Raw genomic sequence first — 526746 nt, 5'->3', positions numbered from 1 at the left:
ATCGAGACAGACAATGGACACTTAGGGTTTTAAGTTAAGATTAGGCCACATATACAGGGTGTCTCACGACGAATAGACGCGATCGATATCTCAGAAACTAATTTTGAAAATTTGGGAACATGGCCACAGTCTATGGGGGCCACACAACTAAAATATTTTGACAGTTATAACGTTTCCGGTTATACCGGAAGTAGGTGTCAACTTAGTTATTTTAAATGGAACACCCTGTATATTTTTACATTTTTGGCTTCTACGTGAAATTCTAGATATATTTTGTGTATAATGTCCTATACCTAAGTATAACCGTTTTTGAGATATTTTTATTTCATGTGAAAAACTATGTTTAAAAGCCCTAACATAAATTACCGATTACTCCCTTTTAGTAGCCTTTATTTATTGGTTAGTTTTGGTTTTATTTGAGAGGAAGGACCACTTTAAAAGACTATTTTAATATTTTACTAAAAAAACGATACGGAGGGTCAAAAACTAGCATTAAAAATTAAAATGAAAAAATCATTAAAAGTCAATTTTTTTAAATAGAAACCCCCTATTTATATCATTTTTTCATAAAGATAATTAAAAATAAGGTTAACTTTATATAAGGTTATCTAGTCCAAAAATTGATAGTTTCCGAAGTATTGACAGTTTAAATTTGGCCTAACATTAAAAGCCGTATAGTTGTGTAGCCGTGTAGCCGTACACGGCTCAAGGATTGTTGATTAGTTGACCATGACGGTTGTCAAAGTAACCGCTAGCCGCGGCAGTAAGACAATGGCACAGCATAAAGAAACCAGCAGTCGCACTTCAATAAAAATACATTGGCTTGAATAAGCGAGTTCGGTGTATGTGTACTAACGCAGGCGCGGCATATTTGCTTATAGTAGGGATGCCGCTGACACTCGCTACGGTCCACGCGGCTTTTGCCTTGGCTAGAGCCGGACTTAAACATTTTTTTAGATATTATTATCTTGTAAAATAAAAATACCTACATAGTACAAATATTTATTTTTTAATATTAATAAAGTTCATACATTAACAAAATATTTAAACAAAAATAAACATCGCATTTCTACATCTAACAACGACGATATAGAAAATTTTGTAAAAACGCTATCAAAATAGTCACTTAGTACGGCGCTGAACTGGGCGATACACCTATGAACACAGTTCGATAAACAGTGAGCTCGGCATCCGGAGAACATGGCTGCGGCATGGCTAAGGATGCTATTAGTTCGCTTACATTTTCGAGCGGAGTGCGACTGCTGGTTTCTTTATGCTGTGACAATGGATTATATACATTAAATTTATAAGTGACTTGCTATTTAAGTTTTCTTCGTAAAAGTGTTATTTAATGTATAATTTAATTAAAAAGTGTACATTTCTGTTATAATCCATTATCTGATTCTTACTGTTGCTTGTAGTGGTTACTATGACAACCGTCATGGTCAACTAATCAACAATCCTTGAGCCGTGTACTATATGGCTTTTAACATTAGGCCAAATTTAAACTGTCAATATTTCGGAAACTATCAATTTTTGGACTAGAAAACCTTATATAAAGTTAACCTTATTTTTAATTATCTTTATGAAAAAATTATAAAAATAGGGGGTTTCAATTTAAACAAATTGAATTTTAATGATTTTTTCATTTTAATTTTTAATGCTAGTTTTTGACCCTTCTATATCTTTTTTTAGGCCAAATATTAAAATAGTCTTTTGAAGTGGTCCTTCCTTTAAAATAAAACCCAAACTAACCAATAAATAAAGGCTACTAAAAGGGAGTAATCGGTAATTATGTTAGGGCTTATAAACATAGTTTTTCACATGAAATTAAAAATATCTCAAAAACGGTTACACTTAGGTATAGGCTATTATACACAAAATATACCTAGAATTTTACGTGAAAGCCAAAAATGCAAAAATATATAGGGTATTCCATTAAAAATAACGAAGTTAACACCTACTTCCTGTATAACCGGAAACGTCACAACTGTCAAAATATTTAAGTTGTGTGGCCCCCATCGACTGTGACATGTTGCCAAATTTTCAAAATTTTTGAAAAATTAAGTTTCTGAGATATCGATCGCGTCTATTCGTCGTGAGACACCCTGTATATAGACTATGGGAAATTTCTTTACATCGTGAGAGAAACTACAATGTTTGAGTTTTACTTCCAAAAGAAACTTTAATATCAAAACACAGCAAAATCGTTTTTGACAGCTGCGATTAAAGCTAGACCACGGATGGTAAAACAGTCATCTTTGAACATGCAAAGCATGGCGAGATTGTTGGTCAAGAGATAGCAGTCAGAAAGATCCTGCCGCGTACTGGAAAAAGTTATCCTATGAAGGTAATAGATGTTAATCATTATCCTGTTTTATAGGACTCGTAATTAGAATCCTAATCTACTACCTACTTTTAGCACTAATTCGGCAAATTGCGGCTATAGACATCAGCCACAACTGTATATGGCAAGCCATTCCAAAAGAATTAGGAAAGCTGGGATCGTCGTCAAAAACCGATAGATCAAAAACGGAGTAATTGATTTATTGAGTTTATTGAATTAAAATTGAGTAATTGAGTAATTGATTTATAAATATCAATATGATTTTGATACTGGGCAGATCAAGCAGCAACACACACCCAGTACAAAATCATTACAGGAAATGCTTATTCTATCCGGCAAACAGATCGAAGACGGCCAAGAGGCTAAGAGAGACTCGCCAAGAGAGACGAGGCTAAAAACATTGTTGAGAGGATAGCCAAAAAAGTGTCACGTCAGCTATCCTCTTGGATACACTCTGGATATTCCTGCTGGATTGAAAATCTTTTCCGCACTAGACCTAAAGTACATACTGGCAAGTTAAGTTGTCACTTGAAGATCGGGAAAAGACGGCCTTCAGGATGAGTGCTACATTATGGCAATTTAAGATGATGCGATTTGGTCTAATGCAATGCTTCTGCCAATGGCTGAAGGAAACAATTTTAAGAGTACTGTCTTGGAAGACATATCTGGTTTACCTTAATGACATTATTGAAATAAAAAATATTGTTGGAACCACATAAAAAACCTAGAGAAAGTGTTTCTAAGGCTACGAGATTCTAGAAAAGTTATCCATCTAAAGGGCTGTGCAGTATCGGAGTAACGTGGGTGAGAGTCAAAAAAACCCTATGCAGAGGAATAGAAAAAATTGTAGAAAAATTTTCTGCAATTTTTTTTTAGCGAGCAGAGAAGAAAGGCGTTAATTTGTAGAACCACTAGCGTCAATGATACTTGTCAAAATGAGGATCTTATAAAAGGCCAAGAGAAAGATCAAGATGTAGATAATCCTAACCTAAATAAGAGAAGAAGTTAACTTAAAAAGGAGTTGCCAAATTTTACTAAATCATATTCATATGGATTCTTGCTTCATAAAATAGGCAAATATTTGTGCATAAATGTCGTATTTCGGAGTTTGAGTAATAAAACAGTCTGGAAAAAGTGAGGACAAGATTTCACTTTGCCAATAGCGAGACTGGTGCAGGAAATTTCCAAATATACATCATGGACCGCAGAGAAACCAAAACAACATGAGAAATTGTTAAAAATTATTTAAAAGAATTGTGTTGACGTCGCCGGTTCGTTTTTGGAATCAAAAACAGGGAATAAGTACATAGTAGTCATGATTTGCTCTTTCAGCAAATGCAAGAGTTGAACCCTTTACTATATCAGGAAGTCTCTACTGTCACCGACGCTTTAGTAAAATATTTTGTGACATGCAAGTTTTGTTAATTTAATTATCTCTTGGCTGTTATTGAAACCATTACTTTCTAATAGTTGAAGTAGATATTCCAAAGTTTCTGGTATAGGAATGTTTGGAAACAAAGCAGAAAATAAATAAATAATAAAATCCTTTGAAATAGGTGACATTTGTTTCAACTCAGTACAGTCCTCTTAAAATCGTTCCCATTAGCACCCACCATGAGAGTTGTCTTTTACCGATATTCAAGGTCCAACTCAACTTGCTATTATAGCCTTTTCAGGTCTAGCGAGAAAAAGATTTTTGATTTGTAAACTATGTTCGTCTTCTCTTTCTTCCCAGTATTAAAAATATCTCGATAGCATACGTACTTAAGTACATATGCAAGAAAGATAAGACGAACATATGTACCGAGAGGCATATGTACCAAATGCCTCAGTCCCCTTTGGTCTGGCCTTAAACGGGGATTTGATGACAATACTAGCTCTTCTTACTTTTTTGGAATGGCTTCCTGGTTGATTTTCACAGCCGCAACTTATTGAAGTATTTATAATATAAAAACAATTAACTATAATACCTATTTAATATACAGGATAATGATTGATATTCGTTATTGACGTTCTGGTATCAAAGTTTTCTCCGGAATTGTGATATAAACCGACTTCCTCATCGTCAAGACTCTCTGCTTAAGGCTTGACACTAAGACCACAGCATAAAGAAACCAGCAGTCGCACTTCAATAAAAATACATTGGCTTGAATAAGCGAGTTCGGTGCATGTGTACTAACGCAGGCGCGGCATATTTGCTTATAGTAGGGATGCCGCTGACACTCGCTACGGTCCACGCGGCTTTTGCCTTGGCTAGAGCCGGACTTAAACATTTTTTTAGATATTATTATCTTGTAAAATAAAAATACCTACATAGTACAAATATTTATTTTTTAATATTAATAAAGTTCATACATTAACAAAATATTTAAACAAAAATAAACATCGCATTTCTACATCTAACAACGACGATATAGAAAATTTTGTAAAAACGCTATCAAAATAGTCACTTAGTACGGCGCTGAACTGGGCGATACACCTATGAACACAGTTCGATAAACAGTGAGCTCGGCATCCGGAGAACATGGCTGCGGCATGGCTAAGGATGCTATTAGTTCGCTTACATTTTCGAGCGGAGTGCGACTGCTGGTTTCTTTATGCTGTGCTAAGACTTTGGCGTTCATTACGTCCGTTCTGATGACAACCTCTCCTTAACCTTAACCACTATGAGAGGATCATCAGATGTGACTGTTAATACGGTAAACTTGATATTTGTTTTACCACGGATATGTAGGTTTTCTTTATATCGTTGTGTAGGTGTGATAATTGGGGCTGGATTTTAGAAAGGCACTCACATTATTTTTAAATATTATTTAATGTAAATGTAAAATAAATTTATAACAAACTGACATTAGAAAAGAGAAATATTTGACAACCTTTGGATTTACACTTTCATGACAAATAACCAAAATATTACGGCTACAAGAGCTAATACACGGAAGTACAGGGTGGCCAAATAAGAATGCGAGGTACTGTATCTGGGAAACTATTCATCGTAGAATCTTGCGACAAAAAACTTTATCACTAAAATGGTCAAGAGAGTGACCTGGAAAATATTTTCAAGTTTCTAAAATGGCCGCTAGGGGGCGCAACTGCAATCTTGAATCTAGAAAACTGATGTTTCTGTAAATTTTGCTGAATTAACCTAACAAAAAAATAGCTGATTATTAAAGTAGAGACTAATCCGAACCTTTTTTATTTCAATAGTTTTGCTGTATCTCTAAAAATAAAATGGTGGGGGGTGTTCAAAAGTTGGCTTAAAACACACCCTGTATACTAAAAACGCCTTAGCCGATTTTATCAAACTTGGGCTAGTTGAAAAGAGCTGTTATTAAGCTACGAATATTATTATATTTCATGTTTTTTTAGTTTTACATCTCGCCGCTAGAGGGCTTTTTTCGGCTTTCTGACACAAATGACTAATTTTCTCAAAAAACTTAAATACGTTGATATGATTTTTTTTTCATAGAAAAATAGCTAAATGATGTCTAAATAATCTTGCGAAAACCGCAACTCGATATCTTGTTCCTAACCTAAAATATAGGCCAAAGAATATTTTATACCCTTAAATTTTAATTTTTTTATACTAATTATTTTGGAATTTTTTAAAATTCACTACTTTTGAAAACAAAATTTACCATTTTTGAAAACATTACCTAATATCACTAAAAGGTAAGTATTAATAATGCTTGTATCAAAAATCAGACCTATTTTATGTTATATATTTACTATGGATATAATACGAAAAAAATAATTATTAGAAAGCAGGCCATGGAATGCAACAAAACAAATATCTACTCAAATTATAAACATTCCTCAAATTGTCAATAGTAAGTTGTCAAAAGTTTTACGTTACTTGAGCATTTTTTGTTTTTGCAAAATGCGTTTTACGAACCATGAAGCTGTTGATATGCTTGCGGTTTATTTTGAATGTCTTCAAAATGCTGCAGTAGCAAAAAGAGTTTATGCTGCTCGATATCCAAATCGAAGTCCTTGCGATGTTAGATTTTTTCCCCGATTAGTGGCGAACTTACGAGCCAATGGTAGTTTTCGGCCTAGGTTTCAACGGCCAAGAATTAGAAGAAATGTGGACAATATTAACAGCGTACTGGAATATATTGAAGGAAATCCTCATGTTAGCACAAGAGCATTATCCCTTGAATTAGGCATATCAAGAACAACGATTCAAAATATTTTGAAGGACAATAGGTAAATTCTAATAGCCATCGCCATATATGGATTTATTTAAGTTCAGCTTTTTTTTAAATATATTTATAGAATGCACCCATATCATGTTAATTTACATCAGGCATTGGAAGAAGCAGACTTTGACCGTAGATTGGACTATTGCCATTGGATATTAGGTATGATACGCGAGGACAGAGATTTTTTATTTAAAATTCTTTGGACCGATGAAGCCACATTTAATAGTGACGGTAGCGTCAATCTGCATAACATGCATTATTGGTCTGCAGAAAATCCGCATTGGTTGCGTGAAGTTCAGCACCAAGGGCGCTGGAGTTTAAATGTGCGGTGTGGTATACTTGGAGGCAACATTATTGGATCATATTTTATTGAGCAATCTGTAAATGGCAATGTTTTTTTCGACTTTTTAGTAATCAATTACCGTTGTTGCTGGAAGATGTGCCACTGGAAGTCCGGCAAAATTTGTTTTTGCAGTTGGATGGTTGTCCAGCACATTTTGCTAGGAATGTGCGAGAGCATATTAATAACATTTTTCAACAGCGGTGGATTGGAAGAGGAAGCCTGTTTCCATGGCCTCCGCGATCCCCAGACTTAACCTGTCTTGATTTCTATTTATGGGGGCGGTTAAAGGACATTGTATTTCAGACTCAGCCTACGACTAGAGAAGATATGAAAAACCGCATTCGTAATGCAATACATACCATACCGAGAGCCGAAATTGAAGCTGCAGTTCTATCTACCTATGAGAGGCTTCAGCAATGCATAGAGCGTGATGGTCAGCATTTCGAGCATTTACGGGGGCATTAAAACCCTTTCTTTTTAAAATCGGTCCTTTATAGGGCCACAACTTACATTATAAAAGAAATTCGAAATAAATTATTTTGTAGTTTTTATAAATATTAAGGGATTTCCATATAAAATTTTCTTTGGCCTAAATTTTAGGTTAGGATAAAGATATTAAGATGCTGTTTTCGCAAGCGTATTTAGGCGTCATTAAGCTATTTTTTTGTATAAAAAAATTTATACCATTGCATTTAAGTTTTTTGAGAAAATTAGTCATTTGTGTCAGAAAGCCGAAAAAAGCTCTCTAGCGGCGAGATGTAAAACTAAAAAAACATGAAATATAATAATATTCGTAGCTTAATAATAGCTCTTTTCAACTAGGCCAAGTTTGATAAAATCGGCTAAGGCGTTTTTAGTATACAGGGTGTGTTTTAAGCCAACTTTTGAACACCCCCTACCACTTTATTTTTAGAGATACAGCAAAACTATTCAAATAAAAAAGGTTCGGATTAGTCTCTACTTTAATAATCAGCTATTTTTTTGTTAGGTTAATTTAGCAAAATTTACAGAAACATCAGTTTTCTAGATTCAAGATTGCAGTTGCACCCTCTAGCGGCCATTTTAGAAACTTGAAAATATTTTCCAGGTCATTCTCTTGGCCATTTTAGTAATAAATTTTTTTATGGCAAGCTTCTACGATGAATAGTTTCCCAGATACAGTACCTCGCATTCTTATTTGGCCACCCTGTACATTTAACCCACGTCTTAAGTATAAATAATTAAGGTCGCGTCTCGGCCTAAATTAAACTTAATTATAACAATAAACCCCATCTGAGTTTGTTATAATATTACTCGTCGTTTCATATGCGACAAACCGTCTTTTATCCGTATTTCTTTAATTAGGCTCTGCCAAAATTATTAATATTTGCCTTTTTCGCCGTCTGCTACTTAGCGGTCAACACAATCAACTCAACTCGACTCTACTGACCACAGAACACAAATACATATATAGAGAAGTGTGGGTTGCCGTTAACGCGAATAAACTTTGGCTCTCTACTAAAAGAAGGCGTGGCCAATTAGCTCCAAATTTGAATATAGGGCGGGAAATTCGAGTTCTAAGACAGGCCCCACTAGAAAACTACTAAAACTACTAAGTTCCAATTTACAAATACAACTAATTATCTAGTTCCAGAAAATTGCCCACTAAAACATTTAGTGGGCAATTTTGTATTAGTATTAATAATAAAATAATGTATTAATAATCACTATTAATTATTTAATAGTGATTATAAATCCTACAAGCAATATAATAATATACTCTAAAAATCAACAATAATTAATATAAAAATCCTATACGTAGGCCATGTACACCAGTTAATAAATTGCTAGTATAGTCTGCATTGGTTCGGGTCAAAAAATTGAAGATGTAAAAGATGGAAAGTTGTACATGAAATAATAAAATACAGAACTCTTTTATAGTGTTTATAGTTTTCTATATTAATACTACCTTGATCACAAATGTTGCACAGACCTTCATCCTAATTGAGTACAAGTCTTTAATGCAGTTAATTATACAATTTTTTAAAACCTCTGCCGAAACTGTATGTTCTGTAAAAAGATAAAACACAGGAATTTTATTACATTTTTCAAAGAACTTGAATCATGAATACAAGAGCATAATATGTTTGGTTGGAGTCTTTGCTTTGAGAACATAAGTCTTTAAACCCTAAAATTCTTTGACTGGATTTTTCATAACAATTGAGTGCTAGTGAATCCTTTAGTTACTTCCTTAAGATTTTCTTTTATAGTAATTTAGAGAACTTTCTCATGGTGGATTTATGAACATTATACATTGCTTTTGTATAACAACAATTTTTTTTCCTCTTGGGGTTCATCCATTATGCCTGAATACACCTTAGCCTAAAGGCTTATTATTGTGTTCATCCTGTAGTATCAAGCATAGGTTACCAGGAACATGTTAGAAAATGTAGAGAGGTTTTGGATTTTGGGCGATCGTCAAAATGTTAAGTCTGTTGTCTTCAAGTGTGTAATATGCAAGAGGTATAATAGCAAATCGTATAAAGTTTGTGCGCCACTTCTTCCTCTCGATCGCGTAAGGGAAGCTGCAGCGTTTGAGGTAACTTTCTTTTAAAGGTGGAGAAAAGGCATGAATCTGCATGTTTACTTGTGCCGTGTATCAGGCCGTTCACTTGGAACTGTGACCGTTGGGCTAACTTAGTCGAAATATGAATATCCCGAGGGAATAAATCCCTAAAGTCACACGCTGACTCGTAAATGTAAAAACATAGACTAAAATAACTTACCCTAGATATTTTGGGGATGGGAATAGTGGGGCACGTACCGAAAAATACACACGCATAAAAACGATACTTATCGATCGATCCGGTCTTCGGTCAATGTCAAAATTGCTGCTTAGCACGACCCTCTTCTCCTTTTCTTTCACTCTTTGCACTTTTGCATTTAATTTAAGGACAGATGTGTATGTTCAGGAATATACAAAAGATGGGAAAAAGAAAAGGTGTACGGCAAATTATTTAAAGTTGATTTATAAGTTATTAGCAAAAAGCGCATTTTTGAATGCATAATTATTAAATATAACTAAAGAATTAAATTTAAATTAAAGCATTACTAAGTATTGATGAAAAGAAAATTAAAGTTAATAATTATAATTACTATAAGCATGTGATGACGAAGCAACCATCATTATCTGCAATGAACTTTTTACAATCGTTACGAAGGCTTATCGCAAGACGCGATAGACCTAAAACTATTTTTAGTGATAACGGTACGAATTTTGATAACGCGTTTAAAGGTGGAAACAGACTGTTATCACGTCACGTGAGCTCACGTGCTATTACGTAAACTGACGTCACGGACAAAAAGTGTAGCGCGCCGTTTTACGTAGTATGTAATGCGTCAGAGCTAGCATAGATTTGATTAGATGAGCATAGATGAGATAGATTTCTGCAAATTCACAATTTTCGTCTCACGTGAACTAATATATATTTACAGTTTTGTTTGAAGTTCGTTGTTATTATTTGAAAATGGATTTGATTTTAATAGAGAAAGTCAGCGAACATGCTGTTATTTATAATAATGCATTGCCCGAATATCGTGATCAACATAAGAATTAGAAATAACTGGTAAGCAAATTATAATGTATTTTTTTATATTATTTTAAAAAGGTTTAAAACAAAGGCAAATTAAGTTAAGTTTTTAGGTATGAATTGTTCCCTTGCGTACACTATTAAGTTGCCAAACTACACTACCGGCTTCTGAATTAAAAGATTCTTTAAAATTTTCTCGAACGCTTCGCGCGTGTTATTTCTTCTTAGTGGATCTATATTCAATAAAGCTGATTCAGGAAGTCGAAGTGATTCAATATCTGCTTCAAATGCATTGTCTTTACATAACATGTTATGCAAGCAGCAAGATGCAAGGACGATTTTATCTACAAAATCTGGTTGCACTTTTAAGTACCTCCGGAAACATCTCCAACGTGCAGCTAGAATACCGAAAGCATTTTCCACTACACGTCTCGCCTGTGACAATCTGCAATTAAATACTTTATTGGGCTCATTGTCTCCTATATAATGCCTACTATATAGGCGAAGCAGATAAGTTTTTAGGGGAAATGCTTCATCTCCGATAACAACATGTGATTCTGGCTGTCCGTTTTCTAATATAGGTGTCAATTCTGGCACATTAAATGTTTTATTAAGTTGTTTTATTGTGTAATTTTTTGCCTATTGCCGACTTAGAAAAAATCCCACCATAACTGTTCCTGCCATATGAACTAAGATCAATGGCTATAAACTTATAATCGGCATCAACTAATGCTAATAACACAATAGAATGACTTTCTTTATAATTATAGTGCGTAGATCCGGCGTTAATAGGGCACTGGATATTAATGTACTTGCCGTCAATAGCCCTAATGCAATTTGAAAAATGCCATATTTTCTTGAATTTAGCTGCGATATTTTTGCACGATTCTTCTGTGGGTTGTGGCACTGCAATTGGTGCCAGCCTTTTCAATATTGCATTACAGACTTCTTTTACAATTTCTCTTACAGTGCTAAATCTCAACCTATAGTTAAAGCCAATACTTCTAAAAGAATTTCCTGTCGCCAAAAATCTGAAACCAAAAGAGCATTGTAAAAATATATTAATTGCAGTATTTACATTTAGTTTTTCAGGGAATAAAGCTAAAGAACATTGGGACAATCTACGAAGATCCTTTTGTAATGCAAGAAATAGGCGGCGAGATGAGAGAAGAAGTGGAATGGCTTGCAAAAAGAAAACACTTTGGAAATATGAGCAGCAAATGTCCTTCATTACACCTTTTTTAGAAAACCGAAATTGAGATTAGATTAGATTTAAATGCCACACCTTTCGATTTTATGCAATATTCTTCAATTTCAGTACACACAGTAATTTAAATGAATCTCAAACCTCTGAAAATTTGGCGAGACTAGAAGATCTGCGCGATGGGTCGTGAGCAGAAGTAGGTACACCTGGTCATTCGGACCGAAATGTAGATTTAAATGCAGAAAACGGAAGAGATAATCAGGATAACAACTATGGTGATGACACAGGAACTGATGCAGAAACTGTTGAACAACGTCACAAAGAGCTAAAACTTTTACGAAATCAAAAACAACGAACTAATACTCCAGCACAAGAAATGGTTTATGATTTAAAGGCTTTAAGAAAATGACGTTATGAAGAACAGAAGATACAAGCAAATAAAGTTTTAAAAATAAATAGCGCTTTGAAAACTATAGACGATTCCGATATGTTTTTTCTAAGCATGTCTAATATGACAAAATAATTGCCAAAAGTTGAACAGGTGATGATTAAGCTTGCATTGAGTAATATGGTGTTATCGACAGAAATAAAGTGCAATGAAGAATCGTTTGCTTCAACTTCAAATCGACACACGGCCATATACAATCCTATGCCCATGTCACAACAATCGCATTTGTCACCTGTATCGCCAGCTCCAAGTAGCTTTGAACCACTTAGGTCACCTTCAGACAATTTCAGCCAAGCAAGCGATTATTCAGCTAACTCAGCAGAGACCAACGTTACTTGAACTAGTTTCCCTTTCTCATACACAATATCATAATACCACTCCAGAATATCAATAATATAAAGAAATAAAAATATTTTCTTACTCTGTTTTTCGCATTTAGTTACAAGTATTTATTTATTTTTTTACTAAAATGTTTTTCGTATTATGTAAGTAGTTAGTAATGTTATTTAGATACGCAAATAGGTACCTACCTACCTCTATTGTCATTTATTACATACTTCAAACAAACTGCTAATCTTTCTTCAGTGCTAATAGCTCTTCGAAGTTGAGTATTTTGTTTTTGTATATAATTTTTTATTAGTCCGTGTAAGAAGTCAAATTCTGCTTTAGGCACACGAAAATACATGTGGAAACGCGGTGGATTATTTTTTAATTCCTGAACCAATCGATGGAATTCACCCAATTCTCATGACATTTTTCATCCTTATGACATTTATGACATGGACCCATGCTTTCCTCTTTTTTTTATTTTCCTCGTCAAGACTAATAAAGGCAGCCACAATTTCCAATTCTTCTTCCCAATCCGAAGAACTGATCGAGCTGGCACTTTCCATTATAGAAAATTACAAACAAAATGAAAATCGGAACTACGGAAAACCGCCCGAGTGCTCCTAGAAACATGTGTACATATAAAACATGATAGTAGTGTGTTTCTAAGCATGGTATCTCGGTTGATCACGTCAACGTGATAGCACGTGAGCTCACGTGACGTGCTAACAGTCTGTTTCCACCTCAAAGCTCTCGATTGGGATGCTATCGCGATATTTAGTGGGCGAAACGAATAAAGTGGCGATTTAACCCTCCTACCGCGAGTTAGTGGGGTAGTTTTTGGAAGCGACTGGTAGGTACCAGTCGCTTCCAAAAACTACCGAGAGAAAACTTGAGAGAACTTCTTCGAAAAACCTTGGGACGGGCGGCCCTAGCATATGAAGAGTTGATCACTATATTATGTGACTGCGAATCATAAATTCGCGTCTCCTCACGTACGTGTCAAGTGATGCTGGGGAGTTAGTGTCATTGACTCTAATGAAGTTCCTCCGCGAGATCTGAGAGAGTGGTGTTCCTGATTGTAAAGCGGTGGAAAGTCAGTCACTCTGTAGAAGATTGAGCATTAGTAGGGATGTGATCATTATCGGAAATGACAATGACAAGAGAATAGACTGGCCTTTGGGTTTGATGACAGAGCTGTTGTCGGCGCGAGATGGTGAGACGCCTTTGGTACGGTTGAGACTGCTAGAGGTCAAATGTTGCGTCCAATTTAAAGGCTATACCCACTGGAATGTGTGTCTAATGAGATTCCAGAATCGTAAGAGGTTTGGCTAATGGATGTCACAGACGATGTCCTAGTTGAGGGCAGTTCTCAGGACTCCTCTGAAGAGGCCAAGGAGGAAGTTGTATGTGCAAAAGTTGTAACGCGTTGTGGACAGGCACGTTCAAGTGCCGAAAAGATTTTTGTAATCGCGTTTAGGTTTAAGCAGTTTAGAATTGGTAATTTTAGGGTTAATATAGATATGAGACACTCATTAATGTTAATTTCATCTCTCAGGTGGAAGAATGTCAGGAATTTCTTAAGGATATGTTAATTTGGCAACGTCGCCCGCAATATTGACAGCTGTCCGTCAGTTGTTGTAAAAAAGAGGGGGTTATCGATTTTTTTTTGTAATAAACAGTTTTTTCACCGTACATTTTGTTAGTTGTGGTATTTTGTCTGTTAAAAAATTCGGACGATGGTTTATACCCGGATTGAACTTATTTTTTTGTTTTTCATTACAATTTTAGTACGGTGTGTATTTCAAGACGTTTGTGTATGTTTTAATCGGGCATTTGAATTAATTTTTCCCTAATTACAAATTCTTCTTTTGCGAACCGACGTGAACATTTAAGCGGGTAGCTTTCTGAGGCGCGACTGTCATTCGATTCTTTTCTTGTGGGATATTCAACTTTGAATGGTGTACGGAAGCATTACTTTGGAATTATGTGATCCGAAATCATTTCTGATTTGATTGCCTTACAGATTCCTGATATTCTTTGGTGTGTTGTCAAGTTAACTTTTGACTACACAAAACACAAATATATACCTTGACTATTATTTCTCATTTGCTTCAGTCTCAGCTTTGCTTCTCCTTGAATCACCAGGTCTAATGGTGGGAGGTTAAGAAGGGGCTTCCATGAATGCGATTAGTGTAGATTTCATGGCTTCTGTTATGACTAGACCTGTGAGCCTTTGTATTTCGCTTAGCTTAAGCTTTGTTCCTACTTGCAAGGTTTTTGGCAACCACGTTAGTGCAGCATAAGTTATAGTGGGCACTACTACTCTAGTAAAGATCCAGTGTACTATTTTAAGCTGTAATCCCCATGCATGTGTTTGGTCGCCAATAAAATTGTTTCCGATAGCTTGGTTACTTTGTCGAAATGTTGGTTCTAGCTTAATTTGTAGTCCAAGATAGCCCCTAGATAGTTTATCTCTCCCAACATAGAAATTTCTTTACCTTGCAAGAACAGTAGCCCAAAATTCTCAATCTTTCGTCTTTTGGTAAATGGTATAATTGAGGATTTAGGGGGAATGATCTTAAGACCTTCCCTCTCTGTCTAGATTTTCACGATATACAAAGCAGTTTGCCTTCTTTCTCTCACCGTTGTATTAAATTTCTATTTAATATATTATATTTATTATTATGTATTATATTAATTAATGTATTATATTTAAATTTGTATTGAAGTTTTGGACCTATCATAGATAAGTGTTCCGTCGACACTCCCAAGACCCCTTATTACCTGCTTGTTGGTCCAGGGCTCTCCCACTCCTTAGTGTGCACGGTCGTGCAGGTCATCCATAGGACCTCTGCTGCCTCCAGGAACTGGACTAGGTTTTGACTGGTTGATGCCAGAGCGTCCATTTCCTCTTCAAGTATTTTTTCCCTGAATCAGCCTACCTTGTTCCTGACTCAGGGGTGTTTCTGGGTGCCTATGGTGTGTTACAGCCATTTTAATGCCCACAATAGTGTCCCTAAAACTGCCAGTCTGCACGTTAGTGCTCCGGGACCACTTGGACACCTGAAATATTGGAGTGCCGTTCGGTTGACGTCCAGTGCAGTGGCCCAGAGTACACTGCCCTGGCTTGCCGTAGCAAGCTACGATTCAGGTCACAACACATCTCCGTTCCACCATAACAACAATTTCCTGTTCAGGAGTTAAGTTATATTTTGAAAGACCAGCGTTCCGTAAGAATGCCTTTCTATTCTCTTTTCTATCTCTCTATTCCATCTATATACTCATATCTCGATATCCTCTCTATTCTATTCTCTAATAAGAGAAAAGAATATTCATCAATAAAATTTGTTGAAATATTGGAGAAAACCCTGATAGTATTGATGGTGAACTAAGGAATAATTTATGGTAAATGAATAGATATATGTGTAGAAAACTTACCCCATTTCAAATTCTACACCCTAATTCTAAAAAAAAATATAACTTAAAACTAGAAATTATGGTTAATATTTTCGTTGATCCTCTGCAAATTTTCGTTGACACACGAGGTAACGCCTTTGCAAAATAAAAATAAAAAAGTCTACGTCAAAACTTTCAAAAGTGTCACTAGCATCACTACTGTCAAATTTTTCTATCAAGTCAACTTAAGATGGCCGCAATCCGAAATTCTGTTTTGGCGAATCTGTTAACAGACTTTTCGCATCCCGCTAATCATCATTCAATTCCTACGCCTTTAATGAAATCTCGAGCTTCGTGCAACACTTGGTTGTTTCTTGGGCGGTAAACCAGTGATTCTCAAAAAAATTTAAATAAAAATAAGTTTCTTAAGTCACTTAGCTTAAAAATTAAAACTAATCCTATAGACATATACTCAATATCTTGTCACTGTTCGTAGACGCCATTTTGATTGCAGAACCTTAGCTGCAGATGTCTTTACGTAAGTCATAAGATTGTCTTTGCCGCGCCTGTATTTAATAGCACATTGCGGAAAGTTTTATACACATACGCGTCGCCGAAAACGCTGGAATGGTGCTAAATAAAGGAGATCTGTGTGGTACTTACGGAGGTTTGTTGAATACAGATAAAAGATTATTTGCATCTTCGATGTATTGGCGGGAGTGGAACTCGAGCGTTAAACAGTGCCTTCTTATGTCTCTTCATGCTTTGCAACATTTTCGACACTCCAACTTTGTTGAATTGTGGTGTTTGTGTTGTTGAATTGTTGGTGAATTTAAAGGCCCGTGTTAGTGCATCTCCTAACTCAGCAGACGTGCCTCTTTGTAGTATATTGTTGTCTTAAGCGGCTTAAGCCAGGATGTTTGTACACTTAAAAAAGAATTGACTTAACATATAATTGTTGTACCATCATGACTAAATTTGCTTCTCTAGCAAAAAACTAACTTAACTAAACTAGATACTTAACTAAACAAAAGTTTAGTTAAGTATCTAGCATTTTTCTAAATATGACTTTCAACAAATATCTTTGGGTAACATTAAAGTTGAATAAGTTCCGCCCCATATTGACAAACCGTATCTAATTATTGATTTCGCCAACGCAAAGTATAGCAATTTCAAAATTTTTATTGGCATACAAATTTGATAAAATTTATAAATTAATTTTTGCAATTTTGTGCTTCTTAAATGTTTATCCCATTTCATATTTTGATCCATTATAATTCTTAAATATTTAATACTTTCAACTTTAAATATTTAATTCTTTAACCCAAAGTGTGTATTTTAATTTCATCGGCTTCATATTGATGATTGTCAAGAATAATAAAACATAAATTTTTTTTTTTACTTTGTATTATGCTCGACTGTATCGCTCCATTTATCGCCTTGTACAAAAAGAATAGTATCATCTGCATACGAGATTAGTCTACTTGTTAAATATAAGAGATCTTTAATGTATAAAGAAAATAATTAATGTTAATAATATTAATTTCAGGATTTTCTTTAATGGTCGTAAAAATAATTTTCTTAATATCTACGTTAATAATGGGAATCTTCCTGTCTGTCTCCACCACTGATGAAGTTGAGTAAACGTAGAGTGCAGTGGATGTCTTCTGTTACGAATATTCTCAGCATACCCGCGTTTAGCTAGACAAACATTACACTGCGATTCGCCATAAACGAAATGCAATATTAAAATTAAAAAAAAATATATTTTTTTTTATTTTTAACGTCCTGTAGATCCGAAAATAAGACGCTCACAACATATATTCTTATAAATTTTTTCTTGTTTTTTTGTTGAGGAAGGGTGATTCTTTAAAGTTTGTCGGTAGACTTCAGAGATACCCGGTATATCAAAGCTTTCTTCGCACGTAGGAATTCTTGCATGAAAAGTACAGCATTGTAATAATAGTTTTCTAGTAATAATAATAATTATCTGCATCAGAGCTTAGTTCTTTTGATATCTGGGATAAGTAAAGGACCTCCCCTTCCCCAGGGGAGAGTGCGAGTGCCGTTTGGCTTGAAATCTGATGATAATAATTATAAAAATAATATAAAATAAATATGTTATTATTATTATTATTATACCTAATTATATTCTTATAGTTACGAGGTCTTAACAGCTTCAAATAATAATCTACTGTGCGGCTACCGCTATTAGTAAAACCTAGGGATTAAAAATATTAAATAATCAGCAAAGTATTACACGTAATGAAAGACCGACACCGCCGTAAGAAAGGAGACTACTAAAAAAGATTGAAGATATTAGGAAAGACATTGGCTGGATAAAGGAATACATCGAAGGTATCAGAACTAGAAAAGGATCTGATTTGTTCTACTCTTTCTTGTACAACAACATACACAGCAGGACCCAGAAAACCGTACTTCGGAACAATGTCTAGACACCCGTTAGCAGAAGTTATTTATTTTTTCAGGTCGTTTAAAAATGTATAAGTCAATAATAAAGGTATAAGTTATTTTTTTTATAATCTTGGCATTTTTAACATTTGTAACTGACGCCGTCATAAAAAAGCTACATACCTGGAAAGCTCCAGGCTCAGATCACGTCCAAAATTACTGGATTAAGAAATTGTAGTCAAATCATCGACAACTGACCTACCTTTTAAACGATGTGCTTATGAATCCTTAGAATATGTCCAATTTTTTAATGCAATCAGGTATTTAAAAATAAGAGAATCTTTTCGCAGCATACATTGACTACCGACAAGCTTTTGATGCAGTTCTACATAAATTACTTATCAATGTATTTAAATTGTACAAAATAGTTGACCACATTTCCTTTTTATCATTTAGTATGGCAACTTGGCGAACAGCATTAAGACTCCAGGTGCCTAACGGTAACTGCATTGGAACGAATATGATTTCTATTCGGAGGGGTATATTTCAGGGAGATTCCTTCAGTCCACTGCCTTACCCTGAACGCACTCTTTAGCTAACTCAATTCAACTAGGTACCGATTGGGCCTAAAAAAGAATAATAGAGACCTAACAAGAATAAACCATCTACTTTATATGGATAAATTAAAAATTCTTGAGGCAACACGAAATCAGAACTAAAACAGATGCTTAAGATAGTGAAGAAGTTGTCTGGAATAGGAATGACCTTTGAACTGAACTTAAAGAGCCGAACTGTGAACATTAATAGGGCTAAACGACAACCAGGTGGCGTTTAGATAGAAATTGGTCAGATAATTAATGCTATGGATGAAGCGGAATCCTATAAATACCTAGGAATGAAGCAGGCGCAAAGAATAGACCATAGAACTATAAAAAATGAGCAGACTACTAAGTTCACTACAAGAATGCGACGACTCCTTAAAACAAGTCTTAATATCACAAACCTATTTAAACCTTTTAATACATGGAGTCAATTCACTAACTTAGTCACTAAAATAGACATCGAAAACTTGCACAAAGAGGCTAGAATACTTCTAACGAAAACCAATAGCATCACCCGCGCAGTTTGTAGAACGAACTACGCTACCCCGACGTATTGGAGGAAGAGGAATGGCGAACATAGGGAAGTCTGATTCAGTAAATTAGTCACTTGCGATCCTTTTTTTAAAGCAAGAAAACCAAAACTTTCATCGTGCCGTATGTGAATCTGACGACTCAACACCACTTAAACTTGAGGAGCTTGAGCTACCCATACACTATAGCACCGAGAAAGAAAAAATGCAAGTTTGGATAGGAAAACCATTATATGGAAGGCATGTTAACGGGGTTCAACAAGAGTATGTCGACATAGTGGCGTCGAACTACTGGCTGACTTCGGGACAGCTTTTTCCCGAGAGTCAAGGGTTTCTTGTGGCTATCCAAGATCAAGTAATACAAACAAGAAGTTATTTAAAGATTATCGTAGGTAACTCGACGGTACAAAGTTACAGATTACAGATACAAACAATCACATCCATACCTACGGATGTGAAACAACGAAGTCCATTTAGAATGTCACTGGTGGATGTTAAACTTGTGTACCAATGGAATATAAAGAACTACTGCATCAAGAGCTCACAGAAAAACTAAACCTCTTATCAGCAGCTAAAACACCATATTATAATTATAAGCCGAAAACAGTTGTAACATGAGCAACACAAATTAAATTGGGATTGCACTGTCGTGCAGAGATCGACATAAGTAGCAATAGGCCTGTCCTAAGATACAATAAGAATCGATCAAATTTCTAGGAAGACAACACTTATTGATGCAGCTATTCCTAATAATAACAAACTAAGCGCGAAACATAATGAAAAGATTGTTAAGTACAGGGATCTCGAACACCAGATACGAAGACAATGGGAAATAAGAGATGTGCGGACAATAAAAAAAAAATAGATCAACAACAGGAGTAATATCAAATAGCTTGATCGAAAACGTAAAAGTGCTCAACCTTAAGGAAAGCATTTATATGCTAATGCAGAAGTCGATGTTATTATTCACATGTCTGATCATTAGAAAATTCATTGGAGACTTAACCTTAGAACATTGAATACACTAGAATAAACATTGGCTGCTTTTGATTGAGCGCAACATCTACACAGGGGGCAGAGGGGTATATTTTGTTGATAAACATGCTTAGTATTCCATGTTGCCAGTGATTACTCAATTTTAACAGAAGAAAATAAAGTGATATAATAAATTATTATAATTAGCAGAAACTGAGCATTCTTTATTATAAAGCAAAAGAGTGAAACTCGTTTAATAACCAAAACTATTTCGTAATATATTTCTACTAAATACTAATAATAATTAATATTTTTAATTTGGATTCTTTAAATCACCACAGTTATGCAAGTATAAAATGGGGTTAATTATAAGCGAATACTTTTATAATGGTATTAAAATATTTAACGAAAATTAAATAAACTAAAAAAACATTTGTATCAAAATAATATATTAAATGTAATAATTGTAAACAAGACAAAACAAAATAATTAAGAATATCTAATTCTAATGGGTATAGAAAAATATATAGTAAAAAATTCGGCAAATTAATTTAGAGAACTAAAAACAAATGTGAATTGCTGTTTAAAAACATCACCTTTTTTACATTTTTTGGTTTAAGTCTGCTCCTGCGATTGGATACTAATTGGCCCGCCTTAGAAAATAGCCGTTCACTTGGAACAGAAGTCCGCCATTATGCCTAAGTATTTTCGTGCCAACTCTGCTAAATTTGGATACACTGCTTCCCTTATTTTCCACCATTCTAACGAGTCATCATTCCTTTTAATGTTTTGCTCTTCGGTATACTGCCTGCCTTCAATAATTGAAGTAGCTACCGTAGATGTATCTTTCGATATTTTCGCATCGAAACATTTACAGATTGACTCCTCTTTCACAGTATCCTCTTCATCTATTGACATATTTTGCACTTTATCCACTTCCATAGCTTCATTACTTTTTTTAACAAGCATTGATATTTCAGTAACTAAAAGTTCTCTCATCTGAACTACTGCATTATCGTCACTGAAACCTTTTTTTTTAAACGGGGATCCAAATAGGTTGTAGTAGTAAGTATAGTATTGTATTCCATTCGATTAAATCTAGTTTTTAAGCCTTGGATTAAATTATTTTTAAAATCTAAGGCGGCATTATCATCTGTCTGGATCCCGAACAAAAATTGTTTTAAGCTTTCAATTAAGGGTATTATTTTAGAAACACTTTAGCACGGCGCGGCGCCCACTGAATCGGCATCGACCGTCTCGGCACGGCCGGTATAATCGGCCGGATTTGCTTCACATGTATTTAAATGGGGCCGCGCGCACTGAATCGGTTCGCTACGTCCGGTCGGTTCGGTTTTCTCCGGCGCCGCTCTCATATTTTGAAGAGGGCAACTTTTGCCGATTGCACTGAAAGCCTGCGACTATTTTAGCATTTTTTCGCATAGAGTGAGGAACTGTTTCAAAGAATTTTAAAAACCATTGATTTGATAAATATGTCAAACGAAATTTTAATCAAAGCTGTTAGCAATTTTAGAATATTGTATGATAAACAAAACACATATTATCATGATAATTTAAGAAAAGAAAACGCTTGGGAGGAAGCATCCAAATTTACTGGATGATCTGGTAAGTGTCATTTATTATATCTTAAATCGGTGTTTTCGTTATTTACTGTTTATTAAGTTGGCATCATCAGGAGATTTTAAAACTCAGTTTTAATTATCTGAGGATGCCAACTTGGTCGGCAAAATGTGCGAGTGTGAAAGTTCTCGTTTTGGTGTTAAGTGGTGTATAACTCTTGCTTTGAATATAATTTATGTTTTAACAAAAATACACAAAAAAGACAGCTTATTATATAGTTTAAAATGCACGTTGGAATGTTATGTTATAATTTATTTAATTTGACTCTATACAGGGTGTCCCACAACGAATGCCGGCTATCTATAACTCGTAAAGTAGAGTTCAGAAATTTTTAAAATTTGACAATATACCAACGTTGAGGCGCAATTCAGCTAAAATAATTTTGAGATGGCGCAAAAGCCAGTTCTCTTAATGATACAACCATCCTCTTTAAATTATTTTCTAAATAGTGGGATATAAAAAAATTAAAAAGGCGGAGGCATCACACTATACAAAATCATCCTGAACATATTTTCGTAATTTTTACAAAACTATAAGGTAAAACTTGGTTTTAGATTTGGGTTAAATGTTGGTAACAATTAAGTGAAAATCTCACTTTGTACCGCATCTACTTCAGCGCAGGCTACCGCAATCATAACATCCTCTTCAGAATCTGAGGAACTGCTATTTTTTTTTAAAACGCTTAAACGGGAGGTTAATCACAAAACTTCTATATGTTCGAATAGTCTAACCACTTTTAAATGTCGTCGTATCTTCGTTCTGCCGATTGTATGAGTTATGTTGTACCATCCTATACAACATTATAATTGAAGCACCCTATATATGATAGAAACATGATCCATTGTACGTGGGCGCTACAGAGATAAATCTCGGGATTACCTGACTATTTCTTTTTCTCGCGAATTATCATATTATATTTCACTTATTATGTTTTACACCGTAGTTTATCAACTAGTATTTTACGTATTATTTTTATACCATATTTTATCTTATAATATTTATATGAATATATTTTTTGTCGTATTTTATCTATTTTTCTTTAGTATTTAAGACCCTAAAGTTAGATCTTAAGCAGTAGAAAGAGTTGATTGTTGCCAGCCTTAACTTTTTAATAAATTTTTAAAAGTTCTGTGAGTTACTTTCACTTAACCTACTCAGGAAACTAGGTTGCTTCTACGAACTAAAAGAGACTGCTGGAAGCAATACGTTATTTATGAGCGCTAGTTACCGACTGAACGGACCTAACGTGCCGAACCGACCGATCCGATCCGATTTAGTGGGCGCCCTTCTTTACACTTCTTTCGGCACTAAGTTCTCTTGTCACCTCCTCAAAAGATTTTAAAAGAGCACAAAATTGTTTTAAAAGCGACCATTCATCCGCAGTTAATGCCTCCACCGGATTATGTAAAACGCCAATACCCGCTTCAAGTGGTATCTGAATTTCACAAATCTCTTTAAACATAAAATAAGTTGAATTCCAACAAGTTACATCATTAATTAATTTTAGATTTTTGCTGATCATCTGCATTTGAAGTTCATTAAGTTTTCCTGGTACTGTGGTACTGTGACGAAAATATTCTACAATTTTTTAAACTTTTTTTTGCAATGCCTGTAGCTGTTTTAGGGCATCTTGAACGACAAGGCTTGAAGTATGAGCCAGGCATGATAGATTTGGCCAACCAATTACAGCTACGGAGATAAATCTCTCCAATTTTTTGAAAAAAAAATTTTTCTTGCATTGTCAGTTACAACAGCTTCTATTTTACTGCAAATGTTCCATTCATTTAGAATATGTAATAGCTTGTTTCTGAAATTTTCAGCCGTATGATTTTCTTCAAAATGAAAACAACCCAACAACAATGACTTTGGTGTTCACTCTTTATTTACATAATGGGCAGTTACCGCGATATATTTTTGGACAGAATGTGACGTCCAAGTATCAGAAGTAAGCGTGATAAACTCTGCTTCATTTAATAAAGATTTTACTTTTAAAACAACGTCATCATATTTTTGGTTTAGTAAATCTCGACTAAAAGTTGTTCTTGATGGTAGTTGATAAGAGGGATCAAGAGCAGCTACTAGAGATTTAAATTTAATTATCTTCGACGACAAAAAATGGTTGCAGGTCTTGCAAAATCATGTTTAAGACCATTCCACCTAAAAATTTTGTTCTAGAAACGGATGCTGGGCGTACAGACAGAGTAGAAATTTGGCTTGGGAATAAACCTTGCGTGCAGGAACTTTTTCAGCAAATTGTTTTAAGGCATTGGTATTATTATTATCACCAACCTGTGCAATACCTAAACTAGTTAAAAATTGCTCGATCAGATTCAACATTAGGAACATTGGCCGATTTATTGCTTTCGACACTTTTATCTTCGTGAAGCACTGAGAAATGTTTTGGTTTTAAATGTTTTTGTAAATTTGACGTAGCTGCGCCTTTATAAGATAACACACTCTTACAAATATCCCACTTAGCTTTTTCACTGCTGACCACAGTAAAATGCAACCAACCTTTACTCTTTTTTTATCAGACATCACGCAAATTCAAAACAACGTAAAACCAAACATTTAATAAAACTTGACACCTCGGTAAGTTACTTAAAACTGAGCCACTTCTTTGAGTTCCCTATAAGTTCTTAACCTGTCTACCTTATAATAAATTTTAAAATTGAATAAGTAGTAAAATAACGCCTTCTTAGAAAATAAACAAATTTATTTTAAAAAACCAATAAATAATCCCTTTTTCCTGTAATATCTATAATAATTTATGACTATGACCGCCGTTCGTCAGCAGTATCATTATCGCATTATTTATATCATAAATAAACTGAAACCCTAGCCACAGATGTAAATAGCTCCGCACGGAGCTATTTACATCTGTGCCAATACATTAAGAGCTGGACAAATAAAAATGTTGCTTTTTAGTTTTCTTATAAAAAAAAAATAACAGTAACTTGTCGATTTACCCCTATGAAAATTAAATTATTTACTTAACTTTTAATAACAACAATACAATTACATAACAAATTTAAAGTACACGATATCTATAACTTCCATAAGTGTAAAAGTTAATTTCTTTTTCGTAATCTTCAGTATGCTGGTATTTCTTATGAGAGAAATTTAGTCCAAAAAAAAAACTATAAAAAAAAATCACTATACATATAATGTATTTAAAATATTCATAAAAAGGTATATACACACAACTCCAAATTTTTCTTTAAAGGAAATACGGCAAAAAATATTATTGATACAAACAATAAATGTAAAAAGTGGGAAAAAATAACTCCTAAATTTAGCAAAAAATAAACAGTACTAATACTAAGTATGAAAATGCTTTTAAGTTTTATGTGAAAATTTATTTAATAAAAACTAAAATTTTGTTTGTATTGTAACTAAAACTGCAAACCTGTTTTTGAAGGTGGTAGACAATGGTACAGTGAAAACATCTTGTCGGACTTGCATTGTCTTATTTATTTAATGTAACACGACGTTTCGGTTGGTAGTAAACTGACAGTTTACACTTGATAACGGTTGGAGATACTTACCAACCGAAACGTCGTGTTACATTAAATAAATAAGACAATGCAAGTCCGACAAGATGTTTAAAACTGCAAAGTATAACAAAAAAATCTTAACTTAAAAAAGATATGGAAAATATGTACACATATTATGTATAGATTTAAGGAAAATTATTCTGAATCAGAATTATCGCTAAAATCACTGCTGACAGAATCTTCTAAATTTATGTCTAAATCATCAATTAATGACCTTTCCTCTCGTATAATATATTTTTCGACTTTGACCCGGTTTCGATTCTCATTTTTCTTTGAAGTGACTGTTTTTTGCGATGAGATAATGGGATCTGATGTTAAAAGTAGTCTTTTTAATAAATCCATATGACATTTTGTTCTAGAATACTTGCGGTGTGAAATGATCGATATTTTCTTACCTCTTTATGTCTCGCTTCTAAAGCATCCTCGGAAAGTTGCCCTATAGGTAAAGAAAATGAGTCAAGTATTTCAGATCCGTGTACCAGAACCTTATGCAAGCTACTTGGCATGTAGTACCAATTATATAAATCTAAATATAATTGTTTAGTCTCATCTAAAAGTTTCTTAAACTCTAGTACCTGAATGTGACAGCCACTAGAAAGAGTTCCAAGAATAGTCGAAAAATTTATTATAAGACGCTTGTCTATTCCTGTTATTTCAGAGCTTTATAAGTCTGGATTGTAAAAAAAGCGTCTAGCTGTATTGCCATCATTGCTTGACCCGTATCATTGCTTTGGTTTGTCCACAATCAGGCCCATTTTTGATTTAAAATCTGACTGTATTTTCTTTTTGTTGTTTTCCACTATTTTCTTATTTTCTGCTCCTTTAACTTGCCAAGATCTTATTTGCTAATCGATCACTAATGTGAAGTAAGCACTCAGAAAATCTTATACGGCAGTGTAATTTGGACAAACCAAAGCTGTAGTTTTCTACTTTTGAAGGACGGTTGGTATTTGGCAAATTCATTTCTTTCGGACTTGATCCACAGATGATGCATCTGGATGTTGCGTTTGTGTCAGAGAGAATATTTGCTACACTACCATCCATCATAGTGAACAACATTTTAAATTATACTATACAAATAGTGAATTTCTTGTTCTTCATTGCGCACTAGCTCTTTATTCTCTTTTTGAAATATGAATTTAAAAGGTCGACAGAAAAGTGTAGATGATGAACGAGAATTAACCCATATTTTTTTTTACTTTGTACATCACGTAGTCGTAAGGGAACGAAAGCCTCTAAAAACATATATATTTATATTCATCTGTCAAAGATATATCGGAAAATTTTTGCTTGTATTAGCTATGGCAAGAACTACCATCAAAACCATATTTGCATATCAGCTCCACTTTTTTAGTCTCCTGTATACTTGCTATTTTAATAATGCTTTGAGCTGTTGAATTTAATATATATTGTAAATTTACTTATGCTGAAATTTCGGTGGCGCAAATTTTAAAGGGTAACAAAGCAGTTTGACATTGTCTTAAGGTATGTAAACTTGGAAAAATATGTACTCCCGTTTTATTGACTACCGAGCGCAATAAATTGTATTTTCTTTCTGATAAGTCAAGATCTAAATAGAGAGCTAGTGCCTGATAGGAAGTAAGAGATGTACACTACCGGCCAAAAGTGAAGAAACATTTACAAATTTAACAATAACATCTTAACATACAAGATATTATTTTACATTTTAAGTAGAAAATATTTACCTCTATTATTGCAGCATAAAAACACATCCTTCTTGTTTGTATTTACCTTATCAGTTGATCAAAAAATTATTTATGCTATTTTATGCGGACAAAAGTGAATAAACATTCCGAACAAATTTTATTTGGTATTTAAAGTGATTATCATTAGTTTGATCTTAACGTTGAGTGTTAAATTGTTATATACGATTTGTGCAAAATGCCTCGCGGAATAGATATGAGTATTGATCTCCGAAAATTAATTGTTTCAAAATTTCAAACTGGTGTAAAACAAAGTGAAATTGCTAGGCAAATTAATCGTAATAGATCCGTAGTTTCAAAAACTATTGCTGCTTTTAAAAAATATAATAGTGTGACTGCCCGTCCAAGGTATGGACGGTCAAGGAAAACGAATAAAGGTATTGAGAGAAAAATGTTGGCAACAGAACATCCCTTTATGCCCGCCACAGAAATGTATAATAAAATACCTGGGGTTTCGCGGTTTCGGTATCTGTGCGTACTATTCGTCGTCGTTTGACTGAATTTGGACTTTATAGCCGTCGTCCAGCCAAAAAACCATTCATTTCTAAAAAGAATAAATTGGCTATACTCTATTTCCTTTTTGGTGAGAGCACAGTGCCTCATTATTTATGCAGAAGTAGCATAAATATAGGGTGAGTCTTCTCACCAGTCATTTTTCTACATGTAACAAAATGATAAACCAGGCTGTTTTTACCAATTTTAAGTGGACAAGTCCTGTATGGTCTCAAATACAATAGGTTGTAAAATTCGGAACAATGGTTTCGAGTTCATTTTTATGGATGGTCCCGACTATGGATATTGATTTTAATTTTTAAGTTAAATAATTATCTGTTATGAAAATTTATAAATAATGTTGGATTTTATCTATTATCTATTAGATAAAGATTTTTAGAAAAAGTATGGTTGGTAGGTATAACTTATATTTATTAAATTAACAAGAAACATTTCTTAAAAGCGGAAAAGCCTCATTATAAAACTATGTAAATAAAATGAAATATAAAAATTTGATTAATACCGCAATTTGATTGTTTTTTAAATGTTTAAAAAATTGTTGTAAAATTTCAATCATCAGCAAATAATTTTTTTAATACCAACCAATAAAAAAATGCAACTCTCCAAACATATCTTGTCATTTATAAGAAAGGTACATAAATATAAGGATCTTTTAATTTATTAACCATATTTACATATATTACAATAAAAATATTTACGAAATATACAAAAAAAAATCAATTTATAAATCACACATTTCATTACTCTCATCGCTTTCATCCGAATCAGACATTCTCACTGTTATAACTAAGGGTTCGACAGTTTCTTCTAGAAGATTATCGAAGGTCCACATCTTTTCTTTTTTTTTTATAGCATGATTCACAGCATTGCTCCAGTTTTCTTGGGTAACGTTATCCACTGCTGCTTTCAGAAGTTGTCTTACATCTTTCAATTTAAAGATTTGATTATTTCTAGCCACAAATCCTTTTACTTGAGCCCAAATTAACTCTATAGGATTTAATTCACAATGGTAAGGTGGCAAACGAAATACAGTTATATTGTGTTGTTTTGCCATTTCGTCAACAACGTGTCTTTTATATTTTGATTTATTTTCTGTAACTATTGTCAGAAGCTCTGCTTTTACCGCGTCATCATCAAAAGGTATTTCTTTTTCGGTAAGCCAGCTTTTTATTTCCCCTTTTCGCCAGCAGGATGATGGTAATTTTTCTATTAATCTTGAATGGTAGCTGGCATTGTCCATAACAATAATTGAATTTTCGGGAATTGACTTGATCATTTCGGAAAAATAATCTTCAAAATCATCAACCACGCACTTGCTCGATACTTGGATATCTTGTTCTAGGTAAAAGTATTTGAATTTGTCCATCATGCCCGATTACTTGATTATTATTTTATTAGCATAAGTATTAAAGTACCAAGTAAGTCTGACAAGCGGGCAGCTGGCGTGGCAGGGTAGGTACTGACCGACGCACAGTGCTTCGTCCAATGGACAAAAATGGAAAAAGTTCATTTTTTCGTGGTAATCCTTAGTTGACTTCGATTCGAATTCAAACAGACCGCCATTTAAAAATCCTTTATAGCTCTCAATATGTGTAATTATTAATCTGTGGCCCTTACCAGAAGGAGACTTCAAGCCAGTCGATAAACCTTCTAAAAAAACCTGAGGGGAGCTTCCAACATTTTTATCCTGCCAACACTTGCTCACGGTGTGTCCTTCGTTAAGCCAGGTTTCATCCAAATATAAAATGTTTCTTCCTTTCTTTCGATACTCCTTAATTTGCCTTAAATACTTTCTTCTCCAGCAGACTATTTCTTCTTTATCTATTAAAATAGAGTTTTTATTTTGCTTTTTCCAAGAAAAATGTAATTCGTGTAAAATTTTCCATAATTTTTTTCATCTCATTTCTGGTACATTTTCGTCTTCTTTTATAAGTGTCAAAATTTTGTCGATAGTTGAGATCTCATTCTTAAAATAAAATGACTGTACTGTCCTCCTGATGATATGCTTTGCTGTCTCATCAACTGCTATCGGCTTCCTACCGGCAGTTTTCTTTACACTCTTCTTAGGCAAGTTCTCACGGTTTTCACTTTTTCTGTCACTAAGAAGTCTGTAAATTGTTGCTTTACTTATGCCTGTCGTATTGGCACATGTAGAAACTAGATTTCTAACAGTACTTAGAGGCATTTGATGCACAAGTGCATCATGTACGTTTACTACTATAGTCCTTGCTTTAACATCTAAACCACCTTTACACACTACGGGGCTAAACTTTGACATTCTTACAACAAATGCGCAACAATACTGAAAAATAAATTAAGTTTTTAAGATAGATCTACATTATATACCATAAAATATAACTACCTGTTTGCATTTAAGATTGCACAATTTAGGTACCTATAATACTTATACCTCCATATTTACCTAGACAATATCTACTTATAAGGGTTAAAAAGAACTTGTTCATTAGGTACTTAAGTAATTCAAAGAATTTATGGCTAAACTTGGCCTATTTCTTACACTATTAAATAAACCCAACAAATGAAAACATTCAGGTCTTAATGTACTTGAAAAGTGGGATGCCAATGGTTTACGACCGTTTTATGGCTATCGACCCTTTTGTGTGCTCATACGGATTAAGAAATGGACTATAGACTCCAATTTGCACAGGAACATCTTGATTGGACAACCCAAAAGTGGAAAACGGTTCTATTTTCTGATGAAAGTAAGTTCTGCCTATTCGGATCTGATGGAATAAAATGGGTTTGTCGTCCTGCCAATACTAGACTTAATCCAAAGTACACCAGGGCAACTGTGAAACATGGAGAAGGCAATATCATGGTTTGGGGTTGCTTTTCCGGATCAGGAGTAGGACCATTAAGAAAAGTTAAAGGAAAAATGGACAGATTTCAATTTTTAAGAATTCTTCAGTATCATATGCTTCCATACGCAGAAAAAAATATGCCGCTTCGATGGTCGTTTCAAAGCATACCGCAAAAGTAGTAAAGAAATGGTTTGAAGACAACAATGTTCCCCTTATGAAATGACCCGCACAAAGTCCGGATCTAAACCCGATAGAACACCTATGGGATGATTTAGATAGGAAAATCAGACAAAAAAATAAAGATAAATTTAGAAACCAGGATCATTTGTTCACAGCTCTTCAAGAGGCGTGGAATTCCATTTCAGCAGATTATATTGACAGCCTAATGAACTCTATGCGAAGTCGGTATGATGAAGTTATAAAAAATGATAATTATTAGTCTTTGCATGTACAACTAACTAATACATTGTGTATAAAAAATAAATAAAAATAGTGTTTCTCCACTTTTGTCCCCTGTAAGAACAAGAATAAAATATATTAGTTGTCACTTGTTTTTTTTTTAATTTTTTAAACAAAATTATATTTAAAAAAAATAAAAAATTAATTATCAAATACACTAATATAAAAATAAATACAAAAGACACTTTGTTTCTCCACTTTTGTCCGGTAGTGTATGTGGCGGCGACGAACTACTTATAAGTTTTGCAGCATATAAAATTTCATCAGATATCCTGCCAGCAGTGATTTTTTTAGCGCGCCGAAGTTTCGTCGGCTTTGAAGACTCTGTAAATGGTTTTAGCGGCCTACCACGAATACGGGATGGACCAGCGACTTCTAAGTTTAAATTGACTTTTCTTCCGCCTATTAAACATTCTGGTAATGGTAACTCAGTTTGTAACCAAATTTTATTTTTTTCCATAAATCTGACACGATTTCGCGATGCTATACTCCATTTTTTATTAAAATGAAGGCAAATAATTCTACTTTGCTTGATGAACTGAGTTTCAACTTGAGGAGAGGAGTTGCTCAAATTTAAAAGGCAATGGATTTTTTCATAAATAAATAGTTTTGGATTTTGATTCCGATGTTCCAGCCATGTCTCAAAAAGGTCTGCTTTCTTTATTGATTTGACATCCTCTGAAAAAAAAAATTTAAAGCTTCGTCGCAGACTGACGCAAATAAACTATATACGAAATGATAATATATAAATGTATTAACAATAAAATGTAAAAACTACAAATGGTTTTAAGAGGCTTTTTTATATGCCTTTTTAAAGTTTCAAATTTAAAAAGAAATATAAAATAGTTGCAAACTACTTTTATATTTATTATGGTTAAATGATAAACGACTTTTAAATTGTTTAATACATGATATTAAAGTACATACCTTGTTGTACAATGTCCATGTTTAAATAAGATTTCAACTTTTAACTGCTTGTCTTGAAACACCAACAAAGTATACTCAAGATTTAATAACAAAAAGGTACTAGTAGTAGAGATTTTATTATTTTTGGCGCAAATATTTATAAACAAAAAATGCTATTTGCGATTACATTTTTGTGAAATAGTGGCTATTTGTTTGTGGTCTTTAAGATAAGGTATTTAAATACTTCTGAAAAACAAGTCACTTTTTCCATTTTTGTCCATTGGACGAAGCACTGTGCGTCGGTCAGTACCTACCCTGCCACGCCAGCTGCCCGCTTGTCAGACTTACTTGGTACTTTAATACTTATGCTAATAAAATAATAATCAAGTAATCGGGCATGATGGACAAATTCAAATACTTTTACCTAGAACAAGATATCCAAGTATCGAGCAAGTGCGTGGCGACTGGCGACAACGCCGGGTAAATATAAATAGGTATTATTCAGTAATTATTGTTGGGCCAATCGGCGGCGGTTTATTTCATTTTATTAAAAACATCAATATTTCCATATTTTACTTATAAAATATATTTATTACGCATAAGCAGCCACCGGTGACATGGGAATTTGAGATTTAAAAAAGTACTCGTGTAACGAGTAGTTGGGATCGAAGGATTCGATTACTTCGAATCTTCGCATGTATCAGATATTAAAGTATCGAGTAGATACTATCCGTACATCTCAAAACTGCGCTTATTGTTTACTTTTAGATGGTGCAAGTTACGTGACCAGTAGCTCCTATCAAGCATGTTAACCAGACTTTAGCTAGGAACTTTTATGCTTATGTAGCCAACGCCTTTTTAATGTGATAAACATGCTTTAAACTAATTTTGAAAATACTTCTCTTTCTTGTATCAACCTTTGTACATTAAAATGTTGCCCTGTATAATAAAGTTGTTTTTTTTTAAGAAACCAGTCTCGTTCAACCACAAAACTGGCGCAGTCGATAGTAGGATTTTTCCGAGAAACTGGCTAACCTTTTCCAATTTTCTTTCGCGACGCGATTTATGGAAAAAACGAATAGTTTTACAAAAAGTACGGTCATCTGATCTATCGTAGATCACCGGTCAATTGGGACAAGATACCTGTACAAGCGGTAGAAACTAAGCGATCGAGGCAGTTTCTTTAAGAAGAAGCAACAAATACAGTATCCTGGGAGTCAAAGTTCCTATAGGCTTTGACTCTCAGGCGTAAGGTAGATTAAGAAGAAACCTCGGAAAATGCAAATTGTCATGATAATGTGAGTAATATTGATTATTTTCCATTTGAAATAAATTTGAAAAAAATAATTTCTTTTGAGTGATTTATATTTGTATTTTTTTTACATCGATTTATTGAAAATTTTCAAACGTATATTGAAAAATATATTTTAATTTTTAATTTTAAGAAAAATACTTTATTGTTAAAAATACTTATAAGTTTAAGTTAAAATTATTTAAATTTAAAAAAAAATGGCACAAGCAAATAATATTGGAGCAGCCGCTGTTGAGCCAGCCATTAATTATCGATTATTTAAATTATATCTTGATGCAATTCCGAATTATGAAGGTAATCCCTACACACTTGCTATCTTTATTGGTAATTGCGAAGCTTAATTCAATATTTTGCCCGTAGAAATGATGATCAGTTCAATAATTTCATCCTCAGAGCAATTTTAGGAAAACTTAGTAGAAGAGCTTTAATGATAATTCGTTCTAGAGAGAAATTAGAGATTGGCAACAAGTAAAATATTCTTTAAACCTTTGTTTTGGAGACCAACCCGACATAGATTGCCTAGTCCACGAGTTAATTGCTTTAAGACCAACTAAATACGAGAGTTTATATAATTTTGGTATGAAATACCAAGATACACGTAGTCTTGTTATTTCTAAATTAAATACTCTTAATACTCCTAATGCAGAAAAAATAATTACTCAACGTAGTTATAATGATTTAGCCCTTAAAACTTTTATTAAAGGTTTACCTCCTTCTATACCAGGGATGCACAGACCGCGGCCCGACGCCGACGGTTGAATACTGGTGGTCCGCCGACAGCAAAAATAATACTTTCGTGCATTCGAAAAATATTGAATTCTATCCCAGATAAAACCAAAAAAAAATTTGTTCAAAAAGTAATTTGAATCTCGCGTGCGCGCTATTTAAATCTAGCACCCAAAAATCTTAAGTCAAGTAACATCGCTTGCCGCCTTTCAAGTTCAAGGAGTTCAAAATAGTAGAGAAATCAAGATTTTTCTAGCGCGATGTGAGCAAGCGAGAAAGTAATAGTATTGCACTGTTTCTCGCACAGTGCCTAAATGTGGGTTCCAGGGTTATGATTATTAGCCTTTATTAGGGCACGCAAAGAAAACGCTGCTTTATATCGATAAACCCAGCTTTAGTATTGAAAGATGAATCAATGACCAATGTCATAATTGACAACTAATTTAACCTATAACCTCAATCCTCAATGCAAAAAAAAATACGTAATACTCTAATACTTAATTTATAATTTTGAAATTTAAAATTATGAGAGAAAATAAAGTAAAATTTAGCACTGGATACTTATTTAATTGTACATCTGATAATACCTCGCATATACGTATATACTCAGTTCCCAATTTCAAATCAAATCAGTGATGGTGACCATATAAACAATTTTGCTAAATTGAATTTAAAATCTGTGACCATTTCTACATATTAATTTCACAAAAAAAAATAATCTATAAATTACGGCGAGCCGATAAACCAATACCTGAAGAAACCAAGCCAAAAAGGGGGTATCTGAAATTCTGAGTCTCTCTGACTGGCATGTGTGCATCTGGCTGGCAGCAGGGCCCACCTGGTCTGAATAGGGCTCCTTTGTTGGCAGCTATACGTTTGGGCCAAAAGAGGCAGCAGCAGATCGACCAGTTAGGATGCTTCCAGAATATCTAGCAGGTAGTGAAAGGCAATCGGTATTAGGTGTAGCCGATTGGAAGGAATGCAGGTTCCGGAGGTGATGATCCAAGCGACTTGATGTGGTAACACATGGAATAGCAAGTGAGGTGGAACCAGTAACAATAAAAAATGCAGCAAAAGCAGAAGCACAGGATAAGCAGAAGGTACAGGAAGGCCTAAAAATGGGGACCACACATGAGGTTCGGCATGGCTGTCAATTTTATGGCATTTTTGTGTGGGTAAGTAAGTTAAATTTTATAAAATTGCTCTCTGAAAAGTTGGATGCATTGATGTTCTTTTGAATTAAACCGAAAAGCATGCAAATAAGAAATTAATTAAATGAAAAAAATAGGAAAATGACTTAGGCATGTAACATGTGCTAACTTACCGAAGATGGAATGTGGCCTTTTCTGGGGTTTATTTAACACAAAAAAAACAGGGAGCCCTATAAACTCTTAAGCTTACTTAGTAAATAAGCAATTAAGTTATCCTAGCACATACTAGTAACTTCAAGAAAAATTATGCCGAGATAGGGTCTACCTTTTCACATCCGCATTAAGCGAAACTGTCTGTCATATTCCAGAACCAGATAAAGAATGAATCTATTAAAAATAGGATTGTCAGTTTCCCCCAGATTTTAAGGAATGCACTTATCTATCAAGTACCCAGCTGTTGACATGCTGGGTTTAACTACTGGGTATTATCTGGTACCAACATTGGTTTAAGTGATTTGCAGCTATGGAGCAACTTATAACTTGAGGCCATGGTTTAGCAACAATGACTTACAAAAAAAAATTGACAGACCAGATTGTTGACATTAACATTTTTATCAGTATTGATCCTTATGACTTAAACAAAATAAATAATTAATATGTGCTATTAATATATTCAATAAAATCTAAAATAGGCCAAATTGATCTGCAAGGTAAAATCAATTGTGAAATGACCAGCTGGGTGGAAAAAACCACCAGACCGCACTATCAGTCAATAAGGACGACAGTCTTTACCTTCTTAGTGAACCGAGAACACATCTACGGGTCAGGCAATATTTAAAACTAACTAGTCTGTTACAAATTTTATATTTAATGACAGCTTATTCTCTATTCGGTAGTTTGGACATTTTAGCCTATCGTTTATACAATGTAAAATCAATGGCAGTTCTTAATGCTATTCAACTAACAAAAATATGAAACAATATCCCATATTATTGTTTACTTTCCTCATCCAATAATGGTTTTCCTTCTGTTTCAGATCGGGTATGTTAGGAGGGACCATCTTAACGGTGTATCATATCTGTGTAGTATATATATTTATATATGATTTTTAAAAATAAATTATTTAATGAAACTATGGTTGAAATTTACTTTATCCTGGCAAAAAAAAAACTTTAGAAAAAAGTTTTATATTTTGCGAGACCCGAAGAGGGATATTATAAATTATTAGTAAAATATCATTTGAAAGGCAATGAAAACAAATTCAGAGAATTTTTTAGTCTAAACGAAGATCAATTTGAATTTGTTTTAAGCCTTATAAAGGATGATCTTACCAAATCAGCTACACATTTTGTCCAAACTATGATATCGCCAGAGGAAAAGTGGGCAGTAACACTAAGGCAATCCTTTCCAAAAGCTCCAGTCTTTGCTGAGACCTCTTATCCATATTGTCCAACACTTGACTCTTTTGTTTTTTCGAAATCCCTGATCTGCTACTACTTGGAGTTGCTTCTCGAGATCTTCCAGAATCTGAAGTTTCCTTCCGATATTTTTTAACGGCAGGCTCTGATTCTGATAAATGAGATAAATCTGACAACGCCATGGGCGAATTTGCCTCAAGAAGAAACTGATTATCATGATAATCATCTTCATGGTCACTTGTGTGCATCATTTTCAGTGTTAGTAATAGAACTGTAAATAACTTAAGTTAAATCTAAAAATATCTTTATATTTTACCACTTAGGTACGGTCTCTCGTAGGCTACGGTATTCAAAAATCCCAAATATTTATATAAATGCCATTTTGGTTGCATAGTAAGAGTAGAGCTGCCAGTAGGCATTTTCCGCTTGTGCTTCAAATAATTGTCTCTTATATTCTTCCAACGACTTTTGCATAATTCACTAATATTTCTAAAATATAATTATAAATAAAATATAAATAAAATATAATTCACTAAATACATAATCATTATTAGCACAATTTTTTTTTTCAGGTACTTGGCAACCGGAGAGACATTTCGATCACTGTCATTTTCATTTCGAATTTCCTACAGTTATATTAGCATTATTGTACAAGAAACCCTAGATGCACTTTGCAAGAGATTAAGGCCAATTTTTTTAAACCACCAACATGTTTTGATTTAGAAGAAAAATCAATAGAGTTTTGGAAAAAATGGAACTTTCCTAATTGCGCTGCCGCTATTGATGGAAAAGATATTCGTATGTTTTGCCCAAATAAAACTGGTTCGTTGTATTTTAATTATAAAGATTATTTTTCTATTATGCTACTGGCAATGGTCGATGCTAACTACACATTTCTTTTTGTTGATATTGGATCCTATGGGAAAGAAGGAGATTTATTTTTTTACAAAATCTTGTATATTCTGGTTGATTATTTCCTGCTGATAAAGCACTTCCAGAAACTGTGACCAGGAAGTGTTGCCCTATGTACTTATAGGAGATGAAGCCTTTCGCCTACATAAGCATTTGCTGAAACCATTTAGTAAACATTCTGCGAGGTCTGACCATAATAAAACAGTTTTTAATTATAGGCTATGTAGAGCCCGACGAGTAACTGAAAATGCTTTTGGGTTAATGTGTCAAGTTTTTTAGAGTATTTTATACGCCCATAGCCGTCAAGGCAGAAACTTGTGATAAACTAGTAATGGCAACTTGTGCTTTGCATAATTTATTACGAGATGCTTATCTAGAAAATAATAGACAGCCCTATTATGAATATGATCCAATAGAACTTTACCTAAAAACCTTCATAATTTGACTTGAAGGTTTTAATGTTAGAGACCAGTTCAAAAATTATTTTATGGAGCAAGGAGTACTTGAATGGCAAAATGCCAGAGTTTTGCGAACAAGTAGTTAAGCAGTTAACTTGAATTTTTTTTTTTGTTAGTTAATTATAAATGGTGCAATTTTATTTTTGTCAAAGAATAATAAATTATTAAACAAGCTTATTTATTTTAAGTGTTTTAGTATTTAAGTTCAAGACTATGCAGCATATCAATAAGTAGTTATTATATTATTATTGATGTATGTATACTTACGTTCTTCCAAATATTTTCTCGAATATCTATATTCCTAAAATCCTTATTTCCGTGGTCATATAGTTGTGGATATTTACTAACCTCTTCAATCAACATTTCATCTTATTCATTGGATAATGTTTTACTTTGTATTAAAAGCAACAACTAATTATTATTTATTAGAAATCAAAATACAAAAAACACGAAGTAGTCCTTCGCGGACGCGTCTCGACTGGTGTCAAAGCAGTCATGATGCGGTAGTCTACTGCCGAATATCGAGACGCAACGGCCGAGCGTTTAAATAAAAACTCTTGCATTGGTTTAGTTATGTTTTCTGTCACGTTAATAACGTTTTAAAAAACTTTTATTTTGACAAGCCGCGATACAGTGTACTCTAAGCAAGAACGAAGATTACCTTAACTTAATATTACAAGTGATTATATAGACTAAATAATGCAAATAAAGCATGAAATACAATATAACTGAGTAAGCATATACATAAGCAAATATTATATATAGGGTGGCATAATTGTGTACATAACTCCTCCCGCCTAAGTCGAAAACAACAGGGATGGTGTGTTGTTTTTCGAGGTACCAGGGGTAGCATCTTTTTCTTCAGCTTCTTCTTTGTCTTGAAGTTCTAGTTCCTCTTCATTAGACCTTTTCTTTTGGATGAGTGTGTAGATAGTGAAGAATATACAGCATATGGCTAGTATGGTTCCAAAAGTTATACTAAAGCTCCAGGCTGCAGGGTGAATTCTTTCTTCTTCCTCTGGAAGGGGTTTCAAGATATTGGAGCGTTCTGCTAACGATCTGATGTGGTTGAAGTCGATTGAATCTAGTTGGATTGTTTCCTTTGGCAGCTGCATTTCCAAGTCATTAAATGTTACATCCGGTAGATGAAAAGGGTTGGATCTCAGGATATCCTCTTGATTCCAGAATTGTGATCCTAGTAAGCTTATACCGCATTTATATGGTATTTCTATTAAACTAGGTGTATCAATAAAGAATATTTGCTTGTTTTGGCACGTTTGTTGTGCTTTTATTTTGGTGCTAGCAGGAATAGCTAGAACATATTGCTGATTTATGGGATGGATAATAGGGGTAGTGACGTTAACTTTAAGCAGCTTGCAGTTTAGATTTTCTGCTTTTCTTATGAGGGACGTAGTACAGTCATCCACTTGGGGTCCTAGGGCATTTTGACAGACGTATAGGTCTTCAATCAATGGGCAGGCCTCTTCTTGATATTGGTGAAGATCAGTGCCAATTATAAGGTAAGGAAGTTTGGGAATTATAATGGTTTGGTTTGTTGGAATAGCAAACAGGTGGAAAAGTTCGAAAGTTTCTTTTATAAATATAGGAAAATGAATAGCAAAAATTGTTTTATCATTTGAAAAACTTACTTGAAGTCCTGTTAATTGATAATAATAATTTAAGTCGCTAAATGATATTAGTCTTTCCTCACCATAAAGGGTAGTTAAATTTAAAATTATTTGTTCTAATTGGATAGCTGAAACTACGGTACTATGTAAGGTATTGAGTTTAGCAAACATTATCGCATCTTCTAAATTATCTAGGAAAGTAATAAAACTCTGGCAATTTATAATTAATTGACTTATAGTATTTTGAAGTTTTAAATATATAGAAAGATCATTAATTGTTTTATTCATTTGCTTTTTGAAAAGGTCAACATGATTTTTTAAAGAGTTCTGATTTTTACTTAAAGTATGTATGGTGTTATTGTAACTGTTAATTAAATCTTTTGTTAATGACATTTGCATATTTATTTCTTTTTTATATGTATTTTGACTATAGCGTAATTCTTCAATTGCTTTGTCATATCTTTCTCCATCATCGGAGTCTAATGTACCAAAAAGCCATTTTGACGTTTTACCTAATATATTTACTAAGCCTCGTTTTTCACGGCTATGTGGTTTAATATTATTAAGTTTAGTTTTAATTTCATTAATAAAGTAGCTAGCATGTTTAAGCATATCTAATGTGTTAATATGATGTAAAAGCAAAGCGTTAATAATATTTGTTTTATTACAAGCAGCAATTAAAATTCTAAAATTATCTTCTAGTTTAGTAAGTTCTATAACTAATGGTTTAATTTCTACATAATGGAGGAAAGTATGTTTACTTTCAATAATTCTCGCATTTCCTAAGTGAAATGGGAATAAAGGGGATTTGATTGGGGTTATGATAGGATTAGTCGCTATCACTGTTGTCGATAATACTTGTAGGAGAACTGCGAAGCTCTTCTGAAGTGTCAGGAGGTTCATTATTTCTAGGGAAAAGAAAGTGTTTTTTAGGTTTTTGTATCATAGATTTAAGTACAACTTTCTTGTTTTTAGTAATGATTTTATTACCGATATCTTCTTGAACGTATTCTATTTTCTTACGCGCTTTATCTTTAGTTCTCGAAGCGGATTTATCTGTTACATAGATTTTTGATCCTGATGGAATATCTATAGGGGCTTCTCTATTTTTATTTTGTTTTTCATTAAAACGTAATTTAGTATTAAGAGATTGATTATAGATTTCGTCATAGATAATTTTCAATCGGTCTTTACGATCGTTAACATATTTATTTAATATGATCTCATCTGTAAGGTCAAAAGGGTCTAAAGCGTTTGGACGTCCATTTAAGACATCAAAGGGTTTTTGTTTAGTAACACTATGTACAGAGAGGTTGTAACCTGTAATCGCATAAATCATTAGTTGTTTCATTGTCGCATTTGGGAATTTAAGTTTTAAAACTCTAATGTGATCAATTAAGGTTGAATGGACTCTTTCAATAGGACTATTGCTATTTGAATTTCCGGTAGTAGTGAAATGAATTTTTATTTTGTGAAGTTTACAAAAATCAATTAATAGGGAAGTTTTAAATTCTGTGCCATTATCACAGGTAATCTGATGAGGTAGTCCATGATGACTTATAAAAATTGCTAAATTATCTAGAACTGTAATTGCGTTGCAACTAGGTTCTAAGGGGTAAGCTTGGGCGTAACGTGAAAAAACATCTATTATTGTTAGGAATTTTACGTTAGAAATTTGGAAAGTGTCCATGTGGATGGATTCTAGAGGTTCTCGAGGTGTAGGTGTTAATGAAAATTCTATTTTTGGAGGATGGCGGTCATACTTGGCTTGTTGACATATGTCACAATTGTTTATATACTGTGTGAGGTCTAATTTCATATTGGGCCAGTAATATAATTTTTTCAGTGACATCATACATTCATTAATACCTCGGTGGCAAGTTTTCTCGTGATGGTTTTTTATTAAATTCATTTGCATTTCTACATTTACTATATCGTTTAAGAATATATTGGAGATTACTAATTTGTAAGAGTTATGTTTAAATGTTTTGGATAAGATTACTCCTATTTTATTTCCTAAATTGTCAATTTCAGATTGTTGAATATACATGCAGTGTACAACTTTACAACTTTAGGATCGATATATTCTCGGAAAAAGTATACGATTTCGTTTACATAGTTGCTAGTCAAAGTTAAGTGATATCTAATTTTGTTCTCAAAATGTTTTGTTTTAAAGGCACAATATTGTTTATTTGTATTGTGGGTAATTAGAACTTGATGATTGTAAGTATTTAAACAATTTTCTGTTATAGGTATATTTAATATTGGGTCATCTATTGCTGAGTGAATTGTATCTCCATTTTGTGGACGTTGGTCACGAGGGGGTAATATTTGTATATCAGAAAGAATTTTGATTTTATTCGATTTTGGTTCTAGATCTAAAGCAGGGTTAAATAGATCTGGTAATTGGTCTAAATCATCTAAAGTAGCGTTTTCATTTGCAATTTATTGATCAATTTCTTCAGTGATGTCTCCAGGGCTTCCAAGTATAGAATCATTTTCTATCATGTTAATCTCTATTCTGGATAGAGCATCAGCATTTGTATTCTGGGTTCCTTTTTTGTATTGGACTTCATAGTCGAATTCTTCCTTGTGTATGAAAGGGTATCTGTATGATTTTGAGTGTATTGGGATTTCATCATGTGTTTTAATTCCGTGTTTGATTTTGTTTGTAAATGATAGTTTTTCAGTTTCTTTATGAAAAATGTCTGAGAATTCTCTGATTAATTTAAAAAATTTTGATTTTTCCTTTTTATTAAGATGATCATGTCTTATAAATTGGGTAATATCGAGATTCTTATTAAATGTAGTGTAATTATTATGGGATATTTCTGGGTTTGAATTAATTAAATTGTCTAAGTGAAAGAATTCGAAATTATCTTTATGATAATCTGGTAAAATTTTACAGTCAATTGGACTCATTAATTCAACAGTAATATTTTCATCTGTGTTATTCTGAATATCAACACGTGCAAAACCATTTTCTGCTGTGCAGAGCGTTTCTGGTATATATAAAGAGTCATTTATTGTTCCTTCAGGTATAATTATGTCAATAGTATCATGTGTTGTCACGGGTACCTTTGTGCTTAGAATTTCGTGGGCGTTGACCGTGATTTTAAATGTTGAGTCAGGCTCGCGATATCTGAATGACAAGGTTGTAATACCGTCTGACTTTATCAGCCTTTTATGATATAGGTCAATGTTAAACATAAATTTAGTTAATTCTCGAAGGCCTAAAATACCGTCATAATAGTTATGAAAATCATAGAGTATAAAATCAATCGAATCGTTTGTTTGCAGTTCTGCAAAAGCTGGAATATTGGCTTTGTAGAGAACTTCTTTTTCTCCAACTCCGGTTTTTAATATGGATGAAGATTGATAGATTTTGTCAGGAAAATATTTTTCAGCTATGGAGGGTCGTAATATTGATGGATAACAGCCAGTATCTATTAACAGTTTAATTGGTGGGTTTTGAATTTCGATATAAGGGAGGCTATTAGTGACTTGTGTATTTACTTCATATGTTATGTTAGGGTTTTCGAAGGGTTGGTAATAGGAAAATTTTCATTTTCTATTTGTTGGTCTGGAATAGGGAATGTATTCTCATCATAAGAATATTCTGGTTCATATTCAAAATCGTTGTAATCTGTTGATGTACAGGGGTCATTTCTATTTGTTTGGTAAGAATTTAACTGATAAGGATTTTCAGTATTATTTCCATAATAATCATCATTATCTTCACTGGGGTGGTAATTGGTTGTGACATTTTCTTCTAGATTTTTATTTTCCATTTGGAAAAGTTCTTGCGAAATGAAATTTCTTGGGCCAGATGGCTTAAAATGATTATTGGGGTGAATGTTAGAATTTGTTGGCATTGTGTAAGATGTTCTGGTTGACATTGGCTCAGGTTTATCAAGGGGTGTTCGACCTGTGGGTTTGAAAACATTCTTTGGGGTACCGAAAACTTGTCGATTGGTTGGAAGAGGTCTCTGAGGCATTAGCCTAGGTTGTATTGGAACTGGAGCTCGTGGGAAATTTGAATTTTGATTGAATTTCTGATAACTAGGTGGAATAAAATTCTGTCTATAGTTATGTTGTTGATAAAAATTATTATTTGGGGTTCTAAAATTATTTTGATTTGAATATTGTATATTATTATTATGATTTTTGTGTTGCGAGTTATTCTGTGAATATGCTGGTGGTTTGTGCATTAATGTTGGTTGTTTGTTATGGTTTATTGGTATAAATGGTTTGTATAAATTTTGTGTATAATGGAAGTTTTCTTCCTCTGATATCATTGTCATTGCGGTTTCTATGCAATCTGGGTTTTTTAATCGGATAATACTTTGTAAGGGGTTGTTTAATCCTCTTATAAATGTTCTTAAACATATAGTATCGTATTGTCTAAGATGAATAAGTTTTGTTTCAGCTGTCATAATATTATCATCAAAACTATTAATTTTTTGAGCTAAAGCACTACGCAATACTTGTAGTCTTTTTGCAAAATCTAACGGTTGTTCATTCTTATTTGGGATAGCTACAAACAAATCTTGTTCAAGGCATTCTATACTACGCTTATCGCCAAAACAATCTAATAAAGCAGTTCTAATATGTGCCCAGGATAATAATTCCATACGGCAACCTACTAATATTAGTGCACGGTCAATTAATTTCATTCTAATAGTTCTAATAAGGTAATTTTTTAAAATAGGATCTTCTTGGTTATCATATGTTTCAAATAGAAAATCTGCGGCAGAAATGAAATTGTTAAGGGTATTAGAATCACCATTGTAAGGGTGAATTGTATCAACATACATTTTTAAAAGAGTGTAATTTATAGAATTTGATCTTGTAGTAGTCATTGTATTAGATAACTCAGATTGTTCGGTGATTGTTTCTAAGTGCAAATTTTGTTGTTGTAATTTGAGAGTTCTGAAAAATTCTTCAGCTAATGCGTCAACGTTTGGTTCACTCATAGAGTAAAATAAAAATAATGTTATTAATTAAATAACATAAACTTAATTCTAAAATTAATTTTACTACTAAATTATTTAAATCTTTCTTCCTTTACGATAAAGAGAGAGTATATTCCGATAGGATTTGCTCAAAAGAAAGTTCAATGGTAATTTCAATAATATTCAATTGATAAAGATAAATTCAAAATAAGTTTTTCAAATATATGTTTCAATAAAAATTTTAAAATAACAATAATCTTAAAACTAACTTTCCACTCGCTCAATCCAAAGTAAGGAAAAGGGTTTGAAAGGAAATTGGCACTTACCTTTTTCCAATCAGATGAATCCCCGTGTTGCTAAGGTGCTGTGTACGTGCTGCCAAATGGTGTTTCCACTGATCTCTCGTCTCAGAGCGATTCTGATAAGGTTTGATCTCAGCTTCCACGTTCGTATCAGGACCGAAGAGTTAAAACTCACGTTTTTACGATTGATCGTCTCGATGACGTGAAAATCTCAATCGAAAACTGCCCTGATCCTACCGACTGCGCCAGTTATGTTTTCTGTCACGTTAATAACGTTTTAAAAAACTTTTATTTTGACAAGCCGCGATACAGTGTACTCTAAGCAAGAACGAAGATTACCTTAACTTAATATTACAAGTGATTATATAGACTAAATAATGCAAATAAAGCATGAAATACAATATAACTGAGTAAGCATATACATAAGCAAATATTATATATAGGGTGGCATAATTGTGTACATAACTGTTTCATTAAATGTGTGCATAACTGTGCCAGCCGCGACTGCTAGACGGCAGCGGGCAGACGCGACAGCCAGCAGTCTTACCGAAAACGAACCTGTAGGTAGATACTCGGAGTTTCCAGAGTCGTATGCGCGGTATAAAAGCCACGCTAAACGCAGCGACCTGATTTGCTCTAGCTAGTCCGGAGGAAATCAGTGCGGAGATCGACCGACAGTTCGGTTTTAATTTGAGTGAAGTGTCAACAGAAAGAAATAAGCGCGAAAATACAATGCGAAGTAATAAGTGATTGAGAATAAGTGCAGTTTAATAAATAGTGTTTTGGGGAGGCAATAGTTCTAGTGTAGATTTTAACTCGACTAGCCGGTGTCATATATTTTGATCCACAATCAATGTAGATTTCTTGTTGCAGTGTATAATTGAATTGTGAAATCATTAGTAAAACTCTGTTATTAATAAGTGTTTCTCTACCTATTTAATTGATTTTTATCAAATTTAGCTTTAATGTTGGCCAAATATTAAAATAAAACAAATAATGTACTATTTTTTTTCAGAATTTCTCTAACTGTAATAACTGCGTCATTATTTCAGATATAAAATCTGTATTAAAATATAAAAATTTCTGAGAAATACTATTTAAACAATTATTTTTGATAAATTAAAAAAGGATGGGTAATTTAAGTAGGTACTGTAATGGTTTTTAGGTCCTGTGTTAATCCTCCCAAAATTAGAACAACATGCAACATGGAGAAGCCAGAACCTAGTAAAAAAGGTTAAAGATGAAAATCAGCAGTTTCAAGAAATTTGGACTGAGAAATACTTTTTTGTATGGTCGAATAACAAAGTCGCTTGTTTAATTTGCAAGAATTCTGTTGCGATTGCAAAGGAATATAATGTAAAAAGGCACTATGAAACGCAGCATCCTTCTTTTACCAAGTTTACAGGCAAGAAATGTTAAGAAAGCAAAAAATGTTGTCTTTAAAACGGGAGCTTATTGGTCAACAAGCAAAGTTTTCAAAACCAATTCAGAAACAGCTAAAGAAGTTAGTTATGAAATTTCTCGAATGGTAGCAAAGCGAAGTCGCCCCTTCAATGATGGACAATTTTATAAAAGAATGCTTAGAAATTGCCGCTAAGAAAATGTGTCCAGAAGCAGCAAAAAAGTTTGAGAAAATTCAACTGAATCGTATGACTATCCAAAGATGAATTATGTCTTTATCGGGCAATATTGCAGAACAATTAATTGAAAAAACTAAGATCATTAAATTTTTTTCATTAGCACTCGACGAATCACCGATATTAGTTCAACAGCTCAACTTCTCATATTCATGCGAGGTGTTACTCAAGGTTTTGAAGTCTTAGAAGAATGGTGTCAATTCCGGGCTAGTTATTTTGCTGAAAAAGCATCTGCAAGAAGAAAACATAAACGCTGAAGATCTCAAGTATCACTGCATTATACACCAAGAAGACCTCTGTTCTAAAAAAATGGAATTTCAAAATATCATGAAAGTGGTAGTTTCGACTGTGAATTTCATAAAATCACGAGGACTCAATCACAGACAATTCAAACAATTCCTTGGTTACATCGAAAGCGAATACGGTGATTTACTGTATTATACAGAAGTAAGGTGGCTAAATCGTGGATTGACATGGGAACGATCTCTAAATTTAATAGAAGAAATTGGAATATATCTGGCGGAAAAGCAAAGGGATTTCCAGAACTTAAAAATCCTGATTGGACATATTCAGCAATCCTTTCACAATTTTAGTTGAAAATGCGCCAGAGTCAATGCAGTTAGAAATTATCGAGATTCAAAACGACTATGATTTACGCTACAAATTCAACGAAGGAGACTTGCTGAACTTTTACCGCTGCATTGATAAAAATATGTGCAAAGAGTTGCGCATAAACGCTCTAAAATGGGCCAGCTTATTTGGTTCTGCCTATATACGTGAACAAACTTTTTCAATACTAAATAATAATAAAACAAAAAATCGAAACCGCCTTGCAAATGAAAGTTTGGAAGCAGTTTTATGTGTTGCTACAACTAAATTTGGGACAAATATAAAAAAATTGTAAGCACTATGCAGTGCCATGCTTCAAATTAAGAAATCCTTCTTCAATTTTAATAAATTATTATCAATTTTTATTGTCTTTATTTACCTGTACTTCTGGCGGCCGGCCCGCCATCAGTTCATGATTTGCTCGAGTGGCCCCTAGTCTTAATAAGTCTGTGATCTAGTATTACTTAGGGGTTTTAAATTTAATGCAGGTAAATTTTTTTTAATATTATCCCATCTTTTTGTGAAGGAAGAAAAAAACGTAGTTCTTGTTCTTGTACTATATTAAAAAAGTTTACTGTTTCATTTGATACTTTAGCAGCATCATTTACTGCTAAATTTAAGCTATGTGCAGCGCATGGCCCAAAAAAAGCTCTAGGATTAACGTACAGTATATGTTTTTGTAAGCCAATATGGTTTTCACACATATTGGTACCGTTATCATACCCTTGACCTCTCATGTATCTGAATTTAAATTTTGAAAAATTTCAACTACAAAATTATATAGTCCTTTTCCTGTAGAATCGAATATTGGGCTAAAAGCTAAAAAACTCTCTTGTATCTGAACTTTTTTACAATCTTGGTTTAACACCACATAACGAAAAACAAGGCTCATTTGCTCTGTGTGAGTGTGACTTGTATCTGGGATACAGTTCATAGTTATTGAATAATGTTTGGAATTGCGTACCATATTTAAAATATTATTTTTTAGTTTGGAAGGCATTAATTCTACAATTTCGTTTTGAATTTTTGATAGCCTATAGAAAGTACCATATTATAACTATAAGCCGGAACCAGTTCTTGAAAATGAGCAACACAAATTGTATTGGTATCGCACTGTACTTACGGATCAACGAGTAAGTAACTGTTCTGTTGGGTTCTTTTAACAAAACTCGATAGTTGTCGGTTTATATACTATTTATTAATACCGAGGGAGGATACATAAAGCACCGAGGACACAAAACACAAATATCTTCTGACAAATCAGCTAGCGTCCTCTTGCTTGGCAACGGAAACTCTTGTAACTAACTTGACAGTTTGACGTGCCTAATTGGACCAATCAAAATGGCAGAAAGGCGTGGCCAAATTAAGGCGGTAAATCAAATTTTATTTAATCTGACAATCTTTCAGCTTTATTTTACATATCTAAATGAGTTAATTTACTGCAATAATCTACGACAGTGTACTAACAATAGTGTACGACACCAATTGGACAAATGGAAATAAAACAATGTTTTTCTTACATACATTTATTATTTAATTTTCCTGAAAAAAATTACTTAAAATGATATACATAATATACAATAATTTATTAAGCCTGCCAGATCACATAGGCATAAATTGATAATTTCTTAAAAACCAGATCTACATGATAAGTCCAACTAAGATATTCATCGATTAATATTCCTAAGCACTTGACAACCTTATTTTGTTCTATGGTTGTTTTATTCATTTTAACAAGCAAGCTTTTATTCAAATCGGTAAGACTAAAAAATATCAATTCAGTCTTTGACTCATTAAGCCCTAGGCTGTTCCTGCTACTGATACTTATCATTCGGTCAACCACCCCGGTTGAACCTCGAGATAGTTCTTCTAAGTCACCACTCGACGTTGACATAACAACATCATCTGCAAACGCAGCTATATGGTTGCCAGGAAATTCGTCCAAGATGCTATCAAAAAATATAACAAAGAACAGTGGCCCCAGAATGCTACCCTGTGGGACACCACTAACAACTCGTAGGGACTCAGGTGCAACTGAAACATTTCCATTCTTTAATATCGTTTTTTGATATCTACCGGTCAGGTAGGATTTAATCCATTTATGGGCAAGACCACGCATACAACAGTCATTAAATCTATCCAACATTAGGTTAATATTTATTACATCAAACGCCCTTTTTAAATAAAAAAATAGGCTTACACATTTATTGATTAATTCCATTTAGAAAAAACATATGAATATAGGGACAAAATTGCATCTTGTGTAGAGCAACCCGTCCTGAAACTAAACTGGTATTTACTAAAAAAATGTTCTTTGAGTAGAAAAGACTCCAAACGTTTAGAGAAACACTTTTCAAAAACTTTCGAAAACACCGATAAGAGTGAAATTCCTCGATAATTGGATATCAAATGCTTATCGCCTCCTTTATAGATAAGGACAACAAGAGAGTTCTTCAGAGCCGATGGAAATGACCCCTCCTGAAATGACAGATTTTACAAGATATGTAATCGGTGTCGCCAAAAATCAAGGAAAAAAAGCTCTTTGCTATTTTGTTTACTAAAGTATAAAACCGGTTTTAATTTGTCGTCTGGTTGCTTCTGAAGTAAAATCCCAGCAATTCCATATTTTGAGGCGTCAGTATGTAGTTCAGTTTCATATTTAGGGTGATAAATGGCAAGTGCAGGTCTGGTACATAAAATTTCCTTAAGACAATCAAAGGCTTTTTGTTGTTAATTTTCCCAAGAAAACTCTGTATTTTTTTTGGTAAGCTGTGTAAGTGGTCGGACAATAAGAGCGAAATTCTTTACATATTTGCGGAAATAACTGGATAGTCCAAGAAATTGTCGAACTTCATGGACATTTTTCGGAACAGGAAAACTCTTGACTGCTAAAATTTTTGCGTTTCCAGGACGTACACCTTCCTTGCTAATTTCGTGATCCAAATACTCAATATTTTTTTAAAAGAAAGAACACTTCGATAACCGTAATCTAACACCCACATTTTCAAACAACTTCAAAATCGTCTCAAGAGCCTTCAAATCGGAAGTAAAGTCTGTTGATGGGAGCAAAATGTCATCTAAATATGCAAGGGCAATAAAAAAACGTAGAGATCTTAAAATTTGGTTAACAGCTCTTTAAAAAACAGATGGGGCATTAGCTAACCCAAAGGCCCCTCCATTTAACCGTCCTTTTATACTCATAGTGGCCATCTGGCGTGATGAAAGTAGTTTTAGCCATGGATTCTTTTCCCACAGTTATTTGATGATAACCACTAGCCATATCAAGTGTAGTAAAACAATCACAATTTTTGAGTCGCTATAAATGGTCGTCAACGCGCGGAAGAGGATAGCAATCTTTAATGGTTTTTCTGTTTAAAGCCCGATAATCAACACACATTCTGCTTGTTCCATCCTTTTTTTTAACTAATAAGATTCCTCTTACGCTAGGGGAATTTGACTCTTGAATAATACCAACTTTTAATAAATCTGCAACAAGGTCATGCACTAAGTCTCTTTCACTCATCACAAGATGATAAGGACAGTACATTACCGGCTGATCATCAGTTAATACAATTTTCATTTCTACACCCCTTATACAACCAAGTTCATTTACATTTTCGGCAAAACAATGACGGTATTTATTCAATAATACTAATAATTCTTTTTTATTAGCATCATTGAAATATAAATCACAATTAATGTCGGCTAAATTAAATTTTCGACATTGGTTTGAACTAACTTTAAGTATTCTTACCGCTTGTTCTATGGACGTGTCAACAGGAAAACAGACCTCTCCTCTAGCAATGGTTTGGGAGGCCTCAAAAGTCAAGTCTTGGTCGGACATATTAAAAACTGGCAACAGCCCACATTCAGTTGAGACAATGCAACTTGGAATGAAATATTCCATAGATGGTATCATACGCCGTTGAAAATCAACAAAGAGTTCTGTATTGTCCCCAACTTTAGCACAAAAACTCACATGACCAATGTGATTCGATGGAGTTGTGACTTTCTTCCTAACTGCTATTTTAATTTTGCTCGGCGGAAGATGATCCACATCTTTTAATGGCAGCACATCCGATTTAAACAAACGTATTTGTTTTTCCTTTACCACCATAACAACATCTTTGTGGTTTAACACTGTCTGACCAATCATAACAGACACATACTGTATTTCATCAGGCACAATAAGTACAGGTACGGTTACGCGTATTAAATCCACTGCAATGTCTACCTCTGCCGTACCAACAGCAAAAGCAGTTCCACCACCATAGCCAGTAATTTTTACACTACAAGGTTTCCATGTAATTCCACATTTTTCTGCGGTAGTCACACGCATTGTAACTACGGCACACCCTGTATCAATAAGACTGTCACATGGAATCCCATTTACCTTACAGATAACCTCGTAACACCTTTCCGAGCTCTGGCTAGTCGTTTCACAGGTCAAAGCCTTTTTCGATGTAGAGGCTCGATTTCTAAAACAATTAATCACAGTGTGACCTAATTTCTTACACAGGGTGCATTCTACTTTAGGCTTACGATAGTCTCGTACAATATGCCCCTTTTGTCCGCAATTAAAGCACTTATGTTTATCACCTTCGGGGTTCCCAATATTAGAGACGTATTCTCTATTAAGAGGTACTAAAGGTCGTTGATCCTTGACAAACTTTTTGTCAAATTTATTGAAATAAGTGACTTGCTTATTATGGGGTCGTTGTTCTTGAGTGGACGCGATGCCTGATACATATTCCCGGAACAAGTCCTCGGGTTCACAGTATCTACCTGCTTTTGCACCATTTTGAATTGCACTGTCTTCAATCCCGTCAATCAGCATAGCCACGGCATTTTTTCCTTTAATATTGCAAGCACGAAGTAATTCCGTTTTTCTGAAATCGTACTCGGTCCACGATTGTCTTGGATTTTTAACTAAGCCAATCATTTTCTTAAGAGTTGTAGGAAAATCTTGGTGATCCGGAAATGCATTATTAATTACATTTTTCCATTCTGTCCAGGTGTGGTCATAATTTTCCAAACTATTGTACCATGTCTTAGCTAAACCTTTTAAGCGCGACTGCATATGGTAAATTGTTAAATTTTCGTCCCAATTATTAATCGATTTTAGTTGATCTATCTTTTCGACCCACTTAATAAAACTCATTCCTATTAAATCAGGGGAGAACTAAGGAACACAATCAGAACGAATATTCTGATTGGGCAAAAGTGGACGAGATTTTTGAGTGAAAAGTTCTTTTACGGCATTTTCCAGATTTTTAATTTTTTTATTTTGGTCAGCAATAATGGACTCATTCATCTTACTTGCAACTTTCTTTCTTGGTAGTGTGTGGCTTTCAGGAGATAAGGAACGTTTCCTTGACTCCCTTGGAGCCTTTCTGCTATATCTTCCATAATTAGCATCACTTTCTGACCCTGAACTTGAGGTAGAGGACGAAGAAGAAGAGCTGCAACACCTTTTATTTTTCTTGCCCATGATGTCACAATTTTTTTTTGTTTAAAACACTTATTACTAACCTAAGCCACTAAATAATTCCTAAAAACACTAATGAGGTCTTGTAAGATAAAACAAACAAACACTGTAATCCAATAAGTCTCTTCGAATAGAGCGTTATAATCCCACCGCTGCTCTATTAATACCCTTAAATAAAACGCCCGAATCAAATACAAAACTAATTATTATTCCGGTCTTTTGCAAACGAATCGATAGACTAACTCTTATACTTCTTTTTATAATCTTTTAGACGTAAAACCTTCAAAAATATCTTAAATAGCATTACACTACGCCAGAGTAACATAAACATTCCTATATCGGCCTCCTTGATAAAGCGGTGAGCCGGCCGTCGCGTCGCCAAAGTTGCTTATACACGTTCGGCGATTGAAAAATTTCGAATATGATTTTTGCGTAATGTATAAGAAGGAGACGGAGAAGAGCGAGAACAAACTTGGCTCCACCCTGGGCGGCTATCGCATCGTCGTTGCGCTTATCAGTTTTGGCTTTTCAGCTTATGATTTTCACTGTTGATTAATATCATTAAATGGTATTGTCATGCGGACAGTCCAGAAGAAGTTGTCGGCCGTTTTATATTTGCATATCCTGATCAGCAAGTCCCTACTGCTAAAACAATGTATAATATCTGGCATAAGTTTGAGCAGTCGGGATGTGTAAATCGGTGTGCAAAATGTTCAACAAAGCAGCAAAATGTGCAGCAAACTAGTGGCGATCAGGAACCTCGTCGAACATCTGACGCTAGGATTGAAAAGGAGGTCAAGGTGTGTGCTTTTGTGGAAGTAAGTGAAGCTTGTTCTAGCTCCCAAATTTCTGAAGAACTTGATATTCCAAGTGGTACAGTGTGTGATATTTTATAAAGAAATAAGTACAAAGCCTATAAAATTAAAAATACTCAAGAAATTTTTCCAGAAGATCAAATAAAACGCTTGGAGTTTTGTGAAACCTTAAGAGAAAAAATTGATCAAAATGACGACTTCAGAAGTAATTTTATTTACAGACGAGTCTTTCGGAGAATTTTACGACAGGTTGGGATATTGTGAAACCAAACAAGGAGGTGTATTTGAACACCTTATTAAATAATCCATTTAATTAGAAATATTATTTTGTTTAAGAGTTATTTTTAATTTTATTTTAGAAAATTGTATTTAGTTTTCACCAAAGGTTTTTAAGATTTGAGCATATTAAAGTTGTTTTTTTGCGATTGTGAGCACGTTAAAAAACAACATAAATTTTTATCTTTCGTGTGCGCGTAAAATTCCAATACTTGATTCGAGGCTAACCTACCCATCTCCAAGTGCTTGCTAAACATCACCGCGAGCAAGCCGAAATTAAATTCACATTGCGAGCGGTACGGAGAATCGGCGTCGCTATCGGTGGAAGGTTACCGATGCAGTCGTTCTCTGTCTACTCTCTATCTATTAGGTCTAAAGTCGCGTATCCACTGGCATTAACATTTGTAGCAACATTTGTAAACGTTGCACCGATCAGCACATGTTGTTTGAAATTGTTCACAAAGCAGTTTTGAGAGCGTTTGTCGCGTATCCAGGTCTTTTTTTATTTTGAGGAAAACCGAGAATAGAAAAATTGTAAAAATGACCTCGTTAAGTAGAAAGAAACTTGCTGCCTGTGCTGCATTAGTATTTTGTGCACTAATAGAAAAAGAAAAGAAGGAAACATAGATTTTGGGTGTCTCATTTTTTAAAAACTAGAGTTTCTATGCAGCTGATTTCTGATATCAAAACTGCCAGGAGTAGCTTATTCAAAAATTTTACTCGAGTTTCGCCAAGAGATTTTGATTTTCTGCTCTCAAGAATTTCTCCAGAAATATCTAAAATTGACACGAACTATCGAGAGTGCGTCTCTGCCGAAATTAGACTGGCCATCACACTTCGCTTTCTAGCGACAGGAGATTCCTATGCCAGTCTTATGTACCTCTTCAGAGTTTCGAAGCAGCTCATTTATAGAATAATTCCTGAAGTATGTGCCGCCATCATGAAAGCATTAGCGAGCTATGTAAATATCTATTTATCTACAAACATAGAATATCGCGTCTCCACTGAAATCAGGCAGAAATCCACAAACAAGTCAAATCCTTTGAAGTTACCGACTTTTCGCGGAATAGTGACAAACGCCTGCAAACGTTTGCAAATGTGAGTGACCGACGTATCCACCGGATAAACATCGTGTTTGTAAACGATTGCAAATGTTTCTAAACGTTCCGTTTGTCAGGTGGATACGCGGCTTTATACATTAAAACTCAATCCGTAAGATTCAACTCGCCAAACGTGTATAATAACCAAAGTGGTGGGCTTAACAACTTCATTTAATAATCCCTCTTGAATATTTACATAATTATCAATACTCTCAGAGGGTTATCGATATAAACAACCAATAAGATATTTCTGATTATTAATTTTTAAAATACAAAACGTAAATTCAATAGTCTTTTCTACACAATCTAAGGAAACTTCACATTCATTAAAACTGATGGATATAAACTGCGACGCCCCCACCTCTCATATCAAAACGTGAAAAGGCTAAAAAATAACCTTCAATGCAAAGTAAATTTATATCAATTATATAGTGATGCCACAAAACTTGTTTTTTAAAAAAAACTTTATTCAAATAGAAAACGACTAATCTAGTACAGAGTTAATTCAGAATTAACTTTTTAAAACAATTAATATAATTTAAGTATAATTTTTAATTTTATTATTAATTTTTATTATTAAAAACCCTATTTACTTTATAGTCTCCATCCCTAGAATTAGTTATACCTATATTGTGATAATAGTCGTAATTTAACTTCAACTTATTTTGTATACTTCTTTTACATAATTTACATTTTTGTATTGTTTTATATTCTTTTTAATATCAACTTCTGACTTTATAAACATTTAGTTATACAAGTTGTATAAGTAATTTGACCATGTACAATAGGTTACCTATTTTGTATAAAATCTAAATGTCTTGTGTTTTTGTTTTTTGTGTACTCATGTGTTTACTTGTATGTGTTTATTTATTTATTTATTTATATTAGCTTTGTCTACAAAATTTATAATTTTTTGACAATAAAGCGATTGTATTGTATAATATAAAAAGGTTAAATCGGGTAAAATGCTAAAACGTTAAATATAAAATAATGATGTGGTAATATAATATGATTACTATTTAGATATATAAGGAATATGATATATAACTCCTCCCCTCTTAGAATGAAGCATCCTCTGGAGGTAAACAGTCTCAGACATCTTGGTTGGAGAGGAACATCCTGAAAGGAAGGATCTTCGTCTTGGTTTTGGACCAGTTTCTTTACACCTTTCTTTTCTTTATGAGGAAAAGCAATACTGCCACTAGTAGGCACCGGAGTAATGTTAGCAACGGAACGGAATACCATCAACGGCAGTTGCCGGGTCACGAGTCACGCGCGATGTCGAAGCGGCGCTTATGAAAATTGATAGGTTATTCAACACATGCAAAACTTTAGATGTATTATAACTTCCATTAGATGCATTTTCTCAACGCAAAAAAATCCTCTTTACTAATTTTGTTATGTCGGCACAATTAAAAAAATTATGAAAAATTTTATCGAAAAGAAATTATTTTAAACTCGATATAAGTCGTTTAAAAAGCAAAAAAAACACCGTTATTATGGTCGCAATTTGAGGATTTTTTTAGGGATGACAACTCAATATCTCTACTAACTTACTGGATATACCGTTTGAGAAAGTCAATCAATTTTAAAAAACTATAGTTTTTTTACTATGATAAAAGAATAGACCAAATTCGGGAATTTCGACATTTGAAAGGTAAGAAAACACCGTTGCTAGGGGTGAAAAAATATTTATTATTAAAGATTTTTTAAGGCATTATGTCTGTATATACTTACTATAGATGCCTTTTAAAAAAGCCGACGTATTTTAAAAAACTATAATAATTTTACTATGATAAAAGAAGAGTCCAAATTCGGTATATTCGACATTTGAAAGGTAAAAAAACACCATTGCTAGGGGTAAAAAATTATTACTTTCTTAAGAATGATAATACGGTATCTGTAGATACTTATTATATATGTCGTTTGAAAAAGCCGACGTATTTTAAAAAACTAAAATTTTTTTAGTATGATAAAAGAATAGAGCAAATTTGGTATTTTCGATATTTGAAGGGTAAAAAAACACCGTTGCTAGGGGTAAAAAATATTATTTTTTTTTAAGAATGATAATACGGTATCTGTAGATACTTATTATATATGTTGTTTGAAAAAGCCGACGTATTTTAAAAAACTAGAATTTTTTTAGTATGGGAAAAGAATAGACCAAATTTGGTATTTTCGACATTTGAAGGGTAAAAAAATACCGTTGCTACGGGTAAAAAATTAAGATTTTGTTAAGAATGATAATACAGTATCTATAGATACTTAATATGTATGTGTTTTGAAAAAGCCGACGTATTTTAAAAAAGTAGATTTTTTTTAGTATGATAAAAGAATAGATGAAATTCGGTATATTCGACATTTGAAGGGTAAAAAAACACCATTGCTAGGGGTAAAAAATTAAGATTTTTTTAAGAATGGTAATAGAGTATCTATAGATACTTACTATGTATGTCTTTTGAAAAAGCCGACGTATTTTAAAAAACTAGAATTTTTTTAGTATGATAAAAGAATAGACCAAATTCGGTATTTTTGACATTTGAAGGGTAAAAAAACACCGTTGCTAGGGGTAAAAAATTAAGATTTGTTTAAGAATGATAATACAGTATCTATAGATACTTACTATCTATGTCTTTTGAAAAAGCCGACGTATTTTAAAAAACTAGAATTTTTTTAGTATGATAAAAGAATAGACCAAATTTGGTATTTTCAACATTTGAATACGTCGTCTCCGAGTTCGTTGAAGTCACTGTCAGCGGGTGGTTCGTCAATGTAATGTAATTCTTCAACAATTATATTAGGGTTATTGCTCTGATTTCTAAAATAATTGTTTACTGGTGGTTTAAAGGTATTTCTTGTTGAGATTGACATTGGGGTGGGTTTTGGTAAGTTTTTATTTTGGTTCGGCCGAAACACATTTATAGTTTGATCTGGGTTTATATTAGTTTGATTTTGAAAATTGCGATTTGGAAAGTTGGAATTCTGACCAAAATTTATTTGATTTGCTAAATTTTGGGTAGAACTATTTTGACTAAAATTTGTTGGATTGGCTAAGTTTTGATTATAAAAATTTGGACGGTTATGATTATAACTTGTTAATGGCATTGGCAAATTTCTTAGCATATTTGGATGTTTAGCTTTATTGATGGGCCTATTTATTATTTTTTGAGATTTCTGTTGAGCTGACTGTATTTGAAAATCATTGACTAACATGCTCAAGGCAGTATTTAGATCTGGAAGATTTTAAGTTCGCATAAGTGCACCTATGGGTTCTTTTAAACCTTGTAATAAAACTCTTAAAAAGCTAAATTACGGCAATACTGAGACAACATCAGGGATTCGTTTGCTATATAGTGTGACAAAATATAAGAGATTTGTAAATTTAATAAATGTTGGATTCTATTATAAAAGTCTTATGGTGTCTCATTATTATCCTGTCTCATTTCAGTCATTTCAATATTTAAAGTATAGGCATCACGCTTATCAGCATAAGCATTAAGTAAAGCGTTTTTAAGTTCCTGCCAATTTGTTATTGAACAAGAGGAGATATTAATTGCGGCTTTTATTTTAGATATTATACTAGACATCAGATATGCATTTTAAAAATCATTTATATTTATTGAATTGTAAAACTTATTCACGAGTTTTTTTGAAATACTTAAAAATCTAGGAAGAAGTTCGTTTTCGCCGTAAAACTCGGGAACCATATTTAAATATTCCTGTTTTAAAATAGAAACATTGTGAGCTGAACCTTCTTGGCTAATACCTTCGTTAGGCATGTTTAAATCAATTTCCTTAGTTAATTTAAAATATTCTCTTAAATTCTTACGATGTCCCTTCGTTTTAGATTTTAAAGCAGATCTTGAGCGATACAAGTTTTTAAATCTTAAAGAAATTGGTGAGCCTGAATTAAAATCCTCTGTATCTGAAGATGTTAAACTTTCATATGAGCTATCACTATCAAGATTAGATTCTCTAAATGACATATGTAATTACAGCAGAACCAGTATTTTGTCCATTTGCCGTGTTCTCTAATATCCCTTTGAAGTCTTCGTCTCTGGAAACCCTGAACTGGTTGCTGTCACGATGCTGATGTGCTTCAGCGGCGTTGTACTGTTCCTGGATCTTCTCGTTAAGCTACTCAATTCACTCAACTGGTTAGAAGCACGAAACGACGTGACTTCTACGTCGTTTTCGTTCCCTTTTAAATCCGCACTCCCGAAATTCTCGTTCAACGGTCACGTTCAAGTTTCACCTCTCAATAAACCGTTAAAACGAACCGTATTTTATTCCTAAATACGTTAGAGAGTCCTAAAGACCGACTGCGCCAATTATATAGTGATGCCACGAAATTTGTTTTTTAAAAAAACTTTATTCAAATAGAAAATTACTAATCTAGTACAAAGTTAATTCAGAACTAACTTTTTAAAACAATTAATATAAAAAGGTTAAATCGGGTAAAACGCTGAAACGTTAAATATAAAATAATTATGTGCTAATATAATATGATTACTATTTAGATTTATAAGGAATATGATATATAACTTATCTACATAAAAAGTTTGAGATTTATTTGAATTACACTAGGTTTCAGAAATACAAACTGCGTGAGGAAGATTAACTGAATTTAGGACATTTTCAAGCTCTAATTTTTAACTTTATTTCTTAACCTTCGAATGTTAATATGACAAATTAATAGGCGATTTTTGTCGCTATTATTTGTATCAATAGAGGAATTTACGTATTTCTTTGGTGCTAGGCTTCCCTGAAAAAAAGTGCCTCCCCATTACGATCAGAAATAATCTTTGCAAAACGATATCTTTTAATACAAGCTTCAGCCGGCCAAATTGATAGCTGGTAAACCTGATTAACATGGTGTAATGGAAATGATGCAATAAAAGATATTCCTCTCTCCGTTTTATTCAGTTCTTTCAATTTAAAAGCTATCTCAGGTGCTGTACTTTTTAGTAGGTTTGCTAGTCCCTCTGCAGATGTACTTGGATGAAGCCGATATACATGTAAATACCCAAGTTTAGGCATTGATTGAACATCGGAGCTCGTACTAGTACCCACGACGGGTTTGCGGCGTCGACGAATGGTACACGGTGAAATAGATTTACCCGTATTACCTAGATCCATGCAACGCTTCGCAACCGTATGAGTGACTGCAAATTCGGCGGTGCTTACTTGGGATATCGTGACCTTTGGTTGCTTGGGATTAACGCTGGGTTCGCTGAAAGTAGTACTGGCAGGAATGACACCCGTTAGCGTTGGCGTCGATGAGGTTACTTGGCTGTTCAGGCACAGCATAAAGAAACCAGCAGTCGCACTCCGCTCGAAAATGTAAGCGAACTAATAGCATCCTTAGCCATGCCGCAGCCATGTTCTCCGGATGCCGAGCTCACTGTTTATCGAACTGTGTTCATAGGTGTATCGCCTAGTTCAGCGCCGTACTTAGTGACTATTTTGATAGCGTTTTTACAAAGCGTAGCGTTTTCTATAAAAACTTTTGTGTGTTTGTTTTGTGATTTTGATTAAAATTACTCAAAGAATGGTCTCTTAAATTTATGGTACATACCACGATACACTCACAACGGTATGTTCTTGCGCATCCGCCCGGCCGTCGCGTGACGTAATGCGGCAGACAAGGTTCTCAGGCGCGATGCATAATTAGATGGTATATTTGATATTTCTGCAATTTTTTGAAGGATACTAGATATTTTTGGTACATAATAATTAGTATTTAATAGTTATTAAATTAATTAATACATAATATTATTAATTAGTAGGTACACATTATTTATTGTTTGCCAATTATACAAGTTCAAACGCCTTGTGCTTTTATATTAATGAGAAATAAGTATATACCACAGATATATTTAGTTTATTGTTTTAGTTGAATTAATAACAGGGAAATCAGGTCAAAATTTTTGCCTTTATTTTAGTTGCCTTTATTTAATGTTGGCACGGAATTGTACTTTAAATGGTGTGCATTTTTGGGAGTGTAATTTAATAGCTTTTCTCTCAGAGGTATTTCAAAGCAGTCTTCTTTAAAATGGACTGAACATATTCGTGCTAAAATGTTAAATTAGATATTAATTTAAGGGTAAATATTAATAAATATTAATTTAAGTGCGTCCAAAAAGTTATGTCTAAATTCATTTAAAATTCAGGATTGTGTACGAAAAAAAAAACGCTCGGACACGTCGATTTTTGTTTTTGGTTGAGCATTATTTGCAATAAACTTTGTATACAGGGTATCTCATGTAGCCGTGGTCAATACCAACTTTCTTATTTTAAACAGAACACCCTGTATGTAATAAAATGTTTGGATTCTACACAAAATTATAAACATTTTGGTGTATCACATGCCCTAGTTTTATTTAACTGTTTTTAAATACAGGGTGTGGAAAGAAACACTTTTTATAATTTTAAGAGACTCTACTACCAATACCATTAAAGATAGAGAAAAAAGCTTTTACTTTCCTATCTTAACTTTTTAATACCTATCTCTTGAGATACATGCTAAATATGACACCTCTCAATATTTTTGACAGATTTTGCTGACAAGTTTCATATTTGACATATATCTCAAAAGATAGATATCAAAAAGTTAAGATGGGAAAGAGAAATCCGTTTTTCTCTATTTTTAAGGGTATTGGTTTTAGAGCTTCTTAAAGTCAAAAAGTATTTTTTTCAACACCCTGTATTTAAAAACAGTTGAATACAACTAGGGCATGTGATGCACCAAAATGTTTATAATATTGTGTAGAATCCAAAAATGTTATTACATACAGGGTACTCTATTTAAAATAAGAAAGTTGGTATTGACCACGGCTACATGAGACAAAGTTTTTATTGCAAAAAATTAGGAAATCAAAAATATTTTATATTGGTTCCTTTTGTAACTCGACTGTAGTTTTTACATGTAGCCACGGCACAACTAGACATTTTGATAAAACCAAAAACAACTTAATAAAATAATGCTTATCTAATTTTAAATTCACTTCTAATATAAATAAATAATAATACACAATAACTACGTAACACGTAAATAAATAAAATTCGCCAGCTTCCAAAAATTTCAGAAAAGCTATACAAACAACGCCATAAAATAAACCGAGAAAGTGATAGGAATTGGACGGTAATCAGACGCTGCCTGCCAGACTACGTCATTGCGCGAAATGAACCAATTGGTGTTGTATGTGTGTAAAACGAGGAACATACCGTCGTGAGTGTATCGTGGTACATACCTAATTAACTTTCTGCACGTATTCTTCTATATCGTCGTTGTTAGATGTAGAAATGCGATGTTTATTTTTGTTTAAATATTTTGTTAATGTATGAACTTTATTAATATTAAAAAATCAATATTTGTTCTATGTAGGTATTTTTATTTTACAAGATAATAATATCTGAAAAAATGTTTAAGTCCGGCTCTAGCCAAGGCAAAAGCCGCGTGGACCGTAGCGAGTGTCAGCGGCATCCCTACTATCAGCAAATATGCCGCGCCTGCGTTAGTACACATGCACCGAACTCGCTTATTGAAGCCAATGTATTTTTATTGAAGTGCGACTGCTGGTTTCTTTATGCTGTGGTTCAGGCGAGGACGTAGGTTTCGCCTTGAGGGTCTGTCAGATGTCGCCTTTTGCTTTGCTGTCGAATTAATTTGATGCGAAGTAAACTGTAGAGTGTCAATAGGTTTAAAGGTTTTATTGTTCATGAAATTATTAGTACATCACATTGTGATGGTAGCTGATCTGTGGATTTGTTAATGTTTTGTAACATTAAAATAAATTGTTTTTGTTCAACAATTCTATCTTCTTGGTGAGAGATTAATTTACAAAGATCACTCACCTTTGAACCTTTATATTTTAACTCCATTCTTGTTTTTGAGCAATCTTGTTGGCACAGAAAAAACTGCAACCAGCCTTTCTTTTAATTCACAAAGCACTTCACTATTAGCAAAAGTTGATGGTAATTTTTGAAGAAAAATTAAGTCAATTATTTCATCTTGTTTTAACTTTTTGAATTCCGGTGATAGAACAACGTCTGTTATGTGAGCCATCTTGTTTTGATTGATAGTAGTCTCTGTACCTATGTCTCGTCTCAGTGACCACAAGAAGTGGTTCTGAAAAAGACAAAATAAATGTTTAAATAAAAATGTATTGTAGTGTAAAGCCAGCAGTATCAGCATTATTAAAATTTGTAGAGAACTGATCAGAAGAAATTCTATAGCTCAAAGTCTTAATAAAATTTACATTGCATATCGCTCTCCATATAATAATCAAGTTAAAAATTAAATACTTGAAAAGTGAAACTTCCTCATTGAAAACAACTGAATTTGATTTTATTAAGACTAAAGATTGACAATACAAAAACATAATAGTAATAAATAAAATCAGATTTTCTTACCAGAAACCTGGAATTGCTTGCCGCAAATCAATTAAAACATTACTCCCAATAGTGAAAGAGAACTTTTTAGAAAAAAAATTAATTTAAAATAACATCCTTAAAACAATTAGCAAACTCAACCCACGCTTGCATTTATTGAAATGAAAAACAAACTCAAATGGTATGACAATGACAAATGATGTTCAGTCAATGTCAACAACTCTCTATCAGCTCCCTGTCAATTTGGCCAAGCAAGATGGCCGACATACGATTCCGATTTTCACCATACAAGCTTCATACATGTGCCGAGGATGGTAAAACACAATCTCCTCCACCGAGCTGACCGAACCCGATCGGGCCACCTACCGCTGACCAATAGCGAGTTGCCCTTGGCGTAGGGATATTCAGGGTTGTCGCAATTAAAATAAATGTACAATACTAAACCTGACAAAACAGTCACAATAGGCTTGACCCAATACCACAGATGTAAATAGCTCCGCAGGTGCTATTTACATCTGTGCCTAATACTAATCAATAAAATTTCAAGGAAGACAACTCTTATTGATGTAGCTTTTCCCAATAATAACAGCCTAAGACCGAAATATAATGAAAAGATTATAAGAGATCTAGAACACCAGATACAAAGACAATGGGAAATGAGAGAAGTACGGATAGTTCCAATTATTGTGTCAACAACAGGAGTAATACCAAAGCGCCTTATCGAAAACAAAAACCTGCTTAGCCTTAGGAAAGCATCTATAAGCTAATGCAGAAGTCGACGCTATTATCTAGAATCATCTAAGAGTTCATTGGAAATGCATCTAATGTCACCTAGTTTAAGAAAAATATGTAATGTTAGTTTAAGTTTATTATTTATAAATAAAGGAAAAAATAATAGAGTCCGATAACATAGAAAGGACGCCATCAGAGCTTCATCCTTCTGATATCTGGGATAAGTGAATGTTCCCTTCCTCCTTCCTCCCCAGGGGGGAGTGCGATTGCCGTTTGACATGAGATCTATAATAATAATAATAATAATAATAATAATAATAATAATAATAATAATAATAATAATAATAATAATAATAATAATAATAATAATAATAATTCATTTTTCCCTATACCTATCGTCCTACCCATCCTTGAGGAGTAAACCTCGCATTCAAGAGTTACCTGGCAATAGATCTAAAAAGCAACTCTCCATGATGTTCAATCTTCGGAATAAACGGGTGAATTGGCATTGTAGTACCAAAACCTCTTGTCGCATTCAGGCTTCTGGCAGCGGGACCTGTTCGAAAAATGAGCTACCGTCTTCCTCGGCTAGCGGCAGACGCAGCGTAACGCCTAGAAGGGCTACTGGAAGGAACACAGCAACAATTCTCCTCCACCACCTTTTGATGTTTCTGCGGCGACGAAAGTCAATTTGCCATTGATCACAAAAGCTGGACTGCCTAGGAAGCGCATGAAGTGGACTACAGAGATGAATTCTTTTACAATGCTCTCCTACTTTAAAATTACCAAAATGGAAACAGATCTAAACATCTATAGATACGCTTTTCATCGTGTTTTTGTTAAGAAGTACCCCGAACTACAACATCTTACGAAACAGCGCGGTGTTGACCAGCGGTGAGCAATTCTAACAGAGAACCTGCTCGCTGTCCCTATGTTGCAGCAGATTCGAGCGGAAGTGCTTCTTAACTTTAGAACAAGGAAGAACTTCTCCCAACAGTAAATGCACTTGATGAAGACCACACTGGCGTACAGGGTAACAAGGCCGAATATGACATCAACGCGATTAGAGACAATAACACCCAAACCGACATGCCCGATCGTGTGACGTCGGAGTTCTCTAGAGCACTGGCGGAAATTGACGGCATCGATCCTACCCTAATGATATTATTACTGCTGTAAGTGCTCTCTTACGGGATAACACCAGGGACTGTCACAATCTGGAACGACTTCATTCACTTGTGAACTGCGGAGCAGTGTGAGTGCAGTGGTAATAATAATAATAATAGTATAAAACCTTGGAGGCAGCGACGACTCGAGGGCGCGATTGACAACATTCGGGGAGAACTAAGTCGACTCACTGAGTTCCATAAGAACCCAAAACCATCTAGCCGCCTTAGAAACCGAGTTAGAAAAATACTCAAAAAAATCAGTTGTCATACAAAGCATCCAGAACATCAACATCATGTGTGTGAGTATATTGATCTGCTTAAGCAAAAACCAAAGGCTAAAGCTAAGCGGTTAGCCAGATACGTAAAATACTGCAAAAGAAAATAACAAAACGTCCTATTTAACAACAATCAAAAAGTGTTCTGCAGGAAATTTAGATCTCAGACTAACAACAATCAAGTCATGCCAAGTAGAAAGAACCGTATGAACTATTGGTCATCATTGTGGTCAAACCCAAAAGAACATAAGAATGCTCCCTGGATTGTATCAGAAATGGACAAGGTAAATACCCCACCGATGGAGGAACCTCTTTGAGGAACTAACAGCCGAAGAAATTTCGGAGGTAATTAAATTTACCAATAATTGGAAAGCACCAAGAGTTGATAATATCCAGAACTCACTAATACAAAAAACTTACCAGCATACATCATTTTCTGGCACTTCAGTTCACACAAATTCTCCACCATCTGGAAGACACACCAAGGTTCCTTACAACAAACTGAAGATCCTACTTAATATAGACTAATTACATGCCTGCCAACGTTATATAAAATACTAACATCATGTTTAACTAACCACATTTACAGACATGTCGAACTTAACAACGTTTTAGACGAAGGGCAGAAGGGATGTAAGCGAGAGCACCACTGGTGTAAAGAACAACTTATTGTAGATTCTGTAATTCTCAAGCAGGCTCAGAACATGCAAAGAAAAATATGCACTGCCTTCATAGATGCCTTCTTGTAGGCCTTCGACAGCGTGCATTCTTGGCTTATTAAAGTTTTAGAGATTTACAAAATTAACCCCCACCATAATTACTGTTCCGTAATTTTACTTAATTATTTAAAAAATTAATATAATAATATATTTTGGTACGCCCCTGCTCGTCTGTGGCGAACAGGTAATATAATTCGACCTCTTTAGGCAAAATTGCCGAACTAAGATTTTAGGAATTGTCCCCCGCCCCACCGGACCACCTATCGTCTTTGTATAAGCGGCAACCCTGATGTTTTTTCAGTTCATTTTTAAAGGTGGTGGAATCTACATGTTAGTCGATCCCACATCTTTTCTAGGGCTCAATAGCAAATAAAATTGCATTTAAATGGGGTTTCTAAGTATGAAAATAAATGTGAATAAGTGGGTTTTATTTGGGCCTCAAATGAAAATAAGATGTAAGTACGAGAAATAGCGAATTGAACTTCAGTGTGTTTTCCATGAGATTGCACATATTTTTGGTGACCCCGACGTCATGATGCTTAATCCTGTAATCCAAAATCGTTTTGGACCATAGAATAGCGGTTTGGATCAAAACGTAAGGCAATTTTGTCAATTAAGATGATTGCATCATCCTGCAACCCAAGCTTGGACCTGGCCCTGATTGGTTGGCGAGCCTGGTAACGCCATTCTTCTGACTAATCAGAGCATCGGATTGGATAGTGACGCTGGCTGCTGGTTGGTTCGGCTGTTTGGCGCGATTTAGTTCAAACGGTTGAATCTGAATGTTAAATAATAATAGGAGTAAGGACAGTAAGGTGGGTCAGTAGCGGCAAGAACAATAATAGTTGTGGTTGTGAACGTCTTCAAATGATATTTTCTTCTCTTAGCCTCAGGTATAAAAATTAAATACCACAATAATATAAATAAAAATTATAAAATTTAGTGAAATAAATAAAAGTAAAATAAAAATCATAATAAAATAAAATAAATATCACAATACAATAAAGATTAAATAGTACACCAAGAAAACTAATAAATAAATAAATAAATAAACAATATATCTTAGTAGAAAATAGGTACTCCCCCCCATCCACCTCCAATTTCCTTTGAAATAAACAAAAGAAACCTGTTTTTTTTTACCCAACACAGCAGTTATTGGGTTACATAATTTTAATTATTGTTTAGGTCTGATGATGCTCTAGTCGAGCGAAACATGTAACCTTCGTTATTTTATTAAATGTATTTGTGATGCTGTAGATTTCGTGTTTTTTACCTTTTATAAAAGTGTATGACCAGCATCTTTGGGATAATGGATGAGTTTTTCGAGTTTTTGAAAGAAACCTGTGTTTTATTTGCATGTGCATGTTAAGTAAGAGCTGTGTTGAATAATAATTAACAAATGTGTAAAATAATAATATATACTTAAAAAAGTAAACAAATAAATTTAAATAAGGTAATATAATTTTTTCTTTTAATTAAATTAAATTCTATTACAAAATTAATTAATCATGGCTACCACTAAAGAAAAGAAAGAATTACTGAAAAAGTTAAAAAGTGATAGAAAGCAAATTTGTGCTCAACTTGATAGGTTTTCTGAGTATGCCTCTAAAGGGCTCTAAAAAGTTTAAAAGAACCTGTCAATAGTTGGGACACATTGTTGTTATATATGTTCAGTGGTAAACTTGATATTAATTCAAGGCAAGAATGGGAATCCTTTACTGTTAAAAAGGATCATGTAACATGTTTTAAGTTTCTAGAATTTCTAACCGAAAGATGTCATATTTTAGAAAATTTAAATGCTCATAAAACAATAACAAATTCAAACTCGTTGCCTACAGGCAAACCTAATGTGAGTGTTTCGAAAAATAATTTTAATTCTCAAAGGCATTCTCAAAATTTTTTGAATGTAAATGAAGAAAGTAATAATACTGCATATGATAATAAGTGCTTAATTTGTCAAATTAGTAAACACTCAATATATCAATGCCCAAAATTTCTTAATTTTACTGAACAACAGCGAGTAAATGAAATAAAAAAATTGCACATGTGTCTCAACTGTTTTAAGTCAAATCATGTAAGCACTAGATGTACCTATAGGGGGTGCAGAAAATGTGGCAAGCCACACAATACCCTTTTACATATTCATTTTTCAAAATATTTGGATAATCAAAATAGTTTGGGCTCGACTATGAGTCAAGATAGAAATAATAGTCCTGATGTTTTAGCAAATAATAATGGAACTAATAATACAAATACTGTCGAAAATAATAATACAAATAATCAGGGTAATATTTCAAATTCTTTTAGTTCGGTTAATGCCATGGTAAGTGCATATGCTAATCAAAATGAAATTTAATTGCCGACAGCCAAAGTTTTGATAATTTTGAAGGTAAAGCGCATGAGGTAAGGGCGCTATTAGATTCTGGTTCGCAGTCCAACTTCATCACCAATGAATTAGTGTCTCGGTTAAATTTAGATGCTCATGAAGTGGATATGAGAGTGGTAGGAATAACTGGTGCAGTGTCTAAAGTGTCAAAATTTGCAAATGTCCAAATTAAATCAAAATTGAATTCTTTTTCAGTAAATTTAAATTGTATAGTGCTTAATAAAATAACTAGTGCCTTACCAATGCTGCCAATTGAAGTGAAAAATATAAGAATTCCTTCCAATATAGTGTTAGCAGATTCCTCTTTTAATGTACCGACTGAAATAGATATTTTACTGGGAGCTGACATATTTTATGACTTGTTGAGAAATGGACGAATAAAAATGGCTGAAAATATGCCTTCTTTCCAAAAAACTTGCTTCGGTTGGATAATTTCAGGCAGTGTACCATCCATTGAAAATCTTAATGATATAAATTTGGGAATTAGGAATAAGCAAATAAGTAATTGTCAAATTATGTGCCATTTTTCAATAAATGAGAGGATTGATAACCAGATTGAGAAATTTTGGAAAATTGAGGAACTGCAGGTAGCACCAATGTTAAAAAAGGAAGAAATTGAGTGTGAAGAATTCTTCAGGGCAACTTGCAAACATTCTAGTGATGGCAGATTCATGGTACAGTTACCAACGAAAGGAAATTTAAATAGTATTGGCGCTTCGATGCAAATGGCACAAAGGAGGTTTTTAAATTTGGAAAGGAAATTAAATGTAAATAATAATTTGAAGGCAGAATATTCCAAATTTATGCAAGAATATAGAATTCTAGGACACATGTCAGAAATACCAAGCCATAAAATAGATTGTGACGAATCAGTATACTATATGCCTCATCATGGGGTAATAAAGGATGATAGTAGCACTACTAGACTGCGAGTAGTGTTTGATGCAAGTGCAAAAACAGATACAGGTGTTAGTTTGAATGATCTTCTGAAGGCAGGACCAACAATTCAAGATGATCTTTACTCCATATTAATAAGATTTAGGAAGCACAATGTTGTGATAGGCGCTGATGCTGAGAAAATGTACCGTCAAGTCTGGGTTGATCCTGCCCAAAGAAATTTGCAACGAATTTTATGGAGAGATTCTCCCAATGAAGACATTAAACACTACCGCTTAAATACAGTGACCTATGGAACCACACCTGCCTCATTCTTGGCCATAAGATGTCTACATGAAGCAGCAAAGGAAGTAGAAAATAATTATCCGAGAGCCTGTTTTGAAATAACAAAGAATTTTTACGTAGATGATTATCTCAGCGGAGGATCAACAATAGAAGAAGTAATCAAATTGAAAGAAGAAATTTCGAAGATTTTAGAAAGGCGAAACTTTAAACTTAGAAAATGGGTCTCTAATAAAACAGAAGTTTTTGAGAATAATGAAAATAAAGGAATAGACCAATATATAGTAGATAAGGATATAACAAATGGACTGGGTCTTACATGGAATATACGACAGGATAATTTGCAGTATGTAGTTACATTGGATTCTCCGATGAAAGTCACCAAGAGAAATGTATTGTCTGTATTGTCTAGAGTTTTTGACCCCCTTGGGTTAGTGGGTCCCATAATCATTATTCCAAAATTGATTATGCAGGAAATCTGGAAAATCAAGGTTGATTGGGACGATGAACTGCCTAAGAGCGTTTATGACCAGTGGAGGGAATTTTATGAAGATTTGCCTCACTTAAATAATATATTAATTTCCAGACAGGCAATACACCCTTATTCAATAAAAATAGAAATGCATGGTTTCTGTGATTCATCGGAGAAGGCTTATGGAGCCTGTTTGTTTCTACGTTCAGTATCTTCAAATGGGGAAGTGAATGTTCATATTCTTTGTGCAAAATCAAAGGTAGGCTCATTGAAATCGATAACCTTGCCAAGGTTAGAATTGTGTGGAGCCTTATTGCTCTCTCGTTTAATTACAAAGACCAAGAATGCCCTGAATATGGAAATTGACAGTGTTTGGTGTTGGTCAGACTCAACGATTGTGTTGGCTTAGCTAGCATCCGATCCAGGAAAATTAAATACGTTTGTGAGTCATAGAGTTGCCGAAATTCAAGGCAATAAATTGATAAATGCATGGAATCATGTATCAAGTAATGAAAATCCTGCGGATATAATTTCCAGGGGATGTAATGTAAATAGTTTAATGAAATCAAAGTTGTGGTGGCGAGGACCTGAATGGTTAGAGCAAAATGATTCTTTTTGGCCACATAGTACTCATGATTTTGATTCACAGGATTTACCAGAATTAAAAGGAATGAAGACGGTTACCTTTCATAGTGTTGTGGAAAGGTTTGATATAATTAATAAATTTTCAAGTTTCTGGCGTTTAAAACGAGTTACAGCCTTGTGTTTGAGATTTTGTAACAATGTAAAAGTGAAGAAAGAGAATCGAGTATTTGGTAATTTGACTTCTAGTGAATTGGATAATGCTTTGTTGGTACTATGTAGAATTTCTCAGTTGTATGACTTTGCGGATGAAATAAAGGCTTTAAAAAATAAGAGAGACATTTCTCGGTCAAGTAAATTAATTTCTTTGAATCCCTTTCTAGACAAAAATAATGTTTTACGAGTTGGGGGTCGAATTAGTAAAGCCGCAATTTCATATAAAAATAAATTTCCTATCATATTGGAAAATAATAATTTTAGTAAACTTATAATAAGTTATGAGCACAAGAAAAATTTACATATGGGTGCGCAAAACTTACTGGCTAATTTGCGATATAATTTTTGGATTTTGGGAGGAATTACTTTAATAAAAAGAGTGCTTCGTAAATGTATAGTTTGTTTCAGAGTAAATCCATCTTGTATAAATATTTTGATGGGTGAATTGCCCGAGGGGAGAATCACACCGGCACGAGCATTTTATAATTGTGGCGTGGACTATGTCGGTCCTTTTAATATAAAGTCTTCGAGTTTACGAAACAGTAAAATATTAAAAGCATATTTATGTATCTTTGTTTGTTTTGTAACTCGCGCTGTACATTTAGAGGTTGTCTCAGACCTATCAACAAGTTGTTTTTTGAATGCACTTAAGCGATTTATCAGCCGACACGGCAAATGTAAAAATTTTTATTCAGACTGTGGAACAAATTTTATAGGCGCGAATCGTGAAATGCGGGAATTTTTAAATAAACTTAAAAGTAATAATTTTAACGATGTAATAGTAAATTATTTGGCTCAAGATGGTATAAATTGGAAGTTTATACCGCCCAGAACCCCGCATTTTGGTGGTTTGTGGGAGGCAAGCGTCAAACAAGCAAAATATCATTTGAGGCGTATTATGGTAAATTATGCGTTAACCTTTGAGGACTTGACAACTGTTTGTACACAAATAGAAGCTTGTCTTAATTCCCGGCCGCTTAGCGCACTTTCAAATAACCCAAATGATTTAACTCGGAAATACGCGAGTTGAACCGTAATAGACTAAATAGGTATCAATTTTTAAAACAAATGGTACAAGACTTTTGGAATCGGTGGCAACGAGAGTGCCTAAGTGAAATGATCAAGCGGTCTAAATGGCAACATTCAAGTGAGCAATCAATAAAGGTTGGAGACCTGGTATTAATGAAGGATGATAACTTACCGCCTCTAAAGTGGTCTCTCGGACGCGTGGTGCAATTGTTTTCTGGTACCGACAACAAAACTCGTGTTGTTCTGGTAAAAACTATAATCGCGGAGATTTTAAGCGTGCGGTAGCCAAATTGTGTGTTTTACCATTAGATTTAAATTAAATTTAGGATTTAGAAATAGGAATAAGTTGTTTAACTTTTTGTACTTGGTTGTAGTTTTAAAATTACGGTTTTATTTTTATAATATAATTATGTGTTGAAAGAGGGTTCTTTCAAGGGCGGCGGAATGTTCCGTAATTTTACTTAATTATTTAAAAAATTAATATAATAATATATTTTGGTACGCCCCTGCTCGTCTGTGGCGAACAGGTAATATAATTCGACCTCTTTAGGCAAAATTGCCGAACTAAGATTTTAGGAATTGTTCCCCGCCCCACCGGACCACCTATCGTCTTTGTATAAGCGGCAACCCTGATGTTTTTTCAGTTCATTTTTAAAGGTGGTGGAATCTACATGTTAGTCGATCCCACATCTTTTCTAGGGCTCAATAGCAAATAAAATTGCATTTAAATGGGGTTTCTAAGTATGAAAATAAATGTGAATAAGTGGAGGTACAAATAAGTGGTGTAATAAATGTATAAAATTAGCATTTGGGGTTTTATTTGGGCCTCAAATGAAAATAAGATGTAGGTACGAGAAATAGCGAATTGAACTTCAGTGTGTTTTCCATGAGATTGCACAATTACATTTCTTCCCACCATAATGAAAACCTGGCGGACAAATCTACACCTCAACTTAAATGGTAAGTATGTAATAACGAACAAAATATCTATACGTAGAGGAATCTACCGAGGCGAGTCTCCAAGTCCATTGTGGTTTTGCCTTGCAATGAACCCACTATCTACCATATTAAATGAACACCAAATATGGTTTTAAAATCACAGCCATCAGAAACAATTGTGTTGTCTCATATCTCCTCTACATAGATGGTATAAAGGTTTACGCAACAAAACAACAACAAATGCGATAGCTGCTGGACGCAAAAATTCCCCAGTGACATCCATATGGAATTTGGTCTTAATAAATGCAAAACCTTAAACATTGAGAACAGATAGCAACGTTAAGCTCCCAAACGGTGACATAATTCAGGCTACGGAGAAAGGCGAGACTTACACATTTTTGGGATTTCAACAAGCCAGACTACTCGAAGATAAACACCTAAAACCAGGATTAAGGACCTGATTACACAACTTGTAAGGTTCTTACTTAAATACGAATTAAATGCAGGTAATCTCATTCAGGCAATTAACACCTATGTAATGCAGGCATTATACAGGTATTGACTTATATATTTGGCATTCTCAAATGGACTAAAATGGATTTGGAAGAAATTCAAAGGTTCACACGCACCCTCATGACCAAACATAGTTGTCACCACCCAATATCATCAATCCTCCGAAGGACGTTGACGAGAAGAGAGGGAGAACGAGGTCAAGCTGATGTTAGCAATCTACATTCCCGACAAGTGAGTAATTTACGAGAGTTTTTCTACACCAAAGCTCAAACCTCAAGCCTTCATAATACCGATGCGAAGGCAGATAAGAACTATACGCCTCTTAACCTCGCCTCGTCTTTACGTCTGAAGTAAAATCCGACACTACAAAGATGGAGGAATGGGCTCAAAAAGAGTTACATGGTCGACAATATCAGGACCTTAACCAACTTCATATCGACAAGGAGGCATCCAACTGGTGGCTCTCCCGAGGCGAACTCTTCCTGAGACAGAAGATTTTATGATGGCAATTCAAGATCAAGTCATCAATACTAACAACTATAAGAAATTCATTATTAGGGATCCAAACACCGAGTCAGACAAATGCAGGAATTGTCACCAAGTATCGGAAACAATTCAGCACATAATATCTGGATGCAGCCTGTTGGCAAATACCGATTATCTTCATCGACATAGTCAGGTCTGCAACATCATCCATCAAAAGTTGGCCAACAAGTATGGACTTATTTTTACTTACACTCCATACTGTAAGTATCAACCCCAGAAGGTACTTGGGAACGATAACTTTAAACTCTGCTACGATAGGCCCATTATCACCGACAAACAGGTAACGAATAACAGGGCTGATATAGTGGTGGTGGATAAAGGAGTCAACTCAGTCCTTCTAATAGATATCGCGATACCAAATAACAATACCGTATTAAGTAAGTATCAGGAAGAGGTAAGTAAATATGTAGATCTTGGTTTTGAAATCAGACAAATATGGCATGCAAATAAGGTCAAAGTAGTCCCAGTAATATTATCACCTACAGGGCTTATTTAATCAAAATTTGATAAAAATTTATTAAAAAAAAAGCTCAGGGGGCGCTCAGAGCATCCTCGTACTCATCTGGTTATAGCACGGTAGACCATAGTTCCGGAGGATTAGCTAACCTTCCATGAGTCTACAGAGACGTCGTCCAATGTAGACATCGATTCAGAGAGGTTTGGGCCAAGCTCATTACAGCCTACGTCATCTTTGAGAAACGCGGTGGTCGTTCTAAATAGACAAAATGTGTTGAATATCAGAAACTCAATCTATTAGAAAATAGATACAATGATGCTAAATTGTATTTGCAAATATTTATAATTAAGTAAAGAGTATTTAAGTGTATAGATTTATTATCAATAATAGTTTAATATTAATTGTTGTTTCGAATTTTTAACTAATTATTAAGGTGACCCTAAAAAAACTGCGTTCTGAAACACAAATAATAAATGAAACCATCAAAACAATAATTTTACAATATATATTTCCACATTTTTCACTATTCCCCATTTTATCTGTTACCTGATTATCAAAAAACGATACCTAAACGTCTGCAATCAATACTGGGAAATCCAGCGCTAAAGGAAATTATTAGAATATTAAATTGAATATAGGTATCTATATTATGTAGAATTATTAGAAGAACTATTGTTCTACTTATCCCGCCAATCTTCCGGAGGAAAAAAGGTGGTCCCGCTACCTGGCAACTCTAGTTGCTACTTATAACATTAGTCTTACGGATGTGTACTCGGCGAAGGTATAAAATATGTATCGCATACGTATAGCCCATGTCATCTGTGTTGCCAGCCGCAGCTTATTGAGCGTGTTAGTTTGCATCATAATTTGAATGTAATTTAACCAGGCACGACTTGGACTGAAATTAAAGTAAGCAGGCAGTACGTGCTAATGGCAAGGTTTAATAAAATTGATTTGCCCATTAGCAAGAAATCAGATTAAGTTCCTGGTAAGTCTTTTCCACCATTGACCAAAAGTAATTAGTAAAAGAAAGCTAAGAGTCTAAAATCACAACCAGATGGCTAACTTTTTCCACTCTATAAATATTATTCTCATTGATACTTTAGGCAAAATCAAGAAAACTACTAGAAGTAAAATATGTTACGGAGCACTTCATTCAAATGCAGACCATTATTCAAAGACCACTTCGACCTAGTCTTGCCTAGATTAAATTGTTTTAAAAATTTTAATATCATCTGCATATGGAAGATAATTACAATGAATTACATAGCTGATGTCATTAGTAAAGAGCAAAAACAACAAGGGGCCACTATGGGAGCCTTGCGGTATCCCAGAATTAACCACAATCTCAGACGATAAGGATCGACCGACTCTCACATATTGCAACCTCCCAGACAGAAAGCATGCAAGAGACACCCTCCAATACCCATTAACTTAAGTCCGTCTAGTCAAGCGTTCGAAAAAGACCCACTTAGCGTAAGTTAATGGGACGATAAACGATTGCCTAGATGATCTTAAGCCCATAAAAGGAGGAGGGAGCACACGTAGGGGTTGGAGGGATCACACCACTGCTCGGCATAACCTATAAGAAATCAAGGCAAAGCCCTAGATGGAGCTACCTAGAGTTGCGGCCGCCGGATCCTCTTGAAAAGAAAAGTCTTGACCACATCAACTCATGGGGGAGCCGACTGTCGATGCGGCTTTTCTTTAATTCCTCATATAAATCACCCTAACACAACACTCATATACATAAGTAAAATCTGTATTGTTGTGACGAATTCATAATGAGTTACTTATTATATTGGGTATTACGTCACTTATAGCAAAAATCAATTTAGAAATTTTTATCTCATACGCTCAACAATCGAAAAGAAGAAGAAAATAGACTTATTCACGTATTTAAAAGAAATACGAACTCAAATCTGTAACGATACCGTTCGATATACTTATTTTAATTTAAGTTCAATAAGTTTTAAATACAATAATTACCTACTTTTTTTAAAAATACCTAATTTGAACCAACGTTTCGGTAGTTATATCTACTACCGTTATCAAGGTAATTAAAGTAAAATTAAATTAAATTAAAAATAAAATATACTTATCTTTCAAATTTTCAGTAATCCAGTCTCATCAAAATTTCTTCCTAATTCGAAAATACTTTATATACTTTTTTATATGATTTGACGGTTTATTAATAGTTTGACAAACTATTTTGAAAGATAACAAAAATTTCAAAGGTTACTTTTTTAAAAATTAAGGGGTGTGATCTTAATGTAAATTAATCATAGAAAATACATGAATATCAAATATTTTAAATCATTTCAAAAACTAAACCTTTCAATAAAAATGAATTTAATAAAAATGTAATCTATAAAATTCCTTGTATTTGTGGTAAATTTTATATAGGTGAAACCTGTAGACCATTACCAAAAAGAATTAATGAACATAAATCTTACATAAAAAACAATGATTTTCAAAAATCAAAAATTACACAACATGCATTCGACAATAACCACAGAATAGACTGGAATGCTTCCTCAATTTTAGCAAAGGAACCAATTTCAAAATTACGTAAGCTAAAGGAAAGTGCATTTATAATGTTAAATGAAGATAAATGCTTAGCTATTTGTTCGGTTGATTTTCATAATACATGGATTCCTTTGCTAAAGAGAGAAGTAGATCAGGGTATTCTTAAAATTAATTAATGATTTAAAATATTTGATATTCATGTATTTTCTATGATTAATTTACATTAAGATCACACCCCTTTAATTTTTAAAAAAGTAACCTTTGAAATTTTTGTTATCTTTCAAAATAGTTTGTCAAACTATTAATAAACCTTCAAACCATATAAAAAAGTATATAAAGTATTTTCGAATTAGGAAGAAATTTTGATGAGACTGGATTACTGAAAATTTGAAAGATAAGTATATTTTATTTTTAATTTAATTTAATTTTACTTTAATTACCTTGATAACGGTAGTAGATATAACTACCGAAACGTTGGTTCAAATTAGGTATTTTTAAAAAAAGTAGGTCTTCTTGTTGTTTTTTATCGTTTTTTAATTATAATATTCATAACAAAGTTAGGTAGGATATTGAAAAGAAGAAACGAGCTCAGAGATTAATAGATTGAACCTCAGCTCCTAGGTATATAAAAAAAAATCTATTATACCTCAAGTAAATTATTGTATTTAAAACTTATTGAACTTAAATTAAAATAAGTATATCGAACGGTATCGTTACAGATTTGAGTTCGTATTTCTTTTAAATACGTGAATAAGTCTATTTTCTTCTTCTTTTCAATTGTTGAGCATGTGAGATAAAAATTTCTAAATTGATTTTTGCTATAAGTGACGTAATACCCAATATAATAAGTAACTCACTCATATACATGTTATATTGGATCTTCCCATGCACGTGGGCGATCTTTCTCATGGGAAGCGCTAAGTCAGCATCCTTGAATCGGATCACACCATATTATGGAATCTACAGTTCTCACGTAGTCAGCAGTTAGATTTATTATAAATAGGTTTAAGTTTTATTGTAAAAATCAGATTAATTACAGAATAATTATAGGCAGAAACTATGCCAGTTTAAATTTTAATATTTAATAAATAGGTTTTTTTTTTAAAAAGTGGTTCTTGAGTTGTATGAGATAACAATTTGGCGCAGTCGAGGTAGGATCTGTCAACGCTATTAGAACAGGAGAATTCCCACTAGTAGCGGCGGATTTCATCCCTTAACAGAGGAGCCTGCCAAGAGAAGTCTAACTGGGACGTCTTTAGGAGGAACAAAAGCATTTTAACCACCTGGCAGTCGAACGAGAACACGGCTCTCATACAGTATTATTTTTTGTAAGTAAAGAATCGTCTCGTTTATATTATTTGTTTTTTGATTGATTTTAAACATTTTTATTATTATTTTTTTTGAGTGTTTTGATAATTCGAAACTGTTCGATTTTTCAAAAATATTTGTCCTTGAACCTATTCCCTGAAATAAAATAAAATTTATTAGATACTTAATTTTAACCAATTTTTCCTTAACGTACTCAAGTAATTGAATTGTTATATTTTCTTTTGCATTTTAAGTAAATTTAACAAAATGGCCGAACAAGGTCAAGAACATTTTCAAGATGCGAACATCAGTGTTGAGGTAGAGCCTTATAAGCTCTCTGAAATATTTTCAATTGTACCCGAGTTTGAGGGTGATCAAATTTTTTTAAGCAATTTTATCACGGCGTGCGATTGCGCATACGATATGGCAAACGCACAACAAAAAGTATTTTTAGTAATTCATATTAAAAATAAACTTAGAGGTAGGGCAGCGCAATTAATTAGTTCGCGTAACCCCATGTCATATATTGAAATTAAACAACTCTTGAATTTACATTTTGGTGACTCAAGAGACTTGTCTTCGGTTATACAAGACCTGCAACGTCTTAAGCAACTACCGGGCGAATCGCCACTTACATTCTTTAACCGTTTACAAGTTTTGAACGCAAAAATGCATTCGTGCATTCAAAAATCACCTTTATTAACAACTAAAGAACAAAAATTAGCACAAACCACATTAATTGAGACTATGGCTCTAAATACCTTGTTAACGGGGCTGGAACACCGTCTAGGACAACTCATTCGAGCTAGCAACCCTTCCAGACTTTTAGAAGCCCAATCCAGAATCCGTAGGGAGCTTCAGCTTTCATATTTTTAGAATCAGAAAACTTCGAAACCCCCTATGCAGAGGCCAACAACTCAACCAATGATACCAAGGCAAACCCAATTGCCTAAATGTGGAATTTGTGGTCGTATTGGTCATATTACCAATCAATGTCGTTTTAACTCGCCTTCTTATGGTGACTCACAGGCATTTCAACGTCATAATCCGAACCCACCAAATTTCCGTCATCAACCACAACAAGGTGTAAATGGAAATAGTTTTTTGCAACAACAATGGAAACCAGAACAGGAATTTTGGAAATGCTAATCCAAATCAGGTCCAAAATCGTCCTTTTTTTAGTCAAAACAAACCCCAGTATTCCCAGCCACAGCAGAGGACACACCATGTGCACTATGAACAACCCCAAGAGGAATACGACCCGAATGAATTTTTGCAATACGAGTCGGATCATCAATCCTATGCTGAAAATTCTGGCGATTACCATAATTATTCTCTTGATGCTCCTATTCATACTAATGACTATCAGGATTTTCTCACGCTTCCAACTACCAGCCAACCCCCAGAAAGCAACACCCAGGACCCAGTAGCCGAACTTCAGTCGCAGATACAGACCCTAAATCTGGACAACATGGACCTAAACCTAAACTTCCCGGAACAACACTTCATTTAAAATCCTTACTTACTGTAAATTCTAAAAACCTTTACTATATTAAGGATGCATCAAATAGATTTAAATTACTCATTGACACTGGTGCAGGCATTTCAATTTTTAAAGAAAAAACGGTTCAAAATGTACCCAAAAGATTCCCTGAAAACCTTACTATCCAAGGTATTACGAATCAAAAATTAACAATACAAGAATCTACTCTTGTTTCCTTTGGCCCTGGAGAGCCACATAAGGTGTATATTTACGACCTCGATATCGATTTTGGTGGAATACTAGGATTAGACTTTCTTGAACGTTATGAATGCGTAATAGATTCAAATGCAAAACAGCTATTAACAAACTCTAAATCTATTCCCCTGCATAAAGTTGAAAACATAAAATCAAGCGCAGAAAATGCTCAGCAAAAGACAGCACCTGTAAATTTAATTTCAATTGAACCCCGGACAGAGAAAATTCTTAAACTCAAGTGTAACTTGTCTAATACTGATGCCTTACTATACTCTGATCTAAAAGATAAAGTTAGGTTACCAAATGCAATGGTCAGAGTCAACGAACGTGGTGAATTTTTAACCACCATAGTTAATGCTAATGTCATACCAAAAACGGTTGATTTTTCAGAACTCAAAATAGAACCATTTAATGTTGACACAGACCAATGTAAAGAAAATATTTTAAACTTTAACTCAAAACCCAATAAAAAAAAGTTTTGATCGTAAAGCCAAAATACGAGATCAACTTCGACTTGAACATTTAAATGACGAAGAAAGGGAACTTGTTACTGATGTATGTCTAAACTTTTCTGACATATTTTACCTTGAAGGTGACCAACTAACGTTCACCAGCGAAATCAAACATAGTATCGATACCAATAATGCTCGACCTGTCTTCCCAAAATCTTATCGCTACCCCCAGGTTCATAAGGAAGAAGTTACAAAGCAAATTGGTAAAATGCTCGATCAAAATATCATTCGCCCCTCGACGTCTCCTTGGTTTTCCCCCGTATGGGTCGTACCCAAAAAACTTGACGCCTCTGGAGAACAAAAATGGAGAGTGGTGATTGATTACCGCAAACTCAATGAGCTCAGCGTTGGAGACAAGTATCCTCTTCCGAATTTTTCCGATCTTCTCGACCAGTTAGGGAAATGTCAGTACTTCACTACGCTCGATCTCGCTTTAGGGTTTCATCAGATCGAGATAAATCCAGACGACATTCCCAAGACAGCTTTTTCTGTAGAAAATGGTCATTTTGAATTCGTCCGAATGCCATTTGGCCTGAAGAACGCTCCATCTACCTTCCAGCGAGTTATGGACAACAATCTTCTTGGTATCCAGAACGAACGCTGCTTGGTTTACATGGACGACATAATAATTTATTCGCCTACTATTCATGAGCACATCGCTAGACTGAGGTTTTTAAACGTCTTCGTAAGGCAAATTTAAAAATTCAGCCTGACAAGTGCGAATTTCTTAGGAAGAAAGTCGCTTATTTGGGACATCTCATCACCCAGGACGGCGTTAAACCCAATCCTGCTAAAATTGAGCGTATCCAGAAAGTTTCCCATTCCTACCACCACCAAGGATGTCAAATCTTTCTTAGGTCTTGCGGGATATTACAGACGCTTAATTCCTAATTTCGCCAAAATCTCAAAACCTCTGACGACTCTTTTACAGAAAGACACTTCTTTTAAATTTGATTCTGAGTGTATGAATTCATTTAAAGATCTTAAAAAGTCTCTTGTATCCGATCCAATTCTTATATAACCAAACTTTGAGGAAACGTTTGCTCTGACAACCGATGCTAGTGCCTTCGCTATTGGAGCTGTACTCTCACAAGGACCTGTAGGAAAGGACCTCCCAATAGCCTATGCATCAAGGACTCTCTGTAGTGCCGAGACGAGATACTCCACTATAGAAAGAGAACTCTTAGCCATCGGGCTGTGAAACATTTCCGCCCATATCTCTACGGTCGTAAGTTTCTTCTAATTACTGATCATCGTCCTTTGACTTGGCTTTTCTCAATCAAGGATCCCGGCAGTAGATTAGCTCGTAGGCGCCTAAAACTAGAGGAGTACGACTATAAAATCGAATATAAGCCTGGTAAAATAAACAAAAATGCGGATGCTCTTTCAAGGGTAAAAATTAATCATGTCAAGGATTGTATAGATCTTCAATCAAACATTACTATCCATGCCGCCAATGAAGACCAGCCCTCTACTAGTAAAGAAACACCTCCTTCAAAATGAAGATGACGATAAAGAAATAACCCAAGACTACAATAGATTCGTAAATTTATACAGTACTCAGTCGATTATTGATTATTCAAAAATCGAAATTTCTAATTCACAACCTTTAGACAAATCACACAAAAACATCGTAAGTTTCTTTTGTCAAACTAAACTCGAAGATCTTCATTATAAAATAATAGACGATTTACTCGAAGAGAATATCGAATTTGAAACTCATAAAGTTAATATCCTGTCAAGCACAAGTGTAAAAAATCGAAAATATTTTATTTTTCTTTTGCCAGCTAATAAAGATTTAATTGCTCAACACCTTTTCTACGCTCTTTACACGTGCAGTAATGTATTTGACCTTACTCAAACTTATTGTGTTGAAAATAATCTTAACCTACCGGTTCTCGAATTATTTTCGTATATCTTTACCGACAAAGATATTAAATTAAGAATATGTCAAGGCATCATTTTAACACCAGATCAAGACCAAATCCCTATCATCTTAGATCAATACCACACAGGGAAAAATAATCTACACCGTGGCATAAACGAAACAGTCAGGCGTATAAAAGAAGGATATACCTGGCCTGGTTTAACTCGCGATGTAGAAGTTTTTATAAAAAAATTTGATATTTGTCAAAAGGTAAAAATTTATAGAAAAAATCTTAGTACTCCCCTTGTAATCACTGAAACCCCCAAAACACCGTTTGAAAGAATAAACATAGATCTTTTTGAATATCCGATTAGAAATTATGCATTAACTATTAGGGACGAATTAACTAAATTCACGCAAGCCTACCCCCTACTAGATAAAAAGGCATCTTCTGTAGTTAATACAATATTAATATTTTTTCAACACTACGGTACCCCTTTGCGGATCCATTCTGACCAAGGGCGAGAATTTTATCAATAGCCTTTTAAAAGATCTTTGTAAACTTTATGATATCAAACTAACGTTTTCCAGTGTAAGCCACCCCTAGTCAAATGGCTCGCTTGACAGATTTCACGCGACTGAACTGATTAGAGCCCATAGCGCTGAACACCCTGATGAAAATCCTTTTAATGTTCTGCCGTATGCGGTAATCTGCTACAACAACACTAAAAATAAAACTCATGGGTTTACACCCTACGCGCTTATTTTTGGACACACGTCCAGTAGACCACCGGAAACCTTATACAAGAAGAAATATGTCCGAGATTTAAATAATCGTATGGAATATTATTACAAACTCGCTCACTCTCGAACTAACGACAAGAAAGAAAAAGCTAAAATTCGATTTGACCGCATTGTAAATAGAAATAAATCAGAATATCAAGTAGGACAAAAAGTTTATATCAAAGAGTCGCAAATAACCACCAAAGCGCAAAACCTCTTTAATGGCCCCTTCGAAGTGTTAGAAGTTTATCAAAATTCTGCAAAATTGAAAAATTTAACAACTAATCAGACTTCTAAAGTCAATTTTGATTGTTTGAAGCCATACTATGACTAGAACAGTCCTATTTTATTTCAGATTTCTTTTGCTGATCCCAGCAGCGGTCACTCAATTCCTGCTTATGCCTGTAAATAACACGGTTGGTATATTTTTCCACGAAGAAGAAAAAGTAAGAGTGTCGAATAATAAATGGACCTTGCTTGTGTACAAAGACTTAGAGCCCTTAAGGCAAGCTATTAATCATAATGATAAGTTACTTTCTATCCTCTCTGACCTAACGGCTGACTTTTCTTCCCGTATTACCGCCTTTAAAAGTATTGTTCAAACTCATTTTAGTCTTCTTTCAAGAATCGCTGACTCTGTTAATCTTAAATTGTCAGAAGTTACGGCTGATACTAAAGACTATACCTATCCAATCAAACGCGGATTAATAAACGGAATAGGTAGTATCTTTAAATCAATAACCGGCAACTTAGATTCGTCTGACGGCGAATATTTTAATGAATGCATAGACAAATTATCGCACGATGAACGAGAATTTGAAACCCTGTTAAAAAACCAAATATCGGTAACGACGTCAGTTATTAAAAGTTTTAATTCAACCATACAAAAAATTCAAATAGATGAATTAACATTCAATCACGATATTGAACAAATAAAAACATCAATTATAGACATTTCAGATAAATGAAAGCCTAGTAAAAACTTTAGAGCTTTGCGAGTTTTTAATGGAAAGTTATGTTTATTTGGAAAGTTATTTAAATGATCTTTTAAACTCCGTAACGTTTGCTCGTGTAAAGATTTTACATAGCTCAATCATAAACCCAAGGGATTTGATCAATTCTCTACAAGAAGTCTCGCAATCTTTTTTTAAGAATAATTTACCGTTCCCCACCTACCTTCAATACGCTGCTCAGTATCGTGATGTAATAGAATTGCAAGCCTTTCAAACTGAAAACAAAATAGTATTTGTGCTTAACATTCCATTACTTGAACCTGAAACCTATACCCTATACCGAAACTTTCCTATCCCAATTTTGGATAATCGAACAGGTCTCTCTCATGTAATTCCAACAATAAATAAATACATTGCGCGTGATGACGATTCTCTACTGTACATTTTACCTCCAAGCCTGGATAACTGCAAACTGGTTCAAATCAATAGCTACATTTGTTCCAACTTCCTACAATATCCTATAGATAGCGATGCAATATGTAAGGCACAGCTACTGAGGCAGAGTACCCAGTTACCGATCACTTGTCAAACTTCCATTCTCCAGACGTCAGACTATCATGTGCAAGAGTTGGACCAAAACTACTGGCTAATAACCGTCTCAGGACCCCTACCAGTAACCATCCAGTGTGGAAAAACAGAAGTTGCGACGAAAATCATCCGAGAGAACACCCTTCTCAGACTCCAACCAGAATGCAACTCCTTTATTGGCAGTACCAGGGTTCACTCTAAGTACCCAATAGAAGTCTACAAAAATGTTACCTATAGAAGTCATCCTGTCTTGATACCATACGACTGTTGCAAGAGCTTCTTCCCAACCAAGTTCCATGTTCCCGAACTCAAGCCCCTTAAGCTCAGCAACCTCAACGCTGACGACCTGAATGTGGCTCAACATAAGCTAAATCAGTACTCCGAGCAACTGGAGAAGCTAATCGAAGAGCCCTTTATAACCAAGCATGTCCACTGGTTTACTATCCTGACAATAATTTTGGTAGTAACCCTCATCGTTTTGTACATATTCTGCAAGTGTCGACATCGCAAGCCCCTTAGACTAAGCCTTCCTGCAACCGATGACTCACCACCACGACCAAGACCTGGAACCGATCTACTAAAAAGACTGGTCCCCAAGAGACGAACCAGCATCCATCCAGGAGACCCGATCCAGGAAGAAACCATCCACTTCAGCTCAATTTAAAAGTTTTTGCATAGCATCAACTTTTTTATTTGATGGGGAGCTGTTATATTGGATCTTCCCATGCACATGGGCGACCTTGCTTATGCGAACCTCTAAGTCAGCATCCTTGAATCCGATCACACCATATTATGGAATCTACAGTTATCACGTAGTCAGCAGTTAAATTTATTATAAATAGGTTTAAGTTTTATTGTAAAAATTAGAATAATTACAGAATAATTATAGGCAGAAACTATGCCAGTTTAAATTTTAATATTTAATAAATAGATTTTTTTTAAAAAGTGGTTCTTGAGTTGTGTGAGATAACATACATAAGCACATGCACTAGGTGCAAAACACAACACATTCCACCAACCCCAAAAAAAAACTTTGAATTTACAGAAAAGAGACATAGGCAAAAAAAAAAGCCCACAGGTAAGACATCTCATCTCTGAGATGAAGAGGACCAAGGCTGAGCTCCACTCGAAACTCCGAACTGGTTTAACCTTCATTTCATGGTGAGCAGAGAGGTCGCCGGTCATGTCGAGGAGGCCAGGTGAACACTCTTCTTGGAACTGGTCACTGTCCGAGCTTTTCGACTAATTTCGAGTGACTATTCGGCGAACGCCCACCTCGCCGAGTACCGCAGCCGCAGCCTCCAAGCCACTAGAAGGGAAGCCTTAGATAGGTAAGCGGGCTACCTCTACACCCATGGACGTCCCCATGGCGCAATTAAGGGTAAGTCAGTAAATCTCCAACATAGTCGAGACGCAACTGCCGAATTGACGAGCATCATGACTGGTAAGGCGGGAGAGATTATATTAATACAAGAACCTTACTTTTTAGGGAACAAATAAGAGAACTAGCTTCAAACTTATAGCCGGTGTTGAAGGAGACTCGAGACCCAGAACGTGTCTTTTAGCATTAGCAAAATAAGGTAACAGCCCTAATATGGCAATTACGGCGAACAAAAGGTACAAGATGGGGTCTAAAACCCCATGTTCTCTAGTGGCTTTATACTGCATTCATACGACCGAGGATCTCATATGAATCCAGGTATGGTGGCCAGCCGTGGTGAGGTTACTTACGCCCAAAAGCTGACCAGACTGCAAAGACTGGTCGTTACTGGAGCCATGAGAATAACACCTGCAGCACCACTAAATATTCTTCTTGGGCTGCTGTACCTTCCAGTCTGGATTGAGGGGGAGGGCATAGCAACACATAAAAGAATGAAACGAACACAGGAGAATCCTTTCCACTAGGGAAATATACCACAATTTTCCAAGCCGAGGTGTTTGTTATACTTGAAGTAGCAAACAAACGAGAAGCATTGGAAGGTAACGAGGCAATTTGCATCTATTCTGATAGTCAAGCTGCCCTCAAGGCGATCCAGAGACCCAGGGTTAGTTAAGCGTTAGTCCAGGAATGCAGAGACGCATTGGAAAGACTTGCAGCACACAAAGAAGTGAGACTGAGGTGATTCCCAAGACACCAGGGTGTCGAAGGCAATGAGCGGGCCAACAAACTGGCTAGACAAGCCGTTCTGTTAGCCTCTTCGTACGTCCCAAACCTTATCTCGGTCTCAGTAAAAAACATTCTCCCAGAAACTTAATAAATGGGCCTGGGAAAAAACAAGGAAGAGTTCGAGACAGGATGTAGACAGGCCAAGGAAATGATACCAGATATGTATTCAGCAATATTGGTGGCAGTTAATTTGCCTACACAAAGACTTGTCACTAAGAGATTTAAGACAGGTCTCAGCCAACTGTGCAGTGACGAGCTTATCAAAAACCTTAGCCGTGGTTGAATGAATACTTGCTCTCCTCTAATGTTATACTTTGCTCTAGACTTATGAATTGGCTGAAAATAGCTTCTTTTCCAAAAGCTTAAAAAATTTCCTCTAAGAAGAAACATGTTGAAAAGTTTAAATAAAAGATAGGAGAGAGTGCAAACACAATGCTTAAGTATGAAGCCTGGAATACCATCCGAGCCAGAGGACGTTGAGTTGTTTAAGTGAGTCAACTCTGTAAATATATTTACAAAGTTGTTTGTACAGAGTTGTTGTATTCGAGATAGCGTTCATATCCAAAATTTGATCTGGAATGGAATAGTCTGACACTGGTAAATCATTATCAGTGTACACCGTTCTAAAAAAAGAAGCGCAAACAGATTAGCAGTTTCTTGGCCATTGGAGCTCATGTTACCCCTGTAGTTCATTACCATGCGTAAGTTATTTGTTTTAAGGAGATTATTCAAGTGCTTCCAGAAAACTCAAGGCTGAGCTTTAAGATCGATCTTTGTCACTTAGCATTATAGCTTTTGTCAATAGCATTACAAGCATTACAGTTATATATATTGAAAATAATGCCTAACACATAATAGACACAATTTTTTCATCTAAAAATAAAACGGTTTCTTTTGTCCTATAGACCATTTTGATGTGTATATGGCCCTATTGTTATTGCAGTACATTAACTCAGGTATGTTGAATAATGCTGAAGACTTATTTTATCCTAATCAATATCTTGTGCTAACACTGCAAATATTTTAACACTGCAATCAAATTTTACTTTGTAATTAATTCCATCATTGCATTATTTAATTGCAATCCCTAAAGCAAACATCTAAGCACTGAAAACGATTTAATTTTTATTTATAAACTTTTGAATGGCCTCGTGATTTGTCCCGAACTACTTAATAAAATTTCATTTAATATTCCACACCGTAACTTGAGGGTAAACCGATTGTTTTCTTTGACTCATCATCGTACCAACTATGCTATGCACTCGCCTGTCGAAAGAACCTTGAGGCTAGTAAACTCTACTGGAATTGAAGTTTTGGAATTTCCTTATTGCATTTTAGGGGTCTTATTAAGAATTTTTAGGATTTTGTTTTTTGAAATAATTTGCCAAAGTACATTTGATCATTGTCATTGATAATAATTTATTTGGTTTTTTGTTAGCTAATTTTGCATTGTCAATTGTTCAGATTTTGAAAGATTATTATTACTACTTGTAAAACAGTTTAATTCTCCTTGTTATTAAGATTAAGTCTGATAATTATTATAATTATTAATTAGTGTTTAGGTAGTCAGCTTTTATTTCTTTTTCAGAAATATTAATATTTTTTGTAATGGGGTTAATCCCGTGTATTGATTAAATATACTGATACAAATTTATCGAAAAGAAACTAATGGCTTTTTAGATTAGGGGTTTCTTTAGATATTACGATAAGTCATACAACGTTGGAATTACTTGTTTAATAAAATTTTAATTTACCGCCTTAATTTGGCCAGACCTAACAATTTCAAATTAGTTATAACAGTTTACCGTGGTAAGCGAGAGGGCGCTCATCAGATCTGTCATAAGAAGTTCCATCAGCTTGCATGGCTCCTCTATTTCTCTATATTTTGTGGATATGAGTGGGAGTAGTGAGAAAAGGGAGGGATGGAAATCAAAATACTAAGACTAATAATCGATTTATTTTTCAGTAAGTTAATTATTGTTTTTTATAAAAACAATAAGTTTTTTATAAAAACAATAAGACAAATCAATATGAGTGAGACCGTGGGGGAAAATATCTTCATTTTTGTGCCAAATATTATCGGTAAGTACCATGCCCAAAGGAAAAAGCACACAATCACAATTCACAGCATTTTATGTTTCTTTTTTTTAATATATTATTCAATAAATATGTTTTTACTTTAAAATCTATTAAGACGTCATTTATTTCAGGATATGCAAGGATTATATTGGCAATTATTGCCTTTTATTTCATGCCAACAAACTATATCATTGCTTCTACATGCTATGTGGTGTCTGCCTTGCTTGATGCTTTTGATGGACATGCAGCAAGGTATGGATTAACAACTACTTAGAAATTAAATTAAGTTTTAAGAAATGCGTTATTATTAATAAAAATTATTAACAACTTACAGCAAAAACTGATTAACTAAATTCCTTAGATCTAATATGATTATTTTCCCTATATTTATTTTTATTAAATTATCCTGGGGTTATTAGCAATTTAAATTCAATTTAACTTCTTATAATACATATAACCCATAGTAAGCTTGTAAGCTAATCTTTTTAATAATAATAATAAACTGGTTTATTTATTTCAAATAACATAAATACATTAAAAAAATAGCTTATAATGCAAAATACATAATGGTATGGAATAAAAAACTGCATCAGATTTTCCAAATAGTGACTGCTGCTAGCACCAAAGATTCATTAAATTTTTAAAATTATCATTTATAACTATCCTATATACTTACAAAATACTAATTATGAAGCTAGAACCAGTTATATACATATACAGATTAAATTACAAAGCTTAAGCAGGCCCACCGAGAGGGGGAAGAATCAAGGTAATTCCCCTGGGTCTAAGGTTTTTTAGCTCTCACTCCCATGATTTCCTGGTCTTTATGCTCAAAAACTTGTTTGCTTCAATTCATTGATTTGACTCATGGATAATCATGGAGTTCATTATTATAATAGATTAATAGTTATTTATAAAAATAGATTAATAGTTATTTATAAAAATAGATTAATAGTTATTTATAAAAATTATTCTTGTTTTGGCTTCTGCTCCCTAAGGGCAATTTGCCAGCTCATTAGGTGGTGCTCAGGTTGTGCCTGGCTCTAAACCATATCTCAAACATTCTTTGGATGACTAACTTTTCATTTTTAAACTGAAAATTCCAATTTTAATGTGTATATTCCACTTTTGATTTGGACCTTCCACTTTTAGGCTGGACCTTCCACTTTTAAACTAGACCTTTCACTTTTAAACTGGAAATTCCACTTTTAAACTGGAAGTTTCAATTTTAAACTGGAAATTCCACTTTTAAACTGGAATTGCCACTGGAATTAAAATCTAGGACTTATGAGATACATACTCTGAATAAAAATTGGCAGTTAGTTGAGGTGTAAAGTTGGTGATGGTTCTAAGTTTGATAACTATTTTTAAGTGTAGTGCAAAGTAAAAGTGAAGAAAAATGACAAATACCAAACTTAAAGATAATAAGGTCTTATTTTTCACTTGGGCTGCAACATTACAAACTGAGAACTGTCCTGGGAGTACTACATAATATATTTATAAGTGAACATCATCTTCACAGGTTTTTAAACAAGTGTGGCCTGTACAGAAGAAAGTATACTTCCAATATTGAGCAAGTAGTACATTTTCTTGAACATGAGATTGAAAGTTCCAGGAAACTACATGGATATAAATGGATGCAATTACGGGGGTTGCAAAACAATTTGATTGTCTCTCAAGAGATTGTGCAAATATTATTGCAAATATTAGTTCCTCGTGGGGTTCAAATGAGACGCAGACGGCATTTGCGCCGCGGCAGATACAGTGATAAAGGACCAAATTATTTATGGCACATAGATTGTTATGATAAGCTTAAGCCATATGGAATTTGTATTAGTGGAGGTATTAATGGTTTCTCAAGGCATATTTTTATGGCTTAAAGCCGGTAAAAATAGCAATTGTCTCAAAATTATTGCAGGTAACATTGTAACAAGTATTGGAGGTTGCCCATTGAAGCTTCGAGCAAATATGGGAACAGAAAACTGTAATGTGGAACAATTACAGGTATTTTTAAGGGAAAAGCCAGTGCTCCATGACAAACAGTCCACTAAGCCCATTTTTGTAAAGAAAAAGTCACCATACTTGAGACTTCAGAGAATTGAAGAATGTTAGTTAAAGTTCTTCAATTCTCTGAAGTTAAAGATGACAATTTATTTAATGGAACTTTTATAGACAAAGCACTTATTCAACTTTGTTTTTTAAAAATTATTCAGGTAAAGTGATCTAATATATTGAACATCTTAGACTTTTACCCATTTAACTAATATTTACTTCCAGGATGAATTAGATACTATATTTATTTATTTTTTATTTTTATTATTTTTTTATTTATTTTATGGGATCAAACCCATTACAACAGTAAATTAAATACAAAATCAATTGAACCTAACCATACTTAACAGTAAAATACTAACTATTAAGCAGTAATAAAGCCTACTTATAAATGTAAAATACCGAAAATAGTTTTATAACTTAAATCAATATAACAGAATTCTAAAAATACTAAAAACATACCCTACTAAAGTATAATATTCAGCATTGCACTAACAAAAAAAAAAAAAAACAATTTCTCTTATTTGACTCTTAAATCTATATAAGGAAATGCCCAAAATTTCAACCTCCCTAGTATTGACAATTCTTAGAGTTCTTTCAATAGGAGCATGTAATGCATAATTGGCGCTATGAAATGGTAATGAAAAGACACGATACTGCCTTAAATTCCTAGATGGAATATTAAATTGTATTGTCATCAGAAGTTCTGGACAAATTATCTGACCATTCAATAATTTATACAAAAAAATTAAATCTGCATATATCCGTCTTTGTCTTAATGTCTTCATATCAAGCATTTCTAAAACAATATCATAAACATGATCATCCGGAATTCTTATTCGAAGTTTATAGAGACAAAACCTAATAAATTTGTTCTGAACTCTTTCCAAGGACAAGCAATTATTCATGTAAAAGGGCGACCATATCACTGAGCCATATTCCAGCAATGAAACAACCAATGACATGTATAACCTCTTACAGGTCTCTATAGAAAATTCTTTACAGTTCCTTAGTACAAAACCCAGATTCTTAGAGGATTTGAGAACAATATTGTTTATGTGTGCATTAAAGTTTAAATGAACATCAAACGAGATACCAAGATCTTTAACTATGCTGCAATATTGAAGTGTACTTCCTTGAATGTTATATGAAATGACAACCTTTTTAGTTCTCTTGAGAAAACTTATATAATTGCATTTGCTTACATTCAAAAACAAATTGTTGTTAACACACCACTCATTCAATCTATCCAAATCACTTTGCAACAAAATCTGGTCAAGTATTGATAAAATCTCTCTAAAAAACTTCAAATCATCAGCAAATAAAAGGAAGTCACTGTTCTCAAAACAGGCACCAATATCATTCACAAAAATATTAAAGAGCAAAGGTGAACAGTGCCCACCTTGTGGAACACCTGAAGTGACATTAATATAGCTTGATCTTGCATTACCTATTCGTGCCTGCTGGGTCCTTCCTGACAGGGAATTTACAAACCAATTCACCATAAGATTAGAAAATCCAAAAATATCCAACTTTTTTGCCAAAATACTATGGTCAACTCTGTCAAACGCCTTGGAGAAGTCAGTGTAGATTACATCCATCTGACATCCCCTCTCCAAGGCATTCAACAGATTCTGCTGAAACACTAACAAATTAGTCACAGTAGACTCTCCAGAAATAAATCCATGTTGTTCGCTAAGTAACAACTCTTTACAATAAAAATATAATTGATCATAGATAAGACTGTCCAGGAGCTTCGGAATGGCTGATTGTATACGAACACTTCTTGTAATTCTCGATTTTGCTATTGTCGCCAGATTTAAAAATTGGCATTACAAAACTATGTTTCCACAAGGTTGGAAAAATTGCAGAATCTAAAGATCTTTTAAAAATTATAAAAAGAGGGTATGAAATAGTACATACACACTTTATAAGAAAATAATTCGGAATGCCATCGGGTCCTGAACTAACTTTGGGTGGCAACTTGGTAGTTTTATCAAAAATCAACCCAACGGAAAGGGTGGGATTAGGAATGGTCATATTTAACTTTGCTTGCTGATTGATAAAAGCACCATTATTGTTTATATTATTAATAGGACTATAGACTGTTGAAAAAAACTGGGCAAAACCTTTAGCTATCTGTTCACAGCCAACGAACTCATTATCATTATAATACATTAAATTAGGAAGTTTATTAATTGATCTTTTATTGTTTATGTTATACCAAAAACTTTTAGGGTTAGTGTAGAGTAGTTGGTCTAAGTTTGAAATATAATTATCATAACAAATATCAGTCAGTTTTACATCTAGCCCTAATGTTTGAAAAAGTAATATAATCTGCCACATTATGACTGACCCTGTAGCATTTGTGTGCAATTTTCTTTTGCCTAACTAAATATCTTAATTCAGCTGAAAACTAACTAGGAAACTTTGAAGTTTTGTATCTCTTTAGGGGAACAAAAAGTGCTATAGCCATATCCAGTATATGATAAAAATGTGAGACTGCTATATTAATGTCTGCTGAGCTTAAAACCAAGTTCCATTTAATTCTACATAAGTAATTATTAATACCAATATAATCACCCATTTTAAAATCATAATAAAACTCTACATAGTTTAAATTCGAGTTTCACAACTAAAATCAATTTCAAAATTATACCCTTTGTGATTTAATGACCCCTCAAAAAGACAATCAACTGCTTCCATTACAGCAATAGTTTGCTTGCTTGAAAAAATTAGATCTAAATAAACAAGCCTGTCATTTGGAATTGTAATATTCTGATAAAAACTCAAACAAGCATAATGCTGACCTAAAACTAGACCCGCCGAGTTTAAAGGACAAGTCACCACCACACCATTGTCGTCAAAGTCAAAGTCAAAAATAGCTTTATTGTTACATAACATCATCTGTTGTTAACAAAGCATTATATAAAATCTTAAAGATAGTTGACAACATAATCTTTTACAAAAATATAAAAATTTTAACAATTCTTACATACATAGAATATAGAACACACCCAAAGAAAGGGTAGTAAGAATTCACATTACGCTGCGCAAAATTCTTCACTGTCAAAAGATTGTATTTAAAAACTCGTCTACAGAATAAAATGCTTTAGCAAGCAAGAGTTTCTTTATATTTTTCCTAAAACGTTTTTCACAATTTATTAGCCTTATATAAAGGGGTAGGTGGTTAAAAAGTCTTCTGCCCCCATATACAAAAGAGGACTTAATCTGCTCACTTTTTGGGATAGGTAGAGGTAAAGAGAAGGTTGTTCGGAGATTGTAACCCGAGGAGGGGGGGCCAAGTTGATGGCGATATTTTTTGTGGATAAGACAAACAGTCTCTAAAATAAAAAGGCATGGCAATGTCAGGACAGAGTGTTTTAAAAACAATGGCCTACAGGGGCTACGAAAGGGAGCTGCACACATATAGCGTATGGCTCTTTTTTGCAAAATAAATAGAGAACTGAACAAATACTGAGAGCACACACCCCAAAACACAATACCGTATCTCAGATAAGACTCTATAAGAGCATGGTAGGCAATTTTGGCCACATCACGTCCCAGAGAATGTGTTATTACTCTAATAGCATAACAGTTGGATGATAACTTCCCTAATAAAGAGGAGATATGATTTTCAAATTTTAATTGCTTATCAATCGTCAGGCCCAAAAATTTGCATGTTTCAGAAGGACTTATTGTTTCATTTTGCAAAGTGACAGTTCCAAGGTTACATTTAAAAGTTAAAATATTAGTTTTAGAAATATTAAAAGTTAATCTATTAGATTCACACCATGACTTTACAAGAATTAAATCTTCATCAACAATATTCCTTAATCTCTTGGTGTCAGTGTCATGCCAAAGTAATGTTGTATCATCCGCAAAGATAGTAAATTTGCTCCTAATTGGAATTTGAGAGATATCATTGACATATAGCAGGAACAATATTGGTCCAAGAACAGAACCCTGGGGTACACCAGCGTCCACATTCAGACGGGATGTCATTCCCCCAACTTGAATCAGGTACATTAAAATCACCAAAAATATAAAAATCACAGCTTGAATATTCTTGCCTGAGAATGTCAACAGTATGGCAGTGACTTTCATATAAGTTAATTGCAGAATTTCGGGGAATATAAACTCCCCCAATTATAAAGCTAATACTACCAATTCTACATAATATATATAATTGTTCGACTGAATCATACACCAACGTAAGCTTCCTTGAATCAATAACATCCCTGATATATATCAAAATTCCTCCTCCGCGACTTTTGCTGCTAGAAGAAGGTGAATGATCACATCTGAACAGACTAAATGACTTTACAGACAGTTCAGCATCGGAGTAGTCATCAGAGAGCCAACTCTCAACAAATATCAAAATATCATAGTGCGAGCATAAAACAACTTTAATTAATTCATTAATTTTAGTTCTTAGGCCACCAACATTATAGCAAAATACTTGCAATGGGGCTAATTTACGTTTTTTCTATTGTTTCTAACATTGTTTGAGGTAGAATTTACTATGTATGGCACATTATTTCTATATTTAATTATTAAATTCTCCTCTCCTTCTTCTTTTCTTCTGTTTAGCTCTGCAACCACCTTCCTGATGCATTCTCTTTGCATCACTGTTAAGTCATTCTTTAATTTGTATGCATGTAAATTTGACTTGTTATTTCCCATTATTAGTATGTCCCGTGCAGTCTTACAGTTAGAGAATACCACTTTAAGTGGTCTCGACTTGTTTCCTCTTTTCTCACCCAATCTAATCACCTTGAGAACTTTCTCGACTGCTGGTTCTTTATTAATTACCCCCAGCAGTTCAGTTATTTTCTGCTGGTCCTCCTGTATCCTATCTTGAATTCTATCGGAGCTTGATTCTGGCAAGTTATAGATAATAATATTGTTAGCCCGAACAGTTCTATCATTGACTTCAGTTAAAAAGGTATCCATGTTAGAGTTATCTGAAGATGGATTTGACTGTTGGCTAGTTATCGATGTTTTCATTGCAGTAATTTCGGATTTTAAATCCTCAAAAGAGCTCTTGAATGCAGATTTTATGCTTTTGATATCATCACATATGGCCTTCATACCCTCCATAAAGCCTTTTAAGTCCTGCACTTGTTGCTCCAACGATGCCACTCTTGCCTCTACCTCGAACAGGCTTTTGAGTTTGGGAGCACAGTCTCTGCAAATGGCTCTGTATGGGATAGATCGACTAACAGCTGCAATAGCGCGAACTTCGCTAGATCCAATATTGGCACATTTCTTGCATTTTACTACTTTGTACCAGTCGCAGGGAAATCCAAAGACCTCCCCAGGGGTTTTTGGTGGATCTTTGAAAGTGCAAATCTGGTCACAATTAGAGCACCTCCCAGACATTTTTTGATAAATCGGCCGCAAGAATAAACCATAAAACCTTCGGCACGTTTTTTATAGGTTAGGTAATATTTACCAAAAAAATATCCACAAATTCATACAACTAGAACTAAGGAGACAAACTATGTACTCCATACACGCAAAACTAGTTAATATTCTGGCTAATTACTCAAAAAAATCGAATTTTGATTGGACTAAAAATAAAAACAAACTTTGAGGTTAGGTCCTCCCCTCCTCTATAGTAAATGAATGGAATTCACACAGAATATAGAAGTCCAAGAATGCTACAATATGCAGTGGCCGACCATTTATGTTATATCATATGCCTGAAGGTTATGATGCAGAAGATTACTTATGTCTTAAATGACATTAAAGTGTGATATGAATGAAGAGTATATATTTGCAGATAACGAATGTGTTTATGATGAGGATGTATATAAATTAGCTTTACTAATAATGGAGGAAAAATAACTATAGTTCGAGGTTGACGTTCACAAAGCAATTGATTTATACGTTACTTTAAGGAATGAGTTTATTAGGCTACTGTAGACGAGGATACAATTTTTATGAGAAATATATTTTTTGTATTGTGTTCGCCCTCTTCATTGATGTAATAATAACTTTGTATTATGAAACATAAATAAATTCTATTATTCAGTTTGTGACCTCAGTTATTTTCAGGTTAAAATTATAGTTAATAATTAGTAATTATTACTATGTTGAGTTTAGGTTAATAAAAAAACCATAAAAATAGAGTTGAAACTAACTACAGGCTGTCTCCTAAGTCATTGTCCAAACTAAAGGTGGTGGTAGAGGAGGTCATTTCTGATGCAATAATTTTTAAAACATTGTGTTCAATACTTGTCCGTTACCAAATTAAATTTTTAAAAATCAAATTTTTTGGTCCCTATTATATCAAGTGTTATAGGTATATATAAACTAAATATATATTATATTTATTTTAAAGTTATATCGTCATTCGTATATAGCGTTTTTTTGTATGTATATTTTCAATTATACATTTTTGCATTTAAAATACACCAAATGTTTCTATATTCACATAGATATTGCAGATAATTTATCAATCTTAGTGTGTATAATTTATTAATACTATGTTATGAAATTCTAAATTTTAGTTGTGTATATTTATTTTATTTATTTACAAACTCTACAGTAAAAAACCAATTATAGAGTAGATTATGCAGCAAGTAAAAATTTTTCAGTATTCCTATTATACTATTTGACTTAAATAAGTAATTGATGAATTAAAAATATCATATTCATTTTCCAAATTATTGTAGAGGTGACACATGGATGTTACAGGAGAATTTAGGTAATAGTTGGTTCGAGCATGCTCCACAGTAAATAGCTATGGACATCTTGTCTGGTACACAGGTACATTAAGAGCTATCATACCCAACACATTGAGATTGTCTATTATGCTTCTAATTAATTTGGACAAAAATATCAGATGTGCCAACTTTTTTCGCCTTTCCAGGCTCACTAAATTAAATTTATTCATTATCTCCAATTTAAGGATATTCATCTCATACCTGTATCCTTGTAGTTAATATATCTTAATAGTTTATTCTGCACTCTCTCAATATTTAATGTATGTAGTACAAGGGCACCAAACAATGGGACAATACTCCAAAATGCTTCTTATGTATGACACATGGAGAGTTCTAACACAGTTAGTATTGGTAAAACTCTTACAACTTCTTACTTCTTACTATAAACCCATATAATTTTATTGTCTTGTTTATAATGGTGTAAATATGAGTTTTAAAATTGAGCTGTGTTGATGTTAGCCATGTTGGATGCAATTGACCTTTTCTTAAAAAAACCATATTGGTAATTACCGACCTTAGTTTTAACAAACCTATAAATAATCTTAAATATTATGGATTCAAGTATCTTTGCTGGACATGGCAGAATAGCAATGGGTCTGCAATTTTGGATATCTGTTGAATCACTTTTTTTAAACACGGCATATTTTTACTTGTTTTCATAAATTTGGAAATGTATTTGTGCTTTTCGACAAATTAAATAACATTTTTAATGGTTCACCAAAAAGTCCAACCATTCCTTTGATTATGCAAGGTGGAAGATTGTCAGGTCCTACAGCCTTGTTAATTTTTAAGCCCCTAATAACAGCATCACACACATCAACATATTCTACTGTGCTTAGAGAGTATATCCAATTAACATTTTGCTGAATACCCAATGTGTCACACACAGGAGCTGCACACTCATGGACCAATTAAAAATAAAAAGCAAAAGCATTTGAGATTTCTTCACCACTACTTCACACACTTCACCACTTCGTTCATCATTTTAATATTTCATTTTATGTGGTATGCTCGAACCATTTCTACTGCCATTAATATACTGCCAGAATGATTTGGAATCCCTACTGATATTTTGTTGGATATTATTTAGATATTGATTATAAGTCTTTTTTTTTTATAATTTTTTTGTATAAATTATTGAATGGTCAGATAATTTGTCCAGAACTTCTGATGACAATACAATTTAATATTCCATCTAGGAATTTAAGGCAGTATCGTGTCTTTTCATTACCATTTCATAGCGCCAATTATGCATTACATGCTCCTATTGAAAGAACTCTAAGAATTGTCAATACTAGGGAGGTTGAAATTTTGGGCATTTCCTTATCTAGATTTAAGAGTCAAATAAGAGAAATTGTTAATTTTTTTTTTTTTTTTTTAGTGCAATGCTGAATATTATACTTTAGTAGGGTATGTTTTTAGTATTTTTAGAATTCTGTTATATTGATTTAAGTTATAAAACTATTTTCGGTATTTTACATTTGTAAGTAGGCTTTATTACTGCTTAATAGTTAGTATTTTACTGTTAAGTATGGTTAGGTTCAATTGATTTTGTATTTAATTTACTGTTGTAATGGGGTTGATCCCGTAAAAAAAAAAAAATAAATAAAATTAAAAAAAAAAAAAATAAAAATAAATAAAGTCACTTTAATATCTCTTTTAATTTTAGCCCTTAGGTCCATAAATTGCGTCAATTTTCGGGTTATTTGTTTTTCTAAATTTAACTCTTAATTTATCATTTACTTCAATGTCCTTAATTATAGATCGGTTAAACCATATCAGATAACTTTCTTTATTAGTTTTAACTTTTGGCATACAAATTTCAAAAATTTGATTTATTTTTTCGTAGAAATGTTTAACCGCCAAATTGACATTCGTATAGGATTACATATCACTATTCTCACTATTCCAGATATCTATTCTTAGTGAGGGATGGTGGTTGTCACGAGAAACAAATTCATATGTAGTTTTGGATACCTTACTTCTCCAAGTTGTTAGTACTAAGTCTAAAATATGTTGATTACTATTTAAAATTAAATTCTCCTGTGTACAATTAAAGAACACCATAAAATTAAGCAATATTTCAATCTGTTGATTTCTATAGCTATTATCATTATAATAGTTACTTAAATGAGATGTTAAAATCTCCCAGTCTGCCATCACAAAATTATTATCATACAAATAGCCCAAACTTTCAACATATTGAAATAGGTATTCCCTTTCTGACATCATGCAAGTTGGCGAAACATAAACAATGATAACATAGATATAAGAAATCTCATCGTAACATATTTTTACTGCCAGTACATCTATTTGTGAGGTACCAAAATCTACATTAATTTTTGTACATTTATAATGCTTTTTAATTGCTAAGAGTACACCACTACCACAACTTTTTTCATTTCTATTCCTACATCTAAAAACCGTAAAATTTTTGGGAAAACCATTCACTGCCACCAACACTGTCAGAAATCTATGTTTCAGATAATGCTACAATATCGAATTAATTCTTAGTCGCACAGATATTGTTCTAAAACTCTGCCGTTTTTGTGTTTAGTCCACGCACATTTTTAGTAAGATACCACAAAAGACCTATCCTTATCAAATCCTTGACTGTTAATATGATTTTTGTTATAAAAAATAATCTGAAGTATAATTAGTGTGCTGCTGAAGTTTTTTAATTCTTTGTAGTTATACTGGACATGATGAGTTTCTAGCTGAATGACTTCTTGGAAGCAGGTTAGATTAGATTAGATTAAAATAAGGGTGAAGTTTCACTGCGACCTAAAAGATCTATTGTGTGCCCCTTTCTAATTACTGCTTGATGTTATTCTCAAGTCAAATTACTTCGTACAATCCTATGGCTTTAATAAAGGCTAGTAGTTGTGACGGTTCCAGTAATGAGATATTTCCTTTTGGAATTTCATAATTACCGAGGTGCATGGCACGACTTTCGGCAACTGTTTCGCATGTAGTTACTAGGTGTTCTGGGGTCTCTTCCTCTTCCCCACAGAATCTGCATTCACCTGTCTGTTCTAGTTTTAGTTTCCTGCGGTGTTCTCGAAGGTGACAGTGCCCTGTTAGGAATCCTGTTACAATCCGTAGTTTAGTTTTAGTTAAACTTACTAGAGCTTTAGATTTTTTTGGGTCGAGGGTTCCAAGGAACATCTTGGAGTGTCTCAACCCTGGATGATCATCCCAGAGGCTTTCTCTGAGTTGATCCTCCATTTTTGTAAGCTCATATAGGTAAGTATTCTTTCCTATGCCGCAGAAAGGTTCCGGTCCTACAAATTGAGAACCAGATCCCTTTTTTGCCAGAATATTGGCTTCTTCGTTACCTTGCACGCCTGTATGTCCAGGTACCCACAATATTGTGACTTTATTTCTCTTTCCTACCTCATTAAGTTTGCCCAAACAGTCTCTTACCATTTTAGAACTGATGACATGTGAACTCAGTGCTGCTATGGCTGCTTGACTGTCGGTGAAGATTGCGATGTCCTGCTTGAGGTAGTCTTTGTTCAGGATTAATTGAGCGCATCTTTCTATAGCGTGTATTTTCTGGTGTATTTTCCCAGTGGCTCTGAGTATTTGGTGCCAGGCCCAAATACTCCAGCTCCTGTTCCTTTTTCGGTTTTAGAACCATCTGTGTACCATTTGATAGTATTCTGTTTAAGTGAGCGGGCGACAGATCCATTTTCCCAGTCACTTTTGCTGTCAATTTTTGTACTGAAATTCCTAACAAAGTGATATTCCCGAGTTATATCGTCCTTGGGAAGATCGAACAGGGGAATGGATCTTGTTTGAGATACCCAGGCTCTCTGATCAATGTCCCTACTGTTCGTTCTATCCCTTGCTAATCTGAACATGGCCCTTTTAGCAGCTCCCTCTACTGCTAGGTGAAGAGGTGCCAGGTCAACTATGACCTCCAGTGCTGCTGTGGGGCATGTTTTCATAGCTCCTGTGATGCATACGCATGCAAGTCTTTGAACCTTGTCAAGTTTACGCCTTACTGTACTTAACTTTGTAGTGTCATGCCACACCACTGCCCCATATGTGATTATGGGTTTAACCATCATGGTGTACATCCATCGCAGTATTTTTGGGGAGCATCCCCAGTTTTTACCCGCTAGGTTCCTACAGATCATAATGGCTTTAGTGGCCTTGTTTACTGTGAATTCTAGATGCTTGTTCCAACTAAGCTTACTATCCAGTGTCACTCCTAGATATTTTACTTCATCCGATGTATGTACAACTTGTCCGCCCAGGTGGATGTCCCTGGTGGGTTGCATTTTCCTTTTACGAGTGAATGGTACGATAGTAGTTTTCGCTGAATTTATGCTCAGCCCCACTGATGTGCACCATTCTTCCGTGATGCTTAGGCTTCTTTGTATGAGGTCGTATAAAGTGCCCTTATACCTGCCTTTGACTATAATAACGATATCATCAGCATATCCTATGCAGGTGAAACCGAGATTTGTCAATATCTCAAGTAGTTCATCGACTACTAGACTCCATAGTAAGGGTGAAGTTGCCCCTCCTTGAGGCGTGCCACGAGTAGTTTTGATGCCTGTGGTCTGTTCGCCCACAGTAGTCTCATCCGTACGCGTGGCAAGCATTTGACAAATCCATCGGATTATGGTTTTGTTCAAATTTCTTTTTTCCAGGGCATTTTTTACCGCTACATGTGACGTGTTATCAAATGCCCCAGATATCTCTAGAAAGGCGCAGATGGCTGTTTCTTTCTCATTCAGGCTTTTCTGGATGATTTGTGTCAGTTGATATAGTGCGGTTTCTGTGGATCTGCCCGCTCTATAAGCATGTTGACACTGATGTAGTGGTGCTCTCTCCAGAATGTCATTCCTGATATGGTTGCCTACAATTTTTTCTATTGTTTTCAGAATGAAAGACGTAAGGCTGATAGGTCTAAAAGATTTGGGGTCAGTCCCATCTTTTTTTCCTATTTTCGGTATGAAGGTGACTTTTGCCCTTCGCCAGCTACTGGGAATGTATCCCGAAGCTAAGCTCGTCCTTGCTATTCTACTCAGGTGAGGAAGGACTTTCTCTTGTCCGTTTTGTAGGAGAGCAGGAAAAATTCCATCCACTCCCGGTGACTTGTACGGTTGAAAGGTGTTTATTGCCCATTTCAACCTTTCTGTCGTAAAGACGGTCCTTGCAACTTCCCAGTCCTCTTTTTTAGGATTGGTGTACTTTATTGGGACCGTTTCTATAGATTCGCACCCTGGAAAGTGTGTTTGAAGTAATAGGATGGCTTGCTCCTCTTCTCCCTTCGTGTAGGTGCCATCTGGCTTTTTGAGGGCCATTATTGGGTATGTGCCTCCCTTAGCCATTGCTTTGTGCAGTCTAGCCGCAGTCGGAGTTTTAGCGATTTCCGCACAGAAAGTTCTGAAGTGCTGTCTTTTGGTTTTTCTTATCTCTTTGTTATAAAGAGTAAGCACTTCGGCATATACCTGCCAGTTACCGTCTCTTTTCGCTGTATTGAAAAGATGACGCACTTTTGACCTTAGTTTTGACAGGTGTGTATTCCACCACGGGGCGTCTTTAACGGGTCTCTCACTGGTCACTGGGCAACTTGAGTCGAACGCCTCATTTATTGCACGTGTGACAGCTTGTGAGTCCTGCTCTAAGTCTAGATGGTGCGGTTTCCCATTTAAGCTTAGATAATTTAAGTTGTTTTCCAGATTGGTGTTGTATAATTCCCAGTCTGTTTTTCCTGGGACCCTCCTTTCGGGTTGATTGTATTTAATGCTGTCCAGCTTGAATTCGATAATCCTGTGGTCGGACAGTGATGGTTCAGCTGATACTCTGCTGGTGGTGTCATAGGCCCATCTCCAGCAAAATATGCTGACGCAATTACTATGGTCCTGTTGGTGTCCCCAATGTCGAGATTTACGACAATAGGTGTTAGGTCCCGTGTCATGAGTTCTGAAATACATATGTAATTGATGTTATTTCTTATGAGAATGCAGGCTCTGGATGATTCCTGCCTGGTATCATATATTACTTTTGACGTTTTGCTTGACAGACCCTTGATCTGCCCCCGATTGATCCAGGGTTCTTGGATCAAGACTAGTCCCAGATCTTGCTTGACAAACATCCGTGCAATCACATCGGAGAATGCTCGTTTGTGTTGCAGGTTTATTTGTGCTAATTTGCTGAATTTAAAGGCTTCTGGTTTGGCAGAGTGAAGTCCTCTTATGATTTGTCAGGGCCATCCGGTCCGTCCCCCTGATGGTCTACATTAGGTCCCAGAAGCCTATCTTCTTCTTCGCTGCTGATGACATTCTCCTCAGCGGAAGTGGTCGGGTTGACATTGAGATCGAGGTCCATACCCTCGGTCTCTTGTGTTTCAGTCGCCGTAGAGGTGTTCTCATTGGCGACTGGCTCGGAGGAGGTAGAGGCTGAAGTGGTTAAAATATTTGCAGTTGGGACAATCATATACAGGATTACTGCACTGGTTTCCACTGTGTTTTCCTCCATATTTAGGATAACATTCCTCTTGTTGTTGATAGTATTTTGCCACATGCCCAAACAGGCAACATTTAAAACAAATTGGAACATTCGTATACTCTTTGATATATGCCAGAGAAAGATCAAATATTAGGTTGTTATTCCATATAAGCCATTTAATCAAAGCCGGGGGTGATGGAATATCCAGTTCTCTTTAACATTGTTCTTGCAGTATTTTTTTGCTATAAACTTGAAATGGTTTGTCACATCTTAAAAGTCTCTGGAGTAAAAACCTTAAGAATTCCTGTGAACAGAATCATGGGATCCATTGGACTGTGGCCTTATTCTTTTAAATATGCCTTCTAACTCATTTGCTTTCAGGTTATTTTTTATCTCTTGGATAACTCTTCTAGGATTATCATTCCCCGTAATTTTAACAATTGTCTCATGTTTATTGTTTCTTAAAGGTGGCGTTTTCCAAATATGTTCTCCATGGCTATTTATAGTGTGATTGGTGGGTGGTGTAAATTTAACTGCATCGCTAAAAGTTGTCGTTTTTACCAAGAGTAAATTATTTGTAGTTTTACTGTTGATAATGTTACCAGTGTTTATATGAACATTTTCGCAATGCCCTATTTTAAATGCTAAATGGGTAACATGCTTTTGCACTAGAAACAAATCACTTTTAGCACTTTCTTGATTTGATTGCTTACTGTCGAGCTTTTTTATTTTACTTCAATCGTCAAAAACTGGTGGGCTAGAGTCTGACCTAGTTCATTTTTGAGTAATTATTAAATACATTATCATGATTTAAATGTTTGTCAGTGACGTTAGTTTTTTTCTGATTATTATCGTTTATTGCGTCGTTTTTAGGTGGCTTACGCAGTACATTATTGCGTGCTATAAACATTTGGTTTACCGTTAAATTATCACTGTCGGTGCTAAAACTCTCCGTAGATGCCGATGGTAAATTCCTGTTTATTTTATTATCTATACACTATGTTGCCTTTATTAAATGCTAGAGTATAGTTCAGTTCAGAGATCTATTAGAATCTTTGAAGTGCCGCGAATAGTCCGTGTGCCGGTGTTGCTTGTATTATCACATGACATGCTCGTTTAAATCGCAAAATTTTATGTGGAAAGAGTCATAAAGTAATATTCTAAGCGATATTTAATTATTCCATTAAATAAATAAATGTTTCAAGCATTTTTTTAAGAATGTATACATTTGATTAATAAAATTTGACTATATGCGCCCACGTACTATTTTGTTATACGTCTGACCTCAGTCACAGCCACTCAACCGTGAAAAGTTGCACAGGTCCGGCCTTAAAATGTATTTGTATTTAAAACTTTATTATTCGGGATTTTTGGGTTTAGTTTTATTAAGTTAGAAATTGAAGATAGTTGATAGCAAGATAATATTTAATTTAACTATAAGATTTAAGTACGTAAAATGACTTTAACCAAAAATTTTAATTTAATTAGTTTAGTTTCTAGTGTATCAGTGGGGTGTTTATAACAAGTGATAGGTGGAGAGAGAATAGGTGGTACGAATAACTTAGGCCCATTTATTCTGTGGATTAAGGCATTAAATATTTACTTTTTGACACAAAAGGGTAAAATGTTTTGGTTTGTCTTCAAATTTTATATATTTCCTTTTTTTGGGTATTGAGATTTATTTTTACTTGGTGGTGATTATTAATGAGGATTTTGGCTGCCATTCAATGTCTTTATTATTGTTTTTTTTTAAATTAATACATATTATGTTATATTATTATAATAATTTACTCATGAAAACCTCCATCTCTATGTTTAGTACCAACTTCTTTTGATAAAAAGTAATTATGTAGTCAGAAAAGTGAAAGTATATTTTTTAAAATAAACTTTTACATTAAAAATCATCTAGCTGTCTATATCTTATGCGTGTAAAAGACAAAAGTTTTACTTATAAAAAAAACACACACTTTACATCCTGAATGAAATATTTATTAATTTGTTGGCCTCATATTTAGTTATTGTGCATATTAGGAGAGATTAGATGAAAATTAACAAAAATAAATGCTTATATTAAAAATAAAAATCTTATACAAAACACTACATTTACAACTATACTGGATCCTAAAAACTTTTATAAATTTAATTACTCTTTTGAATCTGGCCCAAAGAGTTAATACAATTTTCTAAATTCTGGTTTTTTGCGTTTGTTCTTTAGCAGTTTTTTCCAATAAGGAAGGAATTAGTTTCTCTGTTGCCACTATGGATTCCAACTTCATCTCACACATCAGCATATGAATACTAAAGCATTACATTATATATAATTTATTGTGTCGCTGAAGGAGAAACAGGAGCAGTAAGCTGAAAAAACAAAACTTTAAACTTGTTTAATTAATAAAAATATGGTTTTCTTACTATGGCAAAAAAGGGACTTTTTTCCAGAGAATGGAGGAAGAAGCAGTCTTTATTGTGTCGCTGAAGGACAACAGGGGCAGTAAACTGTAAAAAACCGAATTTTAGACTTGTTTTCTTAATAAAAACACTCTTTTTCTTACCATAGCAAAAAAGGGGTTTTCCCAGAGAATGGTGGAAGAAGCAGTCTTTATTGTGTCACTGAAGGACAAAAACCGACATAAAAATAGTGTTTTTCTTACCATAACAAAAAAGGGTTTTTCCCAGAGAATGGTGGAAGAAGCAGTCTTTATTGTATCACTGAAGGACAAACAGGGGCAGTAAGCTGTAAAAAACAAAATTTTAAACTTGTTTAATTAATAAAAATATGGTTTTCTTACTATGGCAAAAACGACTTTTTCCCAGAGAATGGAAATCATACATCAATCATAAATATATCATACCATGTTTCGGATAAATAATATATATATGGATCTTTCTTCCTGTCAAAATTTTTCAATTTTCTTCAAATATTCTATACGCCAGCTGACAATTCCATTACAGCAGCTCTTTTGTTAACCATCTTAAGCTTAAATCCAAGTTCTATCAGATATCTCCGTAAGGTTGAGACTGAGAAATGTTTGTCCCTTGCCGATAAGGTGTCCTTAATCATCTCATGGTCAGAACCTCATTGTTTTTGTATGTCGAATACACACCTTTCCTTAGCAATTTGGCAATATCCGTGTCCTTTTGATTGTCCTGCACATTTCCTTTTTATTCTGTCTTTAATCCCTTTTTTTACAGGCATATTGTACTATAGGAAACCCCTGTTAAAAACGTTTTTTGCAAAGCACTACAATCATTTGTGAACTGAGGATCATTCCTTAGATTGTTATTGACATTTAGATAAATTTGTTTGGCGTCTGTACTTAAACAATTCCGTTTTAAAACTGCTTGATTTTTCCCTGTAGCTTCTACTTCCCTTGCTTCTTTTTGCTTCCTCAACACTAGAAAATGAACTGTCAGAACTATGTAAGTCTAAATCACTGTCCAGATCACTCTTATTGTTTTCCTCACAAATGTTATTGTCTTTCTTGTGCACCCACGGTCTCCATAAGCCCACACAAACACTTTCCTCTTCATTTGCCAAATTTTCCTGCCTATTTTCCCAGGGTCTAAACATTTTAAGGTCTTTAGGTATATTGCCAAAACAAATCCACAAACACAAATAAAAAAATACACTTCCTCACAGTAAGAACTATAAAAAATTTAAACGGATACAGGCCAAGTTCTAAATTCTCCACATTCATAAACGTGTAAGAAGCAAAACCGGCAAAACTCATCAAATAATAATATACTCACATGACCCCTCTCCCAACTATTAAAGGTGATAGACCCATCCAACAACTATTTTAAAGGCGATAGACCCATCCTTAAAGATCTCTTTAAAAACACAACGAATATAATACAAAAACAGCCCAAAAATGTATTTGGGTACGGCCCCGTAATCTTCAAAATCAGTAGGATAGAGAGAGATACAAAATTAGGAATCGCCGAAACGCAGGTATTTTATTTTTGTTTAATAGACTGGCTAAAAAGAGGTGACAAGTCTGTGAGTGCTGGAAGTGTTTAAAATATTTTTTAAGATGCTTGGATTTTAGTCCGCGGTCAATTTTTTGATATAATTTTCTTGTGATATTATTTTCTTTCTAAAAATTGACAATTTCGAAAGAAAAATAAAAAATACTATAAAACATGGGGTTTTACATATATTTAAAATGATTTCATAGCTAAACAATATAAAATTTTGCCATTTAAACATGAATATCATGCGACAATAAATACGACATAGGCGCACGGACTACTTACTGCGGCATCTGCGACCCATCAAAGATTCTAATAGATCTCTGAACTGGACTTTAATATATGATATTAAATAAGCTAAACTGTCAATGACACTTTTCTTTTTTTCTATTTTTCTAAATCTCGTTTGTAATGGAGGGTAGATCCTTTTATTCTCTGTAATCGATTCCAATCTATTTTTAATCATTATTTCAAGAACTTTAAGCATGTCATGAAGAGAGGATTATAAGCCTATAACTATCACTTTTATCCGGGACCATGTTAGGTTTACAAATTGTATGGATTAAATACTGTATCTGGTAAGTTTTGACCATTTAGATTTTTATTGTATTCTTCCAGGATGATCTTTTTTGCATTAACAGGTAGATTTTTTATCATTGTGTATGATATTTCATCTATTCCTGGGGCAGAATTCTTTTTATTCTTTAGTGCTACTTGAAACTCCTTTAAGAATTTCTTCGAAAATTTTGTCAAATACAATTTTGTGCTTCTTATTTCTATATTTTCCAAAATTTATTTACTTTTTTCTAATCAACCAAATCTTAATGTTGTATTCCCTGTTTATTGTGGAGCAAAAGTCTTGAAATTTCTGTTTTTTTTTATTTTTAGAAAACCGTTTACTTTTAGCAATACTATGTTTCATTCATACAAAATTTTCCATCGTTGGGTGCTCTCTATAATTTTGAATGGCTTTCATACGTTTTTTAAGTGCATTGCTGCATTCTTCCTCCCACCGAGGGTTTTTTATTCTATTTTTAAAATTTCCAATTGTCCTTGGTATATAGATATTTGCTGTTTCCTAGATAATTTCTTCCAGTTGGACATTTGAACTGGTAGTATGCGAAGTGTACAGCCTATGCTAAACAAAATTATGGTATTCTTTTCATACATTTTCATTTTTTTAATCTTAATTTTAGCGTATATATTTAAGTGTATTGTTCCATATTTTAATTGATTATGTGTAGTATAGTATCTAATATTAATGTTTTATATTTAGCTGTAAGATTTTTCGATTTATATATTTTGACGAGTGTAAACATTTTTTTTTTGTAGTGACACAATAAACCATTTGATTTTGATTTTGATACAGCTTTGTAAACTTTTCCTCTAGGGATTTTTTTAATTGTAAAATTACAGTGGGAATTATATATGATTTTATTATTGATTTTGACAAGTTTTGGGTGCTGTCAAGTGGTCGCTGTTTTCGGAATCTAATATTTTTTCCCAGTCTAAACCGTGGACTAGTTCCAAGTTGGTTAGGGTTAAATCTATTCGGCTTGGCTTTTCTCTTAGTGAACTGATTCTTGTACTTGAGCTATCATTCGATATAGCAAGTTTGTTGTTGTCTATGATCTCCGATAGTTGTCTGCCGATAATATTAATGCTGTCCCAATCACTGTTGTGTGCATTGAGGTCTCCCATTAAAATTACTTGACCTTCAATTTGATTAAATATGTTTTCAAGCCAATTTTTTAGATTGATGTGGGGCATAAGTAGTTAAAATATTTAGTTATTTAATTTTTATAATTTTATATTGCAGATCACTGGCTTGACTACTATTATTATTTATTTTGAGAATTGAGAATATGATCGAGTTTTTGACACAGATTGCTATGCCTTCATAACCATCAATCAATCAATCAATCAATCAATCAATCAATCAATGCTTTATTGTCAAGAAATTGTTACAATTTGTAGACAAAGCTGTAAAACATCTGGTCGATCATCGCGTAATATGTTATATGATGGCAAGTAAAGGTATTGGTCTTGTTTAAGCCACATTTCATTTAATAAGATTACATCAAGGTTGTAATCTTTTATTAAAATTATAAGGTTGTCCTTATTATTAGTTATACTGTGTTAAGTTTTTCAGTAGACCTGATAAGGCGAGAAATCAGAGTCATCCATCCGGTCTGACTCTGAATTATATTTGTTAGCATTCTTCTAATATTATCGGGGCAACTTTGAACATACTTTTCAAAAAAGCAATAATTTGATCGTCAATATTCTGTTTAAATTCATTTTTAACTGCACTAACAGGCCGTTCTTTACTAATTTCAAGTGATGTTGATGGTCTATTATGACATTTATGTTCCTGTGGGTTTATAGAAATGATAGGTGATTGGGAATTTTTATCTGGTCTCGAATTAGGGTAGATCAAATTTTTATTATGATCAGCCTTATCATGTCCTTTATTTGCATGAGTAGCAGGTTTTTTTTTGGGGACTTCTAACGCATGTTGATATGTTCTTTCATTTCTATTATTTTGTGAAGTTAAACGTCTCTAACATACTAACATTGTATCATTTCCATAATTACCTTCAATATTATTTTTCCTCCCTAACAAAGCTGGGACATCTTATGGGATATATGTGTAATTATTTGTTCAAATCTTTCATTAGAATGAGAATAAGGGACACATCTTTTGTGCATCATGATAAATGTTCAAAAACCATAAGATGTTTTGCCTACGACATTTAGGGCATTTTTTTGAGATGATGCTCTATGCTTTTGCAAAGATAGCACTTTTTGACACACCTTTCTTGGCTATCTCCATTTTCATCTTGAAATGTTTCATGTGATGTTTCACCACAATCAAAACACTTCTTTTTGTCGTTGCAGTTATTTTTAGTATGACCGCATAAAAGACATGAGTTTGATGATGATTTAAAGTCTTTTTCACTTCAAGATCCGAATCAATATAACGAACCACCCCTTTACATGAAGTGTCATTATAAGGAATAGTTAGACTAAGTCCCTTATTTAAAAGTCTCTGTTCAGTTACAAATTTATTTGCCGTCCTTAAATCTGAAAACTGAATTGCAAGTTTATTTCTACCTGTTTGGATTTCCAATTTAAAAGCCGGCTAATAACCTACCAATAAGACAATTTCTTATAGGTCAACTTTAACCCTAACAAAAACATAATCTATTATACTTCTTGGAAACCATCATACGTGTCTGGAATTTATTTTTGGCTATTAAGAGGGGTAAAAATAGAAGTCATCAAGTCAGTTGCTCTTCCCCTTTCATAATATTGGTTACGTCTCGTTCTTATTTTTTATTCTTACTGAAATCGGTTGACTCTCGATCTCCGTTATTTTCTTATATCTAGTATTAATATAATTAGTAAGCATTTTAAGTGAAAAAGTGTTTTATTGGTCCTTCATTGGGAAAAAATAAGATTTGAGATTTTGGGGCATTTGTATAAGGAAAAACTTAATAGTAACCAGAACCAGCAATATATCAAAGTAATCAGGAGCATTTTCCACTGAATACTATTCAAGAAAATAATCACCAGGATCAAGAAGTTATACATACTCAAAATGTAAATGACAATGAGCAGATTCGTTTAAGTACAAATGGTCCAACTTCTTCTTCAGTTATTCAAAGAACACTGCATACTCAGGGATTTAAGTCACAAATTGGTAGCAACTGCAATTGTTGAAATATGCACAGGCAATGGTAAGATAATTAAAGCTCGGGCTATTCAGGTTCTCAGTCTAGTTTTATATCATCTAAACTTTTAAGAGAATTAGAGGTTCAACCATCTAAAAAGAATTTAACGATAGGGGGTATAGGAACTAGTATCGCTCATGTAAATGATATGGCGGACATTCAGATTAAAACAATATAGACAAATTTAATATTCCTGGGCATATAAAATTAGCTGATCCGTATTTTTATAAAACTTCAGAGATAGAAATGTTAATTGCAGCTAATATATATTTTGATGTTCTCTTACCAGGACTAATAAAATTGGGTGTTGGGTTGCCTGTTTTACAAGAGACTCTGTTAGGGACTAGGGTGGTTGGTTTGTGGTACTGCTCCAGCTAAGTCAAGGAATTATTTTAGTTCATGCCATTTTCAAGTTGCACTTTTAGGGCAATCGTTGGGTACTGAAAATATCAATACAATTATCCTAAAATTTTGGCAATTGGAAGGTTTCAAAAAAAATGTTTATCCTTAGATGATAGACATTGCGAACAGATTTTTTTAGATACTGTGAAGATTTTGGATAATGGACAGTGTCAAGTAGATTTGCCATTGCGTAGCGATCATGATATTCGTAGATTGGGTAATTCTCTAACTACGTCAATTAAAAGGTTTTATTCTCTTGAACAGAAGTTTTTAAAGTATCCAGAGATCTTTTATGAATATAAATTTATTGAGGAGTATATTTTATTGGGACATGCACGTTATGTAGAATATGATTTTAAACAAAATTTAGAACGAAGAAATTTTTTACCTCATCATTGCGTAATACGGGAATCAAATGTATCAACAAAACTTAGGGTTGTTTTTGATGCTTCGACATCAACAGGGATTTCTTTGAATGAAATAATGCTTAAAGGATTTACAACTCAACCAGAGTTATTTGATATTTTGTGTAGATTTAGAACTGTCAGCTATGTAATAATAGCTGAAATGTACAGGTTGGTGAGGATTAATCCTCGGCAATGCTTTTTGCATAATCTTATTTGGAGAGATGATCGAAATAATAATTTTAAATGTATTGAACTTTAAACTGTTACTTATGGCACCAACTGTGCTCCATATCTGGCTAATCGTTGTTTCAGTAAGTTGGCTACTGATAAGGCCTTAGAGTTTCCATTAGCATCCAAGGCTCTTTTGCAGCAGTGCTACATAGATGATATTTTAGGAGGAGCTAATTCAAGGGAAGAAGCCAAGGAGTTGTTGACTCAACTTACAGAATTATCATGGTCTCCTTTTAAAGACTCTTAAAATTTTAGCTCCCGTTGAGATAAACAACATAAAATATACCAAAAGAATAGTTTTATCACAAATTGCGCAAATGTTTGATTCATTAGGGCTGATAGAGCCAGTAGTGTTGTTGGCAAAAATCTTAATGCAACAAATCTGGATCTGCAAAATAGATTGGGACGATGAACTTCCTGCTCATTCGCTGGAAAAATGGCAAGGTCTTTCTGATACTCTTCCAGATTTAGTCAAATTGCAAATTCCTCGTTACTTATTCTTGGGTTCAGGAACATTGACAAATATAAAAATTCACCAAGAGATTTGCTTTTGCGTGAAAAATATTTGAATGGGCGTCATTTCTTCGCGAAAATAGGGAATTGCCAGTTATTAAAGAAATACAAAATTTTTCATTCGTATCATACAGGAAGAAAAAAAAGTGAGTTTAGTTCAAACTCGTTCACAAATTGTTATTGATTGGAAAAGGTATTCTAGTTTTTCTTTTTTACAAAGATCTGTAAGTTTTTGCTTCAGATTCTTTAATAATTGTAAAAATGTTAATAAGCAAATAGGTCCGTTAACAATTGAAGAGTTAGATATTTCTCTTAGAACTATCATTAGATTAGTTCAAATGGAAAGATTTGCTCAGGAAATTCATTATTTAAAAACTTCTAAAGGTTTTGATCAAAAAGAAGAAAGACAAAATTTAATACTAAAAAACAGCACTATTAAATGCTTTTATTGACATAGATGGCTTATTAAAGGTCAATAGGCATCTTGCAAATGCAACAGTTAGTTATAGTCAAAGATTTCCTATTATTTTACCATCCAAACATCCTGTTACTAGGCTTATCATATTGTTAGAGCCTAAAAAAATACACAGACAGTTTTGTCGAACTTAAGATTACGATATTGGCAATTAAATGTATTAACTGAACTTAAAACAGTCATAAAGGGGTGCGTGATCTATTACAGGTTCAAGGCTAAGGTTTCAAGTCAGAGAATGGGTAGTTTACCGTCGGATAGGGTTTCAATTTCACGTCCATTTTTAAAGGTAGGAATTGATTATTAAGCAGTTTTGAATTATTAAGCAGACAAGGGTTCGCAAAGCAGCGATTTCAAAGGCATATATAGCATTATTTGTATGTATGGCTACGAAAGCTATACATCTTGAATTGGTTTTGGCATTTTTATTGACATTTAAAAGATTTGTTTCACGACGGAGCTTGCCAGGAACTGCTTATAATGATAATAGCACTAACTTTCAGGGAGCGAAAAATCAATTACGCGAAGTTCATTAATTTTCTTAAATTAACTTCAAATTTAGACACAATCAAACATTTTTTATCCACAAAGGAAATAGAGTGGAAATTTATACCGCCTAGCAGTCCTCACTGGGGTGGCTTATGGGAGGCTGGAATAAAATCGACAAAAACCATTCTTCGCAAAATTGTAGGGGAAACTCAATTAACATTTGAAGAGTTTTCCACTGTCTTGGCTCAGATAGAAGCTATTTTGAATTCAAGGCCTTTGTGCCCAGTCTCAAATGATCCGAACGATTTTAATGTACTAACACCATCTTATTTTTTAATAGGGGAATTACTGACTAGTTATCCCGAAAGGAATCTAATTAATGTACCTGAAAATAGGTTAAGTTTTTGGCAGAAATGCACTAAGTTACAGCAGGCTTTTTGAAACGGTGGTCAACTGAATATTTAAATCGGCCACAAAACCGTCCAAAATCGTTCGTTACATCTAATAATGTTAAAGTTAATTCAATTGTTTTGATTAAAGAAGATAATTTACCACCATTAAAATGGAATTTAGCTCGTATTCTGGAGGTATTTCCATGGTAAGATTCGTGTAGCAAAGATTAAGGAGAAGGTGTCTGCTTCCTTACAACATAAGTTGAGGACTTCGCCTCAAGAGGGGGAGGATGTTTGGATTTCTAATTTAAAAGCCGGCTAATAACCGACCAATAAGACAATTTCTTATAGGCCAACTTTAACCCTAACAAAAACATAATTTAATATACTTCTTGGAAACCATCATACGTGTCTGGGATTTATTTTTGGCTATTAAGAGGGGTAAAAATTAGTGCTGACTGCTGTCAGATTCGGTTACTTTTAACTACTTGTAACGATTCGTTACTTTCGGTTCCAGTACTCGTTACTTCGGATCCGTTATTCGAGTACTCGTTTATCAACCTTAAATTTTGCATTAGGTATTATTTGTATTCGGTTTGAAGTTAAATAACGAATATTACGTTTTTCACGGGTTTTACCCGATGCAACTTTATATAGAACTTGTTTAAAAACATTGTATAGAAACATAAGGGTCATAGGGGAATTAATAAACAATTTGACACTTCGTGTAATTTTAAAGTGGATATTTGGATTTTAATTAGATTTGTATATTTTTTCTTTTCAGTACTATTTGAATATATTATTTGTTATTAAAAATCTGTTTTATTTTTTCAGGGAAGGGTGTTAAATTAAAAATTAAAAAAAATACCGTATTTAAAATGATCAGATTTCTGCCATTTATTATTCAAGTAAAATATACATACATGTATTTTCCCTTAAACATGATTATTTAGAAAATGTTTTGATTAACGTTTAGAAAGAGTAAACTTTGGACATTCTTGCCTTTAATATAGCTTCTTTTTCGGGATACAATCTCTCCTGCTTTCGAAAATATCCGTTCAGAAGGTACAGAGGTGGCGACTATACCCAAATATTTCTTGGCCAATTTACTAAGATGGGGATAAATTAATTCCCTGCTTCTCCAATATTGCAAGGGGTCTTGTTTTCTATCAGTAGAGGCATCTTCCATGTACATTCTGATTTCTATTATGGCTTGAGAAACTGAACTTTGGACTGAAATGTTTTTTGTTTGCCTATCAAAATCTTTTCATACTAGATCAATTTCATCGTCTTCTTTATTTACTTCTGACTCATTTTTTGGTAAGTTATTGTCCAAAGTTTGTTCCTGATCTTGCTTTTCTTTATTAATTGTTCGAATCTAATATTCAACAATAATTATTTTTATCAGTCTTCATGGCGGTATCGGGATCTCAAAATATAACCATTAAGAACAAATTTATGGGTTCGGGGACTTTTATCGAGATACCGCAGCATAAGCACTTCTTTTATAATTGTATAACACTATATGGATTATGTGGTTTTTCGTTCTTAAGTTTATAAGATTGAAATAACATCTTAATTTCTTTGTAACAGTTCTTATAATATTCGGTTAATAAATCATTATACAATATATTCATTTGTGCCTTTTATTATCTTCTAACTCGAACATTAATTAATTGGACAACTAGGTCTTGAATTTTTTCTTTAGTTTTTTTAGCAAGTACATCAGTACTAAATGCTCTGTCCTTAAATCGAGGATCTAATATTGCCGCTTTGGATATTGTATTATTCAATTCAATATTTACAAACCTTGTTAACATTGTTACAGGTTTAATCTCCAACAGATATATTAACTGATTTATTAATTTTTTTTTGCCAAGATAAAGTAAATCTCAACTATAGTTTCATAAAATAATTTATTTAAAAATCATACATAAATATACATACTACACAGATATGAAACACCGTTAAGATGGTCCCTCCTAACATACCCGATCTGAAACGCAAGGAAAACCATTATTGGATGAGGAAAGTAAATAATAATATGGGATATTGTTTCATTGTTTTGTTGATTGAATAGAATTAAGAACTGCCATTGATTTTACCTTGCAGGTCAATTTGGCCTATTTTAGATTTTAATGAATACTGAGCACATATTAACTATTTGTTTATTTTGTTCAAATCATAAGGATCAATAGTGATAAGAATGTTAATGTCAATCTGGTCTGTCAGTTTTTTTTTTGTAAATCATTGTTGCTAAACCATGGCCTCAAGTTATAGATTGCTCCATAGTTGCAAATTACTTAAACCAATGTTGGTACCAGATAGTACCCAGTAGTTAAACCCAGCATGTCAACACCTAGGTACTTGACAGATAAATGCATTCCTTAAAATCTGGGGGAAACTGACAATCCTATTTTTAATAGATTCATTCTTTATCTGGTTCTAGAGTATGACAGATAGTTTCGCTTAATGCGGACGTGAAAAGGTAGACCCTATCTTAGCCTAATTTTTTTGTAGTTACTAGTATGTGCTAGGATAGCTTAATTGCTGATTTTCTAAGTAGGCCTAAGAGTTTATAGGGCTCCTTGTTTTTGTTGTGTTAAATAAACCCCAGAAAAGGCCACATTCCATCTTCGGTAAGTTAGCACATGTTACATGCCTAAGTCATTTTCCTATTTTTTTCATCTAATTAATTTCTTATTTGCATGCTTTTCGGTTTAACTCAAAAGAACATCAATGCATCCAACTTTTTAGAGAGCAATTTTATAAAATTTAACTTACTTACCCACACAAAAATGCCATAAAATTGACAGCCATGTCGAACCTCATGTGTGGTCCCCATTTTTAGGCCTTCCTGTACCTTCTGCTTCTGCTTTTGCTGCATTTTTATTGTTACTGCTTCCACCTCACTTGCTACTCCACGTGTTACCACATCAAGTCGCTTGGATCATCACCTCCGGAACCTGCATTCCTTCCAATCGGCTACACCTAATACCGATTGCCCTCCACTACCTGCTAGACATTCTGGAAGCATCCTAACTGGTCGATCTGCTGCTGCCTCTTTTGACCCAAACGTATAGCTGCCAACAAAGGAGCCCCATTCAGATCAGGTGGGCCCTGCTACCAGTCGGAGAGACTCAGAATTTCAGGTAGCCCCTTTTTCTTTTTGGCTTGGTTTCTCCAGGTATTGATTTATCGGTTCGTCGCAATTTATAGATTATTTTTTTTTTTTAATTAATATGTAGAAATGATCACAGATTTTAAATTCAATTTAGCAAAATTGTTTATATAACCACCATCACTGATTTGATTTGAAATTGGGAACTGAGTATATACGTATATGCGAGGTATTATCAGATGTACAATTGAATAAGTATTAAGTGCTAAATTTTACTTTATTTTCTTTCTCATAATTTTAAATTTCATAATTATAACTTAAGTATTAGAGCATTACTGTCTTTGTATTTATTTTTTTTGAATTGAGGTTATAGATTAAATTAGTTGTCAATTATGACATTAATTTATCTTTCAATACTAAAGCTGGGTTTAACGATATAAAGCTGCGTTTTCTTTGCGTGCCCTAATAAAGGCTAATAATCATAACCTTGGAACCCAAATTTAGGCATTGTGCGAGAAACAGTGCAATAACATAGATTTCAATAAACTAATTAATAATTTCTTGGAGTCCTGTTGTGTAATGGTATCCTAAAATTTTTTAAGCACAACATTTAGGCCCCGAACAATGTTAATTACTGTTAAGCTACTCCATTCGAGTTCTGTTAGCGGTTCAACTGGATTATGTAATAAGCCAATAGTAACTGTGAGAGATTCTTCCACCTTAATCATTCTTTCGAACATTAAAAAAGTAGAAATCCACCTAGTAGGTACGTCATTTTTTAATTTTAATGGAGTAGAATCAGAATTTATTTGCTTCTGAGTGGAAAAAAATTTTTGTATTGGCTTGAGTACTCCTGTGAAAGTATTCTACTATAGATTTTACTTTTTTTCTTATGATATCTATTTATTTAATTGTTTGTTGAACAACGAGGTTTAAAGTATGAGCAAAGCAAGGGATGTGTGTCCAACCGGTTATTTTAATAGAATTAATGATATTTGCTGCATTATCTGTAGTAACTGCATGAATTTTATCTAATATATTCCATTGCGACGCAATAGTTTGAATCTGCTCACATACATTTTTTGACGTATGGCTTTCTTTATAAACAAAACAATCCAATAGAGCAGATACAAATACCCAATCAGAAACAAAATGAGCAGTTACCGATATATAGCTTTCATTGGCTAGCGAAGTCCAGCCATCAGTTGTTAGGTTAATATATTCTGCTTTGTTTAATAATACACTTAAAGCATCTTTTGCATCGTCATATTTTTTGGGTAACAAAGATTGACTAAAAGTCTGTCTAGAAGGAAATTTATAAGATAGTTCAAGTTCTAGAATTAAGCGTCGAAAGCATACATCGTCTACGATACATACTTTTTCTTTTTCGGCGCTATATTGACCATTTGCAGTTTTGAATAGCCCTTTTAATTACCTTTTTAATGAGGTATCTTGTATTTCGAATGAGGATTTAGGGTCACCCCTATAATATTATATAGCTATCTCTCTATCGCTGTTTAAAGTTTTAAAATAAAGAGCTGTTTAAAATGTTAAAATTCCAATACGGCGCCCATAAGAAAAACCAACCATTATAATGGAAAATGTATACAGGGTGACCCCTTTGGACAGGCTGAGATACAGCCCCAAAATCTTAAAAATAGAAAGATACATAGTCAAATCAATGATACATCATCTCGAAGCTCTTGAAAAATGCTTTCCAATGATACTATAGAAAATCACATTTTAGAAAATTCTTCTCTATTTATCAGTGAAACCACATTTTTTAAAATTATTTAATTAAATGTTCAAAAGGAATGAAATATTCAATATATAATATATTCAAATAAGCTGGCATAAATAAATCAGAAATGTACTTAAACTTCATAAGTTATATCCCTATAACCTGAAAATACTACAAGAATTTAAAACTAGTTCAAGTAATCAATTTATATAATAAATAATATAAAGGAAATGAAAAGAATAGGTCCCATTATATTCCCTTAAGGAACGCCGATTTTATATAAGTTCCTGGACAAATTTATCGCACCACTGAATATTTTGTCAAGAAAATTTAAATAAAAATAAATATCAGTTAAAACAGTTATATATATCTTTTCTCATACAAAAAGCAGAACTAGACAAAAACTATGTTTATATTCTATCATGGAACATGCTGCTTGTGAGGAGTGGGAAAACATTCCGCAGGAAAGTTTTCAAAATTTGATACGAGGATTGCCGCGAAGACTTCAAGCAGTCATTGCAGCTAGAGGTGGCAATACACGATATTAAGAATTCATATGGGTCTATTTTTTTATTTTTGCATCAAAATTGAAGTTGTATTGAATTAAGTTACTTAAATTTGATTTTGTTAAATGGAATATAATTTTTTTTGTTAATAAATAAGTTGCTAACAATGCTTATTATTCATTTTTTTTTAACTTTATTCAAAAAAAATCTGTAAAAATCAAGTGGTTCGATAAATTTGTCAAGGAGTTTATTTCTGGGGAACCTAAGTTGTTATTTACTTTAGTGTATTGCTTTCTTGAGAATAAATAACTCTCAACGACTTCCAACACAATGCCTTTCACTCCATAATGTTCAAGAACATAAAGAGGTTTTGGTGAGACACTGTCGAAAGCCTTAACAAGGTCCATGAAAACAACTATCACCTTTTCATGAGCGTTAAGGCCTTCTCTGGCGATCTCCGAGATAAGCCACTTTATAACATCGGTAGTCCTTCTTCCATCTAAAAATCGATATTGTCTCGACGAAGAATTCTTATTTTCCGGTTCTTTATCATCAACTGACAGAAAGGACCTCAAATTTGATAATAACATGTTATCATCTTCCTCACAATTGGCCCCCGAGAAAGCTTGATTGGTGAGACCATTCAAAATTTGTGTCTTAAGACTATAAATTGTTTAGTAGTTGGGTTATCGCTGCAACCACAACCAGGCCTAATAATACCAAACAAGTTTTCCAAGGGATCCTGATTTAAGGCTCGTGGACGTAAACAAGTTGCTCCCCTGTTTTTTAAATAACCCCAAACCCCTTGAATGCCATTTAATGTTGTTAGCCCAACCCAACCCAACCCAACCTATTTGAGATGGAGGCTTTGAAAGTTTTAAGCCGCCACTTTTATTAAACCTTTTAAATTGCCAACGTTTTACTTTTAACAATACCTCCTCCCAATATTTTAAATGTGGTGAGCCATCTTTCACTACGCAACGAAGATCCTTGCTCTCGGGACCGTTATTGGTACTTCCATTTAAACTGTCAAATAAAGTGTCAACATCTTTGACAAAAGTTGCGGTGGCGACAACTCGTAACTCTGCAATTCCTACAAATTAATGGAATATTATATTTCAATAATTTAAACTAAGATATTTTGCATAGTACCTGCACTTACTAAGGAGTATAAGTAAGCAGAACAGTGTGGCTAAGTGTATGCTAAGCGCTGCTATACTCACTTTCATAGCATACTGCATCTTAGGATTAAGATGCCTTTCCTTAATCTTATGGAGGGTTCTAAAGATTAATGTATTTTTCTTGTCCAGTTCATATGCAGAAATTATATCTTTAAACCGAACTTCTATTTTTGCATTTGCATCGCCAGGCATCATTGAGGGGATTAGTATATTATGTTTCCGAAAGAGAGAGCAAGTGCATTTTAATAAATGTGGTACATCATATAATGCATACACCTTTCGTTTAGAATGGAAGAAAAATGGTTGTTCTACCCTAACACCTAATTCCTTGAGGCATTTTACATTATTTACGCCCATATTACATACTGTAGCAACAATATCAAGTTGTGTAAAGTTTTCAGCAGCATGCAATACTTGAAAAATGCATTTTTTTAACATTGTAGAATTACAGCCGTTGTTACTAAAATAATAGGCAACTGGTTGCTTCCACTTTCTGCAAAGTCCTACATGCATGAAAACCAAAACTTTATTTGCCGGTCTAAGGCTGTTCTGATCCCCATAGTTTTCAAATCCAAGTATTCTGTCTTCACCAGCATCATACTGGATATTTTCTTTAATATCAATTTCATCAAACAATAAAACACAGCATTTATCCAATCCATTTGAAAGGCTTTCATTTAAATGTTTAAATATATGTTCATTAATCCCCACTTGAAATGGAACCCTTCCTAACAGAGACAGCAAGGTTCTCTTACTTGGAAGTGAAACAAAACGTCTCAACAGATTATAGCACTTTGGACTTTTTTTAAATATGGTCAAGGCAAGAACTTTGTCATCAAAATTCCACCTTTTTCCCTTTGATCCTTTTGCTTTTGTACACCTTATTTGAGAGATCATAAAATTTGAGGTAACTGAAGGCATATCTTTAAATAAATTACGCACTACCCTTGAATTGATGTAGGTACATGGTACATAATATATGTATAAAGCTTGATATAATATACATAAATATGTATAGTGTCCACAACATCGAAAGAGCAACAACTTTATTTATGGGCTTATGAAAAAAGTTATTCTTTAACAACAGCCTGCTTATGCACAAAAGTCTCATAAGCAGTATGAATAAATGAAAAAAAATATGAAAAAAGCAAATACCAAAATACTATTTAAAAAACAAACTTCTATTTTTTTTTACCCTTCTGTGTAAAAAAATACAATAAATTTGTTACTCTTGTACTTCTCTACCTTGAGAACAAAGCATGTGTAAGCTTATGTTTATATGAATTTTTTAAACAAAAAGACTATAATTTTTTTTCAAAAATGATTTTAGGACTAAAATCACCCAAAGAATCATCCATTAAACTTATTTTACCTCATTATTAGTATCTATCTAAACAGTTCTTTTTAGTAAGGGTATCTGGAACAGCTTTTATCAGGAATGGTATCTTGTATATGCACATTTAAATCATTCTAATGATAAATAAATGCAATATAATAAGTACCTCTATCCATTACTCCTAAACTACAAATATTATCTTCTATACTTAAGCCTACTTTAGCCTGAGATGTACTTGTACACTGCCAAGGATTAGGTACAGCATTCTTCTTTAGGGTACGAATAATTACATTCTGGTAAGAATTCTCATCAAAATGTCTGCTACAAATTCTATAGTTTCTTAAGGACTCTTTGCTGAACTGCATCCCCAATTTTTCTTGCCACAATTTGGATCTAAAAAATATACACACTTTATACAGGATTTTCTCCTTAGCCTGGCAACATAGGTATTTCTCAGGCAGTATTTTTTTATTGTTTATTAGCTTCACGAAAAATAAAATAATAAATTTAGTTAGTTAATAATAAATAAAGAAGTTTATCTAATACCGAGTATGATAGTATTTAATTTTAGAAATTAATCAGCTAAACCAGATTTCGGGACAACCCCAATAAATTTCCTAGACAAAACTCCATGGTTGGAGTTGGACTACCTAGTTAAAATTATTTAAAAAAAAATCTATGAGTACCTCTTATTTAAATATAAAAATACGATTTTAAATAATACTACACAGTTACAAAAATAAATATGTTAATATAAAGGAGACTATCTGAAACTCTCAACCCTGTTTAAACTAATTTCTTATCAAGTTGGATGGATGGCTGTGTTACTTGAGTGTTAAAAGTATATGTACTTAATTAACTTAATAGCATGCTATTATAATAAAAAATGTTTACTCGAATACACTGGTTTGCTTCTATTTTTTTTTGTATTGGTCATATTGGACATAATTAATTTAACCCAACCATTAGATGTTGTGCTTAGTTCTTATATATTTAAAAAAAAAATGATGGACTTGAGCCTTGATATAAAAAACGTATAACAAATCAGCCAGATTACAAAAATGTTTAATACATTATACAAGGTGTCCCGAGATTACATAATTGCCAATTGCCACCAATTACTAAATATTTTACCAGCAGCATTTGTACACAGAATAAACGATCTCAGATCGTTTATTCTGTGATTTGTAGCTAAAAATAAGAGGAAAAGTTTATATTCAGCAATGTTCAAAAGTGGACAGTTTTTAGGTTACAGGGTGTTTTATGTTTCTTATTTAAGATGTTTTTTTTTTGTTAATATTTTCAAAACGCCTTGTCGTAATTTTTCGAAATTTTCGGCATATTTTACTCTTATCATTTAGCTGTCTTTATAAAATTTGCTCTAAAAAGTATACAGTAAGAAAATATCGAGACTGATGAAATGGTATACCGTTATAATTGTAGTAAGAAGTAAGAAATAGGTATTATTTCCCAATAAAGAAATGCTGAAGAAAAGTCTGAACTTACCTTTCAAGATTTGCAGGAAAGTAATGCAACTTTGCAACTTCATCTTCATTACCACCACAGACAATGCACTTTCCCATTTTTGTCTTTAAATTCAATGTATGTAATTAAATTTTATGTTTAATGATTTAAAACAAAACCAAATTAATCCATAACACACAAAATCACAAATTACAACTACTACGTTTTTCTTTAACTTATGCACAAAACACAAATAATACAACAACAACTATTCAGCCATATTGAAATTCTCGTTTCCCGTGTTCATGTTGAGCAGCGATTGCACGGTTGCCGTACTTAATTATAATTTTAAGAAATACGATGATTGGACACTAGCTATCCTGTATGTTTACATTCATTTAGACGGAGATAGAATAGCGTTTTCTCTTGAGTGTTCTGATAATGAGATACATTTGGCATCGCGAAAGATTAGTATTGTGGCGCCACCTTAGTTCCATCTTTAATAAGGCAAGAGAGAGACGACGAAATATAGTACAGACAGATTAAAGAGAGTAGCAAAATGTAACAAAAATAGGATAATAATGCATATCTAGTTGCAGGTCTCTTTGGTTGTCTCTGCTGCGTGCTTCGCGGCACGAGGTACCCGTATACCACGATACACCTTGGTTGCATACTGCGCATAGTCTGTTGCACATAATGACGACGTGCACCGTTGCCGGACGCAGCTGAAACTCCCTGAAGCCTGTTACAGTTTATAAAATCACTAACAATAGGTTTTACAAAAAACAAAGGCAAGCCGGCGGATCCGCGATCGGAAACAGTCTTCTAGCGGATTGTCGCTGAAATGATGGCAGAAAATCTCCTTGAAACACATGATAATCCAATTTTGAATTTTGTCCATCCTTACCTACCCGAATTTCAATACTTTGACCCACAACCGTCAACAAGTACATTCAATTCTAACACGACAAATAATCTTAATGAAAATCAACCTATAAATAAAACTCAAAAAATCAATGTTATACAAGATTTTATCATAAGACCTATAAACAATAACACTGACGTAGAAATCATAGATAATACACCAAAAATTTTGGCAACGCCGCATTCATGCAGTGGCCCTTATCATCTTAGTGAAGGAATAAAAATCTTGGATTATATTGTAAATAATAAAGAGTTTGTGGAAAAACTGCTGTTGAAATATCGAATGCTCTTATAAAATATTTTTCATATTACGACATTCCCCGTAAAATTATAGTGGACAATGGTTCCGAATTTGAAAATGATACGGTACAAGAATTATTAAAAGCATACAAAATTAAAAATTATATTATGGCCTGTTGGTCACCTTGCATTATTAGCTTTTTTATTTAGTTACAAATTCTTCGATTTTTTTTGTTATTGGTAAATGATGAAATACTCAATATTTCAGTGGAAATATTGAGTTTTTAGTGGAATTTTGTAATATTTGAAATTTTATAAAAGTTAATACACATATTAGTATTCTTTGTGATTAATTGCTGTAATTTCTTGGTGACTAATAAACGTCTTATTATTATTATTTTTTTATTTTTTTTTAATTAAAACACATTTTACCACACCTCTTCACCATAAATCTAATTCACCGGTTGAAAGATTTCATTCCACACTAATAAAACACTTAAGAATTCTTAGAGACAAACGCAAATCGGATAACGTAACTTCTTTTATGAATTACGCAATTATTGCTTACAATAATTCTATACATTCAGCAACAAAATTCACCTTCTTTGAACTGACACTTGGTCACGCAAATTACAGAGACCCTTGGGACTCTATGGAGCCCGATTTTTATAACGATTATTGCAAAATTTTGCAACTGCTTCAACACAATAAAGTAAAAGTAAAAAATAAGCTGACGAAACAACAAAGTAACAACTATTCATGTAAAAGAATTAAGAACACCCCTTGTTGTTACAGAATTCTCACACTCGCCGGAGCAGAACTAAACCCTCCAATATTTCATAACGACAACCAGAATCCTGAACTACGGCCACTTAAACTTAGTAATGCCCAAAATACAGCCGAACACAACAAATAATCTTAATGAAAATCAACCTATAAATAAAACTGAAAAAATCAATAATATACAAGATTTTAGCATAAGACCTATAAACAATAACACTGACATAGAAATCATAGATAATACACCAAAAACTTTGGCAACGCCGCATTCATGTAGTGACACTTATCATCTTAGTGAAAGAATAAAAATATTGGATGATATTGTAAATAATAAACGAAATCAAATGCTTATCTCAAGAAATTCATTTCATAGATTAGAAAAATTTCAACACATAAAATTATGTTGGTATTTTGTACACATTTTTGATGTAGGTGACATTATTTGGAAAAGAAAATATTTAGAATTAACGTTTCAAAAATTTTAAAAATCCATTAGCACTTTGCTTTAAAATAACTCCATTTTAAAGTAAAACGAAATTACCATTTGCAGCTACTCTAGAAAATATTTTATTGTTTGAAAAGATTGTCGAAATTAAAGGTTATACGAAGGAAAATAAAATATTCTTTATTATAGAAATAACTATTGTAGAGCTCAAAAATTATGTAATATATCACCTCTACCCTCTACCCATATCCTTCAATTCCATGTTTCAACTAATTATCTCTCAAAGCTATCCTTAATGAACATTCATATGTACTGTTCAATGCCAAATGTTCAGAGGTATCAAGCGACATCTAGATGTGCAAAGAAAACAGCCCTTTTAGCGTCTCTGAGAATCCGCCATGCGAGGTGCAGATGCTACTATATTCAAAGCACCCTTCAAATTGTCGAGCTATCCAGACCCAGGTTAAGACATTGAAGATCCAGAAGCTGACACGAGAAAAATTGATTATAGTTTCACCATCCAAAACCATAGGTAGCTCTAAAGTAATGTGGCCCCAATAAAGACAATATACCAATCCAAGGTACCTTTGCCCTTGAAATGAACCCTAGAAGTTTTTAAATCAGAAGCTACCATGACAACTAGCTGACATTAGACCTTAATATTAGCTCCAATATTATCGATTTGCTACCCTTCGACACCCAGCCAAGAAATCAATATATAAAAAGTTAGTCTATTATATTATCACAGTCTATAATATTATCCTGACAAATATTGCTGCCAGCCTACCTGTTGCTGACCAAGCTCCAAAAATTTATCCAGACCAGGAACAGACTACCAGTGAACTAAACTACAATAACCACCAACGACGAAAAGGAAACCCAACAGAGTCTACGCGAAACTACAAATATTTTTATTTCAACCATTATTAATTTATTTTCTCGCCTTACTAATCCTCCCTCAGAGGATGAGAAGCTTGAAATCCCGATTGTTCTCAATATTATGTGAAGATTATGGTAGCGATCATAAAACACTATTGCTCCTTACTGAAGTGAGATGGTTGTCTCGGGGTAAAACTTTGACAAGACTTTTTGAGCTAAGAACAGAATCAGAAGCTTTTCTTACAAATGTTCCTTTTAATTTTAAAGACCGTTTGTCTGATAAAAGCTGGTTATTTAGACTAGCATTTTTAGCAGACATGTTTGGAAAACTTAACGAATTAAACCTGTCACTACAAGGAAAACAGACATGATGTCACAAGATCTGTTTGCATGACTAATTTGCTTGAAGTTTAAATTCTGATAACAGGCGCAGTTCAGATTTTAACGCGGTCCATAATTCTACTAGAGGTTCTGGAGGAGTATCACCCCAAACTATTTTTAAGAGCCATAGTTGTTGCATAATGTAAGCTAATAACAAAATAGGACAAAGAAAACCCAAAGGATTAAATATTATTCCTATGACCTGCAAGATAGTACGTTTTGTACATTCAGATTCATGTGGTTTGAATTGATAAGTAAATATATCACTTTTTGGATGCCATTGAAGGCCTAAAACCTTGATAAAACTTGGTTGTATTTTGTCAAAAGAAAGAGACATTTGGCGGTCATATTCATGGACTGCAGCTAATAATTCTGGACAGTTTGAGGCCCATTTGGCCAACTGAAATCCGCCAGATTTCAATAAGTCGATTAGCTCCCTTTGAAGATCAAGGGCTGAATAAATAGAAGGGCTAAATCCGAGAACATCGTCAATATATGTATTTTGTTTTAAAATACGACTTGCATTGGGAAAGTTTTCCTTTTCGCGTTCTACGAGTTCATTAAGGGTCCTTAAGGCAAGAAAAGGTGAGCTAGACACTCTGAAAGTAACTATATTGAGTTTATATTCGGGAATTGGATCCTTTGTTGAGAATCGCGAACTTAATAAAGAACTTACATCGTTTTGTAATATAGGACCAGGTAGCAAAGTGTCATTAAGACTAAGACCTTTAGGACCCTTTGCCGAAGCATCCCAAACAACACGGAGTTTAGTGCTAATACTATCCGGTTTTAGTACGCAATGATGTGGCAAATAACACGAAATATTTGGTTTAGGTAAGTTAAATTAAAAAAGGGTCATATATTCATGATGAATATATTCATTTATAAAATCTTAGTAAGAATTGTGTAATTCATAGTAAGTAATTGTATAATTCATTTTTTATAAGCCGTATTTAAGAAGTAAAAATCTTCTGAGGGCTTGAGGATAAGTCTGGTTCCGATTCTTTAAAAGGAACGTACCATTAGAGGAATATACCATAATTATAGATTTAGGAATTTACCATAAAACGACCAGTAGAGGTCCGTCTGACAGTTTGGCTAAAAATCAACTCAGCCCTTTGATCATCCTGAAATCCATGAAATTAGGGAGTGGAAGGGATTTCTTTAAGTTCCCAAAACTTATTAACTCAAGAGGTTGAGCTTTCTGAGTTGTTAAGAGAATAAGAAGCCGTTTTAGAGGGACAAGAATTATTGTTTCCTTTACCCAAAACAATCCAACCGAAGACGGTCTCAATAGCCGTAGGTTGACCAACTTGGCCAACAATTTTCTTTTCTTTGAGTATCTCAGTAAAAACTTCGGCCCCTAATAGTAAATCAACTGGACTAGAAATATAATAGGATTAGTCAGCAAGTTCAAGCCCTTGTAACTGTTTCCATTCATCGTTTTGTAAAGTAAATGAAGGCATGTTCGAGCATAATTGTGGTACAATAATGTCTTCAAATTACAATAAAAGATTAACTTTCCACTTTGGCTTTATGGTACAATGATCTATGCCCTTTGAAGTGAAGGATGACATTTGATTTAAACCAAAAATTGAGGTTATTAATTGACGCCTTGGAAGGCCAAGACGGCGAAGACAGGTTTCTGAGATAAAGCTTTGAAGCTTGATTAGGTTCGGAAATATTTTTAGACATGAATTAATGTATGGTGTTTACCATTGCATGTCTTACAACGATATCTTGAAGAACAATTTGAACAGAATGAGATGGGTATAAGCAGTTTAAACAAAGTTTTTTCTGCCTAACAAATGAAAGGCGATCTTTTGGGCATTTTGTAAATACATGTAAGGGATTACAAAGAAAACACTTAATTAGGTAAAGCATTGTTATGAAATACGTAGGCTGAAAAGGCAGTAGCAGGTTTATTATTGGATTTGAAACTCGGGTATATATTTTGTTTAATATTTGGCTGAAAATAAGATTTGTTAGATTTATTAGATATAGAATGTTGCAAAGACTCTGATGCAAAAGCTTTATTTATTTTCCAAAAATAAATATAAATTCTCATATTTTGGAATTTCAACTTAACTAAATTCTATTTTAAAACTTGTTCTTGTAGGTATATCTATTTTCTCTAGTAGAATAAGACACAGTAAAAAGACCCAGTTTTTTGTTTGAAGTTCTCACGTCCTTCTTAACCTGATTGCTAGTCCGTTATCTCTGCCTCTCCTTGCCGGTAGAGTGCCCTGAATATGCCTGAATTTGCCGAATTTACCGGAAAATATTACAGCTGCTCTTATTATCCATCAGGATTATTTTAATAATACGAGTAATTATTTAAAAATATTAACCTTTATACAAGATAAGGCTAAGAATAAAGGAAATAATTACACATTCTGATAGGTTTAAAAGAAGTTTAATAAATATTGATGGTTCATTTTTTAAAACCATAACAGGAGCACTGGCGTATCCAGACTGAGGTCCTGGGGGAGAGGGAGGGGCAAATCAGTTCTTAGCCTAATAGGAATTTCAAAAAGTAAATTGTGTACAAATTTTTGTCCATAATTTTTCGCCCATAATTTTTTTTGCTACCAAATCGTAAACATTAATCATGTTTTGTAGAAGATAAAATAATAAACAATAAAAAAAAACGAAAAAATATGTTCAGATATTTATGTAACATTATAACTAAATATGTAAACAAAGTTTAAATATACCGGGGGACACAGAAAAAAGGGAACATTTAATAACTTTTTTTCTTTTCAAGATAAACAAATGCAATTTGGTTTATCGATACAGTAGTTATAAGAGCATCTTTTGACATATTCTATTGTTATGAACCCATCTGGTGGGACACAGTTGCTTAAGCTTATCCCTGCGTGTTTTCAAATGGCTTGGCAGATCATCAATTTTTTGGGTTAATACATCTTGACTTTTAGGCGAGTTAAAAAAGTTGTAAGCACTTTCGATGATTCCCATGATATTTCTTATAGGTTGTACAGTGCGTTGGAAATTGCTAGGTTTAGAGGATGTGATACGCAATGCACATATAATACCGTAGGATATGTTTTTTGTATTATTGCTTGAACGCCATTAAAGCGACCACTCATGGCAGCTGCACCATCGTAACCCTGACCTCGAAGATTATTTATATCTAAACCATAACTAACAAGTTTATTCTTTATTACATTTCTTACAGAAAAAAAAGAGTGTTGTTGTTAATTATTAATTAATTAAGTTAAATTAAGGGTGGCTTATGGCAAAATAGGGGTATCCGGGGTTTAAAATTGCCTCCAGCTAGCCCACGAGAGTGGTGTGGGTAAACTTTACCGAATATGTATCTATAAGCGCCACCTGCTTAGCTACCCTTGTGCAATGATACCTTAAAAATCTTGCCTGAATGTGGCTTCGAACCGAAAGCAGGAAATATCTCTAGATAATTTAAACCACAACTAATTTAGGTCAGCAAAAGGCAGTATTAAAAGGTAATCCGTGAATTCACCTTTAGTATATTGACAAATAAACTAATCTCTAATTATCAAAGTTCAAATGTGAATGTGTCTAAGGCTAAATAAAGAAATGGATATTAATCATATGAAATTTATAAGCTCACTAGAATTAAGCAATTTATAACAGTTAAATAAAGTGATAAAAACCGGCGGGTTATGGTTAAATAAATACGGTACAGTTTATAAAATACCTCGCATATACGTATACACTCAGTTCCCAACAAAGATTATAAGCAAGATTATGGCAACAAGGTGCCTCAAAAATTAAAGTAAAACTAGTAAAGATATATGCAATAAATAAGTCAATTAGTATTAACAATGGCAAAAATTATGTCTGTGACCCTTGTTTTATACTCTTAAATGGTTATATTATTCTGTGATACCTGTGGTCCTTGTTCTCGCCCTGGTTGATGACTAGACGGCCATGGGATTCACCTGGTGTGTCTCAGAAAGGACAGTGTCTTCTGTGGTGGTTGGACAAAGTGATCTAGCCAGTACTACGCCCTATGATGGATTTCAGGATATCCAGAAGAAACTCAAGTGTGTTCGATGGGGCTCAGACCATTAAGTCCTTCACAATATCAGTGATGAATTGAACTAATAGATGAGGAAGCCCAAATGGTAGTTACCCTTATAATAGGAAAAGAAGCAGAAAGAGAAAAGGCTTAAAAACGAAACTACATGTGAGAAACTGAACTGAGGAATTTCTGAGGTGAGCAAAATAATTTTTTATTAAAATTTCTTTTTAAAAAGTTGGATGCCTTTATAAACTTTAAATTAAAATTAAAATAATGCAAATATTTAATGGGTTATACTAAAAATTATAAGAATAAGTTGACCATGTGCCATGTGCAACTTACCTAGGTTGGAATGTGGCCTTTTTTGGTATTTTTATGACAAAATAACACAGGAAACCTTAAAAACTCTTTAGTCTGTTTCTTTAAAACTGCCTAAAGAAAACAAGAAATCAGACCTATATAAGGAATTTCCTTTGTAAATCCACTCAAAGCGAAACCAGCTGAAGTCTTCAACTCTCAGCTGAAAAATTACCCATTAACCCAAATATGTCGAAATGGTTCCCCTCCAGATTTTACCATGTTTAAATCATCTGTCAACGTTGGAATCTTACTGAAAATGTAGACAATTCCTGCATGAAATAAGTAGTACTTTAAGTATGTACCAGCCACAATAAAACTTAAAAGAGGTCTTGAGAAGAAAATCAATATTTGGGTTTGACAGTTATTTTGTTTACAATTTTATTGAAAAGAAGATTCATTACACTTTTCCTACAATAAAATTATGTTAAAAGAAAGAGCCACAAATTTAGCTCAACTGACTATTGCAGAGATCACACATAATAAAGCCTCATTCTAATTTTCAGATCGACATTGGCCGAGGTAACCGAAAGAAATCAGACACTTGTACAACCTCACAATGCAAGATCAAGGTACCAACAATATCAACCTAGTCAAGATTATGTTTTAATATGAATTTTATTCTTAATAAGTAGTTACTGTTATAAAAGAAAATATCCTATCCATTAATGTTTATATTCTGTTCCGATATATTTACACAAATATTAGTCATTTAAATACATTTGCAATAAATATGGTTATTTTCTAAACTGGTCAAAATTTTATAATTATTGAAACCTATACAATTATGGTTGATTTTTCTATGGAGATCACCCTTTCTTATAAGTCCAAACCCTGTTTGCTTTCTACTTTTATAAGCACTAATCTAAGACTTTGATAAATGAATGAAGCTTTATTAAATTATATTAAAATATTTCAAATACATTGAGTTAAAGTGTTATGCTCACAAAAAAAAAACTGTAACACATTCCTTAGGTTTTCACCTGTAGTGGACATAACAGGCACAAATTGTAAAGACTGTTCTACAGTTTTATTTTTTAAGTATCTTACTCAAAGCGCAAATTGCTCTATTTTTGCAACATCAGTAATTTTGTCTGTCAACATGGAAAAAAAATTTGCATTCTTTGCATCAGAAATCACTTTTCTTATAAATAATATTATTACATGCAGATATAATTTCGTTTTGTATTTTTGAACTTATGTATGTGGCATTTTTAGCGCAAGTTAGAAAATGATTTTTTAAAATAAGGTCTGCTGCGTCAATTTGTAGTTTTAGTAAAGCCCGAAAGTTACCCTCTCCAGGAGTTACATCAGAAACATTATCTATATTTAACGCATCATAATTTCTATGCCCCCTTAGTGGAAGGCCATTGCGACCGCAAAATTTAATTGGAGTTAATCTTAATCTATTTTCTTTTGCTTGTATTTCGCGGCTTGAAAAAACAATTTTATCTACTGACTGTTGAATATTTGCATGATTTAAAAAAAAATTATTATATTAAAACTGATTGTGATTTTTAGCCTTCTCATGCAAAGAAAACCTTTCCCCGCATTTTTTCCATGAGCGAAATGCGTTCTTACATAATGCCTAATAACCTCTAATCGACTTGTGTGGCCTACCTCTCTTTTTGAATTAAGAGCATGAATTTGAATTAAGTCTTGATCTGACAATATTCTTTTAGAAATAATAACAATGTCGTTTAAAGGACAACATGCAATATTAGAAGTAGAACCCGATGGTTATGACTCGAAGCTGTGTGAAAACCCGATGGTGTTACCGGTAAATCAATGACCTCTAAATGGTGTTGATCCTGAGCCGAAGTAGATGGAGCATTAATATTTGTAATACTTGAGTCATTATTTACTCTCTTATCAGTTTCACCTTGTTTAGTTTTTTAACAAAGCTCAATAAATTACTTTGGCAAATACGCTTCATTCTTTTTCCTTAATCGGTTAGGCCGGCCATTAATATGGGAAAAAATCGCAAACGTTTATAAAAAATAAAAAGCTGTAATAGGTTTGGTGATAAAAAAAACTATTTGTTTTTTAACATATAAAAGATAACAATCTTAGAATCTTAATTTTTGAGTAAAATTTCGCACAACATGGAAAACTGATTGTATCCCTAACAAAGTATATTAATACGTAAAGTTGGGCAGATTAATGTCAACATCAAAAAATAGCTTGTGGAAAAATTAGGAAAAACATGTATGCTTTAATTTATATTTTATTTTTTTATGTATGCTTTTATTGCGACTTTAGTATTAAAGAATCAAAATCACAATTACTAACACGGCTCGTGGCGGCAAGCTAAATATTTAAACAGAATACTTATTAATATTTAATCAGCAAATCTATTTCATAGCGAGACCGAGAGAACAACATAAAGTAGAATCTAGAATAAAATAGACGATACGAAGGAAGCCGCGGAAGTCCGTACCTCCACATGTTTTTTATTTTATTACTTTCTATAGTGCAGGGTTCAAGCCGGGGTCCCAACCAATCGACCCCGACTCGACCGCTTTAAAAAATATGCTTAATAAAAAGCGCTTGATATGGATCACATATTATTTTAGCCTCTGTCAATTTGTCTACAAGAATTGAAAAAATAATTCCTAGTTAATTTTTATTAAAATAATTTAATTCCAAATAATTCCCTCTGTACGAATGAATGAAAACGAATAGTGTGTATCCATTAGGAAGCTTAAATAAAGCCCTTACAAAGAATAAAAACCTATAAATTTCTAATACTTAATACTAATGCCTCGCTAAATGTTAAATCTGCAATTTGTATGTGCTAGTTTTATTTATTTAAATAATTTTTCATTTCTACCTGATATTCAAGGGTGTCGTAGTTCCAGTGGGTTACTGAAATATGTACAAAAATCAATTATTATACAGATTATACAAGTTTCCGTTCTCCTTCTTTCAGCGAAAAAACTGTTACTCTCTACAAATCACGAGACTGGGGTTGGCTAAAGCTAAATGCGATATTCTGTAAATTTAGATTGAGATATATTTGTGCTATTTAGGGAAGAACAATATTTGGATCGAGTAAGATGTAACATTTAGCGTCCTCCGTTACATAAAAACATGTACTTAGAAATGTGTACATTTCTAGCAGGCTTCTTTTTTGATAATTTGTTAGGGAGGATATATTTTGTGCTGAAACTACAGTTACTGTACGTACTGTAATGCTTACAATATTTTGAACCGAAGGAAAATATAAAGGATGGATAATGTAGGAGGAAATTCTTATTGAGTCAAAAATAAATTAAATATGATAATGATGCGGTGTTACAAGATGTAGAAAATTAAATAAGGTATTAAATAAGAAAAATATGTTATTTGATTTACAAAAACTTGACAAGATAGTTACCACATCAACAATGTCATTGCCAATAACTTGATAATATTTTTAATTTTGAAAAGGTCATTATATTTATGTATTTGTATATTTATTTCATATACCTTCATATACTCAAGTTTTATAAACGCACAACTTTAAAACCTACAAAATAAACCGATACAAGGACCCTTTGGAAAGTCTCCCTGACAGAAATTAGTGAATAGAAGTGTTCCAAACTCATCTTTGTATTTCTATACAGTTTCTGGCTTGAATCTGATTTTGGTAACAATATTCGAGTTAATTAACTTTGTCTTGTGGTAGCTGTTGGATTGGCAGAGAATATCATTTATATTTTATAGCCTCTAGGATCTGATATAAGTGGTTCCAAGAAGATTAAAATATTGGGTATAGTTCCCCGGTGTCAGGTCACCCTAGTTATATCTTACCATTTATATCATACATGCTAAAGAAAAAACTGTAATATTCATATACTTCTTTTATCCGTTCGCTGGCATTGTGATTAGATATAAACCTCGTGATTCGCTAATTTAGGAAGCTTGTAAAGTGTATTTACCTAACTGCAAAAGTGTATGTTTTAAATGTGCTGTGTTAGTATTAAGCTAATACTTTTCGTTACATGTTATATGCCATAATTTTAAGCTGCCAGGGGATTTTAAAAAGAAAATCATTCTTTAATTCGCATTGAATTGGTTACTATGTTATTGACAAACAAGGTCAACCATTGCATTTCAGGCGCTGCATTTTGAGGGTTTTATTAAAAAGTTTTAAATAATGATATATTATTTATACTAATATACCTCACTTTTATTGTGTAAAAAGGATGTTATTAATTATTTTGATATATGAATAAACTGGTATAATAGCTTATTGAGAATAAATGGTTCATATATGATATATGAATCAAATTGATTTTTACAGATATTTCAATCAGGGGACCAAATTTGGAGCGATGTTAGATCAGCTGACAGACCGGTGTGGCACTATGGGATTGGTAGCTGTTTTGGTTCACTTGTATCCAAAATACATGTTTCCATTATTGATTTCTATGTGTATTGACGTAGCATGTCATTGGATTTATTTGCATACGTAAGTTGTTTGTCTATAAAAATATTTTTTTAGATTTACAAAAGTGTCAATATTACATTTCAGGTCAATTTTACAAGGGAAGCAAAGTCACAAGTTCATTGATATGTCGGATAATCCAGTAATGGGCATCTATTACAGTAACAGAACTGTTTTGTTTTTTATGTGTGCTGGTAATGAGGCTTTCTTTGCTGCACTATACTTGTTACATTTTACTGAAGGACCTTTAGGTAAGTATTTTAAAATTGCAGTAAAATTTAAAAACAAATTTCGTTCTTTCCAGTGGCTGGCCTGTCCCTGTTCAGAATCATATTGTACTTCTCAGCTCCGATTATGTTGTTAAAAACTTTTATCTCGCTATTACATTGCGTAGTTGCAGCTAAAAATCTTGCTATAATTGATGTAAATGAACGTAAGAAACTTTTAAAGAGTGAATAAATTAACCTTTCATATTGAATGTATAAACCACATTTTAATAAACGGTGAATCTAGTTTCTTTGGCAAGAAAAAAATTCCAGAAATATTAATTTATTGCTAGTATTATAATTGAAGCCTAAAAAACCATATTGTAATTTTTAATATGACACTCATTCTTGTGAATTATATAAAAACTATATGTTCACATTTTAGACAAATGTTAACATGATAAATAAAATGTGTCAGCTAGTCGTGTTGGATAATTATTTATTTTAAGGATTTTAATGATTAGTTGTATTTTATTGTCTTTATTAAATTTTCTTATGTAATTTAAATTATATAAGAAATTTAAAAATTATTATCGCCATCATATATTTAATATGAATTTAAACATTTTATTAAATATATAAATAATGGCGACTGTGATGTATTTTATTGCTATAAGATCAGTCAAAATGAAAAATAATACAAGGGGCTAGAACAAGAAGAAACGTGTTAGGCTACATTGTCATACGTCGATTTTCTAAAATGAATAGCAATAATTGGTTGTTTATTTGTGATATGTTTTTTTTATCGTATTCTTGTATTGGTTGACTCGCGCTGATAAAAGTCAGTAAATAGGAATTTATGGTAGGGAGTAGTGACTTTGAGAATATACCTTTTTGCTTTTTGCAATATCCAGAATAACTTAGTTATTTACAGTTTAATAGCTTTTAATTATCTATGTTTTTATATTAAACATAGTTGCGTTTTATTAGCGAAAAGATTTTTGAGTAACCCATGATATTAATATAATTTAAGACGAACGTTTTTCCAAATTTTGTACAAATATTATATTAAAAAAAAATAGAAAAATTTTTTATTTTCACAAGAATATTTGAAAAATGTTGAAAAGAATCGGCCGCATCAAATCATACCTACGTTTATAAACAAAAAAAGAAGTCGGACCGTGATAGTGGAAGTAAACAAAGAAAGTTGCGAGATATAGGTCATGGCACCCTATTTTAAAATTTAAAAAAGTTATTTTTTCTATGAGTATAAAACAAAAAGTGGAAAATACAGTATTATTGTTTTTAGAATGTTATTTTTTATCGAAATACGTAAAAATATACCAAGTGTCCCATTTAAAATAAGAAACTTAGTGTCACTTCCTGTTAAACCGTAAGTCATGGAAAATAATAGAATATGTCAAAAGAAGCTCTTATAACTATTCTATCGCTATCCAAATTTCAATTGTTTATCTTGAAAAGTAAAAAAGTTATTAAGTGTTCCCTTTTTTCTGTGTCACCCGGTATATGATTATAACATATAATTTGCATTCAGCTTTAAACAAGTGCTCATTTAATTTTTTTTTCGGTAGACCTGTGTTTAACAACGTTGGTGAAAAATATGTAAATATAGATAAGGTCGATGAACAAACCGAAAAATCACAAGAAACATTTGCTATAAATTCTGATATTTCAGGAGATGATCATAGTAATCATAATAATAAATATTTTGATAGAATGGATCGAAAGGTGGCTCATAATTATATTCGTATTTTCAATTTAAATGTTGTAGATATAGCTTATCTACGAAGAGTTTGATGCCAATAGGAATAATCGAAATATGAAATTCGATAGATTCTATCATAAGGTCTTGGAAATATTTGTATGCTGTTTTTTTGCAAATTATCCAACAATCACTTAAAAATCGAATATAACGAGGGAGAAAAGGTCTGTATGATTTCAGCTTATCAGATTAAAACTAAACTAAATTTCCTTTTTGGAAAATGTTTTCATAATTAAATATTTTTAAGATATTTTGTTCCGGACATTGACGACGATAACTGAGTACATTTTTATACACCCCCTACATGGAAGAACATACATGCCAGAATCGTTAAGTTATCTAAAGCTATTACCATACCATCAAATTCAAAGGTTGTTAATGTCATAACTGGAGGAAAAGAGGCAGAAACTACTTTGATTGAGCCCATAGAAAGCTGTAAAATATATGGTCAAGGAATTTTTCTACCAAAGACGTCATCGGTAAATTTAAAAGGATATGATCAATACCTGAAACAAGGAGAAAACATTGTTGTTGAAGTCGTTATACAAGCAGACCTTTTCCTGTATGTTTACAAAATCTTCTTGAAGAAATTTCTGCCAATTTAGCCATGGAGCAGTGTAGTAAATTGCGACGCCTTCTTGAAGAAAATCAAGAAATTTTTTCCTTGCACGATAATGACCTGGAAAGTAGTGATTTGGTGCAGCATGGAATAACCACTGGAGATAATGCTCCGATAGAACAAGCACCTCGAAGGATTCCGATAGCTTAACAAGGTGAAGTTTCCTCGATGCTTCCAAGAAATGAGGATACAGGGTGTGATAAAATCTTCCCAGAGCTCTTGGACATCTCCAGTTGTACTCGTAAAGAACAGAATAGGTCTACCAGATTTCGTGTAGACGCCTAAATGACATTACCAGGAGACACAGTTATCACCTACCAAGAATTGACGATACCTACTTAAGATATTTACTTTTTATCGTATTGACCTGAACAGTCCTGAAGAATGGGACACAGCTAAGAGTTTTTCCAATAGTAACGCTCCATGTTTGGCAACAGCACATAGCGAAGTCGACAGTATATTTGTCAGCAGATTTTTTTCCCTTGCGGCTTTCTTGAAAAGACTATAGTCGCGGCTGATAAGCCGCGGACAGTAGCGGTCTTAAAGGTCAACATAAGGTGCGTTATTGCGAAAATTGACCGACTTTTATCTGATAACGTGATCACAAATTGAGTTTCCAGGATTCGACACACCAGACACAGCCAAGGGAGACATTTAGACAATATAATTTTTATAATATATTGTTAACATATACTCTTTACAATGAAGATAAAAATAGATCACAATTATCCTCACAATTTGTTTTACTGGGGTTTAAAAATCAAGCGTGTCTAATGGAAAACCCTATAGTTTAATCCAGGATCAGTGTGATGACCCCAGTATTAGGTCTTATTGACGAACTGAAGTCTGGAGAAATTTCAAAACCAAAATGGAAAGATATTTCTAAAAAATCTCCAGAACTAAATTGTTAAAAAGAGTGGGAGAGTGTAGATGAAAAAGAAAAGAAATATAACAGATTCCATAAGTTCTTGAAGCTATCAATAGTGTGCCTTAAGCAAAACTGTGTGGTATTAAAAGACATTTTATCAACTTAAAATTTGGTAGGTCAAATAGTTGCTTAATAGTGTCACACATTATTTTAATAAGCAACTTACTTCGCCAAATATACAAAAGTTTTGGAAAGAATTTCAAAATTGTACTGGTTATTTTCTCAAGTTATATCCATGAGAACCGCTCACTCTTCATCATAGACTTTTCCAATGGCGTAACCAAATGATCACCGTCAAAAGTGCTGAATCTCCACAACGTGGTTGCCTAAATCATAACATTTTTATTATATAAACCCTTAGTTTTAAAATCATTTTAGATTAGTTTCCTAGATTATTATACCTAAGTGTTATAATTTTTTAATTAATATAAGATTTAACTAACTGGTTAAAAAGTCGTTATGTCGCATAACATTCATAATTGGCGCAGTCGGTAGGATTATGCCGCAAAAACAACTTCAACGTTGAAGAAAACTTCTGGGAGTATTTCAACACTGGTAACACAGTCCAAAGAACCAGCGACATCTGGCATCACAGCTGTAGGCAGGCATATGATAATGGTTTTATTGAATTGATGAAATTTATTAATTATTGTGAAAGTTTTAAGTGTGTGTTGCGAAATCAATTTCTCAACACAGACAAATTAAATTTGTCTCAAATAATAACTACAGTCTACAAAAATTCTCCGATACCTGGAATTGGTGTCTGGGTCTGTCTTGCCCCGATCAAGCCGTGGCGATACGAAATTTACCCCGCACCACACCCAGTATGACGATAAATGCAAACCAGGCAAGATCTCTGCTCCGTCCAGCCAGCGACGTAAAATCAAAAACCCAAAACATCTTAGTCGATGTTAATTTTGTTTCACATAAGTTGATCTTCTTAAAGAGTTAGTTAACAGTTTGTGTCTTTTGACGGAAATGGTGCAAACCTCTCCCCTACATATCTTTAAATGGGAAAGATCTGTTTCCTGTATTTAATAATTTAAATAAAAAGTTGCAGTTAAAAGTGTTGTAAACTAGCTATTAAATTGCCTTTTAGTTAAAGCATATTATTTTGTGGGCGCTTCGTAAGAATATAAAGTTGTGAACAGAAAAGTCAACATTTATGACATTTTCCATGAACAGTTTTAATAACTAGTGAGGAGGCTGTTACTGAACCGAGGACAAGACTATTGAACATTTTGTGGAAGCGTATAGTGTGGAATCAGCAGTGTTTTGGATTTTGTTTTTCTGTGTCTTCACATAGAAACAAGGTACCTTTGTAATTTTAACTTGTGTGTTTTATTTTAAACAATAATAATTATTATTACGCTATTTGTATTAATGCCAAAGGGTTTAATTTAGTTAATTACTTTTGTCTTGGTGTTTATTTAAATTTAAAATTTATTTTTATTGGAGTGCTTGCTGGAATGAGTGTGTTTACTTAGTAATAAGTTTTAGGGTATTAGTTGTTTAAAGAAAATTAACGTTTTTATATTTAATATAAGATATTTAGGAGAAAATTTGATGGAAATTTTATTTACTAGCCTTATGTCAGTCCTTTCGTAGTGACGTGTTAATATTAAGGTATTAGCACAATCTCTTTAAACCTCTACTCAGTTTAATGTTTAAACTCTAGTCACGAAGTTTAAATAGTATGCGAATGATGATCAATTAAAACTTTGAAAGACTTTATGGTATAGTTCAGTTCAGAGATCTATTAGAATCTTTGATGTACCGCAAATAGTCCGTGTGCCGGTGTTGCTTGTATTGTCACATGACATGCATCTTTAAACCGCAAAATTTTATGTGGAAAGAGTCATAGAGTATAATTCTAAGCGATATTTAATCATTTCATTAAATAAATAAATGTTTTAAGCATTTTTTAAAGAATTTATACATTTGATTCGTAAAATGTGACTGCATGTGCCCACGTACTATTTTGTTAAACGCCTGACCTTAGTCACAGCTACTCAAGCGTGAAAAGTTGCACAGGTCCGGCCTTAAAATTTATTTGTATTTAAAACTTTATTATTCGGGATTTTTGGGTTTAGTTTTATTAAGTTAGAAATTCAGGATAGTTGATAGCAAGATAATATTTAATTTAAATATAAGATTTAAGTACGTTAAATGAGTTTAACCAAAAATTTTAATTTCATAAGTTTAGTTTTTTTAGACATATCCTCAAACCACAATTAATTGTTTATATTACATTATAAAATGCTTAGCTTAGGACTATTTTTATATTTAAGAAATCGCTTGTAATTTATCATTAATATTGTGTCAAAGCCTCGGCCAATACCGTTGCTGTTCATATTTCTGTTCACCTAGTTTTAAGGCCCTTTTGTATCAATAAATGTTTTTTAAAAGTCCGTTCGTCGATATCTGAATTTAACTGGCGCTGCGAACAGGATAGTGCAATTTTACCCTTTATCGGTTTACCGTTGTGTAAAAGTGATTGTCAAATCTTAGTGCACTATCCATCAAGAATCTGAAGACATCGACCAACCCTAAGTACCGCAACCCTTGGTACTGCGACCCTTTTGGAGAAAACCAAGCCGAGAAACTGCTAAGCCGCCTACCGTGTTGTCAGGGACCTAGCTGATCCAAGTGCTGCCTTCCCAAACATCTCATCTGGACCAGAACGATTCAAGCCACGCCTTTATAGGGACTCCTTTGGTTGTGAACCTCTACTGTGCAAGCTCTATGGGTCATCCCTTGATTGTACTGTAAGTTTTTGTTTGAATTGCCATTATTTAATGTCTAGTCCATATCCGTCGCCTGTTAGAACCTATTAGATAACTTAACTTTAGATTCTAATTTATCTAAACCTAATTTAAATATTAAAATGGAAAACATAAGATTCCACACTTCTCTCTTACCAACCTTCTCTGGAATTCAAAACCATTTGGAAAGTTTTATAATATCCATAGATGAATTTTACCAATTATATTTTACAATTGATGGTATTGAACAAAATAAAGTTGATTTAGCAGCCATTAAGTCAAAGTTAATTGACAATGCTCGAGACTTTTTACTTTCTAGACCAGATTTAGATTCATGGCCTTCAATTAAAGAGGCCCTAAGGATAAAGTTCGGTGATCCTATCACTTATCAAATTTTACGCCAACAACTACAATACTTTAAGATCAATAAAAATGAAAGCATATTACAATTTGTAGATAGACTCAAATCCTTTGTACAAAGAATTTTTTCTAAATTACATTGCGAAGTCTCAGATGTAAATGCGAAATTAATTTTAATTAATCAAATAGAAAAAACTTCGGTTTTAATTCTGACAGCCAATTCGCCTCAGACATTAAAAACGATGTTAATGTTACAACGCCCTAATACACTTGATGATGCATATACGCATGTAATTAACTATAATATGATTGAATCACAGGTAAATTTTTCAAATCTGTCTAATGTTCATAATAACCAATTTACTAATAATAATAACCATAATTCCTATGTAAAACAAAATAGCTTTCAAAGTCCCGTAAGATTACTACCCCAGAATCAACCCCCCATGACATTCCCCCAGCAACCATTTCCCAGTCAACCCATACAAATACGACCTAGACCAGTTCAAAGACATTATCCGACAAATGCTCAAGTTTTTGGAAAACCAAGAAATGTCTTCGCTCCCCAAAATCATAATAAACCAAAATTAGACCCCCCTACTCCAATGTCAATCTCCATAACTGGACCCTCTAGGCAGTATCAACAAAGAATGCCTTTTCGACAACCAAACTTTTTCCAATCATCAGGCCCCCGAAATTTTGTGTCCCAAGAGTTAACTAACATTGAGACCAACGCTAACTCTTATCCCGATGTGCCTTATGTCGAAGATAACCAGTCTGAACATTATACCGATTATTCACCCCAACATTATTCTGAATATTACGAACCAAACCTTCAATATGAAGAAACATCTTTCGTTCCCACCTTAACGAATCCTAATGACCAAAATCACTACACCAATTCCGAACAAAATTTCGAAATTGATAATTTCGCAAATTTTCCGAAATCAGGCCCAGATCCACCATCAACTTAAATAACGTAGCACAACAAATTGAGCTCCCATACTTTTATTTACCACAAAAGCACTTGACAATTTTAATTGACTCCGGTGCCTCTGACTATCATATCTCCTAAAATTGCAAACAAATATTCCGACAAAATATTTATCGAACCTTTCGAAGTAACCGCATGCAAGAACACTTATAAAGAAACCAAAAATTTCCTTGCTAGAAGAACTAGGCATAAAAAACGAATTTAAAATGAGAGTACTGAAAGATACAAAGAAGACGCTCCAGCCCAAAACATCTCAAACCCTGTTAACCCTCGTCGCAAACGACGACGATTCTGACGTCACTGCACACTCCAATAATGATACAGAAGGAAAGAATATCCCAATATCAGAATTACCCCTCAATTATGCATCAAATCGTCTTGTCATCGACTACGGCGATGAATTTAAACACACCTACACTAAACCTTTTAATAAAAACCACCATTTTGTAAAAATTTCAAAAGAAAATCAGGAACAACACATTTTAAAAATTATCAAAGACATAATTAAACCAGACGTTACCTTTACTATATTTATTAAAAATGACGAATTAAAACTCGAGTTTCGAAGACAAGTATTTTCTAATCTAAATACAACCGTAAAACTAGTTTTTGCCAGCACTTACGTCCTTGACGTGACTGACCAGACTCAACAAAAGGAAATTTTAGCCAATTATCACAAAAGTAACCATAACGGTATAACAGAAACATATAACCATATTAAACAAAAATATTATTGGCCTAAACTACGAGATTCGATAACGATAATGTGAAATATGCCTTCAAAATAAATATGAAAGACACCCTTACAAAATCGCTTACGAAGGACCCTTGCTCTCTGAAAAACCATTTAAGACACTTCACTTAGACATTTTCCAGTTTTTAAATTGTCAGTTTCTAACAATAATAGATTCATTCTCAAAATATGCCCAAGCCTATTTTATAACTGATAAAAACGCCCTTACTATTTTAAGCAAACTACGTCATTACTTTTCACATCATAACACCCCCTTAAAAATCGTCACAGACCAGGGTAAGGAATTTCAAAATAATTTATTCAAAGAATTCTGTCAACTTTTCTGTATAGAAGTTCATTACACTACTCCAGGAAATTCTTCCTCCAACAGTCCTGTAGAAAGATTGCATTCCACACTTTTAGAAAAACTAAGAATTCTGAAGATGCAAAATCCCGATGAAACCCCTCAAAATCTCATGACTTCCGCAGTCTTAATCTACAATCAAAGTATTCACTCGACAACAGGTCATTCGCCCTTTTTATATATATATTTTTTTTTTTTTGGGTCGGTGGAGAAATTCTTTATGAACACTGGTTACGCGGCGCCGCCCCCAGTAGTGTGGGACTCAGTGTCGAGTCTGTCTCGTCCTATACCCACTAAAACTCCACCGCTGGGTGGTGCCTTGTGGCTCCCTACACTGCGGTCTGCTAAGAAGCAGTCCTATTGTGTCCCATATGTTTAGTCCCACAGGTTCAATTCTGTAGCTTTAAGGAAGTCCAGGATTGTGCCCAGTGGTAGATTTCTTATACCCTCTGGTGCGGGTTTCTCTTCCCCCAGGAATGTTGCTCTGGTTTGATTAAATGCTTCACAGAAGCACAGTATGTGAAGAGTTGTTTCGTCCTCCTCATTGCATCCCCTACATAGCGAGGTAACTGGTTTCCCCAGCGTATGCAGGTGTTTCCTGCTGGGTGCATGGCCTGTAAGTAGCCCTGCGACCTTTCGCAGTTGTTGTCTGGAGAGGCCCAGTATGTTCTCACCCTTCTTGAAGGGTGGGCTGCCTATAAGTTGTTTGGATTGTTCCATCTTTGGCAGCTGCTCCCAGTAGAATTTGTTCTGGTTTGTTAGCCAGTTGCCGATTTCCCTCTTCCAGGTCTTATCGCTGACATAACATGTTGGTTCAGGGCCTACCAGGCTGTTGCTGGCTGCCTGGGTTGCAAGTTGGTTAGCCCTTCTTGCAGCCTTATTGTTGCCCATATTCTCTGCTAGGATTATCTCTGGCCTATTTTGCGATTCGGCGAGGTTCCTGAGATCCTCCCAGCAGCTTTGCACAGTCCTTGACTTAGTCTCGAACTGTTGTAGTGCAAGTGTCGCAGCCTGGTCTCCTGTGAAAATTGCGAAGGTTTTGCCTCTTGGCAGCCCTTCTCTCATCAGTTGGACACAGGTTTGAATTCCTATTATGCTTGCCTGTAAATTTGTTGTTTCGAGGCCCAGGTTTAGCATAAGTTGTCTGCCCTGTTGTTCGTCCTCCACCATGCCCACAGCTACCCCGATCTTGGATCGTTTGGTTGCCGTGTGCCATACTGAGTAACCTCTTTGCCTGAGCCTGTTCGCTTCTGCGTCCAGTGGTCCCCTTTTTTCTTTGATGATAAAAGGTTTGTCTAGGTATGTGACCTTGGTTCTGTCTGTTCTTAGGGCCAGGCGCCCAAGGTCCTGTATTTTGTCAAATAGGGCATTGTGCCCATCTTTCGATAGGATTGTTGCGCCATTTGACAGCAGTCTTTTCGCCCCCGTTATAGCTTCAGCCCGTACCACTAAGTGTAGCGGGCTTAGTCCTATCAGGTTCTCTAGGGCAGCAGTCGGCGTTGTTGACATCGCTCCTGTTATGCCCAGACATACTATTCGTTGTGTTTTGTTGAGTATCTGTATTACAGTCCTCTTTTCTGCCGCATGCCACCATATAGGTGCTGCGTATGTAATGATGGGTCTGACCATTGTCGTGTACATCCAATGTACCATTTTTGGTGACAGTCCCCATGATCTACCGAACATTCTCTTCAGTACATAAGAGTTTTCGTGGCTTTATTTGTAGCTTGGATTACATGTTTCTTGAAGCTGAGTTTTTTATCCAGGGTTATACCTAGATATTTGACCTCGTCTTCAAGTCGCAGATTTTCTCCATAAAATTTTATGTTTCTAATGGGCTCTAGTTTCCTTCTTTTGGTAAAGGAAACCAGAGTAGTTTTTGTGGGGTTTACCCTTAGTTGTTCTTCCTCACACCAGTGCTCGACAGTAGTCAGGGCTCTTTGCATTTTTTCGAATACATAAGCCTGACTACCCCCTCGTGTAAGGATGACTATATCGTCAGCATATCCTATAGCAAGGATAAGCTGCCTCTCCAGTCGTATCAGCAAGCTGTCCGATACAAGGTTCCACAGCAGCGGTGACAGTACGCCCCCTTGCGGTGTTCCCCTGCACACTTTGGCCTTAACCGTTGTGCTGTTGAGATTTGCTGCTACTTTCCTATGATTTAGCATTTGGGTTATCCAGCCGCCAATCATGGGATGTATTCCTCGTGCTGCTATCGCACGGTTGATTGAGTCATATGACGTATTGTCGAATGCTCCCTCAATATCTAAGAAAGCTCCTAGGGCGATCTCTTTGTTGTTCAGAGATTGTTCGACCCTCTGGGTTATCTCGTGAATCGCTGATTCACAAGATTTACCTGTTTGGTAGGCATACTGGTGTCGATGTAGAGGGTTGACCCGTAATACATTGTCCCTGATATGCCTTTCTATGAGCTTTTCCTCTGTTTTTAGGAGGAATGATGTAAGGCAGATTGGTCGGAAGGATTTAGGTTTCGCATAGGAGTCGCGTCCCGTCTTTGGTAGAAATACTACTTTTGCTTCCCTCCAACTCTCTGGTATATGCGCCGTGGCTAGACTTGCCCGCATTATTTTACATAGTGCAGGCAGCAGCAGTTCGCTACCCCGCTGTAGCATGACTGGCATTATGCCATCCATTCCGGGAGATTTAAATGGTTTGAAGGAATTTATCGCCCATTTAACCTTCTCGTAGGTTACTACCTTTTTCGCTAGTTCCCAGTGTTCCCTTTTGCCCCTGTTCGGAATGATAGGAGTTGGGTCCTGGGTATGTTCTGGTTGGTGGAGAATTTTCGATCCCGGAAAGTGCGTGTTCAGCATTAAGCCAAGCGTTTCTTCCTCGGTTGTCGTATATTCTCCATCGGGTTTTAGACAAGAGCCTAGGGTTTGTCGTGGCCCTTTGGATATTGCCTTGTGGAGTCTAGCATATGCTGGTGTCTCTGTTAGGTCCCGGCATAGCTTCCTCCACCCTTCTTTCTTTGCTCTTTTTATAGCATCATTGTACCTGGTTAAGTGTTGTCTGTATAGATTCCACTCGCCAGTTCTTTTGGCTCTGTTAAAAAGCTTTCTTACTGTCTTCCTTAGCTCGCCCAATTCTTGGTTCCACCATGAGGTGTTCCCTGCTTGACGCGGTTTGCTTAGTGGACATGAGTTTTCAAAAGCAATTTTAATAGCCTCAGTGACTGACTCTGTCAGCACTTCGAGCTCTACATTGTCTTTTGCCTCCGTTGGACAGTTTTCCAGTTCGCGTCCTAGTATCTCATTGAAGAGGTCCCAGTCCGTTTTCCTGGCGTTCCTGTAGGTCTCCGGATTTGTATCCATAGATTCTAGATCGAATCTTATGTACCTGTGATCCGACAAACTTGGTTCGTCAGATACATGCCATTTTTTTAACGAGGTCGCAGATGCGTCCCTTGCCAATGGTTAGATCAATTACTTCTCTGCGGAGTATGTTGACGAAGGTCGGTTCCTCCCCCACATTAAGTATATTTAGACCGGAGGCAGCACAGTAATTTAATAATGATTCGCCCCGTTTGTTTGTTCCAGTGCTTCCCCAGATAGTGTGGTGAGCATTGGCGTCACAGCCTATTATAAGGTTTTCCAATCTTTGATGGTCTATCAACCTCCGAACTGTTGTCGGAGGTGGTTCCCCTTGTTGATCGTGCGGAAAGTATGCTGATACTATTATTGTATCGTAGCTCCTCTCCGCTGTTTTGATTTGTACTTTGACCGCCGCTGTGTCCCTGTCACAAAACTCCCACAGCGGTGTGGCCTCTATTTCTTATAAAGATACAGCTTCTTAGGTTAGGTCCCTCTTTTGGGTCTGACACTAGTCTCCCGTTAAGGTTTCCTAGTCCCCTTATCTGGCCCCTATAAGTATAAGGTTCCTGAATCAGGGCTATCTGAATATTGTTGTCGGCTATGCATTTTTGTAAGGCCGCAGTGGCTGCTTTGCAGTGGTGGAGGTTAATTTGTATCAGCCTCGCACCCATTGCGGAGAGCGATTTCAGGAAGAAGAGGTTCCCGGCAATCCCTCTGTTTCCATAGGGGTTGCCTGGTCCCTCTTCTCTTTCTCTTGGCTGCCGGCCAAGAGTCTAATTTTTATGCTGGCAAAGTTGAGGTATAGCGATTGATTCGCTTCCCTTACTTTGGCCCAGGATTTCTCGTCCATGAGGAGCGTTACCAGGCAACCCTTGTCGTCCTGGTCCTTCCTCATGTCGAGCACTTTCCACAAGCTGGTGTTGATGTTGTTTTGAACATCCAGCTTGTGTAGGAGTGCTTTCGGTTCATCAGTAGGTCCCGGCACCCATGTTATTGCCTTCACCGGTCTGGGAAGTTTGCCGTCCTCCGTTATCTGGAGTTCAGCCCCTTCCCAGGGAGTTTCCTTCTGCACCAGTCCGACGAGCCAATTTTTAGTAGACTCGTCCACACAGGTGATGTGAAGGATTCCCCCACCGTGGCTTACGCCTGCAAACTTGGGCGCGATTTGTGATCCGCTCTGCAGAGCGAGCGTTTTGTTGAGCAGCCAGCCCTTTAGGGTGTTTGCCTGCTCCTCCGAGACGAATGCCTCGGGGTATTTTTTGGCTGTTATGGCCATTCTTAGCCCCGCCGCAGCATCCCGATAGGACAGCCCTGGTTCCCGTCTTGGGCCCCTGGGCTTTTTCCTGGGTCGTTTTGACTCCGGCGGAGTTTCTCCCTCCGAGCGATGTCGTTTTTGCGTCTCGCTCGTATTGGCCTTGGTCTGGGTGGGTGTCAGTGCCTCTTTGGGCCCCGTCCCCCCCCTTCCCTTGGCCGCCAACAGTTTGGCTTTCCTTCTTTGAGCCCCCGACGGTCGTTTCCTCCCGGCAGGTCCCTCTTTTGCTTTCTCAGCGGCGGTTCCTTGCGGCCCCGCCGTTGACTTCTCAACAGCGGTTCCTTTAGGTGCCGCCATTGCTGGCAAAGGTTGCTCTTGGCCCCCTTCTTTGGTTTTTTTGTTTTGGTCCATCCTAGATGTTCCCACGAGTAGCTAGGGAAAGGGTGGTCCACCCCTGCAGAGCCCCGCATGCAGGGGTAAGGCTGGATACACTGGGGTGCGCCTTGTTCCCCAGGGTTGGCCGCTAGTGACTGGGCTTCCCCCCAGTCTTGCATCCCTTGGCGCGCGCCATACCCTAGGAATTGGGAGATTTTATAGTGTTCTCACCACGCGGTCCGGGTGGTTAAGCCCAGACCCCCGTGCCGTTCATCAGCACGTACCCCACGCTCCCTTTCAGGATCATGGGGGTCGTTGCGCCGAATGGACGGTTTACGGTGTATAGCTGGTCCGCGACGATGACCTTCAGTTGGCTCGGACGGGTGTAGGCCCGTTGGCTTCCCTTATAGTCACCGTTAACCGGAACCATTTCTGGTTTTCCGGCCGTTCTCCTATCCGCCACCTGGAGACGCGCCTGACAGGTTGCTGAACCCCCGCAGATGTTTACTGCGGTGTCAGGAACGACCTAACCTTATTTGAACAATATAATGACAGACGAAAAAAGGAGTTACTACCATTCCACGAACAAATTTATAAAACAGCTTACAACAAGCAAGCTACAAACACTCAAAAACAAAATAAAAATACAGAAAAACCTCCAGAAATACTCCCAGATGATACGGTATATAAGAAAACTACCCTTAGAAATAAAATGAACCCACAGTACGTACCCCTAAAAGTATCTCAAATAGACAAAAATAAAATAACAGGTACCGCTAAGAAAAAACCAATATCTGCTCATCTTAGAAAAATCAAAAGACTTAGAAAAAAATCTATAACTTTCAGCCACCTGATCCTGGCCCTACTCCATCAAACGAGCCCTTGCCAAGCACTTCAGGTGCACAAACTCCACAATAATGGATATTATATAGAAGAAGTTGCTCCCTCTTTAGTAATAAGTCAATATCATACTACATATATACCCCTTAATATAAGTAGCCTTAAGTATTCGTTATCCCAATTATTTACCAATTTATTAATTATGCAACCCTCTGTAAATAATCAAAATAGTATTTTAATTAAATCACAGTTTTATTTGACTTCTAAAGCATTAAATGATACATATGACACTTTTGCAAAGTTAAATGTATTTGACGAAAATAACTTATATATTATGCAAAATCGAAAAAAACGAGGTTTAATAAACTACCTAGGAAGTGGTATCAAGTTCATTACAGGAAACTTAGATAACAATGACCTAGAGGTTATTACCCAGAATTTGCAAATATTGAAATTTAATCAGCTTGAGTCTATGCACAAAATCAACGACCTTAGTTCATTCGCAGGAAATATAATGCAAGAATTTAAAAATAATATTCACATGATTAACGACAACTCGAAAAACATACGTAATGAAATTTCTAAATCAAATACCCAGTCTAATTTAATGTTAAATCTGCAAAGTCAATATATTCAGATTACCAACTTAAATCAATTTTTAGAAAAAATATTACGTATTTTATCTTTTGGACACCTAGAAACTTTAGATCTCGAAATTTTAACATTAAAACAAATCAATGAAATATGGCAATACTTGAAAGTTCACTATCCTAAAAACGCACTATGGCCAATTAAGCATTTATCGGAATTAACCTTAATCTGTAAAACCGGCCTTTTAATTTTAAATGAAATGGCAATTCTAGCAATTAAGATACCCATATTTGAACAAAATGTATGTAATTTAGAATTAGTTTATCCTGTGCCAAATAATGAATCAAAATTAATTATAAGTCCTAGTAAATACTATTGCAACGAGCTATGGTATAGCCAATGCGAAGAAGTCAACTCACAATGGATCTGTTCTGGACCAATTGCCAATGGATGTATTTTACCCAAAAATTGTCAGTATGCCACTGTTCTAAACAATTTTAAGGTACATACCTTAACTTATAGGAATGCACTCCTATTTTGTACAAAAAGCCCTGAAACAATTTATGAAGATTGCTTCCAGTTTCAGAAGATTATACTCCAAGACTGCAACCTTATTCAAAGTCAATGTGACGTAATAATTAATCAACACAAATACTCATTAGCCATCAACAATATTTCAGTCATATTACATTATAAAATGCTTAGCTTAGGACTATTTTTATATTTAAGAAATCGCTTGTAATTTATCGTTAGCATTAATATTGTGTCAAAGCCTCGGCTAATACCGTTGCTGTTCATATTTCTGTTCACCTAGTTTTAAGGCCCTTTTGTATCAATAAATGTTTTTTAAAAGTCCGTTCGTCGATATCTGAATTTAACTAGCGCCATCAGTCCCTTATAACAAGTCAAGTCTCTTTGCTTTGCAATATGTCAAGTTGGAATAATGTATTGACTACTGTTAACCCACTGCATAGCTTTCATCAAATAGTATTAAACAATTTTAACACTGCTTTTCCTGTTGTCAATATTAAGAAACGAAATAAAAAACCTTGATATACTAAGGGTTTACGAGTATCTGGGAAAAATATGCGCTTCCTTTTTTACATTAGGAAATACGCTATGAACAATGCAACATTTTTAAATTATTATAACAGATACCGCAAGATTTACAGAAACTCAATCAGAATGGCTAAGTGGACCTACTTTCAAAGGAGGATAAATAATTTCTCCAACAGAGCAAAAGAGTCTTGGAAGATTTTAAATGAGCTTAGGGGTAAAATATGTCTTGGGTAAAAAATGTCTTGGTTATTCCAAGTACCTTAGATTCCAATGTCCTCAATTCCTTCTACTGTGATATTGCTAGTAACCTTGCAGCCAATCTCTCACAAAAAATAGATCCCAGGAGCTATCTCAGCAATGTGGTAGTAGCCGAATCGTTCTTTGCCCCCAGAAGTGTAGAAGAGCTTAAACAGTTAATGGTTAATATTAAGAATAAGAGTTCATCAGGTTGGGATGGGCTTTCTCTTAAAATATTTTCGGTTTTACCTCTTGTTGCTTTGCAAGTCTTGGCCGAGTCAATTAACTTTTCATTTATGTCTGGAGTTTTTCCAGAGTGCTTAAAAAGAGCAATGATTGTTCCTCTTTACAAGGGTGGCGATCGCGACTGTCCTAACTTTAGACCTATAGCGTTATTGCCTACTTTAGCCAAGATAGTGGAACGGCTCGTTAAGGTGAGGATGGTTTCATTTTCAAATAGATTTGGCCTATTGAGTCTTCAGCAGTTTGGCTTTCGTGAGTATGTGAGCACAAATGATGCTATCTTTAGCTTTCTAGAGCACCTGTATAACCGACTGAATGTTGGTGAAGTTGCAGCAGCGGTATTCTGTGACTTGTCCAAGGCATTTGACTGCATGAGTCACAGAGTGCTGCTGATGAAACTGGAGCTCTATGGTTTCAGGGGAACTGCCCTTGAGTGGTTTCGTTCCTACTTATCAAATCGTGTCCAGGCTGTCAAATTTAATGGTGGTATGTCTAAGGAAGTAAATATAAATGTGGGTGTGCCGCAAGGATCAGTACTTGGTCTTTTAATTTTTCTCATTTATGTGAACGATCTGCCACAACTGCAGGTAACTGGTGTGCCGATGATACCACCATCCTCTGGCACGACTCTGATGTTTCTCAAATGGAGGCCAATATACGTGCAGATTTATTAAAAATAAAAGACTGGTGTGATGCAAATTTTTTGACATTTAATGTTTCCAAAACAAATATCCTTAAATGTAATACAAATGATATATGTTTAAATAATGAAGCCATCAACATGCCACCGTTCAGTAAGTTTTTGGGTCTTTCCATAGACAAGTTCCTTAAATTTGAAAACCATATTGTAAATGTATGTAGAAAAGTCAGGCTGCTACGCCCTAAGGGTTATTGCCACCAGTCTTAATTTCTCCATCGCCAGACCTGCATACTTCGCGATTATCGAGTCGCACCTTCGATATGGAATTTGCTTTTGGGGTTCATGTTCAAATTCACTTTTTAGTTCAGTGTTTGTACTCCAGAAAGGGGCCATTAGATATCTATATGCGGCCAAGCCTCGTGATTCATGTCGCCCGCTTTTTGTAAGTCATAATATTTTAACCCTGTTTTGTATTTTTATTTTGGAAACAGTTTGCTTAGTTTTTAGAAAATATAAACAGGAACTCCACTTAGGAAGTCACTATAATACGCGACAAAACTATTTGTTGAGGCTACCCATTCCTCATTTTGAACTTGTCCGTAGCTCTATCAGATATGGAGGTAGAAAGCTGTTTAATAAACTTCCACTAGAAATAAGACTGAAAAAAGCCTACGTACAAGGAAGAAAATATTTCTTGCTAGTAAAGCGTACTAAACTATGTAGCACCTAAACTATGATGAATTTTTAATGATTAGCATTTAAGTATTTTTCAAAGTTTTATATAATTTTATTTTATTTTAAATTAGTTTCTCGTTTTTATTCCTTTAATGTACAGTCTATTGGCTTTGTCTACAACTTCTATGTTTATATTGACAATAAAGCATTTTTGAGTTTAATGAGGGAGTAGGTGACAAATTACTTAGGCCCATTTATTCTGTGAATTAAGGCATTAAATAGTTACTTTTTGACACAAAAGTGTAAAATGTTTTGGTTTGTCTTCAAATTTTATATATTTCCTTTTTTTGGGAATTGAGATTTATTTTTACATGGTGGTGATTATTAATGGGGATTGTGGCTGCCATATTCAATGTCCTTTATTATAGTTTTTTTTAATTAATACATATTATGATATATTATTATAATAATATACTCATGAAAACCCCCCCATCTCTATATTTAGTACCAACTTCTTTTCATAAAAAGTAATTATGTAGTCAGAAAATTGGAAGTATATTTTTTTAAATAAACTTTTACATTAAAAATCATCTGGCTGTCTATACTTTATGCGTTTAAAAGACACAAGTTTTACTTATAAAAAAAAAACACACTTTACATCCTGAACGTATTTATTAATTTGTTTGCCTCGTATTTAGTTATTATGCATATTAGGAGAGATTAGATAAAAATTAACAAAAATAAATGCTTATACTAAAAACTACAAATCTTATACAAAACACTACATTTTAAGTATACTGGATCCTAACACTACAGTGAGGATACTAAATACTTTTATAAATTTAACCACTCGTTTGAATCTGGCCCAAAAAGTTAATACAAATTTTGTAAATTCTGTTTTTTTGCCATTGTTCTTTAGCAGTTTCTTCCATTAAGGAAAGAAACAGTTTCTCTGTTGCCGCCATGGATTCCAACTTCATCTCGCACATCAGCATATGGATTCTAAAGCATTACATTATATATAATTTATTGTGTCGCTGAAGGACAAACAGAGGCAGTAAGCTGAAAAAACAAAACTTTAAACTTCTTTAATTAATAAAAATAGGATTTTCTTACTATGGCAAAAAAGGGACTTTTTTCCAGAGAATGGAGGAAGAAGCAGTCTTCATTGTGTTACTGAAGGACAACAGGGGTAGTAAGCTGTAAAAAACAAAATTTTAGATGTGTTTTCTTATTAAAAACAGTGTTTTTCTTACCATAGCAAAAAAGGGTTTTTCCCAGAGAATGGTGGAAGAAGCAGTCTTTATTGTATCACTGAAGGACAACAGGGGCAGTAAGCTGTAAAAAACAAAATTTTAAACTTGTTTTATTAATAAAAATATGGTTTTCTTACTATGGCAAAAAAGGGATTTTTTTCCCAGAGAATGGAAATCATACATCAATCATAAATGTATCATATCATGTTTCGGCTAAATAATATATGGATCTTTCTTCCTCCCAAATTTTTTTAATTTTCCTCAAATATTCTATACACCACCTGACAATATTACAGTTTTATATTACCATTACAGCAGCTCTTTTGTTAACCATCTTAAGCTTAAATCCAAGTTTTATCAGGTATCTCCGCAAGGTTGAGACTGAGAAATGTTTGTCCCTTGCCGATAAGGTGTCTATATGGTCAGAACCTCATTGTTTTTGTATTTAGAATACACACCTTTCCTTAGCAATTTGGCAATATTCATGTCAAGTCCCTTTGATTGTCCTGCATCTTTCCTTTTTATTCTGCCTTTAATCCTTTTTTTTACAGGCATATTGTACTATAGGGAACCCCTGTTAAAAACGCTATTTTTTGCAAAGCACTACAATCATTTGTGAACTGAGTATCATTTCTTAGATTGTTATAGATATTTAGATAAATTTGTTCTTTTAAAACTGCTTGATTTCCTATGTAGCTTGTACTTCCCTTGCTTCTTTTTGCTTCCTCAATACTACAAAATGAACTATCAGAACTATGTAAGTCTAAATCACTGCCCAGATCACTCTTATTGTTTTTATCACAAATGTTATTGTCTTTCTTGTACACCCACGGTCTCCATAAGCCCGCACAAACACTTTCCTCTTCATTTGCCAAATTTTCCTGCCTATTTTTCCAGGGTCGAAACATTTTAAGGTCTTTAGGTATAATACCAAAACAAATCCACAAACACAAATAAAAAAACACTGTTCCTCACAGTAAAAACTGCAAAAAATTTACAGGAATACAGGCCAAATTCTAAATTCTTTACTTTCATAAACGTGTAAAAAGCATAACCGGCAAAACACATCAAATAATAACCTCACATGGCCCCCCTCCCAACTATTAAAGCTGATAGACCCATCCAACAACTATTTTAAAGGCCATAGACCCATCCGTAAAGATCTCTTTAAAAACACGACGAAAATATAACCAGACAAATAGAAAAATACTCCAATGCATTGTAAATGGCGCCTATTTGGACACCCAACTCGATCAGCTGGGTGGCCAAGGAATTTCGCTCGCGATGCGACCTGCTGAGGTGCCAAATTTCTTTTCTAGCGTGTCGCGCATGTCGATCTTGATTTGTCTGGTTATTCTATGAAAGTATATTATATAGATTTCAACTCAATTTTCAGATTTCACTTCAACGGTTAGACTGTGATTCTATGATCATATCACAGAATAAACGATCTCACAGAAGCGAAGGCTAGCCCTTTTTACCGAACCGATTTTTCGTTCAGGCTCCTCCCATTTACCCCCATTCTAACGGGTACAACTGTCGCCGCCCACGTGGGGTATCGGGTCATAATTAGTGTATTAGTACGAGCGTTAAGCCGGGCGTCCACCGAAAGCGGTGCTGTGCTGTGCTGCGTTGGGCTATGCTGTGCTGTGCTGGGCAAAGCTGTAGTTGGACAGTCCACCAAAAGTTTGTCGTGCGTTAGCAAGCATAATATGATCTTATAAATTATTAATCTTTTAATTATGTTTAATAATATAGAAATTGAAAAGAATCTTTTTGATTTAAGTTCAGAAGAGGATGATTCCGAAGATGAGCATACAAATAATTTATTAAGTTGTATGCTTATGGCGGATAAAAGAAAACACAGATTTTGGATATCAAATCATTTAGTAGAGCGAAAACAATTTGGCGAATTTCATAAATTAATTCCAGTGTTAAGTGATGAGCAGTTTAAAAATTACTTTAGGCTTTCTAGAGCTCAGTTTGTGGAAATTCATGAATTAATAAGATTTGAAATTATAAAGCTTAATACGAACTACCGAGAAAGTGTCACAACAGAGGAGCGTTTGGGTGTATGTTTAAGGTAAGTTATTTTTTTGATTATTTAAAAGTAATATTTTTAGTTTTTCCTGACACAAATTTATTCCATCATAAAAAAATAATCTAATAGGTATTAAATAAATAATTAATATTTCTGCTATAATAGCTAATAGTAATATTAATATAATAATTATGGATTATTTAAATTCCAATTTCCAAAGTAGCTTCCTGCAGTTTCGTCGCTTGATGACTGGTTGGATGTTGATTGTGGTGACGGTAGCGGAGTAGAAGTATGATGATGATGATTATGATTATTATAAATTGAGTTCGAATGTTGGGGTGGCTGTAGTGTGTGAAAGTAATGTTGGGAACCGTGAGTACCAGTGCTGCTGCTGGCGTGGCTCGTAAAATTACTCAGTTCCGCCTCAGTAACAGCATCAAATATTTTTCGCTTAATGGAAACTTGTAAATGTGGAGGCATAGCAGCTGTTGTTAAATACATACTGTTGAAAAATTCCTTAAGAGGATCATTCGACCGCAATTTTTGTTCAAATTCTTTTCTTTGAGCGTCTCGCTCAGCAGCCCTAGCCTCCCTTTTTTCAGCTTGTTGTTTCATTATCGATACAACGTTTTCTTGCCATTGACTTTTTTTCTTCTTAACAGGCTCTATAAACTCAGGATTTTTCTCTTGGGTTTCTCTACTACTTATTTGAGTTTCTTCGTCAGTCACTACCGTGTGTTCAAAGTCACTGTGTGATTGTTCGTTTTGAGTTTGTATTTCTTCATGTGGCCATGTTTCCATTGTATTTTCGTTTGATGATTGCGTGTCAGCTACGTTGGAACATCTTTTTCGGTTGGTCATATATGGAATCAAAAATTCCATTTGTTTTTGGTATACCCACAACCGTTTTACCGCAGGTGCTGCGTCCCCACTTTTACATTCATTTTGCCTTTTTAAAGCGTCCCTGAAAGAATCCCTTAACTTTTTCCATACCCGTTTAGCCTCTTTTCCTAAAAAAAAAAAACTAATTTAAATATTAATAAAATTAAAAAAAAACTTTTTTTTTTAGATTTCTAGCGACGGGCGATTCCTACAAAACAATTGGATATAGTTTCCGTTTAGGAGAAAGAACTGTCTCAAAGATAGTTAATGAAGTTTGTTCATCCCTTTGGTCCCAGTTGCAACCGACATTCATGAAAATGCCCGACCAAGAGTCTTGGAAAGCCTATGAATTGGAATTTAGAGAACGATGGCAGTTTCCAAAATGTGTCGGTGCTATAGACGGCAAGCATGTGGTTATAAAAGCCCCACCGAATTCAGGTTCATCGTTTTTTAACTACAAGAAAACTTTTTCTGTAGTATTGATGGCCATAGCAAGTGCCAATTATCAACTGATTGCAGTCGACATTGGGTCATCAGGCAGATTTAGTGACGGGGGAATATTTGCTGATAGTCCTATTGGGCGAAGGTTAAAAACAAATTCGTTTAATTTTCCTGAACCTAGTCTCATGGAAAATTATAATGAATATAATTTTCCCTTCGTATTAGTCGGAGATGAGGCATTTCCGCTCATGGTAAATCTAATGAGACCATTTCCAAGACGATCTTTAAATAAAGAAAATCGTGTTTTTAATTATCGCTTGAGCAGAGCTAGACGAGTTATAGAAAATACTTTCGGTATATTGGCAGCAAGATTTCGAATCTATAAACGTCCATTGGAATGCAAATTGGAGAGTATAGATAGCATAATTAAAGCGACCTGTGTTCTACATAATTATTTAGGCACTAGGGAAGGTAGATCGCCTAATATAAATGAAGAACAATTAGGAAAAAGTTTGCCTGAAAATCAGTGGTTGCCATTAGCACATAGAGGTGTAAGAGCAACAGCTGAATCTTTTGCCATAAGGCAGAACTTTTGTAACTACTTTAACTCTGACACAGGAAGGATTCCGTGGCAAGATAAAATTATGTAAATAACCAGGAGTAATAAAACAAATTGTCGTACGTTTTGTATTTATTTTAAGTATCCTGTACCAAATTTCTTGAATAAATGGTTCTTTTCGAGTTAAAATAAAGAATAAATAAAAATAAATATTAAAATTTAACACCCTATACCTTAGTAACCATTTACTTTAGGTAAGTATGGAATATAGATAAATAATATAGGTATACAGGGTGTTTTACGTAACCACACTACTGTAAACTACACCCCTACTCGCTTATTTTGAATGAAACAGCCTAATATTGTTACTTTTTTGGATTTCACATTTCACACTAGATTCTAAAAACTTTAATGTATCACACTTTTATCTTTATCCAACTGTTTTTAAAATACAGGATGCCAAATAAATAATATAGTGACTTTTACGACTTTATGGGACTCTAGAGCTAATTCTGTTAAAAGATGGAGTGAAATAAAGTTCATTTTTCTATCTTAACTTTTTCGGACCAATCTGTGTGATTTTTTAATTTTGTGTTTAATTTTGTTTTTAATTTTTAATTCTGTGTGAATTTGTGTGATTTTAATTTTATTTATTTAAACTTACCGTCTGTTATATTGCACTTTTTTGAGACTTCTTCCCAGACAATATCACGTGCGTCTTGACTTTTATAGTTCTTTTCATCTACTTTCCATAGGCAAGGATTTAATCTCACAGTTTCAATGAATTGTTCCATTTTTATCGTAATTAATAAAAAAAAAACAAAACGAGTTTGCCCGTCTCCGCACAGCGTCAATCGAACACAAAGCGAAGTCATGCGGCCCCGCACGACATAGCTTGTCTCGCCGCACAGCGCCCCAGCTTTAGTGGACGGTACTTCATAAGAATGCATTGGCAACCCAGCACCGCTCAACGCCGCTCCACCCAGCACAGCACAGCACCGCTTTCGGTGGACGCCCGGCTTTAGTGTGTATATTTGCGATATTTTGTAATTTGCCGTTTTTTATTTTTATTAAAGTAGGTATAAAAAAGTTACATTAATATGTATTATTCATTATTATTATGGTTGTTTAAAAGTTTTGAAAAGTTCAGAATATTCCCTAACTAATTTGTCGTGTCATGCAAATAAATACAGAATAAACATTATTTAATTTAATAAACATATGTATATACCTAAACCATATTCGCACATGTAATCCAAAAGTGTCACTATACAAAATATTTGCAAAATGTACTTTTTATAATAAAACTCTTCCGAACCACACCGGCAACAATGTCACTATACAAAATATCTTGAATAATTACATTAGAGACCTCTAGATGGCGCAAGTGTCATTATGGCTTACGCAATATTAATACACTCGTGGCGGGCAATAGTGACATTTTTTGTTTAGTGACGGTTTAGCCAAACCCATTGAAATATATTACAAAACTTTATACAGTGACCAAACTTTTAAGCAAATTAGTCGTTCGGCGCGTCGTTCAACACGTCAAAATCGCAAAAGTTTTCAATTAAATAAACTTTACACAGAAAGATTTAAAATTGTTCGATCGAAAAAAACAAGACATCAAAAGTCTTATTGAAAATTCCTTAATACCTCAATGCTATGTACACTCCTTTTATAATAATATTTTGTAATGATAATTACCCACTATATTTAATTTACCAAACGAAAATATTTTGTTTTTTCATAATGGAAGCTGTCCATATTTAAAGTTGTGTTTATGTTGTATTTACCAGGTTTTTGAATATTTTGTTTTAGGAATTAATTTTTTGTTTTTGCAGTTATTTTTATAGCCATTAATTTGGCTTTAGTGCCATTTCTGTATCAGTGATGTAAACTTTTATTGGCACAGTGTAAATTTAACCGTAGCTTAAAATTTAAACGTAAACGACAGCTATTTTGTATGAATTTGAATAGAAAATAACAGTGATGGTTTAAATTTTAAGCTATGGTTAAGTTCGCGGTGCATAAGTGGTCATTTAGATGGTCGGTTTAAGTTAAGTTAGTACTTAAGATAAAAAAATTTTTTTAGAAGTACCTACCTACATCATTTTTTGTTCAAGCAGTTGTGTGTAACAATAAATGTTTCATGTTTCATTTAATATAATAATATTATGCTTTTCTACATATTTCTATATTTTTTAAAAATTTTATGGTTTGAAAAATTTTGACAAATTCTAAAAATATTGCATATAATAAATGGAAAAGTGACACTATAAATCAAAAAACTAAAAAATAAACAAATAAAAGAATTTATTTTCCATTTCTGTTTAGTAAAATGGTTAAAGCCAAAACATCGTTCACTGTGGTAAAAAAATCGTTCATTTATTATCAATATAATCACCGTTATTTGTCTTTCCATTTTGCCGAAAGCTTTAAATTGCTCTCCTGAAAAATTTACATTTTTCGTATAGTGACACTTTTGGATTACATGTGCGAATTATGTATCTATGTATGTGTACATACGTGCAGATACATAACATTGTACATAGATAAAAATATTAAGGTTGATTTAGGTATACAGTATTTTTATGTGATAAAGAATAATGACTTTAATTTTCAATTATCTGTCTTTTTATGGACTGGTTTACCCATGCAAGTGCATAATATAGTAGTAGTAAAACCCTTAAAAATCTTATATTTTGTTCCAGACTATCATAATGGACGGCGACTATACAACGTATAATACCTTTATAAAATATGGACGTATGTGTGGTACCTACATATGTATATAACAATACATACATATCTTTTTATATATAAATATATAAAAGCCGATGATACCTACTCTTAAATGTGTTGTGTTTAAAACGTACGAGAAAACATACCTGCGCATAAACCTTCCAGCTAAAATTTAATTTAAAAATACCTACCTATGTACATATGTATATGTATATTGTTAACATATTAACGTCATACAAATAGCAGACTTTTTTTCAGCTAGTGCCTTACTAAAGGCAAATATTATTTACCATTATCATAAAACAACTAACACAAAAATTCCATTCCAAAACAAATTAAAAGTATACTAACCTACACCTCTATCGTGTATCAAAACTGTCAAATAACAATTTTTATAAAAATAATAATTATTATAATTATTCTAAAAAGCAAGGACCCGTATAAGCCTTAACAAAAAAAAATCCTATTTGAAATATAACTAAATTTTGTAGTTTGCTCCCGTATTATATGAATATAACCATTTTGATTTTAAAAATAAAAGCACTTCGTTCGGTGTTTGCGTTTACTACAACTTTACGAGATATCTCAGTGTATTTGCGCCGGGTGCATCTGTCAGTTGGGCTTATAAAAAACTGGTTCACGGATATCAAAGGAGCCGACGCAAGCCTTCGCTTCTGTGAGATCGTTTATTCTGTGATTATGACGTCACAACTATTTTCGTTTCCTGTTAGTACTACTCGAAATTCAGAACGCGCAACATTTATCAACGTTGCAGTGTCTATTGGCTCTTATGGGAGTTTCCTATTTAGTATTAATCTATGGATTATTGACGTGTAATTAGAATTTCTTCTAACATGAATAGTTTTTGAGATATTTGAATTTTTTTCGTTCTATTCATTTGCGGCGTCCCTATACATTATTGGAAAAGGAAACATCATCTATAAGATCCCAAATTTTGTTATACAACCCATACCTAAATTTCAGACTGTGAGCTACATTAGAGGTACCGAAAAAATGCGTTAAAACCTCAGAAAATATAGAAATAGAGGTAGAATCGGCCAAGACCTGCGCCGATTGTCTAATGACCATGACCACCATTTGTATCACAGAACACAAATATATAGATTTGTATGATCTAGTGCTGGAGCATCGCAATGAAACATCAAACAAAAACAACAAACACCGATGCCTTAAAAATATCGGTGTTATTCTACATGGATGTCAGGAAAACATCGAAGACCGACTTAATCGAAATTAATTAATTAAATAAGTCCAAAATTAAATAAATAAACACTTCACTTATAAATTGAAACTTAGTCTAGGTCTAGATAGTGCATAAAAATAAAACATTGATCAAAAAGATCGATGTTTTAAAAACATCGCCCAGCACTAGTATGGTCTTCTTTCGCGAGAATATAGCTGCATTGCAGGTGTTTTTGCTATCACATAAATAAAAAAAATATATAAAAAAAACTAACATACACCCAATACAAAACAATATATTGAAATTTCGATTTTTTTTGAAAACACTTCATATATTAAAGCAATTATCTGGTTACAAAATTGATTTTTTTTTTTACATTTTTTTTTCTTAATACATATTTATAATATTGCCTATTTCATAAACTTAATAAACACACAAGTCCAATATATGAATAAACTTCTAAGCAATGCTTATATTAGCATTGGTACCGAAGTTACATTTAAAAGAAATATGTTATTGTAACAATGTGGCCATAGAATTACATATTAGCAACTTTGTTAATAGTGTAAGGATTGTATATTATAGTATATTAATAATAGTATATTATAATAAATTTATAATAAGAAACTTCTTGTTTTATTTCATAAGACAGATCATTATAGGTTTGTGTCGCTGCGTTGATTGGGTTTCTAAGGGCAATGTTTGTTCTAGCACTACTTAGTCGAATATTGTTGTTTCTTAGATTATGTGCATGTATTTCACTAGAATAAACAATAGTGTAATTTGATTTTTGTAGCTTATTAATTATTTTAAATATTAATTTTGCTTGTTCTATTTTAAGTATGTGACTAATTGAGTGGATTTTCAATATTTCAAATATGTCCACCGCATGCATAAAATAATCAAGATTAAATAAAATCTTGAGTACTTTACTCTGCAAAATTTCAACTCTTTGAAAATTGTACTTACAACAGGTTCCCTACACTGGAATTAGGTACTGCAAGTTTGAAAGAAAGTAAGCATTATATATTTTATATTAAGCTGCGTTACTTAAGAAGTGCTTACATTTATAAAATGCTCCTGTAAAGGGAATTATCTTACTTTTTAAGTAGTCAATATGAGCGTTCCAATTAAGATTCTCATCCAGTGTAAGTCCCAAATATTTTATATTATTTACATTTTCTAAAGTCGCACCATTTAGACATATTCTAACTTGATTTATTGTCTTATTTTTCTGTTTAAATAGGATATATTTGGTTTTGTCCAAATTTATTTTAAGATTATTTTGTAGTAACCATTGACTATATTTAGTTAGATCATCATTTACCCTATTAACCAATCTATCACAATCATTATCCGAATACAATAATACAGTATCGTCAGCAAATGTATAATATTGGGCGTCTAACCCTGCTACCCGTAAACTCAGAACATACAGTGAGTACAGTAATGGTCCCAACACTGACCCCTGAGGGACACCACAGTTAAATGTTAAGATATTACTTTCTTTATTATTTACATGTACATATTGTCTTCTATTAAGTAAGTATGACCCAATCAAGGACAGTGCAGATCCCCGAAAACCCATTTCTTCCAGCTTGTTTAATAATATGTCATGATTAACTACGTCAAATGCCTTTCTTAAATCGACAAAAACTGCTATGACAATTTTGCCTTGATCTAAATTAGCTGACACATAATTAAGGAGATCTATAGTAGCACTTAAAGTGCTGCTGTTTTTAAGAAACCCATATTGGTATAAATCGTATGAGATATATTTTTCTATAAATGATATCATCCGCCTCTTAATCACTGTTTCGATAATTTTTGAAAAGACACTTATTATAGATATAGGCCTGTAGTTATTTAATTGGGTTTTAGGACCAGATTTATGAATTGGACATACTTTAGATATTTTGAGGTCAGGAGGAAATTCGCCTATGTTGAATGCATTATTTATAAGTATGACTAGTATATTTAATATGTACTCTTTTATATTAGTTAGATCAAGTATTGTAATTTTATCATGGCCCGGAGCCGCATTTCGTTTTAGGCTTAATATTATGTTGCTTATTTCATTACTGTCTGTCGGCTCAAAAAAGATACTATTATCATTTTATATCACATTTAATCTCCTTAAAATCTTGTTTTAATATATTTTTTGTATCAGTCCGCATGTCCTCGATTATGGTCGCACCTACCTCCGTAAAATATTTGTTCAAACTGTCTGCAATTTTTTTATCATCATTAATTTCGATTTGGTTTATATTGCTTTTAGTAGAATTATTATTTAAAAACAGATTTATTGTATCCCACTGTTTTCTTGTATTTTGTGCTGCTTGGGCCCATTTGTTTTTAAAGTACGCATTTTTTAATGCTTTTATTTTATTATTTAGTGAATTTTTTAACCTTGTAAAATTTAATTTGAAGTTATTATTTTCTGGAGCTTTTTTATATTTCTTATACGCCAATTCTTTTTCTTTAATTAAAATTAATAAGTCTGGTGTTATCCAATCATTGTTTTGTCGACATTTAATTTTTTTATTAATTGTTGATTTTATTTTACAATTGCTAATTACGTTAATTAAATTTTGAAATGAATCTATATTTTCTTCTATTAGGTTATCTTGGAGTTTTTGTTTAAATTTTTGTATCTTTAGTACGGGACGTTGAACAAATATTCCAGGCTTGAATTTCCTTATATTTGCGCTTATTTCTAAACAAATTTTTCTATGATCAGATAAAGAAGTATCTTCTACACTAATATCACATTCATTTTTTTTGTTAGTAGTACAAATTACATGATCTATTATTGTTCTACTTTGTGAGACTCGAGTGGCGCTGGCAGGACTAATCTCATTGACAAAACAAAAATTATTTAATGCAACCATATTTTTATAGTCTTTAGTAATTATAGAGTCTTGATCTAAAAGATTAATATTAAAGTCACCTAAAATAATATGATTAGACCTATATTTACTTATCACAGATTCCAGCTTATCTAGGAACTCATTTGGTGAATACCATGGAGGTCTATAGATTGCACTCAGTTTAAGTTTATCTAGTTCTATACACACCCAGTTATAGGGTTCTGTTTGATCACTGCAGTCTATTTTGTTAAAATGCACTGTATTCTTAATGTAAATGCTCGCGCCCCCGCCCCTAGAGTCCCTGCAGGAATGAACTGCCTGATATCCATCGATATTATAAAAATGTGTTTCATTTGGATATAACCATGTTTCTACAAGAACAATGATATCGCTTGATATGCTTTTTATGCTGGCTTGGAATTCATCAAACTTATTTCGGAGACTTTGGATATTATAATAAATTATGTTAAGTTTATTTTGAGGTATAATTAGTTTTTTAAGTCGTTGGAGTCCTGCAATAGTTCAACCTTAGTATTATCATCTTTACGCAGCATAATTTTCCCATCATTAATCCATAAGTACTTGTAGTTGTTTTCTTGTTTAAATCGTTTAGCACTTTTAAAAAGATCCAGATTAAATTTGGTCAAATCATGGTTTATGTAAATTGTTTCGCGTTTATCAGTATATCGTTCTAAATCATGTGTTGTTAATGTTTTTGTTTTCTTAGCTGTCATCCACTTTTTCTTATCTTCTCCTGTTCTAAAACTAACTCTTATTGGTGATGATTTGTTGTCTTTTGAAAAACCCAACCTATAAATCTTATTTATACTGTTGGGAACTTGTGGGATATTTAATGCAGATGCTAATTTGTCGACAATTTCCTCTAGTTTCTCATTTTCCTTATATGGTATTCCTTGAATGATAACATTATTATTTAACTCTTTCTGTTCTCTATTATTTAATTGTTTTTTGATACTTTGAATTTCCTCCTTAAGCTCATTATTTATTTTTATTTGCTCCTCATACTTTTGAAATAGCTTGTTATATTTTCCATCCATTTCGTTTAGTTTCGACATAATATCTGCAATCGTGTATTCATCTTTCTTATTATCCTGCTTTTTATCTTTACATTTTTCACATTTCCATCCAGAATTTAAATTTTTTTTCATAGCGCATATAGGTTGTTTTGTAAATAGAAACAACAAAATAAATAGCCTCATCTGCTCTAATTCAAAACAAACAAAATTATTTGCCAAAACAGCTCATTAGATGTAACAAAAGGGGAAGACTAGACAAATGGCGGCTCCCTATGTAACTGCCTAAACCTGTTATACTTTTGATTCTAAAAAATAATCTAAAAGATTTAGCAGTTGGGTTTAAATTCCACCCTCCCCGTTGTCTAGCCATGGAAAATTAATTTTCTAAAAAGTCTTGATTTAGTCTATTCGTGAGTATAAACTGGATCTTATCCCGCTTTTCGCTATTAAAAAGTTGTTCTATTGCATTAATAATCTGTACCATACCATCGAAACATGGAGGCCTTGTTTCAAAAATGCCGGACTTACCCTTTTTACGGTCCAATTTAGATAAAGAACCAAAAACAGATTTCCCTTGTTGTAAAATAAGGTTTACATATGTGCTATGCTCATTTAGGGCGCAACTGTAAGGATTCTTTGTAAAAGGGCGCTTGCTGTTCAATGCATCAAATAAATTGTTCATTAACTCTACAAACTCCGCTGTATGAAGGCCTACTTTTTTAGGTATCAATCCCTTATCCACGCAAGCTTTTATGGCAGCCGCCATAGTTTTGGAAAATACTTGTAAAGCCAATGAGCAAGACATTTTCTCGAAAGCATTGGGGCTTATATGCCTGTCCGTAATTTTGGGAATGCAGGTGTTCTAGCAGTCAGGGAACATTTGTCAATTTCGTACGTTTTTCTAATTACGTTAAAAGCTATGCTTTTTTGTGATGGCAATTTAAAATTCCCTGATAGCAAATTATTTCTTACGCTTTTAAAAAGATGTGGGGCATCAAACAAAGCAAAAATTTTAGAATCATTAAAATGGAAATAGGGTTGTTCTTTCCTAACCTTCAATAATTTATATGCTGCTCTGTTCGGAGTACCTTGGTCGCAGACTAACGCTTTTGGTATAAATCCTATTTAGAATAGTTAATGTTTTAAGAATATACAAAATTAAACGCTGTAGATTTTTGCCAGTTGTCGCTGAATGAGAGAAAAAGTAGGCCAGGGGATACTTCCAAGATGAATATATACCTCGAATTGAAAGAACTAAAACATGTGAAGCCTCTTTTGGCTGACGACCCAAAGGACCTATGTCTTCGAAACCTTGAACAACGTCGTCAAGTTTTTTATTATATTCGAGGCATTTTTTAATTGACATTTCATCAAAAGCCACCAGACACTTTTTTTCTTTTTTATCCATGTCATCGCATTTTAGTTTAAGACAGGTTTTATATTGTCAACACCAGTCTTGAATGTATTTTGTCCAATCCATTTTTGAACGGTTGACGTAGATGGTAATATGACGCCTTTTTTTCTCAAAAATTTATAACAAGATGGCGATTTATAGTATAGAGATATTGCTAACTGTTTTTCGGATTGAGAATATAGAGTGCGTCGTTTACCTCTTATTTGCATAACTACAAATGTTTTGGCAGTAACAGATAAAAATGATAAAAAAGGTAAAAGAGTAAAAACTGTGAATTTTGACTGGCGTACTTTTTCTTGTGAACGTCTCAATTTTCGCCGCATATTATAAATTTCTCTCTTTTGACATGATTTTTTTTTCAGCTTCAAGGTAATGGGAGAAGTTTTACTAGATAGAAGGTCGATATTTTCATCTATAAAATCAGATTCCTCATGTTCAAATATGGTAGGGCTATTGCACGGAGTAGCGCAAGGACTATTTGATGTTATTGTCGGTCCATCATAATTCCTTGCGTTAGAATAAGTCTTTTTAGGAGTCAAAACGTGTAAAGTGCCATCATTATTTAATAAAGACTTATAATGGATAGGGACCGCATTACCTTTTAACCTATGTTTTTTTAAAGTTGTCATGGTCAGTAAAATGATTTGCGCAAATATGCTTGTTTTTTAACAAGTCTTCGGTTAGACCGAGTAGTTGTGAATTTCCTAAAAAAAAAATAGATCTAAACAAAGCAAGAAGTATGATCTTTCAAATAAAACTGCAAATAAAAAGTTTCTCTACATCACTTCAGATATTTTTTTAATGTTAGCAAAATTGATAAAATAAAGTATGTACCTACATATCGTTGCATTTAGAAGAATACCAGGTTACTTCATTTCTAAAATTCTTAAGAGTCATCACATAAAAAAAAGTTGAAAATTTAGGATAATTACCATAATATTTTTACAGGCTATTTTCGACACTTACTGTCACTTGTTACACGTAACACCTTCTGTAAAAGCTCGTCAAAAAAGAAAATTGTTGGTGTATCTTTTTTTGACATCTGCCAAGTACGTCAGAATTTTGCTTCAAATTTATTTAATTTTTTTTTGAAAGAAAGAGTTTGATGTTTAATTAATCAATTTATATTAGTTTTGTCTCTAACTAAACTTTTATTTTAAATTATTTGTAATAAACCACTTTAATTATTAAAAGGAAGGCAACCCTAAAATAAAGTTAACAATCGACCAAAAACTATGTTTTAAAAAGATTAAAAATTATAAAAAATGCTTGTTTAAGGAGCAGTTTAATTAACCATTAGTTACATGGTACAGATTTATTTTTTTATATTTACTTATCTGATTTAACTTTTTGGACCACCTTGTATAAAAAAAATTGTAAGATAAAATTTGTACCTAACCTATAATAAGAATAAAATACAAGGCTGTCCAATTTAAATATTTTTTTTCTTTTTTTTTTTAACTTTTTACAATACTTTGTATATATCTAAAACTATGTGTAATAAAGACTATAAAAGAAATATGTCACCCCCTACATCTTTTACCTTTACATTGTTTTTACACGGTGACCAAAAATACGAATATTTCAAAAGCTGAAGATTTTTTAAAAAATCGTTAAGACACGTCAAATTAGTTATTGAAGAGTACAACTTTTTAATGAAAATTATGCCGTTTTTTCTTTAACCCCCTGTCATTGGGGTGGTATCCGACCTTATGGAAGTTCTTAAAAATAATAATAATTTCTAATGATAAAAAATAAATTATATAGGGGATTAACCCTAAATAAAATATCTACAAAAAACAACCACTTTTTTTTCACTAACCAGTAACCAACTACAATAACATTTAACTTATTGGGTCATTTGGGCAAGGTGTAAAAACTTTTTTTAATTAGTAAAAACCTGTAAACGGCATCTGCTTAAAAAAAAAGGTTTAAAAAAAAAGATTTAAAAAAAATGTAAACGGCAACATAAAGACAAGATACCTATGTATATTATAAGGGCCTTTCAAATAAAGTATGGCCTGATAAATTATATATATTAGTTCCAAATCAAGTAGTGTGCTGTTGTATCCCCCCCCCCCACATTTGAGTTGAACCGTCGAGCCGCCCAACTCAATATGATCACAGAATAAACGATTAATATGATCACAGAATAAACGATCTCATGAGATCGTTTATTCTGTGGTCATAATGACAGGAAAATAATTGAATTTTGCTTTATTTTACCGTGCTCTTAGGTTAGTGGAAAATGTGTGCATGGGCGTCGTTGGGGGGGGGGGGGGGCAAGGGGGGGGCACTTGCCCTCCCCTGTATTTACATAAAATCATTTTTAATAGGTTTGTTTTCGAAACCAGTCATGGTTTTTAAAGTTACATTTTCTGAAATCTCAAGTCAAATCCTTATTTTTTGTTAAGTCTGACAACAATGTGGTAAATTTTGCCCGATTACGAAGCGCAAGGCGCAGCCGTCGTTTGCGTCAGACTGATCCGATACGGCATGGTTCGTGGCGTGTGGCGGTGCCGGCGACGCTAATTATGGAGACGCCACTAAAAAGCACCCGATTCCCGCCGATGATCGTGTATGTTCGGAGAAAAATTCGGTCGTTTGATGTGAATGACAAGAATAACGACACGAATGTTCCCGCTTTTTTTGTGTTTGTTGGTTGTTTACTTCCGTAAAAAAGCTCCAACTAATTTGATCAATTATTGCGATTATACTGAACTTGTTTCTTTGTGAAATATTGACCATATTGTTGCTTATAGTGTTAAAATAATACCTGAAAAGCTGTATTAATTCCAATCCAGCGATTTTAGCTGTAAAGATGGACGGCTCTACTCAAAACCATCAGAATCAGGACCAAACTATCAACAAAAATATGTGCCACTCATGCAGTAAAATGTTTTCTTCCATTTCAGCTAAGAACAAACATATTAAAGTTATTCATAAGCAGCAGCTCCTAGATAACTCAAAGTCACACATTTCTTGTCCCTTATGCAAAGAGACTAAGTATTCTTGTAAGACTTATCAAAAACTTGAAGCTCATTTACAGGTAAGTCAGGATATCAAAATAGAGTCCTCAACTTTCCATTTTTCCAGCGAAGAAAGATTTGAGGAATGGTTAAGAGAGCATAAAATAAGCACAAACTATGCACTTGTTCGCACAAGGAAAATTGAAGACAAGATTGAAAAAGTATATTGTTGCAATTGAAGCAATTTTAGAGGTAATTTGTAGCAATTTCAATTGTTCATTATGGTGTGTGAGCAAAGGAAGGGAACAGATTCTGTTTTAGGTGAACTCCTTGGGGAATGTTCTTCCAATAATATTGAAGCTAGCCATAGCCTAGAAATTGAAACATTTGTTAATGAGAAGACAACTGAAAATCAACAAGTAGCAGTACAACGATTGAACAAGCATCAACAAGAGAAATTGAAAGTGTATCAAACTTTTTAAGATCTTTAAATGATGAAGCTTATGATATGTAAGTTATCTTTTTATAAAATTATATAAGCTATATTAACATATACCTGTAAATGTCTAGGTGCATGAGACAACTGACATCAATGATGGAACAGATAAATAAGACAAATACAAGTAAACGAAAAGTGGACAAACAAGTTTATTTTCCATTAAAGAAGAAGGAGCAGTAAATAAAAATAATAAATTGTATATTTTTTTCTATTTATCAGTATTTTTTTAATGTTATAGTAGGTATATTTTTATAGGTTTTAATATATATGTATGTATATGTGTATTATAATTTTTTATTATAAGTTTTAGGCAAATATTTGAAAACACATTACCTATCTCATAAGTTTCTTGCAGTTTCTTCTTATGAGTATTAATCAAAACTGCAAATTGTAAATTAGTACTTTAGCATAAAATAATTAAGTTTCTTTTCAAATCATATACATGTGTTTGCAGCATTTATAAAATAAAACTTAATATATGATACATTTATATAACAGTATAACTAATTAAATCCATTGTGTTTTCACTTACCAAAAATTACCTCTCTACCTAGGTATAAAAGTTATTTAAAAAAATAGGTACTTATTTCAAAAAGGTTAATAACATTTATATATTTAAGATTAAAATTAAAGTACAATATTTTATAAATTTTGTTTTTCATTTATTTATTTTTTCTAAATATACAATATCCTATTGTTTAAGTTGGGCTTTTGCTTTTGATACGTCCACATATAGAGAACTTAAAAAAATAATAGTTATTTGTATAACAAAAGGGAGCAAAGTGCATAATTTCCTTAAGTGGATGAAGTTTGATCCAGCAAAAGCATCCACACTGAGGAAATGACAGTACTCCTACAGTACTTCATATTCTACTTTCATTCTTATTAATAAGCACAATTTAATGTAAAAAATTAATTTTATAAAAAATAATAAGCAAGATATAGTCAAATAAAAAAATTCAATTATGCAGAAAAATAAAATTAAAAATTTTCTTATAAGGTAGTAGAAAATTTTTCAAATCACACTTTCTCAAAAATAAACTATAGTAATTTTAAATAATATCCAAAATCAAATAAATCCATGTCCGCCCAAAAAAATTTTTAAAAATATTTATTCAAAAAAAAAAATTTAATTTCCATTCCATTGGATCATTCAACTAAACTGCATTTTTTTGATACTTACATTAGGGTATTATGTACAAAATTAATAATTCAATTTTCTTGTTTGCATCCTTTATTTATATTTAATTTATTTAAAGAATCAATAGTTAAAAATTCCAGAAACGCTATTTTTTATTTTAATTAAATTATTATTTACATTAATTATTCTTATTGCCAGAAACCGTTGCTTCTAGCAGAAAACATTGCTCTTTTGTTGGTTGCCCGCCATTCACATAATATTTAAATATCCGAATGGGACAGTCGGAGATAGCCGAATGGTGACGGGAATCGGGTGCTTTTTAGTGGCGTCTTAATTATGGTATTCGTGTTCCTAGTTCCTATTCGTAAAGCATCAGTAAAATTGTATCTGTTGTAACTATAAAAATTTTGAGAGCTAGCTGTTTTTTGTCGCCAATTCATCCCTTTTTGTGATAATGTTGGAATCTACATCTAGGCAAAATAATAGCACTAGTAGTCAATAGTGGAGAGTAAAATATAAAATAATATCTACTTAATTTCTAAGTTTGTGGCGGGAGAGTGGTGCTTTAAAATTTAACGTAAGTAGCAAATTTTTAATATTTTCTTATGAACTATGTAGGTATCTATTGTATTTTTAGTGCATATCCGTGGAACCGTTATTTGGTCTTTATTTTTATTTAATTAATTTTTAAGGTCTTATATACCTATGAGTTTTTCCATGTATATAATTGCTCGTTTTTGCACTCTTTAATGTTGTTTAACGGTACTATTTTAAACGAATTTTTAATGGATTATATCCGGGGTGTTTTGAGGTAAGGGACAAAATTTACCCACTTTTTCTTTAAATGGTAAATTGTCTTTCATAATATCTCATGAACATAAGTCTGCAAATTATAGTTTCTTTACCAAGATATGATTTAAAAAATATATAATTTTATTGTGATAAATATAGTAGGAATATGGCAGCTACATTATAATAATGATTAACTAATTTAAATTTAAAAAAGATAAACCCGTTTTTTTTTTGTTAAATTATTTATTAGGTGTACCTACTAAATTACTATCTATAGTTATTTTTAATTTATAGCTAATTTTTGTTCTTTAAATTTTATTGTTTTTTTTTCCAGTTTTTTAGATTAATGATTAAATTAAATATTAAAAACATTTTTAAAAATATTTTATTATTTGCCAATATGGATTTCTTAAAGGCTAATTCGTCTTTAGGTAATGGATATCAGAAACTTTTTTGCTAAAAAAGTTGACTCGGAACCTGAACCAGATCGTGACAATTCGACTTCCCCATCACGAAAAAAAAGGGACAAGCAGATTTAGGCACTGAACCTAAACCTGGAAGTAGTGGGGCTTCCCGTCAAACACCTTCCAATAATGAATTTGATTTGGGCTTATATGTAAAAAGTTTATCGTTGACTGACGACCTAAAATACAAACTTTTAAAACACCCCTACGTTCCGGCTGCTCAATATAATTTTAAAAAAGATTCTGGCCCAAATTCTAATAGATTTTTTAAAATTTCATAACTTAATGAATATGACTGGATGGTGTACTCTTCACATTTAAAAGGAGCTTTATGTAAGTTCTGTGTGCTCTTTAAACCTATTGTTAAAAGGGGAACTTTGGGATCGTTTATAATTAAAGAATTTTCCAACTATAAAAAACTCCATGAAGGCGCCAGATCGCATCAAAATTGTAAATAGCATAAGCAGGCAGTAAATCGTGCTACTGATTTTACTAAAATCGTTTCTGGAACAACGGCCAGTGTCTATGAACAGCTTAACACTCAAGAACGTGAGCAAATTGCAGAAAATAGAAAAAAACTGTATCCAATTCTTTCGACAATTTTTTTTTGTGGAACTCACTACATTGCATTAAGGGGTAAACAAAGTCAGGGGGGAAATTTTAATGATTTGCTGAAGTTTAGGGTTGAAAGTGGTGATACAGTTCTGGACAATCACCTTAAAACTTCCCATGTTAAACAAAAGTATACCTCAGCACAAATTCAGAATATCTTAATTGAAATATCTGGAGATATTATTCGGCAAAGAATTATTTCAGAGGCAAATAACTCCGAAGTAATTTCTATATTAGCTGATGAAACTGCAGATATTTCCGGGCATGAACAGCTATCACTAGGATTAAGATTTGTCGATGTCGAAAACAATATTCGGGAGGAATTTCTCGGTTTTGAAAAATTTACCGCTATGGATGCCAAAACCATAGCTAGTGGTATAATAAATTTTCTAAAAAAACATGGTGTTAATTTAAAAAAGCTTGTAGGTCTTGGGTTTGACGGATGCTCCACGATTGCCGGTAAGGACAACGGGGTACAAAAACTTATAAAGGATGAATACCCTAGGGCGACATATTACCATTGTAGTGCCCATAAACTTAACCTTGTGGTTACTGATCTTAACAGCGTTCAACAGATACAAAATACAATTGGCACTATTAAAGAAATAATTATTTTTTTTCGCGAGAGTCCAAAAAGAAGTAGGGTAACAAATATTCCTCTTCTGTCGGAAACTCGTTGAACCTCAAAATATAAGTCAATACGTATTTTTTCAGAAAATGTTGTTGGCATTAAATCTACTTTGGAAAGTATGTCGGCAGATGCTGGATTCAACTTACAGACAAGAACAAAAGCAAATATTTTGCTTACTTCGGTTACCAATTGCACTTTTCTCGTTTGCCTTAAAATTATTTCTAAATATTCATCTCAACTCGAGCCGGTAACTAATAAATTTCAATATTCCAAATATTCCTTCTACTTCAGCAGAACAGTATTTCAGACTAAGTATATTTAATCCATATTTAGGTTCATTAATTACGTCCGTCAACTCGCGATTCTCTGAAGATTCTAGTATTGGTTTTTCTTTAAGTTTAATCCATCCAAAAAACATCAAAAATAATATTATTTTATCGTCGAATCAAATCGTAAATGTTACTCGGCAGTTTAAATTGGAAAACTTTGTAGCTGAGTACAACACATGGGTAGCATCCTGGAAAACCAAGGCGGTTTACGAAAACTTGGATTTTGTTGAATTGCTTGTTAATGAATGCGAATTTTTTCCAAGTATTCAAAAAGCGCTAAAAATATTTTTAACACTTCCGCCAACTACTATCGAACGTTCATTCAGTACACTTAGGCGTGTAAAAACATGGTTGCGGTCAACAATAACCGAAAATAGATTATCAGGTCTTTGCATGATAAGCGTACACCGGAAGATGATAGAAAATAAAAAAGATGAAATTATTTCTTCAGTTATTGATGTTTTTGGTTCTGAAAAAAAGAATTTAAAATTTGGATTTTCCTAAAAACCGAAGGAATGTTAAAAAATATTACTGTTATTCGCTAGATTAATTTTTTGTTTATTATTTATATACGGTATAGATGTTTAATTATTATCACCGTTAGAATATATTTGTTTTTATGTTTCTAGAATAATGTTTTTATTTTGTTGCAAATGTTTAACTGGTAAAATGTTTTGTCGGTTTTCCTATTAGAAATAAAATAGAAATAATGTGGTTTTGTTCCTATATTTGTACTGTGTTTTTGGTAGATTAATTTTTTATTTATTATTTATATACGGTAAATGTTTTATTATTATCACCTTTAGAATATATTTGTTTTTATGTTCCTAAAATAATGTTTTTAATTTGTTGCAAATGTTTAACTGTAAAATGTTTTCTAATAAGTAATAAGTTTTTTTATATACTTTTTATTCTAATACTTTTGCCCCAGACGTTTTGTTTTTTTTAACGATTTTAACGACATTTAAAAAAAATGGGCGTGGTACCTCAAAAAATTTTCGCCTGTGGCGCCAATTTAGAAAAGATGCCCCCCTCTGTATAAACACGTAACGACCCTCATGAATGTGTGGTTCTTTCGGGAACTGAAAGGCCCATATGTTTCCTACTAGATCCATAGCTGTGGGTTTCAGAAATTAAACAAAAATATATTCATTAAATGTATTACTATAAAAAAGAGATTTATATTTATTTGATATAACAAACCATTCAGTTATATAAAGAACAAACTCTGTTTAGTATAATCTATACAGGGTATTACCAAAGGATATGGTAAATGTATAAAGGTCAATAGAAGTGTAATAAATTTAACAAGCAACTACTCTCTACCCAATTCACGAGTAGTGTTCCTTAGTAAATATTACTATAGTAATGAAAAAGGCAATAAGTAAATATGTTAAAAGTAAAATTTACAGGAGTTACCATTTTCTATTTGCCCTTGAAAATTACAGATTTCAAAATATGTATAGGACATGCATTTGCATGTCCTATACATATTTTGATATGCATTTTACAAAATTGCTCATGCATGAAATTACTGAAATTGCTCTTCTCTTAGGTTTGGCGTCACATTTTGAATATGTTTAGACATTGAGGCCGTCAAAAAGTCTATATAGGAATAAGATGAATTCTACTTTGTATTGAGCTTCACTGGGTAATTTATTTTCAAATCCAATATCCGGAAATAGAAAGCATATTTTGAAGTATTAATTTTTATAATCATAAAAACAATTCCTTTCCATTTTGCCATATTGCCTGTCTAGGATCCTATATTACTAAAGACCTAGGTGCGATTTTTAACTTTTAATCCATCAGCATATTCTGTTGTTGGCTGCTGCTCTAAATAATACTGATCTGTAAGAAGAAATTTTTAATGAAATGTCCGATACATCTTAGACTCAAAGAAATATTTTATTATTATAAAAAGATATTATTTTATTGATTTCAAAAATATCATACAAAACATCATTTGGCCACACACCAGTCGTGTCAGCCTAAGGGACACATTACTCAGTTAAGTATAATATTTTTTTACTATGAACAAACTAAATTATTATTTAAAGAGCATAGCTTAACCCAAGCAGTTTATCATTAAATTAGGCTTAAGCTTACACCTCTGGTGGGGTCACTTGTTATGAGTACCATTCTAACTTATCTTGTATTAAACCTTGGGATATTAACCAAAAGTATAGCACCTGGTTTAAGACATAGTAAGTAGTAATATATAGTAAAATAATTTTAACATGCATATAATTATTTATTACTGGGGTTTTTATGGTTTTAAGGCTTAATAATCTGAACCCAAGTATTCAAACTATTAAAGCCTTTTAAAAAACCAGACAATCTGTGTCTTTTGCTACCCACATATTTAATAAAACAGCTTCTTCTAAGCATCTATTTCTCACTTTTGTTGTTTACATTTGCACTTATCATTTTCACAAAAAAAGTGTATTGCAATAAATATGCAATAAGTTGCATGTTTTATATTCAATTTAGAGTTTTTACTGTGTATATGTCGGTTCCTTTACAACAATACAAGTAACTGCTTTTTTAGAAATTTCCTGTACCCCAGGAGCCGAATTCTTGACGGCGATAGAATAGAACGCTTAATAGAGCATCACTGGGGATCGATCCTTAACTCATCTCTACTCCCCCGCATCACATCTTAAAATGTGGATGCTCGACAGAAAAGGAGAGGCAAATTTCAAGGGAAAGCGTAGCCAAAGTTTACTGAATAAAATCACAGAATAAACGATCAGATCGTTTATTCTGTGATAAAATACAAGTTGCTTCACTCGGCTCCACGCGCCGAATTACCTATTCACCGCCCCTCACTTCATTTGCCGGGCGACGCTCCTACAATCGAATCTGTTGGGTTACACAGTGAGAAGAGTTTAAATCGTTTTGATGTGCGAGCGTTTTATTACTAGTTGTACCGGGTGGACTCAGTGGACTGGCAAATTATTATAATCTATTATATTAAAATGTCGCCTTATTGTTCGGTAGACAGTTGTTTTACAAAGCGTGGAAGTGGTTTAATGTTTTTTAGATGTCCGGAAAATGAAAATAGGTAAGTACATTGGAATTAGTTGTTTATTAAATTCATGATTGCATTCCGAGTTACTTTATGATCTGGTTCCTGTTTCTTTTTTAAATTAATATAAAAAATGGATTATAGGTGCCAACTCTGGAAAGGTATTTTGGGATTTACTGGCGAACATAGATATGCCGATCTTACTCCGGAACAATGTTATAAAAGGGTTAATATGAGAGCAGTTTTATGTCCCCTTCAAATCAACGTCTTAGACCCGACGCAATTCCTACATTGTTCCTGACCGCATCGACAAGTATATTTTATGTTTTCTTCTAATTTGTGCACTTAATAATGGCAATATGTATTATAGAAGGTACCTTTTAATATTTGCAATTTTTTGGTGTATAGGGAAATCAGAATTATTTACGAATTTACGTTGTATTTTTCCAGGCATAGATCATTCTAACATCATTGCAGGTCAGACATTAAGGAATTAGGAATTCAGTGACGCTTCCGACGAGAATTAATGCCAAAATAAACGATCATGGTGCATTTTTGTGTCGTAAAGAGAGTAGAGCATTAAAATCCAAATTTCATCGGTAAGTTTATTTGTTTACGTTTAAACAGCAAAAGACTTTTGTATTTTTACCACCAGCGTCGTCACATGAAAAATATTACGGTTAATTAATTATGTAATGACATTTTTCGCCTCTATTTAAAATTGCACAAGAGCGACGAAAACAACACGTATAGTTACGTTTATTACTTATAATGTCTTTCGTAATGCTATTATTAGTCTGAATAAATAACAAAAACGTCAAAAAGTGTAGTAATCAATCATTTAAAATTCAAACATGTCATTACTTAGTAGTTCTGTCTATCTTTAGTTGTTAAGTTTAGTAACAGTAATATATGCATTTTTTCACACAAACTTTTGACTTTGATTTAAAAATAAATCCTAATTAAACCAGTCATACCAAAACAACCTTTAATAAGATACCTTGGTACCTAATTATTAGCAAAAAAAATTTAATCATTTAGTTCTTGAATTAGGTAAACTTTGATAATGTAAAATTTATTTAGTTTGGTGGTTATAAAAACAAATAATTTATAGTATTATCAATTTACATATTTTTCCCAAGTAGGTACATTAAATAATAATTTTATTCCAGATAATAAAGTTATTATAAAATCGTGCTCCGTCTTCCCCTACAGTTCGAATTAGACGAAACTCGTAAAATAATAGGTATCTTTTACCAGAATTCCCCTTTACATTTTTTGCTAGTTCCCCGTCGGCGAGGAGCTCGGCGGCCTGCCTTTGAGATCGAAAGATAAAAGGTTTTTCGCCGAGTGAAGCAACTTGTATTTTATTCAGTAAACTTTGGCGTAGCCGTGTTACCAAATATTCCAACCAATTATAGAAGGGTATTTTTGACATTTCAGGTTGTGGGGGAGCTTGTTTTTAGTAGTGGGGATAGTTTTATGGGCTGCCGTTTTTTTTTGCTATTTAGTGTTTTCGTTTAAGGCTGTTTATTTAAGATTATTTCTCGAAATTCTCCAATATTAATTAGCATCTTCTTGGTTTTGGTCAACAATATCCCACACCAAGATTGCATTTAAGTTCATCTTGGTAGCAAGTTAGAAAAGCAGAAATACTATAAAAAAGAACTACTTTAAATAACCGCAATCAAAGATAAAATAAACAATATACATTCATAAACACCACCACCACCCTATAAAAAAATAAAAACAAAACAAAATTTATCAAAATTACACATGACATACAAAGTGAAATTAGTGCGCTTGCGATACCTAAATCGTTCCCCGCAAAAAAATCAGTAAAAGAAATTTTGATCTCCGGGGAGCAACCTTTCTATTCATTTTCAGTAGAGCGAAGTTCGAGAATACGGATTTTGTCTTTTTAATAGAGCCATGCCCCCTTTCTATTAGCCGTTCTACTCCTAAGTTTTCAAGAATTGGGGCCCAGGTGTCAGTATACCCAAATGAAAACTAATCACAACTGGAAAAATTTTGTGCGAAATATGAGAACAGATGAATTTTGTTAAGATTTTTTGGAAAATTTGATTATCGAAAGTTAGTTTTTTGGCAGAAGTAAAAAGAATGCTTGTGCAGGCTACATAACTATGAAAAAATTTATATGACATGGCCGCATTTTATATGACATAATTTGATGCTTGACAGTCCGGGCACCCTCGGTAAAAGCGGTAGTTTAAGTAGTTTTGCATTCTTAGTGCCATCTAAATTTTGAGGACTAGAAGCATTTTGGTGTTCCGTAAATCGCCCAAGCTTTCAAAGCCCTGGTTAGTAATTGGCTTATTATAGTATCTAATACCTGAAAATATAAATCGTCCAGGTGGCGCCACTAGAAAGTTATTAAATAAAATATAATCTTTGGGTCGGAGCTTCATGGAAAAAGTTAGTTATTGCTCGCCCTGTATGGTTCAGAAAAATGTTGTTTATATAGCATTTGAAAGGAAAATAATGAAACTTTTTTTTTCGTGATTTTTTTTCCCAAAATAAGTACCGTTTAGAAAAAAATCCTATTTTAAGAAGGTATTTTCAGTGAACATCTTTGAAAGAATTTTAAAAAAAACTTGAAATTATCGAATATAGAATTGAAAAATCGAAATTGAACTTGAAAATATCGAATATAGTTAGACCTGGTTGGTCGAAGGGCCAAAGTTTATATGCGAAGGAAATAGAGGATCAGTACTTGAAGTACCATGCTTCAAAGATCCATAATGTATTTATATAGTCGCTCTTAGTAAGTTACGTAGCAAAAAAAGTTTTGCAGAAATAATCTAATTTTTGATTTGAATAAAAGTTTTAAAAAATACTGAAGGTAACATATTTTATAGATATATATATATATATATATATATATATATATATATATATATATATATATATATATATATATATATATATATACGCACAAATTTAAAAAAAAACAAATAAACAATATATTTTTAGACCTAAATAATAATAGTAATGAAAATTTCCAAAAAATAACTTATATGTTTGAAGAAACTAACCGTAAGTCTGACTGATTTTTGTTATATATGTTAAAAAACTTAAAAAAAGTTAAACTAAAAATTTTAGTACTTATAGAAGAGCTATTAAAATACGCTAATGTTTAAGGATAATAACAATACGTTTATTATAATAGTTAAATCATCTGTTGCAACTTTAAACCTAAAACTATTTCTTTATCTAGGTTTAAAAAACATAGCATAACAAAAAACATTTATTGGGTAGAAACTTATTTAATTGTCATCGGATTGATATATACAGTGTGGCCCAAATTGGGTGTACATGTATGGAAAACTATAAGAGATAGAAAATTGGTTAAATGGGGAAAGTTGTAGGGCATTTAGTTACCAATTAAGTGCCGCTTTCAACACTTGTTACCTTACGCAGGGTGTTTTTATTTATATTATTTAAGACAGTCTGAACCCTGTCCTCTAGTTGTTCGAGAGTCGCAGGAGGTTCAAACTCGTAAACGTCATTTGTAACATATCACCAAAGATAAAAATCCAAGGGTGTAATATCTGGAGACCTAACTGGCCAATTTACAGCACCGCGGTTCGCGATAAGTTTATTGTTAAATGTAAAATGAAAATCCTTCAGTCTCCCTCCTTTTATTTTACCTTAACCTACGACTCCACTGCAAGTATGGACTATATCTTCATTATTGTTAAATGCTTGCGTTAACAAGTTGTGAACATCCCGAGTATTATGTGCGGGACACCCGTCTTGTTGAAACCACACTTCACTCCGTATTTGTTCTTCAGGTATTATTGCTCTCACGGCAGGTAATATCTGGTCTTCCAAAAGATTTAAATATCTTTGACCTGTCAATGTTTGGTGATAAATAAAAAAGTTTGGCCCAATAAGGTGATTATCTAAAAACAATTATAGCATTTTACTTGAAAATAATTTTGTGGGGTGGGTAATTAACTTACCATACATACCACACCATACATTAAATCCAAATCTTACTTACGTTCCCACACGTGGCCTACGTTCAGCCACTTCATGAGGATTTTTAGTAGCCCAAAAATGACGATTATGCCTGTTGAATACTCCGCAGTTGCAAAAAACGTCTCGTCGGTTTAAATAATTTTCCTGTTGAAATTAGGTATTTCTTGACATTGCCTTACAAACCAGTTTAAAAATTCTAATAGTCTTGGGTAGTCTGTATCCCTTAAACCTTGAAAAATACTAGGCTTTTATGGGCGATATTTTTTTAAGGACTCTTTGAATGGTAGTCCTTGGTATATTCATATCAGTTGCATCTTTTTGAGTCGATGTTTTCGGGTTCGCATTAAAATGGTCTAAAATGTTTATATCGCGAGCTTCATTGTCCCTTTTCTATAATTTTCTGGCGTTGGTATTTCAAAACTTGAGTTCTAAGGTTCATGACAAGCATAGCGAATAGTCTTGGACCTGGCAGTTTTCTCTCAGGATATAGTTCCAAATATCTGCCGATTGCAAGATTTGCCTTTCTATTGCATGTAATATAACATTCCAATATGTCAAATTTTTCTTCACTGGTATATCGGGTACATGGCGATTTTTGCAAATTACAATTTTAAACAAAACGAAAAGATTTAGATACGAAAAAACTATTTAACACTAACAAGAAACATGAAATGAACAAGATAAGAACTACTAAACAAGATAAAAAGTTAAATCAAATAAATAATATTTTGCAGAATTGTCAATAAATGACGCTAAATTATTAAACAATAATAATTGTTTATACGACAAATTGCCTCCGTAGTCATGGCCAACTCCGCGAAAAATGAACTTTGTAACTTTTTGACATAAGAATGAAATATTTTCATAAAGTGTTATACATTATTTTAAAGGGAAAAAAAGATCTTTTTAATTTAGCAAAAAAACAAAATGGCCGCCATAAGAAAAAAAGAAGTTGAGTATGGTAACTAAATACCCTACAACTTTCCTCATTTAACCAATTTTCTATCTCTTATATAGTTTCCAAGATACCCATACATGTACACCCAATTTGGGCCACACTGTGTATACGGCACGTCGACACTTCTATCGGTTAAAGATCTATCCATCTGTCACGATCAATTCCTTTGAACGTGTTTTCTTCACATTAAAATATTGTTAGTGATCATGATTAAAATGGCATCTGGAATACAAACGGATCATTAGAAAAAGAAACCATATTAATGGCATTTTATGAGCAACATATTGTTTCGTTCTCATTATGAACTCACCAATATTGCATATCCAAGAAATTATTCATTTTCTGAAAGCAATAGACAAATATTGCTGCTGTGCCAAATAGTCGTCGACATTTTCCAAAATATATTTTCATTTCTTAAAATAAAAATATATTTTAATTCATTCTTTAGAGAGATATTAAAAATAAAAAAGTATTCCTTTAGCAATGAGATCACGATTCAATGTCTTGACTAATAGTACTCAATTTCTTAATACTCGTAGTGCCAAGTATTATCCAGGGTATCTCATTTTAGGATTTACAAATTAATAATATTATAAAATGAATCAGCTGGAAAAAAGTGCTGCATAAATATGCATGTAACAATAAAACCGGCAACTTCCAGTAATTTTTGTACTGTTTTGAAGCTTTTAGTACCTTTTATTTTAGCTAGGGATGGGTATTCACTCATGTATTATACTTTGTATTATACGTGAATTCTGCCAATTATTATTGTAATTTGGTGACCATTATATGTATAAAATTATATATTTTTTTAATTTTGTTTCTAAGTATTTTTCTATATTTTCTTTTGCATCTTAAATAATACAATATAATTTAGGAATAACAACATTTAAGAAACATACTGCAAAATTATGAGATAATTATGCAAATATATTAGACATAAATATGCTTAATAACATTGAGCAACTGGACAAAAATAAAATTAGTATTTAATGTACCTAATTGGATTATTGTTTTAGCGCAACATAACTTAGAAATTTCTTACCAGCTTATAGTGTGTCTAGGCTTTTGGTATTTTAGCTGTTTGAGTTATTTTTGTACTGTTTTGGAGCTTTTAGTACCTCTTATTTTAGCTACTTGGGATGGGTATTCACTCATGTATTAGACTTTGTATTATACGTGAATTCTACCAATTATTATTGTAACTGTTTTGTAATTTGGTGACCAATATATGTATAATTTTTTTTTGTTAATTACTCAATATTAACATTATAAGAATTTTTTTTTAAATCTTGTTGTAAGTATTTTTCTATATTTTCTTGGTAATAATACTCAATTTCTTAATACTCGTAGTGCCAAGTATTATCTAGGGTATCTCATTTTAGGATTTACAAATTAATAATATTATAAAATTAATCAACTGGAAAAAGTGCTACATAAATATGCATGTAACAATAAAACCAGCAACTTCTAGTAATTTTTGTACTGTTTTGAAGCTTTTAGTACCTTTTATTTTAGCTACTTGGGATGGGTATTCACTCATGTAATTGATTTTGTATTATACGTGAATTCTGCCAATTATTAATGTAACTGTTTTGTAATTTGGTGACCATTATATATATAAAATTATATATTTTTTTAATTTTGTTTCTATGTATTTTTCTATATTTTCTTTTGCATCTTAGATAATACAATATAATTTAGGAATAACAACATTTAAGAAACATACTGCAAAATTATTAAATAATTATGCAAATATATTAGACATAAATATGCTTAATAACATTGAGAAACTGGACAAAAATAAAATTAGTATTGAATGTAACTAATTGGATTATTGTTTTAGCGCAACATAACTTAGAAATTTCTTACCAGCTTATAGTGTGTCAAGGCTTTTGGTATTTTAGCTGTTTGAGTACTTTTGTTTAAGCGTTTTATTTACTTATGTTGCTCTTAATGTCACGTGGTATTGCAACTGAAGCTGTAAGACAATCATAGTTTATCATTATCAAAGCAAATTATGATATTTTCATTTATGATGTTAAAAGTACTTGTTGGTCATATATTTAAACGTAAATATTATTACCATTTTTAAAATTGAAAGATGCAATAAATCAGGTCTATGCTTAACTTCCAAATAGGATTATTTTGCAAGCTCAAAAATTGACTATGCTTAAGTAACTATATCTTTTGGTACTTTAGGACTTCTCTTCAATATATTAACAATTGAATTTTTCCAAGTCCTTTCTTGGTTAACTGTTCTGCAACTAAATTATGTTTATTTTTATTTACTTTACCACTAATAAATAAATACTTAGTTATTATAATGTTACTTTTATGCAGTTAATTTGGTAATTGGTTAGATTAATACTATCATCAAAACAGAAGTATTTTTCTATAATTTTATCTCGCCTCTTATATAATATAGTTTGCTGCATTTCCTTTAAAATCTCAGTTTAACATATTGTAAAATTATAAAATCAATATACTCTTCTATTTATATTATAATTAAAATTAATAATAAAGTTACTAACAGGACAAACATATATTAGTATTTAATGTACCTGCTTGGATTAATGTTTTGCATGAAGCACAACATAACTTTCTTACCCGCTTACAGTATTTTTGGGCTTTTGGTACTTTAGCATTTTTAGCTGTTTTGGTACTTTTGTTTTAGCTTAGGTTTCTGTAAATGTCAAGTGGTACTGTAGCTAAAGCTCTAAGAAAATCACAGCTAATTTCGAAATTAATTATTATCACGTATCGCTTATATTGTTTGTAATGCACAACTCTTTTGAATATTGCTTTGCTCATTTGTATTTTTCTTTAAGTTTAATAGATTGGTCCTAGCATTTTAACAAAATTTTACATTTTTCTAAAAGTATGAAATATACACCTTCTAAACTATTATCAAAACTAGATATTCTAGTTATGCGATTATCATCACGCTTCCACCATTGATCATTATAGTTAATTATAGATGTATAATGACTAGAGGTTTGTTTTGACAGCAGTAAGAAAACAGTTTTCGACAAATAAACATGCGCAATAGAGTAAAATGCGTTTTAGAAACTTTTCCCACAGAAACTTCTGATCGGTTTCAAATCAAAAGTTTGATGTTCTTAGGCAAATTTGTGATAGTCAGACTTGTATTCGGATTTATTTCAAGCAAAGTGTCGAAGAATTCATATAGCTTGTCAACGCCAATCTTCTGAATATGAACATAACCTCTAAATTGTTGTTTTGTATACTCCCTGATATTCGTTTTGAATTTGTATTTTAAATTGTTGAAATAGTCTAAAAATACATATTAAGGAAATGAGTTATATAATTTGTGACTGAAATACAACAAGTAAACGATTATTAATCGTTTATTCAGTACAAAAGGCACTAACTAGACTTGACGAGATTTATGAACACGATGATATCACTACTACCACATAACCTCACTAGGTTCGGTTGCATAAAAAACACGAGAACTAAATTAGGTTATGTCTTTACACTGACATAACCAACGTTGCCAACCTTAATATTAAAGGTGTGTATACATATTTGACTATATAATACATCCTCCGCTTCACAACTTAAGTCTATTCGGAGCCCTAACGTTACGACCAGACCTAGTAGTTGTTTTAGTAGGAAATTGAAGAACAAATTGGGAGCCATCTTAACAGGTACTGGAGATTGTTTAACATATCTAGGATCTGGAGAATCATAGAGAGTTTGGTCATGTGTGGGGCTGGTCTCTGAATAAGGCAATATTATTTTTAACAGCATTCTTATTAGTTAAAGAAATGTAATCAGCTAGATCTACATTATCATTTTTAGATGAAAGGACAAATTTATTTAAAGACGATTTTAAATTAATGCGATTTCGTCTGATAATATTATCTGACTGGTTTTCAAGCAAATAAGACCTAGGTAAAGGATGTCTACTTATTATTTTTCCAGAATCCCACTTCTTCTGAACATGATCGTAGACTGTAACATTGTTCTCAGGATATAAAGGATCTCAATTTTTGATACTTTGTGCACACTGAGTGTAAGTAAGTCGCTACAAATTGGAATTTTTGTTTTACAGATTTTACTCATCAATATTGAGAAGGCGAATACCCTATAATGGAGAGTTTCTATATTGCAATAATGCAACATCCGCATCACCATCCCTTAATAATTTTTTTAAACGCTTTTTGCAATGCCTACTCCTTTTTCAGCAAGACCATTTGAGGGCGGATAATTCGGGCTTCTTGTTGTGATTCTGAAATTCCAATCTTTAGAAAAACTTTTAAATTCATAACTATTAAAAGAGTTATTATCACAAGTGAGAAAATCTGGAGAGCAAAAAGCACAAAAAATATTTTTAAGAACTTTTATGACATAATTTATTGACTGATCTTCAATTTGCTGTAATTTGAGCCAATTTGAGTAAGAATCAAAAATGACCAAGTAACTTTTTCCACCATAAGAAAAAATACCCATACTTAATCTCTCCCAAGGACGTTCTGGTAATGGATATAAGTTTAGAGGTTCTTTTTGTTGTTTCTGGGAAAATTCCTCACAAAGTTTGGTTCTTATTATATTTTTCTACATCGATATAAATGCCTGGCTAATAGAATAATTGACCGGCTCTGACTTTACATTTTTCAATGCCTACATGACCCTCATGTAATAATTTTAGCATTTCAAAGCGCAAAGAGTTTGGAACCACAATTTTCTCACAAAACAACAGCAAGCCATCTAATACCATTAAACTTTCCTTTATCTTAAAAAAAATTCCTAGCAAATTCTGAAATCTGATATTTGTTTTCTGGCCAACCATTAGTAATCAATAACAACTTATATAATAACAGTTACAATAATCAATAACAACCTTTAATTGAAAATCATTACAAGTCTCACAACGGAATTATTCTTTTTTCTCGACAGACATGGGAATATTTTAAATTACAGAATGATCAGCTAATGTGAATGTGATACAAAATATTTTAAACACTTCCACCACTCACAGACTTCTCACCTTTTTAGTCTATTAAACAAAGATAAAAGACCTGCGTTCTGGCGATTCCTACTTTAGGCTGTGCAAGTGATTGTGTATCTATCTCTATCCCACTGATTTTGAGGATTACGGGGCCGTACCCAAACAAATTTTTGGGCTGTTTTTGTATTACTTTCGTCGTGTTTTTAAATATATCATTAAGGATGGGTCTATCGCCTTTAAAATAGTTGTTAGATGGGTCTTTCACCTTTAATAATTGGGAGAGGGGTCATGTGAGATTATTATTTGATAGGTTTTGCTTTTTACACGTTTATGGAAGTGGACAGTTTAGAATTTGGCCTGTATTTGTCTAAATTTTTTGCAGTTTTTACTGTGAGAAAGTATGTTTTTTTATTTGTATTTGTGGATTTGTTTTGGTATTATACCTAAAGACCTTAAAATGTTTCGACCCTAGCAAAATAGGTAGGAAAATTTGGCGAATGAAGAGGAAGGTGTTTGTGCGGGCTTATGGAGAACGTGGGTGTACAAGAAAAACAATAAAATTTGTGATGAAAACAATAAGAGTGATCTGGACAGTGATATAGACTTACATAGTTCTGATAGTTCGTTTTCTAGTGTAGAGAAAGCAAAAAGAAGCAAGGGAAGTAGAAACTACAGGGGAAAATCAAGAAGTTTTAAAACGTAATTGTTTAAGTACAGACGCGAAACAAATTTATCTAAATGTCTATAATACTCTAAGGAATGATCCTCAGTTCACAAATGATTGTAGTGCTTTGCAGAAAACAGCGTTTTTAACAGGGGTTGCCTATAGTACAATATGCTTTCGTAAAAAAAGGAATTGAAGATAGAAAAAAAAGGAAAGATGCACGACAATGAAAGGGACTTGACACGGATTTCGCCAAATTGCTAAGGGAAGGTGTGTATTCTAAATACAAAAACAATGAGGTTCTGACCATAGAGATGGTTAAGGACGCTTATCGGCAAGGGACAAACATTTCTCAGTCTCAACCTTGCCGAGATACCTGATAAAACTTGGATTTAAGCTTAAGATGGTTAACAAAAGAGCTGCTGTAATGGAATTGTCAGGTGGTGTATAGAATATTTAGAGAAAATAAAAAAAATTTGGGAGGAAGAAAGATCTATATATTATTTAGCCAAAACATGGTATGATACATTTATGATTGATGTATGATTTCCATTCTCTGGGTCCCTTTTTTGCCATAGTAAGAAAACCATATTTTTATTAATAAAACAAGTTTAAAGTTTTGTTTTTTTCAGCTTACTGCCTGTTGTCATTCAGCGACACAATAAAGACTGCTTCTTCCTCCATTCTCTGGGAAAAAGTCCCTTTTTTGCCATAGTAAGAAAAACCTATTTTTATTAATTAAACAAGTTTAAAATTTTGACTTTTACAACTCAATGCCCCTGTTGTCCTTCAGCGACACAATAAAGTCTGCCTCTTCTTCCATTCTCTGGATGATCCCTTTTTTGCTATGGTAAGAAAAACACTATTTTTATTAAGAAAACAAGTTTAAAATTTTGTTTTTTTGTCCATGATTTGTCTTACAGAACCACTATAAAACCAGTTTAATTTTTTTTTACAGTTACTGCCACACTTGTCCTATCCCAGAGAGGCATGACTACTTCTTTCATAATTCACTGGAAGAAAAAAGAGTATTTTATATCTGAGTTGCAATGTTTAAAAAAAAATTATTGTAAATTTATTATTATTAATTAAATTTAAAAATTGTTTCTGTTACTCGTGTACACTTTTTAAATCTGTTTTAGTATCTTAAAATGTAGTTTTTTATATAAGATTTTTAGTTTTTAGTATAAGCATTTATTTTTGTTTATAAACATAATCTCCGATTATGCACAATAACTAAATATGAGGCAAACAAATTAATAAATATTACATTCAGGATGTAAAGTGTGTTTTTTTATGAGTAAAACTTGTGTCTTTCACACGCATAAGATATAGACAGCTAGATGATTTTTATTGTAAAAGTTTATTTTAAAAAATATACTTCCACTTTACTGACTACATAATTACTTTTTATAAAAAGATGTTGGTACTAAATATACAGATGGGGTTTTCATGAGAAAGTTATTACAATAATATATCATAATATGTATAAATTAAAAAAAAGAAAATAATAATGGACATTGAATGTGTCAGCCAAAATCCCCGTTAATAATAACCACCAAATAAAAATAAATCTCAATACCCAAAAAAAGGAAATATATAAAATTTAAAGACAAACTAAAATATTTTAAACTTTTATGTTAAAAAGTAAACCTTTAGTGCCTTAACCACAGAATAAATGGGCCTAAGTAATTTGTATTATCTATTTTATTATCACTTATTATAAATACGCCACTAATGGCGCTAAAAACTAAACTTATTAAATTAAAGTTTTTGGTTAAACTTATTTTACGTACTCAAATCTTATTTTTAAAGTAAATATTATCTTGCTATCAATTATCCTGAATTTCTAGCTTTATAAAACTAAACCCAAAAATCCGGAATAATAAAATTTGAAATACAAATAAATTTTAAGGCTGGACCTGTGCAAGTTTTCACGCTTAAGTGGCTGGGACTGAGGTCAAACGTCTAACAAAATAGTACGTGAACGTCTCAAGTCAAATTTTACGAATCAAATGTATAAATTTAAAAAAATATGTTTAAAATATTTATTTATTTAACGGAATGATTAAATATCGCTTAGAATATTACTCTATGACTCTTTCCACATAAAATTTTGCGATTTAAACATGCATGCCATGTGACAATACAAGCAACACCAGCACGCGGACTATTTGCGGCACATCAAAGATTCTAATAGATCTCTGAACTGGACTATAACACTGTCTCGTAATTTGTACTATTACCATGTCTACACTTTGGTATAGTCAGACAAGGAACTTTATGTGGATCAAATTTGGATTTGGTTGGTATTAAATTTTAGTTGAGTGGCTGTGACAACAAAAGGCTCTTTGTTAACTATTAATTGTCATCAGCGTTTTTTACCTCCTTAGTAAATAATAATAATAATATTTATTAAATTCCTCTCAAAATAGAAAAGCCCGTAAGGGCGTTCGACAATGTTAACAAGAGAATAAATGACCTAACAATAACAAGATAAGTTTGTTTACTTAAAATTAAATAGACTTTACATCTATAAAACTAAATATTTACCTAAAAATACATAAATACAATTACATTACTCAATCATGTTATGCGAAAAACAACTCTCACAAGCTATCACAAAGTCTTTCACAGAATAGAAAACATTTTTTATAAAAAATCTTTATGTGTTTTTTTGAACATATTTTTTGGAATGTCCGCATTCTTTTTGGTAGAGTATTAAAAATTTGTCCAAATACGAAATTCCAGATTTTTCTGAAGATACGATTATATACATTGAGGTTAATGATAATACTAAAGATTGCCCGAGTTATGGAACATATAACCCCTTACTATAGTATATTTTATTCCTTAGTTTATAGAATATGATCTTTTGCATTGTTATCATTTTTACTTTAGCTAAGAAGTAATTTGTATCGTTTTAATCAGATAGATTTAAGCATTCGCAGAGTTAAGTCACATCGCTGTAACGTTCTTAAAATAAATTTTTTAAAAAAGCCTTTTCGTCTTTCAAATCTATAACTCCCGCACACATTTTTTTGAAGTAAAAACACCCTTTCTACCTTAGCAGAATTTCCCCAAAAAATAAATCCATACTTCATTTGAGAATGAATAAATGCATGATATGCAAATATTGCGGCACTTTCACTGACTCTATCAGTAATAATTCTGAGAGAATAGCAAAATCCAGTGACAACTCCCCCAACATGCGCATTCCAATCCAATAGTTGATCTACTTAAATACCTAAAAATTTAACCTTCGATAGATAAAATTGTATTATTATTATTATAACTGAAATTGACATTCCTTTGATTTTCAAAGAGTACCCACCTTCACACCGCATACCTTCAGGTTGCTAGCCTCACAAAAAATAACCTTCAGGTTGAAGTTATTTTTTGTGGCTAGCCTGAAGGTAGGCACCAACAGACTGAAGTACTGACTCAACTCTTTTTCTATGAGTATTTCCATGTTTTTGTGACTAAATATGATAGTGATATCATTTGCGTAAAGTATAGTAGTCTCCCCAACAACATCATTCAGCTTATTTTTATACAGAATAGATAGCAAAGGACTCGATCGAGGATCGAAAGAATTGATCCCTGGGGGACACTTTGCTACACCCTTTGCTACATTTACATATTCGGAAAATATTTTTTTACCTTGAGAATCTACTCGCACAACATTTTGCGTTCTACCTTCCAAGTATGATTTCAAGAAATCAATCACAACGTTCCTTATACCAAGCTTATTAAATTTTTCGATTAGTTTTTCATGGTCTATACTATCAAAACCCTTAAAAAGGTCTAAGCACACACCTACAGTTTCTTTGTTATCATTTACTGAGTTTAGTATCGCTATCATAGCCTGATAAATAGAGCGAATGGTCGACTTACCTTTTTTGATTTCCGGTGATTACTATTACTAAAAACGAAACTAGCCTGTTATTCATAGTACTTTCAAAAATTTTACCTATATTAGGTAGTAATGAGATAGGACGATAGTTCTGTTCAACATCTCTATCCTGTTTTTATGAATGGGTTTGATATAGACATGCTTTAATTTTGTAGGAAAATGACTTGCTATAAAAGATAAATTTATTATAAATTCCAACGATTTTGCAATTTTGTGAGCTGTCTCGTTAATTAATGAGATAGGAGTTTCATCGTTACCTACTGTTAAGTATGTTATATTTCTGCATTTGATGACACAGTAGGGAATGAGTTTATAAAAAAGGCTGTTAAGAACTTCCAGGGGATTAGTAATTTTTTTAGCGAATGCCTTAATTACATTAATTTTTTTTTGTACTATTTGTGATATTTTTAACGAGCTACTATGACGATTTTATTTTATTTTCCGACTTTTCAATAAAGGTTCAGTTAGAAATTTTTTTGGCGTCATTTATAACACCTTATACCACAATATTTATTAAAAGATGTATCAGAAACATGTTCTTTGGGTTTCTTAAAATACAAAATTCGTTTTTGGTGGCATGATACTTTTATTTCTTTCGTAATCCACGCTTTGTTTGAAGGTTTAAAACAGTTTAACTTTTGAAACGTAAAACCCTAGATTCATTAGGCCTGAGAAAATAAATCATATGATTTATCTACTGAATTTTGTTCACATACCTATGAACAATTAGCCTCTTCGAGTGCCTGTTTGATATGCATAATTTTGTTTCTTGTAAAAATTCACTGCCACACTATCTAAACACAGTATCTGTGCCAAATGGTCGGAAAGCGCCGTGTTCAATATATGTCCTAGACACACAAGTCCTAAAGTTATATTATGTACTAATAAAAATATTATCTTTAAGTGAGGCAGAGTGCTTTGACTTTCTTGTAGCTTTAAAAATCGACTGCTCGAAATTAAAAGCATTTATTAGATCTAAAAACTTTTTAACTGTATCATTCTGTTCAAATAAATTTATATTAAATTCACTGCCAATAATGCATTTATATTTAAAGTACCTTTTCATTATATTATCCACAATGTCTTCTAGGATCTCCAGAAATGTGAAAATACATCCACCGCCTCGCCTATAGACTAATAAATTCTCCTATTTTTTTATTTTTGAGAAAAATACTACCCGACTTTACGATATAACGTGCGATGTCAACGACCTTACATACTATGTTATAGAATATTTATGATAAATACTAACGACTAAACATTTATGATGACTATACACAGTATATTGTAACTCAAATTATTAATATTATTTAGAAGCCAATCAATTTGAGTTCTTGATTTTGTAGTTGATTCTCCTACAATTCAATTTGCAACTTAAACCTTTAGATAATCAATACTTTTTTAAACCATTTTCATTTTGATTAACAAGATCTTAATTAAAATCACCAGTATATCACCTTGTTTATTATTAATATCTTCCAAACAAAATTTATCTTGTGCAATGCTCAATTTTGGTGGAATATAAACCGCTAAGTCGTAAATATCATTCAAGTAAAATGTAATTGCTTGAAAAACTATACCAGAGAAATATTTGGTGTATTTTTTTGCTGATTTAATTTTTACTGATACCTTTTTTTTATGCCAAAAATTATGCCAAACGGTTTAGTTTGATCATTATATAGGGTGGCAAAGACTTGAAAATCATTTAAGATCATTCAATAATTTTTTTTTTGTTTTTATATAACCAGGTTTCCTATAGTTTAAAATCTTTAAAAATGGGTTCATATTCTATAAGAGTGAGATTTTTGGTGGACTTTGCACATTTTGATAAGCAATAATATGGATGATAAAAGCTTATTTTTTGCATATTTAGCAATTCTTTAAACGCAGCATCCTTTTCGGTTTGCCTGTTTAGTGCAAATTTAAAGCTTAAACTTGCCAATGATGTAGAGACCACCAAGCTTCGTAAACCGACTGCATGCCACATAGGTACTAGTTCTCGTCATTCCATTACCAATGTGAACAGCTACTTGTTTATAGGTACCACAACCTTGACTTTTGTGGATTGTAATTTCGTCACTGATTACAAGAGGAAACTGAAGTTGCTGAATATGATCATTGCTATCTCTTTGAATTTTAACAGCTCTGGCAGCATTTTCTATGGGCGTCCAGTGATAGATGTCCAAGGAAGGTGATAAATACATAGTCTTCCTAAAGGATTTGTTTCTCTTTCGGCTTCCTTGCCTGACTTCAAATCAAAGAATTCCATCCACACTCTATATGGAACTTCATTTTGGTCATAGTCTGACGTAGGATACCTGTTGCACCGTTTACTATCCCATCACTGATATCTATATTCACGAAAATTATATATTTGTCATCTACTTGCGACATTAAACTGAACATAAGGCCAAAACTCTCTGATTTTTTAAAATTTTTATCATGATCTAGAAATAAATGTTTTAGTCGTTCTGCGTAACTTCCTTTGATTATGTATCGGGCTTGACTTATAGCTCGGTCAGTCTTAAATGTACATAGTTTAATTTCATTGAATGCATCTACTTCTCTATTGGTGGTAAATATATGCATAGTGTTTTCAGGAATTATGTCAATATTGTCAACTTTCCAGGACTTGATCAACTCTACATCTTAGTCAGTCATTTTACCAAAAGCAATATTATCTAAGGCAACTGCAAAAGACTTGCTTTCTTTTTGCCTCATTATTTCTGTAAGTTCAAAATTTTTAAAATGATTCCACAAATACATTCCACATAATTCTTTATACGGATTAGTTTTTATTGGAAAGAAAATAATAATATACATATATTGATGATTATTTCTGCATAAAATTATGGAATATTTCCAAAGATATTGTAAATATGGTTAAACAGTCTGGCGCCAACTATAGAATATTCATCTATAATAATTAATTTTAAGTCACATAAATTACAATAAATAGTATCAAGGGTGTCATGGTGTTACGAAATTAGCTGTTCACCATACTGAGCGATGGATAATGATAATGCCGAATGTAAGGTTATACCTCCCATTTTAAATGCCGCTATACCTGTAGGCGCACAAAGTAACACTTTTGAACTTTCAAGATTATTTCCCGGTATTGAAAAATGGCGTAATAACGACTGAGTTATTGCTGTACTGAGATGTCTTTTGCCGGTACCAGCTAGAACACTAAGTGTGCAGTACAAAAACTTCTTCTTCGCTTAAACTGTCTTGCACAACATTTATGAACTGATACTGCTTATTGTTTTGCTTTTTTATTGTTGGTACTGCTTACTGCTACTTCGTTTGATTATGAGGATTTCATACTCTGAATCGCTATTCTAATGAGGTGTTGGAATTGCGATATGTTTTACTGCTTTGTCTTTATTAATTTTTATGTGACTGAATGGACCATAAATTAGGTTGCCTAATTCATATATTATAAATTTATCATCCATTTCTCCACCGAATCCACCGTCGTTTAATTAATTTGATTTATCTTTGCTTTTTAAATTTGCTTCATCTATTATTTCTTCATCTAAGACTTTGAACTTTTGTAACATTCTCTTGGTATCAATCTTTATACATCCTCTGTTGGCCAATGTTCTCATTTGCAACCTGAACTATATCATTATTCCATAGGATGTATAACATTATTTGTTTTCTGTAATAGTTTAGCGGGTCTTGCTAAAGTCCATAACTACAGTAGTACGGTAAGCTAAAATTTTAGCATGACCCCTTTTATTAAAACGCCACTTCTATCTTTTAAGGGTAAACCAGTAATATGTGTACTTGTTTGCATAGTCATCAAAAACTTTTCAGACATGACCTTACGCAAATTCGCTTCCTTGGTTTTATCAATTTTTATTGGTGTCAGTATTACAGATTCATACATTGGAAGGCCATACCTGCAAACTTTGGGTCCTCTTAAACTTTGCAAGTCTCTATTACACGTAATATAATTGTTTGCGAATTTGGCACATTATTTAAAACTCTCTGGAGTTTTTTGGTTTTTTGGGGTTCATTAGCTAACCACAATAGTCCATGTACATGAGGAGATCCACGATGTTGAAATTCTGTGCGGTAATAATGATGTTCTATGGAATTAAGTTTAAATTAATAATTAAAGTACCTGGCACAAGTAATTGGATCAATTTAAATTAAGCGAGTTTTTTCTATAAATAAGGCTTACTGGTGGCCTCCTCTAGAGCAACATTTTTTTGATCAACAACTTTCTTTAATATCTTTAATAATTCTGGCCATGCTGTTTCTGCTACCACAGATTTAACTACTAAACTACTAACTGCGTTAACTAGTTAAATCTGTGCTGCTACGGAAACTATAAAGAATAGTGTAGGGATGCCAAATTGACGAATCATAGAGAGCAATTTGGTCTTTCCATAAGCAGGTGATCCTGCAATTTTACATGCAATCTATGTCACTTCCAATAAGTAGGTCTAGAAAATTCACTGGTGCAGCTGTATATTTTCCATCCTCATTTCTATTTTTTCTTTGGTATAATTGGATTAGTTGACGTTTTTTAAATATACAGGGTGTTTTTTTGTATCATTGATTTTGTGTTATTTTCAGGATTTTCAAAAAATTATGCCTTTTGACATCTTTCAATTTTTTCAGCATATTTTTCACGTTTTTTTACATTTGTATTTAGTCTGTAATGTATCCTGAATCTAAAAAAATCAATATCAAGTACAAATAATACCGAAATAATTCGTTTTGAGCTCAAAAAGTTAATACAAGTAGCAAAAAAAGTTATGAAAGGTAACTTTAACTTGACGCAAAAAAAAAACTAAAATCTATCAAGATGTTCAGGTAGTTTTAAAAACATCTCCAGTTAATACTCTTTTCAATGATATACGATGTGTAACACAAAGCCGACTAACTTGCCACATTTCATGACTTTAAAGGAAAATAAAGTAAAAATAAAAATATTTTTTAAATTTTATGTATTTATTTCAAAATTACAAATTTCGTTGAAACTGCGATCCCCTGGCTCTTATACATGCCCTACATCGCCGTCGCATTTCAACTGTCGTAAGGCGAAGTCGCATCTCTCCTCTGACGGTTAGAAAAGCGGCATTGATTCTTTGAATTAAGTGGTCTAGATTGTCAATTTCCACCTCGTACACGAGTTCTTCGCAGGTCCCCATACGTAAAAATCGAGAGGGGTTAAATAAGGGGACCGTGGAGGCCATGCGATGGGACCTGCTCTTCCGATCCACGAATTGGGAAAAGTATTGTCCAAAAATTCTCTAATATAGGGCGACCCGATAGTGTGCAGGACACCCGTCATTCTGGAAGACGATTGGCTCGTCTTCATTATATATGGGTATATCAGTCAATAATTGTGGGAGATCATTTTGTAAAAAATATAAGTAATTGTCCCCGTTGAGGTTTCTCGGCAAGTAGTGTGGACCGATGAGGTGTCTCCCAATCACACCTGCCCAAATATTAACACTGAATCTTGTTTGGAAAGACTTGGCTCTGGTCAAATGCGGATTTACGTTTTTGTTTTCCCAATAATGTAAATTATGTTGGTTAAATATCCCCCCACGTGTAAATGTTGATTCATCTGTCCATAAGAAGCTTTTTAAAAAGTGTCCATTTTCAACGTCTGCGTGAAGCAAAAAGCGGCAAAATTGTACCCGTCGCTCATAGTCGGCTTGTAGAAGACCTAGAATAGAGTATCACGATGCCAGTAAAAATTTAAGTTGTTGATGTAGTATGAAATTACCTTGCACTGGGGTGTAATGGAAAGGATGCCTTTCTTCTGCCTGGACAACTGACCATGCTTTCCATGTAGAAATGTTCAGATCTGTAGCTACTTTCCTTGTACTAGTGGTGGGATCCTCATCGAATGCGCGAATTACGTTTTCATCTACAGCAACATCATACTGCCTCCGATTGATCCTAGGTTCTTTAAAATTTAGATTGCCTGTTTCCCTTAATCGACGAAAAGTGTTATGGTGGGGCACACGCCTATTAGGGTATTGCTCTTCATAAATTCTTTGTGCTTCTCGCGTATTATCATTGGCTCTTCCATAAGCAAAGACAATATCGGCGTATTCTTCGGTAGTGTATGCAGCCATTGTGGCGATAATGATACGAAAATAAGGAAAATTCACAAAAACAATATAAAAACTCAATTAACAGCAACAATAACAACAGTATTAACAATAACAATAACAACTACAGAAACGATACAATACTAAATTAACGACTTGGGTACGTAAGAAAGCTAAAAAGTTACACCACGACAAATGTCAAATGACAACAAAAATATGTAGCACATATTGTTGTAGGAATAGGATGGCTCCAATTCTAACATTGCTTGCATATCCACAATAAAAAATTGTTAAAATTGTATGTGTACAGTGCTCTTCTTAGCCCTTGAAATGCTTCTTCACAGTATTAACTTCTTTACTGCTGACCAACTAAATAGCATTTTGTCTTCCGTGAGCTTATATAGAGGTTTTGCAAGGTTAGAGAAATTTCTTATAAATCTCCTGTAATAAGTACAAAGATCCAGAAAGCTTCTTAACTTGTGTTCGTCAGTGGATCGTGGCCGATTTTCGATTGCTTCTACGTTATCAGAATCAATCTTGACATCTTCTTCTAATTGTATATCCAAGGTATTGAACTTCTTTTTGAAATAAGCAAGATTTGTTAGGACTTAAATTCAGGTTGGCCCCTCGGGGCTTAACAAATACGTTTTGAAGATTCTTTAAATAATGTTCAAATGCTTTTTCCAGTATGATCGCGTTATCCAGATAAATTAAACACAAAGGCTGACTGGCAGAGAGCATTTAAGTTGCAAAAATCGGCACTCAGAATTCTAGAAAACAAAAAACCAACAGATAGTTGTAGACCTTTATTCAAAAATTAAAAAATCTTGACAATGCCTGGCCTATACATTCACCAATGTCTGATGTTTACCAGAACATACTCTTTTAGATTTAGCACAGTAAATAGTAGGCACTTATATGACACCAGACATGGGGGAAATCTTTTACTTCCACAACACAGGCTTAGTCTGACCCATAAGGGCTATATGACTAATGCCATAAAACAGCTACATTTAAATAGATTTAAGCAAGTAACGAAAAACCTGATTTTGGAGATCTGTCCATACTCATTGGACGAATTCTACAATAGTCTTTAACCTAGTCTATCAAAATTTATCGAATACTATACTTTCATACCTGTATAACAAATGTTTCATACATACTTGTGAGCATTTCTGATGCGAACCAAAATTGTATTTTGTTTAATCTTTTTTTTTTATTTGCTATGTTATGTAGGTAAAACTCTGATAGATTAATGTCTCCCTTTGTGCACTGTTTTATTGGCGTTTGACAGTCTATACCTTTTGACGATGCTAAGCTGTTGGATGTATTTGAGCAAATTTAAAATTTTAATTTAAAACAAAAGTATTATTATTATTATTATTATTATTATTATTATTATTATTATTATTATTATTATTATTATTATTATTATTATTATTATTATTATTATTATTATCTTTATTTAGATAGTGCATAAGAATCTCTTCAGTTTTCGTTATCAAAATGCGGCTATATACATCCATTTTAAACTGCTGAGTACTCATATTTAATCCTAATATAATGCATCCATAATTTCTGCTTCCAATACTTGCTACTGGTTGTTAAGCCGATGCTGATTTTGGGTTCATGTAATCCAATTATCGAAATCCTTTTTCCATTGGCTGACTCCAGGATTAATTTCGTGGTGCCGAAATTTTACAGTGAGCTACGATGTTTGGCTTTACGATAATATGAGTGGATCCTGTATTCACCAATATCTCACACTCGCGACCGCATATTTTTTCCCGGTACTATCAAACTCTCCCCAGGGCCTAGCAGCCTGGTTTATTCTAATACGTGGAGCTTGTTTTCCTGGTTATGTGGATCTGTCAAGAGCTAACAATAACAGTTCCAACATATATTATTTTCTGGTTCGTTCTTTTTGCTTCGTTTTAAGATTATCTTTTAAATTCAGTAAATCTTTTTCATGGTCTTTATACGGTGTTCTTGTTTTCTGTCTCAATCTTTATTTTCTTTCTTTAGGCCATCTTGCATGGTCTTAGTGAGTTTTTTCTTTTCTTTCTTTAGGTCATCTTTCATTCAAATTAAAAACTGAATTCATTAAAACTGAATAAAATGTCCCGAAATGCGTCCCTTTTAAAGGCCGCATGAGACAATTTCGAAATGTTTAGAACTTCTTTTGTTGTTTTTTGCTGAAAAAGATCAATAATTTTAAGAGAATACTTGAAGTATATAAATTCTAGAAAATGTAAAATACAGGGATTTACAATAATATAACCTAAATTGAGTTCAGAATGAGGCCCTCTAACAAGATAAACTACTTAAAAACTAGACACTATAAAAGCAAATATTAAGCTAAATGTAAGTAGAATCCTAAATAAACCCTACTAATCAACTTTTAACTACAAAATACTAATAAAATAGTACGAAGGCTAAAAGAATAAAGCACGTATTTACATTTCCATAATAGAATCAATAACTTATTGTTTTTTTTTGAGTTATAGTGTTTCGTTTTAATAATGGTCAATCGTTTTCTCTTATTAGACTTTATTAAATTTAAAAATCTTTACCTTGCTTGTACTATCTTCTGGAATTCTATCTTTAGGCAATTTTTGTTATAAATGTACATTCTTACGTAAGGTTTCTACATTTTCCTTATTGTCACTCCCATTTTTAACCAACTTTTTGGATACATATTTTTTTTCTTCTGGAGGCTTTCTATCTTAGCAGACTTTTTACTCTGAATTTCTGGCACCTGAAAAATTCATTAAATATACTTTAATGACAATTCTGACTGTATTTTGGACATTGACAATTTAACTAGCAATTTTGCTTAGCAGCTAGCTAGGCATGGATTTTATAAAAATTCAAAGACTTTTTATTTTAGATTTTTGGGTCTTATTTAGGATGGTTATATATAACTTACAATGTAGGGATTTATATTATTTGTGGATACAAGTTTAAATAGCAAAAATGTTATATAAAAATAAAACCAGCCCTCTCATTTAAAAATTGTCTAAAATAGACCTCTATATTTTTTCTTTCTGACCTTTAAACAGTTAAATAAAAAACTGGTACTAGGCACATAACTACATAACCTTATAAATTAATTGTAATTGTGAATTTATTTAATGTTTTGAAGAAACTGAATTGATTGATTGCTAGCAATAAAATTCTATAAATACTCGTATGTGTAAATTATATGTAAATAAATTGGAAGCAATGTTCCATAATTCAAACAAATTAAATCTCCTCATATAATCTAACTATTGCAATGTAATGAACTAAATGAAAGTGATAAAACTGGATGAATGAAATAAAGTATATTGGATTTACAATTAATAATAATTAAGAATAAACTTTAAATAAGATGCAAAAAGATTGTAAACTTTTTTTGTCAAGACCTTTCAAATTTTATTCGCTTTTAGTTTGATAATTTGACAATATTAAAAGCAATTCTCCAGCCTCAATTTGATTATTGCTCTACCTTTTATATTAATCTAATGTGTAGTTTAATAGAGGTATGGATGTAAATAATAATAAGGTAGGAATTATTTACATCCATACTAATGGTAACGAAATATATACTCTCTTTTCTAACAATCTCTTTTTTCGCAATTTTTAACATCAGATAGGCCCATCAACAATACTATAAAGAGCCATTTATTTGAAAATGAGCGTCGACGCGTTATGGTCGGGACACACATGCCCGCAACGAGTCCACACCGAGCACGCACCGTAGCACGGCCGTGTCTCGGTTGTGAATTGTCGTTCGTAATCATATGAAGTAGTCTTAACATGACCGCACCGTGCCCGTGCGCCGACTCCGCACCGAGTCCGCAACGAGCTAGAATAGTTTTGTTTTAAAAATCGACGGTGACGGACGACGGTGCGTTCCCGTAGTGATCATACAGCTGGAAATTAAAATGGAAATTGAGAAGCTATTAGTTTATAATAATTATTTTTAGCTATTTAGTTTTTAAATTTACATAAAAAAAGGTTACAAAGTTTAATTACCAATATTTTTACCACTAGATTATATATTAGTTGTTTGGGATTTTCGTCTTAGAAAATATTTTTTTACGGCGAAGAAACCAAATAACTAGTAAAAAAACATGAATTTGATACGATCTAGATTTTAGCGAAAAAGATGCAACATCTAAAAAAACTGGCAAATATGATCCATTAATTAAATTATTTAAATTGCCAGGGCTGTATTTTCCTGCCAATCTACGCTGCCCTCTACAGAACTAAAGATATCTTTTAGTTGTTCTCATATTGCGAATGCTGTATTTGTTGATCATTACCAAATTTCGAGTACATTTTTCTTTGAAATAAATTTAATGTACCAACCCAATTAAGTTTCGATCCAAACTAAATACTTTGAAGTGCGTCGTGACCGTCCAATGCGATGCGGGATGCGGCCGTGTGTCGGAGATGTGTGTTTTGGGAGATAACGCACCGAGACACGGCCGAGCTACGCTGCGGGCACGGTGCGGTCTCGGTACGGATATGTGTGGCCCGACCTTTACTAGAATGTTTTCAAAAAGCAAGAATTTTTGCAGGCACCGCGACGCGCTAATGACGTTGTGCTACCGATATTTGTCCCCGATCGCGCAGACTTGGGATCATTTAAATTTTAAAATATCACGTTAGTTATTGCATGAAGTTGAATTTATTTATTAATTTAACACTAACTATGATTAAGGGTAACTCCGTATATTGTTTGATTGATACTGGGTCCACCTGCTCTCTTATGTCAGAAAAAAACAGCAATTTAGTAGGCTGTAATGTGGAATATTGCGTTAAATTTTTAAAAGGTATTTTTAAAAGGTATCAACCTACGGTAAAATTGAGGTTATGGTAGAGTGCCAGAATATTTTAATAGAGATTTGTTTTTATCTTGTTCGAAATTATCAATTAGAATATAAGGCCATAATAGGTAGAGACCCGGTATATCAAAATGACATAACTATTTCAGTTGACAAAGGAAGTATTGATATAGTCCGTAATAAATCTACTCCAAATCGTGTTTATATCTTTTCGAGCCGAGCGGCGATATCATAAATCATGTTAAACAAACACTCTTAAATTTGAAGACTGTAATAAATTGTTTAAGCTGCTTAAAAAATCTAGAGAAATAATTACTTTTGGAAATACCGTACGTTGTGTTAAAACGAAAACATTTAAAATTGATGCGTAAACTATCGGCATTATAGACTATCCATAATTAAATGAGAAAAGGTCATACATTTACTTGCAGATTTATTACGCAATAATATTATTCAAGAGAGTCTAATGTATCGGTAGAGTAGCGAATAAATTCAATAAAACTTAAATGGGTCGTTTCTGAAAAAAAATCCCAAACTCGTCAATTTTAATATTTGGTTTGGGATTGTTCAACGTGAAAATTAAATATACAAGGTGACTTAAAAAAAGATATGACGTCATCAATATGTTTTTTAAATGGTAACCACCATTTTTTAATGCAGAATTCCATTCAATAAACCCTTGTCTACCTATGTAGATCGCATATCACTAAACCAGCGAGTTTAGAAGATTTGGAAAAATTTCATCTAGATAATAGCGAACGGGTAAAGTATAGTAAGGCGGGGCTCTATCTTGCTAAAAAAAGATCACCTTGGTGCTTGTCGAGTTCTTCCAAATCCGGATACAAAGTTATTAGAGCGGGGATAAGATCATTTTAAAGAAAGTCGAAATTCCTCTTACCAGTGAGAGTGTCATCAAAAGAGTCAGATCCTAAGACTCTTCCTTCCACTATACCGCACCACACATTGACTTTCTGAGGGTGTTGTGTATATTCTGTGAACCAATGAGAATTTTCGGTCGCCCAGTCGATGGTGTATTTTCTGCTCATATTTAGATTCTTAAATTTAAACCTTTCATTCGAAAATATTTTCATACCTTCGAAAGGGCCTTCATACTTAATATCTAGCTTAGCTAAATGGCTATTTCCCGATGGGTGAAATACGATGTCGCCAATGTTAATAATTTTGTTAGATTGTCTAGCTTTATCAAACAAATTCTTTGCGTCGTCAGCTTGCTTTCTAAAACGTGAGTATCTCAGCTATCAATCATTTTCTAGACTTTTAGGTACGTCGAGATTTGGAACAGATTCGATCAATGTTTTAATGTCTGGTATATTACCGCTTACGTCGGTCAATAAATTAACTGGAGAGAATTTGGTAGTCTTTTGTTCCGTAGTGTTAAGCGTTTTTATAATTTTAAAATAGTGTTCGGCCATTCTGACTTATTGTTACTGACCTCTATTCTTAATAAATTTAAGACCTTTTTTACATACCTCTCAACTTGGCGATTATCACGAGGTGCGCTTTTTGCAAATATATGTTGTCGAATATCCAACTCTTTTATCATTTGTTTTACCGATTGGTCGGTGAAATGTGTGCCTCGATCGCAAATAAAAGTTTTTGTTATTCCAAACATGCTAAGATACAATTTAATAGAGTTGCATTCTTATTCTCAGGACGCAAAAGCGACTTAAGAGGAATCAAAAACAAAAATTTGGTAAACAAATCAGTTACCAGTAACAAATGTTTATAGCTATCGATAGACACAGGAAAAGAGCCCACACAATTGGCATGAACCACTTGAAAAGGGATAAAGGATAAGGAATGAAAGGATAAACCTGGCTTAGGGCAGCTATAATCTTTGTTTACGAGGCATTTTAAACAATGAGAGCAATATTTTTTCACAAAATTAGCCATTTAAGGAGACCAGAAATAATGGTTAATTTTTGCAGGGCCCACGTGGCATTGTTCGTGGTAAAATAATTTTACCAAACCTAATCGCCTACCTTTTAGCACAAAAGCTTGATAGATGGGCGGCTTTTGTCCAGGATTTATTTTTCTAAAAAGAATATTATTTTGACAAAAATAATCTTTTGTAAGTTTGCTATTTGATATTTAACGTTTAATTTAATTATGTAATATTTAATGTTCGAAAAGATCTCTATATCTATTATTGCATCGGAGACCATTGTGGAATTAGCAACTACATAAAAACAAATATTAAAAGCTGTGCCATTATTTCCAAATCGTAAAATTGTTTTGCTAACACAAATATTATTGTTTCTATCCCTTTTAAAGTTTCTAAAGCCGGTTTAAGGTAACATTGCAACTTTTTTCCTTTATTTTCAGATATCAAACTACAATCTGCTCCCGTGTCTATCAAACAGTTAACTGACAGATTTTGTACAAAACTTTTGGTCTAAAGCTACATAAAAATAATGAATTTAAGAAGTAGAAGGTTGCTCACACTGTTTTTTACAGTAAGCACATAAAATGCTAAATTTTTGAAAAAAATACTTATTTTCAACGCGAGTATTCCCTTGTGTTTTTTAGGACAATTTCGACTAAGGTGGCCAGGTTTATTACATGCATAACATAGCCGTTGACTGATATTTAATTTGTTAATATCCTCAAATGGATAACTTTTTTTTAATCTACTTTTTTCGGTATTATGGACCGTTGGAGTTGAAACCTGATACCGTGACGTTTAACGTGAATATCGTTAGTATCTCGAATAATAATTTTCAAGATTTGACCCATGGTTAAGTTAAAATTTAATGAATTAATAAGAAAAAGTTTTTTTCTGGCATGCTCACAAAAGGAATCGGCCTTTTTGCTGATGTACAGAGCGACCTTGTGTATTGCTTGGCACAGATTGCACTTAGCTGGATATAAACTTGATAATTCGGTTCGAATGTTGATCCCAAGACTTTTGAACTGGCTTTCATCCAGAAAACTTTCTTTCGTTTCTCCAACCAAACCGCTTCCACCTCGTACCATCGGCTCGTGGCTAGACCACGAAAAAGTCTCTCCAAGTTTCTCCATTTCATCACACCACTTGGAGGCACCATCATCATCTTGGGCAGAATCAAAAACTGAGACACTCACTTCCGATGATACAGCAGGTTTCAGCGCGTTACTTCGTAATGATTTCAAAGAGTCCGTTAAGATTTTCACAAATTCTTCTTCAATAGTAATTGGCAGAATTCAGATATAGTACAAAGGCTAATACATTAGTACTAGGTGGGTACTAAAAATCTCAAAACAGTACAAAACATACTAGAAGTTGATGGTTTTATTGTTTGTACAATTGCGTGCATATTTATGTAGCATTTTTTTCCAGTTGACCAATTTTGTAATATTATTAATTTGTAAACCTTAAAATGAAATACCTAGAGAGAAAATATTTGGCCCTAAGAGTATTAAGAAATTGAGTATTATTAGTCAAGATATTTAATCGTGATCTTATTACTACAGGAAAACTTTTTTATTTTTAATATTTCTTTAAAAAAAGAATTAAAATATATTTTTATTTCAACAAATAAAAATATAGTTTGGCAAATGTTGACTATTTGGATCCGCAGCAACATTTGTCTATTGCTTTCGAGAAATAAATAATTTCTTGGTTATACAATACTGGTGAGTTCATGATGAGGACGAAACAGCATGTTGCTGATAAGATGCAATAAGGGTTTCTTTTTCTAATAAGCCGTTTGTATTCCAGATTCCATTTTATTCATGATCAATCAGTAGTCCATAACGAAATTTTAATGTGAAGAAAACACGTTTAAAAGACTTAAAGACAGGTGGATATTTCCAGTGACAAGACATGACAAGAAGTTGGATGGCTTAAAGTTCAATTATTGGTGAAGACTTTTCGTATTTTAAATATTTATTTACACTTTTTCATTCCGAGTCTGTCAAAAAAAAACAAAACAAGCAGTCTTATGGCATAATCCAAAGTTGCAAAACCGATAGAAGTATCGACGCGCCGTATATATATCAATCCGACGACAATTGAGTCAGTCTCAGTCAATAAATGTTTTTTGTTAAGACAGCTACGTTTTTTAGAACCAAATGAAGAAATAGTTTTAAGAAAGTTGCAAAAAATGATTCAACTATTATAATAAACGTATCGGTAATATTCTCAAGCGTATTTTAGTAGCTCTTCTATAGGTACTTTTCAACATTTTCAATTTTAACTTCTTTTAAAGTTTTTTCACATATTTATTTAAATGAAAAATCAGTCATATTTATATATCTATAAATTATGTTATCTTGCAATATTTCTTGAAACATTTTTTCAAGTCAAAAATCTGATTATTTCTGCAAAACTTTTTTTACTACGTAACTTACTAAGACGGGCTATATAAATACATTACGGTTCTTTGAAGCGTGGCACCCCAAGACCTGATCCCCTCTTTTCTCTGCATATAAACTATGGCCCTTCAACTAACCAGACCTAATGATAACATCTGATAATTTATAGTTTTTTTTAAGAATTCCTTCAAATTTTTTTTAATGAAAATACCTAAATGTGTCAATTTGGTCATATAGGTAACAATTCAATTTTATATTTGGCTGTATGGGCAGCGAAACGATGAAGTCTAGCATGTCACCTCTCAATACATTAAGAATTATCGATCCGTAAATAAAAATGTTAAAAATCATTTAGGATATACCAAGTGAATTCTAAAAATTAAATTGAAATCAAATCAAAATAATAACTAAAGGGTTCAGCTATCGATTTTCTGAAAACTGATTATGTGCAAAACCCAAAAAAAAAACCGATATAACGTATCTTATATAAGCTCTTAATAGTAAATTTAAATTACATTTAAATAACAGTAATAGAGATTTTTTTTAAAACAAAATACATCAAAAAATTTTTAAATCATTTAGGATATATCAAATTAATTCTAAAAATGAAATTTGAATCAAATCGGAACAATAGCTAAAGAGTTTAGTTATTGTAATTTCTTAACACTGATTAGGTCTAAAACATAAAAAAGATCATATGGGTTATCCTATATAAGCTCTTAATACTAAATTTAAATTACATTCGAATAATAGGTAACAGTAATAGAGTTAAATATTCGTATTTTTTTTTAACAAAATACATCAAAAACAATTTAAAAATCTTTTAAGATTTATCAAATGAACTTTAAAAAAAATGCACGAGGTGGAGATGTGTTGCGACGTGAATTGTACTACGATGTACGGCGGAACACATCTTCTCGAGTGACTGCCTGCACGTCGGCACCGCTGCTATGGCAAGTCAGGGCAGAATACTCTGGGACAGTGCACTGAACGCCAACCGAATGGCACTCCAACATTTTTGGTCTAATTTTAAATTATCACGCGATCCGTGCCGAAGAGATGAATGGTACTGGACCTATAGGTGTTTTTACGGAGCCTCCAGGGAACCAGGCGAAACCCTCTAGAAAGTGAAAAAAAAAATTAAGTCCAGACTGGCAGTTATAGTGACACTGTGGCGGGCATTAAAATGGCTGTAACAGACTATAGACACCCGGAAACACTCCTGAGCCAGGAACAAGATAGGTTGATTCAGGAAAAACTTGGAGAGGAAAGGCACTCTCTAGCGCCAGCCAGCCAGAATCCAGTCCACTTCCTGGGGACGTCGTTTTCCGCAGGGGTTCTATGTTTTACCTGCGTGACTGCGCATACTAAGGAGCGGCTGTCGACGACCATCGGCAGGCTCAAGAACTTCTTGGAAGCAGTTGAGCTTTAAGCTATTGAAGCCAAGGACCTTACCAAAAGACTAAAGGTCATTAACTAGTTCCCCGACCATGTCGAAGAAGAAAGGGTCAGGATCTGTCTCAAGGCACAGAACCCGGACTTAAAGACGGAAGACTAGCACTTCCTGAGCCGCAAGACAGAGGAGAAAGAGCAAATCCTGGCCTACTCCCTGGATGCGACATCATTCAAGGCCCTGGAGAAAGCAGACTTCAGGTTCGACTACCAACTGGGGAGGATGACCCTTAAACAACCCAGATGAACCAAAATGATGATGATGATCTGGTCGTGCGGATAAATCTGCACCACAGTAGGTCAGCAACTGCTGCACTCTGCAGGGCAATGGAGTCGCTTAACATTGCCCTAATTCAAGAGCCCTGGACCAACAAGCAGGTAATAAGAGGTCTTGAACATGTTGCCCGAACACTTATCTATGATAGGTCCAGCGACAGACCAAGAGCCGCTATTCTTGCTAAGAAAAACCTCCAAGTACTGCCCATGACTCTCTTTTGTTCTAGGGACGAGAGTGAGAATAATAAATAAGAAGGGGAGCCCGAAGGACTTGATGACCCAAGGCCCCCACCAACAGAGGCCGTAGAGAGACTAGTGAGAAGCTGCAGGTAATCAGGAACTGAGCTGATCCTAAGATGTGATGCAAATGCACATCATAACATTTGGGGGAGCACCAACATGAACCCCAGAGGCTAGTCACTATTTCAGTTTATAATGGCAAATACCTTGTAAACAAAGGTAATAACCCCACTTTTGTAACAAGACAAAGAAGTGCGGTTATAGACTTAACTGTATGTACAAATTACAAAAATAATTCTATTAAAATACGTTAGTTTCTCCATGGAGGAGAGTTGCTCGGATCGTAGATACATTTGTTTTTAAATTACGGGTGTTGACCGAGAAATAACAACTTATCGAAATTCGAAAAGAACCGATTGGAGTAACTTTAAGGTGGAACTCGACCACGAGCTAGAGCGGTTAGTATAAAGATAAGTGACACAAACAAACTAAATAAATACGTGGAGAAACTGACTGACACAATCGTTAAGTGCTACGAAAATAACAGCCCGTAAATGAAAAGGATTGCATCGAGGAAAACCGTGTAGTGGAGCCTGTAGTTTATACCTTGAAAAAAAGAGGAGGACTGTTTGGACTGTTGGAGAAAAGAATTTAACAAAGCCAAATACAGTGGAAGATGGAAAACCTATAAGACATCTCTAACTGACTGCAATAAGGGTCTAAGGCAGGCAAAAAGGAACTCTTGGAGGAAGTAGTGCGAGGAACTGGAAAGCGTTCTAAAATTTGCTATACTCCAAAAGGTACTCCAAGTCGCAAGGCTGCACGATTAGCTCCCTATGCAATGGCGATGGTGAGTATACAACCACAGGAAAAGAAACACTGACCGAACTTTTTCGGGTACATTTTCCTGGGTGCATTATAAAAGACAACAAAGCTGGCAGTTAGGACAGCACAGAACGACGTCAAAATAAAGCAGGTCGAGAGGACTAGGAAGCTGTCAAAAAAGTTATGACTTATGAGAAGATCAAATGGGCATCAACTCCTTTGAGCCAAACAATTAACATTCAATACTTGAAATACTTTGTAAAAAGTTTGGAAAGGAAGGAATTTTTTGCCTTTTTATAAATAATAAAAATCAAATATATTGGCAATAAAATTGTAAAATGCAATAAAATAAAAATACTAGAAAACAAATACAAATATTACCAAAGGATTAAAAAAAATGGATAAAAGGAATACGTTTACTTACAGTAAATGTTTTGTCCTCACTATTACAAATAAATTGAATATTTAGCATATAGTAAATTAGAACGTTTGTGTTCATATTTTATTTCTTACATAATTTATATATATTAATTTAATTATAATTTATATAAATATTAATTACTTAAGTATTTCTTGCACTTAAGGTTTCATTTTTTGATATTTTTACTTGATACTTAAATTGAACTACCTACATTTTCTTCTCGATCTGCCTTTGTATTCCATTACCTATTTTACTTCCTTCTTATCAATCCTCTCCCGTATTAATTCTTATTCGAAAATATGCAAACAATATACTTTACCTGTGCGAGAGAGATGCGAAGGCAGATTAAGAAAAAACACCGCCAAAAATGTGTGCGGACAATACGACTACGGACGAGAAGCAAATTAGCAGTGCAACTAAAGGCACGTGTATATCATAAAGCTGCAAAACCTCTCTTACCTTCCTTTTGTGCCTTACTGGGTAAGTCGAGTATATGTATATTTACAATTTATTAATTTGATATACATTCTATATTTATATTTAAAATAATTTACTATTATAATTTTACGTAATCTTTCTATAGACGAAAGGGTTCGGATCAGGGGATGACGGGGTGAGCGGGCTTAGTCTATAAAATTACATCCATCACAAATCTTGCCAAAATTTTCATCTGGTAGCTCTTATAGCCAAATTTTTCCTAAAGGAAATTGATTTTTGTATGCCCAGGACTTAAATCTAGGTGTTTTCAAATTGTCGGGTGCTGTACAGTGATAGTGATCACTCAGATAGACTGCAGGTGCTCTAGGCGATTTTTGTCCTTTAAAAGGTTCTGCAATTTCCTTTAAGCCTCCAGGGATGTAGCGGTCTTCAAACCATAGAAACGGACCCAAAACGGCGATTTTTGTCCTATTGGAAAGACCGAACTACCGACTCTGTCTGTTAAATGACTACTCCCGGTATTTGCTTTTTAAAAAGACAATTTTATTGAGAACGTTACAAACTAACTTACAAGCTAACTTGATTGACTCTTAATCTAGTTCTAATTGAAAATGTAAAAATGGGTTATATTTATAAATACATATTGATTACTTAGCATAATATAAAAATAAACACAGGAACAACGTAACGTGGCGGATTGAGTACCCGTAAGATGCTTCACAGGTTTTGGGTTTTTATAGAAAGATTTTTTTAGAAGAGCTTTTACTACTATATCTGTTCGGTGGTCCGAGTATAGGCTTGTTATTAAGTACCTATAATTTTTTTAAATGTACCTATTTGCAGATGTCAGCGCTGGAGGACTGCATTGAGATTTATAGGAAATCATAGGTACACAAAAATTACTCCGGAACAGTGCTACAATCGAATAAGAATTTGTATTTCACAGTGTTTGCATTTCACCAATGAGTGTTTCCAAGACGAATTCAGAAATCGTCTTCAATATGATGCTGTTCCAACAGTACAGCTAAATAATGGAGGTAAAATATAACAATTATTAGTGCATGAAAATAATTAAGAAGATTCAAGCATAGCTCTCGATTTATACTATAATGTTCCTATGTTGAATAGATATAACCATTTCCAAATTTTTATTTTAAGGTGATGGCGGAAGTGTCTCTTTTACAAATCCCAATGGGTCTAAACCAATAACAGTGGATGCATCTACTTAAACCGATTTTGAAGTTGAAATTGAAAAAAGAGGTAAAGCATTTTTTTTCCTATTTCAATATTTTGAAACAACTAAGCTTATCAGGCTCACTACATGTATGTAGCGTTGCCATTGTATGGCAATTGGTGTATTATCTATGATACCTCCGTCAGTGCTATTGTTTATAGGTCTTATGATAAAATCTTGTATAACATTGATTTTTTGAGGTTTATTTATAAGTTGATTTTCATTAAGATTATTTGTCGTGTTAGAGTTGAATGTACTTGTTGGCGGTTGTGGGTCAAAGTATTGAGATTCGGGTGGGTAAGGGTGGGCATAATTCGTTGGATTATCATGTATTTCAAAGAGATTTTCAGCCACATTTCGCAAAAAATCTAGGATATGGTTATTAACTTCACCAGGATTATTTATGATGCTTTCATTCTCTAGAGCATTAATTTGGATCCTAGAAAGTGCATCGGCATTGGTAGTTTGAGTGCCTTTTTTATAATTAATCTCTTAATCAAACTCTTCAAGCTTGAGACGCCATCTAATGAGTTTACTAGTTGGTTTTTTGAGACTAAAAAGCCAAACAAGAGGACGATGGTCACTATAGATTTTAAATCTTTTCCCAGAAAGATAGAGGCAGAAATATTTGCATGCCCAAGCAATAGCGAGAAGTTCTTTTTTAATTATGGAATATTTAGATTCACTATCATTGAGGGTGCGACTTACATAAGCAACAAGCTTATTATTTGGAACTTGGGACAAAACGGCTCCTATTGCAAAATTACTTGCGTCTGTGGTGAGAACAAAAGGTTTTTCGAAATCTGTCTCGATCGAAATCTTCGATTTGACGAATTCTGGGGAATGGACCACTTTTGCGTCTTTTTTCAAGTAGCCTGTTGGCTTGGTAATTTTTGCGAAATAAATAAAACGTCTGTAATAGCCTAGAAGACCAAAAAGGTTTTAATTGCCTTTGGACTTTTCAGAATTGGAAATTTCTGGATTGCAAATATTTTATCTGGATTTGGGTTGACTTCATCGGATGTTACTACCTGTGGGGGTGAGAGCAATAAATTTATGAGAGAAAAGGATAAAAAAATTAACATACCATAGGCTGATTCCTTTCTTCTATGTACACTTAAGCTGTCCGTCACTCCCGTTACCGGGATTTTGATTTTGGATCGGTATTTTCGATTACTTTGCCAAGGTTTTACGAGATTAGTTTACCTTAGGAACACTTAGGAACCACATTAAATCACAAAGCGTGAAGAGAAAACTAGGTAGAAAAACAATTTGCTTCAATCAGGAAAAACGTCTCGCTGGTAGGGAGTGGATAAGGACTTTTCTAAAAAATCATCCGAGAATATCAAAACGTCGATCTCAATTCATGAATCCAGCAAGAGCCCAAAAATTAAATCGTTTTATCGTAGAAGATCATTTCAAAAAACTGGTAGATTTGTTGGAGTGCACTCGGTTAAAAAATAAAAAACCAAAAATTTATAATATGGACGAGAGTTTGAGCTACTAGTGAAGTATACACAAAATGTGACGAATACATGAAAATGGTTCCCTTTAAAGTGCTTATCCACTCGTCTCACGTCTCGTTCCTCGTTCATTTTTAGCAGCGGAATGAGAAATTGTGGTCTTAGCGAGCAGGCACATTTTTAGATATAGGGGCCATTCAAAATTCACTGAGGGAAGTGAAATTAATATGAGTACTTAAACAATTAATGCAACTAATGCTAATGCCATTACTGAACATATCGCCCACTTAAAATCTGAATTTTACAATCAATATACAAACCCCAAAACAAAACAAAAAATTATGTCTTATTTCGAAATAAGAACATGAATTAAAATATCATAAAAATAATAATAAAATTTTAATAAGGGTGTAATAAGAGAAATTAATTGACTGGTAGAGGACAAAGTCTATTCACTGGGCGAACAAAAGTTTCCTTGTTAGTTTTTAATGTGAACTCTTGTGATGCCATCGCGACCGGGATATGCGTGATTAACTCGAACAAAGACCATTTATTACTGATGATTTACGATTACCCGTAAATCATCTTCTTTAATGAGCTTGGAAACGACAATTCGATTATTTTTTAGTGAAAAAGAGCAGGCTCCAACTTAAATTTAGCAATTTATTTCAGTTCTCTAGCATTTATAGTTACTTCACTATTAATTTTTAAAGTTCGAATAAATACGCCATGTTTAATTTTTTCCTTGTATCAACGCGGCCGAGATGATATGTCACAGACGCCCAAGTGAACGCGACGACCGACGCTAGCATGTCGACCGCGCACGCTGCTTTGTTAATATTATTATGCACGTTTTTGCTGTTGTTTGTGTTTTTCAAAATGTCTGCTCCACATACCTGCTATAAATATTGTATTGTATTTTAATAAGTTCATATGTACATATGTTCTATGTCGAAAAACGCCTTAGACAAGGAAAATGGTTGGACCGGTCTTAGCCTATATTTAAAATGTTAACGAAGTGAGCCGAATTTTTCTCGCATTATGGTGACACGCTTACTTGTTTTTAAGTGTATTTTAAGAGATTCTTGGTTTTTTTAAGTAAAATTTTTGGTTAAATCTATACTTTTTGGATATTACATTAAAGTGGGATGTTCAGTGTTTTGATTTAAATTTCGTAGGAAAAATAATTGCCAGATGACATTTTTGCAGATTTGGTGGCAAGCAGCTCATTTCAGGTGCGTTATTACAGGTCCACTCATTTTCCTTGTCTAACAAAAATGCTTAGTTTTTGGGTAAAACAGGGTGTCAAAGTAAAAGTTTATTTTAAATTATTTTTGAATAGAATTTATAGTTTTAAAATATTTACGTTTATATAATGGGTAAGTTGTCTGACTGACCACGACCAAATCCCTGCTCCATTGTAATTAGCCAACAAGCAAAATACGTCAATAATAAAAGTTAAAAGTCAAAATGTCAACAAACAAAACCACCCTGTCAGAATAACGCCTGGGTACTAGGCTGTGGATGGCTGGCTAGCGAGCGCTCTATAATACACCGTCGCGTCGGCGTCTATGACGTAGCGCATAATTGGGACGGAATCTCGGGAGGTATAAAAAACCCCAGACTAGCAGCCTTATAACTTTGCAAATACTTACCCTAACAACTTGAAATAAACGTCATTGTTCTTATAAACTTATGCTGTATTTATTTTTGGGAAAATATATATATATTTTTAAAAATTTTCCAAGCCCATTGAGACTAAAGTGTTTCGTACTATATGTACTTTATTTTTTGTCCATTTACTGCGTTGCCTTAGAGTATGTAAATATTCTGTGTGCCATCTGGCCCAAAAGCTTTGATGAAGTTGTTGCAATAATTACCAGCGTGAAAGACGACCAATATTGATTTAAAGAATTTAAAGAAGCGAGGGTTAGGAAATGTCCTGGAGTCAAAACCTTAAAATCATTTGGGCCCGAGTTCTGAGGGCATAAGGGGCGAGAGTTAAGAACACTTTCTTTTTAAATGAGGACGGTATTGAGTTCATCAAATGTGAGTGTTTGCAAACCAATTACATAAACAAGGTGTGTTTTTACTGATTTGACACCTGCTTCCCACAAACCTCCGAAATTTGAAACATAGGGTGGATTAAAATGCCATTCAATTTTTCTTCTTGTGAGGCGAGATGCATAAAAGAACTAATTTCTTTCCATGCACCGGTAAAGTTTCTTTACTATTATTATTATCACTATAAATATGGTTCACCCTACCTCTCCGAGCAATAAAACGGTGCAAGGCCGCCAAAAATGCAGTGCTTGACATGTCTGAAGTAAGCTCTATATGCAGAGCCCTAGTTGTCATACATATAAAAAGACAAACATGTGCTTTTAAAACCTTAGCACCTCTAACACGGCTTGAGGTTATAGAGAAGAGTCCGGCGTAATCAACAGTCTCACCCATGAATTGGTGTAGGGTTAGACCGAAAACATTTATGACATCTGAAATGATTCGACGAATGGTACGTTTTGGAGTCATAATCCAACATTTTTGGGAGAGAATATATTTAAGAGTTTGTATAGTCCAGTTCAGAGTTCTATTAGACTTATTAGAGTCTTCGATATGCTGCGAATAGTCCGCGTGCCGGTGTTGCTTGTATTGTCACATGGCATGCATGTTTAAATCACAAAATGTTATGTGGAAAGAGTCATAAAGTAATATTCTACGCGATATTTAATCATTCCATCAAATAAATAAATGTTTGAAATATATACATTTTATTCATAAAATTTGACTTAAGACGTCCACGTACTATTTTGTTTAACCAAAAATTTTAATTTAATGAGTTTAGTTTTTAGCGCCATCAGTGGGGTATTTATAATAAATGATGAGAAAATAGATGGCACAAATTACTTAGGCCCATTTATTCTGTGGATTAAGGCATTAAAGATTTACCTTTTTATACAAAAGTGTAAAATATTTTAGTTTGTGTTTAAATTTTATATATTTCCTTTTTTTGGGTATTGAGATTTATTTTTATTTGATGGTTATTATTAACGGGTTTGGCTGGCATAATCAATGTCCAGTATTATTGTTTTTTTTTTAAATTTATACATATTATAATATATTATTATAATAACGTATATGTATATTTAGTACCAACATCTTTTGATAAAAAGTAATTATGTAGTCAGAAAAATGGAAGCATATTTTTTTAAATAAACTTTTACAATAAAAATCACCTAGCTCTCTATATCTTATGCGTGTAAAAGACACAAGTTTTACTTATAAAAAAAAACACACTTTACATACTGAATGTAATATTTATTAATTTGTTTGCCTCATATTTAGTTATTGTGCATAATAGGAGAGATTAGATAAAAATTAACAAAAATAAATGCTTATTCTAAAAACTAAAAATCTTATATAAAACACTAAATTTTAAGATACTAAAACAGATTTAAAAAGTGTACACGAGTACCAGAAATAATTTTTAAATTTAATTAATAATAATAAAGGTACAATATTTTTCTTTTAATAATTACAACTCAGATGTAAAATAGCCTTTTTTCATCCTGTGAATTATGAAAGAAGTAGTCAAGCCTCTCTGGGACAGGACAAGCGTGGCAGTAACTATAAAAAAAATAATTAAACTGGTTTTATAGTGTCTCTGTAAGAAAAATCGTGGACAAAAAAAATCCAAATTTCAAACTTGTTTTCTTAATAAAAACAGTGTTTTTCTTACCATAGCAAAAAAGGGTTTTTTCCCAGAGAATGGAGGAAGAGGCAGACTTTATTGTGTCGCTGAAGGACAACAGGGGCAGTAAGCTGTAAAAGTCAAAATTCTAAACTTGTTTAATTAATAAAAATAGGTTTTTCTTACTATGGAAAAAAAGAGACTTTTTCTCAGAGAATGGAGGAAGAAGCAATCTTTATTATGTCGCTGAATGACAACAGGCTAGTAAGCTGAAAAAAACAAAACTTTAAACTTGTTTTATTAATAATATGGTTTTCTTACTATAGCAAAAAAGGGACTTTTTCCCAGAGAATGGAAATCATACATCAATCATAAATATATCATATCATGTTTTGGCTAAATAATATATGGATCTTTCTTCCTCCCAAATTTTTTAAATTTTCTCCAAATATTCTATACACCACCTGACAATTCCACAACAGCAGCTCTTTTGTTAACCATCTTAAGCTTAATTCCAAGTTTTATCAGGTATCTAGGCAAGGTTGACACTGAGAAATGTTTGTCCCTTGCCGATAAGCGTCCTTAACCATCTCTATGGTCAGAACCTCATTGTTTTTGTATTTAGAACACACACCTTCCCTTAGCAATTCAGCGAAATCCGTGTGAAGTCTCTTTGATTGTCCTGCATCTTTTCTTTGTTTTCTGTTTTCAATCCCTTTTTTTACAAAATAGCATATTGTACTATAGGGAACCCCTGTTAAAAACGCTGTTTTTTGCAAAGCACTACAATCATTTGTGAACTGAGGATCATTCCTTAGAGTGTTATAGACATTTAGATAAATTTGTTTGGCGTCTGTACTTAAACAATTACGTTTTAAAACTGCTTTATTTTCTCCTGTAGTTTCTACTTCCCTTGCTTCTTTTTGCTTTCCCAATACTTGAAAATGAAATATCAGAACTATGAAGTCTAAATCACTGTCCAGATCATTCTTATTGTTTCATCACAAATGTTATTGTTTTTCTTGTACACCCACGGTCTCTATAGCCCGCACAAATGCTTTCCTCGTCATTCGCCAAATTTTCCTACCTATTTTGCTAGGGTCAAAACATTTTAAGGTCCTTAGGTATATTACCAAAACAAATCCACAAACAAAAATAAAAAAACACACTTCCTCACAGTAAAAACTGCAACAAATTTAGACGAATACAGACCAAATTACCCATCCAACAACTATTATAAAGGCGATAGACCCATCCTTAATGATCTCTTTAAAAACACGACGAAAGTAATACAAAAAGAGCCCAAAAATTTATTTGGGAATGGCCCCGTAATCCTTAAAATCAGTGGGATAGAGAGAGATACACAATCACTTGCACAGCCTAAAGTAGGAAACGCCAGAACGCAGGTCTTTTATCTTTGTTTATTATAGTGGCTAAAAAGAGACGAGAAGTGAGAAGTCTGTCTTGTGCTGGAAGTGCTGGAAGCATTTAAAATATTTTGTAAGATGCTCGGATTTTAGTCCGCGATCAATTTTTTTATATTATTTTCTTTCTAAAAATTGACATTCTCGAAAGAAAAATAAAAAATAGTATAAAACATGGCGTTTTACGTATATTTAAAATGATTTCGTAGATAAACTGTATAGAATTCTGCCATTTAAACATGTATATCATGCGACAATAAATACGAAATAGGCGCACGGACTAGTTAGTGCGGCATCTGCGACACATCAAAGATTCTAATAGATCTCTGAACTGGACTTTAAGCCAGGGTGTAACATAATTTTATGAGTATATTCTATAATTAAATCTGTTAAGCGATTATTGGAAGGTAATAGGTGTTTTTGATTAAAATCAATTTTGCTATTTTTATTATGGCCGCCAACACGTAAAATATCTCTTTTATCGAGAAATGGGGTGAGTTTGCGAAATACCTTAGATTTAAGAGTGTGTATTTTAACTGAAAAACATTCACGTTGAACAAACTTTATGAGGAGGAGCAAGAATTCTTCCAACTTAAAAATTGAAAACATTCCATGTTTGCGATTTGAGGGTTGAATTTTAAAATAATCAATAAACCTCTTTAAGTAACAAACAATGTTTTGAATTTGTGTCAGAGAAGAAAATTGATTAATTATTAGTGCAAAGAAAAAAGAAGTCTCAAATGCCGATTAGCATTGAATGCGACATACTTCGCAGGGTTCGAGAAGTTCAAAATTGCTTGTTGCCCAATTAGAATAAGGTTGAGTAAGCCAAAGAGGCCTCGCCCCCCATAAAATATAAGTAAGTAAATCCAAGGGAAAAAGACCACTGGAACCTGGGTCAGCAAGGTTATCCTCTGAAATAACATGATGCCGTTTAGAGGGAAAAATTGATTCTTGGATATGAGCAACTCTATTTGCGACAAAGATTATCCATTTTCGTGGCTCATTTTTTATCCAATAAACAACAAATATTGAATCTGTCCAAGCAAAAGTCTCATTAATTTTAATTTTATTAGAGAACACTCCCAAAACATAAGTTACCACTTTTGAGAGTAATACGGCTGCGTATAACTCTAAGCGGAGAATAAAAATCCTTCTTAAAGGGCATACCTTTGATTTTGAAATAAAAAAATTGGTTTTTATCGAGCCATCTTTATACAGGGTGTTTCACTTTTTTGTGGCAGGACTTTAACAGTATTTAGAAAAATTAATTTTAAGGTAGGTTTCTCATATAAATATTGATCGTCAAACTTTTTGTTTCTGAGATACAGGGCGTCAAAGTTTCCCAAAAAAAAAGTTTTTATTTTTTAATATCCGAACTATCAAAGATATTGAAATCAAAATTAGTATAAACAATTCTAGGATGAAGGGTCATAATCGTAAATAATGTCATGTTTCTACGTTGGCCAGTGGCGGAGATATGACTAATTAATAATGTTAATGTGACTAAAAAAGTAGCACGCCACTAGATTAAGTCGATTAAACGATCATTTCTAAATAGTGCATTTAATTGTAAACAAAAATGCCCTCTTGATATTTTTTCGTATCTGACTCCGTTTTCTCCTCAAATTGGGTTTTAAAAATCACTTAAGATTTGAAGATAAATTTATTTCAACCGTCTAATAAATCGCAACATAGAACAATACCACAAATACTTATAACTTATTTATAACAAACAGCAGATTACAAGAACACAAAAAAACAATTAACAAATTTAAAGAAGGTGTTCGAAATGTGAACCATTTTCTGCAATACATAATTCACATCGACGAATAACCGAACGTGAAATGTTATTTATATTAATTTATTTTAATAATTTGTATAGTGTGCCATCAAATAAAAACAGTGTCATAAAATGTAAATGTGATATTAGTATTATCGTGTCAAATTGCAACTGCGTTCTCAAAAAGTGTTATTTGTTTATTTCTTCTTATCGTTTTTGTGTCAAAATGCCATTTATGTTTTCAAATCAAGAGTTAGCGGATATCCACTTTATTTAATGGGTTGCAAATGGAAACTCCGCAGAAGCAGCCCGGGAATATATGCGCAGATATCCGATTAGAAGGCATCCACATCCTTCTGTATTTGTAAGAGTCCATCGACAAATTATTGAGAATGGTTTAGGCAATGTACGAGGAAATGAAAATAATGTAAATTTTCGAATAGAGAGAAATAGGCAACAAATTTTGCGTGAGTTCAACAGAGATCCTACAAGTATCAGAAGAGTTTCCGCTGGTTTAGGAATTTCAGCTTCCCGTGTTTACCGAGTGTTAAGACGAGATCATAGACGTCCTTATCATTTGCAGCCTGTTCAGGGATTACAACCAGGAGATGAAGAACAAAGAACTGCATTTTGTCGTTGGATTCTTAATGCAGCTAATAATACTCCAGGTTTTTTAAATAACGTGTTGTGGAGCGATGAGTTGTGCTTCACTCGGCGTGGAGTGGTCAATTTCCATAATCAGCACATTTGGGCGCATGAAAATCCACATGGAATTCGACCAAGAAACTTCCAGCATGAATTTAGTGTTAAGGATTGGTATTTATGACAATCAACTTTTTGGACCATATTTTTTGCCACCACGGGTAAATGCTACAGCCTTCTTGGAATTTTTAGAACGGGAGCATGCGAATATGTGGGAAGATATTCCTTTAAATTTAAGGAGACGGATTTGGTTCAAGCTTGACGGTTGTCCTGCGCATTATGGGAGAATTTTGCGAAACTGGTTGGATACCCATTATCCAGAAAGGTGGATGAGTCGTGGAGGGTCAGTCGCGTGGCCTTCACGATCCCCAGACTTAAACCCCTTAGACTTTTCAGTATGGGGATTTTTTAAAGAAAGAGTGTATGCGACACCTGTTGCAACAAGGGATGACCTTATAAATAGAATTAGGATTGCTTGTAATGAAATAGTATCATTTTTAAATAACATTTCACGTTCGGTTATTCGTCGATGTGAATTATGTATTGCAGAAAATGGTTCACATTTCGAACACCTTCTTTAAATTTGTTAATTATTTCTTGTGTTCTTGTAATCTGTTGTTTGTTATAAATAAGTTATAAGTATTTGTGGTATTGTTCTATGTTGCGATTTATTAGACGGTTGAAATAAATTTATCTTCAAATCTTAAGTGATTTTTACAACCCGAGTACATTACGAGTCAGATACAACAGTACGAGTCAGATACAAAAAAATATTAAGAGGGCATTTTTGTTTACAATTAAATGCACTATTTAGAAATGATCGTTTAATCGACTTAATCCAGTGGCGTGCTACTTTTTTAGTCACATTAACATTATTAATTAGTCATATCTCCGCCACTGGCCAACGTAGAAACATGACATTATTTACGATTATGACCCTTCATCCTAGAATTGTTTATACCAATTTTGATTTCAATATCTTTGATAGTTCGGATATTAAAAAATAAAAACTTTTTTTTTTTGGGAAACTTTGACGCCCTGTATCTCAGAAACAAAAAGTTTGACGATCAATATTTATATGAGAAACCTACCTTAAAATTAATTTTTCTAAATACTGTTAAAGTCCTGCTACAAAAAAGTGAAACACCCTGTATAAATTTCTTAAGTATACTACTACTTAATATGTGTCCTGACTAGAATCGCAAAATCCGTGCAATGGAGGTGAGACTAAATCATTTTCAATTATTCGGCGAGAAATTTTTAATTGAGATAAATTATTAAGTTGCATTCTTATTTTAGTCCAGGTATCAATAATATTTTGAGGAGTCTGGGAATCCCAGTCACACCCGCTACTCCAAAGCCTTTGAATTAAAATCTTTAGAGATATTGTCACTGGAGACAAAGATCCCAGAGGATCAAATATTCTTGCAAGTTCTGATGTGTCTGTGTCTGTGTGAAGTTTCTCTTAGTGCAAGCTTCATCCCTTTAAGCAATTTCGAATGTAAAACAAGAAACCGTGAAAGTTCTTACCTTTTTAAAGTAGATTCATCACTTGAGTTAAATGAAAGAGGATCGAATAGCCTGGAACAGGAAGGTAAATGCGAGAGATGATCGGGATGGTTACTGGCCCATTTTCGTAATTTAAAACCAGAAGACCTAAGAATTAATATGAGATCGTTTTGCAACTTTAATGCATCTTGCAAAGAGTTTTCTCCTGAGAAAATATCGTCAACAAAAATATAATTTTTCAATACTTCTGAAGCTTTCGGATAGTCTTTACAACATTCTTTTCCTACCTCCATGGTTTGGATGATTTTGATGGCTAAATAGGGACTGCAGCTAACGCCAAAAGTAACAATTTTTAATTTAAAGTCCTAGATTGGATCATTGGGGGAAAATCGATGCAATATTCGTTGATAGGGAGTGCTCTTAGGATTTACCACAATTCTATACATCTACTTTATATCTGCAGTAAAAACAATAGAGGGAAATCTAAAATTTAAAAGAATAGTAACAATATTTTGTTGAAGCTTGGGGCCTGCATAAAGACATTTAAATTTTGCCCATTTAAATCAGGTGCGCTAGCATCGAAAACAACTCTTAACTTCCTAGTAGAGCTATTTGGTTTCAGAACACAATGATGAGGTATATAGTAAGACCGTAAGCATCCAATATTTTTCAAACTATACATATGTCCCGAATCGAGATGTTCTTTTAAACATTCATTATACTTATTGTAAAGAGAGTTATTTTTTAAGAGCTTTTTTTCAAGAGATAAAAACCTTCAAAGAGCTATATCTCGGAATCCATTAAAGGAGGTTTCTGGCACCTTGAACGGTAGTTCAACAACATGTTGCCCAACAATAGTAGTCTTTTCATAATGCTGCTCAACCAAAACATCTTTTGAAGACACCTGAGAGCTTGCAGGAACCTCTTTAATTTCCCAAAATTGTTTGATAGTGTCTTCGAGATTATTGACACAAGTTAAATAATTATTACTAGAGGGAGCGATATTTTGAGATGGGGAGGTAGAAACTTTACCCATAACAATCCATCCAAAAGAGGTATCTAGTGCTACAGGCTTATCGAGTGACATAGAGACAGAATTTCCGCTTAATAATTATCCAAACATATCAGCACCTAAGGGCATGTCAAGAGCATGTCGAGATTCATGAAATTTTGAGTCAGCGAGAGATAAATGAGAAAAATTGTTAGAATAATCTTGAGGGAGAGAGACAGTAGGATGATTATTAATAACATAATTGAGGGTATAAGAGGGGGTGAGTTTTCCTACTAGCTTAAAAGTACACGAGACGCCACCTGTAGCCCGTGAGTAAGTTTGACCGATACCGTTTATATCCAGAGAAAGAGAATACCTTAATTTCCTAATTTTTTAAAACATTTCAAGTGTATAAAATTACTTTGAGAGGCACTATTTAGAAGAGCTCAAATAGGTTTATATGAACCCATTGCATTCTATATTAGTAGTGGCTAATAATACTGTGCTAGAAATATTTGCGACTAGTGAGGCTCTGGTGGAAAAGTTACACTTAACATTTGACGTATTACTTCAGGAGAGAGAAACATTTGTTTGAGATCCAGAGTTACTACTAATGACTGCAGGAGTTTCCATATATAATAGTGTGTGATGTTTTTTTAGAGCAAATTTGGCACACTGCACGAGAACTGCAGTGCCAGGACGTGTGTTTTGTACCCAAACAATTAGTGCGCCATATCTTTTCTTTTATAAGAAAAAACCTCTCACCTGGATTTTTTGCACTAAAAATTAGACAATTATATATGAGATGATCCTCAAGACTGACAAGACATTTTCTTATTTATTACACTATTCCCCTGATTTTGTTGAGAATTAACGACAAAACTAGAACTAGGTTTTGCTTTATACTGAGAGTGCTTATTTGGTTTTTAATCATTAAGTTTAAAATGCGTCTTTGATTTCTCATACTGCGACCTTTTTACAGAGCTATTAGAGTAAATAACAGTGTCTAATGCTGAACATTGTTTATTTAAAAAACTGACAGTATTTGAAAGTTGTTATGTAAGTTTTCATCTTTAACTAGTTCTGAACCACATTCTAAATCAAAACGAGTAGCAGTCGCTTGATGCAATCGATCCATTAACATATTAAATAAAATAAAATCCCAGAATTTGACACGGCAACCTAAATTGTCCAAAACTGAGATATTTTCCAAAAAAGTATCCACTAATAATCGTAAAGGAGCAGAGGCATCTAGCTGAGGAATTCGAACAGTTGATTGAATAGAGAGCCAGTAAGTATGAGCAATCAAACGCTTATTATCATATCTACCTTTTAGTGCCTTATATGTAACTAAATAATTTTGGCTTGTCAATGGTGTACATTTAACCAGAGAAAGTGTTGTCTTTTAAATAACTAACCAAATAATTAAATTTTTCAATATTAGTGATTACTGTGAATCAAACATAATAATATATAACAATCGATAAAGGTTTACCATGTTTTCAAATCTGCATCAAATACAGGTATAGAAACTTTAGGAAGTTTGGCGTTATTAGATTTTGATTGAGTTTGAATTTGAGTACCATTATTTTCTTCAAAATGTGTGGAAAATATTGCTTAAATTTCAAAATTAGTTTTATCAAATTTCACTTAAATTTCTTTTTTATTATCCAATTTAGAATTTTCCTGTCCAGAAATTAATACAATTATGTTGTGAATTTTCATAAAATTATCTTATATAACATCAATCAACTTTTACCTACACTTAAAAATGGAGTGCTGACAAGGATTTCTTAGAGCTGCTTGCGCTACTTTATGCAATTCTGTCATTTTTGTTATTTCAATATTGCGCCGCGCAATGTATTGTTTTAACTTCTTCTGATCAGTCATTTTTAAGAGAAATAGAAGATGTGTATGAGTATGCGTATAAGAATGAATGTTAATATGCTTTCTTGTGTGTAATAATGTTAATTTTAATATTTAAATAACCATTTACATATAAGATTCGGACTCTTAAGAGCAAAATATTAAAGAATTCCAGAAAAAACTACGTGAGAATTCGCCAAGAATTTATTTCTGCAATGAATAATACAATTATGCTCGGAAAAAAAATATACATAATCAAAATAAATGTGGATACAGCGTAAAACCTGTTTTTGGTCAAATCGGCGTCGAGTTAATATTGCATATAAATTTCTCTTAATTATAATTAAAATTCCTTTTATAATGAAGTTGCCCATATACCTATTTTTAATATATTTAATGTACAAAGTTCTCATATATTTTACTTATTTAGTTTTTCTGAAAAATATGATGAGACTAATGACTGACTATGGTACTGACCTTTTAAAGCAATTAAATGTTAAAATAGATTTAAAAAGCTTTAAACTTTGCACACAAAATGCTCACATTCCTATAATTTTGGAAAATACAAAACAAAAAATTAATAATTTCAACCAAATGTTTCAAAACTATTGCATAACCGTTGAACCAAAAACTCAACGAGTTATTAAATTACCGCTAAATATTAAATCTAGCTAAAAAAAAAATAAAACTAATTTTAAAATTTAAGCTATATTTTCTACACATTTGGAAAAAAAATAATGGTACTCAAATTCAAACTCAATCAAAATCTAATAACGTCAAACTTCCTAAAATTTCTGTGCCTGTATTTGATGGAGATTTGAAAACATGGCAGACCTTTATCGATATGTTTGATTCACAGTAATCACTAATATTGAAAAATTTAATTATTTGGTTAGTTATTTAAAAGACAAGACTTACTGGTTAAATGTACACCATTGACAAGCCAAAATTATATAGTTACCTATAATGCATTAAAAGCTAGATATGATAATAAGCATTTGATTGCTCATAATCATTGGCTCTCTATTCAATCAACTGTTCATTTTATCCATACATAGGATACAATCTTTTTCTCTTTCTCCTAAGAGTCTTGCCCTCATTTCTATTCAACGAAATATAACTTCATTAATCCCAGGTAAGATTGTCCATTTCCTAGTAAGTGTCGACTTTGATGGCAATCTAATAAAAGTTGACATTTTTATATATGCTTTCAGCCCCAATAAATAAATACTTAAAGCAAACTGTTTATATTCGTCGGAATATCCAGAGCCTTTTGAGATTTATTTAATAAATTTAGCTGGGCTTTCAAAACTTTGCAAGACAGCAAAGTTTGCAAAAGTTGTTCAGGACAATTACTTTAAAAAAAAAATTAAATTTCCTCCGTTGTAATGTTGGTTTCTAGCTGCCTTTTAGCTGTAAAACCTCTGCTGCCTATTCCATGGCTTTTATTTTCTTTTCCAATGCAGTTTTTCTAGGAGTTGAGGAAAAAAGTGAAGAGGTTGTTTGCGTACTAGATTCTAAAAAGAGGTAGTTGTTTCAAAATATTGAAATAGAAAAAAAATCTTTTACCTCTTTTTTCAATTTTAATTTTAAAATCCGTTTGAATAGATGCACCCACTGTTATTGGTTTAGAGCCATTGGGATTTGTAGAAGAGCCACTTCCGCCATCACCTTAAAATAAATATTCAGAAATGGTTATATCTATTCAACATAGGTTGATTTCAGTAAAAATCAAGAGCTATGCTTGAATTTCCTTAATTATTTTCTTGCTCTTATAATTGTTATATTTTACCTCCATTATTTAGCTGTAATGTTGGAACAGCATCATATTGAAGACGATTTTTGAATTTATCTTGAAAATACTCATTGGTGAAATGCAAACACTGTGAAATACAAATTCTTATTCGATTGTAGCACTGTTCAGGAGTAATTTTTGTGTAACTATGATTTTCTATAAATCCCAATGCAGTCCTCCAGCGCTGACATCTGCAAATAGATACATTTAAAAAAATTATAGGTACTTAATAACAAGCCTATACTCGGGCCGCCGAACAGATACAGTAGAAAAGGCTCATTATCTTCTCATAAAAACCCAAAAAGTGTATGCGTTACGTGTAAAGTTATGGGTACTCAACCCGCCACCTGTGTTTATGCCGTCCCTTTGTTTTTTTTTATATTATGCTGCTATAATATATATATATTATAGCAGCATAATATAAAAAAGCATAGCATATATATATAATTCATTGCAAGTTGCGGACTCATTAAACTACCGGTGTCGGTTTAAAAAATCTAATTTTAGATATATATAGGCTCTAATTTTTGGGATGTACACGTACGGTAAATCTGATCTGATGCTATTAACATATATTACGTCATGAGGTTGTTGTCTCTGCTTTCCTGAAAATTTTGCTGATCAGGCTTATAATAGTTTCATTGGAAGTATGAGGTGATCCACTCTGACGGTCATCGAATTGTGTTTCTGTGAAGGCATTGTATGCTGGAGGCGACAAGAATTCGCTGTTATAGTCAAAATCGGTAAAATTATAAGAATTATTATAATAGGAGTCATTAAACTGATCATAATTATTAGCAGCAAAATAATTATATTCAGAATGTTCAGGGTCGGAGTATGGATATTCCAAATTATTATGGATAACAATGTTTCCAGAACTTGTGTCCATGACTTCAAGTTGATTTCTTCTAATAATAATTGAACTAGCTCGGGGGTTAAAATTATTTGGTCTATTTGGGCGTGGGATGGTTAAGGCTATCTAAAATTAGAACTATTATTGCTTCTAAAAGGGTTGTGCTGTGGGGGTCTATTTTGAAAATAGTCACCTAAATTAACAGTCTTGAGGAAAAGTCGAGGGTATATTTTGATGTGTTATGAAATCTTGATGTGGTCTAAAAGCACTTTGAGGTAATGAGGTTGCGTGTGAAGCATTTCTATGAGAAAAATTAGAAGTTAGTCGGGGGTTGCTATAATTTCTAAAAATATTTGAAAAACGTAACGGTGGAGGTTTAAACTGATTTTGTTGAATATTTATACCATGGGAAAAATAAAGAAAGTTTTCTTCTTCTACTACTTAAGAAATTGCTTTTTCTAAGGTATCAGGATTGCGAAGTCTAACAACAAGTTGAATTTGATATGGTGAACCATTTTAGAAAGTTTTAAGAGCAAAATCTTCATAGTATGCAATTTTTATTCTACGTTCGTTTTCATCAGCTACAGTAGTGTTCAGTTTAGAAAATAAAAGTGATCGAGCATTTTGTACTCTCGTACCAAATTGAGCAGGATTGTCGTGTCTGCGTATTTTTAGTAAAATTGGATCTTGAATTAAACATTCAATACCACGTTGGTCTAAAAAAAGCTGTTAAAAGTGCATGTTTAACTAGATTCCATGAATTAAGATCGGAATTAGAACAAATGAGATCGCCTGCACGGCCTCTCAATTTCATCAAAATTGTGTCGATAAGAGCTAAATTAATAGGATTGTTTATATTATTAGCATCCTGAAAATTTTTTAAAAGATGTTCACAAGCTCTGATAAATCTATTCAATTGTCTTGGATTCCCATCGAAAGTAGGGATATTATCGGCTTGATATCTAAGCATACTAATGACGAGACTCAGTTTCTTTTTGTCAACAGTAATTGAAGGTAAAGGAACTATTTCTTCGTGTGAAATACTTTGTAAAAAGTTTATAAACTCGTTGAGTTCTCTTACTTCATGCTCAGATATAAATTAAATAAAACTACCATAGGTTTACAAAATTAAAATAAAACTTTGTAAAATTGAAAAAGTGGGTATAAAAAGAAATTGTCGTCTTTTTATAAAAAATAAAAATCAAATATATTAGCAATAAAATTGTGAAATGCAATAAAATAAAAAGTACCTAATAAAAAATACTCGAAAACGTTTACTTACAGTAAAGTATTTTGTATTCCCAAGACTTTTACCAGGAATTACTGTGTTCTCAAATTGTCCGGTGCTGTACAGTGATAGTGTCACTGTAGAGACTGATGGTGATCATACATTCAAAAATAAATTGTATTCAAGGCTTGACAGTTTAGGTCTGTTTAGATCTGTTTTTAAATACACCCTTAATAAAATTTCTTCTTCTCAAAGGAATGTTATTTAACAACAGGTTAATGTATCTTAAAAGATCTTATTGTCCTGGATGATGATAACCCGTAAATATCTCCTGATCATTCTTCTCATCATTAACGCAATCGGGATGATATCTTTTGCCATATAGTATAATACATGTTGAAAAATATTACATCCATTAATTTTACACGCGTATTTCTATTTTTTAGTAATAAATAATTCTAATTTGATTTGATACTCTACCTAAGCTTGCTAATGACTCAAATACCCTTTTTCATAGAAGTCATAGCTCAGGTAACCAAGTTTCTTTTAATATGGAATAGCGTCGATGTCCTCAGGACCCTGAGCCAGAAATGGAAGACCCTGTTATGGAGAACACAATGGCAAATGAAGCTAATAGTCGACCAGACAACAGATGGGCACAGTCAGCATTATAATTTGAGATATTTCTCAAGATCCCAAATGGTAGAAAACAGACGTTCTATGCTCTAATCCGTTACAATCCTCTTGCCTGTTAAAAACTGGTTTTTAAGGAAAATCTAACTTAGTTTTTTCAGGTTGAACATGAAACATTTTTCGCACAAATACCAACCCAACTCAATGTCAACTCGACGATGACGGATCTTGCTACAATAATTTACAAGCTACAGTTTTTACCATTACATACTCCAAATTACGACCAACAAATGTGGTGATGCTTTGCCTTTTCGTAAGGGCCAATGGAACCTCAAATTGAAACTTAGATTTGATTATTTGATTAAATTTGACTGTGTAGGGAACTTAACTACTTTTTTGGAAAGGATAGAAAACTTTAGACTATTTAGACGTGCCTCAAAAGAGTAGCTTCTTCATTCAGCACCCGAACTTTTCACTAAGGATGCTTTACTTTGGTATCGTATTGGTATTTTCCAAGATTGGGATGATTTGGTTTCATAACTTCGTGATACATTCTTGCCATATGACTACGAGTTTTATTTGTGGGATGGGATTCGTCGATGAAGTCAAGGTTCTCAAGAACGAGTACTGTTGGTTGCAAAATTTTAAGGCCTTGTGTCGACTTTATAATAAATTATCTAAATTATCTAATTATCTAATTTGCTACCGGAAATATTTGTGATATTATCGGTATTGTTTATAGACATTCACCTGTGGAACTTCAAAATAACGTCACCCTTATTGAAATGTTGGACGTTCCTTCTTTGCCTCACTTTTTGATTCTAGGAATAGATTTTTGGTCCAAAATAAGAATCATTTCTGATCTTCTTGCTGGTGAATGGCATTTTAGGTCAGATACTCATAGCATTCCGAGCATTTTTGCCATACAGAGTTTGGATAATCATATATATGATATCATAGGATATCATCCTTATCAACAAAAAACCTTGACAACTTTATCAATAAAACTCTTACTACAGCTAGTGGAAATCTTGGTTGTACAAATTTAATGGAGCTTGTTATTAAAACCGACTCTCCTTGGATAAAGCAACGTTATTATCCGCTTTAGAGAGCCTTACGGGCTAAAGTGAATGCAGAACTAGAGAAGATGCTAGATGAACTAAGCAAATGACAACTGGAGAGAGCCTTCTGGTTTTCCCTGATCATCTCCCATAGTTATGATCCGTAGGAAATCTGGTAGACGTCGATTTTGCATAGACTATCGCGCGTTAAATAAAGTTACTGTCCCTGATGCCTATACAACTCCCTACGTTTCTGAAACTTTAAATAAATTATATAAAATCTGCTTACTAACAAATACCGATTGCAATAAACTCATAACCGCTTACCATCTTTACTGTACCTTTTCGCGGCTTGTTTCAATTTAAAAGAATGCCTTTTAAATTGAAACTTTGGTCTGATCCACACTCCCGCAGTTTGGCAACGTTCCATTGTAGTAGAATTTAAGAAGTTTGTCTTGTTGCATTTTGAAAGAAGTTATCATCAGATTGACAAATATAGATTTAATGGTGAATATGGAAAATGTAGTTTTTCTAAGTACGAACCAAAAAAATATTTAGGTTATGTCATGTTATAGGTTATGTAATTCCTGAGGTCTACATGTGGATTCCGAAAAAAATCTAAGTCTTTTAAACATTTCCTTTCGAGACCGTATAGAAGATTTATCCCAATTTTTTTTGTCTTTGGTCTCGTATTTAAGCTCTTTGACTCCTAAAAATGACAAATCTTTCTGAAGTGAAGAATGTGAGTTGGCTAACGTTAAGTACCATCTTGTAAGTTCTTTCTTGTCCTGTCGGAGCTGTCGAAGTGTTGTCACAAGTAGACGATGAAAACCAACATGTCATCTGTCTTTCCCAAGCTCTAAGCAAAAAGCTGTCTTATTTGCCATCAAGAAACTACGACCCTATATTAGAGGAACTAAGTTGACCGTTCATAACTAACCACTATAGTCTGAACTGGCTAACTGCCATTAAGGATCCAGTAGGACCTATTGCTCATTGGGCTATCAGGTTACAGCAGTATGATTTTGATATAGTCCACCGTAAAGCTAAAAATAATGTAGTACCTGATACTTTGTCTAGATCAAAACTGTTATTAGTGCAAAACTTCTAGGCTCTCCGTTGATTATTCCTGAACATATATGAGACAAGTGGTATCTCGGCATGGTTTGAAAATTTCAGATAATCCCGCGAAATTTCCCTTTTGGTAGAACAATTATATAAAATGATTAAATCATTGTATCCAAAGTTCACCAACTCTAAGGGTAAACCACTACGTGTTGTCCTAAAAAAACAACGAAATCAGTTTATTAAAGACCATCATGACAACCCCACCTGTGATCATTTAGGTGTGTTTAAGACTACTACTCATAATATTGCGCCGAAATTTGATTGGCCTCAAATGAAACAAGATGTTGTCCGCTACATTGGCCGAAATTTCTAAGCATTGATCTCGTAGATTCATTACCCTGTTCGTCGTCTGATTATTGCTATGTGCTTTCGGTGCTTGGTGTCTTTACTAAGTATCCATGGTTCTCTTACTTCGTTCTGCGACTGTCAAACCTATAGTCCGATGGTTAGAAGGTCATGTCCTTCTTGTGTATGGAATTCGCAAAAAGATTATCGTAGATAATAATTCTCAGTTCCGTGGAAAAGTTTTTCAAGACCTGATGACACAATATGGAATTTCCGTAAAACACATAACTATCACCCTCAGGCAAACCCCGTTGAAAGAGTTTACCGAGTCCTTTAAACGACCCTTTCTCTAGTTATGTTAAGTATGAACATAAATCTTGGGATATATTTTTAGCAAAAGTAGGATATGCAATTAGATCGGCCAAGCATGAGTTAATGGATTTACTCCAAACTTTATAACCTTCTGTATGAACTTCAATTTTTTCGCATTATCCAATTACCCGAATCCTACTTTTAATGTTTCTAATTGTGATCCACTGGTTAAAGCTGAAAGTACAGAAACGCATGGCGAAGGCTAAACTAAACATCAATACAAATTTCGACATAGAGATAAACGTTTTCTAGTAAATCAACAGATTTGGGTAAAGAACTGCGTCCTTTCTAATACGACCAAGCAATCTGCAACCAGTAAATTCGCTCCAATATTTGTTGGACCTTGCGTAATTACTAAGGTAATATCTTCTTGGTATTACAAAATCATAGACCCTTCAGGTCGTAATCGCGGCGTTTGGCTTGCCAAAGATTTGAAAGCTCATTCTCCTGACCGTGAGTTTACTTAATAGAAAAGAAGATTTATAAACCATGCACTAAACCAAATTTAAAATTAAATATAAACTTCATTAGTGTTAGCAGAGGCATAGGGCAAAAACATTTTTTCACTATATTAGTTAAAAGTTTTAGTAAGATTTTTTTTTAAAGAGGGGAGGTATCGTTACAGTTTTTTCTATTAGTCAATTAAGGGTAATTTTTTGTTTAAATAGGCACATAGTTTATTTGAAGCTGTCACTATAATATAAATATTTAAAGTATTTTTAAACTACCTTTTAAGAAATAAGTTGCGATAATTGGTTTATTCTTTTAGAGCAAAAATATCTTTAATAAAAATCAAAAGTAATTAATTGAATTTTACTTAAAAAAATTAATTGACAATAATTAAATAATTTTTCTGTCATAGCATACTAACTTACCGATAAAAGGATATAAGATTACATTTTTAACATAGTACTTTTCATAAGATTTAAGTCCATTTCCACGAATTTAAGGACTGAAACAAGAAAAAAAATAAGGCTTAATATAATGGGGGAAAAATAATAAAGAAAATAAGAGTTATAGTCAAGCTAAACAATACTGATTTAATAATTAACCTATTAATTACAAATAACATACGAAATAAGAATACTATTTTTTTATCCAAGGGTGTTCTTCGTCTTATCGATCAGTACAGTCAATGAGTTATTTGCCAATGGTTTCCAGTTTAATTTATTCGTTTAATTTTGGGGTTATTTATTGTTTTGATTAACATGACCCAGTTTGTGAGAAAGAATCCAAGGAATCTTGGTTATCTGGCTGTATGTCTGTTTTACAGTACCGATTCATTGTTCATTGTCAAAGGTTAGTAAGTAGAAAACATGTCGATAGGCTAACCAATCAGAAAGCAGTACTTTTTCAAACTCATGCGCTTGGGGGATAAAGCTTAAATAGGACTGAAAGTTCTTTTTTGGTCTTGAAGCTCGTTCCTTATGATCTGTTTCGCTTAGTGCGGGTTTTAAAAAAAATCTTCACCCTTAAGTTTTTTTTATAGTTTATATCGCCGTAGGCGGATTTTTATTAATTACTGGTTTAAATTGTGAAAACAAAAAATCATCTAGCTTTTAAATGAAATAATTTTCGACAAAAAGGTAAAATAAACCCCAGTGAAAATGTGGCATATGTTTTTTCACATTCCTGAACCTTCATGCTAAGGTTGAATTGAAAAATTTAAGAATGTTCTCTGGTTTTTATTTCATATTTAGTTAGTACATAGCCCTTCCAAACCATTTAAGGCAAGTCTTGCTAAAATTCTATAGAGAATAATGAAAACTTACCTTGACAAAACATGTGGCATCCAAGTTCTTTCTTGCTTTTGTGACTTAGGCCTACTCTCTTCTTTCCTCTCTCTGCTTTTTCAGTACTGGAGCAACGCAGTTATATCGTGTGACTTGTGTTGGGTTGCTTGTATGCGCCACATCAGGTTGAGCTTTCTTTAGTCGAGGATAACTGCTCTACTATATCGGCTAATGAGTCCTACCATCTGATCCTCATTAGTTAGCTTCTGGCTTAACTAACCATCCCAGAAACCCTAGGAAGGTTGTGGTATTTCCTAAGCCCCCTCATTTGGTGGTCCAAGGTTAGGTACATCCAACGGATTCGACGATGACAAAGATACTGCTAGTAACTTCTTTATAAAACGTTTATCGGTCCAGTCATAATTACGGCACATTATTAAGAGACAATCTATAGTTAAAAATCAGCCGGTTTATGACATTTTTTTGTTGATCAAGAAACTTATATTTTTTGTACAAAGAAATAACATTTTAGGTAGAGTTTATCGGCGGAAACTGAGTATATATGTATTATACGAGGTATTTTTTGGTAACGCCACTATTTTTGTTGTAATTTGAAGTACTTTTCCATTTTTCTTTTAAGATTATTTCAGTCATGAGAATGAAATGATAATGAAATAAACCGGCTTTCACTGTTTGTGGTTATAGTGATTTTTATTTGTATATAATACTAAGTTTTCCATATAACATAATACCGGGTTAATAAATTTTATAGTCGGAGCTAATTGTTAATGTTATTTTTGCCGCATTGGTTTTGCTGCCTTTGTTTCAGGGTATTATAGACGAGACCGTACTCAACCGTAAGAGGTGCTCCATTACACAAGGCTCAAAATAAGGTGGCACTCACTCTGATTGTCTTTTTTGTTTTACCCACTCCACTCTGTTACTACTGGCGTTTTTGGACCCTTGGAAGCCCCTGACTTGAAATTTTAGCCTATTTTTATTTGCCACCCTTTTATTTCGTAAAATCTCATTTTTTTTAATTTTTACTTTAAATATATTTTTTTAACAAGTATATATAGCATCGCAAGGTAATAGTAGTTAAGTATATTATGAGGCAGAAAAAAATATTAAGATTTAGAAAGAAGCATCAATATCACTTATTAATTGTCATTCACTGTGAAAGAAATATTTCGCTATTTGGGCGTAAAAGCATGTACCTTTTATTAAACTTAAAAGAAAAATGTAAGCACCTACTCCACTAATGTTTCACAATCAATGTGTTTAAACCTAGGTTTTAAAGTAAGCAAATCTGAATCGATTGAAATTTCTTCATTATTTTTTATATACTCAGAAATACCTAAAGCCATACAACCCTCCTCCATTTCGCTTAACAAAACATTTCTTGTATTTTCGATAGAATCTTCTATAGTTTCTTCGATTGAAATAATACGGTTTGTGATTGAACAATTTTGTATCCCATAATTATTTTCTAGTGGCAAAGTGCTCCCAGAGACGTCTTGGTTACTTTTAGATAAGTTGTTCCAATCCTTTTTATTTAGAATGTAATCCTCTTGGGTTGAAGAATCTGATTGACATTTTTTACATGAAAATTGAGTACTATCAAGCGAATGAGTACATTCTAGACAATTTTCTATTGAAAGAGTGAGACTGCTGGCATCTACTGAACTTTTTTTGAGCGCATTCTCTTCAGGTGAATTAGACATTTGGCCAGCTCCGTATTCACTGCAAATCAAAAAATGTTGTTTGAACCAGGAAACATTATAGGAATGTAATTAGTTACAATTAATAATTAGTAATACTTTAATAGATAGTTAAATTAGAAACATCTGTTATACATATACAATGCTTTCATTTTAGAACGAACCACCCTTAATAAAAATGTTTTCAGAAAATATTAGACATGCATTGTGGTAACGAAGAATTTTCGAACATTATAGGAACTTTCAACAATATTTCAAACCAATGCGCTATTTGTTTCGTGCAATACTAATGAACCTCCCTGCTTAAGTATGTACATACATATTTATTCATTATAATAAAGTAATACAAGATGATCCACTTTTCTCATTCCTGCTATGGCCACACTTCTTAAATGTACCAATTTATTACATTGAAGAACAAAATCCGAAAGTAAAATAATCCGGATATCTCTGAATATTTTACATTTTACCTAGTTGTACCTAGTATTTTATTTTCCTCTAATTACAATAAAGCTTTTATTTTGGATAGGAAGTTTTAAAATTAAATTTAGTTTAAAAAGGTGTTAGTGGTAAATTGTTAAAAGTTACTGACATGGTTCTTTAAGGTTAATTGAATTAAAAACAATCTTAACTAGAATTAGCTGATAGTTGGAAACAAATTAAGAAATACAAGCAATAAGGCTGAGCTGAAAATTTATTGGAAAAAAGTTAAAAAACTAAAATAATACTATTCATGAGTTAAGGGGTGAGATGTAAAAAATTTACAAAATTGCATTTTAGCCAATGCGGCTTTCCTTAATGAAGTTAGAGTAACATTCGTTATAACAAGTATAACAATAGTTATTCGTTATAAGAGTAATATTCGTTATACCATTATATCACTTCAGATATGCCTTCAAGGTCTTTAATGATTGTATGCAATAAAGTTATTGCTTTAACTATATGGACGGCCTTTTCAACATTTGTTTCGACTGCTTTTGTATTACAAACTTGGATGCAATTTCTCCAAACGAGCATCCTCGCATGGAAAAGTCTATCGTTAAACATGTCAGTTTCGTTCCTTTCTTCTAATTGTACTCGTGGAAATGGTCTGATTAGATATTCTGTACGTGGAAATGCTTCATCCGAGAAATACGTAGGGTGCAGTGAGCATTGAACCAGGCAATGCACTTTCTTCTGGTACAATGGAACACTTGACACTCTCTCGATTGCTTATTGCAAAGGCCAGTTTTCAAATACCCTTGCATGACTGTCTTTGCCATAAGACCTAACATTTACCATTATGAATTTATAGTTCACATCTGTGAGTGCTAGCAGACCAATTCAAAAAAAGTTTGTGTAACAATAGTACATTGATCGTATAGATTTTGGAGACCGTTTTATCCTTATACATTTGCCATCTAAATATCTGATGCAATTGGGAAACTGCCATGGTGTCCAAAAATCCTCTAGTTGTAGATTGGAAAATGTGCTTCTGTACCAACGTTTTCCAAATTGCTTTGTATACTTCAATTATGATGATAGCTACAGGCAGTCTTGGGTATCGAGAAAGAAAATTGAAGTTATCTCAATTGTATCCCTGTTATTAAATATCTGTATTCGTACGACTACAAATAGGGAAAAAATAAGGTTAGAACAAGGTAAAAAATAAATAGTCATCTACAAGATAGATTTAAAAAAGAGCTAAACAAACTACTTAAGCTCCGATCGGGAGGTGAAGAAGAAAATGCCTTTCGGTACAACGGCACATGGTGTGACTTTGACGCAATGTTATTTTTGAAACATATATTAACGCTTAAGGTGACAGAAGGGAATATAGAAGATTCCGGAGATATTTCTCATGCTGACCAGTCGTCCCAGGAACGTGAACTAAACACGATGTAACATCGCAGTCCTTTATGAAAAATTTCATGAGGAACTTTATGCTGACGAACTATCACATCCTAAAACTGTGTCTTCTCAACCAGCAACAAAATAAATTACACGTGTGTGCTAACAACTACCAAATGATGGCTTAGCAAATACATTATCAGGGAGAGATACCCCCTTTATTCCTTTAATATTATATCAGCGCATGGATAATTCTGTTTTTTAAAATGAAATCACTGAATATAGCTTTTTTAAATATGCGTTCTTTAATAGCTCATTTTGCGGATGTAAAATCATTACTATTGCAGGAAAATTTTGTGATGTTCTTGGAATTTCCAAAACATGGTTGTCGTCTAATGTTCTTGAAGCTTACGTGCAGGTAGAGTGTTATACTTTTATGAGAATTGATAGAGCTGCAAGAGGTGGTGGAGTTGGTATATATGTCAAAAATATATTTAATTTTAAAATTATAAATTCTTTACAAACGGAAAATGTGAAGTGAGAATCGATTAGATCTACATTTAAAAATATTTCATTTGTTATCGGGTCTATTTATAGACCACAGTCTATTTATAGACTGTTTATCGACATTTTCAATGGACTGCGACAAAGTTATTTGTGGTGGTGATTTTAATTTAAATTTAATGGATTTAGAAAATAAAAGTGTTCAAAAATTTATTTCTTGCCGAGAAGCATTTAACTTACAACAAATAATAAATAAATAGTCCAGCTATAGTCCCTGATAAAAGTAATACTATTATAGACTTAATTTTACTACCTAAGGAAGAACATTATACTTTTTTGGCAAAAAACGTTCCCCAAATGTCAGATCATAGACTAATACAATGCTCTTTAGATACCCAAATAATTATTAATAATAATATTGGAAAATATGTTGTTATGTGAAATCTATAGCGCATCAAAATAAAAAAGCAAAAATAAAAAATCAAAAACCGGCTAACAGACACTATAGAGACCATGATAAAACGCAACCAAACTAATATAGCGGTTAAAAACGAAAAAAAAAATTGGAATCTATTTCGAGAGAATGTAATAAAGTTCTTTGGAAAAAATTTAAAAATTTACGTATAAGATCCAAAAATAATAATACATGTCTTCCTGACAACTTAAATAAACCCGCAGATATAAATAAATATTTTTTGCAATTTTCTTAAAATACAAAACATGCTGATCTGAAGAATGTTGTTATTGTGTTGCTCCAGAATTCCACCATTTCTTACTAAGACAGTAAATTTTTTGTCTCTTAGAGGGAGTATTTCCAGATGAATGGAAAATTGCACGTGTTACACCTTTTCCTAAAAATAAAAACGTTACATGTTTTAATGAGCTAAGACCGATTAGTATTTTGCCTTGTCTCTCAAAACTCTTAGAAAAGATTATAAATAATCAAATACGAAGTTTCTTACAAACAAATGACATTTTACCTACTAATTAGTCAAGATATCGAACTGGATATAGTTGTGTAATGACGCTTTTAAATATTACTGATAACCTGGCACTGTAAAATCAATAGATTCTGGTTATTCGTTAGTTCTGTGCTTTTGGATTATTCCAAGGCATTCGACATGACTTGTCACAAGCTGTTGTTTGTCATTTTACATTATGTACATTTTTCGGACGACGTTATAACGTTTATTAAAAATTACCTTAAGGATCGAATGCAGTATGTTGAAACTAGTGTAGGTCAGTCAACTAGAGGAAATATTTCTTGCGATGTACCACAAGGTTCAATCCTGGGGCCACTTTTATTTATAATATATACTAGCAGCTTTACATCATGTATGAAGAATACGACGGCACATTTTTATGCTGACGACACTCACAAGTTCTTTATTCATTCAACGCAAGTACTTGGCTGGTGACACAAGCTTTAATTAATAAAGATTTAAAAGAATCAACAGAGTCTTCAACACGCCACGGATTGCTAATCAATCCACTTAAGTGACGCAGTCCTGTTCTTTTGCCGCTTTTCCGACGTCTAATCCGCTCTCGTGATTGGTCACTTTTAGCATCTTAGAAAAGTACTTTAAAAAAAACCTCACATCAGAATGAGTTGAAAATTGGTCAAAGTGTTTCTTATTCGATGCCGCTCAGATTGACTATTTTGTTTGGCGATATAATTTACAGTTTGTGATTTGCTATTATTCGTTTCCCTCGTCAGCTATTCAGGCTGGCTTGCATCGTTGATTGAATATTTGGGAAGATACGCAATCCTGTGTTAAAAAGTGTACCCGGTCGACTATCGGATTGCCGTTCAGTTTCGTGCACCGTGTGGTGCTGCCGCGAAGCGTCATATCTAGGAACGATTTATTTTAGCTGTGTGGACTTGGCTTTTGGCTTCTTTCAGTCAGGTTTTCAACGACGCTGGAATCTCCAGTTACGCGGCCGTGTTGGATATTTTTTTAAGATATGGGATGATGCTGCCAATTATGTTTTTATTATTTTTTTTGAACATACAACACGGTGTCATTTATGTGGTGGTCAAGTGATAAGTGATATACTTAAGGGTGGAGGCATATTGAAATTTCTTAAAAGTTAAATTTTATAAACAAATAATTACTTACCAAAATATGTTTTTGAGACAAAAATTAATACAAAAATATATATAAAAAGCTATTTTTACAAAATTACCAACAAAGTTTAATACAAGTTATAATTCCAACAAACATTGTGTCCTTCATTTTGTGTTCAAGAGGGTCAAGTTTTTAAATAAAAAGCCCGTTGCACTTAATTAACTAAAAACTAATATACAAAAAATATGTGGAACAAATTTTAAGATATAAGTAGGTTTCACGTAAATATTATAAAGAATAATTGAAATAATTCATAAGACTTAATACCGATCATAATATAACTTCTTGATCAATAATTTTTTGTAAAAAGTAACCCATTTTGTCATGTGATTCCATATCTGAAAAATTGTGCAGCGTAGTGACATCTGTAAAGTAAGGGGTTGTGAGTGAGGATGTTAATAGAAATTGAAAATAGGTCACATTTTAAGTTTTAAGCGACACAGGAAAATTCTCAATTACCAGTTGTTACAACTATACTTAAAACTATAAAAAGATACCTAGTAACAAAAAAAAAACATTTTGTTTAAAGACCCCGCATCACGGTTATACAGGACGTCAATAGAGGTGGAATAATTAGAGGAAAGTTGAGCAATATAGTGTCCTTTTATAATAAAATCTAAATACTTCCTAAATTTTGCAAAAAACTGAAATTTGGCAAAATCATTTTATTTTTTTCTGGCGTTATTTCAAAATATATGACAAAAGTATTTATTAAATGAATAAATTATTGTGACCACTTTTTCTCGCCTATACCTTTAAAATTTAAAATACGACGTTCTGTCTTTAAAGAGCCATCATCAACTTTGTTTTTCTTTGTCGGCGCTATATTGACCATTTGCAGTTTAACGACGCGGGAATCTTTGGCCGCCCGGCCGTTTTGTTATTTTTTTAAGACAAGGGCGATGATGATAACAGCGCTTTTATTTATTTTGTTATTGCCGATATTTAAATGCGCTGTGATCTCGCATAAATAACTATAAAGATAGTTATAGATAAATGTGGTGGTTAAGTAATGTATGAATGTTTGAATACGGGTTGAAATGTTTTGAATAAGGGTGTAACAACACTATAAAATATCGAAAATAGGCCACACTTTAATTTGCAATACAGGGAAACACTTAATTACTAATTCTTAAAACTAGAAAAAGTTAATAAGAAAAAAAACAAATATTTTGTTTAACAGTATGAAGGGTCTCATCGCGGTTATACAGGATGTCCAAAATAAGGATGAGCAATAAATGGTTTAATTAGGCGAAAGTTGCGCAATATAAATGCAATGATTGAATAAATGCAATCTAAAAATTGGAAAAATGCCAAATACTTCCTAATATTCAGGAAAAAGGTGAAATTTGGCAAAATGGTTTTTTTATTTTTTTCTGGCGTTATTTGAAAATATAAAATAAAATCATTTATACATTATTGTAAACGCTTTCTCTCATTTACAAGTTAACATCTTTAACTTTTAAATACGACGTTTAATAACTCTTAAATCCTTCTTTAGAGAGTCATAATCAACTTTTTTTCTTCTTGTCGACTCCATGTTGGCCACTTGCAGTTTTGAATAACCCTTTTACAACAAGAATTACTTTTTCAACGAGGTAATTTCTAGTGAGTAGTTGGAATCATCCCTATTAAATATTATATACCTCTCTCTCTTTTAAATACAATTTCGAATTTCAAAAAATTCAAAACATACTTTATTCATAAATACATGGTACCTACTTGTTGACATGGTACTTCTATGATATAAAATAGGCACATTAATCGACATATTACTAACACATAATTTAAAAACAATACACAATAGTGGGTTCAACATACTAGTATAAACACATAATGTATTTTCAATTTCAAAGCAAGACGACTTAAAAATTTTTTAGAGTAACATCACAAATTCTAACCTTTACATCTTTACTAAAAACTAATTATATACGATTGGCCTGTTCCTAACTATCTTAAAAAAATTCTAATGCTATAAAAATACTTGCTTTTAAGAAGTTTCGTTAAGACCTTTTTAAGGCGAGGAGAACTTCTATAGACTTTTATGACATTTGGAAAATGATTAAAAATTTTTATGCTCAAGTAAATAAGAGAATTCTTAGTTCACTTTTCGGGATGGGCATTGGAATATTGTATTCTTTTCTGATATTATAACGTTTTAAGGAGCCATTATTTTGAAGATACAATTTATATTTTTTATATATTAGGCAAGCAGACTCAACAATAAACAAGCAACACAAGGAAAGTATCTTTAAATAGGGGTCTGCATGTCCTGTGGAGATTTATGACACATATATTTAATGGCTCGTTTTTTAAAAACAAACATCGAGTCAAAAAGCCGTTTACTAATGCAACTCCAAAATGTTATTCTATACTGTAGGTATTTTTGTATGAAAGTAAGTTCCAACTTTCGACAAAAAAAAATAGACCGTTTTTGCAGATATCAATCTCAGTTCATTTAAAACCACTCTAACAGTATAACATCGTCTAGCCAGTTTTTGCCTCCTGACATATCTCCATAAAACTTACGTTTATGATCGATAACAATTCGAAGAAATCTGTTAAAATTATTCACTTCCAATTCTTTCTTGTGAATCATGAACTGCTCTGAACATAAAAACTTAACAATTTAGTCTTATCTATGTTTAAAGACAACAAATTAGCATCAAATCACTGTTTAATCATTAATAAATCTTTAGAAATTTTTTTTGTTAATGTGCTTTTATTATTGTCTGCCCATAAGATAGTGGTGTCATCTGCAAAAATAGTGAAGAATCCCCTTATCTGGAGAAACGCCAGGTCATTTATATACAATAGAAATAAAATAGGACCGAGAAACGAACCCTGCTTACTACACAAAGTTCAGACAAACTGCCATTTGGCCAAACAAACTTTTTTCTGTCTAACAAAACAAAATTTTAACCATTCTAGAGCAACTCCCCTAAACCCATATCTAGAAAGCTTATCGAGCAATTTCCATGGTTGACACAGTCAAAGTCTTTAGAGAAGTCGCAGAATACCGCTGCAGCAAAGTGACCTTCTTCAAGCTCAAATATAATCTCTCCAGGAATGAAAACATTACTCGACATTCATTTAATATGTTATTTTTTTTATTAGGAAAGCTACCATTCGTACTATAACCAGTTTCTCAATAACTTTAAAGGCTTTTTAGGCTTTATTTTTATCTTTTTCATGAATCAATTTCATCATGAAAACAATTATTGAAAATACTTAAAACACTAAAGACCATAAACATAATATATTGATTTAAAATTTTCTTAAAGTAAAAAAAAGAAAAAGAGAAAATGGCTCTCATAGACATGAAGAGACAGTATTTTTAAGAGTTCGGATTGATTTGTAGATAAAATAGATAATTTTCTGTGAGGTTTATAATTAGATTTTTTTAAAGATTTTCTAATAAGATTTTGAGATTCCCATATTAGGTTGTTATAAATCAAAGTCTTAATTAATATACGCACACTGATTAATTTTGCCTAAAGAAGCCATCGTCTCACAAACTAAACACATTTACATATATCTATCTATTTGTGATTATGATATCCAAGAAAAATTTTTAACAACTACCAAATTGCAATACGGCAAACACGAACCTGTGCAAAAACTCTCCCACACGACTCGGATGATCGGCCGATTACTAATGAGAAGCGACGGACGAAATTATTTTCGCGCATACTGGAGTGAATCGCCATCTATTTTTCACGCATATTTGCGGTCACGCTTTAGCCCATAAGGTTGCGTATCTTCCCAAATATTCAATCAACGCTTGCATCTTGGTCGGGGTTTTCACGTCGTTGCCGGTTTTACCGATGGTATTTTATTTACAGTTTATTAAATTTTAAGATAACCAGATCAAATATCACAAAACAAAATAGTGAGTCTGTGCGGAATATATGCGAGAATCTGTGTGCCGAATTTCAGGCAAATCTGATGAAAAATTCTTTTAAATAATACTTTTTTCCGATTTCCTTGCTTTATTGATTTTTTCGAATAAAACTGTATTTAAAACGTTCAAGCAGTTTTTAAAGGATGGCGCCACATTCAAATCCGAACAAAGTCAGGTTAGTTTGCTTTGTTTTGTTTATTTTGGATCTTATCCAATTGCAATTTCTAAACTTTTTACTTTACAAACTAAAATGTGAATGTTATTTTGTTATAAAACCTATACAATTGGGCAAAAATTGTGGGTTGCAACACTAATTGTGAATTTTCATGGAAAATATGGATTAACACTTGTTTATTTAGCAAATTTCGAAATTTGTTATTTGTGAGAAACTAGTGCAAGGATCAAAGTATCTGGATTAATAGCAGAAAAATACAAAATAAATATGTGTGAACTTTAATGATGTTATTGATAGTGACTTCTTCATGCCAAACCAAGCAAAATTTTGACTTAGCAAGTTCAGTTAAAGCGTTGATTGAATATTTGGGAAGATACGCAATCCTGTGTTAAAAAGTGTACCCGGTCGACTATCGGATTGCCGTTCAGTTTCGTGCACCGTCAGGTGCTGCCGCGCAGCGTCAAATCTAGGAACGATTTATTTTAGCTGCGTGGATTTGGCTTTTGGCTTCTTTGAGTCAGGTTTTCAATGACGCTGGAATCTCCGGTTACGCGGCCGTGTTGGATATTTTTTTAAGATATGGGATGATGCTGCCAACTATGTTTTTATTATTTTTTTTGAACATACAACACGATGTCATTTATGTGGTGGTCAAGTGATAACTGATAAACTTAAGGACGGAGGCATTTGACATTTCTTAAAAGTTAAATTTTATAAACAAATAATTACTTACCAAAATATGTTTTTGAGACAAAAATTAATACAAAAATATATATAAAAAGCTATTTTTACAAAATTACCAACAAAGTTTAATACAAGTTATAATTCCAACAAACATTATGTTTCCTCCATTTTGTGTTCAAGAGGGTCAAATTTTTAAATAAAAAGCCCGTTGCACTTAATTAACTAAAAACTAATATACAAAAAATATGTGGAACAAATTTTAAGATATAAGTAGGTTTTACGTAAATATTATAAAGAATAATTGAAATAATTCATAAGACTTAATACCGATGGTAATATAACTTCTTGATCAATAATTTTTTGTAAAAAGTAACCCATTTTGTCATGTGATTCAATATCTGAAAAATTGTGCGGCGTAGTGAGATCTGTAAAGTAAGGGGTTGTGAGTGAGGATGTTAATAGAAATAGAAAATAGGCCACATTTTAAGTTTTAAGCGACACAGAAAAATTCTCAATTACCAGTTATTACAACTATACTTAAAACTATAAAAAGATACCTAGTAACAAAAAAAAAAACATTTTGTTTAAAGACCCCGCATCACGGTTATACAGGACGTCAATAGAGGTGGTATAATTAGAGGAAAGTTGAGCAATATAGTGTCCTTTTATAATAAAATCTAAATACTTCCTAAATTTTGCAAAAAACTGAAATTTGGCAAAATCATTTTATTTTTATTTCTGGCGTTATTTCAAAATATATGACAAAAGTATTTATTAAATGAATAGATTATTGTGACCACTTTTTCTCGCCTGACACCTTTAAATTTAAAATACGACGTTCTGTCTTTAAAGAGCCATCATCAACTTTGTTTTTCTTTGTCGGCGCTATATTGACCATTTGCAGTTTAACGACGCGGGAATCTTTGGGCGCCCGGCCGTTTTGTTATTGCCGATATGCGCTGTGATCTTGCATAAATAACTAGATAAATGTGGTGGTCAAGTAATGTATTGGAAGGTCCTATCTCTTACAACTTAAATTTTATTAACAAATAATTAATTACTTACCAAAATATTTTTTTGAGATAAAAATAAATAAATAAAAACAAAACAAAAATTCAATAAGCTTTTATTTATTAATTAGAAAATTAACAAAAATATTAAATAAAGGTGATGATATAGGTAGTTTTCACGTAAATATAAAGAGTAAATTAAATAATTAAAGATTTAATATCTATATACGGTACTATAGTTTTTTAGAGTCAATAATTTTTTGCAAAAAGTAGCCCGTAATGTGATTTTTGACAATACGGGTTTGTGAAACCAGCCAATATCTCAAAAACTTAGGTTTAACTTTTAACAAAGGGTAGTGAGATCTGTGAAGTACACTTTTTTTGGACAATAATATTGAAAAATAGATACCTTTAACTGAAATTAATATAAAAATAAAATCGCAAAATTTAAAAGGTTTTGAATAAGGGTGTAAAAACACTATAAAATATAGAAAATAGGCCACATTTTAATTTGCAATACAGGCAAACAATTAATTACTAATTCTTAAAACTAGAAAAAGTAAATAAGAAAAAAAAACAATATTTTGTTTAACAGTATGAAGGGTCTCATCGCGATTATACAGGATGTCCAAAATAAGGATGAGCAGTAAATGGTTTAATTAGGCGAAAGTTGCGCAATATAAATGCAATGATTGAATAAATGCAATCTAAAAATTGGAAAAATGCCAAATACTTCCTAATATTCAGGAAAAAGGTGAAATTTGGCAAAATGGTTTTTTATTTTTTTCTGGCGTTATTTGAAAATATACAATAAAATCATTTATACATTGTTGTAAACACTTTCTCTCATTTACAAGTTAACATCTTTAACTTTTAAATACGACGTTCCTTCTTTAGAGAGTCATAATCAACTTTGTTTCTTCTTGTCGACGCCATGTTGGCCACTTGCAGATTTGAATAACCCTTTTAATTACTTTTTCAACGAGGTAATTTCTAGTGAGTAGTTAGAATCATCCCTATTAAATATTATATACCTCTCTCTCTTTTAAATACAATTTCGAATTTCAAAAAATTCAAAACATACTTTATTCATAAATACATGGTACCTACTTGTTGACATGGTACTTCTATGATATAAATTAGGCACAAAATAGGACCGAGAAACGAACCCTGCTTACTACACAAAGTTCATACAAACTGCCATTTGGCCAAACAAACTTTTTTCTGTCTAACAAAACAAAATTTTAACCATTCTAGAGCAACTCCCCTAAACCCATATCTAGAAAGCTTACCGAGCAGTATTCCATGGTTGACACAGTCAAAGTCTTTAGAGAAGTCGCAGAATACCGCTGCAGCAAAGTGACCTTCTTCAAGCTCAAATATAATCTCTCCAGGAATGAAAACATTACTCGACATTCATTTAATATGTTATTTTTTTTAATTAGGAAAGCTACCATTCGTACTATAACCAGTTTCTCAATAACTTTAAAGGCTTTTTAAGCTTTATTTTTATCTTTTTCATGAATGAATTTCATCATGAAAACAATTATTGAAAATACTTAAAACACTAAAGACCATAAACATAATATATTGATTTAAAATTTTCTTAAAGTAAAAAAAAGAAAAAGAGAAAATGGCTCTCATAGACATGAAGAGACAATATCTTTAAGAGTTCGGATTGATTTTTGTAGATAAAATAGATAATTTTCTGTGAGGTTTATAATTAGATTTTTTTAAAGATTTTCTAATAAGATTTTGAGATTCCCATTTTAGGTTGTTATAAATCAAAGTCTTAATTAATAAATGCAAAAATTTATCAATATGCTGTGGACATAGGTTTGGTTTATTTATATTTATTTTATCTATAGTAATATTTTATTGACTTGCATATATTATTATTTACTTTTAGAGTATGATAAAGTTCATTAAAGGATTTTATTGTGTTTTGACATAAATTTGAAAAATCCTCTGATGGGTTTATTAGAGAAGATACATTATTTGATTTAGCAAAGCTTTTATTAATTACAAATATTTCTTTCTTATCACTTATTTCTGATTCGTCTTTTTTCAAAAAATATTCACAATTGTTTTCACACTTTGTTTTCTCTATTAACATTCTTGCGAAATATCCAGATACATAAACATTAGAGCACGTTTCCAAACTTACTGTTTTATTTAAATAATTTGAAATTTTTAGATCAGAAAAAATGGAGCTACTTGTACATGCAACTTCGGAATAATAATGATTAACATTTTTATGGGATTCAATATCTAAAATGAAAACTTCTTCACTAGTCTGACTATCGTCTAATTTTAAAAAATCTTGGACATCTTCTTCACAATTTCCACTGTCTAATGATTTTTGCAACCTAATATTAATGTTGCATTGCAAAGCAATTCGAAACTGCTGCACACTTGGCTTTGCATTGTATTCACACCTATTTCTTATAACAGCAAATAAATTTTCTAGAGGATCCTGATTAAGATGCCTAGTTAAAACATATTTGCAATCAAAAGAGTTTGTTAAATATTCAAATAAAACAAGGACTGAATTAAGGGTCCAAATAAATCCGTTAAGGCAGTGAATATTATTTCTTTTTTTATTATTTTCATATACTTCAATTAAGCTAAAATATTTCAGACCAAATTTTAAGTTATTTAACGACGTGGGGTGTTGAGTAGATATGGGTCGTCTATCAGGATTTGAACCAAATAAAGTTCTACTATTGAGAGAGTCAAATATGGTGTTAATGTTGTTTAAAAAGTTTGCAGTATTTTCGGCAGTATCACTGTTAATTGCATGCAAGTAGAATAATGTTTTTATTGCAGCTGCAAATAAATTTGAGAAAACCTGGGCAGCCAGTTTAACCCTCATTTTTTGCCAAGTATTTGGATTTATGTGGATATTTGTAATTTTCGGTAATGCTCTTGTGGTTTTGCTTTCTTTATCTATAAGTAATCTTACATAAATAAATATATACCTATATATATAAATATAAACCCTATAAATAAAAAGTAATATCCTATAAAAAGCGTCTTTATCCCGCCCAAAAATGTTTGTGATACGTCTTTAACATCTTCTAGTTAGCAAATTAAGTCGCCTGTTAAATTTAAAATATTTGTTTGCTGTAGAACTTTTTTTGAAAAGCGAAGCTTTCTTAAAATAAATAAGAATTTCCAAATTTTGCTAAAAAACAAACAAACTTTTTATCCTAAAATGATGAGATCTATCGTCCATTTACATTTGTGCATTAAAAGAATTATCCTGTCTATATGTAAGTAATATATAATAATAATTATAGTTATAATAATATTATAATACTTATTGTCGTAATAGGTAAGGTTTGTCGCCAACTTGTAAAAGGGTTTGAAAATATGCAAAAGGGCAAATAGGAATATTTTCAGTAATGCGAGCACGAGAATGAGCATTAAAAGTATACCCACTCATGTACTTTTAATACAACAGTTAAAAAAATCTGCCTATAAAAAATAAAGTGTCAAGTTTAAGTAATATTATAATATTCTTTACTTACCATTTTCCCAATTTATTGATGAAACTTTTGCATCTAAACTCTCAAGGCTTTGAGCATTACATGAGGTATCAGGCAAAGAAATTGTGTTTCTAGAGGCCGGTTCTATAATTTATAGTAAATTTATAACACTAATTTGGAAGGAAACAGTAAAATATCAAAAATAATACCTTTCCATGAAATTGGTACAGCTGATTTTTAAAGTCTCTTTCGCTTATTACTTACTGCAATATATATTTTGTCAAAATGTTTCTCGCAAACCACTTTGTTTTTTAATAAATTTTCATCCATAACATATGTTTCCGCATTGTCTATATTTTCTATCCACTGGTTAAGCAACACTGGTTTTAAAATCGGAAATTTGAAAAAACTGAGAACATTGTTTTTACATTTTCTTACATTATTGCACCCACGATACGCACACTGATTAATTTTGCCTAAAGGAGCCATTGTCTCACAAACTAAACACATTTACATATATCTATCTATTTGTGATTATGATATCCAAGAAAATTTTTTAACAACTACCAAATTGCAATACGGCAAACACGAACCTGTGCAAAAACTCTCCCGCACGACTCAGGGATGATCGGCCGATTACTAATGAGAAGCGACGGACGAAATTATTTTCGCGCATACTGGAGAGAATCGCCATCTATTTTTCACGCATATTTGCGGTCACGCTTTAGCCCATAAGGTTGCGTATCTTCCCAAATATTCAATCAACGGTTAAAGGTTAGTCTCCGAGAGTAGGTATTATTATGAAGGTGTAGTGTAGTATAAGTAAGTGTAAAACTAGTGTATGAGTAAATTAATAATAAGCTGTATATTTCTTTAATATTAGTAATACTAATTAGTATTACAAGCCTAAGTTGCTTATTCTTCTCAGTAACTTGTTTATTTGTAATTAATTAGGAAGGTTATATAATGTGAAATAATTTTGAAAATTGGTAAATAGACATTATTTATTTATTACCTTTGTTCTTTTAATTACTACTTAATTTACAATTACATGCCCCATTTTTAAAAAGCATGGGTTCATTACATACATGTATATGTTAGTATTAAACAAAAAAATTTAACTATCAAATTAGTTAGACACATCAATTAGAACTTTTAAATAGCTTAGTTCATATTTTTGATAATAAAATATATTTTTTTTGAGATTTATATTCCTTTTCTCATTAAGATTAGAAACTAAGCTCGAGTAGCCAAAGAACAAAAACACTATATCAAAAGATAATAAATAGTTATCGGTAAAGCTAGTAATTGCCAAATATTTTTTGAAAATTTAAAAATTTAGTGCCATTTCAATTAAGGTACTTTTAATTACACTGTGGACATGCACCTCTATATATTGGCCAATTATTCTCCTTTATAATTAAAATTTTAAAATTAGTTTTACTTTGGTCTTGCCTTGTTTTAACCTATAGTTTCATTGTTTTAACCTTTTGGTTCTCAAAATATACTCTATTAGCATGAAATTAACACTCGAAGCATTATTTTTCAAGAGCATACAGGTAATGCGTACCTAGGTGCTAATATTTATATAGCATTTCTATTTTGTTAAAATTCGATGTAAATTACTTTATATTTCTGTTTAAATATTAAATAAATAAATAAACGTTATTTGTCAAAATGTGGTTTTTTCATAATTTTAGTAATAATAGTTTCCCTCAATTTTTCTTATATTACATTTGAAATACTTGTATAAAATATGTTTATGAAATGAACAGGAGAAATTGAAAACTATATTTATATCTCATCATAATATTTTTTTAATAAAAAAGATTATCAACATATTTAACTCTGTTCTAAAATAATTCCACAATCTAGATATTCTACAGTGGTGGCACATTAGTTATTAAGACATTAAAAGATATGAAAGGAATGAAGGCAACACTTATTATAAGGCTACCTACATTGCTTTAGCCAAACAAATGATATTAGGTATGGAGATTTCTTACCTAAATGCCCATTTTTAAACATACATATATTTAATTGTAACAGCTGTATTTTTAGAGTTTAATTATTTTTTTCAAATGATACCGTTATAGGAACAATTCCTTTTTTTTTAATCATTTAAAAATATCTTAAATAGAACACAGAAAGAAAATAATTAAGTCTGTTTAAAACAAAACTGAAAAGAATGTTACAAGGAAATTCCTCTATATTTTCTTATTATTTGTGATACTCTTATAGGGTACCTTTTATGCAATGATGACTTATCTATTTTAAATTTTAATGATTTCTAAAAAGCAGAACGAAGACTTAAAATTCATTGTCAGAAGCTGTTTTTTTAACTCTTTTTTTTTGCAACTTTTTTCCTGTTTAAATATTTTAAATCTAATTAATCATATTTCAAAATAATCAATCAAAAATGTAATCACATTTAATTCACTCAATCATAAACAAAATTAAAACTTTTATTAAAAAATTACCAATAAATAAATGTTTTATTAACTAGGAAGCCAGCTTCTACTCTTTATTTGTTTGAAATCAATTTAAGCTTTACAAAAAAAGTCTTATATAGAAAAAAAAGTTAAAAAAAAAATAAACTATAAGAAAAACAATTTTAATTTTTTTGGGACTAAAAGGATGTTGGATTCAAAATAATCCCAGAAAAGATTGAGAATTGATAAAAATATTTCAGTTTTAAATTTCCACAAGTAATTTCTAATTTTTCGTTGTGATTTATGGTTTAATTCCGATTATGAATTTTTCAATGGTAAGGTTTTTATATAAAAAAAATCATATATACATATGATAAATAAATATATATATGTATATATATATATATGTATGTATATATATGTATATGTCGGAGAATCATTATTTTTTTTCAGAATTATTTTCTAAAATCTTCAATGTGATACCTTATTTTAAAGGTAATTGAATTCTCTTTTAACGCATGTTTTTTTTTTAATTGTATGCATTAATTAAAAAAAAAAGGAAAAAAAGAATGATTAAAAAAGGATTTCTCTTTATTAAACGATTCATTGCTTCTTGAAAAGATATTAAAACTCGTTAATTTTTTTAATCAGAGAAGTCTTTTGTGTTTTATTTTAAAAATAAATTAAGATAATTTCCTTGGAAAAGCCAATGTAAAATAAATGTACAGTAAATAGCCAATGGTCAAAGCTATATGACAAATTATAACATTGTTTAATTGCATGCAGACCATGTCATAGGTACATTTACAAAAAAAGCAATGGCTTGCAAAAAGACCGCATTGTTTTTTATATGATATGGTATATTTTTCACAACACGATAAATTTACTAGTTTATTATTAGGTGCTTATTTGTAATATTCGAGAATTTTTTTTTGTATAACTGTTGAAGCGATCTCAAATTAAATTATATAGGAAAGATACCTATGATGCACGATTATCATGTAGGTTAAAAAAAGCGACCATGAAAAAGTGTCACTTTCTTTTAAAAGGGGTAGTATTTTGAAATCTTTTTTTTTAAACCTGTAGAAAGTAAAAGTAAAGTATTTAAAAAAATTATGAATTTTTTCCGTAAATATTCGAAAATTAAATTAAAACCTTTAAATTTTATTTGGATAAGCATCAAATGACGCAACTTTGATATGACCTAACTGAACCTCTAACTTTTGAGTCTTAAAATCACAGCTCTATACGAATATTTTCTTCAAAAACATTTTGTAGTAAAATTATCACAGCGACTCCAATAAAGTAACAGCCATTCAAATAAAACTATAGCAAGGTTGTGTTATTTTATGCTGATAAGTCGGAAAATAAATGAAACTTCGTAGGGTCAAATAATCCCCATGAATAGGTGAGTAATTTATTGTGTGTTTAATTATTTTGTTCTACGGCTTTAAATAATATCAGAAAAAAGCGAATGAAAAAAGGATATAAAAAAGAGAAACTTTTTTAGCTCAATTGTTAAATAAAAATAGTAAAAAATATATTACTTTTATTAAATAAAATTGTTATTGCTTTTGTACTGATTTCCTGATTTCTGTCACCAAAAATAAGCCTAACATAAGATGAGCAAAGACAAATAAATGTGCTCCTTTTATGAATGAAAAACACCAAAATATTCCTAATTTTAGAAAGCATTCGCAATTTAATCATATCTGTCCTGATTCCACCCTATATACAACATTTCATAATTTTATACATAAACCTTTCATAATTTTTGGGTTCAACAAATCAATATTCAAATATTTTTCTTATTGACTACTAATACAAAAAGAAAAATATTTTAATTTTTCAAACAGCTTATAGTCTATTTATACCCTTCAAAACAACACGGTTCTGTACAAACCAAAAATAAAGGCAAATAATGAAATAAATATAGTTCCCAGAATTTTATTTCCGTCTGGTTACCCACCGCCGCCTCCCCTCTTCCCACAGCTTACAGTGGTGCTACAGCTAACGGTGGACTTTTACGAAACTAACGATTTATAAATAACCTGTTACTTGCGTCATCTGTCGGAAAATTTTAAAAGTTGGAAGTCTAATATGGCGGCCGACTACTTAAATCTTCGGTAAGTGTAGGGATCGATTAATGTTAGATCTTAATATAGAAGTGGGGGGGGGGGGGGGGGAGGGGGTGGTCTTACAATTTACTAATTGCGCAAAAAAGGTCAGGTCAGGTCTCAGACATTATACAAAGGGCATATATTTCCTTTTTTAAATATGCTTTATCCGCATCGCCATTTATTAACGGTCAACCAAAAAATAAAATTAGCAGATTCTTTAGTATTAGGTCAGTTCAACTATTGCTACATTTTATACGGACCATCTCTGAAAAAGATAGAAACCAATATAACTGAGAAAGTTGGTTTAACAAAAAAGTTGGTTGAGATTTATTTATGGCATAAAAAAATATGATCCTGTGTCACATAAGCTGCATGATGCCAAATGGCAAAAAATATGCAGACTATACGTAAAATGCACTCATTGGGATTTTTTTCACAATATTATTTTTAATAACAATGTACCATACTTAAGCAATAAAATAAAATTTGGAATCATGTTCACAGCTTAAACCTAAGATTTAGGGGTCTTATATCTCCACCACCACTTAAACATCTCTATTTGATAGAAGTGTTTCTTATAACGTTTTGGATAAGTATTATTATTATGTTATTTAATTTTTTTTTTAATTAGATCTTTGTCTGTAATATTAAGTATAAATATTTTAATATAATTTTTTTTGTTTCTCTCCATATTTTTGAAATGTATTACTCGTGCGATTTGATATTATTAGTATCGTTTTGTATTTGATTGTATAGGGCTTGAACTTTAAACAATTTTTAATTTCTTTCATCTCTTTTTTTGCAATTTATATATTTACTTCCTTGAACTATTGTATTGATTATGTTGCAAAAAATAAACGGTATTATTATTATTCCTATTGTATTATTGTTTCGCTTTCATTGTAAAAGCGAAAGGCAACATCAAAAAATGAAGAACACTCATTTCATTAAGTGCTCAAAATGTACTACGTTATTCGCGGGACATATAATAAAGTCTGTTCTGAAATTTCTCACAAACAATGGCAAGTATTTGTCCGCTAATACCTCTACATATGCGAGTAATTCGATCCTTTAAATCATTAATATTTTCAAGTGGGGTTTTATAACATCTGCTTTTTAAATACCCTCAAATAAAAAAATCTAGTGATGTTAAGACTGGCAATAGGGCGGGTCATTCAATTACACACCATCTACATTTCTGGAAACTGTTCATTAAGGCACTCTCGAACTGCCAAAGCGTAGTGCGAGGAGCTCCATCTTGTTGGAAATACAAATTATTTTCGTTTAGTATCCCAACACTATTTACATCCACTTGGTTTTTCAAAGATTGGACGATTGAAAGATATATTGCATTTTCGAGGAGGTCTAAATAAATTTGTCCTGTTAAATTTTCTTCCAAAAGAAATGGCCCGATGATTTCGTTACCTTAAATTTCTGTCCATACATTAATTTTTCCAGGATACTGAATGTAATCTTCTCGAAAAGTGTGGATTTTGATTATCCCAGTATCTACAGTTATGCCGTTTTACTAGTCCGTTTAGAAAAAAAAGTTGACTCGTCACTGAAGGAGATGTTCTTTACCAAATAGGGATTCTCGTTTCTTAGCTATCACTTCGCAAAATTCAATTCTTCTCTCAAAATCGTCTTCTCTAAGTTGTTGAAGGATTTGAATTTTGTAGGGAAATTTTTTTTTTTGTCAAAATTCTATGTATAGAACCTATTCAAATTAAATACTGATTTTTTTTGAAAACTTTGACACCCTATATCTCAAAATTTAAGACGTTTAGGACATACATATGTTCCTATGAACATTCATAGGAACTTTTTTTCTTAAAATGGGTCCAGAAACACCCCCTTAAATATTAGCACGTCTTTAAGGAACACCCTGTATACATATATAAACGCCTGAATGGGAGTAAAAAAGTGCCGTAACGAGTCTTTATTTAACGCAAATAAAGTCGCTGAGTCGCCTATGCATGTTTCTTATTTATCTTTTATAAAAGTTATTAAGTTGAGTTTTTCTCGAAATTCTCGTGAGACAGAAGGGTAAGCCAGATTTCAGTCATCGAACATAGGTCTCAAATTGTTAGAGACTTATTCAAGTTGTTGTCTTAATATCCTAGATTGGGCCTAGTATACTTATTGTAGATAGATTTCACCCTATTTCACCTCTAAAGTATGCAGCTGTATGTCAAAATTAAAATATAACCATTCTTAGAATTTCTATAGCTTCTCCTATAAGGCATAACTTAAGATTGATTACCTTATTTTGGTTATCCCAGCTGCTTCCACTGGCAGCGGCTTAGAACCAATTCACTACTTAATTAGTAACTCCATACTTCTTTGCCATCGCACTTTACTCTCATCTCTAGTTCTCGTATCTTTTTTTGTAATTGCTCCAATTCTTCTAAAATTGTTGTTTTGAAATTGATCATTATTTGTTTTTGTTTCATCTGAAGATCTTCTGTAAGTTGTAAATCTCGTTTCTCCTGTTTTCTGTCTATTTGTGTTACTCCTTTTTAATATCATCTTTTAAATTCAGTAAGTCTTCTTTCAGAGTTTTTTCTTTTTTCAGGTTCTCTGTTATGATCTTAATCAGGTATTCTACTTCTTTCTTAAGTTCTAATTTAAATGTTTTTAATAAATCTTTCTTTTACTTGCCTCGTTATTCTCTTTTATTGTTATCTCACTCTTCTTGTTCACCGCTTCGTTCCTCTTGTTCTTCTCCCTGCTCGTCAAACTTTTTACATTTGTCGGTCTCTATTTTGGCCTGACTTGTATTTTTCACCTGACTCATATCTTTAACTAGTAAAAACTAGACCATATACGTGAACATATCAAGCTAAACTTAAGTAGAATTCTAGAGTAAAATGGCACAAGAACTATAAAAATAGTTAACGTTTTTACATTTTGACAACAATATGATGAATCTTAAAAACACTTGCTCATCCAGCTAAATAGGCTATTCTTTAATTTAATTCTAACGATAGGTATAATCACTAACCTTAATATACCGTGTCTTTCCAGTTGATTGGGATTATTATAAGAAACTTCTGCAGAATTCGAAAAGCAGATCGGCTGCACTACATTTTGCCACTCCAATGCCACGAATAAATTTTGGCCGTTTACTCCATTTTCTGATGATGTAAAGTTTGGTACTGAATTATTGTCCATTGTCTGCTGATAATCTATAAAGGTTTAAGTTAATGTGGTTAAATTAATAAAATTTAAATTTCGATAGCGTTTTATATTTATTTATTCATTTAGATTTTTTATACAAATTTTTTTTAGCATTCTACCTTTTTCAATTTTTAGAATCAATAAAATATAATTTAAAATTCCCAGAATTAGTTTAAGATGCTTTTTTAGCTAGATTTTCAAAATATTAAGTTCCCCTAGTTTTTATAGCTATAGAAACATAATATTTAGTAGCAATAAAGCGTGTTTGTAATTTCGTTAAAGAAATAAAACTAGGGATCAGTTCATAACTTTGTATTATAATCTAGATCAATTAAGTGATAGTGACAAATGTTTTTTTATGTATTTTTAAAACTTATTAATTTCAAAATGTCTCTTAAAAGTAAAATAAAAAATAAATTATTAATCAGTCAAAGTTCAAAGTCGTGAAATAATTAGCAGTTTAAAATTTTTTTTCAAATTTTATGAAAAATTTTTACACGACTGGGCGACTATAAGTAAATATGGCTGAAATAATAAATCTCCGAAAAGTATTACAAACAACGGCGTACACCGATGTACATCGAGTGCTTTTCCAAAGCGGAATTGGCGAACAGCTAGGCATTAAGCAGTCCACTGTATCTTGCACAAAGCGAATAGTGGTAAAATAAATAATACAACAGGTCAATAGTTGGATTCACTTTCCTAAAAGTCACCACGTAATGGAAGCTAAAGAACAGTGGGCAAGACAGTTTAGATTTCCTACTGCTATTGGAGCACTCTTGACATGTCAAGATAGAGAAACCTAAACTACATGGAGACCAATACATAAAACGCACATATACATAAATCTTTTCAAAAACCTGTTGATAAACAAGGCTTACAATAAACCGTTGTTAAAAAAAAGGGTAATAATCAAGCAATGTTTTGGAAAGCTAAGACGGCGCTTTTCTATAATGAAATATTGTTGTCGGGTGACACTGGCTAATGTTCCAGCTATAATTGTAGCTTGCACCATTTTACACAATATTGCTAAGGCCTTGCAGGATACAGATTTTTAAGGCAATGTGGACGATATAGACGCCGTACTTGTCGATGGGGATAAAGAAGAAAATTAAAACGTACAACGTATCAAATCAAATCAGACTTCTTTATTTGCCCAATATATACATATATAAATTATACACAATCAATTTTACAACTATATACTATATAACCCGAGGACAAAAAGTACTACAGCGCGACCATAGTGGCCGATAACACAAAATACACAAATCATGTAAGTTTGTGCGCGGTAACCCTGTATCACCCAAACTATACATAAATAAATACATATATAAGTAAATAAGTCAATAAAATTTTCAATGGAACAGCAAATGGCAGAAAAAAAAGGCGAAAGGCGTGCGCGAGACAAAACAAGGGCAGCTAACAGTAAATATATTAATTTTACAGGATAGCCTATCTTATTTTATTTTATTTTTGCGGGAAAATCTGACAGCAGCACAGCACGCATGGCTTGGAAGAAATGTAGGTTATTTTTGCTCATTAATAAGAAATTGCTTAGCGTATTTTAGGAATCTTTTATAAGTAAATTCCTTTTCTTCATCTGGTAAATCATTCCACAATTTAATCCCTATAAACGTAAAAGATTTCTGAAAAGCTGCAGTGCGATGTTAAGGTACCCTGTATTTATTAACAAATCTTGTATGATGCTGATGTAAAAATTGATTAAATAACGCTGCAAGGTATGAGGGTTGTCCAGTTTTTAAGATTCTATGTAAAAAAGTATAAAAATGAAGTTTTCTACGGTAACTCATATTAAGGATATTTTTATTATTTAAATGAGGTTTAATATGTTCTCTAAATGGAATATTGTAAGAAAAACCCATACAGCTGTTTTATATTTTTTGTATTTGGTGTGCTAATTGCATCGTCAAAGATGAACCATAAACCACATCACCGTAGTTGAATAGCGATAATATTAAACTGTCACATAATTGATACTTTATTTTGGATGGTAGCCATTTTTTTTAATAATTAAGTATTTTCAATCTTATATAAGCAATTTTTAATTTATTATGAATATGTGCTTGAAATGTTAGCGAATCATCAAAAAGTATACCCAAATTTTTCACCTCTGAAACTGAGGCCAGAGGCATATTATCTATTTGTGGAACAAATAATTGCCTAATTCTCTCAATCTGATATTTAGCATTAAAAAATAGCATACAGGATTTAGAGGAGTTTAGTTTTAAATCATAATCATCGGAGAATTTTTTTAAATTACTCAAGTCCGTGTTAAATTTGTCAATATTTTCGTTTACATAATCTAAAGAAAATGAAGTGTATATTTGAGAATCATCAGCAATTGTTGAATTTTCGAGTTTTCAATAGAATTGGTCATATCTGCAACATATATGGAAAACAACAGAGGGCCCAAAATTGAGCCTTGAGGAACATCTGTGGCAATTGGTACAAATTCAGATCGAACGCTTTAAAAATCTCTTACAATTTCCACACAAAAGGATCTATCTATTAAATATTGTTCGAAAAATTTTACAGAATTATCAGAAAGTCCATAGTAATGAAGTTTGGCTAAAAGCATAATTGTGGCTAATCGTATCGAATGCTTTGCTGAAATCGAGAAATGCCAGGCAAGTTATTAGTTTCTTATCTTCACTGTGACGAACATCATTTAAAAGATTAACTAAACAAGTAGAGGTGGTGTAATCAGATCGGAATCCTGACTGGCATGATGGGATAAAATTTGACGTGTTTAGAAAGTCGTACAATTATTTATTAATATGTTTTTCAAGAAGTTTAGAAACTACCGAAAGAATACTGATCGGTCTTAGATCCTTTAGTCCTTTAGGATTCGTATTTTTAGCTAGCGGTTTCACGATTGCTTTTTTCCATGAAAATGGAAAATAACTTTCTAAAATACAGGAATTTATTATATTTAATAAGGGTGGAATGCAGTATGGCAAGCAAAGTTTAATATCCCTCACTGATATACCATCATCGCCAATTGCTCCAGTAGATATACGATTCAGAATCTTTAACAGGGAATTCTCGTCTATAAGCGTAAAATTTAGTTTGATATTAACATTGGGATGGACATTTGAATGATAAAAAAAGATTTTGTCATTTGACGCAGAGTTAGGAGCTTGAAAAGTAGATGAAAAGAAGTTGCATATCGGTTCTGGATCACATAATTCATTGGGAATTTCAACTGTCTTATTGGATGATATATTTAATTTTTTAGCATTGTCCCATAAATCTTTTCCTTTTTTTGAAGAAAATTGGTTAAAATAAGTAGTTTTCTCCCGTGTAATAACATGTTTTGTAAAATTTCTTAACTGTCTATAATATTTAAAAAACAAAACTTTGGGTTACTTAGAATAGTTACCCAAAGTTTTGTTTTTTAAATATTTCTTGTGTGCCTTATCCCTTAAACGCATTAAAAGTTTTATGTTTTATATTATCAGTTATCCAGGGCATAAAATTTTTCTCTTTAACTAATTCTTTTGAAGTGCAGCGTGCTTATTTATTAAATATAATATATTTGTATTAAAAATATCTAATTTTGTATCAAATTGTTTGTGAAATAAATTCCGTTCCACTCTATTTGCTCAGCATCTCTGCGAAAATCCTCAGGACTAATGTTTTTATAATTACGGTATTTTAAATGTTTTACTTTGTTTTGTATTTTTGGAAAATTGAATATGACGTATACTAAATTATGGTCGGTTAGGCTTCTTGACACAGGTATAGAAACGGCTTTTATCACTTCAAGTTCTTGACTTGAAATAATCACATCAATAAGACTTGACCTATTTATCAATAAATTATGGTGTGTAGGTTCAGTTATTAATTGTTTTAAGTTGAAAACATTTAAAACATTTTTAAGGTTTCTTGTATTCACATTTTCATTTAGTAAATTAATATTTATATCACCAAGTAACAAAATATAATCGCAAAGCGTCATTGCTTGCGCCAGTACATATTCTAACATATCAAAAAAAGTGACGGTTTTTCCAGAAGATGGTGTATATATAGTAAGGGCATATGATGTTCAAAATCTGGAGAATTGACATTGTCGAATATTATTCGAGAAAATTGTAAAGATTTTTTTATATAAAATCCAACTCTCCCTCCAATGCCAACTCTATCCTCTCTCACGAAATTATAGCCCGGTATATTATAAAAATTACTATCACAATTTGAAGACAACCAAGTTTCCGAAAGGCCTAGAATATCAAACGCATAAGAAAATAAATAATTTTTAAATTCATCAAGGCCTATGTTTAAGGACCTTACGTTCAAATGAGCAGCAACAAAATTATTTATCCCGATAAAATTATCATCAACCAGGGCGCTACGCATGTCGTCATCCCGCAAAATATCGCGTTCATCCATCAGAAATCCCCATCAGCACTCCCCCGCACGTCGCCACATACCCCAAAATCCACCACAGAGACTTATCCATCAAAAATATTACCTATGTATAAATAATAATAATGAACACTAAAAACTAATTCTATATCACAAGTAATAAAATATATAGAATTAACAGAGCACGCAATATGCCCGTCACATTGCATCCGATCAGAAACTTACCGGGTGCTTCAATTATATAAAAAAAAAATACATATATATATATATATATATATATATATATATATATATACAGGGTGTCCCGAAATTACATCGCAATATTTTACCAGCCGCATCTTTGTCTAAAAATAAGACAAAAAGTCCATATACAGTATGGTTCAAAAGTGCATCGTTTTTAAGTTACAGGGTGTTTTATGAATCATGTTAAAGATGGTTTTTTGTTAATATATCCGGAACGCCTAGTTGTAATCTTTTGAAATTTTCAACATTTACTATTGGTTTTATTAAAAACTGATATTGCAACCATTTTTGCCAAAATGTGTACAGGGTCGTGTAAAATAAGTGGTCGGTAAAGTTTAAATTGTTTAAACATTTTTTCTAGCAACTCCGTGATAATTTTGGTATTAGAATTGAAAAGAACAAATATTTTTACATAAAAAAGGTGCTCTTGTCTAATTTCAATAGGAGCTTCCGTTTTCGAAAAAATCAATTGTTAATAAATCATGAATTGGTATTTCAAAAAGTAACTATAAATAACATCTTGTAAAATAATAGTTGGCAGTGTTTGGTGACAATTAGTTTATTTGTTAAATTTTGTTTAACGTTTTGTTGACATTTCACATTTTTTAAATTTGCTTTGGCAAAGTAAATTAGTTTTTTTTTGTGATTCATTTTTCAAAAATTATGGACAGATTTACAAATCAAGAGTTAGCTGACATGCATTTTGTTTATGGTTTGTGTAATGGCAGTTCTTTAGCGGCTATCCGTGAGTATCGCCGAAGATTTCCCCTAAGACATGTTCCAGATCGTCAAGTTTTTATAAACACTCACCGAAATTTATGCAATAACGGAAGTTTTCAAAGAGCTCGTGGACAAGGCAGACCACAAGAAGATTATAATTTAGAAAAGGTTTTAAATGTTTTTGAAGAAAATCCGGGGGCAAGTATAAGAAATGTGTCAAGAGCCACACATATCCCTCGCTCTATAGTAAGATCCCAAGGGTTACATCCGTTTCATTACCAGCGGGTCCAAGATTTAGAGCCAGACGATTTTCCAATTTTGTTAGTGGGTAATTAATAATCCAAACTTAATTCCTTCCATTTCATGGACGGACGAAGCCACTTTCACACGAAATGGTTCATTTAACATGCATAATATGCATTTTTGGGCAGATCAAAATCCAAGAGCCATAAGCGTAGTAATTTTCAAAGAAGGTTTCCAGTAAATTTGTGGGCGGAATTAATCGGGGACCAACTTATTGGCCCGATAGAATTACCCAATCGGCTAACTTCGGAGAATTATCTTTATATGCTGGAAAATAATCTTGTGGAGCTTCTGGAAGAAGTTCCTCTTATCTTACGCCAAAAAAAAAATAATTTTTCAACAAGACGGAGCGCCTGCTCATTTTAGTCGCAATGTGCGTGAGTGAATGAATAACCATTTTCCTGAACGTTGGATTGATCGAGGTGGTCCTATAAATTGGCCTCCTCGATCTCCAGATCTAACTTCGTTAGATTATTATTAATGGGAACATTTAAATGAGTTGGTATATGCCGTGGAGATAAATATCCATGAACAACTGATGCAAAGGATTAATTGGGCTGTTAGTGAAATAAAGAGAAATCCATTTTTTGTTTTAAGGGCTACTCGCGAAATAACGCGTAGGGCAAGATTGTGTCTTCAGCAAAATGGAAAGCACTTTGAACATTTGTTGTAATTTGTGCTTTTTTGTTTGGTGTTTTTATGATTTTTTTTACGTAATAAATTAATTGTTCCTTTTTTTTACCTATTCAATTACATTAAAAAAAAAACAATTGAACTCGAAAAACAATTTTTGATCTTAAATAAAGTATTTGTGATAGTCTTAGGTCATGTTTATCCACAACGGATTTTTAAGATGCTTTTTAATTTTATTAACTGTTACCAAAATAACTTTTAACGCGTTCTCTTTGCAAAACATTTACATCTAATTTTTTCGAAAACGGAAGCTCCTATCGAAATTAGACAAGAGCACCTTTTTTATGTAAAAATGTTTGTTCTTTTCAATTCTAATACCAAAATTATCACGGAGTTGCTAGAAAAAAGGTTTAAACAATTTAAATTTACCGACCACTTATTTTACACGACCCTGTATTCATTTTGGCAAAAATGGTTGCAATATCAGTTTTTAATAAAACCAATAGTAAATGTTGAAAATTTCAAAAGATTACAAATAGGCGTTCCGGATATATTAACAAAAAACCATCTTTAACATGATTCATAAAACACCCTGTAACTTAAAAACGATGCACTTTTGAACCATACTGTATAGGGACTTTTTGTCTTATTTTTAGACAAAGATGCGGCTGGTAAAATATTGCGATGTAATTTTGGGACACCCTGTATATATATATATATATATACCTACATACATATATGCATTAAGGAATACCTAAATTATAATAAGTTCTGTACCTAGTAAAAAACTAAGCCTTTCTTATTGCATATTCTAGCCCATATATTTTAATATTGAAAAATAAATCTTAGATTATAGAGACAAAAAAAAAATAATAAAAATAAATTTTAAATAATAAAAGCCAAACATTTACTTTAGGTTAATCAAATATACTATGCAATATTATCCAACCCTTTCCTATTTATTCAGAAACCATGCGAAGAGGAAAATGAAACAAAACAAAAAAAAATAAAAATAAAGTACCAAACATTCATTATTCCAATTATACTGCCTTTAACCAATGACTTACAAGTTCTTTAAATATGGAAATAACCATCCGTTTTGAAGTCGGCAAGCTCTGATTGCGAGGAAATGCGATGCACAACATTTTTCACTTTTATATACACGTTTCCATTGAGTACCCACGCATCCTTTTCGAACAAACGAACAGCACTAGTTAGTAAATTAAGACGTGTCTTAGTTAAGTCTTCTTTAATTTGTATACCGGAACCTTTCAAAAGTTTACGATTTTTAAGTACCGATACCTGTGAAATATCGGTGGAAAACCGCACGAGAACTGCAGGCGGCTTATCACTAGGCATTTTAGGTGCGATCCGGTGACAATTTTTTATCCCGGTATGCGGTATGTTTACCTTTAATTTAGTATTTATAAGTGAGTGAACTTTTTCATGCAAATGTTCTCCTTCTTCCATTTTTACGCCGAATATGCGTATATATGGATTGCGCAGCGACTGTTCTTGATTATCGATGAGCTCCTTTAGATGCTTGTTTTCATTCTTCAAACTTATAACCTTAGTATTTATGGAGTCGATTATTTTTCGCTGATTTTCTAGTTGCGGTTCAAACTGTTTCTTTATGACGTATGATACCTTTTCTACTATTTCATTTAAAAATTTATCATTGAAAGTGCTAACGATGGTTAATTTAATTTCACGCATATCCACTGATGACAGTCCCATGTTTTTGGCGGGAGAGGCAAGATCCTCAGAAAAACACTATTAAAATTAAACTTTTCACTTAAATCGTCAGCTATTACGAAAATTATGTATCACTACTGTTGTTTAAATACACATTTAACTTTTTCCTGCTCTTTTATACTTTAGTAATTAGAAAAATTGTAGAGCACTGTGACAGGCTAACACTACTCGCTCTAGCGCCATCTCTCACCCCTAGCGCCATCTCTCATCCCAATCTGTATCCGCGCTCAGACAGTACGTGAAGCTTTAGCTAATATAATTCTAAATTATATATAAACGCATAGTGTCTGTTGATGTATGTGTTTGCAATAAATCTTTATTAAGTGTAAACCCAAAGTAATTAGAATACAATGTTAAGTAATATTAATATTTACAGACATACATATATCTTTATTATTATTTATACATATTGATTGCTTACAATTGTCAGTAATATGTAAATTTACAGCCCGATTCCTCTTATCAGAAGTTCTTGAAATTATTCCTTAACTTCTCTGATACGTTATATAAAAAATAAGAAAATAAACAATAGCAAAACAAACAAAAATTAAATAAAGTGACTACGCGTAGCTGAAAATACAAATTAAGAAAATAATAACAGTTTTTGAAAAACTTATACTCATATTTATCAAAATTAGGTATATTCTTGCATAAATAATAATTTGGCCCAAAAATAAGATGTTCCAACCTTTTTTGCTTCTAATTCCTCCAACTAAACAAATTATAATTTTAGTCACGAGAAACTTGCAGTAAAGTACAGGTTCGCATACGTCTGTCCATCTGATCGTACTATTTGCACGACATCCCGTTTCATTTTACTTTCATAGTACTTTCTTTGTACTGGGGTAGTTTGTAGCTGCTCCAGTAAAACTAACCATGGCAACTCAGGACAACTTTTGAGTTTCCTCTGTTTTGCCTGGTAGTTGCCTGGCTGTCGCCTGTTGAGGCAGTGGCATAGGTGTAGCGGCCATATCTATTTTTTTTCTCGTAGGTCCACACTAGGACAAGGCGTAGTGACTGTATCTCTAGACGATGTACCCGAAGATATACCGTACCGTATGATTTGGCTTCTGCGATGAAAAAAAATTTTAATTATATTTGACGATAGCACGACCGACAATGATCTTTACCTGCTGCTTTTGCCACTATTAGATTTGCATCCCCCTCCATGGCCTCATATAATGTTTTTTCCTATAGGACAATTTGAATAGGTATATTACCCGTTTTCTTCACATCCGTGTTCTTTTTTATTCGGGCCTTCATATTATTAACTTTTTTCATTAGATGTCCAGCGCTCTTTAACTACTTACTAAGGATCTCCGGATATTTGTTGATTTCATTTGCTATGAATTCCAGAACCTGCACCTTACTATCACTTTCACGAGCAACATCATCTTAGGATTACGACATTTTGAATACTGTATAATCGTGTGTAGGTATAGCAAGTCGCTACAACTACATAAACTTTAGGCCAAAACACGCCAATTTTTTTTTATTTACAACAATAAAAAACAAGGATAAGTTATGAACCATGAAACCGCTTACTAATATATTTTTTCCTTTAATTGGCATAACTTAATTCTTTGCTTATTTTAAAAATATTAGTTTACTTATAGGAGCAGATGCATTAAAATTATATAGATAGATTTTAGACTCTGTTAAGTTAGTTATAAGTCACGCTGTAACTTTTGAAAATAAAATTGTTAGAAAGGTTTTTTTGTCATTCACAATCATAACTGGAGGAGCCTTACAAAAATTTGTCAAACGATAGCCATAGCGGAATTGATCGGTTTATCGGCATCGACCTCCATCTTCTACCGAATCTACGAAGGGCACCACAGGAAGCAGTCACACTTCGACTTAATCTATTGAGAATCGAACGGTTAGCGAAGGTCCAACCTCGACCCCCATAGACTTGGGAGCACATATATCGGCTTCTATAGGCAACATAGAATAAGTGAGACTAAGAGTATGCAGCTTCTCATCGTTGGATTATTGCTGTAAGTGCTCGCTTTTCTTAAATTTGTCTTTATATTTGCCTTTTATTTTGCCCGTTATCTTGTACCATTATTCCATGTTTGCATATCGCAAAACTTTTAAAATCTAATTTTTTTTTACGGAATACAGGTATATGATTTAGATTATTATAAATCTAAGTTAAGTGTATACATTATTTTTAATATTTTTGCTTCTTACCTAATGATTTTTTATGTCTGAAATTATTGACAATCTTCTTGCTAGACTAGAATAACTAAGTGTATCTTCTGATTTTAACCATTCTAACATCGATCAAATTTTTAACGTCGCTGATATCAATAATCTAACTCCTTTACCAGAAGAGAATTCTGAAAATACAGAATCCAGAAATATGCCTGATATGCAACTTTTGAAATACCAAGCGGATAATATCCCGCACTTTGATGGAAATCCTAGGTTACTTCAAAGGTTCATAACAGAATGCGAAAATTTTATTAAAAACTTTTAGAATGCTCAAAATTTTGAAGATCCAATTAACCTAACTTTAATAGACACTATTCTCAGTAAATTAAAGGGAATCGCAGCCGAGCTGATGCCCTAAATTAAAAGTTAATACTTGGGCTTTAATTAAAGATCCTTTAAATTTAACTTTCGCGGATTAAAGTGCGTCTGACTGATCCAAGACCTTATTTCTAAAGATCATTTAAAAATGAACATCCATTATAGTTTGCAATGAGAATCCAAGACGGGGGTTTTTTATTTGCAAAATTAAGTACATTTATTATTGACAATAATGAAAGAAAAATAAAAGTCACTTATGATGATTTGGCAATTAAAACATTCTTAGTCAGTTTAAAATATCATATGCAGCTAATTGTTAGACTTAAGAATCTAAGTAATTTAGAACAAGCGCTAGACAGAATCTTGAAAAGACATAGATTTAAATTATATATAGTAATATATAATTATATACAGATCGTGTTTTCGTTCGTTACTTATAGGAAACCGCATAGAGGCGAAATTTTATAACGTCGCCCGTGTACGAGTGCCTGCGACAGAGCACCGCCCCGGCCGGCCCGAGGACGCCGGACGGGATTAGTAAACATCTGACTTTCGTGGGAGTTGCGTCGTTTGGCGACAAAATGTCCCAAAATATTACGCGAAAATTCAGGCATTTTTAAAATATTTATTCTAATGCGGATTTTACAGACATGACAATGTGTAAAACCCGCATAGAATTGTAATCTTAAAATGTTTAATATGCTGTGTTTTGCATAATGAAAATTAAAGGGTTATTCTAATAAAAAATAAAATATCAACTCTGATAAAAATATAATAAAGAATCAGAAATAAAACTCTAATAAACAAACTTAACAACATATAATTTTTTAAATAAAAGGCTCAACTAAACCGCCTTCTTTCGCTAAACAAAAACTTAATCTATCGTAAAAGCTATTTCGCACCTCTAAAAGAGTTTCAGGTAGAAATGGATTTGCACCTTCGACAATTTCATTTCGCAACTCCTCTAAATTTGTTGACCTACTAAATTCATGCTTGTAAATGGCCTGCTTAAGGTAACCCCACAGATAAAAGTCATTTGGAGACAAATCTGGAGATCTAGGAGGCCATTTAATATCGCCAGTCCCACTAATAAGGTGGTTAGAAAAAGTATTTGTTAAAAATTCTTTTATCCTAGCCGCGTTATGAGCAGGACAGCCATCTTGCTGAAAATAAACCGATCCCAGGTCTACATCAGGTAGGATTTGAATGGCAGGAAGAACTTGGTTTTGCAGCAACTCAAGATACTTTTGGGCGTTTAAAGTGCCATCAATAAAAAATGGCCCTATAGCATTGTCGCCCAAAATACCTGCCCAAACATTCAATTTTTGAGGATACTGGGTACGAAACTGAAAACTTCTGTACTCATTTTCCTGAGACCAATAACGAACAATGGAAGGATTGTGTTTTCCATGTAATGGAAAAACAAGATTCATCAGAAAACAAAATATTTCTTAAAAAATATTCGTTTTCATTTGCCTTTTCCATCATGGTTTCACAAAATTCCAGTATTCGACACTGGTCTTCAGGAAATATTTCCTGAGTTTTTGAATACTTCAAACATTTGTACCCATATAAACAGTTTTATTGCTCATTCCCAGTTCCTCTCCAACACTTCTAGTGGACCGTGTCGAATCAAGTTCTAGGGTACTGCAAACCTTTTCTTCCCGCCGTTCTATATCCTGGACAACTTCAACAGGTGGTGGCTTTACGTTTTGTGTGGCATTTTTTACAATCTTGAAGACAAGTCTCAAAATTTGTAACCAAATTTAAAACCGTTTTTGCACAAGGAATCGGTCTATTCTCAAATATCACTGAAAACAAATCTCTACATTGTACTGCCGAATTGCCTCCATAAAACCATTTAACTAGTTCAACTCTTTCGGAAGGGGTATAAACAGCCATAGTGAAAAAAACACGAAAATACGGCTCAAAAATTATTAATGCAACGTGCAGTAACACAGCAAAGTGAGGTCTGCTGACTCCCGGTTCAAAAAATTAAAACGAAAAATTCCGCCGCCTGCAAGCCGCAACCAAGCGGTATGGAGTGCAAAATACAGAAATCCCCTTTTTTTTTCTAGTCGTTTATTGAAAGCAAAATAAACGACCAGAAAAACCAATTGAGAACAGCTGTATAATTATTATCTAATCATTCCAGTAAAATATCTTCACTAGAAAAATCAAAAATGATTCTCCTTTGTCAAGAATTTAGAGATATCATGTACCACGAAGACTGTGCTTCTTTCACGAGTCAAACCAAACACATATTACGCACCAATAGTGAGGCCTATCTACGTAATTAAATCTCAAATTAAAAAATTAATAGACAATAAAATTATTAGGCTATCCCTATTCCGCCCTTGTTTGGATTGTGCCACAGAAAAAAGACGCTTCTGGAAAACAAAAATTTAGGCTAGTCATTGATTATCATCGGCCGAATAACGTTACTGCTAAAGAAAAATCCCCCTTTCTAAAATAGAAGAAATCTTAGATAATCTAGGAAAATGTACATATTTCACAACCCTAGATTTGGCCCGGGGCATTTAGCAGATCGAAATGGAACCAGCATCTATAGAAAAAACTACTTTTTCTATAGATAGATTTTTTTTGGGCTTAAAAATGCCCCCGCAACCTTTCAGAGGATGATGGATGAAATCTTAAAAGATAGGATATCCATTAAACAACTTCCGAAAACTCTTTCTCAAATAGTCCCGTAGAACACTTGCACTCAACAATATTAGAAAAGTTAAGAAATTTAAAAGTCGAAAATCCTGACGAGAATCCTCAAAATCTGATGATATCTGCAACATTAATTTACAATCAAAGCATTCATTCCACCACAGGTTTTTCACCATTTTCTATATTATAGGGCCCCTACTTTAATGAACCTTGAATAATGACCTCACAATATTCGAACAATATAATGAAAAACGAAAAAGCGAAGTTCTTCCATTCCATGAACATATCTACAAACATATCATCAAACCTTCCAAAAGCAATTACATAATATACAAAAACAAAACAAAAACACAGAAACTCATCCTAACGTTTCAGAGAATGCAAGGAATAATATGAATCCGACCTACATTCCCATAAAAGTAACAGACATTAACAAAAATAAAATCACAGACATGTCAAAAAAAACCTACCACAACTCATATAGAAGAGTAGAAAAATAAAAAGAATGAGAAAAATCCGATTTCTTTGCAGCCTCCTGATCCTCCTGACCCTGAAGAGCCCATGCCTAGCACTTCAAGTTCAAAAACTACCTAACAATGGATATTACTTAGAAGAAATCTCTCCATCCCTAGTACTAAGTCATTACCACTCCACCTATATCCCATTTAATTTTATAAAAATAAAAACATCATTAGCCCATATTTTCTCGAATGTTTTATTCTCAAGTAACCTCTTAGATCATCGTAATAAATATTTGTTTCAAACGCAAGTAAATGACTTAGTAAAACTACTTAATAAGACATATGACACCTATGCAAAATTAGATCCTTACGAGCCTGATAATGTCAACAATTTTTTCCGCAAAAAGCGTGGCTTAGCAAATTACATCGCAACAGGTATCAAATTTATCACCGGAAATCTAGATGACAACGCCCTTAACAACATTATCCATAATTTTCAAATTCTTAAAAATGATGAAATAAAAACCATGCTCAAGGTTAACGAACTCAGTTCATTTGCAGGAAATATTATGACACAATTCGAAGAAAATGTAAAGATTGTTAATAAAAATTCCAATCACATTCGTACTGAATTTTATAAGAAAACGATATAAATTTATTCTATTATTACAAAATCAGTTTAAACAGCTTTCTAACTTAAATGACTACCTACAGAAATTACTTCGTATGATCTCTTTGCACATTTAGAAACACTAGATTTGGAAATACTTACCTTAAAAGACATTATACAAATTTGGGCCTACTTAAGAATGCACTATCCTAAAAAATCCCTGTGGTCCCTTAATCATATATCTGAATTAAGTTTAATTTGCAAATCAAGATTTTTAATTTTAAAAGAAATGGCAATTCTAGTAGTTAAGGTACCTATCTTTAATGAACATAAATGTAGCCTTAAGTTTGTGTATCCAATACCCAATAATGAATCTAAAATCCTAAATTATACCTAGTAAATTTTATTGTGGCAATTTATGGTTTAACCATTGTGACGAAATAAACTTGAGATGGGTTTGTTATAATTCCATTGCCAATAGTATGTTCCAGTGCCTTCAATGAAGAAAATCATTATGCTCTTGTCCGAAATAACTTTCAAATACATACCGTCACGTACAAAAATGCTTTATTATTTTGTACAAAAAGTCCAGAAAAAATTTACGAAAACTGTTATCAATTCGAAAAGGTCACTTTAACTGAATGTCATCTTACTGAAAGTCAATGTGACGTCATAATAAACCATAATAAATTTTCTCTGTCAATTAACAATATCTTCATAGCTTTGCCACAAATTAAAACTATTCCTTATACCAACTTATCCATAAATATACAACTTCGATATCTTACTAACCCTAAGAAAATTCAAGAAGATTTAATAAAAGATATATGCGTTGAAGATATAGAAATTAAGCAACAAAAATATTATATAATAATTTTTTAACATTTTGTATTTTAGTTTCAGGCATTTATTTCTATCAAAAAATAGGTTAGATAAAATAATTCCTGTAAAACTTTTACAAAAATTAATCAACGAGGACGTTGAAAACTCTAAGGGTAAAGGAGTGATATCTACAAACCACAAGAATAACGCCGAATAATCATATTAATAGTATAAATAGGCATATGAAATAATTACAAGTACCATTACGTCAGTGTCAAAGCTAGTTGCTGTTCAACTAATCGTTCAATTAATTTTAAGATTTTAATATAAGAATATCGTGTGTATCATTATGTGTGCATGTATATCGAAAAACATCATATATGGCATGTTAAAATTCCAAAATCTAATCCACAACATATTGCAACTTTTAAAAACATACACTTCTGATAAAAAGACTTTTTACATATATTTTCACGATTATTTAATGTATATTGAATTTATTGAAATGTGTTATCGACGTGTTTATGCATGACTTTTATCGATGTGGCTCAAAATTAGTTAAATATGCAAAATTAGTAAACTCGAAGAACGGACGGAATACGAGGGAAAACAGTTATGTCGCGGTTGCAGCCATCGCGGCATAACTGTTTAAACTATAATAACTGAAATTCTAAAATTGAAAGAACTCGTCCATTATCTCAAAGAGACCTACGTAACTAGAGAAAAAAAATTAAAACTCCAAGTCTCAGTCTCAAAATGTCTTTTTAATTAATCAGGTGACATGTTTCGCTAATAAAGCATCATCAGACCTTATAGCTAGATGACCTGCTAAGTACACTCTAAAAGCTGGAAAAGCTGAAGTTAATCAATCAATCAGTTAATTAATAATAATTAAAAATAAAAAAATGCTAACGTTAATAATATAAAATACTTTAATAGAACTACTAAAACCAAGTTAAGCATCTAATATTATAAAATAAGCTTCACACATTTTTGACCTTTTACTCAAAATAGAAATTTGAAATTGGGTGTCAATTCAGTTTCAATACTCAACTCAGTTTCAATAGTTTCGATTGGGTTTCAATTACTAGTCAAGCGATACCTCGATCAAAAAAAAATTTGATAATTTTAAAACTTGGTGGTCTAAAGGTAATTTATGATTAAAGGGTGGCCATATTGTGACATACCAAGCAATTGAATATCAATTCTGGTGTGACTGGAAGCGGAAACCACTTGCTTTTTTTAAATAAAAAACACTCTTTACATTTTTGATTTTTTGAATTCTTCGAAACATATTATTAAAATGGTTGTATCTTATCTACTTACTTCTTCCTCTACAGTCACGTTTTTTTATTCAAATGGACATTTTGTGCCATAATATAATTTTCATTTATTATACCATCTGGATTTGCCCCAAGAAAACTATTACTTTTGTCAATAAAAATTCCACATCTTTTAAATAGCTTTATTACAAAATCTTCTTTTGAAGCGAGAGACTTGAAAGCACAAGGTATTTTTTCTTAGCATGCATATTTTTTTTTAAATTGATGCAATAATTCTTATGGATCTCTCCTAGATCAATTTAGAACAACTGGTTTGGTCTCTGTTTTTTTTTTAATAGCCATTTAATAGCCATTCCTCTAGATATATTTGTAACGAGTTGCTCAAGACAAATATCAATACCCTGAAATAAACCATATTCCTTCATTTTAGAAATACATTTTTTTTCAATGTTCCTTTTCCTATATGTGAAGTGTCCCAATGATGTGCACATCTCATATTCTCCAAATATATGAGATATCACATTTCTTATGCCTATCATCAGTCTCATGCATTTTTCTTATAAGGAACCGTCAGCTTCATTTCTTTTGAGTATGACTACTTTGTTTATCGCTGTACGCATTGTATCTGCATTAACAGCCATATAACTTCCTCAACATTGGCGAAACTGTTACATTTTTGGAATTGCATTGTTTTCTTCCTAAATTAAAAAAAATATGACGATTTTAAGAAAATACCACTGTATACATATTTTCTAATACATTAAAACTATTACTTTCCTAAAAAGTACTGTTTCCCTCTGGTCATAATTCACATTGTATTAGCGTTTCGACCAAACACCGTCAGATACAACGAATCTACAATAATTTCAGCAAATTAATATATACGGAAAAAGGAGGCCAATCCGGCCACATATATGGTGGACCAAAATAATGCGACTTTCGTTATGCCCTTTTTTAATTGGAAGCTCGGTATTCCATATACAGGGCGTCAAAATGAGAAATATTAAATCGTTTTTTTGAAGTAAGTCGAGTGTTTCATAGGACATTAAATTAAAATTTGGTGTGAGGGGCTTTTTTGGAACGCGAAATTGAAATATATAAAATTATACCTTGCAGAGAACGCCACCAAAAATACCAAAACTTTTTTGTACCCCTGTATTATAAAGTTCTGGTAAAAAATTCTAATTATCTAATCTTTTCTTATAAAAAAGTATTCTTAGTAAATGTCGGCCTGAGAATCCGTTTAGATATCTTAATTTTAAAATCTAGATACTTCTTTCTAAACAAGTTGGCTGATCTCAGGCACCAGTAACTTTTTACAACAAGCTTCTCAATTACTTTTACTAAAATAAATCTATATTTTTTAATTATATATTTGTATTTGGTGTGTTTTCTTACAACTTATAAAATCATAATGGCTCATAGACCAAGAAATGTACCCTTTTCCAAAATGGCGGATATGGTTTTGATGTTTGATAAGTTTTAAATATTATAACAGTAAATACCTGTCACTTCTCAACTAGGAAAATGTGACTCCAATGCTAGTTTAGCCGCTAGACGCTATGCCCAGATATTCCCAAACCGATTTCATCCCAAAAGAAAATATTTTTTAAACTTGATTAACCGGCTAAGGGAGACTGGAAGTTTCAGCGTGCGGTTTAACCAGGGCGAGACGAATAAATGTTAAGAATTGTCGAAGAATCACTAAACATTAGTATAGTCCTTTTATTCTCACTTGAATGACGATGAAAGCGTGCCGACGAAAGACGGATAGACCGGGGCCAGTTTTAAACCTATTTTTTTGTCCCGGAATTATCTTGAGATCGCGGTACACCGGCAGCGTACTGTGACCGATGCAGGTGTGCGTCGGCATCGGTCACAGAACACAAAGAGGAAAATTGGTCTGTTTTCTGTGGCATCGGTCCTCAATAGCAGATCAATGCCCATACCGCCGTAAAAAAATTGCCTCTAATATTTAGATTATTTTAAAACAGTGGCGTAGGATTAAGTTATATCGTGAATTAAATAGACATAATAATATAATTAGATGAAACGTGGTTTTACGCATGAAGTAATCAAATACCATAGGCTTGGGTTGGATTATTATGATGATTAGGTATTATGAATTATATATTGGGACGTATTCACAAAACCACGTATTGTGTTTTGAAGACTCTGTGCTCAGGAGACAAACGAATCATTATACTTTTATGCTGGCAGTACAGAAGGATTTCTTAAAAATGCGTTACTTTTGTCTGCTAAAGATAGTTCTCAATCTTCTGAAAAGAGTCTTTTAGAATATGAAATATTGGTAAGTATATATGTAAGTGTTTTATATTAATACAAGGTGTCTCAGAGAGTTTTACTTTGAGTACAAAGCAGGTCATCTCGTGAAAGATACTACTAGTTAATAAGGTCTGATGATGCTTTATTTTAAGCGAAACATGTAACCTTCGGGACATAAAAATATTTTGAGACCGAGACTTAGTATTTTATTTTGTCTCGACTTACATAGGTCTCTTTGAGATAATGGACGAGTTCTTTCAAAAACTATGGACACAAATCGCACGTTATTGTGCATCAAATCGATTCATTATTGCATCTATCAATTCCGGCAATAAATTTCCAAGGATTGCTTGACCCATTGCGAAAAAGTAGGCAATTTAATATGAACAGCCTTATAAGTTATAAATAAAATAAAAGTGCAAAACTCTGAGACATCTTGTATATTATGTAAATTTTTAAACCACATTGTATAATAAATTAAACTTTATGTCCGGAGAAGGATCTCTATCTTAAAAATAGCTGATTTTTGGTCTCCTAATTTAAAACATTGTATAACGTCAAAACCAAAAACAGATTTAGAAATGATAATATACTAGGATTTTGGCTGAACGGGTGAGAAATATTGGATATAGAATTAATATTATAATTTTTTTTGTTCAAATTGAATAACCATGGTAAAGTTTTGACGTTGTCAATAAAAAGTTGTTTTCTTAACATAAAAAAGTATTCCTGGAGAAAGTGTGTTATAATACTAGTGTTAGAACTAAAAAATGTCTGGAACCCCAATTTAGCGTCTACCTTTAACGAGAAGTCGGACCAAGATGGAGAAACTAATTGAGCTAGTGTTAAAGAAGTTTGACGAACAGAGAATAGAAGAAGAGGAAACAGACCGTAACCTGAGAAAAGAATCAGAGAAACGAGAACGTAAACAAGATGAACAATGATAAAGGCCCAATCCCTTATACTTTATAGTTAATTACAGAAATTAGTTAATGTTTAAGATTTGTTCGGCCATGCTTAATTGCATTTTCCGCTCTATTAATTACGTCATTAAAATATAAGCCCATTTGTAAGTAGTTTTAGTTTAGTTTTAATCTTCTCCCGAAGATGCTAACATCGTTAGCGAAACACGTGTCGACAGTAAAAATAAAAATAAGTAGAGAGTAAAAAGAGTTTTGCTTAGTGGTAAAACTGTCTCGTAATTTGAGTGTCACGCCAAAGGTTCCAACCATAGGAATAAGATGAATGGGCTAAGAAATAACTACTAGAAATAACTACTAACGAGCAAGCAAGAACTAAAGAGTAAACAAAGAAAGGAACAAAAAAACGAGACAAGAAACATCGAGACCTGATCAAACTCAAACAAATTCATCATTCAACCAGATTAGAATAGATACTCTTGCCATCAAAAATAATAATACGTAAGAATTTGATATTTATAGAAAAGAAACAAATACTTTTAGATACATAACTAGTGACTCTAACCATTGTTTGCAACATAAAATGGCTAGCATGCATTTCTTGGTACATCGTTTGGTCTCATTTTCTCTAAGTAATAGCAGATTTAATAATGAAAAAGCAACAATTAAAACAATTGCTAGGGTCAATGGTTTAGACGATAAAATTAATTATTAAGAACTTAAAAGTTTAAACTTTAAAGTTAATCTTAAAAACTCTACATTTCAAAAATATGAAAATAAGCAAACTTGTTGCAATACCATACGATCATATCTTGACGAGAGGCTTTCATAGGGTTTCAAAGACTTGAAAAGACTTGGAAGAATGGTCTATCAAAGTTAGGCCAAGTTACGAACTCTTAAAGATGAAATAAAGACCAATGAAAAGTCTGGGATCTACGAGATTAATTGCAATAAAAATTGCTTGTGATAAAAAGTACATAGAACAAACTAGAAGTTCAATGAATGTCAGATTTAAAGGACTTGTAGTTCATGTGAAAATATATATAAGAGTTGAAAGGTCAAGTGTGGCTAAATTTTTTTTAAATACTGGTCACTTTGTAGGGATAGACAACTTAAAATTTCTTAAACCAGTTAATAACAATAGAAAATTAGATGCATACGAAAGTTTAGCAATATTTAAAAATCAAAAAAAAACATTCTTAACAGGGATAAAGATCCAATCCCTTATAGTCAATTATAAAGTTTAGTTAGTGTTTAAGATTTGTTTGGTCATGCTTCATTGCTTTTTCCGCTCTATAACTTACATCATAGTACAGTATATAAGGAGATTAGTATGTAAGTTATAGTTTTAGTTTAGTTTTAATCTTCTCCCGAAGATGCTAACATCGTCAGCGAAAGAAACACTTGTCGAGAGTAAAAATAAAGAGTTTAAAATTTTTAAAATAATTTCTCTCAGAACATTGAAGCCCTTTCAAATTTCTTAATTGTTCCACTGGTCTTTAAAATTCATCGCATTTCGTCAGTTTTTAATAAGTTTCTTAACCAATTTTTAATTACGATTTTAATTAAATTTTTGTTGACCATGAAAATAATTAAACCCGAGTCAGATTAAGGTTTTAACGTTATCAATAAAAAGTGTATATATACGAGTAAAAGAAAACACCTGGAAAAAGTTTGTTCCAGCAAGGAGTGTGTTCCTGAATATCGTTACCATATTTTACAATTTTTGGTGGCTTAGACCTATTGATATGCATGTAAAAAACATGCAATTTTCTGGAAATAAAAATTAAATAAAAAAATTAATTATTTAATCTCAATGGGATTCATATTATGCCTTATTTTTGAGACTTCGTTACCGAATAATACAAATAGGTAAGTCTACTTTTGCTCTAATAGTTGTTTAAATCTTCATATAATGGGAATAAGCGTAAATTTATGTACAGATAATTAAAAATAAATATGCTTTAATTGACCAATGAGTACCAATATATGATGAGACAGTAAAAAATAGTAAAATGACGTCAATGCCTAACATTTATATTACCTACCCGAAATGTGCATTGCACTTCCCCTATTGTTTTGCATATATTCAAGAGACTTAGACAAACACTTTTCCTGCTTTCGCCATTTCGCTCTCCTATTCTGAAACCATACTTGTACTCGAGCCTCAGTAAGATCTATTTTTAAAGCTAGCTCTTCACGAAAAAAAACATCGGGGTAATGAGTTTTGTGAAATGCGCGCTCTAGCTCTTCCAGTTGATAATTGGAGAAAGTCGTTCTAAAAGGAAAGATAAAAGTAGTAACCTTAAACTAGCATTTGAATCAAAACCTCATAATTTGATAAATAATTCATTTCAAATGAAATACAGTAACAATTACAATAAAGCAGTAACAACTACATTTACAAAAGTATAGCATTTATCTAAGCTCACCTATATCTTCTCTGTTTTCTTTTTAAACTACAGCTATTTATTTCTTTATCAGCCAATAAAGTATTACTTATATGTTTTGGGTAATCTGAAATACAATAAATGAAATATTTTAGTAATAAATAATTTTATATTATAAATAAATTTTAATAGTAATAGTTAACTTAATTGTGTAAAATAGTACATTATTTTTAACTTTTGACCATCACATTTTATTATTCTAAAAACAATAATTAAAACCATATTTGAAAATATATATATGTATATGTTGTTGCAAATTTATGTTGAAATGCCGATTTGATTGAATATCTGCTGCATTGTAGCAGATAATTTAACAAAAGATACGTAATCTTACAGCGAATTTTACCGTCTTTCGGGAAAAGAGCATTTTTGTAAAACAATACGTTTTAAAAACTCTCACGACTTTATTTAGACATATCAAGAGTTTCAGAGACAAGAGAAATAATGCTTTCCAAAAATGTTTTAGTATTTATATTTTAAAAATTAATGCATAATTGTATATTTTTTGTCCAATTAGGAGTTTCCAACGGAACTCGTGAGTTCCTACAATGGTAAAGTCTGTGGCATATAACTTGGGAGATATGGAGACCACCGTGCGGTAGCGTATACCGGTGAACCACAAAGTTAAATCGTTGATTAAATAATAGTACCTACCTATATTTAATAATAATACCTAATACTACAATAATACCTGCTATTCAATCAACGGTTAAATACTATATGTAATACCGCACGAAGAAAACCACCTACTAAAGGCCGGGACATTCATGCCCGCACCGAGCACGCATCGGAGAACATGCTCGGTGCATCCGTGAGACGTGTCTTGGATGTAAATAAAGTAATTTCATCATATGAAGTAGTCTTAACATCACCGCACTACATGCCCGAGCGCCGAGTCCGTACCTCGTCCGCATCGAGCTAGAATAGTTTTGTTTTAATTTTAACAGGCACGGTGCGGACTCGGTAGCCATACTATAACCAAAAAATGAATATAGAAAGACTAATTGAAGTTAGTTATAGTCTTTAGTATCCTACATTATATGATATAAAAAATGAAAAGTATAGAAATACAGAGTTTCAGGATAGGGTGTGGAAGAAAATTTCTGAGGAGTTGGGGGTAAAAGGTGGTTAAGATTTATCTCGATACTTTTCAATACCTATCGATATTACTATTATTAAGGTACGAAAAAATTAATTATTAAATAAATCGCTAAGGCAGCTCTTTTCTGTCAGTCAACTCTGTCCACTGCAAAATTTAGGAAATTTTTTAGAAGTTCTCGCACATCAAATGCTGCATTTGTTGATTTGTTTCATTATCCATTAGATGAGACAATGAGAATGAGACAACAATGTTCGCCTTTTACTTTTCTCTTTTTCTAAATACTATGGACCTATGTACTCCTCATCCGTTTTCGTTCAATTTTTTCTATATCTTCTTCATCTAAAGCAATAACTACTAGTTTCAAATCCCTAGTAGTAAAGTTTAAGAACATTCCAGTGAATTTGTGACTAATTCACTGGAATGTTCTTTAGAAACTAAAACGAAACTGACCACTTTGCGCGGTAACAAGCGATTCGAAACGGTAATGTTACGGTGTGCTTTCGAAGATGTGTGGTTAGGAAAATGCGCTGCGGCTCGGTGCGGATATGAGTGTCCTAACCTTAATGGCGCACAGAAAATTCCCTTTTAGAGTAAAAGTGTAAACTGGTTACACTTAATAACGGTCGTGTTATACGAAAACAAAGACAATGTCAGTCCAACTACCTGTTTCTAAAATTCTTAGTGTTTATGAATAGAAAAGACATTTGACGTTTCCATGTGTCAAATATTAGGGAAAATAAATATATACCAAAAAACAAAGTCAAATCGAATAAAACGAGTTTAGCTGACGATGTAAATTTAGAATCACTCTTCTCGTCACAACTGAGTCGCTATCGAATAAGTCGTGATCATATCGAGATCGAGTCGTGATTTTAAAATCCCAGCCCTGGCTGCCTTTTTCATCGCCATATTCAGTCCACACGTCATACGTCATTTGATTTCAATATTTTCGCTGTAGACCTTTAATTAAAGACTAAAGTAATAAACACTATAAACTTGTTATCCCCATTAATATTTGGTGTCCAGTGCCTGTGACTACGAAATTAGTGCTCTTCACAATATAGGAATTCTACTAAATCTAATAATCTCGAGTACTCCAGTGGTGTACTTTTTCGTGTGTTGTATGTTGTATTATCTAAAACTTTACTTTTTTACTTTGGTTACTAACTTTTTATTATTAACATTGAATTGGCATTAAGACCGTTTTACAAAATGTCTATGTTGATGGCTGGCGTAAAGGCCGCTTCCTTTTTCCAAGAGATGGCAAATATAGACAGCAAACGATATTTAATATTAAAAATCTTTACCTAAAAACCACACCAATTCGTGAAATAATTCAAACTAAAGACTTTGCCTGTGCCAATCATTTTGCCCCAAAATTCATCTACTCCCAAAAAGCCACAGAGGCTTCGCATGTAATGTTATCCCTTCTTTATTTCTTCTGAGAGGTAAGAGAAATGCTAAAACTTACCTTATTATATAATGTATTAACTAATAGAAATTTGATAAATATTTACTCACAAATATATTTTGGGCATGTAAAATAGCTAGAAAATCCTGCTTTTAGGTATGTATTCATAATCAACTTTCAAGTCTGTAGGCAGCATACGTACCTCACGTGTAAGCATGATTATTACTGATTTAAATGCTGCTTTTCCCAAAACCAATTATTAAGCTTATTCATCTTTACTTTCATTTCCACATTGGGCTTTTTATAAGATGTTTTAACGTGGCCATACAATTTTTTCTGGTATTTTCACTCTGATTCACTTACCTATTATTATTATTATTATATAATATTATATAATTATCTATTATTTATTTTATTACAATTATAGATGAATATAGAAGAAGAATGTTAATATTTTAACATTCCTTGATGTATTCAATCATCATCAAATATGACAATAGTGACAATTATTCAACAGTGATTGACAGAGAACTTACTCAGTTAGTAAAGAAAGTGTAAGTTAATTTTAAAAACAAAAATCGTCAAAAATCACGGTTCTAAATCTTACAGGTGTTTGGTGAATTAGATTCACCAAACATCTCTTCAGAACTTGCTTCAGACTGTGAAACTGGATAGTATCAATTCGTCTTTAATCCAATATCGGCTAGCTCTGATTTCTCCAGTTTGAAAATTAAGAGAGACCATAGTGACAAATACTCTTTTCTTCTTGAGATTAAGAGGGGCATTCTTGCTAAGGCAGGACTATCTAATGATAATCGTACAAATGAGCAAGTAATTATATACAATGTACATAATTTCGTCTGTGATGTGTAAGTTATTTAAGCTTAATTTTCTTCTCAAGAATGAAACAGCTTATGTTGCATCCCTAAAATTAGCATATAATGATGGTAGGTACCAGTTTATTATTCATTAACAGTTTCATAATTCTAAATGTAACGTAAGTCTAAAAATTTAACTTTAGTTCATATTATCTAAAGACAAAACGCAGATTCGATTTACAGCTCTTGAAAGAATTTTATTACGCACTATCACTTTTACCACTCTTGTCTCACCATCTAAACCAGGACAGAGTTCTACAATACGACGCACTGAGTACTTTAGACAGGACATATTGTCTTCGTTGAGTAAAACTAGTGACCCAACCTTTAATAAATCTGGATATTTTTCTCGCCACTTTACTCGTGTCTGTAACTCACAGACAGACAGATATTCTGCCATCGAGACGTGTACTCGACTCAAGAATTATCACTTCTTGAGTCTATTTTCAGACAAACTTAGCTCTGGCAATGCTGTTAATTGTCTACCAATGAGAAAATGAGATGGTGTAAGGGCTGATAAGTCTTCTGGATCTGACGTCATTGGACAGAGTGGAGGCGAATTAAGAACACCCTCTATTTGTGTCAAAACAGTTACAAATTCTTCGAATGTTAATGAGTTGTTACCAATTATTACTCTTCTAATAAACATTTTATACCTGCTTTCCAGATACCTCTGAAACTTGGCAACTTTGCCAGAATAAAATACCAATGAATTCTTTCATCACCCAATTTATTTGATATATCATTATAATTTTGGTTTAAAAAATTATATAAGCCTATAAGTTCATTATTCGCACCGGTATAATTAGTACCATTATCGGAATATACATTTATTTGTCGATACCTCTTCGACTAACGAATCTCAGTCTTCACATTGAAGTGGTTTCGACTCCAAAACTACTTCAATGTGAACTGCCTTTATTGACATACAAATAAACAGACATATATACGCTTTGGTAAATTTGGCACCACGAGATTTTCTATCCTTAAGCATAAAAGGACTACCAAAGTCAGTACCGACGTTTAAAAATACATCCGAGTCGTTTACACGTACACTAGGTAAATCTCCCATAAGATTATTTAGTGGCTTTGGATTGGCTTTAAAACATTTATAACATTTTCTAATAACAGCCTGGCCAATTTTCCTACCCGACAAAGGCCAATACGATCCCCTTATAGAACAAAGCAATACTTGTACTTCACAATGCAAAAGGCGTTCATGTTCATGAATCAATATGAGCTTTGTTAAATTATGATCATTTGGTAAAATAATTTAATATTTTCTCTCGTATGGCTGATCGGCATTTCTTAATCTCCCACCTACGCGAATTAAATTGTTTTTCATAAAAGGGGAAAGAGATAAAATTTTGCTAGTCTTTGGTAATGGTTTATTTGATAATAAACATTGATATTCTTTGAAAAAAACTTCCCTTTGTATGTACATACATTATCAGTTGATTTTGAGCTGTAGTATTTCTTCCACAGCTAAAGAACCTAAACACCGATTTTGCTTTAATTTCAGATTAGAAATAAATCTTAATGTATACGCTAAAATTCTATAGATTGTTCTAAAAGAACATCTTTTTAACAAATAATGAATAATAGAATTCTCCCTTTCTATCACTAAACCCGATATAGTTTTTCGTTCTTCTGGTATCGCGTCAATATTGCTAGTATTTGGAGAGTCCCAAAGACTACTATCTTTTTTAAGCCATTGTGGACCACTTCACCACAAATCATTCTGTAATAATACCCGAGATGATACTCCTCTAGATAATAAATCGGCTGGATTCTCCAGCGAGTTAACATGACCCCAAGAAATACCTGTGGTAAGTGATTGGATCTCGCTCGATATGTCACAAAGGTTTTCCGTCTCACTGGTATATCCTTAATCCAAGCTAAAATAATTTGAGAATCCATTTGTCCAAAAGTATACCTTATTAAATTGTAATTTAAGTGAGTATTTTGTTTTATTGTACAAATTTGACAATAAAAGAGAACCACATAGTTCTAAACGCGGCAAAGTAATCTCTTTTATGGGTGCAACTCTCGATTTTGCGCAGAACAGATTAGTACTAATCAATTTGCAGGGCATAATACAACGAATGTATAAACAAGCTCCATAAGCTCTTTCAGAAGCATCACTAAGTCCGTGGACTTCCAAGATTACATACTCCGAAAAAATAGTCTGCCTTGGGATTCTTATGTTGTTAATCTGACCCATATCTTCTTGAAAGTCTGACCATATCTTTAGTATTTCATCTGGGAGTTCATCGTTCCAACCAATCTTGACCTTCCACAACTCTTGAATTATAAGTTTGGCCTTAATTATGATGGGACCTACTAAGCCCAAAGGATCAAAAACTTGGCATGCTATTGACAAAATGGATCTTTTTGATATTATTTTTAGAGGAAAAACTTGCCTGTTATTAACCTTAGAATTAATTACATCCTCATTGGAATCCCAATAAACACCTAACGTTTTGTTTTGTTCTTCTTGACCAATATTCAATATATTAATATGTAAATTATCAATAAGATAAAATTTCTTTAGAAAATTTTTATCATTACATAACCACTTTCTATGTTGGAAACCAGCAGACTTAAAAAATTTTGTAATGTCTCTTTGTATCTTTAAAAGTTAATCTTTATTGCTGGCTCCTGTTAAAAGGTCCATAAAGAAATCTCTCCTTATTATGTTGCAGACTTGAGGAAATGCCTTTTCGTTTTGTGCAGCTAAATGAAACAAACATTTAACAGCTAAATATGATGACCACGCATTACCATATATAACAGTATTTAATGAAAAAACCTTTAATTCTTCATTCTTATTTGCTCGCCAAAATATTTTCTGATACTTTCGCTGTTCAGGTGAAATTAATATTTGTCTAAACATCTTAGAAACGTGCCCTGTCATAACATATTTATGCATCTACTTAAAATGGAGAAAAAGTCATATTGAAGAGAAGGACCCACGTATTGCACATCATTTAACGACAAATTATTATTTGTTTTACAGGACGAATCAAATACCACTCTACATTTCGTCGTAAGACTGCTTGTTTTTAACACCGCATGATGCGGAAGAAAATATTTTTTTTTGCCTTCAAAATCCACCTGAGACATATGATTCAAATCTTCGTACTCCGACATAAACTGAGAATATTCTTTTCTTGAACCATAATTTTTTGTAAATTTAGCTTCTAATAAGTAAAATCTTCTTAAAGCCTTATCTCTCGAACAACCAAGTTCTTCAATTTCCTTTTTAAAAGGTATCTTTACTGTATATTCCAGTTGCATCTCTCTTAACCGTCTTCTCAAAAAATTTTTCGCAGTACCTTTCTTTATCTGTTAGTTTTTGCTTTGACCCTTTAATTTCTTCAATATCCCAAAATTTAGTTAAAATAACTTCATAGGGTTTCTCAGTTCCTAGTATGGATAAGCAACTTTAGTTTTCTGCTAGTATTTATCACCTAATGCTAGTTTTCCTGCTACAACCCATCCAAAAACAGTATTTTTTAATATGGGGATGTCAGGTCTTAACACATGGTAACCTGGCTTTAAAATTCTCCAAAAGATATCCGAATCTATCAGAAGATCAATATCTTTACAAACATTAAAATGAGGATCAGCTATATAAAATGAACTTGGTATTTTTAATATTTCTTTATTAAAATTCATGCTAGGTACTTTAGAAATTAAGTCAGTTAGTTAAAAATAAACATTTTAAACGTGTAACAAATTCATCATTCTTTGACCTTAACTGAACAATTATTCTTTTATTAATATTGGTAATAGTTTGGCCTACTCCTTTTATAATATGTTCAATTTTTTCTGGCCCTATTTTCAACAAATCACACATTTTTGTAGAAATAAAATTTGTTTGTGAACCACTATCTAATAACGCACGCATTTCAATAATTTTTTCATGAGAACATTTTAAATTAACAACCGTCGAAAGTAAAATCTGTGAAGAATCACACATTCGGGCAACGTCGCATTCCCTCACTCCCGTCGCCATTGCAACATCATCGCGGTTCCTTGCAGCAGCGACGCTCGTGGATATATTTAAACTCACTGCAGTAGCTGCTGATGTACTTTGGACAGTGGCGTCTCTCAATTGCAAATTATTGTTATCATTATTAATTGCATTTTCTGCCGTACTTGCCGGAAAGTTTTCCTTTCTCATTGGAAAATGTAAAAGTGTATTATGGTTCCCTTTTCATTTAAAACACTTTCTCATTTTACACTTCCAGGTTGAATATGAGTTCCGCAAAAATATGAAACACAATTTCACACGTTTAACCTCTGAAATACGTTCCTTAATAGGTAATTTTAGAAAATTATCATAACGAAAAATTGTATGTACACCTTCACAAAAGTAACATTTGTAATTTGTATTGGCTTGGATGTTTTCTGTAGAAGCTAAAACATAACTACGCGCGGTTTTTTTTTGTGGTAATATCTGTATGAATTTTAGATGTTTTAAAATAGTGAAGTTTTTCTAGAAGCTCACTTTTCTGCCTTAAAAAACTGACAATATCGTCAAATTTAGGTAAATCACCTACATATTTATATATTTCTCAATCGCGTCTTGTAATTATGTCGAATTTGTTACTTATTATATATATAATTAGCCGATCCCATGAATCAGTATTTTCTCCCAATGCTTTAAATGCCTTTAAATGCTTAATAAACGAATCACATATATTACGGAGTTCTATGTGGGATTCTTTAAGAATTTTAGGATATTCAACCAATTCGTGAAGATGGCTATGAATAATTAAATGTTTTTCTTCATAGTTTCTCTTTCATAGCGTTCAATCAGAAATTGCCAAGCAACCTTATAATTTTTCGCAGATACATTTATTGATTTGATTGCTTTCTCGGCTTCTTTTTCTAGACTTTTGCGTAAATAATAAAATTTTTGAATTTCAGTTAAAGATGTATTATCGTGTAACAATGCTGCATACGTATTTAAAATTCTAACCAATAATCGTATTTATCATCAAATGTGGGCATTTTAATCGGTGGAAGTTTTACCAAGGATAAAAAATTATTTTGGTTATCACTATTAAAATTATTATAATTTAATTCTTCATTTTGTTTTGTCCTCTGAGACCTATTACTCCTACTAGCGTTACTACGATTATCTACGGATGCCTCTGGAATATTCAAACCATCATGAAAATTTAAACAGTTTTTAACTTCCCCTATTAAACCGAAATATATTTTTTCAAAATTTTCTCTTTCGTTTTCGCCAGTGTCGGAGGTGTCCAGTAACTCAATTTGGCATTGCAACTCATTAAATTCGTCAAAGAGCGGCGCAAGTTTACCCATTCTTACCCGCAATTGTAAAAGGTAAGCTGGCCTTTTAAAACACTTCTTTTTGTTACAAGTTTTGCTAATTCAGGGATTTTTTGACACAAATAAATATAAACAAGCAAAAAATAAATTAAAAAGTTATGATAACATTAGAAGTGCGCATGTGCTTGTAACCTTTTAAAGGACTCTACGCACTAATGGGTTAACTCAAAAAGCACTATTAAAGGGATCTTGCACAACCAATCTCTTTATATGTCTATCCACCACACCATTAGTTTTTCTTTTTCTGACACTTTTTGGAACTCCTCCCAAAGTACCCCTTCTATTAAAATAAGAAACAGTTCTGGATATTATGGATTTATTTAAATTTCTCTAAAGTATTTGGCTATTTTATACTGCTTTTCTCCCATTCTTATTTTTTCCATAATCTTTTTTCTTTATTTGCAGTGACAAATGTACACGCCTTGGCATTTTAAGTCTTTATATTATTACATTCACCACAGATTATCTAAAGCGTACAAACGGGACTAAACAGAATTTCAACATCATTTTCAGCATTTCTGCTTAAAAGCCAACAAAATTATCATCAAAGCATGTAGTCTCACAAGTTAAACAAAAACATTCCGATCATGGTATTTGTTAAATGCTAAATCTTATTTATGTCTGAATTCCTAAATATTTTGGCAGTAAATATGTTTATTTATTGTTTTTAAAAAGTTGCTCTACATATGAGCGATAGTGTAGGTAAGTTAATCTTTAAAACTCTACCACATTTCAAAAAGATGAAAATAAGCAAACTTTTGTTGCAATACCATATGATCCTATCTTGACGAGAGGCTTTGATAGGGTTTTCAAGGACAAGTTACGAAATCTTTTAATAAACCCAAAAGATAAAATAAAGACTAATGAAAAGTCTGGGATCTATGAGATTAATTGCAAGGATTATGATAACAAGTACATAAGACAAACTAAAAGATCAATTAATAGCCGATTTTCAGCGTTGAATTGGTAAGAACCGCGGTTACTCTTTTGGTTGACATATTTGACAAGGAAGTAAGAAACAGTCGCTGAAATGTATTGGTTATTAGGAATTAAAGAGTTTATGTTTTTGTTTTTTCTTTTCTGTTTGATTAAAAAATGAAGTCGATTTTTTTGATTTTCTAGAGCCTTAGCCACTCTTTTCTCTCGAATAAAAATGCTTTTATTGGATCTAAAATAAATTATGTATAATGGTTTTGTAAATTTTCATGGTTGAAGCCAATAACACCTTATTGCCAGAATTAATTTTGAATTTTCTTTCCTTTAATTTAACTTTTTTTTGCTATAAGTAGCGTATTAATACTTTACTATGAAATAATTGAAAATAATATAAAATATGTATGCGTAACAAATATAAAATAATAAAATATAAAATACCATAATATAAAATTTCTAAAATAGCTACCATCGAGTAAATTGCTTGTCGTTTCCAGGTCCTCAACCTTAACTACTACTTGTTCCCCTTGATAATTTAAAACTAATTGATATTTATTTTTCTTAATTTATAAAGGGCGCACATCATATCGCAATCCTCAATCATTGGCAAATAATTGGCAAATACCAAACGCCAAACAGCTGATCCGTGACGTCACGTTTTCCACAATTTTGGTTAAAACCAGAATCGCAGAAACGTATTGGTAAATACCAACTAAGAACCATTTCACGCTGAAAATCGGCTAGTGCCAGATTTAAAGAACATGTAGCTCGTGTGAAATATGGAAAAGTTGAAAAGTCAAGTGTGGCTGAACATATTTTAAATACTGGTCACTTTGTAGGGATAGACATAAAATTTCTTGATATTATCAAAGGCTTTATAAAAATCTGAATATTTTGCTCGTGGGAACAAAAATTAGTTTTTTCGATTTTCAGGCCCTAACAACTGGGTCTCTTGGACTCGCGCCCAAGAGAGCCAGAGTAGATAGAAAACAAAATATTAGATATTTTTTTTATAATTAAAGGAACAGATGGTTCTTTTAAGAAAACGTTACCTTCTATACATAAATCATTAGAATCCCTTTTTGAAACATTTTTAATCACAAAAGAGTTAAGAGACTAGTTACTCATAGAAGGTATTAATGAAGTACAATACAAAAAAGCTTCAACATTAACATCCTTATAAATGATCTTGAAACTAGCACTCAGAACAACACCTCACCAAACACTAAATATTACAAAAGGAGTAGTTACAGCTCAGATTTAGCAAACTGCACATAAACCAGGCATAGATACCTGAAGTGCTCTGGATACCTCAAAAGAAAAAAAAAACACTTTATCTAATACTTTTAGTCTCTTTTTTAAAACACACTCGCTTTCCCTAAAAATTAAAGCTTGCTAACTATTCCTGAAAGCATAGAATAACCAGACAAATAGAAAAATACTCCAATGCATTGTAAATGGCACCTATTTGGACACCCAACTCGATCAGCTGGGACGGTAGTTGGGCAGCCAAGGAATTTCGCTCGATGCGAGCTGCTGAGGTGCCAAATTTCTTTTCTAGCGTGTCGCGCGTGTCGATCTTGATTTGTCTGGTTATTCTATGATCATATTGAGTTGGGCGGCTCGACGGCTCACCGGCCGGCCTGCATCACCGGTATGAAGGTTGAATGTGGCGGGGCGGAATAGTCTGCCACCCAAGATGGCCGATTGATTCTGATTGTCTAATTTTTGACGTACATCAAATATGACAATAGTGACATTTTAACTGTCGTATTTGACGATTGTCTTTTTTAGGTTTTCTTTGGGTGGAAAACAAGCCAAGCCTCATGATTTTCTTCCAATTTAAAGTTTTTAAGTAATTTTATAGCTTTTTGTAGTTTTTTTGAGTTCTGGGTTGATACATTATTTTACAAACGTGCCAACATCGAATCATCGTGCAACTACATAGAGCAGGAGACAGGTAAATTTCAATTATGACATACCTAAGTGTTTTCTAATAATCTTTAGGTGTATCTTGGATGTATTATCATTTTCCAGGATATAATTATAGATTTAATCCTATTTTGGACATATCTATGTCACTGTTCTCAATTTAACTTTTTTTTTACAATTCAGTTTTAATTCTTGAACCTTCACCGCGAAAATATGAAGTATTTCCTTTTCCTTGTCTTCATCTAGATTAAGATATTCATACAAATATTCTTTATTCACTAGTTTATATATGAGGAATTGCCCAGACAGTCACAGAAATCATAAATTTTTTTAATTGCCATTGAATCCATCCTTACAAAAATCTTGTCTGTCATGTAAGTCCGACTAAAAATGTTTGCCCCAAACACTTTTCTGGTTCTTAAGTAGAAATGATATTCACATGGAGTATAAACACAATACCTATTTGTTCAATTTAATGAAAACAGATTGACATATACTTCTCAAAAACTGATTTCCCTAATCGACTTAATCCACCTTAAGTTATACACATTTATGGATGGATAGCCATGGTCATTTAGTCAATTTAGAGAAAAAGTTTTGGTTGGTTTATAAATATTTAAAGTATAAAATCAAAAGCCAACTTCAAAACCACAACAACAATCTTTAAGTGTTGGTCATTCAGTTCTAAAAACAGAAAAATATTTGACAATCTAAAATGCCTTTAAAAAAACAAAAATCCTGAATATCCTCATTTAATACTCATGATCCTACACCTACACAATCAGAATAATTTTGTTTTTTAACTTTTTAGCTAAGATTTTAGTATGTAATATCTTATTTTTTAAAATACCTAAATTACCAGACATTTTGATAGTAAATGCTATGCTTTTTACAGTCCTATTTTATTTTTACTGACCCATAATTAAATTCATATTATTAGCTTAAAGTAAAATTATGGACTAATATCAAATCCTTTACGGTATTATTTAGAACCTTAATAATTGTAATCATAACTAATGTGATAATCAATACTTACTAATAATGAAAACTTATGTATTTTGGATCATTAGGATGAAATACTTTTAGGAGATTTAATTTTAACCCGATAGAATATATAATATTGTATACACAATACACTGTCTTAATCTGTTTTCTTATGTTTCATGTTGCATACTTACTGGAGACAACCCCACTGACTTGTGACATCTTTACCTGATTGTGACTAATCAAAAGTTATATTTTGTTTTTATTTGCTTATACTAAAAAAATAAAATGGAAAAAAACATGCATATTAACTCGTACATATGTATTTGTGTTATATCTAGTCATTATTAATTAACTTATTTACAATGAAAAGCCAGATTTATTTCAAGAGATAGGTTCAGTTTCTGTCTTTATAAGAGCTTATATTTTGTTTTCCATAATTTGTGGATATATATTATTTTATTGCAATTGTATAGATGGTTAAAAAATATGTATGTTTAATTTTTTATTTAGGTATGTTTGTTACATATTTCTTATCATGTTTTATACTTATGGAAACAAAAAAAAGCAGGTAATTTTTTTCTGAAACTCCAGAAATTAGGATTTTCAGTTAAAATATGCTTTATACCTGCAACAATTCTATTTTTTACATAAAAGGTGTTATTAATACCATACTTACAGTTTGCAGTATTTCATTTAGAATATATTGTAACTTTTTTAAGCATTTTAAAATCCTTTGTTAAATTTATTTTAATTCATCTTAAAATAAAACATTTAAAAGACAATTTAGCTTTGTTTTTTTTTTATTTAAAATTTAGTCCCATATCTATCGGGCCAATTTATAATTCTTGGTAAGTATCTATAGCTAAATATCTTAAATAAGCAATGTCTTGAGAACCAAATTTAAATTAAATAATATTTTAGTTGATGTGTTAATTCTTGATTAAAGTGATGAGGGATGTCTGAGATGCAATATTTTTATTTTTTCTCAACATGTAAAATTAATGATTTTAATTAAATGTGGGTATTTCTAAAATGAAAGTATATTGTTTTTTTTTTAATTGAAATAAAATTCTATTTAAATATATCTCATCACTCGTCAGTTAACGCATCAACTTTGTAATGCAACTGCAAATTACTTGAAATTTAAAAACCAGGCAATAGATCAAGCTTAAATTTCCCACCACACGCCACCCAAGATGGATGCCCCCGTCTGTGTCAACAACGTCAATAAAGCTGTCAACAGAATTTCTGTCTGTTCATTAGGCAACACACATTTCTCTATATTTGTGTTCTGTGGCCTGCATATTCATATTCTGCCAACGCTAAGCTCGTTCGGCTTGATTCGTTTTAGCGTAGGCAATAAATACACGCGGAACTAGCACGTTGGCATTTTACATAACGAACAAAAATTTATTATCTCGTAATTCAAAAATATTTCGGAAACTTCCACGAATACGTATATAATAATTTTTAATTACGCATCTTTTAGCATTAAAATATATAATACAGTGTAACTTATAAGGCAAATATGGAATATTTTTGGATTATTCAATAACGAATTTGTTACATACTTTATGCATACTAGGTACGTTTTAAAGTTTTTTATAAACTGTGTTTTAGATAAAACTTCAAGTTTTGCGCAGGAATATATTTTATAATACACCTAATATACGCTAAAAAGATTGAGTTACATATCTATAAAAAATATTAACTTAGATCTTTAGTTTTCTACATAAACATATTTTAAGCCTTACATAAGTTGAACTAAATACTGCAGACTATGTAGATAAGGCAAGACATTGTAATATAGGAATTTTTACTGCGATATTTTAGCTCATATTTTAATTTAAAAAAAATAACAGAGCCATAAAATGCTTTATTTTTTAAATTTATTTCCACCTAAACTGATATTGCTCGCAACACATTTCTGAAGAGCATGAGGGGCTTTATTTTTTTTTGCTCAAAGTTTCTACTTTTCTTCCTGCTGTTAAGTTTCTACGTCCGGTCATTGCGGATTTCCTTCGGGACACGGATGTTGGTTGGACTGAAATTTTTTTACCCTTACGTAAAATATGTGTTTTACGTTTCGAAAGGGTACCTTTATATTTAAATGAAGTGTAGAGTCTAGACATTAGAGCTGTGGAACTATGGGCATGCGTTTCAGCATTACTCAAAAATGCATTAACAGCAGGATAAAAACCAGTCGGATCGTTTTCTAAATGATGCATTATTCGATTGCTGAATATTTCCCACTTTTGTCTAAGATGTTCGAGATCCTCATTTGATGGTGTATTTATTTGAATTCTGGAGTTTTCTAGTATGTTTTCACTGTCAATTTCTTCTAATGTTTTATTATTTGTTTCTGTATGTGAGGTCTTATGAGTACTAGTTTGTTCAATATCAGATAATTTTAACGGGGCAAATGTTTCTGCCAACGGTTTTGTGCCAGTTGCAATTTCATTTATTTGTTTTCTAGTAGTAACGTCAAGTGTCAAAGTATTTGCAACATCCACTATATCAAATTGTTTTATTATAGCCGATTGGTGCTTACATAGTTTTCCTAAGCATCCTTGCGGACAAGAACAAATACCAGATATTATATTAACAAAGTAGGTTTCTGATGAATCTGAACTACTTTTGACGTGGTATTCGCTACTAGAAAGCTGTTCTATTTTATCTAAAGAAACATTTTTCTCATCTGGATAATAATGACGTAAGGTAGTTTTCCTTTCTCTATTTAAAACAATATCCAATAGTTTTTGTTTGTAATAAGACTCAAAATTGACAATAACAAAATCAGTTAACTGGTTTAAATTAAATGCCTTAGTTCTTTCCAGTGGGATGTCTTTAAAAATTCTGAACATAACTTCATAATTGTTGGTATCTGATCAACGAGTTATAAATTTCTGCCTATAATTTAAACACCAGCTTTTGATTTTGTTATCTGCCAAATAATATTTGTTAATATAATTTAAGAATTGTGGATATTTACATTGCTCAAACATTATTTTTTTATTTAATTCAACGTCTTCTTCACTTTTAGATTCCAAAATATTTTTGAACATTTTATATGTAAACTGCCTATCTGTCTTCTGAATATGATTATTTGCTGCTCCTAACCATTTCCAAACTGCTTTTAAAACATGAAAAGAACAAAGCAGCAGTTCTGATTTAGGCCAATAATGCTTCTTTAGCACATGTCTCTCAGTTAGATCATCGTCAGTCAGTATTACATTTGGAAACATTTTCACAGGCATAATTTCTATTAAGGTAGAAACTGCTAAATCAAATAATTCCTCTTTCTGCGAACTAGAAATAACACACCAAACTGGAATACCTCCTGCGGGAGATACAGTTGCAAAAAAATAAACTTATGATTTTGCACGTCACAGTTGCCAGTTGCATCCACGAATAATATTTCGAACCACTGAATAAGATTATATGCAGCTCTTTGCATAATAGGTGTACACAAACAAACGGCATAGTGATTCCCAGATCTTACTATTTTAGACATGGTTGACTTATTATTATCTAAATTGCGCTCTAATGTATCTAGCATTCCTTCCCCAGTACGTTCACCATAATTGCCTTTGAAATGCTTCGCCCACAAATTTGAAAAATCTGATTTAGTTGGACAAACGTATCTATCTAAAACATAACGTTTATATTCATCGCCTAGTTCTTCCATTTTGATAGCGATGAATGTGTGGTACGCAGATGCTGCTGAATGCTCCTTTTCAAATAATTGTAAAATCTCTTCTTCGGTGGCTTGTCCGACTGGCCTTTTTAAAAGAGCTTCTCCGCTACTTATAGTGTGGTTGTGATCAAAGTTAAGTGTAATGATCCATGGCCAAAATTTTATATCCTCTGAATTTTGTGGTCTAGGCTTTTCAAGAACTACTTTCATTTTTGCAGGACAGTTGATGTTCCGAGACTTCTTCGTGGAGCGAGATTGTTTTACATTGAAGTGACAATGGTAGTATTTTCTTAAAATATTTTTTCTCGATTTTGCAACTGGTGTTTTTACAGTGGTGGTGCATCGTCAAGTAACTTTTGTTACCTCAATAAATTTGGTCACCCATTCCTGTAAAGAAATATCACCTACTACCCTGCACCGCAAAAATAACAGGACACTCAACATTTTTCCACAAGATACAATACAAACATGACCTAGTTTAAGTACTCATAACTCCTTTAATAATTAAGGTATTGAGTCGTTTAAAAAAGAAAATTATTGAAAAATATTGCTGGCTATAACTTCAATTTCTGTGGTCCTTTGATGTTGAACAGTATTTTCTACAGGATGCTTAAAAGTTTTGTCACATCTTTCGTAGTCGAATTCTTATGGACTCGCTTGCTCCAAAAAATTTAATCGCCGTGTAGAAAATACCGTCATCGCCAAAGGATCACAGAGATCATGAAATTATATTCAGTCATTGATCGATTCAATAGCTTAATTTTTAAAGGAGTTATGGGTACTTAAACTAGGTACTAAACTAGTACTAAATTAAATTAAATATTTATCACTAAACGATAAGATTTGGAACTCTTATATATAATTTATCAGGCCATACTTTATTTGAAAGGCTCTTATAATATACATAGGTATGTCTTTATGTTGCCCTTTACATTTTTTTCCCAAAAAAAGGTTTTTACTAATTAAAAAAAGTTTTTACACCTGGCCCAAATGACCCAATTAATGACAAGTTAAATGTTATTGTAGTTGGTTACTGGTTAGTGAAAAAAAAGTGGTTGCTTTTTGTAGATATTTTATTTAGGGTTAAACCCCTATATAATTTATTTTTTATCATTAGGAATTATTATTATTTTTAAGAACTTCCATAAGGTCGGATAAAAGTAAAAGAAAAAACGGCATAATTTTCATTAAAAAGTTTATTTTATCTTATTACTCTTCAATAACTAATTTGACGTGTCTTAACGATTTTTTAAAAAATTTTCAGCTTTTGAAATAGTCGTATATCGTCACCGTGTAAAAAAAAGTAAAGGTAAAAGATGTAGAGGGTGACATATTTGTTTTATAGTCTTTATTACACATAGTTTTACATATATACAAAGTATTGTAAAAAGTTAAAAAAAAAGAAAAAAAATATTTAAATTGGACAGCCTTGTATTTTATTTTTATTATAGGTTAAGTACAAATTTTATCTTACAATTTTTTTTATACAAGGTGGTCCAAAAAGTTAAATTAGATAAGTAAATATAAAAAAATAAATCTGTACCATGTAACTAATGGTTAATTAAACTGCTCCTTAAACAAGCATTTTTTATAATTTTTAATCTTTTTAAAACATAGTTTTTGGTCGATTGGTAACTTTATTTTAGGGTTGCCTTCCTTTTAATAATTAAAGTGGTTTATTACAAATAATTTTAAATAAAAGTTTAGTTAGAGACAAAACTAATATAAATTGATTAATTAAACATCAAACTCTTAAAAAAAAAATTAAATAAATTTGAAGCAAAATTCTGACGTACTTGGCAGATGTCATGTACTTGTGACTCCTAAAAAGACTTATTCTAACGCAAGGAATTATGATGGACCGACAATAACATCAAATAGTCCTTGCACTACTCCGTGCAATAGCCCTACCATATTTGAACATGAGGAATCTGATTTTATAGATGAAAATATCGACCTTCCATCTAGTAAAACTTCTCCCATTACCTTGAAGCTTAAAAAAAAATCATGTCAAAAGAGAGAAATTTATAATATGCGGCGAAAATTGAGACGTTACAAGAAAAAGTACGCCAGTCAAAATTCACAGTTTTTACTCTTTTACCTTTTTTATCATTTTTATCTGTTACTGCCAAAACATTTGTAGTTATGCAAATAAGAGGTAAACGACGCACTCTATATTCTCAATCCGAAAAACAGTTAGCAATTTCTCTATACTATAAATCGCCATCTTGTTATAAATTTTTGAGAAAAAAAGGCGTCATATTACCATCTACGCCAACCGTTCAAAAATGGATTGGACAAAATACATTTAAGACTGGTGTTGATGACAATATAAAACCTGTCTTAAACTAAAATGCGATGGCATGGATAAAAAAGAAAAAAAGTGTCTGGTGGCTTTTGATGAAATGTCAATTAAAAAATGCCTCGAATATAATAAAAAACTTGACGTTGTTGAAGGTTTCGAAGACTTAGGTCCTTTCGGTCGTCAGCCAAAAGAGGCTTCACATGTTTTACTTTTTTAAATTCGAGGTATATATTCATCTTGGAAGTATCCCCTGGCCTACTTTTTCTCTCATTCAGCGACAACTGGCAAAAATCTTCAGCGTTTAATTTTGTATATTCTTAAAACATTAACTGAAATAGGATTTATACCAAAAGCGTTAGTCTGCGACCAAGGTACTCCGAACAGGGCAGCATGAAAATTATTGAAGGTTACGAAAGAACAACCCTATTTCCATTTTAATGATTCTAAGATTTTTGCTTTGTTTGATGCCCCACATCTTTTTAAAAGCGTAAGAAATAATTTGCTATCAGGGAGTTTTAAATTGCCATCACAAAAAAGCATAGCTTTTAACGTAATTAGAAAAGAGTACGAAATTGACAAATGTTCCCTGACTGCTAGAACACTTCCCAAAATTACGGACAGGCATATAAACCCCAATGCTTTCGAGAAAATGTCTTGCTCATTGGCTCTACAAGTATTTTCCAAAACTATGGCGGCTGCCATAAAAGCTTGCGAGGATAAGGGATTGATACCTAAAAAAGTAGGCCTTCATACAGCGGAGTTTGTAGAGTTAATGAACAATTTATTTGATGCATTGAACAGCAAGCGCCCTTTTACAAAGAATCCTTACAGTTGCGCCCTAAATGAGCATAGCACATATGTAAACCTTATTTTACAACAAGGGAAATCTGTTTTTGGTTCTTTATCTAAATTGGGCCGTAAAAAGGTTAAGTCCGGCATTTTTGAAACAAGGCCTCCATGTTTCGATGGTATGGTACAGATTATTAATGCAATAGAACAACTTTTTAATAGCGAAAAGCGGGATAAGATCCAGTTTATACTCACGAATAGACTAAATCAAGACTTTTTAGAAAATTAAAATTTTCCATGGCTAGACAATGGGGAGGGTGGAATTTAAACTTAACTGCTAAATCTTTTAGATTATTTTTTAGAATCAAAAGTATAACAGGTTTATAAGCACCCTCTACTTTATCCAATTGCGAAGAAGGCACAGGCACAGACCTTTTATTAACGCAGTTGACAAGAACCACAAATTTGTCTAAAAACACCAATATTGACACCTCTAACTAGGGTTAGTCTCATTAGGATGAGACTAACATACACATGGATGAGGATAATTCCAATGATGATATGTCCAATGAATCAATGGAGGTTGCCAAAATAGGACAAACTGTAACATCAAAAATTAGTTTAGAACAATCTGCAAATCATTATTATGCTGGATATTTAGTAAGACGTGTTATAGAACAATTTAAGTGTTCAAAATGCAAACTTAATTTCCAAACTAATTTAAATTTGTCAAAGCCTTCACAATCATTTCTCCTTAATAAGAGCTTCACTGGGCAAGAAAGGACATCACTCATTATTCCAAGCCCCGAAATCGAGCAAGTTATTATCAGATCAATGGTCACATTTAACATTTATTACAATAAATATAAGCATCAAGAACTAGTAGCTACAAAAATTAAAAATAAAGTAATTTCGAAAAACATGATTTGGTTGGGTCTTAACAGCGATGAGTGCTATCCTCATAAGCTATCTTTAATTAATAAATTGATTCAGATAAGCCTATTTAAATTTTGCAAATGGTCAAGAATCAGATCGAAAAATAGCAAGCAAAAAATTGCTAATTTACAAAATTTGTAAAGAACCAAAATATTAATTATAAAGAGGTTAGGCGGCCATTTTAGCCATTTATTTATTATGTAAAGTAAAACTATTTCTTGATGTTAATGTTTTTATGTAAAATACCTAGAAAAAGTGAATTTTGAGTTTTTAGTAAATTACAGTCCGAAGTAAGAAGAATTTTATTACTTTTAGTTTCTATTTCTTTAGATTTTTTTTATAGAATTCTATATATTTTCTAAATAGAATAATTTTATTATAGAATGAAAATTTGCTTTGTTTAAATGAATTTCGGATTATTTCATCACAGTTGGGGCATTAAATATACGCACTAGTATTATAATTATCCCATCGGCATTTTTGCAGTGTGGTTCTATTTTATTGATCTTGATATTTATAATTTTTAACAAATGAGTTTATGTTCGAATTGGTTGAATAAAGCAATTTCATAAACCAATTTTTATTATAGCAGTGCCTCAGAATAATTAACGCAATAAAATAATTTTCTGTAAAACATGAATTCGCCTCAACAATTTAGATTTTATTTAATAAAATTTAGTATCTACATATCTAAAAAACCTTAATACCTAAAATATGATTTTCACTATAAACGTAAATAAAAAATAAAACTAATCAAATAATCTACTCTACAAAAAAATACGCGCTAATAATACAGATAAAAATTTAGCACAATCCTGCTTTAGGCAACCCGCTTCATCGCTCCGTCGAAACAAACCGGTGCGATTTTAAAAATTTCCAATTTAATAAGGCCGGCCGACGACAGCGCCAAATGCGGCGTGCGCCACGTCCCTTGGTAAGATTACGCGTCTATTCTCTCGTTAGCCTATGCCTCTAGCACAGAATAAACGATCTCATTGAGATCGTTTATTCTGTGCCTCTAGCAACGGTGTTTTTTTACTCTTCAAATGTCGAAAATAACAAATTTGGTCTATTCTTTTATCTTACTAAAAAAAATAGTTTTGTAAAATACGTCGGCTTTTTCAAAAGACATACATAGTAAGTATCTATAGATACTGTTTAGAATAAATATAATTTCTTATTTTGTGTTATAAGCAAATGGACCTATTTTATATAACCGGCAACATTCATTAATTTTAAGTTTGCAACTGTCACGTCGCGTCCTCGCTCTCTTCCATTCGACATGGCGAACGATACGTTTTGGTTTTCTTCGTTTTATTTAATTGTAAATGTATTACGGTAAAATAAAGATTTAAAAAAGGAATATGGTCAATCGTCAATGATTAGCCCGAGGTTTACACAGATACTGTGTTATCATTCTTAAAAAAATCTTAATTTTTTACCCCTAGCAACGGTGTTTTTTTACCCTTCAAATGTCGAAAATACCGAATTTGGTTTAGTCTTTTATCATACTAAAAAAATTCTAGTTTTTTAAAATACGTCGGCTTTTCAAACGACATATAATAAGTATCTACAGATACCGTAATCATTCTTAAAAAAGTAATAATTTTTTACCCTTCAAATGTCGTAAATACCAAATTTGGTCTATTCTTTTATCATACTAAAAAAATCTTAATTTTTTACCTCTAGCAACGGTGTTTTTTTACCCTTCAAATGTCGAAAATACCGAATTTGGTCTATTCTTTTATCATACTAAAAAAATTCTAGTTTTGTAAAATACGTCGGCTTTTCAAAAGACATACATAGTAAGTATCTATAGATACTGTGTTATCATTCTTAAAAAAAACTTAATTTTTTACCCGTAGCAACGGTGTTTTTTTACCCTTCAAATGTCGAAAATACCAAATTTGGTCTATTCTTTTATCATACTAAAAAAAATCTAGTTTTTTAAATTACGTCGGCTTTTTCAAACGACATACATATATAATACGTATCTACAGATACCGTATTATTATTCTTAAAAAAATCTTAATTTTTTACCCCTAGCAACGGTGTTTTTTTACTCTTCAAATGTCGAAAATACCAAATTTGGTCTATTCTTTTATCATACTAAAAAAATTCTAGTTTTTTAAAATACGTCGGCTTTTTCAAACGACATATATAATAAGTATCTACAGATACCGTATTATCATTCTTAAAAAAATCTTAATTTTTTACCCCTAGCAACGGTGTTTTTTTACCCTTCAAATGTCGAAAATACCGAATTTGGTCTATTCTTTTATCATACTAAAAAAATTCTAGTTTTGTAAAATACGTCGCCTTTTCAAAAGACATACATAGTAAGTATCTATAGATACTGTGTTATCATTCTTAAAAAAAACTTAATTTTTACGCGTAGCAACGGTGTTTTTTTACCCTTCAAATGTCGAAAATACCAAATTTGGTCTATTCTTTTATCATACTAAAAAAAATCTAGTTTTTTAAAATACGTCGGCTTTTTCAAACGACATATATAATAAGTATCTACAGATACCGTATTATCATTCTTAAAAAAATCTTAATTTTTTACCCCTAGCAACGGTGTTTTTTTACTCTTCAAATGTCGAAAATACCAAATTTGGTCCATTCTTTTATCATACTAAAAAAATTCTAGTTTTTTAAAATACGTCGGCTTTTTCAAACGACATATATAATAAGTATCTACAGATACCGTATTATCATTCTTAAGAAAGTAATAATTTTTTACCCCTAGCAATGGTGTTTTTTTACCCTTCAAATGTCGAATATACCAAATTTGACTCTTCTTTTATCATAGTAAAATTATTATAGTTTTTTAAAATACGTCGGCTTTTTTAAAAGGCATCTATAGTAAGTATATACAGACATAATCCCTTAAAAAATCATATTTTTTCACCCCTAGCAACGGTGTTTTTTTACCTTTCAAATGTCGAAATTCCCGAATTTGGTCTATTCTTTTATCATAGTAAAAAAATTATAGTTTTTTAAAATTGGTTGACTTTCTCAAACGGTATATCCAGTAAGTTAGTAGAGATATTGAGTTGTCATCCCTAAAAAAATCCTCAAATTGCAACCATAACAACGGTGTTTTTTTTGCTTTTTAAATTACTTATATCGAGTTTAAAATAAATTTTTTTCGATAAAATTTTTCATAATTTTTTTAATTGTACCGACATAACAAAATTAGTAAAGAGGAATTTTTTGCGTGGAGAAAATGCATCTAATGGAAGTTATAATGCATCTAAAGTTTTGCATGTGTTGAATAAACTATCAATTTTCAAAAGCGCCGCTTCGACATCGCGCCCGACTCGTGACCCGGCAACCGCCGTTGCTGGTATTCCGTTGCTAACATTACTCCGGTCAATCTAATATTATCTTGGTGCGAGTGTTTTCATGAGTCTAAGTCCCAGTCCTGAATATTGTTATATGCATAGTCCTAGACGTAGGGCGTTTTCAGAACAGAAATGCAGTGTTTTCTTTTTGAAATTAAAAGTATCTTGTTTCAAATTAAAAATTAGTTTGTCCGAATACTTAGTTTTGTTTAAACCTTTTACTTACAATATCGTCCACTTCCAAAATAATCCAGTTTTCGTTGAAAACACTTATAATAGTTGTTATTTTGCGCAATTTTGCGCTATTTTTAGCTGTCGATAGATCCAATATAAATAATATTCAACCAAAAATTTTAATCGTTTAAACTAGATTCCACTAATTAAACTGACACATTGACAGCAAAAGGAGCATACAATATATATAGGACTAAATAAAAAATAAAAATAAATATAAATAAGGCAAAGGAGACCAAACCCTTTCTACTTAGACGCAATCTAGATAATGACGCTAAATTTTCATTTGATGTAACTTAATCATAACAGAATTATAAAAAAGGCTAAAGCGTGTGAAATTCTAAAACGATTTCATATAAATCGAGGATTCTGCAACTTAATTCTGTTACTATATTGATTTTTAGAAGTGTAACTTACATACGTAAATCTACTTACCGTACTGGTTTGAATCTGTATGTTTATCCTCTGCATCTTCTGATAATTCATTGAGAAGACCACTTATACCATATGAGATATTCGTATCCAAGTTTTTATGTAATTCATCAATATTGTCTAAATTATTCATGTTGACAAGTATTATCCCTAAAATATATACCTTAATGTTAATACACAATAGATACCATATGCACATACAGGGTGTTTTAAATTATAAGTAAACTCTGTAGCTAAAGGCAAAAAAACTTCATATGCAGTAATGTCAACAGGTGCATCGTTCTTAAATTACAGGGTGTTTTAGAGAATATATTGGACTTGTGGACGAATTATTCTATAGCAATTTGTGGTAAAATGTATACAGATTTCTGTAAAATTAGTAGTGGACCAAAATAAAAATGTCGAAACTTTTTTCTTCTTACTTTTAATAACTTTCATATTAAAGCTTTTGTTTTACAAATTCTTTCTTTAAATCCCTAAATGTAAAAATCGCGTTTAAGACAGTCAATAATTTAAAGAACCAATTGGTCATTAGAGTGGATAAGGCAGGCATCCTTTCTAAATCGGCAGTTTACTCTTTAAAATGTGACGATTGCAACGCAGTATACATTGGCCAGTCTGGAAGAAAAAATTCTACACGCATTAAAGAACACGTAGCGCTTTTTGAAAAATTTTAAAATACCAATGTCAGTGATACCAAATCAGCGTTTGCAAATCATTTGCTGGCCTCTACCGAAGCCACTGTAATATAGAAAGCCAGAAACATCATCCCACTCTCCAGCAGCTACGTCACGTCGAACGTCTATTGCCCGAACCACAGATGTAAATAGCTCCGTGCGGAGCTATTTACATCTGTGCCCGAACGACTCAACTTCCTCCCTTCCTCGCCCGGCCCGGCATTAGGTATGCATCTATACGGGGTATTGGACGAAATCATGCAAAATCGAGCGCTCGTTTTCCGGTACAATAATAATAATTAATTAAAGTTTTACTTAGATTTTTGAATAGAATACCGCACAGGTGAGATTAAATTATTAAATATTTATTTTTTTAAGAGTTTTGTATTTATGTTTTAATTTATTATAAATATATATTTCGGGAGGTATTAAGAGCTTGTATGGGTTATTTGCCTTATATTTATACCTTGTTAAAGAATGTTATATTTTTTTATGATATTTTTGTTTTAATAAAAAAATATGATTTTATGTATTTTGTACTACTACCAGCACACTATCAATTTTAAACAATTATTTCGTATTTTATTAAAATTATTTTCTTACATTATATTATATTTATTATTTTCCTAAGAGTTTTGTATTTATGTTTCAATTTATTCTATTCTATATATGTGCATACATATAATATACTTTGGTAGCTATTAAAAACTTGTATGGGTTATTTGTCTTATATTTATAGCTTGTTGAAGTATTTTAGATTTTTTTTAAGTTGTTTTGTTTTAATAAAAAATATTATTTTGTTTCTTTTGTACTACTACCAACTATCTATCCATTTTATTAAATAATCATTTAGTATTTTATTAAATTTGTTTTAAACCATCTTACAGTGGCTATATTTATTATTTTTTTAAGAGTTTTGTATTTGTTGTAATTAATAGTTATAAATATATATATGTTTCAATAGTTATTAAAAACTATTGTATCATATAGGCCTTATTTGCCTTATATTTATAACTCATTAAAGAATTTGTCGATTTTTATATCATTTTTGTTTTAATAAAGAATATGTTTTTATTATTTGTACTTCTTTCTACTAACACACTATTAATTTTATTAAACAATATTATCATTTAAACGATACATAATGATAATATGATTTTAACAGCGGTAGTATTGAATAAATACGGCTATAACATACGAACGACACGGGATACTCAGACGTTCGACGTGACGTCACGACTCGAGGGTTCTGGCTTTCTATATTACGGTGGCTTCGCCTCTACTCATAATTTTTCTCGGGAGGTGGGAGCTGAAATGCTTCATGAATGCCCTAAAGGTAAGAAGCTTGACCTTCTGAGGAAAATGGAAATTACAAAAGCTAAAAAGAGTCCTGTCATGAGTCATTCACACACACCTCGTGTGTGTGAATGACTTGTTTACTTTTGAACCTAATTTAATTTTTAACAACTTAATTTAGCTAAGTATCGTTTTCCTTGTAGTCACTTTCTTCAATTTACATTGGCTAACGTGTTAAGTTGTTTTAGCATTAGGTCCGTATAGCCGGTAGGTTTTACACTTATACTTATAACCTTATTGTACCTGGCTCGATTCTCGTTGAGTCTATGTTGTTGCGTTCCACTTTTTAATTTTTTATTTTTTGCTTTGTACAATTATAACCTTAAAATTATTGTTTATTTATGTACCGTGAAGTGTCTGGATGGCTTTAACAGGTTTTTTATTGTTTTATGTAAGTTTTTAGTTTTATTTAGGTAGTATTTTTATTTTAGGCCTGATGATGCTCTAACTAGAGCGAAACACGTGTAGCCCCTTTAATTACATGTTGTGAGACCGTGACTTTGTGTTTTTCTTTGTTTTTCGTCAATTTTGTATGTTGGTCTCTTAGAGAATAATGGATGAGATTTTTGAATTTAATTTTATGTTATTTAATTAATAACATTCTTTTAAAAATGTAGTCTTTTGCTCTATGAGTGAACCAAACGTTGACATATTAGCTGAAGAATTTTTTATAACTTTAAAATTACAACAATCAAACTCTCATTTAGAAAATATTACCGAGCAATCTCAACATTCCAGTATGACTACCACACGATCAAATTCTGTAAATTACACTTTTTTTAAAAATGTGGTTTGGCACAATTTAATATTTCAACGGTGATTGAAACCCTCTTAAAAATTCTATTACTGCAGCAGATTTTCTATTCGAAACATATGATAGCCAAGATGATCCTATTTTAAAAAACTCTATTTGATTAGAACCGTTTGAATGAAATAAATTGATCATGCACTAATATTAGTAGGTGGCCGTACAGAATTATTATCCTGGGCAGATATTAGAAATGCTTTACTAGAGCTTTGGAGATAAACGTAGCTTAGAATGTCTTACACAAGATTTGTTTATAGCTATTCCAAATAAAAATTAACAGCCGCTAGACTTTGGAAGAATACTACAAGTATTGCATAGTTAGGAATTGCATAGCTTAGGAAATTAATAATATTGATGAAAATGTTATGTTAGCCTAAACAAAACTTATTCGTCTTAGATAATACGATTATGTATGCTTAAGAACATTTATCTTATTTAACCCCTTATGAAGTGTCATCAAATTAAAAAATCCAGATTGCATAGAAACTGCAATGACAATGATATCGCAAGAAGAAAACTTTCAGTATACCCAAAATATATACAAACCATTTATACCAACCAACTATAATACACAACAAATATCAATACATAAACTACAAGCATCTTCACAGAACAACTTACAACACAGAAATTATAATAATAATATACAATAATCAAATCAAAATAATTTCATAACTTCAAATTGTAATCAACAACATAATTATAGACCAAATTTCTAAATAATCAACAAAATTTTAATCAAAATACAAATTTGCCACGTGATCCAGTTCCAGTACAACCTAGGCCAATGCCTCTGTGACCTCTTCCAACTAATCGACAAGTTTTCGGTACCCCAAAGAATGTATTTAAACCCATAGATCAAATAAGGGGTATTTGAATAAACCTAAGCCGATGACAACTAGAACATCCTATACAATGCCGAAAAACTATAATATCGCAAAACAATTATAATCGATCTAGTAATCATTTTAAGCCATCAGGCCTCAGAAATTTTATTTCGCAAGAACTTTTGGAATGGAAAATAAAAATCAGAATGAAAATATCACAACCTTGCTGCATAATAGCCTTAATGCATAGACACCAGACATCCAGCCCCGCCACATGCAGAGGCTCCAAGCAGTGGAAAACAGGGCATTCCAGATTATGTCAGACGCACCATGATACGTACGCAACACCCATTCTGAGAGATCTCCAAGCTCAACCCTTGGTAGATCATAGATAAAAGATGGAATTGTAAGATCCAGCTAAAGTATAGTAAACGATAGGATAGTAAGTAAAAAAACCTGACGCAAGTGGAAAACAAAAATGGCGAATTGTCAATGACTACAGAGGAGTTAACTCTAAAACCATTGATGGCGGATACCCTCTGCCAAATAATAATGATATACTAGTTAAATTAAGTAGGTAGTATGTATGATGATAATCATATACTAGACAAATCTCGACTTTTCCACACTCGATTTATCATCAGGATTCCACCGAATAGAGACGGCACTAAATTCTATAGAGAAAACAACATTCACAGTAGGAAATGGCCAATATAACTATGTAAGGATGCCATTTGGATTAAAAAACGCACCAGCCATCTTTCAAAGAGTTATAAATTGTATTAAGATCTTCAAGGAAAAACTTGTTTAGCTTACATGGATGACTTTATTGTTATTTCAGCAAGCCTAGAAGAGCATATAAAAAAGCTGCAACATGTTTTCCAAAGTTTAAGATGAGCAAAATTAAGAATTTAACTTGACGAATTTGAATTCCTAAGAACAGAAGTTGAATTCCTGGTAGTTGTGATAATGAAAGACGGAGTCAAGCTTAAAGAAATAAAATCATTCCTAGTTAGACTCTTAAGTTACTATAGATGCTTTATAAGTGGCCTTGTTAAACTGAACCGTGCACGAAATATTTAAAGAAAGGAGCAGTAATTAAACACATGAATATGTATTCAGGGGTGTATACGAAGGATTGTATGTACAATCCTTCGAAACATGTAAAATATACCTCTATTAAATATATAATATATATACTTTATTAAACTGTTCATGTTAACCACCAATGCTTCAAATATAGGAATAGGAGCAGTATTAAATCAAAGAAAAATAGGACAAGATCTTCCACTTGCATATGCATCAAGAGCCTTAAATCAAGCAAAATGCATCTATTCAACAATAGAAACAGAACTTTTAGTCATATTATGGTACGAAACATTTCAGATCTTACCTATTAAGAAGGAAATTTATAATTGTTACAGATTACAAATCCCTACAACGTCTCTTGAACCTAAAAAAGCCAAACTCCAGATTGGTACGATGGAGATTAAAATTGGAGGAATTTGATTATGAAGTCCAATATAAAAAAGAAGCACAGAACACAAATGCCGACGCTCTATCTAGAGTGGAAATTAATATGATAGAAAATGATTCTATACTTGGAAGCCCTAGAGACATCACAGAAGAAATAAAACAATACATTTCAAACGAAAACGCTACTTCACATGATTTAGACGAATTACCAAATCTATTTAACCCTGCATTAGACCTAGAACCAAAATCAAATTAAATTCAAATCCTTCTGATCGACGTCCACAAAATGGAGACACTATTCACTCAGCAATAAATGACATATCATACATAAGCAATATTAAATTTAACCATAACCGAAAATTTTTTAAACGCTTACAACCATCAAATTCTAATTACTCATAGCACAAACAAACAATATCATACCTTTAAAACAAAAATTGATATCATTTAACTGTGTCTAGTAATTATATAAATGAAATAGTGTACTTTTTCGAAGTACATATATTGATCCTAAAGTTGTACACTGTAGGCACTTTTTAAGATAGGGTCATTTTTTAAGATATAGCTTTGAGGTTTTCGCGACTCTATCATTTTTTTCTATAACTTTTAAAGCCATAAACAGATGAATTCCAACTACTTTTGTTACTGAAATATAGGCTAAAAAACGAAAATGTTCACTTTTAGAGATGTTATGACTTCTCAAGGCCTGTATAAGATAGAAAAAAAACTGCTTATATTAGATATTTGTTTAATATATATATTAAAATTAGTGGTGTATTTAAAAAATTTTTTTAGAGCACTGTTTTTTAGATTCAGCGCAAACTTGTTATTTTTTAAATTAAATGCTTTGTATATTTTAACATCAATTTCTTGCATTTTTTTTCTGATGTATTACAATCTAATATTTCATAAATTTTAGCTTCAAAAATCAGAAAAATCCATATTAATAGTATGCCATGGATTATTTCACACATGCATTTAACTATTACTTTTTTTTAATGCCATGCCATTTAAACCTGTTTATTTAATAGTATTTTAAACATAAACTTAAAATATTACTCTTTAACATACACTTGAAAATGTTGAAAAGAAAAAAATATATATCGGTACAGATTTAACATTAAAAACTGTAATTACAATATTAAAATTTTTTCTTATACATAAACCACATACAGTTTCAATTCGCCTTAAGGCAGTTAAAATTATAAAGGATTGTCTTTATGATTTTAACTGCCTCATTTTAACTCCTTAATAAAGAGTTTTTATTAAAGATTAGGTTGTGATACATCAGAAAAAGAATTGTAAAACTGAAAATTGAAAAACAACTTGACGTTAAAATCTACAGGGCACTCAATTTAAAAAATACCAAGTTTATGCCCAATCTAAAAATCAGTGCTCAAATAAAAAAATTTAAATACTCCACTGACTTCGATATGAAGATATCTATTATAAGCAGAGACCCTGTAATCTCATCGAAAATGGGACACAGTATACATTAAACAATCCGAAATTGATAATTTAGGAAACAAAATAGGAATAATACTATCTAAAACATTTAAACACAACTCTTATAAATTTCTAATACATTCTTAAATGATATAGTAAATTTTGAAATGCAAACAAATTTAATAAAGAACCATCACGAGAAAACTTGCCACTAAGGAATGTATGATGTGTTTGAAAAACTATATTACTGTCCCAATATGAAATTAGATCTTACGCAATATATAAATAATTGTGAAATATATTAAGAAGCTATATTAGGAAATATGACCGCCATCTTCCAAAATTACAGTTTTCATTAACGCCAAAGAATATGGATACTTTCCAAATTGAGAACGTAACAATTTTAACAATATTAATATTTTTTTAACAGAAAATGACACTTTGTGCTCAAGCTTATCTCTTAGAACCCAGTTGCAACGCAATTACGTTATTTAGACCGTGGAACTTAACGTTAGTTTCGTAGATCAGGTCAATATAGACTATTTTGGTCTCTTAATGTGAATTATTTCTTTAATTTTAGTTTTTGAATTGCTAATCTATTATTTTCTCAGATTTATGTTTAAAAATGATAAAAGGTCGGATTTTATTAATTAGTCAGAAAATATCTGTCTAGTTTTTTCCGGATGGTGTGTCCTTAGGCATCCTAAAACAATAAATGTTTTGTTAGATTTGTTCGCTCTATTAATAATTTTTTATCTTAATGCAGAATTTTCCTTTTTTATTCACATAAATTTTGTGGTAATATATATATTTATAATTAATAGAATTTATAATTTATAGAATATCTGTTTTTTAAATAATTTACATACACTAGCCGAAAATAGCCCATGCTATTAAAACCACAGAATGCAGGGACTTATTTGCAGTGACCCTTGACGATAGATCCCTTTCCTTGAGCAAAAATCAATTTTAATTGTTATTTTGAGAAATTTTTCTGCCTCAATGACTGCAATTAATGAATGGTTATTTAATATTGTTATTGTATAAAAAAATGTTTATTAACAAGAACGGTTTATCGAAAGAATTCGGAAAGAAAAACGGCACGATGATCAACGATCCAGCAGAAGTGTTGAACAGGAATTGGGTATCTTAAATCCAACCGTTTCTAACATTTGGGAAAACGTGGCTGATGCCTCATGATCAATTAGAATAGATCATATAGATCAATATATCACATAGATCAATAAATAAAAATTTGTGAAGTCGTTTTGGAAATAGTTATTACCGTTGGATCTTATTCATTATTGGTCACAGAGAAGGGAGCCCAAAAAAATATTTTATGCGCTTTATTAAATATTTGGGAAGAAGATAGATATTTTAGATGACCATATTATAGGATGATTTTTTAATTCTTAAAAATCAATTCTTTAAATAATGCCAAAAAATTGCTACACCTACTATGAAATCATATTCTTGCTGCTCTTCAAGTTCTTCCCGATGTAAATTTAGCAAGATGACTGCCCTGCTCGCAATTAGAGTAAAATTTTTTAACATGTTCTTTTCCTCAGTGCCTTATCAATCGGACCGGTGATATTAGGTTACCGTTTAGATTTTCTGACTCATATCTAAATGACTTATTAAGTGAGGTTACCTTAAGGAGACCATCCACAATCATCACGGTAGTAGGCCGGTCAATTTAGAGGAATTCAGGAGAGTATAAATCCCATTAACGTACAAACTCTTTCGGGATTTCAAATGTTTACAATATGCTAACATAGTGTTCAACTAAAGAAGGTTATACGCTGTTGATTTAATGTTATCTTACATATTTTTATTGAGTTGTTTTTGGTTTACTATTTAAAAAAGTTTAAAGATTTTTTTATTAAGATAAAAAATAATAATAAGAGTAGGTATTGATTTTCAGATGGCATACAACATTTTAAGAAAATTTGAACGCATGGATTTTACAATCATGTATGTTAAAGCTGCATGGAAAAAGTTTTAAACCTATCTCTAATTTTGCGTAATATTTTTTCAAAATATTATTTCAATTCTACTAAAGAAAATAACATAACACAAATATAGAGAAATGTGTATTGTCTAATGGTCAGACAGAAATTCCATTAATAGCTCTATTGCGGTTGATGACAAGGACGAAGGCAATCAAATTGGGTGGCGTGTGACGGAAAATTTAAACCTGATCTATTAGATATTTGAATTTCAATCATTTGCAGAATTACAGAAGTTGATGTGTTAACTGAAGAGTCAAGAGAAGTATATTTAAATTTGAGTTTGAATATATGAATTTGAAAGTTGTCAAAAAAACATTTAATATTATATATTTCAGACATCATCAATTAAAATGTTATTTGTTTTAAATTTAGTTCTCAAGAAATATGGGTATTTAAGACTTTCCAAACTGGACTTTAAAGATATTTAGAAGTAGATACTTACTTAGCAATAACTATAAATTATAAACTATATACACCTTAAGTATGGGAGCAAATTTTTAATAAAAAACACAAGACTACAAATTTGTCTTTTAAATATTTTATCTTAAGATGAATTGAAGCAAATTTACCAAAGGGCTTTAAAACGCCTAAAAATAGTTACTATACATTCTGAATTAAATACTGTAAACTGTAAGTATGATATTAATAAGACCTTTTATATATGAATATGGAATTGTTGCAGGTTTAAAGCATTTTTTTAAAATAATTTTAATTTCAATAATTTTCGAACTTTTACAAAAAATTGCTTGCTTTTTTTTCCATTTTCATAAGTGATAAAACATTATAAGAATCATGTAACAAACACAACAAAATAAAAAACATCATTCTAAAAAGAATTCACTTTTGTATTATGTAAATAAAGAAAAATTAAACATATAATATATCTACATATAATGAAAAACAAAATATAAATTTTTAAAACAAAAACAGAAATTGCACCTTTTTCTTAAAATAAATCTGTCTCTTCATTAAGAATAAAATAATTAATAATGACTAGATATAACACAAATTAATATACATGTTAGTTTCGTTTTTCATTTTTATTTTCGCACAAGCAAATAAAAACAAAATAAAAATTCTAACAAGAAAAAATAAATAAAAGTAATTCTAAATGCAACTCTAAAAATTTGCATTGTTGCCAAATTCCTACAGGATGGTTTTGGTTAGTTACAATAGGGTAAAGATGTCACAACCCAGTGAGGCTGCCTCCAGTACATATGGAACCTGAAATTAGGTTGGAAATAGGACTTTTTTTTGCGTTGGCCTTTGAGTAATTATGCTCATCGCACAGAATTATCAGGGTTGTTAAAATTGGAACCAGAAAAGTTTTGGAAAGAATGGCTTCAACGGAAATTGAAAAAATTTATTATTTATGTGACTATATGGGCAATTACTAATAAGCATAAAGGGTATTTTGCACGAATATCTTAACCTAAATAAAAACAAGGAAATGAAAATTTCCAAAATTTTGATTGATGTAAGATTGTCATAATTAAAAATTAGCCTGTCCTCTGCTCTGTCTAATTGTACACGTATGGATATTTGCACGATTGTAAAATAATTTATCAACCCATGATACCGGAAAATCTCGAAAAAAATATACGAAGCTATAAAAATAGTTAAAAACATTAAATTAAAAGAAAATCATTCGGGTTATTTTTCACCCAAAAGGAACATCAAAAAAGACAGTCGAGTAGTTAAATACCACAGTTAAAATGTCACTAACGTCGTTATTATCAGATTGATATACGAAAATTAGGTAATCAGAATCAGCCATCTTGGGTGGAAGACTATTCCGCTCCGCCATAGAATATATAAATGTTTAGAATTTTTTTCATTGTTTTTGTATATGGGGAGCAATATTCTCGAGAAAATACTTAAAGTCAAAGCAAGCAAGTATACAAAGTCAAGAAAATTTAAAATTTACGAATTTAAAATAATATAACCCAAATAACATAAATTGGGGCTCATACAAAATAAACTACCTAAAAACTAGTTGATTGAGATTTGATTTCAATATTTTTTACTACGAAAAAACTTTCGCTACTAGAGATTTGCAACTATCTAAAATTGGTTTATATATTTATTATTTATTACGTAAAAAACGTACGTTTTATTCAAATCCTTTGGGAGTTTTAAAAGTTATAGCCGTTTATATTTTTTAACATCTAACAATTTAATAATTTTTTACGAAAGAACTTTTATTTGTAAACATTTACAATCACTTTAGATACTTATTATTTATTACGGAAAAAAGTTTTATCTAAAATTTTAGCGATTTTTGTTAGTATGTTAGCGAAGTTTTAGTCGTTTATATTTTTTAACATTTAACAATTCAATAATATTTACAAAAAACTTTCGTCTGTATAGATATGCAACTATCTAAATCGGTTTGGATATTTATTATTTATTACAGAAAAAAGTTTTATACAAATTCTTTACGAGTTTTTGGAGCCTTTTTAATTTCTTTAGGGCCAAACTAAAAACCAAAAAATAGAAAATATACGAAGAAATATTTAACAATTAAAAATAAAAACATAAGGCGCAAAATTAAATTAATTGTTAATTTTTAAAGAGGTTAGAATCTTTAGAAAGTCTCATAATGTGTCCTAATAATTATTTTCACGTTTTTAGTGCACCAGATTTTATTTCAAGTAGTAGTTGAACTTCACCCTGCGCATTATTATAATTTGTTTTTTTTCTGGATTTTAATTTTTTTTTGCCAAACCTTTTGCCTTGCGCCCCTTTCAGGTAGCGCCCGTGTGCGTTGCACGCCCGGTTGCGGGGGCCCTGTTTACTTCTAGAAATGGCTCTACAGCATAGGCCGGTTACATTAGTCATATTAGTCAATTGTAAAGAATTGGATTATTCAGCATTTATAACATTGATATAAGCAAGTTTGGGTGAGCAAACAACTCTCAAAACCTCTTGCGAAGGATTCTTGATTGCAATATTTGCAGAACGATCTAAATTTATTAAAGACATTTAAAAATTCTACCCTGAAAGGCGTTACAATTTAAGATATAGCTATAAAATAAGTCAAATCTGATTGATAGGTTTAAAGCAGAAATTCATTCGTTCGGAGCACATTGCGAATATATTTTGAAATAATTATACAGAAGTAATAAATAATGTCTTAGAAAAACTCCATTTTACTTCAAGATGCAAGTGCAAAAAAGGGAAAAATGATGAGCTTTAAAGCAATTATTATAGCAGTATTTTTTTATTGCAATATTTATTTTAATTCATTTCTTAAAGCAGCTGTTTAAGTTTATTCACTTTCTGTTAAATACTATTTAGTTTTTCATAGTCAAAATGGTTTGTAGTATTAATATTGGAAAATAGATACTGTTTTTTCTTTTTTATTTTTTAGTATAGAATTTAATTTTTATTAACGTAAAGTTGTCGAACTTGGTACAAATATAACATATATATTTTATATATGTTATATTTGTACATTTATCTCTATTTAGGTTAAACATTAATGTGTTAATTAAAATTATAAATTATATTGGTCCTCGTCTCGTAAATAAGGATACCATTGTAGTTTCCCCATTCCTATATTAACCGCCACGAGTTTATAGCAAAAAGCGAAAAAAGCTCGTCCCTACTGCACCAGCAGCAGTCCTCGCCTCTCTACGGCAATCACTTCTCGTTCTCGTGTTAACCGCACCACATCGCCCGTTGTCGTCTCAAAAACCCGAATTTAAGCAAAATTTTTCGTTTTTTTTTTAATAGTGTTTGGGTGTATTAATTTACTATTGTGTTGTTCTCAAAATGGGAAAACATTCTAAAAGGAGGAGAAGGGGGGAAAGTAGTGACTCTAAGGAGGAAGCACCTTAGGAAGGCCATGAAGATAATTAAAAATAAATTGTCGAGTTTAGACAATGAAAATGGCGATCAGGGTGATCGTTATTCGCCGACTACTACACGTCCTTGGGAGAAATTGAGTAGAAGAGCATCCTCACAGCCTACAGAAAACCCCGACCTAGAACCAGATGTTTGGTTGGTTACAGGGGCAACGACACCCTCCGGGTTTTCGAGTTTTATGGGGGTTGAGCAATCAGAGATTGCAGGTTCTCTACTGTTTGACACAGTTATTTTGAAATAAAGGACAGACATTTGGTTTTGAAAACAAAATATCCTTACTGGGGCCAGTAAGGATAACTGTTTTGATAGCAGTGATTTGAGTTTTTTGACTTGACGTCATTACATTATTTATTATTATACATATTATACATTACAATTTTTTGCTTGTAGAGCAGGATAAAGAAAACCAGAATGTGGACCAAGTTGAATTAAATACTGATTTGAATCAGGCAATGCTTTCCTTGCTGGGATATGATTTGACTCCCTCAAATTTGACTTCTCCACCTATTGTTAAGGAAGTGGCTATTTTCTGGAACAAAACTATTCAAAAGGGATTGTCAGAAGAGGACCGTTCCACCCTTATAACTAAATACCCTCCGCCAGAAAATTGCCTATTACTACAGGACCCGAAACTTAATCCAGAGGTAGAAGCGGCCAGTAGAGATTCTGTTAAGAAGCGGGATAAGAAGATCCAGGGTTTTCAGAACCAAATTGGCTCAGCTTTGTCTGCTTTAGGCCCTTTAAACTCCAGCCGTTCACTTCGAACACAGGGGGAATATCAAGGTGGACAAAAACAAGTCTCGATTCCTCCCAGCAGCTTCAGAAGATCATCCAATTTCCAAGCCACAGGGCCACAACCAGTACCGGTTCAAGGAGCACCCAGTCAGATCAAAGACAGTTCGAGTGACCCGCAAGTTGATAAGGTTAGTAATGGTATTTTTTGTTGTCGCCTTAAATTTTTTTACATAAATGGTCAGAGATAACCCAAGATAAGAATATTTTATCTTGGATTAAGGGATTTGAGATCCCATTTAATGAGAAACCTATACAAAATTTTGTTCCAAGAAGACAGGTATGGTCTTCTAAAGAAACCAGTGTATTGAGAGATTGTATTAGTAAGCTTTTAAGTTCGGGTGTCATAAGTGTGGTTAAGCCTTGTCAAGGTCAATTTTTGTCCAACATTTTTACTGTACCTAAAACTGATGGTTCCTATCGGTTTATCCTGTATCTTAAAGCACTAACTTTGTTAAAGTTGAACACTTCAAATTAGAGGATCATAAAATATTGCCAAAAATTCTTTAGGTTAATGACTTTATGGCCACAATAGAACTGAAGGATGCTTATTTTTTAGTTTCTGTGGCAGCTTCAGACAGAAAATTTTTACGTTTTAGATTTGAGGATTAATTTTATGAGTTTACCTGTCTTCCTTTTGGACTAAATTGCAGCCCCTTTATTTTCACTAAACTTATGAAACCAGTAATGGCATTCTTAAGAAATAATAATTCACTCTCTTAAAAACTGTAGGGATAATGTCACATTCACCATAAACACATTGAAAAAACTAGGTTTTATAATTAATTATGATAAGAGTGAGATTAACCCAAAATAAAGTATTTAATACTTAGGATTCATTTATAATTCTGACAGTAAGAAAAGATCACTTTTACATCTATTATCAGAATTTCCAAAGAAGAGAAATTGTCAGATTTTGAGGGATTTTGCCAGTCTAAATTGTATCTGTTTGTCCGGCTATACCTTATGGTTGGATGCATTTAAAATCTTTTAAAATAGTACAATTTAGAGCTCTTCAGAGATCTAAAGGTGATTTTAATAAGGAAATGATTATTCCAGGTAGTCTTTCAATAGATTTTAATTGGTGGTTGACAAAAATTCCATTATCAAAAAAATTTATAAAGCCCCATAATTTTGACCTAACAATCTTTTCAGATGCTTCTTTAACGGGGTGAGGTGTCTTTTGCGACGAACAATCATCACATGGTTTTTGGTCCCCCGAAGAAAAAAATTTGCCTATTAATTTTTTAGAACTTAAGGCTGTTTTTTTTGGTCTCCAATGTTTCGCTCAAGACCTCAGAGGAAAAAGAATTTTATTGCGTGTTGAGAATACAACTGCAATTGCCTTTATAAACAAGATGAGGGGTATTCGTTATGACACCTTACATACTTTATCTAGAAGCATTTGGGACTGGTGTGAGGAAAGGGATATTTTAATTTTTGCATCATATATTAGATCTTCTGAAAATAAAGAGGCAGATTTGGGTTCTCATCAGTTAGCTGTTGAAACTGAATGAGAGCTTAACGATTTCTACTTTAATAAGATTACAGAAGTTTTTTATACACCAGATATTGATCTGTTTGCTTCTCGCCTTAATAAGAAATGTGCAAAATTTGTCTCATAGCGAAAAGATTCTGAGGCTTATGAAGTTGATGGCTTTTTAAAATTTTAATTTCTTTCCTCCTTTTATTCTTATTTTAAAAACATTAAATAAAATTTTTAATGATAAGGCTTCTGGAATAATCGTGGTACCTGACTGGCCCACCCAACCATGGTATCCAGTGTTTACTTCAATGTTAATAAAGAAGCCATTGATTTTTAAGCCATCTGTTAATTTGTTTCTCTCTATTGATAGGTTATCACCCCACCCATGATGGAAGCATCTTACCCTGGTGGTAGGTGTCTTATCCGGAAGGCACTGCAGCTAGGTAACGTTCCAGATTCGGCCTTTGACATTTGCTTGGCATCTATTACGGGAACAACTCTCAAGGAGTATGAAATGGGATTGAAATTATGGTGGAATTTTTGCAGGGATAATCAGGTTAATGTATATTCGGCCACTATACCTAAAGTTTTAGATTTTTTAATGCTTTTATATAATAAAGGGGCGTCTTATAGGAGTTAAAATTCTTATCGCTCTGCGACAGCTCAGGTTCTGGGACAAAATATAGTTGAAGACAATAGAATAAAAAGATTTTTTAAGGGAGTTTTCAATTTAAGACCATCTAAACCTAGGTATTCTAATACTTGGGATCCTGCTTTGGTACTTTCTTATGTCCAAAATTAAAAAAATCAAGATGTCTCCTTGGAATATCTGACTTATAAATTAGCAATTTTAATGGCATTAGCTACAGGATAAAGGGTTCAGACTTAAGCCTTAATTAATACTAATAACATATTGAGTTCAGAAAAATGAATTGAGATAAGAATTGAACAAAGAATTAAAACTACAGGAAAAAACATATTACAGCCCTTACTAGTACTACCTTTTTTTTTTTAATTCCCAATATATGTGTAGCTAGAACACTTTTGTACTGTTTAGAGAAGAAAATCTGATGTTAATAAATGTAACAATATTTTTCTTACATTTAAAAAGCCGTATCATAATGCCTCTGCTCAAAGCATCTCTAGATGGGTTTGGAACATGGACATTTCCATGTTTAAGCCGCATAGCACTAGGCATGCGGCAACATCAGCAGCTTTGAGGAAAGGTATTAGTATCGTAAATGTATCGTAGCAATTAGGTTAGCTGCTGGTTGGTCAGAAGCGTCAAAAACTTTCGCAAACTTTTATAATCGTCCTGTACAGGAGCAAGGTGTTTTCGCTAAGACTGTACTTAGTTCTTAAGTGAGTTTAAAATTTAGTTATAAGTATATATATTTTTCTTTATTATGTGGAAATCGTGGATTTTCCGTTTTTTGTTGTTTTTTCGTTTCTTCTTATGAAGATATCGATCTGAATACACATACATGTATTTTAAAGCATCTTTAGTGTATCTTTTGTGTTTTGTACCTAGATACCAAAAATGTCATCTTTAAACATCTACAATGGTATCCTTATTTACTTCGACGAGGACTAATATAATTAAGATCGAACATCACTAGGTAAGATCGTTTGATCTATTAATAATAGGTTAATACTATGTAAGAATAAAAGCAACCGTAAGGGCGCCATGTAAATGAGCGTTAATATCGGTCGGTTATTGTGATTTCATGCGTTCTGCCTTTTGGCCTTATTTCAGTACGGACTGGTTTTTATCATAAAAAGATAAAAACGTAAATGTTAACACTGGCTTTTTTAAAGGCTCGCAATCGAATCCCGGAATATTATTATTGACCAAAAATACTTAAAGACGTCTTAAAATTTAATGGAAAATGGATAGTTGATGGTACTCAAAAAACTGGTTACACTGCTACTCTGGGTAAAAATAGGTTTTAGGTTATTGCTGTGGATCTTATGGGACCAAAACTAAAAAAGGAAATAATTACATTTTTGTGACTTCATGTTGGTGTTTAAAGTAGACTATGATTTTTTCTAAAAAACGAGAATTACAATATATTAAAGCTAGAGGATGCATTTATTTTTTTGCAGTATTTTTAGAACATGGTTCATTTTTACTAATTTGTGTTCAAAGAAACTTTCCGCACTTTCATATTACATGTAATTTTCTAGTGTCACATCACTAGAAGTAAATGGTAGCAGCCGACAGTTCCATGATATATGTATGCATCTTTTTAACAAACAAAAACATTCACAGTGTAAAAATGCAGCATACTAACCAAAAACCTGTGTCATGTGGTGTTACATTTTCCTTCGAGAAAACGGCTTATTATTGGCCTGTTATATCCAATCTTTATAGGTATGTTATATCCAATTTTCCATAATACCGGTCACACCTCTAACAAACTCATCCGTCGTTGGTTCTCACCGGATCAAATTACACCTATCTCACAATTTGCCATAACACCAGTCACCTTTAACAAAGTCATCTGGTCCTTGGTTCTCATCGGATTAAATTACGCCTACCCTAAATCTCATAAGGAACTGCAACCTCAGAGTCAGCAGAAAGCCAGACACGCGATCTACCCAGATGCCTGTTCTCACTGAATCGGTATATTCAAGAACTATAAAAGGAAAAACAAAGCAAGATTGGAGGCAATTACATATTCAGCTATTTTGCCATTACTTTATATTTATTTTAAGTTAATGTAAATAAGACTTTATAATTTTAATTTTTGAGTAATAAAATGTTTTTTCAAAAAGTCATTTGTGTAATAAGTAATCTAACAATTAGCGCAGTCGTTGGTAGAATCTGACAACGTTGCTAGAACACAAGCATTCTAACTAATACCGGTGGATTCCTATCCTTTAACCGTTGGCGTTGATTGAATATTTGGGAAGATACGCATACACAATCCTGTATTAAAAAGTGTACCCGGTCGCGTATTGCCATTGTATAGTACATTACAGAGCGCCTTATTTTCTGTATCGCACACCATTTTGCCGGCGAAACCGCACATTATCATGATACTATTACTGGAAAGATAAACCCACTTGGCGATGCAATTTCCTGTGACTTTGCGCATGACGTCACTCGATGACAAAAATTCTGTTTGTCGGTTGGAAAAGCAGTATTTTAAAGCCTTTTTTATTAAACATTACTTATTAAGTATTATTATATTTTGTTATATGAAATATGTTATGATTATTATAATTGTATGTAAAATATTTCCTTAATAGTATGTAGGATTCGTGGATCCGTGCAAGGATAGTAAAGCCTTATATAATATAAATGCCTATTTTGGTTTTGGATAAGGTTTAAAAAAACGATTTTTATTATTTAAGTAAATTTGAAAATAAATATACACAATATGAAACGTCTGAAGGCTTGTTAATTAATAATAAATTAATAATAATTTATAGCCAAAAAAAAGCATTTATGGTTTTTATTTAACTTTTTTTTACTTTAGACGAATGCCTCTGCAGAAAAATATCAGTGATATAATATGTACACATTTTATTATGTTGTAAAAAAAATAAAACAAAAATAGAGGATTGATATACAGCCTATTGTGATAATTAACTTTCATAAAATTGTGTGCGCTAAGTATACATATGAGTACCCATTGGTTGTTGGTAATAATAGTGTTACCAGTAAATGCCAAAAGAAAATGCATGATGCCATTGATGACATACAACCAATTAATTTCACTTTCTTAAGTATCTATAATCTATTTTTTTTTAAATTGCTTATAGACTGCTAGACGTGTTATTAAAATGGTTTTGTAATTCATTGTCGGCAAACTTGTTTATCCTTTGGAAATCTAAAGAATCGGCAATCCGAAACTACCTTACTTTTTTCTTGTTGTTGCTTGAACAACCCACCACTGCACAGTACACCATGATAAAAAAATTTCAATTATTATAATTTAATAAACTCTGCCACATTTGTCACACAAAATACACACAAAACAAATAAACCATGCCCTAACCCTAAATCCATCGAACATATAGAGCAAAAAAAACGAAACGTCTATTAAAATGTATTAAAACTCTGTTCATGTATTAAAAGCTGTTCCTGGGGAAATTTGTCATCGACTGACGTCAGGCGTGCGGGAGAGATAGGCTCATCTCATGCGCGTAGGTTTATCTTCTCGAGTATTATTATCATGGCACATTATAATCCACCAAAATAGCGCGCTATACAGAGCCACCGCTTTTTTGTCTCGCACACCACTTTGCTGTCGTAACTATCCCATTACGATCCGCCAATATATCACGCGTTACAGAGCCGTGCGGCGCGAACATTCGCGAAGAAGTTCTGAACGCATGCACATGCAATAAAATATTTCTGTTTTGTTTTAAATTACGTGTACCCATTAGGGCTCGCTTTTCGGTAGTGAAGGTGTTTTTTTATGACAGTCTGTGTTATCTTGGTAACTAGTTTGAAATATAGTTGAATATATTCTTAACTTGCGGGTCCAAAGATCATTATAAAATTCGAAAATCGAAAAACACAGCGTATCTTAAAATTCTGCATCAAATAAAATAGGTTTTTGTTTTGTCAATCCTCAAGTTTTGGACGAACATTTCTTTTAAACTGGTGCCATTTGCTTCTGTTTCAGAATAAAAAAACTCGCAAATTATTTGCTCTTTATTTTGCGTATGGTTTGTTTATTTTTAAAAATATTTAAAGTGACAGGAATTGTTATCTGAAAATAACACCTGGAAAAACCAATTTTGGTTTTCTGGAATTTATCCATCTTAATCTTTTCACTCATATTATTCAATTCACCCAGACATGTCTATGCAATTTATTATACGTTTCGTGTATGGAGGTTTCAAAATTAATGGCAACAAAGGAAAACCAAATAAAAAAGTGTGTCGTATTTGAATCAACAGAGCTGCACGTGTAATATCTGACTGGCTGTTCCGAAATTAATGCAGCAAATTTCAGGGTATATTCTACGTTGAAAATAAAACATTTTTTTCTATATAAACGTATGTCCGTAAATGCTTCGTTTCCGAGATACAGGGTTTTAAAATGTTAAGTATATTTTTATTAGCCTAAACATATTTTTATGGCCCGTTTCAAAAAATGTCAAGAAAACAAATTTCTTCTAATTTGAATAAGGGTTTCAAAAACACTTTTTATTTTGTAAAAAAGCCGTGGCGCACCATTTTTTCTTAAAAAATATTCAGTACAGCCCCCGTACGGGCGCCACTGGATTTTTTTTTAATGTTTGACATAAAAAATAATGTCTTTTTCTACTTAAAGACAGTGAACAAATTATTAATTAAATATCTAAAGTGAATTGAAAATTATGATGAAAAAACAGTTTTTTTCTTTGGTTTATTTCAACACGCCTGTATCTCGGAAAGGAAGCATTTACGGACATAAGTTTATATGGAATACTAGCTTTTATTTTCAACGTAGAATCTCCCATAAAAAATTGGTGCATTAATTTCAGGACACCTTGTAGATAGATTCCAATCAATTCCAATCATTGTTAGTTTATTGGTGCAAATCTAACCTTACTTTTAAGTAGGCTTACCAATGAGTAGTAATCCCGAGTAATCCCTTAGAGAGTATCCAATGCTAACGTAATGGACTGTTGATCAACAAATCTCACGTGACTCGGACCTGTGCTTTTATTGGCTTTGCCAAAATCATGATTTAATCACATCACGTGATGTGCGCATTATCGACTCATCGGGGGTGGGGGTCGGCGTTCCAGCCATATCCATTACCGAAAGTACTATTACCTTTTGTTAACTGGTACTTTAATATAGTTTACTAGGTACCTACTTTAAAAAAGTCCCAAAAATTGTTTGGTGCCATCTGTTATGATTATTGATTACAATGCTCTCTCTAGGGGATTATTAATACTCATTGAAGCAACAGCCAAAATTTATGATAACCAACGAAGTAAAAAATACAAGAGGGACTGTATGTAGGTCATTACACCATACATCGCGGCATCGATGTTCTAAAATTCGATGTATCGAAATTGCGATATATCGGAAAATTTCATCAATGTTGCCATCCCTCTGTACTCTGTATGTGAAAAATTGAATATTATTATTAATTAAAAGGACGTGTACCAGCTACCTAGCTTGGCACAGCAATTTTAATTATATGTACTATGTATATTATCTCCTGTATCTTTTACCTTTTACCTCGATGATGACATGACAACATTGACAACCAAAAGTAGTGGCGGATCCGATGAATTTTAATTTAAACGATTAAAAACCCGAACAAAAATCATGTTACGTTAGCCAACTATTTTTACTTTATTTTCCCTTCTTTGCAGTAAAATACATATAAGAGTATAATAATTATGGTGGATGCAATTGACAATAACATTAAGGGGCTGCTCTCTAGTTTATGTGGAGATATGCACGTTCTTGAAATGAAGGTAGCAGACGCGGAAAATTATATAATTCGGTTGCAATGCAAACTATTGGCAGGAGATGATTACGACTGCAAGTGCAATACTTGGATTGAAGGGTTTTCAAAACCAACAAATACAAACTGGATAACTGTTCACCGATTTCCGAATGCTTTCCGCTACGAATTCAAAAAATTATTTAAATGCCAACATTCATCAAAAGGTAAACTTATTTGTTTAGATAATTATGTTGAAAGTGGTTACTTTTTTTCAATTTGTTAATATTTTTTTCTTTTAAGGACCAGCAAAGATACCAGACATATTTTCGAGTCATACTTCAATTCAGGAATGTCTCCATCAGCGGCCCGCAGTATTTCCTCAGTATTTATCATGAAATGCAAATGACCGAACACACAAGTACAAACGTTGCACATAATAGCACAGCATGTCTCTTGCAAATGCACGGGAAAATCCTACGGAAAGACAAGTTATATATTTATACGATCGATGGAGAGTCACTCAATATGGCACGTGTGATGAAAGTAGTATGCTAGATGTACTTAACAACAAAATTTCATTTCTCAAAGAGGCTGGAGTTGAATTAATTGTGAAAGACAATCCGTTTATAGTTGTTATTGTTACACCAATTATGCGGCGTGCTTTTCTACAGAATTTTGCAGACGAAATGATTTTCGTGGACTCTAGTGGGTCATGTGACCAAAGCAGCACGTGCGTTACCTTTGTTTTTGCATCAAGTAAAATTGGAGCTATTCCTATAGCATGTGTACTTCTGCACAAACGGAAGCCAACTATACCCTAGCTTTTTCTGCTGTTCAAGAAGTGCTCGAAATTAACGGCAAAAAGTTTTCGCCAAAAGTCTTTATGACCGACGACTGTTCAGCCGAGAGAAATGCATTGGCTACTGTATTTCCAAAATCTGTCATATTACTATGTATTTTTCACTTATGCCAAGCGTTGTGGAGATGGCTTTGGCAAGTCCATCACAATGTGAAAAAAGACTATAGAAAAACAGTAATGAACATGTTTAGGGATATACTGTATGCACCCACGGTAGAGGATGCAGAAGAACTTTTCAAGTCTTTGAAATGTAATAAAATTGTACGAGGTAACACCTTGTTGCTTCAACATATGAAGAACCTGTGGAGTCGAAGAATGGAATGGTGCCTTCCATACCGAAGCAAGATTATTACAAGAGGCAATAATACGAACAACTACACGGAGGCCTCGATCAGAATTTTTAAAGACATTGTTCTCCAAAGGTGCAAAGTATTTAATTCTTGTGCTTTAGTGGAATTTATTTCCAAAGTTTTTGAGAGTTATTACAAAAGACGATTATTGGAATTTGCGAACTCAAGACACTCGAAGCCACGATTTGATTATGAAAATATGTGTCCTAAAGCTAAAGACATTTATATTGTTTATAAACTGGAGAATAACATATTTCACGTAGCTTCAGAAAAAGATTCGAATCTTTTATATACCATCAACGCAGAACTTGCATTCTGTGACTGTCCAGCTGGTGCAAGTGGTAAGTTTTGCAAGCATTTATGTGCAATTGAGATGAAGTTTGGTATATTATTCAAGACTTCACCAATTTTGAATGCATCTGACAGGATACAAATGGCAAAATTAGCAGTGGGCGAGTCTGCTTCCGACGAATTTTACTACAGTATGGATGGGAATGATGAGGATTACAGTGAAGTGCAATTACCAGAACACAATCAAACGGATTTTTCAGTAAACGTTATTCATCTTGATAACAATCAGAACCACGAGAACTTCAACGAAGAAGCTGCCCAATTGCGTTGCCACATTGATCGTTTCGACACTAGAAGAAAATCGAAGTTCTCAAGCTACCCTTACGTTGATCAAATTTAACAAGACGCTATAAGAGATAAAAACACCTTTGCAGATAATAATTTTTTTTTGAAATGAAAATACTTACTACTGGAAGAAGATCTAGAAAAATAAAAGTTCAGCCAACGTCGGTTTGTCGTCGTAAACAGCGAGGATTACCACAATCTGGCAGAATTCAAGCTGGAAGACCCTCTAATAAAGAAAAAGTCAAACGAAGGCACAACCTTTCATTAAATATTATGGCAAATCATCCAAACACAAAATTGCACTAATAAATGTTATGGTTGTAATGTCATAGGTACGAGTATTTTTTTAATAAATAAATTCAGCTCGCTAACCATTTAGTTTCATTCTGTTTGCTCTGTTTTCTTACTATGATCATATTCTCTCGTGTCGGCGAAGCTTGATCTGTACCGCGCGCTATATTGGTGAATTTTTATGAACTATTACTGCAGCAAAGTGGTGTGCAATACAGAAAATAAGGCGCTCTGTAATGTACATTATTACACATGTAACATTAATGTACATTACTACACAATGGCAATACGCTACCCGGTCGACTATCGGATTGCTGTTCAATTTCGTGCATCGTGTGGAGCTGCCGCGAAATCTAGCCTGCGTCAAATCTAGGAACGATTTATTTTAGCTGCGTGGAGTTGACTTTTGGCTTTTTTGAGTTTCAGGTTTTCAACCACCGCGACGCTGGAATCTCCGGTTACGCGGCCGTGTTGAATATTTTTTAAAGACATAGGATGATGCCGCCAACTATGTTTTTATTATTTTTTTTAACATACAACAAGCACAGTGGCGTCATTTACGTGGTCAAGTTATGAGTGATCTACTTAAGGGTGGAGACATATTGAAATTTCTTAAAAGTTAAATTTTATAAACAAACAATTACTTACTTAAATAAGTTTTTGAGACAAAAATTAATACAAAAATATATATAAAAAGCTATTTTTACAAAATTACCAACAAAAAGATACTATAAAAAGATACCTAGTAACAACAAAAAAAACCATTTTGTTTAAAGACCCCGCATCACGGTTATACAGGACATCAATAGAGGTGGTATAATTAGAGGAAAGTTGAGCAATATAGTTTCATTTTATAATAAAATTCAAATACTTCCTGAATTTTGCAAAAAATTGAAATTTGGCAAAATCATTTTAATTTTTTTCTGGCGTTATCAAAAAATATATAACAAGAATATTTATTGGGTCTATTATTTTATTTTTGCATCAAAATTGAAGTTAGTGAAAATCGATGTTTTTTTCTTGTATTGAATTAAGTTACTTAAATTTAGTTTTATTAAATAGAATATAATAAATTATTAAAAATAAAAATATAATAAATAAATAATTTTTTTGTTAATAAATAATGGTACAAAAATTAACGTCCCTCCAATAGATGTAGAAGTGAAGTATAGCGGGTTAAGGACAGAAATCAAACCTCAAGATTTGAAATTAGCCGACGTTTCGACGTTTATTTACGTCTTTTTCAAGGCTGAAAAAGATACAATTGGTACAAAATGGTGAAAGCAATAGTTATTAATACAATAGTTAAAAAACCACCCAAACAAAAGCACAAATAAACGGGGACTAAAGCATAAAAGTTAAAATTAAGACGACTTACCAAATTTACATTAGAGGTTTACGTAACAACTAAAACCTAGTGACGTCTCCATCATACATACACCACAGATACAATCGTTATACATTAAAATATTTTAGTGTCCTTGGATGTTACGTCATTGCTCACAAATATTCCTAAATCGTTAGTTTTAAATATTATAAAAAATAAATGGACACTATATCCGCTTACACAGATATACCTAAAAGTCTTTTACTGAGAATTATTGAATATTTATTCGATAGCAGTTATTTTTCTTTCGGTGGCCAGTTCTACCAACAATTGGATGGTTCAGCTATGGGCAACCCTGCCAGCCCATTTTTGGCAAATTTGGTGATGAACGAACTCCTAACTAACATAGTTCCCAATTTACCTTTTAAATTGGCTTTCATTAAAATATATGTTGATGACACAATTTTGGCGTGCCCATCTAACAAAACAAATGAACTTTTAAATCATTTTAATGATTATCATGACAAGCTTAAGTTTACCATGGAATTAGAAAATAATAATTGTATACCATTTTTGGATATTATGGTAGAACGGAACACCGATGGGACTTTAACAACTAATTGGTACACAAAACCTTCATCTTCAGGCAGAGTAATTAATTACCTATCGTCACATCCAATGTCAAACAAAATAGGAATTATTAAAAACCTATTGTTTAGATCTTATAAATTGAGTAGCCCGAAGTATCATGAATCTAATACAATGAAAATTAAAGGTTTTTTAAGAAATAACAATTACCCCACAACATTGGTAAATAGAGTTATTACAATTTTAAACTTTTAACAGATACACAACTGGTAAGGAGTAAAGAAACAAAATATTTCAGATTTCCATATGTAAAATCATTTTTAGAACAAATCCAACGACACATCCGGGAAAAAAATTACAACTTTAAACTGGCTTTTTACAACATAAACTCAAGCAGTGTATTGTTGTCCCAATTAAAAGATTGTACTCCCCTTGAGTTAAGCTCAGGTTTGGTATACCGTATACCTTGTCGTAATTGTGAACAGTGTTATATAGGTATCACTAGGCAGCATTTAAAGAACAGACTATATCAGCATCAATATGATTGTAGAGTCATAAATATGAACAAAAAAGATAAGACCGCTTTAGCACAACATCACTTTTCCACAGGGCATAACATCAATTTTGATGATGTTAGCATAGTTGATAGAGAGAGGCACTATCTTAAACGCAAGATCAGTGAAATGATACACATCCAATTACATAATTCTGTTAATCACCGAACCGATACTCAGGGCTTAAGTACACAATATAATCACATCTTAAACTGTATAAATCCAAACTGTTAAATACTTAACTTTTCAACAGGCCAGGTAATATTAAACCTATTTTACAGACATAAAAAGAATGAATGAAAAGAAATCATTTCTGCTTTATAACAACAAATTTTGCGTACAGTCACTACTAAACACTGACTTAGAAGGTGCCATTATTTACTATAATTACTATACGTACTACTTATTTATTGTGAATCAATCTGTGACATAAGCCAATTTTAGTTTATTTATGCTGTGTCTTTTTTTTTACGGTTTTACTTAGTGGTTGTGCTGCGTATTTTAATGTATAACGATTGTATCTGTGATGTATGTATGATGGATATGTCACTAGGTTTTAGTTGTTACGTAAACCTCTAATGTAAATTTGGTAAGTCGTCTTAATTTTAACTTTTATGCTTTAGTCTCCGTTTATTTGTGTTTTTGTTTGGGTGGTTTTTTAACTATTGTATTAATAACTATTGCTTTCACCATTTTGTACCAATTGTATCTTTTTCAGCCTTGAAAAAGACGTAAATAAACGTCGAAACGTCGGTAATTTCAAATCTTGAGGTTTGATTTCTGTCCTTAACCCGCTATACTTCACTTCTACGTTAATAAATAAGTTAACAATGCTTATTATGCATTTTTTTGTATCTTTATTAAAAAAAAATCTGTAAAAATCAGGTGGTTCGATAATTTAGTCCAGGAGTTTATTTCTGGGGAATCACCTTTTCATGATCGTCAAGGCCTTTGGCGATCTCCGAGATAAGCCACTCTTTAGCATCGGTGGTCCCTCTAAAAATCGATATCGTCTCGACGATAAGATTTTAGCTTTCTATCTTTTAGTGCTTTTTCAAATAATTTGGCTAGAATATTAACTAAGTTAATTGATCGATAATTTTGAATTTTATTTCGTGATTCGGCCCTATGAATTGGAGTTATTAAGGAGACTTTAAAGTGTTCTGGTAACTTTTCCGTTTTAAAGATTGGATCAATAAAATCCTGCTGATTATTCTGTGCATCCCTCGACTACTATCTGATTTCAGTGATGATATATGATATAAGTTCCATGACTGACACTAGTTTTAAAAACATAGACAAGCTGGGACTTTGGTTTGCAAGAAGTTAAAATTAGTTCAAGTAATGAATTTATATAGGTAATGAAAAGAATAGGTATATATTCCTTTAAGAAACCCCGATTTTAATTATTTCTGGGAAACTTAAATAAAGTAATGTATTGCTTTTTTGCCCTTGGCTCCACCGGTTATCTTATTTATGATTTTATATACTTTTTCCATATCATTCTTGTTTCTATTTCTATTTTGTTTATGTAAAATGCATACTTTGTTATATTTATTAGTTTATTTAAATGATTTCTATAAGCTTTGTAAGTGTTCGTAATTCATGATCGTAATGTTTTTGTAGGTTTTTCTGCAGTCTATCCCTGTACGTGTTTAATTGAGGCAATCAGTCCTCTTGTTATCCATTCCTTCAGTCTCTTTTTAGTGTTTTTAAACACTTCTGTTCTCTTAGATGCCTTAATAATTTTTGAAGTTTTTTAAAAAAAATATTGGTAGCGTCTTCGAGTGCGAGTACTCTAGCGAGTCCTGAATTTCTGTAACCTCCAGTCATAGTTTGTGAAGCTTAATGTTAATAATTCCAAGTCATTAATTTTTCTTTTGGCATATTTATGTTGTTTACTTGTGAAAAAAGAATTTTGAGTGTTATGTTGCAATATATTGACCATAATTGGATAGTGATCTATGACACAAATAATATATAGCAATTTATTTGTTTTGTTGTTGTGCTGGTGTTGATAAGAAATGGATGTAAGCAGGAGTCAGGAGAAAACCACAATTTGACATAGGACTGAGATATTCATTTGTGTACTGCTGTTTACGTCCTTCAAGTCGATATGTATATCCTCCTGTAAAGATTTCTATATTATTTTGCAATTTGTTATCAAAAAACATTATCAGCGCATCATTACTATTAAATCCCCTCCATTATAGTATGTGCAATAACCTTCAATATTAAAATATTCAGAAGAAATTGAAAACACTCAATACACAACTCACGGCAAAAATAAACACATCACAATTATTAAATTTTGCTTCTTGAAATAAAAGTAATAATTTATCAAAATTTTCTTAGTGAATTCGGTCTAGTTATTACTTAAAGACTATAAAATTAATAAATTTTTGCGAAATATCCAACAACATTACATTAGAACACCTTCCCAAACTTTAAAACGGTTTTATTTGAATTATTTGATTAAAAAATAATGATTTTCAAAAATCCAAAATTACACAACATGCATTCGACAATAACCATAGAATAAACTGGAATGCTTCCTCAATTTTAGCAAAGGAACCAATTTCAAAGTGTCGTAAACTAAAGGAAAGTCCATTTATATTGTTAAATGAAGATAAATGCTTAGCTACTTGTTCAGTTGATTTTAATAATACATGGATTCCTTTATTAAAAAGAGAGGTAGAACAGGGCATTCTCAAAATTAATTAATAATTTAAAATATATGATATTCATATATTTTTTATCATTTAATTACATTAAGATCACACTCCTTTAATTTTAAAAGAAGTAATCTTTGAATTTTTTGTAATCTTTCAAAACAGTTTGTCAAGCTATTAATTAACCGTGAAATTATATAAAAAAGTATTTAAAGTAATTATTAAAAGTATTTAAAGGGAGGAGTTGTAAAGGAAGTATTAACGAGAAATTTAAAAAAAGGTATATTTTGTTCATACCTTTAATTTAATTTAATTAAACTTTATTTACCTTAATAACGGTAGTAGATATAACTACCGAAACGTTGGTTTAAATTAGGAATTTTTATTTAAAACGTAGGTCTTTTCGTTGTTTTTATCGTTTTTAATTTTAATATTCATAACAAAGTTAAGTAATATAATGAAAAGAAAAAACGAGGTCAGAGATTAATAGATTAAACCTCAGCTCCTAGGTATATAAAAAAAAATCTATTATACCTTAAGTAAATTATTGTATTTAAAACTTATTGAACTTAAATTAAGTAAAGTAAGAAATTAAATTAAGTATAACGAAATTGAGAAGGAGCATCATTCGTCCGCCACTTATATAAATGTAGTCTTTATTAAAATGTTTTTCACAAATAAGTCTATTTTTTGTAAAACCTCATCCATAACATATATTTCCTGGTTTCCACAATTATTTATCCACTCTAGCAACTAGTTCTGGCTTTTTTAAAGGGAACTTAAAAAAACTTATAGTATTGTATGTCCTAGCATCCATGATAAACACAAATATTCATTTTAAGTGACGACCTATTAACAAGTTTTATTTAAAAACAAGCAAAATAAATCTGCTCAATTAAAAGTATTAAAAATAAATAAAGGAAATTTAAATTTAATAATCTAGGTGCGTGCGAAAACTCCTAAGCCTGTTCGTCCCCTCTCCAGACAATGAAATGAATACGAGATTTTTAAACGAGACCGGGGCGCGCTTCTTGTTGCGCCATCTATCCGCCGGCCGCTTTTAGTAGTACAATTTTGCCCATAAAGTTGGGCATCTTCCCATATTCTCAATCAACGCTTTAACAGTAAAAAAACCATACAGAATCTCGAAGAATTGTAACGGAACGAACACCTGGTGAAGCCCCTGGTAGTTAAATCGGCATAGAGAACTAGATGATTTCCTTACTGTAAGTACAGCATTGAATCATCACGTTATTGTTTTTAATAATTTAATTAATTGTAATATTAATCAACCACTAGTAGAACTCCGTTCGACTATTTAATATTTTATTGATTATTAGCAGAATAATTAGAGAACTTGCTTAAAATATTTCTTGCTTAAAGTATTTACCTACTGAATATCTTTCAGTTACCGTTATCTTTTTCCGTCTTATTATTACAGAAATAACAAATAATCGTTTTACAATTTTTTTTAATAAATTATTAAATATCCTTTAATCAATAAATATTTTAATGATCTATTACTATAGATAATTTTCATCATAATATAATAATAATAAAATAATTTTCATTCAAAACACAACACTTAATACTTCAACTAAATATTTACTATTTGCTTGTAATTTCATTTTTAATTTTATCATTAACTGAACATCATGGCCGACAACAAAACAAATATTACTTCACATGAGCAAAAGATGCAAAAGTAGAACCATATAAATTATTAGAAATCTTCTCAATAATCCTTTTTTTTTTGTGAATTGTTTGAAAAAGATCAATTTTTTCTTCAAATCAAACATTTCTTAACGCTTGCGATTGTGCTTATAACATGTTCCCTAGAAATCAGAAAGAAACATCTATTAGTAATTCACATAAAAAATAAATAAAACGGAAGAACAGTCAAGTTAAAGGGCTCCACAAATCCTTTTATCATATTAGAAATATAGACGTGCAACGCGTTATACAATTAGCAAACGAATCTCAACATTCCTAAACCGTGCCCCAAACCTTGAATGCAAAAATGCATGCAAATATCCAGAAAACTAACATGTCCATTAATGAAAAAAAGGCACAATTAACCCTAATTGAATCAATGGCACTTATCACTTACTAACAGGATTGGAATCAAAAATTGGTCATATCATTCGGGCAAGTAATCCGAGAGATCTTTTAGAAGTCCAGGTTTGCATAAGACGTGAACTTCAACTAACTTACTTTGAGAATGAAAAAGGCATAAAACTACACTCTCCTAAACCAAAATCAAATCAAAAAGAAGACCCAACCTTCAAGCCCCCAAATGTCATTAATGCGGTCGCATTGGTCATTATGCAAACAAATGTCGTTCGTAGCATAACAAACAATGTCTAAAAACAACAATTTCCAAAGACCCCTTCTTAATAACAATCCACCGGCCCACCATATTGATATTGATCATATTGACCTTACGTCCAATATGATACAAAAATCAGAAAACCAGTCGGAACTGGCTGAGATTCAAAATCAAATTCAGATATTGAATTTATATAATTTCGACCCATCCCTGAATTTCCCGGAACAGAATTTTGTATAAATCCGCTCTTACCAGTTAACCCTAAAAATTTATACTACAATTACAAGCGCTACTATTAACAATATTGCACCTGTGTCAAGGTGCAGGTATCTCTCTCTATATTCAAAGAAAATGCCGTGAAAAATTTTAAACAACGTTTTAAAAAAAAATCAATTCAAGGTACTACCTATAAAAAACTCCTTGTTAATAATATCTTAATCTAACATTTTATTGACCTGACTTTTTACTTCCTCTTTATTGATGTGTCTATAGGATATGTGTATCTATAGGATTTAGTAAAAATGGGCGTGACATTATGTGTTTCGATATCATGCTCGATTTAATTAGTGAATGAAAGTTTGTCGCCTTCGAGATAAAATATGTCTTTATATTCAAGACAACGATCGGTAATGAGGTCGGTTTCTTGTTCGTTCAGATGTTCTATGCGAAGTTGGTTTTCAATATTCTCAATTCGATTGGTGAAAAAATTGAGTTGAATTTCAGGAGTTGTTTAATTAATTAGGATATGTGAAAAAAAGGGTTCAATATTTTGGGTTGGTTGGTTGAATTTTTTTTCTATGGAGGGCATATTTTCAAATTCTGTAATTTTTTCAATTTTGCGAAGTGGCAAAAGTGGCAAGTTTTGAAATACGTTAATAATAATTGTTTGTTGTTTAAATCAATAGTGCATCTATAGTGTTCCAAAAAAATAAGGCCTAGGATTCCATGAAAGTCTATGTCTAAGCTATAAATATAGACTTTATGTGGATCTTCAACTTTAAAAGGTTTCTGTTTCTCCATGGTCCTCCCCTGTTTGGGTTGTTCCCAAAAAAATGGATTCTTCCGGAAAACAGAAGTGAAGAGTAGTCATCGACTATAGAAAACTCAATGAGATTACTGTGGATGACAAATACCCACTACCCAACATCTTCGATTTACTTGATCAGTTTGGAAAGTGTTATTACTTCACCACACATGACCTCGCATCTGGTTTCCACCAGATAGAAATCAACCCAAAAGACATCCCAAAAATAGCATTATCCTTTGAATACGGCCATTATAAATTCATCAGAATGCCGTTTGGTCTCAAAAATCGTCCGTTCACCTTCCAGCGCGTTACGGACAGCATCCTCCTTGGCATTGTAAATGAACGCTGTTTTGCCTACCAGGACGATATCATAGTTTACTCTTCCATAATTCGCGATCATATTAATCGACTAACCGATGTTTTCAAATGCCTAAGAAAATCTAATCTTAAGATACAACCAGACAAGTGCGAGTTCCTCAGAAAGGAAGTAGCTGACCTAGGACACTTGATAACAGAAGATGGAGTAAAACCCAATCCTAAAAAAATTAAATGCATTAAAAATTTTCTAGAATTAACATCTTCAAAAGATTAAGTCCTTCCTTGGTCTCACTGGTTATTATATTTCTTAAAATTTCCCAACCTCTAACCAGATTACTCTAAAAGGACCTTTTGACTTTAACGCAGATTGTAGACATGCTTTTGACGAGCTCAAAAATGCATTAATTTAAGACCCCATTTTAATATACTCAAATTTCGATGAAACATTCCATTAAATCACAGATGCTAATGCATATGTAATAGGCGCCGTTCTGTCTCAAGGCCTTGTCGGCAAAGATTTACTTATTGCCTTGGCGTCAAGAACATTATGTAGTGCTAAAACAAAATATTCCGCTATTGAAAGAGAAGTTTTTGCTATCGTGTGATAGTAAAGCAGTTTCATCTATATTTATATGGAAGGAAATTTACCCTTGTCACTGACCATTATCCTCTCGCGTGGCTCTTCTCAATTAAAGATCCAGGAAGCACATTAGCACGATGGCGTTTAAAGTTAGAAGAATATAATTATAAAATCATTCACAAAGCCGCAAAAATAAATAAAAATGTGGATGCAGAGAGGAGAATCAAAATTAACCATTTTCAGGATTACTCAAGCTTCCGAAAAAATATTTCAATTTTTACTTCAAATGAAGACGAATCTGATGCAACATTAAGTGCTGCCGAAAAACTCGATGAAGTAGTAGTTGATGATGAAACAATAACTAAAAAATATATTAATTTTGCCCATCTATATGAAACAACATCCTTAATTGACTACTCCAAAGTCGAAGTTTCAAATGAACAACTTTTAGAAAGTACTCCGAAAAGAATAGTCACCTTCTTTTGACAAAACAAAATAGAGAAAATTCATTATGAAATATTAGATGACATCTTTGAAGAAAACCCAGACTTTAAAGCAAACCAAATTAATATATTTCCTAGCAAATCTGTCAAAAAATTAAAACTATTTAATAATTACTCGCTCTTTCGACTCTGAAACAGTAGTACAACATTTATTTTACATTATCTATACAGGCCAAAATAAATTTGATATGCCAACCACCTATTCAAAACTGCTTAGAATTATCTCTTTTAGAAATTTTATCTGACGTTTTCGCCGACAAAAATATTTAACTAAAAATTTGTCAAAATATCAATTAAAACTCTGACGCTGACGAAATTACCCAAACCTTAGACCATTACCATCGCGGTAAAACTTACACCATGGTATAAACATAACAATACGTCGAATAAAAGAAAAATGCAATTGACCAGGTATTTCAAAAGAAGTTGAAAATCTTATAAACTCATGCGAAACCTGTCAAAACTTAAAGCTTATAAAAAAAAACTTAAATAGTCCCCTTGTAATAACCGAAACACCCAAGACACCATTTGAACGCATTAATATCGATATTTATGAATATCCAACTAAAAATTATGCATTAACCATAAGAGACGAACTCACTAAATTTACACAGGCATATCCTTTAAGTGACAAAACTGCCAAAACAGTCATCAACATCCTTTTACTATTTTTCCAACATTATGACGATGTGAATTTGGCAACTTGCGATTTTTGCGAACTTTATGAGATAAAATTAACATTTTTAAGTTTAAGCCACCCTCAATCAAATGGCTCAATCGAAAGATTCCATGTCACTTTAGGAGAAATGATTCAAGCTTATCTATCCAAAAAGCCAGACGACCATCCTTTCCACTTAATGCTGTCATTTACTATAATAATACCAAAAATGAAACACACGGGTTCACCCCATATTACCTTATTTTTGGGCATACCTCCTAGACTATTAAATAAATGAATCCTCATAGCCTTAAAAATTTGGCAATTGTACTAAATCCCCATACAAATCAAAAATCAAATAATGAATAGTGATAGAATATGATACATGGTACATAGAATATGATACATGGGAGTACATGATAGAATGAAACCCTATAATTACCCTAATTCTCTTTCAGGCTCTTCGGACTGTTTCAATCATCTTTTGTCAATATTCTATAACACCAATCAACAATACCATTGGAATTTTCTTTCACGAAGAATCAAGATTAAAAATTTCTAATAGCAAATGAACCCACCTTATCTATAAAGGCTTAGAACCAATAAAAAATACAAAAAAAATAATGACAACATATTAAACCACCTGTTAGCCTTTAAGACCGAAGTTCAAACTCACGTTAGTCTTAGACAAATATCAAATTACCTAAACCAAAAATACTCTGACATCATGGCTGACACACGCAAATACATTTTTTGAGAAAAACGTGGATTAGTAAACGGTATGGGATCAACTTGGAAATCTATAACCGATAATCTCGATGCTTCAGACGGAGAATACTTTGCCGAATAGATAGACAAACTATAGATGAAACTTTTAATAAAGGCATAGAAGAGATTAGGAATTCAATAATGGATATTTCTGATCGGCTTAAATACTACTCATCGCAAATTGCAGTTTTAAACATTTGTGAGTCAATAATGGGAAGCTATTTATTCATTGAAAACCATCTTAATGACGTTATAATTGCAATTACTTTTGAAATATTAAAAATACTACAGAGCTTAATTATTACACCATAGGATTTAAATGAATCTGTAAAACACATATCACAATCGTTACAAACAAACAACCTTCCATTACCAATTTATACTGTTAGTATATAATAATTTTCGTTCTCAGCATACCACTAGCAGATCTTGAAAAATATATGTTGTTTAATTTGTATCCAATTCCAATATTAGATAGTCGAACAGGTCTTCACCATATCTTAACAACAGCATATAAACTATAAACATATTGCGCGAAACGATGATTCGCTGTTGTATGTAACAATCCGAAATCTAGAAGCCTGCAAATCTCTTGGAGGAAGAACAAAACTTTGTTTTAATATCCTTCCATACCCAATAGATACAGATGCCATGTGAAAGTTAACTCCTCAAACAACTAACCCATCTATGGCACAGTATATGCCAGACTTCCGTAGTACTCGCAAAGGATTACAATATCCAAGAAATTAGCCAAGATCTATGGCTAATAGCTGTTGCTGACCCCCTTCAAAATAAGTAATCTAAGATGTATAATACACCCAAGATGCACTCCCCAATTATTTTCCACAGCTACACACAAAGTGTTTCAGAAAAAAGGTGCTACATATTTTTAAAACACTCGTTGTTTAAAGGTATTTTTGAATTCTATTTATAATAAACATAAATTAAAATTTTAGGTCGTTTTTATATTTAATATGTGAAAAATTGATAGTTTCACAAATAAATAAAATAGTTTTATTTTTCTTATTGCATAAATTTCAAGAACTAGAATCTAAATTTTTCATCTACGCGTTATATTATGTTATTAACGTTTGTTATAAGTAAAGTTAGTCAATTACAAATACCTGCCGTAAGAAATTAGAAATATAAAAAAACCAGAAACGCTAAACTATTAAGATGTTATACGTAAAATGGCACTAAGTAAACGATTGACCAATTAACGAGACTATCATGAGATGATATTATATACCAGGAATATTTTTAAAAATTTAAAATACTAACTCTTCCTTCCTTATTTATATTTGAATCCGTCTGCCTAATCCGCAAGCACTTATCAGATATGTCAGAAAGGCCATCTCACAATTATCCTCTTAGAAACGCAGAGTACGATCTTTATTTACCAACCCCACGATCAGAACTAGTTAAACGATCCATTCTTTATAATGCAAAAAAAATGCACAATCATCTCCCATTTGAAATCAAATCAATAACAACTTTTTCCAAATTTCGGAAAGCTCTGAAATCATACTTGCTGGAGAGAGCCTTATACACAGTAAACGACTTTTTTTAATTTTTTAATAATTAATGTTATGTAATTTTAAGCACGCGCTTCCTAAACACTGGTAAATTTGTTTATGTTGTTATGATAATGTACATAAATAATATTCGTATATTATATAAACAAATTAGTAGTTTGCTAATAATGTTTTTGTAAACAACTGCCTTTTGCCGACTTTGTATACAAGTGAATGTATATATATTTTATAGATTTTAAGGAAATGTGACCTAAACAATTTATAAAATTGTTAAGTTTTTTGTATGTTTTGTTGTATTTTTTATTTTTATATATTTGTATTTTTTGTTTTGTCTTTGTGTATATTTTGTTTGTATGATTTATTTAAATAATAGCTTTGTCAACAAAATTTTAAATTTTATGATAATAAAGCATTGATTGATTGATTGATTGATTGATTGATTGATAATTGTAAAATTTCGAAAAAAAGCACATTTAGTTTTAATTAAACTATTTAATTAAACAAACAAGGTTATAAATTAAAATGCACTTAAGAATATGAAAAAATTAGTTAAGGGATTTAGTAAAATTAATTTTTATAACAAATATTTCTTTAGTTAGTATATATTTTATTATGTAATTACGCCACGAACAAAAAAAAATTAAATAAAAACAGGTTAAAATTTGTATTATCTTATAGTTTTTTTTAAATGTTTGTTTCTGTATCTAAATATAGCCCTTTACAGGCCACGACAAAGACATTCATTTTATGAAAATAATACATATTCTTTAGTTTGTACTTACCTTTTGACAAGGAAAAATGCCGAATAGACTGTGAAACACTAACTAGTTCACTTAATTAATAACTGAAAATATCTTTATTTGAATATTAAATTACCGAACAATATTTAAAATGAGTTCTTATGACTAAAACAGTCTTTTACTTATCAATAACATCAGACTAGTTTAAGTTCTTTGTAAGGTGCTTATACGAGAAACCTAATAAATGTTTTATACACGATATATATCAACTATTTTAAAGAGCTTTTCCACGGTTTTTCTACGATTTCGCATGCATTGGATTTATTTTTAATGTGACTCTTCCTAAAAGATGTTAAATGATATTTTGGTTTAAAATACACTTTTATAATTATGCAATTACTATTATTTTTAAAGTTTAGAAAAAAATCTGTGGTTTCTTACATACCCAACTATAGGTAGACCAAGATAAAAGAAACACGCATGTTTTTATATAATTACATAACAGAATACGATATTCTCAAATTAAAATGCTCCACTTATCACGTTTTGGCACATCAAAAAAACACAATTAAGAAACAGGGTGCTATCAGTAATAAAGTTAGAAATATGAAAGTTTCATTGAATATCAATGAAAAATTCCTCACTGTTTAGACGAAGATTTTCTTCATATATTTTTATAACCTTTAAGAGATTTTTTCACCGAAAATTGATTATTTTTTATTTTGAACTAATTATAGTCTTATTTCTATCACCTATACCACGAAAATACTGAAAATACTTTTTTCGACCTTTCTTTTTCTTTTTTTTTTTTAATTTTCTAAGAACTGGGAAACCATGTACATCCATTTTTGCCAAAATATAGTTAAGATACTAAAACGCTAGAAAATCTGTTTACGCACCTTTTAGATTACACCTCGTATCTTTTTAAAAATATTAAATACCTCAAATTAAGTTGTTGTAACAACACGCATGTACCTCTTAGTGCTGTGTGGTTTTTAATGGCTGCTAGAATGGTTTTTAATGGCTGCTAGAATGGTTTTGGTGTCTGTGTGAATCAAAGTAAGTTTTGTGGTTTTTATTGATAAAATAACATTACTTACATACTTTATTATGCATTATAAAATCGAAATATTTTATTAAAATAGCGATTTTATCGTTTTTTACCCTGTTTTATTGGCATGTTTGGAGACATGTAGATACGAGGAATCACATGTACTAAACTTTTAAAATGATCGTAAATACGTGTTATCACAAAACAGAATTAGATCGTCGATCGAACTACATAGTTGAATAAAAAACCTTTTTCTACGATCGTTATAAAAAGTAACGTTTTTTAAACACATATTAATACATAAAGTATCACTTTTTTTAACACCTTAAACAAACTAAAATATGCGTGAAAAAAAGTGCCGTAACGTGTCATTATTTCACACTCAAGAAATGCACTAATTTGTAATGAAGTCTCCTATGAACATAATTTGTTTACCGTAACTAGGGCGACGACGTAAATAACGATGTGATTTAAAACGTCAAATTGACTAGTGTTTTGATTAGTAAGTGGCTTTACGACAAAAAATCTATGCAAATATGGAAATGCTTTCGGATTCAGATCAGAGAATTATTTACAACAAGGTAGATGGCTTTTATTTATTATGATCGTAGAAAAAATATTGTATGAAACTCCTATATAAAGTAGCGGGTTGGAAAGGGCGAGAAGACTTTTCTCTACAAATGAATGAAGTGTCTTTACTATTTTTCTTACAGGTCAAGGAAATGGAACACAAAAAATATTATTGATCTCGAATTGACAAAATATTTGCAAATCTTCCATAAACCCTTATTCCAGAAGACAATACAGTATAAGGTAGTTCAGACTATTACTCCAATCAACCAGAAGGAGGTCTAGCTTCGCCTATTGATTTGGAAAATTCTAAATTTTACGATGAAGTAGGAATCGAAATAACAGCTACCACGCAAACAAATGAAGACAATGACAAAGAAAATCAACATGTCGCCATCATAGACGATGTTTCGCTTGGAAACATTTCTTTAATTCTTTTACAAGATTCTTGTCTCTTGCATGATTCTTTCTTGGATGAATATCTAAAAAATGTGTTTGATGACTTCAGCAGTTGTTTATTAAATATTGGAGAAGAATTGGATAGTGAAGCTGATGCAAGAAAACCGAATGCTGATGAAACGAACGATGCGCTGGTAAACTTAAGCGTGCATAAGAACATAACCATTTACCAAAAATATCTTGAACGTGGACATACACAAACGGAGGTGGATTCGGTCCGCGCTACTATCGAGAGAAATCTTAAAAATAAATCGATATACTTACCTAGTGATTATTTCAAAGTTACAACAGATGCAAGAAAAAAGAATCCTTATTTAGTTAAAAATATTAATTTCGACTTTATAAAAGATTACTGTGTGTCACCTAAATGCGACTCTATAAGACCAGGTCGGAGGGTAAATGACCCTACAGTTAATGATTTTAAAGTTATCAAATATATCTCTGATTGCATTATTCAAATTAAGCTAGGTTTTAAAGATTTTTAAAATCTTCCACAACAGCGGGTAAGAAAGACTGTACCTGATTTATTATCATTTGCGCAATTTCGAAATGCACTTATCAAGATGGGTTGGAAAAAATGGAAAATGAAAAATGACCAAAAAAAATGGAAACATCTACAACAGTTAAGATCTGTTATTCCAAAAGACTTTTCTATTTTATGACCACTTACCAAAGTCCGAATAAAAGTATATGACAGATAGTTCGTTCCAATTTTTTTTTTACTGAAGAACAATTTAGTTGCAAAGTATAAATTTAATTAATTTAATTTCTAATGTTTTTATGTATTTATGAGTTTTATTAATTTTAATGTTTCGTTTAGTTTAATGTGATTTTAAGAGTTTTTATTTTATTTTCAAGATGTCAGTAGAGCCGTTTAGTTCCAAAAATTACCTAAATGTTTTTTGTTATTTAAAAACGGTTTGTACCTAATTTTTTCATACTTTTATTCTGGTGAGTTAAAAATTTCGTTTTTTTGTCTACTTAATTAATAAAAATTTTAACAAATAGAAGGATATTTAATTTTTTTACATTGAAATTAAAAAAAAGTTATTCCTGCTCCGCCACTGTGATTATACGTATCTTCTATATTTTAGAGGTTTTTTTTAAATGAAACCACGTATGTGCCCTAAATTTTAAAGATAGAAGATTTTAAAATATTTGTACCAAAATGCTATAAGAAAACCTTTGTTTTGTCCAAAAGAAGAGTCGTTTTATTGAAAAATAGAAGAGTCGTTTTATTGAAATTTCAAGTTTTTTGCTCTCCTGTAAAGTATAGTTTTTGAAGATACGTGGTTTTTCGAATTTTAGAAAACTGTAGATACATGGTTTCACTTCTTAACCGTCGATATGAGCAGAACTAAGGAATATGAATCCAAAAATAGGGCCTAAGAATCCGAGATCTTAAGTAATAAGCGAGCTGCGCCTTGTTGGATTCACAAGAAGGAAACTAAGACAAAATCATTACATTTTTTTCGATAGTGACCGTACACGCCGAGATATCGCTTCTAAAATTTGGTATTATTTGGTAGTATTTTTAATATTTCGTGTACATCCCCCACATTGAATTTTTCCACCACATTGAAAATTTCTTTCTTTCGATTTTCAATTAATTATTTTAGCATCTTTTTCCCATTGCCTACATCACACAAACACCGGGTTATAATATGATATACGCAGAACTAAAAAAATTAAAGCACTGAAAAAAATCCAAAAAACTCATAAAAACACTAGGGAAAAATTTCTGAAAAAATTCAGAAAATGTAAATTTTTTTTTGAGAAAAGTCGGCTCTAAAAGTACGAGATCTTAGCTAATTGAATACAACATCCTTACCAATGATCTTTATTTAGAAAGACGAAAATCAGACAAAACCGTTGGAATTTTTCCGGTAGTTTTTTATTCTTCGATTATACTCCATTAAGGTAGGAATTATGAATTAATGGACTGATATGTTACTAAAATATATTATATTACTAATAATTGTAATTAATGCAATTAATAAAATGGCTTCGACGCGGATATGTACAAGCCGTTTTCCTTTTTTCCAGAAGTTGAAGGATTCAAATATACCAAGGAATAATGACTCACTTTATTCACTTAACTCTAGGAAAAATAATTAATTGTAATATTATAAGACATAGAAACTAATGAAAAATTAAACATAAGTATAAAATATGAAAAATATTTTACTTAAAATTATAGTTATTTGAACTAGAAATATTGACCTCTACGGCGCACCACACAATCCTGCCCGGGAAAATCTCAATAATTTGACCAAGTTCCCAATGTAGAGGAGTTTGTTGATTATCTCTCATAATTACTAGATTGCCTTTAGAAATTGCAGGTAAATTTTTGGTCTATGGAAGAAAAAAGTGGGGAAGCAAGATGCCATAATTAAATATTTGATTGCTGACCAATTAAAAAATCACGTACGTTGAGTGCCGGTAATGTACCACCCACTTTGACCCCGAAATTGCGTCATATGGAAGAAAAAAGTGGGGATGCAAGACGCCATAATTAAATATTTGATTGCTGACCAATTAAAAAATCGCGTACGTTGAGTGCCGGTAAGGTACCCCTCACTTTGACCCCGAGATTGCGTCGTCTAGACAATATCGCAAATGCCACAGATTTTTGTTTTCTGCATTCTTAAAATTCTTTCCGTCCTCGTCTAATCGCTGGCCGAACTACATATATACCCCCAAGCCTCAGATAACTTTGTCGACCTATACAGCTGTTCCTTCAACGGTTACCATCAGTGTTTGTGTTCAAAGAAATGTTTGCTTTAAAATAAATATATATCCTTATTAATTCTATATTATAAGAGCAAAAAGTGTACATCTTTGAAATTAATGTAAGTTTATTTACCTTCATTACGTTACATTACGTTTTTAATTTAAGTTAGCGGCATTTACAGTTTTCAACTTAAAAAAAAAACGTTTCTTGTATTTGAATAATAAATTTTGTGTTGTGTAGTTTTTAACTATCAAATTGATCATCCTAAACTGAAGGATGATTTAATATACATCATATAATTTTTTAACATTTAGTATGTAGGTGGAAAGATTTTCTATAAATTGCTCATTTTTATTGTATTTTGGTGGATACTCCAACTCAGAAAATTGGAGCAAAGGACGCTTATATTAGACCTATGCTGCGTGCATGCGGGTGAACAAAAATATATAAGTTATAGTATAGTATCTTATATACCGGATGTCGGAGGAATCAGAAAATTTGTGCATTTTATGTCGAGAAAAAGAAGAAACTGAATTAAAAGAGTGGATACAGTATTGGGACATCGTACTGCTTATCAAAACCTTTGTACAAGCTGAGCGCTGCGGTGATTGGGATCTACATTTAAAATGTGTCAAAAAAATGATACCTTGTTTCCACACGTGTTGTATGCCAAATGTGCTTAGTTATACCTGCAAGATATGATTAAATTAAAAGATGAAATGAATGACTTAGAGTATGAGCGCTTCATTGGAGAAGAATTTTTCATCATACACCGTGGTGACAAATTTTGGTCGGGGATTTGGTCAGATATGACGATTGAGCAGGTTTTAATGAGAGTGATTAAAATACAAGGTAGATTAACTCACGGTCATGGATTTTTTGACAGTGTATTGGCAAATTTTATACTAACAATACAAATACATTCCCTTTTCGCGACACATAAAATATTATGTCAATATTCTCATATTCTCATTCAGATGGTGAGTTGGAGGGTCTTTTGTCATCATCGGAACAGAAAAGGCATTTAATCATAGTCTCTTTACAATTAATAAAGCAGGAAATTGAGGATCTAAAAAGACTTGACGGGGAGATTTATGCCCTTATGTTAGAAAAAGATAAAATTTTAAATATGATAAAACTGTGGAGTGTCTTCAAGCGTGTTTCGGTTGGGAAGACCTCCAGGTCGAAGTTTATGTGCCTGAGCTACTTAAATAAGTAATTAATACTGGCAATAAATTAGACATTACTCGGTTATATGATAAACTGAGAACTGAGGTGCAGGCCTTAGAAAATATTGATATGTATTACGTCTGATAAATACGCGGCGATGGTATTTCCATTAGTCATATCTTGCTTACCGCCAGAGCTATTAAGAATTTGGCAACACGACACCATGACACCGTGTTCCCGACACCGGAAACACGGGTGTTATTTTACAAATTTCATCAGATAGTACGGGTGGTCCTACTACAATCCAAAATCGACCTAAAAGTCTTATGCGTTTCTTAAAATTAAAAGTCGAAAATGAACAGCACATTTCTCTATCAACAAAAGATTTTAATTTGCGAGGCTCTGCACATAAGGTTTCAAACGGGGCGACAAGCAATTAAATAAGATAAGATCAGACTGTGAGCTTAAATTTCAAAACCCGATGGACTTCAATTCCAATGGAGCCACAAAATATATTTTTGCCCAAATCCTCACGAAAGCAACAATTGTTTTAAAGCTCAGAAATTAGGTCGCGAGGAGGAAAGGGATATTTTAGCAAAAAATGGTGCATACTTTCGATGTTTAAAAATTAACCATTTATCCTGAAAATGTCGAACACGTTTAAATTGCGTAGTTTGTGGCAAATCGCATGTTACTTTAATGTGTCGAGAACTTCCACCATGTAACTCTAGTTGGGAAAGTTCTTAGAAAAAAGAAGTTATAGAGAATACGGTAATAAAGGTATATCAAACTCTAGCAAATAGTTTTAATACTCTAGTCTTTTTACAAACTTTACGGATAAAAATTAACAGCGCAAATAAATAGTCGTGCGCGCGCTGATAGATTCCGGTTCCCAAAAATCTTATATTTTAAAAAGGACGGTCGATTTTTTTGACTACCAATCGAAAAGGCAAGTGAACATTATTCATGGTTTGTTTGGAGGCGCAGAGTTACCGCAAGTTGATAGTTGCTATGATGTCATTATTAGCCATAACTTCAACTTTAATTTTCAGGCACTGGATCAATTATATAATATTTGCAGTGGAGTGGATTCAGTATTTAACGGTCTCTGGATGGAAGAGTTGCGGACACTTGACGTCAAGATACCAGATTCATAAAGTTATAACCCTATCGAACTTTTATAGGATCTGGTAAACTATACATAGCTAGTAGACATATTTTGAAATGTAGTCTGGTAGCTGTAGAGACTGTTAGGATGGGCTTTAATGGGGAAAAATACCACTTACAACAATATAAATTACAATAAAAAACCACTCACACATCTATGACTGTCATATTTTTTTTTGTAAATACCGCGTCTATTTCTAACCTGTGGGAACTTGAACGTGCTGGGTATAAGTGATCCGGTGAAACGAAAATCTCGTGAAGAGACGGCCCTGGCAGCAAAAGCTTTATTTCTCGACACTATCAAAACCGATGCCGAAGGACGATACAAGGTTAGACTTTCATAGCTAGAAGGATGTCTAGCATTGCCCAGCAATTATGGGATAGCCAGGAGCAGATTGGCTCATACTCTAAATATCTCTAAAATTACGAACGATGGTTATTATGAGGCCTATAATCAGGTTTTTAAAGATTAGCAAAATGAGAACCTCATAGAGGAGGTTTGCGAAGATCAACCGACTGCAAGGGCTCATTATCTACTTTATAGGCCCGTAATCAAATTAAAGATAAGACCAGTTGATGCTTTGGCCAGGGAAAGGAATAGTCCCTCCTTAAACCAGTGCTTTGAAAAAAGGGTAAATCTAATTGAATTAATTCCAAACATATTACTGAGGTTTCGCCAACCAAGAATAGGTGTAGTATCAAATATTCGAATAGCAGTTTTACAACTTAGCATACACCAAGTTAACAGAGATTTTCTTCGGTTCCTATGGCGTGATAAAAATGGCTTAGATAAAATATTTGACATAAAATACGACGATGATAATATTTTTTATCATCGTCGAGTGGTGTTTGGTATTGACAGTAGTCTATGTCTGTTAGGAGCTTCACTGGAAACTATTTGCCGAGAAATGTAAATTAATGACAGTATCCAAGGACATTATAGCCAAATTGTCTAAAAGTTTCTAGGTTAACAATTAGTACTTGTGTCACCAATGAAGAAGATTTGGAATTTATCAAAGGATCTACCATCCTATTGGATGAAGGCAAATTTGGCCTTAAATGGTGGGAGTTTACTGGTCAGGTACAAGATAACACTCGAGATCCTACAACAGCTGTACTAGGCATTAAGTGGCATAGGGAGGAACATATAAAATATTGCAGAACTTCTTAGTTAGCCAGTAACAAAGAGATAATATTATCACTTGCACAACGGATATTCGATCCCATAGGATTTAGTTGCCCTGTAGTGTTAGTATCTAAGCTTTTATTACAAAAAAACATGAAAAACACAAATAGGTTGGAATGTAGCACTCGACGAGAATTTGTTCAAGAATTGAAAGATACTACTTAAAGACTAAACACTATAATGAAAATATTAAACCAAACGTAAGTAGAACCTTAAGTAAACTCAACGAATTAACTTTTAACTACAAAATATGAATAAAATAGTACAAAAACTCGAAGAATTATTTACGTATTTATATTTTCATAATACTGCTCCCCTTTCAAGTTTGATCGTTTGATCAATCAACACCTTTCAAACTATTGAAGTCATGATAAGGCGCTAATCGGACGATGTTTACCATTTTTTTCTTCGTCATCGGCCGTCGCTGGATCCGGTACACTATCTCATTAATTCTTGTGACCACATGAAACAGACCTTCCCAATCCTTCTAAAGCTTTGGTGACTAGCCATTCATCCTCCGTGTATTATACCATATACTGTCCCCAGGATTAAAACCGGTAAAGTTCGCCTTTATGTTTACTTTGAATCCACTTTCGAGGAAGGACTATCAGACATGTTTTTTCTTTTCCATCTACGCTCTTCCAAGCTCTTTTTAACAATCCATCTTGTATAACCAACGAATTCCATTGAGACCAATAAGATTTTAGTTTTGGAGATTTGGCAGAAATATCTTTCTATTCTGGGGCCGTATTTTTGAAACCATGCGAGAATCTTCGAATGCGAACAAAGTCGAGCGGCAAAATTCGCACACGAATTAAAAAGTGCATTTTTGAACAGCATTCGAAATTTCATTCGCATGCGAACATGAAATGTAGTGGCAACGTAGCAAAGTCGAGTGCTATTGGAGGCCGTGTCAACCGGGATGAAGACGATAAAGATTTTGTAACCTAACCTAAAATTTAAGTTTAAAAACACCAGGGAATTTTGAGGTTTTTTCATGGCGTTTCTTGGGTTTTTGCGAATTTACTTTTTTTTTAATGAATTCAAATAATAAAAAATATTGCGGTTTTGTGTCGAGTGAGAAAAAGAAAGAACCAATTTCAATTATTTTCTTTATGGAAGAGCACCCGGAATTAAAGTCGGGCAAATTCACTCAAAATTTTCCGGCTAAACCTGCACAAGCCTTGTGGATAAAAGTAGCGGACAGATTACACAGTCTCTGGAGCACATAAAGAGCACATCAATTCTATCGTAATAGGTTTGCTTAATCTATATAATTTATTAAATTGAGCATCTGAATACATTTCAAATGGGTCAAGAAATAAAGAGTACATCCTATTTCTTCTATCTGACCGAGTTTCAGTCTCTTCCAGTGCATCGACGACGTTTCTTTGCACAAGAATGTTTAATCTTGCCATTTGATTATTGTTTTTTTTTTCAATAAACAACAAGAAAACACTACGAAAATACTTAACCAACTCACAAATTAAAAAAAAAAACAAAGCTAGTTTAAAATCAAAACAAGACAAGTGGCAGAATCGCACACGAACTTTGAAATTCGAATGGTATATACCCAATCGAGACACCGCATGGGAAAAAGTTCGCATACGAAGCGGTCGAAAATACAAATATCGATTTTTCGTGCGAAATCCTCTAATTTCGTATGCGAATCAACGTCGAATGGTTTCAAAAATACGGCCCCTGGTTTTGAAATTTCCCGAGACTTCAGTTCGTAAATAAGATCGAATGCTGGGTCATCAAACTAATCCTGGATTAAACTAGCTGCGTCCCATTCTTCAGGATTGTTAACGCCAATACGATTACAAGTATAGTCTGGCAAGTGGATCTGAAACAGCGGCAGGAATGTGGGCCAAAATATTCGACGTTGCCACGTTTAACCTCAAAACGTAATTGTGCGGGACTTACTTTCTAATAATATGCAATATAAGATTTTTTACAATCACAAGATATAGAGGGTAAAATGTTAAGAATTATAATCTAAATAGTTATTCCATTTTGGCTTTAATACGCAATTGTTTTACCATTAAATATGGTACAATTAAATGTTTGTCCAACAAATTGATCATGTTTAGTAAATCTGGCAACATTACGTTCCACCTTTACATTCCTACTTCTACTCCTCTACTTCTTGTATAATAGGGGTCAGCCATTATGAACCTGAACGATTGTGATTGGTTTCAATCGCTGCACGTGTTTTTGTTATAAATTATTTCGACAGTTCATTGGACAGCGTCTTTGTCACCTGTTTACAATGCTTGCTGCCGTTTCAAAACATTGATTACTATTGAAGGGTGGACAGTGGCGTAGGTTTTATCGTTGATTTTTGGATTCCGTTTATTTTATATGTTATTTATTATTTTGTTTTATTTGTGGCTATTAATTAAAAAAACTGATATTAGTGTTGTGTATACCTATAAGTAGGTAGTGTAATTTTCGTAGGTTTGGAGTTTCACTAATTTATTACTTACATGAAATACCTAATATTTAATTTTTTAGTTTGTTTTATTATTGTTTACATATATACGAATAATAACATTTATCATAATGAATAAATTCACTGAGGGTAAGGTCCTTCATAGTCAAACGAGGAAAGTGATAGCAAACGTTTACAGGTAAGTTATAATAATTTATTTTAAAAAAAGTGAAATACATTGTGCCTCTTAAAAAACAGTAGTTTATATTATATTTTATTGCTTTTTGTATACCAACTATGCATTCAAAATGTTGTTATTAGGATTTGCGATGAAGAAGCTGCAAATAATTCAATGAAATTGCCTCTTAAGCATAAGCTTGATAGTGAATAAGCGTTTCCCCTTATACCGGAGTCTCCGTATCATCTGTAAGAAAAATTCACAAGAAAGATGAAGAAAGGCGACAAAATAACCCTGATGAAATGTTAGCCAGTCCAGGGAAAAAACGGCCACAGAAAACGAAGTGCCAGAAAATTTGATCTTTTCGATTTGGTTTTACGCCACAAACCACCTGGTGACCCAAAAAAATTATATAGTAGATCGGATTATAAGGTCCCATGGGCATACTCCATTAAGAACACCGCCTTATTTATGCGAGTTAAACCCAATTGAATTAGCTTGGGCAAGACTCAAACTTTTAATAAGAAGTCGGAATACTACTGGCAATTTTAACATTACAACCTTAAAGGAGGTTACTGAGGATGCTATATCCTCAATTTCCGAAAATGATTGGCAGAAATTTTGCCAGCACGTCAGAACTGTGCAGGATAAATTCTGGGAAACTTACCAAATCATGGAAGAAATCGAGCCCCTTGTCATCACAATAGGAAATGAGGACAGTGACACTAATGGCAGTAGTAGTGAAGACAATAGTGAATACGAGGCTGAAGGTAAAGAAAACGAGCTCGCTTATTTCACCAGTGAAAATAAAAACATGTTTAAGTGAAGTGTGTGAGACTTAAAAAAAAACATTAACATAAATAACAGTAAACGAAAAATTAGGTAAGATATTTACCTTATATTTTTCTCAAATTACCTTACTTTTTCGGAAATACCAAAAAGAGTGAAAATTTCGCATAAAGAAACATAAAAATTCCCGTTCCTAGTTTAACTGAACTTTTATCATTGCCAAAACGCTTATGCTGTTCGTTTTTTATAATCTATACCAGGTGGCTCATTTTAGTCGACGTTTGACTTTCGTTTTGTTTTTTTTTAATGACCTTCAAAATACACTCCTGTGTGGTCCCCTGTGACCTTAGCAACTTTTGTTTAAACTTTGTTTTTAAATTCGGCTTAGAAACAGAGATATTTGCGTGCGACCCTGTATACAGGGTGTTCCACAATCAACGTCACAGGCTATAACTTTTTTATTTTTGAGTATATTTTTTTTAAATATTTTTAATAGCTATAGGATCACTACCCAAAATTACTTAAAAAAACTACCCCCGACAAATTCATTTTTGGGGGATGTATTTGTTGGGAGTAGTTTTTTAAAGTAATTTTGGGTAGTGGTCCTATAGCTATTAAATTTTTTTTTAAAATTTTTATAGTTAAAAATAAAAAAGTTATAGCCTGTGACGTTGATTGTGGGACATCCTGTATACCAAAAAAAAAGAACTTATTTCTAAAACCATAAAACATACAACTGAGTAATTAATTAGGAAAATTAATTTTGATAAATTTTAAAATTATTTTCCTTACATCGAATTTAAATAGTTTTACATAATACCACACGCCACTGTCCATTTTATGAATGAAGTCGGCCATGTTGTCTCCACTACTGCATTCCCCTTACCTCAGGCCGAAGTGTTTCAGATCCGTCTGCCACACTGTAAGTACATCTGGATGCTGTTTCGATTTCTTTTTACGACAATATTGACATGCTTTAATGCAGGGTCTTCTCGATAAAGCATTGGCATTTTGGTGATATTCGCCTTTTCTATGTTCTATTGTAAAGTGATTCTCTGATTATCGTTGAAGCCACCTTGCTATTTTTCGTCCAGGGTTTTTGAAGTGAAACAGCCATTTTAGAGAGGCATGGTCAGTCCTAAGGATATGTTCAATAGCTTTTACTGATGCGAATAACTCTCGTCTGATGACACAGTAGATTATTTTCTGCTTTGTTGATAGCGTTTTGCTAAAATAAGCTTGCCATCGTCATATTTTTCTATCTAAAACCATCTGTATTTAAAATAAAAGTTTCTACACGTATCGGATACGTTCAAATTGGAGATAAAAAAAAGCACTGTGCAAGTGCTCTTTTTAACCCTTGAAATGCTTCTTCAGAGCCTGCTGATCAACTAAATACCAATTTTTCCTCCGTGAGCTTATGTAGAGGCTTTGCAGGGTTATAGAAATTTCTTACAAATCTTCTTCAATAGGTACAAGGGCCCAAAAAGCTTCTTAACTGGTGTTTGTCAGCGGGTCGTGGCCAATTTTGGATTGCTTCTACTTAACAGTCTTGACACCTTTTTCTAATATTACATGGCCAAGGTGTCGAACTTCTTTTTAAAATAAGCAACATTTAATAGGACTTCATTCCAAATAACACAGTTTCTATAAGTCTCGGCTGGAGCATTGCATAGTCGAAAGGGCATGACTGCAAACTGCCAAAGTGCTGTTCCAGTTGAGAATGCAGTATTTTCCTTATCTTCTGTGTGCATCTTTACCTGCCAGTTGCCACTCTTCAGATCGAGTGTTGAGAACCTTTGCGAACCTTGATTCTTGGTAGGGGATAACTGTCCTTCTTGGTAATGTCATTCAGTGGCCGATAGTCTACATAAAATTTGATAGATCCATTGAAATTCTTTGAGGTGCTTGTTTTGTTGAAGCATTTTCTCTAGTATTTATTTGATGCTGCACCAAATCGGTACCTCCCAGGTCATTATTGTGCAGGAAAATACATCTTGATAGTTAAATTGGCAGAAATTTTTTTTTAAAGATTTTGTAAACATATAGGAAAAGATCTGCTTGAACGACGACTTCTATAAGCATTTGTCATACCTGCCACTACTTTATAGCATACGCCAATGTTCTGTCCTTTTTTTAAGTGTTGATCAAATCCTTTTAAGTTAACCATTCGAACCAGCATAGTAGATTCCTTCTGGGTGGATAACGTCTTTGCTGAAATTTCTTGACAGTATACTTTGCAGTTATCCATGGGCTCAATCAAAATAGTTTCTCTATCTTTTCCTCCAGTTATGGCATTAATTACCATCTTTGAGTTAGCTGGTATATTATTATGTTAGCTGTATGTTATATCCTGAGATAACTTAACAACTCAGGCATTTCCAATATCTTCATGTACATAGTGCATAAGGATCTTTTTAGTTTTCGTCATTCATATGCGGTTATATACATCCATTTTAAACTGCTGAGCATTCATAACATCTAATCCCAATATAACGTCATCCAAAATTTCTGTTAAGCCAATGGTGATTTTAGCTTTATGTAATCCAATTATCGGGATCCTTTTTCCATTGACTGACTCCAAGATTAAATTTGGTGGTGGTGAAATTTTACAGTGAGCTAAGATGTTTGGCTTCACGATAGTATGACTGGATCCTGTATCCATCATCATCTCACATGCACAACCGCATATTTTTCCCGGTACTATCAAGCTCTCTCCAGGACCTCCAGGCAGCTAGTTTATTCTAATACTCAGAGCTTGGTAGCGCCCAGCAAGCTTTCACCTCAATTAGGTTTTCCTAGTTCCTTGGGTCTGTCAACAGCTTGAAGCATTGATGTTAAAGGTATCCCTCTTCATTACAGCAGCAATTCCTACAGCGGAATGGTCTTTTAGGTTTTTTAGCCAAAAATGACTCAATCTTCCTTAGGCGGTCTTCCAGATCCTTTCTGAAGTTCTGATTTGCCTTATCGATGTCTGCCTTGGGCAGACGCTGGTTCATGGGCCAAAGCTTCCGAAATACTTTTATGATAAGCCATTCTTAGACCATGGTTAGTATCTGAAGCTCGAACCCCGTCAATAAAACCATTTATAAAAATGTTTTCTCGGAACTTTGTTTAGGCTGCAAGGTAAGCTATTAATCGAGTATCATCTACCTCAAACTGTTGGAGTTCTTCCTCTGGTTGTTGTCTCCTTAAATTCAATTGCGCCTAGTACACTTGTTGTCGTTCGGTTCACCGTATTTTATCTCTAAGATGCGCACCAGTACGTCGAAATTGAGCTGATCCTCAGATGGCACCGTTCTTAATATTTCTGTAGCTTCTCCTCCTAGTAGCGGCTTCAAATTGATTCTAATAGGTACTCCATGCTTCTTTGCCGTCGAATTTTTTGTGGCTTCACTTTCATCATGGTTTGCATTCCAGGATCGGGATAAAAAGGAGTCCGCTTTACTTTCATCTCTAGTTCTTGGATCATTTTTGGACTTGCCCCAATTGTTCTTCCACTGTTGCTTCGAAGTTAGTCATTAATTGTTTCTAACTCATCTCCAGATCTTCTTTAAGTGGTAAAACTTGTTCCTCTTATTTTCTGTCTCGTTCATCTTGCTTATCTTTTAAATTCAGCAAGTCATCTGTGATGGTCCGAATCAGATCTTCATTTTCTTTCTTCAGGACAAATTTAATGATGTTTAAAAAATCTTCGTGTTTCTCATTTTAGTCCTCTTGTTCTACTTTCTGCTCGTCAAACTTCTTTAATCACTTGGTCTCCATCTTTGCTTGACTTAATGGCTTGACTAAAATGGGCTTACAAATATCCTTTACTACTACTATTATCCTGACACCAATTGTAAGAAAATTCGGGAACAAAATATTGTCAACGTCAAAAACACTAACCTAACTCGCCTTGACTGTCGTTTAATTGGGTCCAAGATGAAAGCTGACTAAAAAATTAAAACTGAATAAAATGTCACGAAGGGCGTCCTTTTTAAAGCCCGATGGAACAGTTTCGAAATATTTAAAATGTCTTCATTGTTTTTGCCGAAAGAGACCAATTATTTTTGTCAAAGCAAGCAAGTATACAAATTCTAGGAAATTGAAAATAAAAGGATTTTTAATAATATAACCTAAATAACCTAAACTGGAGTGAAAATGGGGCATTCAAATAAAATGAACTACTTAAAAATGTATATATTAAATCCTAAAAGAGTCACTAATGATAATAGCCATTTTAACACCTTCACTAATCACATTCACTTTACCACTCACAGTATAACATGCGTCCGGAAAAAGCCTTTTGCACTCTTTGAAAATGTTAAGGTTATCGGATCTAAGGAATTAAGGAAGGAAAATTCCTGAACCTTATAACCGCTTTTTGTTATTAAAAATATCATCACCGACATACTGAGACGACAACAGGCCTGGGTTTTGTTGCAGATGGTTTTTTTGCACTTAAACCATGGCAGACATCGACCTCTAAAAGTTGAGATTTTTCATTTCTTGGTTGCCCCCATCCCTTATTTTTTCCATTGATAATTGATTTTTTTCTACTGAGAACCAAATACTCGGGTCTGAAAACTCGAAAAAAAGACCATTTTTAACGATTTTTTAAAGCCAAAAAATGGTATCTAAAAATGCAAAATCTTGGATAATAAGAAAACTACGACCTTGTGGATGGTCTCGTTGCATTCACAAGGACAAAATATTGGAGTTTTCACGATAGTGGTCATAGAAGCCAAATATGGACATACAAAATTTAAAATTTTTCATTTTTCGGGCACACTTAAACAAGATAAAATAAATAAAAAAATTAGAGACCTACGACCTTGAGGATGGTCTGGTCATTGGTTATAAAGTCGAAACTAAGACAAAACCGTTGGTTTTTTTTTCGATTTTGGTTGGGTTACACTGTTAAGTAGCTTTATTGGAAGCTTTTTGAAATTTTCGAGAATTAAACCACAAAGAGTTTTTTCTCTTTTAAGATATAATATATTTCTTTTTTTTTAGCGCAATAGCATCCATGCTTTCCTTATGTCTTTTTGTTTCAGAAAGTTTATGTCTTGCAGCTCGGGCATCAAAGCTTTTACAATTCCTGCAGCTCCTTCTCTTAATGCACCTAAGGCACTGTGGTAGAAAGTTAAAGTATTCCACCGACCTTAGGAACTTTAATAACTTTGGGCAGTTTAACTTTCTTTTGTTTACCGGTCTGCCCCTAACTTCCTTAGGTTCTAGTTTAAAAGCATTACTCTTGACGACTATCTGCGTGGTCTTTTTTGTAGAGTCTCGTTTTTAAAATAATGAACGTCGTGATCTTTACAATAAGTGTCTTACAATTTATTTTTCGATCACTTCGAACTTATTTTTCCTTAAGTTTGATGCCTGGACGATAATATGAATAGCCTAAAAGATGAAGCTCAAACGGTAGCTTGTTAAAAGTACTATTCAAAACATCTTTCTCTGTCAATATACTTTTTTAAATGAAACGATTTTGTATAAGCATGATTTATATATAATGTGAATGAAAGAGAAGAAAGAGAAGAAAAAACTCAATATTGCAATTAACAAATTTGATGTAATACTGGAAAAAGTCGACATAGTAAATTGTTTCCCAATACAATTAAAGCAATTGTATTGGGAAACAATTTACTAATTTAATTTTAAAGTAGTATAAGTAATTCAGGAAAACCAATGTTATGATTATTCTTATAATAGAACCAAACGGTTTGAGATTTAGAAGTGCATATGTATTCAAAGTCATTATATCAGGAAAAATACCAGTATCTGAAACGAGTACTTAAAAAAGTGTCAGAAGTACTGTTTAATGGATTTAGTGATAATGATACAGTTGTGAATCCACCTGACGATAAGAATATTTATATTCGGTGATACGAGAAACGGGATACAAGAAAAAACTACTTTTGTATCGATTTATTCAATAACTATCTTACCTATTCAAAAGTAATTAAACAACTGATAATAGATAATGCTAATCTTTTAATCCTTTTTAAACAGGATGAATGAATCTAAAGCATATTTATAACGAACGCGTTATTACTGACATGTTGTTAAATGTTTTTACGAAAATGTTAAAACAAAAAATATGGGATTCTAGTTATTATTTAAAGGTAGATAGCAAGGAGCAAAATTTGTTGTATATATAAAAGCGTAACCTATTTAATATTATCATTAGCATATATGATCTGCAACTAGTAACATAAGTTCTTTATGCTTTTATTCGTTGAAATAGATGTTTGAGCTATTTACAGAATCCTTTAGAGTCGTTGGTCCTGTTATTAGTCCTATAATAATAATATAATTAATAATAAAAACGTTTTTTAGTCACTGAAGGTTATGTAAGCAGTAGTATAAACAGAGGTACACAGACAGTAAACAACACTATGTTAATTCTTATGTTAGTTGCTTTTTTTCATAAATACGTAAGGCTTTACAAAAAGATTTATCAGAGAACTTTAAAAGCCGCCAAGGATATTTACTATAATAGGAGACTGGCTAAATCTAAAAATGTGGCAAAGGAAATGGTCGATTGTTAATGCTTTGAGAAATAAGCCTCCTTTGTCGAATACTATCTCCACTTCATCTGAGAACCTTAATGATTATTTTGGAAATGTGGCAAATAATTTAATGAGTCCCATAAATCCTTCCCATGATCAACTTTCATATCTTCCTATTGCAAATGAGAATTTCCACAGTTTTTTCTTTACGCCCGTAGCGTTACCAGAGCTTTGCAGTTCAATTAGGGAAATCAAAAACAAAGGCTCTTCTGGAATTGATGAACTTACTCTCAAAATGTTTTCAAATCTGCCCGAATGTACATTATGTCATCTTATTACTCTAATTAATCAGTCTTTTCAAAAAGGTGTTTTTCCTAAATGCCTTGAGATGGCGATAATAATTCCACTACATAAAGGAGGAGACAAAGATAAGTCTTCCAACTATCGCCCTATCGCTCTTCTTCCCACACTTTCAAAAATTATTGAAAGATTGGTTAAAAAAAGACTTCTATCATTTTTGCTAAAATATAAAATACTTACTTCCCATCAATTTGGATTTTTAAATAAGAAATGCACAAATGATGCTCTGTTTTCTCTTTTTAATAATGTATACTCTAGCTTAAACAACCAACACCCTACAGCAATAATTTTCTGTGATTTTTCTAAAGCTTTTGATTGTGTTAATCATGACATCTTATTAAAAAAGTTGCAATATTACGGGTTCAGAGGAGCGCCTTTTGAATGGTTTAAGTCGTATCTCAACAACAGAAGTCAAGTTGTGACAATTGATTCGACTATGTCTTCTTGCAAGCCAATACAAAATGGAGTGCCTCAAGGTTTCGTATTTGGCCCTATTTTGTTTCTTATCTTCATCAATGACATTGCTAATCTAAATATTAATGGTAAAATCTGTCTATTTGCTGATGATACTAGTTTTACCTGGAGTAATCCGGATATTTCTACACTTCATAGAACCGTATCAAGTGATTTAACTACTATCAAATCATGGTGCGACTCTAATCTCCTTTATCTCAACATTTCCAAAACTAAAATGTTGTCCTATAAAAATACCTTACAATCTTTTGTACTTGGTAATGCAACAATTGACGAAGTTGATTCTATAAAGTTTTTAGGGCTAACTCGAACTCGTTAAAATGGGACACACATATTGACTCTTTATCAAGAAAATTAGGTTCCGCTTGTTTTGCGTTAAGATCAATTTCTAAGGAGCTTAGCCTGTCTACTTCTAGAACAGTTTATTTTGCCCTTTTTGAATCGCACCTTTGATACGCCCTTCTATTCTGGGGTACATGTAGTGCAACTCAATTTGACCGTATTTTTAGACTACAAAAGAGAGCTTTACGTTATACACTGAGACTTAAATACAGAAGTCATTGATAGCATTTCTTCAAAAAATTTCAAATATTAACTCTTCCATCTTTATTCATATTTGAGTCCGTTTGTCTAATACGCAAACACGGTTCAGCATCTGATAGGCCTTCCCATAGTTATCCACTTAGAAACACGGAACATGATCTAAACCTGCCTACCCCACATCAGAGTTGGTCAAAAGTTCCATATTATATAATGCAAAAAAATGCACAATCATCTGCCATTGGAAATTAAATCCATCACATCTTTTTTTACATTTCGTAAAGCATTAAAAGCATTCTTACTGGAGAGAGCTTTTTACACAGTTAACGATTTTTTTTTGTAATCATTCATTTGAAATTTCGCACTAGCTGATTATGTATTTTTACTATCTGTACATGTTTAGGTATACTGTTTTGTGTAGCTATTTTAGAATTTTTTACCTTTTTAAACATTTTTTTTTAACACAGAGAGATTTTTTCATTATTTTTTTTTGACCTTGTATACATTAAACTGTATATTTTATAATAATATTTTTGACTACTTACAATTTTTAAATTGTATTAATCTGTATATATTGTAGATATTCTATTCTATTCTATTTATTTATTTATTTATTTTTTAATTTTGTTTTGTTTTTCTTTTCTTTGTGTTTTGTTTGTATTTTTGTGTCTTTTTTGTTTTACAGCTTTGTCTACAAATTGTAACAATTTCTTGACAATAAGGCATTGATTGATTGATTGATTGATTGATTGAAATTCAATGTAAATAAGAAAAATAAGAATATTATTCGTTACCCTTAACAATATAAGTTTGCACATACATAATAATGTAATAATGAGTAATAATAGAAATGAGTGACCAATAGGCCATTATATCAGACTTTCAGGAGAGACTTTCAAGAAGTTTCCCCAAAGTATGTTAAGGCCTAAGAATTAAAAATCGCATGCAAAAAAATAAACAGGATCATATACCTAAAAAAGGAATAGGATAGAAGGAGGACAGGGGAAGGTCAAACTATAGTAGCAAATTTAAACTCCATCTTTGTATATAATTAAAAAAAAACATTTTTTTATTTTATTATAAAATATTAGTTTGCACATTAATATTTATAGTAATTTTTAATTAGTTTTGAAAGAGAAATGTATGCGTTGCGCAAATGCCGCCTGAATTTTGCTTTAAATCGTTCTCGAAAATCAAACAGTCCAATATTTTAAATTTATGTATAAGGTATACGAAAATAACTTTTTAAAAATTTCTTTGTTATGAAAGGGAACAGTTAATAATTTTTTTTCGTATATTTAAATTGTGTACATCTGTTCATTAGGTCACCTTTTTTAACTAGAAATGGTGGAGATTCCCATTAAAGCACCTTATAAAAAAACAAACAGAATGCAGCAATCGTCGATTTTCCATATTTTTGAGATTCTATATTTTTTTATTTAGTTTATTATTTATTTAGACATGCCGCGGCCTTCAGCTTGTGAGATATATGCTCTCGTCTTGCTATGCCAAATATAAGGTAAGAATGTTGGAGTTTCTGTATTCTATATGAGTCATAATAATGAAAACAGGACCCATAGATGATATCACAGAAGTTTATTGGTTATAATATAAGTGAATCGCAAAGCATTTTTTTAATGTTGGCACTTAAAAAGTGTCTCTGGGAAAAAATAGATCTTAAAGCAGAATTCCCAGTCGTTAAGTTGAGCGTAACATGCTCTTAAATGTTAATTTATGATCCATTACCAGACCAAGATTCTTGGCACTGTCTTTAAAAATAATTTTATGGCTATTAAGTTGAATCTTTAAATTACTCAAAAGGGCAGCTCTGTGGCTATCGCTACAGAAAAGAATAGCTGTTGATTTAGCGGAGTTAATTTTTAAATGTAGATCAGTATTAATTAATTGATTGGCTTGAGCAACATCAATGTGTTTAAACGAAAAATAAATTTGATTGTCATCAGCGTAGTTATGGTGACAATATTTTATTATTTTTGTAATCTGTGATGTATAAAGTGTCTAGAACAATGGGCCAAGAATACTAACTTGGAGAACATCAATGGTCACATCCAGGACTTTCGAAATTTTGCCATTTAATGTGACCCTTTGTTTTCGATCAAACAGATAAAAACATATTAAAGAAACCTTGCAAAAGCCTAAATAATGAACCTAAATTATTTTTTTAGTAATGCTAAAAGAATTTTGTGATTTACCAAATCAAAAGCCTTGGAAAAATCTAAAAAAAACAATACGGTGACTAGGTTATTATCCAGAGCATTCAAAATATCGTCAGTGACTTGACTTGTGTGAGGGTAGTAGTACACGTGTAACTTTTACGAAACCCAGACTGATATTTTGGTATCAAATTAGTAATATTTAAGTAATTCAGAATTTGTTGGTCCATAACTTTCAAAAGAACAAGAAGAATACTTACAGAACGAAGATTACTAAATTCAATGAAGTTTTTTATTTTAGGTAAAGGAATGACGTTAGCCTGCTTCCATAATTTAGAAAAATATATTTTTTCAGGCAGAAATTTGTAATGTGAGTAAACGGATTAATTATCGTGTGATAACAGAGCAAAACAATAAATATATTCAAATTATCCACACCAAATACTTTGCATTTTATATTTTGTAGAACTTCAGTAATCAAAATTCAGTAATCAAATTAAATTCAAATTCATTAGGAGAAATTCTGTATTGTTTAAAAAGAATTACAAACTTATTATCAGCTGTATTATTTCCATTATTTATGCTAGTAAAAAAGCTATTAAGTTTTTCGATATCTTTAAGTGCTGAAAGGGCTGAGCATTCGATTTTTTAGAAACATCTATATTTTTAATTTACAAGTTTTTTATTGTTACAATTTGCAGATTTGAAATTTAAATATGCCTCTTTATCAGATTTTATTGCACTCGTAGTAACATTTCTAAATTGTTTGTATGTATTCCAATCATCCCGGGATTTGGTTTGTCTAAATTTGTTTAATGCCCTGTTACGAAGTTTCTATATTAATCTTATATTTGGCATTGGTCATGGACAGTAAGATTTGGTTTTATGATTTACTTTAATTAAAGGGGCATGTGGATCGATATTTAGTAGTATAGATATAAGTATAGATTGATTTAAAAAATCCACCTTTTTCTTTATATTTACTATGCTTTACATAGTGTGCCATGATATTAGCTTTATGTCAGATATAAATTTAGCCCGGTCCACATTATGTAAATTACGATATGCAAAATTTATGTTAGGGGGTTTTGAAGTTTTTATTTTTATAGTACAGTAACAACAATCTGCAATTCAAATTACACTCGACTACCTACTGTTTTTTGGCACGCAAATGGAATTTAACTGTTAATTTTTGTAGAGATAAGTTTTCTTTGTATGATTTTTATATATGTAGTTTTATGAGTTTTATAAGTTTTAACTAGGTACCTCCACATGTTCCTTCTGATGGGATATGACAATTATGATAATTGTTTTCATTACGTTTTAACTGTGTTGTCCGGTGTATGTTTTTTAAAGAAACCTTTTAAAAGTGTATTTGTATTTTAAAATTTAAAAAAAATTATGTTTGTCGTCTTTTAGCCATAGTATATTTGACAATTTTCGTTTTAACCATTAGTTCTAATTAACCAATGTAAGTACCTTAGTTCTTTTATAATAATAAGTGAGTATACTTATTAGGACCTATTACCATTATCCATTTACCACAACCCTCCCCTTTTTTTTTTGATTTTTAGTCCTCGACCTGATGATGCGATAAGCTTTGTAATTGCGAAACCCGTCGTCACAAAATAAAAATTAGGCATTTTCTGGAGAAATAAAACCTTTCTTACCTTTACCTTATTAACAAAACCTCAGAATATGGATATAACTCTTCAAAATATTTTATTTACACCTAAAACATGTTAAATGGTAAAATCGCCAAGTAAAAAGACAGAAACATACACTGCATATAAATCGACAAAAATTGTGTCTAAATGGGAGTAAAATAAGTTTAAATTGCCTTTGGGTGGACGATATAAGTTGCCAATAAGGATTTTTTTGCCACTTACTTCAATCCAAATATGCTCAAGAAATGCTATGGATTCCTGAAGAAAAATACAATAATTAATAGAATGTACTTTTACAATATACTACAATACCACCCCCTCGGCCTAACCGATCTTGACGTGCAATGTCATAGTTATCTAACTTGATGACTTTGTTATTGATATCGGCATCTAGCCAGGACCCCGAAACACCAATTACATCATACTGAAATTTCGCCAAATGATTTTTAATAGAGTTAAAGTTATTAGTCAAGGATCTTGCATATTCTCACATGAAAATATTTTATTTTATTTACAATGGTACAAAGAAGGGAAATAAACTATTTGCTAAATGGCTAGTATTGATAAGACCCACAATAGTCGGATTGATAAAAGTAACGATGTTGTTTAATTAAATTTATTTAAATAATGTTGTCTTTGTGCAAAAATTGTAATACATAGGTGTTATTTCATTTTTATTCTCAAATTAAGCAACAAGCATAAGCTATTGTGTTGAGATCGAACTTCGAGTCCAAATTGTAAAAAGTGCATTAAAAATTGAATAATTACGTATTGTTTACAAATAAAATAAATATAGAACTGTCTGGCATTTATTTATTAATTGCTCAGAAAAGTCCGGATATTTAACCTTTTAACTCTCGCTCTGATGTTGATATTGACAAAGTCACGTGAATTCCAAGAAAGAAATAGTAATTGGTGTTAAACTAAATATAAAAAGATATTCGTATTTAGAATTATTGTAATGAAAAGGAGGATATTTTTTTCCAATAAATAAAAATTGACATTAATGCACTTTACTTGCTTTAGAAGTTTTAGAACCTCTCCGAACAAAATGTTAAGCTTGTGTTCAATTAATACCTTTCATAATAATGAGGGATTACTTAAGCAAAATTCCAGGTTCCTGGACAATAAATACATAAGCTCTTCCTTTCCATATTGACAATTTTTTAATCGAATAGTTACAAGAACGAATATTGACATAAGACAGGAATTCTTGGACCTAATTTCTTCGTTTACGTTAAAAACTAGTTTCGAGGATGTGAAAGCATTTCTGTCTGATAACCTATAATGGTCTTAGCAACCATTTTTGGTGAGAAGATAATAGAAAATTAAAAAGTAAAGCTAGTGATGTAAGATTATGCTATATTGTAAATAATAGACTTAGAATGTTCAAAGACTTCAACTTAACGCCATTTTGTGATGATCTTTTAAACACAAACTGAATTAGGATGACTCTATTCTAATTTTTTTTAAATCTTATACAGGGTGTCCCCTTTCAAACGGTCAAAATCGCTACAGAATATACAGGAGCCACAAAAGTAGTTTGAGATAGGACATCGATGGTCGAAAGTGCCTCGTTTCCAAAATACAGGATGTTGAACCGCTTTAGGTGTCTTAAATAGATTTTTTAGGTTATTAAGTATTTTTTCTGGATATCTGGATATATGTTTATTTTTAACAAAACACAGCACCTGAATTTTTGCGCTCCGACGCACTGTTTTGGGGCAAAAAAATAAAATCTATACCAGGGTTCTTTATTTTATTAGTTTTTTTATTTCCCGAAATATTTAGTCAATGTTCATTAGAAAAAGTGTACATGTTTTTGTTATGTTAAGTGTCGGTGCATACCTACTATCGTATTTCTACGGTATTGCAGTCAATTTTATTAGAAGATCGAATCGGAAGTCATTTTTTGCAGAAGATCGAGATACCATACCCAATTGCAAACATTGTTGTCAAGGCGATAACATGAACAAGAGAAAAATGAATGACAGTAATTAAACAAAAGTAAAAAATAAATTAACTATTGGTTAAATCAATTAATTATTTATTGATTAAATTAATTAATTTAATTAATTAATTAACTAACTATTTTTTAGTTGTCTCTAACTGACTTGATGAGCTTGCAGGTGTGCATCTTCTGTATGGAGAAGTACGAGGAAATACTTTGTTAGCACAGCGATTGTACAGGCAGCGTTTTCCAGATCGTGAATTTCTCGAACGCAAAACATTGATCAAAGGTTATGCCAATTATGCTCAATGATGGTAAGGTAAGTATTATTAGAACTCATAAATGATCACTGGTCAAACTCTTTTTTTTTTCAGTGCCCGGTGAGACATGCTTTAGGGCATGAAATTATAGCACGTATTCAAATTAAGCCTAATGATAGCAGTCGTATGTTATCTTCAGCAGTAAATTGTGCCAAAAACACCACGCAGCGAGTACTACAAAGCCATAATCTTCATCTATTTAAACTTCAAAATGTGCAGCATCTTATTTCTGGAAATGCTCCTCGTCGCCTTGAGTTCCGCAAATGGTTTCTCCGTCAAACAGAACAAAACGTCAATTGTCCACGTTTAATCCTTACAACTGACGAAAAAGTATTTCCGCGCGAGAAGTCATTTAATCCTGGCAATAGGCACTAGTGAAGCAATAAAAAACTCCCGCTCTAAACACATCAGAGATTTCACATTAATGTTTGGACAGGTATTCTTGGCGACCACTTAATTGGGCCATTGGTTCTACCAGATTACCTTGCCGATAATAGTTACTTAGTATTTTTGCGAGATGTTCTGCTGGGCCTAACTGAAGATGTGCCTCTCTAGTTGCGGAAAGAACTCTGGTTCCAGCACGATGGCTGTCCAGTGCATTTCTCTCGTACTGTATCAGACCTGCAACTATAGGTGGATTGGTAGAGGTGGTCCAGTCCCTTGGCCAGCAAGGTCACCTGATCTAACACCTCTAGACTTTTGTGTCTGGGGAGCTATGGAACATCTTATCTACGCAACACCTGTAACCAACAGAGAAGAGCTAGAGAAGAGAGCAGAGAAGAGTTGTGCTGCCTGCGGACTTTCTCAGAAACGATCCAGTGGTCTTTGCTCGCGTACGGGCATCTTGGGTCAACAGAAAATATGTGAAAATGCATGGAGGACACTTTGAGCAATTGGTTTAAATTGTTTAGTGTTGAAAAAAATTGACATACATATGCTGCAAATCCGTCTCTGGACTGGTCAAATCAACTGCTCTTCTCAAAATTTCTTAAAAAGTGTGCCTCACCACCTATTATTTAAAACCTAAATATTTCATTCAAATCACTTTAAGCGTTTTTAATGAAGAAGAAAAAATCGATTCTTTTGAAAAATTTCAACACCCTTTATTTTAGAACGGACGCACTTCCGACTATCGATGTCCCATTTCAAACTATTTCTTTTTGGCTCTTGTATATACTATAGCATTTTTGACTATTTAAAAGGGGACATCCTGTATAGGTCCAAAAAAATCTAGAGTATGGAAACTTATTATTTTTCATTTAGCGCATTTCCTGCACCAGTCCGTTATGTCTGCCTTACTATTGACCCAGTAAAATCCTTTTCTCACTTTTACTAGTTCAAGGTGTCATCAAGATGTCATTTTTAGTGTCTTTACTAGTTCAAGGTGTCATCGGTATCCAGTACAAATTTTTCTTCAGGTAAAGGATGGATTCCTTTACCTGAAGCCCCTTAGGACCATTAGACTTTTTCTTTTCCTTCTGCCACCCTGATCAAGATAACATTTTTTTGAACTCAATTTTAATCCATAATCCCGTAATTTTAAGAATGCATCTTCAAGATTTTTCACGTGATATTCAAATGAATTTCCTAACATAATATTATTAACAAGGTAAACCAGTTAAGCCTTCCAGGAAAGTCCTCCGACGCCCGACAACGGTAACAACTGTTCTAATTGTTTTGGAATGGCTTCTCGAATTTGTCAAAATATTCCTGAAACTGCAGAGCAGGTTCATGACTCCGTGCCCTTACAGCCCAGGACAATGATTGAAATTAATTAACCTCATAAGCATACTGCATGTGCTTCTCAGCACATATAAGGGTTTTTCTGACTACTTTCCTTCAAGTAAAAATCTCATAATGCATGGTTGCAGGTTCGAATGTGACTTCTCTACCGTCCATGGTCTTGCTATCAAAATGTATCTAAAACAATCTCTCTTCATTCTGGTATCAAAGCTTTTTCCGAAAATAGAACTGGAATACTATACTCCCTGTCACAATCCAAAACAACTTCCTAACTGTATGTCTTCATAAATCCTCTCTAAAAGCAGGCTCCTGGCTTGGTGTTCATTATGTCGGTTCCAATGATCACCTTCTCAATCTCAGCCACTCTCACAGAATATTGAAATATGGCTTTTTGTATCGTTAACGTGACGTTTGTTACACCATGGATATTTACTTGATCCTACCTCGCTGTTCGTAGACGTCCGAACTTTAGCTACAAATTGACTTATGTCAGGTTTTATAATTGTCATTGTCGCACCTTTATCGACTAGCACATTGGGTTCCATCCACACACGCGTCGTTGAAAACACTGTTGCTATGGTACTGTAGCAAGAAGATCTGAGCTATATTTATTTATATTGAGACTTGCTACTGGATACAGGTTGAAAATAGCCCTTTTGCGTTAGTTTTTGTTTTTGAACACTCCAACTTCCGGATGTTGGATATAGCTGCCAGGACCGGTCCTAACGGTACCTCCTTATCGATTCGCTTAATCGATTACACTAGGTCGGTTTCTCCTGAAATCATTTCCCTGGCAAGAACAAGGGTTCAGGTTCATTCAGTTTTTCAGATGCGCATGGTAGATATATTCCAGGTGTGAATGGCCGTACCGTGTCTACAAATGACTTACTAGGTGGTCGTAAACTTCTTGTTTTTCTGGGGATATTCTTTGTATAATGACAAGGCCAGGTAAGGCCAAGTACCAACAGACTTCTTATTATTATTAAATTCGTTCTTATTATCCACTGCTGATGACCTGAATAATCTACAGCTCATCGATTATGTTGACGTCTAATATAGCAATTTTGTTAAACTTCTTGAATCTTAAAATCTCAAACAAAGAATCTGCTTTTCCAGTGAAGAAATATATTTTCTTCTTTTAGTTTTTTCTTGGACACCAATATCTTTGCTTCTCAATTCCAATTTTTTTCTTCTAACCCAGCCTAAACCTTTTTTAGCTTGACAGAATTTGTTGAATAATTCGTTTTTCAAAACTTCTTGCATCTTTGCAGAATTTTCCAGCAATTTAGCTCCTAAACCTTGCAACATTTTACCGATATCACGTGCACCAACAATAACAAAGTTGTCCGGGTCATCGCCTTCCTCAAATAATGCGTTACAAAGCATTTAATGCGTTTATCTTCACTAAATTTATTTAATAATTTTGCCAGTATTCCGCCCTCGGCTGACCATTCCAGAAGATTCGCTGACCTTCGAACCGTATGTTGTTTTTTTAGTGTTTGGAATATTGTTATAATATTAAGCAATTTCTATATAATAATTAAAAGTTATTTAAAGTATTTATTTAACTGTAAGAATTCTAGATCATTTAAAAATTTTGTGCACCTTTCATTTTACTTTAAGGGAAAATATTTTAAATTTAGTTCTACATTAATTTTTATTAAAAATTAATAATACAATTTACATTTTTTTTCTCAAAACATAATATTTACTGATACAACACTAGAACTTTAACCTAGTAATATTTTGATGATCTTTAAATTTTTCAATATTATCTAAACTATCCCACCATCTCTCTAGGCTATGATGAACTATCAAATGGAACCATGGAGTCAGTTGATGTTTATTTCGGTGTATAAAATTAGAAAATTCTTCTTTTTTAATATATTTCAAATCCGACACTTCATTTATATTTGCCTGCAAGCGCACATCATTTTGAGCAAAAATAATGTAGTCAATTTCATGTTCTCCATATTTTCCATCACCCTTATCTTTGTAGTGGATTCGGGTTAAATACTTAAGTTTTTCTAACGGTAAGTCTTCTTTTGGTATACCTAGTTCATAATTTAAACGTCTTTGGGCAGCTTTTTTAATTCCTAGGGCATTGGATTCTTCTGTTTCTTCTAGAATGTCCGATAAAGGATGACTGCAGCAGGTATTTGTATATCTGAAATTTTTTAATTACATAATTTTTATTATTTAATAAATTATTTTACCTATTTGGGTATGTAATTTTGGATGACGCCCGTTTTTGTACTAAAAGTTCTCCTTTCAAATTGAATAAGAATACACTAAATGCTCTGTGTAACAAAATTTCTCCATTAGGTTTAACCAAATGGCAATCATTTTTCGTAGCTTCACCAGAAACTTGATCATATTTATCTACTAGTATACATTTTTCTTGCAATAAACCTTTTTGGGTTGGATCCATTCTTTTTGTATGAAGGAATTTTGATAAAAGCCGGTTCACCTAAAAAAGCACTGGTTCACTTCAAATTAATATTTTAAGTACTTACTGACCGATAATAAATTCATTTGTAATACTCATAAAACCTAGAAAAGAGGAATATCTGCGTAACTGATTTAAAAGTTATATAAAACGTTGTCACATAGAAAACAATTCATATGTTTCAAAAAGAATAGAAATGTAAATATCTATAAACAACTTTTGAGTAATAAAAAAGGTTTATGGCAAATCCTATTGATATTTTCTATTAAATGAACAATGGTTTTACTATCGGCGATGAATATTTGAACATTGGGTCATTAGGAAGGTTATTGTTTGACTTTGAGAAATGCGTGATTCCGTTATATCATAGCTGTAATAGAAAGATTAAAACTCTTGTTTTTTTATATTGCTTAGATATTATAACGAAATTTAGGAACACACTTTTATTGACATCAAAAACTTTAACCTGACTCGCATTGACTATCGTTTAATAGTTTTCAAAATTATAAACTGACTAAATAATTTAAACTGAATAAAATATCACAAAAGGCATTTCTTTTAAAGACTCATGGAACAATTTAGAATTTTCTTCATTATTTTTGCCAAAAGAGACCAATGAATATCAACCAACGAAGGCTGATATTCAAAGCAAGCAAGAATACAAATTCTAGAAAATTTAACATACAGGGATTTACAATAATATAATTTAAAAAACCTAAATTAGGGCCACAATGGGGCTCTCATACAAGATGAACTACTTATTAACTAGACACTACAGATATAAATATTAACTATTCCGTCAGGCTGAGGGTGTAAGGCAGTTGTGCGAGTCTTATTGATTATAAAGAGTTCCTGGCAAGCCTTGTCGTACAATAAGTCTTTTAAATAATAATAATAATAATAATAATAGATGAGAAAGTAATCGACGATCGGTGTAGAAAATGCCTGCGCGTACCGGAGACAATTCAACATATAACATTAGGATGCACATCGCTATCAGCTGCCGAATATCTGCACCGACATAACTGTGTGGCAAAAATTATTCATCAAGAACTGGCAAAACTTTATCATCTAATTGGCGAAACTTGCCCCTATTACCAGTACAAACCAGAAACTGTACTTGAAAATGACGACTTTCGCCTCTACTGGGACAGAACTGTTTTGACCGATAGGACGCTGACTTCAAACAGACCAGATATAATCTTAATAAACAAAGCCCAAAAGAAAGCCTTTCTAATTGACATAGCAGTGCCAAATACCAATAATGTCCTAGAAACGACACATACTAAACTTGCTAAATACGCAGATCTAGCTCACAAGATAAAACAACAATGGAGGCAAGATAACGTATATACTCCCTCTAGTTATTTCATCCACTGGAATTGTCCCTTCGTTATTCAAAAACCTCAACGCATTGGGTCTTTCCTCCTGGACGATTGTCACTATACAGAAATCTGTTATACTGAATACATGCAACATTGTTAGAAAGTTCCTAAATCTACCATAGCAAAATTCATCTTGCCTTCAGGCCGATAAAACTAACAATAATAGTAAATAATTTGTATTAATCAGAGAACAATATTTTTACAAGTTTTACAGAAATTGTTTAGTCCCCACTAGTCACTGGCGCAGTCTAGCTAATAGCTACTCTAATGAACCAATATAGACCATTCTTAGAAAATTAAACTAAGTATATTATGGCGCAATTATAAAAAAATCATACCATCTTTAATCTAACCCACTCAATAAAAAAAAAACAAATCCCAAAATTATATAGAAAATTAAAGTAATAAGAAATTCCTCGGCAAAAGATGTTAGTATTTAGCCACAAACTGCCTATCAGGAAGCGAGGCAAGATCAGCAGGCAGGGCATTGTAGTATTTGACAGCATTAAATAAAAAGCTTCTTTGAAACATGGCCGTTCGGTGAAGAGACATAGGATACATAGAACTATTCCGCAGAATCCTATTAAAAATTTAATCTCTAAATATAAGGCGGTTTAAGTGAAGCTTTTGATCGATTCCTAATAATCTTCATAAAGAAATTATAAAAATGCAAATTCCTCTGATCATCCATTTTTAACCATTTTAGTTCTTTATACCACGTTGTAATGCGTTCATATTTTTTAACATCACATTAATATGTGATATTATTGGTTAATACCAAACACAAGAATTCTGAACTTTCTGTATTCGGTATTCATTTTCTTGATCTAAACAAAAGCCTTAAATATAATTGTTGGGAGGTAATCAAGACTTGGTAGTGGACTGTAAACACTTATTTATTCTACAAAAATGGCCTGATAACACAGAAGCGAAATCTCAACGTCCGCCATACTCTTTGCTGAAGAAAAGGCTCACTTTGCGACGTTGTCGCGCTTAATAAAAAAAACTTGAACGCTTTAACATGCCGCCCGCCTTAAAAGTACCAAGTACTTTCAACAATATATTAAAATATCTTAATTGTGTTAAAAATTTGTAATAGCTACTTATTATCTAATTAATACATGCATTTTATTTTTTCTAGCCTTATAAACTAATACAGAATACACATCAATGCAAACGGTAGTACACATATTCGATTTACAGCTCGCGTTATAATACCAGTACGCACTTTAATATCAACTACTCGGATAATACCTTCCTTTCCAGGGTGCAATTTTACCCAACTGCCAGTTTAATGAAGACAAATTATCGTCTTTAATTAGAGCAAGAGTCCTCACCTTTTTTGAATTCTGCTTCCACTTTACTCTAGTTTGAAGTTCGGACAAATATTCTTTTTTTTTTATGGCAAACACAAGCACAAGAGGAAAGTCCTATGTCACTCTTGGAGTGGTGCTTCTTTCTGCCACCTGTCCCAAAAGTGCGGCATCATGTACTGTAGGTGCTGCCATTTTGAAAGCCTGTTTTCTGGAACATAGCAAAGGTCCGGTTCAGGGAGGCTCGTGATTGGTTTTCCAATTAGAACATGTGCCGGTGTCAATGAACTTAGGTCGTCCGGATCTTGTGAAAGTGGACATAATGGTCGAGAATTTAATATTCCTTCAATCTGGGTCAAAATACTCCAAAATTGCTCAAAAGTAAAACATGTCTCACCAATAACTCTTTTTATATGGTGCTTAGCACTTTTAATTCCAGCTTCCCATATTCCACGGAAACTGGGAGAGCGAGCCGGAATAAAATGCCATGGAATCTGGTCACTTACAACATTATTGGAAATATAACTCGCATTGTTATTTAGAAATTCAAACAATTTTTAAATTTCATTATTAGCAGCTACATAATTTAAGCCATTATCAGAATATATATTAGTAGGTTTGCCACGCTTACTAATAAAACGTTTTAATGCAAACATAAATGCTTCTGTAATAGGGTCTGAGACCAACTCAATACGTACAGTCTTTGTATTCATGCATATAAATAAACATATATATGCCTTTACAATGTTTGCCCCTCGTGTCAGTCTATCTTTTAAAAAGATAGTACCACCAAAGTCGGTACCAACATTTGATAAAACAGTAAAAGGACTAACACGAACCTTGGGTAGATCTCCCATCAAATAATTATTTGTGTTTTTTGAAGCCGCTCTAAAACAAGTCATGCACTTTCTAACAACCCCCTTGCATTGGTTGCACCCAGAAACAGGCCAATATCTCTCTCGAATTGAATACAACAGTGCTTGCGCACCATAATGGAATAGACGCTCATGTCTGATGATTCTATTCGTTAACACATGTTTATAAGGCAAAATTATTGGATGCCTTTCATTAAAGGGTTGATCTGAATGTCTACATGTCTACCTAAATATTGATTGAAATATTATAGGGAAATTAATTAATATTGTCTATTATTATTTCAACAGATTTTGAATGTTCAGATTGGCGGGCAACCAACAAAACAGCAATGTTTGCTGCTGGAAGCAGCGGTTTCGAATAAGAAATAATTTAATTAAAATAAAAAATAGCGTTTCTGGAATAATAATTGATTCTTTAAATAAATTAAATATAAATAAAGGATGCAAACAAGAAAATTGAATTATTAATTATATGATACATAATACCCTAATGTAAGTATCAAAAAAATGCAGTTTGGTTGAACGATCCAATGGAATGGAAATTGAATTTTTTTTTTGAATAAATATTTTGAAAATTTTTTTTGGGCGGACATGGATTTATTTGATTTTGGATATTATTTAAAATGATTATGTTTATTTTTGAGAAACTGTTATTTCAAAAATTTCTTTTTCTACTCCCTTATAAGAAAATTTTTAATTTTCTTTCGCTGTCTATTTGAATTCTTTTATTTGACTATATCTTGCTTATTATTTTAAAATTTATTATTATAAAATTAATTTTTTACATTCAATTGTACTTATTAATAAGAATGGAAGTAGAAAAAATTATATAAATACTGTAGGAGTAGTGTCATTTCCTCACTGTGGATACTTTTGCTGGATCAAACTTCATCCACGTAAGGAAATTATGCACTTTTCACCCTTTTGTTATACAAATAACTATTTTTTATTAAGTTCCCTATATGTGGACATATTAAAAGAAAAAGCCCAACTTAAACAATAGGGTATTGTATATTTAGAAAAAATAAATAAATGGAAAACAAAATTTATAAAATATTGTAGTGTTGTAATTTAATTTTAATGTTAAATATATAAATGTTATTAATCTTTTTGAAATAAGTACCTATTTTTTTAAATAACTTTTATACCTAGGTAGAGAGGTAATTTTGGTAAGTGAAAACACAATGGATTTAATTAGTTATGCTGTTATATAAACGTACCATATATTAAAAGTTTTATTTTATAAATGCTGCAAAGACATGTATATGAGCGATTTGAAAAGAAACTTAATTATTTCATGCTAAAATATTAATTTACAATTCGCAGTTTCGATTAATACTCATAAGAAGAAACTGCAAGAAACTTATTAGATAGGTAATAATAAAAATAAAAAATTATAATACACATATATATTTAAAGCTATAAAAATATACCTACTATTATATAAAAAAAATACTGATAAATAGAAACAAATATACAATTTATTATTTTTATTTACTGCTCCTTCTTCTTTTTTGATGGAAAATAAACTTGTTTGTCCATTTTTCGTTTACCTGTATTTGTCTTATTTACCTGTTCCATCATTGATGTCAGTTGTCTCATGCACCTAGACATTTACAGGTATACATATGTTAATAAATCTTATATAATTTTATAAAAATATAACTTACTTATCATAAGTTTCGCCATTTAAAGAACTTTAAAAAGTTTGATACGCTCTCAATTTCAATTTCTCTTGTTGATTGCTTGTTTAATGGTTGTACTGCTACTTGTTGATTTTCAGTCGTCTTCTCATTACCAAATGTTTCAATTTCTACATTATAGCTAGCTTCAATATTATTGGAAGAATTCCCCAAGGAGTTCAGCGACATCACCTAAAACAGAATCGCTTCCCTTCCTTTGCTCATAATTATAAACATATTAAATGTATGTGTTTGCATATTGTTATTTTAATGCAATATCTTACATAATTTACAATACAATGTTTTGCAACCAACCTCGCAGCCTTCATTTAGGGAAACATTATAAAATTCTTCTTTTGTATTTTTTACCTGAAACCGTTCAAATCCAATTTCAGTTACCATATTTACCATATCCATTTTTTCTGCCATTTTATGAGCTTTTACTATCATTTTATCTTGGTAGTTATCCGTATCTGGTCTTTCCAACTTCAAAACTCTCTGCCACATCTTTGCGTCCGCCAAATCTTCAATTACATCCATCAACCTATAATTTATATTAATATCAACTTTAAAGTCCTTAGATTCGTGCATAATCAAATTTCGATGCAAATTTAGGAAACAGATCACACAGAGAATGATGTGTAACGTTTCAGCGTAAAAGCTGAAAATTATCCAATGACAAATAAAATATGTAAGAATTTGTAATTTAAAAATACATATATACAAATCTTAGGCTCAACCTGACCCAACTACAGTACGTTATTTATTATTAGCATTCACTAATTTCCAGCTCTCACTGTAACATAGTACTTACTTATCTATGGTAATATTTGCTTTCCTCTTTTCGAATAAATAAATTTACTTTTTGTGTACAGGTGGTCAAAAAAAGCTTTTTTGCTCCCCTATGTACACATAACAAAATAATTTTTTTATTCTAAAAATAAAACAATGCAGAAGGTATTAAATGAACCCTTGACGTATAACCACATGAAGTATAACTGTCAAACGTACTTTTTAAGATAAGATAAAAATGCAATTTCATTCGCATTTTCTAATTTTTCAAAATATTTTGTAGTCTTGTCAATAAAAGCTTCCATTTTAATCTCATTTAGATTTTTCTCTAATTATTTTTTTCATGTCGGATTTCATTGATTTCTTAATCTCATCATTTTGTAGGTAAAATGTAAAAAATAACATTTTATAGCAGTCGAATATTTGCTTGGTACTTTGCTAAAACTACCTTAGATCTTTCTTGTATAAACCAGTTTTTCATAATGTGCCAACTACACAAAAGTTTTCTTGGTGGGATCTGTACCATCACCTTTACCCATGCATTATAATGTTTAGGATCATCATCAGTCATAAAATATTGTGGCTCGATTAATCTAACTTTATCATAAAGTGCACCTAAAAATAATTCCTGTACCTCCTGATCTAACCTATTACTTTAAAAAAAAGCAGCTGCAAAACAAAAATCTTCTACTCGAAGGATAGGATGAATCAATCTCTCCTAGAATATTAATTTAGGTTTGAATGTTCCAATATTCTCCATATGTTTTTATTTGACTGATTTATTTTTACCAAATGCTATTTCACTATTATTTAAATACTATATGTATATTATTATTGGACCAAATGAAAACTTTAAAGAAAAACTTTGCTAAGTGCCCAATTTTAATTAGGGAGATAAAAAAAAATTATAAGCATGCAATTTGTTTTCATAAAAGAAGCATATTGGCAATAATAATGTATTACTCTACTTAAATTGAAATTGAGCCTATACAGCACCTTTTTAAAAATATTAACCAAATTTTGAACTTTTTGGAAATTACAATTAGTTATTTTTATTGAACAGTTTAAATATTGGACTAAATAATAAATAAGGAGGTAATAACTACTAGGTAGAAACAAGTTATTATGTATTTTTTAAGTGTTCAATAATCAGGGATTTTTCATCATGTGACAAGTGCAGGGTTTTGACATCTTCTTTCTGACCAACATGTGACTTGTAAAATATCAAATCAATATTTCCTATAGAAAATAGTAAGATTAATAATGCTTTACCGATTAGATATACCTAAATAGCAATGGACTGGAGGCAAAGCTTTAAAAAATTTGTGATTTTGATACTATATTCTGAAATTCCAATAACAAAAACATATAAAACATTTATTATTATTAGTGCATAAAAATAAGCCTTTTAACCCCAAGCAAAAAAAAAATCCATCAATTTAGCTTATGGGGTATATGGGCATAAGTCAATTATTTTTTTATGTATATGTATATAGTATAAAAAACGCACAATTTCAAATAGTTAGAGAGTATTATTTAGTACTATTTAAGAACAAACGGATCAAATAAATTTCAAATACATAATTTGCTTCCACAACCAATACCATAAAAGTTAAACAGAGCTAATGGTATCCACATGGGCCTGGATGGTCGCCAATAGCAAGGCTGTAAGCTTTATTTTTGTATTGTTTTTATGGTGCATAGCTTAGTCTAATAGGCCACACACCAAAAAAACAATACAAAAATTAGGCTTACAGCCATACTACTGGTGATCATCCAGGCCCGTTGTGTGGATACCCTAAAGGACTATATAATGTGTACTATGGTGCGGGTACGCACCATAAATCTTGACATTTAAACGAGAAGGACATACATCATTCATTTTAATGGAACCACTACATTTTATTGTTCTCTTACTACATTTGCTTTCAAATCCTAGAAACAGCTACATATTAAGTACAATGTTTAACAATCTTTCACTAAATAGTACAATGAATATGTACAGTATGCAATAAATACTTTGATAGAATTTAAATTGCTACAAATTTACCTTTAAAATCGCTTCGATTGCAACAATATACTTTTTCAGTCTTGTCTTCAATTTTCCTTGTGCGCACAAGTGGATAGTTTGTGCTTATTTTATGCTCTCTTAACGATTCCTCAAATCTTTCTATGCTGGAAAAGTGGAAAGTTGAGGACTCTATTTTGATATCATAACTTACCTGTAAATGAGCTTCAAGTTTTTGATAAGTCTCACAAGAATACTTAGTCTCTTTGCATAAGGGACAAGAAATGTAAGACTTTGGGTTATCTGGGAGCTGCTGCTTATGAATAACCTTAATATGTTTTTCTTAGCTGAAATGGAAGAAAACATCTTACTGCATAAGTGGCACATATTTTTGTTAATAGTTTGTTCCTGATTCTGATGGTTTTGAGTACTATATTATTGAGTACTGTATCTTTACAGCTAAAGTCGCTGAATTGGAATTAATACAACTTTTCAGGTATTATTTTAAAACACTATAAGCAACAAAACAATATGGTCAACATTTCACAAATAAACAAAGGAAAGTTCAGTATAATCGCAATAATCGATCAAATTAGTTAGAGCTTTTTTACGAAAGAAAACAACTAGCCAACAAACGCAAAAAAAGCGGGAAAATTCGTGTCGTTATTCTTGTTATTCACGTCAAACGACCGAATTTTTCTCCGAACATACACGATCACCGGCGGGAATCGGGTGCTTTTTAGTGGCGTCTCTAAAATGCGCATTCGACCACATGGATGAAACTTGGGCTGGGATTCTAAAATCACGACGGAATTAATACAGCTTTTCAGGAATTATTTTAAAACACTACAAGCAACAATATGGTCAATATTTCACAAAGAAACAAAGGAAAATTCAGTATAATCGCAACAATCGATCAAATTAGTTACAGCTTTTTTACGAAAGAAAACAACCAGCCAACAAACGCAAAAAAACCGGGAAGATTCGTGTCGTTATTCTTGTTATTCACGTCAAACGACCGAATTTTTCTCCGAACATACTCACCGGCGAGAATCGGGTGCTTTTTAGTGGCGTCTTTAAAATGCGCATTCGACCACATGGATGAAACTTGTGGAAATCGGAATCGTATATCGGCCATCTTGCTTGGCAAAATTGACAGGGAGCTGACAGACAGTTGTTGACATTGACTGATAGAACATCATTTGTCATTGTCATAAAATTTGAGTTTGTTTTTAATTTCAATGAATGCAACAGCGTGGCCAGATTGGGCGATTTATCGCAATTTGGGATACTTTTTTAGAAATGTTGCGACCATTTTTTGGTTAAAATCGCAAGTCGCAAATTGGGCGATTTACAAAATCAATTGGGCGATCAGGTAATTACAAAACTTAGATAAGCAATAATTTTTCTAAAAAACGGATCCGTTTGTAGACCGTTCGATAATAATTACTATGAGTTGTTCGTACATCCGCGACTATCTAATTTTCCGATGCGTTGCGTTTTCTCTGCTGTGGAGTGTGGACCCGCTCTTACAACTTTCTGTTGACACTTTTGACAGTTTTCGCTTTTGTCAATACTGTCAATCAATACTTGTCAATATGCGATTTCTTCGATTATTAATAAAAATAAAATTATTTATATAATATGGGGAAATGGGTGAAATATGAAAAAAAAACACAAAAACGAATGGGAACGAGAACCTTTATTTCAAGGTAAGCAGGTAACCAGGTATCTAACTAAAATTTAAAACAAAATAATCCTAAATAAATAAAAATGGTATAAGGGTTCTATCTGGGTGTTCTGTGTTCGGCGGTTTTATTTGTGCTCTCTTGTGGTGGTAAGGCAAATAGTAACTTTTAATTTTATTAATTATTGCTGGATTGGTGGGAAAATTTTTAGTCAACGGTTTTTGGTATATGATTATTTGGGATGCTTTTGATACATAATACCATTGTTTAAATAAAGGTATCAGACAACGATGATACATTAATATATAGTCCATATGAACTCAATCCGAACAGCAGAAAAACTAAAACTCGGGTCATTAGCGGTATCTTCTTTGTAAAGCATAGGCGTGCCACAGAAGGATTGTAAAAAATATTTTTCTCCTCACAGAATGATCGATGACGTCTCCGGCTTTTATCACTGTATAGATGGTAGTACGGGCAAGTTTAGTCAGCTCACAAACTCTTTTTAAAATGTCGTTTTGTGAGGCCTCGCGCATTTCGTTTTTTAGGCAATTGAAAATATTTAAAACAACTCTCTGGGTTTGAACATGTAAGTCTTTATTTAAAAATTCCGATTGCGCCAAGTCGGAATTAACTTCCAAATTGTCCATTTTATTATCAGAAACATCAAAAGGTCTCCACAATGGCATTTTAAATTATTAGATAAAAAGTATTTAAAAACAGTGATAACAACAGTAACAACAACAGTATTAACAACGACAAAAGCAACAACATAAACAAAGACCACAACGGTAACAACAAATTAATTTATAAAATTACAACACACTCTTAAGACACCTGATTCTAAACCAGAAATAAAACATAAAACGCCACTGGCACCAGGCTCATGTAAAATTTATCGTAGAATTTTTATTTTCTATAGGCCCGGCCCGTCCACAATTCAAACCCCAAGCGCCGGTAGTAGTCTTTTGTCTTCGTCTTTTACACGTCACTGCTGGGGACTTAGCCTACCTCTCTCTGACTAAATTTCTCGTTGAACGGGCCGGGGCACAGATGTAAATAGCGCCGTGCGGAGTTATTTACACGGAGCTATTTACATCTGTGGCCGGGGTTTAGGAGTTCCAGCGATCAGATGTCTTTAAATATACGAGGACCGCTCATTATATATTTTGCTATTTGTTTCAATGCGTGAATTTAGTATATTGACCGTACCTCAATTTGTAAGGTGTTCGAATTGAAATCATCTACACTACACCAACCACTTATATTAATGTAATGTATGTTTTTTTTGCGCGCTCTCTATTGGTGAGGTTAAAAATGAAAATGGCGATTTTGGGCGATAAATTTCGGTATATCCGGCAAAACGCTTTGAGAAATCTGGCCACACTCTGCAAGCGTGGGTTGAATTTGCTATTTGTTGAGCGTAGTCCTGCTCATTTGCCGCTTTTCCGACGTCTAATCCACTCTCGTGATTGGTCACTTTTAACATCTTAGTAGTACTTAAAAAAAAACCTCACATCAGAATGAGTTGAAAATTGGTCAAAGTGTTTCTTATTCGATTCCGCTCAGATTCACTATTTTGTTTGGCGATCCGTTATAATTTACATTTTTGATTTGCTATTATTGATTTCCCTCGTCAGCTGATCAGGCTGGCTTGCATCTTGGTCGGGGGGTTTTCACGTCGTTACCGATGGTATTTTATTTACAGTTTATTAAATTTTAAGATAACCAGATCGAATATCACAAAAGAAAGTAGTGAATCTGTGCGGAATATATGCGAGAATCTGTGTGCCGAATTTCAGGCAAATCTGATGAAAAATTCTTTTAAATTTTACTTTTTTTCCGATTTCCTTGCTTTATTGATTTTTTCGAATAAAACTGTATTCAAAAGTTCAAGCAGTTTTTAAAGGATGGCGCCACATGTATATCCGAACAAAGTCAGGTTAGTTTGCTTTGTTTTGTTTATTTTGGATCTTATTTAATTGCAATTTCTAAACTAAAATGTCAATGTTATTTTGTTATAAAACCTATTGTTATAAACCAATTGGGCAAAAATTGTGGGTTGTAACACTAATTGTGAATTTTCATGAAAAATATGGATTAACACTTGTTTATTTATCAAATATGGAAATTTGTTATTTGTGAGAAACTGGTGCAAGGATCAAAGTATTTGGATTAATAGCAGAAAAATACAAAACAAATATGTGTGAACTTTAATGATGTTATTTAATGATGATAGTGACTTCTTCATGCCAAACCAAGCAACATTTTAACTTATCAAGTTCAGATTATAGTTAAAGGTTAGTCTCCGAGAGTATTATTATGAAAGTGTAGTGTAGTATAAGTAAGTGTAAAACTAGTGTATGAGTAAATTAATAATAAGCTGTATATTTCTTTAATATTAGTATTACTAATTAGTATTACAAGCCTAAGTTGCTTATTCTTCTCAGTAACTTGTTTATTTGTAATTAATTAGGAGGGTTATATAATGTGAAATAATTTTGAAAATTGGTAAATAGACATTATTTATTTATTACCCTTGTTCTTTTAATCACTACTTAATTTACAATTACATGCCCATTTTTAAAAAGCGTGGGTTTATTACATACATGTATATGTTAGTATTAAACAAAAAAATGTAACTATCAAATTAGTTAGACACATAAATTAGAACTTTTAAATAGCTTAGTTCATATTTTTGATAATAAAATATAATTTTTTTTGAGATTTATATTCCTTTTCTCATTAAGATTAGAAACTAAGCTCGAGTAGCCAAAGAACAAAAACACTATATCAAAAGATAATAAATAGTTATCGGTTAAGCTAGTAATTGCCAAATATTTTTTGAAAATTAAAAAATTTAGTGCCATTACAATTAAGGTACTTTTAATTACACTGTGTACATGCACCTCTATATATTGGCCGATTATTCTCTTTTATAATTAATATTTTAAAATTAGTTTTACTTTTGTCTTGCCTTGTTTTAACCTATTTGGTTCTTAAAATATACTCTATTAGCATGAAATTAATATTAGAAGCATGTTATTTGTCAAAATGTGGTTTTTTTCATAATTTTAGTAATAATAGTTTCCCTCAATTTTTCTTATACTACATTTGAAATACTTGTTAAGCGTTATTCATATAATTACGTATTTATTTTTGTATCCGGCAACAACGCCATAATCCGATTGGGCAAGAGGCCGAGCGACCGAATTATTATGTGACGATCAGCGGCAGGGATTCACGGCGCTCGCGGCTCTTCAATCATGATGTTTTTGTTCCTGTTTGTTTTTAAATAATATATGGTATTAATACAGTTCAATCGAAGCAATTAGTTTTGATCTTCCCCATCCTGGATGGAAGCCGGCTAATACATATTATGGTCCTTCGAGCCGGATGGAAGCCAGCAGGAGTGAAAGTATCGTTGAACTTTAAGGTTAGTCCTTTCCAATTTGTCCATAATTAATTCATCAATCAATTGCCTATACCGATAATTCCTATCTCGTTATTGGGAATTGAAGATTGTCTCGATCACGTTTAAAATATTTTGGTTGTTGCACTGTATTAGTGAAATATCGATATCGATACTCGTTTTTTTTTAAAACGTTTCATGTCATTTTGCACGTATTTTCTACTTAAATCATACAACAGCAATAGGCAATCAGATTGAGGGTATGCATGCATTTGTTTTCTCGAGTTTTGAAAAATTAAGCTAATCTTGTGCTTTATTTTATTTCCATTTATTGTGTAATCTCCACGAATCTCGGTTGGCATTTGACTACGTTTACACCCACGAAAATAAGGAATAAATATTTTTGCAACATTAATGTTTTCTCGTCCCAATTGTATAATGTAGTAACTCGTTTCTATTTACCTTTTGGTACTCGTTTTTGTTTTGAAGCTCGAATAGAATTTAAAATGTCAGATCACGAAGACATGGACTCTCATGTCGATTTAAATCCGGAATATGATTTAAAAAGGCTTAAAAACGCGCGCGTTAATCTAAAAAGCGAACTTACTCGATTTTGTACTTTTTTAACGAAATATGACGAAAATAAATTTAATATTTTAAAAACTCGACTAAAAGATGTGAGTTCTCTATTGGAAAAATTCCGAAATATGCAAACCGAATTTGAAAACCTTATCCTAAGCGATTTTCCTGACAATTTTAATGAAAACGAAAATGAAAACGAACGCGAATCGTTTGAAGAACGGTATTATAACGCAATCAGCCAAGCCGAACAAATAATTAATTTACGCGAGAAACCTAGTCAAACGTTGCTTGTTGATTTGTCAGACAACAACGCTCCGGACACTAGTAGCGGGAACGGAAATGTTTCTACTTCGAGACAGATGACAGCAGCGTTGCCAAATATTGCGTCTCATCTCTCATCCTTAAAGATCCCACAGTTTTCAGGCAATTATTCAGAATGGCAAAAGTTTAGTGACATGTTTAAGGCCATTGTGCATAATAGTAATATTCCGAACGTTGCTAAATTTTGTCATTTAGAAGAGGCTTTAATTGGTGAATCAAAGAGGTTAATTGCTTCCTTGAACGCGACAGAGGAAAACTACAAAATTGCTTGGGACTTATTAGAAAATCGTTATAACAATCGAAAAATAATTGTAAACTGCCATTTAAGGGAAATAATGAAAATCGTGCCCATTTCAAAAGAATCGCACTCCCAATTACGAAATTTTTTTGATACCGGTTTAAAAAATTATCGTTCTCTTGAATCAATGGGAGAACACGTAAAAGAATGGCATACGATTTTAATTTACATTTTAGTTGCCAAACTTGATTATACCAGTAAACGTGAATGGGAGATTTATTGTAAAGATATCGTTTCTCCGACCATTGATGATTTCAATAAATTTCTTTCGCAACGTTGTCACATTTTGGAAACTTTGAATGTAAAATCTTTAGTTTCAAACAGATCTCGCGAATCAAAAACGTTTGTGGCTATCTTGAACGCACACGCAAGCGCACAACATGGCGCACAAGTATACACGCCACGGTGTCCTTATTTCACAGGAGGCACATTTCATATATTTTTGCGATAAATTTAAGCAATTATCAATCTCAGATCGTTTTAGTCAAGCAAATAAGATGCGCTTGTGCACCAATTGTTTACGTTACGGCCATCAAAGGTAAGAATGTCGCTCAAGTGGTTGAAAAATTTGTAAATCGAAACACGCGACTTTGTTACATCGCAGCAACACTGTTAAAACTTGCTCAACGAATCTCGCATCAGAGTCACCCGACTCAAATGAAAACACGGAATTGGAAAATACATCGGTGGTCGCGAATACTTGTCAAAATATAAAAAAATCGTTTATTTTATTATCGACTGCTATAGTTAACGTACTTAGCAAAAATCGTAAACCGATACCGTGTAAAGTTCTCCTCGGTAGTGGATCACAATCCAATTTTGTTACGACTAATTTTCTAAATAAATTAGATATAGAACCAACGAAAGTGAACGTACCTGTAATGAGAATTAATCAAATAAAAACTGATATCTCGGAACGTGTATAAATCGAAATTTTGTCTCGACAAACCAGCTATAAAACTAAGCTTAAATGTTTAGTTTTATCCTCAATCTCTGGCCTTACTCCACAAACAAACTTCGATAGTTCCGCGCTAAAAATTCCTTTGGAATTCTCAATGGCAGACCCAGATTTTAATATCCCTTCAGAGATCGACATGCTTATTGGTTGTGAAATATTTTTCAATCTAATTTGCTGAACAGGTTCGACTCGGTAAAAATCTTCCCGTTTTACAAAAAACCTTACTGGGCTGGGTTATAGCAGGGCCAATACCCTTTCACAACATAAAATCTGACTGTCACATTTCACAATGTTTTCTTTCTGAGAGTCTCGAAAAATTCTGGAAAATAGAGGAAATTAATCCACTTCCCCAGGCCTCGCTTACTAAGGAAGAAATCGAATGCGAAAATCACTTTACCAGACATACGACACGCGATAGAAGCGGTAAATTCGTAGTAAAACTTCCTCTAAAAGAAAATTTTAAAAACCTCGGTAGTTCCGAGGAAACTGCACTCAATCGTTTATATGACATCGAAAGACGATTATCAAAAAATCCCAATCTCGAAAAACTTTATAAAGAATTTATGCTTGAATATCAAAGTCTAGGCCATATGACTAAAATACCTCGCGATTTTCCCTCGAATACTCCTATTTAATATATCCCACATCATCCCGTTGAGAAGGCTGAAAGTACCACGACCAAGTTAAGGTTTTTGACGCGGCGTGTAAAACTTCCACGAATTTGTCTTTGAATAATGTGCTAAAAGTCGATCCAACAATTGTAGATGATCTATTTAGCATTTTAAACCGGTTTAGGAAGCATAATGTGGTTTTAATCGGTGACTTGGGAAAATGTACCGACAAATACTTATAGATCAAAATGAACGAAATCTACAGAGGATTCTTTGGCGAAACTCTCAGGACGAAAACGTCAAACATTTTCAATTAAACACTGTGACGTATGGTACTTCTTCGGCGTCTTTCTTGTCCACCCGTTGCCTAAAGCAAGTGGCTATGGATAACTTAAAGCTATGGCCGCTTGAAAGTGAAATTATTAGGTCCGATTTCTTTGTCGATGACCTTCTTACGGGTTCCTCTGATTTTGAATCCTAAATAAAATTCGGAAAAATGTTTGCAATATTCTATTACAATATGGATTCGAAATGCGAATGTTCCAATCAAATGATCCCAGAATTCTTGAAAACATCGATCGAAACTTAAAAGAAGAATATCTTATTACGAATGATTCTAGCATTAAAACCTTGGGTGTTTCTTGGACGCCAAAGGCAGACACTCTTCAATATAATTCTCAAACTATCCCTTAAAATCAAAGTTTCACAAAAAGATCCATTTTGTCTTTTATAGCAAAAATCTTCGACCCATTGGGCATCTTAGGTCCTTTGTCAATCCGGGCTAAACTCATTATACAAAAATTGTGGAGATTGCAAACTGACTGGAAAGACGATTTGCCAGACGAAATAACTGGGGAATGGTTGAATTTAAAAGATGAAATTGGCCAAGTAGGTTTAATGCAGATTCCTCGTCACGTTCTCGTTAAGTGTCCAAAAATAATCGAAATTCATGGGTTTTCAGATGCCAGCGAATGCGCTTATGCATGCTGCATATACATCAGATCCATAGCCTCAGATGGTAACATTCAAAGCAATTTACTTTGCGCTAAGTCAAGAGTCAGTCCAATAAAATGCCAAACCCTTCCTAGGCTCGAGTATATGCTATTGGAAGCATTAATTTTAACTAGATTGTTCGTAAAATGCCTTAAGGCTTTAAACATCGATTTTTCGCGAATTTATCTCTGGACGGACTCTACAATAGTTCTAAACTGGATTTCCAAAGAACCTAAAACTTGGAAAACATTTATTGCCAACCGTGTCGCAGAAATCCAACAAAATTCGAATATCACAGATTTGAATTACATTGCTTCAGAGCACAATCCAGCTGATATTATATCACGCGGCTCGAATCTTAAAAATCTAATTCATTCGGATCTCTGGTTACATGGGCCCGCGTTTTTTCGAAATCAAATTTAATGGCCATCAAATTCAAACATTAAGAATTTTATTGGCTCGAAGAAAGAAATTCCCGAAGTTAGAATTACATCTTTACACGTCCAAGTAACCAAATCCAAGAATTTTGAGATTTTTCTCGATTTTCAAATTTAAAGAAATTGATTCGTACCGTCGCCTATTGCTTACGGTTTTGCGAAAACTGTAAAGTTTTGGCTACACAAAGGAAGCATGGATCTCTTGCTTTATTAGAAATTGAAAGAAGCGAGACAGCACTTGTAATTTTAGTACAAAACGATTGTTTTGAGGGTGAAATACTTAATTTAAAAACTAAAAACAAAGTACATTCGAAAAGTAAATTAAGGATACTGTCTCCCTTTCTGGATAGTCGAGGTGTTATTAGACTCGGCTGCAATGCGATCCCGAATTCGTAAATGTTTAGTTTGCTTTAAAGTCCGTCCTCATAAAAGTGTATTTCCGAAAATGGGCGAATTGCCTTCGAATAGAGTAACACGTTCGTCAGTATTCGTAGATTATGCCGGGCCTTTTGAAATAAAGGCGAGTAAGACGAAGACAAACAAAATTATTAAGGCCTATATATGCATTTTTGTCTATTCAGCCGTTAAGGCGGTCCACATTGAAGTAATTTCTGACTTAACTAGTAATGGTTTTTTGAGCGTTTTAAAGCGTTTTGTATCAAGAAGAGGCATTTGCGATAATATTTATTCAGACAACGCTACCAATTTCGTGGGGGCAAACAATGAACTAGGAGCTATTCGAAAATTGGTGGAATCGAGCTCTTTCAAAGATTATCTTGGGTTTTTTAAAATCACATGGCATTTTCTGCCACCTTGATCACCTCATTTTGGAGGTTTGCATGAAGCTGCAGTAAAATCGTGTAAACATCATATAAAGCGTGTATTGGGCGGCATACATTTAGATTACGAGGAATTTTATACATTTGCGATACAAATCGAGGCAATTCTAAATTCCCGTCCCCTAACTCCGATCTTTTCCGATCCCTGGGACCTTGAAGTACTGACACCTGGGCATTTCCTAATCGCACAACAGTTAACAGCCATTCCTGAAAGGGACCTCAAGGCCGACAAGGTGAACTATGTAAAACGCTATTCGCACATCCAACCAATGAAGCAGCATTTCTGGGCTCACTGGAGCAAGGAATATCTACACTTGCTTCAAGTAAGGACCAAATGGAATGTAGAGGACGCCAATCCAAAAATTCAGGTTGGAAGCCAACTTCTACTCTTTATTTGTCTGAAATCAATTTAAGCTTCACAAAAAAATTCTTATATATTTATTGTGATTATATATTCTTTGTGATTTATGGTTTAATTCCGATTATGAATTTTTCAGTATATATATATATATATATATATATATATATATATATAGCTCCTATATATATATATATATATGTATATATATATATATATATATATAGAGGTATGTCGGAGAATCATTATTTTTTTTCAGAATTATTTTCTAAAATCTTAAATGTGATACCTTATTTTAAAGGTATGCATTAATTCAAAAAAAAATTATTAAAAAACGATTTCTCTTGATTAAACGATTCATTGCTTCTTGAAAAGATGATATATAATATATGATATATACATAATAAATGGGACCCTCTTTTTCCTTTATCTTGTGGCACGTATAAATCGTGGAAAATTTACTTATTAAACTTTTTTACTAAGTTTTGAATGGTCTTTAAGGTAAAAAAAATTATTTTGAATTTGGAGCATAAATTTAAAAACGTAATAGAAATTACTTTGGAATCAGCGATTATCTGCATACTGTGGTGAATACGCCATAACGTTCGCTAGTACAACAGTGTGTTAATTGAGGATCCTGTTTTAGCGTATTTGCCCTAGATTCCACTGGCGTATTATAATAAAATAAGAAGGTATTAATATAATATTGAATATTGGTTATATTTATGCGAGTTACTTGAGAGCGGAGCGTACTGTAATACATCATGGTTCTTTGAAGCATGATACCCAGAAATAAGTAAGTAATATTTCAATAAAATTTATTTCTGATTATAATATATAATAAGACCTTCCCTCTCTGTATTTACTATAGATGTTAATTTTTTCGAAGTACTAAAAAAAGAAAAAGTTGGGTAGAGCACCATGCTGAGGCTAAGGTTTGAACTCAGAGCCTTATGAGGATACGGCAGGTCTCTTCCCCACTGCGTGTTTAGGGCACCTCTTGGATTTTTGTGGAGATTTTTTTTTGGAAATTATCATTTTCTAAGTAGTGACAGAAGCAATTATTTTGCATGCAATTATTACTTATGATAAAGTACACTATTTAAGGCAACATTCATAACAAATACCACGCAAATACATGAGGATATTCTTTCTATGAGTTCTTTACAGAATTCATGACACTATTTTTATAAAAAAACAGAAAAACGGTAATAACTTTTAAACCATCAACAATCGAATAATAGTATATTGGGTTTTTTTGATTGCTACTGATCTCCTCTATCGCCTACTTTTATTTGGACGTCTACTTTTGGGACACCCTGTATAGAGCTAGCGGCCTCTCGCTTGGCAACGGAAACTGTAGTAACTAACTTGACAGTTTGACGACGTGCCTAATTGGACCAATCAAGCTGGTAGAAAGGCATGGCCAAATTCAGGCGGGAAATCAAATTTCATTTAATCTGACAATCTTATCATTTAATCTTAATATCTAAAGCAAACGCCTAATCAAAAAGGTTACTGATAGAGAAAAGGGCTATTTTGATTAGGTGTTAGCATCAGATATTGATCTGAACACAAATAAAAGTTTTCAGCTTTATTTTACGTATCTAAATGAGTTAATTTACTGCAATAATCTATGACAGTGTACTAACAATAGTGTACGACATATCACTAATTGGACAAATGGAAATAAAACAACTTTTTTCTTTATTACATTTATTATTTAATTTTCCTGAAAAAAAAATTACTTAAATTAATATACATTATATACAATAATTTATTATAACAGACATTATAAAAATTAGAATTAATCTAAAAATGTTTTAAAGTATTTTGTTAGCACTGAACTATTCTAATTTTAAACAGATTAGAAAAGATTGTCAAAATTTTTGGGCTATTTTCTCATCGTACATCTAAAGGCATTCCCATTAGATTAATAATATCCTCATTTTATTAACACATAGATTCAATAGAGGATGAATTATCCGTATTTAATATGTACTTGTATCTGTTTGCTAAAGAAAAATTAAACAGAATTTAAAATTATTTAAATTGTAATTTAAATATTAATTTTTAAAATTAATTAAAAATTCTACAGCAGAGTATTATAGAAAGAAACAATATATCAATCTACAAAACAAAATGAAATGAAAATGAAAACAACTTTTTAGTATAAACATATATCATTTACATAGTATATATTTGTTGGTTTCTTATAATACTAACAATATATCTTGGAACTATAATATTAACAAAAACTTAATTCAAGGACAGATATTTACATAAAATAAAAAGAAACTCTTGTTATAAGAAAAACATTAATTCTGATCCATTCCGGGTGCTCAGGTCTCTTAGTCTCTATGCCTATGTCTCGTCTCAGTGGATACAGGAAGTGGTATGATATGAGCATGAAATAAAATAAAAAAAATAGGCAGTGCAAACTTTAGAAATCAATTTACTAAGTGATTCATGTGAAAAAAAGGCAAAATAAATGTTTAAAGATATGTATTGTAGTGTAATGCCAGCAGTATCAGCATTATTAAAATTTGTGGAGAACTGATCAGAAGAAATTCTATAGCTCAAAGTCTTAATAAAATTTAAATTGCATATCGCTCTACATGTTTTTCTTGTAATGGGAACTGAAGGAAATTTAAAGAAACCTTTAATTACTATGGTTCTCAGAACCATTTAAAATATACATACTCTTACATCAAGTAAATTGTCAGGAAAATTTTAAATCAATTTTTAATTGTTGAATAGAAAATGAGAGGCCAGACATTTTGTAATATGTATTTATAATAATCAAGTTAAAAATGAAATACTTGAAAAGTGAAACTTCTTCATTGAAATCAACTGAACATGATTTTATTAAAGACTAAAGATTGACAATTGACAATACAAAAACATAATAGTAATAAATAAAATCAGATTTTCTTACCAGAAACCTGGAATTTGCTGCAAATCAATTAAAACATTACTCCCAATATTGAAAGAGAACTTTTTAGAAAAAAAGAATTTAAAATAATATCCAAGGGGGCGTAGTCGGCCGCCATATTAGACTTCCAACTTTTAAAATTTTCCGACAGATGACGCAAGTCACATATTATTTATAAATCGTTAGTTCGTCCACCGTTGGCTGTAGCGCCACTGTAAGCTGTGGGAAGAGGGGAGGCGGCGGCAGGTGACCAGACGGAAATAAAATTCTGGGAATTATATTTATTTCATTATTTGCGTTTATTTTTGGTTTGTAAAGAACCCTGTTGTTTTGAAGGGTATAAATAGACTACAAGCTGTTTGAAAAATTAAAATATTTTTGTTTTTGTATTAGTATTAGTAGTCAATAAGAAAAATATTTAAATATTGATTTGTTGAACCCAAAAATTATGAAAGGTTTATATGTTCTATACAGGGTGGAATCAGGACAGATATGATTAACTTGCGAATGCTTTCTAAAATTAGGAATATTTTGGTGTTTTCCATTCATAAAAAGAGCACATTTATTAGTCTTTGCTCATCTTAAGTTAAGCTTATTTTTGGTGACAGAAATCAGTACAAAAGCAATAACAATTTTATTTAATAAAAGTAATATATTTTTTACTATTTTTATTTAACACAATTGAGCTAAAAAAGTTTCGCTTTTTTATATCCTTTTTTCATTTGCTTTTTTCTGATATTATTTAAAGCCGTAGAACAAAATAATTAAACACACAATAAATTACACACCTATTCATGGGACTACGAAGTTTCATTTATTTTCCGACTTATCAGCATAAAATAACACAACCTTGCTATAGTTTTATTTGAATGGCTGTTATTTTATTGGAGTCGCTGCGATAATTTTACTACAAAATGTTTTTGAAGAAAATATTCGTATAGTGCTGTGATTTTAAGACTCAAAAGTTAGAGGTTCAGTTAGGTCATATTAAAGTTGCGTCATTTGATGCTCGAATATATACGGAAAAATTCATATTTTTTTTTAAATACTTTACTTTTTACTTTCTACAGGTTTAAAAAAAAAGATTATAAAATACTATGCCTTTTAAAAGAAAGTGACACTTTTTCATTCGCTTTTTTTGACCTACACGATAATCGTGCTTAGCATCATAGGTACCTTTCCTATATAAAATTTAATTTGAGATCGCTTCAACAGTTATACAAAAAAAAAATTCTCGAATATTACAAATAAGCACCTAATAATAAACTAGTAAATTTATCGTGTTGTAAAAAATATACCATATCATATAAAAAACAATGCGGTCTTTTTGCAAGCCATTGCTTTTTTTGTAAATGTATGACATGGTCTGCATGCAATTAAATAATGTTATAATTTGTCATATAGCTTTGGCCATTGGCTATTTACCTTTTCCAAGGAAATTGTCTTAATTTTTAAAATAAAGCACAAAAGACTTCTCTGATAAAAAAAATTAACGAGTTTTAATATCTTTTCAAGAAGCAATGAATCGTTTAATCAAGAGAAATCGTTTTTTAATAATTTTTTTTTGAATTAATGCATACCTTTAATATATAATATATATATATATATATATATATATATATATATATATATATATATATATATATATATATATATATATATATATATATATATATATATAGAGGTATGTCGGAGAATCATTATTTTTTTTCAGAATTATTTTCTAAAATCTTAAATGTAATACCTTATTTTAAAGGTATGCATTAATTCAAAAAAAAATTATTAAAAAACGATTTCTCTTGATTAAACGATTCATTGCTTCTTGAAAAGATATTAAAACTCGTTAATTTTTTTTATCAGAGAAGTCTTTTGTGCTTTATTTTAAAAATAAATTAAGACAATTTCCTTGGAAAAGGTAAATAGCCAATGGCCAAAGCTATATGACAAATTATAACATTGTTTAATTGCATGCAGACCATGTCATACATTTACAAAAAAAGCAATGGCTTGCAAAAAGACCGCATTGTTTTTTATATGATATGGTATATTTTTTACAACACGATAAATTTACTAGTTTATTATTAGGTGCTTATTTGTAATATTCGAGAATTTTTTTTTTGTATAACTGTTGAAGCGATCTCAAATTAAATTTTATATAGGAAAGGTACCTATGATGCTAAGCACGATTATCGTGTAGGTCAAAAAAAGCGAATGAAAAAGTGTCACTTTCTTTTAAAAGGCATAGTATTTTATAATCTTTTTTTTTTAACCTATAGAAAGTAAAAAGTAAAGTATTTAAAAAAAATATGAATTTTTCCGTATATATTCGAGCATCAAATGACGCAACTTTAATATGACCTAACTGAACCTCTAACTTTTGAGTCTTAAAATCACAGCACTATACGAATATTTTCTTCAAAAACATTTTGTAGTAAAATTATCGCAGCGACTCCAATAAAATAACAGCCATTCAAATAAAACTATAGCAAGGTTGTGTTATTTTATGCTGATAAGTCGGAAAATAAATGAAACTTCGTAGTCCCATGAATAGGTGTGTAATTTATTGTGTGTTTAATTATTTTGTTCTACGGCTTTAAATAATATCAGAAAAAAGCAAATGAAAAAAGGATATAAAAAAGCGAAACTTTTTTAGCTCAATTGTGTTAAATAAAAATAGTAAAAAATATATTACTTTTATTAAATAAAATTGTTATTGCTTTTGTACTGATTTCTGTCACCAAAAATAAGCTTAACTTAAGATGAGCAAAGACTAATAAATGTGCTCTTTTTATGAATGGAAAGCACCAAAATATTCCTAATTTTAGAAAGCATTCGCAAGTTAATCATATCTGTCCTGATTCCACCCTGTATAGAACATATAAACCTTTCATAATTTTTGGGTTCAACAAATCAATATTTAAATATTTTTCTTATTGACTACTAATACTAATACAAAAACAAAAATATTTTAATTTTTCAAACAGCTTGTAGTCTATTTATACCCTTCATAACAACAGGGTTCTTTACAAACCAAAAATAAACGCAAATAATGAAATAAATATAATTCCCAGAATTTTATTTCCGTCTGGTCACCTGCCGCCGCCTCCCCTCTTCCCACAGCTTACAGTGGCGCTACAGCCAACGGTGGACGAACTAACGATTTATAAATAATATGTGACTTGCGTCATCTGTCGGAAAATTTTAAAAGTTGGAAGTCTAATATGGCGGCCGACTACGCCCCCTTGGATGTTATTTTAAATTCTTTTTTTCTAAAAAGTTCTCTTTCAATATTGGGAGTAATGTTTTAATTGATTTGCAGCAAATTCCAGGTTACTGGTAAGAAAATCTGATTTTATTTATTACTATTATGTTTTTGTATTGTCAATTGTCAATCTTTAGTCTTTAATAAAATCATGTTCAGTTGATTTCAATGAAGAAGTTTCACTTTTCAAGTATTTCATTTTTAACTTGATTATTATAAATACATATTACAAAATGTCTGGCCTCTCATTTTCTATTCAACAATTAAAAATTGATTTAAAATTTTCCTGACAATTTACTTGATGTAAGAGTATGTATATTTTAAATGGTTCTGAGAACCATAGTAATTAAAGGTTTCTTTAAATTTCCTTCAGTTCCCATTACAAGAAAAACATGTAGAGCGATATGCAATTTAAATTTTATTAAGACTTTGAGCTATAGAATTTCTTCTGATCAGTTCTCCACAAATTTTAATAATGCTGATACTGCTGGCATTACACTACAATACATATCTTTAAACATTTATTTTGCCTTTTTTTCACATGAATCACTTAGTAAATTGATTTCTAAAGTTTGCACTGCCTATTTTCTTTATTTTATTTCATGCTCATATCATACCACTTCCTGTATCCACTGAGACGAGACATAGGCATAGAGACTAAGAGACCTGAGCACCCGGAATGGATCAGAATTAATGTTTTTCTTATAACAAGAGTTTCTTTTTATTTTATGTAAACATCTGTCCTTGAATTAAGTTTTTGTTAATATTATAGTTCCAAGATATATTGTTAGTATTATAAGAAACCAACAAATATATACTATGTAAATGATATATGTTAATACTAAAAAGTTGTATTCATTTTCATTTCATTTTGTTTTGTAGATTGATATATTGTTTCTTTCTATAATACTCTGCTGTAGAATTTTTAATTAATTTTAAAAATTAATATTTAAATTACAATTTAAATAATTTTAAATTCTGTTTAATTTTTCTTTAGCAAACAGATACAAGTACATATTAAATACGGATAATTCATCCTCTATTGAATCTATGTGTTAATAAAATGAGGATATTATTAATCTAATGGGAATGCCTTTAGATGTACGATGAGAAAATAGCCCAAAAATTTTGACAATCTTTTCTAATCTGTTTAAAATTAGGATAGTTCAGTGCTAACAAAATACTTTAAAACATTTTTAGATTAATTCTAATTTTTATAATGTCTGTTATAATAAATTATTGTATATAATGTATATTAATTTAAGTAATTTTTTTTTCAGGAAAATTAAATAATAAATGTAATAAAGAAAAAAGTTGTTTTATTTCCATTTGTCCAATTAGTGATATGTCGTACACTATTGTTAGTACACTGTCATAGATTATTGCAGTAAATTAACTCATTTAGATACGTAAAATAAAGCTGAAAACTTTTATTTGTGTTCAGATCAATATCTGATGCTAACACCTAATCAAAATAGCCCTTTTCTCTATCAGTAACCTTTTTGATTAGGCGTTTGCTTTAGATATTAAGATTAAATGATAAGATTGTCAGATTAAATTAAATTTGATTTCCCGCCTGAATTTGGCCATGCCTTTCTACCAGCTTGATTGGTCCAATTAGGCACGTCGTCAAACTGTCAAGTTAGTTACTACAGTTTCCGTTGCCAAGCGAGAGGCCGCTAGCTCTATACAGGGTGTCCCAAAAGTAGACGTCCAAATAAAAGTAGGCGATAGAGGAGATCAGTAGCAATCAAAAAAACCCAATATACTATTATTCGATTGTTGATGGTTTAAAAGTTATTACCGTTTTTCTGTTTTTTTATAAAAATAGTGTCATGAATTCTGTAAAGAACTCATAGAAAGAATATCCTCATGTATTTGCGTGGTATTTGTTATGAATGTTGCCTTAAATAGTGTACTTTATCATAAGTAATAATTGCATGCAAAATAATTGCTTCTGTCACTACTTAGAAAATGATAATTTCCAAAAAAAAATCTCCACAAAAATCCAAGAGGTGCCCTAAACACGCAGTGGGGAAGAGACCTGCCGTATCCTCATAAGGCTCTGAGTTCAAACCTTAGCCTCAGCATGGTGCTCTACCCAACTTTTTCTTTTTTTAGTACTTCGAAAAAATTAACATCTATAGTAAATACAGAGAGGGAAGGTCTTATTATATATTATAATCAGAAATAAATTTCATTGAAATATTACTTACTTATTTCTGGGTATCATGCTTCAAAGAACCATGATGTATTACAGTACGCTCCGCTCTCAAGTAACTCGCATAAATATAACCAATATTCAATATTATATTAATACCTTCTTATTTTATTATAATACGCCAGTGGAATCTAGGGCAAATACGCTAAAACAGGATCCTCAATTAACACACTGTTGTACTAGCGAACGTTATGGCGTATTCACCACAGTATGCAGATAATCGCTGATTCCAAAGTAATTTCAATTACGTTTTTAAATTTATGCTCCAAATTCAAAATAATTTTTTTTACCTTAAAGACCATTCAAAACTTAGTAGAAAAGTTTAATAAGTAAATTTTCCACGATTTATACGTGCCACAAGATAAAGGAAAAAGAGGGTCCCATTTATTAGGGTATTGGGATAAAAAAAACGGGTTTTTATGTCGATTTTTTTTATTTTTAAAAGCCAATAGTAATAAGATATAAAAAGGATTGACAGGAGGAGAATAAGAAATAAAAGAAACCATCAACCAATTGAATCGAAGCTATAGAAGCCGAGATATTAGTAAAAATGAGGGAAAAACAAAAGAAAACTGGTTTTTTTCCACCGTACAATTTTTTTTCCTAAAATGATTATTGGCAAATTTTAAAGTAAAAATAGTTTTTATTTTTTTATAAATTAACTATAACTCTGACAACTTTTTGTATTAAATAAAAGTTCTTCGGTATATTAAGAGTTAATCGCATGTCAAAACGAATCGGTTCTAGCTATTATAGAATCGAAGAAAATTGGAAAAAAATATCGAATTATCAAGAGCCCTATGAAAAAATTTCAATTTTTTATTTTTCAATCCTGTACTACTTCAGAATACCTTTAAAAAAGGTTATTACCAATTTGACTCTAAAATGAACAGAAAACCTATTTCTTTGCATTTTTCGATTTTCGAACAAAATCCGGGGCCAAAATGACCATTTTTTCAAAATATGCTCCGAATTCAAAATTTCTTTTTTTTGGTTAAAGACCATAACTAGTAAAAAAGCTTTATGACAAATTTTTCCACGATTCATACGAGTGCCACAATCTAAAGAGAAAGATCAGGTTCCATAAGAAGCAATGTATTAGGATAAGAAAAAGGGGGTTGTTTCTTGTTTTTTTTTTGTATTTTTATTTTAAAAGGCAATTATAATAAAATTTAAAAAAATTTAAAGAAAAAAAAACGAATAAAAAAATTTATTAACTTATTGAATAGAATCTATAAAAGCCGTGATATCAGTAACATAGTAAAAAAATACAAAAAATACACCTTTTTTTGAAACCGCATCAATGTCTTTTTTTTCTATATTGGTAAACTATTAATATAAATTTATTACCAATTTAGCAACCCCCACTAAAAGAACCCTAACTAAAATAAAACTATTATTTCTGTTATTTTTTCCAGATATTTATACTTTTTCCTAACCTTTATGCTGCTATTACTATTATTATAAATATTATCCTTCTTGTAAATGTCCTTAAACCTTAAAACACCCTGAAGATTATTATTACTTTTATTATAAATAATATTCTCCTTATTTATGCCCTGAACCTTAAAACCCCCCGTATAATTCTATTTATCTACTATTATTATCCTCATAAATGTTCCATAATATCAATACCCTCTGTATATATCAAATATATATTTATTAATATTTATATTCATTTTATTTATCCTAGTAATTTATCAAGAAACCGCGTAAAATTGTCCCCATAATACTAATAATTCATTAATAAAATAACTCATGACGTCACGTGACGAACACGACGCGTTTATAATAATTGTTGCCAGACATCCTCCATCCTTCTCTCAAACCGCTTTTCCTACTCTAACTCGTAACGCAAACGGGCCGAATTTGCCGCCACGATACCGAAAACCCCGCGATTACGTCATCTGGCCATGTGCGACTCGATAGTGACGTCGTCCGTATGCTTTAAAATTGGGTGCTGGACCGCTAGCTATATTGTAAAGCTAGTCCGGAAAAAACAGTGGATAACAACAAACAACAACTATATTGTACCATGCGTTGGCTCTCGTGGTGTGGACGGTATGACTGGTTGATTGGAACGGCTTATTTTTTGGGGTTTTTCTTAAATAACACCGCGTTGCAGACAAACGGTAATATTTGAAGAAAAACGGTTTTTAGTGGATTATAGCCAGATGTCAGTGTCCGGTGATTTCAGAAAAAAAAATGGTTTTCGTAGGTGTCATAGGTATTCCGGTATAAAGCGTCAAAATTAAAAAAAGGTGTAGAGCAAAAACTGTTCTATGTAGAAGACTATAGACTATGTCGAAAAATAGCTTTTAAAAAGTTCTTAAAACGCTGAAAGTTTGAAATCTCTAGGTGCCGCCATTAAAGAGTTATTGAGAAAAATAGAAAAAATCGGTCAAAAAAAGGCTCAAAAAGGGGTTCAAATTTGTTAACACAGCTCACCCTATATAATACCTAGCGACATGATTAATACCTCTATTTAATCCTAAAGGATTAGGCTTTCAAACAGTGTAAACAAAAAAAAATTCTTAGTAAAAGAAATCATTTCGCGAAAAATTCACTTTTTTTTTTCGAAAAAAAAATTTTTATGTTTGAGCTCGTTTATCTGGGAAGCAGTTGGTTTTTGAAAAAAATTGTTTTAACAAAAAAGATAGTTACATTCACGTAGAAAAGGGCTGTTTTATTCGCATCATCATGAAGATCACCGTTAAGGCCCCACAAATGTTTAAGTCCGCGAGGTACCGCGCAAAAAGTTCAAATTTCATTCACAGAAAAATCCCACTTCCAATGGGTTTTTTCTTAAAAAGCGCCCTTTCTGCACTGCTTCCCATGAAGGGCTTTGACGTCAGTGAGTTTCAAAAATTCGGCTCAGTCAGTTTTCCACAAACCGCTGCAGCGGCTGTTTTCGCAAAAAAAGCGGTTTTTTGCCACGCCCAAAAAACGTGGCGTGGCAAAAAAAAATCTACACCATCACGTACGGCACTCCAGTACTGACATGGAGACTAGACGGTCCGAAGACATATATGTGACTACTTGTAACCTGTTAGATATGATTTTATTATCTCAATATCTGACATACTAAGTTCAATAAAATGAAGAATTGCTACAAGAATATGGCGATTTAACATATCAAAAACCTTACTGCAATCTGGTAAGATAACAGCACTAATCTTTTTATCATCAATTGATTTGATCATATCATCCGTGACATCTGCCATAGCGGAGGAACACCTAAAACCCGGACGAAAACCAGATTGCTTGGGAGGAATGGCATTAAATTTACAAGTAAATTACCTAATTTGTTTCTTAATTATTTTCTCGAAAATTTTTGATTGCGCAGGAAGAGTGCTTATAGACCGAAGGTGAATTAGATCGGTAGGCTTAGGGAGCTTAGGTAAACGAATTACGTAAGTATGTTTCCAGAAATGTGGAAGGTAAGCAGTTTCAATGCATACATTAATAATATGAGTAATGTAAGATATGATATGAGGGCATAGTTGAATCAAACCAGAGTTAATTAAATCACTACCAACTGCCTTACTATTATTGTCAAACACCATTTGAGGCCACTGGTTCATACCTTCGTGATACCTTCCTTACATGGGTATTGTAGAACTTCAAAGTATTGTCTAAACGGCATATAGAGTTTAGTTGATTAATAAAAAATTAATTTATTTTATTCAGATCTTCAGATAAAGCCGATGGAATGTTACTATTATTATTAGACTTAAGATTCAGTTTTTGCAGTTTAGCCCATTTTTCTTTAAGTATTGAGTTGGATAACTTATTTTTAAGGTAAGAATTTCTTTCAGCTCTCATAGCACAAGTAGTGTAATTTCTTAATTCTTTATAATATGAATAATGCGGGCTGTTGAGTTTTTCTGTACCGGCATTATCGCGCAAATTCTGCAAAAACTTAATATTATCTGTTATCCATGGCGAATGTTTGTAATTATTATTTGCACGAAACATTCTTATTAGAGCATGAATGTCAAATAGGTTTAGGATAAGAGAAATAAAATACTTTAGCTTATCTTCGATGTTCGGTATATAACAAATTTCATCCCAAGGGCATATTAAAAGATCAAGATTAAAAGTATTAAAATTTAATCAATATTGAAATGTATATTTTTTAGTGGTGTAATTAACTATCCTAGGTTCAGATAGCGTATTTGGAGTGGTTAGCTGTAGATAAATAGAAAAATGGTCAGCTATTAGAGTGTTGTCAACTCCAGAATATTTTACATTTATTTCATTGCAGAAAATTAAATCTATAAGAGATGTAGAGTAGTTAGTTATTCTGGTGGGTTCGTTGATCAATTGTTTTAGTTCAAAAACTTCAGCAATATTTTCCAGTTTTTTTGCACTATTGCTATCCTGCAACAAGTTTATATTAAAATCTCCCAGGATCTGCCTGGAATATTTTCATACTGCGAGTATACACCAAAAATACTATTTTCAAAAAATTCCAAAAAGTCATCTACATTCTCATTTGGGGATCTGTACATTACTCCTACTACATACAAGATACCACAATAATTCAATTCCACTCACATAAATTCAACAAATGAAAGATCCCCACGATCTAGAATTTTAAATTTTATGCCATCTCTAATGTATAGCGTGACACCTCCGCCCCGGCGATAAGATCGATCTTGAGAGATAAAAGTAAACTTATTGATATTAATGACACTTGCATCAAAGCCTTCCGTAAGCCAGGTTTCTGATAATCCTACAATATGAAAATCAGTGCTTAAAATGTAATCTTTCAACTCAAAAAAATTAGTCACAAGCGATCGAATATTAAGATGCGATATATTGAAAGACATTCTTAGAATTTTAAGAGGTGTAACAGGGCCAAAAATTATACGCTAAGACAAAAATAAAATACCCACTGCAAAAAAAAAATAGGAGGCAGGGGTCTGACACCAATGTTTAATAATACACCAAATATAACTTATCTATGTAAAAATAAGATAAATTTAACACAACACAAATTAAAAGCATTAACCTAATAGTGCAAAAAAAATAATTACAATATCGACAAAACAAAGATATATACATAAGACTTACACACTAATTTTATCGACTTTGTGTATATGGAGCACTATTACTAGGAAACAGTTGTTGTTTCTTTATGAAAAAATCTGTAAAAGTTTCCCCTGAAGCTTCTTTTAAATCAGTAACGCTGAAACTATACTCGTCTAAAATGAAGTGTTTTTTGATATTTTGGCGTCAAAGTTCTTGCTTATTGCTATTTTAAAATATTTATATAAAATTTTCTGATTTTGCTGTTGCTCACCCGTTAAATCGTTAGTAATAACAATTCCTGAACACTTTAGCTTTCGAAGATTCAGCAAAATCTGTTTTTTAACAGTGTATCTCAAAAGCCTTACAATAACTGGTCTGGGTCGGCCTTCGCTCTTACTACTAATACAATATGTATTATAAATTTATAAAAATATTATTAATATCTGACCTAATGCCAATGTTCTGCCGCTTAACCTCTTGCAATTAATCAAAAATTTGTTGGTTGCTAATAGACATATTAAAGCAAAGAGATCAGTTCCGCTCGAGCCACAGCGTAGTAGGTCTTGCTGCAAAATTCTTATCAGTGACCTTGCAGTACTGACAAAGGACGGTTAGCAGGCCAATTTTAATAGTACGAAATTAATTTAGTTATTATTATGCGGTTATTCATGCATTAAACTTACAGTTTTTCAATCACTTTATAGCAAATGTCACATTAGCTTAATAAAATTAATTTATTTAAGCTAAATCACTTAAATTACTTAATTTATGCAAAAGTAAAAAAGTAGGTTTAAAACTGGCCCTAGTCTATCGGTCTTTTCGTCGGCACGCTATTATCGTTTTTATCGTCATTATCTCTGGACATGGTGCAATATTATCAGTCGTAATAAAAAGACAGTGAAAGTGTGAAAGACATTTTTGAGTTTATAGTCTTTAGCTTCCCCAACAAGGAAAGGTAATCGAGGATGTGACCGGCAGTACCCAAAGTTGGAGTGCTGAAAATATAGCACAGCAGATTTAAGAAGACATTATTAGGAAAATGCTAGTTCTACTCTTGCTAATCTGGAAAACTAAATCAGCTCGATGCGAAGGGACAAGCATCGATCTGTATTCAACAAGCCCTAGTAAAAGTAAACCGCCAGGTCTCGCTGCATCACCATAGCAATAGTATTTTCGGCGACGCGTGTGTAAACGGAACTGTCCGCACTATACTGGTGGATACAGGTGCGACAAAGATAATTATTAAACCTGATAGTAGAATCTAAATGCGTTGAGAAAGTTGTTTTGCATCGTTAGAGGAATTACATAGTGTTAGATTGCTACTTCCGAAGGAAACAACTTCTATTCCAGAGAGAAGCGAGTTCATTTTGGAGAACTGCATTGATAGCAAGACCATGGACGGGGAAAAGTTATTTTCGAACCTGCAATGCATGATGAGGCTGTTGGTCGAGGAACGGCAGTCGAAGAGATCGTTGTACGTGCTGAAAAGAGTATTTATATAAGGGTAATGAAAGTAAATCATTATCCTGTGTTGTTTAAGAAGGGCACGTAGCTACGACACTGCTTTGCAGTTTTAGCAATACTTCGACAAGTGGCGGCCGCGAATATCAAACGGCCAGTTATTCTGAAAACATTAGAAGAACTGGTATTACTGTCGTTCACCGGTCTAAGGTCACATCAAAGAAGGAGGAGTCTTTGATGGAGAATGTGATTTTGAATGTGATTTGAAGGAGGAATTTGTTCCATTGATTTTGAGGTGTTTTTGATACTTTGGGGAGGAACGGGAGGATGAACATAGCACACCACAAAATCAATTTAGGGCATGCTCGTCCCATGCAGCAGATAGCTCGAAGACTACCACTGGCCAAGAAAGAGGAGACTGATACGATTATTGAGAGTATGGCTAAAGAAGGCGTTAGAGAACCATCTAGCACTCCATGGCCTTCATCAGTGGTACGGAAAAAAGACGGCTTGATCAGATCCTGCGTAGACTACTGGCAGCTTAATAACATGACTAAAAAGAACTGCGAGCCTCTTCCTCGCATTGATGATACTTTGAACAGCCTAGCTAGATGAAAGATCTATTCCACGCTAAATCTAAAAAGTGGATCACAGCGAGTGCTGGATTATGGTAATTTAACGGAGTGGACTATGAGCACTTGCCCTTACACTATTGAAAAACTGATTGACTTGTCTGGTTTACCTTGATGGCTTTATCGTGATAGAAAAATCGCTTGACAAATTAGCGTTTAGCTTGGTTACGGCATTTTTAGCAAAGGAGTTGCGGTTGACAACGCAAAGATTCAGAGGACTACTGAATTACATCCGTAGTCAGATGGCATGTTAGAATGAATGAATAGATGATCCATTATATTATTTTCACGATATTTGGCCCAAATAGTCTCTACTGCCATCAAAGAAAGTGGAATAGGTTTCTTCATTTATTCCTGCTATTTCATGAAATTGCCGGGGACCAGAAGTATAATAATAGTAACTTGGTTTGGCTTTAACACCCTAAGAGACAAAAGAGTCTCTTATAGTGTTAAAGTATCGAAACTTCAAACATCCTAGGAGGGGTCATACAAAGTTTTGGAAGTCTACGAAAACTACGATGTTCTTTTCAGAATGCAAAAGTGGAGGACTTTATTTTGGCGCCATATCAATGTGGCCTCGAGACATATTAGGTAGCTGGAGCGCCGCAGACCTATGCGCCGCAAGCGAAAATTTGGTGGGGTGCCGCCCTTTTTTACACTTATTTTGATATTTTGATTTTATAAATTTTACATTTATTTTCCAGTTAAAAAACAGATTTATTTAATTTTTTTATTGGAAATAATAATTAATAAATTAATAATTAATAACAAAAAAAAACATATGTAATCCGTTACTTAAAACTAGAACTTTTATTAGGTTAAATGTTAAATATAGGTGTGTTTCTTGATTTAACGGCAGCAAATTCATTTATAGCTTCATCAAAATAGATTTTATCAACCATCTCCTACTCTATAGCTAATATTGTTAGCCCGGATAGTCTCTCGTGATGCATAGTTGATCGAAGAAAATTTTTTATTATTTTTAATTTTGAAAATGACCTCTACCCAGAAGCCGCAGATACTGGTAACATTTTTTTCAAACGCATCCATGTATTCATATGAACATTATGTACAATTGATGTTTCATGTCTTTTTATAACTAACGATAATAAAGTGTTGCCAATCAGAAAAATCATTTGAATCAGAAAAAGTATTAGTAGTTTTGCCGAAAACCTTACAACAAAAGCAAAATATAGAGTTTTTTGAAACTGAATAAATAAGCCAAATTCTCTCTGTTCTCTCACCCTTCTTCAGTTTTCTGACAAAGTACATACTTGAAAATTTTCTTTTGTCTTGATTTGAATAATAATAATAACTGTATTAATAATAATGATAATTTTGAATTGATAAATCAAAGGAGGTCCTCGCTCAATCAATCTTCTGACTTCCTCGTTGTTAATGATTCTAGGCCACATACCAGGATTCTCCAAAAGAAGAATGGTATTTGCCATCTCAGGGCTGATTTAAGTCAAGGCTTCGGTTTCAGCTTTACTTGTAGCTTCTATTGTTGAGTATATATACAGGGTGTCCCAGCGAAAACGAAACAGAGGTATTTTTGGTATGAAAAAAAATTTTTTTTACAAAAATCTCGAACACGTCGATTTTATTTTCGAGGGGGACAACTTTTCCTTACCAAGGTACCCTCATACCAGTAACCCTCGTCGAGGGGGTGGGATTACCCCTAAAATCTTAAATAGAAAGAGGGGTCGTGTGATACCTTATTTTAAAGGTCTTTTAATTCTGAATATAACTGCCAAATTTGAAGTGGCTAAAATTTTTTATCCGGATATGACAGCTTGTCAAAATCGTAGAAACAGCGAAAATGAAAAAGGTATTTTGAACTCTGTTTTGGATAATATTTTTAAAAGAATAAGGAAGTCCTAATTTCAAAGGGGTCACTTATTAATTAAGAGGCCACCCTAATACCTGGAACCCTTTACGAAGGGTTGAAAGCACCCCTTAAATCTTAAATAGAAAAAGGGATCGTGTCATTCCTTATTTTGAAGGCCTTTTTACTCTGAATTTAAATGGTGACTTCTGAGTGACTGATGGATATCTTGTGGATATAAAAATAGCAAGAAATACAATCTTTACTGCCAGTAAAAGTGGAAAGATAAGAAATACCTACCCTTTTCCTTTTGTGTCTTTTAAATAAAACAAGTTTATTTATATATATTTATATTATTCATGCAGGAATACAGGTTTTGCTCAAAACGATGCCTGACGTTTTGTAGAAGTTCAGGTGTTATCATCTGACACTCATTTATAATTCTCTGGCGTAAGTCTTCTAGGGTGTCTGGTTGGGTAGCGTAAACTTTTGTTTTTAAATGCCCCCATAAAAAAAATCTAATGGGGTTAAATCGGGTGACCTAGCTGGCCATTCCATAAAAGGTCCTCTCCTTCCAATCCAACGATCAGGAAATATCTCATCAAGATATTGCCTTACACCAGCACCATAATGTGGAATAATGTCTTGTTGGAAAACGACTTGATCATCATCAGAATGATTTCCGCCTTCCATTATTTCTACTATTCTTGGATATACGGCATTTTCCAAGAGATCTCGGTACATTTCTCCATTCAAATTTCCGGGCAGAAAAAACGGACCAACAATGGAGCCGCCCAAGATTCCCGCCCAAACATTTAACTTCTCAGGGAACTGGGTATGAACTTCACGAAACTGGCCCGGATTTGCATTTGACCAGTAGCGGCAGTTATGACGATTTACGTTGCCATTAAGAAAAAAAGTACATTCATCTGAAAAGCAAATGTTATAAATAGGACGCGGATTAACAGTTATCATATCACTAAGCGATTCACAAAATTGCACTCGTCTGTCAAAATCATCCTCATTCAGTTCTTGCACCAGATGAATTTTGTAAGCATGGAATTTATTATGCTTAAGTATCCTATGAACACTACTTTTGCTTACTCCTGTACTCGTCGCCAATTTTCTGACACTTATTCCTGGCTCGGCATGAAGTTGACCTAGGACAGTTATTTGCATTGCTTCATTGACAACAACAGCATTTTGAACCTCACGCTTTTTATTTAAGACACTGCCAGATTCCCTAAATTTAGCTACTACTTCTAGAACGTATTTTCTGTTGACTCGTTTTTCTGGATGAAGGTCATTAAATTCTTGTACCGTTCTATTGGCACAATTGTTATGCCGAAAGAAAAACTCTATCATCTCAACCCTCTCTGCAGTAGAATAAACCATTGCTAACAGTGTTTCAACACGTAAAAGACTGGGTAATAATTTAAAACTATTTAAATAAATGCTGCTTTATGAAAAAAGTACCAATGATATTTAGCAAGCTAAATAAATTCTTCAGATACTTGTGTTTGCATTTTATTTGGTATTTTGTTTTTATTTATGATATGCTGATAAGGTGTAATAACAATAATATTAACAATACTAATAAATTTTTAATCATGTTAATGACCCAATAAAAAAATTGTAAGAAAGGGTTTCAAGCATAAAGGTTTATTTAAAGCATTTTTTCCAGAATTTTATTTGCCTTTCATATCCACAAGAAATCCATCAGTCACTCAGAAGTCACCATTTAAATTTAAAGTGAAAACGCTTTCAACATAAGGTATAACACGATCCCTCTTTCTGTTTAAGATTTAAGGGGTGCTTTCAACCCCTCGTAAAGGATTCCAGGTATTAGGTGGCCTCTTAATTAATAAGTGACCCCTTCGAAAATAGGATTTCCTTGTTCTTTTAAAAATATTATCCAAAAAAGAGTCCATAATACCTTTTTCATTTTCGCTGTTTCCGCAATTTTGACAAGCTGTTTTATCCAGAGAAATAATTTTAGCCACTTCAAATTTGGCAGTTATATTCAGAATTAAAAGACCTTTAAAATAAGGTATCACACGACCCCTCTTTCCATTTAGGATTTTAGGGGTGATTCCACCCCCTCGAAGGGGGTTGCTGGTATGAGGGTGCCTTGGTAAGGAAAAGTTGTCCCCCTCAAAAATAAAATCGACGTGTCCGAGATTTTTAAAAAAAAATTTTTTCATACCGAAAATAGCTCTGTTTCGTTTTCGCTGGGACACCCTGTATACAGGGTGTTTCACTTTTTTGTAGCAGGACTTTAACAGTATTTAGAAAAATTAATTTTAAGGTAGGTTTCTCATATAAATATTGATCGTCAAACTTTTTGTTTCTGAGATACAGGGCGTCAAAGTTTCCCAAAAAAAAAAGTTTTTATTTTTTAATATCCGAACTATCAAAGATATTGAAATCAAAATTGGTATAAACAATTCTAGGATGAAGGGTCATAATCATAAATAATGTCATGTTCCTACGTTGGCCAGTGGCGGAGATATGACTAATTAATAATGTTAATGTGACTAAAAAAGTAGCACGCCACTGGATTAAGTCGATTAAACGATCATTTCAAAATAGTGCATTTAATTGTAAACAAAAATGCCCTCTTGATATTTTTTCGTATCTGACTCCGTTTTCTCCTCAAATTGGGTTGTAAAAATCACTTAAGATTTGAAGATAAATTTATTTCAACCGTCTAATAAATCGCAACATAGAATAATACCACAAATACTTATAACTTATTTATAACAAACAACAGATTACAAGAACACAACAAACAATTAACAAATTTAAAGAAGGTGTTCGAAATGTGAACCATTTTCTGCAATACATAATTCACATCGACGAATAACCGAACGTGAAATGTTATTTATATTAATTTATTTTATTAATTTGAATAGTGTGCCATGAAATAAAAACAGTGTCATAAAATGTAAATGTCATATTAAAAAATGTCTCAAAAAGTGTTATTTGTTTATTTCTTCTTACCGTTTTTGTGTCAAAATGCCATTTATGTTTTCAAATCAAGAGTTAGCGGATATCCACTTTATTTATAGGGTTGCAAATGGAAACTCCGCAGAGGCAGCCCGGGAATATATGCGCAGATATCCGATTAGAAGGCATCCACATCCTTCTGTATTTGTAAGAGTCCATCGACAAATTATTGAGAATGGTTTAGGCAATGTACGAGGAAATGAAAATAATGTAAATTTTCGAATAGAGAGAAATAGGCAACAAATTTTGCGTGAGTTCAACAGAGATCCTACAACAAGTATTAGAAAATGTAGAATCAGATAGTATTAGAAAATGTAGAAAACTCAGTGAAAACGTAGAATCGGTCGAATATATATATATATGATATATGATATGAGATACTTGATAGAAAGAAGTGTATATATATATATATATATTCGACCGATTCTACGTTTTCATATATATATATATATATATATATATATATATATATATATATATATATATATATATATATATATACGACAATATATATATGATATTACGACAATATACAGTATTGTGCATAAATATAGCAACATTCTTGTTTCGCATTTATTTTATCAGTTAAATATCGATTTACCTGCTGTAAAGTTGTTATTTTTGAATCTCAGAATTAACCTAAAATGGGTCGCTCAAAAACCGTCTCTGGTGATGTAAGAAAAATTATTGTGGAGCATTTCGAAAATGGTGTTAGACAGAGTGACATTGCAAGAAGCTTACGGGCTTCACAGGTCAATCGTATCCAGAGTTTGCAAAAAATTTCGCCTTACTGGAACAGCTGCACCGGCGCCCAATCCTAGTAGACCCTGAAAAACAAATTTGAGGATGGATAGGCAGCTGCTACAAATTTCCAAAGAAAATCCTTTTTTGTCTTCTTCTCAAATTTTGGCAAAATTAAAAGAGGGTGGAGGAGTAAACCTCAGATCCAGTACCGTAAGGAGAAGATTACTTGATGCCAACTTACCTGCTCGTCGCCCCGCCAAAAAACCGTTACTCTCAAAGAAGAACGTCAAGGCTCGTTTTCACTTTGCCCAATCTCATGTCCACTGGTCTGTAGCTGATTGGAAGACCGTATATAAGTCGTATTTAGTGATGAATCTAAATATAATTTATTCAGGACTGATGGAGTGATGTATGTCAGACGCCCCAGTGAACAAAGATTAAACAAAAAGTACATTTGCCCCACAGTTAAACATGGAGGGGGAAATATTCTTGTATGGGGATGTTTCTCGGCTCGTGGCATGGGACCCATAGTAAGAATAGTGGGCAAAAGGATCGTTTCATGTACAAAGACATTCTGCAAATACATTTAGTGCCATATGCCACATTAGATGAAGTCATGCCAGTAACAGCCATATTTCAGCATGACAACGATCCAAAACATGCTTCTTAATTTGTTAAGAGGTGGCAATCCGATAAAAAAATAAATGTTATGGTCTGGCCATCTCAATCGCCAGACCTAAACCCTATAGAGAATTTATGGCATTACATTGACACCAAAATCAATACTTATGTACATATACTATATATACTATATTTATGATAATAATTATTTTTATATTAAATAAATACAGTGTAAATAAATATTTCTAGTAGTCTTAAGTAAATGTTTTAATTCATACCTAATGAACAGAAATAACGCGACAATATAATATATAATATTTCGCTTACCACAACAAATACAAATATTCCAACTACAAGTACATGTAGAAGGCTTAAAATAAGAACATGAGGTGGCATCTACGACTAGTTTCAAGAACACAGTAAATTACGTCATTGCAAGAACTGGGATCATTTATGTAAGATAGTTCGGTGATTTATGGGAGATGGTGGTCACTGTCCCAGAATATTGAAATATATTGACCAATGTTGAATAATGGAAAGAACCATAATAAACATAAAGTCAGAACTCTTTATTACCTTATTAATCTCCATCGCCTCCAAATGAACTGCAACAAAAGCAAGCTTTTTGTCCTTATCGCAATTATGCAATACCCTGATATTTTCTTCTGGTGGAAAAGGGTATCTCTTCTCTAAGAGATGGTTAGCGAATGCTGATTTTCTTTATTTTAAATTATGTTAAAATAAATTAAGTGAGTTGGTGGTACGATAAGGGTATACTCTCTATATTTACAGGATCAAAGATAATATGTATAGTAGACATGTCTATTTAAATATGATCTATATTTCTTTTTAAATAATTTGTGTTTCAGGCTGGTTAATTAATATGTAATAATTAATTAATTTAAATAGGAAAAATTCAAAAAAAAAAGTTATCAATGCCAAGCTGTAGTAAATAGGGACTATTTCTGATCCAACGACGCACCAGTGATTACGAAACGTAAAATTAAAATACACTCGACGCGGCACCGTACCACTTGAAGTTGACTCGACAGGTTTCTCCGCAACAGCCGGGCGGTGCTACACGCGGCGTCGACACCTCAATTTTTATATTTGTTTTCTATGCATCATTCATGTTCTGTAATACTCGAGTAATATCCACAAACCATAAGAATAATGCCGAATAATTAAATTAATAGTATAAATATATATATATGAAATAATTACAGGTAACATTACGCGAGTATCAAAGTTAGTTGCTGTTCGACTAATCCTTCAATGAATTTTAATATAAGAATATCGTGTCTATCTTTTAGTAAATAATAAAAGTTTTTTAAAAGGAAGTTCACCGGCTTGTGTACATAATTGACGGTGCGAACAGGATAGAACAATTATATCCTTTATTCCATATCGTTCAATAGAAGTGATTTTCAAATCTTAATACCCTCTATCCAACCTATACAAACTTCATATAGTGTCAGTGAAAAGTGCTAAGGAAATTTCGTAAAAAGCATAGTTTTCACAAGGACCTTCGAAAATCTCCAGAGTCGACAGGAAAATTGGTAGAACCAAAAGCCCTGACCTACAGTGACTTTAAGATTGAGACCATTGACCGTGCTTCCGAGGCGTTCTTCGTTACCAGTTCCTTAAAACCTGGACCTTCAAGCCAACCATTCTTGAGGCAAATCCACAGACCGCTACACTACAAGTTTTATGGATCCTGTGATTGTATTGTAAGTAACTAATGAATTGCCATATCTTTTGTACTTTTATATATTACTATTTTATGCCTAAGTTCATGAAATAATTTACTGCTGCTTTAAAGAAACATAGATTTCTTTAGGATTAACTACTATTAAAGAAGGTGAACATCGAACACTCAGTTTGACTGATTCACATAGTTTAACAAGTTTAGAAAATCTTTTTTCAAATCTAGCTTTAAGTTCAAACTCACCACATGAAGAAACACTATCAGATATGGAAAACATTCGTTTCCATACATCTCTTTTACCAACTTTCAGGTATACAAAATCACTTAGAAAGCTTTATCATATCAATAGATGAATTTTATAGCCTTTATGAAAATGAAAATAACGATAAAAATAATAGTTAATAGTTAAAAATAATGATAGTTTTAGCAGCTATAAAAAGTAAATTAGTAGAAGAAGCTTTCATTAACTCGACCAGACTTATTTTAATGAATGACTTACTAAAATATAAAAGAAGTTTTAAGACGAAAATTTGGAGACCCTATAACATATCATGTTCTGTTACAACAATTACGATATCTCAAAATTTATAAAAATGAAAATATATTAGATTCTGCAAAAAGATTAAAAAAATTTGTTAAAATTCAATGCGAAATGTCAGATTTATTGAAGATTAATTTTAAATAATCAAGTTTAAAACACATCTGTATTAATATTGACTGCAAATTCACCTCAAACGTTACATACAATGCTCATGTTACAAAGAACTATCACTTTAGATAAGGCCTTAAAATATAAATTGAATTATATTATGGTACGGTCTCAAATTAAATTTACGAATTCTAACCATTCTTTATCCTATTTTGAACAACCTTCTAATAATTCATTTCACCACAAACAATCGTTAAAAACAAAACCCTTAACCCAAAAATTACACTAATGAGATTTCCTGGCCAATCTCCCAAATTTTGTAATCATGCTATGCCGATACAAACCAGGCCTTCTACCTCCTTATAGTTTAATAACCCTCAAAATTCTCAAACAACCAGAAATGTTTTCGCCCCTCGACATAACAAACTTATATTAGAACCACCAGCACCAATGTCTATATCAACTGCTGGCCCTTTAAGAGTTCGCCAAAATCCTCCTTAAAATCAAAAATTCTAAAAAAATTTAGAATTTATGTCTTTTAAAAGAATTAGGAATATTGCATAATTTTAAATTTTGAGTTCTAAATTCGCATAATAATTTTGATGCTCTGATTGGATCAAAAGATCTTAAAATTTTAAATGTTCTTATAGATTATAAGACCAAAACCTTGATAGTGCAAAATACAAAAATCCTCTTTTTCTTGCTTTCAATCAACGACTAGAAAAACCCAATTGAGAACAACTGTAATAATTATCTAATCATTCCAGTAAATTATGAAAACTATATAGTAATGTCACTCTCTTTTAACGTAAATGAATATATTATCCCAGATAGGCTTATTACAGTGAAAAACGGCCTTTGCAAAATCCCTAACCCAACTCCTAAAAATAAATTCAGTAAATATAAATTCTCATAAAAGTAAAAAATATTCCACAGGAACAATTTGACGTACTTAATCCACCACATAATTCCCAACAAAAGTTTGGCCCAAACTCCGAACTTAGACTAGGCTATCTATCTTCAATAGAAAAATCAAAAATTATTCCCCTTTGTCAAGAATTCCGAGATATCATATACCACAAAGACTGTGACTTAACTATGATACGCACCAATAATGAGAGCCCTATCTACGTAAAATCCTATAGACACCCATCAGCCATGAATGTTGAAATTAAATCTTAAATTCAAAAATGAATAGACAATAACATTATAAGGCCATCTATCTCTCCTTATTCCGCCACTGTTTGGATTGTGCCAAAGAAAAAGTCATTGATTATCGTCGCCTGAACGACGCTACTGTTAAAGAAAAATACCCCCTTCCTCGAATACAAGAAATCTTAGATAATCTAGGAAGGGACCCAAGGATACCATCAGATCAAAATGGACCCAGCATCTATAGAAAAAACAGCTTTTTCAGTTAACCAAGGTCATTACGAATACCTTTGAATGCCGTTTGGTCTTAAAAATGCCCCCGCAACCTTCCAGAGGATGATGGATGAGATGTAACAGTTCACTCATATAATGATACTTTTGGAGAGTCACTACCTATTTCAGAACTGCCGGTCAACTATGCATTAAACAGAGTCATCATTAGCTATGGCCATGATTTTAAGCATATTCATTCCAGACCCTTAAAAAAACACCAATTTATTAAAATAAATAAGACAAATCGACAGGAACACATACTTAAGATTCTAAAAGAAGTAATCAAACTTGACACACTTTTTACTACCATTTTTATATGAGATGAAGAACTAAAACTCGAACTTTAACGCATCGTCAATGCAAATATTAATGCCTCCGCTATACTAGTTATGTCTAATATCTCTGTGATATTATAAACCTCGTACAACAAACCGAAATAATTTCTTAAAGTTCTTATTGGCCTTAACTCAAAGACAAGTTATATTAAGAAATGTGAAATTAGTTTGCAAAATAAATATGAACGACATTCATATAAAATTGCTTATAAAGGACCTTTGTTATTAAACCTTCAAAACTTTGCACATTGACATGTTTCAATTTTTAAACTGCCAATTTTTAACGATCATAAATTCCTTTTCAAAATATCTAGTAAAAAGTAAGTCTAGTAGTAAGTATATTACATTGCTAATTACCATTACCTAATTATAATTACCATACCTAAATTCCATTACCATTTTAAATAAATTGAGGCATTATTTTGCACATCATAATGTTCCCAAACGAATAGTTGTCGTCCAAGGTAGAGAATTTTAAAACCGCCTCTTTCAAGAATTCTGTCAGCTTTTCTATATAGATATTCATTAAACAGCTCCCGGGAACTCTTCCCCAAATAGTCTCGTAGAAAGATTGCATTTAACATTTTCAGAAAAGTTTTCGAAAAGTTAAGAAAAGTCGAAAATCCTGACGGGAGTCCCCAAAATCTAATGATATCTGCAACATTAATTTACAATCAAAGCATTTATTATCCCTACTTTAATAAACCTACCATGAGCACCCTCACGATATTCGAACAATATAATGAAAAACGAAGTTCTACCATTCCATGAAAATTTATTATAATTGTTTATCTACAATTAAACCTTCCAAAAGCAATTACACAACACACAAGAACAAAACAAAAACACAGAAACTCCCCCTAACATTACAGAAAACGCAACAGTTTACAAAAAAACTAATCTTAGAAATAAAACTTAGAAATTGAACCCGACCTTTATTCTCATAAAAGTAACAGACATTAACAAAAATAAAATACAGGCATGTCATAGAAAAAACCTCAAAGAAAAACCACAACTCATTAGGAAAACTAAAAGGAAAATTAATGAAAAAAATTCCGATTTCTTTGCAACCTCCTGATTCTTCTGGCCCTGAAGAGCCCATGCCTAGCACTTTAAAAAGTACCTAACAATGGATATTACTTAGAAGAGATCTCTCTATCCTTAGTATTAAGTCATTACCACTCCACATATCCTATCCAATTTAATTTTACAAAAATAAAAATATCATTAGCTTATATTTTCTCGAATGTTTTAATGTCAAGTTACCTCTTAGATCATCGTAATTGTAATATTTGGTACTTTATAGGTAGCGAGATTAAATGAGAAAGGCAGAGGTTTATCTAGTTGGACTTATTTATTTTTAAGTTAGATACATGAACGAGCTTAATACACAGTAATACACACAGCTTTTACCGTACTGAACTATGCGACGCTGTCAGGTGTTATGCTGCGACTTAGAGTACAGTGCGCGGTTGCCGAGCATTATAAAATACAATACAAAACATGCCCCTTATTAAAAATTAAATATAAAAGAAAGCTTATTATTAATATAACTTAAATGATGGTTATAAACTTAGATAAAGGAACAGCAACACTTAAAATTAAAAAATTTATAGCATAATAAATAAATAAAAGCTCACACTTTATTTTTATAAGTTCAATTTTTCAAGGCGCTTAATTAACCGACCACCGACTGTCGCTGGAATCTCTGTTTTCAGAATATTCTGAAACAACTCGTTCTGGAACTTTATTGGGAATATTTCTTTCTCTTAAGGGTCTTAAGTCAACGCGGTTTCTTCCATATTCACATCCTTGCTCAGTTCGGACATAATAGTCATTATATTCACCTTTGGAAATTACTACCCCTGATTTCTAACCACGAAGGCCTCTTTGAATTAATATCTTATCATTTGGCTGTAAATCCGGCAGTTTTTTAGCATGTTCGTCATAGTTCAGTTTCTGTTGCATCTGCTTGCATTCCATTTTTTTTCTAATATCCTTTTTGCTAAATTTGGGTTTAAGTAAGCCGCGTGAAATTGAAAAGGTTATTTTCAATTTTCTACCCATTAGAAGATCGCATGGAGCGGGCAAGTCTTGTTTAGGGGTAACATTATAGCTTAAAACATCTAACAAAGGATCTTGTTTACTTATAAGGGCTTTTGTCAGAAGACCTTTAGCAGTTTGAATTGACCGTTTGACCATTCCATTAGTTTGGGAGTGTTCGGGGCTAGATGTTTTAAGAGTTATGTCATAGTTTGAAGCGAAATCAGCAACTTCTGCAGAATTAAAAGGAGGACCGGTGTCTGAAAATATCTCTTGAGGTATGCTATTTATCGCAAACACATTGTTTGAAGAAGATATTATCGTGGTCTTATTAGGTATCTTATTGACAATGACAAATTTGCTGCAATAGTCACAGATAACAAGAAAGTCGGTACCCTTATGACTCTTGAAATCTATACCCACTTTTTTCCCAGGGTAATTTCGTAATTTTATGAGGTGTCAAAGGCTCTTTCTGGTTACTACGGGAGTACTCCTGGCAAATTTTGCAACTTAAATCCATATCTTCTATAGCTGTAGTGATTTCGGGCCAGTATACGGTCTTCTGGGCAAGCTTTTTGCATGGTGACTACGATGTAAGAATTCCAATATTTCAGGTCTAATGGCTAAGGGTATTAAAATTGGCTTCTTATAAAAAATAATATTCTTATGCAGATGTATTTCGCTGCAAATATTCTAATATAACTTAAGCTCTAATGTTTTTAAATTACTCTTATGTTCTGGCCAGCCTGACATTGTATAATCTATGAGTTTCTGCATAATAGGATCTTTAGAAATTGCATTTAGCAGTTTTTGTTCATTTTCTTTAGAAGTTTACCTTTAGGTGATTTTCTAGGTAATCAGTATTTATCGATTCATTTATTGGATTCCTGCTAAGTGCATCAGCAACTCGCATTTTTTTTCCTGGCACATTTTTGACAAAATTTTGATTTTTCTAGGTTTAAAGTAAGTCTACTTCTAGAAATATTTGTTAATACTCGTACAATATCCAAATTAGAATTATGTTCTTCTAGCGAAGACCCAAAAACGAGAATATCATCAAAATAGTTTATTACGCCACTAACTCTTTCTAAAGTTTCATAAAGGAAACGTTGAAAAATTTCGGAGGCTGAACTAATGCCATAAGGTAAACGGGTATAACGGTATGCATTAAAACATTCTGCCACCCAATCTAGCCATAGCCCCAAATTTTGGCCAATCAAAATTGATGTGGCTACTTTGAGTGGCATAATGTTATTGTATGGGCTAGATTGGGTGGCAGAGTGTTTTCGACGCAGAGGATAACTATTATAATTAATAAACAATATGTTTGATGTTAAAATATTTATATTGATTTATGTATTCAGAAAGATAGATTTTATTTTAATTAAATTGCTATTTATATCCATAAAAATAGACTAGAGAATATAAATTAAATTAGACATTACATTTTTAAGCAAGGATCAGTACGTAATATTTGAAAAGGCCACATACTAAATAATATATCATGTGTTAAAAACTATGTAACATTATAAATGAGTTCCTCTTAGAGTCTTTTAATGAATATATTGATTAAATAGTTAGTTTTAAATATTTGTATATTTTTTAAATATTAGGTATATTTTGCAATCTTTAAAACTTGGTTAACGAGATAATGATATCTAGATATTGTATCGCAATGATGGGTATATCATATTTTATATATGTATATCACGCATAAGCGCAATTTTTAATAAATTTAAAGGGTTTTTAAAAAAAGGGGTATTAATTTAAAATTTAAGTACATACTTACTTTTTTATGGTAGGTAATTTATTTAGGCAGATAGTATTACTTGTAGGATTATTACTTGTCAATAAAATATGAAAATATCAAATTTATAGAAATTCATTTTATAAAAAAACAACATATTATTATTAGTTTATACCCTCTAATAATAATATGTTAACATATATTATTATTAGAGGGTTTAAAAATGGATATAAATACATATAATTATTATGTAAATGTATACTAAAAAAATATAAACTAATCCTTTATATTATACATAGCTGTATTTTATATACATTAATTTACCTAAGTTTAATGTAGTTTAATGTGCATCGCCATGTTTTAAGGCATTGGGACGATTTTCCCGAACGTTTTTTGCCAAATTATGTGGCCGTTTGGCCCTTTTTCTTAAAGATTCGCATTGGGCTGGGCAGCCTATAGGAGCTCTTTTGCATCCCCTTACTACTCCTGGTCTTCGTCGAGCAACAGCAGTAGGTCGCACATTAATAGCTGATCTCCTTTTAACTTTAAGTGGGCTGCAGCTTACAGCTGTATTTAAAAAAGTTTCCCAAGCATTTTTTGTTTTAATTGAGCTCAGTCGTGACATAAATTTGGTTGAACTTTGGGCAGTGGTACCAAATTTTACATGATTTTGCTTCATTAAAATAATAAGTGAGGTAAACTGATCCTCACTAATGTTCTCCTCTTGCCGAAGGTCAGTTAATGTTTGGTGATTATTAATATTATTTTCCGATATTAAACCATTATTTAAGTTTACATCAGTAGCCAAATTTTCGTCAGCTTCACCCACTCGTTCAGTCATGTTTTGATTTGTAGATGTAAATGGCATATAAAAATCCTTTGATTGGACATTCTCTCCAAAAGCTAGCTGAGCCATTAAAAACCTTGATTCGACACTAAAACTTGGAGTATTTAAAGATGCTTTTTGAAAATAATGCAGAACTCCAGCCTGGTGTTTACAAAAAGAGCCTAGCCGTCCAACTTCACAGCTGCAAACTCCGTTTGAAATTTTCACTCGGGACAGAATATAGGTTATTAGATAACTGGGAAATGGCCTGTTTCTGCAAGTATTTATAATTTAGCAAGCATACCTTTTTAAAAGCAACCTACATGTCGCATCTCTCTGATAAATATAATTTCTTAGTCTTCGCAGATAGTAGTCTTCCATTGCTGTGCAACAAAAATCCACTAGGGACACTGCATTATATGCCTTATTTCTTGAAAGCACGATATCTTTAAATAATCTAACACTTATCTCGCTGTAATTATTAGTTTGATGTCCGTGGGTTGTTGCGTCTCTATAGGCTAAACACCAATCTGTCCTCCTGTTCCAGTTATCCGTTAAATATTTTTGCCATTCTGGCAATGAAGCAGAATTTAAAATTGCCAAGTTAAATTCCTCGTTAGCTCTATCTTCTGTAGACGCTACTAAAATATTATGAAAGTTTTGATAAAACTCTTTTCGATGATTTGCTGGAATACCATGTTTTTTCTCCCACAGCCAGCGCCATACCGCTTGTAACATATGGAACCGACAAAGCAAAGTTTAAAATTGGGCCACACATATTTTAAGGCCCATCTTTCAGAATTGGAGTCATCAGTCATAAAAATTTTCGGAAAACCTTGCCCGCAAAATGAATTTGGCACCGAGTTCTTTAGCAGTTCAAATCCTGCTTGATAATCACTTGCTGGCTATCCTAAGGTTATAATTATTGCCAAAGGAACTGCACCAATTTGACAAGGTGTCAGTAAAAACGTTAAGCAATGATTTAGTGAATCGCATGATGATGTACTGTCAACAAATACTATATCTTTGGCGAATGGCAAATTATATGCTCTTTGCATAATTTTAGTTACTACTACGAGAGCAAATGGGTTTTCTGAATAATTTATAATTATCCCCTTTGATTAAAACTATTCTTGCTTCTCAACAATTTTCTAAAAAAAAACTCTATGCAGTTTTTGAAAACTAAATAGGTACTTATTTTACTTTGTTTTTGGGGAAATTAGATTTTGTATTAATTTTATTATTATACCTACTCGTAAGTTGTAATAAAACTAAATAATATCAAGGGTCTAACTCAGTCAGAGGGGCGTATCCGCCAAAAAGTAAATTTTACAGGAGAGATGAAAAACGTTTAATTAATTTATCGTAAATGTTTAATTATTCAAAAAAAGATAAAAATGTACCCTTTAGGGGTATTATATACCCCTAAAAGGCATATTTCAAACTTTAATTAATTTTTTAAAAAAATTAAAAAATTAATTAAATGTTTTTTATTTCTCCTGTAAAATTTACTTTTTGGCGCATACGCTCCTATGACGTTAGACCCTCGATATGTAGGATGTAGGTATAAGCCAGTTCTCAATCAGAAAGCAAGATTTAGTTTTGTTTTAAGAGTTTATTTTTAAAATAAACTCTTGTACTTCTCGTATAGCAAGTTTGCACGAAAAGTATTTTCGCTTACATTTGAATACTTAAACATTAAAGGTAGTTTTTTCATATCCATCATAAATAAATATCAATCCTAAATAAAAATGTCTTTGCATAAATGTTACCAAAATAAAAAACAATGAGCGGGAAATCAGCACAACACGCAACGCAACCAAGCACTTCTAGCGGACAAGTGCATCCTCAAGCCTTGACAATCTCGACATTCTAACCCCTGATGTAGCGCATACAATAACATTATGCCACTCAAAGTAGCCACATCGATTTTGATTGGCCCAAATTTGGGGCTATGCCTAGATTGGGTGGCAGAATGTTTTAATGCTAACGGTCTCTACCCCAGGTCGTAGCTATGGTACACAGTTTGAAACTGTTATAGTCTAAAGGAATTTGTAAAGAAGTCTGAGAAGCATTAAGGAAACTTAAATATTTTGCATTATGAAGTTCACCAAATAAAGAGTCAGTAGTGAGAATGTGAAAGTTCTCGCGTTTAATAAATGCATTTAAAGCCCCATTGGATTTTGGCGCTATAACAATAGGGTGAACCTAACTCGTTGTTTCAGTTACTGGTAATATGATTTTTTCACTTACCATCTGGTCCAGCTTTTGTTTTACCTTATTCTTTAATGCTAGGGGTATTTTCCGAGCAGCACACACTTTAGGTTGAAAGTAACCGGTTAAAGTTATTTTGTATGTTTTATTCACTTTGTCAATACCACTAAAAACACGACTATGTTTGTCAAGAATTTGTTTTAGGCTTCCCATATCAGGTATTTCATTCCGATAAGTAACTTCAGAAGTGCTATTTACAATGTTTAAGAGTTTTGCACCTTCTACACCCAAAATCGACGAGGCAGATTGTCTACGACTTAACACATAAAACGAAAGCTCTATTGATTTTTTATCAAAATCACACAGAAGGTTAATGTGCCCTAACGTAGCTATTCTGTGACCAGAGTATGAGAGCAAAATTGAAGAGCACTTTAAAATGTCACTAGTCTTTATATTTAACACTTTAAAGTCTTTGTAAGTCAAGATTTTAACTTGGCTTCCAGTGTCAATTTTTAAGCTTATTTTTGACTGTTCAATAACCACAAGTTCAAACCATTCCACAGCATTGACATTCGGGTTTATTACAGTCCAAATGACATTATCACTTTCTGAAAATACCAATTTTTCACTCTCAGAACTTGTGTCAGAAATGTCACTTTTTGCATCGACTTACTACTTGGTATTTTCTATTACAGTACCTTCTATAATGTCATTTATGATGGCATTTTGAACATACTCGATTATATGCAGGTCATTACTTTTTTGCATGTCTTGAACCACAACTAGAACAGGTTTTTAATTTAAGATCTTTACCAAAATTTGATGACTCAACCCTTCGCCCAGCTCCATCCTGAGACTGCTCAGCATACCCAGATATTGAACATTTATGATATGTACCCTCAGCTTTTCCTGGCCCTTGTTTATGTTTCCTTAGTTTAACAGAGTGTACAGCTTGATCTTGTGCCTGAGAAATTTTTTTTGAGTAGCAACACTAGCTTCCGTTGATCTACATATCTTTAATGCTTCAGAAAGCTTTAAATCAGATTCCTGTATTCTGCTATCCTTAATATCCAAAACCAATCTATTTTTGATTAATACGTCAGTTTCTTTAAAGTCTCATGTAGAAGCAAGTTGCCTTAGAGTTGTTATAAACTGATCCACACACACACAAAATTTTAAGATTATTAATAAAAACTCTAATCGCATCTGTACTGAATTTTATAATTTAAAAAACGATATAAAATTTCTATTATTACAAAATAAGTTTAAACAGCATTCTAACTTAGTGACTACCTAGAGAATTTACTTCGTATAATTTCGTTTGCACATTTAAAAACACTATATTTGGAAATACTTACCTTAAAAGAAATTATACAAATCTGGGATTATTATCAATGCACTATCCTAAAAAATCCCTATGGCCCCTTGCTCATATATCTAAATTAAGTTTAATTTTACTGTGGCAATTTATGGTTTAACCATTGTGACGAAATAAAATCTAGATGGGTTTGTTATAAGCCCATTGCCAATAGTAAACCCTTGAATAAAGAAAATCATTATGCTCATGTCCGAAATAACTTTTAAATACATACCGTAACGTACAAAAATGCTTTATTATTTGGTACAAAAAAATCAGAAACAATTTACGAAAACTGTTATCAATTCGGAAAGGTCACTTTAACTGAATGTCATATCATTGAATATCAATGTGACGTCATAATAAACCATATTAAATTTTCTTTGTCAATTAACAATATCTCCATAGCTTTGCCACAAATTAAAACTCTTCCTAATACCAACATATCCATAAATATACAACTTCGACATCTTACTACTACTTACCCTAAGAAATTTCAAGAAGATTTAATAGAAGATAAGCTTTGAAGATATAGAAATCAAGGCACAAAAATATTTCATCATAATTAATGTTTTATTTTTAAAATTTTGCATTTTAGTTTTAGGCATTTGTTTGTATCAAAAAAATAGGTTAGATAAAACAATTCCTGTTAAACTTTTCCAAAAGTTAATCAACGAGGACGTTGAAAACTCTAAGGGTAGATGAGTGATATCCACAGACCATAAGAATAATGCCGAATAATCATATTAATAGTATAAATAGACATAAGAAAGAATTATACGTAAAATTACGGCGCGTCAGTGTCAACTTATTGCTGTTGCTGCGGCTAATCTTTCAGTTAATTTTAAGATTTTTAATATAAGAATATCGTGTGTATCTTTTAGTAAATAATAAAAGTTTTTTAAAAAGAAGTTTGCCGGGTTGTGTACATAATTCGCAGTCAAACGTGTTTATATCATTGTTCATACGACGCGACGCAGTGGCTTGTTTTTGCGTGAGTACCTATTGGATATGTTGTAAATTTGTGAATATAAAATACATATATTATATTGGATGTTCCCATGCACGTGGGCGACCTTTCTCATGGGAACCGCTAAATCACCATCCTTGAATCGGATCACACCATATTATGGAATCTACAGTTCTCACGTAGTCAGAAGTTACATTTAGTATAAATAGGTTTAAGTTTTATTGTAAAAAAAAACAGATTAATTACAGATTAATTACTGAATAATAATTATAGGCAGAAACTATGCCAGTTTAAATTTTAATATTTAATAAATAGATTTTTTTTAAAAAGTGGTTTTTGAGTTGTGCGAGATAACAATTTGGCGCAGTCGAGATAGGATCTGTCAACGCTATTAGAACAGGAGAATTCCCAAGCGGTGGATTCCATCCCTTAACAGAAGAACCTGCCAAGAGAAGTCTAACTGGGACGTCTTCAGGAGGAATAAAAGCATTTTAACCACCTGGCAGTCGAACGAGAACACGGCGCTCATGGAGTATTATTTTTTGTAAGTAAAGAATCGTCTCTTTTATATTATTTGTTTTTTTTTGATTGATTTTAAACATTTTTATTATTATTATTTTCTTGTTGAGTGTTTTGATAATTCGAAACTGTTCGATTTTTCAAAAATATTTGTCCTTGAACCTATTCCCTGAAATAAAATAAAAATTTATTAGATACTTAATTTTAACCAATTTTTCCTTAACGTACTCAAGTAATTGAATTGTTATATTTTCTTTTGCATTTTAAGTAAATTTAATAAAATAGCCGAACAAGGTCAAGAACGTTTTCAAGATGCAAACATCAGTGTTGAGGTAGAGCCTTATAAGCTCAATGAAATATTTTCAATTGTACCCGAGTTTGAGGGTGATCAAATTTTTTTAAGCAATTTTATCAATACGTGCGATTGCGCATACGATATGGCAAACGCACAACAAAAAGTATTTTTAGTAATTCATATTAAAAATAAACTTAGAGGTAGGGCAGCGCAATTAATTAGTTCGCGTAACCCCATGTCATATATTGAAATTAAACAATTCTTGAATTTACATTTTGGTGACGCAAGAGACTTGTCTTGGCTTATATAAGTCCTGCAACGCCTTAAGCAACTACCGAGCGAATCGCCACTTAATTCTTTAACCGTTTACAAGTTTTGAATGCAAAAATGCATTCGTGCATTCAAAAATCACCTTTATTAATAACTAAAGAACAAAAATTAGCACAAACCACATCAATTGGGACTATGGCTCTAAATACCTTGTTAACGGGTCTGGAACACCGTCTAGGACAACTCATTTGAGCTAGCAACCCTTCCACACTTTTAGAAGTCCAATCCAGAATTCGTAGGGAGCTTCAGCTTTCATATTTTGAGAATCAAAAAAATTCGAAACCCCCTATGCAGAGGCCAACAACTCAACCAGTGATGGTTGAGTTGTTGGCCAAGGCAAACCCAATTGCCTAAATGTGAAATTTGTGGTCGTATTGGTCATATTACCAATCAATGTCGTTTTAACTCGCCTTCTTATGGTGACCCACAGGCATTTCAACGTCATAATCCGAACCCACCAAATTTCCCTCATCAACCACAACAAGGTGTAAATGGAAATAGTTTTTTGTAATAACAATGGAGAACCAACAATGGAAACCAGAACAGGAATTTTGGAAATGCTAATCCAAATCAGGCCCAAAATCATCCTTCTTTTAGTCAAAACAAACCCCAGTATTCCCAGCCGCAGCAGAGGACACACCATGTGCGCTATAACTATAAACAACCCCAGGAGGAATACGACCCGAATTACTCTTTGCAACACGAGTCGGATCATCAATTCTATGCTGAAAATTCTGGCGATTATTATAATTATTCTCTTGATGTTCCTATTCATACTAATGACTATCAGGATTTTCTCACGCTTCCAACTACCAGCCAACCCCCAGAAAGCAACACCCAGGACCCAGTAGCCGAACTTCAGTCGCAGATACAGACCCTAAATCTGGACAACATTTCATTTAAAATCCTTACTCAATGTAAATTCTAAAAACCTTTACTATATTAAGGATGCATCAAATAGACTTAAATTACTCATTGACACTGGTGCAGGCATTTCAATTTTTAAAGAAAAAATGTCTCAAAATTTACCCAAAAGATTCTCTGAAAACCTTACTATCCAAGGTATTACGGGTCAAAAATTAACAATTCAAGAATCTACCCTAGATTCTATAGGAATACTAGGATTAGACTTTCTTGAACGTTATGAATGCGTAATAGATTTAAATGCAAAACAGCTAATAACGAACTCTAAAACTATTCCCCTGCATAAAGTTGAAAACTAAAATCAAGTGCAGAAAATTCTCAGCAAAAGACAGCACCTGTAAATTTAATTTCAATTGAACCCCGGACACAGAAAATTTTTAAACTCAAGTGTAACTTGATATACTGATACAATACTGATGCCCTACTATACTGTGGTGTAAAAGATAAAGTTAGGTTACCAAATGCAATGGTCAGAGTCAGCGAATATGGTGAATTTTTAACCACCATAGTTAATGCTAATGCCATACCAAAAACAGTTGATTTTTCAGAACTCAAAATAGAACCATTTAATGTTGACACAGACCAATGTAAAGAAAATATTTTAAACTTTAACTCAAAACCCAATAAAAAAGTCTTGATCGTAAAGCCAAAATACGAGACCAACTTCGACTTGAACATTTAAATGACGAAGAAAAGGAACTTGTTCCTGATGTATGTCTAAACTTTTCTGATATATTTTACCTTGAAGGTGACCAACTAACGTTCACCAGTGAAATCAAACATAGTATCGATACCAATAATGCTCGACCTGTCTTCACAAAATCTTATCGCTACCCCCAGGTACATAAGGAAGAAGTTAAAAAGCAAATTGGTAAAATGCTTGATCAAAATATCATTCGTCCCTCGATGTCTCCTTGGTCTTCCTCCATATGGGTCGTACCCAAAAAACTTGACGCCTCTGGAGAACAAAAGTGGAGAGTGGTGATTGATTACCGCAAACTCAATGAGCTCAGCGTTGGAGACAAGTATCCTCTTCTGAATATTTCCGATCTTCTCGACCAGTTAGGGAAATATCAGTACTTCACTACACTCGATCTCGCTTCAGAGTTTCATCAGATTGAGATAAATCCAAAAGACATTCCCAAGACAGCTTTTTCTGTAGAAAATGGTCATTTTGAATTCGTCCGAATGCCATTTGGTCTGAAGAACGCTCCATCTACCTTCCAGCGAGTTATGGACAACATTCTTCTTGGTATCCAGAACGAACGCTGCTTGGTTTACATGGACGACAAATTACGTAATACTTAATAATTTATTCGCCTACTATTCATGAGCACATCGCTAGACTTACTGAGGTTTTTAAACGTCTTCGTAAGGCAAATTTAAAAATTCAGCCTGACAAGTGCGAATTTCTTAGGAAGGAAGTCGCTTATTTGGGACATCTCATCACCCAGGACGGCGTTAAACCCAATCCTGTTAAAATTGAGTGTATCCAGAAGTTTTCCATTCCTACCACCACCAAGGATGTCAAATCTTTCTTAGGTCTTGCGGGATATTACAGACACTTTATTCCTAATTTCGCCAAAGTCTCAAAACCTCTGACGACTCTTTTACAGAAAGATACTTCTTTTAATTTTGATTCTGAGTGTATGAATTCATTTAACGATCTTAAAAAGTCTCTTGTATACGATCCAATTCTTATATACCCAAACTTTGAGGAAACGATTGTTCTGTCAACCGATGCTAGTGCCTATGGAGCTGTACTCTCACAAGGACCTGTAGGAAAGGACCTCCCAATAGCCTATGCATCAAGGACTCTCTGTAATGCTAAGTCGAGATACTCCACTATAGAAAGAGAACTCTTAGCCATTGTCTGGGCTGTGAAACATTTCCGCCCGTATCTCTACGGTCGTAAGTTCCTTCTAATAATCGTCCTTTGACCTGGCTTATCTCAATCAAGGATCCCGGCAGTAGATTAGCTCGTTGGCGCCTAAAACTAGAGGAGTACTACTATAAGCCTGGTAAAATAAACAAAAATGCAGACGCTCTTTCAAGGGTAAAAATTAATCATGTCAAGGATTGCATAGATCTTCAATCAAAAATTACTATCCTTGCCGCCAATGAAGACCAGCCCTCTACTAGTAAAGAAACACCTTCTTCCAATGAAGATGAACCCGATGATCACGATAAAGAAATGACCCAAGACTACAATAGATTCGTAAATTTATACAGTACTCAGTCGAATATTGATTATTCAAAAATTTCTAATTCACAACTTTTAGACAAATCACACAAAAACATCGTAAGTTTCTTTTGTCAAACTAAACTCGAAGATCTTCATTATAAAATAATGGACGATTTACTCGAAGAGAATATCGAATATTATCAAATAATATATTTTATTTTTCTTTTGCCAGCTAATAAAGATTTTTTTGCTCAACACCTTTTCTATGCTCTTTACACGTGCAGTAATGAATTTGACCTTACTAAAAACTTATTGTGTTGAAAATAATCTTAACCTACCGGTTCTCCAATTATTTTCGTATATCGTTGCCGACAAAGATATTAAATTAAAAATATGTCAAGGCATCGTTTTAACACCAGATCAAGATCATATCCCTATTATCTTAGATCAATACCACACAGGGAAAAATAACCTACACCGTGGCATAAACGAAACAGTCAGGCGTATAAAAGAAAAATGGCCTGGTTTAACTCGCGATGTAGAAGTTTTTATAAAAAAATGTGATATTTGTCAAAAGGTAAAAATTTATAGAAAAAATCTTAGTACTCCCCTTGTAATCACTGAAACCCGCAAAATACCGTTTGAAAGAATAAACATAGATCTTTTTGAATATTCGATTAGAAATTATGCATTAACTATTAGGGACGAATTAATTAAATTCACGCAACCCCCTACTAGATAAAAAGGCATCCTCTGTAGCTAATACACTATTATTATTTTTTCAACACTACGGTACCCCTTTGCGGATCCATTCTGACCAAGGGCGAGAATTTGACAATAGCCTTTTAAAAGATCTTTGTAAACTTTATGATATCAAACTAACGTTTTCCAGTGTAAGCCACCTCCAGTCAAATGGTTCGCTTGAGAGATTTCACGCGACGCTGACTGAAATGATTAGAGCCCATAGTGCTGAACACCCTGATGAAAATCCTTTTATTGTTCTGCCGTATGGGGTAATCTGCTACAACAACACTAAAAATAAAACTCATGGGTTTACACCCTACGCGCTTATTTTTGGACACACGTCCAGTAGACCACCGGAAACCTTATACAATCATGAACAGTTAATAACGAAATATGTCCGAGATTTATATAATCGTATGGAATATTATTACAAACTCGCTCGCTCTCGAACTAACGACAAGAAAGAAAAAGCTAAAATTCGATTTGACCGCATTGTACATAGAAATAAATCAGAATATCAAGTAGGACAAAAAGTTTATATCAAAGAGTCGCAAATCACCACCAAAGCGCAAAACCTCTTTAATGGCCCCTTCGAAGTGTTGGAAGTTTATTAAAATTCTGCAAAATTGAAAAATGTAACAACTAACCAGACTAAAGTCAATTTTGATCGTTTGAAGCCATACTATGACTAGAACAGTCCTATTTTATTTCACATTTCTCTTGCTGATCCCTGCAGCGGAGATCACTCAATTCCTGCGTACGCCTGTAAATAACACGGTTGGCATATTTTTCCACGAAGAAGGAAAAGTAAGAGTGTCGAATAATAAATGGACCTTGCTTGTGTACAGGGTGGCCAAATAAAAATGCGAGGTACTGTATCTGGGAAACTATTCATCGTAGAAGCTTGCGATAAAAAAAAATATTACTAAAATAGCCAAGAGAATGACCTGGAAAATATTTTTCAGTTTTTAAAATGGCCGCTAGGGGGCGCAACTGCAATCTTGAATCTAGAAAACTGATGTTTCTGTAAATTTTGCTGAATTAACCTAACAAAAAAATAGCTGATTATTAAAGTAGAGACTAATCCGAACCTTTTTTATTTGAATAGTTTTGCTGTATCTCTAAAAATAAAGTGGTGGGGGGTGTTCAAAAGTTGGCTTAAAACACACCCTGTATACTAAAAACGCCTTAGCCGATTTTATCAAACTTGGGCTAGTTGAAAAGAGCTATTATTAAGCTACGAATATTATTATATTTCATGTTTTTTTAGTTTTACATCTCACCGCTAGAGGGCTTTTTTCGGCATTCTTATTTGGTCACCCTGTACAAAGATTTAGAGCCCATAAGGCAAGCCATTAATCATAATGATAACTTTACTATATATACGTTACATTCTATCCTCTCTGACCTAACGGCTGACTCTCTCCCCGTATTAGCGCTTTTAAAAGTATTGTTCAAACTCATTTTAGTCTTCTTTCAAAAATCGCTGACTCTGTAAATCTTAAATTATCAGAAGTTACGGCTGATACTAAAGACTATACCTATCCAATCAAATGCGGATTAATAAACGGAATAGGTAGTATCTTTAAATCAATAACCGGCAACTTAGATTCGTCTGACGGCGAATATTTTAATGAATGCATAGACAAATTATCGCACGATGAACGAGAACTTGAAACCCTGTTAAAAAACCAAATATCGGTAACGACGTCAGTTATTAAAAGTTTTAATTTAACCATACAAAAAATTCAAATAGATGAATTAACATTCAATCACGATATTGAAGAAATAAAAACATCAATGATAGACATTTCAGATACATTGAAGTTTTATGAAAGTCTAGTAAAAACTTTAGAGCTTTGCGAGTTTTTAATGGAAAGTTATGTTTATTTGGAAAGTTATTTAAATGATCTTTTAAACTCCGTAACGTTTGCTCGCCCAAAGATTTTACATAGCTCAATCATAAACCCAAGGGATTTGATTAATTCTCTACAAGAAGTCTCGCGATCTCTTTCAAAGAATAATTTACCGTTCCCCACCTACCTTCAAATACGCTGCTAAGTATCTTGATGTAATAGAATTTCAAGCCTTTCAAACTGAAAACAAAATAGTATTTGTGCTTAACATTCCATTACTTGAACCTGAAACCTATACCCTATACCGAAACTTTCTTATCCCAATTTTGGATAATCGAACAGGTCTCTCTCATGTAATTCCAACAATAAATAAATACATTGCGCGTGATGACGATTTTCTACTGTACATTTTACCTCCAAGCCTGGATAACTGCAAACTGGTTCAAATCAATAGCTACATTTGTTCCAACCTCCTACAATATCCCATAGATAGCGATGCAATATGTGAGACACAGCTACTGAGGCAGAGTACCCAGTTACCGATCACTTATCAAACTTCCATTCTCCAGACGTCAGACTATCATGTGAAAGAGTTGGACCAAAACTACTGGCTAATAACCGTCTCAGGACCCCTACCAGTAACCATCCAGTGTGGAAAAACAGAAGTTGCGACGAAAATCATCCGAGGGAACACCCTTCTCAGACTCCAACCAGAATGCAACTCCTTTATTGGCAGTACCAGGGTTCACTCTAAGTACCCAATAGAAGTCTACAAAAATGTTACCTATAGAAGTCATCCTGTCTTGATACCGTACGACTGTTGCAAGAGCTTCCCAACCAAGTTCCATGTTCCCGAACTGAAGCCCCTTAAGCTCAGCAACCTCAATGCTGACGACCTGAATGTGGCTCAACATAAGCTAAATCAGTACTCCGAGCAACTGGAGAAGCTAATCGAAGAGCCCTTTATAACCAAGCATGTCCACTCGTTTACTATCCTGACAATAATTTTGGTAGTAACCCTCATCGTTTTGTACATATTCTGCAAGTGTCGACGTCGCAAGCCCCTTAGACTAAGCCTTCCTGCAACCGATGACTCACCACCACGACCAAGACCTGGAACCGATCTACTAAAAAGACTGGTCCCCAAGAGTCGAACCAGCATCCATCCAGAAGATCCGATCCAGGAAGAAACCATCAACTTTTTTATTTGATGGGGAGCTGTTATATTGGATCTTCCCATGCACGTGGGCGACCTTTCTCATGGGAACCGCTAAATCAGCATCCTTGAATCGGATCACACCATATTATGGAATCTACAGTTCTCACGTAGTCAGCAGTTAGATTTAATATAAATAGGTTTAAGTTTTATTGTAAAAAAATAGATTAATTACAGATTAATTACAGATTAATAACAGAATAATTAGAGGCAGAAACTATGCCAGTTTAAATTTGAATATTTAATAAATAGATTTTTTTTAAAAAGTGGTTCTTGAGTTGTGCTAGATAACACATATATACTTTTAGTATTCTCAAAAGATGCCTTTGTGTATCTTATTTGCCTATAGTAGTACTACATACTACACTCATGCATTAGAGCACGATTTTTGGTCTCTTTGTTTAAATTTTTTTAGAAGTGAAGTATAGCGGGTTAAGGACAGAAATCAAACCTCAAGATTTGAAATTAGCCGACGTTTCGGCGTTTATTTACGTCTTTTTCAAGGCTGAAAAAGATAAAATTGGTACAAAATGGTGAAAGCAATAGTTATTAATACAATAGTTAAGAAACCACCCAAACAAAAACACAAATAAACGGAGACTAAAGCATAAAAGTTTATGTTTTTGCTTTAAAAGTTTATGCTTTAGTCTCCGTTTATTTGTGTTTTTGTTTGGGTGGTTTCTTAACTATTGTATTAATAACTATTGCTTTCACCATTTTGTACCAATTGTATCTTTTTCAGCCTTGAAAAAGACGTAAATAAACGTCGAAACGTCGGCTAATTTCAAATCTTGAGGTTTGATTTCTGTCCTTAACCCGCTATACTTCACTTCTACATCTATTGGAGGGACGTTAATTTTTGTACCATGCATTTAAATTTTTTATTTATGTGGATTTTAAGAATGAGAGACGGTATAGATTCAATAAAACTAATAGAAGAAGTGGAAAAGAGACCAGCAGTATGGGATATGACAAAAAGTAAATACAGGGACAGACAAAAAAAGGCTTGGGAAGAAATTACAAACATACTTGTAGGAGATGTTACTTTAGAGGAGAAAAAGAAAACTGATATATTAATTTTTCACTAATAATTTTACCTTTTTTTTTTAAATAAATAATTACCTATTTAAAAATATATATAAATAAGAATCTGTAAGCGAGGCAATGTTTCAATCTATAAATTAGTCTTGCCAGGGAAGCGCTGCGATTTCTATCAAGTAGTCTGCAAACTATTCTCCTGCTGATGCTCTTTTATTAGTTCTACTCAAGCTAACTACATCATTGCCATACGCGCAAATATCTACATAAGTAAACTGCTCACTGCTCAGATAAAAACGCTAGTTGATTGAATATTGGGGGAGATACGCAATCCTGTGAAAATGTACCTTTACTCGTTGCTGCCGAAGCGGCAAATTCAGAAGTTCATTCATTAAGGCCGCTGGCTTTTTTGAGTAAGGATTTTAACGACGCTGGAATCTCCGCTTATGCGACCGTGTTAAGACAAGGGTGATGCTGCCAGCTACGTTTTTATTATTTTTTTTAAATATACAGCACAAAGACGTTATTTAGGTGGTCAAGTGATGAGTGATCTACTTAAGTGTGGAGGCGTAAATTTGAAATGCGTGGAATGAATAAATTTAAAAAAATTAATAAAAAGCTATTTTTTACAAAATTACCGTAAACCGGGGTTACTATGAGCCACTTTTCAACTTGAAATGAGTATAACTTTTGCCAGTAACATCTAATTACCATGGTAAATATTGGAAAACCTTGAAGGCTATGTCTACTTTCAATTTCTATTAGTCAAATATGATATATATATTCGCATCTATGAAAAAAAAAATAAAAACATGGTGGCCATATTCACCCCGCATTTTGGGGTGTCTATGGCCTCACGCTTAAAAACACGGATAGGCTTGTTTGAAGGCGTAAAATGGGTGACTATGGCCACAAAAAGTGTAAAAAAATGTTTTTAGTGTTTATTATTTTACTTTAAATAAAAATAATCGTATTTTTATAGCTTTTTATTGAAAAAACAGAAACAAAACTAATAAACCTTTTGATTATTCATAAAAACAAGGTAAGAACCTACAAATACCCACTGTATGTACCTATTTAAAGAAATAACTAAAAAATAACATTCTAAAACTAAATGTTTGGTAACAAAAAGGAACTTAAAAATATAATACTCTAGGTAATAAATAGGTAGGTAGGTAAACAAATAGGAACTAAAAATTATTTGAAGAAAACAAAATTTTTGTACTTCATCATTTCGGGAACCACAAAAATTGCCCTTGAAGTGGTAGAAACGGGTTCTTTAATTTTTTCCATTATTTCTATGTTGGGGTACCATAGAACGTCTTCGTTTTTCGGCCACTTCCAACCTTTTGGCCCGGACTCAATCATCGTGGAAATTTGTGCTTCATTTTTATTGGTGGAAATTATTTTTCCTGGATAATATTTTTGATCATATTTTACTATGACAAATTCAAATGATGAATTTTCAACCGGTAGCTGTCCCACTTCAACTGCCTCATCATCACTACTTAGATGTGCGCAATTTTCCCCTTCTGCTTCAGATAAAGAAGTGTAGCCTCCAGAAGAAACATCACTTTCTTCATTAAAATTCGTAGACCTTTTTGTGTTTTTTTTTGCCTCTTCGCAGATTTCACACCTTTCAACTTTTCTGCCCCTTCCCTACCGGTTCCTGGCATTTCTTCTAGCTCGGCAATATTGTTATTTTCGGAAACATCACTTATATCATCTTCCTCGTCATCCTCCAAAAGTGTTGGATCCTCAAAAGGTGTTGGATCCTCAAAAGGTGTTGGATGCTCCAACGGTGTGTTCTCTTGATTGAATCTTAGTTCTCTTTGATTTGGGTTCAGCAGATCCTTTGCCAAATCTTTGTTTTTCCAATAAATCTAAAACAGAGTCGCTTATCAAAGATTGGTTCTTAAGTGCGTCCACATCTTTTTTTGGGAGTCTATCTATAACTTGCTGTCTATTACATGGATAAATTCCGCATTTTCGAAAGCCAGATATTAAAGACTCTTTGCCAGTTTCCTTTAGATTGGCCATTAACTGTTTTAGGAGGCTTGGAAAATGGGATTTGTTAACAACGCATCCATATTTATATTTATATTCCTCCAAAATTTTTCGCCACGCTAACTTCATTGGACGAAAATATGCCACATCTAACGGCTGAGTTAAGTGAGTTGTGTTGGGAGGAAGGCAAACAAATCTAACATTATTTTCTTCACATAATTCCAACACATGGGAATTTATGTGGGATGATAAGTTGTCACCTATAACAACTTTAGGGCCCTCTTCTTTTTTTAAAACTGGAAGTAAAAGATGTTCGAACCAGCCTTCAAACGTGCAGGAATCAAACCACCCTGATTTTGTTCGATTATATCTTGCATTTGGTGGTCCGCCTTGGACCCAAGACTTATATAGGTTCGTGGAACGATAGACCACATACGGTGGTAAAATAGTCCCAGCCGCATTTCCACAAAACATTATTGATGTGGATGTTTTCGAAGAATGAATAATTCTTTCAGGGTATTTTGTCCCTTTCTTCGCGATAACTTTCTTTTTCCCGGGGTTATCGGCAAAGTTACTTTCGTCAAAGTTAAAAATATTTTGTGGCGGAATATCTGCAAGTTCCTTTTCTAAGTGATTAAAATAATTATTAAGTGTTGCTAAAGAAACTGCAGCTCTGACATTTTTGATATTAGCGGCAAACCTAACAGTCAATTCCTTGTGTCTTTTAAGAAATAGCTCGGTTCAATCCGCACCCGGCAAATTTTCTTTAAATTTCAAATGTGTCACCCCTTTCCTATCCAAATAATTTTTCACTAACATTCTTAGCTCGAATTTATCAACAGGAAACCCAAACTCGGACAACTTAAGAATATTGGCTACTATTACCTTCTCTTCTTCTGCAGGCAAAGCGGTCTGCCCCCCATGCTTTTTTTTCGCTAAACCTAATTTTAAATTTAGCTGAAGAGTGCTTCTAGGGATTTTATACCTTTTTGATGCCTCTCGTTGACTTATAGTCTTGTTTGTAATTTCGGCTAACGCTTTCTGAAAAGTGTTATCAGTATAATCTCGATACGACCGGCTGCCTAATGGTCTTTGTAAGTTCTTGGCATTTTCTAAAAACAAAAATTTGTTATTAGTCAACACCAAAGACCTTTTATGCATAGCCTATTAAATTATAACATTCACCGTTATCTTTAAAGTCTTTATAAAACGAAACACAAAAAAATTTGATCAAAAACATGAACCTAACCTCAAAATGTTGAATCAATCAATATGGTTCAATATATGCCGATAATTAAATGGATATGAAGCCCTATACATTTAATAATATCCTAATTAATGGTTAAAATTGAAAAAAACACTTTTTTATTTTAATCGTGATCTGCGAATGTAAACAAACAACTCTTAACGGTCTTTCAAGCCGGCAAACAAGTAACAAACTAAACGCAACCCGTTAAATGCAGCGCATCGGTAATAATTTACTAATATTTTCAAGGTCGCCTGGTGGCCATATTGATCCCAAAACGTCTGTAAATCTAAGGGGTGAATATGGCACTCCCCTATTACCTAAGTAATTCTTTTTTTAAGAAAAAAACATACTGAATTAAGGTCACAAGTGTCCAACGATCCTTATTCACCCTTTTACTTGGCCCCAAAGAGAAAAGAAAGACTTCTGGAGACAAAGTTTTTAGAGGTAAAAAAATTGGCAAAAAGGTCATTGAATTTTCATCATCCGCCAGAAAAAAAGTATAAACGTAACAATTTTTTTTTCATGGTTAGTATATTTTTTAGAATGTTTTCTTTTGAAATTAAGTACTAGAAAATTTTTGTAAGTAATTGTTTTAATGTTGTAACAAATCTAAACATCTTCCCAAAATGGCCATAGTCAGCTCGGCAGGCCGAAGTCACCCCAGTTTACGGTACAATTATATGGCCACTTATGCTTAATATAAGTTTAGTTTAAGATAATAATTGTCACAGCTTATTCAGCATTTAGAAGTATATATATAGAAGATGTGAAAGAGGAGTAGTTAGTCATCTTAGCGCAGTCATAAGTAAGCTTTGCAACATTGTAACATAAATTGTATTCTTGTGTTTAATAAATTAATTTTTTTAAAACGCGAGTTGCGATTTATTAAATAAAATTGGCGCAGTCGGTAGGATCCTTTCGGAGGATCTCTGTGAACATCGTCGTCGAGTACAGATACGAGTAATCGCGAGTTACGTAACGCGAATTACGTAAATACGTGAGTGAGTAATCCCTTAGCTATAAGCGTGGATACAGTGCTTAGTGTCTGGAAAGTGCGGATTACCAGTAGTTCACTCTTCTGTTTTAACAGTTTAGAAAGGATCAAGAATTTAGTTGTTGAGCAAACTGAGACGAGCTGAGTGATTCCTGGCCAACAACCCTCGAAAAGTGGTACGCCATTGCGAGTAGCCAGTAGGAAGAATTGGCATAGCTAGCTTCCAAGACAGGTGGTGCCTTCACTACAGTATAGCTGTTGTTGCAGAGACATCATTTGATACAGGTCAGAAACTAGAAACTTTTATTGTACTGTATAGAATTGTTTCTGTTAGTTGGAAAACCTGTTAATTAAGGAAATATTTTGAATATTTTATAATTGAAAATTTGAAATTTTATTTCTTATTATTATTATTTTTCTTTTTGAAGTTTAGTATGAACTCTAATGAAAAAATTTAACAATAGAGTTAGTGACATAACTTATCCTAGGGTAAAGAGTTTAGAGGTTACTTCAAACAGTAACTCTTCTTTAGATTCTGGCTTAAACGAGCTTTATTCCGAAATAGCGAATAATACTTTATCATCCCTTAATTTAGATAGTAATAGTTTAGGTATAAATTTAAACTTAGTAGACAATAGTAATTTAGTAAACAATAATAAAATGGCTGATGCATTAAAATCAACCGTTGCACTTCTCAAAAGCTTTGATGGTCAACCATCCAGATTAGAAACATTTTTAAACCAGATTGATACCTTTTATGCAAGATACTTTAATGCAGACCCATCACAACAAGAATATGTAATTTTAGCAATTAAATCAAAAATTATAGGAGAGGCTGAAGACTTTTTGTTAACAAGATCTGACTTAAACTCTTGGGCAGAAATAAAAATTGCATTACAACAAAAATTTAATGATCCAATTACTAGGGCTAATTTACAGCAACAATTAATTTTCTTAAGCAGAAAAAATGAATCTATTAATGATTATATTTAACGCTTAAAGTCATTAGTTAATAAAATCAATCAAATCAATTTAGACAAAATAAACCAAACACATCTAGACCATATAACCAACCATTTAATAAACTACAAAACCAGCAGTTTACACAAAGAAACCCGCAACGAACACCTCAATATCCCCAACCAATGTCCGGAATACAATACACTAATACAAAACCCCAATATCCTCAACCCATGTCTGGAGTAAGTGTACAACCTAGAAGAGAAATGCCTCATTATACACAACCTAAACATGAGTTGACTCACTTAGAAAATCTAAATGAAGTCCCCTATTTTGATAGCTATAACGAAAACGTCCCCTATTCTGACAACTATGATGAACCCTATTACGACGAACATAATTTTCCAAATTACAATCCTGAAGACAATTCTGAAGATTCACTAGTAGAACAACTAGAAAATTTTCATTTAGAAGCCTCAGAGAAAACAAACCCTGTTTAAGTTTAAATAGTTTCCAAGTTAATCAACTACCCTTCATACACATTCCTGTTTTAAATATTCGATTACTTATAGATACAGGTTCACACGCATCACTTCTTAGACCCTCATTGGCAGAAACTTACTTTCCTGAGTTAATTCAACCATACATTAGTACCCTACAAACTTGTACTGGTTCACAAAAAGCCACAAGTAGAGCTTTTATTCCCTTGTTCCTAAATTTTGGCATAACAAAATCAATAGAGTTTATTTTATTTTCATTTCATGAATATTTTGATGGTATTTTAGGAATTAAAGATTTATGCAAACTTGGCTTAAACATTGACTTAGAAAATCAAAATTTGGTAAATCAATATTTAACAATTCCTTTCCACTATAGAGAAAATTTTGAAGAATTGGTAATCGAAATACCCCCAGAAACTGTTCAAAAATGTATAATAAAAACCGATCTACCCAACGATACAACTTGGTTAGTCCCCTATTTTCATGATGAAGAAATAACAATTCATCCTACATTAGTAACGATCAAAAATAATTCCTATATAATAGATATTCTTAATCATTCTAAAAGATCAATTGCGTTAGAAGGTCATGTATCCAATGGATTACCCTTGGAACCAATTGAACTTAATAATTACGAAATATTAGATAAAATCCCTTCTTGCGACACCCTTAAAACAAATCATTTTAGTAAAAATATTTCTTGTAACGATTTAAACTTAGAATCCCTGATTAGACACGAACATTTAAATAAAGAGGAACGCAGAGAACTTTTTAAGCTAGTAAGAAAGTTCGAAAAAGTCTTACACAAACCCGGAGATAAATTAACGTTTTCAAATCAAGTAAAACATAAAATAAACACTACCGATGAAATCCCAGTCTATACTAAAAGCTATAGATATCCGCATATCCTTAAACAAGCTACCTATTTCATATGCTAGTCGTACATTAAATTCCACTGAATGTAATTACTCTACAATTGAAAAGGAACTTTTGGCAATAGTTTGGGCTACAAGATATTTTCGTCCCTACCTTTTTGGCCGAAAATTTACAATTATAACGGATCATAAACCACTTCAATGGTTATTTTCAATCAAAGAGCCTAATTCAAAATTAGTAAGATGGCGACTCAAACTTCAAGAGTATGAATATACAATTCAATATAAAAAAGGTATTCATAATAGCAACGCCGATGCACTATCACGACCACCAAGAGAAATACACCCCATGGAAATCAAGAAACCTCCTTCTACTCACATGTCAGCAACATGCGATGACAATGAGGCAGATGACCAATATTTATGGCACGAAAGAATCAAGCATTTCTTTGATAACTTTCAAGATCAACCGAATCTTTTTGAAAAACCACAGAAAAAGAAAGAAACAAAAAAGTTTAATATTATTTCTCAAATAATAATACCTCCACCAAGTTTGAAGAAAATCAAGGAACCCGAACAAAATAAATCAGAATCACCAAAACCTTCGACAAGCCATGAAAACGACATCATTTTATTAGAAATTCCAGAAAAAGACGGATCGGAAACAGACACAGCTAGTCTATCCATAGAAAAATTACCCCCAGAACCTCAAGAGATCGTAAATAACAAAAAAGAAACTCTGAAACAGAAACAGTACACACATCAAAAGAAGACCCTATATTAGGTGCCCCGTATGTCAATAAATCTTTAAACATATTCAAAAATCAGATTATATTTAAATGGACAGCAAAAGAAAAACCCTATGTGACCAAAACTACCCTATTCGAAATAAAAAAAAGACTAATCTATTTTATAAATAAAGACCCCTTAACTTTTGATATACAATCACTCTTTAAGGATTATCTACCACCAGATACATATTGCCTATATTTCCAAAATAAGGAATTAGAACCCCTAATTTTAAGAATTTTTCAAGAAACATTTAAAAATAACGCATACAAACTTGTTATTTCAAACACACTCCTTGAAGACGTTTTAAACGTAAATGAAAGAAAAGAAATTATAGAAAGATATCATACCACGAAAACATCGCACAGAGGAATGACGGAAAACATAAAAAATATTAAACAACGTTATTACTGGCCGAGCCTGGAAAGAGACGTTATAGATTATGTAAATACTTGTGAAACATGTCAAAAAACAAAGTATGATAGACATCCATACAAAGTTGTATATAAACCAACCCCAACTGGATCAAGACCCCTTGAACATATATATATGGACATATATTCAATTTCAGGTCAAAAGTATTTAACCTCAATAGAAATCTGTCAGAATTTGATTAAATTCTTTTCTCATCATGGTACACCTTCCAAGATTACCACCGACAATGCTAAATCTTTTAAAAGTAATTTAGTACAAGACCTCTGTAAAACCTACCAAATAGAATTACATTTTATAACCCCATACAACCCAAATTCAAATTCCCCAATAGAAAGATTTCATTCAACTCTTCAAGAAAGCCTTATTGCCCTTAGAAACGATCATCGTAGTAAATCTATTCAAGAATTAATAGACATAGCTATTTTAAACTATAATAACAGTATTCATTCATCACATGAATATACCCCATTTCAAATTTTAAAAGGCAATCTAAATTACCAATTAAATTTTGAAAAAAATTTAAACCAAATGCAAACTGATTATGTTTTTGAACTAGCACAAATATTTAAAGAACTCAATGAAAACATAACATCAAAATTAAACGCAAAAAAGGCAAATATTTTAGCAAAAGTAAATAAAGGACGAGAAAATGACCCCGAAATACCTGAAGCTACTACACAACTTATAAGTACACCGCGAAAACTAGCCTCAAAACTAGAACCTAAATATAAGAAAACTAAGTTTAGAAATCAGCGACATCCCAAGAATATTAAAAGACGATCATAATTTTCAGAAACAAAAACCATGAAGCTAATCATTCTTCTACTTCCGCTAATAGTCAATGCCCAGTATAAGATTGAAGAATTAACGAATCCTTTGCTACCAGTGTACCAAGGAATTAGTTATATCATAACAAATTACCATCATGTATATTATCATGTTAATTTAACCAACATAAAAGACTGTCTAAACATTACAAAAACAACCCTTTTACAAACTAATATCACCCTCGGAAAAACTAATGTTACCCCTTACTTTCCCTTATACAAGCTATTGATAACAAGAATTCATAATCTATTTGAACAAGTAAAATCAATAGAATCTTTTATTGAACATTATTCTACCCCTCAAAATAGAGTCAAAAGAGGATTATTTAATTTCATAGGTAAAACTCAAAAGTTTTTATTTGGCACTTTAGATGATAGCGACCAAGAACGTTATGATACGTATATAAAAACATTGCAAGATAACCAAAATACCTTGCATCATGACCTTTCCCTAACCCAGACAATCGTTAAAAACTTGACGAGAGACATAGACACCCAACTAAGCAATATTAAAAATAACCAAGAAGTATTATTGACCCAGGTCACTGACTTGAAACAAATGACCCAGTCTATAACCATAACTTCTTATTTTATTTTGCTACTTGACAATTTAGAAAACAACCTTCGTGTGCTACATGAAATCTATACGAACGTGCAAACCGCAATTAATTTCGCTGAGATAAATATAATGCATCACAGCATTTTTAAATATCAAGAGCTTAAAACGATTATCTTGAACATTGACCCTAAAAACCGGATACCTTTTGACAATATAATCAAATACTATGAAATTGCACATGCAGACGTAACAATTAAAGACAATTTAATTATATTTTACGTAGCCATTCCACTAATATCGGAAAAACCTTACATGCTTTATCATATATACCCAATTCCTGTAAATAATCAATTAATCACTATTAATAACCCCTATTTGTTAAAATCTAATAATAATTTCTATAATTTAAGAAAAACCTGCTTTAAAATAGAAGGCATGTTTTTATGCCCTAATAATTTGCTTAATCAAAACGAACCTTGCATTGTTCAAACTATTAACTTAACCAATCATTGCCCTATGATACCTATTAAGTACAAAGAGACGTCTGCTACACAGTTAAATGATAATTCAATCATAGTAATTCCGAGTTCTGAGAAGAACATCTATTTTGAATGTCCCAGTCATTACAGTATCGAAACTATAAGTAAACCAACCCTACTTATACTCTCAGATTGTAAAGTAAAAATAGATGATAAAATTTTTGACTCACAAAGACCAGAGACAATCAATTTAAGACTAAAACTTCCTTCAATTAATATCGATGAGCGATTGGTTCAAAATATCGAACCTTTAGACTTAAAAGAAATAAATCTTGAAAATATTAAAGAAGATTTGGACAACGCTCAAAAATTGGTAGTTCATCCTTTATAGCACTTCGATAGTATAAATTCCGGATTATCGATTACTTTGTTAATTATCATTGTTATCATCCTTGCATTAGTAATAAGTATGTATTTCTATAAAAAATATAAAACAGAAACTGTAAAAGTGGACATAGAGTTGAAACCCCTCGAAAATCCCCAATTTTCTCAGACCTAAGGAAGGGAGGAATTATATGGCCACTTATGCTTAATATAAGTTTAGTTTAAGATAATAATTGTCACAGCTTATTCAGCATTTAGAAGTATATATATAGACGATGTGAAAGAGGAGTAGTTAGTCATCTTAGCGCAGTCATAAGTAAGCTTTGCAACATTGTAACATAAATTGTATTCTTGTGTTTAATAAATTAATTTTTTAAAAACACGAGTTGCGATTTATTAAATAAAATTGTACCATAAGAGGTTACTACAAGTTGTAATCCCAACAACAAACATGATGTTTTTCCCATTCTGTGGTCAAGTCTGTCAAGTTTTTAAATAAAAAGCCTATTGCACTTAATTTTCTAAAAACTAATATAAAAAAAATGTGGGACAAATTTTAAGATATAAGTAGCTTACACGTACATATAAAGAACAATTAAATTAATTGATAAGACTTAATATCATGAAACGACGGATTTTATAATCTGGCTTCGACATATACAAATACTGAATTCCATACCAATATTTATATTAATACTAATATCCATCTGAATGAAGCATAAGTTTTTCTTCCTTTTGACACTGTTTTTATTAACAGTTTTCACCGTCAGCTGTCAAAAAATGTCAAATGTGAGAAGGCGGGAAGACAGCAGAATTATTCGTTACTTATTACTTCACTTCTATTCTCATTTCTCTTTCAGTTTATTTTACCTAATGGCCAGTGAGCTGAAAACTAGTGTTGGTGAATCCAAAAGACCATTCTCCATTCTACACCTCCAGTATATCGTGTATGCACATGTGAAAATTATAAGACGGCAAGTTAGAAGAAGGCGTGCATAACGCCGGTAGATGAGAACATAGCTCTCTTCATGAATTACAAAGGCAGCAATGGTGAAAGGGATCCCTGTAAGAAGGGAGCCATGTATTTGAGAAATGTAAGTTAAAATATTTCTGATTTAACGTTTGACGACTGCTGAACAAATCCGGAAAAGGCAGTGGTTGCCTACCCTTTAAAAAATGTGTTTCCTGTCTGGTTCTCAATTTGAAAATTTAAAATTTATCCTTTTATATAGTTTTTGAGAGTATATTTACTTTCTTCTTGTCCTATTCTATGTTATAATAGGTGTTAGATTAAACAAATAACTTCTCAAGAGTTAAACAAGGGAATAAATTGTATCTGGCTCCAATTATACCAAGTATAACCCTATACCAAAAATAAATTTTTGATTGTCTAGAAGATACTGCATATCTTTCTTTACCAACTTATTTTGTTCAGAACTCTGGAATTTGAATTAAGGAAAGCAGCAATCAGATGAACTCTCTCCATTTTGGAAGCTTCAGAGAGCAATGAGTCATTTTGCAAATGACTTGTCATGAACAATTAACTGAACAATTTAACAAGTATAACTAAGAATAACCTCAAGACAATTTCCAATATTTTACAACAGTGAGATCGCTGTGTTAAGATTAGCTAAAAGGCTTTTCTTGTAAACAAACCACTTGCTAGGACTGTATGGAAAAGGGCATTTTATTGACCAGGTCCATCATGTGATACTTATTGTGAACTTGATGCTTTCTGTATCATGGATCTTTTTCTTTTATTTTATATATAACATTATAGCTAAAAAGAGTGGGTGGTTCTCTCTGAGGCCTTTGCTATTTTGTTCAGTTCGATTGGTACCTATCTGCAGTTGATGTAACATTTTTTATAGAGACTAAGACCATGTTGGATGTCACTTATCTTCTTTGTGGAGAATATAATGACTTTAAATAACCAAGGGTTTTAACTATACAAAATCGACAACACTCCTTTATATGGAATCTGAGATTTCTGATCTTGGGGTCATGATTGAGTTTAAAATCACAGTTTCCAATCCAGACACAATAATCAGATTGACCCTGGTCCTTCTGATTAATGACTGGCTTTTCAATATGTAATTACAAGATATGCAATATTGCTCTCTTGTTTAACACATTCTGGAATTCATTTCTGTGTTATCCAACATATTGAGATAAAAACTCAAATATCAAGATAGACTTAAAATTAGAAATTTTAAGAGGGGCAAAGAAGTCCAGTCATTGGAGAGAGAAGTAAGAATATGAGTGGATTAAAAGTAGTTTAGATATACGTTATATAAATATTTGTGCTTTAAATATAAGTGCTAATGTGTGATATATCATATATGTTTGTTAACATAAATAAATAAGATCATTAATTTGTACAGCACTGATAATGCTAATATAATTCATCTTAATTTGGGTCCTAAATCCTATCTAAAAATTAAATATAAAATTTAATTTTATCAAACATCCTTTAGCATTTTTTTTCCTTATTCAATTTTTACGTTTGGTTTTTTAATTATGATATAATTATTTTGTCATATGTTTGTATGTGGAGCATTTTACCCTCTCTTGAGCTGAAACTCAATGATTCTCAAACTCAAGCAGCTGTATAATGCAATGACAATTCAAAAGTAGGTAAAATATATCTAAAGTAAATGTCCTTTTTGTCAATGTATCAATGTGTAACATTATAAAAATAGGATCCAATTTATAGTCAATAATTTCTTCATAATACTTTTGTTTATTTCTTTTGTGACAACTTATTTAATAATTGACTGCTGAGTCCTTCAGTTTTCAGTACATTACAATAATATTTTATAAATTATAATGTTAGAGTAGTTAGTACACAATAGAGCCACTGCATAATTAGCCAACTGCATATTTTAACTGCTATATATTATTAGATATTAACCTGTACACTATACTATTACATATTCAGGTTGTAATAATTCAAAAGATTATCCTGACTTGGTCATTTAAATACTATACTGTAAACTAATTTAACAAAAATCTCAAAGTATCAAACCACTTAACTTATTTAAATATAATGTACTGTGATTATCATTAGAAGTTATTATTTATGTTATTATTGTTTAACTATATTGTATGTCTTAAGGTCTTCACGTAAAACATATTAAAATCTTTGGCATTTTGAGGAGTCTTGAAACAACTGCCATAAACCCAGATGCCTGGTGTGATATAATACCTAAGGTGATATAATAATAATAAGTCATTTATTTGCCACTGCTTACATAATACTATTTAACAGAATCATTTAACATCTTTATTTATATTTATTTACAAAAATGGCAAACATGGTATAATAATGAACTGAGAATTTCTGTGGTTTGTTCTATGAAGTCAAATGCAATGTGTCAGAAATAAAGTGCTTTGCACATACTTTATTCAGCTAGCGCCACCTATTGATTGGGCTTATTAATACAACGTATGCCGTGGCGATGGTCGCAGATGTGAATTGGGCTGATCTTATGCTGAACAGCTGCGAGGGTGGTAATTGACAATGATATAGTGGGTGTGTGGCTTTGGTTTTTTTGTTGTTTTGATGCTCTGTGCTAAATAATAATTAAGGTATCTAATAAGTATAAATTAAGTTCATCTTAGATGTTTAATAAACTAGAAGTGTTTCTTAATACTGTGTTTTTGTTTGACTCGCCATCCGTCCTAAAATTCCATCATATCCAATACAATGATAGTCTTATGACCTTTATATAACCATCATGTAGCTTGCACATTTGCTCTTTTATATACTATTAAAATTAACTTATGAAGAATTTGGATTTCAGAAATGGCAATTATATAGTAATAAATGATGGTTGGTATTGACTGGGAGAAGTTATTTTGTGGATTAGATATTGAGTTTGCTGTACAAATGTTTTATGAAACTCTGGATATTGTCTTTAATCAATTTATTCTAAGAAAGCTCATTAAAAACTCCTAAATGGTTTTCTCCATATTTAAAACATTTAAATATTACAAAGAAAACTAGCCATAAAAAAGATCTACAAACATAATTTAAGGCTGATTATTTAATATTTTCTAACTTGAGCTAATTGTAAAACAGAAATTCAAATGTTACTCTCACTCTAATTATATAAAAATTGTTGGTAACAACCTTGATAAGAGACAATCCTTAGAACATTGAAAGACTAGAAGTAGCATGCCCTGGAACTATGAGCAGGTTTGTTTGCTTGCAATATCTCTGATGCAATGATGCCAAATGCTTATATAGAAATGGCAAAAATCACTTTATAATATCATAAAAATTTTCAATTGTTTCCGAAGGTACAAACCAATACTACTGCCCCTCTTTAATAAAATATTAAGAATTTTTCTAAATAAATTTGATAAGATACTATATTTCGAAGTCAATATACGTTAAATAATGTATGAAGAACGCAACGCCGCTCGATCGCATTTTATGCCACCAATACACAGCACTCTCTACCAGTGACGTCGTCAACAAATTTTACATGAGAAATATTCATTAATTATTACAGAGTTTGAGTATAAGTAATATTACCATTTATGAGCTATTTATGTGTTTTTTTAACGAAATTCATTAAAGGAAGGTATCTACCAAAAAAAAACATTTTTATGGAAATTAAATATTTTATTAATATTATATATTTCTTAATAAATCATGTTTTAAGACACAATTTTTAAAAATTTTATTGTATTGAACAAAACTCAGTTTTACATCACTTATTTCATATTATATAATATATACTTCTATGGTGCTGACTTTTCAAAGGAACAGTATTGCTACAGTGGAAAGAGTTAAAACTACAAGGATGTTCAAATTGTGAAGGAGTTGCAGGTTTTTTACAGGTTATAAAATTTTTATTAAGGGTATTTAGCCTGTACAATGGTTTTAAGACATTTAACACTGACCTATATAATACCTAATACCAATTATATCATATTAATTTATACTAAAAAATAAAGCTTACCTAAAAATAAAGACTATGTACAATAGATTAGATTAGATAGTTTATTAGCAGTAATATACAAACAAGTACTTTTACAAGTCAAATAAAATATGTAATGAAACTTAATAAATTAGGGATTAAATGTTAAACAAATAAAGTTGCTACATAGTTTGTACATGTACATATCGAAAATATAAAATAGAAATATCAAAAGTTTAAAATTCAATGTGGCTATCATTAGAGGTAAAATTCAATTAAACACATTATACACTTTCAATTAAAAAAGACATTAAAAAACTAAGACAAATTAAAATTTGATTCAAAGTACTCCCCAAATGAAAAAAAAAAGCTTTTTCTAAAAGAAAACATTTAATTTCCTTTTTATATTGGTTCAAATTTAGAACCTTTTCTCTGACTGGTACACAGTTATAGAACTTTATACCTAGATATCTGGAGCCGCTTCTGGGTCTCTCAAGTCAAAAGAAATCAGGTATATTATATTATATAGGTTCAAATTTGGCTTGATGTGCAACAGACACTGCATAATGTACATACAGGGTAGATTCATTATTTTTAAAGATTTAAAAGAATTTCAACATTCATCCCTATAGCCAAGACCAGACATGATGTGTATGCCTTTTCTTTGTTGTCCAAAAGCTTGTTTCATATGGCAGGAATGACCCCACAATAGAATGGCATACATTAAATGGGAATGAAAATTGCTGTGGTAAGCTGTTAAAAGGGTTTCTCTAGTAGTTACCTGAACAAGGTTTCTAAAAAGAAAAAGTTGCGGTGATAATTTTTTTGACAGATTAATCAGATGTTCTTCCCAGGTTAAGCCCTCATCCTAGAATATACCAAGAAACTGCATGTTGTTCACATAGTAACGAATGCTGGGGAACATTAGTATGGTTGCGAAGAGAAAAATTTACACTTTGTGATTTTCAATTATTTAAAGACAGACGGTTCGCCAGAAACCATTTAGAAAGATTTTGTTCAAATTTGTTTTTTGTTTAATAGCAATGATCTATTCAGTAAGATAAAGAAACTTGTGTCTGAAGTTTCAGTTTTTAATGATTCTAATTATGGAAATATCCACTTTCCAGCACAAAACTATTGATTTTTAAATTAATAATAAATATATTGTGTATATGTTTTTCTTTTTTACAGCTTTGTCAACAAATTTACTTTTATGACAATAAAGCATATATTGATTGATTTAAATAAAATGGTTTTGGTTAATCGGCTTCTTACTCTTTGTTTAATATTGTCGTCTAGTATTTTTTGTTTCGTCATATATTCTAATATTAAAATATTTTTTAAGGATTAATTTCACTAAATCTAAAAAGTGATTGGAGAGAGGATTAACATCTCAAATATGATATACAGTGGTGTCCATCATCAGAGGATGCTAAAAGGAAAATGCATCTTCTTCTGATGGACACCTCTCTGTCCGAAACATGTTAGGAATTATAAATCAAAATTATGTTTAATAAACAAGTAGAGGGAGACTGTAGAATTTTTATTATGCCTATATTTATTTATTAGAATATCCGAAAATCAAATCCTAACTAAAGTAGAAATTGATAAAGCATTTACCTCTAAAGTATGTTGGGCTTTTTCGGAAATCATGTTATTATTTCTTAAGTATTTTAATAATGACTTGAGACATCTAATCCGATTTCTTTGGCGCAAATTTGTTTGTTGCAATCTTCGAATTTTAATCTTTTGTTCTTTAATTTTTTTATCCATAATTTGGTGACCTAACTTTAGCTTTTGAAACGGTGGAATCATCAGTGCTTAGGTCCCCAGGATATCATTTTGATTTTACTCTAGAATAATGTACATAAAAATATAGTATTACTAAAATTTAAAATGTGTCAATTTTTTAAATAATTATATATGAACTTGTTATATAACAAAAACTTACTTTTTGTACGGTGGTAATATTAATGTTATTAAATTAATGTCTTTCTCCAAGCATACCTCTACATCTCTAAGTCTAAAAACAAAAATGAAATGAAAAAATAAAAAAGTGTATTATGATATTCCAATTGATTAATAAAATGTATGTTAATATAAAGAATTTTTATAATATCATACATTTTAATAATTAATTACATTTAATTAAACTAATATAACACAATAAAATACTGTATCATTTTTAAATAAAGAACTAATGATGATCACTTTTAAATAAAAACTGCCATACATGGAATAAAACTCTTATTTGTACTTAGAGAAAGAATTGAACAATAATTTTTAAATGTGTTATATTGGTGTCTATTTTGAGTCTATTTTTTTACCTTTTCCTAAGTGGAGTCAGGGAATGTGTAGCAGTTGAACGGCTTGGATGAGAAATAGTAATTGTTGATCTAGACCCCACGGTTAGGATCTCTATTAATCTCAGATGCAGTCATTGTTGATGATGAATGATCAGATCTGTAATTATACAAAATTTGGTGTATCAAGAATATTAATTTATTTTAGTTATCCATACTTGTCCATATTAGCTTCACTGTTTGTACTATATATACTATATATACTGTTTTGGAGGTTAAAGAACTTTCCTCAATCATACTAGTGCTAATCGAAGCTTTCTGGGGTAAATCACTTGGTACAGTAACTGAATTATTGGCTGCTGTATTTTTAACCAGTAAAAAATCCTAGTAAAAAAGTACTCTTTTACACATACCTAATTTAATAAGTGTTAAGTATAAATAAAGCTTATATGAGTAAAACTAATACTTTTTGTGACAAAGCTGTATGTTTTACAACACAGTCCAAGCACAAGTTTTAAAAGGCTTGTTTTTTTAGCTTACATTCTGTTGTAGGTAAAAGCATTCAAACCTTTATCAATAATACTTATAGGTAAAATATTTTCATACTCTAAAAATATATAAAAAAAATATATTTTAAAAAAATTACCTTTGGGGTAGAGCTGATTTATTTAATAAAGCCCTGCTGATAATATCATCTTCCTCATATAAGAAATCACTTCTAAGGAAGTGATCTGAACAAACAAATATGTTCTTTTTAATCATATTGATTTCCAGTAATGAAATCCATTGTTCTCTTTGGGCATGGTTATTAGGCAATCTAAAATAAGTATTTGACATTTAATCAAAAAGCAAAAAAAAATTACAGTAATAAATTAATATGTGGTGCCAATTACTATATATTATGTAAGTTGTATTTAAGTAAAACAAAAAAAAAATAATCAAACAAATTTTAGGGAAAGATAAAATTAACTTTATACATAGATATATCTAATTAAATCTCAAAATTCTTTAAAGGCAATAAAAAATTAGTAATTTCATCTATCTACCTAACGTCTATATTAAACAAACATAACTTTATATACAGGGTGTTCATTTGAAAACTTTCCACCACGGATTTATCGAAAACCACTGTTTAAAAAAAACGCCGAAATACGTCAAAAGGTTTGTCAAGGGGGACAACTTTCTAACCTAAAATTACTTCACCCCCTTTCAGCCTCTGCCCCCAGGGTCATCCTCTTAAAAATTTTAAATGGCAAGGGGTATCGAGTACTAGCTTGTTTAAAAGGTCTTTCGAAGTCAAATTCCTGACGGACATTTTCAAAAAAATGTTGTGGGATATCATGGCAGCTGTCGATGATGCGTTGAAGAAGTTCATCCAAACTTTCAGGTTGGGGAGTAAACACAATAGATTTGAAATGACCCCATAGAAAAAAAGTCTAACGGCGTTATATCAGGAGATCTAGCAGGCCATTCTACAGGCCCCCTTGGCGCTATCGATTTATCTGGAAACTCATCGTCTAGCCATTGCCGAACGGCAAGAACATAGTGAGCGCCGTCTTGCTGGAAATATATCTCAGCCTCATCAAGTATAGGTTGGATGTTGGAAAATACGATCAATCCGCTTAACACTGAATCCATTGAAAACCAAATCGATGATGATTACCCTTAGTGTTTGATATTGTATCTTGTTAAGCTTTTCCTTGTTGTCTTGGTCAGTGGGTTTAATAGGAATCCTACAAAGTCGATGTGTGATCTGACAAGTTCAGCATAAGCTATTTGCGTTGTATGCGGGGCTGCTCCCCACCATACTCTACAAAAAGTTTTAAATAGGTATATTTATTCCTTTTGTGGCCTTCATTGATATGTTTTCTATATGCTCTGTCCATCTTAAGTGGGAGTCAAGTGTCATGCTTAGATATTTAATGCTATTTTTGTGTGGTACTTCATCTCCATTGATCTTTATTGGTTGTCGGACATCTTTCCTTTTTCTTTTGTAAAAGAGAATTGTTTCACATTTTTCTGGGGCTAGGGAAAGTTTATTCTCAGTCCACCAGTTGTTGAGGGTTTCAAGTGCAACATTGACTCTTTGTGCATTTTCCTGAGGGCTTTTTTTTGTGCACATAATGAGGTCATTAGCATATCCCATCAATACTATATCCCTTGGGAGTATTCTAAATATATATCTCTCATGTGAAAGAAAGAAAGAAAGAAAGAAAATGTGCTATATTACGTAAGACAAAACAAGATCTTGTGTACAAGCATCCTAAAAACTTAAAAATTCCAAATTCACTTTCGATTTCAAATTTCAAACAAACATAACATCTAAAACATTTTACAATAAAATGTACACACATTACCAAAATTAATTATAACAAAACAGATTGAAAAAAAAAATCATCTTTTTGATAAATTTGATTAAAAAATAAGTAAAGCTGTCAATAAAACAGAATTTAGAGGAAGTAAATTAAATTATTTAATAGGAAACAAAACTAAAACACTAAAATGATGTCAGAACACAGGTCAAAAGGTATCATTAAAAAAATCGTCAAGGCTATAATATGCCCTGGATAATAAAAGTGATTTTAATTTCTTTTTGAATTTCTTAACTTCTAAAATTTGTCTGATACATAGAGGAACATGGTTGTAAATTTTTTTGCTAAGGTATATAAGTGAGTTCTTGGTGAGGGAGGATGTAGGGATTGGTAAGGGAAAATCGTTAACCTGGCGAGTCATATGACCAGTGTTAGAGGGAGGTTTAGGACATTTATGAATAAGAGTAGCTGTTTCTAAGATAAAAAGAGTTTTTGTTTTGTTTGAGGGATTTTTTGAGATATAAAGAGAGGTTTACAAGAATCTCTTAACCCAGCGGAACATCTAACTGTCTTTTTTTGAATCACAAAAATTATGTTTAATAATCCCTTGTTGCTTAAACCCCAAAAAGGCAATTCATAACGAAGATGAGACTCAATAAGAGAAAAGTACACTGAACGTGAAATTACCCCTCCCAGCTCATGCCCCGCCATTCTTACTGCAAAGCATCCAGAGGATAATTTTGATGCAAGATTTAGGATATGATCTTCAAAGCGAAGGCGACCATCAATGGTAATGCCAAGGAACTTGAACAGCTTTCTTTGTTTTGCAAGGGGGAGTTTTCACTAAACATAAGGCTCTGAACGTGACGCTTAAATCCCATAATAAAGGTTTTGCCCACATTAAATATAAGCCTGTTTGCAGCACACCACTCCGATAAAATCTTAAGATCCTTAAAAACCTAGGCTCTAACATTATCAGAATCTCTATGGTTCCATAAAATGGTGGTATCATCAGCAAACTGAACCATTTGCCCTGCAGTTTTAATGAACCCAAATCATTTACATAGAGCAATAATAATAGTGGTTCTAACACTAAACCCTGAGGTACTCCAGTTTTAAGGGATCTGGAATCGGATCAACATCCATATACTGTTACTCTTTGGGTACGATTAGACAGATAGGATTCCAGCCATTGCATTGGCACACCTCTAAAGCCATAATTATTGAGCTTAGACAGCAGTATTCCATGATCTACACAATCAAATGCCTTGGATAAATCGCAAAATACTGCCGCTGCGGACTCTCCAGAATGTAAGGACACAGACACTTTCCAAAAAGCCGAAAACAGCGTCATGAGTCCCCTTTTCCCGTTTGAAATCCAAACTGATTTGCAGATAAAATGTAATTATGTTGCAAAAAAGACAAAAGACAAAAAAGTTTTTCAACTATCTTGGAAAGGGTAGATAATATAGAAATTGGACGGAAATTACAAGCTCACTCCAATCTCCAGCCTTATAAAGAGGGATAACCACTTTCTCTTTCAAACATGCTGCAAAGATGCCATTATGAAAGGAATTGTTTATGGCAGAAGCTAAGGCATTCAATGCTGAGTCAGGCAAAAGGAATAGTAATTTTGATGATGTCCCATCAGCAAAGGAAAAAAAATTTTGAACTGACACTTGTTGAATATAATGCAAAGGATCAATATTAGTATTCACATCCTTAAGCAATAAATGAGGAATATTACAGTAAGAATCATTTAAACTACATGGTCTTACTTCTGGTTCTGAAACTTTCTTGTGAGAATGCCTGAAGTCATTTATAATTGACCAACATTCTCTCTGCCTATTTGAGGACACATTCAAGCGGTCACTATAATATTTAACCTTTGCTGCTTTTATCGTGTTTCTGTATAGACTACAATATTTCTGATGATAAAGAATAATGTTTGCGTTAGTTGTATACTTTGCCAAAAAACGGAGGTTTTTAGCTGAAGTTTTGAGGCCTGCTGTGACCCATGGTTTTCTATTTCTTATTTTAAGCCTCTTTTTAGGAAAACACTGATTGATTTTGTCACATAGCACATGAAATAACAGAGTAAACGGGTCAGGAGCCATTTCAACTGCATTCCAATTAACCAAAGCTGTAGTAGAAGAAAAAGCATTGAAATTTGCTCTGCTGAAAATTCTTCCTATATAATGAGATGAAGGAAATACAGTGTTGCATGGAATCCTAGCGAGAATGGCTTCATGGTCAGAAATACCAGATGAGAGTACTCTACATGACACATCATTTAAATTTGTACAGAAATAATCAATAGTAGTTGCAGATGAGGACATACGTGTGGGTGAAAGAACATCCATCTTTAAGTCATAAGATTCCAATATACTTAAAAGGGATGTATGATATGATAGCAAGCTTACATCAGTAAAGTTAATATTAAAGTCACCAACCAATATTACTATGGAGTGTAGAGAATCAAGTTTGTCCAGGAACATACCAATATCTCCTGTGGGTGGTCTATAAACACAAAGAACATATAATTTAAATAGCTTACAAAAACTGTATATTTAAAATAAAACTACTAAAACTTTTCGCATGCTTATTTTCAATGTTATTTATAGAATGTGAGTGAGCTTCATCTTCTGTGTATTTATCTATAAAAAAGAATCCCTATCACAGTCAGTATCTAGAAGTCCAGGTTGATAACTTGGTTTTATTGTGGACACATTTTTTGATGAAATGCTACTTTTGAAATGTTTTAAAATATGGGTATACAGTAATGATGCCAAATCTGATCCAAAGTTGCTGGCATGATTAGACTCTAAAATTCTATTTAGATTAATATTATTTGGGTGAAATATTCTATAGAGAGCCTTATTGCTATTATAAATTACATTATGGTTTGGATACATGTAAGTGCTTGTCATCACTAAACTATTGCTATGTAAATGTATACAATTTTTTAAAATATCGAATGATGAGCAAATACCATTTAACATTAAAATCAACATATCATTTTCTGTAAATTCCTTAACCATAGATGATGCAGTATAAATCAGTTCATTGTTTGTACTTCCTCGCTTCAGGAAACATTGGACTTTGTAGTTAGCTTCAAACTTCAGACGCAATTTCTTCAGGAACACTCTACTACAATTTCCACCCACAAAAAGAAGCTTAGGTCGATTATTAACGGGTGAATTTGGCCTACATGGTAACTGTGTTGGAGAATTTATATTAACAAATTTAGATAAGTTTTGCTGTTCCTTTAATGCACAAATATCGGAATAGCAAGTATCTTTTTCAACTTCCAACACCTTTATAGACTGGATCATATTCTTATTCATCTTAGTTAAATCATTAACTTCCATTTGTAACATATTTACTTGCGTCTTATAGGTTGCAGATTCATTTTCTAATGTTTTTATTGTTACAATTAAATAAATAACAATACAATTGTGGATATTAAACAATTGTGTGCTTAGTGTTGATCCATGTGGAAATCCTTTTGTGGCTATTTTTGGATTTGTTAGGTTGTCCTCGTGGTCCTGTGTTATTTTTCTATTCTCTAGTATCTTAAAAGTTACGTTAGGCACTTTTCTGGGATGTTAAGCTTTTTCATTTTGTTGTATAATATGTAAATATCAACAGAATCCAATGCCGCCTTTATGTACAAGAAAACTGCAGTTATTACCATGTCCTGTGAAAATCCTAGGTTTATGTGGGATGTAAGGTGTGCTAGGTTGTCTTGCAGGCTCATTTTTTGCCTAATGACTGTTGTGTAGTGGTGTGAATCTTTTCTAATTTTCCTGTGATTTTCTTTCTGATTATTATTTCCATTGTTTTAAGGATATAAGATGTCAGGGTATTGGGTCTATAGCTAGAGAGGGATTTCAGATCTTTTCCTGGTTTACAGATTGGGATTATCAGGTATTCCTTAAGTTTTCCAGGTATTGGTATTTCATTGTTGGTTATTACATTACATTGTTATATCCCTTGCCTAGAGTTACACAGTTGTAGGTATGAGGCAAATTTTTCAGGAGTGAGGTTTGAAATTTTGGAATTTTGATATTCTCATATAGTTTGAAAATATTAATTAGAGAAATTTGTACTGAAGCCAGCACAATTATATAAGGATTTGATAAAAAAAAATAATAAAAATTCATTGATTATAAAAATATGACTTTTCAAAAAATAACATACAATTTTGTTTCTCAAAACAAGATTTACTAATCGTTATTCTTGACACATACAACTTATTTAAGCTAATTAAAACATTCAAATGTCAAAGTAAAATTTACAACTTCAAAATAGTGGTGTAATATTGTCTATCAACTTCAGGCATATTGTTTCATCGTTGCTTTAGTAGCAGATATTCTTTCTGCAGATATAAAGTTTTTTATATCTGCAAGCTTTGGGGTTGGCAGTATTGATGCAGACGTGGTCCTTGTTTTAGTAATAGAAGATTTCAAATTAACTTATTTCCAGGTCTCTTTAGTAAAAGTCTTATATTCCAAATCAAAAAATATTTGCGAATATTTTAAACATTTTACTTTGGAATATCGTACATTCTTATAATTAAGTAATTCTGCACAGGTCTTAAGTCCTTAAAGTGTTTAGCTTTCATCTGAATTACAGAGTAGGGTTTTTTGAGACTCGTTCAATGCAACTATGCATGTTGTCAATTTCTTGGACACAAGAATATCCAGGTGTTATGTGTTATGTATATATATATATATATATATACATACAGGGTGCCCGGAAAGTCAATGATAATACTGAAGGGGCTGATGGAGCGACTCATAAGCACCCAGAAAAACATAAAATGACCTTAGTAAAAAATCGATGGTTTTCAAGATATTGGCACTTTAGTGGAAGTCACCAAAATCCTACCCTTGGATCAGATTTTCGATTGTCACGCCTTAAAAATAGATATTTTTTAGAATCTCTTTTTAGCTATGCAACACTGAATAGCCATTTTACTGATCAAAGACAAACATTAAACTAAACGGCCAAAAAATTTAATAAGAAATCTATTCTAAAATAAAGTATATATAGTCCTTACTTTCATGTCACTTTTCACATATTTGTTTTACTTCTTAACTTTACCTTTGTTTTTTTTTCCTTTTGTTGCCTACTTATTTTACATTAATTATAAAAATTTAAAATGTCTTATGTACTGTTGCCCAATTTTGAGGGTTTGTAATTAATTATAAATTGTCATACCAATCAGTATACTTATATATTTTCCTATTGGAATGATTTGTTGTATTCTGTAATTCTAGGCACTTAAAATTTAGAGTAATTTAAAATTTAAGTTAAGTTAGGTCAGAAAGTAAGAGCTTACAAGCTAAATATTAGTTTAGTACTTAGTTTCCGGCTTAAGCAGGGCCCTTAACTCTTTTGTTGTATGCGTTTGAAGAGCCTTTTAGGACAATTAATTTTTTTTCTTTAATTTTAGATACATTATCTTAAGCAAATTTGTGAAAATGCATATTTTGTCATAATAAACACATTTATTATTATTATTAGACTTGGTTTAGTACATCTTATATGTTTTCCATCTATTGCTCCTATGCAATTTGGAAAATTTGTTTTCTTTTTAAATATTTCTGAAATACTCTACCAGCGATCTTCAGCATTTGCGGAAAACGCCTTACAACGTAAAGTTGTCCGACGCACCCGACATACTCTTCTTATCAATTTGCTTAAAGTAGAACATCCAATTTGGCAAGCATAATCTAATTTGATTAATGCACCGCCTCCACCCAAATACCTAAAATAATATATGTGTATTGACACATTTATTATTGAATAAATTCCACTTACCTAATAATTTTTTGTGTGTTACTTAAATTATATTAGTTAGATGTTTACATTATGAAAACTTTGCTTAATATGTCAAGGAAGTGAAATAATATTTTATATCTGCATATAAAAATTCTAAAGCATGTAAATATTATACATTCCATAGTTCAGGCAAAATAATAATGAATAAAGCTTCATGCAAACAGCGGGCGGGGCAGGACTGTAGCTGGACGTGGACGCACCGAAAGACGTTGTACTACATTGAATCCTTGCCCAGCAGTCAAACATGTACGTCCCGTCGCCGTTGGGCCTGGCCGGTCACGGACGTGATGCCGACTGTTGAGCGGGAAGACAAACACCGCGCGATACTGGCCAACACCCACTCAAAGGCAAGGCCTTAGTGCTTGGCGCGTGACGTCATCGATGTGGGCCACCGATTTTTAAAAACCAAGGGATTTCATATGCTAATATCTCAATATTTGGCTTATTTTAAGAAATTCTAGGAATAGAATAGAGTTCAGGAAACATTCAAAGGTATGTTTTAGTTCTGGTTGAATGTCAGGTTTAATATTATGGTGTAATATTAAATGAAGACTCCCAACTCCCCTACACCTGCGCCAAAATTCACCATATGTATTTAGGTTTTTATAATAATTTTTTTATACCATCAAGTAGTAAAAAATGTTATTATATACACATAAATACATATATTGACTTAAAAAGCTTAAAAGGCTTATCATACTCCAGTTCATGTAATTCTTTAATTGCAGAAAAAGAAGCACATTTTTATTTCAAAATGTCAAAATCTGGAAAATAACATTTTTGGTCTGGTTTAGAGTTAAGCCAATTATTAAATAGACATTTAAGTAAGTGAACTGTGTAAAATACGTAAAATAATGGTCTCTGATTATCTATGGGATGAGGATAAACAATGCTAAGTTGGTCTGCAGTTGAAAAATGACTCATGGCTTTCCCGTTAATGGCATTATTATCACTTAGAACACAAAAAACTATGTACCCAATCTCCTCTAAATTTTCAATAATTGTCTTAATAAAATTATGAAGTATGTCTGATGTAATTTTGCAGATGGGAGCTATGCGAACTACTTCCTTAAAGCTGGAACACACACTTGTAATCATAAAAGTAAATGCCGAGGAAGCTAGAGACTTATTATTGACTGATGTTCCAGTGATATTACCGCCTTTATCTTAGAACATTGAAAGGCTAGAATTAGTAAACAACAACTTTGTTTGAGTCCAACATGTGCACAGGGGCAAGAGGGGTGTTTTATTTACAAACATATGTGCCGATTCTCTGTTGTCAAGTCGACACAAATTTCCAACGGAGGAAATTTTTAGCTATATTTTAACAAACATTATAACGTTAATTTAACTTATTTCTGTTATATTTTATAGGAAAATTTAAAATAAAAAGTATAAGTACTACAATTAACCTATTTTAAGAATAAAAAAAACAAAATTATTAACATTCTTATCCCTAAAACTGCTTCTAAAAAATTTGAAGCGACAACACCGGAGCTTAAGCGCCTAAACCATACGCGTTGTGTCATCTGTCAAACGGCTTTTTGTTTATATTCGGGATTCGTGTATTTTCTTTAATTTTTGGTTTAAAAAGGAAAAAAGGCCACATTTTAGTGTTTTTTTAAATTGCTAGGATGGCAAAAACTTGTGTCGTTTATTCCGCATCATGATAAAAAGGTGATTCAAGCCGATCTTTTCACAAGTAAGTACCGATACTTTCATAACATCACATCATGGGGTAACCATCATCATAAACGTAGAATAGGGAATCTTATAGATATAAACCTAATAAAAATTTGAATGTGAAAGTGTGCGTAAAATACCAACATATTTATATTTTTAAATCTAAATATTTTTTTGAACATATTCATCTATTAATAGGGTATAAAAGATATAAAACTAGAATTTTGTCCCTGGTTTTATTACAGGATTTTATGTTTTTTTTGTTGTTTTGGCAGAAAAAACGCATAATACCTATGTACCTATTTATATATAGTTTGATATCTATAAAGTTAATTTTGTCTTTCTTTAAAATTTGTTCCATAATTTTTTTTGTTTTACCTTATTGCAACTTACAATAATATATATAGTAATTGGCACCACATATTAATTTATTACTGTAATTTTTTTCTGCTTTTTGATTAAATATCAAATACTTATTATAGATTGCCTAATGATTATGCCCAAAGGGAACAATGGGTTTCATTAATGGAAATCAACACATTTAAAAAGAACATATTTGTTTGTTCAGATCACATCCTTAGAAGTGACATAAGGGAGATAATATTATCAGTAGCCAGACTTTATTAAAAAAATCAGCTCTACCTCAAAGGTAATTTTTTTTAATATATTTTTCTAGTATATTTATAGAGTATGAGTATATTTTACCTTAGAATTATTGATAAAGGTTTGCATGCTTTTATTTACTACATTATGTAAGCTAAAAAAACATCCTTTTAAAACTTGTGCTTGGGCTATGTTGTAAAACATACAGCTTCTTCACAAAAAGTATTAATGTTACTCATATAAGATTTATTAATACCTAATACTTACCTTAAATTAGGTATGTGTGTAAAACTATTTTTTTACTAGGATTTCTGATGCACTGGTTAAAAACACAGCAGCCAATAATTCAGTTAATTTACCAAGTGATTTACCCTTCAAAGCTACAGGGGTAGCTTTCCTGAAGAGTGCAAAAACTTCTTTAGCTTTCAAAATGGTATATAGCACAAACAGTGAAGCCTATATAGATACGTATGGATAATTAAAATAGATTAATATTCTTGATACACCAAATTTTGTATAATTACAGATCTGATCATTCATCATCAACAATAACTGCATCTGAGAATTATAGTTCTACAGTAACCGTGGAGTCTAGGTCAACAATTACTATTTCTCATCCAAGCCGTTTTTGTTTAACTGCTACACATTCCCTGACTCTGCCAAGGAAAAGGTAAAAATACACTCAAAATAGACTACTAGTTTTATGCCATGTATCATTCTATTCTATATATCTTATTTAAAAGTGATATGGTATTTTATTGTATTATATTTGTTTAATTAAATGCAATTAATCAAATGTATGACATTACAAAGATTCTCTATAATAACATACATTTTATTGATCAATTGGATTATCATAATACATTTTTGTAATTTTTTCTTTTTAATTTTGGTAATACTATATTTTTATGTATATTATTCTAGGGTAAAATCAAAATGATATCCTGAGGACCTAAGCACTGATGATTCCACCGTTTCAAGAGCTTAATCACTTGTCACCAGATTATGGAAAAAAAATAAAGAACAAAAAATTAAAATTTGAAGATTGCAACAAGCAAATTTGCGCCAAAGAAATTGAATTAGATGTCTCAAGTCATTATTAAAATACTTAAGAAATAATAACATGATTTTATGGAAAAGCCCAACATACTACATATTTTATTTGACTTGTAAAAGAACTTGTTTGTATATTACTACTAATAAACTCTCTAATCTAATCTATTGTACATAGTCTTTATTCTTAGCTTTGTTTTTTAGTATAAATTAATATGATATAATATTTGGTATTAGGTATTATATAGGTCACTATTAAATGTCTCAAAACCATTATACAGGCTAAATACTCATAATAAAAATCTTATAACCTACAAAAAACCTGCAACTCCTTCACAATTTGAACATCCTTGTAGTTTTAACTTTTTCCGCTGAAGCAATACTGTCCCTTTGAAAAAGTCAGCAGCATAGAATTATATATTATGTGATATAAGTAAGTGATGTAAAACTGAGTTTTGCCCAATATAACAATAACAATAAAATTTTGCAAAATGTTAAAAATTTGTGTCTTAAAACATGATTTATTAAGAAATCTATAATATTATATTAATAAAATATTTCATTTCTATAAAAATGCTTTGACAAAAATGCTGCCTTTCATTAGGATCTTCCTCTAATGAAGTCCATTAAAAAAAACACATAAATAGCTCATAAATGGTAATATTACTTATACTCAAACTCTTTAATTATTAATTAATAAAAATTTATCAGGTAAATATTTGTTGACGACGTCACTGGTAAAGAGTGCTTGTATCTGTGACATCAACAATGCGATCGAGCGGTGTTGCGATGCCATTACCGTTTTCTCGTTTCTTCGTACTTTATTTTCATTTACTTAACTTATATTGACTTTGATATAGAGTATCTTATCAAATTTATTTTAAAAAAATGCTTGATATTTTATTAAAGGGGAGCAGTAGTATTGTTTTGTGCCTTCGGAAACAACTGAAAATTTTTATCATATTATAAAGTGATTTTTGCCATTTCTCTATAAGCACTTGGCATCATTGCATCAGAGATGTTGCAAGCAAACAAACCTGCCCATAGTTCCACGGCATGCTACTTCTAGCCTTTCAATGTTCTAAGGCCTTTATAGTCCATGTAAGGGTCAACATGAATTTCATCAAAAGGTAGTGTCTCGAATCTCTCATGATCCTTTAGTAAACTAAACACATTTGGGTCATAAGTTAAAAACATTTTTTTTTTCATCTATGTGGGGATCGGTCATGTGTTTGTTACAAATACCCATTACAGTTTGAGAATGTGGTAAAATTAGGGATCCATAACCTCGTAAATCTTAGAACATTGAAAGGCTAGAATTAGTAAACAACAACTTTGTTTGAGTCCAACATGTGCACAGGGGCAAGAGGGGTGTTTTATTTACAAACATATGTGCCGATTCTCTGTTGTCAAGTCGACACAAATTTCCAACGGAGGAAATTTTTAGCTATATTTTAACAAACATTATAACGTTAATTTAACTTATTTCTGTTATATTTTATAGGAAAATTTAAAATAAAAAGTATAAGTACTACAATTAACCTATTTTAAGAATAAAAAAAACAAAATTATTAACATTCTTATCCCTAAAACTGCTTCTAAAAAATTTGAAGCGACAACACCGGAGCTTAAGCGCCTAAACCATACGCGTTGTGTCATCTGTCAAACGGCTTTTTGTTTATATTCGGGATTCGTGTATTTTCTTTAATTTTTGGTTTAAAAAGGAAAAAAGGCCACATTTTAGTGTTTTTTTAAATTGCTAGGATGGCAAAAACTTGTGTCGTTTATTCCGCATCATGATAAAAAGGTGATTCAAGCCGATCTTTTCACAAGTAAGTACCGATACTTTCATAACATCACATCATGGGGTAACCATCATCATAAACGTAGAATAGGGAATCTTATAGATATAAACCTAATAAAAATTTGAATGTGAAAGTGTGCGTAAAATACCAACATATTTATATTTTTAAATCTAAATATTTTTTTGAACATATTCATCTATTAATAGGGTATAAAAGATATAAAACTAGAATTTTGTCCCTGGTTTTATTACAGGATTTTATGTTTTTTTTGTTGTTTTGGCAGAAAAAACGCATAATACCTATGTACCTATTTATATATAGTTTGATATCTATAAAGTTAATTTTGTCTTTCTTTAAAATTTGTTCCATAATTTTTTTTGTTTTACCTTATTGCAACTTACAATAATATATATAGTAATTGGCACCACATATTAATTTATTACTGTAATTTTTTTCTGCTTTTTGATTAAATATCAAATACTTATTATAGATTGCCTAATGATTATGCCCAAAGGGAACAATGGGTTTCATTAATGGAAATCAACACATTTAAAAAGAACATATTTGTTTGTTCAGATCACATCCTTAGAAGTGATATAAGGGAGATAATATTATCAGTAGCCAGACTTTATTAAAAAAATCAGCTCTACCTCAAAGGTAATTTTTTTTAATATATTTTTCTAGTATATTTATAGAGTATGAGTATATTTTACCTTAGAATTATTGATAAAGGTTTGCATGCTTTTATTTACTACATTATGTAAGCTAAAAAAACATCCTTTTAAAACTTGTGCTTGGGCTATGTTGTAAAACATACAGCTTCTTCACAAAAAGTATTAATGTTACTCATATAAGATTTATTAATACCTAATACTTACCTTAAATTAGGTATGTGTGTAAAACTATTTTTTTACTAGGATTTCTGATGCACTGGTTAAAAACACAGCAGCCAATAATTCAGTTAATTTACCAAGTGATTTACCCTTCAAAGCTACAGGGGTAGCTTTCCTGAAGAGTGCAAAAACTTCTTTAGCTTTCAAAATGGTATATAGCACAAACAGTGAAGCCTATATAGATACGTATGGATAATTAAAATAGATTAATATTCTTGATACACCAAATTTTGTATAATTACAGATCTGATCATTCATCATCAACAATAACTGCATCTGAGAATTATAGTTCTACAGTAACCGTGGAGTCTAGGTCAACAATTACTATTTCTCATCCAAGCCGTTTTTGTTTAACTGCTACACATTCCCTGACTCTGCCAAGGAAAAGGTAAAAATACACTCAAAATAGACTACTAGTTTTATGCCATGTATCATTCTATTCTATATATCTTATTTAAAAGTGATATGGTATTTTATTGTATTATATTTGTTTAATTAAATGCAATTAATCAAATGTATGACATTACAAAGATTCTCTATAATAACATACATTTTATTGATCAATTGGATTATCATAATACATTTTTTTAATTTTTTCTTTTTAATTTTGGTAATACTATATTTTTATGTATATTATTCTAGGGTAAAATCAAAATGATATCCTGAGGACCTAAGCACTGATGATTCCACCGTTTCAAGAGCTTAATCACTTGTCACCAGATTATGGAAAAAAAATAAAGAACAAAAAATTAAAATTTGAAGATTGCAACAAGCAAATTTGCGCCAAAGAAATTGAATTAGATGTCTCAAGTCATTATTAAAATACTTAAGAAATAATAACATGATTTTATGGAAAAGCCCAACATACTACATATTTTATTTGACTTGTAAAAGAACTTGTTTGTATATTACTACTAATAAACTCTCTAATCTAATCTATTGTACATAGTCTTTATTCTTAGCTTTGTTTTTTAGTATAAATTAATATGATATAATATTTGGTATTAGGTATTATATAGGTCACTATTAAATGTCTCAAAACCATTATACAGGCTAAATACTCATAATAAAAATCTTATAACCTACAAAAAACCTGCAACTCCTTCACAATTTGAACATCCTTGTAGTTTTAACTTTTTCCGCTGAAGCAATACTGTCCCTTTGAAAAAGTCAGCAGCATAGAATTATATATTATGTGATATAAGTAAGTGATGTAAAACTGAGTTTTGCCCAATATAACAATAACAATAAAATTTTGCAAAATGTTAAAAATTTGTGTCTTAAAACATGATTTATTAAGAAATCTATAATATTATATTAATAAAATATTTCATTTCTATAAAAATGCTTTGACAAAAATGCTGCCTTTCATTAGGATCTTCCTCTAATGAAGTCCATTAAAAAAAACACATAAATAGCTCATAAATGGTAATATTACTTATACTCAAACTCTTTAATTATTAATTAATAAAAATTTATCAGGTAAATATTTGTTGACGACGTCACTGGTAAAGAGTGCTTGTATCTGTGACATCAACAATGCGATCGAGCGGTGTTGCGATGCCATTACCGTTTTCTCGTTTCTTCGTACTTTATTTTCATTTACTTAACTTATATTGACTTTGATATAGAGTATCTTATCAAATTTATTTTAAAAAAATGCTTGATATTTTATTAAAGGGGAGCAGTAGTATTGTTTTGTGCCTTCGGAAACAACTGAAAATTTTTATCATATTATAAAGTGATTTTTGCCATTTCTCTATAAGCACTTGGCATCATTGCATCAGAGATGTTGCAAGCAAACAAACCTGCCCATAGTTCCACGGCATGCTACTTCTAGCCTTTCAATGTTCTAAGTCGTAAATACTTGTATGCATGAGGACTAATAGTATAGATTATAGAAGTCAAAATTATTGTACTACTTGAATATCTGGACCTTTCCTTTGCAGTTATAAGCAAAGCTAATTGTTCACAAATAAAATCTAAAGCATGCACTATTTTGTTGTCTTCAATGTTTTTAAAACTTTTTAGTATGTTTGACACAAAATCGAACACACGTTTTATTTTATTTATGTCATTTGATGGTTTGACATGATTGAGAATAGTATTGCCAAGGGTATTGGTAGCAGTCTCGGTAGCAGTATTTGGATTTAAGTCACAGTCGAGGTTGTCATTATTGGTAACATTTTCCTCCAAAGGCAGGGTAATAATAGTAAGGTCTATTGCTTCAAGTATTGCATACAATTGATCTAAACTATGGGAAGTATACGGAGTTTTAAATTTTGATGTTAAAACACAAACTGGCTCGCTATATAAAAAAGCTTCAACATTTAAATTAAAATTAAAAATAATTGCCCAATTAATGCATGGACTAGGTGTGTATTCAATGTTAAAAATTGTTAGCTTTTTGCTGTCTTGAGACTCACTGTGAGCAGTAAACCAATCTTTCGGTAGTTTAAAAGCAGAAAATTTTTCAATAAACTCTCAAAACTGTCAAAATTATTTTGTTTCTCATGCTCGCCAAAGTCAATTTTGCTTAATTCAAGGGCTTTTGCTAAATGCAACTCGTCAATATTTTCAAACCTTTCATCTTTACCTGGCCGTATTTTTATAGTTTTTGACAAATAACTAGGGCAATTTAAAAAAATAGATGGTGTACAGTCTTCTTTTAGCCGTGGTTTTAGTAATTATATTGTACAAATTTTACCTGTGTTGGAATCTTGAACTCGAGTACTCTTTATTATACTACCTTCAGGAAAATGAGCTTCACATACTTTGGTGTTGTTTGTGGGCTCAAAGTCATCTCTGTGTATGGCTTTTACCAACACCACCGAAATAAAGAAGGCCGCGGGGCTTCGCTGTGACGTCATCACAAGAAGGCAAATGCTTTGCACACGTTTATGAATCTCGGTAGCGATAAGGACGTGTATTTAGGATAATATCGGCCGTTATAATTGTATGGGTGTTAAGACTTGTAAAAACCTAATTTAGGCAAATAATTGTGTCTCTATCTGTCTCTGGAATAACCTCATAACCTTGTGTATGGCCCCGATAACTTTCGAGGAAGTTAAGATATTAATTTGAAATTTGGTACACATGTTGCATACCTATAAACAATTAGTTAGGATTTCTTTTGAGTAATATCGGTTCTGAAAAAGGGGTAGAAAATATGGGATGGTTTTTATTCTTTGACAAAAAATATATTTACACATGAGGAATGTAAAAAAACTAATTATTTAAAAAAAAATATTTGTATCGAGGGTTGTATATAGTATTTGGGGCTCATACTAATATCAAAAATAATACTTAGTATTATTCATTAATTGTAGGTATTACCTATCTTAACTAGTATGTTCATATTTTATCTTTTTTTTTTTGTTTTTTTTTTGTATTTTTTTTTTTAAACAGATTTGAAAAAGAAATTAAACTTCAAAAATTCATGTCATAAATTGGCGGGGGTGTTTATTTAAGCAAAATTTAAGAAGTTAGTGTATCTAATTTCCTTTTACTGCCTTTCCCAAGTCGATCATTTTTTTTGCCACAGTAACAGAACTTATACAGTAACAGAATTAATAATAATTTTTACATTAGTTTTCATTACTATGAATATGACATTTTGGAAAGCTGTCTACAAAATTATTGTTTTTAAGATATTCCAATGTGGTCATTGCTAAAAAACTTTGCTAAAAGTTACAAATGTTTTTTAAAGAATCCAAACCCCCTTAAATACCTGTAGGAATGTGCACTTATTGTATTTAATATAGAGCAAAAAAATTATTGTGTCAGGCGAGTAACGATATCTAAGGATATCCCTTTAGGTAATATTAATAATTTTAATTGTTCAGATATAAAAGATAATGTTTTTATTAAAATCTTCACATTTAATAGACTCCAACATATTGCAAATCTGGTTTATAATATTTGTTTTTTCCTGTGAATTAATTTCATTATTGTTTTCTATTTGATTTTCTGAATTCAATTTATTAATTTCATTTAACAAATCTGATAAATCATTAATATTACTTATAGTGAATGGAGTTTTAAATTTATTTATCTGCAATACTATGTCTTGACCGTATAAATAAGTTTCTAGTTTTAAATGTTGGTTTATAATAAGAGAGTATGTTTATGATTGGTGCGGGTGAGTATTTTTAATTTATACAATATAATATCATTTTGGGTATTAACAGATTTTAGCCAATCATTAGGCAGTACCATTGCATTAAAAATAGGTAAAACTTCTTGGAAATTTTGAAAAGTTATAGTTTTTTGATAGGGGCGAAAATTCATCAATACTGTTTTGAATTGCTAGAGACAATGTTGTTGTTCAATTTCAATTTTCTTTTCATCTCTACTTTTCCTAATAACTGGTATAGACTTTAAAAATATATGAAGGACAATTAGGGAACTTTACAGGGATTGTACCTTGTTGAAGTTTGGGATATTTCAATGGAACTTGTAAAGGTCTTGCCTGTCTTTTCATCAAAATATGTTATCACCCAAATTATATTTTCCTTGGCAAAATGTGCGTCACAAACCCTACTATACTGGGTAGGTTTAAAATTGTCTCTAGGAATCATTCTTAGCCACTTTTTACACAGTTCTTCATCCTTCGGAAATTGAAACATGTGCCGAGTATGTTCGGCATCGTAATTGCCTTTGCAAACCCGGTACACAGCACTTATTAGGCATAATTGCGAACGGCAGTCGGATTATACAATATTTAATTTATATAATAACACAATAACACCGAAACCGGCGCCGAAACACTGTTATATTCACCTGTAGAAATACTACAAGTTGTCAACAACAAACACCCTTCTAACGGGATAATGTGTAAAGTGTAAAAGAGTCAGCATTGTTGCCACAATGTGGGTATAATAACCACACATGTCGTGGTCAATAAGTATTACGCCAAATATATTTTCAATGATATTGCGGTTGATTTGGCACCGAGGCTCGGGCAAGGAACAAGAAATGGGTCGTTCCATTATAAAAATTTGAAGGGGGAAGGCGGTAGCGAATTTCTTCGCCTTCTTTGCGTGACGTATTACTTTGGTGACGTCAGAGCACCTCGGCCTTCTTTATTTCGGTGGTGTCGCTTTTACACTCTCACGAGATGTGTAAGAAAACCGAAGACATGCACTTTAGGTCCGTTTTTATAGTTTCCTTTACAACCCAGAACACAGCACTTTTGAGGCATATTTAAACCCTGGTATTAACTACAAGCCGAGGGAGGGATAGGAGAAAAACATTAAATTAAACACGAACTTAAGTATTAAAATCTTATATAAACAATTAAAACCGCGACGTCGCCCGGCTGGTGCGCCGGAGAACCGGTTTCTCCGAGCATTTTTCTAGTCCGAAAATACGATTTTGCGATTTAAAAGCACGCGAAGAGTTTACATAAATATAACATACACGTTTCGCAGAAATAAACCGTTCCGATTTTAGGAAAAAACACAAAAATTAGCTAATGTTTACTGCGGATCTCGTCAGAAATACCGGCAACCACAGAACATAAATATAAACAACCTAACCTCTCGTTTCATCAGGTGGCACAACTAGGAGATGCGCCGTTGTTAGATTTATATAGAAAGAACTCCTATTGGCAAGTAGCAAGGTATTAGATAAATGATAAAATTTGAAAAAACGGAAGTTTAAATTATAAAAAGAGAAATAAGGATGCACTCTTTTTTTAACTAAATTATTGTAAAGTAAGAGCTGTTAAAGATATAGATTTAATTATTTTAAGATAGTAATAGATCATCCTAACGTTCACGGCAATCTGCAAAGTCTGGCAGCGTTGCAGGCAGCCTTCCGTGGACGAACAACGGCAGCGTCAACAGCTGAACTCGAAGTGCATGGCCCAAACGCGTGACGTCACGAGTAAAATTTTTTGGAGCGCTTTGTCCTTTTGTAGAGGTGTTATTGTACTGGCTCGACAGCAGCGGGACGCGAGCGTTGTATCATATGAATATTCCCTATTGAAAAGCACACAGATGCCAGAATATGCGCCCGTAGTTCTCGGCGGGTCGGGACCTGTTACTCCAGTTGTACTTTATGACATAATTATAACGATGGATATTGAACGTCTTATTGATTGTGTGAGGAAACATGTGTTTCTTTACGATTTGAGTGACAAACATTATAAAAATGATGTCTTGAAAAGTACTACTTGGGTAATGATAGGAAAAGAACTAGATCAGAGTAGTAAGTATTTTTTTTATTGTTATTATCTTTTATTTATCATTAGTTATTTGATTATTGTAAAAATAAGTAACAAACGTTTCTCTAACTTGGAAAGCTGCGGCTGGCGAACGTTGATTTGTTCTTCTTATAATTGCTTCTTATAATGCTTGTAGTGATTCAGTTGAAAATGTCCCTTCCTTGTATCTTACATAGTTATGTAAGCAACAGGCTGCTTTAACAATATGCATGGCATTATCAACGGTAGTATCAATAGGTCTGTGAAAAATTCGCCATTTCTGAGGCAAAATACCAAAAGTGTTTTCGACAACACGTCGTGCACGACAAAGACGATAATTGAAGTTCCTTTTTCTGATATCATGTATGGCCGTGGCTCTCGGAAAACGGCGCATCAAATACGGTTTTAAAGCAAACCCTTCATCACCTATTAAAACGTGTGGTACAAGTTCTTCTGTTACGGGAAAATGTTTTGGTGGTAACAAAGATTTATTAGTAAGAAATTCACGATAGAACGCTGAACTTTCAAATATCCCATTATCACTTAATCGTCCATAGCTTCCTATGTCAACCACTATAAATTTGTAAAATGGATCGACGATCGCAAGCAAAACGATTGAAAAAAAGTTTTTATAGCAGAAAAAGTTAGATCCACTATTAGGAGGGCATTTTATAGCAATATGTTTTCCATCTATGCTCCATACACAATTAGGGAAATCCCATATTTCTTTGTAACCAACTTCCGATTTTCTCCATATGTCTTCTGTTGGTGTTAACATGTATATAGGACACAAATTCTTCCAAATTGCTTTGCTGACATTTTTTACAATGGAGCCCACTGTACTACGTCCTACGCGAAAAGAAAAAGCAATGGTTTGGTAAGAGTCACCAGTGGCCAAGTATCTAAAAAGGAAAATTATTGTTTTATTGATTTCCAAGTTTTTAACACAGAAGAAAAGTCTTAAAAGAAAATTCTAGTCATTTCGAATAAACCTATATTCTTTGTAAAGTATTTTTAATTTTTTATTTTAGGTGACGCCGTTAAAGCTAAATGGAAAACACTACGAGATGGCTACACAAAATATCAGAAAAATTTAAAAGGAACCACTGTATCTGGAAGGAAAAATATTCACTATATCTGGAGTTCACAATTAAGTTTTTTAGACGATTTTAATGTGCCACAGGCTACTTGTTCAAATGTCACATCAGTACGTGCAACATCCCCGGCTCCCACATCTCCACATTCCAATGAGTCGCAAAATTTAAGCGAACCAGCATCACCTAACTTGTCCCAGTTGCAAGAATCAAAGCCAACGCCTTCACCAAATGTTACACCTTCTACGTCAAAACATACAGCACCTTTAGAGTCAGTCCAACAGTCAAGTAAGTCAAGACAATTAAAAAGGCTGCCCCAAGGAGATGTAGATAAAGTAATCGACTATATGAGTAACAAAAAAAATCAAGCAAGATGAAATAGAATATTTGTTTCGTAGCTACGCCGAAACATTCAAAAAATTGTCTCGAAGAACTGAGGTTGAATTAAAAATACAATTAGCAAATTTATTTGCAAATGCGGAATTAAGATCTCTTGAAAATACCGGCGTAAATACTCAATCCAAATTTACGCCTAGCTCATCACCCGCCTACTCAATCGTAAGTTCCGATGAACCAACTTATTACCAGCAAGTAAGGCAAAAGCGACCAGAGGGATATTCAACTACTTCCAGTGGCAGCAGTAAATATCCACAAAGAAATACACCACCACAGCAGGCAATTTCCTCCACTTATCCACAAATAAATACACCACAACAGCAGCCAATTTCCTCCACTTATCCTCAAATAAATATACCGACATCACAGCCAATAAATATTATTGCCTACGACATTATTGTCCTAATACAGACGCGGAAAATTATTGAGTGTTGAGTTGATACTTAATATTATATGTACCTACCATAATATGTGTTTAATACCTAATACTTAAATAAAAAAACTACCTTAAATATATTGCAAGTCTTTCTCTTGAACTTATAGCACGCCTCCAATTTGTATCCAGTTTCATTATGTCTTCTCTAATTAGCATGTGCAACTCTTCAACGCAATCCTTCGACATTCTAAAGTAGGAATAAAACCTATCTTCGTGGGATTCAAGTTGTCTACATAATCTGTGATATTCTCCATATTTTTGTCTTTTTAGGTTAACATCATGCACCTACACCCGTTTTCGCTTTTTAGCTAGTGCAAATAAAAGTAAAAGCTCTTCTTCATCCGAATCACTTGACGTCATTTTTAATTTTAATGAAAAACAGAAATACAGGACGTTAGCGGGTCATCTCATCGCGCCAGCGCAGCGCGCGGCGTGGCGGGGCATTTCTCTGGTGTGACCAGCGCGCTGTGAGCCCATGTCGTGCCGATGTCCCGCTACTGCCCGGTCCCGCCCGCTGTTTGCCAGAAGCTTAAATAGAAAAATGTAAGGGACAATTTCATGCGTTGTCAACGCAAAAAAAACTTAGTCTGGCCAAGCAGCAGAAATCAGTCGCAAATGCATTTATGCTAAACTTGAATTTTTATTTGTAACGCAGGAAAATATTAACACCGAGGCAAGTATTGAAGAAAAGCAAGAAGCTGAAGTCCTTGATGAAAATCCTCCTGCAATTTCTGGGAAAATTCCTGCCGGTCCTTCAAGAGCGAGTGATCCTCGCATCGCCGAGTTACACCATTGGGGACCACCACGAGAAAGACAGGTAGAACATATTGATAGGCACTATTGGCATTTATGCAACAACGCCCAACATCAGTGAGCCCACTGGATGGTCGGGCATTTTTTTTTATCCTTGTTACCCACCAGAGCAAAAATTAGAATTAAGATGTGACATTTTTTAAATATTATCCGATACATTCACACCACCTCAATGCCCATCTTGCTACTCTCATATTTCTATTTTGTGCCTGTAGGCATTCGCTCAGTTTGATGTGTAATTTATCAAACGATTACTCTTACGAAAGTAATTACAGATTTTTTTTCGTCATTTCTGAGATCAATGAAATAGTACCCAATAGTTTCTTTTCTTTTTATGAATATTAAACTTAGAAACATTATATGCAACCAAAACGCGTTGTTCATAATCGATGTCTATGTTAAATTACATGGTTTTGAAAATACATCGGGCGACGAGCGTTAACGCTCGTGTGAACTGTAAAAAACCAATGTCTCCGCCGATGTCGACGTCGCGCTACCGTCGGGTTAAAAAAAAACGCTCGTGAGTTATGTTTTGTAATCACGAGAGAAGCTTTTTAAAAAATATATTTAAATAAACGTTATAGGATGTCTTATAACTAACAATACGTTATATTTTATATACAAATCACAAATATAAGTTATTCATGTTTGGGACTTATATTTATAATATATTAACTAATGACAAAGCGTTAGGCAATAGTTTAAACAACATTATATTAGTATAACAATGTAATAATGTGCAACATGGACTTACGAGCTTACGAAAAGCATTGAAGTGAGGGCGTTATATGACGATTTGTGGAGAAGGTGTCTTCAAAGTTTCTTCTGGATTGAAGTTCTTTGCCTCTTTCTTCTTCCTTTGTAGTAGTATTAAATTCCAAAAGCTGTATTGGAGGAAGTACACAGATTGGTTGAGAGCGTTGGTCTTCTATGTTTTTCTGGATATGTTAAACTTCGTTAACATCTAAGGAGCTGAGTTGAACGTTGGTAAAGATAATAGGGCTAGTATCATCATTTGGTTGTGATTCAATTTGAGGTAGCTTGATATTTTCCCTGGATCCTTGTAGGTTTTGGAAATGAAGTTCTCGATGTGGAGTTCACATGCAGGATCTAGTTCTAGAATGTAAGAATTATGTAGAGGTATGTTATATCTGTTTGCATCACAGAATTAAATTGCTGCTACTGGTTTAGGGACGATCAGCATCCATTTTTCTTGATCCAATTGTTCGACTTTGATGTTGTCCAACTTAATTTTAGTTTGAAGGCTTTGGGTGGTGTCTGACTGAATTTCAATAATTCTTGTTCACAAGGTGGGTGTGTATTTATAGATAGTGAATTTATATTCTGACAAAGTGATTCTTCAGATGTTATCCTCTGGCATGGGTTGTTGATTCCAGCGTACATTAGTAAGTATTTTATAGGAGTGAAGTGGTAGAGGATATCGGTGACAGTGAATAACTATTCTTTTTGACTATAGGCATTTCCATCATAAAAAAATTTGATTACCTTTTGTATAGCTTTTAATATTTTTTCATTGTTTAGGATATTTTCGATGTTTGCTTGAAACGGAAGTTTGCCAAAGTTATATTTTTTGATATTGCTTGTATTTCTGAGAGTAGTTCCTTAGGATTGAGTATTGAATTATGAAATGCGTTTAATTTTGAAAATGTTATAGTGATTTGTAATTTTTGAAGAATATTGTATATTTCTTGTAAAAATGTGGTTACATGTGTTAAGTACCTTTGTAGTGAAAAGAAATATCTAGTTTCCATGCCTTGTTTGCTAACAATATTAAACGTTTCTTGAACATATACTTCCAATGTTAATTGGTTTTTCGTAAAATTTTGCGCAATGTGTTGAAAATAATTATTTGAATTCTGGATTATACACTGGTCCACAAAATTAACCGGACAACGAAAATTTGGTTAATTTGAACCAAATTTCCTTATATAACCTTAATAATTTTTTCAGTATTGCATCGATTTTGCTAATTTTTGGATCATTTTATTGTCATTATTTCTTCATATCGAAGCTACAAAAATTAAAATGGATACAAAAAAAAACAGATTTGTACTTTATACAGGGGTTAATAAAAAGTGAAATTTTATTTTAAACTTGAATCACCCTGTAGAAAAAATTCACAACCGAATAATCATTCTTTTTGCTGCATTTTCAAGCCCCTTCTTTTCTTAACAACTTGTTTTTTTATTCATTCCGATATCTGTATTCTAAAAGAACTGGCCTCTAGGAAACAATGAAATAATGCTTTATTAGCAACAATTTAAAAAAAAATGGATAACGGCTGATAAAATCGGGTATTTTCCACACGAGCTTGGATAATAACTCTCATTCTTTCATTCAATTAAAGAAGCAATCGCATTTTGGTCTATTTATTGGCACTCGTTTCTCAGTGCTTCTTCTAACGCAAGCAAAATTTGACACTCGCCGTAGTTCTACCTAACTCTTCCGAATATATTCCACAAGTGCTCAATAGGGTTCAGATCTGGACTTCTTGGGGGACAGTCCAATACATCAACGTCGATTAAATATTGTCTTTTGCTTTGTGCGGTCGAGCATTGTCGTGCCTCAAGGTAAAATGTTCTCCTATAAATGGCTTGTAAGGCAGCACGTGTTCTTCTAAGCACTCCCTAATATAATACTCCCTTAAAGTATAACAAGTTCCGTACGGGCTTCTAATCAAATACCACCATCACCCCTCCGCCACCAAAGCTACCGCATTCAATTGACGTTTGGCTACCACATTCAATGTCCTTTATTATTATTTTTTTTAATATATATATCTGTTATGATATATTATTATAAAAACTTACTCATGAAAACCCCATCTCTATATTTAGTACAAACATCTTTTGATAAAAAGTAATTAAGCGGTCAGAAAAGTGGAAGTATATTTTCTAAAATAAACTTTTTCATTAAAAACCATCTAGCTGTCTATATCTTATGCGTGTAAAAGAAACCAGTTTTGCTTATAAAAAAAAACACTTTCCTCACTGAATGTAATATTTATTAATCTAAAGGGAACTACACAAAGTCTCGGTCTCAAAAGTATTTATTAATTCTAACAGTAGGTTATATCAATTTTATCTAACTTTTAGGTTGTTATTGTGTTTACTTTCTTTGTTTTTAATTTTTAGGTCTGATGATGCTCTTAATATGGGCGAAATACTTGTACCCTCCTGTTAAAATTAATAAATACTTTTGAGACCGAGACTTTATGTAGTTCCCTTTAGATTATTGAATCTAGATCGCTTTGACAAAATGGACGACTTCTTTCAATATGTAATATTTATTAATTTGTTTGCCTCAAGTAAACTGGATCCTAAAATTACAGTGAGGATACTAAATAATTCTATAAATGAGTGGTTAATCATTTGAATCTTGCCCAAAGAGTTAATACTATTTTCTAAACTCTTTTTTTTTGCCTTTTTTTAGCAGTTTCTTCTATTAAGGAAGGAAACAGTTTCTCCGGCGCGCGGATTCCAACTTCATCTCGCACTGACGCATATGAATACTAAAACAGATTTAAAAAGTGTACACGAGTAGCAGATATAATTTTTAAATTTAATTAATAATAAATTTTTTTTTTTTATAATTACAACTCAGATGTAAAATAGCCTTTTTTCTTCCAGTGAATTATGAAAGAAGTAGTCTTGCCTCTCTGGGACAGAACAAGTGTAGCAGTAACTGGAAAAAAAATTAAACTGGCTTTATAGTGTCTCTGTAAGACAAATCATGGAAAAAAAATTGTAAAAAAAATTTTTAAACTTAAAAAGGTTTTTGTTTTCAGAGAATGGAGGAAGAGGCAGACTTTATTGTGTCGCTGAAGGACAAACTTACAAATTCCAATAATTGTTTCTTTCTATAAGATTCATTAAGAGATCATGTTTTAATAAAAATGACTCAATTTCCAAGAAATGTGAAGATGTGGGTGGATTTTTTTTAGAAAGCCTTGAATGGTATGATGCGTTATTTATAACAATCGCACTGTTTTCCTTTAAATTTGGAATTAATGTTTCCTCAAACCAGGTCTCAAATATATCTGCATGCATGTTTTTATGATAGTCCACATAGCACTCTTTTTTTTTTTGCCACGCAATTTCAGTCCATATTTCACCCAACCTTCTTTTAAACCACTATTAATAATGATCATATGAGATCTCTTGTTTGGTGGAATATCTTTTAGGACATATTTGTTAAAACTATCAGTCCATTTTTTTTGCCGTATCATGGTGTATCGTACCATATTTCGTCTAAATAATATATGGATCTATCTTCCTCCCGAAATTTTTTAATTTTCTCCAAATATTCTACACACCACCTGACAATTCGAGCACTTTCCATTAGAGCAGCCCTTTTGTTAAGCATCTTAAACTTAAATCTAAGTTTTATCAGGTATCTCCGCAAGGTTGAAACTGAGAAATGTTTGTCCCTTGCCGATAAGGTGTCCTTAACCATCTCTCTCTGGTGCCAATTCAGATGAGAACATCTGAATGATGTTCTCTCTGAGAGATGAGAACCATCTCTCCTTTTTTTTCTGTCTTTAACCCCTTTTTTTTCAAAATAGCATATTGTACTAGAGGGAACCCCTGTTAAAAACGCTGTTTATTGCAAAGCACTACAATCGTTTATGAACTAAGGATCATTCCTTAGATTGGTATCGACATTTAAACAAATTTGTTTGGCGTCTGTACTTTAACAATTACGTTTTAAAACTGCTTGATTTTCCCCTGTAGCTTCTACTTCCCTTGCTTCTTCCTCTGCTTCCTCAACACTAAAAAATGAATTATCAGAACTATCTGATGTTTTCATCACAAAAGTTATTGTTTTTCTTGTGCACGGTCTCCATAAGCCCGCCAAACACTTTCCTTTTCATTTGCTAAATTTTCCTGCTTTTCCCAGAGTCGGAACATTTTAAGGTCTTTAGGTATAATACCAAAAAACTCCACAAACACAAATTTAAAAAAAAACACAATTCTTCACAGTAAAAACAAAAAAAATTTAGACGAATACAGGCCAAATCCTCCACTTTCATAAACGTGTAAAACCTATCAAATAATAGTAAACTTACATGACCCTCTCCCAACTATTAAAGATGATAGACCCATCCTTAAAGATCTCTTTAAAAACACGACGAAAGTAAGCAGCCCAAAAATTTATATGGGTACAATCCCGTAATCCTCAATCACTTGCACAGCCTAAAGTAAGAATGAGGTATGGGAAACAGGTGTTTTATCTTTATTTAATAGACTGGCTAAAAAGAGGTGAGAAGACTGTGAGTGCTAGGAGTGTTTAAAATGTTTTGTAAAGTGCTTGGATTTTAGTCCGCGGTCAATATTTGATATTATTTTTTTTCTAAAAATAGACATTTTCGAAAGAAATAATAAAAATAAAAGAATAAAAAATAGTGTAAAACATGGAGTTTTACATATATTTAAAATGATTTTATAGATAAATTATATAATATTTTGCCATTTAAACATGTATATCATGCGACAATAAATACGACAGAGGCGTACGGACTATTTAGTGCCGCATCTGCGACATATCAAAAGATCTCTGAACTGGACTTTAATAGTTAGATTTTATGGTATGCGGTGTTGGATTTTTTTGAGAAAACGGGTTTTTATGTAATTTTTCATATTATAATCTACATTTGGTTGACAAAAAGTAAAAATTAAATGAATAAAATGTAAATCATGATCAGACGCCAAATCGCGTCGCACGCACATTCCTACAATATTTACCGTGTGCGTATGATGCCAAATGGCGTGTATCAATTATTGCGCACTATTTTACTAGACGCCAATTAAATAAAATAAAACAATACATATTTTTGATATTTTACTTCATAATGTTTATTTCGTAACTACAAAAAACTTTCAATATTATTTTTTTGCATGAAAAAGAACGAAACATGGTTTATCTGGACAAACCTTGCATTCCCACACCGTGTCTTTCTTTGTGTTCGGTTTTGGTTGATACGTGTTGAGTCACTTTTGACTTAGAATTTTCTCCTTGATGGTTTAGTTTTCTAATAACTGCTAATCAGTAATCATAAAAAATAAAGGACTTATGTTAAATTCATAAGTAGTTGTAGAACAATAATTGCCAGAATTTTGTACCAAAATAGTGTTTTCCTCAATGAAGGATAGTACGGCACCATGTGGTCTTGCCTATTAATCCCTCATAAAGCAAAGGTTTTTCCTTGATTTTGTCTCTTTTATTGCTCACTTCTACCATACTATTTTCAAATTCTGTTAGATATTATGTCTTATTAATTATGTCACATCTCTTCTGTCCTTCCATTTTCCCATCATGATTCCACCGGAAGTGTAACCGGAAGTTAATCAGGGGTTTACTCTTTGACATGTGGGGATTGTGACGCTGTATATATTGGCCAATCTGGAAGAAAAATTTCTTCACGCGTTAAAGAACATGTAGCGTTGTTTGAGAAATTTAAAAATACAGACGTCCGTGATACAAAGTCAGCGTTTGCGAATCACCTGTTAGCTTCCACACATCACTTTTCTCCAGAGGTCGGAGCTAAAATACTTCATGAATGCCCTAAAGGGAAAAAGCTTGACCTTCTGGAGAGGATGGAAATTACTAAAGCCAAGAAGAGTCCTGTTCTTGTCTGTGTTAACGACGTATTTAATTTTGAACCCAACCTTATTTTTAATAATCTTATTTAATCAATTTTATATTTACATAATCTCTTTCAACTGAAATAAGTTTAATATTGTGTTAGAATGCCTTGGCTTAACAACAAATGTTTTGAACTTCTCCTGAGTGTTCCGGTAGCCCATAGGTTATAGTCTCTGGCTTGTAAGCTTGTTGTCGCGGGTTCGATTCCCAATAGGTGTGATATTTTACAATTTTTTATTTTTTATTTTTTGGTTCTAAATAACTGTATAGTCATCCTAACTTTAAATGTATGTTTATTTACTGTTTTGCCAACGTTAGTGGCTTTTTAAGGTTTTAGTCTTTTTAATGTCCTCTTTTTTTCTTTCAAGACTAATTATTATTGTTTTAGGCCTGATGATGCTCTGGATAGAGCGAAACACGTGTAGCTTTAAGTAAATGTTGTGAGACCGTGACTTTGTGTTTTTCATTGTTTTTCGTCTGTTGTATACGACGGTCTCTTTGTGAAAAATGGATGAGATTTTCTTATTAGTAAATTATTTGTATTTCAGCGGAAGGTGTTTTTAATTTTCTTGTTAATTTTTGGAATAAACACATACGGAAGGTCTGAGCGGATGTTATTAAGTAATATTATGTCCGAAGTTTTATTTGTAAAATTTGTAAATAAAATTTTAATACCTGTATAAAGTTTGGGTTGCCTTTGTTTCTTGTATATCTCATCGGAGATATAATTAGAGTGCAACGGATCTTCGCTATAGTTGTTTGGGTTATGATAATTATTATCAGTAGTATTTTCAGCGAATTATTCTTGTGGATAACTATACTATAAAGCAGCACAATAATTATAAGGATTATGAATGTTATATTCATATAGATCGTTAGATGTGTCATAATCTGGGGTATTGTATTCATTTATTTCCGGGTTTATAATTCTTGATTCTATATCATATATATCATTAATATGACTGTATTGCCTGAACTTGTATCCATTTTGTATGGGTTTGGCAAAATTATTTGACGTTATAGTACTACAGCTTCGAATGGATGAAGTCGGATTAGGATTTATTGGACATTTTTTAGGATAATTTAATTGGGGTTTTTGCGTTATGGATTGTGAAATTCTCTGAAAGTTGCTTGTAGCTATGGCAATTGGGGTGGTTTTGGAGGAAAATTATTAGAAAAAGGTGTTGGATTTGGATTTCTTAAGTTGAATGGAGAATTTAAAATTGTTTGGGTGGAATCATCATTCCTTGGGATGAAAACGGATTATGTATGGGTTGAGGTTTTATACAATTTTGGGGTAGTTGTTGGGACTGTATGGGCATATTGGTTGATTATTGGAGTTATTTATAAATCTATGTTGGGGTAAAGGTTGTCTAGATTGAGTCTGATTTTTATTAAAATACAAAAATTTTTCTTCTACAGCTGTAAATGCTAAAGCTTGTTCTAGGGTTGTCGGGTTTTTTAATCTTATTACAAGTTGCATATGGTGTGATAATCCAACTAAAAACGTTTAGAGTGCAATGTTGTCATAATGTTCAATTTTAATTCGTTTTTCGGTTTTGTCAACGATTAAAGAACTAAGTTTTGCAAATAAGAGACTTCTTACGTACAAGAATTATCATCGGAAAATCAGAAATATCATTATTATTATCTTATACCGAATTTTAAGGGAGATTCGTTTTTGGAAGATTTAATAGATATTAAATCTTGGATGGGGCAATCGATTCCTCTTTGATCGGCAAAGGTTAATTGGGAAGTTCCTTTGATAAGGGTCCATGTATTGAGTTCTGATTCATGTATTTGAGTTCTGTGGTGTTTTGGAAATTTGTTAAAAAATGTTCACAAGATATAATAAATCTTTGTAAGTTTAGCATTACCGTCAGAATAAAGATTGTTATGGCTCATTATTGATGTAGCTTGATTTTCGATTGTTTCTATTAATTTAAATTCTTTAGAATTTTCTTCTGGTATGGGGGGTAATAAACTGTTAACGAGATTGTCAATAAGATTTTCTTCGATTGAATTTATTTCGATTTGACCAGATTCGGGGTTCTTTATACTTAAATCTGATAATTGTTTTAATAGTTTTGCAATGTCGAAAATTAATTTATAATATATAAGTAAATATTAAAAACATTTGCAAAAGTTTCATGCAAAAGTAAAAATAAAATGTCTTAAAGCTATAATGTATATATCCATAACCACAAAAAAGTTACTATAAGTACCATAATATACAGGTCGTACCATTTAAAAAAACATATTTTATAGTAACTTTTTTGTGACACACCCAGTATACATAAAAATATTTTTAGTTAGTAGGTTTTTGTCAACCCTAGAACTTTGCTGTAGAACTTTTTGCTCTACCTCGTATAGTTAAGGCGCTATCTTAGCCGTACACCTTGTTGGGGCACACCCTGTATAACCTAAATAACCTAAATTGGGTCAAAATGGGGCCCTCAAACAAGATGAACAAATTAAAAACTAGACACTACGACAAAAATATTAAACCAAATGTAGAACCCTTAATAAACCCTACGAATCAACTTTTAACTATAAAAAATAATCCCCTCTCAAGTTTGATCGTCCCTATCAATCAACACCTTCCGAGCTATCGGAGTCATGAGAAGGCGCTAACTGGATGATGTTTGCAATTTTCATCTTCGTCGTCGGATGTCGCTGAATCCAGTACATCATTATGTCGTTAATTTTTGTGACCACATGAAACGGACCTTCCTAATCTTTCTGAAGCTTTGATGATGTTCGTCCTCCGTGGATTATATAACCATACTCTGTCCCTAGGATTAAAACCGGTAGAATTCGCCTTTATGTCATAACGTGATTTCATTTTATTTCCGTGAGCTTATGTAGAGGCTTTGCAAGGTTAGCGAAATTTCTTAAAAATCCTCTTTAATCTTTAATCTTCAGAAAGCTTCTTAACTGGTGTTCGTCAGTGGGTCGTGGCCAATTTTCGATTGCTTCTACTTTATCTGGATCAGTCTTGACACCTTTTTCTGATATTACATGGCCAACGTATCGAACTTCTTTTTGAAATAAGCAACATTTTTTAAGACTTAGCTTCAGGTTGGCCTCTTGGAGCTTAACAAATACTTTTTAAATATTCTTTAAATGATCTTCAAATTATTTTGTCAGTATGATAACGTCATCCAGATAAACTAAACATGATTCCCAAGTCATTCCACGTAACACAGTTTCCATAAGTCTCTCAAAGGTGGTTGGAGCATTGCAGAGTCCAGAGTTCCAGTCGAGAATGCGGTCTTTTCCCTATCTTCTGGGTGCATATTTACCCTCCAGTAGCCGCTCTTCAGATCGACCGTTAAGAGCCATTGCGAACCTGATAGTGTGTCCAGAGTATCGTCAATTCTTGGTAGGGGAAAACTGACTTTCTTGGTAATGTCATTCAGTCGCCGATCGCCTACACAAATCTGGTAGATCCGTCCTTTTTCTTCACTAATACAACTGGATATGTCCAAGGATTCTAGGAAGGTTCTATCACTCCTTGTGTTTTTATTTCTTAAAGCATTGAGGAAACTTCACCTTGTTTAGCTATCGGAATCCGTCGAGGTGCTTGTTTTAATGGAGCATTGTCTCCAGTGCTAATTCGATGCTGCACCAAATCGGTACTTACCAGGTCATTATCATGCAAGGAAAATACATCTTAATTTTCTTCAAGAAGACGTCGCAATTTACCATGGTTAAATGCAGAAGATTCTTCAAAAAGGTTTTGTAAACATATGGGAAAAGATCGAATGACAACGTCCATTAGCATTTTTCATGACTGCTGCTACTTCAGAGCACACGCCAATGTTCTGTCATTTTTTTTAAGTGTTGAGCATATCCTTTCAAGTTTACCATTCGAACCAAAACACTAGATTTCTTCTGGGTGGATAAGGTTTTTGGTGAAATAATTCATTGACAGTATACTTTGCAGTTATCCATGATCGAAACAGTTTCTCTATCTTTTCCTCCAGTTATGGCATTAACCACTATCTCTAAGTTGGTAATGCTGGTTTGGTAATATCTTGACATAGCTTAACAACTCATTTCCAATATCTTCATGTAGATAATGCATAAGAATCTCTTCAGTTTCGTCATTAATATGCTATTATATACATCCATTTTAAACTGCTGAGCATTAATATCTAATCCCAATATAACATCATGCGTAATTCATGCGAAAAAAAGTATTCAATGTTCGGTGCAGAGTAGACGTGTTTTACACCGCTCCTAAATTACAGCAAATATCTACAGTTTATTGCAAGTTTTAAAAACATAAAAGTTCTCCAGAGTGATAGGCTAGCAAGACAGAGTTAATTTCAGAGAAAAAAGTAAAGGTAATTAGCTGTAATTAACATAAAAATGCCTTTAACCAAAAATCAAAAAGACGATATTAAACAGTGTATATCTGAATGTTTATACGACAAGAATTTCATAGCGACCTTGGCCACTGCAGTTGCCGAAATTATTTCGAAGTCATTCTCCGAGAAAATAGATAAACTACAAGCGCAAGTCACCGATCTAAACACAAAATTGGAGGAAAGTCAAAATAAAGTTTCGGAGCTGCATTTAAAGGTAGACAATTTAGAACAAAATTCGAAAGCTAAGCAGCTTAGGCTCTATGGATTAAAGGAATCCAATGGTGAAAAACTAAAAGAAAAAGTCCAGCAAACCCTTGCTGTTAAATTGAAAATAGATGATTTAGATATAGATGCGTGTCATAGAATAGGACAGAAAAATCCGACTGACAGCAAACCGCGGCCGGTAAGAATGTTTTTTAACTCCGTGGCAGCCAGGCAAGAAGTTTTTTTCAAGAAAAAAATACTTAAAGGATCCAATATGGTCGTTGTTGAAGAACTAACAGAACACAAATACCATCTGTTGCAGCTAGCTAAAGAGAAATTCGGAAAAGAAAACGCCTGGTCAAAGGGTGGGAAAATTTATGTAACGAAGGATGGAAAAGGTGAAATAATAAAAACTGAGAAACAATTGGAACAATCATTGTAATTTTTTAGGGGTAAAAAGGTGAAATGCGTTAACTTAGTAAGAATTTTTTATTTCTTTTTTTCTTTGTCACTTTTGTTCATATCCTGTTTTTTTTTATATATAAGCTTCTGTTTACTTTTATATACTAGATCCCTAAGTTTTTAATTTCGATTTTAAAATTCGTATCAAGTTAGTAGAGTACCTATCCTACGTAGCCACAAATCTGTAACTTATATCAACCTATCGTTTTTTATTTGAGGGAAAAAAAGAAAAACACTTTTTTGTATTCTTCTCCCGTTCTTTGCATAAATACGTTACTGAAGTACTCAATTTAATTAACAAATTTAACTATTAACATGATTACATTTGCCATTTTTTGAAGAATTTCCAAGAGTTAATCGGACTTAGTGGGAAAAAAAATGAAAGGATTCTCATTCGCATTTTATAACATAAGATCATTGGTACCTCACTTGGCTGAATTTAAAACATTTTTGTTGGAAAAAAAATTTGACTTTGTTGGTCTGAGTGAGACATGGTTGCATTGTGGTATACCGGACGATGTTTTAAATGTTGATTGTTATAGATTTTTAAGATTAGATCGCAATGCAGGCAGAGGCGGAGGTATTGGTATATTTATTTCAAATTCAATTGAATTCGAGCAGCTACTTTTAAATTGTTCGTCAGTACTAGAGGAGGTATGGCTTAAAATTAAACTTCAAAACAAAAACGTTATAATAGGCACTGTATACAGGCCTCCTTCAGGCTCTGTCTCAGATTTTCTGGATACCCTTGAGAATAGTTTATCACAACTTTATACAAATTGCCATGATATTATATGTGGTGGAAATATAAATATAGACCTGCTAAATATAGAGGACACAAAATCACAGAATTTCAGGAAAACAATAGAACTCTTTGATCTAAAACAAACAATTAATAGTCCAACTAGAATCTCAAATAATAGCTCAACACTAATCGATATTATTTTGGTTTCTACGCAGAAAGCCAGGCAAGATTTTTACGGTACTAATAAAGTAAATAATCTCTCTGATCATTATTTAGTATTTGGTCAGTCTTATTTTAAAAATGTAGTAAACACCTACAAATCTATAAGGTCAAGATGCTTAAGTAAAATAGATAAACAAAGCGTGCTCAACTGCCTGGCTGTATCTCCTTTAAATAATACTTATTATATAAATAATCATGTGTTGAAAGTTGATTTTTTTACTAATACAATACTTAACTTATTTGATCAATTAGCTCCCTATAAAACAATTAACTATAAACATAGAAACCAGCCATGGTGTACTTATGCTGTTCAATGTTTTATCAAGCGAAAGGATCAGGCTTATAACAAATTAAAAAAAAATAAAACCCCTCTAAATTGGAGTTACTATAAATACATTAAAAACGAAACTACTAGTATTATAAATAGAGAAAAAAGAGCCTACCTAGAACACTTACTAGAGAATAACAATGGCAACGGAAAGATTTTATGGAAAACTCTCAAGAATCTTAATATTTTAAACAAAAAGTCCGGTGATACCATTCCCAACAATCTTAATAACCCGAATGAAATAAACAACTTTTTTCTTCAATTTTCTCAACTTGAACCACCAGATCCGGACTTGATTTTATTATATACTACTAGTACGGCAAAAAACTTTATTGAGCTTTTTTCTTTTAGATTGACGGATGAACAGGAAGTTTACACTGCCTTATCATCAATAAAATCAAATGCCGTTGGTCCGGATGGTCTAAACAGTGAAATGCTAAAATTATGCTGCCCTCAGATTCTAAATATTTTAGTTAATATTTATAACTCGTGTATTCTCGAATCTAAATTTCCAGACTCCTGGAAAATTACTAGGGTTTTTCCGTTGCCAAAAACTAAAACCGAGCCCACAAACCTTTCAGAATTAAGACCCATATCCATTTTATCACCCTGCTCGAAAATATTTGAAAAAATCTTAACCGCTAGAATAATAGAACACCTGAATAAACACAATATCCTTCCCTTGAGACAATCGGGATTTAGAAAAGGTTACAGTTGCTGTACAGCATTGTTGGACGTGGTTGATTCAATAATGTCAAATATAGACTCTGGAAACTCATGTGTTTTGATATTGTTAGACTACACAAGAGCGTTTGATAAGGTAAACCACCAGGTTCTGTTCGCTTTGCTATTGCATATTGGATTTTCACAGAGTGCTGTCGATCTAATTAAAAGCTATTTATCTAATAGGGTTCAATATGTAGAAACTGATAAGGGATGTTCGGACAAAGGGTCGCTTCACTGTGGTGTTCCACAGGGCTCCGGGCTATCCCCGTTACTATTCTGCATATACACCTGTTATCTCACACATGCCCTTGAACACTGTATTGATTATAGTTTTGCTGATGATAAACAATTATTATACTCTGTCACACCTAATAGCATAGCACAAACTCAACTTAACATAAATAAAAATTTGAATCAACTAGTTCGAAACTCATAAAAACACCAGTTAAAATTAAACCCTTTAAAAACTAAAATACTTGCTTTTGGAAAACAAAAAATTGACTTAGAAAACCAACTTAAAATTAATTTAAATAACTCAGAGCTTACCTTTGAAAAAAAATCTAGGAATTTGGGGGTAATTTTAGATACAGATTTAAGATTCAGCGAACATGTATCTGCGTGTGTACAGAGGGCGTATGCAAATTTAAAGCTGTTATATCCACATAGGCGTGCACTAAATCAAAAACTAAAATTAACATTGTCAGATGCTCTTGTGTTAAGTCACTTTAATTATTGTGATGCATTGTATGGTCCATGCCTAACCAAACAGGATAGGGACAGGATACAGCGAGTTCAGAGGTCGTGTTTGCGGTTTGCATTTGGCATTAGGAAGTTTGAGCCAGTAATTCACAAACTCAAAACTTGCAATTGGTTGGATATGGAAAATCGCCGTACATTTCACTCCGCTGTCTTATTCCACAGAATAATATTTAATAAAAGTCCACCATATTTGTACAACAAAATAAAGTTTAGAACAGATGTTCACAACTTAAACCTAAGGTATAGGGGCTTAATATCTCCTCCTTTCCATAAGACTGCCTTGTTTGCAAGATCTTTCTCTTATAATGTTTACCTATTATACAATCATATTCCTCTCGAAATGAAAATACTCACGCCAACAAAATTCAAGTATCTATATAAAAATAACTTGCTAACACACCACTAAGTCTTGTTGTTTTTTATTTATCTTTTTTTTTCATACGGTATAGTGTACTTGTGTTTTGGGTAGGTACAAACGTCTACTATAAGTATAAGAACTAGGAACTATTAGAATGTTTTAGGTAAAAACAGTGTTGTAATTTACTTGTGTTGAAATTATAAAATTACATACTACTTATGATTTGCTATTGTGCTAACATTGAATCTATATATTAATTTAATATTCTTTGTTGTTAGTTACAGTTACAAAATTTTCACGGAGTTTATTCAATATCAGTTTTACTGCCTTAAACTCCATTTTGCAGTAATACATTTATCATGTATGAAGAATGTATACCAATAATGCATTGTAAACTTGTACTATTACTGGCAAATAAATTTATTTATTATTATTATTTTTATTATTATTAATTTCTGTTACCGATATTTCCTGCTGGAATGTTGTTAAGCCAACGGTGAATTTAGTTTCATGTAATTCAATTATCGGGATCCTTCTTCCATTGGCTGACTCCAGGATTAAATTTGGTGGCGGTGAAATTCTACAGTGAGCTACGATGTTTGGCTTGACGATAGTATGACTAGACCCTGTATCCATCATCGTCTCACACTCATGACCGCATACTTTTCCCGGTACTACCAAGCTCTCTCCAGGACGTGGCAGGCGATTTATTCTAATTTAATAATCGAGCAACATTGGCCTCAAACTGTTTTAGTCCTTTCTGGGGTTGTTGCCTCCTAGATTTCAATTAAGCCTGGTACACTTGTTGTAGATGTAGTTGTACTTGTACACTTGTTCACCATATCTGATCTCTAAGGTACGCTGAATTGAGCTGATCCTCAGATGGCACCATTCTTAATATTTCTGTAGCTTCTCCTCTAAGGCAGAGCTTAAGAATGATTGCCTTTTCTTCGTTATCCCAGCGATAACGAAGAAAAGGCGGCGATTCTCCTGCTAGGGGAACCTAGCAGCGGCGTCGAACTGATTCAAGTAGCTTCTTTGCGGTCGAATTTTGGTGAATTCACTTTCATCACTGTTTGCATTCCAGGATCGGGATGAAGAGAGGCCGGCCCAATTTACTTTCATCTCTAGTTCTTGGATTTTTTTGTACTTGCCCCAATTCTTCTTCCACTGCTTCCTTCAAAGTTAGTCATGAATTATTTCTTATTCATCTCCAGATCTGCTCTAAGTTGTAAATATCGTTCCTTTTGTTTTCTGTCTCGTTCTTCATTCTCTTTCTTCAGGTCAGATTTAATTGTCTAATGAATCTTCCTATTTCTGGTCTCCTTCTTGTTTACGGTCTCTTTCTTCTTGTTCTTCCTTCTGTTTACGGTCTCGTTCATTTTGTTTTCTTTTCTCTGTTTAAGATCTTTCAACTAGTTCTAATTTCTATTCGTCAAACTTTCTTAATAGCCTAATGGCAACTCGCATCAATTTCTCGGTCTCCATCTTGGCCTGGCTTCTTGTTAAGGACATCCACTAAAATAGCCTTCCAAATATCCTTTAATTCTGACACGAATTGTATCGAAATTCAGGAGCACACTTTTATTGGCAACGTCAAAACTCTAACTTAACTCGCCTTAACTGTCGTTTAATTGTTTCCAAGCTAACAACTGATTAAACAATTAAAACTAAATGAAATGTCACGAAGCGCATTCTTTTTTAAGACCCGATGGAATAGTTTCAATATATTTAGAATGTCTTCATTGTTTTTGGAGAAAGAGACCAATAATGTTAGGAGAATACTGGCAGACGAAGCAAGCAACAAATTCTAGAAAATTTAAAATGCAAGGATTTACAATAATATAACTAAATTGGGACCAAAATGGCGCCCTCAAACAAAATAAAATAATTGAAAATTAGACTGATTTGATGAAAATATTAAACCAAAGGTAAGTAGAACCGTAAATAAAGCCTACGAATCAACTTTTAACTACAAAAAATAAATATAATAGTACAAAAACTAAAAGAATAATTTACGTATTTACATTTTCAAAATAATATATTAACTAATGACAAAGCGTACTATTATATTAGTATAATAATGTAGTAATGTGCAACATGGGCGTTATGGCAGCTCATAACTCGTGTGCACCGGCATTTATACATGGCAATCCTTTTATCGGACATTTAAAGTGACATTTGAAGAACTTTAATAAATTATTAGTTATAGAAGCCAGCATAGTAACCATGTCTGGAACATTTTTAAGGTACAGTACTGCTTTATTAACAGTATTTTTGACGTATAAAATGTAGCTTGTTAGCATATAAAAATTTTTTCATGGCTATAATGGCTTGCCGGTGTACGACGATAATACAACTATTTAATGTTTAGCTATTTAAAAATAGTGCAAAAGTAGCTATTAAATACAAACAAAAATAAAATACGACAACTATTACCGGACAATCAACCCATTAAACGCAGCGAACAATCTGTCAGGTGTGATAAATTCAGTGACAAATGTTTACATAAAAGTGTCAAAATATAGTTTGTAACACTTTTACTACACTTTTTAAAGATTTTTATAGAATATTTAGGATTTAAAATAATTTTTTTTATCGGCTAATTAAAAAAGTATATTGCCTTCTAAAAAATAAAAGAATAGCACACATCAAAGAAGCGACCATATTTTCCTCCCGTCTGAATTATACTTCGCAGATGCAGGTATCGTTTTCGGCCTGTGAAAATTCATTCAATAATTTGCCGCTTATTAGTTATTAATGGGATAAACCAAAAAAAGGTTACTACTGTATTTTATGTTTTAATTTTTCAACCATAGGTTCAATACTCTATTTGGCTATTGGATTGAAGAAATTGAAGTGAGGAGACAATCAATAGGGAGGATATGTACAATTTTGTTTTATCACAACCCTAAGTATAACGGTTTTTTTTGTACAACCCTACGTCAAGCCTGTCTGTCAAAGATATGTCGTGTGGGTCTATTTTTCCTGTCAATGTCTGTTGCTTTGGGTGCTCTGTCTAACCATAACGTGTACCGAATAAATCGATTTAAAAATCTTCAACCAAAGTATAGTTTTATTGAAGAATCCACCATCCAGTTACAACAAAAAGAAATTAGACACAGAACCAGCCGATCTTCGACGCAGGATGTTGTGAAAAAGCAGGTAACCATTTACCACTTTACCAAGTACAATTTTCTATTCCTATTTACAATTTTTCCATTACCTATTTTGACCTAAAAGTTTGGTTTGCTATTTGTGTTCCCTTTTGCTTGAATTGCCAGAGTTTACAATTATTAATTTTTGTGTCAATTTTGTGATGAAAAATGACTGAACAAAATGACTCATGATCAGGCACCTGACTGTATTAAAAGGCTTATTAGAAATAGAGGCTCTATTAAACAAAAAATGTCCTATTTAGAGAGATATGTAAACAAAATTCAAAGGAGTGTGCCTGAACACAAGCCTTCCTTTTGTGAAGTAGATTTGTGATATAAAGACAGTGTTAATTTATTACAAGAGTTCGAAAATATTCAAGTTACAATTGAATCTATTTGTGAGGATCATGAATTAGCAGTACATTATTAAGAAAGACAAGATTTTCAAGATAGATTTTATAAATGCCAAGATTTTTTGACTGAGCATCTTAGACTTAGTGCGCCCCAACCTACCCTTACTCCTGTTGTACATGTCGAGCACCCCATATCAGCCCCAGTAGTCTCCAATGGTAACAACTTCTTGCAGAATGTTTTACTGCCAAAAATTAAGTTACCCACATTTTCAGGTGATTATGATCAGTGGCTTAACTTTAAGTCGAACTTTACAAGCATTATAAGTAACAATTTTAATTTAAATGAAGTTCAAAAGTTTCAATTTTTAAAAGCATCTCTAGAGGGTTATGCTGCTAGATTTGTTGAGGGACTTGAAAGTGTGGATAAACCTTTTGACCAGGCATGGACTATATTGTGTGACAAGTTTGATAAGAAACAATTTCTACTGGACATCCATTTTCAGAAACTTTTAGGTATTCAGCATGTTGGCAAAGAGAATTTTAAACAATATAGTTCCATTTTAGATGAAATTACTCAACACTTGGCAGCTATAAGAGGTATGAAACTTGAAGCTGACACACTTTATGGTTCTCTTTTAATTTTTATTTTGTCAAGTAAACTGGATAAGACAAGTTTAAGAGAGTGGAAAGAGCTTGAATATAAGCAAGATCTACCAGTTTTAGATGAATTTTTAGAATTTATAAAGAACAAGGTAGACCTTTTGCAGTCTTTAGAACAGACAAGTTCATCCGTTCAGTCGAGTAATAAAACTTTTGTCAAGAATAACCATTCCAGCCATTTTCACTCTCAAATGAATCACCTTGCTATTAATAATCCAAGTACCTATGCCATAAAATGTAATTTTTGCCAACAAAACCATTCAATTTACAAATGTACAGAGTTTTTGAGTTTGTCCATTGAGGACAGGTTGTCTAATGTAAAAAGACTTAATTTGTGTGAGAATTGTTTGTGTACTGGTTATACAGCAGATAAATGTTTTTTGTCACCTTGCAAGTTATGTAAAGCTAATAATAAAACAGTCAAGCATAACACTTTGTTACATTTTCCTAGAAAAGACAGAGATTGTTCTAGGGAAGTACAGACCAATTTAAACATGATGATAAAACCAAATTATCATAATTCAGAGTCGCAAGTCCTATTATCAACAATTATGTGTCAAATATGTGATGCACAGGGCAATTTTGTGCCATGTAGAGCCCTTTTAGATTGTGGTGCTCAATCCAATTTAATTTCAAAAAGCTTAGTTAAGAAACTAAAGCTCACATGTAGTCCAACCAATTTATCTATTATTGGAATTACTCAAGCTATTTCCCACATTGAGGAAAGATGTGATGTTACTATTTTTTCCAATTATTCTGACTATCAACAAGCATTCACACCTGTTTTGTGGCTCCAGTTATCACAAATAATATTCCTTTATATAGTTTTGATGCTAGCAGATTGTCGATTCCTAATGTTCCATTAGCAGATCCCGAGTTTTTTATTTCCAGAGAGATTAATCGGTGCCAGTTTATTCTGGAATTTGCTTCGTGAAGGCACAATATAGTTAGGAAACAATTTACCTTCATTACAAAATACTACCTTTGGTTATGTAGTAACTGGTAGCTACCCCTTAATTGAATGTAATAAAAGGTCAATTTGCAATTTTTCCAAAATACATATTCCAGAAGATGAGCAATTAAAAAAGTTTTGGGAACTTGAAGAGGTTAAGGTTGATAAAATACTAACCAAGGACAGTATTGAGTGTGAGAGTCAATTTGAAAAGGACACTTATAGGAATGACCAAGGTCAATTTGTGGTCAAGTTTCCATTAAAGTTTAGTCCAAGCTTACTAGGCAATTCAAAAGAGATTGCCATGAGGCGTTTTTTATCTTTAGAAAAAAGATTTGAAAATTCTAAAGAATTTAAAGAGCTTTACTTTCAATTTATTCATGAATATGCTGATCTAGGCCATATGGCTAAGCTCTCAAAAAAGACTATTAGCAACATTTCCTATTTTTTACCCCACCATGAAATCATAAAAAATGAGAGTCTTACTACTAGATTAAGAACTGTATTCGATGCTAGCTGCAAAACATCTACTGGGTGGTCACTTAATGATATTCAGTACATAGGGCCTAAAGTTCAAAATTATAGATATTTTATTGCAATTTAGGACTTAAGTTTGTTGTCTCAGCGGATATATCAAAAATGTATAGTTGTATTCTTATGAATGAAGAACATAGACCTCTTCAACAAATTTTATGGAGAGAACAACCATCTGATCCTTTTACCCTTTACCAATTAAATACAGTTTCATATGGTACAAGTTCAGCACCTTATCTAGCTATTAGTTGTTTAAAAAAGTTAGTTATTGAAAATAGTAATCTATTTCCTGAAGCAAGTAAAACTATAATATCTGATTTTTACGTTGATGATTTACTCACAGGATCAAATGACTTACAAGAATTAAAAGAAAAATGTAAACAAATATTTACTATTTTAAAATCAGGTCACTTTATACTCAGAAAATGGGTTTTAAATAATCTTGAAATAGTAAGTGATTTTGATAAGTCAAACATTTCAAATTCTATCTTTGATTTAAACAAAAGTGATTCATGTAAGACACTGGGCATTCAGTGGCTTCCAAGGTCAGATATTTTAAAATATAACATTAAAAAGATTACAATTGACAAAGGTCCAATTACAAAAAGATCCATATTATCTTTCTTTGCTCAAATTTATGACCCGTTAGGGCTTCTGAGTCCAGTTATAATTATTTCTAAAATAATTATTCAACGATTATGGTCTCTTAACATTTCTTGGGATAGCTCTATTCAACCAGAGTTAGAAAAACTATTTTTACACTTTCAAAAGGGCCTCTGTAGTATTGCCCAGTTTATTATATCAAGAAATATACTGACATCTAGTTTTACACTAATAGAAATTCATTGCTTCTGTGATGCTTCTAAAGATGCATATGCTGCCTCAATCTATTTACATTGCAAGAACAGTGATAATCAATTTGAAAGTCAACTGTTATGTGCCAAAAGTAAAGTTTCCCCCCTGAAGTTAATCACAATTCCCAAACTAGAACTTTGTGCTTGTTTACTAGGTGCACAATTATTAAATGTAGTCAGAAATGCAATTTCTTTCCCAGATAATGTGTCTATTTTTATGTGGTCTGACTCACAGGTAGCACTTAGTTAGATTAAAACCGATCCTAGTCTTTTACAAATGTTTGTTGCCAATCGAGTAGCTAAAATACAATCATTAGTTGATATTAATACCTGGCAATACATAAATACAAACCACAATCCAGCAGACTTAGCCTCTAGAGGCTTAGATGCTGACAAGTTGGTGAAGGCGAAAATTTGGTGGATGGGCCCAGAGTCTTTAAAATATTCTAACTCTGAGTGGCCTGTAGAGAATTTTAATATACCTAGGCATGAGCTGCCAGAAATTAAGCGAAAATCTCTTATTTTTAAATCTGCAAATTATGACAGTATTTTTTCTTATTATGACGTAATTTTCAAGTCTTGTAAAATTAAAAAGAGTTGTGGCATTATGTATACGGTTTTTCAACAATTTAAAAAACGAAAGGCATAATAAATATAAAACAGGTATCTTGACTATTGAAGAATTAGATTATGCTAACATAATGTTAATAAAATTGGCCCAGTCTGAATCATTTGACTCAGAGTTAAAAATCTTAGCTAAGCACAAAAATCTAGATACAAAACATAGACTTTTTATCTCTGTCTCCATTTATGGACGAAAGGGGAATTTTGCGCGTAGGTGAACGTTTAAGAACTACGTACTTACCTTACAATTTTAAACACCCGATTCTAATCAGTTCTGAACATCCACTTACTAAATTAATATTTGAACACAAACATCAATATTTGCTATATCCTGGTCCCCAATTATTGCTTGCACCTGTTAGGCAATTTTATTATCCCATTGGTGGTCGCAATTTAGCCAAGAAAACTGTTAAAAAGTGTATAACATGTTTTAAATTTAACCCTACACCGGCGGTGTATCCAATGGGAGGGCTCCCAAATAATAGAATTAAAACTAGTTTTCCTTTTGAGACTACTGGGATTGACTATGCAGGTCCATTTTTTATTTTGAATAAACCAGGTAGAGGGGCAAAGCTTGTTAAAAGCTATTTAGCATTGTTTGTTTGTTTTTGAACAAAGGCTGTGCACTTAGAAATCGTTAATGACATTGCGAGAAGGGGTCTACCAGCTACTATCTATTCAGATAATGGTAGCACCTTTCGAGGAGCTAATAACGAGTTAAGAGACCTTGGCATGTTTCTGCATAAAAATCAAAACTTTATTGTTAATTCGACGAGTAATGACAATATTAAATGGGTGTTTATTCCCCCATATACTCCTAACTTTGGTGGGTTATGGGAGTCTGCTGTCAAAAGTGCAAAGCACCATTTGAAAAGAACTCTTACCAATAGGATTGTCACTTTTGAAGAACTGAATACATTGGTAATTCAAGTAGAGGGAATATTGAATTCCAGGCCACTCTTTTCCCTATCTGACAATCCAAATGACCTCCTTCCTATACTCCATCCCATTTTCTCATCGGTCGACCCATATATTATCCTCCTGAACCTGACCTGCTTAATGAGAAATCCAGTCACCTGACCAGACTTAAGCACGTACAAAGGTTGGTCCAACAATTTTGGAAGCAGTTTTCGAGCCATTACATCCCCCAGCTGCAGCGCCAATACAAATGGAAAGAATCGCCCACTACAATCAAAAATGGAACCTTGGTCCTCATTAAGAACGACGTCAAACCTCCATTTAGATGGCCTTTGGGGCGAGTCCTACGTCTTCATGCTGGCAAGGATGGAATTCATCGAGTAGCCGAAGTCCAGACAACAAATGGAACCACCACTCGATCCGTACGTCATTTGTGTCCACTACCAATCCAAGAAGAAGTTGACAGCTAATAACGTCAGGCCTAAGGACCTGAGGAGTGACGGGTTTTAGTTTTTGAATAATTATTTAGTTTTAGTAATTTTGATTTACATGTTTTTTCAACTTTGTATATTTTGAAGGTGCCCTTCAAAAGGGGGAGTATGTACAATTTTGTTTTATCACAAGCCTAAGTATAACGGTTTTTTTTGTACAACCCTACGTCAAGTCTGTCTGTCAAAGATATGTCGTGTGGGTCTATTTTTCCTGTCAATCTCTGTTGCTTTGGGTGCTCTGTCTAACCATAACGTGTACCGAATAAATCGATTTAAAAATCTTCAACCAAAGTATAGTTTTATTGAAGAATCCGCCATCCAGTTACAACAAAAAGAAATTAGACACAGAACCAGCCGAAATTCCAACCAGGATATACATATAAATGGTCGATAGTTTTCTACACCGACACCTAGCAACTTGGCAAAATTGTATATAACAGAAAATCAAAGACTCCGGTTTTAGTATTTTCTCATTTTAAGTTGTAATTTGTCACTATCTTTTAAAGAATTTGTGAAAAAATGGGCCAAGATAAATTTTTCATCAAAGTTGAGGAGTGAAACCTGCTACATTTTTTAAAGGATCTATTCCGAAACGTTAAATAGTTATTGTTTGTCCCTTATGCTTGCCTATCTAAAATGGATACTCTTGAAAATTTAAAGCAATTTGAAATAGTAAGTCTAATTTCAATAAGATCATCACTGCTGTATTATGTTTATTAGTCTATACAATTCCAAAACACTCGCTTTGAAAGTGCAAGATCCTGAATCGAGTAAGGCATCTTTTCAGAAGCACTTTGTAAGATGTGTTATTAATAATAGGTATTCAAAACTGATTGTAATAGACTATCTTTTTAGTTATTTTCAATGTCAAAAACTACATTAAAAACGGTTGGAACGGAATGGAAATTGAATACAAATAGTCGACCCTTTTAAATTATTCTGTACTTTTCCAGATAGTATAAAATAACCAGGGACACTAGCCTTGAAAGTGTAGAGCCTGAATTAAGTAGGGCATCTGTAAAATAACACTTTGTAGGACGTGTTGTAGTGTATTGTTTTGGAATTCGTTTATCTCAAAATCCTATAACTTTTTATTAAAGCGAGTAAAGTAATTCAATGTTGTAATTGGCCTGACCCTGAGAGGATATTAAAATAAATTCTCGGTTCCGTTTTGATATAATCTACAATTTGTGACTTAAATAAAACAATATCTGATACAATGACAAAAGCACCCTAACGGAAATTACATAGAGATTAAAGTTCTTCTACTTCTAAGATTTCACAGAACCCATTACTTACTATGATCTTTCAGCCCCACCACTAAGTTTAAAGTCTAATACGAAAAATTCAATTCCTACAGCTACTTATTGAGCTGCATCTGGACTTGAGTGGGTTTTTAAGTGACATAAATTTAATTATTCTCTGCATCCACATTAAAGACGTATTGGATATGATGGAATTTTAGGACGGATGGCGAGTCAAACAAAAACACAGTATTAAGAAACACTTCTAGTTTATTAAACATCTAAGATGAACTTAATTTATACTTATTACATACCTTAATTATTATTTAGCACAGAGCATCAAAACAACAAAAAAACCAAAGCCACACACCCACTATATCATTGTCAATTACCACCTTCGCAGCTGTTCAGCATAAGATCAGCCCAATTCACATCTGCAACCATCGCCACGGCATACGTTGTATTAATAAGCCCAATCAATAGGTGGCGCTACCTGAATAAAGTATGTGCAAAGCACTTTATTTCTGACACTCCCTCCCTTTGCGCATACTTCATTTACAAACAAATTAAACAAAAAAAACTCAAATCTACAATCGATATACGATTATGAACACATAACATTTAACATATAAAAATAAAAAAATAACTCTATCGTCTACTGCGCTACTTCTGCTTGGGAGTTAGTTCACTGATCTGTAAACATAATATATAAAAAATATCACATAATTTGAACTTCAAAGAAATCTATATTATTCATCAATCTATTTAAACTTTTAAATTGAATAATTTATTTCGTAATTTAATATGAGAAGTCGATGCTAAAGGCTTTGTCATGATATCAGCTATGTTTTCTTTAGTTGATATCCATTCAACATTTATTTTACCCTGCAAGACACAAGATTTTACATAGTCACCATGGGTCTCAGCCATTGGTGGTTTTCGACCTGTCTTTTCACGTTTTTCCAGGTTTGACTTAATATTTTCAACATCATCGTCAAAATCTTTAAGTTTGTGACTACCTTGCTTCTTAGTGCAGTCTCCAGCTGACTTGTTGTCACACCAAATAGTGATTGGATAATTAGTTCTACCTGTCATGTCTCTAACAGCTTTGTCTAAAGAAATAACTTCTTTACAAGCTTCACTCATAGCAAGATATTCTGCCTGACATGTAGAAGTAGTAGGTGAAGATTGTTTGTGACTTCTCCAAGCTACTGTATCACCATAAAGTTGGATTACATATCCACTTGTTGATGCTGAATTTTCCTGATCTCTAAAGCTAGCGTCTGTCATAGCTTCTAACTTATCAAAATTACTAGTATATTTTAAGCCTAAGTTAGTTGTTCCTCTAAGATATCGGAAAATTCTTTTTACTTCTGTCCAATCTTCCTCTGTTGGCTGGTTTTGTTTTCTAGACAATACATTCACAGAATACGCTATATCGGGCCTTGTAGCTCCTGCTAGATACAACAAGCTGCCTATAGCTTCTCTGTAGGGTATATTTGTTAAAACATACTTATTTTCCTCTACTTCATTTTCTCTACCTCTAAGGTTTCTGTTTTTGACTTGTCTAGTTATCATAGGTGTGTCTTGCGCATTACATGTCTTCATATTGAACCTCTCTAAAATCTTCTCTGTATATTCAGATTGGGTAATCATCATTTCTTTCTTTTCTCTATTTCTTTTGATCTTTAAACCCAGAAAATTTTCTGGTTCACCCAAATCTTTCATCTCAAAGGTGTTATTGAAATGAGTAGTAATCTCTTGTAGCTTTTCAGGATCGTTACTCGCAGTGATCATATCATCAACATATAATATAACGAAAGCAACCTTTCCATCTTTTCTCCAAGTAAACAAACAAGGTTCATTTATGTCGTTTTCAAGACTTAATTTGACTGCTTCTTCTGAGAATCTTTCATACCATCTTTTTGGACTAATTTTTAATCCATACAAGGCTTTGTTAAGTTTCCATACTTTGGTCTTTTTAACTTCTAAGTTACATACATAACCTTCAGGAATTTCCATATAAATGGGATCTTTTAGTTCACCATTTAAGAAGGCAGTTTTAACATCAGATTGTTTTGCATCTAGATTTTCTTTATTAATTATTGATAAAGCTGACCTTACTAATGGAAGTCCTGATACAGGTGCATATGTTTCTGAAATTTCATAATCATTTTTATCTTGAAATCCTTTGATAACTAATCTACCTTTGTATATAACATTTCCCTCTTTGCCCGTCTTTTTAAGAAAAACCCATCTAGAATCTAAAACTTTTATGTTTTCAGGTCGATCAACAATCTCAAAGACATTATTCCTTTCTATAGATCTTATTTCTTCTTTTGTTGCTGCGTTCCATTCAACTCTCTCCTCACTTGACATTGCTTCATTATAATTTTGAGGGTCTTTGTTGATTGAAGCTAGCATGGCATGTCTTATTTCATCATCTACTTTAAATGTTTCTACCTCTTTAGTTATTGTGGCATATACAAAGTTATCATCTTTGTTGGATTTTGCTTTTCTTAAAGAGATTCTCATTTTCTTTGAAGAAACCTCATTTTGTGCATTAACTTCTAAATTATGCTTGTTAGGTCTACCTCTTTTAGCCTTTTTGTTTGATAAACTCTTGTCAGTATTTTCTGATTCTTCCTCAACATCTAACTCAGCCTCTTTTCCATCTACATCTAACTTGTCTTCTTCTTCTACTTCTATAACTTTAGTATTTTTAGTTGTACTCACATCTTTGCACACTAATTTTTCATTAAACCTTACATGCCTCGAGTTTAGAAATTTGCCAGAACTTGGTTCCCACAGGGTGTATCCTGTTCGTGAGTAACCAACTAATATTGCTTTTATGGCTTTCTCAGAAAACTTTGTTTCAACCATAGGAAGTTTTGCATAAGCTAAACAACCAAATCTTTTTATTTTGTCAAAGTGTGTATTGAGTTTCGGGTTGAGTTTATTTATTGGTGGTTCAAATTTGTTGGTTTTATGTGGTGTTCTGTTATACATATTCACAGCTGTTTCAGCGGCAAGGATCCAAAATGTTTTTGGCAATCCTGAGTCAATTAACAAGGCTGTTATTTTGTGCTGTATAGTTTTATTAAATCGTTCTGCAACCCCATTTAACTCTGGTGTATATGGAGGTGCATAATCTCCCTCTATAGATTCTTTTTTCATTACATCTGTAAACTCACCACCAACAAACTCTTTTGCATTATCTGTTCTTATATAACAAACCTTTTCATTTGTATCTCTTAAATTTCTAACTGTTTTAATAAACTCTTCTAACTTACTTCCTGCTTCATTTTTATTTTTAATGGAATATATTTTAGCAAACCTCGAATAATCATCTATAAATACTATCATATACTGAAAACTACCTGGGAACGAAGTTATTTTAAATTTTCCCATAGTATCTACATGAATAGTATGTAATGGTCTATCTGCTCGTACTCTATTTTCTTTAAAAGGTAATTTTTCCATTTTAGCTAAAATACATGTTTCACATTGTAAAATATTTTCATCAAATTTTATATTTTTCAACATTTCGTTAGACTTCTTTAATTCTTTTAAATAATTCAAACTAGGATGCCCTAATCTTATGTGCCATAACATGCCTTCATCTAATTTTAATGTTTTGTTAACATGTTGTGTCTTCCACTCAGTAGATTTAATATTATTAAATTCTTCTATGGCATTAGTTGAATTTAAATCTAAAATCTTTCTATTCAATATGTGTTCATCTAACATGAAATCTGTGCATTTATCTATTTTGTTGCTGTTTACATCGTCCTCTATGAGTTTCTCTTTTTGAATCTCCCTCCCAATCTCAGACGAATTTAAATTTAAGGAATCTCGATTTTCTCCCTCCGTCTTTTGCACTTGTGCATCATCTATATCATTTAAAATTGTATGAGATTGTTCAGGAAACTCATCTAGAGACACAATTTCAGCAATACATGAGTATGTTGTATAATCAGATATTGCATCGTCTATATTAGATTTTACCTCTAAAGTTATGAGCCAATTTGGTTTAACATATTTACCTGTTAGATATTTTTCACCAGTTTCTTTCTCAAAAATTTCTAACTTATCATCATCTAAATATATGCCTAAACCTGCATCAGCGAAACGTCTTAAAGATATTAAATTATTAGCTATGTTTTCAGCCGACAATACATTAGTTAATTTTATTACACTTAATTTTGATTTTAAATACAAGTCACCTTTGCCATCTATCTCTATATCAGCTGATTTATTTTTATTTGCACTTTTTATTACCTCACCTGTACAATGTTCAAAATTACTTAAAATTAAGCTTTTGTTAATAATATGCTCAGTTGCTCCTGAGTCCGCAATAAATGTAATGTTGTTAGTGTTATCATTAATAGTTAAATGTGTACCTGTGTTGTTTGCGTTTGGTATCTTGTCCCCTTCTTTTTGCTTTATTTTCAAGTTCCCTCGACCTCTAAAATTGCCTCTAGCTCTGCCTCTAAAGTTTCCTCGGAACGTAGCTCTACCATTGCCTCTAACTCTACCTCTATCAGTTGTGAAGTTTTGCTTCTTCATCAATCCTCTATTGGACGTACCAGCATTAAATTGAAAACATGTTTTTCCATTATGATTTGTTATCTGTTTGCATTTATAACAAAACCATTGGTTAGTGTCTTTCAATGGGCAATCATTTTGAAAATGATAATTTTTATTACATCTGAAGCATTTTAATTCATTTTCTTTGTCAGATTTAAATCGTTTTGCTTGATGTACTACTACATCTTGCTGATAATTTTTATTACTTCCAGACTGTCTTTCTGCTTCTAGTTCCAATAAAGTGGCTTTTAACTCTTCTAAAGTCATGTTTTTCTTTGTGACTCTTCTATATGTTACATCAGATGCCCTGATCTCTGGAACTGCATCACAAACAGCTTGATAAAAAGCAGACCTCTTTTCTTCATCTTCTAGAGGGACAGCATTTACACAAGCTTCATATTCAGTTATAATGCTATCAAATTTATTACAAAATTCTTCTACTTTCTCATTTTTCTGCAATCTTATACTGTATAATTTTGCTCTGACTGATGAATGTGTTACATTTTTCTCAACACGTTTAGATTCTTTTAGCATTTCAATAATTTCTCTGGGATCTTGTGTGTTAAGAATCTTCTTGTAGTACTTATCATCTATATGACCAGTAATAATTTCTCTTACTATTTGTTTTCTCTTCAGAGAAGTTTGTTCATCTATATTAACTGGACCTTCTACAGTTCCATCTATTACATCTAACAACTCTTTAGAATTCAAATCTGATTTAAGTTTATCAAACCAGATATTTATGTCACCCTTTTGAGTTAAAATGTAATTTCTTTTAACATGATAATTTTGCGACTTTTTATTTGAATCTAAAGTTTCCTTTAATGTTGTTAATGATTGACTTAAGACTTTTGTGACATCTAGTTGTGTAATATTTTGGTCAAGAACTTCATCAGTCACTTGTGGTCGTATTTCTTCTACTCTAGATGAACTCTCCATACGGCTCTGTCCTCTATTTGTTATTCTGAATCTTTCGGCTTCTAGAAAATTTTCTGAAACCATCCGGACATGCTCCAGCAGGATTTTCATTGATTCTATACTTTTATTTTGTAACTCTAAGTTCTGCCTTTGCATTTGCAGCAACTTAAACATTTCTGAGCTGGTAGAACTTCTATGTAGAGTCTCTGTAGCCTCTTGGTCTGCAGTTGACTCTGTTGTGGCTGTTGATGTTGTGGCTACGGTGGTTGTATTAGTAGCGAGTGACATGACAGAGCTTACAGACACTCCTTGCTCTAAAAAGGACAGTAAACAATTTCATCTATAAAGTTTGGATTTTATACAAACATATGAATTAAATTCATATCCATACGTCTATTAAATTGTTTACTCATCAAAAAAAAATTTTACCTGCATTTATTTGGCCAACTGTCAGGTTTATTGGAGTATCAGTTTGAATTACCTCATTGCCATCGAGTGTTGGTTGCTCTGCATTTCCACTCATGATTTATTCTTTCTTTTTTTTTTTTTTTTCTCTTATCTTCTACAATCTAAGAAAAAAAAAATACCAAACTTATTTTGAGGTAATTATTTCTCATCCGTTATGATCGCACAGCAAGTCATAAAAGATTTGAAATCAGTCGTTATTTTTACGTACACCAATATGCAACACGCACACCTTCTTACCCAGTAACGTAGCACAGCATACGAAACATTTGAAAAAGGCCGTACGGGCACATGTAACACATTAGCTGAACGCTCGAAATAACAACTGTGTAATCGAATCAAAGCTACTTTCTGTACCACAGATTTCACCATGAAAACGATTATTTTTATTTATTCATTTTACAATAACTATCCATTTACATACTCATGTCATACTTTAAAAAAAAATATATAACTAAATATGCAATGCTCAATACTCTATTTGTAAAATAAAATTAAAACTTTTGTTTCATTTTTTTTAAAATACTAGATATAGTTTTTTAAATTGCGTTTACTTCGAACAATTTACTATCTAAACTTCTTGAAACATCTACCACAGCCATCTTTATTTTAATTTAGTAGTAAAGGGGCTGTGCATCTACATCTACAAGTCTATACACATAATAGTATGTGGTAAGTTTTATTTACTTCAACCAATCGATATCTAAACTTCTACTTCTAAAAACATCTATGGATATAGTATGTAAATTGCATTTACATCTAACAATTTACATCCCAATTTCTATAAGCCACTTAATAAAATAAACTATATCTTTTGCATGTCAATTCATCAACAATTTTTGTTTTTATTAAAACATTATTTTAATCATTTCTTCTTAAAGATTTTGAAAATTCTCTCTTTTGTGCAACCCACTATCGTTATTTTACTTTATTGATACATAAAGTAAAACTAAACCACCAATTAACGATAGAATATGAGAATTTTTTTTTTAACTTTCTGCAAAAACATCTATGTTTCACAACTATGTTTTTAACCTCACACTTTTCTTGGAGAACTTATGTTCTATTTTTAGACATAAAAGAAAATAACTTTTTATTCTAAAAACTATAAATTTTCGTCTAACCTTCTAGAATAGGTATGAACTATGTTTAACTCTGCCCATCCTTTTTTTTCTTTAATTAAAAAAAAATATTCTCAGTGCTAAGCGTGGTCTGAGGCCATAACCTATTGGATATGATGGAATTTTAGGACGGATGGCGAGTCAAACAAAAACACAGTATTAAGAAACACTTCTAGTTTATTAAACATCTAAGATGAACTTAATTTATACTTATTACATACCTTAATTATTATTTAGCACAGAGCATCAAAACAACAAAAAAACCAAAGCCACACACCCACTATATCATTGTCAATTACCACCTTCGCAGCTGTTCAGCATAAGATCAGCCCAATTCACATCTGCAACCATCGCCACGGCATACGTTGTATTAATAAGCCCAATCAATAGGTGGCGCTACCTGAATAAAGTATGTGCAAAGCACTTTATTTCTGACAAGACGTTTTACTATGTAGTCCGGATCTGATACTACGTGATTTAACTACGTTGTACTTAATACGCACAAGATTTTAAAGGCTTAAAAAAGAGCCACCCCTCGCAGTGGTGCACCCATTTCACGGTCACTCATTCGGATTCTTGTGCTTAACGCGTTAAGACGTTTTCTCTATCGGTAAAAATGTCGATCATCGCCACCGTTCCGGGTTAGGGCGTGATAATTACTTGGAGTATATCGCGTTTGTGTTGTTCATGATGGGAAAAAGAAAGAGTTGCTCAGACCTCAGTTCAAGTGATATTAGTTCGGAGGAATTAGATTTATTAACACCTTGTATGTAAGTTATTAAAGCTTTATTTAATATTAGAAACAGATAAGGAACAATCGTAGACAGCGATGTCGGTTTTGTTCCGGTAGACAATCAAAACATCGCAGTCGTTCAAGCTCCTCCGAAAATTGCTTTAAGACCAGGTGTAAAAATTATTCTGGTATTGGTAGAACCGTAGGCGTAGAATTATTTCATCTTTTTCCTCACCTGAAGAAGACATATGTGTATCACATTCAGTCAGAAGTGGCGACAGAGGCCGTAACCTGCGTGCATCGGCAAGTGTCGCTAGAAAAGGTTATATCCAGTGAGTTACAACTCCTTTACCTGACTTCTACTTTATAAATAACGAGAACATTGATAAAAGCACTTCTCAGATACCTTTAGATTTTTGGTAAAAATCCACATCGCAAAGATTATAAATCTTTCGACCTTTTTTCGAAAATTGCTTCAAGGTGGCAATTTATAGAGAAACCAACAAAGTATCAAAATAAACTCCAAATACCAAGAAGTCTCTAATGTGCAATTTAACTCTCCGGATAGAAATCCCGAGGTTGTCAATATTACGTCTATAGCACATATAAATAAAGATATGAGCCTGGTAAATTTCCAAAGACAGATTGCATGAGCCTTATCATCCTTAGTACAGGATCTTGGAAAGCCTATTAATACTCAAAATAGCTGACCCTTTATGAGATTCGGCCCAAGTATTGGTACACTGCATTACACTACTAAAAAAAAAACAGTGTATTCAGCCATTGGTCAATTATAACATGAAGATCGTATTGAAGAATCTCGAGAAGATTTAACTCACAAAATCAATGCAGTCAGATAGAATCTATGAGTAAAGATTTAAAAGCTTTATTATTAACGGATTAAACGACTTACCTTAAGGAAGTTCAATCCAAATTATATGAACATTTGGTTTCCAATATATAACACATTGTAGTATATCCACGTCAGTGCTCAGGACCACAACGTTAAAAGAAAACTTTTTTGGCCGGCCCTGTATCTCCCTTTACCTGCGTTCCTTCCGTTCGGTCGTCTCTAGGCTTTGTCATTATAAGTTGTGCTTAGATCGATTGGGGTATATTATTGTTATTATTATTGTTATTTAATCAAAAAAAAATAAAAATTGGGAAGGGTGGGAGGTTAGATATACCACTTTGTTGCAAGACGGTCTTAATCCACCGACTTACAGTCTGAGAGGAAGCTGGATGCAGAGGTTTTTTAAAGGTAAGTAAGAGTTGTTGATTCGCCTCTGTTCGGAAAGGCGATGTCACTTCCAGATAGCGCAAAAGTGTGGTTGCCACGCAGATTTCCGGTTTTTCTCGAAAGAATGAAAATGAGAGTAGTGGCTGGTTTCTGTTGGGTGCTGATGTTTTTATTATTTCGGTTATATATATATTAACTTTTTCATTTCCCTGTATATCGATGTTTTTGAGATTAATTTTTGTGAGAGTTTGCACTCTTTGTGCTGTAGTAAGAGCGAGTAACGTAACTAATTTTAATGTTAATTTAGGGAGAGGTAGAGATGAGGTTAGTTGTGTTTCTAGGTAACCCAAGACTATGCTGGGATCCCAAGTATTTTTGTATTTTGGAAATGTCGGTCTTATTTTGAAAACTCCCCTTAGATACCTTTTTATTAGTAAATTTTGTTCATTTGGAAAAGAAAAAAGTAAGGCGAAGGCCGATCTATGTGTGTTGAGAGTAGCATACGAGGCACCTTTTTCAAATTGCTTTTGTAAAAATCCTAAAATATTGTGAGATGTAGGTTGAAAATGAGAGATACCTTCCATATTGCACCATTGCCACCAGCTTACATAAGTTGTGTTGTATTGCTTCCTGGTGTTTACACTTAATGATGCTATAAGAGTTGATACTGCGCAATCCGGTATATTTCTTAAGCGAAAGGCTTACCGTAGAGTTTCCCAACAGCCAGGGTAAGGCTCGAGCTCATGGGGTGAGGCTCTCTAAAAGGCGATAGAAGTAGATTATCAGATGGTTTCAAAAAAATTAAGTCCGAAATTAATAATCGGCGATATAAAGGGTACCACGCTTGGGACGGCCAATATGGGACAACTAACAATCCTGTAGCTCTGTCTGTAATTATTTTATTTAGAACTCGAGGTATTAAAGAAAATGGCGGAAAAGCGTAAAAGAAATAACTTTCCCATGATATGGTGAAGGCGTCCACTGCTAGAGAGTCGGGATCTTTGTGCCATGAAATATATTTTGGGCATTTTGCGTTTAATTGTGATGCAAAAAGGTCTATTTTGGGTGTTCCTAATTTTGATTTAATCATATTAAAAACATCAATATTTAGAGAATATTCAGTTTCATTAGGCGTGGATCTCGACACTTTGTCAGCCTCCACATTATTTTTACTATTAATGTAAGAAGCACATACGAAAATGTCTCGTTCTTCACACCATTGCCAAATTTGATAGGTAATTGCATTTAAATGTCTGTATCTTACTCCTCCCATGCGATTATTATAATGCATGGCGGTAGTGTTGTCTAATCGAAGTAAAATGCAACAATTTGTGTAATTTTTTGCGAAAGATTTTAACCCATTCCAAGCAGCTAAAAGTTCCAAGAAATTTATGTGGGCTGTTGCCTGATGTTCTGTCCAAAGGCCGTGTGTGCGTTCACCGTAAGCGAATGCTCCCCAACCAGATGGAGATGCATCTGTGAAAATTTCGATTATAAACTTATTCGAATAAAGAAAAATTTTGGAGTTATTTTTTAATGTTTTTATCCACCAGTTGAATTCAGTATGTAAGGTTGAAGAGATAGGCATATACTTATTATAGTCCCCCCCCTCTTTTTTCAAATATAGATATTTATGTCGTTCAAATGTTTTTGTGTGCAGCCAACTATACTTTACAGCTGGACATGCGGATATTAATGTACCCAACATTTTTGCAAATTCGCGGATTCGACACATTTTCCTTTTTATTATTGAGTTTAATAATTTAATTATGTTTATCCTCTTTTCTAATGGTAATGTCATTGACATTTCTACTGAGTTAAAAACAAACCCTAAATATTTCCAGGTGTGTGATGGTGTTATTTTACTTTTTTCAAGATTTATATGAAAACCCAAGCTCTCAAATAATAACTTCGTCATAGCGTTTTTAGAACATTCATTGAACGTGTTTCCAAGGATCAAAAATGTCGTCTAAATAAATTACTGATAAAATGCCTTGGAGTCTTAAGTAGTGAATAACTGGTTTTAAAATTTTGGTGAAAAGATAAGGAGCAATGTTTAAACCAAAACAGAGACATGTAAATTCATACACCACACCCTTAAAAATAAACCTTAGGAATTTTCTGTGTGTTTTGGCAATAGGAATTGAAAAATATGCGTCTTCAAGTCTAGGACTGCCATATATGAGTTTTCATACAATACACTTTTGACCATCCTATAATCTTCTAATTTAAAATGTGGTGGTGTTATGTACTGATTTAAATTTTTCAAGTTTAAAATAAACCTAAATGTATCATCGGGTTTTTTCCTAAGAAAAAAAGGAGATAAAAAATCTCCTTTCTTCCTTTTACATGGATTAATTACACCTTTTCCTATTAATATTTTAATTTCATTCTCGCAAGTATTGATTCTGCCCGTGACCAAGATTTTTGATTGAATTTTGTTTGTTTGGGTTTACATTTTAATGGCAATTTATACCCTGTGATACAACTGAGTATATAAGTACTGTTTGTTAATTTAACCCACTGTGATATAGCATATTTCAAGCTGCCTGCCTGTTTACATACCTCTGTATATTCTACGGGTTTTTCCGAAATTGACGTTCCCGGTTCGGCTGTTGTCTCCTCCAACTGGGGTTGCTGGAGAATTGTCCCTGTTCTTTCTTCCTCTGCTTGTAAGGCTGGCGCTTGTAGTTTTTTGGAGGAGCAGGTTTATCGAAAATTTTTATTTCCCTGCTGCTTCTTTCGACTTCCTTAGCTACCTTGCATTTCTCTTGGAAATCATTCCCAAAGAGAAATTTCCCAGGTGGTAGCTCTTGTGCCACTTTTTTCGCAGTGGTTGAAATGTCATTAAGAATGTTCTATGCGTTGTGAGGCTATGTATGCCCTCAGAAAAAAACTTAGCCGCATCTGCTAAAATTTTATTGTTTTCAGTATTTTCTGGTTTGTCTAAGGATTCGCCCAGAACTTGTCCCAGGGCGACTAGTCCTTTCTCTAAGCAATTTTGTACTTTAACCAGAAATAGATCTGTCGGTTTTTGGTCATTTGACAATAACACCAATACCTCTGTGTTAAGTTGGGGTGCTTGTAGTAATTCCCCATTGGAAGGGATTGGATATTTTTGATGAATCTCTTTTACTTGTTCTTTGTCTACACCTTTGGTGATGTATGAGGACCACCGCGTCATAAGGTGCTCATTTAATGGCGGCCCGAGAGCTCCCTCCCCCTCCGGGTTGGAGCCTAAGAGGTCGTTAATATGGTGGTCCGCTTGCTTTTCTACGGAGCCGCTCGCTTCTGCGAAGTCCACAGAAGGGCGACTGTCATCGGATTCGTAATATTCCGATACGGAATTACTCGAGTAGGGCGACTCTGAGTCACCTGTAAAACAAAGAATCTCTTGCCTTACAATTGTTTTTGAGACTTCCCTATAGAACGATAAATTGGAATGAAAAAACCCCAATATGTTTACGAGCAGTATGTGACCACCAATGTAAACAAAAACCGAGCGATAAGGACACGGTTATTTTTATCTTATCTACAAATTAAAAAAGGCGAATGACGGCGTGCGCTGCGTCAGCACGAAATATTCTATGCCACATCAGATAGCAGTACAAATATTTTCTTATGTCACCCACATGGAGTAAAGTGACTGCATGCTGCGCTTAGCTTTTGATGTTTTTTCTTTACAATTGAAAGTTAAATAGTATATGGAAAAATTAGGAAAAACTTACTTTCGGACGAGGAACTGGACGAAAATTTGCTGAGTAACTTCTTTAACACTTTTTTATATTTCTTGTCTTTTCGTAACTTTTTTGACCGACGAGAAACGCGCTTGTCACTTTTTCTTTTCGGCATTTTAAGTTTGAGAGGGCGAGCCGTATTATAAACGTCTGTGAACAAAGCCTAGAGACGACCGAACGGAGGGAACGCAGGTAAAGGGAGATACAGGGCCGGCCAAAAAAGTTTTCTTTTAACGTTGTGGACCTGAGCACTGACGTGGATATACTACAATGTGTTATATATTGGAAACCAAATGTGAAATATAATAAAGAGGTTTACCCAACATAATCCTCTAAAACAGAGAAGTGGGGGCGCGACGCTATTAGTCGAAACAAAAACAAACAGAACCAAAAAACCGGTTTTAAATTCTTTTCCCCCCATTCGCTCTACCAGGGAAGCGAAACAGTCTGCCCGGGGCCAATACACAACCCTCGAGAGAACATCATCGGCGCAGATATTAGAGGGCGATTTGGATGATTTACATCAGGCAGGTGGTCTCAAACTGTTTTTAGAAAACTGGCGATGTATTTACGAATAATCGTTTTGCCTTGCAATGTGTTAAAGGTTATAAAATCGCATTGTTAAAGGAAGTACAAATAAAACAGTTTCCTCTATTTTATAACAAATATAGTTCAAAAGAAAAAGAAGAATTTTAAAGTGATATCACAGAGCTTAAAAAGATAGGTCAAAAAAAGTAGTAGTATTTAATAGCACCTCACTTTAAATCGAATGATATCAAATCTTTATTAAGATTAATTTAGAATGACTGGTTTGTCGCAACCATCGACTTAAAAAGATGCTTACTATTCTATACCGATTTAAAATTCCAGAAAATCTGGTATAGTGTCTCGAACTCTCGTACCATCTCTAGCTTTCCAATAACCATTGTAATGGAATGATGCATACCTGACACTAACAATACCTCACGATTTTTCTTAGGAACAAAAGATATAACACATTCGGTTCCTGTAAATCTAAATTGTGCAGAATTAGGTGGCCGGTCCTTTTGGGGTTGAAAGACAGAAGGGACCTCCTTTCAATTTTTTTTAGTGTTTTAATATACAATGAGGACGCGCAGGTTGACACAAATTCATTTAAAATTCAGGGGTGTGTTCGAATGAATTCATGTATACACGGTGAACCAAAAACACCTATTTTTTATTCTATTTTTAAGTCTGGATAGAGTTTTAAGTATATTTTGTATACCATGTCATATACCTGATACTAATTAATATTTATATTTAATTTAATTATTAATAAATTTGCAACTGTTTTGAGTCAATTGAGTATATTCAAACATGTTTTTTCATAGTTTTTATAACAGGTATATTTGATTGTTGACACCTTGTTACCATTTATTCGCATGGAAACAGTATGTATTACTTTACGTAGAGAAAAATCCCAAGTCTCGGTCTCAAAACATCCTTTATATATGTCTCGAAAGTTAAATGTTTTGCTTATAAAGCATCATCAAAGCTCTGTAAATTTTAGTTTGTAAACACCAGATCTGTGTGTGACGGGAATTTTATCTTTGGTGTTGACTAGAGATTTAGACAAATTATTCGAAGTCCTGAAAAAACACGCAACCGCTCATGGGAGTTTCTCGACAAACTCTTGGCAACCTGATGGGATATGTTTCCAAAATATGATATGCTTCTGTACACGCTATCGGTTTTGTATATATGTGGCTTATTTAAATGTTTGTAAAGATGTTCAAAATAAAGAGAATTTATAATCTTGTCAGGATAAACATTGTTCCGAGCTATTTAAAAAATTATATTCCGTTCCTTTTTAAAATGTTTTTGAGAAAGAGGGATATTAAAAAGACGGTGGAGAAGTGAGTTAAATGCGGAAAGCTTTTGATTAACTGGATGGTTTCTATAAATTTCAAATTCGAGTTTTATGTTGTTTGTTCTTTTAATTAAGAGGTCTAAAAAAGGTAGATTGCTCCTCTAGAAAGGCTGATTGTTCCTGTTCGAGAGTGAAATGAACAGAAGGATTGGTAGAGTTTAGAAATGCCTGAAATTCCAGTAAGTCCTCCGTGGAACCAGTGAAAACTGTAAATATGTCATCGACGTACCTATACCAACATCTTATATGTTTTTTTATAAATCTCGCAATTTGAGATTTCTCTTTCAAGAAAAAACAAAAACACTTCTGCCAGAAAAGGTGACAAGCTGGAATCTATTACAAGACCAGACTTTTGACAATATAATTTATTATCAACTTGAGAGAAGTTTTGCTTTAGTACACTGTCGATAAGACAACAAATTTCTAATACGATATGAGTAGGTAGATTGCTTTGTGAAAAGAGAAGTTCTCGGTTGTATAATAAACAATCTTCTGGTAGGATCCTTGGAAATAGGTTAGAAACATTGAAGGAAACAAGAAATGAGTTAGTTAGTCTTTCTGTTTTTATTAAATCCAAAATTTCGTATAGAGTTTTTTATTGAGAGTGGGTTAGAGAAATTGGTGACTTGATGGAGAATAGACGTAAACCAGGAGGAAAGTTTTGAGGCGGGAGAATCGATATAGAAAACTACGGATCTCACAGGATAACTATCCTGTGAGATATAAAATACAAAACTTTATTTATGTATTTTAGGTAGACAATAAAGAAGTGGAGTAACCGGATTCATTGGGAGGAGTTTGTAGGGTGAAATAGAAAAATGATCGAAGGTAGCTGTACAGCTTTTAAATCATTGTTTCAGGTGGAGAATAAATCTAGAATTAGGATTGTAAGGCAAAATCTGAAAATCAGCACTGTTAAAAAAGTCACTGACTTTTTTGTAATATCCAGTTCTGGGCATAAGTACAATGCAGTTACCCTTATCGGCTTTTGTTAGAATAAGGTCATTTTCATTGATTTTAACTTTCAGATCATTGAGTTTGTTTATGAGTTGACCTGGGGAGTTTTTACGATTTTTATTTATTCCTTTTGAATTTAGAAATTTGTTAACCTTCAAAGAGATGTCAGCTCTAACTAGATCTGGATTAGGTAAGTTGGTGGACTTCAACACTCTTTCATAGTCTACCAGAGTTTGCTCAGACACCGCTAGTCTATCAGAATGGATCTAGTTGAATTTAAGTCCTAAATTTAATATTTCTTCATCGTTTTTGGAAAGCCGTATGTTACTTAAATTTATAAAACGGGGATGAAATTGAGGTAGAGAAGTTTTTGAAGTTATATCAGATGTAACTGAGTAGCCACTGTCGTCTAAAGGTTTTACTTTTAAGCAATAGAGTTTCTTGTTTAATACAGTACGATGTTTCTCGCTCTCTCGGTTTACAAAGTCTTCAATATAGTTCATAGGGTAAGGAGCTCAATATTATGAAGCTTATCGGTCACTAAAAAATAAATACATTTTAGTTTCTGGTTAGTGTCATTTATATACAGTGACTTTCTTTAATTCCTTGGGTCCTAACAGTAACACTGACATTTGATTTGATCTGACTTATTAACATACATTTATTTGTTTATTTATTCACACCCTATAACACTACAGTTTGATGGTTCTCTCTCACTCGCTCCCAGTACTCAGTAGAAATCTGATAATCTCATAGTGTTCAATTTTGTTATAATTTTAACTCTTCACTAGATGTCGTGCAATATACCATTCAAGTATTGTTTGTTATTGTTTAGAATTTGTGTATGTGTTAAGTAACTCAGTAAGTATTTTACAATTTCATAATTTTATCTGTATTTTTGTCACCTGTCAAGAAAAAAATGTTCGTATATGTTTTTGAACTGTTTGTAATATATTTTAGAGTCTGATGATGGCAAGAACACTTGCCGAAATGCATCACTCCTGAAATTAGAGGATTAGCTTTTTTATTTGTGGAGAAAAGACTTCCCCTACTAACTTTTCAAGAAATAACTTTTCTATTTTTTATTGGTAGTTTTAAATTTCTATTCGCAAATGTTATGCTATCGTATATTCGTAATCTAGCGTATAAATAGTATATATAATTATAATCAAAATTCTGATATGGATGCTCAAAATTATTATTTTAAAATATTAAAACCAATTTTTTTACAATATGTTTTCCAATACAAAGATTTTCAAGATTTTTCTGAAAAAATATATCCATATCTGTAATAAACTGAACAAAACTACTATGAGGTAGTTAATTAAAACTTAATATAAGCTACCAAAAAGATTTTCTTCCGAGGTTTTAAATGCTTCCTCATAAGTAAAAAAGTTTCAGCCAGTTTATTACATGTATTAGCACATGTTTTATATATTTCACAGCAATGTTTTGACAAACTTTTTTTAATTAAATAACCGCAAATGTATCTTTTAAAATTTATTTGTAAATTGTCGTCTCGGTAGTCTCTAGGTATTATTATATTTTGCACTGGTTTTTTATTCTCTTCATAAGATTGAATTTGTACAATTTCTGTTTCTAGAAGGCCTAAAACTCTTAATAAAATTGTCGCTTCATCCTCTTCACAATTTTCTTTTCCCGAGTGTATTATTTTAATACAAAAAAGTTTTCGAAGCGATCTTATGAACTGGATAGGCGTGGGAATAAAACAGTTACCATTCTATTGTTATATGGTCCCAAAAAAATTTTTCAAGCAGTCCTTATTGAATCGTCTAGCCAATAAATATTTCACTTCTGATATTGCAATTTCTCCTAGTTTTAAGAATCCCCTTATAGTAATTTTCCACCTATTAATACATTTTATTGCAGAAGTAATAGTTTTTCCTATTGGATTGAAAATTTTTAACGAATCCTTTAAAAAGAGTGCCCCACGAGTGTGGTAATTTATATCATGTTCATACATTTTTTAATATAATCCCAGCAAATTAAATCATCGCTCAAAACAAAATTATATTCAATTAAATTGTTGCGTAGCGCTTTTAACAACTGGGGTTATTAGTATAGTAAACACGTTCCTGGGACTGGCCTTTCTTTAAATCTTCTGAAATTTCTCAAGACATGGCAAACCAAACGCTCGTGAACCAAATATCGAAATGATGAATTGTTTTGATTTAATTTAAATTGTTTTGATCTAGTGTTGCGTGTTTACATTAACGTGCTATATTTTCGCGGTACAAGTGTTTCCAAAAAAACTAGTTAAGTTCCTGCGTCAGTAAATGTTTTTGTTTTATAATCAGTTCCTGTTTTGACTAAATTTAAATTATCTGGCTACCATTGACCTTAACTTGAAATAATTGAACATTAACGATTAGGACGTGCAATTGTGTGTTTTGTTGTACGTTTGTTTCCTGCTTTGGGTTCAAGTTCAAGTTACTGTTTACTTGCAGTTTTAATATTTATTTCAATTTAATAACATTGCCTTATAATCTAAAATGAACCGCAGTTTCAAATGTTGTCAGAAGAGGGATTTTCCAAATTATTGCTGCATCTCTTGTATTTCAATATTCCACCCAAGTTGTCTGGAAAGAAATTCTGATGCCATAAAACTGGGAGGCTATAGGATTTTATGCTCACAAAGATGTCAAGATGATTTTAATGAAAGAGATCAGGAAGGAAAAATTAATGAGCAAAAGATTTATGATTTGTTGACAGAATTGAAAGAGAAGGATAGACATATAGAGAGAATGAGAAGAAACAGCATGGTTTTTGAAGATGAAGTGTCGGAGGCCGAAAAGAAGACCTCATCCCTGGAAAATCTGCATAAACGGAATGAAGAGCTTAAAGTTGAATTGGAAAACTTAAAAATTAAAGAAGGTGAATTGTTGGCATTACTGGAAGTGAGTGAAAAGGCAAGTCTTAAGTTCAATTCACAAAAGGGCGAGCTAAATATCCTAAATAAAAATTTAATAGTAACGATAAAAACATTAGAAAATGAGTCTTCAACCTATAGGACTGAAATAAACTTGCTACAAAAAGACGTAAACGACTTAACTAATTTAAATAAGAAGATGTTAGACTCCGTAAAGGTGTTGAAAGGAGGTTGAAAAAGATACCTGTTATTCCGACATTTGTGCATTGAAGGAACAGTTACAGATATCCAAATCTGTTGTTATTAATTCTCCAACACAGCTACCAACTAGGCCAAATACACCTGACGATAGTCGACCTCGGCTTCTCTTTGTTGGTGGAAATTGTAGCAGAGTGTTCCTAAAACATTTACGTTTAAAGTTTGAAGCTTACTACAAGGTCCAGTGTTTCCTGAAGCCGGGCAGTTCAAGCAGTGAGGTGATTAGGACAGCATCAAATTTAGTTAAGGACTTTACGAAAGAAGATTTTTTAATAGTAATGTTAAGTGGAATTTGTTCTTCATCTGATGTTTTAAAAAATTTAATTTAAAATCATGTTGATACAAACACTTTAGTGATGACAAGCCCTTATACTTATTTAAACCATAATGTTATCTATAATAGTAATAAGGCCCTTTATCGTACTTTTCATGAGAATAATATTAATCTGTGTAGGATTTTGGAGTCTAATCACGCCAGTAACTTTGGTTCAGACTTGGCATCATTATTACATGCACATATTTTCAAATATTTTAAAATTAATATTTCATCGAATAAATTGTCTTTGAATCATCAAATTAATGAGTCTGAACTAGTTACTGATCGTGAATTGGATTCTTCTTTTTTATAGACATGTCCACGAAAGTTGAATCTCATTCATGTTCATATTCTACTAGTAAAATTGAAATTAGCTCTTCGAAAAACTTAAGTATCTTTATTCTTAATATACAATCCCTAAGAAACAAGATGGATGAGCTTCATCTTTTGCTGGACACATGTAATTTTCCTGATATTGTACTTCTGACTGAGCACTGGTTGAGGCCTAGTGAATGTTTTTTAATATCTGATTATCTTCCTATATCAAATTTTTGTCGTCAATAATCTATACATGGAGGAACCATGATCTTGGTTAGGCAAACAATTGAAACGATTTTTTGTAATATTGATAAGTATGATAATCTCCTGTTAGAGAATGTTTTTGAATTCTCTCTTTCTTTTTGTAAGCGTTTTAATTTATATATTCTTTGTGTTTATAGGCCACCTACAGGAGATATTGCTATGTTTCTGGACAAACTTGATTCTATTTTATCCCAGTTGTCCCTACACTCTAAGGTTATATTGGCTGGTGACTTTAATATCAACTACACTGATGAAACCTTGCCACGTACTTCTCTTTTAAGTATTTTAAATTCTTACGACTTGAAAATGCACGTTCTTTCTCCCACACGAATAACTTCTTCATCTGCAACTACAATGACTATTTCTGTACAAATTTTGATGACGTTTTATGCACAGTACTCCCATCTGGTATTTCCGACCACGAAGCTATTCTTGCTAAAATGCCATATAATACTGTATCATCTTCATCTCATTATATGGGAAGAATTTTCAGCAGGAGAAATTTCAATGCTTTTTCTGCTGCTACAGCTTCGGTAAATTGGAATGCACTTGAAACGGCTTCTGACCCACTTACTTAATTTTTTCAAGTTCTGTGTGATAAGATCAATCAGTGCTTTCCTAAAATGAGGCTTAAAAACTAAGAAATGAAAACCATACAAGAGGCCTTAGAATTTCTGCTAAAAATCTCCGTTTTTTGACTAAATTGTGCAAATATACCACAAATGAAAATATCCTTGTATATCATCAGAAATACCGTAGTCTGTACAGAAAGACAATTAAAGCAGCAAAATCTAATTATTATAGGGATCGCTTAAATATGTCATCAAATAGGCAAAGAGAGTGTTGGTCGATTATTAATGATTTTAGACATTGCCATAGAAAAGTATCGGAACCGGAGTTAAGACCTGACATTTTAAACGACTATTATTGTGATATACCCAATATCTTGCTCAAGGGCATTCGTAGTAACATTGATCCCTTACACTATCTTCAACAAGTGTCGGTTGAGCATTCATTTTTCTTTCATCCTGTCGAACTTACCGAAGTAAAAAATGAAATCAAACGCCTAAAAAACCATAAATCATCTGGAGCTGATGGGATATCTTCGAGGTTGTTACTCTTTTTGCCTGATTCAGCCTTAAATGCTTTAGTTTCTGCCATAAACAATTCTTTACATAATGGCATTTTTCCTTCATGTTTAAAAGAGGCAGTGGTTATCCCTCTTCATAAGGGTGGAGAGTTGGATCAGCCTTGTAATTTCCGTCCCATTTCTATTTTGTCTACCCTCTCTAAGATAGTTGAAAAACTTGCAAAAAGCAGAATTTTGTCCTTTTTACATCATAATGGCATTTTGTCTGCAAATCAGTTTGAATTTCAAGCCGGTAAAGGGACTCATGATGCTGTTTTTAGCTTTTTGGAGAGCGTCTATGTGTCCTTGAATTCTGGAGAGTCATCGGCGGCAGTGTTTTGTGATCTATCCAAAGCATTTGACTGTGTGGATCATGGAATACTGTTATCTAAGCTCGATAAATATGGTTTTAGAGGCGTAGCATTGCGATGGCTTGAGTCCTATCTATCAAATCGTACTCAGAAGGTTTCAGTGTCTGGGCGTTTGTCTGCTTCTAGATCCCTAAAATGCGGCGTTCCCCAGGGTTCAGTGTTGGGACCACTGTTATTTTTACTGTATGTGGATGACTTGAGTTCATTGAAACTGCAGGGCAAGGTGGTTCAGTTTGCTGATGATACCACCATACTATGGAGCCATAAAAATTCTGACTATATTAAGACTTGTATCCTTGAAGACCTTCAGATTTTATCAGGGTGGTGTGCTTCCAACAGGCTCGTGTTTAATGTAAGAAAGACGTCTATTATGGGGTTTAAGTGCGATGTTCAGGGTCTGATGTTTGACGAAAATTCCCTCTTGCAGAATAAAGAGTGCTGCAAGTTCCTAGGAATTACCATTGATGGTCGCCTTCGGTTTGAAGATCATATTTTACATTTAGCTGGGAAATTATCTTCTGGATGTTTCGTAGTAAGAATGGCAAAACAAGAGCTGGGAGGGGTGGTTGCACGTTCAGTGTACTTTTCACTTATTGAATCTTATATTCGGTATGGCTTGCCTTTTTGGGGTTTAACCAATAAGGGGCTACTTAACATTATCTTTGTTATTCAAAAAAAAGCAGTAAGATACCTGTGTTCTGCTAAGTTAAGAGATTCTTGCAAACCCCTCTTCATTTCTGAAAAAATCCTAACTCTTTTTTCACTCTTTATCTTAGAAACAGCTGCTCTTATTCACAAAATTCCCAAACTACCCTCTGACACTGGCCATTTGACTCGTCGTGTAAATGATGTTCCCCTACCTATTCCTACGTCTTCCCTTACCAAAAACTCATTAATTTACATCAGTAAAAAATTTACAATCATGTTCCTCTGTGTGTTAGACATGTATCGGATGTTAAGAAATTTAAAAGAGAATTAAAGTCGGTTTTATTGGCTAAGGCATATTATAACCTGGATGACATTTTTAATGATAGGTTTTAACCTTGGACATGTTGGAAAGTTTTTTTTTTTCCTTTTTTCTTCTCTAGTTTTGTCAACAAGTTTACCTTTATTTAGTAATTGATTGTTTTATTTAGTTATTTTTAATTTAAGTATGTTCAAAAAGTTTTGTCTTCTTGTGTTTAATTTTGTTCATTGTTTTGTCAATTTTTGAAATTGTATTTGTGTTTTGTTTTTTTAGCTTGTAGGATGCTTGTACACAAGATTATTCTTACGTAATATAGCACATTTTCTTTCTTCTTTCTTTCTTTCTTATTGTTATTATGTAATTGTTCACCACGAATACGGTAGAACTGGTTTTATTTTATTTATTTTTTACTGAATTAAATGGAAATAAAAGTCGGTATTATTATATTATTAATTTAATAAATATCTTATTAAAGTAAACGATTTACATTTTGGAATTGTTTTTGTTGTTGGCTACCTAAATTATACAGCATTTTAGTTAATATAAATCCAAATATTATTATAATAAACATTTGTGTTACATACATGTAAATATTGATTATCTCTGACGAACCTAAACTATTTGTTTGTAAACAATTAATAGTATTTTAATGTTTAACGATTGATGATGCAGTACAGTATGAATTTTCTCGATCTAATTCTCCACTAATAGCTCTCCATTCTTTATTTTCCAATCCTTTATTTATTTCTCTCCCCTCATTCCTTTTTTACCATTAACTAATAAGAACATATCTTTTTTTGGATATTCACCGGCTATAATAATACCGGAACTTAATGGAAATTAAAAAAATGTTTTTTTTATCAAATGCCAAAGTAAATTTCTCATTTTTTGACAAGCAGCTTTCGATAAATGTAAAAGATATATTGTAAAACAATTTTAACGGAGTTAATCTAGCAAAACTAATTTTATCAATTTTTGTTTCACTATAATTTTTTCTGCCTAGGAAATGGTCGTGGTGGTTGTGGTGATGGTAAAGAGAAGAACCGAACTTGTTCAAAGACATTTTAAAAATAATTTGAAGTGACATAAACAATCTATAAAATAACTTTTGCTTCTCTTAACTCTTCAATAATAGACACTATTTCATTATTATGTCCTGTATGACGTGCCATTTGTGATGATAAAAGTAATTTTAAGCGTTCCACCAACTCATTGGGATCATCATAATAGATGTAATCAGTGTTTTTATTTGATAAATTCATCATCACCATTCCTGCTCCCTTTTTTGAAGGTAATCTAGTACTTCTGGTGCATGTTAAAGGAGGTTTAGGTTTATTAAAAGGTTGGGTGGTTACCGAACCAGATCTTATAATTTTTTTCTCAATCAAGTATGGTTTTATTATTGTTAAATATTTCGGATCAGTGGTTCCTTGAATCTGCTCGTTTGGATTATAATGTCTTTTTAATGCATTAGTTCTTTGTAATATATCCATATAATTATCAAGATCTTGACTGTTATACCAATGAGGATCTTGAAAAAATAATAGTTCATAAAGTCCAGGTGTGCCCTCGTAAGTCAATCCTTGAACTGTAAAATTCTTTTTATCAAAATTTCCTTCACTATTACCAATTTTCCATTTTTCAGTTTCTGCATCGTGATAAAGTCCATGAGTGTTATCTGTATCTCGTTCGAATTTTAAAGATGCATCTACAAATGCTCTTACAAGTGGATCAAAAGAATCGAGGTAATCTCCATATCCAAGACGTTTAGTCATATCCAGAACACTGTCTAATTTCTTCTAATGTTGGTTCGTTTGCATCATATCTTGTAGAACTTAAACGAGGATCTTGTTGTTGTTGCGTGTAAAATTTCCTTCATTATTTAAAAATACATCATCATCATTTGGGTTTATTTGAAGGGTGTCTTCTTTTTCTAAAAATGTAATTGTAAATACTTATTATAAATATTTGTTTGACGACGACGCTGCTTTTTAATTGTCTCATCAGGTTGCGATAAAACTGTTTTTTCAACATGAGTAGAAAAAATCGGATGTGATAAAGGTTCTTCCTTTAGTGCTTGCTCCATTTTTACAGCTTTAATTAATTCTTGTAAGGGTTCAGTTATCGGTTTTAAAACCCTTCCTTTCGAAGAAAGGAAGGAAGTAACCCTTTCTTGTCGAACCTGAGATTCAACAATATCCGATTTTAACGATTTTAATTTTTGCTTTACAGCCTTATTGGCCTGAATTAACTCTTTAGTTAACCTTTCATTCATCTTTACTGACTTAAACTAAGAAGATTTTTACTTAATATCGTATTTATTTAAATGAATAAACTGATCAAACTTTTTTCGATACCTTCCACTCTGTACAGGACAATCCTTATCAATAATGAGAAAATCAAAAGGAGATTGCCAGCAGGTAGAACAAAGATTTTTAAATTGATTATATGACATATGATATCCATATTTACATGATCATCGTAAATATGTTTTAAATGTGTTCCATCTTGCTTAAATATAATTAACAAATTTGCATTATCTCTAATTAATTTTTTTGGGGATTGATGAGTACGTTTGACAAAGGTAAAAGCAAACCGTTAATTTATGTCTACCAAAACAAAAATATTCTCGCATAATACTTTGATTACAACACGCAATATCATCAAAAATTATTACCGCGTTTGGTTTAACTTTAGCCGGTGGTACTATATCTGTTTCACAAGCTGATTCAAAGTACCCTATGTGTCTAATGGTTTTAGTAATTTTCTTAAAAAGTCATATTTTGTTTGATATAACGATTTTGAATACACATATACATTTTCAAATCGTAATCCATTAGGGTGCGTTAGTAAAGTAATCATTACATTCGTTTTGCCACAACCAGATGGACCCACTAGCATTCCTCGTTTTGAGTCTCCACCAAACAGTACTCCATGTTTTTTAAATACTTTTCCATTAATATTAAAATCGTAATTTTTTACCGGTAATGAAAACTTTTGTTTTTCACACCACATAATATTTGTCTATATAAACGGATAATTACTCTGATTCCACTTTAATATGACACTAAATAACAACGTGAAAGGTGGCTCTTTAAATACTTTAATTATTATATTACTATTTGAATTACATATTCCTGGCTACAATTTTTGCGGACCCGGAACAAAATTACAAAAACGTTTAGCTGCCGGCCATCGTGGAATTAATAAATTAGACGAAGCGTGTAAGAACCACGATATTGCATATAGTAAATTTGCAGCCGTAAAAGAACGAAACAAGGCCGACCAGTTATTGGTCAACCAAGCCATTAAACGGTTTAGGTTGAGTGATGCAGGTGTGGGTGAACGTTTAAACGCATTAGGAATTGCAGGTATAATGAAGGCAAAATCTAAGTTAGGATTAAGTTTACCACCATCACCAACACAACGACGACGACGACAACGTCAGAAAAAACAAAATAAACGAAATGTAAATAAAAAAGGTATAATTGGTAACGCATATAAAAAACTAAATTTAGCTTATCCTAAAAAACAGCAAAAAATATTTAAAAAAAAGAGAATAATTCCTATCCCAAAACTTATGAAAGGTGGTATTCTGCCTCTTATACCATTATTTGCCGGGCTCTCTGCTTTAGGTGCTTTGGGCGGTGGAGCAGCCAGTCTTGCAAAAGCAGTAAATGACACCAAGGCCGCCCAACAAAAATTGGAAGAAAATAAAAGACATAATC

General features: G+C 32.6%; 6 protein-coding genes and 7 long non-coding RNA genes across 14 annotated transcripts; 6 read left to right on the top strand and 7 right to left on the bottom strand.

The window, feature by feature from the left end:
- Positions 1 to 6062: 6062 nt before the first annotated feature.
- LOC126749197 (uncharacterized) lies at positions 6063 to 7452 on the top strand. Its single transcript, XR_007664924.1, has 2 exons — positions 6063 to 6556; positions 6626 to 7452. It is a non-coding gene; the product is annotated as an uncharacterized LOC126749197 (long non-coding RNA).
- Positions 7453 to 10350: 2898 nt separating this feature from the next.
- LOC126749214 (uncharacterized) lies at positions 10351 to 11074 on the top strand. The gene is made up of 2 exons (XR_007664932.1): positions 10351 to 10500; positions 10578 to 11074. It is a non-coding gene; the product is annotated as an uncharacterized LOC126749214 (long non-coding RNA).
- A 5678-nt stretch (positions 11075 to 16752) lies between these two features.
- On the bottom strand, positions 16753 to 37062 carry LOC126749182 (uncharacterized). Its single transcript, XR_007664918.1, has 5 exons — positions 36915 to 37062; positions 36501 to 36858; positions 35343 to 36247; positions 34770 to 35130; positions 16753 to 16769 (listed from the first exon to the last, which is right to left on the bottom strand). It is a non-coding gene; the product is annotated as an uncharacterized LOC126749182 (long non-coding RNA).
- On the top strand, positions 35061 to 36302 carry LOC126749202 (uncharacterized). The gene is made up of 2 exons (XR_007664925.1): positions 35061 to 35193; positions 36206 to 36302. It is a non-coding gene; the product is annotated as an uncharacterized LOC126749202 (long non-coding RNA).
- Positions 37063 to 80595: 43533 nt separating the features above from the next.
- On the top strand, positions 80596 to 433657 carry LOC126750624 (uncharacterized). Its single transcript, XM_050460277.1, has 2 exons — positions 80596 to 83832; positions 433248 to 433657. The coding sequence occupies exon 1, from the start codon at positions 81910 to 81912 to the stop codon at positions 82867 to 82869; it is 960 nt and encodes a 319-aa protein (XP_050316234.1). The 5' UTR covers positions 80596 to 81909; the 3' UTR covers positions 82870 to 83832; positions 433248 to 433657.
- Positions 88735 to 137271, top strand: LOC126750625 (CDP-diacylglycerol--inositol 3-phosphatidyltransferase). The gene is made up of 5 exons (XM_050460278.1): positions 88735 to 88902; positions 89031 to 89151; positions 136439 to 136606; positions 136670 to 136833; positions 136887 to 137271. Exons 1-5 carry the CDS (start codon positions 88743 to 88745, stop codon positions 137039 to 137041), a joined length of 768 nt encoding a protein of 255 aa, XP_050316235.1. The 5' UTR covers positions 88735 to 88742; the 3' UTR covers positions 137042 to 137271.
- Positions 106706 to 107028, bottom strand: LOC126750628 (uncharacterized). The gene is made up of 3 exons (XR_007665775.1): positions 106943 to 107028; positions 106805 to 106887; positions 106706 to 106763 (listed from the first exon to the last, which is right to left on the bottom strand). It is a non-coding gene; the product is annotated as an uncharacterized LOC126750628 (long non-coding RNA).
- Positions 155238 to 157109, bottom strand: LOC126750627 (uncharacterized). The gene is made up of 4 exons (XR_007665774.1): positions 155978 to 157109; positions 155841 to 155922; positions 155701 to 155784; positions 155238 to 155646 (listed from the first exon to the last, which is right to left on the bottom strand). It is a non-coding gene; the product is annotated as an uncharacterized LOC126750627 (long non-coding RNA).
- On the bottom strand, positions 157432 to 160789 carry LOC126750622 (uncharacterized). Its single transcript, XM_050460276.1, has 2 exons — positions 160428 to 160789; positions 157432 to 158891 (listed from the first exon to the last, which is right to left on the bottom strand). Exons 1-2 carry the CDS (start codon positions 160711 to 160713, stop codon positions 158071 to 158073), a joined length of 1107 nt encoding a protein of 368 aa, XP_050316233.1. The 5' UTR covers positions 160714 to 160789; the 3' UTR covers positions 157432 to 158070.
- On the bottom strand, positions 190972 to 343361 carry LOC126750620 (homeobox protein ceh-37-like). Of its 2 annotated transcripts, none has more exons than XM_050460273.1 (9): positions 343222 to 343361; positions 306289 to 306435; positions 281915 to 281999; positions 281531 to 281760; positions 259665 to 259848; positions 236700 to 238403; positions 235803 to 235879; positions 202679 to 202863; positions 190972 to 191119 (listed from the first exon to the last, which is right to left on the bottom strand). In XM_050460273.1, the coding sequence occupies exons 2-6, from the start codon at positions 306416 to 306418 to the stop codon at positions 237911 to 237913; spliced, it is 1122 nt and encodes a 373-aa protein (XP_050316230.1). In that variant the 5' UTR covers positions 306419 to 306435; positions 343222 to 343361; the 3' UTR covers positions 190972 to 191119; positions 202679 to 202863; positions 235803 to 235879; positions 236700 to 237910. The 2 variants fall into 2 exon arrangements, with proteins under 2 accessions (XP_050316230.1, XP_050316231.1); XM_050460274.1 differs by lacking the exons at positions 190972 to 191119; positions 202679 to 202863; positions 235803 to 235879 and adding exons at positions 228647 to 229089; positions 229142 to 229243; positions 229365 to 229558.
- Positions 327158 to 329872, top strand: LOC126750621 (uncharacterized). Its single transcript, XM_050460275.1, has 2 exons — positions 327158 to 327668; positions 327745 to 329872. The coding sequence occupies exon 2, from the start codon at positions 328226 to 328228 to the stop codon at positions 329342 to 329344; it is 1119 nt and encodes a 372-aa protein (XP_050316232.1). The 5' UTR covers positions 327158 to 327668; positions 327745 to 328225; the 3' UTR covers positions 329345 to 329872.
- LOC126750626 (isopentenyl-diphosphate Delta-isomerase 1-like) lies at positions 372288 to 373337 on the bottom strand. Its single transcript, XM_050460279.1, has 3 exons — positions 373170 to 373337; positions 372866 to 373119; positions 372288 to 372816 (listed from the first exon to the last, which is right to left on the bottom strand). The coding sequence occupies exons 1-3, from the start codon at positions 373182 to 373184 to the stop codon at positions 372372 to 372374; spliced, it is 714 nt and encodes a 237-aa protein (XP_050316236.1). The 5' UTR covers positions 373185 to 373337; the 3' UTR covers positions 372288 to 372371.
- An 18743-nt stretch (positions 433658 to 452400) lies between the features above and the next one.
- On the bottom strand, positions 452401 to 453188 carry LOC126746898 (uncharacterized). The gene is made up of 3 exons (XR_007664022.1): positions 453098 to 453188; positions 452722 to 452793; positions 452401 to 452623 (listed from the first exon to the last, which is right to left on the bottom strand). It is a non-coding gene; the product is annotated as an uncharacterized LOC126746898 (long non-coding RNA).
- Between the last annotated feature and the right edge of the window lie 73558 nt (positions 453189 to 526746).

This window comes from Anthonomus grandis, chromosome 2 (genome assembly GCF_022605725.1).
Source record: "Anthonomus grandis grandis chromosome 2, icAntGran1.3, whole genome shotgun sequence".
NCBI lineage: Eukaryota > Metazoa > Arthropoda > Insecta > Coleoptera > Curculionidae > Anthonomus > Anthonomus grandis.
This window is presented reverse-complemented; position numbering and strand designations above follow the sequence as displayed.

Excerpts from the sequence above, each read along its gene's own strand:
- LOC126750624 (XM_050460277.1), top strand. The coding sequence starts at position 81,910 with ATGCCGCCAATGAAGACCAGCCCTCTACTAGTAAAGAAACACCTCCTT.
- LOC126750625 (XM_050460278.1), top strand. The coding sequence starts at position 88,743 with ATGGAAATCAAAATACTAAGACTAATAATCGATTTATTTTTCAGTAAG. Across the intron at positions 89,152-136,438 it reads TTTGATGGACATGCAGCAAG|ATATTTCAATCAGGGGACCA; the intron begins GTATGGATTAAC and ends TGATTTTTACAG. Across the intron at positions 136,607-136,669 it reads CATTGGATTTATTTGCATAC|GTCAATTTTACAAGGGAAGC; the intron begins GTAAGTTGTTTG and ends ATTACATTTCAG.
- LOC126750622 (XM_050460276.1), bottom strand. The coding sequence starts at position 160,713 with ATGCATTCTTATGAAGTACCGTCCACTAAAGCTGGGGCGCTGTGCGGC. Across the intron at positions 158,892-160,427 it reads AAAGTGCAATATAACAGACG|GAAAAGAGGCTAAACGGGTA; the intron begins GTAAGTTTAAAT and ends TTTTTTTTTTAG.
- LOC126750620 (XM_050460273.1), bottom strand. The coding sequence starts at position 306,418 with ATGAATAATTTAGACAATATTGATGAATTACATAAAAACTTGGATACG. Across the intron at positions 282,000-306,288 it reads TACAGATTCAAACCAGTACG|ATTACCCAAAACATATAAGT; the intron begins GTAAGTAGATTT and ends ATTGTATTTCAG. Across the intron at positions 259,849-281,530 it reads AAGTGCAATGCACATTTCGG|ATTATCAGCAGACAATGGAC; the intron begins GTAGGTAATATA and ends AAACCTTTATAG.
- LOC126750621 (XM_050460275.1), top strand. The coding sequence starts at position 328,226 with ATGTGTACTTCTGCACAAACGGAAGCCAACTATACCCTAGCTTTTTCT.
- LOC126750626 (XM_050460279.1), bottom strand. Across the intron at positions 372,817-372,865 it reads AAAATTACATACCCAAATAG|ATATACAAATACCTGCTGCA; the intron begins GTAAAATAATTT and ends AAAAAATTTCAG.